This window comes from Diabrotica undecimpunctata, chromosome 3 (assembly GCF_040954645.1).
Source record: "Diabrotica undecimpunctata isolate CICGRU chromosome 3, icDiaUnde3, whole genome shotgun sequence".
NCBI lineage: Eukaryota > Metazoa > Arthropoda > Insecta > Coleoptera > Chrysomelidae > Diabrotica > Diabrotica undecimpunctata.
This window is the reverse complement of record NC_092805.1, coordinates 52263001-52822517: the sequence shown is the minus strand read 5'-3', so window position 1 is coordinate 52822517 and position 559517 is coordinate 52263001. Positions and strand designations below refer to the sequence as shown.

Sequence of the window (559517 nt, the reverse complement as noted above, 5' to 3'; positions counted from 1 at the left end):
TAGAGGACAACTAAAATCCAAAAATATGAAACTATAATTCAACCAACAGAACCATACTCGTGTGAAACATGAATTATGAACCAGAATAAAGACAGAAAGATCAAGACTAACGAGATAAAAATCCTACCCAAAATCTTCAGAGGTATAAAAGTAGCGGAAGGACAATGGAAGAGACACGCCAACCGCTATTTAATAGAGATATATGGAAAACCCAAAACAACAGAGAAAATTGGAGCTCAGAGAGTGACATGCTTAAAACGCTTGAATTCCAAAGAAGAGAAATGCCTTAAAAATTAAAAATTAAGTAGGAGAAACCGCGATGAGAAGAAGAGGGAGGCCAAGAACAAGGGGGACATCGAAGGACGTTTCTTTAAAAACTGTACACAACAAAAAAGAAACTTGTTTAAATTATTAATGTCTTATATTTTGAGAACGATTTCCGAAGTGGAAATCAAAATGTTAAATACCTAAATTTAATTTTAAAGTAAAATTGTGGCTAATTCCCAACAAAAATAGTAAATTGCATTAATATGCTATAAGTAGCTTCAAAACAATAATAGTAGAATGTTCAATAAATAATGGTTTAAATTTGAGATTTTACAAAGTTCATATTCTTTTGTCAATCCTTGAAATTTATTATTCAAAACTATATCGAAACAAATATCCTTAGTCATAATTCTGCGAATAACACTTGATATATTTTATCTTATGTGTTCATTTTAGCACATAATCTGAATGTGTCTCCAGGGACCACAGTTGTTTTTATGTTGCTTCTCATACTGTAAATACACTATGCCTATATTCATTACGTGGGTGTATGTTTGTTTCTCATAGTATTGATAAAAAATCTTATCTACTGTAATGATTAATTATTACAATAAGATTAGTAAAACAGGAAGATGATTAATTATATTGATTGTATTAGCAGACTATTTGAATAATAATTATCTAACTATTTGCATAAATAACTAGTTATCTCTAAATATTTATAATAGTTTTCAAACTTTATTTTTTTATCCTATATCTTGGTTGAGTGTATCCACTTAAGAGGTAATGGAGTCTTTCATTTTTTAATAATTTTTCGTTATATTCTTATCTTTAACGGTTTTACTTCTTAGTAAAAATTTTCAACTTTATTTGTTCTTTTTCCCAAAATTTATTTTTTAATTCTGTGATGTTAAGCGTATTATAAAAGTCATTATTTTTATTATGTATACCTATACGTCGATCATCTATACAAATACTGAAGCTTATCTAGGCCTCATAAAGCTAGGGATGTTTCAAAAACTCATGAACATTCGTTATACTCATGCCCCAAAAAAAATTGAACTTAAAAACAAACTATTTTAATTTCATACTGAATTCAATATAAAGTACTAAAAACAACTGTTTTCAGTAATGTCTGATTTCATAGTTTCTTTTGTAATTAGCAAGAATTTAGATATTTGCAAGAATATTTTTTTTCGTTATTTTTCAAGAATATGCAGAAACAAACAGAAGTAATAAATACAAAGTAGCGGGAACGTTAGGAATATACATTATTTCCTAAAAAGTTAATTGCACGTTATACGATTTTTATATATTCCGATAATGTCATCAGTTGCAGTAAAATGGTGGATGGTTTCGTGATCTTGACATCCATTTAAGCACTTGTCGTTTGCTCCTTAGGATGTTTTAGGATATGTCTATATCAGGCAATTTTTGGTTATAATAACCTGATCCTTATTAGCAAGTAGAAGGCTCTCTATTTCGGCAAACATCTTCCCTGGTGCTAATCAATAGTTCGGCTGTTATCAATATTTTTACATCCAAATGTGCGTTTGTTCTACGTTGAATATATTGTGTTTCCTTTTTGTTATCTCTTTTAAAGGCATCTATGAAGCTAATTACGTGGTATAAAATAAATGTTTCGGACTGCTTCTGATAAAAGTTTATTACATTATAAACTTGTTTTTTCTAATTGCTTATTCTATGTCTACTATTAAATCGTGGTAATGTTTATCATCTTATCACACTCCGAGAATGATGTTTATAAGAGTTGGTGAGAAGCGTTCTTACTTTTCGCTGAAGATATTCCAAATTCGACTTCTTCTTCTTTTAGTGCCCACTCCACTGAACAGGTTTCGCTATAACTTGGTTATGGATTTTCTTAAAAGTATCTTTGTATTTAACCGTCATAAGGATATTTGTCGTCTCTCAGAATCCCGTTTTCCTTCGATTTTACCCTTCATAATCAGCTGCAATAGATCTTATTTATCATTTTTAAGTATGTGCCCCAAATATGCTGTCTTTCTTCATATAATAGTGATCTGTATCTTTCCATTATGTGCAACATCATGTTGTTCTTACTATGATCTCTCGATATTACGGTATTTCTAATTAAGTATCAAAAAGCCACATTTTAAAAGCTTTAAGCTTTCCCATTAAGTCAACATTAATAGTCGAAGCTTCAGCACCACCAAAATAATAGAGTGAATATAAAATTTTGCCATTGGCTATAGGATTTGCTAGTACCTTTGCTTATTTTTAAAAAGACTGCCCTTACTTGCTCTATTTTTGATCGACTTGCTTAACAAGGATTTAGAAAGTCAGTAATTTAGACTCTTAAGTATTTCATTTGTCTACTTGGTCAATACCTTTATTCTTGGTCTGAATGCTTGTTATGACTTTACCCCCTTTCTTTATGTTTATTGTTAAACCAATGTGTTTAGCAACATCTGCAAGTCAGCATAACTAAGGTTACTTATAGTTTCACTATATATCTTGATACCTTCTGTTCAGTTTTCAAATGTTTGTGTAAGTAACTCTTCGAAGTTTATATTAAATAGTAAAGTACAAGGTCCTGTCTCACTCTTCTGCTTATCGGTTCCGCATCCATGCTATTTTCATCTAATGTTACCACAACCTGGTAGTTCCAATATAGATTTCTCCCTATCTGAACATCATCTTTCATCTTCACACATTTTATCAGAATGTTATACTTAACTTAGTCCAAAGCGTTCTCATATTGTATAAAAGCCACGTAAAAAACTTTTTGTTGGTCTTGACATTTTTAAGCAAACGTTATGAAACGATATAGAGCATCTCTTACTCCGAAGCCATTACAAATGCCAAACAGTCTACTTATATTTGCTTTACACTTTCTGAATATTCTTGTATGTATTACCTTTAAAAATGATTTAAATAATTGTGCCTTTAATCTGATTAATGTGTATTCATTACATTGGTCTGAGTTCTTGATTTTTGATAGTGGAGCAAAAATTCGATAGTAGCCATTCTGTAGGTATCCCGCTAATGTGTTGTTAAAGAGCATAGTTATTGCACTTAAATTGTCTTCATATATGTCTGGTCCTGCAATATGTAAATTTGTCTGGTCCTGCTGCTCTGCCAGATTTCGAGTTGGGTATAGCATATTAGATTTTAGATTTTAATATTAATGAGGCTTTGTTGCTATATATTTAATCAGATATTCAAGCAGATCTTCAATATATTTAGTCCATACTTGTTTTATTTTATCTGAATTAATAGGTTTATTGTTCTTGTTAATTAATCAGTTAGGTGTTTTTATTCGTGATTTTCCAGATAATTCTAACTTTTTTATGTAAGTTGTAATGCTCTTTTTTTTCTGTACTTCCTCCATCCAATGCATATTTTTATCATCTACTTTTCCTTAACATCTTTTATGTTGTCCCTTATTAATTTATGCTTTTCTGTTTATCTGTCTGCGTTTTTTTTTCTATATTATATTTGTTCGATGATGTCGTTTTGTGTATTTATAAGAGAATTTTGATCTACATAATGATTAAGTTTTCAGTGCATTTCATGTCTAATGGTAATCTTTTTATTTCTTGGTTTATACAAGTTTAAGCCTCAGCAGGTATCTCGTTCACCCTGAGCAACTAAGTAATCACCTTAAAATTTTTTAATTTTATTATCTTTTATACCCTCAGTTTTATTTTTGAGACAAGAAGGTTATGGTCTGATGCGACATCTGCTAAAAGGTACTTCTTCATCATAATTCTTCTCTCGGACAGATACTTCGCCAACACATTTATCATTTAACCAGGACATTCTCTCTCCTCCTATTAAATGCATTCCTAACATCGAATAACAAGGCCGCCCAGAGGTATTCATCTTTTCTGAATGCATTGCGTCGAACACACTCATTACATCAATCGTGCTTTTTCGTTTGCAAAAACCATATTGCTTTGGGGATAAAACCTAGTGCTCTCTCAATCATGTCATCGATGCATCCTCTCAGCATCCTTTCATACTGCTTAACTATGCACGAAGGGGGAAGATATGGCGATACTTTTCCCTAGCTTTGCAGAGCAGTATCAGCCTCGATGATCTCCAAGGCTCAGGAAAGGTCTGTGCTTTTAGCAGTGCATATATGTGTTCCAGAAGCGACGCAGGCTCTGCCTATCCTAGACACTTCACCGTCTCAGGTGGTATTATTATAGTCTTGCCCTCTAGGATCTGCGCGTATTGAGTGTGCCCAATGCTTCGACAAGTTCATCCATGGTAAAGTGTACGGCCTGCTAAGCACCCTATTCTCTACATGCTCCATGTGATCTGCCGGCCGGAAAGAGCTCTCATCTTACCTCGAGCTTCTTGTCCATAGACGTTTCATACAGAGGGTACACATGGAACATTTTTATGGCGATTTCGTATTCCTGACCTCGGATGTCCTCATCCAGCTTTTCACACATCATTTTACAATGCGCGGTACTCCTTTTCGATCTCGTCGACGACATTAGGATTAATCACTGCTCTCTTCCTTGCTTTTGTTAACCTTCTTCTCATGACTATAAGTACATTAATTTCTCAGTGCCTTGATGTCCAATCTTTTCATCGCTTCCTTACTTATTCTCTCCTGGTTTCCCCCGTCGGTGATTGACTCCACATTTCACTCACCCTAAAGCTCACTCTACATTTAATCAGCTCCTCGTATATTTTTCAGTCAATCCTACCGCCGCTTCCGCCCTCAGACGTGCCGGACGTCGTGTCCTCGCACGGACGCGGATGCTTAGAATAAACCTGGATTAACATTATTACTATGATTATTAATAACTTCAGTTTTATGTTCTATATACGGTTCTATATAATATATGGTATAATATTTTGCATAAAACGAATAAAAGTTGTATAAAAACTTTTTTTTAATAGTGGTTATCATTATAATAAGATTTCCTGTTAATATGTCAATTTTTTCACCTAGTTAAATATGAATGCAGACTAACCACTTTACAAAAGGTTGAACCCGTTTATATATTGAAAAATAGGTCAGCATTATAATTCTCCTAGGGGTTTCATTCGTCTTTCGTAAAATGCCGTAAAACAAAATTAAGTTTAATGGCCTCGAAAAGTCATGTTGCAAATCTATAGACTTATAAATAGGAGTAGAAGAAAGAAAAATTGCTCGTTTTTTGATTCGTAGAAAGTTGTATATACTACCTACTTTAACAGTTAGTTGACTTTTTAATGTAGTTTTATTTAATTGTAACGTAAATTTAAACTAATAGAATGCTGTGAAAATTGGTACCTCTTCCTTATAGTTTCTAAACATGATCTACTGAACTTCATTTTTGGAAGTAGTTTTGTTAATTTTATGGTTTATATGTACTGTATAGTTTTTTTCTTCCTGGTACTTATTTCAAACCAGTGGCGGATCCAAGGGCAAGGGGGTCATGACCACCCCCAAAACAAAATTAAATATCAATCAAATATTCCTAAAAAAAAATAATTTAAAACCCATCAACCCTATAAACAGAAAGTCAAAAGTTGAAGTGATTCAAACTCATTTATTCTAGGGATAAGTGTAGAATTATACGGAAGCCTTTTTAAATTGCTCTTTAAAAAAATCAACAATTCTAAATACAGTAATACCTCGACTAAGACTACCACCAATTCAGAATTACGCGATTTTCAAATTTTGTCAATTCGTCATTTGAGTGCCAGAGAATTGTTCGATTATCGATGAGATAGAATTACCGCCCACACATTGTTGCTCATTCAATGTACATGACTTTTCGCACGAAATCAGCACATTTTTATTTTGTATTAGGTATTTCTTATCTTCAGTTTTGTCTACGAATTGGTTGTTTGTAATTTCAATAAGTATTATAATTGTTGAGACTGTGTGCTACATTTTATAATTTATCTATAATAAATATCAAAGTGAATATCGTCGTTGCATTAGCTCTGTCTGTTACGTTAGTGAATAAAAATAAACGAACTGAGGGCTGCTGCCGATGGTATTTGTGAAACTGTGAAACAGTAGTTTATCTTAGTGATGTTTTAGGTACAACTGTATCACTGTGTCATTTTCTTCAGTTACCAAAATTAGATTTTAAGTAGGCTACTGAGGCCATAGAGGACACTAAATGCATTTTTCAAAATAAAAGATCAAATGCTGAATTTGTTTTTAGCAAACTTTACTATGAAGTAAACAAATAGCTGAACAACTAGACATTGAATTGAAGATGCCTCGTATAGTTTCTCGTCAAACCTGTCGTCAAAACCAATCTGCTAACTCCTGCGAAGAATATTTCCGAAGATCTATTTATTTACCCCTTTTAGACAATATCTTAACTGATTTAGAAGAACGACTTTCACCGAAAGTTATGAATCTATTTAATCTTCGAGTTGTTTTACCTAAAACTGATAACACACCAGAAGATAAAGTTGCATTAAAAAAATTGTTGACACCTTCCAGGATATTATTGGACCAACTACTTACTGCATATTCCACAGTAGAACAAGAACTGTGGATTCAAAAGTGAAAAAGAGTCTTGCAAAATAATGGAAAACTTCCTGATTGTATTTTAGAAGTATTAGAAAACTGCGATATTCATATGTATCCAAATATCAGAATATTTCTGCAAATATTAATTACACTGCCAGTCAGTGCAGCAACAGCAGAGCGTTCTACGCTTAAGCGTCTAAAGACTTGGCTTAGAAATAGAACTTCTGCGGAAAGGTTAACTGGTTTAGCACTCATCAATGTGCATCCTGAAATTTCTCTAGATGTTAATGCAATCATAGAGCGATTTGCTAAATCGGATAGGTGATAAAGAATACATTTTTATAAAATTATATAATATTTACTTATCTTATTCTTATAGTATTTTTAATCACTGAACTTTTATGTACCACTCGGTGCCGGCTCATGCTGACAATTCGTGAGAAAAATTTCAATACCGAGTAAAAAAATATTTCACTCACTTATAGCCTATTATGCCTAATTATAGAAATAACTATTATTTAATTATATTATGTTCTTTGTTGAATAAATTAATTTACTCTTAAAGTTTCTTCTTCATTACGGAAGGGTGGCTATAACTACAGAAAATTGCTCTCTATCTTGAGCTGTTCTTATTCTTAGTATCGAATATGTGTCCATGCCTGTCCAGTCTCTTACATTCTTCAGCCAGGAGCATTTTTTCTTCCTGGACCTCTTTTTCCTTCTACTTTCGCTTCCATTATGAGTTGGAGAAAGTTATATTTTTCTTCTCGGTAAATATATCCTAGATAACTCGTTTTACTGTTGTTTACAATATTTAAGAGTTCTCTCTCAGTCCTTATTCTTCTCAGCACCTCGTTATTGGTCACATGCTCTGTCCACGAAATCTTCAGCATTCTTCGAAAAACACACATTTCAAAGGCTTCTATACGCTTCATACTTGTAATTCCGAGCGTCCATGTTTTCACTCCGTATAGCAATAAGGAATAAATTAATGTTTTTTACAAATTGATATCGGATATCCAACAATAAGATGGAGTTTATGAGGAATGTTAAATACATGCATTAATGTTTACACTTACATTGAGTTATTGCGTTTAAATTACTTAACTTTGGTTTATACTTTTTTATCCTTGGTTTCTTCTTGATTTTGTAACTATTGGATAGGTGGATTTAAATTAATTGTCTTTAAAATACCTAGTTTAAATCGACAGTTCTTGATTTTTCAGTATTTATATTTGAATAACTTTCTTTTGGTTTAATAGTCTTGTACACTTGATTTTACTCTCATAGAGTGTGTGGGTTTAAATTTTATTTTTTTTTTTTTTTGTTTAAGTTTAAGACCCCTTAATGTTGTACCCTTCTTTGCTCCCGTAGGGTATTTGAGTTTTAATAACTTCTCATTGCTTTAATGTATTGCTTAAAATAATTATTGAGAAAAGGTGCAAAAATCTAAATCCTGTATCAAAATCACCCTCAAGACCCATGACTCCCCCCGGACAAAAATTTCTGGATCCGCCACTGTTTCAAACATAAAAATTAAATTTCGGAATAAATAATTTCTTGAATTTTATATTTCATACATTATTAAGGTTAAAATATGTATTTATAGTTTTTCAATCTTCTTTTTATACGAGTATATAAAATATATCTACATAATATTAATTAAAAAAAATGTCTCATTCGTGTTTAAAATTTTCAGGAAGGTGAAGAAGAAGGTAAGGCAACTGCAAATATAAATGTTGATTTTTGTAACCGTCATTTTTGAAGAAGTTTTGTTAACTTGTCGTGGTAATAACTTGTGTCATTAAAGAATTAAACTAAATACTAACAGAAAAAACAAAGCTCGATAATCTCTAACTTTTAAAATAAAAAATCATATTTTAAAAAAATATTTTTTTAATGTTAATAGTAACTCTAAAATTTTGCACGTAAATATTTCGGTGGTTTGTAATATCGGTTAAATCTTTGATATTTTGAAGTCTTAAAATAGACTTTTTATTGTTAGCACCACCGGCAGCTCCTCCAGCAGAAGGCGAGGCTGCACCAGCACCTGCCCAAGGTGAAGCGCCGGCTGAAGGCGCTGCACCTGCCGAAGGTCAGCCAACGGAGGGTCAACCTGCAGAAGGTGGTCAACCTACAGAAGGAGCAGCTCCAGAGGGACAACCTCCAGCAGAAGGAGCACCTGCCGAAGGTGAACCTCCAGCAGAACCAGAAAAAGAAAAAACGCCAGAACCACCACCAGAAACAGGTAAGTGAATATTTTGGGAGAAGGTATGAAGTTTTTAACGTACAACCTGTTAATGGTGCGGTTATCTTTCGAATAGTAGTAGCTTTTACTCTACTTTTTTACTTACTGAATGTAGGCATGATGCCAACCCAAGCAGCGATGATTCGTCCTATGCTTAGCATAGGACTATGCTATGCTATGCTGACGCAGAAGTCTTTACTTTGAACTTCTGTTTCAATAACCTAGATACAGCAGTTTTTTTTTGGAAATTTAATGTCACAATCTATCTTTGTTGTCATTATTAATGATTCTTCCACACTGGTAAATTTTAAATATTATATTTACACATATGTCCAAAAGTTTTGAATATTGGAATACTTCATCTTTTTATTGATTTTTATATATAAAATCTTCTGAATATAGTATATTTGAAGAATAAGCTGGAGTAAATTCTCAGAATACTAATCTTCGCACCTCGAAATACATAGGCGTGCACATCTTCTAACTAAAACGTAATCTTAAAAGAAAAGTTTGCGTTAAATTTATTTGGATATTTAGAACAAAGTAATTAATCCAATCCAATACTGCTTTAAAATAAAAAGATATACATAAAAAGAATAAAAATTCTATTATCAGTTAATATAAAATAATAAAACACAATAAATTATACTGAAACGTAAAATACATACACAAAAACTGTAAGTTTTTATATATTCCTATTAATAAATAATAATATTCCTAATACTAATAATATTAGAGATAAGAATGAAAATTATATTAGCAATATAGAATAAATAAAAAATAAACAATGAAGTTGTCGGCAATTGGTTCAAATGTAAAATTAAGCTTCCTCATATTCTCTTTCAGACGAAGTGTTATCCGATCCAGGATGAATTATTATAGGTTCCATACTGCTATCTATTATATGATCAAGCTCCCACATATTTTTCTCAATATCCATAACGTGATTAATACATTTTTGCCAATGTTCAGTCGTTACTTCGGATATTGATTTATGAAAAAGAATAGTAACATGACAATTTAAAAGTTGTATTATTTCGAGCAACGTTACTTTTAACTTTGGCCCATACTAATTCAATCGGATTTAGCTCGCAATGATACGGTGGTAGGCGAAGTATTTCGATTCCTCGTTTTTTGGCTATTTCCTCAATGACATATTTTTTATAATTTTGTTTATTAATTTTAGCAAGCTCTAATAATTCTGCTTTTGTCATTGTATTGTCAAAGATTAAATTCTTAGAAGTTAACCACATTGCAATTTCATCTTTCCTCCATTGAGTAGTTGGTAAACGTTCAACTAATCTAGAGTGGTAACTTGCATTGTCCATCACAATAACTGAATTTTTAGGTATGAATTCAATCAGCTGTTCTAAATATTCTTCAAACACGTCTCCGTTCATCTCTTCGTGATAATCACAGGTCTTTTTTGATTCAAACAAAAGTAAACCCTCCTTAAGAAATCCATTCATACTACCTATATGGGTAACAATTATTCATCGTCGACCTTTACCTGTTGGTTCCTTGATACCAGGTGAATATCCTTCCAGAAATGCTTGTCGACATGTTTTTGTAGTTTTGTCTTTCCAAACTCTCCCTACAGTATGCCCTTCATTAACCCACGTTTCATCTAAATAATAAATGTTCTTATTTTCTGTCCTCATTTTTTTTTATTTTTCTGAGGTAGTCTCGTCTCCAACACACAATTTCTTCGGAATCGATAAGCATTGACTGTCTGCCCACTTTGTTATACTTAAAGTTTAACTCATGAAAAACTTTCCAAAGTTTGTCTCTACTTATTGTGGGTAAATCGGGATCGTCGGTAATGGCTTGTAAAACTTTATCTAAAGTTGGTATTTGTTTGTTAAAAAAAAAATGAGTGGACCATTCTATGAATTGCATTTTTGAAAAATTCATCCACATTCACTTTCGACAACTTTGGTCTTCCTGGTCTCGGTTTGGGTGGCGTTATGCCAGCTGATTTTTCCTCTTTTAAAATGTTATATACAGTTGATTTTGAATATCCCATTACTTTAGACGAAATTTCAACTATACTATCAACAGTATTGGAAGGATTGTGTAAAATAATTGTAGACGTTAAGGATAAGATAAATGATTCAACTTTAATTTTTTAACTGGTGTATAATCACACGTTAATTCCATATTCTATAAACTCACTATTCACTCTTGCAAAAAACAACTGTGTCAGATCTCTTCACTCGCTTATAATCGACTAAACAAAAATTTTCTGATATTAATGAATGACTCTTTAAAGACCATTAACCATTTTATTAATCATTGGTTTTCCAAACAAAATCGAAATTTATACTATTTAAGATAGCGTTCACATTTATCAGAAACCATCTTTCGCTAATCGACTTTTTCTATCTAAACTATCAAAAGACCATTAACTAAATATCTATGTATTTTAAGAGTTTCTTTTTTTCTTTTTATTTAATGGGTCATTATCATAACGACAAAAATAACCATAAATAACGTTACTAAAATAAACAGATTTATATAAATATAATATGCTTTGAAAATGGTTTAAATATCTAACAAACCGAAACAAATAATGTAATACCCTTAAAGTACGTCTATGACCAGCTGAAAAAACCCTAGCCTACACAGTTCTAACAATAGCAGGTATTTAAATTTTACGATAGTCCATGTGACATGAAAAAATTTCTATCTAAATAGTCAAACCCAACGTAAAATAAGCTAAAATATTGACGTTGTAAGAAAAGCACACGTACTAAAATATGCTTAACAATTTAGTTTTTTTTTCTGAGAATTTACTCCAGCTTATTCTTCAAATATACTATAGTTAAACATTATTTTGTTTTAATTCTCAACAATACTAAATAAATCTCAAAACCAGATAAACGATATGCAAAAAAATTATTTATTCTCTTGGAGTGAAAAACTTAAAATGTACAACTTAAATTTAAAAATAAATTAGTATAGAAAAAAATAATTTTTAACAAAACTAATAATTTAGTATTTCCTCCTGTGGCCTGTATGCATGCCTGTGGGCGATTTGGCATGCTGACGATTAAGTGGTCGAGCTGGGCTTGCGGAATTCTCTCCCATTCTTCACACGAGCAGCATCTTTTAGTTCTCGAATTGTAATAGAGGGATTGTTTCGCTTCTTGATGCGTGTTTTGAGAATGTCTCAAGCATGTTCAATAACGTTTATGTCGGAGGAATTCAAGGGCCACTATATTGTACATATTCCTTCTTCTTCCGGAAAATTTTGTACTGCTGCTGTTCTATGAGGAGGTGCGTTGTCATGCATAAACACAAATTCATCCCCTACTGCCCTTCGGAATAGACGTACGACAGGATTTAAAGCTTCCTCGATGTACACAGAACTAGTGACTCTTCTCTCCAGAACCAGCAGTGGCGTCCGTGTACCACTCATAATACCACCCCAAACCATAATACTGCCACCTTCAAATGGGACACGTGGTTAGGCTGTTTTTAGTCGGGCTTGTCGTCCTGGGGCCCTCCAAATCAGTGTTTTTCCCAAATCAGATACCAAGCCAATTTTTGGCAATTGCAATCTAACTATTTTGTGTTGGTAGTCTGGATATGCCACTTGTAGATTCCAGACGATTTCTATGAGCTATCAATGTTATTTGTCAGTCTTGTGCTGCTGTTGTACATCAACTTCTACCACTTTTGGGACGATCCTTGACGTCATTTGTATTTTGGAATTTTTTTTAATTTTCGATACAGCACTCTGAGTAACATCAACAATATTCGCGATGCAACTTTGACTACAGCCCTGTTGTAACAAAGCAATTACTCTAATCTGTCAAAATGAGATATCACGTTTCTATACATTTTTAAACGGCTCAATTAAAATTTAAACAAAGACTGAAATAATGTGTAAATACGCTAATCAGTTGAATGTCATACAAAAACGATTCAAATTTTTTATCATGTTCATTTAAAAACGCTCTAGAATGAATATCAACAACGGTTTTAAAACCACTATGGGCGTAGATATATTATTTGTACGTATTCCAAACTTTTGGACATGTGTGTATATGGGATCAAGCCGCAATTCATCGTAATGAAAATTACATTTTTAAATAATGTTTGACGTTTCGATTTCCCCTTCGGAAATCGTTCTCAAAAGAGGTTACATAATCTGCGTAAAAATTCTGCGAAAATGTTTATCCAACAAGTTTTTAGTAGGTCATTTTTTTCAAAACTGATTTTTGATAGTCGACTTACTTGGTCTCAATGGTTTAGTTTGCTACATCCCTTGTAATTGGTTTATTCCGTAAATCGACTGAATATAAAAAAACCTTTAACATGTGAATTTGTGGTTGATTAGGAAGTTTTATGCAGAGAAAAATTTGTTTAGTTTTAAAAATGATCTAGTTGTTTTTTATATATGTATTGTATTCAAACATCTGTTTCTAGATATTTATAATTTTGAATCTTTTGAACCTCTTTTCTCAACTTCGTGAATTTCTTTTATTGTTAATTCTAGTCATAATGTTGATTATCTTTATTGAATATTTTTAGATTGTATATGTAGATTAACCCTGTACTGCCCAATTTTTTTTTAACTTCAAAAAAAAATTTCTTCTGTTACATACTTCCAGGATAGGATCAAATTAAAACATTTTTGAAGATTTTTTTTTAATTCTTTATTTCCTTTGTTTCATAAGGGTTTGTGACTCTCAAGTTACAATGGGAAAAAAAGTTAATTTTTATGAAAGTCCACAAAGCAATTAGAATTAGGCGTAAAGCACAAATTTACATTACATTTTTCACACAATACTTTTGGTACGCCTAGGCATCCCGGTTTCTTGCAACGTCCGCGCTTTTCTGAAAATTTAGGCCAATGGCCTATTCCGTCTTTCCGTATGTTTTTCTCCGGTAGAGAAGCGATAGGTCCTCCTTTCCTTTTCTGCTCGATTTCTTGTTCTATTATAGATAGACTGGGCCTTCCCCTCTTCTTGAGTCTCTCTTTACCCTCTTGACAAAGACAAGCGGCAATAGATGCTTTGAAATCTAAAAGACTTAGTTCATCGGTCTTTCTTATACCAAGTAACTGAGTGTCTCTTTTATAAAGTAACCAAGCGTTCACAACTGCTAAATCAAATATATGGAACACAATGCGGAGGTACCACTTTTTAGAACGAATCCTAGTTCTATATAAAGCCATCAACGAGTCCATTAAGTCCACTCCGCCCATACATTTATTGTAAAATGTTACAATGTTAGGACATTCCACAAGAATGGTTTCTTTCTTTGCTTTGTCCCATCTTTGAACTTGACTTGTAGGATACGTGCCTACAAACGAACTCAGTAAATGCACCGGCTTGTTGTCGTACCATTTGACTGCTCTAAGGGTTATTCCTTCTTTCTTGTAGACAAGTTCTTCAAAACTCCCCCTTCCTTTCTTTTTCATATCTTTGTCGGTAGAGAAATTACATCCTTTTAATCTGTTAGGACGCACCGTACCTACAGAAGGAATACCCAACTTGTCCAGTTCAATTTGCAATTGCATACTTGTAAACCAGTTATCAAAATATATCTTATGGTAAGCATTTCTTGAAATTATTGTGGCTAATCGAAGAACCACATTTCCGCTGACTCCAACATTTGGTAAAGATTCTGGATGCTCTTCTTTACCAGTATATAGTTCAAAATTATATACAATTCCGTTGGTATCGCATAGGAGAAACGCTTTATAGCCCCACTTTTTTGGTTTGTTTTTTATATACATTTTTAGACTATGTTTTCCTTTGAAAGGAATAACTTGTTCATCCACTGATAGTTTTTCTGTCATTGGAATTTTCCGAAAATTTTCTATAACTGGTTCTAAAAGCGGTTTGATTTTGTATAACTTATCTCCGGGAATTATCTGACTATTGTCATTGAAGTGGATATTGTTTTTTATTTGTTCCCAGCGATTCCGACTCATAGTTTCTGCAACAACTGAAATTCGAGTAGATGCTTTCCAGTACATTCTAGTTGAGGGTAAACCATACACTGACATGAACAAACATACACCGAAAAACTGTTCAATTTCGTTCTTTTCCACATTTCGGTGTTCTTTTGGGTAGAATACAGATTTGTTTGATAAACGATATTGTCCAAAATATTGTCATCTATCATCGTTCTAAAATACTTGATTGGAGTATACGGGTTTTCAGGTTCTGGCGGTAAACTACCTTTCCAAGGTTGAATTGGCTGTGCAGAACGACTAGTAATTCGTTTCCATGTGATATTCTGATGATTGAGCACGTCATTTTCGATGTCATTGTCATCCTCCTTTTCATTATCATCTTCCTGGTTCTCATTATTGTCTTCCATATCTTCCAGGCACACTTCTTCCGAACAAACATTTTCTGAAATATGTACCACTTCATCATCGTCACTGTCGGATTCTAGAATGGAATCTTCAGAGTCATATCCACCAATGTCTCTTATTTGAACATTATTTAGTCCTTTCTTGCCATAAAATGATTTTACACAGATAGGTTCCATTTCTGTTACGACCTGCAAAAAAAAAATATGTTATACATTATGGACCATTGTAACTTTAAAGTTACACAACATTTTTTACTCACAAAATACCTAATATTTTATTATCAGAGCATATATTTGCTACAATAAGAATCAGATTGTACTTACTTTTAGTTTTATTTTTTTTAAGTCGTCAGCTAGTACAGAAAATACTTGAAATTGTGATCAAAGTCACCTACTATAACGCTGTAACACTACTAACGACAACACACTACAATTGCTAGAATCTATGCATAAAATATGACCTTGTGTATGATTGGAATGCTTTGTGGTAGACAGCTGTCTGTAACCTTACGGAAACAACGGACGTTTACGGAAATATAAGGTTTAGAAAATATTTTATGACTTTTATTCAGTATGTAACTTGAGAGTTACAAGGGGCAATACAGGGTTAAGATCCTTTGTTAGTGTTATTTTCTTTTATATTTTTTCCTTAAATAAGTACTGTATTTTAATAGCAGGAATAGATATTTAATAACACATTATAAAAGATACAGCATTTTCTTATATCTGAGCTTTTATCTTTGTTGATTAGTATTTCTCTTTTTCTTATCTTTCACTATAATTGTTGTTTAATTTGCAAATATACATACTTTGTCTAAAAATATGATGTGTCAGAACTTTTTTTAATAGTTTAAAATATTTTTCGTAATTGATACAACTAGAAGCCTCTTTTTTATATCTATAAAGTACTTAATAATAATAATTGAACGTAGACAAGGCTTTAGGATATTAAATTCACTTTTAAAACCAAACTATGTATTAAATAATTGTGTATTATACTCCAACTTGTTATAAATATTTCTAAAAACACAATCATTCTGTTAACATTTTTTTGATTAGGTGAATTTTTTCTATGAATAGTTATAGATTTTATATTTTTCTTTAAATCTATCTTTTAGTTTCTTCAGTTCTTTCAAATAGTTGCAAAATATCTTTAGTTCTTGTGCACTTTAATCTGCACACATTACTTGAAACACCTACAAGAAGGGATTCAAACAATACCATTTGTAAAGGGCTTCTGAAAAATTAAAAAGGATAGGTAATAAGTACAACATCACAACAACATTTAAAACAATAAATACACTGATATCTAAATTTTACAAAACCAAACCCAATAACACACAATAAGGATCGGAGAACTGTATCTATAAAATGCCCTGTAAATTCAACAATTTTTATGTAAAAGAAACCGCAAGATCACTAAGTGTCAGGATAAATGAGCATCAATAACATATATTTCGACAAATCTCAGATATTCCAACATATTTTAGATAACGACCTCACAGTACAATGGAAAAAAGCGTCAATAATCATGAAAGAAACAGATATGAAAAAGAGAAATGTCAAGGAAGCAGCTCTCATCCAAGTTAGTAAAGAAAAATGTGTAGCAAGCCAATCAGCAGAATGTAACAGGCTTTGGTTGCCATACTAAAGAAAAAGTCAACAATAGGAATATACCAACAATTGTAAATTAAAGGTAGTCGCAGACATCATTACAATTGTATACAATACATATTATGCACATACAATACAATACAATACAATACACAAACATATAATCTACGTTAAACACACTTCATACCTACAAAAAAAATAAAATAATCAAACACACAAAATAGTCAAAATTTAATATTCCGAGAATAAAAACACCACCCTCAGATTTTTGTCAACCAAAAAAGGCTATTTCCTACAAGATCGAGGCCAACGGAGTCAACAGTCAATTTTAAAAAACATAACCTACAAACAATCTTGTTGGTTTTACACATAGACATCAAGATGCAAGACATGACTGCTGCAATACAGTCGCGTTCCCCTAGTGCGACAGGGAAAACTGGCGCAAAGTAGTTCCTGCATCTCTGTCTAATGGGCCGGGTTTATCAACCACGTGACCTTCTTATTGGTCATTTAGGTCACGTGGTCGATGAACCTGGCAAATGAGAAAGAGATGCAGGAACTGCTTTACTTCAGTTTTCTCTGTTCCACTGGGAGAATAGGCTGGTATTGCAACGACCATTCTATCTTGTATTATGTGTCTATGGTTATACATTTTCCAAAAATATAATTTTCATGATAATTTTTCGACTGTTCTAACAACCATTCAAATTTCGTCATTTTGTGTCATGTGGAACAATTTCACCCAATCATGTCAACATTAGACTGATAATTGCATTCAGTGCAATTTTCAATCCCTATGACAACACGATCGAGTTTGACAACTTCATACAAATAAATTTCAAAATGTCACGTTTCGGCAATGAGAATGTTCAAAGTATAAATGCGCTAATCAAAGAAAAAATTCTAATGTTAACTTAAATTTTAATAATTGTACTTTCACTAACTGTACTTTTAATAAATAAATGTGTCGTTATGTTGAGTTATGATTTTTTTTTCGAAAAATTATCCGCCGAATATCTCTCGGACATTGATGAATGCCTCATAATTTCATCACAAATTTCTCAAGCTCGTTGCTTGGTAACAGCACTCAGCCTTCGGCTTCGTGCTGTTACCAAGGAACGAGCTTTCGATTGTCATGAAATTATGTCGTCTGTTATCAATGTCCTAGGGATATTACTACTGACAATTAATTGTGGCTAAACTCCATATAAACATAATATTTAATGCCTAAATGTTCTTCGTTGCTAAATCCGGTTTGTCATTCCATAATAATTGTATATATATACATATTGAGAATGCATACACAAGAGAGTTATACCGCGGTAAGTTTCACATTTAAGTTTGCCTTTTTTAGATTTGGCAAAAGATCCCCGTTTTCTAATCGCTGAGAGTTTTCTCTTTATTTTACATCTTGTGCATCTGTATTGCTAGATGTTCGTTACCTGTTAAATTCTCTGTTAAATAGATCGTAGGGAAGCCTTGTTGATTCATTTTGCTTGTATTGCTTTTTTTACCTCTTCAAGAGTCGGGTTTGTTTGTTCTTGGTTTGAATCCTTTTTTGCTGGCTTCTCTTCTGCGTATTTTATCTACCTCCGTTGTCATTCCTTAAAATTTATTCTTCTTTCTCTAGTTATAATAATGACACGATGATAAGACTTCCCATCCAAGACTTGAATATAGGTCTCGTAGTCACATGATTCTTTACGGGAATGGGTGATTGGCCCTTTGCCCAACCCTCCTCCTTAAAGCGGACATATAACCGGCAGTGACACAGTGAACTACTTAATCCATCCACAAGTGCTACAGGCGAAGACTGTATTAATTTTAATAGAAAATACAATTATTTTATGTTTTAAACTTCGGAAAGCGTTTTCAACCGTTAAATAAACGTACTTTTAAATACAATTATAGTCAGCTTTTCTTGAATAGGCTTCATATCTGGATTATAGTGACCAGAATATACGCAAAATGCATTTTTTGCATATCTGGCATATTTTGCATAAATTTCATATTTTTACAAGAAATTGCACATATCTGCATATTGTTATAAAAAATATATATAATTCTAATATGTTCTGAATGTGTCGACCTTTTCTCAAAACTGTTCAGTAAAATTGCCCGAGTAATAAAACCTCTGTTTCTTTAAATCATTTTGGGCGTATCTCCTATTGTAATAAATGTTTTAGGTAAACTGGTAAACAATTAACAGCGCCAATATACAAGCAAAATGAACATACATAAACACTTTTAGTGGGGCGGCATTTTCCGAAATCCAAAACGTGTGAAAGTTTTAGTGAGAAGCTTTAAGGAATAAGTAGCTGTATGAAAAGTGTAACTATGTGTATTGAGACAAATTTAAAAAAAGGCATTTATAGTGTAATTTTAGTACTTAACCCGCGACTTCGTTAATTTTTTTATAGCGCGATGTCCAAACTACATGTTTGGATTCAGTCATATCCTGAATTGAAGTTAGATGGAGGAGCTAGTCATTGTCAATACATGTTTCTGTAAAAAAACGTGTAAATAAGATTTGGCTTTTTGTTTCAAATTTCTTGTGATAAAAAATTTTTAATCGATCAGCATACTATCTCACCTTAAAAAGTGTGAGAAAACTAGTCCAGGGTCTCCCAGTGGGAGAGGGTCCAATTCAAAAGAGTAATTTACAATGACGCAGTGCTAAGAAATTCAAAAAACCAAGCAGCCACTTTTTGGCCAGGAACTTTGCGATGTCTTATTATCTTTGGGAATTCCAATTTCAAAACTGAACAATGTCCCTTTTACCTTATTTTTGCAGAAGTATTATAAATTTAACATTCCCGATAAGAGAAGGTACCTTAAGAAAAAATTTATCGAGATTTGCTACGAGGAGACCATAAGAAAAATTCGACAAATTATTGCCGATATCTAGATTTACTTTATAGTTGACAGTAATTATTATATATATATATATATATATATATATATATATATATATATATATATATATATATATATATATATATATATATATATATATATATATAGCATCGAGAAAAGGAGTACGACCGTCAATCCAATATAAATTAAGGATCACTCAGAAGAGTGGTGGGTTTTTTCGGTCAAAAGGTGGAGAAAAAAGACAAAGTTGATGGCTACTTCATCTATTTATTGAAGACGTTTCGCTTTCTTAATCAGAAAGCATCATCAGTTCATCTAAAAAGAACAATATAAAAAAACCACACAAGCATGGAAAAGTTGTTACATATGTCATTAGGGTTGGTATTTCACCTTGCTGTTCTGTCATAATTATTGACCTCCAGGTTTTGACTGTCTTTTTACGTTGATAGCGTGGTTGTCTTAATTGAACTCCATTTTACCGGCAGCATTCAAGAAGCCAGGAGTGGTAATTTCATTATACATTAAATTATTCAATTTCAATATTAATTAATACAATAATGCTACCTAAAGTAAAAATCAAAACATAACTATTGCTATATTGTTGGAAGTGCTTCTTTGATTTTTCTTAGTTCTTCACTCTCTTTTTTAATGTTTTTTTTTAACTTATACATTTATATAACAAAAAACACATTTTTGCTGTGCTTAGTTTGAACTAATTGTTAACTTATCTAATTCAATTTATTGTTTATACATCATAATCGTATAATGTCCATTTACTTAAGTGTCTTTACAACTTTGTTATCACTGACTGCTACATATCTTTTTAAGGTAACATATGTAACAACTTTTCCATGCTTGTGTGGTTTTTTCATATTGTTCTTTTTAGATGAACTGATGATGCTTTCTGATTAAGAAAGCGAAACGTCTTTAATAAATAGATGAAGTAGCCATCAACTTTGTCTTTTTTCTCCACCTTTTGACCGAAAAAACCCACCACTCTTCTGAGTGATCCTTAATATATATATATATATATATATATATATATATATATATATATATATATATATATATATATATATATATATAACTACTACTACTAAGGATTTCCACAGTTTTCACTGTCTTCCTTCACTTAACCGTTTTCTCCAATTTTCCCTGTCATTCCAGTCTCCATCTCGCAGGGTTCTTTTCTCCATAGCCTCGTCGATTTCATCTCTGAATGACCTTCGGGGTCTTCCTCTCTTTCTTCTTCCAATCGGGCTCCATTCTGTGATTTTGTTTATCCAGCGTCCTCTGTCCGCTCTTCTGACGTGGCCGTACCAAGATAGTCTCTTCTCCTCTATATAGTCGATTATCTCTGATTGCACTCCCATTCTCCGCTTAATCTCTGCGTTTTCAATTCTGTCTCTTTTTGTAAGTCTACAGCTTCTCCTCAGGAACTCCATTTCTACTGCTCTTATTCTACCTCTATTTCTTTTGTTTATTGTCCAGTTTTCGGACCCATATGTCAGGATACTTCTTGTCAGGGTATTATATATTCTCTTTTTTGTCTTTATCGTAATGTTCTTATCCCACAACACTGAGTTAGTTGTCTTATACAGTTTCTTGTTTGTCTCAGTCTGTTGTTTATATCTTCTTCTGTTGTTCCCTGGTTCGATATTATGGTTCCTAAATACTTGAATTTATCTGTTCCATTATATATATATATATATATATATATATATATATATATATATATATATATATATATACAAAAAAATGAAATGAAATGAAAATGAAAATGAAATGAAAAACTACAATGAAAGCACAAACAGAAATGGCGCCTAGTCCCCGGCAGATCTTAGATGATCAAGGGGTGCGAAGAATCCCCAGGAGGAATAGCCTAAATATTTTAAATACAAACTTTAAGATTGCAACATGGAACGTTAGAAGTCTGTTCGAAACAGGAAAACTAGCAAATGCATGCCACGAAAAAACGTTTAGGTAAAGTTAAAACCATGAACAAAACTTTCTATTACTCGGGTAATAATGATCCGGTTCATCGTAACTGGGTTGGAGTAATTTTAGAAGACAAATATAACAATGCCGTCACAAACTTTGTGCCATTTTCGGACCGATGTCTTCTTATTCAACTATCCGGAAAGCCAGTAAATATTAACATCATTCAAACTTATGCCCCTATGGCCGATAAACCCATAGAAGAGCTAGAAGCGTGGTATGCTGACGTAAAAAACTTATAAAGATAATAGGCAAGGAAAGAGAACTTTTTAACACAGTAAAAGTTAGAAAAACATCATACCTAGGCCAAATACTGAGAAATAATAAGTACCAATATGCCCAACTTATAGTGCAAGGAAAAATCGAGGGAAAGAGAGGCCTAGGAAGGAAAAGACTATCGTGGCTCAGAAACATCCGACAATAGACAGGGCTAAATTTTGAACAGCTAATAAGAACAGCTGAAGATAGAGAAGAGTTTGAAATTGTAGTAGCCAACCTCCATTGAGGAGAGGGCACTCTAAGAAGAAGAAGATATATATATATATATATATATATATATATATATATATATATATATATATATATATATATATATATATAATTATTGATAAGATTTTACCTTATTGAGTCAAAGCAATTGGAGATAACCATTAATTTGACATTTGACCATGACACGTTTTGTTCAAGATGAGCTTTCCCGTTTTTTTCTGCCAAAAAGTATACCATGCGATCACGTCTTAATAATATTAAGCGACAATGGTAAAAGCAGCACAAAACTTAAAGATATTCTACAAGAATAGTAATTTAATTCATGTAACATGTTTAGCTCAATGGCATAATCTTGTCACGGAAGAAATAAGACAAATTTCCCACATTTTAATGATTTGATAAATACGAGTTCAATTGTACAAATAACGTCTGGGTAATACCACATTAGCCCCTTTACCTCTTATCGCGAGATGGGGCACTATTTACGTCGGAATCTAGCATAACAAAGTAGAATTTTAAATTTCTTGTTAAGTACTCAAAAAAACTTAAAAAAATAAAATTTGAATTTTTATGAAAAAGTTGATTTGATTAATCGTGTCAAGGAATTTTATGGTTAAAGGGAACGTAGCCATATCTGTAAAAAATAAATTAAAATATGTTTTAAACAAAAATTCACGATTTTCTATTTTGGAAAAAGTTGCGAAAGTTCATCTAAGTGATCTGTGATCTTGAAATATTGTCTTCCAATATTAACAAGTTTAAAAATGCACTAGCAACTTCTGTTGATGTTGAAAAAAGTTTTTCGACTTATAGATATTTATACACAGCAAACAAATTATTGTCAATTATTTTGATAACCATAACAGGTGTATGTGAAATTTCCTATCCACTATAAGTATGTATGGTTACTATATTTCTTAAATTAAAATATTTCTGCAGAGATGCTGTTAGATACTGTACTTTTATTGCTCTTCATACATTATATGACTTGAGAGCTTTATGTGTACTCCTATGTATGTTTCGCATTATATGATAATTCGTAATACATCATAAATGTATTAAAACCGTTTTTTTTTTTCTTGTAGTTACGTTACAGTATATGTTTTTCTAATCGAGCTTAAGTTTACACAGTTTTGGTTTCGCAGGATTTGAAACATTCAAAAAGTTAGTTCTTAATGAAAACTACGACATTATAACATTACCCGAAACGATATTAGCACCGACAGAAGACAAAGAAGCAGTAGCTATACCAAATTATTCACTAGTTGAAAATCGTAGGGGCAGTGGAGATGGCGTTATAATGTACGTCAAAGACTCTCTTAAATATAAAGTTGTTGATTTAACAGCTGCGGCTACTGAAACTGAGCACGCACATCTAAGTTTTGAAGATTTGTTAGAGAAATTAAAGAAGAATGGTAAGATACTAAGTCCTCGTCATCATTGTACGTAATCATCGTGTTTATTTCCATTCACACGTTGTAAATGTATATCATACATATTTTAACAACTTTTTAATCGACATCTTCAATATATAATCATGTACATCATAATATTTTTAACAACATTTTGTATCTAAATCATTTAGTGTTTTTAATTGGCAAGTAAAACAATATCAGACAATTACATATTATAATACTAATCCTTATATTAAGGACATGCTGCCGAAGCTGCCGCTCTGGAAGCTAAAGCGTCACCACCTCGAGAGGGAGTACCGCCAGCGGAAGGAGCTCCGGCAGAAGGGGCGCCCCCTGCCGAAGGTGCACCACCAGCAGAAGGAGCTCCTCCAGCAGAAGGAGCAGCACCAGCAGAGGAAGGGGCAGCACCAGCAGCGGAAGCGGCACCAGCTGAGAGCGCGCCAGCAGAAGGTATTATACCATTCTATATTTATAACAATTTAACCTGGTTATTATGTCAGTAACGTATCGTTAGTTACTATGGAAAGTGTAAAATTTCAATTAACTATAATAATTTATTGTCATTATATTTTCTAAAATATATTACTTATTACACTCCACCATAAAAAAATCTGCTAAGTATCATGTACTGAAAGTTGAATTAAACTTTTGACATTTTTCTATTGTGAAAAACTTGTTTTACTTTTAGGAGCCGCCCCTCCTGCAGAGGCCCCAGCAGCTGAAGCAGCACCTGCGTCTGAAGCCGCACCAGCCGAAGCTGCTCCCGCTGAAACTCCTGCCGAAACTCCCGCTGAACCTGACGTCGAGTCAGTACCAACGGAACCAGCGCCAGCTATTTCTTCACCTCCCATTATAGAAGGTGAAGATTCCGATGAGGATTTGTGTTACGTGTCGTCATTTCATCGTTCTGTTTATCGATCATCACATTATTCATCATATGTGTCTAACGTTGGTTGAATGTTCGTGACCATTCAACCATCTTTATCTACCAGCTTAAACATAGGTATGAGATATTATCACCATGTTGAACGTAATAATTTTGTTACTCTAAAATCATTTTATTCACATTGCAATGTATATCATATAATTATTGCTAAATTGAACATGCAAAAGTTATATTCAAGATGAGTGTCACATCACTGTAATAAGTGAACACATCGAGACTAGTGAAGGCCTAAAAATGAAATATACAACCTTTCAAAGTCATGCTAATTCTATATTGGGATTTTAAGGCCTAAATTTTGGTAGATCTCCTGTAAGAAGAAGCCATATTTATATGCTTATTATGAAGCAAAACAATCCAATCAATCAAAGGTTTACGATTAGCTAGAACAATCCTTCAAGAGGAGGAGGGAGTATAGGAAGTAGGAGAATGGTATGGTTGAAAAATTTAAGGGACTGGTTTAGATGCAGTTTAATATTACTCTTTAGAGCAGCGTTATACAGAGTAAAGATAATGATGATGATATCCAACCTTCGATTAGGAGATGGCACTTAAAGAAGAAACAAAAGCCATTATAATAGCTGCAATAGCTCAAGCACGCTTTAAATCGGTTAAGCGTATAGGTACCATATTTTTTCATTCGCCTTCCAGCGTTTACTGAATGTTTCCAAAACTTAAAGAATACTTGGTTGATAAATTATTTTCTTCAGGAAATGGTATTATTTATGTGATAAATCAGTTGTTTAAAAGGTCATGGAAAACATTCATGAACATGAAAACATTTTTTACAAAATCAGATCTTAGTCTAGAGCTTATAATCCGAATAATCAGATGTTACGTTTGCTCTGCCTTGCGGTACAGCTGTGAAAGTTGGACAATAAACTGTGAAACAAAAAAAAAAGAATAGATGCCTTTGAGATGTATATATACAGAAGAATGCTGAGAATTTTATGGGTACAAAAAGTTACCAATTATGAGGTATTTCGGCGCATAGGTAAACAAGAAGAATTACTAAGTATAATCGAAGCGAGGAAAATACAATACTTAAGTCATGTGTTGAGGGGTGAATAGTTGAAAGATGAATTACTCCGAATCATATTAGAAAGTAAAGTACAGGGCAAGATATCAGTAGGAAGACTTTAAAACTCGCGGTTGAAAGACCTTGACTGCTCTTTCGCAGAAATCTTTCGTGCAGCAGTTTTTAAAGATTTAATTGGCTTTTGGATCGCTAAACTTTAAAAGCACAATAAGAAGAAGAGGAAGTCGAACAAGCTTTCTTTCTAGAAGCATGAGAAATACTAAAACATAAAAAGTAAAAAATAAAAGAAATAAATCACTCGGTTTCAATGACATTACAGCTGAGCTTTTACAAAACATGAGTGAGCCATGGGTCAGCAAAAGGCCCAGTGATTGGTGTACTGCGCTACTTAGTCCAATTCATAAGAAGGGTGCAATAACAAAAATGTAGTAAATACCGAACCATCTCAATAATTTCACACCCAGGTTAAATTATATAGAGAATCATCAAACGTCACATGCAGACCTAACTGGATAGATAAATACTACAAGAACAAGCAAGCTTAAGGGTAAGGGCAAAATGAAGCAAATTCTCAACAAGCGACACCTCATTGAAAAATTTTGAGAATTTAAAATTTCTATTAGCATCTGCTTTCTGGATGACCAGACACTGCAAACTAGAAAGCTTTGTGGGAAATTCCACACGACATAGGAGCTCCTGATGATTGGTCAGTTCTGCTAAGTCAAACCCTTTTAAAGTCGGTAGGTGAGTGTGTCAAGGATGTATTCTATGTCTAAGTCTGTTTAACTTATGTGGGTAATATACAGAGATAGCCAAAAATCTTCTCTCGCCTCGTATCTTTTGAATGGTTATACTTATAATAGTGAAATTTGAAGGGAGGAAATTAACGGATATAGGCTTCTCAATTAGTCATAATACATGACGTACATAATGGTGACAGAGCCACTGTGAGCGGAAAGTAGAGAAAATTGTAGTTTCGCAAATAATAAATAGAGATTTAAGAAAGAGGTCTACCATATTAAGTGTTCAACATGTGCTCCATCTACTTTCTGACAGTAATGCAACCTATTACTAAACTCTTGTTTCAAAATGTCAATACTGTCGACTGCTGTAGCGTAAACCTTACAGTTTAAGTACCCCCACAGAAAAAATTTATTGGTGTGAGCTCCGGTGACCGAGCTAGTCATTCTATCGAACCTCATCGTCCAAGCCATCTACCACGAGATTCCTCATCTAGGTAACATCTTACTGCACCATAGTATCAGGAGCACCATCTTGTTAAAATGTAATTTCCAAGGAACAGAATTCATCTGCACTATATTTCAAAATATCAAGAATTAACAGTTTAATTGTGTTTTTTAACATCTCTAGATACACTCCGTAGGTTAAGTTAGCATTGAGAAAGACAGGGTTAACTATTTGGTTTCCCTCAATACATGCCCAAACATTTACTCTTTCTGGAAATTGAGTATGTTTTTCAAGAAAGACCGGTGGATTTGCGTCATTCCAATACCTTATGTTGTGTGTGTTAACATTTCCATTGATGGAAAAAGTACTTTCGTCACTAAAACGGATTGCTTTTATATAACATAACTGTTGGTTAATATAATTACACATATTTTCACAGAATTCTAGTCTTCGGTCGGGGCATCATCTAAAAGTTGGCGACCAATTTTTTATTTGTATGAAATTTATTTTTAGCCAACACCCGATATACTGTCTTTTGACTGATTCCACAGGTAGATGCAACTTAGGATGTAGAAGAAGTAGCATTCACTACTATTTCTGCAATTATGTCAATTTTTTTGTCATAACTAATTGTTGGTCGGCCAGATCGTTTGGCATCTTAAACACTACCTGTTTCTTTAAACGTCTGAAGAAGCTCCCTTAAATATGTCTTCAATATAGGGCGATCTGGGTACCTCTCATTAAAAAGACGTTCCGCTGCATGAAAATTGTTTTTACATTCACCAATTGTTATTAGGACAGCTGCTTCTTTGTCAGCTACAGTACGTACCAGTCTGCATATGTAAACTTTTAAACGTCTCGTTAAACAATAATTAAACTAAATATTCAAGGTATAAAACCTTTTGCAAAAACTTAGCATAATAAAAATAACTAGAGAATTGAAAGACGACTTTTTTGACAAATAACCAGAGGCGCACGTTAGAAACTTTAACAGTTAAATGCGAAACTTCAATTTTAGTATTTATTTAATGTATTCATCAAATTAATGTGGTTTATTCTTGAAAGTAAGCCACAATTTTGCTTTGAAACTAAGTTAATTTGACGTTTCGATTTCCACATTGGAAATTGTTCTTAAAATACAAAATAAAAAAATATTTTGAGAACGATGGAAATCGAAACGTCAAATAAACTTTGTTTAAAAGTAAAATTGTTGCTTATTCCAAAAAAAAATAGTAAATTGCAATAAGATGCCACTAGAAAAAAGCTTTAGAATAATGATTGAATAGGTATATTCAATACTTAGGTTATGACTAATTAAGAAGCCTACGTCCATTTATTTCCTCCCTTTAAATTTTTCTATTGTAAGTATAACCATTCAAAAGTTACGAGGGGGAAAAACTTTTAGTTAGCAATGTACCTACCTGTAACGAGAAAAACACTTGAGAAATGAAATGGCAATATCTGTACCACAATCAAGAGCGAATGGAAGCCGAAAGTAATAGATAAAGTCTCAAAATCGATAAATTAAAAACTATCTTGAATCTCACTGCAAACAACCCGAGCCTTGGACCAGTTTGAAATGGTTAGTAAGTTCAATTCTTTAGGATCCTACATTAGTAATGCAGGCGAATCAAGTAGGAGAATTATCGATATTCGAATATTTTTTTAAGCTCTTTTCTCTATTCGGATTGCCGAATATAGGCCTCTTCTAATTCTAATTCTCGCCATTCATCTCTGTTGTTTGTATATCGAATACAAGGAATCGAATATTAGGAGAAAGTCGATTATCAAAACTATGATCTAAGATCAACAAAATGAGATTGTTGATCTTAGATCAAAAAGCATTGACGCGATTGAGACATGGTGCTGGAGGAGAATGCTTCGAATCTCATAAAGAAATACAGTTGTACATATGGTGGAAAATCGCAATACTCAGTAATGCGAAAACCATTAGAAAGAGAGATATGAAAAATCTATTATTCATAATGGAGTCTCCGTTAAAAAAACGTGTTATGTTACGTATAACATTTTTTATTGTGAGCAGGACAGATCTGTAGCCAAAGAATCATTTCTTATATACCTAACTGAAAGATATTAGAATAAAAGTAACAAAAATGTTCATCATATTATCTTCATCTTACTGTAACCAATTAACTTATTGTACATCATTCATGAAACCTTCTGGCTTAGGTTTTAGTGTTAACGACTATTTACAAAGCGCCAAAGTGACTCAGTTAAATTAGAAAGATCATAATCTTAATCATGGTCCATTTGCAAGTTTAAAAATTAAAAGAAAATGTGAATTCTATGTCTAACTGTTTGTTTACACATTTCTAACATCTTTTGGTCATGTGTTGAAAAACATCTTGTAGTAATTAATGTCTTCAATAATGTGGATATTATAATTCGATAACCACTTACAGATTATCGTTTTTCTAATCTCTGTTCCGTATTTTTCAAATATTTATTATTAACGAAATTTATTAATGTTTCAGCTGCTGCTTAGAATCTTAGAATAATGGAACAACAATTTTTAAGGGCTAATTAGGAGAATATTTGTATGAGTCACTATTTTGTTGAATGGTATTTATACTAATAATGTTATGTTTGTCTGTAACAATATAAATTTATTTTACTTATTAATATAATACATAACTAACTAAATTGAGTTATTTATAGTTATTTTGTTAATATGTTATTTTCATCCAATCTAATTTAAAAATAAAGTTATTAAAATATCATGTAGACGTATTTTTTTTTAGTTGATAACAGTTATCGTAATATAACTATATAAATATTTCTATATACTTGAAAAGTAATAGAAACTTTGTGCTGCACATGCAAGTATATATATATATATATATATATATATATATATATATATATATATATATATATATATATGTGTGTGTGTGTGTGTATGTGTATGTCGTAGATACATGGGGATATTCTCGACTCCAGCGGGTCTTCATGGCTGATAGAACGTTCTATGTTTAAATCGGACAGTTGTGAATAAGCTATAATCAAAAAAGCATCCGTGGATCAACAAAGAATATGGCAGAGGGGCTACAGCTATGTATTTACTGTAGACTTGTCAATTGAACATGTCACACTAACACCCACCATGGTTAATCAGCAAATCCTGTCATTTAGTTTCAACTTGTGGAAAAAAAGAGAACGAGAAACGAGATGATAAAAGAAAAAAGAGATCTCTCAAAAAGAGACTCACAAATGAGTAACTTCTCTGATCTTATAAATAGAAACCTAACTGGAATGATGTTTCCGCCCCAAATATTATAGTCTGATGCAAGAACAACAAACTCTGATCCAGGTATCATAAAACATCTCTCTGGGGCTCAATAAAAGAGGATAAAGGGAGACGCAAAAATGGCTGCTGAAGCATAGGCCACAGCAAATCCACATAAAACCAAAGCAGAGGTATTGACAAAACCCGGGGGTAAGAGATTCATCAAGAATATAATACTAATCACACCCCCTCCAGCAATAAAAAGTCGCGTAAAAACCATGGTACTCTAATGAGCAGACTAGTTCAAATATCAGTGTCACAAAAGTGTTCAGGATGTCGGTGGTATATAGAAACCATTCTCATACTCAGCTAGATCAGCCTCAAGCAGATCTAATAATCAACAAACTGGATAAAGCAGTGGATGAAGCTCCTGTCGGAAATCAGAATCAACTTCTACAGTTGCATTAAACAACGTTTAGGGCAGGGACCTTGTCGGTGAACTAAGTAAACTGTGTGTAAAAAATGTACTATTAATGTGGTGACGGCTAGGGAGGATTTATAGGAGGGATCAGACTGAATAATAATATTCTCAAGCGGCGAATCATTATCCTTGCCCACGTTTCCCAAAAAAGGGCTGATAAAGCCACTATCAAAAACTGTAAGCAAACAAACTCAAGACCTTAAGACGGATGACTGGTTTTTGAAGGATCGGGGAAGACACAAATCTTAGTCTAGATTTTTGACGAGCTTTCTTGATCGTTGGTCTTCTCTGTAGTCAACTTCTGAATACACGGAGGCTCCACACTCAACTGGAGAAAAACTTTTGATTGATTCGAGACTACCAGCGGGAAAAAAAAGTTAAATAGGCGAACTACAAGAAGAAAAAAATATAAAGAAATACGAAAGATAAAAGATAAAGACGAAACTAGAACGTGGCACTGAATACTATTCATGTGTGGAATATTATTAAGTAGAAGACATAACCAAAAAACGAGGACAACAATACACAAAACATACTTACCCAAAATTCACAAAAATATATTTCAAGACAGAAGCGTCAGTATCTGATCTTAAAAAATGATCTCTTGTTTTACGAAATGATCTTGTTAGAAATATACTGAACGGCAAAAAAGTGGCCATCCTACAAATTTCCGAAAATAAAAATTCATTGGAAGTTTTATGCATTATTTCATATTGCGTCTCAATGTAAATATTTATTGCGATCATATATGCTTGTTTTTGACATTTTTGACGTTTATGTTGTTGTTTTCTGTAGACGCTGTTTATCTTCTAAGTTGAAAACATTAAATTAAACAGTAATTTAGCTTTTCAAACGTGGATTTCGACTAAGTGATTACGATATGGTGTTATCTAGAGTAGATGTTGCTTGAATTCTTGCACTGCTACTAGATGGAAGAAGTTAGGTTTATATATCCAAAACTTTATTGCGAGAACTACAGTGCGGAGAGCTTTCCATTGCTTTATAGAGACTGCTACATACTCACATCGACCTGGTTCTGGTCGTAGAAGAGTTACCTCGCAAAGAGATAATCGTTTTATTGTGATGGAACTTTTAAGATATCGCCATTCCATTGCAATTGCTCTAAGAAACCGTCTGCAGGAGGTTCGAAATATGTAAATGTAAGTGAGAGAATGGTTAGAAGACGCCTCAATAAAAGAGAACTAATGCCAAGAAGGCCGGCTATTGTTCCCGAATTACAACCCAGACACTCTAGTAATCGATTAAATTTTGCTCGACAACATCAACACTGGGATATAGAGGATTGGAGCCGAATTCTCTTAACTGATGAATCTCGGTTCTGTTTGAAGTTTGGCGATGACCGAGAGAGGGTTTAGAGATGTAAAACTGAAAGTTATGCCCAAGCTTGTATATCCCAGAGAAGAAAGTTTGGCGGTGGTGGTGTCTTGGTTTGGGCTGGAATCTAATTTAAAGCTCGAACTGAACTTATTTTTATCAATGGTCCCCTGAATAGTCACCGGTATATAGAGGATGTTTTGGCAGAAGCAGTAGTTCTATTGGTCCATTTATTGCGGACAATTTCGTTTTTATGCATGATAATGCACGGCCGCATAGTGCAAGAAAAGTGACAATTTACTTGGGGATAGTAGGACTTAATACTATATCTGAATATCATTGAATATCTGTAAGGTATTAGAAGTTAACCAGGTCAGCCAGAGAGTCTTGCAGACCATGCTTCGTGAAGAATATGAACGTATTCCTTAAGTTTTTATTCAAAATTTGTTCCTTTCCCTTCCAAACTGTATGCAAACGGTTATTGATGTTTCAGGCATAATACCCGATATAAGAACATTTTGTTAAGGTCACTCGTAATTTTTATTGTTTGTAATTTGTATTTATACCTATTACAATATTTTCTTTTGGTGCCTTTCAATTAAATAAATTATGCTAAGGAATTAAGCAGTAATGGCCATTTTCTGTTTTAAAAATGAAAGATGTTGAGTACACAATATGAAACATTAAATGAACCTTCAATAAATTTTTATTTTTGCAAATTTATAGGATGCCCACTCTTTTAGCCGGTCAGTGTATTTATAAAAATTAAAATGTATATACAGGCATGGGCCGACAGCGGAGTTCAAGGGGGTGCAACTGCACCCCCTGATCGGAAAGAAAGTGCATAGCTATACATGTATAGTTCTATATTTTATATTGGTTAATAGTATGTTAAGATACAAATGCAGCCTCCTGAAAAGCAGATGCACCCCCCTAAAAATAGTCCTGGAGGCGCCCATGATAAAAAAAGCTTAATAAGATAAAACGAAGATTGGACAAAATATAACAATCGTTATTTTGACATGTTATAAGGTGTGTAATAAATATAATATGGGTCCCACAACACTACCCTGAGGGATTCCTGCTTTGATTGGTTGTGGTTCGAAATATTCGCCTTCCTGTTGAATTCTAAATGTTGTGTCTTCCAAGTATGAGTGTATTAATAGTGAATGGAAAGATATCTTAAGTTTTTAAATTTTAGTACCAAGCATCCGTTCCATATTTTATCGAAAACGTCGAGATACAATCATGTTTTTTGGTAGCAAAATTGATCAAAAAGTCCCCATTTGTGTTTTGATGGAGTGTGTGTTTGCCGATTGTTCCTGTAAATTGGTCTTCATTGTCTATTTGTGAATTCATATCACCTAATATAATCTTGATGACATTTCTCGAAAAATTTTCTTACACTTCTTCTAACTGCTCGTAGAACTCCTCTTTTATTGCCGTATCATGTTCTTCTGTTAATCTATGGACATGAATAATTGGGAGATTAAAACACTTTGTTTTTAGTCTTAGTATACATAATCTTTCACTCATTGCTTTAAATCTAAAATGTGTTTGATTGATGAACCGACCGCGTAATACATATTTATGTGCCTGAGTCATCGGAGATAAAACTGTTCCGTCCGACGCTTGTTTATAGGCCTCGTAGTCATATGTTTCTTTACGGGAACCCTCCTCCCTAACCCAAACTTAGGACCGACAATGACACCGTGGACTACTTAATCCGCCTATAACTGCTACAGGCGGAGCACAATTTTAATTGAAAATAGAATTATTTTGATGTTTTACACTTCAAAAAGCAGTCTCAAACGTCAAAGACACTTACTTTCAAATACAATTGTAATCAGGTTTTCTTGAAAAGGCTGTATATCTGTTGTCAATTTTGTACATTGCTTTTGTAGGGATGCCGTGAAAATCTTTCTCATTTCATTAAAGTTTGTTAGTGCTTTGTCTATCTGAACTTTGATTTCTTTGGAGTAATTTTTTGTGTGATTAATTATTGTACCAATAAATTTGTAGTTTTGTACTTTTTCTAAACGATTACTGTTAATTATCAGGCTTTTCTCAATATTTTGAGTTTTGATATCCTAATAAATTTAGTTTTTTTATGTTTGTTAATAGTCTGTATTCTTCTACATACTTAATTATTGGGTTTACTAGCCTCTGGAGGTCGCGGAGGTTATCCGCCAAGTATCGGTAGCATACCTAATGTTAATTTATTCCAACTGTTTCTTCCACAAGAGCCCTTTTCATAATTTCTCTAGAGAATGCGTTGAACAGTAGTGGCGAAAATACACATCCCTGTCGTACACTTGTTTTAATTTAGAACTCTTCTGAAGTGTACTAATTAATGCGTATATGTGTTTGCTGCTTATAACATAGATTCATTATAATTCCAAGGTCATTGTAGTTCATTTGTTTTAATTTGAGGACATCCATTAGCGGGCAACTTGCGGCATATACTAGTTCGCACGGCGGTCAGATTTTAATGCCCTACAGGGGACTGTTCTGGCTTACCACACGTGCATGTTCGAAATAATTATGATGTTATGTACTTTTCTTTGCAATTTGGCGAGTCAACCGATATGACTGATATCGCCAAGTTGTGTATTTTCATTCGGATGGTATTTTCTGACATGTTGGCTAAAGAAGAATTGTTAACAATGCTGCCTCTGAAAGAAAAAATTCGCGGGGAAGATATATACAACGTTTTTATAAAGTTTGTGAAACAATACGAGCTACCGATTTACAAACTCGTGTGTATTACAACAGATGGCGCACCATCCATGACTGGCATTAACAATGGATTTATTGCATTATGTCGAGATAACGATAAATTTCCATCGTTTTTTTCATTTCATTGCATTATTTACTAGCAAGTTTTGTATTCCAAAATTTTAAATATAGACAACATCATGAAAATGACAACAAAAATTGTGAATTCAATCAGAGCGCAAAGCTTGCAACGAAGTCTTTTTAAAGCGCAATTGGAAGCTAGCGACTCTGCGAAACACACTGATTTACTTCTGCATACAGATGTGAGGTGGTTGAGCCGTGAAAAATTTTTATATAGGTTCCACAAGCTACTTCCCGAAATATTTCTTTTTTAGAAGAACGGGAGGACGACACTCATCTACTTCAAAATAAAAAATGGCTCAGTGATCTGGCTTTCCTAACAGATTTAACAAATCATTTGAACATCCTTAATTTGGAACTATAATAAAATAATTATCGATATGATGAGCGCAATACATTCTTTTGTCAACAAATTGAAATTATTAATCAAGCAAATTAGCAGAAAGGATTTAAACAACTTTCCATTGTTGAAAAAAAGGGTAGCCGCTCATTTGAATTATGTTTATTACGTGACGGAGCCACAAGCAGAGTTTGAAAGACGCTTCGCTGATTTTAAAAAACTGACAGCTATTGTAACATTCAGGTCTAATCCATTTTCTTGTCAAAACGTAGAAAAAATAGCCACTGAAATATCCGTTACGTTCAATATGGAGATCATTTCCGTCCAAAATGAGGTACTGAAAATAATTTCGGATATACACCTTAAATCCAGAGCGACCGATACGAAATTTTGGTCTTTCATATCGTCTGAGAAATATCCGTCTTTGAGACAAGTAGCTCTGCAGCTCACAGCATTATTTGGATCAACATACTTGTGTGAGTCTGCATTTTCCCAAATGAAGGTAGTAAAATCAAAATATCGTAATCGGCTAACTGACAAACATTTCTCTTCATGCTTGTGTTTGGCCCTCGGTAATTACGTACCATCATATGAAATACTTGTGGATGATATGCAGTGCCATGCATCAACATCAAAATAAAATTAATATGAAAAACATGACTTTAGTTACAACTCTCTGAAGTTACAACTTTTTATCAACTAGAAATGTGCAATAAAGTTTTTTATCTTCCAAATTGATTTTTTACTATGCTTTGTTTTTAAACCAGAAGGAGTACACTAAAGAGACATATTCACACCCAAGAAAGTCACTAGAAAGTTACAAAATACATCTTCTTTTTTGGTTGATCATATCGGCCTTCCACGGTAATCCAAAAATATTATATTAGGTATACTAATACGTCGCTAAAGAGTTCTAAAAACAACTGTTTTTTTTTATATAAAAGCAGACTAAAAATCTAAAATTAAAAGAATAACGCAGAAAACACAAAAAATCGCCGATATAACTTAATTAACCTATGAAATGCCATTCGTGTCAAAATTTCATAACAGTGGAGTAAACTTGTCTGAGGTTGGACCAATTACAAACAAACATTGCGGCGAGGTAAATTTGAATTATTCCTCCTGGTTTAAAAACAGGGTATAGCAGTCGATATCCAGACGCTTGCAGTTTATGTGGTAGATCCCATACAGTACAAATCTTAGCACCACTGCCCTACATAAAAGAGTCACAGGCAGGTATTTTGATACATTTTATTAATAGAAGTTGAATACATATTTCTTAAAATTTCTAGTTACATAAATACAAAACTAGGTACTTCTTACTTAAAATCGTATAACGATATTATCACTAATGTAATATGATGTTAGAGCTCATATTCCCTTGTTTAATATTTGATTGGGTTTTTTCATATCAGAAATTGCAAGTGATATATTTCTTAAAAGAAATACCAAACAAGTATTCTACCTAAAATTTTATTATAAGAAATAGCGGTGGTGCGTATCTCAATATTATTATTTTAGTTATGGTTTGAATGTCTTTAGTTCATTATGGAGAAATTTTAAATAGGTGAAATGTTAAACAAAAAGGACAAGTGACAATTACCAGTCTAACTTCTATAAAATGCTTGCCAATAATATCAAACGTTGGCAGTGTGTAGAAAGAAGTTGCAAGGCATTTGTTAAAACTCTAAGAATTTGTAACAGTGTTGTTAAATGTAGTAATAACCACAACCATGACAGTTCATCAAAAACATTGTTAAACCAGCAAAAATTAAGCAATGGTCTTCAGTGAAAGGCATTGGACGATTTGTGGGAAAAACTATCGAAGTTGATATACAGCGAAACTAAACAAACTGGCACTAAAACTGTTACAGTAGAAGATATGCCTTTGATTGGAAAAAATATTTATATAATACTTAGTAGAAAACAAGTTATTTACAAAATTTTAAAGTGCATGCAGAAAATACATGACTCATTGAACTCAGTGGAAGTGACAACCAATCAAAAAGAACAATTTTTATTAAAAAATGATTAGGTATATATATTTGTTGCTTTTTCTTGTGTATCCAACTTAACATTTTTAAGTAAATTAGAAGCAATTCATGTTGATGAAACTTTTATAGAAATATGCTTTATTGTCACTGAAAATTGTACAATTTTATAGACAAAGCTTACAAAAAGTCGGAAAAATAATAATAACAATTTAAAATTTACTGAAATTACATAAATCGTCAATATCACAAAATAAAATATAATAAAAGAAACAAAAAATTTCAAAATTTTAATAAATTGCAAATTGTATAATAAAACCTTATGAAGTAATAAGTTTAAGTTGCTGCATGTGATACCCAAATACACCTAAAAATACTTTAGTTACTTGTACATAAAGGTACTGTAATTTCTTAGTTATTCGTTAAGAACCTCTTCTACCGAATAACATGGTCTTTCAGATAGATAGGCTTTTGTCATTTTACGGAACTTGGTGAAAGAAGTTGCAAATTTAAGTTGCCAAGGGAGATGATTGTATAATTTTTTGCCTAACATAATATAGATTTCTCTACTAACTCACTGGACGAGATCAGTAAATACACATCAAAGGTTGAATTTCTGGTGGAGTAATCATGATTAGGTCTTGCTGGAAAAACATGTAGGTGTTTACGAATTAAGCAAACAGTTTCTAAACTAAGAAAGAGGAAAGAGTTGCTCATGCAGTGTGTTATTCTACTGAGGCCAAAAAGATACCGTATTGTATCTTTTTTTGTATTTTAAAAATAACATGAGATTGAGCAGCTTTGCCAGAACCCCAAAAAGGAAAACCATATCGAAGATGAGACTCGAACAAAGAAAAATATGTTATTTTGGAAGATGTTAAATTGATTTCCTTCGAATCAGATCATATTGCATAGCAAGCTGAGGCTTGCTATGCAATATGATCTGAGAGCTTGAATAAACGATACTGATCATCATGTAAATGCCTTAAATGGTTTGAAAACGGAGTGTCAAAAAATAAACCTAAATTTTAGCTCCAAAATTTTGTATACCAATTTCGAAAAAGAGATCTATACAGCTGTAAATGAAGTTTTTTCATCTGCAAAAGTAGGCTTTAGTGAGATATTACTAGCACAACAGCAAGCCGTGCAATAATTTGCTGACTAATTGGTGGACAACTATTTTTCGGAATAGGCAAACTTTCCTCCTGAGATGTGGTCGAAAAACAGTTCATCACTTGAGGCGTACAACCGATACCTATGAAAGTTTCCATTCTAAATTTAATTCGTTATTTTACAATGTGGATATACAGAAGGATACTAAAAATATCTTATGTGGACCATGTCACCAACGTTGAGGTCCTTCAGCGCATGACAAAAGAAAAAGAAGTGCTTAATTTAATTAAACAACGTAAGCTTGAGTACCTCGGCCACGTGATGCGGAACAAAGAAAAATATCGAATTCTTCAACTTGTTATGCAGGGTAAAGTATTTGGCAGAAGAGGACCGGGACGCCGTCGTATCTCGTGGTTGAAAAATCTCCGACAATGGTTTGGGATGACCTCAGCGGAGCTGTTTCGCAGAGCAGTCAACAAAACCATGATAGCCTTGATGATCGCCAACATCCGGACCGGATAAGGCACTGAAGAAGAAGAAGAAGAAGAATTTTACAATCAAATATTTTATACAATTCATATTTTAATATCAAAATAGCTAACAAAATTACTAAACCAGATTAAAATTTCGAATAAAATTTCTAAATTAATCACTAATATTTTTCAAAATAGGGACAAAAATGAGGTGAATATAATGTAAATAATCCAATTCCAATAATTGTGCGTCCATTCTTTAGGACATCTTGTATATTTTATGTTTTATCATCAAAACTAAATATATGGAAAAAATTTACTACATAAAAAGATTTTTCATAAAATATGTTTATAAACACATATAAATTAAAAATGTTAAAAAAATCAAAGATAACATCCCATAAAATCATTTGTAATAGTTTTTTTATTTTATAGAGCTACATTATTTATTGTGTAAAAAATATATCATCTATTTTTACTTTTATATCAAAATTAATATAATATAAATACAAATAAAAAAAATAGCATCCCATAAAATCTTATGCAATAGTTTTTTCACTTAACAATGTCTATTTTTTCTAATTAAAATGGGTAGACAATATTTTCTATATACCAAAACCGACGACAATATTGGAACTAAATAACATTGCATTTTCTTTTGTGTCATCGAAGGCATGTACAAATACCATCCTCTTCGGTCATCCTACTACCCAAATATAGCGTAGGTGAGCGAACAAAGCGGAAACCAAACAACACCGAAAAGAAAAATATTCACTTTGTACACAAACTCACGTGTTTTGTGGAACACGCGGTCCGGAATGAACCTAACCAATACATAAACGTCAGTTTACTACCAATAGAACGACGAGAACGTTCAGTGCGCGTCCCAACGCTTTTGGCATTGAAATTTCGCGCCTTTAAATCGATTTTTTTTTATTTAGTTTCGTCTTATTTATCCAACATACGCACTTGTTGGAATATGTAATCTTCGATTCGGGTAAGTTTTTACTTTATTTACATCAACGAGTGATAGTAACGTAATAAAACCGGTCTAACATGTGCTATATAAACAATAATCCTTATAAGGATAGTTATTCATCTGATTTACCATTTCATTCATTGAAAAAGAAGTGGGTCATTCGTAGTTGATTTAATTTTTAGTTGGTTCGTGCTATTTTCTCTACTTCTAATTCAGTTACCTGTTTTATCGACATGATTAATGGCTATGACATCATTTTACGCAGACGACCTTTTGAAATATCGAGTTAAAATAACCTTGTAACCATTGGTATTATTGTTTTTGTATAATATTATGTTAATAATGCACTATCATTACTGTGTTGGATCTGATTATGACATCAATTAGTTTACAAATTGGAAGTGTAAATAATGCGAACTTCAAATTTTGTTGAAGGAACTAATTAACATATTTATATTATGATATATTTTTATTTATTTTCTTGTTTCGAACTTAACGAAGAGTGTAAGTGAAATACAAATGATTTGTTGCACTGTCCTTCGTAACATTTCAATTGTAACTAAGTTTTTTTATTCTTTACAAATATTTTTATTTTATACAATTTATTTGTATTTTATTTTTTTATATTTTAAGGATATTCATTTATAGTGTAGTAGTACTTATTGTGTAAAAAATATAATTTTTTATGTTTAGATCAAAGTTATTATGATACACAAACAAATAAAGAGGTTAAAAAGTTAGTTTAGAAAATTTAAAATGGTATTTCGACAATAATTAATGTTTAAATATATTAATAATATGTTAACGAAACTTAGATCAGGATTTGTTGTCTATATACAAGACGCCCAATATTTAATTGCAGGTTAGTTAAGTTGGGATAGATGACATCAAAATAAGCTGTTTGCAAAATATTCATCATTTTCGTTATCTAGTTTTTGGGATATATTCAAAAGTGTTAAACATCTTTAAGTAAGATTTGTATCACGTTATTATTTACCAAACATTATAAGACAAAGCTATCTGATTTACCATTGCCTTAAGATGACGCCTTTTATAACAACATTGGTTCTTTAGAATAACTTGTCAAAATACATTAATCCATTTTTAAATAGAAATATACACCCTTTTAGAAATAAACTTATTTTTGGAGTATTTGTAGAAAGTCACATGGTTAAAAGATGCTGCATTTGAGCAAACATCTAACGGACACAGCTTGTCATCTCCACATTGAAGATTTTGCCCAAGTACGTTTAGCCCAGTCTGGTTATACAAAAATCATCGATTTCACGGCAAAATGTTTCGCAGATATCTGAAGCTTTTAAGACATAGGTGGGGGTTACTAGATGACGAATAGATAAAAAGATACTCCTATTTTTACCTTGCGTTTTTTTTTAAACAATAATTTATGGTCAGAATTTGGTTTTTTATCTATAAGATTTTTCCCTTATAATTTAAATAAACAATATTTATACCATTTTTTTATATCAAGAATATCTTTATTTTCCCGTTTTTCCAATTAAAATTGATAAATAATTTACGGATATATTTGCAAAAAAGCAGTTTTTTTTGCACTAATTTATAAATTTAATTAATTTTTTATTAACAAAATAAAATGTTATTAATACATTTCTACATTGAGGAATTACCGTCCTTTAAATTTATAAATTTATGAATGATGCTAGGCACATTTAACAAATTTCATAGGATTCTTTAAGACTTATACTATTTTAGAAGTTAAATGAATATTGAGTTTTCATCGAAATTATTTACAAAATAAACGTTTGAAAAAGGGGTATGTTTTTTACTTATAAACAATTGTAATAACTTCTATATTTTTCAAGCTACAGACTTGTACGTACAACCATTAGATAGCTGGTAAAAAAACTCACACTTAACAAAAAAAAATAAACCTTCTATGAATAATAAGAACAAAGTTAGCGACAATTTTTTTGTTAATTATATCTCCATTGTTTATAAACATTAAGAAGTAAAATTTCGCACAAATTTTGAATGAAAATCTAAACTTTATATTGAATTTTATAGCTATAAAATTCATCCAATTTTTCGAAACTTAAAACCTTTTATAGCTATAAAATTCATCCAATTTTTCGAAACTTAAAACCTTTCGAAACGAAGTTACTTTCGAAAGATCGACATAGAAAAGTGGAGGGGAGACTGTTTTAGCTCCTCGCTGCAAAATTTAATATTATGGTTACGGATTCATCATTCAAAAGCTTCAACAGTTCTGTAGGAATTTCATCAGATCCATTTGCTTTTCCATTTTTAGCGTTTCTTATTGCGTATTCTACTTCTTCTTTCAATATGTCTGGCCCAGTTGCATTGATTATCTGAGTTAAGTTGTTTCTATCGTCTTCAAATAATTCATTCAGGTATTCTGTCCATCTTTTTATTTTATTCTCTAGATCTACAATAAGATTTCCATCTTTGTCTTTAAGTTTACCTATTTGGCATTTGTTTATGCTTCCTGTTATCTCTTTTACTTTTTTGTGCATATTGAACGCATCGTACTTTTTCTCATAGGTTTCCATTTCTTCACATTGTTCTTTAATCCACTCCTCTTTGGCTTCTTTTATTCTCTTTTTTATGTGTTTATTTATTTCTTTGTATTTGTCTGGGTAATTCTTCATCTTTCTTCTTTGTTCCATCAAGTCTAGTATATCTTGTGTCATCCACCCCTTATTCTTTGTTGTTGTTTTTGTAAGATGTTTCTTTTCTGCTGTTTGTATAGCTGTATTTATGTACTCTAATTTTTGGTTAACGTTGTTTGTATCGTTAATTTGTTGCTGCACTGAACGGAGGTTTTCATTTATTTCTTCTCCTGTTTCTTGTCGTATATTTTTGTTTCCAAGTTTATTTAAATCTAGTGCCTTTCTGTGTGGTCTTCTAATCTTTTTTGGTCTCGCCTCTATCACAGTAACTACTGAGTTATGATCTGAGCCTATATCAGCTCCTGGGTACGTCTTAGTACATTTAACAGCATTATGATACCTCCTTGCTATCATAATGTAGTCTATTTGATTTCTCACTATTTTTTCTTTGGTATGTTGTGGAGATGTCCATGTATATAACCGTCGAGGAGGTAATTTGAAAAAGGTATTTTTCCAAGCCCATATTTTCCTACTTGTTCTCCTACCTTACCTTGACCCACCTTGGCATTAAGATCGCCTATTAATATGTTAATGTTTGGAAAGACTGACTTAATAAGTAAAGACAAACAACCTGCAACAAAAAGGTTCAGACCTGACAGTGAAGTCGAATAAATGTTTCAAATTTTAACTTTTAAACCAATGTATGTAAAGAAAATAAAAAAAGTAAAGTTCAATAAACATTGCAAAATTTAATAAGGCAAGTGATGAAAAAATCGACTTATTTTATCAAAGCAGTAAGGCAGATTAGATTAATATTGTATATCATATTTGTAAGAAAAATAGAATAAAAATCAATATTGGTAATTATAAAAATACAAACAATTATAATTAATATAAGGAATATAATAATATATTGTGTAAAAAATTAACTGAAATTTAATTTATAAAATATATAAGTATTATTACATCGTAGATATAAAATGAAAAAACATATGTTGATTTTCCGGGATTTTCCGAGATTTATGGGGGGTGAAAATTATGTCATCATTATTAATACCTACTGCGACAGACTATTCTAGCAAATTAAAAAAAAGTAAGTATTTAGGGTGAATTTCAAATGGACTTAATTTTTCCGAGTTTTCCCATATTTTCCAGCCAGTGAAAACTATGTAGTTATTCATATTTCGACGAGCTACCCCAGAAAAAAAAGAGGCTTGCAGCTGCAAAGGAAGCCGAGATAATGTAAATTTTTCCTACGTGTTGCAAATTGAAGTTCTGATGCCGAAAAAAAAAACGGAGCTGAAACAGATATCCTCTTCACTTTCCTATGTCGATCTTTCGAAAGTACCGTCGTTTCGAAAAATTAGATAAATTTTATAGCTATAAGTTTCAATATAAAGTTTAGATTTTCATTCAAAATTTGTGCAAATTTTACTTCTTAATGTTTATAAATAATGGAGATATAATTTTTTTAAAAATAGTCACTAACTTCGTTCCTATTGGTCATAGAAGGTTTTTTATTTTTTAATGTGAGCTTTTTTACCAGCTATCCAATGGTTGTACGTACAAGTCTGTAGCTGGAAAAATATAGAATTTATTTCAATTGTTTATAAGTAAAAAACATACCCCTTTTTCAAACGTTTATTTTGTAAATAATTTCGATGAAAACTCAATATGCATTTAACTTCTGAGATAGTCTAAGTCTTAAAAAATCCTGTGAAATTTGCTGAATGTGTCTAGCATCATGTATAGGGCAAGCTCAATAGTTTAAATAATTAGCCTCAGGGATAAACAAATTAAATAACTTATAAAATATTTGACTGATCGGGTTGAAATTTCGCACAAATCTAAAAGATGGTAATTCCTTGATGGTTAAATGTATTAATACCATTTTATTTTGTTAATAAAAAAATTAATAAAATTTATAAATTAGTGCAAAAAAACTGCTTTTTTGCAAATATCTCTGTAAATTATTTATCAATTTTAATTAAAAAAAAAACGGGAAAATAAAGATATTCTTGACATAAAAAATTGACATAAATATTGTTTATTTAAAATACAAGGGAAAAAATTTATAGACAAAAAATCAAATTGTGACCATAAATTATTGCTTAAAAAAACGCAAGGTAAAACTAGGAGTGTCTTTTCATCTATTTATCATCTAGTATCCCCACCTATGTCTTAAAAGCTTCAGATATCTGCGAAACATTTTTCCACCTTTTTTTAACCAGACTGGGCTAGTTGCCAAAAACTTACCTTGTTTTAGTTTATGTATCTTCCGTAATACACTTGTCAATTTATCTGGTCTTATGGTATTTCCGCCTTTGAGATTAAATATGTCTATTTCTACGAATCTATCGTACAATGACATGATTTTATTTACTTACCTTTTATTCTAGTCCATTGAAATGTTACCTTTTTTGGTCTTAGCGTGCATTTTTTGATGTGTCGCTACTACATAAAATGTTTTTACTTGTTATCCCCAGTAGGCCTAATCCACGGACAATTTCCAAGCCAGATAATATTGAGCATAATTATATATTTACAATGTTGTTTTCCAGCTATTGTTTTTTCATTGTCTTGGGTGTTGAAAGGGGTGGCTAAACAATTACTCGGCTTCAGATAGGGCAAGCACATAAATTGAAACGTTTGCGAATGGCTACTCGTGTTTTAGTTGGAGAGCTAGGTCGTGGATAAAGGTTTCTTTATTTGAGGGACTGGGAGGGCTAACTACAAAAAAAAAGAAATAAAAAAAAATACTTACAGAGATGTCTTGAGAAACAATACACAAGAAGATTCCTAAACTATTTAAAATGGACCCCGTTTCAAAAAATCTTCTTGTTGGTTAGAAAAAAAGGTTTTTCTTTCCTAAAAAATGTCAAGGGTGAATAACTTTATAAAAGAAATAATTTTAAATTTCTGGTTTAAAGAGAAAACTTACATATTAAATTTTATTTCAAATAAACAGTTATTACAAATAAAAATATCCAAATGTATCAACAAAACTTACATTGAGTTTAACCTTTTAACAAAACAGAATTTAAGCTAGGTTTATCAACAATTAAGTATTGTTGCATTTAACCATCTAACAAAACAGACTTTAAAATTTTGAATATGTACCAAATGACAGAAAAGGATAATACTGACGCCATATGTCGAAATGAAATACCAAACTTTTCTGAATTATTAATTACTTATCAAGGTTAACTTTATTTAAAAGAAAACTAAAATATGACAATTAGCTGATCCATAAAACTTATATTTATTTATAATTTTTTTAATTTGTCATGAAAGCAAATCTTAGTATGTATATTAACGAAAAATGTTTACTTAGAAATTTTAAACAAAACTATCTTCTTCAGTGGCTAATTATTTCCTTTAAATTATTTAAAAAAAAAATTGTTACCTTGGAATTGGATACAAAAAACACTGTCTCATACAAACTTCAACGATCTGGATTCTATCCCATATGAGACAAAATAGAAACTGGACAAATCTTCTCTTCTTAGAGTGCCGTCTCCCTACGGAGGTTGGCAATCATAACGGCTATTTTTATTTTTGAACTTGCTGCTCTAAACAAATCAATCGATCTGCATTGATACCAATCACGTAGATTCTTCAACCATGAGTTCTGTCTTCGGCCAACAGATCTTCCTTGAATCTTTCCCTGTATTATGAGTCTCAAAATTTCATATTTTGCTCCCCTCATCACGTGGTCTAGATATTCCAGTTTTCTGGTTTGTATACTGGTGATTAGTTCTGTTTCTTTACCAACCCTTTCCAGTACTTCTTTATTTGTAATTCTATCAGTCCATGATATTTTTAATACTCTGCGGTATAACCAGAGTTCGAAAGCCTCGATTCTTTTTAAATTGCATTTTTTTAATGTCCAAGTCTCAGCTCCATATAATAATATTGAAAATATATAACGGCGAATAGTACGTAGTCTGATCTCCTAATTTAAATTTTTGCACGTTAGGAGTGGCTTCATTCGTATAAATGCTGATCTGGCAATCTCTATTCGCCTGTTTATTTCTACAGTATGATCATTGGTTTCATTGATCAAAGTTCCCAAGTACTGATATTTTTCTACTTGTTTTACCACGTTACCATTGATTGTCAATAGGTGATGGATATTTTGTAGTCTTTTTGTAATTAGCATGTACTTCGTTTTTTTAGCGTTTATAGTAAATCCCATCTCAGCACTATTCATACTTAAGCTTTCGATAAGATGTTGTAGATCTTCTATACTCGTTGCTATGATCACAGTGTCGACTGCATATTGTAAGTTGTTAATTTATTTTCCGTTAACGGTAACTCCCGCTTTGATATTATTGAGCATGCTTTGGAAAATTTCTTCAAAATATAAGTTAAACAAAAGTGGCGATAAAACACATCCCTATCTAACTCCTCTACAGATCTTCATTTCTTTTGAGTGTTGCCCATCAATTTGAACTATGGCACTTTAGTTGCAATATAATGTTTGCACTATATGATTTTAATGTCAATGCGCTTGTTCATAAGTATTATTAGTTTTTCATGTCTTACTTTGTTGAAAGCTTTTTTGTAGTCAACAAAGCACAAGTGCATATCAATGTTTACATCCCGACATCGCTTAATCAGTATGTTAATGGCAAATAGTCCTTCTCGAGTACCCATTCCATTTCGGAACCCGAACTGCGTTTCGCTAATATCCTCCTCTAGCCTTTCGTATATTCTCTTATGTATTACTTTCAGCTGTACTTTTAAAGTATCACTCACGAGGCTTAGTGGTCGATAATCAGAGCACGCTTTTGCTGCTTGTTTTTTAGGGATGGTTATAAATGCTGACTTCAGCCACTCTTGCGGTATTATTCCCGTATCGCACACCGTGTTTAATAAATCTGCCAAGACTTCCAAGTTATCCTCTTCCACTAGTTTTAACAGTTCTACTAGTATTTTCTCTAATCCAGCTGCCTTATTCTCTTTAGTTTTTGATAGCATATTTGATTTCATATATCGTGATCTTCTGTCTCTCTAAAGAATTTAATTCTTGTATTTTCTGCATTTCACCTCTTTCATCTTGGAAAAGTACTCTAACGTACTCCTTCCATCGTCTTAATTTCTCTGGTAAATCTATTAGTAGTACTCCTCCTTTGTCTTTTATATGTCCTTGCTGTCTATTCCGACCCATTCCATTCACTTCTCTTATTTTTTGTGAATATTTCTCATATATTCTGTTTCTAGTTCTTCTATCTCTTTACATTGTTTCATCAAATAGATTTCCTTAGCTGTTTTGATTTTTTCCTTAATTATTGGTTGTATTTCTATTATATATATATATATATATATATATATATATATATATATATATATATATATATATATATATATATATATATATTCTATTCGTTGGACAAATCTGTGGGAGGTCAAACATCAAATTGGACTTCAGGTTACCCTGATGATAACAAGATGTATTCTTCAAAACTCGGCTGCTTAATATTCACTTAAAACCATGTGGGCCTCACTTAGCTCTCAGACAGGTTGTTTATCAAATCCCATGACATAAACAGGTGATTATTTTGCTTCACAAAGACTGCCACATAGCAATTGAGCTTAATCGCCTTTTTCTAACCAAAACTCATGGAATGAAAATTTGCTGATTAAAACTCTCTGTCGAGAACCATGTTTTCCCATTCAGAACCCAATCTGTTCTCCTTGATTCTTTCGACCTTTGACTCCCACCAACCTTTCGTTGTCAGCACTCTTTGTCTGTCCCCGTCCAATTTCTAACTGCCAGCCAATCGGAACTGTTTTTAATTATGCTTTTGATTCGATAATGGACCTTAAGAGTTATTATTTTCTTTAGATGTCTTGCATAAACACCTGAGTAAACAAAACTTCAGATTTTTTTTATGTACCAGTCAGCGGCGTATCAAATAACTTTTTATTCATTAAATATTCGATAGTTATAAGGAAATTTTTATTCTACAACTGCAGGTTTCACTAGAACTATTGAGACCTACTGGAGAGCATTTGAGGCCTGCATACTTTCACAGTTTCCCTTGCATCTGCAGAAAATTATAAATTTTAGTTCGAAGCTTGGATTAGTATCCAAATATTTTCATGATTTTTCCAGCCCCACAGTATATTTCCAGCCTTAAATATCGCAGTGCTTATCGAGCTACGAGTTAACCTGGTGATAAACTCGGAGACTATCGAAACGGGCTGCATCTTGTATTGGAGGAGGAGAATTTATCTGATAAGTTAAATATATGTTTTGGTCACGGTATCAGCGAATCGTTTGTATCTCATGTTGTCCAGAGAATCATCTTTATTTCCACCATATAACGTTCGCCAGCGACAGTGAGCAAAGATGGCACCTTCTTTCTCACTGAGGAATAACGCTGTTCAGCTAGCTAATTCATTATGTTTGTGTAATATTTTGACACCTTTTTGAAGGTTTAAAAATAATACATTGGATTGCTTCCTTCGTAATGCCGTGAGCAAGACAAGAATGTCAAACTGCTCTGCTACAATAGTCACAGAATCATAGAATTGGGATTCAGCAAGCGCAGAACCAATGATGATTTTAGCCGCATCTGATTAAGTCTGGTCGACACTAAAACCCATCTCTGAAAGAGCAGTTTTAAGAACGTCTATTAAGTTTGTTTTGTTTTCTTTTTTTTTTTTTTTTCATTACCAAGAAATTTATCTTGGGGTAATGTTGGTACTGTGTTCTAATTAAACTTAATATATGTCGATTGGTAATTTTTCACCAGATTGAAAGATGAAAGCGCCACCACGACTTTGATCCTGTAATATCAAGGTTTTCAAAGTAGCCATCAAATATACTTTCCGATCCCAAACCATTTTATGTAAAAAAAACACCATCGATAAGAAAATGGCATCTGTGACTGTTATTTGAGGATCGTTTTAGTGATATTAAAACATTAAACAAAGATGACTTGTACCTTTTCTCATGCCATCTTCAGCGAATAATGACAACATAAAAATGGTTAATTTGTATGCCAGATATTGTTTAATATCGCTAACTATTTCTCTCGAAATGTAACTCCTTTAAAATAAAAACAAGGGATATCAATCCTTCTTCGATGTCAATGGTGCGATGACAATTTATAATTTCCGAAGCAACTATTCCATTAGCAATACAAATTAATTTTGGACGATCTATGGTAAAATCAGAAGACGAGATCTGATTATCAATGTTTTTAAGGTTTTCATTATTACGTTGGATACGTGGATCCTTTTAATTAACATTTTGCTATGAAATATTAATCGAGATGTTACAGTATTCTGATATCTGCTCGCATAATCTTGTAAGTGTATCATTCCAAGACTCCAAGATTCCAAGTCCATAATACCACGGCCGTGTATTAATCCTCTCGATAATTTAAACATTCTCATGAGAGTTTAGAACGACCTTTAGTAGTAAATAAGTGATTTGAAGTTTAAATAAGGTTATTGCCATTTCAATTTCCACTTCGGAAATCATTCTCGAAATACAAACCACATACAAACATTCAAAAATTAAACAAATTTTGTTTTTTGTTGCTTAGTGAAAAATTCTTCTAATAATTTAATTTTATCTGACTCATTTATATTGACAATTCAGACATATATTATACATTTTACAGTAGACGAGTTTAAAATGATATTGCCAATATTGTTGAGTTGCGTTCTTAGGACGACTTTATTGTAAGATAGTTCCTTCGATTACACGAAATCAACTTTAACTTGTGAATATCCATTAGAAAAAATTATAGCAAGTGATTCGTTTTTAAAAAGACAATCACATGCCATGATGAGAATAAAAAAACCTCCTGTTAGTGATTCCATAATAAATCATGAGGAAAAAACAGGAAAAAAACCTCATAATACTATCCCGACATGGTGAGTATTTGGTCTTACTTTTAGTTTACTCTCAATAAACACCAACTTCTTATTTTATATGTATGTTATTTAAAAAACATAAATGATGTATCCTCGATACGTTATTGACTTACTACTTACTTTTATTAACTTCCTCTTTTAATATGGGTAACCAGATCCTACTGCATTCTGCTGAGGAATTTGTGACACAATTGGTCTCATTTAGCATAATTAGAGCCGCTTTTTTGATATTTCTCTTTTTACCGTCTGTTTTTCTTAGGACTATACTTGAATCATTCCATTAAATCCTATGTTCATTTTCCCATGCGTATTTACATATTTGAGATCTATCAAATATTCTATTTTTAATACAAGATTGATGTTTTCTTATTCTAACATTTAATGGCCTTGATGTTTCACCTAAATAAAACTGATCGCATTCACAATGTATCTTATAAATACAATTCTTGTTCTTTCAAGTTTTGTGGTGGTGGAAAGAGTCGATAGTAAATTATTAATAACAAAAAAATAAATAATAGAAAACTAAGCCCGATGTTTTTTATCGTATTCTAACGAGTATTCAAGTTCGGAGCGCTGTAAAACCCAGATAAATTAATTAAATTAAACAAATTGGTAGTGGAAATTATTTGGTGAAAATTCCTCTATAAATTTGCTGACATTTTATTGTAAAATGACCAGAAAAAGAATTATAGTGCCAAAAATAGATTTGTTCAAAATATTTTAGATATTTCTGTTTATAAGCTTTTTACTTCCCATTTTACGATAAAAATAGTAAAAATAAAGTTTTACACAATTTAATTTGCTACAAATAATGTCTTATAAAATTTTCTGTGGGGTTACTAGTAAACGAAAAAAATAAAATTGAGAATGAATATATTGGAAAAATTCTACTTAGGCACCGATCTATATAAAACATAAGTATGAATAGGTAAAAATTTGTAAGGCGTGTTCAACTTCAAAATGTAAATCACTCTTTACGAAGAATTACTTAAGTGTGAAGGTCCTGATACGAGTGGGATTGGAACGCAATAAAAACATGCATCTGAAAATTATTAATATTAATATGACTCAAGAAAAAAATATATTATTATGGGAAAGTGTAATTAGAATAGCCGACGTCGCATCCCCTAAAAGCAAAGAAAAAACCGATATCTTTTGGTTTTTTTTTTAGATCTATCGTTTGGTTTATTTTCGAGTTATTTCCGGGATAATTAAACGAACGTTCTCATTTAAGGAAATGCAATATTTAAAATTAAAATTTAGGAAATTTTTAGAGATGTACACCTATTTTTTTTTATTTTCGAAGTAAATGAGAAAAATCACATTGGCTGGCTGTATACATACATAGTTTTAAAGAACTTACAGAGAAGTAAAGACATTTTTGGTATATAGTATATTTAATTAAAAATACTAAAAATATTTTAATAAAATATACCATTATACACCAGATATATTTACTTGGTACTGATGACCTTCCTGAAGCTTCTGCGCTAAATGTAGTTCTTGTGTGCCTCCCGGTGTCTGCCGATTAATGTATCTTGGCCTTTGAAGGGGTTATTACCCATTCTGCTCCATCGCTGCTCTGAGTTTAAATTCTTGTCCCAAATATTCAGGTTCATATATTCGAGTAGCATGATCTGTTAGGTGTTTGTAATGCCCACTTTTATCTAGACCGGTGATTCGGTTTTTGTTTCAATAACGTTCAGTTTTCTGTTCCATTTTCGTTTTACTAAAATATCTGAAAATACAATATGTTTCTTCTTCCCATCTTCATGTACCATGTCCTTTCAGAACGTTGGTTACCGTCATAACTATCTTAATTTTATTCACTGCCACCCTAAATAGCATGCTTGTATCAACACCATACCAATCTCGGAAGTTCTTCCACCATAAGGTTCTTCTTCGTCCTGGACTGCATTTGCCTGCTATTTTTCCTTGCATTGTAGCAACCTATATTTAGGACCTCTCATTACATGTCCGAAATACTCCAGCTTTCTCTGCTTGATGCTTTTTATGATCTCAGTAGTCAGGCTGAGACATTCTAGTATTGTGGAGTTTCGAATCTTCTTCACCCAGAAAACTTTTAAAATTCTTCTATAGCACCACATTTCGAAAGCCTCAAGGCGATTTAGATCGATTTTATTTACAGTCCAGGACTCGACACCATAAAGTAAGAGCAAGAACACGTAGCAGCGAAGTAGGCGGATCCTCAATGCCAATTTTAGGTCTCTATTACCTAACACCTTGGACATCCTTCTAAAAGCCGCTCTAGCCTGCTCTATCCTAGATCTAATTTCGCCGTGACTTTCTGCTTTACAATTTAATTGCTGTCCAAGGTAAACGATTTTATCAACTTGCTCAAGTTTTGTATTATTTACATATATAGACGGTTTTAAATGCTGTTGTTTACTTATTATAAGTATTTTGGTTTTCCGTATGTTCAGATCCAGACCTGCCTCCCTACAACTCTCAACGACACTATCAAGTTGTGTTTGCAGAACTTCTTGACTAGAAGCTAGGAGTACTGTATCGTCCGCATATCGCAAATTATTGATGACTTCACCATTCACAAGTATTCCTTCTTGTTTTTCAGAAAGTGCTTTTCTGAAAATTCTTTCGGAGTAAACGTTGAAAAGCAGGGGTGACAAGAGGCATCCCTGCCGTACTCCTCTTTTAATATGAAGAGGCTGTGATTCCACACCATCTACTAAAACGGATGTTGTTTGATTCCAATATAAATTTACAATAATTATTCGAACATCTCTACCATCCAAGCCAATGTATTTTAGAGCTTCGATCAATATAGAGTGCTTAATACGATCAAATGCCTTTTGGAAGTCAATAAAACAACAGTATGTGTATATGTCGTGTTTGTACCACAATATGTTTGTGGTACCCTATTTCAAAGGTGAATAGCATCTAAGGATTTAGATAATTTTACAAATTTAAAATTTGCATCAAAAAAGTGTCATCCACATAACGGAACCGATACAATGGCTTCTTGTTTGCTAATTATGTTAGCTTGTTTAAATTTTTACATGAAAATTTTTGCAAGAACAGGGCTCAACAGCTATTACCACTCCGTCATTATGTTAGTAAGTCCACAATTTTACTGGAAGTATGTTCTAGTATTGCGATGACTAAAAAGTTTGTAATATCTTCTAGGAACTTCTCTTTGTATATCAGTGTAGTCCAGTGACTCATTAACCGGAACCATGCTAAACGATGAAGCTACGACGAAACTCAATAATATATTATTCTGCCGATAATAACTGTTTAAATACTTGTATAGTCAATGGGTTCTAAATATAATTTGAGTTTATGTATATTATTTGCCAATATATTAAATTTTAAGTTATTCAATATTATTTTTAAAAAACTTTCTTTTAGTTCTATTCCTACTAGTGAAACTATTGGTTTCACTTATTGATAAACGTAACAAAACACTTTTTCGATTATTTTTAATTTGGTGGAAAATATACCGTAAACATACTTAGATAATAAATTGATTTTAGAATCGTATCGAATTCTGAAAAGCTTTTATCGCTCCAAATGTTACAACTGTTTCTCTTCATTGTATTCGAGTTGACAATAGAATTACCAAGTATTTGATTTGCTTAATCGAACATGTTACAATATACAGAGATTGGCAATTTAACAAAAAATACCTTTTGAACTTAAATATCAAAATTTAAATATAAAATTAAAAATAATGAGAAAATGTCAAACTTAATATCATTTGAATCTGTTTTATTTCCTTAATTGTATTAAATGAATCTATTTCTGCTTGCCAACTTGTTCCTGTTTCTCCTAACGCTGTCGAGAGAGATAAAAACTTTGATAATAAAATCGATGATAAAACACTATGGGACAGAGCTAGAAGCAGAGACATACGATGGAGATGCAAGGTGGAGAACATCAAGGACTGGGTAAGAAATAGAAGAGTAGAATAGAACGATTATAAGCTAAATGAGAACAAATAGAGGAGTTAAAACGACGAGAGACGGTTCCCGAATAGGAAGTAGGATCAGTAGGAAAACACGTAGAATTAGAATTAAATTAGAATTAAGATAATACTATCATATTAAGTTAATACTAACTAAATTAGAATTAGAAATAAATAAAATGCATTTGGAATGCTTTCTCAGACTGCAAGTAAGACACAGGAAAACCTGAAAATAACTATCCTTAATGTCTAAATTAAAGATAAAAACTCGTAAGATGGATAAGCCAACTTACTAAATTGAATACATCAGTATAAGCATAATAAAGTACAGAGTAAAAAATCAATAGAAAAACGCCAAAATTCATGACGAAAAGACCTGAGGAAATGTTTAGCCCGCTTATCCGCAGAATTGTTTAGTGCAGCAGTTTCATACCAGAGTTGCTACTTGTATCGCCAACTTTCGAAAGAAGACGTGTAATAAGAAGAAAAAGAAGTAGATTATGTGGCTGAAATATTGGAAACAAATCTGACCAATGACGAGAAGACACAACACACGGCACAACACGGAAAAAAATGGAAACAATTGGAAGAGGTATATGTCCAAACATGGATAAAATCGAAGAGAATATTATAATAAAGTAATATTAATTTTAATTTCTAGTATCTATTCGTTACATTAAGACAAATATTAAATTTAAATTGCCTAATCCGTAGTGCATTATCTCCATATGTATTAATTTTTATTAAAGTGAAGATATAAATTTCAAAATATTTTCGAATTGTCATAAAAAATATAAGTTTATTTAAAGACGAGGTCAACAATACAGTAGTGACTGTTAGAACATCCATTAAACATTATACAGATAACCAGGAACAAGCAGCACCTATTTTATTAAATATTTATCTAATAATAGTCAGAGTGCTGTTCTAGATAGAAGATATATTTAGCGTACCTACCGAATAATAAAAGATTATTTTCGTTTGTGTTAGAACTGACACCGACGTGTAATTAACCTAATTTTTCCGACACCCTGAATAAAAATCCATACAGTTTTTAGGCATAAAGCGTAAAATTCTTTATTATCTGGAAAAATATATGAATAGATAAATAAAAGGACAGTATTTTTTCACGATGCGTCACTACGGCGTTACGTAAATTTTTCTTACATATATATATATATATATATATATATATATATATATATATATATATATATATATATATATATATATATTGTTATGATGTATTGTTTGTTTGAATGATGAGCAATGAGTATTTTTAATAATATAATATATAGGGTTTTTATCGCGGTTCTCAAAGAATTAGTTTGTAAGTACTTTTTTAAATTATCTTTATTAGATCTTCTATGAAACACAAATATATATCTAACCTAGCCAATGTAAATTTAAAATAAACTATCTTTAGATTGAAATTCTTATGAAACTAATTAAATTCTATAGACAATGTAAAATTTAAACAAACTATCTTCAAAATTGAAATTGTTATGACACTAACTAAATTATATTAACAAAATTTTGTACCTTTCTGTCACTGAATGCCTAAATGAACTGTTTTCCACTATATAGATTATAATCACCACTCAAATGTCTTCTTCTCAGCTTCGGTTATCCTTGTTTTTGTGAAATTACTTTTTCCAATTATCAGCTTCCACCAATTTAAGATATTTTTCTTCACAGCATTTATAAACCACCAAGCAAACCAGCAAACAGCATTTATATTTATTCTTCTTTTCTGTATACCAATATCCAATCACCAAATATATTATTTAATGTTAATATTCAATTAATACTTCTTCCATTATCCAATTATCATTTATACATAACATAATTCTTAATCTTCAATAATATTTTCTTTATACTGTTTCTTAATCTTGATTTAACTCATAACTGATTGACTAACTGAATGCCTTTCTTACTAAAAACTGGACATCTGACTGAACTGTAACTGATAACTCATCACTGATTGACTAACTGAATGCCTTTCTTACTAAAAACTGGACATCTGACTGAACTGTAACTGATAACTCATCACTGATTGACTAACTGAATGCCTTTCTTACTAAAAACTGGACATCTGACTGAACTGTAACTGATAACTCATCACTGATTGACTAACTGAATGCCTTTCTTACTAAAAACTGGACATCTGACTGAACTGTAACTGATAACTCATCACTGATTGACTAACTGAATGCCTTTCTTACTAAAAACTGGACATCTGACTGAACTGTAACTGATAACTCATCACTGATTGACTAACTGAATCCAAATCACCGGGTATTTATATCTTTTTTCATGTTCTAGAATCATCTGGCAATAAATCATGTTCGATTTGTTCCATCTATATCTAAAGAATTTTCTGGAACAATACATTTCGCAAACAAAGCCATCTCCGGTGATCTAGAGAATTCCTTACTTATCTATCGAGAATTTTGTTGGCATTTAGGCTTTTCAGATCAGAGTATACATTTAAATCAGTAACTTATATAAATTAAACATTTTAATTTAATAAATTACACATTTTAAACAACTATAACCCCACTTATATTCGTAATAATTCTTAATTTCTATCTGTCACTTCGAGAGTATGTATATCTGGTTGCCTAATCACATGGCTCACTTAAATATATTTACAACATTAAAATACAACTTTTTACAATTATTATATGCTAATTTCTTAAAAATGCCCTCACATAAATAATTTTTATAAAATTCTCTAGTATATAACTTCTTAAAATAACCAAATACTTGTTATATCTAATATTATCTAGTATATAACTTATAAATTATTTTCTTTAAACACTAATCATATCAATATATATATACATACATATATATATATATATATATATATATATATATATATATATATATATATATAACTCCAGCAAAGAAATAATGTAATGAGTCATACGCGTGATATCGTAAGTTATCGTATAATTTAGCTGTCCTTATAAGTTTTGACAAGATGCGTATTAGTCCAGTCGTCAGAGATTTGACCCCTAAAAATAATACAAACAAGCTGAATTTTGCCAAGAATATTAATTTTGGAACCATAAAAAAGATGCAAAAAAGTTTACCACTTTTATCCCCGGGCTTCCCCCTAAAACCCCCCACGTAGAGGCGTAAAACCTCAAAAAAATCGATTGACTAAGAACCCGTACGCCGTAAAAAAAATGTTTTGAATAAAAAATGTATCTGAGATAATTTTGAACAAAAATTTTAATTAGCTTCTTTTCTGTAAAATGAACCGTTCTCTCAGAAACAACGCTTGAAGCGACCAGCGGTTTTGAATGTCAGTTGTACGCGTGAAATTATTTAAACAAAAACATTAGACAAAAAATTAAAATGCTTTTTAAAGATGAAGAGCGGACATTTCTTGCGCAATAGGTAGTTTTGAAAAAACGTACTATTGCAATTAAATAGATCAGTTGTAAATGTTTTAGATTGTCTGTAATGTGAAAGTTTAAATTCAGCGTTTTTTAAAAATATTTCAAATGCCTCACATTTGTTGCCAAAACTCAAAACTAAAATTTCATGTTAGAGGTTTTAAAGATTAGTCTCTATTTATCGAATCTCCAGTGGCCGGTTGATAAATCGGATAAATTGTAAGCATCTCATAAGAATCACAAAAATTTGCAAAAATCGTGTCACCTTTATTTATTTACTGCCTTTGTAAAAACTCAGTTTATTTGCGGCAAAATACAAAAGCTACATTCTTTCCTTTAAAACGTATTTTGATTCTTGTCGATAGAACCCTCGGATCAAAAAATATCGAATTTTTATCGTCGAGCTGATACAAATTATTTTGAACATTGATTTCACACGCGTAACTGACATTATTGCCTATTACTTCAAGCGTTCTTTCTGAGAGAACGGTTTATTCTACATAAAACGTTTTTGTGCAGAATTATCTTAGTTACATGTTTTATTTGAAATATTTTTTTCTATGGCGTACAGATTCTTAATAAATCGATTTTTTCCGTTTTTCTTCCTCTACGAGGGGGTTTTAGGTGAAAGTCTGAGAGTAAAAGTGGTAAATATTTTTGCATCTTTTTTGGCGTTCTAAAGTTGATATTCTCGGCAAAATTCAGTTTGTTCGTATGATTTTTGAGGTTCAGTGGCATTTTCGTCTCTGGCGACTGGAGTGTATAGCATATTAAGAATACATAATTAAAAGCAATATTTTTATAAAAAACGGTAAATGGAGTATTACAAACGAACATGAAATATATCAATATAATCTACATTTTCGGTCTCATTTAGGAATTCCATCTTCTTAGTTTTTCTTGTTCTTTTGTCAATATATGACCCTCCTTATCTCTTTACTTCTTTTGTTTGAATTCCTGTTTGCTTTTGTTCAGTTGTTTCTGGTAAAATTTTCTGGTATGTATTGGCCTACTTAGATCTTGTAGTTCTTGACGTTCGTTGCTTATAGTTTTTCTCTTCTTTCTGCGGTAGATTTTCTTTTCTTCTTTGTGTGGTCTTTTATATTCCTCCTCTGCTTGGCGGATTCTGTACCCCTGTTGCATCATTAAATATACTCTGTTTTGTTTCTTTACTGTAATCTAATATTCTTTGTCAAAACAGTCATTCGTTATAGTTCTTATTTGTTTACCTTTCGTGCCTAGTAATTCTTCAGTTGTTTCTTCCACGATGTTTTGCACCCTTCTCACTCTTCATTTATGTTTTTATGTTTTAGTCTCTTTTCTAGTCCGATATTCATATTTTGTTTATGTTCTTTATTTTTGTTTGTATTTTTAAGTCTTTATATATTGTGTCGTTCATGTTTAGAACCTATTTCCTTCTTTAAAGTTTAAAATTCTGGCCCTTACCCTACTTTCGATCCAGTAGTGATCAGAAACCGCATTTGCTCCTCTTCTGGTGCGAACGTTTATTATGTTGGATTGGTGTCTTGAGTCTACTATAGAACGATCTATCATATTTAATGTAAGTCCATCTATACTTACAGTTTAATTATCTAATCCTCTAATTATATAATTTATATCAACAACAAAGCGTATTCGGCGGAACAATTAGAGAAAGTGCTATATCTCCACAAGTAAAAACCTACATTGACTCTGATTATTTTTGACTATTTTGAATAAACAGATTAAAGTATTTAAACAAACCGCAAACAAGTAAGAAACTGAAGAAAATAAAACCAGAAAAACAAGGGTAGATATTCCAAAGAATACGTAGAAAGCCAAAAAAATACGAAAGAAATAAAACGCAATAAAGAAGATCCAAAAGCACGAAAAGAAGATTCAAAAAATAAAGTAGCTACTTAATACTAAATATTAATACTAAATTTATTTATTTAGTATTAATACTAAAAGTATTAATACTAAATATTAATACTTTTTTTTATTAGTCTAAAAAAACCTATAATCTGAAAAATTGTAATTCAGTTATGGAAAATTTTATTTGAGATGTCCAATTTTGAGATGTCCATTATGTTAAATTTCCTACCCCTGTTTTAGACAGTGCCAAGGAATATATTAAATATATTTACTAAAAATAATATTGGATTTACACTTTTATGAAGAATACAAGAAGCATCAACTGTGGTTCAGATATGAAACAAATATGAATTAGCTTGAAGTTTACTCAGATTGATTCAAAAAACCATCTGATATAATTGTCTTAACTGAAACTTGAAATATATTTATTAACGAAGGATATATTACATTTCTAAATACGCTAATTTTAATAAAGACCTTAGAAATAGGAATTTCTCTAGTTGATTTGTTTCCTGTTTTAATATTTATATAAAGCTGTTATATAAAGCCATATTTTTATAGAGCTGTTACACTGCTTTTATATATTTTTTGTTTATTTCTTACTTTTTCATTACTACCCAGAGCAATGAAAGTAATACACGATCGTATGCCTTTGTATCTATAATGACACTATGGGTTAAAAAAATGTGGGCTAATCTTTTCTCAATAGCCTACTTTAGAGAAAATATGCTGACCATACAGGATCTACCTGTACGAAAGCCATCTCTTTTTCAATTTTATTTTTTATTATTTTTCCATACAGTCTTGAAAGTGAATTTATGATAGGTAGTTGTCTGTATTTTGAACAATTCTCTCCTTGTTGTAGATGTTTATATGTGCTTTTGTCCACTCCGCTTTTCTTGCTTCAGCAAAGAAGAAATAGTAAAAATAAAGATGAGATTCGATATAGAGAAATATATCGACAAATAATATACGAGGTTAAGCGAGCAAAAGAGGCCTGGGTGTAACAGAGATGTCGTGAGATGGAAGAACTACAAAGAAAACATGACGAGTTTAATATACACAAAAAACTTAAAGAAGTTTAACATACACTCAGAGAAAAAGAACTCCTCAGTTTATGAGAAACTCCAAAGGTAAAATTATTCTCGACTTAAACGAAAAAAAAAGAAAGAATGGACCAACTACATAAAAGAGCTCTTCCTGGATACGAGGCCACCACTTAACACCACAAAGTATACGAATACTGGTCCTAGTATTTTAAAAGCAGAAGTAGAGAAAGCCATCAAAAAAATCAAAAATGGGAAATCTCCAGGCCCTGACCAAATACCATCAGACTGGCTCAAACTTCTAGACGACGACAATGTCTCAGCACTAACAAACATTTATAACCACATATACGAAACTGGAACACTGCCACGAATATGGTTGGAGTCTACATTTATCCTACTTCCAAAAAAACTTAATACATCATGTAAAGACTTTAGACTAATTAGTCTCATGAGTCACTCTATCAAGCTTAATTCTTAATAGAATCAAGCAGAAATGTGAAGACACAATGGGAAATAAATAATTCGGTTTCAAAGAAGGATTGGGAACAAGGGAAGCTTTGTTATCAATGCTATCACTACTTCAACGATGATGGGAAGTACACAAACCAATTTACGTCTGTTTTATAGATTTTGAGAACTCGTTTGATAGGGTTCAACATGGTAGGCCATTCGAATATCTAGAAATGATTGGAATAGATGATAAAGATCTAATACTTTTACAACATCTATATTAGAATCAAGAAGCTTTTTTTCTAGTAGACGGCAAAGAAACAGACAAAATTTGTATTCAAAGAGGTTTTAGACATGGTTGTGTGTTGTTTCCAACTTTGTTTAACGTTTACTCAAAAATAATTTTTAACCAAGCCTTGGAAGGGCAATGTGGAGTTCGAGTGGGGGGAGAAACTATTAACAACATCAGATATGCAGATGACACCGCGATCATGACTGAAAATATCGAAGATCTTCAATTCCTTAATGATCGAGTCACTGGAGACTGCTCCAATAACGGACTACAACAGCATAAATACAACAAAGACAAAGTTACTTGTGGTTAGTAAACAAGACCTCGGCACTTTACAACTAATTGTCAATAACGAACCGATAACAAAAGTTAACCATTTTAAATACCTAAAATATATTATAGTATGTTGGATAAACGACACACTAAATCCGGATGAAGAAATTAAAACTCGTATAGAAATTGCAAGAGGAGCATTTATGAAACTTGAGTTCCTAAAATGTTTGTGTATCCTGTATTACTGCATGGATGTGAAACCTGGATTATGAAAGTTAACATGATGAACAAATTAGAAGCCTTCGAGATGAGGTTATATCGTAGATTGCTCAGAATATCATGGGTTCAACACATTTCAAACAGAGAAGTCTTGAACAAAGTAGGTCAAGGTGAAGGAGACTTAATAAAGATGCTAAAAAATAGAAAATTCGAATATCTGGGGCATATAATGAGAGGAAGCAGATTCAGGATAATGCAGTTGATACTCAACGGAAAGATCGACGGAAAAGGAGGAATTGCTAGGAAGAAATACTTACGGCTCCGAAACCTTCGTCAATGGACTGGCTTATCAGCAGATGAATTATTACATGCCACGCAAGATCGAGAACGATATCGGCAAATCGTTATGGAAACTACCCACGCCTAAAACTTGGGCACGATACTCAAAAAAGAAGAAGAAGATGGTAACTCATGTCGTTTATAAAATGAAGTGAAAACACGCTAGTAATTCCGGTAATACTTGTGGGCTGTGTTTTAGTAATGCGTTCGGTATACCTAGTGGTTCGCAAGCTTTTCGATTTTTTAGAGTTCGTATTGCATTTTCGTCTTTCTGTACTGTTATTTTATCGTATGTCACTTCATATGGTTATGTAATGGTGTTGACGAAATGCGGTCTTGTTTTAGTCAGAAGTTGTGACTAATGTTTGATCCAAGATCTGTCTTCTATTAAATTTATTCTACTTGTTTCTTTTCTGTTTGTTCTCAGAATTTTTACCGTTTTTAACGCTTCTCTTCATCTTATTGACCGCATATATTTGTTGAAATCTTTGCATTTCCTGTCACAGGATGTATTTTTTGATTTAGTTACTAGATTTTTTACTTATTTTATTTTTTATTTGCTACTTTTATTAAGACAATATAATTATATGTTGCGTTATAATTAAATTCTGTAGATGAGAAAAATAGACTTAAACAGTAATTCTTAAAATCTCCCTTCTGTTTTGTCTGGTCGATAAAACTCCTTAATTATATTAGGGGACTATATCTACTATATGCTCTTAAGAAAAATTAAAAAGTGCATTAATAAAATTAATTGACTTATAGTTAACAGGCGCGGAAGTAATGCAGCGGCTGTGCATTATCTCATTTTTACCAGTTAAAGCGGTAGTGGTATGTGATAAAACCAATAAATTTGATAAATTTAAGATATCTACATGTAATAAAATATGTTTATGTTTCACAGCAGCAATGCATTTATCATAAAGAGAATAAACAAACATGGTTAGATTACATTAGACCTCTATTGAGTTTGTTGCTAATCGAAAACATTATTAGTTTTAAGATTTCAAAATAGTTACAAAAACTTATGTCATAGCAGAAGTATTTTTGTATGAATTATTACGACATTTAGTTTGGTATTATACAGAGCGAACTTAATAAAAAGATTAAAAACGTCAATTTGCCTTCTAGTCCAGTCGTTAGAGATTTCACCTCTAAAAATCAAACGAATAAGCTGAATTTTGCTATTAATCTCAATTTTGGTATCCAAAAAAGATGCAAGAAAGTTTACTACTCCTATTCACCGGCTTTCCCTTAAAACTCTATCATAAAGGAGACAAAAGAAAAAAAAATCGATTTCAGTTTTTTCAGAAACAACGCTTGAAGCGACCGGCAATAATGTCAATTACAAATTTGTCAGTTGAAAATTTGTATCAAATTGACAGTAAAAAAATTCAATATCTTTTGACTAGAGTATCCTACCGATAATCATTAAAATTCGTTTTAAAGGATAAGAGTGCAGCTTTCGTAAGCAATTTTTGTATTTTGTAATAAATGAAGTCAGCTTCTATAAATCTATTCAATAAATAAACGTTGAGCGATTTTTGTCATTTTTTACGATTCTCATTAGATCACTTTCATTGATTTGGCTAAAATTTTGCTAAAAAATTCAATTTTGATATCCAAAAAAGATGCAAGAAAGTTTACTACTCCTATTCACCGGCTTTCCCTTAAAACTCTATCATAAAGGAGACAAAAGAAAAAAAATCGATTTCAGTTTTTTCAGAAACAACGCTTGAAGCGACCGGCAATAATGTCAATTACAAATTTGTCAGTTGAAAATTTGTATCAAATTGACGGTAAAAAAAATCAATATCTTTTGACCAGAGTATCCTACCGACAATCATTAAAATTCGTTTTAAAGGAGAAGAGTGCAGCTTTCGTAAGCAATTTTTGTATTTTGTAATAAATGAAGTCAGCTTCTATAAATCTAATCAATAAATAAACGTTGCGCGATTTTTGTCATTTTTTACGATTCTCATTAGATCACTTTCATTGATCGGTTGTAGTGGAATTTGAATTGCTAGAGTCTAGTCTTCAAAACCTATGACATGAAATTTCGATTTTGAGGTTTCGCAACAAATATGAGGCATTTGAAATAAGCCTAAAAACGCAGAATTGGAACTTTTACATTACAAACGATCGCACGTCACAGGAAATGCCTCCACGAAGACGCTATTGGGTGGAATTTGTATCTGAAATTGTGATGTTTCGAAAAACATAATTGTGTAATTAAAATAAAGCAGTTTTATATCGTTTATAATATGAAAGTTTAAATTCATCGTTTTTAGGCATATTCTAAATTGCTCACAATAATGGAAATTCCATAGTGACTGGTTAAAGATAAGTTGGTAATAAATTTTATTGATCTCATGAGGTGTAGTTCACTCCGGCGGTCAGATTTTAATACCCTACAGAAAAGCGTTACGGGTTAATTCGCTCCGGCCACATATTTCTTTGAAAACATAGTTTAAAAATGCGTTAAAAAGGATACACGGCGAAATTAAAGGAACTGGCACTGAAACTCTTACTGTAGAAGATATGCATCTAATTAGAAGAAATATTAATAATGGCAGTAGACAAGTTATTAAAAAAATTCCGAAGAGCGACACCTAGTGGCATAAATCAGCGAAGATGTTAGCACTATTAATATTTTAGCTTAATTGCTTTTATTCACTTTTTATTATATTTATTATTTATTTATAAATTTTTATTATTTTACATAATTTTTGTAATACAGGGTGTTTCAAAAAGTTATGTCATAAATTAAATCACGCATTCCGGGGACAAAAATAAATTGATTGAATTCAACTTACCTTAGTACAAAAGTGTACAAAAAAAAGTTACGGCCCTTTGAAGTTACAAAATAAAAATTGTTTTTTTGCATTATCTCCTAAACTACTAGACATTTTGTAATAAAAATGGATACATTACTTTCTTGTTCTGAAAGCATTTTTTATACAAAAGAAACAAAAAAATCTAAGGGAACAGAAAAAATTTAAGGGGGTGTGCAGCCCTAAATCCCCCCAAACTTTTAAGTACGTTTAAATAAAATAAATTTTGTGGCACCATTAGTTTAAAACATTATTTTTAAAATTTTTTTGCCTCATCACTTTTTTCAAAAAACAGTTTTTATTGAGTTACGGCCCTTTTCATTAACCTTTAAAAAATTACGTGCAACTAAATAAATGGCTTAAATAAATTAACAAATACAAAAAATGTCTATAACCTTTATAAATATGATATTGCAATAAATGTTCAATACACATTCGGTATCGTTTTAATAAGGAAAACCGAATGCGCTGAAAAATCATATTTTTCTGACGAAATTGATTTGCAGCTTCAATTATTGTAACCCTCAATTGTTGTTCGTCCTCTATTGTTACAGAATATACTTTCTCTTTCACAAACCCCCAAAAGCAAAAGTCCATGGGTTAAGACCTGGACTTCTGGGTGGCCAAGAAATAGGTGCGTCACGACCCCTTCCAATCCACCCACCAGGATACTGCCTGCAAAGGTATTACCGGACTTCATTACTGTAATGCGGAGGAGAGCCATCTTATAGAAACCACGTATTTTGCCGTATTGCAATATTCACTTCTTCCAAATACTCTTGTAAATCGTTTGCCAAGAATTGCAAATAATTATCACCATTTAAATTGTTGGGAAGAAATACTTGGCTTATCAGATTGTTATCCACAATTCCTGCCCAAACATTAACTTTGAAAGTCCTTTGGTGATGAGTCGTTTTTTTAACGTGAGGATTTTCGTCGGCCCAAATGTGCTCGTTATGATGGTTTGTTATTCCATTTCTACTGAAGGTAGCTTCGTCGGTAAACAAAATATTTCTAATAAAATTAACATTTCGAGTATTTTCCACAGTGTGAAATACACTGTGGTATTGGTAATATTGGATGTTGAATTCTATATCCTGCTTGGAACTCATTTAAAACGTTATTATTTTTTATCCACGAGGCAAGTCTGGTTAAAGTCAAAGCCGCAATGAGTTTGGTTACTGTATTTAAGAAACTAATAGCTCGATAACTTTCTGCACTTTCCATGTTTCTTTTCTTATAAAGAGGAAACATTATTGCATCATAAAAACCCTGAGGAAAGTATGGTTTGGCGAAAAAAATTATTAGCAAGCCCAAGTACAAGCCCTTTTCCGTTTTCTGGAAGAAACTTGTAGAACTTAGCAGCAATTGTATCAACTTCTGGTGCTTTATTTGGTTGTAAAGAATCCAATGCTATTTGAAGTTCTTCCATACTAAACGGCCGGTCTAAATGGTTACTGAGAATAAACGATTCTGCATACAACACAGGATCTGCTGTTATCTCCGTATTCAAATGTCTTGCAAACTATTGCAGTAAACTGTTTAAGTAAACATCTTCTCCTGTGGTCGAACTTCCAAACTTTACAGTCCAACAGCCTTCCAAAATTCTTTTAAATTTTTTGTATTTCTTAATCTCAATGCAGCATTCTTATAAAATTCTTTTTTAAAGTTACAAAGGTGCATGTATTTCAGCTTAACGTCCCTGTATATGTTCGTTGCATAAGTCGAGCTAATTTTTCTAGATACTCTGAGATATGACATTATTTGCTTCCTCTTTCTTGCGCACTCACCATCAAACCTTTGCTGGCTTTGTTTACACTCCTCCTTTGCCATAAAAAGCTTACATTTTCCCTTGTGTACTGACTTTTTTATACATTGCTTTAATAACTTCAAAGTTATCTCTGGTTGATCAGTCCACTCATCCACCCTATTAATTTCACAATACATTCTTTCTGTAGGGGAAAGGATGAGGTAGCTGGTCCGATGATTTAAAAGTAAATATTTGAAAAATTATAGTCCCACCTTCCTACATTTGGTAGATAAAAAATAAATAAAACCTCGAAGGACCAGCGACCATTAGGTCGCAAAATTGCGGATTAGTAATAATATAGTGGATAGTAAAGTTAAAAGTAGAATAATTAAAGTAAGAATTAAGCTAGAAGTATTTTTATTGTATTATTTACATGCATAAATAGTAGAATCGGGATTGCCAACAAATCACCCTTTTTAATAATAATAAAAACATAAATGTTCATATAAAATGTTCTTAAACCGCACAACTGTGTAGGTATATTAATAATTGTTCTTAAAGCTAAATACATGCGATTTATAGAACAAGAAAGTTTATAGTTTGTTGAATATCCGGCAACCCTGTAATTTTTCGGACCGGCATTCATGAAATGTTGGCACACAAACTGTCGATTTTCTTCTGATAAAAGAATAATTTCAGGTACTTACATATTCGATGCACAGACACTGAATTTAATTAACTATTTAATAAAATAAGTTATTTGAAAGCTGCTTCTATTTGAGAAGCGTGAGAATTGTAACTTGCTTCTATTTGAGAAGCTGAAAAATAAGTTTAACTTACGTGCTTCTATTTGAGAAGGCAAAGACGAAGTGATTTTAAGGGTAGTTGGGTTTGAATATTTTGAATCTTAAGAACTGACAGGCGCAGAAGATACAATGCAGCAGAAAGAAGGCGTGTCATGCTGATTGAATGTCTTAAAATTAGTGAGATATATTAGTGAGAATAACAATCATTATTAAAATTATTATAAAAGGACAAACTATTGTAGAAAATATAATTAATTTTCTACACTTTCTTTACATTTTTCCGAATCAGTTTGGGTCCAAGTAATTTTAGAAAGCAGTGGCAAAACTTTACTAGTTGATCTGTAACCGCCATCGTCTAAGGTCAACTCCACTATTAGAGGCATATGGTCAGAATAATATTCACAACCTATAAAAAAAATTTCTACTAAATTTAACATCGGTCTTGATACACATGCAAAATCTGACAGAACTGCCTAACGGCTCTAAGAATGTATATTCCCACTCTATATTGCATTCTTTTCTGTCATTCAAAATAACCAAATTAAAGTCGTCACATAGCCCAATTACCTTTTTCCCATGATGATTAATCAACCTTAGAAACTCTCCTTTCACTCAGGCTTGTCCTTCTGGATACCCCATCTTCATCAAGCTCATCACCTAGAATCCCTTCCTCCCCCAACCTTGTATTGAATTCATCTACAACTAACTATTTTCAACATTCTGATCTAAATTCTAAATTTTCTACTAAAGTCCTTTCAACGTCTTCAAAACACTCCTTCCAGTATTCATTACTTCTACATCTCATTACTACTTTCTACATAAAAAACAACAGTAGCAATACCAATGTTAAATATCAATCTTAAGAAAATAAACATATTACAATAATATTGCCGATCAAAATTTCTAATAAAATTTCTAAATCAATCACTAACATTTTTTAAAATGGTGACAAAAATGAAGTGAATATAATATAAATAATGTAATATCACTGTCTCGTATATAAATATGCAACAACCAATAAATTATATAAATTCTATATAAAATACAAAAGTCACAGTACCAATTTTGTCGATATTAATTTTCCTAGAACTTGTATATAATTACAAGGGATTTTTGATCTCGGGAGCGAACTACTGTGCTACGCTTCCGCAACGTTTCTTTAATTAACCCTTTTATAAAAAACTGACTTAATTTTCAGCAAAAAAACACAAAAATTCTTACGAAAGCTGTACTCTTCATCTTTAAATTGCAATCAAAAGACATCGAATTTTAACTTACATACAAAATCGTCGGTCGCTTTAAACGTTGTTTCTGAGAGAAAGGCTCATTCTAAACAAAAAGTACTGATAAATATTGTTGTTCAAAATTATCACAGCTACATTTTTTATTTAAAGCATTTTTTTCTACTACGTACATATTCTTGATAAATCGATTTTTTCCGTTTTCCCTCAACTACGTTGGAGAGTTTTAGGTGTAAGCGAGGGGTTGGACTGGTAAACTTTTTTGCATTTTTTTCCCAAGAGGATACCAAAATTATTATTCTCTGAAAAATTCAGCTGGCTCGTATGATTTTTAGAGGTTCACTGGCATTTTCGTCTCTGACGGCTGGAGTATTCCTGAAACAGATTTATTAGATAAAACTTACTTATTTTTCTGTCTTCGTCGGATATCTTTTTTTATGATCGCTCCAAAAAAGTATTTTTCTTGTGCAAATCTCTTACCTTAGTTTAGTTAAGTTAAAGAACTTACTGTCAGTCACTTTTGCTTAATTTAGCCATTCGTTTCGTAATTTCTACGTTTTCCTCACTTTTGTTGATTAAAGTGATTAACAATAACAAAATTATAGTTCTTTCCGAGCTATGTATTTTAAAAGTTTTGCCAATATGTTGTTCATTGCCTCTTATATCCATATATTTTGTGTTTTCTCCATTTATCTCCAGACTACATATTCTCTCTATTCGTTTAAAAAAGTCTCGTAGCTCCGTTGGTATTGTGTTAATAGAACTTTATACAGCCTTTAGTTGGAATTTCGATTTGATTGTACTGATTTTGAAGAAAATTCTAGATAGCAGCTCTCTTTGCCTGAAACCTCTATTGATAGAAAATATCTTAGATATATGACCCTCAATCATAACTCTGCTCTTTGTTTTATATAATAAGCATTTAGTTAGCTGATCAAACGCTCAATTATCAAAGTAATCGATGCAAAGGACTGTCTATAATAATAATATTGCTTGTTTACAATAAATCTTAATATTTTGAATAGTAAAACATAAAATAGTCAATAAAAATGTAATATAATTTACAAAGAATATAAGAACAAAACTATTTAAATCTCATCTCTCTTGCCATCCTGTTACAAAAATATTTCAGGTTTGTGCCTTAATGGGGCAGGACTTGTAAAGAAGACTAGATGAAATATAAAGTAAACAAATCAAAATGTTTATTGCCTTAACTAATATGTCCATTTTATTAAAAAAAAAACTGCATTTCACTTTCTATTCATATTTTTCACCATTCCGCTTCTGCACCGATTATTGCTTGAGATCGGATTCTTCTATCATTTTCTTCGGATACCTGATTCTGCTGCTAGTGGGCTTCTGATCGCCTCTTTAGTAGATACTATTTTCGGCACTGTACCTACATCCCTACTTTTTTGTCTTCCGGAACTATCTGGCTAGACCCTGATTAGATGGCCAATCAGTCTATGTCTCTCGCGAAATAAAATTCTCAATGCGCCCTGTTGTTAATGAGAATATCCCTTTTTAGTCTTCTTTACAACATCACTTCTCTAAGTAGGCCTGATATAATTGGATCATCTTCGTTAGAGGTCTCTGGTTGCTCCTGAATATGTACTGTTGTATTGATCTATTTGCCACTGAATTTCTTTTAAAGTTGAGTCGTCTCCTGAAGGTGGACTCATCGTTACTTGAGTATTTCTTCTTATTTGTTTATTTCCTGCTGGGTAAACGTATTAGTTAAATATGATGAACTAGGTTTTCTCTGCGTTGATCTTGATTTTTAATTTATACGTGTACTCTCTACAGGGGGTTTTCTGATCTCTCAATGAAATTTCTTTCTTTCCTAAATTCAAATTGGTCTTCCTGGATAATTCCTCTTGTCTCTGCGCGTTTATAAAGTCTAGTGAATATTGGTCTCTCCATTATTTTTCCTAGGGATTCTAGTAGAGGGATGGGTCTGTAGCTTTCTGGTCTTCTTCCATATTTTCTTGGTTTCAGTTTTAGTTTTCTTTAGTAGTGCTATGTTGTGAATGTCTTGCATTCCTAGAGCTCTTCTTCCTTTAATTTTCTTATTATTCTTTCCACTTCTCCTGGGCTTACGGTGGCATCTTCTTCCATGACAAATACATTTTTTTAATTTATCGTTTCGTAAAATACCCCCATTTGTATCTCGATGGTTAAGACACAACCTTGTAGCTAGTAAGATACCGGCAAATTTTAAATAAATCATGTACAAACAAACATAATAGAATGACATTCTCTATATCTTTCTTTGAAGGTCCCTAGATGGCGTCAAATATTTTGACTAAAATATACAAGAAGCCAGTAAATAGTGAATGCGATGCTCAATATGAGACATTACATGATAGAATGAGACATTCACATTCCATAGTGGTATACAAACGCTCATACATAAAATTTTTGTACTTTATGGATGATTCTAAAAATTTGTAATACACTATTTTCAGTAATTTCTCACAAACACTGTGTAGAAAAAATTAAAATGGTAAATGTTATGTGATTTTAATATCATATAATTATAGTTTATTTTGTATATTTCTGAAATTAATATAATTGATATATTATTATGACAGTAATTTATGAGCCTATTTAGATGTTGACATATTATTTATTTAATTTGCTTTTAGTAATTAAATTTGATTGATCTCAAAGCAGTAAGATAAGAAAAAGTTGCAATTAAATTTAATTGATCTCAAAGTAGTAAGAAAAGAAAATGTATCTCTTGCAAAATAACTGAGTAAGAAGCTTTTAGTTTACGAGCGATGATAAAGAACCCATCACAAAAATTCCATATATTCGATAAAAAACTTTGCCTATAATAGCAAATGATGCTATTGATTCTTTGTGCTCATTTCGGTTTTTTTTTATATATATTTGGGACACACTTTTTTTTTTAATTCGGGAATATGAATAAATGTTGTTCCGAAAAATATTGACGAGCTCCTTTGCATAAAAACATAACAGCGAGCCAAATCTTTTAGCAAGTATTTTGAATATTGTTGTTTAATTAAATTTACGATTTGAAACAATTAATACCTGTCTAAACCTGGTGTACTTTATTCTTTGAAATAGGGTGTCATCAGATGCCACCAATCACGCATCTCGATGTGCATCGCCTTCCTTCTGGAACAAATAATTAAATTTAATTGGTCGAGAAATGAAAAAGTTTCATATAAAAGTTAATTTATCTTTAAATATGGGACATTTTCGGATCTCGAGTCAGTTAGTGTCAGTCTGTGTCAACACATGGTTTTACCCGTGTAGGGTAGCTCCCTAGAGCACTTTGCTCGAAGGGCTCTGTTTCTTTCTAAGACTCTGAAGCTGAGTTTTTTTCTTCTTAGAAAGAATGTGTTTTATTTCCACCACCTAATAAAACCACATTGGCATTGTCTCTTCAAGATAATGCCACAATAAGAGCGTACCGGCCAACTACGCAATATAACACCATATTGCGCAATAGTTGGATAAATTAATAAACATGGAAACTTGCACCAAGTTGCAATCAGTTTTTCATACGTTTATTAATTACACCGGAGACGACAAGGGGAGAGGTAGGTACAGTGAGACGGTCGGAACACTGAGACAAATGCGGTAGAGCTTACCACGTTCGGTATTATAAGGTAGAACTAAACGAACATGCCTATTACGACCTTAAAGTGAAGCAAACAAGAAACCATTAAGATTCAACAAGAAATGTTTTAGTTATCGCTGGTCATTTGAAGTGAGTGCATCGTAGTAAATATGCCGTATCCACGTGGCCGCTGTTTTCACGAAAATTGAAGTTTCTTAGACAAGGTAGGTTATTCTAACTACAAAGTAAACCATTTTACGAAACAATTAAATTAAAACAAACGATTTTTGTACATATTTTATTAGTTTTTTTCATATATTTTTATTAACGATTTTTTAAGGAACAGTGAGACAACACAGCAGATGGAACAGTGAGACGCGTCTCACTGTTCCTTTACTGTCTCACTGTTCCGTTATAGTTGTATAAGCCAGGTCATTCACTTGCCTGGATGAAAGGATTTCAGAAACGTCATTCCAATAATTTATCCCTCCGGACCCCAGAAGGTTGTAGTCTTGCAAGGGCAACCGGTTTCAATAAATTTAATGTTGAAATGTTTTTCAGTAAACTTGAAACCGTTTTACAGCGTTTCCCTGTGTTTGGAGATGGTAGTCGCATCTTTAATTTAAATGAGACAGGAACCGTTACCGTTCAAAAGTCCCAAAAAGTGTTTGCAGAAAAAGGTATACGACAGGTTAGTAAAGCCACAAGTGGCGAACGTGGAACACTCGTTACAACATGCTGTATTGTTGGAGCATCTGGAGTAGCTATTCCTCCTGCTCTGGTATTCCCAAGAGTACACTTTAAAGATTTTATGATAAATGGGTCGCCTCCTGGACCTTTAGGACTAGCTTCAAAAACAGGTTGGATGAATACAGAGTGCTTTGTGCAAGTTGTTAGGCATTTTATTAAGCACACTGGTAGTACTAGAGAAAACCCTTCTTTATTGCTAATGGATAATCATCAAAGTCATTTATCGATTGAGGCAATCGATTTATGTAAAAATAATGGCGTTACAATCCTGACTATACCGCCACACTGCACGAACAGATTACAGCCGTTGGACGTAGGTTTATTTAAGCCATTTCAGACTTTCTACAATGCTGCAGTAGATGCATGGATGATGAACCATCCCGGTCAGACATTTACAATTTACAACGTAGCAGCCTGTGTGGGTACAGCATATCCACGAGCAATGACGCCAGTTAACATCGCAAGCGCTTTTCGAAAATCTGGAATATTTCCATTCGATCGGCATGTCTTCGCTGAAGAAGATTTTTTGTCAAGTTTTGTGATAGATAGGCCGCTTGTTGCAGTTGAAGCTGCTGCTGAAAAGATAAGTGAATCTCCAGATGTAGAAAATCCAGGTCCAAGTCATACTGCTACTACTACTAAAACCTTTGTTAGTCCAACAGTTTTTAAGGGTTATCCTAAAGCTCCGACAAGAAAATCTGTAGAGGGCAACAAAAGACGCAAAGGAAGGACGATGATAGCTACGGATACCCCGGAAAAAATGGAGCTGATTAAATCTAAAGAAAAAACACCAAAACAGAAAAAAGTAGCACGGCGCGTATTAGATAGTGATTCTGACGAGCAAGACGAAAATGAGATGGAACTACAAGATTTCAGCGGAGGGGTGGATTTTATTGGTGAAGATCCAGAACCAATTATTTTCGAAGATCTTGATCGCTGTCAAAATGATGGGAATTATGTGCTCGTTGAATTCTAAGCAAAAGACATATTATGTAGGCAAAGTCTTGTCTCAAATAAAAGAAAATGATTTTAAAATATCGTTTTTGCGAAAAAGCGCTAAATGTGAAAATAAGTTCTTCTTTCCAGTTGTCCCAGATGTCTCACATGTATTAAAAAGAGACATTAAAATGATTTTGCCGCCCCCTTTAATGCAAGGGTTAACCAAGCGCCAAAGTTCGCTTTTAAAATTTGAATTAAACTTTGATAGTCTTAACGTCAAATAATGTTAATTGTTACGTCTCAGTGTTCCCACATTGAAAGGAACAGTGAGACATTTACTAATTTTTAATTTTTATATTTTTGAGGTTTTAACATTAATTTTTATGAGAAAACGACATGATTTTTCAGTTCTTATTTATATACCAAATATCATTGTACAATATAAGTTTAAAGTAGCATTTAATAAAAAAGCTATTGGCATTGAAATTTTTTCGTCTCAGTGTTCCTACCACTCCCCTATAGCAAATACTGGATGAGATTAACCCATTTAAACCCACGACGTTTTTTTTTTTTTTTCGATAATACATTTTTTTGAATGTCCTTGTTGAACCTGAGTTAAATAGAAAAAATTCATAGTTATTTGACATGAAAAATTGACTTTTTAGCAAAAAGTAGGTGTACTTAGACAAATATAATGGGTTGATTGGGAGTGAATAAAATAAAACATTGTGTAAACATGAAAATATTTTATTTTCATACAATATTGGGTATATCCTCTATTATAATCTAACGATTATGAAATTGTACAAAACAATCACGTTCCAAATACAGAGTAACTACATACTTTATACAAATTCAACGTACTATTTGATGGCATAAGCGACATTGAAGTTGTTTGTCTATTTTCTTTGGAAAATAACTGCTTTCATCCATATTTAGGCTAATTGGTACATATTCTGCTGATCGTTTTCTAGAATAAGTAGGTTTCCCGAAAGTTCTTAAATAATGACGTACTTTATCTCGTTGAGAAGCAAAATTTCCATTTCCTTATTTCCAGCTAATATTTGTAACCTCCACGGGTTACCAAGAGCCGAGTTGAGCATGTGGGTAAAAATATGCCACTACCATTTCTTCATCAACATACCTTAATCTGTACGCGTCCACTGCTGGACATAGGTTTCCTTAAGTTCTTTTCATCTGTCTCTGTCTTGTGCGGCTTGCATCCAGTTATTGCTAACACGCTTCAGGTCGTCAGTCTATCTAGTTGGTGGGCGTCTTCTGTTCCGTATTGCTTCTTTTCTGGGTCTCTACTCGACAATACGTTTTGTCCATCGGTTGTCTGGTAATCTGGCGACTTATCCTGCCCAATTCCATTTTAAGCGTGATATAAATTTTTATTCATTATTATTGCATCATCCATGCGATCGGCTATAAGGACGATGTCATCTGCAGATCTCAAATGACTGGGCTTCTCTTTATTTATGTTGATACCATGCTCTTTCAGATGTGCCTACTTACAAGTATGTTCTAAATGCGTCGTGACTAGCTTTGGAGAGACGGTATCTCCTTGTCGTACTCCTCACTATATACAGAATTTATTTGTTTCTTGTTCAAATAGTCTTACGCTAGCTGTGGTATTTTGGGGTAGATATATTTGATTATGTTAGTGTAGCGATGGTCTCTTCGGCATTCTGTCGATGCTTTTAACATTTTCTGACGGCTTATGGTATCGAATGCTTTCTCGTCGTCGACAAATGTCAGTGCCAATGGTTTGTTGTATTGTGCAGAATTCTCCATCAGGTTCTATATTACCATAAGTGGTCGTTAGTGTTGTATCCCGATCTAAATTCAGCTTGTTTTCTAGGCTGATAGAAGTATAATTTAGCGTCCAGTGTTTTTTTGATAATTGTTGTGAAAAGTTTATATATGTGTGAAAGCAAACTGATAGGACTGTAGTTTTTTTTTTAGATCTGTTATGTCTCCTCTGACGAAAGGCTGATCTTGCTTTTCGTCGATGCTCTCATACATTACGCGATAAAGGGATTCGACAACCTCAAGGATTTTGGTTCTATCAGTAGTAATGCTTCCATTTTTGTGTTTTTATTTTGTACATATTTTTGTTGCCTATGTTGTTCGTATTTCGCCTCAAAACTTTCAAACTTCTGTTTTCTTGAATTATTTTAGTTATTTCTCTTTTATTGTTTTCTCTTACGTCTTTTCGGATTGACTGGTGGATATCTTTATCTAATTTCTTCATTGTTGTGTAGTTGGAGCCGTATTTTTCTTTTAGCTGTCTTCTTTTACCTATTAGCTGTTTGGTATTTTGGCTTAGTTTTTCTTTAGGAATCATAACGGTCGGGTACCACTCCCTTTCCATTTTTTTAGAGCCTTCGTTATGCCATTTGCTTGATCTACATCTTCAATTTCATCATACAAGTCTTGTATATATCTAGTTAGTGTATATTCATACAGGTCTGTGTTTTCTGGGGGAATCCATTTCTTTTTTTTTGTTTTTAGAATCGTTTTTGTTCTTTCCAATTTGACATTTAATAGTATCTTAGCTCAGATTAATCTGTGATCGCTTCCAATTGAAAATTTGTTGAGTACATTTATGCTGAGGCTTTTTATCGAAAAAAGATTTTATTATGGATCAATTTTCCTGTTGTAAGAAGTTCAGCAATCTTTGCTCTCGCACATTTCTTTCGTCATATCGATACTTACCCATTGCTACTTCTGCATCATCTTGTTAAAACCCCATTTTCGCATTAAAGTCGCCCGTAATTATTGTAACCATTTCTTACCTTGTACATATACTGACTCGGTAGTTATTGGGGTACATCATTTTGTCCTTTGGCAGCCGCACCCCAACGTTTCACTTTTGAATGTGGTTTAATACTATCGTAATTTGATGTCATTGTGACCACATTGTTGTTCTTCCATTTTAAAAAAGTAGCAGATTTGTTTTATCATAGCAATATTCGAAATATTCACGATCCTTCTTTTTCATTACTGTGAAAGGTGGCAAAGAACATTTTTTTGTATGATTTTCTCTTACGGTCCCTATTGCGCTAAAGCCTTTCCCTTTTAATGTTTTCTTGTACATTTACATTTAAATCAACTTGTGATCCTAAAGGCAACGCCGGGACTTTCAGTTTATCCACTGATGCTCCACAATATGTGTCAAAATAGCTCAGTTGAGCTACAATGCATCCAGTCCTTATACCCAAATCTTACTGACTTCCCCCTTATCATCTGATTAGATAAGTGATGTGCAAAATAATTTATCATCGCTTCATCAATTGATAAGTCCTTGTGTAATATGCTAAATTGTTGAAATTTTTTATTTAGTTTGTTCATGAGAGGCCAGAGTTTATACATTTTGTCCCTTGTATCAATTTGCAAATTATCTGCCAAATGTAGGTATTTTTAATTTCTTGGAAGTAGTTCCTTGAAATTGCATTAGTCATGAGGGAAACCTGAAAATTCTCATCCAAATATCAATAATTGCGCTCTCGTGTCAATCTATGGTATCCAGTAAAAAGTAAAATAGCCAGAAATATCTTTATCTCTTCCTGCGTTACATGAAATTGATGATTGTTATTTTAAGCGGCATATAAATGTGTCTGCTCTGTAATATAGTTGATAATTTCATTGTCGAAAAATTTCTCAAATAGTTCGATAGGAGACTTACCTAGGATTTGCTCTTTCGTATCATCCAGACGACCCTTGTTGCCTGTTGTAGATGTCATACTAATATTTGTAATTTGGTTTATCCAGTCAGATTCTTTGGTTTTATTTTGACCCTTCAGTAAATTTTCTCTTGTAATGGCAAGGAGAAAATTGTCTTCTTCGTCGTTGTCAGAGTTATCACTCATGTAATGAACCTCTATTTCTCCGGGAATATCATTCGTAAAGTTTTGGGTCTGAAGATCATCCTCATCTAGGTCCTTATTGCCAGTGTGACAGTTAACCTCAGGAGTAACTACCATCGATACATCTTTATGAGTGGAATTCGTTAGGTCATCTGAAGCTAAAGCGAGTGTTTTGTAAAGTTTTCCATAAAATCCAATGGGCCTCATAGGCGGCAATTCTTAAAAATCGGTTCCAATACAAATATTGAACCTGAAAGAATAAAAAATCAAATACACATATTTGATCTCATACAAACCCAATGTACTCAAATGAGTACATGTCTATTTTGTAACATAAAAACAGCAATAAATATTACTAGTACGTAACCTTCCAACAATAAAAGTTTAAAAAATGATAAATAATACTAAAATCACAAAATTGCAAATACTTTAATGATCCAACAGAAATATAGAGGTTAGGTTCTAATTACTGTGGCAAATGTTAGAATGACGAGCGCCATCTAGCGTATAATGTGTAATTTTGAACTTTCGAGAAAAGTTTGTTTGAAAGTTTTAATACGGTGCTCTAAATTGGACATATTTTGTAGGAACCAAACTACCAACGTATATTAAGTAAAAATAGAATAATTAAGATTAAGGATATTAAGAGACTTAATTTGTTTTTATTTAACAAAAAACTTGCACATTCGTCAAAGTATTATATTTGGAAAAACTACTTTTACTAAAAGTAGTTTATTAACTATTAAAATAAATTATAAAAAAAAAACATTATTTTTTATAAAAAAATAATAAATGCACATTCATAAAAATGGAATATTAAAAAAAAAACTTTTATTAAACATTTTTTTTTTGAAAATTATAGTAAAACAAACATAAAGGTGAATTCTTATGAACCAAAAATAAAACAGTTTTATTACATGTTGCTATGCAATTGTTAATAAATGTTAATAATAAAAAAATATTCATCTTCGTCTGTAATTTCTGTTACATCAGGTTCTGGTAAATAGTCTCTTACTTCTGTGTCAGTTTTCAGATTTTGATAAAAATTGTTTTTTGCTGCGGAGATTTTTTACAGATTTTTTCACTTTGCTTTACTTATAAGCAATTCATTGTAGTAAGCTTTCGTTAACTCAATTGTTTGAGAGCATGTGGTGTATCCAAAAAAGATCATATCAGGAATAAAGATATTAGAAGAGGGACAAATACTGTATATTCGAGTGTAGACAGAATTGAAACGAGACAACTGATGTGGTATGGTCACGTGAAGCGAATGAATGAAGATAGATGGCCAAAGAAAGCTTTAAATTACATACCACAACAAAGAAGAAGAAGGGGAAGGCCTTCAGTTTCCTGGGAAGAAAATGTACGGCACATAATGAAAGATAGAGCCATCAAAGAAAACGAATGGATGGACAGAAAACGATGGCGGTCGAAATGCGAGAATCGGCAGAGGCTGTAGGGACCTCGCTTATATATATATATATATATATATATATATATATATATATATATATATATATATATATATATATATATATATATATACATATATCATGTATCTTAAGGCCTTAAAAACCATTCTTTGAACAACGAATGGTCGGGAGCTACACGTGCATTACAACAGATCTGTGGTCAACCTTCAGGACTGTATACTGGTACGACACTACGTACCACGTATCTAGTACGCACTTTGCTTTCTTTTCGATTTTTGAGTGCATTGAATCACTTTCTAGTTCAGTATGACCATTTTCAAAAAAACAATGATCAATTATTTCCAATGATGGATGACTCGTAAGGAGTGCCATGCACATTGCTACAAAATATTAGTGTTTCTGCTGGCCTCCGCATCCATCGCTCATCATACACACCGTGGAGACCTTAGAGTGGTTTGAAGAAAATCACGGACGCAAGTTGCAACTGGTCGCAAATCGCCTTGTGTTTCGTCGGAGTTAAGTGCTAAGCTAAAACTTTAAAATCGTTTTGACCCAATAACTTTTCCTTATTTCCGCAATATCTTACCGCGTCTCTTCTAATAAGATGTACTCATTCGGACTCTGCTTTTTCTTTTGCAGACAGCTGTTTTTGCGCCAGGCACTTTTGACATTGTTCTTTCTTATGTTTGAAGAAACCTAAATTATATTCTTTAAATATTTGCCTTTATTTCTCTAAAGATATTGGTTTTTCCATATTTTCAGTTAAGCAAAGCTCTTTGTACATTCTGGGCACTGATATTTAGAGATACGTCAAAATATTTTTTTCATATTGGATTTGCAACAATAGTATGACTTTACTGACGGAAATGGTAAAATGTTTTCACGTACAAAGTTGTCAACAATTTTGAATAATTTATTTGGTGGTGTTGTCACGTCTAATATCTTCTAGCGCCCCACTGAAAGAGCATTTCTTGACATAAAAGCATCTGTAACATTTACTGTAGCCCTAAAAAAAATTCTACATAGGTACTCTACGTTTTACGTCATCGACAGTAAAATTCATGTGTAGGCTCTTCAAAATTTGCAATATTTCATGTAGTTCTTCTTTTGCCTTTTGTTCAATGTGTGCTGCTAAAAATTAACTCTGACGATTTAAAGAATTTATATTACGAAACTCCTGATTAATTATCTTTATATCACTTTCACTAACTAAGTTAGAGCACTTAAGTGTTTAATAGCACTTAACAACACTAAGTTTGCTATTTCAAGGCAAGGAGCGTTTAAAAAAGACGTGGCGCCTTTATTACACCTGTATGTCCGATATTACTATTACCTTGGAGCCTTCTAGTTGTTCTTATATATTTTTTTCTAAATCGATTTACTGCATCGTTTTTTCTTTATGTTTGTATTTTCTAAGGAAAATATAAGGAGGAATCCAAGAACAGGGTTTGTGGCGTAGGCGCTACAACTTTGAGTTATATAGAAGTTTTGGGGAACCTGACGTTGTAAGATGTATTAAATTAGCACGCCTTCGATGGATAGGACATGTAATTAGGCGAGATGAAGATGCAATGATCAGAAAAATTTTCGACCGAAGAGGACCAGTGGGAACACGAGCCAGAGGAAGACCAAAACTTAGGTGTGAAAATAATATAGAGGATGATCTAAAATTCATTGGAGTTAAAGCATGGAGAAGAGTTGCCAGAGACAGGGGCGAATGGAAGATTGTTCTGAAAAAGGCTTTGGCTCATAACGAGCTGTAATGCCACTGATGATGATGATGTTTGTATTTTCTAGTAGTCCCATTTTCTCTTTGTTAAATTGTTGAATTTTTTTCTCTTCTGCGCCCACACAGGTATATAAATCCGTGTCTGCGCCAGTTAAAGAAGACTAATAATTATCTGAGAATGAATTAGAATGATCCGTATCTTCTAATAAATCTCTCGTTAGAGGCAACAAAGATGCTCAATCTGGTTGGAAGTTGAAGATTTTACCTCTTGATTTATCAAATCAAGATCTTCATGTAAAAATAAGTGTTTAGTAGTGTCCTTAAGTTTCAACTGCAACAGAAATAGGCATTAGTTCCAAAACTGATATTTTTCTTTTATACTTTTTAAACAAAAACATAACATAAATGTACATACCGATGTCTGCTTCGCATTCATTCGAAATAGTAAAATAAAAGGTTAAAGAGCACCGGTTACATGGTTCTCGCAGTAAAATTTAATTTTTAAACGTTTTTATCTTAGTTATTTTTTATCCTACAAAAATATAAAAAGAAGCTGTGTTAAAAAAAACCTCAAATTTTGTTCTGTATCATTTTTTAAGTATATTGAGTATATATGGAGTTATTCTCAAAAGAAAATGAAATTTATGAAAATTTGAAAAATTCTAATTTTTTTTATCAATTTTTTTTTTAATATGCATTGTAAACCGGTCAAAATTTTTAAGATCATTACTTATGCTAAAATAAAGAAAGTCTTATAGGGACTACTATAAATTTTAATTTTTGTGGAAATGGCGTATGTTTTATTTTTCACTTTTTCCAAAAAAATTCCAAAGGGTCCTCTTATTTTTATCATAACTTGCTTAATTTTGATGCTATCAACTTGTTCTAGAGCTCATTTTATGGGTATTTCTGAATACTTTGAAAATTGCTTTATAAGTGTATTTTATAAAATGCATTGTTTTCCCGTTATTTAAGCTTGAATATTCAGATTTGAGTACTCGCCGAAAAAAAAATATATTTAATTACCTATAGCTCACTTTGAATTAATATTAAAAGGTTTTTCAAGCAAGGAATTTATTCAGTTTTTTATTAGCTTTAATTTTGGTAATGACAACTTTTTTTATAAAAACTTATAGTTTTTGAGTTATTTATGAAAAACCGCTTTGAACAAATCCCCTTCGTTGGCTCAGTGAAGATGTTCGTTCAGTTGTAATGGAAACACCAAATAATAGTAGCAGAGTTTATTGTAGAGACGTACACTATGGGTGTAGACCCGGGATTACTTTGAGTAGAGACTGATGAAGTTGATCGTTGAAGACTATCAAGTTCGTTGAGTAAATTTTGATTGAATGCCTCTCTAGGCAAGAGATCTTAGTTTTATATAAACTTTAATTGGGTCAATATTTTCGCGGACCTCGCGTGACATGTGTATTTAATTTATGTAAATAGTTTAACTTTGTCAGCACTTTTGACTGATGTCCAAATTATATTATTGATAATTGACCAAATGTGTATGTAACCTAATTAACTACGTGTGTGTATTTAATAACAAATAGATTCATTCGGTCTACTGGGTGATAAAATTATACTGTCCAATTTCGGATATGAATTCTAAAGATTTGATATTGGACATACTGCGGAATCGGGCAATCTGGCCCAAGTGTCAATACTCAAAGTTTACATATAAGTATTACATAACATAGTAAAATTCAAACATGATAAATTATAAATAGTTTAAGAATAATCAACAATCTTCCAACCGTACCCTAGCTATCAATGTCCGACTCTATCTCTAGATTAAAATTAGGGCAATTGGATGAAAATGTGGAAAGTGGGATGTCAACTTGGGAAGTCGACGGTACATTGTTGTGCCGATTACTAACTAATACAGGTACTTCCTGTTCGTTAGTCTGAGTTTGTGGATTCCCTGAACGACATAGTCGTGCAACAGGACGATACTTCCATAACGTGAGTATCCCAATTATTACCATTATAGTAATGATCCCGGTGGCCACATAATAATGCCAATTAGATTCGTGAATCGATCGCCACTGCGTATGCGTCATTTCTTGTTCCAGACTCTCCTCCTCAAGTAACACATGACGTAGCTCTCCTCCTGGTATGTCAAGGTAGGTGTTTAGAGGCGTGTTAAACTTGCGGGGTGTCCTCGCCACCAGTTGGGCCACGGGAGTGATTGGCGACTTCAGGTAACTGCTAGTGGGGAGTAATGTAATATTTTTCGTTTGGGCGATACATTTGGGTGAAAGCTTCAGGAATGTGACTCGTTCCAGTACTCTTTCGTTCCGATTTCCATCGCAAATAATGGATATGTGTATCGTGACTGGCGTGATAACTAGCCAGAGGTTGGGAGTACCCATCTTACTCCATTGAGCTGTCTGTATTGTCCTGGCTACCACTGGACATGTGCTATTCTTAGATCGCTCATAAATTTCTTCAAGTATGCAGTTTGGTTGGGTATCCATGTTTCTTATAGCCGTTGGTGAGCACGCTATCTGCGCCTTTGTCAACAGTAAGCATCTTTCTCTATCTTCCGCGGTCAATTCGAAGTAGTGCAGTGTGTTATAATCTACGACCAGTAGATTCCTTGGGGCGACAAATGTGCGCAACACCGACCCCTCAACGTTAAGTGGTATGGCCGTGACTTTGAGCATGCTGTACTTATTTTTCCCTGTCACTATGAAGTAGCCGATGACTGTTATATATCTGTCGTCATGACTGACTTCTGTTTCTATAATGGGTTGTCGTCGTATTTCGACCCCTTGAGGCAGTATCTGCCCTGCTTTCCCTATTAATTTGGTTATTTCACCCGGTTTCACTATATCAATGAAGTGTCCGTGGTTATAGTGAAGGTTTAATATTCCCTCGTAAAATTGAGTATATTTGTTTATGAAGTCCATAACTTGTAATGCTATCGTTTGTATTCGTAACGTGCTATATTCGGTTTCTAGTTTTTGTGCTTTGTCTTCTACTTCGTTAAGTCCTTTAGATATTTCTTGTAGACCTGTGATTAGTGCTTTGTTAAACTTGTTCATTTGCTTGTTTATCCTGTTCTCTGTGTGATTGATTGATGTTATTGTTTCTAACATTATCTTCGCCTGGTGCTGTGATCCCTTTATTAGCTCCTTTTGGTTATTATCTAATGCTTCAATGTTACTGTAGGCTTCGTCATTGACTCCAAATACTGAGGTTAATATTGTTCCTAATATTCCTCTTCTTTTCCTTCCTTTTATTTCTACTGTCAACCCCTCGCTTACTGACTCCGCCTTTCTTTGTCCTTCCTCTAACTTCTCTATTATATCCTTACAATTTACGATTTTTATCTCATGACACAGTTCTCGTACGCCTTGTATCATATTTCCTATTAGTTGGTGGTCTGTTCGAATTCTTTCTTTTTCGAGTAACACCTTTATTCGAAATGTTCCCCGGTCTATGACGACCTCTCCAAGGTCTTCTGTGAAAAATCCTGGTACCGGATTATATATTTTATACGGTTCTGCCTTTATGGGTTTTAACATCGTTAAAAACATTATAGCTACTAGTATTTTCTTCCATCTTAGTGCTGCTGCCTTCTTCGGCTTTTCCTGTTTCTCTTCTTCCAGTCGTATTAGCTTATGTATGGGTCTTTTAGTCAGTTTCCCGTTTGCCTTTCTCACTGTTACTACTCTGGTTAATCCCTCCGCTCCAGGGTGTGTTTCTGTTATCCTTGCTAATGGCCATCTGCCTGGAGGTGTATCCTCTTCTTTAATTATAACTATTTCTTCTTCTTTTATGTTAGGGTGCGCCTTATGCCATCTATTTCTCTGTAATTGGTGCAGGTATTCCTGTTTCCAAATTTTCCAGAAGTCTCTTTTTATTTTCTCCACTAACCTCCACCTCGTCGGCATCTTCAAATAAGTCGTAAGCTCTTCTTCCCGATTTGGTGATATAATTTCTCTCCCTATAAGGAAGTGAGCTGGTGTCAGGGCTATTTTCCCTTCAGGGTCTTCTGATGACCCACATAATGGTCTCGAGTTCATACATGCTTCTATTTGTGCCAGCACCGTACTCAATTCTTCATATGTTAGAACTGTTTCCCCGATGATTCTTTTCAAGTGATATTTCATTATTCGCACTGCGCTCTCCCATAATCCTCCGAAATGTGGTGCATATGCAGGTATGACATGCCACTGGGTACCTAGTGCCAGTAATCCTTGTTTTATCTCGTCATCTATTTTTTGATTTTCTTTTTTCAACAAATTTGCTGTTCCTACGAATGTGGTTCCGTTATCGCTGTATACGTTGTTGCACTGTCCTCTGCGTGCCGTAAATCTCTTGAACGCTGCGATGAATGCATCCGTAGACATATCGCTTACTACCTCAAGGTGTACTGCCTTCGTTGACAGACACACAAATACTGAGATGTAGCCCTTATAGCTCCTCTGTCCTCTGCCTCTCGTGGTACTTATTTTTATTGGCCCGGCATAATCTATCCCTGTGTTAGTAAAGGGATGACTCGGGTTCACTCTGTCTTTCGGTAGATCTCCCATTAATTGTTGTGCTGCTTGGCTTTTATACCTCTTGCACCTTAAACATTTTGCTAGATGATCTTTCACGGTTCTTCTGCCGTTGATTATCCAGTATTTCCTTTTTATGTACTGTAGTGTTTGTTGTAATCCGCTATGTAGATTTCTTGCGTGACTATCTGTTATAAGTAACTTTGTTAATGCACTATCCTTTGGCAAAATTATCGGATGTTTTTCTCCGTACTTTAGATTCGTGTGTCTCAGTCTTCCGGTGACTCTTAGAATTCCTTGTCTATCCAGGAATGGTACCAATGACGCTAATTTATTTTTCTTGTCTAATTGCTGTTTCTTCTCCAGCTTATTTATTTCTTGTTTGAAGTAGGCGTGCTGTGTGTGCTTTATCACCTTTAATAGCGTTTCCTCTAATTCTTGGACTGTAAGCTGACTTTGTCCATTGTCTTTCTTTTTTCTGCATTTGTCTGCAAATCTCCTACAATATGAAAGTACTCTTCTCATTCTTTCTAAATTTGAGAATCTCTCGCATATGTCCTCCTTTATCGTTGTCGTGTGCACCGTTATTTTCGTTTTGACTTCCTCCTCATTTGTCTCTGGTATTTCTTCTGATTCCTGCGTTAAAGTTTTGTTACTAGTCAGCCAAGTTGGTCCCTTCCACCATAGCTCTGCTTCTAATAATTCTGATGCGGTACTTCCACGTGAGAGGATGTCCGCTGGATTTTCCTTTGTATCTACCTTATGCCAATTTTTCGGTCCTATAACGCCTCTTATTTCCTCTACTCTGTTGGCGACGAACATTTTCCACCTTTTTGATGATCCCCTTATCCAAGCCAGGGTTATCGTTGAGTCCGACCATGCATATACCTCAATGTTTTCCCTGTTCAATGCTTGTAGGGTTTTCTTCATTAAATTTGCTAGTAGTACCGCGGCACACAGCTCGAGCCTCGGTAACGTCGTTTTCCCTTTCAATGGTGCGACTTTCGATTTTGCTATCATTAGATTCGTTTTAATTTCTGGGCCCAATACCCTTGAGTAGATTACCGCTCCATATCCTTTCATAGACGCATCTGCAAATCCATGTAGTTCTACTCTGTTTATCTTGCTCAAGTTGTTCCACCTGGGCAATGTTATTTTCTCCAGATTTACTAATTGCGCCTGGTATGTATTCCACCTGCTTTGTTGGTTGCTAGTTAATTCTTTATCCCAACTGGTCTTTTGCTCCCATAATTCCTGTATGAACATTTTCGCCTGAATTACTACAGGTGCTATCCATCCCAGTGGGTCGTATAGTTTTGCTACTTCTGACAGTACGTGTCTTTTCGTTATTTTCTTTGCCGTCGTTATCCCTATTTTGAATGTGATTATATCCTCTTTAGGTGACCAGTGTATTCCTAACGTTTTTCGTACTTCTTCTTGTTTGAATGCCTTGGAGTCTACGTTCCTCATATCCTCCGGTACGTTCTCCATTATTTTTTCTTCGTTGCTCAACCATTTTCTAAGAATGAAACCTCCTTTTCTGAACAGTTGTATTAATTCCTTTTGGGCTGTTTCTGCTTCCTGCACTGTCTCAGCTCCTCCTAGTATATCGTCTACATACATGTTTTCTTTTACAATTTTCGATGCCAACGGGTACCTCGCTCCTTCGTCTTCTTGTAATTGTTGTATTGTTCTTAACGCTAAAAAGGGTGCTGCGGCCGTGCCGTATGTCACCGTCGTTAAGTTATACTCTTGTATGTGGTCCTTTGTGTCCTTTCTCCACAAAATTTTTTGATATTTTTGGTCTTCTTCTGCCATTCTGATTTGTCTAAACATTTTTCCAGATCCGCTGAGTATGCTACCTTATTGGATCTCCATCGTAATAGTATATTTGTCAAATCTTGTTGTAATTTCGGCCCTGTGTGCATAATATCATTCAGGCTTACTGCCGATGAGCTTTTGCTTGATGCATCAAACACGGCTCTTATTTTCGTTGTAGTACTGTCCTCTTTTCTCACTGGATGATGAGGTAAGTAGTACCCATCTCCCTGGTTTTCTGCTATTACCATATGACCTTGGTTTTTATAATCTTCCATGAATTGTCTGTAATTCGCTTCTAACTGTTTGTCTTTTGCAAACTTCCTTTCTAGTTGTATCAATCTGGCGAATGCTTGATGTTTAGATTCTCCTAACTTTGCGACGTCTTCCCTAAACGGAATTTTTACTTCGTATCTCCCTTCTTCATTCCTTTTTACAGTCTGTCGATACAGTTCTTCACATTCTTGTTCTTCCACTGAGAAACTTGTGTCCTGATTTACTTCTTCTAATTCCCAGAAGTTCTTTATTTGTACGTCCATTTCTTGTCTTGATATCGTACAGCATACTTCTGCTTTTATATTCTCCCTTTCTCGTGCTATTCCCGAAACTATCCATCCTAGTTTGGTGTTTTGACTCAGGAGTCCATTACTTATTCTGTGCATCCCTTCTGTCAATATGTAACTGTATTCTTTTACTCCTAGTAGTAAGTCTATCTTCCCTACCTTGTAATATCTTGGATCTGCCAGTATTGCATTTTTCTCGTTATAGTCCGGTAGAATTATATCCTGTTCCGGTAAATTCCTTGTTATCTTCGGTAGTACTAGTGCTTCTATTTCCATCTCGAAGTCACTTACGTAATGAGTTTCGATTATAAGTTTCATACTCCAGTTGGCTGTTTTTTCTCCTGACGAGCCTATCCCGGATATGGTCGCCTGTATGGGCTTCCTTGTTGTTCCTAGCGTCGTCGCAGCTTGTTCCGTTATAAATGCGCATTGTGACCCTTGGTCGATTAGTGCTCTCATTATGTGTGAATCTCCTTTCGCATCTCTTATACGTACCACAGCTGTCGCTAGTAATGCTTTACCTTCCTTATGGCTTGCACAGTTTACTGAATTCAGCCCTCTTTGTTGGTCGTTGCTATTCCTAGGCCCATTGGTATCTTGTGTATTTTCTCGCCTTCCGTTATTTTGTTCTCTGGCGTTGTATGGATTATTATTTCCTCCTCTGTACCTATCAGCTTGGTACCCGTTTCTTCTATTGTTTGAATCTCTTCCATTTCTTTCTTGTGTTTGTTCTCCTTTCGTTCCATTGGAGTTTCTTTTGTTGCTTGTGTTTCCTTTTTCATAATGCAACATATGGTGGTGGTCTCCGCCACAGTGTCTGCACCTATATTGTGAATAACATTGTTTTTCTTTTTTATGTGCTAGGCAGTTTGTACACAATCCTTTTTCTTTTATCATCCTGTTCCGGTCTCTTACATTGAGTTCCTGAAATTCTCTGCAGTTCGGTACTCCGTGATCTCCGTTGCATATCACGCAATGTGTTCTTGGTTTCCTAAGAGATCCTCCTTGCTTCTCTTGTCTTTTTTCTGACTCCAGCAGTTCCAGTGTCTGAAATCTTCGCTGTAAGAATGTTTGTGTCGATTTGTACGTCGGTATCTCTCTACTATCTCCAATGTGGTTTTCGTACAGCCTCCTAGTTTCATTGTCCCATTTCGTTATGATAATTCGGGCTATCAATGGGCTCCACGCTTCCGTGTCTGTTCCTAACCCTCCTATGGCTTCCAGACTTTCGTGGAAGGTGTCATGTAGTGATTTCAATGCTCTAGCAGAAGATTCCTTTACTTCCTGCGCTAGTAGCATCCTGTCTATTAATTTAAACAATATCATCCTTGGGTTCTCATACCTATCTTTTAGCATGTTCCAGGCCACTTCGTAGTTGGCCTCGGATATGTTTAAGTGTTGTATCATTCTGTTGGCTTCCCCTCTTACTTGAGTTTTTAGGTACTGCATTTTTTCTGCGTTTGATAACTGGTCGTTTTCATGTATTACTTTAGTAAACAGATCGTGGAAAGTTCTCCACGTTTCATATCTGCCTTCATACACAGGGATTTTTACCTGCGGCAATGTCACACCGTCCCTCCTCTGTGTGCTTTCTGGCCGTTGCATTCCTGGCCTTATTTTCTTTAAAACTTTCCTGACTTTCCTCTTTAGATGATTTATTCTCTCTACTTCTCCATTATCTGTAGCGTCTAGTTCCTCATTTACTGCTGCTTCAATCATTAGTGTATTCACCTTTTCCATGTATTCTCTTAACTCTGACTGCAATTCTTCATCCTCCTGCAAGTCTTGTTCATTTTCTGGCCGTAATAATTCCTCGATTCTTTGTTTTCTTATCTGTATCTCCTTTACTTTCGGTGCTTTTCCTCTTTTCAGCACCCTTCCATATTCTTCCAACAGGGTTTTCCCCTCAATGTATATCTTAAATACCTGATCATAGTATTTTGTTTCAAAATATTTTTCTTTCGTTATACCCCCTCCTAGCAGCTTTTCGTGGTTATTTAAAAATTTTGCCCAATATTCTTCTAATTTTTCCTGTCTATCCCGGATGTATTGTTGATTTTTCCGAGATTGGGAATCCTTTTTTATATTTGAAACGAGTTTCGTTATTTCTGTTCCTAATTCCGTTTGCTTAACGTATATGCTTTCCATGATTATTCTTATAAATTTTTACATGCAGCGGTAAATATATTAGACAATACGAAATGTACGTTATTTATTAAATAAGTATACCTGTACTATAACACTTTCTTTTCTATCGGAATGTGCAATTTAGCGAAATATGAGTTTGACCTTGCCTGCTGTGCTATTCTTTGTACTGAGGTAGGTCAAGATGTAATCCACACACTCTTATAATGATATATATACATATATATATATATATTGTTATTAAAATAAATGAAATTATTTGCTACGTAATTATTTTAATTTTTCGAAATAAAGTATTTAATTGAAATTAAAAGCAAGCTATATGTATGAACGTTTCTTTTTTCAAATTGTCATACAAAATTACTGTTTAGTAAGTTATAGTTGTGAATGACGTTTATTTTTTGTTTTATCAATTCTCTGTATTATTTAAATGGTATACATTCTAAAGTACATTATTATACGATTGATAGAGTGGAGATTGTTGTTCTAAATTGTTAAATTGTAATAAAAAAAAACTTGTTAAATTGTAAGATTGTAAAAGTTGGAAGATTTTGTAATTATTCAAAAACTTACGGTTTTTTGTGTTCTTAGACGTTGAGGATCCCTCGCTTCTGGTGGGTTCTGCAATCGGTCCTGTCCTTTGGCTGCTCTGCGGCTCTAGTATGGCTCTCGGCTTTGGTACTGCTCTCGGCACTAGTATGGCTCTCGGCTTTGGTACTGCTCTCGTCTCTAGTATGGCTCTCGGCTTTGGTACTGCCTCGGCTCTAGTATGGCTCTCGGCTTTGGTACTGCTCTCGGCTCTAGTGTGGCTCTCGGCTTTGGTACTGCTCTCGGCTCTAGTGTGGCTCTCGGCTTTGGTACTGCTCTCGGCTCTAGTGTGGCTCTCGGCTTTGGTACTGCTCTCGGCTCTAGTGTGGCTCTCGGCTTTGGTACTGCTCTCGGCTCTAGTGTGGCTCTCGGCTTTGGTATGCTCTCGGCTCTAGTGTGGCTCTCGGCTTTGGTACTGCTCTCGGCTCTAGTGTGGCTCTCGGCTTTGGTACTGCTCTCGGCTCTAGTGTGGCTCTCGGCTTTGGTATTGCTCTCGTTCTCCCGGGTCTAGTGGTCTCTCTCTGCTACTGAGGGTGTTGCTGGCGTGGACTGTATAGGCTCTCTCAAACTTCCTTGAAGTATTCTGTTTCTCGATAGGACCATGAACAAATCCCCTTCGTTGGCTCAGTGAAGATGTTCGTTCAGTTGTAATGGAAACACCAAATAATAGTAGCAGAGTTTATTGTAGAGACGTACACTATGGGTGTAGACCCGGGATTACTTTGAGTAGAGACTGATGAAGTTGATCGTTGAAGACTATCAAGTTCGTTGAGTGAATATTGATTGAATGCCTTTCTAGGCAAGAGATCTTAGTTTTATATAAACTTTAATTGGGTCAATATTTTCGCGGACCTCGCGTGACATGTGTATTTAATTTATGTAAATAGTTTAACTTTGTGAGCACTTTTGACTGATGTCCAAATTATATTATTGATAATTGACCAAATGTGTATGTAACCTAATTAACTACGTGTGTGTATTTAATAACAAATAGATTCATTCGGTCTACTGGGTGATAAAATTATACTGTCCAATTTCGGATATGAATTCTAAAGATTTGATATTGGACACGCTTTAAAACGTGCATTTTTTTTTCACGAAAAATCAAAATCTTTGATCTTCAATAACTCAAAAAGTATTGATTTATTTTAATAACTTTATCAGATAAATTTTGTTTACATTTGGTCCCTCTATCGATTCCTGGAATGTCACCCCAAGAAGGGGTGGCATCCACCCCCATGGTAAAAGTGCAAGTTAACACCATGTCACTTTTGTTTCTTAAGGTATCCTCTAACTACTTACCAATTTTCATGAAAATCGATGAAGGTTCAACGAAATCGGAGTAAAAACCTTCAGTGACTGTACTAATTATAAACCAAATGCATAAAAATTTCAGAAATCAAAAGTTATGTTGGTGAAGATGGATGACAAAATATTACATAAATGTAGGTATATTCAAAGTATACCTAACCCTTAAGTAAATACCATTATAATTTTTACAAAGAGAGTTAGGTAGGTACCTACTAAAATGGAAATATTAAGTATACTGTTATAGTATTTAAAGTAGTAGAAAAGTATATAAAAAATTCTCGTAAACATGCTAAATCGATTTTTTTCGAAGGTTCGACAATATTGGTTATTGTATTTCCCCTACATGTTTAATTACATACATTTAATAATACTTTTAGTTGATATTTTTTAAAACGTTTTTCAAAATATTAATTCTTGCATTACAACTAATTTTTTTTTTTTTAATGTGACACACCGAAGATGAAAATAATCATTACTAAAATTTGTATTTCTAAGTAGTTCCACTAACCTGCATTAGAACTACTTTTTAATTCGTGTTCTTCTTCCTACACTTCTATTGCAATATAGTTTTATCGTCTGTAATATTTAAATGAGAAAATAATTTTTATTTCCTCGGCGTCTCAAATAAGACATATTTAGGAAATAAAATATTTAAATGTATCTTAAGTATATTTTGAAATATAATAATTATTATAAAATTTTATATTTACAAACCAAGAGTCTAAGGTAACTTTGGACAGAGAGTACCTACTTACGAAAACAACCGTATACCTAGCTACTTTGTATGCAGGGTATCCCGAAAAGATTTTTCATAAAGGATACTACGATTTTTAGTGACCTAAATATGAAACTAAATAATGAAAAGTGCAGACAGGCATAGGGTGTTTAAGTTACATAATAAAACCGATTTTGTTAATATTGCCCCAAAACGGTTTAAAACTTTTTATAAAAATTTATGGCACTAATAACTTACTTACTACCAGATGGGACCACTATATAAAACAAAACACGTTGTAAATAACACTTCTTAAAGATCATGATTTACAAATTGGCGACATGCGGTAAAACTAGCAGCGCAGCCACTGCTGCTAATAGTTTTGCGGCGTTTGTACAGTCCATCTAATTTACTTACCGTTGCACGTCATCATCATTGACAGAGATCAAAGTTGACATAGTTGCCAAAGTATAAAAAAATCCTGAATCCATTTTAAATCAAATAGGTCACATAATTATTGCAAAAGTGGATTATACAACAAAACAAATTAATATTTAATGTAAATAAATAGAAACAAAACAAGATTTAAAAAATAATCTTGTTAAAAACAATTTGAGCCGCTTGTATGCGTCGTATAAAGATGTAAAATGGAATACCTTAACAAAAACAACACTTTTTTCATTACTTATTAACATTAGTCAACTCCGCAACTGTCAAATAAGTGTTACCAATTTATGCCAAAATATCACCTTCGTTCGATTACAGTTACAGTGTATTCCGAACAAATGTTCTTCATAAAAACGGTTTATAATGCATTTATACAAATAAATGAAACATATTATTGTGTATTTCTTTAAGTTAACAATAATAGAAATCTTTAAATATTATTCCGAGACACGATCCAAACCGCCAGCTACGACGAAGATCGGGAGTGGCTGATGCTGTAGAGAGAATAACAACTACAAAATAACAGTCTATAGAAGCATAGGTCGTCCATCAACACGTTTGACTGACGATCTAAAACGTTGCTATAGGAATTGGATACAATAGGCAAAAGATCGAAACAGATGGAAAAGTATGAGGAGATGTACGTATGTCCAGCAGTGGACAAACGAAGATTTAATGAAGATTGGTTTCGTCCTAGGTCACTAGTGGTGTTTGGTAGCGGATGTTGATGGTGTTCTGTGAAAGAGATCGTCTTCAGAAGGTGGTCAGAGGAGAAAGAGCTTGGATGCTAAATCGGTTATTTTAAATTTTTTTTGGGATCAGGAAACCACCGAATACCTATACCTCCCTGTCTGTGTGCAAAGCTCGAAGTTAGTTATTTATCTAAATTTTCGGAAGAAAAGTGGAGTTGACTACAGGGTGTCGATGTATTCATTAGAGAGTACATTGCTGACAGAGGTTAGCAATTTTGTTGGGAGGAAGAGTAGTTTTCGTTTTGGGTATTTGATGAATACAATAATGAAAGATGAGCAGGTAGTTTTGAGTGTATTTTAGCCTATGAAGTCTTGTTCTCTGATAGCTTGTAACGTATAACTCCTGCATGGATAGATGAGCCTCTCAGGTATGATCTCGATGTCCGATAGTTGATGTATTAGGGCGGAGGGGTAGTCGGATCGTTTGTAATTTACTTTACGCAAAATAATTCTTTCCAATGATAGCAGCTGTTGTGATAGGTCGTGATTGAGAAAGGCGTATATACTCGCCTTGTATTCAATCACGAGCCTGATGTATGTTTTGTATGTGTGTAGTCGTGTTCTCATATGCGTCCGTCCGAGTTTTTTACATAAGCCGTTGAGCAAACCGACTCTTCTCCTAATCCTGTTACGGTTTTCGATCAAATCTTGTCTTCAGTTTAGTATTTTGGTAAACACCACCCTTAGGTACTCATCTGATCTCGGAGTTTGAGTCGGTCTCCCCATAGACTCAGGTCAATTCCCTGTTCGGCATTGTGTGTAATGTGGCCGCTAAGGTTGGAATGTCTAAATAGTATGTTGAAGTTGTGTTTTGTTGGGAGTTGGCGTTACTCTTCATCTCCTGCACCAGCAATCGACATGGTTTAGGTGATTTTGAGCATACCTTTTGAGGACATCTGCATCTGGAGATCTTGTTACGAGAGTAGTGTCGTCTGTTTAAAGTAATGTTAGTGTGTTTGTGTTGCGTGGGTTAGTTAAGTCACCATTGTATAATTGTATGTGTACTGGTGCCCAGAAGGAACCTTATGGTACTTCTGCTATAGAAGTGAAGTCTATTGCAAATTGACCATAATGACCATTGCCCTTTACCGTGATTTTACGCTCAGAGATAAACGAGTGTATTAGTCCGATATTCGGTAGTTTCTTCACCAATTCGGCATGCCAGAGTTGGTTAAACGCTTTCTGGACGTCGACAAAAATTCCGATAGAAAGTTTTTTGTCATTTAAATTTTTGGTGATATAGGTAAGTGATGATTTCAGTCAGCGCACTTTTAGCACTACGGCTTGCTTATTGGCTGGCCTGTATGTTATTCACATCTAGCTTGATCTGTGCCGATATGCGGTTGTATTCTGTTCACTTTAGTTTTAAATGTCATTAGGGCAACATGTAGTGTAAATTATAAATAATAAAGTTTTTATTGAAAATTGCAATTTACCGAAACGTTTTAAAAACAATAAAGTGTTTTATTAACTCCAGACCGATAATCCAGCGAAATTTAAAGAAAAAAATCCTGTTTAACATATCCAAAACTTTCGGGGCCAATTTTACGGTTCTAATTTAAGTTTACAGATCTAAATCTAACTTAAGTAATTATTCACTGTTAATGTCAATAACACATGTTTTGATATTTATAGAAATCGATATATTTAGAGTCTGTTTGATTCTTGTAAACTGAAAATTAGCTACTTCTGTTTGATATTTTAAGAATCTTAATTATTTACACGTTCGAACGGTTGGTACAAAGAAAATTTTATTGTTTTTTATCTTTATATGTTTATTTACTAAGTACAACTAAACACTCAAGTACAATTTAAGTATATTTTTTTGTAAGAAATTCAGTATAAATTATAAACAGTAACGAGTATTATGCTATTAATTATGTACTTTAGAAAGAAACTACAACGTTAAAGGGTTTTTTTATTTCATATTGTTAGTGGACACCCAAAAATGAAAAACCCTGGGGTGCTACCATTTAAAGGGGTGAGTTTTGAGACAGAGGTGAATTTGTTCCTATGCGCTGGGGTACATTTGGGTGAATTCTGTGTACTTATCGTACATATACATATACAGAAAAGTTGTTCAAAATAAAATTTTCTATCAAAATGTCACCTTTGAAAGTCAAAAATAATTTTTTTGACAAAAATATATTTAAAAAACGAAACAAAAAAACACCAAAACGCGCGATTCTTCTTTTTTGCACCATAATTTTTTCCAAGTTAGTATGGGTATAGGCATTACTTACAGAAAAAAACAGCATCTGCCCTTTTTCTTCAAAATGGCGCTTGATATATGTCTTTAGGATTTACACTATCTGAGCTGAGATACGATTTTTCAAAGGTTTAAAAATTAAGCTCTAAAAATGGAAATTCCATAGTGGCCGGTCAATGCAAGTGATACATTTTATTGATCTCATGAGGATCGTTAAAAATGACAAACATCACGCAACGATTAATTATTTAACAGCTTTATAGAAACTGATTTCATTTGCGGCAAAATTCAAAAATTCCACACGAAAGCTCACCTCTTCATCTTTAAAAAGCATTTCGATTGTTGTCGATAGGGCAATCCGATCAAAAAGATATCGAATTTTTACCGTCAAGTTGATACAAATTTTATTTGAAAAATTGATTTTACGCGTGTCAAATCGAACTGACATTCAAAATGACCGCTCGCTTCATGCGTTGTTTTTGAGAGAATGGTTCATTCTACAGAAAGAGTACTAATAAACATTTTTGTTCAAAAATATTTTATCTACATTTCTTGCTTAAAATATTTTTTCTATAGTATACAGATTCTTGGTAAATCTTGTTTTACGCTTCCCACTGCGAGGAGGGTTTTAAGTGGAAGCTCCTCGAATAACAGAAATGCATCCGTTTTCAGGACCTCCTACTTCTAAGGGAACTCCTTTACCCTGAATCCAACACACGCCAGCCATTTCTAGAGGTGGGTTAACCTGGTAGGGTTTTTAGATAGTTTCACCCTCAGAAAAGAAAACGAAAATGTGGAAGCTCGGGGGTAGGAGTGGCAAACTTTTTTGCTTTTTTTTTGAGGTCTCACAATTGACATTCTTTGCAAAATTCAGCTTGTTCGATAATATTTAGTGGTTAAGTATTTGGTTTTGACGACTGGAGTCTTTCCTTATACATTTAGATATATACAAATAAATGCAAGCATAGAATATTTTATTATAGTCTATAGATTATTGTAATATTCTTCTTTTTTTTTATTTGGCAATGCATATACCTAAAAAAATAAAAAAGTCATAATAAGAAATTTTAGAAAGTAGCCATAAAACGTAGCAATAATCGTTCAAAGAAGAATGTTTTGAATAACCATATCTTATTTAAAATTAAATCTAGAACCTTCTACAGTAGACCATTTGAAAGGTAATTATCAAATATACGTAGAAAAAAGTTATAGAACAATGTTTGCCAAAAAATAGGGAAAATGTGTGAGTGGCAAACTTTGAAAAATCGTATCTCGGATAATGTGAGTCCTAAAGATTTCTACTAAACGTCATTTTAAAGAAAAAGGATAGAAATTCTTTTTATATAAAAGCATTACCTATATCTATACCCTCGTAGAAAAAAGTTATGGGACAAAAAACAAAAATCTCATGTGTTCTTGTTTTTTGCTTCTCGTTCGGAATATATTTTTTTCAAAAAAAAATAGTTTTTAAAGTAACAATTTGCTTACTCAGGTAGCTCAGCTTCCTCCGTGGATGTGTTAGTTGTTACTTTGGAATCCTCAGAGTCTTTTCACATTATTGTCACAAATTGGTCGCATTGCACCTGTAGTGATCCTTTTCCAAGTTAACAAGCTCCTTTTCTAACTTGCCTGTACCGTACTGAAGACGACGAATAGTCAGAAATACGTATGTATGGTTGCTTTCCATTTTATTCGCATATTTTATTCTATTTTTTTCCTTTTTTTCCTTTGTTGCGAGCTATGCCGATACCTACTAACTTTATTTTGGTATTAACTCGCGTTAACCTTTTCTTGTTGTTTGAAACTTTCTAAACCGTCACCATTCCTTTCCTTAAGGTAGCTTAGCTTCCTCCGCGAATGTGTTAGTTGTCGCGTTGCTCCTTTCTCAAGTTAACAAGGCTCCTTTTCCAACTTTTCTGCACCGTACTGAAGACGACCAATAGTCAGAAAAACGTATATACAGTTGCCTTCCATCTTATACACATATTTTATTATTCTATATATATATATATATATATATATATATATATATATATATATATATATATTATATATATATATATATATATAAACTACTTTCGTGACGCTCGCCTCAACATTTTACTATAGTGAAAAAGTAGTACAACGCCAGTATATAAACTTCGCTTTTAAAGAATAACAAACCCTTAGGGGGCCTTTATCATGTGTTAACTCCAAAAAAAAACAATTTATTTTGGAATTTATTGTGTGATTTTTATGGTATATAAGGTAATATTGTTTGACATTTTTGACTTAATCAATGCACTCTTAAAAGAGGCAAAAAAATGTTTAATAAATTTCAACATCTTATAAATTCAAAATAGTGGATTTTCTGTGACTGTCCCAAAATTGACGGCGACCTAATTTGTACTAAGGAATTATCTGAAACTAAAATTCACAAATATTTCTGTTCAGTATAATTACTAGTAACTATATTATGAACTAAAAAAACAATTTCTATAAGGAAATGAAAGAATGGCAGCAGTTTACACACAAAATTATCGAATTTTTTAATTTGACAACCGAAAAAGATAGAAAAAATTAAAATTATACCGTTATTTTACTTCATGCAATACTCAAATGTGTGACAAATACTTGTTAACCTTTGAGAAGGTTCGGTCAAATAGTTTTTGAGAAATCGTGGATTGAGAAATAACGCTATAATTTTATTGAATTTTTTCTACCTTTTTCGACTGTCAAACTGCCAAAAATTGCAAAAAACGTTCGAAAATTGTGTCTTTATTCCTTAGTAAAAAAGTTCACGTCAAGGGACAGTTACTGATATGGTTCTTTTACTCAGCTTGGGAATATTTTGAAAAATTTATTCTCGAAATCATACAACATAAAAATTCCTACCTCTCAGTTAATATCAAAATAAACTTACTGTTGCAGTCTTCTTAAATTCCAAAAATAAAAAAAATCATGAATAATCAAAGTGTATGTTCATTCATTTGGTTTAAAATCTTTTCATTTGTAAATACTAATTTATAAACTATAAAATAAAAAAAAACCTTTAAATTTCGAGAAGAGACAGTTAACATTTGATTTCACGTATAGTGCCTCTACAATTCGCTTTTACGTATTTCGTCATTTTAGAACTCATCAGAGCACCTCAGTAGGAAGCCCTAAACGTGAAATCAAATATTTTCCGTCAAAGGTAGTAATATCGAATTAACTTCCTAAAGACGCATACGGTGACATTTAAGAATAAAGCAAAAGGTAAAAATCCGAAGATTTCGACTTAATCGAAAGCAAAATTCAGATTCTTACCTAAATCTATGCCTTCTACGATTTACAAAGCAAACTAAAATTTCATGCTATAGGTTTTGAAGTTTAGGCTCTATTGATGGAAACTACATAGTGGCCGGTCAATGAAAGTAATAAATTGTATTATTCTCGCGAGAATTAAAAAATGCAAATATCGCAATACGTTTATTTATGTAACACCTTTATAAAAATTTAGCCTATTTGCGGCAAAATACAAAAATTGCATACGAAAGCTGCACTCTTTACCTTTAAAATGCATCTTGAATTTTGTCGATAAGGTACTCTGATCAAAAGATATCGAATTTTTACCGTCGAGCTGATACAAATTTTATTGAACATTGATTTCGCGAATGTAACATTTAAATCACTGATCGTTTCAAGCGTTGTTTCTGAGAGAACGCTTAATTCTACACAAAAAGTGCTAATAAATAGTTTTGTTCTAAATTATCTCAGCTACATGTTTTATTTAAAATATATTTTTCTACGGCGCATAGATTCTTGGTAAATCGATTTTTTTTGCGTTTTTACCCCCCTACGAGGGGGGGTTTAGGGTGAAGTCCGAGGGTAAAAGTTGTAAACTTTGCTGCACTTTTTTTGGGGTCCCCAAATTGGCATTCTCGGCAAAATTCAGCTTGTTCGTATGATTTTTAGAGGTTCAGTGATATTTTCGTCTCTGACGACTAGACTATATCGATGGTCCGTTTGCTCAGTTTGGGAATATTTTCAGACAGATTCATTGTCGGAAACATACGACATAAATATTCCTACCACTCACTATAGGACTTTTCATTAAAAAATGGTGTCAGCAATTTTTTTCGAACAGACATTTTGTAAACAAACAGGTTAGGTTAGTAATATAAATAATATAGATAATTAATATAAAAAATACCAAAGAACGTCTAGTTTTTGAAAAAAATTAAGTGCCATAATTAGCAAATCAATTTTTTTAATCGATTATTATTATGATACCTGTACGAAAAGGAAGAACGAAGTGGTGTTGTTAAGGAATATGTAAGAGTGATACACGCTTTAAATAATTTAAAGACAATGAGACAATACATATATTATTTTATAAATTTTTTATAGTCTTTATTTCTTTATAAGCAATGTTATTTCTTTATTAAATAAATATTTATTTAATAAATATTTCTTTATAAATTTATAAGCGTATGACGTATAATACATATTATACGTCATTGTTAAATCTGTCTGTACGAAAAACGTGGTGGTTGATAAAAAGTTTTATTACTAGCTCATAAACTTAATATAAACTTAATTTTTCAGGCCTCTTTTATTGAAAAAAAGTATATTCACTAGAACTTTTTATTTGTAAATACTAATCTATAAACGACTATACCCGGTTCACAATTTGTTCATAGCTCACTACAAGTTTAACCCTAATTAGAAAACTGAAATACAGAGAGGATAAGTAATACGATATAATAGTAAAAACCAACCTAAAACTGACGGTTTAAGACGTTTTCGACTAACCCACCTTATATCTGAAGGAATACAATACCTTATAATCCCATTACGGGGGTATTTTGAATGGTTAGATATGAACGACCAGTGTCGTAGAGTATATGATTGAAACATTTATTTGAACTAAATAAATATATTTTTTAAATTGTACTTATGTAAATTGTATTTTTTAATAAAACTTATTTATTTTATTCAAAAATAAAAAGTTTCTTGCCATTTGTAAAAGATACATTTATTTAATTAAGGAAAAAGGCGCCAAATGTCGCCTGGCAAAATTTCCAATGTATTTTAAATGTATCCATTATTTTCGAATCCGGAGAAAACTAATAAATATTTTTGAAAAATTTAAACGCAGAATGAAAGATTACATTATTACTCAGGGCAGAAAGTCCCTGAAAACTTCTACAGTGTTTATTTTAATATGTTATGTAACAGGGGTGAAAATAAAAGAGAAAATATAGTATAATTTTTAATTGAAAATATTGCATGCAAAAGAAACTTTTTATTTATTCTAAAAAATATTTCATTCTGCTTTAAAAAATTTCAAAAATGCTTTTTAGTTTTCTCAGGATTTGAAAAAACAATGGATACATTTAAAACACACTGAACATTTTGACAGGCGACATTTTGCACCTTTCCCCTTTAATACCTTACGATTACAACTACTATTACTTACCTTATATAATTACGATTAGAAAACTATTCAAATTCAAAATAAATAGGATCAACTTCGGAATCCGAGTCGTCTTGAGGGTTAATAATTAGGTTAATAATCTCTACGGTCGCATCAATTATGTTATCAAGATCCCACATTTTTTGTTCTTCTTCTATTACATGTCTTACTGCGTCTTTCCAGTTTTGTTTTGTAATATGTTATAAAAACTCGTATAACAATTCACGTACAACTTGTATTTTATATGACGTATTTTTTCTAGCCACATAACTTTTCATTTGTGCTCAAATGAGTTCAATTGGATTTATTTCGCAGTGGTAGAGTGGAAGTCTAAAGACTGTGATGTTTCGCCTTTCCGCCATTTTGTCAACTACGTATTTCTTGAACTTAGATTTGTGTTGCCGGGCAATTTTTAAAAGTTCTGCTTTTACCATTCCATCTTCGTAAGGCAGATACTTATTCCGCAGCCAGTCAAGAATATCCTGTTTCTTCCACGCATTCGTTAGAAGTCTTTCTACTAGTCGTGAATGATAAGGTGCATTATCTAATACTATAATTGAATTTGGTGGTATGTGTTCAATCATTTGCTCAAAATACTCTTCGAAAACATCAGCTGTCATCTCCTCGTGATAGTCTTTTGTGCTTTTGGAATGAAATTCCAACAAACCATGCTTAACAAATCCTTTTTCACTGCCAATGTGAGAAATTATTAATCTACTGCTTTTACCAGAAGGTGGGGAGATAATAGTAGACCAACCTTCCATAAAGGCTTGCCTGGAGCTTAATATATTTTTATCTGACCAAATTTTTTTAGAGTATGACCTGAGTTTACCCACGTTTCATCCTGGTAGAAGATGGGCCTTTCTTCAGCCCGGAATTTTCGTATGAATCTTAGATAATTTCTTCTCCAACATCATCTTCTCCTCCCGGTCAATCAAAAGTGATTTTCGGTCTGATTTCTCCCACCGGAAATTTAATTCTTTTAAAACTTGCCACAATTTAGTTCGTCCGATATGAGGCAAATCCGGGTCGTCTCTAACTTCTTGTAAAATTTTGTTTAGGTTTAGTATTTCTTTTTTGAAAAAAAAATCCATGAATTTTCCTTCGAATACCATTTTTGTCAAATTCATTAATTTCAATAGGCTTTTTCCCTCTTTTTAAGTGTTCGTTTGTGTTTAGGTTAGCTTTACCGTGTTTTTTTGTTTCTGATAGGAACCTATATAAAGTTGACTCTCCTACGCCAGTCATGTTGGCACAACTTTCGACTATGTTGCGAACAGTGTTTGTGGGATTCTGAGAAACCACAGCATCGTGAACATTCAGGACAATAGTCTTCTCTCTTGGTGAATAGACAGACTTACTGACTGTACGCAACAGTACCGGTGTAAAACTTGATGATGAAGCCATCACAAACAATCCAACAAAACGAGCACGAGCGAAAGGTACGTATATGTTTGTAGGTATATGAAATAAAAAATCACTCAAGCACTGCATATAATTCGCAAAAGAAATATTCGAGACGCTAATTACTGCCGTAGACGCGGAAACACCGACGAGCCGTAAATTACATGCGATCAAAAACGTACTAAACAAAAAAATTGTTTTCGTTCGTAATAACTTCACCCTTTCAAGTTAAGTTTCGAATATAATTATATTATTAAAAATCTGGGGAATTCCATCTTAATTATCTTGCAACGAATAGTACGTTCGTTCCAGATTTTCTAGTAAAGCGATTAAACGCGAAGATTAGTATTGAAATATCCAAAGAGATAAGGTATTCTTATTTACAAAATTGTTAATGGTTAAATTCTTATTTTTATTAATATAATATAATAACCAACATTAGTCGTGAAAGTTTTAATTGTTTTTTTGCTAAATATATTAGTATTAAAATATTATCAATATTATATATAACAGTATTAAAACATTATATTATTATTTAATGAATAAACACCTTAGGAACGCCTATGATTTACGACCGTTTTATGAGTTTGAGGCATATTTCGTGCTCTCAACAATTTGTGAACGAAGAATATAAAGTTTCAAAAATAGTCATTTACAATTTTTTTCTAAATAATGTAGTTTTATTTTGTTAATAAACTGAATGTGAATTACACTCTGGGCCAAAATTAACCGGCCACCCTAAAAATGGGTAATTTTTGATATCTTATATCTCCTAAACCTGTTGTCCGATTTAAGTGATTTTTTTAATATGTTTTAGCCTTATTCCTTGACAATATCGGGTGTACGAATTAAACTGTGTTTTTTTCTTAAAGTTTGCATCACCCTGTGGAATATTTTAGCATTTATAAAATATTGAAATTAAAGCCTAATTATAACCTCATGTTTTCTCAACATGTTGCTTTTTTATTCATTCGCTTATGTTGGATAATACAAAAGTTAGGTAGTTTAACAAATAGCCATGTTTTTCATCAATACAGACGATTTAACTCACCAGCAAAATTAACCCCACCACCTTCATTATTGTTTTGTTTACATTACCTGTGACAGTTTGTTTCCTAAATTTGTGTCATCGAAGGATTTTTGACATATAGTCGTTGTACGACATTGTTGCAAATCTGTTTACGTATTAATAACAATTCTTGAACAATTTGTAATTAAAATTAACCATTAAAATTGTAATTTTATATCATTGTAAGCGAATATTGTTTAAGTTGAATATTTAGTGCTTATTTATTGTTTGTGATTTTAAAAATGCCACTCATTCCAACTGATGCTGCTAGGGCAAGGCTTTAGTTGATGCTGGTTACAGTCAACGTTCATATCGCTGGTATACTCGATGTACCCAGAACTACGGTACAAGATGCCATCAGACGATTTCGGGAGATAGGATCGTACAACCGCAGGCCAGGTCAAGGCCGAAAACGACGCACTTCAGTTCGAAATGACCGCTTCATAGTTACTAAAGTATTGAAAAATCACTTTTAAGCCGCTACTGGAGCTCGTAGGTCTCTTCTTGAGGTGAGAAACGTTAGTGTGAGTAGACAGACGATTAGAAGAAGACTGTCAGAAATAAACTTGAGGGCTTTTCGTCCAGCTCGCGCACCACAACACCGTAGGGCTAGACTTCATTTTGCGCGAGAATATGCTAACTGGACTATGGCGGAATGGAATAATATACTGTTCTCAGATACGAGTAGAATAGCCCCAAAACTCCAGATGGACGCCAACGTGTCTATAGGCGTCAAAATGAAAGGTTTGCTGCATGCGCTATAACCGAAACAGTGGCTTACCGAGGAGGGTCAATAATGATTTGGGGAGGTATTTCTTATGAAGCGCGTACTGATCTTGTTGTGCTCGGTAGAAGCAGTGTGAATGCCCAAGTATACGTGCAAGAAGTTCTCCAAGACCATGCCATGCCTTTTGCATCATTCATTTGTGATAACTTCAGACTAATGCATGACAATGAACGTTGCCATACAGCAAGATCTACCCGTGAGTACCTTAATGAGGTCGGGATTCAAGTTCTACCATAGCCAGCACACAGTCCCGATCTTAACCCAATTGAGCATATCTGGGACAACCTCAAAAGACGGGTAAGAGCAAGAGTCCCAGCCCCTGCATCCTTTGAAGAGCTGAAGACAGCTGCGGTAGAGGAGTGGCACAATATCCCCCAATCTGATATCCAGGATATCATGAATCGATTGCCAAACCGGCTCCAAGAAGTCCTAAGGATACAGGCGGCAACCCCCATTATTGATACCCAATTTATTTTCAATTAGACTTTGATTTCTAAAATATTGTTAATTTGAGTTTTCTTCGAAGATTTTATTCATTGGATTTTTACTGTAACAAATGACCTTTTTTCAAAAAGATTATTTTTTCTCTTCCGCGGAGATAAAAATTGATGAGCATGTCTAGTTGTTAAAGCACCTAACTTTTGTATTATCCAATATAAGCGAATCAATCTAAAAACAAAATTTTTTCAGTATTCTACATATGCTAGAATATTCCACAGGGTGATGCAAACTTTAAGAAAAAACATTTTTGATGATTCGTACACCCGGTATACAATAAAAATTTACCTGTTTAGCAACAATATTATTATAAAGATATTGTCAAGGAATAAGGCTATAACACATTAAAAAATCACTTAAATCGGACAACAGGTCTTTTATCATTTTGAGATAAGGTCCACGTTTCAGCCCCATATATCAAAAACAGTCTTATTAAGGTCTTGTATACATTGAGCTTTACTGCACGGTTTATATTTTTATTTTTTAAATGTTTCTGGAGACCGCGAACAGTTCTGTTTGCTATTGCTATGCGTCTTTTTATTTCGTCGCTTGTCATGTCTGTTGCATTTACTAGCGATCCAAGATATCTGAATTATTTGACTTGCTCAAAGGTATGGTTCTTGTTTCGCAGTCAATATCCCAACCACACACACACACACAAGGTATGGTTGTTAATTTGAATTCTCTTTATATAAACTTCATAGATGTTTAAAAATACAATTTGGTTATAGTTTGAAAGGAATTTATCAATATAATGACTAGAAACGAATTGAGTAACTAGTGAATTGAATAGTGAATCCCCTCAGCCTTTAACTATAGCGAAAAAGTAATACAAGGCCAGTATAGAAGTTTCTCTTCAAAAATATTTCTAAACTTACTAGATACTTGAGACTGGGATCAGGGAACTGAGTATATAATATTTTCTACCACGAAAATACTGGTCTTATTTTGGATTTCTTTTAACAGTTCTTACAATGACGTTTTAAAAGTGAATTACTAATTATATAAAAATGTTTAAATAAAGTTGGATGTAAACTTTTACATTTTTACATTTAGTGACCTAGTGGGTCTGTCCCATGCTTTTAATATTATTTTAATTGTGACGTTTATGTATACTTGTTAGCACCGAATTTTTACATGCTTGTCCATATTACTTCTTGAAAAAGGCACGGATTTCCTGCCGAAACGTCGAAAAAAAATATAAAAATGTCTTACAATTTTTTTTATGAACCTAAGCCAAAAAATCCACTAAAATATATATTATGTGTTTATTTATTTATTTATTTAAAAATAAAATTTTTCAGATTACTTGTAAATGTGTTCCTGTTAGGTAATTATTATGTTAATTGTAACCAATACTAAACTACAACTATCGCTTCACAACAGCTTTTAATATAGTGTGTGATATTTTCGTTGACAGTATGGTTTTACGATGGCATTATTGTCGTTGTACGAAATAATACAAAAATTGTACGTCGTTGTACGAGATAATACAAAAATTGTAAAAACCTAATTTCCTGAATAATCTAAGTTAAGGTATAATGAATAGTAACCCGCAGTAGGTTTGTACGCATAGACACGTCCGATTGCCGTAAGACGGAAACCGTATGTATTTTACGATTTACGCTAGTGAAACGTCAACATCAGTAACATGCGTAAACATTAAACATGGAATGACAAATCCTATTGACATATAATAAAAAGTGGGCAACTACGTGATAAAAAACAAGATTCCGCAGTTTAGTTAATAAAAAATCAATCTATATTTCCAGTAATTATTTACAAAATAAGTTTGTTCGTGTCCACAATAACAAAACAAATTATTGGAAGACGTTAACCAACATAATAGGTTAGTTAAAGTTCATTAGTACTGTACCACCCACAATTAATGAATATTTTTTTTAGGTTTTTTGGTCTTATTAACAAGAAAAATGGGCACATTTACAGTTAAGGTCCTTTATGATTTTCAAGGAGAATCGAACACTGCGGAAATGAGTATTGTTGCAGGTAAAGAAATTTGCCAACCTGTGTCAGTTTTGACTCATATAACAATGAATATTTTTGGAAGTGTATGTTAATCCTGCAAAACCAGTTGCTATAAGTTATGTTATTTCTCAAATTTTAATGAATACATCAAAAGATGATCAGTTAGTATTCAGTTTTAAACAGAACAAACTGTATGTTTCTTTTATTGTCCTGAGATCTATAATAAACTTTTAAAACTCCTGGATATGCACATGTGTACCATATTCTGAGTATTTTCTTACTAATTTGATGTTCTGTTTTGTAACAAGTTGTAGAATCTTACATTATTTGAGATTCCATCATTTTAAAACATAAAATTTTTCCTGTCAATCAGCAATTTTATTTCAATCATATTGACAATTTTTTGTCATATCTTAATGTTTTTCTGTTATAATACTTCTATAAATGTTTTTGCGTGTGACACATTCCAATTGTTTTGTGTTTGTGCACGTAAATAATAGTATAATCTTCATACAGAAGGTTCATCAAATATTCTATCTCTTCGATGGTTCTTCACCCTAAGTCAGACCCTGGATACAGCATCCCTTTCCTTAGCTGCTACCCTCAAGCATATCCCTCAGTATCTCTGTAGCATCTGTTCTCACTTTGTCTATTCACCTTTGCCTTGTCTTTCTACTGGTTTATGTCCCACCACAGTTCCACTAGGTATTCTGTTGTTATCCATTAATATAAGATTACTTGTTCAGTGCAATCTTTATATTTTTGCATAATTTGCTATAGAGTGTTCTTTGTAATATGTATAATATAATATGTAAAATCTTCTATAATAATATCAAAAGTAATTAATTTGTAATAATCTAAAATTTCTGCCCATTGAAACTCTTACATGGAGTTCTAAATTTATGTAAATTCACTGGGTAAGTGGTATAAACATACACATTTTACATTTTCTGGAACATATGTGTTCAGTACTTTTAATCATACATTGTTCTAGGTGAGACATTAACTGTAACAAGAACTGATGTTGGGGAAGGTTGGTGGGAAGGTCACAATTCGAGAAATCAGTCAGGTCTATTCCCTGAAGCTTACGTAGAGAAAACTTCATCATCTCATCCACCAAACATTCCAGCTCCTGTATTGCCTCCACAGAATGACTGGGGAGATGCTCAACAAAATAAAGAAGATTGGGATGATGATGATGATTGGGATGATGATACTGTATATTCGGAAATTGGCAACAATCATGGTGAGTTAAATACATACCCTATTTTATGTAAATTTATTAGATATATCTGAAGAATATGTACACACAGTACACATTCTTTTTTAAATGTTTTTCAATGTTATATATTTACAATAGTCGTGATTAGTAGTTAGTATTTAATTTAATAGAATATTAGAGGAATTAGAGTTGCTTTAATAATTTCTTCCACTTTCATCTTTTTTTCTCATTCTTAAGGGACAAACATTGCTAGCTACAAATATCTTTAGAAAATTGAACTTATTTATAATGTTTGCTTATGTTGTATTCAAAGTTTGTTTTCCACAAATAGCAGAATCATTTACTCATCCATATGTGCCTGTAACGAATTATTAAAAACAAAGTTTATGTCAACACACAAACAAAATTAAGTGAATTTATACCAGAAAACTAATTATATCCTTAAGGGCATTTGCAATTAAAATACAACTTTGAGAAGCCTTTCATATTAGATGTCTCTATCTTGAAATGATTTTTTTAAGTACACAGAAGCAAGTGATAAAAATTTGTTCAAATTGGTGTTCAAACATTCTTAAATATTTTCTATATTCTTCTTCATTACCTAATGCTAGTTCCGTAAAATTTTTTCATAAAATTCTTGACTTTGGATTTGGAAAAACGAAATTTTTGAAAAAGATTGGTCATAAATTATACCACTATTATTAAGGATATACATAAGTCGATTTGGCCTAACTTAGCTATATGCAAAAGTGCAGAAAAAATTATGGATGTTAAAGTTACAAAAAAAATTATTTTTTTAATATTAATATTGCAACAGCTCTGCTATAGTCAGTCATTTGAAGTCGACATTAAACTGTTGGTCAGATACACAACATAGATATATGCGGAGGAGCTGTCTATGCTCAAAATTGAGAAGAGAAATGTATGAAAGTTAAGAGTATCCATCTACCATCTTATGACTGTCTTCAGGTCTCGTTTTCCAACATCAGGTAATCTATATGAAAACCTCCTGTCAAAATTGCTTATCATTTTCTCCATATAAGGTATGTAGTGAGAGCCTCTGTATAGATAGCTATTTAAAATTATGATTGTTTTCAGCCATTTGTGGATTTTTATTTCTTGCAGCATCTTCGTGGTGCAAAAGATTCCTCTCGATCCTTGCTTTTCCAGAGATTCTTCCTTCGATTTCTTCATACCCCAACATCTATTAGAACACCTATGTTAGAAACACTTTATTATCTCATTCCAGTTTAACCCATTAGTGCCTGAATTTAATTTTTACCAAGTTTTCGATTGAATGAAATAAAATGACCTGTTAAATAACTTAAATATGATAAATTTTATGGTATAATAAAAAATTTTATTGAATTGAAGTCAAAAAACGGTGTTACACATATGTAACGCTAGGCACTACTGTAAACAAATTTGACATAATATACTTAAAACTAAATTTTTCCATTATTTTTTGTGAAATTTATAATTATTACAGTCCAAACATAAGCCTGCATCACATTTTGCACTTATTGCTCTTGAAGAACAGTTGTCATCAGAACAGCACCTTCTTTTATAAGATAATCTGAAATTCTATTATTGGAGTTACTAAATTTAGATGAAGCTGGTCTTCTGGCTCCTTTTGGTGGGTTGTGAAGTTTTCGGAGATAATACTGGGCTTTATTTTGTCGGAAAGATAGCTATGGTAATTGGTCATTGTGACTTTTTTATATAATATCCAGGCATTATTAATTGCTACATCTAAGAGAAAGATAAATATACACTACCACCATTTTCAGGATCGGATACCAATTCTGTAACATGATATGTTTTGGTCCATTAAATCTGGTCCCATTATATGTTATTATACTTCCCAATTAAGTCTGGTCTGGTCTGATGTATTTTTGTTCCTTTTTACTATATCTCTCTACCTGACCAAGGGGATTGACACCAAAACTTGTAGATGCTACAGCTACTACATTGTTGTCTTTCCATTTTACAAAAATAACTGCATGGTCTTTATCAATAGATGAAGTATAACAACCTCGTTCCCAGTTTTCATGGATTTTTTCAAGACAAGGGTACATGTATGTGGAATGCGATCTTCACAAAATGTACCCGTGATGTGATATCCTTTTTCACACAAAAAATTAAACAACATAATACTTGTAAATAGGTTGTCAACAAAAAAATGATAGGGATATTCGGGATGAGGTATATCTTTAATCACAGATATTAGTCGAGCTATTGTTTACTAGCTAAGTGTCGAGCTACTAAATACTACAGAGTTTATTTATAAATAAATAAATAAATAATTAAAATAAATGGGCAATTACATGCACATAAAAGCATAGCGTTACATATATGTAACACTCAACTTTTGATCAGTATAAATCACCCAATATTTAAAAGTATGAGATTATTTTTTAATACATGAATACATGACTAAATTACTAACCAAATCTAAAAAAATTGTTATAGTAATTTTTCTAAATACAATTTTATTGTACTTATTCGAATTGAATAACAGGTTCCATTTTGTCAAAAAGAATAGTATAAATTTGACACCTTGATAGCACCAACTACGTCAACTAAACTAAACAAAACTTGTGTGGGCATAAACACTAATGTCTGCCGTGTGAACCGTGCCGCCATCTGTCCGTCAGTAGTTCTACAAAAAAAATTACAATGGATAAATTAAATCTTGCCCCGCGTTACAATATGTAACTCTAGGTACTAATGGGTCAATGCTTTAAAGAGATACTTGCAGTTTGGATTTGGATAATGGGTCCTTCACTGTCAACATGGCTGCTTGACTAGAGATTATCAATGTAAATACTTCATCCTGGAACATTGTAGAGTGCTGTTTCAAATATTCATTGAATTTGCTTTTCTGTCCAGTGATCTTTCGGAAATTTGTCTCTGTAAAGTAGTGATCTATATGTTACTGTTCCTTTCACTACTAAGTACAACCAACAGGCCACCTTTAATTTCAACTACCCGCCCCCATGTTTTACCTATAACTCTTCTGCAGTTTCATTTGTTTATATTATTTGTCTATAATTCTGTTAATATTGGATAGTAGCTCAAATCTCAATAATTCCACCAATACTTCTACTTTTAAATGTCATATATAAGTGTCATTATCATATGAGCATTTAGTATGTGAAACAGTCATTTCTTTTATAAAAATGGTGCTGATATTCTTTGAAACTATAAAATATCTGTTTACTTTATAACTTGCTATCTATCTCCTTTATGTCTATATTCTCCACCACTCCTAACAGCTGGATATTGTCAACATTATTGTCATGTTATTTTCAATCAAATATCTTGATTTTCCTTCTGTCTGTGCGATAACTCTTGAAGGCACAGTCTTAAAGTTTTGAAAGTTAGAACATACTTTTTATTAATGAGTATTACAATTCAATAAAATCAGGTTATGTTTTGATAGCTCTTTTCTTTTGTGATAATAGAGATATCGAAATTATTTTTTTATGAAAATATTGAGAAATGATGAGGCTGTCTCGCAATATTATTAAGATGTAGCCCTTGTTTCCAAGCAATTCCATGCAATGAAAAAACACAACTTTATTTTTACACCCATATATCAAACTTATTGTCACCATGTGATTTAATGTTAATAGCAGTATGTAGTAGTATATAGTAGTGGATATATATATATATATATATATATATATATATATATATATATATATATATATATATATATATATATATATAGAAATGGAAAAGGATAATGCGAGTGAATAATAAAAGTAAAATGTAATCTCATGTCTGGCGTTTTTCTGTTTTGCGAGACATGCCAATACATTTTACTTATATCTATATATATATATATATATATATATATATATATATATATATATATATATATATATATATATATATTTGAACAGACTACGTTTTTTAATAAAAGTAATTTTTATGATTAAGAAATAAACATGTGTATTAATCCTTATATTGCATCACTGTAATGAAATTTGTTGACGAAACACATGCTTGTAACCAACAATTAACGGTATTAAACATTTAATATCTACAAAAAAAAACAAAGTATCATTAGTAAAGTTTGCTTATCACAAATGTTACTTTTAAATAACTTTCTCATAATATTCATCTGTTTCATATTATCATAAAATGTATATATAAATATTTAACGACCTTTTGAAACAATAGTTGTTTAACAAAATGTTTAATTTTATTTAGAATGAAATTTTAACTATTTTTTTATTCTAAACAATTGCGATAACTATTTTTCTTTGTCTTTCGTTTAATTATAGAAATAAAACTGCCTGTTTGTTTACTATAAGTTAAGTGCCCAATTTTTTTACTTATATTTTGTGGCTATCTCTATTTCTGGGGAAATTTTGTGCTCTTATAGATCTATTTTATATTCCTTTTTACTACATATTGTCCCTATTGAATCGTTTTCCGGTTACTGGTTTAATTCTCCATCTTCTTGTTCCCCTTAATTATCATCTCTAGTGCTACATCTCTAAAGTTAGAGTCTCGCCCTTCTTAAGTCTTGTTTCCACTCCATCGTTCCATCTAAGTTTCCCGTCTTCTGGCATAAGTAATAGTCTTACCGTTTTCACAGTTGCTACCGGAGATTCTTTCGATTATCCTTCGTTTAAAGATGAGTCAAAAGATTTCATTTGTCTCCAGCGAATGGATACCATATGTTTTTGGAAGTCACTCGATATGCCTTGATATTCATATAATGCGTTGCAGTCATACTAGATATGGTTGACTGTTTCAGGTCCTCCGATACGGAGTCTGCAGCTAAAGTCTCCATGGAACATCTTGTATGCAAGTATCCATTGACTGGCGCATGTCCAGTAAGTAAGCTTGTCCATCCAATATACATTTTTGTCATGTACTTGACCGTTGATATTATCCCTGTGAAAGTTATGTTGCCTTCAAATCGGGACTGGACTGAAGTATTCTGTAGCTGATACTCTTTTGGCAAGTTCACCAGCTGTTTCATTACCGTGTATTTCCCAGTTATCTAAAACCCATATGTATGCGACACTGTTATGTTGCTGTTATGTCGCGATACAACCTACAGAGTTGGCCTGGAGGCCATCTTACGTAGTGTAAGAGCCTGGATGGGTGCTGTATCTATCTATTCATCGGTTCGAAAGCCCCCACGTTAATTTCTCTTGTGCAGTACAAGATTGCAAAAATCTCTGTCTAAAATACAGAGATGACATAGATTCTCCTAGTGGAATAATTTCCTGTACTACTGAATGTTTTTGCATCCGACCCTTCTGCAGTTTTAGACCTGTCTAAGTACCAGGTAAAACCCTGCAGTCTAGTGTTTTCTCTGCCACATCCTATTCGTGAGCAAATGTTCACTTGGAAAAGTACTTTTGTATCTGGGTACTATAGTGTCAGAAACTATCATCATCCCTTCGGTGTACCTGATTTCATTTATGATATTGCTTTATCCTGATCTAACCATTACGAGGCTTAGGTTTTCTCGTGCTCTATAATATCCCATTCTTGCTCCTCTTTATAACGATGCCCAAAGGAGGGACGACCAGTAGGGTGTCCATAGCTTCTATTGGTGTGTCCGTCTGAGCCCCTGTGATTCAAAAGCAAGTCTTTGCATCTTGATTAGTTGGAGGATGGCACTTTTTGCTACATTTTTGACTACCTTACCTCTGATGCAAATGTAATTGTTAGTTTTACCGCCATATTATAAATCAAATATAACGTGTCTGGTTTTAAACCCCACATTTTTACACACAGTGTGCATCTGACTACTCTTGCTTATTTGTCCGATCTGCTGATTCTAAATAAGCCTCAAGTCTAATATTATTCTAAGATATTTTACTTCTCTTACCAGATTTAGATTTGTGCCACTCAGGTTTAGAAGATCTAATCCCTTTAACTTCCTCCGTGTGGTAAATTACACGATTTTAGACTTCTGGGGGCTTATGTTAAGACCTAAATTTAAAGTCTATTCTGTAACTACAGTCAGAGCCTGTTGAATTATCTCTCTGAATTAGCTAGTAAAGTAGTCGTTGGCTTAGATGAACAGATCATCCGAATAGCCCAGGATGTCTGTATTTGCTGCATCTAGCTACCAGCCCACACGTGACCAGATTTCACATAAGAAGAGATAAGAATTTTTGTTTTAGTCAGGAAAGAGCACACTGAAAAGTTCTCTTCATATTCAGAGTGTATTCGCTTGACTCCTTTGGGGTGAGGGAATACTTATCTGAGGGTCCTTTGAGAGATTTTTATCGAGCCTCGATGTTTCTGCAGTTTGTTCTATCTCGTAGCAGAGCCTTCTCCATGACTCTCTTTTACAGCTTCTCAGTTCCTTATTATAATTCAGTCAGAGCTTTACGATAATCGCTCCACTCACCTGTTGTTTTAGAGAAATTAAATTTTCGTCTGACTTCTGTCCTTTGATTTTCAAGGTTGTTATTCCACCAGCGTCCTTTCCTGTTTAAATTCCTCACTATCTCAGGCAAGTTTCTTCGAATACCTACTTGAGAACTTTTTGAAATTGTTCAGCAGCCAATACTATGTCCATTGTGTGCCTTTTGGTCCCTTTAACTCTGCCTTAACAATATTCCAGGTATGCTTGATGCTTCACACTCTATTTTACGAGGGTTTCGAAATGTTTCCTTGATAAACTCATTACCTATTTTCAAACATAGGTTTGGATGGTCTGAGTAAGACACCTCATTTGAAACATGTCATTTTTTAACAGTTCTGGTCACATGAGACGTGTCCACTGCTGTATTAATTACCTTCTTTCATTATGACGTTACGAAATTATGTGTTCCCTACATTTAGTATATTTAAATAATCTTCTATATTAAAGTGTACTAATTTCAGTCCAGATCCCTTTAAATTAGATGATAGAAAATAGACATCATTAAGTATGTGTCATATACTAGAATTACGTAACCTCTATCTTCCAGAAACAAAGTTCGTTAATTCGTTTTATAGAATCGATGAGCATACATACACAGAATACATACACAGCATTCAACACTCCTTTATCAAGTAATAAGTCACTGACAACGAACAACGCGCAAGCTAGAAGAAATGTATACTACCTTGTCAAACGCCTTAAAAAATATGGGCCTGCAAGTAAATGAAGATAAAACTAAGATAATGGCATCAACAGCCAACAATAAAGCCAGAAACATCGGCCACCAATTCACGGTTGATAATTCTACCTTTGAAGTGGTGGACAAATTCACATACTTTGGCTCCCTAATCACCAAGGAGAACGTCATGACGGAAGAAATCAAGCGAAGAATAATCCTAGCAAACAAATGCTATTTTGGACTGAGTAGACATATGAGAAGCAGAAACTTAAGCCAAAAAACAAAAATAACCATATACAAAACCCTTATACAACCAGTGTTGACATATGGGTCGGAGACATGGACCATTTCCAAGGCAGATGAAAATCTCCTGCTTATATTTGAACGGAGGATCCTGAGAAGAATATTCGGTGGCATCTGTGAAAATGGTGTTTGGAGAAGGAGGTACAACTACTAGATATATCACAGATATAAACATATATTTGGTGGTAAAGACGTAGTATCCTTTATAAAAATAGGAAGACTAAGATGGGCAGGACATCTGGCAAGATCACAGCAGAACAACCCTCCTAGAAGAATCCTTATGTCGCAACCTGTGGGAAGTAGAAGTAGGGGTAGGCCAAAACTCAGATGGAGAGATGGTGTAGATGAGGATGGTAGACAAATAGGCGCAGCAAACTGGCAACAGTTGGCAATGGATAGAACTGACTGGCGTAATAGACTTGGGAAGGTCGAGGCTCTTTTATAGGGCTGTAGCACCAATGATGATGAAGTCACTGATTTATTGTATTCAAATAATCTATTACTCGTTCTTACAACTTCCTTTTCATTTGTCTGTCAGTAATTATACCAACTCCATTATTAGTGTTAATTTTCCAAAATTTGTATCATTCATTTAATTCTTTGGTCTTTTGTCCTTTCCAATTGATGGCGATGAACGAAAACAATTTATTAATTATTGTTTTCTGTCCTTTGTTCTAAACGAAATATGTAAACCATTTTGTCAGTCTTTATGACATTGAATTTGTCACATTCGATCGCATGTTTTCATTCGATCGGACATGTAAAAGAAAGTTTTCAACATAAAATATACAGAATTTGCAGTTATATAATGCAGAATATCTACTCAGTCACATTAGAAGTGTTATACCCAGAAGGAATAATTTCTTGAACTAATTTTTTTGGCAACATTGGTATATTTACATCAAGAATGAAACGATAACATTGGCAAGAATTTTTGTTAACATGAATACACTTCTGTACACGTCTAGGCATTGACGAAATGAAATGATCGATGTCTGCTTGTAGCACCTCGTTCCAAGCAGCTTGAACTTCATGGATTAACTATCCAGGGTCTGTAGAGGATGGTGCAAAGCGGACATCACATCCCACACATGTTCGAGAGGAGTTAAATTCGGTGAACGGGGTGGCCACGGCAAAACATTAACGCCAGCTTCTTGGAGAAAGTCCATCATAGTCGACAAGCAATAGGGGATGCGCGTTGTTTTTCTGAAAAAGGACCTGTCGACGGCCGTCTAGATAAGGCAGTTAAGTTTTTTGGAAGATATCATCAACAATACGGGCAGTTGTCATACTACCTCGAATAAACACAAGTGGTGATTGGCTACCATAGGCAATAACCCTCCAAAGCATTACTCCAAATGTCCTGTGTACATGCCTCTCAACAGCAAGCCCGATATCTTGTCGCTCTCCACGGCGGCGTATTACCATCCTAAGACCGTCATGCATTCCTAAACAAAATCTCGATTCATCGCTGAATGCTACATTATGCCATTCTGCCACTCAATGCTGCCGTTTTCTGCACCAATTCAAACGTTGATGGCAGTGGTTCGCAGTCAAAGGAAGCACTAGTCGTGGGCGGAATAAAACCAGTCCAAATGCTCGAATACGACGGCATAATTTACGCATAGTAACATGTCTACCTAGTCTAAAGCGCTTATCTTGACGGTCTGTGGTACGCCTCGGTTGACTAGTCGGTCTTCTTCTGCTTCCTCTACCTTCGTTTGTCCACACACGACACACACGCCTAACCGCCATTGCCGTACACTTAACACAACGGCCAATTTCGCGATACGACAAACCCATTTCTCCATAGGCAACAAGTCTTACACTGATTAGAATAATTAGACTGAGGAATAATAACTAAAAATTTCTGTACGAGCCGGTCTTTATAAATCGGTCTCTTCGCAGAAAAATATAAAGATAAAACTTTATTTTTACAAAAAGTATCAAGTTATTGTTAACTATGATATTATTATCATGCATGCTTTAAATTTAGTCATTGTGTTGTCAAAAAATTAAGTTCAAGAAATTATTCCTTCTGGGTGTAGCACTTCTAATGTCACTGACCATATTTGTAGACACCCTGTATAATTAATAAATTTTAAATAATTTCCTAGAAAACTTTGTTCGTCCTGTATAAGGTGTAGCATTATATTTCTTTGATTTCTTTAAGCGCTTGTCAATTTTAATTCGAAGTTATTATTGTACCAGGTCAAAGTCAAAGCATTTACAGCAATGAACAGAACCAGAACCAAATATCACATCAATTTGATAATATGTCATTAGGAAATATTAGCACTGCCGGAGACAATAAAGGTACCATTACCAAGAAGAGTTTAAACATATTTTCCTCCTATGTCAAAAGTGGATTAGAAGGATATATTTTAGGTAAGTGGATATTTTTATAATAAATAGGCTAAATATATAGTTTAGGATAATCTGAAAACCCAGTTTGTTCAGTTTTATACACCTCCAATTAAAATTGTTATTAGTTATTAAAATCATGATGTGTTGCAAGATATCAGTGCAGATTGTGAACATCTTGAAACAAACTTATACTACGTAATACCGATGATGCTTATATGTTTATATTATACAATGATTTGACTTAGCTGTGATATTTAACTTTTTTTTCCATAAAATTTGTCAAAAGTAATGTGGTTTTTACTAATTTTAAGCGTAGTTTAAGCTTGTTAAGCATAAATTCATCGGGATTATATTGCCATTTTTATGAACAGTAATTAAAAGTAAAGTAATTAGTGATTTTTATTATTTTATGAAACAAATATTGATGGTTTTAATCGAGTGGCGGAAAATTCTAAGAAATGATTTATAACCTAAACAATAGGTTAACTATGGAAATAGTCATAGCGGTGTCGTTCCAAAAATACTTCAGTTTTAATTCAAATTATGAAAAATAGACTGATGATACAAGGTTGGCCACTTAAAATAGTCCACTCTGATATTTGGCACTATTTATTGAATTTTGTGCAAGTCAAATGTGCATGCGCAAGTCAATTTTTATTTCAGAGGGAACATATTTTAACGATATAGATATATTTCATTAGTCAACCCCCTCTCTTCCAGAACCAGTATTTTTAAATAGGGAATATACCATGTGTGGTACATCATTAGACAGGTATTTCGCTGGATAATTCAGGCATCTATGATTTTTTCCGTATGAACTAAATTCTTGTGAAAAAGTATCAGTTTATTGAAAGTGTCGCACCTCTTAAAAACTATACGTAACGCATATATGTTTTGCTAGAGTCAATTTCAAATTCTTCCCGTCATGTCAAAAACTACATTAAAACGAAATTGGTAACATTAATAGGAAACTTTAAAGTGTCACGTGAATAAAATGAAATAAATTTTAAATTAATAAATTCATAATTCAAAGCAGTTTACTCATCATCTATATATTATTTAATTACTTACTCTAATTAAAACCACAAATCGTAAAAGCAATCTTTATTTTCTAACAGACAGGATGTATTTCGACATCTCTGTCATCATCGGCTATAATTGTAGGAGAAGCTAGATCTGAAATGCACAAGAATACACAACTTTAAGAAAGAACTTAGTGTACAGACAATTATTTAATGTAAAAAATTGGCTACTTACGGAGTATCATCTTCCAGCTTTCTGCGTCCAAAGTTTAACATAGGCCTCCCCTAATTTCTTACCGTTCTGTCGGTCTTCAGCTTCCTGCAGCTAATTCCCAACGATTTTTTACGTGTAGACCACTTATACGTTCCATCGTGTAGGTGGTCTACCTCTGCTTCTTCTGTCAGCTCGTGGTATGCAAACTGTAATTTTTTGGGTCCACCGCCCGTTATTCATTCTGGCCACTTGTGTTATGCTATGGGCTATAATATGATATCTGTGACACCTGTCCTTTTTCTTATTTTTTCGGTTCTAACTGAGTCACTGAGAATCAGTCCTAGTATCGAGCGTTGCATTCGTCTTTGGGCTATTCTGAGTTTGGTTGCTGTAGCCTGGGTTAAGGAAAGTGTTTCGGCGTCGTAAATCATGACTGAAGGCACCCATTGGTCGAACGTCTTCTTTTTCAAATAATTCGGCATGTTGCTCATGAAGATGTCTGATAGAGATCCATATGAGACCCGTGCTAAAGTGATTCTTCTTTGCAGTTCAGCAGTTTGGTTTTCCCTAGCAATTTGGACTTCATGACTTTAGTATTTATATTTATGAACTAATCCTATTTCGTTGCCGTCGACTTTTGGATTTTCGCTTGGTAACAGATCAGTCATGTATTGTGTCTTTCCAAAATTTATTTTCAAACCAACTTTGTTACAGGCGGCATCTAACTCAGTAAGCATAGTTCCAATCTCTTTTAAGTTATCTGTTATCAGAACAATGTCGTCCGCAAATCGTAGGTGAGAGAGCATTTCGCCGTCGACATTGATTCCTTTGGCTTCCACTCAAATTTTTTGAAAGTATGTTCCAGAATCTTAATAAAAGAGTATACGGAATATAATTAAAAGATATTATCAATGTTGTCAACGCCATAGAGAACAATTATTAAAAAGGAATCCAGAAGTCCAATTGCTCTCTTCTGGGTACCATTTTGGAGATACAGGATGGAACCAGAATTTGTGACAGTATTTTCGCACCTAAAAATTTTCGCCGAAACTATTCGGCGATATAATCGGTAATTATGAGTTTCAAAAGAGTATGGAAATGTATGTAAAAGCTAATGGATGTTAACGATTTTTGAGATAAATACAAAAACTGTTGAAACTAGAAGTGCAGCTAGGTGGTTTTCGAAAGAGAATTTAGTTGTAAACTTACCAATCTTACTTTTGATTTTAACAAGAGACTTAAAGGGGGAGTGGTAGCAATTATTGTAAGACTTGCTTCCGAAGGTTAAAAGGGGTGGTGTAAAGTGTATCCCAAGATGGATATGGTACGGGAATTAACCTTCTTTCAAATTATTGTGTACTCCTGCGCATCCCACGACATAACTACTTACAATGAGTCTGATAACAACACCGGTCGAGCAATGCAATAGAAAGCATACATTAAGTAAAGTATGCATCGAGTTAGAATCTATGGAGAAGCTATGAGCATATTAACGTATGTACTAAAAACGGCGTAGGTAGGCGTGGCTAACTGTGATATCAATATGGCGGTGGGATCATGGCCGGACTCAATAATATTAAAACTACTATAAAAATATGACTAGTTATTCAGAAGATTTAATCATAATCTAAAAAAGTGCCATACATTTTTATTAAACTATGATTTATTTATCCCGCGGTAAACATTAAAAACACGATATATTATACATAAAGATAAATTAATACAGTCAAATACTATTAATTTATTCTCTGAAGTACGGTCCATTACTTTGTTTACATATTTGTATACTAACCTGTAGAACGTTCGTAGAAGAAATTCCCCAACAATGGAAGAAAAGTATAATCTGCCCTATTCATAAAAAAGGAGACAAACTGTTGTGTCAGAATTATAGAGGCATCTCTTTACTTTGTTCGGGATACAAAATACTCACAAACATCATTAATCGAAGACTACAACCTCTCACGGAAAAAATCATCGGGGAATATCAAGCAGGGTTTAGGCAAAATAGATCTACCATTGACCAACTATTTACAGTTAAACAAATACTAGCCAAAGCATGGGAATATGATATGGACGTTTACAATCTCTTTGTAGATTTTAAACAAGCCTATGATTCAATAGATAGAACAATTCTACCTAATATACTGAAAGAATTTGGCATACCATCAAAATTAATACGACTAGTGCAAATGACAATGACAGAAACAGAAGCACAGGTATGTATTCAGGGACAGATCACTGATGCGTTTACGATAACGCAAGGACTGAAACAAGGCGACGGACTAGCTCCAACGCTCTTTAATCTTGTTCTGGAATATGTAATTAGACGGTTGACGGTGAGCGGAAATAACATACTTACAAACAAGTCTACCCAATTAGCAGCATACGCAGATGACATAAACATAATGAGCAGAACAATGAATGCAGCGGAAGAAACCTACGTTGAGTTGAAACAGAGTGCAGAAGCAGTAGGGCTAGCAATAAATACAAATAAAACAAAACTACTCATACAAACCAGATCAAATAGACCGGTGCAACAACACTTTATTGACGATATAGAACATGTAAATAGATTCACATACCTAGGAATGGATCTGGTCGCAAGCAATGAAGAAGAACCGGAAATAAATAGAAGGCTTGTGCTGGCAAATAAAGCCTATTTCGCGATGGGCCACATAATCAAGTCGCGAGACGTACACCGGAAAACAAAACTCCGGGTCTATAAAACAATAATCAGGCCCATAGTAAGTTATGGTTGCGAAACATGGGTGGTGACACAGAAATCTGCCAATGCATTAGATGTGTTTGAAAGGAAAATATTACGTAGGATCCTGGGCCCAATAAGTGAAAACAACAACTGGCGAATTAGGTACAATAGAGAAATATACGAGCAATATAGCGAACCACCTCTAGCACAACATACTAAACTGCAGAGATTACGATGGGCAGGGCACGTGGTCCGCATGCATGAGAATAGAATCCCCAGCAAATCATTAAATGCAAGAATGCAGGGAAAAAGACCTGTTGGAAGACCTAAAAAGAGATGGGAAGATGAAGTCGATGAGGATGCCAGGAACTGCCTGGGAACGCGTTCATGGAAAAGAACAGCGGTAAATAGAGATGGTTGGAGAAGCCTGTTGAAGGAGGCCAAGGCCCGATTTGGGCTGTAGCACCATTGGATGGATGGAACCTGTAGAACGTTATTCCTGAAGATTTTCTATTAACATTGCTTCTGCCACTGCAACAACGTTGAAAATAAGAAACCATTATTGTGCACTATCACAATATAATATTACAGTTTCTATAAAAGTATTATAAAACTAAAAATATTCGAAAAACGACAAACGTAAATAAACATATACGATCTGTCAAAAGTGTCAAAACAATATGGCCGAAGTGAGGTCGTTTTTAGTCACGTGATGCCCTCTCCATAGATTCTAACTCGATGAAAATATGTAATAATAAAGAAATTAAAAGTAAAACTCACCTTATGACATCACAAATTGGTTCGAGAATCTAGTAAGGTAAATTTGCAGAATGGCAGAATTTGTAATGGCTGAAGGTGTTCATTTGATGATTGCTATGATTTAACTCCACTAATATCATAAGATTCCAAAATATCCGATCTATTACTCTTTTTGCGCGTCGGTAAGAGTTTAACATCTACAAGGAAATAGTAGTGGTTTGTTGACAGAAGTTGTTGTTGTTGCAGAGTTAGTATTGTAAATATCTCTGTTTTAGTATTTATTAATTAATTTTAGAACATCTACGCAATAAAACGCAAACTGCTTATCATGTGGGAGTCCAGGGTACAAATACTTCCACACGAAATCCTACCCCGAATAATACGGGCCAGCGTAAGGTGCTCTATTCCCGCTATCTCGAGTGACTTATCATCGATCTGTGTTGCTTCCTCGGGCATCGAGTATAAATTATTGGTATTATATACGTATATGGCTACGCCCAGACTCGGCGCTCGAGGATGTGAACCCCTCTTGCTCGTTTTTTTTTTGTTTTTTTTAGTATTTTTTTTTTTTTGTGGCTTGCGCCTTTCTAGTGATTTATTAATTTTTGGTGGCCGAAGCCGTTTTTTGTAAGTTTTTTTTTGAGGGCTGTCTGAAACATATAAAATCAATATTAGTAAATACATTGTGATGCTAAAAGTGAGCGCATTGTCTTCTTTTGATAGATCTACGATTATCTGGACTTTATTATATGTTTGCTAATATTAGCTGTTTGGGTCTTCTGTGCTTCCATATATGGTATACATCATACCTTAATATCTCTAGCAGGATTGGGGAGCTCAGCGAATTTTGTTCTGGCTGTTTCCTCCATCATATCCAATACCCTTATTTGTTTTTGGTCTCTGAATAGGAATCGTTCAGCGACTTATCTGGGCACGTTTGCAGCTTCTCTAAGGTCCCAATGCAAAAGGTGCATGTGTAAGTATTGGTAGTATGATGCTGTTTATCAGTCTTAATTTTATTTTAATAGCTAATTTGCTTCTTGCGAGTCCTATTATTGCGGCTCTAGCCGGTGCTATTTTCTAGACTGTCGCGTTAACGTGTGGTGTGAATTTTAGACCTTGGTCCATTGTGACTCTTAGGTATTTATCTTCGTTCTGCCAGTCGATATGTCTTGTACTGTTAGCTGTTCTTCTGGTTTATCTCTTCTCTTTTTCAAAACCCTTCACATGGGCTTTTCTAGATTTATATTATTTTCCATTGGATACTCCATTCTTCTATCATATACAGTGTCGTCTGTAGATTTCTTACCGCTATAACCAAGTTTCTGTGTTTTGTCGCTATTGCAGTGTCGTCTGCATAAAGGCTGATTAGTGTTCCGGATGTTTTTAGAACGTCTGCTGCATATATGCTATACAGGAGGGCTGATAAGACTGCCCCCTGTGGTACCTCAGCTTCCGGGATTCCGTAATTAGATAGAACTGGTCCTATCTGGACCTTGAATATCTTATTGATCTTGTTTTGTATGTCAGTCCTTCATACCACACCCTGTCGAAGGCTTTGATTATATCCAGGAAGCAAGCTAGTCTGCCTATAAATTTGCGGAAATATGTGGTTCTTTTCTTTGGCTTTGATATCATGATTACATGGGCTTCCTTCCATCTATTTGGGAAGAACCTGTATGTTAGTATTGCGTTTGTTATTTTTGTTAAATATACAATTGCTTTCGAAGGAAGATACTTCAGAGTTCTCTTAATGATTTCATCTGTATCAGGTGCTTTTTTTTGGTGAACTTTTTCTGATCAGTTTACTTATTTCTCTTGGTGATGTGGAATTTATTATTTCTTCTTGTTCTTCGGGAGTTTCTAGTTCTGCTTCTTCTACTTATTCGATAAGTCTATGTCTTCGCCTTGATGATAATTTAGGGTACACCCTCTCTTAAGAGTTCTTCTCATTACCCCGGCTTCCTCTTCTACAGAGTAGACGATTCCATTTTCTCTGTGTAGTGGGAGAATGTGTTTTCAATCGTTTGGTAAAGTTCTTTGGAACCTCCATATTTCTTGCATATTTTGAGAGCATTGGAGTCGAAAACAATACATACAACGTATAAGTTCATAAATGTTCTGCCAGGCAAAATAAATCACCGAAAAGAACATCAACGCATGAACTCTATGGTCGACTAGGTTTACCTGGCACGAAAAAGTTGATAAATTAAGCTCCAATTCAAATATTTCTTGAACGTAAGTTATACAGTTACAGAACGTAAGTTATAATAGTATATTACTTTATGAGGCGGAGAAGCATGACTTTTCTTGATGCGCCCGATATTACGCGCCGAACGAAGTGAGGCGCGTAATAGAGAGCAAGTCAAGAAAAGTCGCTTCTTTGCCGAATAAAGTATACTATTTTTTCTTCAAACGTAGCAATTTTCAACCATAAATAGTACAATTCATACGCTATTTTTACTCGAAATTAACTGTGACAACCATCAAAGTCGTCTAGATGTTAGAAATTAAAATAATTAAGTCGTCGTTGGGATTTGCGTCTCCCTGGTTACAGTTGTTTGACAGTTGTTTGCAATTATTAAAGACAGCTTATTATTGTTGCACCCGCAAGCGCAAATATAGTGCGAAAATGGAAAACCTAAACGAAATTGAGTCCGCGGCTAATGATGCAGTAGCACGTTTGGGGCCCTCCAAGTCCGATAAGAACGATAATGCTCAAAAAATTTTAAACCCTCATGATTCGCCAACATCGGGAATGATTGCTGAAAGTTGTTCTCGACCATCAGTATCATCAACAATTACCAATGCGTATCAAGAGTCGGGAACATTTTTGCACGGTTTCAATTTTGAAAATGCCTCATTAAGTAATTGTACTTTTAACATTACTATAAATAAAAATGATGTTTAATTGTTGTTAATGACACTTGTATTGTTGCTTTGTGACATGTTTTATATTGTTGCCATGACAACATTTTTCCCTCCGCCGTAAAGAAATGGGAAAAAAAAACTGCTGCCGGCGGAGACATCAAACTTTGACAGGATCGAGTTAGATAAGTAACGTCATCATTATTTGACGTTTGAAGAAAAAATAATTTATAGCGAATAATATAGCAAATTGAATATGCTAAGTACATGGTGTTATTAATATGCTTGAGATTTCGTGTATCCAATATTAAAATAGTTTGCTCTGGTTTGATCGGGTTTGCAAGATGTAATAAAATTGATGGCCCCATCCAAATATAATTGAGTTGCAAATATAATTATGTATAAATATCTCATTTTAAACGATTCGGTTTGTTTGCTATTCTCTTGTTTAAAGTTTCACATCGATAATAATAGTACTCAGTCATAGCTGAATAAATAGGGAAAATTCGCAAATTAATTTTATTTGTGAATGTGTATTCAATATCTCCTGTATGATTCCACAGCTATGAAAATATAAAACACGTTAATATGTTTATATTATGGTTATTTATAAAGTAATATGATTAGTTTTCTTTCTATTACTATTCCTTAAAACTGTCTCAATTCGAAGTTTGTTTTATTTGGTCACACGCTAATCGTTATCGCAGTCTCACCATCTCCTTCAACAAACAACCATATGCTGCACCTCTGTATTTTTACGGTCATGAGGTCACAGCCATCTTTATTATATTTTATATTCCGTCTTGTGTATGGAAAAATAAAGTGAGCGCATGAGTCAGAAAACGTGTTTGCGTTTACATCATTATCGTATTTTAAAATGTTAATTGTTGTCGGCAATGATTCATTTTTATTATTGTTCTACGTTTAACACCTTGTTTATTATTGTTCTACCGAAAGTTTCTCTAGTGCACTTACGTGTAATGTGTTGGTGGTGATTTTTGTAAAATACTGGTGGTTGAAATGCAAGAAAATGTTCGATTGTTGTACTAAGAGTTATTATAAAGGTATTATTTATGTATATAATTATTAAAATGTGTAGTTACTACGTCAACAAGGTGGTTTTGGTAATCAAGTATAAAAAATATTTAACATGGGAAAATTTTTATTCGTTTACTACTTTTTGTTACAAATCATGTATTCTGAGCACTTATTATAAAAATACATAGTCTTATTTATCATTTTCAACCATCTCAAGTGTTATTGTTTTTCTTTTTTCAAGTTTTTTAGAAATTTTGTCTTGTTAGTAACGTTAGATTGATAAGAAAATTAAATTTTAGTGAACAAAAAAATAAAAGCGCAGCGTAAATTTTAAAAGTTTTAATGCATCAAACAACATTTTTGAATTTCCTACTTATTAAAAATAATTTTATAACGTAATGAAAACTATTGATTAAACAAAATAATAATAAATTTTAAAAAACGCATAGAATGTAATATTAACAAAAAGAAATGAAAGTTTACCACTGAGTTACGTCCACTTTATTTTTAATGACATCCACAATTCTTCGAGGCATAGTTTTTAAAAAATTCTGACAAAATTCTAATGTAAACGAATCCCATATTTCTTGCAATTTTTCCTATAATTCGTTGACGGACCTGGCAGGATGTTTTCTCATAGCTTTTTTCATTTTGCGCCACAAAGTCTCTATCGAGGACAAGTCGTGACTGTTAGAAACCCATTCCAGAAGTGGTATGCCATGGTCTTCAATCTGGTCACACTTCAAATCTGAACCCATTGCGACTGAGTCCAATCTTTATGCTCTTTTGACCATCTTAATCTATTTTTCTTTTGTTGTAATGTTAAAAGTGGCTTTTCCTTAGCCTAAAATAAAATGAAATTTATTAAAAACAATTCGTACTAATTTTTTTAACTATAAAACTTACTTTGTAAGTACCAAATCCTAATTTGTGCGCCTCTCGGTGATATGTTGATTTATAAACGTGTCTTCCAATAACGTCGCTCCATGCTTAACTCTTATAATTTGCTCGTCGATTTTTCTTTATATTGCGTTTTAATGCCCTTCGATCTGCTTCGGTTATTTTACTTTTTCGTACATTTCTAGGTTTTGTGACGACCGAACCTGTAGTTTTGTATTTTCTGACAATATTTCCTTTACTATAGCGTGACAATAATTGCAACATATTCGCGATTTCCGAATTGGATTTTCCAGAATTAAAAAATCTAATAATGATTGAACAAATTTTCTCATCTTTTCTCATTTTCTCATAATTTGACATTAACTGACAATATTATTGTTTTGATGTTATTTTTTCACAGCTATCTTTGGATTTAACGTAATTATGAAAAAATCAACGTAGGTTGATATAAGTGAATGCATAGCCAGGGTTTAGTGAACTTTTTTTTATTGTTGAAAATAAATAAGAAACCATAAGGGTAATGTTTTTAATAAATATTAATAAAAATGTCATATTAATTAATATGGGAACTTATAAACACACGCAAAGTATAATTTGTTTATGGTAATCGACTTAAACTGCAAATTCCATAGGTGGGCCAACTGATATGGGAAGGGGCTTTTATACGGTAGATTTTTTCAGTTGTGCATTAGTCACTAACTATTTTTGGCTGCTCATTTGCTTTAATTTACTTAAAAAAAATAGATTAATTGACAGATCACCCTCAGATAGTCCTCAAAATTCTTGTCATCTCCTTGTCTTGGTCACGTATTTATTGAAAAACATTATAATCCATTGAAAACGCCGAAAGTATAATACGAGAATGTATTAAAAAATTCTTAGTTTACTATAAAAGACACAAAATTTGAAAATTAACGTTCTATTCTTTTAATTATATATGTACATTTATTACAACGCCTCTAGACCTTTCAAAAAAAATTGATCTTGCTCTGGAAACAGGCTTCCACCGATTCTATCACCTCTCCATTTAAAAAAGATTGCGATACCTTTTCGACTTTTTTTCAGATGAAGAAAGACATGATAGTCGAATGAAGCCTTACGTGGTGAATAAGGGGAGTGTTCGAGTCATTCGAACCCTAAATCATGAATTATTTGCGTGGCAAGATGGGTGTCGCGTGTACGGATATTGTCATGCAAAAACAAAATACATTTGGACAACTTTCCGTGTCAGTTCTTCTTAACTTTTTCTTGTAGAGAACTCAGTAACGTCGAATAATGATTCTCAGTTATTTTTCTACCCTAATTCAGAAAATAGATCATGATTACTCCTTGGCAATCCCAAAAAATTTAAGGAAGAACTTTTCTATTCTTGAAAGGAATGAAGAACTCTTCATTCCTTCGCTTGCTGCTTTGTTTCTGGGTTGTAGGAATGTACCCGAGTTAAATTAGAAGAAACCCGAAATAGAGCAAAGATCAGACACGATGCTTCTACCATTGCTCGCTTGTTAACTATGTTATAGAGGCATTCATATGAAATAGTCAGTTCCCCAGATATTCGATGTAGTCGAATTCGACGGTCTGAGAAAAGAATGTCATGAATGCGATATTTACGGGAATGGACACAAAAAATAATGGAACAAAACAGAATTCCTCAAGAATGGAGATCAAGCATCCTAACACCTCTCTTCAAAAAGGGAGACAAATCGGACCCGGAAAATTACAGAGGAATTAATTTATTAAACACAACACTCAAATTAACAACCAAAGTGATAACAAATAAATTGAATGAAATTATAACACTAGCAGAAAAACAACAAGGTTTTAGGTCGGGAAGATCATACACCGACGCTATATTTATAATAAGGCAAGTGCAAGAGAAGTCATTAGAATACAACAAACCGGAATATCTATGTTTCGTGGACCTTAAAAAGGCATTTGACCGTGTCAAATTAAAAGACGTAATCCACTTACTGAATGCAAGAGACATACCTCTAGAAATAATCAAAACGATCGAAAATATCTACCAAAACAACACAATAAAAGTAAAAGTAGAAGAAGAACTAACTGACCCTATTGAAGTTGGCAATGGAATAAGACAGGGAGAATCCCCGAGTCCTCTATTGTTCAATCTGATTATGGATGAAATAATAAAAAAAGTAAGAACTAAAAAAGGATACCAAATGGGAGAAAAACAACTCAAAATAATCTGCTATGCAGACGACGCAATACTACTCTTTCAAAGTGAAGATGATTTACAACGTATGCTGCACCAATTTAATATAACCGCCATAAAATTTAACATGTTCCCCAACAAAGACAAAAAGCATGGTTATAACAGCAAATTTACCAAGATGTAAATTGGAGCTGAAAGGTCAGATAATAGAACAAGTGATGGAGTTTAATTATCTAGCTACGGAGAGCTCGAAACCGAAGTGACCGAAGATCAAGTGAATAGAGCAAACAGAGCCGCAGGCTGCCTAAACGGAACAATATGGAGAAATAAAAATATCGGGAAAGAAACGAAAGGCAGAATTTACAAAACATTCATCAGACCAATAATAACATACGCGGCAGAAACAAGACCTGACACACAGAGAGAAAAAAAAGGATGTTAGAAACAGCAGAGATGAAAACACTTAGAAAAATTGATGGTAAGACACTATGGGGCAGAGCTAGAAGTACAGAGTACAGATATACGACATAGATGCAAGGCGTAGAACTTTAAAAACTGAGTAAGAAATAGAAGAGTAGAATGGACCGATCATATAAGTTGAATGACAACAAATAGAGTAGTAAAGACAGCAAGAGACGGTTCCCTAATAGGAAGACGTTCAGTAAGAAGATCACGCAAACGATGGAATGACAACTTACTGGAGGCACATTTAAAAACAGACAGAGTCATGTCTATATAAAAAGAAGAAGAAGAAGATACAAAAGTTGACCTTCCCGATCGGTTTTTATTTTCAATAGAACATTTATCTCTTTTGAAGCTTGCAATCCAATTTCACGGTCGCTTACGAAGGACTGATTGCCAAGGGTGTTAAGTTTCTAGTCTGAAGCTATTTTCTTGTGGCATTTTAAAGTAATTACAATTTAAATGGGAATAAGCCACATTTAAAGGTTCTTCTTCTTCTTCTGGTTCCTATCCGTTTCGGATGTTCGAAATCATATTGGCAATCATAACCTTGCTCGCTGCGGCTCGAAACAGCTCCGTTGAGGTTTTCTTAAACCATGTTCTTAAATTCCGCAGCCATGACATTCTCCTTCTACCGGGTCCTCGCTTACCTTTGACTTTACCTTGCAATATAGGCTGCAGCAGGGAGTAACGGTGCTGATTTCTCATAACGTGTCCCAGATATTGCAATTTTATGCGTTTGATCGTAAACACAATCTCTGGTTCCTTCTTCATTTTTTCTAGAACTTCCTTGTTCGTGATCCTTGCTGTCCATAATATTCTCAGCATTCTTCTATAAAGCCACATCTCAAATGCTTCAAGTTTTTTGATAGTGGTGTCTGTAAGCGTCCATGCCTCCGCCCTGTACAACAACACAGAGAAAACATAGCATCTCAAATGTCTCATTTTTGTATCCAGGGATATGTTGTGACTTTTGAAGATGGCGCTCATTTTGTTAAAGACCGTTCTTGCCTTTCCTATGCGGCACTTTATTTCCTGTACATTGCTCCACTGTTCGTTTATAATAGTTCCCAGGTAGCAATACTGTTTTACTCGCTCTATCTGCGTCCCATTAATGTATAGATGAGCCTCATTTATATTCTCCTTGCTGACAATCATTTGTTTGGTTTTGTGGGTATTAATGTTTAGTCCGTACTGTTGACTGTACTCGTTTATTCTGTCCATTAGCCTCTGAAGTCCCTCTAAACTATCTGCTATCACCATGGTGTCGTCGGCATATCTAACATTGTTTACTCTTTCACCATTTAGAAGGATGCCTTCGTCTATTCCGTAAAGAGCCTCGTTAAAAAATTTTTCTGAGTACATATTAAATATCAACGGCGATAGAATACATCCCTGTCTAACTCCGCGTAGTATTTTTATGTGATCTGTTTCTTCTCCGTTAATTTTCATGTATGCGGTCTGATTCCAGTATAGTTCTGAAATCATTCTGAGGTCTTTGTCATCCAGGTCTGCTTCTTTTAAAATGTTTATCATCTTTTGATGTTGAACTCTGTCAAATGCCTTTTCATAGTCGATCAAGCACGCGTATACGTCGCAGTTAACGTCCCTGCATCTTTGAATCAGTACCTGTACTCCGAAAAGTGCCTCTCTGGTACCCACTGCGTTAATGAAGCCGAACTGTCTGTCTGATATTTGTTTGTTTGTTTGTTTGTTTGTTATTTGTTCCTACCAATAATAAAATAAAATACCCAAAATAATAAAATTTTGAGAACGATTTCCGAAGTGGAAATTGAAACGTCAATAAACGTACTTTAACCTTTAATTGTGGCTTATTCCCATTTAAATTGTAATTATGTCTTGGTAAATCTGCTTACTTCTTAACCCTTTCAAATAACCCTCAATTTTCACAATTTTGATCAGTCCCTTTTTCTAAATTTTATTGTGCAAGTCTAGTTTGACTGTTTGATGTAAAACTTTACACTGGTACTTCGTTATTTCAACGCAGTATTTTCTTTATCCAGAGAATCAGTTTACGCTAACGAGATATCAACACATCCTCGTAATTAAAAAAATTGTTGGGAAAATGTTATTTTCCTTCTACGGTAATTTGTCTATTCATGCTACAAGGTTTTGTTATCCACCTTTTGTTTTTTCACAGAGGTTGTCTAGTCTTGAGGTCTTGCTGCATGGCTTGTTTAGTTTGGTTTGTTAAATTTTTATGTTTAGAGACTATAAATTTTTATAATCTTAAAATCGTGTCTGTAATAATTGAGGTCTTTCATTTTACATAAGCCTTGACCTAAGTGACGACTATGTTTACTGTACCTATAGTACAGTTATAAGTAAATATTATTATTTTGTTATTTCTTATATTCATTCTGCCGACCTGGCTTCTCAACGTGTGGCATCATGCTCTGTTTTCTCGTGCATAATTTACTTCCATTTCTCTTTGTGTATCCTTGTGCATTATTGTGTCTCTAGATGAAATTCGTTAGAAGTCGCTATCCTGCATTATATTTCTGCGGATAGTACAATTAAAGCTAAAGCTAAGATTAACACTATTTCAAGAATTATTATTAAACTCAACAGTCTTCCGGGTTGAACCGCGTCGATTATCACTGCGCCGAGCTTTCGACATCCTCTCTGATGACTTCTTCATGGATTCCGAGGTATCAGTCTCCCGAGCCCCCAGACACTACTACACTGATCACTAATAAATGCATTACTGGGCCGACAGAGTAAAAGTCTCTTTTATCTGTAAAATATAGCAAACTTGTTGCATTACGTGAGACACGAATTGCACACCGTTATCCTGCTTATTCTTCAGGGTAGACCAAATCTTAGGAATACCTCGTCAATAAGCTTCATATCGCACTCTTCTGTGGATGCTTGAGTTAAGGCAAATATCTCCACCCAGTTAGTACATGTGTCTTCTACTATCTAAAATTGATCTTTTCACGTTTTGATCCTTCAGCTAACGGTCCAAATAAGTCGATGGCAAGTGTTTCGAAACGTTGCGCATACAGAGGAGTTTGTAACAGTCCGCCTGGTTTCTGGTTAGGGACCTTATATCTTTGACAATCTGGGCATTTATCAATATAATCAGCGACAAAAGTACGTTCCCATAATAGCCGGCAGTTGGTGCATCGTGATATTCCTTCATAATGGCTTCACTTTAATGTGTGGGTATGGGTACTACTAACTGAGCCTATTCTTAGTCTTCTTACGACGAGTAACGGTAGGGTACTCCTTGTGTGAGCAAAGTATCCACGAACTGTCCATTTTACATATTCATTCTATAAACTAATTTTTCGATTCTTAACTGTTTTTTCCTTTATATTCATTCTAATTTGGGTCTTCGAATGATAGGATTATTTTGCCAACATCTGGGTCTTTCAATTGTTCCACCCTGGTCTCATATGCCGACCGCTGGAGCATGTCAATTTGCACTTCACGTATCACGCAGGACAGTACATTATTGTGTTCACATGGTGGTCTGGAAAGTGTATGAGCTCCCATGTTACATTTGCCGGACAGGTAATCGATGGTTGAGTCATAGCCTTGGACAAATAGTCAATTTCAATAGTCAACCTTCGTGTAGGTGATTTTAGGCTTAGCAGGTACTTTAGGAGTTGGTGATCGGTCTACAGGGTTAGTTTAGAATTTTCATTTTCGAGGCCCAAACAACAGCTAAAACTTCTCTTTCTGAATTGGAGTAGTTGCGTTCGGCACCGGTAAGAAGTCTATTAGCGTATTCCACGGGATGCTCGTCATCGATATCTTCTTGTACTTGTAGGATTACTGCTCCAAGACCGCGTAACCACTGACGTCAGTACGAATGATATACGGTTGAGTTTTATGTGCTTGCCGTGAAATTGGTGCGGTAGTCAGCAACTTTTTAAGAGTTTCAAAGGAGTTCTGTTCCACTTCCGTCTGAAGGAAAGATTGCACTTTCTTAACGTTTCTCGGGGTAATGGTTCCTATATAGCAGCAGTTTTATCCAGATCAACGGAAATTCCTTGCGGAGTTATTAAATGTCCTAAATATTTTACTTTTTCGCGAGCAAACACGCACTTTTTTCGATTTGTCCGAATATTAAACTGATCTAGTCTATCGAACACTGACTTGAGATCATTTAAATGTTCATAAAATGAGCTGGATAGTACAATTAGATCGTCTAGGTAACTTAAAATCACAACGTTACTAAGACCACGGCGAAAATGGTCCATGACTTTTTGCAAAGTCGTTGGGCGAACATGCAACATTAACTTGATGATCGTAAGTCTATGGTAGACATAAACAGTTCGCTTTGCGGCGAATAGTAAATTGTCCATACGCTACAACAAATAAGAGTCACTAGTAGTCTCAGCGTTTAAACGTTGATAATCTACGCAAAGTCTCATACCGCAACCTTTTTTCGGCACTAATACAACCGGCGCAACCCATGCACTTTCACGTTCTTCGATGATGCCTTTTTCCAAGAATTTATCTAACTCGGTTTTAAGCACTTACTTATTTGCAAGTGACATTCGGTATAGTGGCAGTGCAATTGGTGGGCTATTTCCAGTGTTAATACAATGCTGTGCATAGGCTGTAGGCTCTCCCCCCATTCTGAAAGTATTCTTCCTACTTTCTAAAAAGTCATCGAGTTGAGCTCGTTATGTTCAGCTAGCATCGTTCCTTCATCCTGTCTTAAATTTTCAAAGCAATAAATTTCAGTAGGTTTTGTACACTTGGCGTCAAACAACAATTGCTGTCATGTGCTTTCATTTGCAAAATACCATTCTTTATTATGCAAATCTAAGGCTATTTGGTAAAAAAATCTATACCAAAAAGAGTTTTAGTAGGTTCATTAGGAAAAACTATAATGAAAGTAGGCACCATTTTATCCCGTATCTGTACATCAACTACCGTTGTCAACACTCGTTTATTTCTATTAACAGCATCAGCAAATTTTACAGAAATTTGTTCTGACTTAAACGTTTGACCTTGATTTTCCAAAAGTTTGTATAAAGTTATACCCGCTACACTTTTTTTGGCACCTGTATCGTTTAAACTTTGACCTTTATGTGAAATAAATGTATCTACGGAAAAGAAATCTAAGGAGGATGCTTCCCTATGATTACAAATTGGACAGTGTGCTCTGATGAAACCTGGTTTACCACAACCGTAACAAGTTGCGGGTTACTTTTTTCCAACTGCGGGGAAAGGGTTTTTTAAGCCATTGTGCGATAAGTTCGAAGTAGTTGCTCCGACAGTAGCACTAACCGTACGCGAAGAACCTGAAATTACTTTCGAAGTCATAGGTGCAGCTCGATCTTTAGATTGTTGAGCAAGTAATTTGCGACAGTCTTCCTTAGAATGACCGGGAACATGACAATAACTACAAGGCGAATGTTTTTGATACGATTCACGATGTGTGAGGCTTTCTCCTCCTTAAGAGTAGGTTGGTCAAAGATATCTTCAACTCTTCGTGCTTCTGTAAGCAAATCGTTAAAGACTATCAGTGATTCTCGAGAAAACCTTTCTTTAATAGTTCTGTGCAATAATCCGTACACCATATCTATTTGAACTGATTCCGTAAGACTTCCTGGTTCTAATTGAGCAATTATGGCTATACATCTACAAACGAAAACGTCAACTGTTGTTTTTTTATCTTGTCCTTGGCAAATAGTTCACGATAAACACAATATGCCCATTTTTTCGGACCAAACGTAGTTCTTCAAAGCTTAACAAGTTCGCCACATGTAGATATAGTATATTTAACAGCTTGATACCATTTAGCAGCAAAATCGAAACGCGGTTTTGTCCGACACTAAAGCGTAATATTTATAAACTTCTACGGCACTAATAAAAGTATTTACGTATTTGTCCTTTTTACCATCAAAACGCGAAGAGCATTTCGAAAGATTACCAATTTGCAACGATGGCTAAAAATCAGCATTTAGTACCGACAATCTTGACAATAGTGTTTGTAATTAATCATTAGTTAACGCTACATCTTGACTCGTCCTGTCTCTACTGTTTATGTCCACGGATGTATTCGAAATTTCTTCAGAATCCAACTCAAAATTATTTATCGAAATCAAATGTTCATCAAGGTCTCTATTTTGCGTCGTACGCAAATTATGCAAATGGTTTTGCATGAATAAGATTGAAAAGTACTTGCCAAATCGCTGCCTTGTCCAAATTTGAGTAAAATTCGTCAAGAACTTTACTTTCTGTAGACACTATATTAAATAACCTTGGAACAAAGGAACACATCCGAGTTTTCAACAAAACAGAAGATTTAAACACCTATAGTCCAGTAATAATTACCGAATCACCTGAATTCAACAAACTTTCTGTCCAGTAACTAAACACGAAGCAGACAATTATTTTAAAAAATTACGCCAGATAAAAGAGTCCAAAGTCCGAAAGAGCCAAGCACTTTTTACTAATACGTGTTCACCAGCGAATTTTGACGTTAATTAATCCTTAAAACTCAGCAAAACGTTGATTTATCCATATATAACTTCCTGCAACAAGCTGGGTGACAAATAAATCAATTCCACCAGTTGGTCGCCAAATATATAGCATGAATTTACTTTTTCTCAGGGATTTTTAGGGTGTTTACAAGAAATTTATAATCATGGATAAATATGTGTTTCTTTATTGAAGGTTAAAACTCGACTCCCTTAAAAACTAACTAATAAAACTAATATATAATACCGCATGTATTTTATAAATTTTTGTATCAGATAACAAACACTTCTTGGATCACCTAAACACATTAGACCAAAAATTTTATTTAAAAAATTCCTTTATAAAAGGTATAATAATAAAAACCCTATCAGGCTACATCACAGAACGTTTTCGGAATAACTATTCCAACATGGACACTCTAATAGGACACAATAGTATCTCAAATAAACAGAAAAAAGTAGTGTTGTTTTTTATGAAACACATGGCGGTTATTGAAAAGGTCAATGTAGTAATGTAGGTAGGCATAACAGATCAATAAGAACCAATTGTGTCTCATGTTATGGAGTTCATCTATGAACATTTTATAACCTAATCAATTAACTTATATTATAGATTGAAGAATATATGGATATATAAACGCTATATTGATTAGTTGTATATAACATACAGTATATACAAGATGATATCGTAACTTGCTATCTCAATTCCTGCTGTACGAGGGAAGATAAAGTTATTTGTTTTAGGTATTAAGTGGATGTCGGGTGTATCATTAACATAAAATAACATAGACATATATTTTTCTAAATTATACATCTTTTTATTATTTAAAATGTTATGTAATATTAAAATGGTAAAACAGGTTCGACAAATTTCATTATACGTTTTTGTTTATTTTTATTATATGTTTTTTTTTATTAAAGTACTTCACAATGTTTCTTTATCTTCGTTGGTCTTTGTTTCTTTTCTTCAATTAATAAAATAAACTTGTTTAGATCGCTTTCCACTTTTTCTATTCGCGTCTCGTTTCAATGAGGTTTCTGTGTAAAAACTATCTTTATTTCTTCATGTTTCATCATTTTTTGCGCCTTTACAAATGTGTGATTTTATTTTCTTTATATTAGCTGTATACTTCCTAGTTTGTTCTTCTTCAACAATCATTGTCTTTTATTCCTTCCAAAAAATGTGTTATCATTTTGCACATTTTTTCATTAGAGACTAGAACAGAACTAAAAGTACCAGGATTTATTATTTCCAGTACAGTGAAAAAGAATTTATTATGTTTTGACCATGTAGGTTATTGTGCAAAATCAGGGTTAAGGCCCACTTTAAGAACATATTTATTATTTTGGTCTATGTCCCGTCTGAAGATACAGGTGAAGGAGAAACTGATAAAAGTGATTTCTAGGATAAACCATAGAATTTGTACTGCTTATATAATTATATGTTATAACGATAATCATACATGAACCTGGAAAGCGCCCGTAACTAGTATAGTGAATCAGATTGATTACAGTCATCTTTGTATCTAGAGTGCATTCTTCATCTATGGGATGTGAGAACTTTAAGGAGTTCAAACTGCTATTCGGACAATACAATGAAATGGAAAGCATTGAAAAAAATGTTTTTAATATAACACAAAGCAGTGATAAGTACAAGGAAGTAAGGGAGTACAAAATAGGCTCCTGTGAAAAAATAAGAAACTTCTATACACCATTTTGAGGAAATTGATAGTCTAAACCAAAATAATAGAGCTATGAAGTTCTACAGCACGGTAACTAATGGGTTTCGACCAAGCGAAAAAACATATACAAATAGAGAGGGAAGAATTCTAGGGGAGTAAAATGAGGTATTGCCAGATGGGTTGAGTATTTCGAGAACCTACGTATAATTAAGAGCTATTGCAGGTCAGAGGCCGGTAATTGTAACAGAACTGTCGATTGGGTAACCAAGCTTGGAGGGGTACAAAGAACAATCACGGGGCTGGGAAATGGTAAAACCCTCTAAGAATATTAACTGATTAACTATAAGCTGAACTTTTTAAATCAGGTGGTCAATATTTAGTTACTTCTCTTCATACGTTGCTCTGCGATATTTGGACAATAAAGAAATGCCCGAGTAATGGAAAGTAGATCTCATTTTTTTCAATTCATAAGAAAGGTGAAAATTACGAGCAGGGGAAATAGACTACTCAATGTGTCATAAAATATTATCTCGTCAAATACAAAGAAGGTTATCTGTATATACGGCGAAAGAAGAGGGACGGAAGCGTACTTGAAGTGTGATGTAGACCTGCACATGCTGTTGTGACAAAATTCGTAAGACTTGTGACGCCACTTTGGAGTGCGCACGAAGGAACAAAGCCCAGTACATGACTCTTCACCTTGAAGTAAAATAACTGAGTTCAAGTGGTGTAACCATTTTAAACTAGTCATATGCTTACTTATGTTGAAGTAGTTGTTTGAGACCTTGTATCACTCAAAGGAACACTATTTGTGATTAAAGAAACCGGTAAGTCGATTGTCGTAAAAGTAAACGAAAAGAAAATATTTGTTTGCCGTTGTATTCAGGCAAAATTGAGCACCGTTTCTCATGATCCGTTCTAAAACAAAATCAAACAAGGTTGTTGATAACGAATCTCCCTTTATAGTTCCCTTCGTGCTTCTTGTAAAATTGCAGATTTTAACTGATCTAACTTTGTTTTAATTTTTTTTTGTTATTTCAAACAGTAGTCCAAATAATTACCTGGGTTATACTACATTTATTTATGCTAATTTTGTTATTTTCCTATAAATAAGCTTTAGCCCGCAGTGGTAAATCATTCTTTGCAAATTAGTTACTTCCGCCTTAAAGCTGTTAGTATTTATCGGAATTAATGCAATTTCGCGATACCTTTAAAATCCTTTTTATAGAATAATACCGCCTGTAGACTTTTTTCCTATACGTTATCGGAAGTTAGTCACGTCTTTTCACTAATTTGGGCTAGTATAGCTCCGCTAGTATAATATTTAAAAATCGGTCTTGTAATTTGTTTATATTTTTAGGCAATTCTGCAAACTTATCAGTAGGAAATAAAAAATTTACAATATTCCGAGATAGCGACGATATTCTAGGAAGATGGGAAATAATGTCAAATCCCTACACTGTTCAAATAGCATCTCCCAAGAAAGCGACCAAAATGGGAGGACTCAAGTCCTTTATAGCATACCAACTGACACCGTCATTTTCCAATGTAGAAGTATCTAGGAGATATAAACATTTTGATTGGTTGCATGATAGGTTAACTGCCAAATTTAATGTGATAGCAATACCGCCTTTACCTGACAAACAAGTATCTGGCCGGTAAGTAACTTCTGTAATAATCTACATTAATATTTAAATTAATCATCATTATTAATAAATTAGTGATTATATCATTACGATGTAAAATAAAAATTTATTTCTTATTTTCTTTCTAATATTCATTTTAGGTCATTTTATTAATTTTATATTAGCTGTTTACTCTTTCTTCCGTTCCGCTATTGCGTCGATGAATGACGTTAAGTTTGTGACCAGCACTCTCCTTTTCTTGAAAGTTGATGGTTTATCAGCCTAATAACAAAGATGCTTCTGATCTTGACCTTGGTAGTCTCTAATAGTTTCTCATAAAGAAGGGACTTGTACGATAACAACAGAGAATTAAGTTCATAAAACGGTTTACTCAATACAGCATGTAAATGGAATATAATCATAGAGATGTTAGAAGGTTTCATCCATCATTTTAAGATGCCGATGTTATATGTGAGGTTTTTCATTCCTAACGGCTTTCCTTTTAAAACACAGCGTTCTTCCATTTTTCGTTCTATCGTTGAACAAACAATACATATTATATTAACTTTGATCAAATAAAAGGCATATATCGAGCACAGTTTAATTTAATCTTGCCCAAGTACTTTCGATCCCTAGATCATCTTCAGGGGCATCTGAAATAAGCCAAGAAACGTTTTTTTATAACTAAAGAAATTGATTAACTTCGATAAAAACTCGAAGTTTATGGTTGATAAAGAGTTTTTATGTGATTAACGTTTATAGACTTACTTCGTCAATTGCGGCCTATCTGACAAGAACAAAATGTCATAAACATATAATTGTATATTACACTACACTACAAAAGGACAAACAAACACTTTAAAATTATTAAAGAAAAGCTACATTGCGTGCCGAAGCCGGAGACAGAATGGCTCCCGATCTAACGGAAATGTTGGGGTGACATGTGACAAATGACAGCTTGGATGAGCAGTCACAATCATAGATATGTGATCTGCACCTTTTAAAAATTCTATGAAACTAAGTATTGACCAAAAGTCCAACTGACACTACTATAGGAGGTCACTGATGAAATATAATATTATATAGAATATTTTTTAAGTAGATTGAATAATCCAGATCTCACACTCAAAATTGTCTATAATAATTAGGGTGTTAGTTTGAGAGCAACTGAAGTCGACGTAAAGTAAGAATGCAAGAAAAAGACTAAACAATATATTAGACAGTGGGTAGTTGACTACAATAAAATGGTCTACCAAACACTACCTGTAATGTAGAAAGGAAGAAATCTGACTATGTAATTAAAATACTAAAATTAAAAATCAAAATTGAAAGCAAAGTATATAAATGGTGTGTAATCCAAGTAGTTCAGTTGAACCCACAGTCAATGGTAGAACTATAAAATTAATATGGATGTGCTCAGTGCAGGAAGTCTAAACAGTCGAGCTGGGTCCCCTACGAGGTGAAGCTGTAATAAAGTTTTTAAAAATAGGTTTAAATTTAGTACAATTTAAATTAATTTGAGTATTAAGACAGTGAGAGTTTCCATTTGTTTCCCTTGTAATTTCCAAATCTTCCAATAAATCCAACTCCATATAGTTTTTCTTTCTACTAATGTCATGTAAGATAGATGAACCAGTGTTGATGTTAAAATTGTGTTTACTGGATAATAAGTGTTGACCAAAACTTGAAGAGTTTGGTCTTTTCAAATGTGCTGAAACTCTAGTGGATAACTTTCTAATGGTTCTACCTATACTAAACAATATTTGAGAAACTCTTGCATTAGCTTACTTCAACAACAACAATGTAAGTACAAACGCAATTTTCATAGAAATCACCATATTTTTAAAAAACAAAAGGATTTGCTAAAATCAATTAAACAAAAAATTGATAGAGATTCTCTTGTACTCAGCAAGGCTGATAAGGGTAATTGTGTTGTAATCTTAGAACAAACTCAATACATAGAGAAAGTAGAATCTTTTCTTTCAGATAACAGTTTTGTAGTTTTGGAAAAAAATCCACTTAACACCTTTATTAATAAAACAAAATTAACAAAAGCAATGGTTAAATTGTTTAATGACACTATTACTAAATATAACAACAGAAAGTTAACTATATCTAATCCTATAACACCTAGGTTATATGGACTTCCTAAAATCCATAAACACAATTGTCCCATAAGGCCTGTAGTAAGTTTTTGTAACACTCCAGTTTCTATTTTATCAGAGTTTATTTACAACACAATTCAGTCTATCACTAATTTTAAACCTAACTTCTCCATTAAAAATTCTTTAGATCTAATAGAACGTTTAAATAACATTAGGATAGAAGAGGGTTTTTATTTAGTTTCTTTTGATGTTTCCAATTTGTTTACTTCTGTACCAAGAGATGAAACATTACCTTTAGTACACAATCTTCTAGACAATTGCAACATATCGGCAAAAGACAAAGATGCTATCTTAACTATACTTAAATTCTGTCTGGATCAGGACTTCTTTCAATTCAATCAAAAAATATATAAACAACCAACAGGTTTAGCAATGGGATCTCCATTATCACCTTTTCTAGCTGATATTTTCTTAGACAGCTTAGAACAGAAGTTTGTTAACAACAACAGCAAAATAGTTTTTTGGTCAAGGTATGTTGATGATTGTATAGCTCTCATACAGGGAACCCAAGATGATGCTTTACAGATTCTGGATGATCTTAATAACCTCCATCCCAACATCTCTTTTACTCTGGAACCAGAATCTGATAAAAAGTTGAACTTCTTGGATATGACTATATCCCGTAATAAAGATTCTTTAGAGTACAATATTTACAGAAAACCTACCCAAACAGATCATGTTATACATGATACATCTAATCATCCAACCCAACATAAAATGGCTGCTTTCAACAGTTACATTCATAGGTTACTCAAATTTCCACTTTCTAATGATAATTTTAATTCAGAACTTAATACTCTTAAACAAATTGCTTTCAATAATGGTTATGATCCTAACACTATCTATAAGCTTCTAAATAGAGCTAAACTAAAAATTGCAGAAAAGCTTGCATATTCATCACAATGTTTTCTTCAACCTACTGCTTCAAATAACACCAGATATTTCTCCTTCACTTACATTAGCAGCATTTCCAATAAAATATCTAAACTTTTTACTTCTACAATTGATAACATTAAAATTTCCTTCAAGTCACACAACACCTTAGGTTCCTTCTTAATCAACACCAAAGATAGGATTAACACACTTGACTAAAGTGGTATTTACAAATTAAAATGTGATGATTGTGATGCCTCTTGTGTAGGTAGAACCATTAGAAAGTTATCAACTAGAGTTTCAGAACATTTGAAAAGACCAAACTCTTCAAGTTTTGGTCAACACTTATTATCCAGTAAACACAATTTTAACATCAACACTGGTTCATCTATCTTACATGACATTAGTAGAAAGAAAAACTATATGGAGTTGGATTTATTGGAAGATTTGGAGATTACAAGGGAAACAAATGGAAACTCTCACTGTCTTAATACTCAAATTAATTTAAATTGTACTAAATTTAAACCTATTTTTAAAAACTTTATTACAGCTTCACCTCGTAGGGGACCCAGCTCGACTGTTTAGACTTCCTGCACTGAGCACATCCATATTAATTTTATAGTTCTACCATTGACTATGGGTTCAATTGAACTACTTGGATTACACACCATTTATATACTTTGCTTTCAATTTTGATTTTTAATTTTAGTATTTTAATTACATAGTCAGATTTCTTCCTTTCTACATTACAGATAGTGTTTGGTAGACCATTTTATTGTAGTCAACTACCCACTGTCTAATATATTGTTTAGTCTTTTTCTTGCATTCTTACTTTACGTCGACTTCAGTTGCTCTCAAACTAACACCCTAATTATTATAGACAGTTTTGAGTGTGAGATCTGGATTATTCAATCTACTTAAAAAATATTCTATATAATTTTATATTTCATCAGTGACCTCCTATAGTAGTGTCAGTTGGACTTTTGGTCAATACTTAGTTTCATAGAATTTTTAAAAGGTGCAGATCACATATCTATGATTGTGACTCCTCATCCAAGCTGTCATTTGTCACATGTCACCCCAACATTTCCGTTAGATCGGGAGCCATTCTGTCTCCGGCTTCGGCACGCAATGTAGCTTTTCTTTAATAATTTTAAAGTGTTTGTTTGTCCTTTTGTAGTGTAGTGTAATGTACAATTATATGTTTATGACATTTTGTTCTTGTCAGATAGGCCGCAATTGACGAAGTAAGTCTATAAACGTTAATCACATAAAAACTCTTTATCAATCATAAACTTCGAGTTTTTATCGAAGTTAATCAATTTCTTTAGTTATGAAAAAACGTTTCTTGGCTTATTTCAGATGCCCCTGAAGATGATCTAGGGATCGAAAGTACTTGGGCAAGATTAAATTAAACTGTGCTCGATATATGCCTTTTATTTTATCAAAGTTCATTTATTCGAGCATTCAACCTTATATTTACATATTATATTGACTTCAGAATTCTCTTTACAAGATTATCGTCGAAATCACGTGAATACAAACATTATAAATTAATTTTTTGAATAAATATTCATTAACGTGTCAGTCAGTACATACCGTTGATTACCACGAAGATATGAATGTTGATATTTTTGAGGAATGCCTTGAGCAAATGATATAGCTTACATCCTCTTGGAGGTTATAATATCCACATATATTCTATTGTTGGGATAAGTTTAGATAAATAAGAAGCAGTAGAAGATGTTGAAGCCGGAATTCGAATTAATGGAGAATGTATCAATAACATCAGATACGCGGATGACACGGTGGTATTCGCTGACAGTTATGATGCCCTCCAGGAGTTAATGAATAGAATCACAGAAGTGAGTCAGAGATATGGACTTTCACTGAACATTAGAAAACAAAATGTATGATGGTCTTTAAGAAGGTACAGCAAATTGAAAGAATCAGTGTGAATGGTCAACCAATAGAAAGGGTAAAAACATACACCTACCTTGGTACGAACGTTAATGAAAATTGGGACCATTCCCTAGATATTCCCTAGAAATAAAATCTAGGATAGAGAAATCAAGATCTGCATTTCAAAAAATGGCTAAGCTATTCAAATGCCACGATTTAGCAGTACCCATATAAATCAGGTTACTACGATATTATATCTTTCCTATACTGTTGTACCGAGTGGAGTCATCGACTCTCACAGACGCTACCTCTAAGAAAATTGGGGCTTTCGAAATGTGGCTTTATCGTAGAATCCTTAAGATATCCTATACCGACCACGTTACTAACCAGGACGTTTTATTAAGAATGCAAAGAGGAAAAGAGTTATTAACCACAATAAAAACAGCCAAAATTGAATACCTCGGTCACATCATGAGGAACAGCGAAAGATATCTTCTTCTTAGAGTGCCGTCTCCCTACGGATGTTGGCAATCATAATGGCTATTTTTATTTTTGAGCTTGCTGCTCTAAACAAATCAATCGATCTGCATTGATACCAATCACGTAGATTCTTCAACCATGAGTTCTGCCTTCGGCCAACAGATCTTCTTTATTGAATCTTTCCCTGTATGATGAGTCTCAAAATTTCATATTTTATTGAGCCATTATCAAGAGGAATATGGTTCTGTTGGAGTTCCAGCCTTCCTTAATCAGCCTACTCCCCTCACTCGTGACGTACTTGTTCGGCAGAAATACGAGAACCGTCAAACGGCTCTGAGATCTCAATCTGCCTACTCCTGTCTCGAGTGACGACCGGTCTTACCATGTGTAGCTGATTTTATACCCTTAGTATGCGCGGAAGCGGTCTGAGCGGGAAGAGTGATGGTTTTTGCTTTTTCGAAATATAGGCCTGTCTCACTGTGACTGAAGTAGGTACTTTAAAATACGAGTGGTTCAGGGTCGTATTTTAAACATCTGCCACGATGCATTTAAGCAAATCTAACAAATCAATCACAACAGCATAGCCGAGCCGAGCCCTAGCCAAGCATAGCCCTAGCCAAGCATTCTCTGGAAAATATCCATTTTGATTCATTTTGAAAATGTACAGATTTTGGAAAAAGAATAAAACTACAACAAAAGATGCGTATTTGAGATGATTCGCATAAAAAAATATGTGCGACGTAGACAGTGTTCACAACGATCATATCGATTTTGCAACACATTCTGGAACATGGGTTGCTTCAGAGTACTGAAAAACGAGACCACCGTTTGACGTAATTTAGGCAGTAAGTTCAGAAGGTTTTCGGACTAGTCAGTCCATCTTCAGTGAACCCAAAAGGAAGTAATCCCACCAAATTAATAAAAACGTAAGGTAAGATTTTGACTGTTATATGCAAAGATGTGGTTTAGATTACTGCCTTTTGTGGTACTTGCGTAAATAGTCTATATGTGTGCCTAAGTAGTTTGTATTCCGAAAACGTTGTGAACTTCTAATCCATTTGGATTTTTAAATTTAATTTTAATTAAATAAACCACTTACAACTGAAGTGTTTAACTTCGATGTTCGAGTTTTCTAACTATATGGTATACAGCCAACTCCGGGAAATTATTAATTTCTAAATTCATATATTACCTGGTGCCTGCTTATTAGAGTGTTTACGATAGTTTCGCTACTAACTTCAAACTCGACCGGCCTTGATAACCGTTTCCTTACGAACGAAAATAATACTCCACTATGGGCACTCTTTTCTTCGTCGACCAACCCATAGTTACTTGAAATCACGGCACAGAACATTCGTTACACAACTAACAATTGACAATACATCATAGCGATCCAAAAACATGCCGACGCACAGACATGCGCATGCGAAAACCAGTACTGTGTAATATTTTGGCTCATACCGTATTTTATAAATATGTTTGAAATGAGAAGATTCCGGTCACGCCTTTTTCTGTCAATAACAGAAGTAGAAAACCCAGTCTATTGTACTCGAACCTTTTACAGTTATGATGGCAAAGAAAGAAATCTTTACAACTCTCTATTTTAATACCAAATAAATGTAAAGATCGAAGATTCTCTACATCTCTCCGATATCCTTTTATTTATAACTAAATTAAAAACTGATTTAGTCTATTCGAAATTGGATCTTTATTTTAATTTTCTGATGAACCATGATTAAATAAGTTTTTTATGTTTATGAAAATTGTTTCCGCTTGTGTGTCTAATAAATTCTCTTACTGTATAGTCCTACCAGAGATCTAAGAGAGTCATTAATATTTATTATCGATAAGTGTACTGCAAGGCAGCGGGGGATCGCCTCTGGACAGGATCGCACTTTTATTTTAGGCTGCATTACTTATTCGATTGTTAGGTGTGTTTAAAAGCCGGTCTTTATCATTGTCTACTAAAGTTATAATAATTGCAAAAATATTTACATACACAACATTCACATATTTACAAAACTTTTATTATTTCTAACTAGAGTACAAAAAGAACACAAGCAAAAATGTTTTAGAAAATTATTCTCAAAATTGAGGTGTGTCTAAAAGCTGGTTTTATACCGTTATCAACTGAATTTAAAAATATTTACATAAATTTCGTATAAATAGAAAGTTTACCGTTTATAAATACAATTCAAAAACTTACACTTACATTTAAAAAAATTACATGGACAAGTCAGTTTCACTATCACTGTCATTATCTAGATCTATAATAATTATTTCTTTGAGCTACCTATCTGTATTTTTCCAGCTGTCATTGGTTATTTTCTTCATTTCTAATTTAATTAGATGAACCACAGATGAATTTAAGGTAAGCCAAACATTACTTCTCCTTACCGATGCTTTTAGCTCATGCCATATGTTTTCAATAGGATTAAACATGCAATAGTAAGGAGGAAGTCTTAATACTGCATGATCCATTTCTTCCGCCAAACTGTCGCAATAATATTGTTTTCTGATGGAAAGTTTCAAGTAATTGTGTTTTAGAATGATTATCTTAATAATATATATCATTTTCCAGTATATATTCCTGGATTCTAAGTTTGGTGTCCTTAGAACATGGAACTTTATTCGGCCTACGACTGTGGTAGCTGGCATTGTCCATCACAATTACACTGTTTGGTGCTATATTTGCAATAACTTCATTGTAAACCAGTTCTTAAATAATTCTGACGTGGTATCATCATGATAGTCGACACGGGAGCCGTGAATGTTTTTGCATGACAAGGCTAAAACATTAGGTATAAAACGATTTTTTTCCTGCATGGATTATTGTAATACGTTTTCCTTTATTTGATGAAGCTTTTGTTGTACAGCGACCAGAAAAATCTGCCAACCACATTTTGGAACGTCATGGGTGTCCAACCTCGTCCCATCCAGATAATTAATTTCTCTTCCACTTTCTCTGTATTTATGAATTTTAATTAAAAATTCCGTCCTTCATATTTGGACACTAGCAGATTCCATAATCACTTGGCGTTTATATATCGTTTTTATTTTAAAGCCGTTTTTTAGAAGACATTGCCTTACTGTCTCACTGCAGCACTTGATTCATGTGTCAACTTTCTGCAACATATGCATGATGGTTTTTAACGTGGGGATCATCTACTATTCACACATGTGATAAATGTTTCTTCTAATGATGTCCACATCACTCTGGTCTAGTTTCCTAAGCATACCAGCGTCTTTTCTTTTTCTTCTACTTACTATCGGTTGTTTTGTTATTGACCACACTGTCTTCATTGGTCTTTGTGTTAAGACTGCCGCTTTCTTCACCGCATTAAATTATTTACAGGTTCTGAAATTTGTATTGAACAATCAGATAAAAAAAATATATATTGTAATACATAAAATTTAACGCCCGAAATGGAATTTATGAAAAGAATAAAATATTTTTTGAACCTCCAAAACGGTAACAATTCAGGTATATTTGTTCGATCCTGATAATAAACTAGCTTTTAAAAAGAGGATTATAAATAACCCGTCATTATAACCTCATTACGTCTTATCAGTGAAAGTCAATTGAAATAATTTTTTGGAATGGTTTTATTTTGGATATTACCTAAAGCACCAATCACGATATATTTAAAATCATAATTATATTTTCTGACTTGGGGAACAGGTAGACTCAGATAATATTATGACAGTTTCGTTAGTTATTTGTTTAACTTTGTTCATAAAGGAAGACAATTTGTGTATAAAACAATATTATTTAAAATTGTTTCGTCCTTGAGAAGAGCCTAATACTTCTCGTAAAGTTATTGATAATAATAATGCCGAAAGAATAGACGTCAGTGTTAACAATCCCGTAAAGCGCAGTGTTTTGTCAGTTAACACAAAAAAAAGTGGTATTTGAGATTTACACTACCCTCCTTGAACGAGGACTTTCCAAATTTAATGCAGTTTAGGAAGCGGCAGCCTTAACACGAAGACCAATGAAGACAGTGTGGTCAATAACAAAACAACCGATAGTAAGTAGAAGAAAAAGAAAAGACGCTGGTATGTTTAGGAAACTAGACCGGAGTGATGTGGAGATCATTAGAAGAAAAATTTATAACATGCATGAATATAACAGATGGTCCCCACGTTAAAAACCATCATGCAAAAGTTGCAGAACTATTATAACTTTGGTAAACAGTGATAAAGACTGGCTTTTAAACACACCTAACATAACAATCGAATAAGTAATGCAAATCGAAAATAAAAGTACGATCCTGTCCAGAGGCGATCCCCCGCTGCCTTGCGGTAGACACTTATCGATAATAAATATTAATGACTCTCTTAGATCTCTGGTAGGACTATACCTTATTGGTATGATGATAAGCCTCTTAGGTTTTTGGCCTGGAATTAGTTACAAGCCGTAATTTAAAATTGTTTTCCCGTTGCTTCTGCTAAATTTATTGTGGCATTTTAATATTATTTTTCAGAATTGGAAATCGAAACGTCAAGATAAAGTAATTACTATTTTAATGGGAATAAGCCACAATTGAAGGTTAAAGTAAGTTTATTGGCATTTCAATTTCCACTTCGGAAATTGTTCTCAAAATACAATCATTAATAAATTAATTGGTGAAAAATTCTTCTAGAGAACGATTTCCGAAGTGGAAATTGAAACGTCAATAAACTTCTTTAACCTTCAATTGTGGTTTATTCCCATTAAAATAGTAATTACTTTAAAATGTCACAAGAAAATAGCTTCAGAACAATGTCAAGGTCTTTTGAACTGATTTTGTGGTAATTTCCATTAAAGATAGTAAATAAATATTTACTAGATTTTGAAAGGTTTTCCTTTATCTTTTTTCTTTTTACTATGTGTTTTCCATGAATGCTTAAGTTTATTTGATTCTTTTCGTTACATATTTCACTTTGTTATTCAAACATAGCATTCTTTTAGGTATGAAGAACAGTTCATAGAACATAGACGTGCACAACTCCAAGAGTTCATAAATTATATGTGTAGACATCCGGTGCTCAGTACGTGTGACGTCTGGGTCCACTTCCTTACATGCACAGATGAAAAACAATGGAAACTCGGTAAAAGGAACGCCGAAAAAGACCAAATGGTAGGTGCGAATTTTTGTATGTCCATCGAAGCGCCAGAAAAAGACATTTTACCGTCTTTATCGGAGCCTAAAATAGAAGAAAATCTTAATTATATCATTAAATTAGACCAGTGTGTAAAGAATTTGATGAACACTGCGCAAGACCAACAGAAAAAGTGTATAAATATGTATAAGAGGGAGTTCATGAGGATCGGTGAATGTTTTTTCGCTTTAGGTTCTTCTTTTGAGTATAACCAACAAGGGATGTATTCTAAAGCTTCCGTAGGTAAGTAAATATTAGACAATTTTAAACAAACCTTTATTATTTATGTTTTTATACAAAAAAGAAACAATTTCTTCCAAATGTGTGACCCATTGGTTTCCGATTTTCATTTTGTTGTCTTTGGTTATTCTCTCAGCTCTTGAAAAACTATACACTTTTATTATCGATGTTTTATTTTTGTTTACTTGCTTTATTTTCCATCTTCTATCATACTTAACTTCTTTTCTCTGTTCGAGCGTTTTTGATAAAAAATTTGTTGCGTTCTTTCTTAATTTATCTCGGAATACGATAAAAGTAAGAATTTTAAAAATAAATAAAGATTTTCGTCGTCAGTTAAAAATTCGAAATCTCAATCCCTACGTTTTTACACCTAAAGTCCATCTACTTCAAACTGGCAACTCATTACAAATGCAAATCTTCATTACTCTGTCCTGCTAAACAGCAGGTAAAGTTGTCAAACTGAAACCACTCAAAATAATATCCTCTCCTCTTGAAATATAGTTTTAGATTATATTTTTCAAAGAGTCCGCCTTGATAACACAGAAATAACAATACAAATCCATGGATTATATACCTAACTGGTATGAAAATCATAGGTCAGTGTTCTTCTTCATGTGCCTTGTCCGTTCCGAACGTTGGCAATCAACATGGTTGATTGGTCAGTGTTGGAGAATCAAAAAGGGACAGATTTATATGTTAAATAAAATTAATGTTAAAGCGGATACAACGTATTGATATCTAATGTGAATTAGATGTGAATTAGTAATATGAATAATTTAAAAACTTACTGATTTACTTATAAATTATGGATTTCCATCTCTTCCTCTTCTTCTGTCTCAAGTTCGTTGTCCGGCCCGATTGGATTAATTGTAGATTGACAATGTTCTTCAATGTTATCAACAGTCCACAATATTTTTTTATATTTTTTACGTGGTTTATAGCGTTATCTTTCGTTGCGTTTTTATGGAATTTAATAAAGGTTGTTTGACATCCTTTAATTTAAAAGTTGTATTTTGTCTGGCCACTTAGTTGAGCCCATATTAATTCTATTCGATTTAGTTGACAATGATAAGGTGGCCGATAAGGTGATACCGTTATTCCTTTTGTTTTTCCCATTTCGTCAATAACATATTTTTATAGTGCGATTTATGTTGCCTTTGCAATTCGTAATAATTCCGTTTTAAGCATAGTCTGATCATACGGTATTGTTTTGTGTCGGAGCCAGTCCATTATATCTCCTTTTTTTCATGGGACCGTCGATAACTTTTCCACTAATTTTGAGTGATAGCTGGCGTTATCGAAAACAAAAACAGCATTATTTGGTTGAAAATTCAATACCTGAGAAAATTAATCCTCAAAAATTTTTGAAACGAATGGCTCGTCCAGCATGCCATAGCATGGAGGATAGGGTGCGCGTCATTTTTTACAATGGATATACCCCAACTCCATGGCCTGAATTAATATATTCATTTTAGGACAAGTTTAACATGTTTAATCTTGAGGTATATAGGTGGTGATTAAATTCTAGCCCCATAATAACTTTTTCCTTGTATGTTATTATTTATGAAAGAGCTTGAAGTCAAAGTCAATTGATTAAAGTATAGTTAACATACCCGAATCATAATTTGAATTTTATATTACATATCTTTGTTTGGCTCTATTTTTTTGTATCAAGACTTGCCTTCTCTTATTTAATTTATTCATACACGATATAGTTACTCAAATTAAATATTGTTCTCACAAATATATGGCCCGAAGCTGTCAATCAGCGTCTATTCGAATCGATCATAAAAAAATGTTGCCCATAAAATGTTCCTTAATGTTTCATTTTTCTTATAAACTGTAATTTTTGTTGTGTAATTTTATCATTCTGTATTCATAACTATGTTTTTATTTTAGATGTAAAGAATATAGGTACTACATACATGACGATAGCCAAACTATATGGGGAACAACCAAAAATCGACTGGCAGCCTCTATTTGATAAACTGTACATCTACAAAGGCATTACCAGCGATCTACCAGATATTTTAAACCTACAAAAGCTCTCTGAGCAGAAAAAGAAAGATTGCGAACGGAACGCGCAAAATCCTCAAACGGCTATTGCTGATATCCGAAGAAGAGCTGATGTTTTGACTTACACCGTATTTGCTGAATTAAATCACTTCCAAAACGAAAGAGACACTGACTTAAGATTAACAATGAAGACTTTCCTACAGGAGCAACTTAATTTTTACAAAAACATCGTGCTCAAATTAGAAGAAACGTTGGATAAGTTTGAATAAGTTCTTGCCGAGCTCAATTCAGTTCTTTATATTTTTATAAAAATATATGAAGTGGCAATGCCAGAAGAGATAAGCAATAATTTTGATAAAAAATATCAATGCTAGTCAAACTAATATACCTACTTATTTATTTTATTGTTTTACTATGAAACTTTTTTCTCGTGAAGAGCGTTAGAATGATAAAATTTTGATATTAATAACCTTTTAACACGTTGAACGCCATTGTACTCACCTGAATAAATATAAACTTATGCTGTTTACATATTGAGGGAACGAATTTTTATATAGATTTTGTATATTTTTAGTTCAAGTTGGTTTAGTGTGTTGATGCCGGAGCTTTCTATCTTAAAAATATCAAATGAGACTTTATTTTTAATCTTCTGTTTATATTTTAATAGAAAAAGTTCACACTCAATTTATACAACCAACTCAACTTTTTTTATCAGGCTTTCTAATTTTGCGTCATTCATCTTATAAGTTGTTTTCATTCACTTTTTGTATTTTGGTAATTTTTTTAATTTTAAATACATAAAAAATTATCCCGTGCTATATTTATTTTGATACCTATGTACTGAAATAATTCAATGCGGTTGTTAGTTACACTAAAACATTAGTTCTTTATTTTTCAGTTTTGTAAAAAAATGCTTACACTTAACGTCCCAGAATTCATAAAGCTGTCATAAAAGTTGAATAAAGGCCTCTACAAATTTTTATCGTTTGTGGTCTACCTCTGTTTCTTCTGTCTGCTTGTGATCTCCATACTGTAATTTTTTGGGTCCACAGCCCGTCATTCATTCTGGTCACATGGCCCGCCTAGTTTCTAACGCTGTCTTCGTAAGAGGCTGTCCAAGTTACAACCGTTCCATTCTTGTTTAGGCTACTCTGAGTTTGATTGCTATGGCCTGAGTTAAGGAAAATGGTACGGCGCCAAAAGTCATTGTAGTCCATTGGCCCAACGTCTTCTTTTTCAAATAATTCTACATGTTGCTCTTGAAGTGGCTAAAGTGATTCTTCTTTACAGTTCATCTCTTTTCGATTTCATAAACAATATTGGAATAAATAAAAATTGTCTTTTATTTCTTGGATTTCGACATGTTAAAAAATATGAAAGAGCAAAATTTAGTAAAAGCAAAAGTTAGTAGTGTTCATCTTAATTGATTTTCTTTCTCAACATTAATGCTTCACTCTGAAACGCATTGTGACTTTTTCCGAACTTAATCGGACTATAAGTATATTATAAAATGGATATACAGAGTAACCAAAAACATTTCTGGTTCAAGCTTATTGCAGAAACGTCTAAAAAATAATGAATCATAAATCTGTAGACAGTGGTCATTTATTTGGTCAGGAATTAAGCAAAGTAAATACTTACTTTAGTAAGTAATTAGTAATAATTCTAAGTAATTATCACTTTTAAAATTATCCAAGATATGGTTTAGGGAGCTCATAGTTGAGTGTAATCTCCTGTGGGACCCAAAGGGTTGCCTTTTTAAAACTAATGGCAACCTAATGAGTAGCAAGAGGCCTAGTATAGCTCCTCTCCGTTATTCGTTAGGAATCGATGTTAAACTGTAGGTCCGGTGTACACTTGTAAAGAATATATCTACTGTTGAAAGAACTTATGGGATTGAGATGTGATGAAACTATGAGTATTCTTTCTGAATCATTTTCACTAATGTGTAGCCCAAATATAACGACTTTTTTGAAATAATAATTGGGTTCATTGCTTTATATTATCAATAATGCGTAGGTAAGTTTACGTAGACTAATTTTTTGTGCCTTAGTAAATACGTTTACAGCGTGGCAGCTCTGTAATTTTAATACAATAATATACCATTAACAGTAAATTGATTAGTGGTCAAAGTTATTCCTTGTTACAATAAATGAGTAATAAATTATTTGCAACATGCTGCAAGGGCTCGTGTTTCATTGCTTCAGTAACGGTCACGATTCGCAAAAAAAATCGAAAAAAAAACATATTGCTAAAATTTTTTTTTTCGTCTTTATAGAGATGGAGTCCTTTAAAACGCCCTCTCGTCGCCGAGTCTACACCGAACGCCTACATGCTAAAACAGACTCTTCTCCGTCATCCAGCGCTCCGGAAGTGGAATGGTCGCTGTAAGGCCGAGCATCACTTCCGAAGCACTACCTTCATTTACCCACAGACTGTCAGCAAGGAAGCTCCCTTTTTCGTCTTTTTTTTTCCAAAAACTGGCATAAATAAATTTATATATATATATATATATATATATATATATATATATATATATATATATATATATTGCTCATATATGACTCCTGGCCACTCATATACTCTTATATAGCGTCATATATGACGCTTACCCAAACAAATAATATAATGTACATATATGTGCATTTATTTACTATTTGTTTTTAACAAATAATAATACTAATTCCATAATAATGAAACTCTTATAGTGTCAATATTAGCTAATTTTCTTAAAATGTAAAGAATTAAAATGTTGCCTTTCAAGTTGCCCAGATATCTTCGTTCAATTCCTGATGCAGCATTTAATTTCATTGAGAAAACAGGGTGATTATTTTAAATGGTATTCTATCAATAATTGAAAGATAAAATGTGGACAACTTCAGTAGCGATTTTAACTACTTTTATGTAAAAAAAATTGGTTACGTTCTTTCTAGAAAGAATTTTATTAGTGTAGAATTAGCAAGTATACAATAAATGAATGCAAATGTATATACATATAGTTTCAAGTTAGTTATCTAAATGGTATTTCATTCGATTATATCGGGAACCAACCACTAACAAAATTAAACGATATGATCATTTGACGATATGATTAAACGATATGATATTGATCTCCTAATTGTGGGCTTTCGTTTTACAAATACCTTGACCTTTAGTCACGAATCTGTTTATTTTACTTTCAAGTATATGTCTAAAAAACCGATGTTCCTGAAGAAAATAAGTATTAACAGCAAAAATTCTTTCGGTAAATACAAAAAAAAAATAATAAAAATGTTAAAAGCAATAATTTAGAAGTAAACATAAGTCAGACAGGAGAAGTTTAAAAACGGATAATTAAACATACATTTAGTAACGAAATATATGTAGCGATAATTCATTCATGTATTTACTGTATTCGTTTGCATCGGAATTTATTGTCATATTTTTTCATAAAATGGCAGAAAAACAAAAGTTTAAGTATATATCATATATAAAGATATCTGTTTAATTTTTTACTCAGAAAATCACAATCGGTCTCAATACTTGGGTGGTGCTAAAAGTGTTTTAAAACTATATAGTTCCAGATTTATGATTCACTTATTACAAGTCCAGACGATTACTGACCCTGTGATACTGTTTTATAAAACTGTCTATATTTATATATAACTATAAATAAGCTTGCGACAGAACTTATTCTCCTGTGTATAAAGCGAGAGGAAAGACTTGAACAGGAAAATGTACATAGTTCTTTTCTTTTTGATAAGTATTAGTATAAATGAAACAGCTATGTAATTAGTAAGTTACCAAAATGTGCATAGATGATTGTGTAAAGGATATTTTTTAATATTCTCTAATTATGTAATTATTTAGTAACGAAATTTTAAATTTCGTTGCAGCCAAGATTGTATAAATTTTCAGAATTTCTTTTTGTAGGATCTTTAAGAAGTATACTTCCATTGAGATTATTGTTTGAACTTTTGCAGCATGATTAAATAACGATATATTTAACTAGTCTGAAACATATTTGTTTTTCGGTATACGAGATTATAACAAAAAAATTGTTGGGAAAATAAAAAAAAATATGTCACTGAATTAAAAAAATCAGTGAAACTAGTGTCTATGGAACTTGCCGAAAACTGTTTTATCTCGTTTTTTATTACTGAAGAAGTTTGTTGGTTTACTAATGTTTTATATGCATATCGATGCAGACATAATGTAATTATTTTTAATAGTTGTCTTTCTTTAGTACCACGTTGTTATAAAACTGTAGGGACCTTCATAGTTGATTGAGTTTTCTGAACATCATCACGGAAATGTGGTGTGTATATTGAAAATGTTTTTACCATCAAAATTCTTTTCTCTGAGGAATATGGATCGAAATACAAATTCATAATATCGATACCTTAGTTATGTTATTAAAAAAATTATTACATCAACTGATCATAAATTTCAGCAATAAAAATAATAAAACAGGAAGTGGAAGACAATTAACCCCACCAACTAATATATGGGGACAATATTATGTACGCATTTTCCAGCTATAGGGCCGTTTAAGTATTACGTAAGCAGGTTTATTACAATTATTTATCCCCCCTCCCAACCCCCTTGTCAACAAAAGTAAGCAAAGCTCTTACTACACCCCTCACATCTTACGTAAACATTGTATTCTGCTTTTTTTTTGTTCATGAGCACCAGTTACAATTCAAAAAATAAGATAATTGATTTAGGATAGAGGACTTTTACGTACAAACTTGATTGACATGTATTTAACATAGAGTAAGGTACAAATATTATAATCTTAAGATGATAATGACAGTCATCAGTCCATGACACCCGAATTTATGATTCTAAGTTTTGATGATAGATGTTTGCTGCTCAATGTTGTGTGTCTGCTAACTTTCATTCGATTTTGGTATGTCTACGTCATTTTTCTTAACCCAGGCTACAGCGACCAAACTCCAGAGTCACCAAAAGATGAATGGAACGCTCGCTACTTGGACTGACTTTCAGAGACAGAGTTAAAAACGAAGAAATAAGATTAGGGACAGGCGTCACAGATGTCATAGAGCGTATAGCATGGCTGAAGTGGAACTGGGCGGGCGATGTGGCCAGAATGAATGACTGGTGGTGAACCCAAAAATTACAATGTGAAGACCACGAGCTGACAGAAGAAGCAGAAGTGACTACCTACTCGATGGACAAACGACTTCAAAATAATCGCTCTAAATTGGCTGCAGGAAGCTCAAGACTGTCAGAACTGGAAGAAATTAGAGGAGGCCTATGTTCAACTTTGGACGCAGAAGGCTGAATGATGATGTCATTCTCATCGAGCGATTCAACATCGTGGTGCTTTAAATATTGAAGAATGTACATCACTTCATTAGCACGACGAGCAGCGACTCGTATAGGCCTAACTTTCATATCAATGTGCGTGTTAACTTTTTTATGAATATTCTCGATGTGACGATTTAGTTTAATGCATTTAAGCGTAGAGTTAAATTGACTGGAAGATTGAGAAATTGCCCTCTATCATCCAAAACCAAGTCATCAACTGTTCTATTTTTACTGATAGTGGAAGAAACCTCTTGTCTAGTTATCTAAATAGGCCACTTCTTGGACGACAGCATTCTACATTTTACAATTTGAAGCAAGTATTGGCTTTCACGCACATGTTCTGAATACCATTTAATGTTTGGGAAATCAGTAAGATCTTGTTCACCCGGCCTAACATATTTTGCAGTAATATTATAGCCATTAATTTTAATTGAACTCTATAATTCAGCTAACACATAATATATATATATATATATATATATATATATATATATATATATATATATATATATATATATATATATATATATATATATATTTGTCTCATTCAAATATAAATATAATATGTGGGTGGCAATATCTGTAAAAAAGTAATAAGGTGCTGCTGACTAATCACCATCTAGACCCCGCCCTTAAGTCATCAAAAATAAGCCAACCAAAGACTCCCCCCGTCCCTATAGTACTTACGTAATACTTGAACAGCCCCGTTGTACCGCTTCACATTCTTGTTAATACGATTTCGTATAGATTGAATTATCTTCGTCTATTGTTGTAATCTTTTTATCTTAGCGGTTCAATTCCTTGATTGCCTAGCTAAGTGTACCTTTTTTAACTTGTTGGTTATTAACATTGATACCCTTCTAGCAACAATTTTCAGTTCTAGCAATGTACACTACTGGACACTAACCATACTTGTGATAACCCAGAATAATTTTTTAAGAAGTCGCCCATGCTAAAAATGATCCTTATCTTTTAAAGATTTTTTTTAATTGTAAAAATCAGCTTTTTCGACTCTAGCAATTTTTTTGTATACCTATTTTGGATCGTTCTTCTGAACAAAAAAGGTCTCGCAATTTTTTTGTCAGTTGATCGTTTTCGAGTTATAGAAATTTAAAACTGAAAAAAAAATAGCATTTTCAACGCTCAATATCACAAGTAAAAAATGTTATTTTAGAGATCGCCAAGTGCCTACATTCTAGTTCAAACCTTTATATATAAGTTGTCTATGATAATTTTGAGCTTATTTTATTTTAAAATGTTTTTTAATTATTAACGAAGCGCTTATAACAGGACGTGCTTTCGGTAGTTGTAGATTTATCAATATACCACTGACGTGCTTTTCGCCTTATTTAATTAGAGCAAAATTCTCATAAAGAACTGATATATATGAAGGTTTGAACTTAAATTTAGGTACTTTATGATTTTAATTGTTTTTGAACCTTGAAATCGTCATTTTTCCTTTTTTTTTCAGTTTTAAATTGTTTACAAAGTTTCTTTTTACGATTTTTTTATTTAAAAAAAATGTTTAAATTAAATTGGGACCACTTTTTTCACTTTAACGACTTCTTGAACATTATTCTGGGTTGTCTGACGAATATGATTAGGTATACAAAAATGTTTCACGGGAATATTTTTTCGAACGAACCCAAGCTTTTAACCTTGTCTTAGTACTTCCCCTTCATCTTTGAAAGTATGCTTTGCTTGTTGCTGGTCCATTTCCAACGAGAAGCTAGAAAATGGATGATCACTACCGGCAATGCTCTGCATGCCGGGAGAGTGCTAATTAAATCCGGTACCCGGTGTTTAGCTGTCCTTAGCTTCTACTTAACGACCACGAGAGAGTATAAAAAGTCTGGATGGGATGGGTGACTTTTCGGAACAAGTTTTAACAAAACTAGTCCCAGTTCATGAGATTGAATTAGTCAGAATAGTAGGTTCACCTAATAAGAGACAGAAAGTTAGCAAACAAGAATAATGGTACTAAACATATAGTCCCAACAACAAAATCTTTTACGACTGATAAAATGATTCATTATGTTAAAATAATTGAATGCGTAATGAAATCGGAAGCTTTTCTAAAATTGGATTGATATTTTAAAACTTTGGCTTGAATGGCATTCGTGTCCATAGGGCTAGTAATTTTAGCTACTGCACAAGCGGGTAAAATACGATTTAAAGATCTCATTGTGATATTTATTTTTTTTTTTTTTTTTGGTCAATTTCAATTTGTAAACTTTGAGTTTTTTAATTCCAGTGTATACAGTTTTTTTGGCAAATAAGTTTATGAATCGGACTGCGCACTTCTTAAATATCTATTACTGCACTATGTATATACACTTATATTTTAGAATGATTCGATTGCTTAGCCAAAACATAAGAAGTATATGTATGGCCAGAAAGCAAAATTTCTTTACTGGTTTTGTTTGAGCCTAACATATACTAGTATATTCTATATTTTTATACGTATTATTCCATTTTGCCTCGAAACCGTTTCCCTTTGATATACACTAAAGTTTTTTTCTTCCCTCGCTATTTATTTTACAATTTTATGATATAAAAACATATCTAATCTTTATATACATTCGTTTGTATTGAATGATTCTGTATCGTTTGTATTATGTATACTTATTTTATTGTATATGTACCACTAGTTATATTTAATATTTTTTTAATATACTCTTGTTGCAATATTTTGTTTATTTTATATTAAATACAACGATTATTGATGCCTTTATATATTATGTAGATGCAAGTCAATTACATTACAGTTCGGACATTTAGACGTGTAATCTGGTGAGCAAGTGGATATTTATAATTTGGTTTATCTAAAAAAAATAGCGTGAGCTGTCCTATAAAACTGATTTTCTTACGATTAATAAAAATTGTGTTTCAATATGAATTTTAATCCATATCGGGTAAAACTTATTTTCCATTGTAACTAAATTCTGACGATAAGATACGGGAAATAAAATAACTGTTTACAACTATTCAACTGTCTAGAATATTAGCCTGCAAATGAATCAAGGAAAAAACGAAAGTGATGACAACAATTAATAACAAGGGCAGACATATTGGTGATAATTTGACCATAGACAATTCTAGCTTTCCTCTTGTATAAAAATTAATTTATTATTTCTTACATTGTAAACATTTCAAAAATTTCAAAAAATTTATTATAATTTTAAATAAATATTCAAAAAAACAATATTGTTCACGACATCTATCCGCCGAGTGCATTTAAATTACCTCAAGAACCCTACTGTAATTCCTAACATCTCCGATAGATGAGAGCGTTCGTTAATTCGTCTTAGTCCCGAGCGAATTTTTTTTCTCCATCTTTTATCTCCTTGAAACAGTCAAGACGTTATTTTGTTAAGTGGTCTCTTAATGAGGTAAGCTGAAAAATTCCTTTTCTCTTATGTATTTTCAAATAAATATTTATTTTTAGACCCTTACCCGAGAGCCCTGATAGTTACTAAGCTATGTTTATTGGCCCGAGGTTGTATAGATATGGATTTATTATATGTGTTCTGAAACACAACCCTATATCTTTTTTATGGTGTATAGTATGTTTCTGCTAGATAGACCCAAGGTTTCAGCCAATTACCTAGAGGGTAAAAAGAAAAATATTGTATCCCTTCTTCATGCCCTTTAGCTGTTGGATAAATCAGGTTGTGCCTATTTTATAATTTTTTATTGAGCAGTGAGGAATATTTATGAACTAAATAACAGTGAAGTGATTTATTATTGATCTTTTAATTATAATAGGTATTCTACCTAATAAACAAATGTATTTTTATGTGAATGAATTTCGAAATTTGGGATAACGTATAATTCTATTTTCATATATTTCTTCATGATATAAAATGTTTGTTTTCTTACAGTACGATTTTAATTTTAGTTTCGTATAAACACTTCTCGTGGTAATTGAATACTGTAAACACAAATTGTTAATTTCTTTTTTTGTATGACGTAACTTTTTAACGTAGAATCTTTTAGTACTTTTTTGTTCATTACAAAAATAATAAAAGGATAGTTTTGTTTTAAAATTTTCTTTTCAATTTTTTGAACTCGTTCCTTACGAGAATAAATATAAGGAATGGCGCCCATTACATTTTAATTTTAAACATAATACACAGCTCCTATATGATTTTTGAAAGAACCACGCCCAATCTTCGATATGAGCGAACTGCGTTGATCGTTTATACACCAAAATAAATGGTGTTCTCAGGTTACAACATACTGACCCAAAGGTGGATCATCTCTAAAGCTGTTGAAAATCAGTTACTCGTGTTTTAGTGAAAGGTCTTGAGAGGAGACATTTAGTGACATCCGTTAAAATAATAACTTGAAGTACAGCTATGAAATATAAAATAAACACATTGGTGGATCAGAGCAAACCAGACAAATCCTTGTCACAGCCCGGGGAAAGTAGACGTAGAAGCCAAAACTGACATGGGAAAATGATATGTGTGTGAGGATGTCAGGAAATTGTTGTGATAAACTGGTAACAGTTGTCATTGGACAGGACTTAATGCGAATAAGGCTTGAAAAAATTAAGTCTCTATTTTAGCGTGAGTGCTATTGATGATACAAATTGACATTTGCATGCACCTGACAACACAAAACTAATATTTACAGTGAAACAACCAGAAGCTGGCTGTTGGTTGTGCATGAAAATAGAAAATGATTCTTTTAGGGAGAGCGGCAATATGTGTTAGTGGGAGTTATTGTGAAAGAGACTGGAGTTTTGTTGTGAAGAAAAATTATTTGGTTGATATTTGAATATCATCAACCCAATGCTACTATTGCATAACATAATATTCACATACCAGTATATATAAAAAATTATTTTTATAAGTGAGATATTTTTATAAGTAACGCCCCTATTGCTTGAAAATATTGAACTATAAAAGGATATTAGTATTACCCAGATTACTTTTTACAATATGGGAATAAAAATTAAAACTTTAGTAAAAATATAAGTATAAAAACGGTAGACAAAATTTTAGTTCTGGTCGCCACATATTTCATCATTATTCCAAGTCGAGCTACAATTAAAAACATAGTCATAAAAACACTGTCGACAGAAAACCATCTACAATATAAATTAATTTATCACATACTTTTTCCATTATTCCATAGAAAATTTTGATTAAGATTTAATAAATCTTAATAAAATTTACTTATTTTACTGGGAATAAGACACAGTTTTACTTTAAAATAAGTTTATTTTGGCATTTCGATTTCCACTTCGATGCACTATTTCCGAAGTGGAAATCGAAACGTCAAAAAAAAACTTGTTTTAAAGTAAAATTGTGGCTTATTCCCAGTAAAAATAGTAAATTATACTGACATTTCTTGTTCCAACAAAATACGTAGGTACAGCCTAAAACAATACAATAGGATTTAGATCCTAAATAACAATATAAACTTGATTCAGACTTGCAACAAGTTTGATATATCAAAAAAGAAGGTTTACTTTAAGTTTACCATATCGACTGTACAGACTTGCAGCAAGTTTAAATCAAACTTACTAGTTACAATGCGACAAACGTGCTTGAAGTTTGTTTTTATAAAGAATAGACAATATTGATATAACAAATTTACATAAGATTTGTTTTGACATAGTAGCTGTAGTTTTGTTACGGCAAATTTGCCATATTTTTGTTACATTGATAATCTGATAATTTTCTTCCACAATGTTTTCAAGGTGATTATCCGTAAAATCGTGAATGTAGGTAGTGAAGAAAAGAATATATGTAAGTTTTTACGTGACTTATTCGTGTAAAAAAGCACTACTTAGTGTAAATCGTGTTATGAAATATGAAGAAAAAGATAATGTCCGGTAATTGAATTAACTACAATATTATTTATACCCATGTAAATGTTTGAGTTTATGTAACTAGATGTATTAAACCCAGTGAATAACAATAGATATATGGACCACATTTAAAATATATGAGGTAAGCTACAAAAATTATAAAAGAGACTTAATGCTTCTTTATTTCGTTTCAGTGTAAGTTTGTAAATCTGTTATGTAAGCTTCACCTTAGTATAGTAATATTCTATTAAAAATTGTAACTAATACTCGAAAGAATAAATTAATAGCCGCGAGCACTGCAACAACAAAACTATGAACACAAAATGGTTGCTTCGTCCACTAGTTTAGTCACTTTGTAACTTTCAAGAGATAGCGCGCTTGTGCGCATGATTTGCAGCAATGTTGCCACAAACTTGAAACATCATCTTTAACTTAACACTATTGCAGTAATACTGTCGCAAACTTGGCTCGTCATGTTTGACGCAACAATTTAGAATCAAACTTGCCCCTTGTTTGCATGCTATCTGGGATAGCAGTCTTAAATTTCATGTCCAAAACGTTTAACATAACCAATCTTTTTGTTTTGTTCGTAAGCTATTTTCTTATAGTATTTTAAAATTATTTACTACCTTTAATATGAATTAACTACAATTTTAGTTGAAAATATGTTTATTTTATTGTTTCGATTTCCAATTCGGTAATAGTTCTCAAAATACCAAATAAACAAATTCTTTTGTTTTGTTACTTGGTAATACAAAAAAATTCTAATAATTTGATATCTACCTCATTTATATTTACAATTCAGATATTATGTACTACACATTTTAAAGGAGATGGCTTTATTATCTTGATTGGGAATTAAATACATTTTAGTTGAAAATAAATTTATTTTAATGTTTCTATTTTCAATTTGGAAATGGTTCTTAAAATACCAATTCAACAAATTCTTTTGTTTTGTTACTTGGTAATACAAAAAAGTTCTAATAATTTGATATCTACCTCATTTATATTTACAATTTAGATTCATTTATATTTAAAGCGGATGACTTGGAAATGATATTTTAAATGAGGGGGATTTTCCCTTTATTGATTTCTTGTTTTAATATTGGTTACCAAATTCTATAACATCTTATGCTATTAACTATGCATGTATCATTCCACTGAATTTTATGTTCATTTTCCCATGCTTGTTTGCTTACCTGAGATCTATCAAATTCTTTATTTTTGATAGAAAATTGATCTTAACTTATTCTAACATTTAAATGTGATTTTTCACCCAAATAAAAGTTTTTACATTCACAAGTATTTTATAAATATAATCTTTTGTTCTTTCCTGTTCGCTATTATTTTATTTCAGATAAATAATGAATTATATAAGCAATATTTTGGTCTAGTAATAGCAAAGATCGTTGCTTTATCTCATATTTATGGAACATTTCGAAACAAATATTTCTAAACAAAAATTTAAACCCACAGTATGGTGGAGATATACAGATGTTGTGTTCTCTATATGGACTCATGAATCAGAGTTATCACACATTACTTATATGGATAGAAACCAACACACACCAAGAGATATCTAAAGTACAAATCAAACCGAAATATTAATATTAAAAAGGGAATTATCTCAACATAAATAGTGATACGAAGGAAATAACAATACCATACATAAAAGGAATATCAGAGAAACTTAAAAGGATAGGAAATAAACATTTCAACTACATTTAAAACAATAAAAATATTGAGATCTTTTTATCTAAATCCAATCTTAATAATGAACAAGAAAGAACAAAGGATTGTATTTATAAAATACGTTATGAATGCGAACATTTTTGTTTAGGTAAAACATCAAGATTAAATGTTAAAATAAGTGAACATCAATCTTATATCAAAAATAGAGTATTTTACAGATCTCAGAATGTAAAGACGCGTGGGAAAAAGAAAATAGAATTCAATGAAACGAATCATGTATTGTCCTGAAAGGAACAGATGGCACAAAGAAAAAATCAAAGAAGCTGCTTGTGTTATATTAAATGAAAATACCTGCGTCGTAAATTTCTCGGCAGTAGATAGTAGGATGTGATAGTAGGAACATATTGGGAATACATCATTTATGTTTTAAAGTCACATAAATATAAATTTTGAGTTTGATGTTGATATTGAGAGTAAACTAAACGTAAGGCCAAATACTTAACATGTCTGAAATATTTTCGACGAAGCGTTAAAGGATTTTGGCAAAATACTGTCAAAGGGACGTGGTGGAATATCGGGCTTAAGAATATTGGGTAGACTATCTATTTAAGATGTTCTTGAAGACTTGTCATGAGAAATTAAAGTTTCCGTTATGTCAACAGGTAAGGAGGTTGTATTAATGATTGATCTTGTCGTTTTGTTCAGGTAAGGTGTTGGACTTTTAGGTAATAGTAGGCGTTTAGAATGATTGTGGCATGTTTTATAGACAAGAAGAATGATTAGATTTGAATTTGATTCTGCTAAAGATTCAGTGACAGTGGTAGAAATGAGAGTGTAAGGAAAGTTGTGAATCACTATAGTGAGTTTCAGAGCTGTAGAATTTGTAATTGGGTGTGTTAATTTGCGTTTTTGAGTTTAGATCTTGGATTCAAACATTTTTAAGACTGGGTGTATGAGATTACACGGTCAAAACTATCCCATAATACGGGATGTACATTGAAAGAATGAATAGTGTTTGTGACATTTAGTTTTTCTAAGAATTTGGGAGATAGAATAAGATGAACTATTATGTTTAAGTTTTAGAAATTTGGAAACGACTTTGTGATTTTGATAGGACTTAAGGAATGTTGAGTCGCAAAAGAAGCGATTCCTGTAAAACTCCTTCCTGTAGCGGCGAATAAAATGTTTTGAACGGCTTTTTGTGGTTAGTCCAATTAAACCTGGTTTAATTACCTGATTAGCGTCCGGTTTCTTCAATATAGACACCTTTATAGACAATATAGACAACAAAAACCGCTTTAGCTGCCTTTCCTAATAGGAGACGTTGGTCTAAAATGGCTTACTCGGTTAAAACCACATATATCGACTTTTATAACTAAACGCGATTGTTTTATAGACATGCCTTAAGTTACGTTTACATATAGCGACATAATGCACGTCTGTTCAAGAAATATGTAAAACTAGTTTTAGTCACCCTGAAAAATATTTGTTACCGAAACTAATATTTCGATATCCTTAATGAGATGAAAAAAACCTAAGTGCGGTTAGAACAGGTAAACAAGTAGAAATTTTTCATTTATTGTGATGTGTTCTTTGTATTTTTAAATTTAAGGAAAACAGATTTTTGGTCTGTAAATAAAATATTTCAGATAAAATTTGGTTGCTGATCAAATCTTTTCCACATGTTTTCTCAAAACACTTCACTTCGTTCTTGACAGTCAGAAGTGATCAGGGCAACATTCATTATTTTTTAATCACTGTGTGTTCTAGCATTCTCCAGTGCCACTAGGTTGACTACTGGAAGTGCAATCATTATAGCGCTAGCATCTCGTTCTAAACATTCCTAAGGTATTGATGGCACACGCGGGCCCGACCAGAGGGGGGGCAGGGGGGGCAAAATCCCCGGGGCCCAAGGGGGCCCGGGCCCGGCCGTTAGCAAATTAAAAAAAATCCTTTTATTAAAATATTTTACAACAGATTGAATTTGCTTGCAGTTTTAATTATGAAATTATTATAAGTAATATTATGCATTTGGAAAAGGCAATATGCAAGAAATTATTTCTTTGCATAAGTCAAATTAACAAAAATATATCGGGAATACATTGCGCGTGGGAGCCCCTGATCGTCCAATATTTTCAAAGAAGACGTAAAGGAATATGAAATCCATGAACGATTTTTGTAGTTTTCCGACTGCAATGAAAAAACTGGAAAAGACATCGCAAATCTAATCAAAGAAGTTCTTAAAAAATATGACATATCCTTAGATGACTGTAGAGGACAGGAATTCGATAACGGCAGTAATATGAGTGGCAAGTATAAGGGTGTTCAGACTCATATTTTAAAATCAAACCCTCTGGCTGTGTACTCACCATGTGGATGCCACAGTTTGAACTTATGTGGAGTATGCGCTGCTGAGAGTTGTACTGAAGCACAGACTTTCTTTGGTGTTGTTCAGAATCTGTACAATTTATTCAGTTGCAGTCCGAAAAGATGGGAGCTTCTGAAAAAGATAGTAGGATCTTCACTGCACTCATTGTCTGATACGAGGTAGAGCGCTAGAGTAGAATGTGTGAAACCAATAGCGGCACACATAGGCAAAATCATTGAGGCAGTTTTATCATTGTTACATCTTAACGTAACTGTTGAAACGAGAGCCACAATCAATGGGGTTTTAGAATATCTTAACACCTTCAAGTGCATCGTCATGGCATCAATTTGGGTGAAAGTGTTGGTACCCATCAACTACAGAAGTCAACTACTTCAAACTATGGACGCTACTTTGGATGTTGAGAGTAGTAATATAGAGAGCCTAATTGATGATTTAAGTGCCTTAAGAAATAACTGAAACAAGATATTGCAAATGCTTATGGTATCGAACCGGAACTCTCCACTTCCCGTGCGAGAAAGAGGAAGACCTTTCACGATGAAACAGCTACAGAAGATGTAATGTTAAATTTATCCCCGGAAGAACGCTTCAAAACAGAAGTTTTTTACACAATAATTGATGTTTTGGTGGCCAACCTAAAAACGAGGTTCACAGCACTGAGAGAAATCGAAATGAAATTTTCATTTTTATGGAAGTATAACGAAATGGACAAGAATACGATCTCAGAAAGTTGTATAAGATTCGCCGAAGAGTACAATTCAGATGTAAGCAGGGATCTAGTTGATGAAATGATTTACTTGAAAACTGTTAGTAAATCAAACATCTCAGATACGTCGCTGAAACCAGCAAAACTTTTGAACAAGCTCGTGTACCTTAATGTGACAAATCTTTTCCCCAATGTGTGCATTGCTCTTCGCATATTCTGTTGCCTAACAGTATCCGTTGCTCAGGCCGAGAGATCATTTAGTGTTTTGAGCTGAATTAAGAATTGTTTAAGATCCACTATGGGTCAACAACGATTATCTGATTTGGGACTGTTAAGCATAGAGTCGAAACTTGCAAAAACTCTTGATTTCGACCACGTGATCCAAAACTTTGCGGATATGAAAGCAAGAAAAGTTATGTTGTAACCATGTTGTAACTAACAGTTCTATTGTAAATAATTAAAAACAAAGTTTAATTGTTAAAACTGTTTTAATTTTCTTCCTTCCTGTGTCAATAGCATGAGTGTTCACTATTACATATCCCAGTTTATGAGTTATCAGATTTTTGGGAATTTTCGTTCAACTGGGTTTGGGGGGGTGGCCCGGCCGGGTCTCATCCCCGGGGCCCGGCCTGGCTCTGGGCGGCCCTGGGCACACGCCCATCATCTAAGCGAAACTTAGAGTAAGGAGTTCCACAAACAAATTATTTTAATTGTGTTATTATTTGATTAATATGTATTTATTACTTGACTAATTTTCATACGATTGGGAGTGGGTCGATTGGGAGAACGTAAAACTGCCGAGTACTCAGATCGAACAACTAGAACATTTAACCATAAAAACTTTTTCCTCAACAGATAATAATAATAATTCCTCGAGATTTTTTAAAATCTCAAGTATTCTTATCTTAGTTATATCTTCGAGTATTATTAGTAAAAATCTTGTTATATTTCCATCTCGTTGACCTCGTTGCAGTATGGCCTATATGAAAAATTCTCTGTGTATGTTCTATTTGCAAGTATAGCATTCAAGCCCATGTTAAATATAGTTTTTTATTTCTTACCGTTCCATACCTGCGTATGGAATGGTTTTTTATCATATTGTATTAAATCCGAATTTGTTTTACATTAAGTGTGGCAGTGACCTTGCGTAATAAAAATTGTGTACTACCGAAACAAGATGACCTCCCAAATTAAACAAGTGGAAACGATTAGCATTAATTGATTAAACAGTTCTTTTTGGTTAGTATGAATGTGAGTTGAATGTTTTAGGAACCAGTATGTACCTATAACCTGGTATTTTGAAATAAACAAAGTAAAATAAACAAACTATTCAAATAAAATTTGTTTTCTAAAGGAGGGTAAGAGTACAAATTAAAAGTAAGTTTATATTTATTTAGTTGCGCATATATTTACTGATAATCATTGATAGTGACTTGAAAATACCATTTTCAATTTGTGCTCGTCTGAGAATATATTGTTGACTTTAATTTAAAAATGTGTTTCATTTGTCTTAATTTTTTTATTTATTGTTCCCATTTTCTCAAAATTTCTATTATAAATTTCTCTGCTATTTCTTGTGTTTCTTTGAAGTTTTTTAAGCCTAGCTTGTCTTTTTTCCTTTACTGCAGTTCTGTATTCATCATCATACCATTCCGCATTTCTTCGCCTTTTGCTTTTCCGACAATTTCCTCTGCAGATTCCGTTATTATTGTTTTTAGTTGTCTCCATTCTTCCTCTGCAGTATTTATAACTATAATACATAAATATTTAAGCTGCTTGTCATTATAACTTTTGTTGGGACTTTTACAAATTTGAATTTATGAGTTCAGTTTTTGAAATCGTAAAATCGCTTTGTATTTAAAGCTGAATATTTATGATATTGTCCTTATTCTCACAAGAAATAAAAGTTTTGCATTTTTAGAAAAATTATTAATAATAAAAAGAAACTCAGACTTTTGAAGCTATTTTTGCAATAATTAAGCATCAAATTAAAAAAATAACCTTAGAAACCCCCACTTTAAAGGATTTTCTATGCTTTTTTATAAAATTGTGTCTAAATGTCTGTGACTAAATGACGTTTAGTCTTCTGCATATTTTGTTTACTGTTATCACCAAATTTATCAAAAGCAATTGCTCTCGTATATCATGTTTTATTGGAGAGAGGTTGTAATTTCTGATATTGCAACCAAATTGGTTAAATATGAATATTTTGTATTTTGAGTTTTTCCATCAGTTTAAACGTAAAATGGGGTGATAAGAGTTGTAGTTAGTCGATGGCTTGTTCTGCTTTTTATTGGTATAATGCTGAAAACTTTCTGTTGGTTCAAATTATGTTGAAAAGATTTGAGGGCTTTGTTAGGGAAGGGACGGAAATTTTTTTTAACGATATAAAAGAATAGAGGGTCCTGCAATTGAATTTTTGCATCTAGGGAAGACATTTAGTAGTTTTTCTTTTAATAAAGGAGTCATTAAAGCAAATTCAAATTTTAAAGATATTTATGCGAAGATTGGATAGTAGAGATTACGTTATTAATTGTCTGTTATTAAACTATTTTGCTCAAATACGGTTGGAAAAACCTAATGATTGTAAAGGTCTAAAATATTCAAAACATAAATAAGGTGATTTTGTCTTTTGTTTTTCCCAGTCTACCAGTTTCAGATTTTAAGACTTTAAAATATTAGATCACATCAATCTTAAGTAATGTACGAAGTTAGAGCTCGCTTTTGTTTTAGACTTCTTATGTTAATCAACTTTATACTATTTATTATAGTTCTTGCTTATATAGTTACGTTTTCATGTAACTAAATAGCATTTGGTTATCCATACTATTATTCAAGCTATTATAGCTAAGATTTTAAGGTAGTATGATTTCTTATGTACTTATAACCATTCATCGGACGATCAGAAATTGTAAATAGTTATTTTTTTTTCTTTAGTATAATAAATAAACACTTGTTTTTGTAGGATATGATTTCAAAGAAGTTGTCAAATGGCTACGAAATGCCGGGATTGGCGTTTGGGACTTGGATTTTACCCGATGAAGAAGAATTTGAAACAGCTATAAATTCAGCTTTAGAATGTGGCTATCGCCATATCGACACTGCTTACCTCTATCAAAATGAATCGTTACTTGGCAAAATCCTTAAAAAATGGTTAACTTCTGGAAAGATTAAAAGAGACGAATTATTTATAACGTCTAAACTACCCATGTTTGGAAATAACAAGGACAGAGTTGAAAAATATATAACTAAATCTTTAGCTGATTTACAGCTGGACTATGTGGATATGTATTTGCTCCATTTTCCTGTGGCGACTGTCGATGGAACTTTCGAAACACCTATTGATAAATTAACTGCTGAAGACACGAATCACTATATACTTTGGCAAAAGATGCAAGAACAAGTCGAATTAGGCCGAACGAGAGCGATTGGATTATCTAATTTTAACCAAAAACAAATTGAAAATATTCTTACATTTTGCCGAATTCCTCCATCTTGTCTACAAATAGAAACGCACCTATTTTTACAGCAAAAAGGATTAGTAAGTTTTTGCCAAAAAAATAAAATAGTTGTAACTGGATATGCTCCAATTGGCACGCCAGGAATAAATAAGTTCTTAACATCCATAGGACAAGAGGAGAAAATATTACCTAATGGATTAAATCACCCTCTTATTAAGTCAATTGCTGAAAAGTATAATAAATCTGCTAGCCAAGTTATGTTGAGGTATTTGATTGAAAGAGACATTATTCCTATTCCAAAAAGTTGTAACCCGAAAAGGATTAAAGAAAATATTGAAGTTTTCGATTTTGTACTGTGTTTTGAAGATCTGGAGCAATTAGAAACATTAGATATGGGAGAAAAAGGTCGTGCGTATGATTATGCATATTTTCATGAAACAGTGCGGAAATCTTCTGAGTTCCCATTTTAATGTTTAGACTAGGCAGTATCTGTTTTGGGTTGGGTAAATCGTATATATTCCTATTTTTTGCTTTAATCGCTTGGAAATATTATTAGAAATGATAATTTCAATATGCGCACACTTCAAAGAATGGGCTAAATTTCTAATTAAACAATTTGTGACAACAATTATAAAAATACAATATTTTTCTCCTTTCCGTTACATATCTCAGCAGCTATGCATTTTAGAAAAATGTTGTAAAGATAAAAAAGTTTTGCAATTAAATTGATTACATGATAAAATTGATTGCAAATTAAAAAAATAATTTTTATTATTGCAAAAGTAGCAAAAACTTAAAAAAAAAGAGGTCAACCATCAATTTTTTTCAATAATCTTGTTCAGGTGTTTAAAAGCCAGATAGAACCTTCAAAATGTAATCAGAAAATTGTTTTAATATAAAAAACACTACCCAAATTTCACCACTATTGATTAACTATTTTTAGGCAAAATAATTTTGCTATCTTAATTTTTGAAAAAAGGTAATAATTTTCAAAAGTGGTTCAAGAGTCAAAAAAAAAGTTTTAAATACTTAAAAACGACATTTAGAATTTCAAATAAAATTCAAATCATTGAAATCAATGAACAACTGTTATAAAATATAATATAAAAAATTTTTTAAGTTAATAAACAAATAGAATAACTGTTTCAATTAACATTTTTTTTTTCTAAACGTAGGTATATCGAAAGTTCAGCAAAAGACGCGTATTAAAAAACACATTAGGATTGGTCAGTTTGTTCCGAAGTTTAATCAAAGTTGACTGGCATTTACAATAGTACGGTTTGAGGTCTATTTTTTAACCAAATACCTTTGTTGGGCCCATAGTCCAGGATATGACGGTAAAAATAGTATAAAACCTCAGAAATTTTTTATATGCATCGATTTTCAGGAAAATTTGTGGATACGCGCAATATATCCTCCACTTTAAAATCTACCCTATGCCAATATGTGCTAATTATTTTTTAGGGGGAAAACTAGAGTATCTTTTTTTTTCCAAATTAATACAAGTATGAAGCAAAGTTTATAACAGATACGAATCACGCTAAAATATGTTGGATAAAGATTGATTGATGCTCTTAAATATTATTCACTCATTTTATTAATTTTGAAGCTCATTTATTGTGGCATCCTAAAAGAAACAGATGGTAAAAGGAGAAAAATAAAAAAAGCGGCTGTAATTATTGTGTTTATTGAGAGTAAACTAAATGTAAGACCAAATACTTACCATGTCAGGATATTATTATGAAGTTTTTTTCCTGACATTTTTCTCTTGATTTACTATGAAATCACTAATAGGAGAATTTTACTGTCATCATGACATGTGATCGTCTTTTTAAAGACAAATTACATGCTATGATTTTTTCTGACGGATATCCTCAAGTTAAAGTTGATTTCATGTAATCGAATGAAATATCTTACAATAAAGTCGTCCCAGGAACGCAACTCAGCAATATTGGCAATATCATTCTAAAGTCATCTAATTTAAAATGTATAATATATGTCTGAATTGTCAATATAAATAAGTCAGGTAAAATAAAATTATTAGAAGAAATTTGTTTAATTTAAACTACCTAAATCTTACAGCAGGTTTAATTGAGATACATTAAGTTTCGAGGATTGTGATATGTAATTTTGTATATAACCACCCTCTATTATGACATTAAAAATTTTGACAAATTATTGAATAGCATATTTAAATAATTTATTATATTTCTAAAACATTAAAAAATAATTGTATATTAAATCCACAAAATTTTTCATAAATATTTACACATATATAATCATAAATCCTCGTGAGTACTGACGTCATTATCAATCTCTTCCTCTGCTTGATCTACAATTGGGGAACTATTGTAATAATTGTCTCCCGATCATCCAATGCAAGTTGCATTGCAAAAAAGCTTAACTTTTCGGCAACTGCATGACGCACCACAACCACTTTTGCAATTACAAAAAATTAATTTTTATAATTTCTTCTGGTGCAGGCTTTTATTACATTCTGATTGGTTGCAAAGATCCTTCAATAATTTGCTACCCCCAATTAGTTGATCGAATTTTTCTGTTGCCAAGCCCCACTTGTATTTGATAATAAGTTCTTTTAATGTCCATAAGGAAACTAAATTCCTGTAGCTGGCTGTATACTATATATCACAAAAAAATTATTTAAGAATTCCTTTATAAAAGGTATAATATTAAAAACCCGATCGGGCTACATCACAGAACGTTTTCAGAATTATTTTGGATTTCGGAATGTAACTCAAAGTTAATTTAACAACGATTTTTACCCATATATTTAGTGGCTTTAAACATGTACATCTAGATAGCACTGATGATGAAATATTAATTCCAAAAATGTTCTGTGATTTAGCCCGATAAGGTTTTTAATATTATACCTTTTATAAAAGATTTTTAAATAAATTTTTTCTCATAATGTGTTTATTTAGGGCATATACAGTGGGAACAAGGGATGATAGTTTGACAGCACTGTTTAGGGTATCTGCTTAAGACTTTTCCAAGTATTCGACGTTTCTCAACTTATTTATTTGTATATCTTTGGCAGTTCCATATAACAAGATTTCACACTACCTTCCAAATTTCAAAATATCTTCTAGTTCAGCGTTGTTATTATAAAATGTCTTTTTTCAATTAAAACTCGAATTTTTTTTACCTTTATTTTAGAATGAAACTATATCAGATCCAGTGAAAGAATGAGACAGAGTAATTAATTTTGCGCTGTTTGAATAGCCAACTTTAAAAACTTTTTGATGAATATGCCGTTTATGATGCACTTCTTGTCCAAGCTGTAAAGAAGAAACCGTACGAATTTTTGAAAACAGCACAGCGTTATAAAGGGCAATGCCTATAGTAACCTCCAAGTGTTTGCAACTCCAAACTGTTGGTTATAATTTTTTTATGGCACTTTTAAGGTGCAAAAACGGTGTTTTTTGAATATTTTTATTTTTATTCTATCAAATGCATATCTTAGGGTAAAATGAGCCAGAATATTGAATGAAAGTATATAAAAAGCTTTATTTTGAGCTATATTACATTAAATTTATCCCAATAGTAGCAAAATTAACGAATGGCGAAAAATAAGAATTTTTCGCCATTTTTAATTTTTGAAATAACTTTTGTAATTTTTTTTATGCAAAAAGCATTATATTGTAGCTCTTTTAATTAAAAATCGACTAAGACTTCCTAAGATCCGATCGGTCAATTTCTTTTCGAGATACGTTTAATCGTTCATAAAAATTCCTAAAGTTTTATAAATTTGATAGGGTCAGAACTTTTTTTTTACATAAACTAAAGATCTATCTTTAAACGGATTCTCTTGTTGGTTAATTGATTGAGTTTACCGAAAGTACAAGCTGAATTAAGCCGAAATGTCAACCATGAAATAAAATATTTCGGTTTGGCAGTGTTTGGGTGTTTTTATAATATGGATATGTTGTATGCTTCAAATATAAAGAGAGAAAGCTTTTAAAAAGGACATTTTAATTATACTATTTTATGAATTCTGTAATTTTTAATTTATATGAAACAATAACGAGTAAATATTTGTCTCTTTCGAGATTAATTGCTAACATCTGTTGCAATCTGGCAACTGCTGATTTGACGATTGCCAAATCTATCAAAGGGCAATTGCCAAACAAAGTTTCCAATAATTAACTGCAAGTAATCTTCAAAGAAACAAATATTTACTTATTCTTGTTTTATATACCTAAATCAAAAATTGCAGAATTCATAACATACTGTAATCAAAATGTACTTTTCTAAAGCTTTATCTCTTTATATTTAAAGCATACAGCTTATACACGACAACACTACTAAACCGAAATTGTTTATTCCATTTATTACCATTTTTAGTCCGTTTGACATTTGCAGCTATAATCAGCTTGTACTTTCGGTAAACTCAACCAAATATATTTTTATATAGAAATGAAAAAAATTGCTCAAAAAGTTTTTCAACCCTTTATTTATTGCTTTGAAGTAGAAGCTACTTTTGCGTTATAGAAGATAAATATTAAAAAAAAATTTCTACGACCAATAGAAGTGGAGTTAGCTTAATTTGTTTAAAAATCACATGTGCTGTATTTATAACAATTAAGAATTAAAATTGGTACCATTTAATAGTTAAAGGCCTATGTTATATGAGGATATTATTTTTATTTAAAAGAAACTCTATTTGTAGTCAAAAAATATAAGTAAAGTTGACTGTTTTCTCGAGTAGTCGAATCAGCTCGGTTTTGGCTGGTTTTAATGTCGGCCTAGCGCACTTCAAATTCGCGGCGCTCGGAACAGCTTATCCACGTCTTCGTTAAATATGGGCCAATTTTTTTTTATATGGAGCAGTGGAAAGTCTTGTGAACATTGACGATATTGTTTTTTGCTGCGATTTACACTTTAGTGACCATTAACATTTCTTTTTAAATTACTTTTAATCATCCTTATTTTACGTAATACGATATATTTTTTTATATTAATAGTAAATATTCATATTAAATTTATTTTATAAGATGTATTTAGTGGATGTTATTTTAATTATTTTTCAATTAAAGAATAGAATGTTTAAATTAAAGGGTGGGGTGTAAAATAATAAATGTAAAATACACTCAAAAAAGTTTATTCATTAATTTATTATTAATATTAACATTATTCATTAATGTATAATTAATATTAATAATATTTATTAATTTTTCGTTTTTTGTTTATATTATTTATAATTTGACTCGTCATCGTGTAATATTACATCCAAAATATCTCCCATTTAAATCGTCATTTTCATCACAATTAACAATCGGCGAATTATCACAGCTATCTACGTTACAATTTTCACATATTCGCATACATTTTAGGCCATAATTTGCAACAACCACACTATTTCACACAGATTTTAACATACATTTTTTCGTTAGATGTGATCGGATCTCGTCCATTTTCAGCCTTTTGTCAACAAAAATGGAACGGATCAAGATTATTTTAGAGTCAAACTGGTATTTGATAATAAACTCTCAAACAGTGCTTATCTGCAGCATTTTCTGTTGTCGGCAATTATAATCGACCAAAAAGATGATCCGTTTAGAATTAGATCTCTGTTTTAGAACAAAAAGTTTTGGCTCTGCAAAATTTATAGAAATTTATGAATTTTTATTAAACAATAAACGTTTCTCGAAAAGAAATTGACCGATCTGATCTTAGGAAGTGCAATTGGGTTTGTAATTAAAGGAGCTACAATATAATGCCTTTTGCATAAAAAAAGAATTTTTAAAAAAGTTATTTCAAAAATTAAATATGGGGAAAAATTCATATTTTTGGAATTCAATAATTAATTTTGCATAAACTATTGGGTCAAAATAATGTGCACTGCTCAAATTAAAGCTTTTTTGATGTATTTTAATTAAATATTCTGCTTATTTCACCTACTAGCTAAGATATATTTTTTTGTTGGCTCTTTCTAATTTTGAAAATTAATAAATATTTTCAAAAACTTTGATTAGAAATTCAGATAGAAAATTATTTTGCGAAAACTACTTGATCGATTGTGCTGAAATTTTGTATAGTATTTTTTTATATTAAAAATATTTTTGGGTAAATTTTGAAGATTCTGTGTGGCTTTTAAATATCTGAACAAGACTACTGAAAAAACATTGATTTTCACCCTTTTTAATGGTTTTTACTAATTTTGTACTAATAATAAATATTTTTTCAATTTGAAACCAATTTTTATCTTGTCATAAATTTAGTTAAAAAACTTTTTTGAGTTCACATTTTTTTAATGCATAGTTGCAGAGATATAGCAACGAAAAGGAGAAAAAAAATTGAATTTTTCTAATTTTTGTTAAAAATTGTTTAATAAAATTTAGCCCAACTTTTGAAGTGTCCGCATAGTGAAATTATCAATTCTAATAATATTTCGAAGCAATTAAAGTAAAGCAAAAAATAGGATCGTATACGATTTATCCAAATGATGTTTTTATTTCCTATTGATTTTTAAATTGTTAAATAAACGTGTTTCTGTAAGTACTTCTCTGGTTTTACTTTTCTTTGAATGACTAATAGATTTGGTTTTAAATGTAAATTATACTAACTGAAACATACTGCGTAGCAAATTCATTAGTATAATGTTGTAGGATTTAGTTACGATAAAAGAAGAAGTCGCTAAAAAGAAAATAGAAACATTGGTAAGTTAATAGCATATGGAGGATACATAATTTATAGTTTTGAATATAGTAATCTCAATATTGAAAGCAGAATAAATATAAAACCGAATAGTACACATCGTCTCGGGCTAGACCAATCAGTTTTATACCTGGTTTTTTTCCTCATGATTTTCAGAGAAATTAGTAACATCAGTATTTTACTGCAATGACTGAATGTAATGATCTTGTAAAGATTAGTCACATATTGTCATTGTTTTTCTGTCAGGTATTAAGTTAAAGTTGAAAGAAAACTTCAATAAAGTAGTCCCCGGAATGCACCTCAAGAATACTGACAAATCATTTTAAACTATTCTAATTTGCATCAAATAGAATATTTTAATTTATAATTGTGGTTTAATTCAAGAATATAATTATGCAATAATATACCAATGAATTTGTCATATAATTTTTTTGTAGAGAACAACTGCAGTTACGCACACCTGATGACCCGTACCACAGGTAGTGTGGGACTCGCAGGCCTGTCATACTTAAGATTTCTAGATAGAAGAGGTTGTCTGGTTATTCTAGACCAATCAAATGCTCGCATTTTAAAGTCGAAAATACGTCATACATACGACAATTTTAAAATTGTTCAATGCTAATAAATGGTTCAAAAACTCAGGTTTTGCAGTATAATTGGGGATTTGCTTAGGTATATGTATATTAAGTGATTCTTACATTGGTATGTTTATCAATTTTTCCCTTAAAAATCAATAATGTGCTGACAAAGAAATAGAATTGATTTGAAAAAGATTCAATACTTATTGTGTGTTTTAAATGGAGAAAACATTTCAATGCGCACAAAAAAAACAAAAAAAATTGTAGAAAAACTTAAAAAGCAATAATTATATGTAGTATGTAGGCAATATGTAGGTACAATTATTATGTGTTTTCTTTAATGTGCAGCATTTTGCCATTTCTAGTGATATGCAACAACACAAGAAAACTGATATTAAAAATAATTTATTATTAGATTAAAATAAAACAAATGATTTGTCCTTCAAGTACTAACCCATTACGGAGATTCCATATTTGATATTTGCAATGTTGCTAGATTAGCCGTATAGTATTAGTAACTTTGGTTTTTCCCATTCATCAATCTGCATATTCAGTCATTAATGGAATATCCTATTCAATACGAGTTCAACCATATGTAACACTTATGATTTTATGTAGTCTGGTAGGTCTTAAATACATAAAACAGTGCAAAATATATGTAGATTATAAATAAATTTAAATATTTAAATGTAGAATGCTGTGATTTTGACAATTGTTCACCATTTACATTATTAACTAAAACTGACAGTAGTTGTGTTTAGACATAAGGCGACGGTACAAACAATTATAAATATTCCAGGATATGACGATGAAAATAGTTGAAATCTTCTGGTTTTAAAGAATCTACAAAGTGTAAAAATTTTTGAAGTTATACTTCTATACGCGCGCTCCACGTTGGAAATTTGTATGGGAGTGAATCTGTGAAACCATTACATATGTAAGATATAGAGTAAGAGAGAGACAGAAGATATATTTTCTCTCTCTTCCTCTCTAGAATATAAAAATGTTAGTTTTGTATATATAATTTAATATTATATATAATTTGCATTATAATAAAAATTTATATAAAGATATATATATACATATAATAAAATATTTATTAATATTATTATTTATGTGATATGTTTTGTATTATTTATTAAATGTTCATAATTATATTATTCTTTTGTATTTCAAAATAATAATCTCAATAAATCACTGTATGATCCAGAACTGTCAATTTTGAAATACATTTGTGTTATGTCCTCGGTAGTGTAGTAGTCAGTATCCCCGCCCGTCACGCGGGAGACCGGGGTTCGATTCCCAGTCGGGGAGGACTTTTTTATTAATGTTATTACATTCTATACTTCTATACACGCGTTCGCCGTTAAAAATTTATATAGGAATCAATCTGCACAATCATTACATATGTAATGCTATAGGTAAGAGAGAGTAGAAAGAGAAAAAGAATTAGTTATATAGGTATATGGTGCATCGTTTGCTGTATATAAACGTTTGACCTGTAATAGGAGTACAGTAAATGAAGGATTGTATCAATATTTTAATGAAAATATATATTTTTATTTTTATACATGTATAAAAGGAGTTGAATGCAAAAAAAAATTTACACATACTCTGCAGTAAAATTCATTGTTTATTTTGTTATTAATAATTGTATTGTAATTATTAATATAAAAATTACAATACAATAAATACACTGCAACATAATTCAATATAATAATACAATATAAATTAAAATGTAATATTCATAAGTATTTAAAACTGCCAATACACATATAACTTACTTTACGAAGATAAAAATAAAAAACCAACAACTCGGATTATGTTGTAAATTTTTATTTTATTTAAAAATTTATGTTTTTTGCGTATATTACATTATATTTAATAAGATTAACGTTAGGTTTTTAAATATTTCAAAAATTAAAAAAGGACATTCATAATTGGGATTCGAACTCACAACCAAACACGTAATGGATTTGCCAATTAGACATGACACTAACGGATTTCAAAATTGACAGTTCTCGGTAAAACAGTGATTATTTTGAAATACAAAAGCCTAAAATAATTATAAACGTTTAATTTTAAATAATACAAAACATATCACATAAATAATAATATTAATACATATTATATTATATATAATATTATATATATATATATATATATATATATATATATATATATATACAATATTATATATATAATATTAAATATATATACAAAAGGTACATTTTTATTCTCGAGAGAGGAAGAGAGAGAAAATATATATTTTGTCTCTCTCTTACTCATTATCTTACATATGTAATGGTTTCACAGATTCACTCTCATGCAAATTTCCAACGCCGACCGTGCGTATAGAAGTATAACTTCAATAAACATGAATTTTACTGCAGAGTATGTGTAAAAAAAATTTGCATTCAACTCCTTTCATACATATATGAAAATAAAAATATACATTTTCATCAAAATATTGATTTAATACTTCATTGTTAGTAAGTTGTTATTAATTCTGTTTCTCTTTCTGCTATGTCTTACCTATAAAATTACATATGTAATGATTGTGCAGATTGACTCCCAAATAAATTTGTAACGGCGAATGCATATATAGAAGTGTAACTTCCACCGGCAGTCCCACTGGACTGCCACACCCGTTTTTTTTTTTTCAAGCCGATCGTTTTAAAAAGGGTTGCCCTAAAAGGGCTTAAAGATGGTGCTAAGCGCATGCAAATACCACCTTTAAACAATCATATCCCGTTTAATTTTTAGTCTCTAGAAATAAAAAAAAATAAAATATATACTAAAAATAATTTTTTAGTTAATGAGTTATTTTGAAAAAAGGTGATTTTTTGAGATATTCCGAAAATACTGTCTTCACTTTAAACTCTGATTTTTTTAAAACTACGCATTCTAAGCCAGTTAAACATCCAGAATGTAACGCTTGTATCTAAATAAAGTAAATTGTAAATTAACAATAAATAGTTTCAACCAGGGTGGTTTTGGTGGGGGTGAGTTTGTTACTTTCTGCGTCACAAAAAATATAAGCGAACTTTATTTTGAGTTATAACTTACCTTAATTTTCATGCAAATCACTTTTACCAGTAATTATTATGAAGACTTTTGTAATATCTTTAAAAAAGTTTCCATAACTTTTTCTCGAAAGACCGTTTTCCGATTATTTAACAATTCAACATCATAGTTTGAATTTTTGAATTCCATGAATAAAAGTCTACTTTCGAACAGCCATAACTTCGTTATTATTAGATATGTTTACGCAGAAGACACCTACGTACATAAAATGAAGTGGTTTGCAATAATGGATTCATTTTTACAAAAAGTGAATAAAAGAAGAGATACATTATCAAATTTGATAAGTATATTGGCATTTACATTACAGTTATTACAATGTTTATGAGTCATTACATATTACGTCTAGTCCAAATGACAAGTTTAAAAAACCATTCGATCTTGTCGCGAAACTGCTAATGAGTCAAAATATCTGTCTCTCAGTTTTCTAGTAAATTGCGATGAATTATTACTTTCTACAGTTGCAGTTTTTTGCAATCCAGATGTTTCAGAACTCCAAGATCTAAGGACTATTATTATTGTCTCTTGTCGACTGATTCCATTGGCAAATATAAATTCACTGATGTAGCTAGAAGCCATATATATATATATATATATATATATATATATATATATATATATATATATATATATATATATATATATATAGCACACGTCAGGGTACAGCAGATCCGTACGATATTGCCAACTGTGGAAACTTTACAGCATATATTTGTTTTTCAAAAATCCTCAATCTGTTGGCTAAAATGCCAAATACCTTTTCCACAATCCTTCTCGCTCTACTTAATCTATAATTGAATACTTTTTGTCCAGTGGCTAGTTCATCTTTTGAAAATGGCTTTAATAAATAATGTTTGAGTGGAAAGACCCCATCTAGAACAATAAACCCATCGTCCGGCAACATTTCCAGTGCTAAGTAAATAAAACACTGAGAGAAAACCCCTCCATCGGATGCTTTTCAATTACATTCAATATCAATGTAACGAAAACAACAGTTACCATTGACAATCACCAACAAAATGATACTATTTTGTAATGATAATACTTGTTTTCAACGTTAGGAGAAGCACGAATGCTGATGTGCTTCCCATCAATTGCGTCATAATACCCTGAGAAATTCCACCTTTTGCTGAAGTCACTTTCTACTGTTTTCCATGCATCTACTGCCTGAGGTACCTAGAACAATAGACCCAAAAGAAATAACATATGAAGCAACTAGCGGGCTTTTGACGCCAGCCCATTAAATAAAGTGATTAATTACAATACTGTCCATAATACTACTTTTGATTTTTCAGGGTGACCATGAGAAAGCAACAAATACAGATGGTACACCTGCAGACGCAATTAAACAAATATAATACGAAACTACTAACCGTGATAACAACAACGATCCTACTCCTGAAACTGTCCAAACGTAAAAAATAACAAAGACCAAGGTAAAAGTGGTAGCTGTCTGTATCAAGAACTACAATATCTAGCAAACACCATGCAGACCATTCAGAAAAAGATAATGAATTTCATATTTTTGGACAAAGTTTTGCCGCTTAACTTAAAAAACTACACAGAGCACAACTTCTACATTAAATAGGGTGATGCCAGCTGGCTTCACATCTGCTTTATCTATTGGGCCCTCTAGCAGCTAGTCGCGTATCTGCATTTTCTGAATCTGAGGATTATTACAATATGACACCATCATCACATTCACAAGCGGACTATGACATTCGCTCAGAAGCTATGAATATCAGTTTCGGTCATAAGGCTAGCATGCAATAGCAATACTTTTGTTTTAACTGTACTTTATAACAATAAATGATTTATGTACTTACCTTCATACATCCTTTTATTACTTTATATGGCATAGCAAACTTCAGGAACAAATATTGAAATGACAGGTCACGATACACGATATTTTTGATCCAAATTTCGATAACTATTTCCAGTAGCTAAGTATGACAATGTTTTCTGCAATTTTATTTTGGCAAGAATGGCTATTCTCATTGTACAGTTAGGTCAGTGCATGTCAGGATAAATTTTTGTGACTAAAATATCAAAAGATTTTAAAGACATTCTCATATAGTTAGTATATTCTGTAACATCTTCTACAGCTAGCTCCTTCAAAAGTAAACTTGAATCACCATGTGTATTTCTTCGTGCAACCTACTCTTATCCACAGCCTTTTGTAAGAGTTCATTAATAAATCTTCCAAAACATCTATCATCTCCTCATATTGCAATTTTAGAGTTGGTTTGAATATTTTTTGAACTTTTTGGCCACTACCACACGTTTTCCGTCACAATCCATATTGGTTAAATCTTTCTCTAAAAACTCAACTTAATAAACATATCATCGTGTAAACTCTTGTTATTAGTATTAAGTGTGAGTTACTTGAGCAATATACTAAAATACCGTGTAAATTCTACTGTCTTGGCAATCATTTTGTGCTAGTACTCGCCTTTAGTAGCTCGTACGAGTTACTGGCGTCGTGTAACTGACACCTAACCCATATTCTATAAGTGTGTGGATGACCATAAAATCCAATAGATGTAGTTTATGATATCTGCCTGACTATGGTTTTCACTTTAGGGCAATCACTTAAGTTCATTCGCGCAGAATGCACTTTATTAATTTGGTATTCAGACTCAATATATTAGTCTTTTCGTGTGGTATCCAAATCGCTTCTTTACTATCTAATTTTTCAAACTATTGCAGAACAGTACATTTAAAGTTCTTACTATTAAAACGTACACATTTTGACATTTCGGCCACAGAAATAATAATATTAATAATAGTCTCCATTCCATATGCCGATATGGATGCCAAGCCCAAAAAACCATCCAACATCTTACCGGGGGCTGCCAGGCGTTTGTCGGAACTGTTTATAAAGAACGCCATGACTCAGTAGGAAAAATTATCCACCAAGAACTAGCTGGCAAACTGGGACTTCTCCAAACCAACCATCTTCCTTATTATCAATACGTCCCTGACAGAATGCTTGAAAATGACAACTACAAACTATACTGGGACCGCATTGTGCTGACAGACCAACCAGGGGCACATAATAGACCGGATCTTATCATCATCATCATCACGTAGCGCTACAACCCTGGGTGGGTCTCGGCTGACTGTACAACTTTTTTCCAATTTGTTCGGTCTTCCATCAACCTAGGGTCAAATGGAATGTTCATTTTCCGGAGATCTGCTTGGATGTTATCTCTCCATCGCATTCTGGGACGTCCGAATGGTCTTTTGCCTGTGGGAATCTCCTCAGAGATTATCCGGATCTTATACTAGTTATTAAACTTACTAGGCAATGTTGCGATGCCTAACACCAATAATTTGCGTGTTAAAGACATACAACGAAAAAATCCCCATATACAGATATCTAGAAACACAAATTAGGAGACAACGGAGAATGGAAAGTACGCAGACAGTACCTATTATTCTATCTACTACTGGCGTTATTCCCAAAAACCTCCTAGAGAACATAAACAGGTCTAAATGAACATAGGTCTAAATGAACATCTGTATAAGGCCATGCAGAAAGCTGTACTCCTGCGACGTCCAGATGTGTACGAAAATTTTTGGGAGATACTCCAGCATACCAAGTCACCTAGGGCTCGATAACACGGAAAGAGTCCCACCAGAGCTCAATTCTTTTGATACCCTAGGTATCTGGGATGAGTGAATGTTTCCCTTCGAGGGAGTGTGAGCCGTATAGCTAAATTTGGATAATAATAGTCTCCCTTCATACCCCGGCGCTAGTGCAATTGGTGGGTATAGCAGAGTACAAGGTACTTATTTACCTAGGCATTGGTCATCGTATCAAAAATAAAGTCTGCTTTATACCAAATGATAATCATTGTAGTCTATGAGGCACCACCTGACCGATCAGAGTTAGTTGAAGAAAAAGGAATTAAAAACGATGAATAATTATAATTGTTTTAATGCTCATTACTAATCAATTGTATACCCAAATTTACCTATGTATTTTAAAATACAATTTTATGAAGAATTTCTAATCAACCATTCCAGATCAATTTTAGGATACGTCTGTTTTTTTGGAACTGCTATTAATTAATACTTTAGGCTAGATTAGTTAGCAGAAACACACTTAGGAAAAGGAAATTCGGGAGAATCTTTTATTTCTTCAGAAAAGAAATCAAACTTCAAGATACGCCCAGACTCTTCCATATCTAGTTTTTTTATTTTCTTCATGTCGTCATTATCAAGAGAAAAATCAAAAATCTCAATATTTTCCTTAATCCTTTGTGGGGAAACGCTTTTTGGGATAGGAACTATATTTCTTTCTATCAGATAACGTAACAAAATTTGTCCTGGAGTTTTTTTGTGTTTCTTGGCTATAAGTTTAATCGTCTCATTTTCCAGTGCGTTTGGTAATTCTCTTGCGTTTTCTCCAATTGTTTTCAAGAAATTATTATAACCAGGATTTCCAAGTGGAGAAAATCCAATCACTGTAATATTATTTTGCTGACAATAATCAACTAACTCATTTTGTTGTAGATACACATGAGACTCTATTTGTAGACAAGCTGGTTGAATGTTGCATGCTTTTTTTATATTTTCTATTTGTTTTTGTGTAAAATTACATATTCCTATTGCTTTTGTCCTATTTTCTTTTACTTGTTTTTCCATCTCTTTCCAAACTTCATTATGAGCGGACATTTCTAGTTTGAGTTTATGAAGAGGAGTATTGGCTTTTCCTATATTAGTACCTACTGGAAAATGTATTAAATACATATCTACATAATCCAGTTCAAGATTATTTAAAGACTTTTTCAAGAACAGTTCTACCCTATCTGTGCAAAGACCTGATATTGGCAATTTAGTTGTGATAAATAAATCTTCCCGTTTTACTTTTCCAGAAGAGAGCCAGTCTTTTATTGCATTTCCAATTATTGATTCATTTTGGTAGATATAAGCAGTATCAAAAAGACGATATCCGTAGTCAAAGGCTGCATTTAAAGCTGTTTTTAATTCTTCTTTCTTTGTTGACATCCAAGTTCCTAGTCCGATACAAGGTATTTTGCGTCCGTTGTACATGATTTTGTACATTGGATGTGCCATATTTTTAAATTACAAAAATTAATTTTTACCAATAAGTTTACAATAAATATTTATTTTGATAAACTTCATTTTGGTTTGAATTATGTCAAACTCATTGATATTTAACGAAACTTGGGTTACATTGTAACATTTGTAAGGTAACATTTGTTTGCAAATGAGATTTCATTCAATTATAAATAATTACGTTTTACATCTTATCTTTATAAATTTAATTACAAACTTTTTAATATACTAATAGCGTTTCGGAAACCCAAAATACTTCTGACAAGCTGTTAATCATCGATTATTTGCTTGTTAGATTAGTTAATGTGTGTTATGTGATTGAAGTTTGATCGATGTTTCTGCAACTCAAAATGCATTTAATCGACTGTTAACAGTAGATTACCTAATTTTGATAATGATCAGCCTTTCGGAAACCGGCTGGAAATAAAACTGAAATGTAATTTCTGAAATTTTCAAACAGCTCAAAAGGATAGAAAACGATTTTGTTAAATCGTGTTTTGTTCATCGTTATCAAAATAAATGTCACCTTTTAGGTGGTCTTAGGCTTCCCATCTTTTGATTTTTCTTTGCCAATCTGGCATTCAGTTCCCATTCTTCCTGACCTTTCTCTTCTATAATAACCCCCAGATACGTGAAATGGACTACTTTACTGTATTCCCTTGATTTATTAGATATGAAAGTAAACTGTCCCTCATCTTTTTGCTCTGTATTTTCGAGTATCATGTAGGTACTTTGACGTTTCCTGCTTGATTTCTAGGTCAAAATATTTTTTTTCTAATCTTTTAATAATATTTCCTAATTCAATTCTTGCTTTCAGTGAAGGTCAGACATTGATGTTCATTGTTGAAGATGGATCCGGTCGTTTTGGTTCCGATGATTGTTTACAATACCAAATTAAAAAGCAACCTCTATTCACTAAGACCTCTATTCACTTTAAGTTCATCCGATGTGAATCCTCTGCATACCACATGATTTTGTGTGCTATTTAGAATCACTCTTACTAAGCTAATCATTTTTTCGGGAATTATATCACAAGCTTGCTTAAAATCTATGAACAATGCATGAAGATGTTCATAGCAGGTAGTCTGGATTTCTTTGAGTGTAAAACTTTGATCTAATCTATTAACTCTAAAATCGGCCTGATACTCACCTGGTGTTTCATCAGCAAATTAATTGAGTCTCTCTCTTAGCATCCTGTTTAATAGCTGTTACCTTGTAGCAAGTATCCAACGGAGCAACACCTCTGTAATTTTTCTATGCCAATCTATCTCTCTTTTTGTATGTGGGGCATAATAAAACCCAAGTCCAATCTTTGGGCATATGTTCCGCTTTCCATATCCTCTCGAGAAAGCCTCCCACATCTTTTTTGTAGCTTTTTTCTTTTATTATTTAGCATTTTCGCATCTATTTCGTTTTCTCTCGGTCTTTTGTTATTTTTGAGCCCATTGATTATACTTTTAATCTCTTCTTTACTAGGCAGTTCTATTATTATGCCATCATCCTCTCTAAGGAAATTTTCATTCTCATCTATATTTTGCCCATTCAGTAGTTCACTAAAATGTCTCTTCCATATACCCATCACTGATTCTTTTTCACTCGTGAGTGTTCCATATTCTTTTTTTATGTATGTTGTAATTCTGGTATTTTCTTTCAGTTTTTTTTAACTTCATGATAAAACAACCGTATTTCTTTTTTCTGAAATTTTTCCTCTATTTTTTGTATCTGTTATTACAAAAATATTATTGAAAAGATTAAAACTAGAAATTGATAAAAAATTAAGAAAAAAGGATCAGGATTTAAGCGAAATTTTGGAGTCCAACTGTGAACCAAATATGTACTCTGAGAATTATCCCGGAAAGGGCTACCGAATACCAAAAGAAGACATAGGGTATAATGGATCCAAATATGAGGCCCATTTTTTAAACCTCTTAGTAATCGTAAAGTTTGTGGATTGAAGAAGTCTTAAATTAGAGAATTGGCTGATAATTAACGCTACTATATTAAAAAGGTTCAAAACTATTCTTAGAGTAACATTTTTTTGCCAATAAATGAATTTTTAAAAAATGTCAAAACCCATTTTAAAAATAGGTGTTTTAATATAAGACCATGTTGTATGCTAATATGAGATACCACGTTATATAGGCTCTAAAGGTGATACAAATTATTTTAACGCATTGTTCTTTAAATAAACTGTATTAATACCCTAGATAGCATGCAAACATGGAGCAAATTTGATTTTTGTTTGATTCTGAATTGTTGCGCGTCAAATATGACGAATCAAGTGTGCGACAATATTATTACTGCACTATTGTTAAGTTAAAGATGATGTTTCAGGTTTGTGGCAACATTGCTGCATATCATGGGCGCGTGCACGCCATCTGTTGCAAGTTGCAAAATAGCTAAAGCCACTTTGTCATATTCTTTGAGTATTAGTTACAATTTTTAGTGGAATATTACTATACTGATGTAAGGTAAAGCTTATATCACAGATTTGCAAACTTACATTGAAACGAAATAAAGAAGCATTAAGAATGGCTCCGGTTCCGCCCGGACTCGGGTTGTGAATAATTGAACCCTTATTTAAACTCACATTTACTAAAGTTTTAAAGTTTTGATGTTTTTTTTTCGTTTTTAAAACCGGATCGACACTGGTCTAAATTCACAATATGAGACAGAAATATAACAATTTCCCTTTTTTGTTTCAGAGCTGAAAGATAAAGTGAAGGCAAAGAAGCTCCAGCTACGATTTTTGATTAAATTAAGTGAGGTGTATATATAATAAATAGTTATGAATAAAAATTGTATTTTAATTATATTTTACAGGTTGTATTCACGAATAAGTCACGTGCAAATTTACATAGGTATATTCTTCTCTTCACTACCTACCGCCCTTAAAACATTGTAGAGGAAAATTGTCAGATTATCAGTAGTAATATCCCTAGGACATTGATAACAGACGAGATAATTTCATGACAATCGAAAGCTGGTTCCTTGGTAAGAGCACGAAGCCGAAGGCTTCGTGCTGTTAGCGAAGGCAGAGTGCTGTTACCAAGCAACGAGCTTGAGAAATTTGTCATGAAATTATGAGGCATTCATCAATGTCCGAGGGATATTCGGCGGATAATTTTTCGAAAAAAAAAATCATAACTCAACATAACGAAACATTTATTTATTAAAAGTACAGTTAGTGAAAGTACAATTATTAAAATTTAAGTTAACATTAGATTCGTTGCTGTTCTCTACTATAAAAGATCTATAAATTTATTTGGATGAAGTTGTCAAACTCGATCGTGTTGTCATAGGGATTAAAAATTGCACTTAATGCAATTATCAGTCTAATGTTGACATGATTGGGTGAAATTGTTCCACATGACACAAAATGACGAAATTTGAATGATTGTTAGAACAGTCGAAAAATTATCATTGTAACAAAAACATGGCAAATTTGTCGCAACAAAACTGTAGCTACCGTGTCAAAACAAATCTTATGCAAGTTTGTTAAATCAACATTGTATATTCTCTATAAAAACAAACTTCAAGCAAGTTTGTCACATTGTAACTAGCAAGTTTGATTTAACCTTGATGCAAGTGTGTACGGTTGACATGGTAAACTTGAAGCAAACCTTCTTTTTTGATATATCAAACTTGTTGCAAGTCTGAACCAAGTTTAGATGGTTATCTGGGACATGAGCAAATACACCGTAATCATTAAAACACGTTAGCAAAAAATTATTTACACAATACAACTTTGATTAATGTAACAATTTAGCTATTTTTAGCAAAAAATTATTATTATTTTTTTGGTTTTTAACAGAATTTGTTCGCACGTTCGTGTCATTTGAAATATTAAAAAAACGGTATAGAAATGATGCTTTACACAAAAAATTACAGTATCCTAATATGATAGGCATATTAGGGTCTCATATTAGAAGCAACCACGTGGAAACTTTCTAGTCCGAATTTTGATGTTAAGATTGGTTTTTACGCCACCATAGTTGCGTGTGTACAACAAATTTAAGTAGCTAATTCAGTACTATTAAGTAGTATCAACTAATTACTAAGGTGATTTTTTATCTCTTACCTTAAAGATAAAAATTCAGTTTGAACTGAACCAATTAAAAAACTTTTGACTCGCAAAAAACTTAAAAACTTCACTAACAGGTAATACTAGATCACAGACACTTGATCCTTTCACAGAATACTAGAAACAATACCAGAAATTAGTTTTTATGTCACTAACCAGGCTGCAGCACTTACAAGACTCTAGAGACAGAGGTCTCATATTAGGAACGGGTCTCATAATAGGATCCCTATGTCAGCTTTGTAGACTTTGAAAAGGTATTCGATAGGATAGACCGTAAAAGTGTATTAAAAATGTATGCAATACCCGAAAAAAACAACCTGATTTAAATATTGTACGAAGACTACCAAGCAAAAATGGAATATTATGAAAGCATTACATAAAAATAGAAACAGGCATCTCAAACAGAGATGCAATTATTACCGACGCATTACAATCATCGAATTATGGGAGAAAACAAGGCCAGAAGCCGTTCTTGAATTTATATATAATGAGAAGGAAATGGAAATGTATTGGTCATACACTCAGGAAAGATGCAAATAATATAACGAAACAAGAGCTTCAGTACGAGCCAATAGGTAAAGGAAAAAAGGGGGACAAGGCAACACTTGGAAAAGGATCGTAAAAAGAGAAGAAGTATCTACATATCAAAAAGGGGCCAAAGAAGTGCGTTGGTCTAGCCAAATAACTTCTAGCCCTACCTGGCTAAGAAACGAGTAACGCTCCCTTCGTTCCACTTAGAAGCTTTAGCTCATAGAGAGAGGTTACTTTCAAAACTACATTATAAACAAGAATAAAATAATAATTACAATTATGAAAACTTACACGTATAATTGGAAGGCAAAAAGAGGGTAGAGCTTGAGAAATAATTCATAATTATATTATTTCATATCTGCTATATGGATTGGCAGCCTGGACTTGTATTATTTAAAATAATATAAATATTCCAAATTTGCTTAAATATACTTCTAGCTAGAAGAATCGATTGAATACCTAGAATCCCTTGAACTAATAATATAACTAACGTTAAAGAACCAAGAACGAAGTAAGGCAATACTATAACCACAATCCTGACTGATCTTGATCTAGAGAAAGAGATACAAGAAATCATCAAAATTTATATTCAGGCAAGCGATCAATAATATAAATAGAACTCATAGTTGCCAATCATCTTTTAGTGTAAGGCAAAAAAAGAAGACATAATACTTATTCGCAAATTCAACTAGCATTCTTTAAATTATTTTGTAGTTACACAACCTGCGAGGTGCTCAAAAACTAAATATTGAAATTGCGGAATTTAATGTCTATACATAAGCTGATAAAGATAAGATAACGTCAAGCTAGTATGAATATGTAGTAGGTTTCATTACATTAATTTGGTAAGTGTTTAAAAAACAGTTTTAATTTTTATGTTGTTGTTGTGAATCGTGTAGTGAATTCTGAATAAAAGGTTACATTTAAGTTATATTCAATATATTGTCGTAAAACTAATTTCTTTCGTATTTATCGTTTTAAAAATACAAATTTTTGAATAATTACACGTACAGATAAAATTATTATTATAATTTAATTTAATTAATTTAGTTTTATTATGGCAATTCATACATAATATACATTTTAAATTAGAAGACTATAAAATGACATTTTTAGTATTTTTGCGTCTGTTAAACAATTTTTTTTTTGTAAACTTCATTTGATTACATGATGTCAACTTGGAAGCATGTCAGAAAAAAATAGGGACGCATACGATTGGTATTTAATATTACCCCACAATTAGACCGTCGGATTTCCGACAAAGTTCATCCACGATCTTAGCACTTATGCCTTTGAGAGTATTGGAAGATGAAATCAATGATAATAAAATATGTGAAAATTGTGGGATTTCCCGGAGACATTTGCGAGAAAGTTGAATTTGCTTTAATAAATAAAATCTTCTTTTCTAAATTTTTTGCTGTCATGCCATTTTTTAAACGGATAGAGGAGTATTAATTATATTTTTAAAAAATTCTTGCATAAGGGCTACTGGTGCCATAAAGGAGTTAATTATCACCTAAATATTGAATGTTAATTGGTCAGTATCTGTGATTGTTTCCTTCATGCCACTTGAAAGTTTTGAAAACAAAAATTTTTCGTGATAAGTTGCGGAAAATTACAAAAATTCGATTTTCAGAAAAACGCATTTGGTTCAACTCTTAATTTCCTTTTTTTTTGTTTATCTCATAGGACATTTCCAGTACACAAAGAAATATAAGGGATAAATCATGTTTAGTCTATATAAATAAACTCTCAAAACTCATTAATACTTCAGACTCCAGACATAAAACAATCTCTAATTCTTCGTGAAAAGTATTTCAGAACACCTTAAATATATGGCCTTCCTCGAAAATTCACAAACCCGATATTCCTCTTTGTCATATTGTCAGTGCATAAAACTGCGCTACACAACCATTGGCCAAAACTCTACAACCTTTCGCCAAAAATGCTTCATCTTTCGTCAAAAATTATTTTCATTTCATCGAACTTCTTAAACAATAATCTATCTCACCTTCAGATATTCTAGTAAGTTTCGATATAGTTTCACTCTTTACAAACATTCCTATAGAAGAAACTCTAAACATTCTGAAAACTAAATACAATATCCAGCAAGACTACTTATATCTCATTAAACATTGTATATCCAACACTTATTTCATTTTCCAAAATCAATTCTACAGACAAATAAATGGTGCCCCAATGGGCTCCCCACTATTTCCAGTAATTGTCAATATCTTTATGGAAGACTTTGAGACCCGAGCACTATCCACATCAATGCTCAAACCCACATGTTGGCTACGATATGTTGACGATACATTCGTCATTTGGCCCCATAGCAGTGATGCTTTGGTGTCTTTTTAAACCCATCTGAATGGTATTGATCTTAGTCTCCAGTTCACGATGGAAGTGGAAACTGATCCATCCCTACGGTTTCTCGACGTTATCATAAAGAAAAACCAATCCCAAGGTTTTCATCACTCTGTTTATAGAAACTCCACCCATACCAATCGTTACTTGCATGCCAACTTTCATCATCCACCTTCACAAGTTAATTCAGTCATTAATACCCTTGTCTCCAGATCAATAGCTCTCTTCTCTCTAGTTATCAAGCCCTCATCCAAAACGGTTACCGCGCAAATTACAACAATAGGAGCACAGACAGACATCAATCTCTTACCCAATCTCACAAAACTTTTCTTTCTTACATCAATGGTGTCACTGACAAAATCCTTAAATCAAGAGGAATTAAGACAATATTTACCCCCAATAAAAGCTTTCATCTCTTGTCCGATCACTCAAAGATAACGTTCCAAATGAACAACAAGCAGTTTATGAAATTCCTTGTGCAGGCTGCCCCCAATTCTATATAGGCCAAACATATCGTAGGATCCAAAATAGGATTTATGAACATTTTATTTCTGTTCGCAATTCTGATTCAATTTCAGCTATAGGTCAACACCATTTTCATATAGGTCACAAAATTGATTTTGAAAACTTCAGAACCATAGCCTCCATCCGCTTCTATAAACCAAGAAGTATCCGAGAACCATAGAAATTCAAAAAAGGCCAAATTGTCTCGATAAAAGAGATGATGGTATACGTTTACGGTGATTATTGAGATAAGGTACATCCTGAAATGATTTCAGCCAAAAGTGGACTCCTATGGAAAATCTGAAATTCAAAACATATCCCCCTGGACTATTTGGAACTAATGGAAAATGAGAAATCCTTACACAATGTTAGTAAATAAATAATATTTACTAACCACGAGATGATGCATAAGAGATTCTTTTTAAAATATTTTTAAAAAAATTATTTATTTTTACTACTTTTTGTTATCCATTTTTTACCAAAATTAGTTCAATACAAATGATGACATAGCTATAAAAATTGAGCTCGTCCCACATACTTTCGTTGCCAAAAACATAGTGCATAATTCTAATATATCTAATATTTTTCATACATTACATAGCACTAAAAATAATTTTCTTTTTTGTTTACACTATACTTTGAAATTATTTTTAGCTTATTTTTCAGATCCGATGTATACTCACATAGATCGATAAATGCAATGGCGTCAAGATGCTGTACCGTGACGCTGACGAAAACTTTTCTTTACATTTTCCAGATAATATTTTTGGTGAGTTATTTTAATATATACGTACATATTTTTAATAGTGGTACTACATTGTCACAATTATACCAAGTATTATTAGATAATATATATATACGATATTCAATTTTGTTGATGTAGAATTTTCAAATGAGTTATTCCCGCGACGTATACAAAACTATGACTTATAAGTTATGTTGGTAACAAAACAAAGTGTGTTATTGTCTATAGTTCATCATAAAATTTTTTAGGTTATATGCTATTGTCTGTTTTTATAGGGGGTGTGAAAAAAATGTTGGTATTTAGGAATGACAATGATCAGATGTAGTATGAAGTCGATAAGGTGTAATTTACCTAAAAAAAAATTGCTTAGTTGTAAAAACATTATTTACTGTTCTCTAAATCACGCCTTTTTACACAGGGCTCAAAAATACTGTCAGGGATAAAATGGACAAGAAAAAATTCTTCTTCTTTCTGTATACAAGCAATTTTGCTTGTTTTACAAGATTTGGTGATGTGTCTCATGCTATTTTACCGCCACTTTTTTATTCTTCTAAGTATTCTCATTGCTGCTGTTTCGCACTCTCTGTGTTTTTGATATGTCGGGCCTTTTTTCTGATGCGTACATCATTATTGGTCTTATAGTGGCCTTATAGATTCTTGATTTCATCTCCAGTGTTCAATCACAAATTAGTCCATTAATTTGTAATCTCACATTAATATTAATTTCCTGAATTTGTATAGTTCCATCGTGTATAATTGCGAAACATATCGATTAGTAACTTAATTACAGTTTGTTCAACTTGGAAGAGGATCGTAAAAAGAGAAGAAGAATCTACATATCACATAGCAACCAAGGAAGTGCGTTGGTCTAGCCAAATAACTTCTAGCACTATCTGGATAAGAAACGTGTAACGCTGCAAACTATTGCCTAATATTTATTGAGGAAATGCCTGCAATCATTTCCTCGGTTTAAATTATATTTGCTAGCTTTCAAATGTGATGAGTATGAAGAGCTAAGCACAGTGCTAGTTTAACTAAAGGCATACATGAACTCTCGACCTATATGCGTTGATGCGGAAGATTTAGAGAACAGAACAATAATAAGCCCAGGACACTTCCTAATTGGGAGAGAACTAATTTCACAAAATAGGGAGGACGAGTTGAGCACATATACGAATATGCCACAAATATGGAGGCAGTTAGAAAAGGTAAAAAGAGATTTTTGAAACAGTTGGAGACATGACTACTTGTCAAATCTACAACAGCGATATAAGTGGCAAAAACCCGTCACCTAGAAAAAGAAGAAGTGGTGATAATAAAGGAGGACGATACTTCGCCGGGGAAATGGCCACTAGCGAAGATAATCGAAACACATCCCGGAGCCGAAGGTTTGACAATAGTCATAACAGTTCAAAAGGCGAACGGAAAAGTAACTACTCGTCCTATACAGAAGTTGATACCAATAGTAAGAGCCCACCTCACGAAAGACAAGTAGAACACGTAGTATGTGGAAAAAATTTATGTTTTGTATACTATTTTTAGTATTTTTGAAACCGTCAAACGGAGACTTGTACAAGATTTATGCCCCATCTCCCGGATTGTATTCAGAGCGTCTTAGCGATGTATATATAGATCGAGGGATATCACTATCAAGTCGGCTTAAAGATGAACAAGAACGGGCAAAAATAATAAGTAGAGCATTGGATCTGGAAGTTAAAAGAAGGCCGAAAAGGGGACTTCTAGAAACAGTCCTCATATTATTATTTGGAGTAAATGATGAAGTATATAGAGACATCGATTACTTGGACGAAAATCAGAAGGAAATAATAAAAAATTCAAAACATCAGACGAAGATGATGTTACAAACTATAGCTTCGATTAATTCTACAGAAGACAGAATAAATGGACATTCAGCTCATATAGAGCTGACATATTAGAAAAAGAGTACATACGACTGAGTGGAAGCAGCCTATGACCGTGCAATGGAATATGCAGGAGAATATACGAACACATACGAAAAAATATTAAGCCTTCATTACAATCATGGACACTTCATAGATATTAAAAAACTCGGAGAAATAGAGCCAATTATGTTGAATTCTACACAGTTTCTTCCAGAAGAAGTAATCTTCCAGTAGATTATAATAATTTACACTATTTTGAAGTGACATATGAAGATAAAGAAAGGTGTATAGAATTAAACAAAGGAGAGTTGGCATGTTCACCTATGTCACTTATTAATATGGATACCCAGCCGAACTGTATCTTAAATGAATTATATGATAGAACTCCCAACACCACCTGCAATATAGTAGAGTACTTGATAAAAGAAGTCAGTTGGTTGAAAATTAGCACACCGAACCTCTGGCTAGTCATTCCACCATACGCTATAAATTTAGCTATAATCTGCGATGGTTCTCGATCTAAACATATAATAAATCAAACGAGTTTTATAAAGCTGTCACCAAAATGCGTTGCTCAGACCCGGAACATAACATTACGTCCAGTAATGGACTAGAAGTTACTTAGAGACTCCCGTCAGCCTCATTAAAGAGCTAGCAGAGGCCAATAATAAAACAGATCAACATTCCCAGACATAATATAGACATTCGGGGATGTGAATTGCCAAATACACTATTTGAGGCAGAGCGGTTGAGAGAGCGGTAGCACTACTCGGGTGAGATAATAATTCAAAAACCGAGTAAATTAGTATTATGATGTTATAAAGTGTTGTGATTATTTTAAACTATTAATATTATTTTATATTTTATGTATTTAGATATTTTCTATTGGTCGTCTGGTTCTTATAGAGTAGGTAGTCAATATGTTCAACAAATTAATCCATTATTTTGTAATCTCACATTAATTTTAATTTCCTGAATTTGTATAGTGCCACCGTGTACAGTTATGATTTATGAAACATATTGATTGGTAGCTTAATTACAGTTTAATCAACTTCCTGCAAACGATTGCCTAATATTTATTGAGAAAATGCCTGCATTCATTTCCTAGGTTGTAATTATATTTGCCAGCTTTCAAAAGTCAAAGGTTTTTGTTCTATGCAGAGGGCAATACACTTATTTGATGAATCGTAGCATTTTAGTGAGGTTATAAATATAGATTCGGGACTAATTTGGGACGCAGCCTATTATAAATATTTACCTCAACAACAACTATAGTGTAACAATTCAGTATCTGTCAATAAAACTATATTTTACTCCACGACTTCAACATTTTAATTTATCTTCGTCGGTCGAGAAGAATCGGATAAAGGGAATTAGTAACAATTCGAACTTATAACTATATTTAAATTTGTCCACCACTTATTGTATCGGGTACGCCATATAGTATTATCAAGGCATCCTGCTGATCCTGCTACTTTTTTTTGATTACTTATTTAATGCTAACTCCATCTACTTTAAGTTTCAATTTCCATGGTTATTTACTAATTACTATTGTTCTAGTTTTCTGAAATTAAATCATTACGTGAAAAGATTATTGAGTTGAAAGAGTCATTTTCAGAATTTTAATTTAACCAAACGGACGGTTCAATTTAATACCCTTCTGGTGTAAAATTTTACGCTAGTCTACCATACGACAATAAGGAAGATTCAAACAAAAAAGGTGATGATTAAGACCACGAAGGTGATTCTTGAAGAAGTCGTATATTTGTATCTTTTCAGGACTACAAATTCAAGTAAAATCAATATTTTTTATAAAGTACATTTTTTTATGAATGATAACATACGGTACTTCCAGTGATACGGTCTAGAGACAATTACGTTGACCATGAAAGACGCAAATAAAATGAGAGTAGTACAGCACGCAGTGGAACGAGTCATGCTGGAAATAACTTTAAAATATCGTGTCCACAATAAAGAACTATGTAGAAGAACAAAGGTATAGGAGGTAATACAACGTGCCACTGCATTGAAAGTGGTCTTGGGTAGGACATGTTGCCAGACAAGATGATGTCAGGTTGACTTAACGCATCGTACAGTGGATACCTAGAGTACATAAGAGAAGTGTGTGTGCACCTCCAAAAACATAGCTATACAATGTGAAAAAAAGGCAGAAAGACAATGGCACCAGGTAGCAGAGGACAAATTAAATTGGAAACTCCAAGGGGGGCTTACGTTCAGCAGTGGACAGTTAAGGGCTGTCGAAAAATTACTTCCTGTTCCCAATCTTCATTCCGGTCTATCGGCCCAGTCTCCTCGTCGTAGATCTCTCTCTGACATTGACTTTTGGACTCCATTAAGCCATATTGGTTTTGGTCTTCCTTGTTTTTTTACGCTCAGGTGGCAGCTAATCTAATATTACCTTCGGTAGGCGATGGTCTGTGATTTTATATACATGTTCGTACCAAATAAGAAAAAGAATTTTAACTTTGCAAAAAACTTTTCTTGAATTTGTTTTTCTTAAATGTTTTATATTTCAGCCTCGTTGTAGTATTTAGATGACGATATTATAAGAGAATCAGCGAATATTGATACCAACGGGACCCGAATCTTAAAAATGGTCTTCGAGATCGCCGCACGTTTCATCTAAGCTATTAACACAAAACCCTGGATGCCATTTTCGAGCTATGTGTGCAGACCTTTGATTATCTAATACCTGATATGAGTTGTTATCATCATCATCATCCAGCCTTCATTTATCGCGTCCACTGCTGGATATAGGCCTACTTTAAACTCCTCCATTCTTTGCGATTTTGTGCTCTTTGTTGCCAATTTTTGGTAATACGCCTGATGTCATCAGCCCAACGTCTAGGTGGTCTTCCTCTACTACGTTTGTCTGCTCTTGGCCAACGAGTCATGCATTCTCGCTACATGGCCTGCCCAATTCTATTAAAGTTCCGCTATGCGTTCCACAACATTAGCAATACTCGTCCTTCTTCGCAGATCTTCGTTTCTTATTCGGTGCCGCAACGTCACTCCCAGCATAGATCGTTCCATTCGTCTCTGCGCCACTCTCACTTTCGAAGCTGTAGTCTTGGTTAGAATCATAGTTTCCGCTCCGTAAGTCATGACTCGTCTTTGGATTTCGCATGTTTGGTTATCCCTACGTCTACGAAGTAGACGACGCCATGAGTAAGAGAGGACTAAACGATGGAGAATGGAACAACAGAGAGAGATGGAAACGGTTGAGCGAGGGAAGGCAGTGAATACTGTAGAATCCCTAAATATATATATGGTTATCCCTGCTGATTCTTATTTCGTGACCCAAATACGTATATTTCTCGACCACTTCTGCCACGTTGTTTTGAATAGTTAAATAGTTATTGGGGACCATATTTGTCATAAACTTAGTTTGGTAAAAAAAAATGGAATAAGAAAAGCATCACCTAGTCCATTGAAAAGTTAAATTCAGATTTTTTAAGGACGCCATTTTATTTTTTTGATGTATTGGGGCGGTTAGTGTAAGCTTAAGTTAAAGTTTGTAGAGTCGCCACCATTGTCCCCCAGGCGTCATTTTGTAAAAAGGAGTGCAAATTGTTTTCGCGCAGTATCTCGTAAATTAGCAACCCTAAAGATTAAAAAAAAAAACATGATTTGTAGTAAATAAAATTTTCTACAACTTTATTTTTATTACTTTTTATAGTAAAATTTAACATAAAAAAAGTTATAAACAAATGGTATAGAGGATAATATAGGAATATTATAGAGGATTTTTCATAGAGAAATTTTCACTACAAATGTGTTTACTTTTATTAATTTCTCTAGAAATTTTTACAGCGCTCCGGTTACAAGTTGACCGAGTTCTTGAATACCCACCCACAAGAATACGATAAAAACTAACCATTAGGCTTAGTTTTTTATTATATATTTTTTATTCATATAATTTATTATTTTGTTAACATTCCTATAATATTATTAGTTTATTATCGACCGTTTTTTTTAAGTGGTATCCTCATTAGGCCTAATTCACTGAAAATTTCCAGGCGATATAATATTGAGCATAATTATATATTTAAAAAGTTGTTTTTCAGCTATTGTTTTTTCATTTTCTTTGACGATCTAGGCTGCGGTTCAGGATCTAATTTAGTATCTAAGGTGAATGTTTGCGAAAGAACGGAAGTTAGAATTGTCGTCATTGTGGGTAATTCATTATCAAATTTTTCGATTAATTTTAATATTTCCATGATGTCACCATGATAAATCACACTGTAGGGCATTTGAGGCATACTTTTCGGCAACCACACATAATTTCACAGTTTCCCTTGTGTCTGCAGAAAATTAATTTCAGAAGGTCGGGGGTGTTGTAATTTTTGAAAGTTTTGGTTGGTTCCACATTTTTGCCTTTTCCAGCTACAGTCTTCAGCACTGTTTCCTGTTGATAAACTCTAACACTGTAAAAATGAGCTGCATCTTGTGTTGGCGGAAGCGATGATAAGTTAAATGTAATTTTGGTCACTGTCTTGGCGAATCGTTTGTATCTCATGCTGTAAGTGAATGATTTTTATTTCCACCATATAAAGAGACGAAAAAACATTCGTCAATGACAGTGGGCAAAGATGGCTCAGCTTTCTCATTGAGAAATAATACTTCTTTATTTTCTATTTTACCAAAAACAGTAACACAATTAAGTTTGCAGACAATTTAATTTGATACAAATAATTTTTAATAAAATTTGCTGTGGGGTTGCTACTTTAAGAGATACAGCGCGAAAACCTTTTGCATACCTTGTTATGTTAATGTTAACCAATGAAATTAAACAAATTTGTATTGAAAATTATCCTGTAAAAAAACCTCTATGATATTGCTCTGGTGTTATTTTATGTTGTTTTAAGGCGCAAAAGAAAATTTGTTCCAAAATTTTTAGTTATTTTTGTTTATAACTTTTTAATTTTCCATTTTACCTTTAAAAGTCATTGAAATAAAGTTGTAGACAATTTAATTTTCTACAAATGTCTATTAAGAATTTTTGAATTTTTGTAAGGTGGCTAGTTTACCACATGCAGCATTAAAACCCATTCCCCCTTTTTCCAATATGGCGACGGGGGACAAAGGTGGCGACCCCACAAACTTGAACTTAAGCTTATACTTACCCTCTCAACACATCAAAAACATTAAATTGCGTCCTCTAAGAAATGCACGCTAAGGCAAAAAAAGGCATAAAAGTGTAACATTGCAATGGACTAACCAAAGTGACAACAAAAATGTGACCACCGGAAATACAGTGAATAGATTCGTACTAAGCCAATATTTAGAAAATAATTTTTAATGACAAGCTACAGAATAAATTAAAAACACAATCTGTTTTTGAGGTTATACTTCTATAAGCGCGTTAGACGGTGGAAATTTGTACGGGAGTGAATGGGCAAAATCATTACATATGTAAGATATAGGTAAGAGAGAGAGAGAGAGAGAAGATATATTTTCTCTCTCTTTCTCTCTCGAGAATGTATGATCGAGAACTGTCAATTTTGAAATACATTACTGTTATGTCTAATTAGCAATTTTTTTGCGTGTTTTGTTCATACGCTGGTATATGTGAGTTCGAATCCCAATACGAATTTCTTTTTTATTTTTGAAATATTTAAAAACCCCATGTTAATCTTATATATGTAATATACGCAAAAATGCGAAATTTTAGAATAAAATGAAAATTTACAACATAATCCGAGTTGTTGGTTTTTTATTTTTATCTTCCACAAACATTTTTTGAAGTTATACTTCTATACGCGCGTTTGATGTTGGAAATTTGTACGGGAGTGAATCGGTAAAATCATTACATATGTAAGATATAGGTAAGAGAGAAACAGAAGATATATTTTCTCTTTCTTTCTCTCTCGAGAATAAAAATGTTCCTTTTGTAAATATATTTAATATTTATTAATCCAGATTTAGCCATACGGCTCACACTTCCTCTAAGGGGAAAATTCACTCATCTCAGATACCTACGGTATCAAAAGGATTGAGCTCTGGTGGGACTCTTTCCGTGTTATCGAGCCCTAGGAGACTTGGTTTGCTGGAGTATCTCCCAAAAATTTTCGTACACACCTGGACGTCGCGAGGAGTACAGCTTTCTGCATCCCCTTATAAAGATGTTCATTTAGACCCAGCTGTTTTATGGTCGCTAGGAGGTTTTTGGGAATAACACCAGTAGTAGATAGAATAATAGGTACTGTCTGGGTACTTTCCATTCTCCATTGTCTCCTGATTTGTATTTCTAGATCTCTATACTTGGCGACTTTTTCGTTGTATTTAACACGAAAATTATTGATGTTAGGCATCGCCACATCAATAAGTGTTGTTTGCCTGGTAAGTTTATTAACTAGTATGAAATCTGGTCTATTATGTGCCACTTGTTGGTCTATGAGCACAGTGCGGTCCCAGTATAGCTTGTAGTTGTCATTTTTAAGCATTTTGTCAGGGACATATTGATAATAAGGAAGATGGTCGGTTTGGAGAAGTCCCAGTTTGTCAGCTAGTTCTTGGTGGATAATCTTTCCTACTGAGTCATGGCGTTCTTTATAATCAGTTCCGACAAACGCCTGGCAGCCCCCGGTATGATGTTGGATAGTTTCTTGGGCTTGGCATCCATATCGGCATTTGTCATTTTGGACTTGAGGATTTTTAACAATATATTTCAGGTAATTTTTAGTTGGTATAACCTGATCCTGAATGGCAAGTAGGAAACCCTCAGTCTCGGGAAACATCTTTCCTGATGTCAACCAGTAGTTCGACGCTGTATTGTCGACATATTCTTGGCTGATCTCATTGAGATGTCGCCCATGCAGAGGTTTACTCATCCAGGTGCGCATTTTTTCTTGCTTAGTCAGATGGTTTATACGCATTTGTTGTTCCCTCAGTTTTAGCGGCGTTGTGTGATCTACTGCGCAAATTGTTCGATGTAAGGTAGATGTCTCAGCATGCACCTGAAAATAAGTTCTTAAATTAACAACCTGTTTATCCAATTGCCCACCTATGTCCATAAGTCCTCTTCCCCCTTGATATCGCGGTAATGTTGTTCTCTCTACTGCACTGCGTGGATGGTGTTTTTGCGCCTTTGTGAGAAGTGTTCTTACTTTCCGCTGAAGACTCTCTATATCCGTTTTTGACCACTTTATAATACCAAACGAGTAGCTCAGTCCGGAACAGGCGTATGTATTTAATGCCTTAAACAAATTTTTACTATTAAGATATGACCGATTTAGCTGTCTTACTCTTCGTACGAACTCGGAAGTTAGTTCGGTTTTCATTAGTTTATGGTCAATTTTTCGCGCTTGCTGTACTCCGAGATATTTGTACATATCATTTTCACCCATTGCCTCGATGTTTTGGTCATCATGCATATCGAAACCTCCGGGCTGAACGTTTCCTCTGACTATATTTACTATACGGCACTTGTCTAGTCCAAAATGCATACTAATATCATTATAGAAAGTTTCTACAGTTTTTAGCATCTGATTTAAGTGGTTTCGAGTGGAAGCCATTAATTTTAAATCATCCATATACAACAGATGATTAAGCTTCGCCACAACAGTGTTGTTATTTTTGATGCTAAATCTTGAGTCAGTGGAGTTCAGCAGCTGAGATAGTGAGTTCGTCGCTAGGCAGAACCAAAGTGGACTTAACGAGTCTCCCTGGAAAAGACCCCGGTTAATAGGGATATCTTCAGTTTCGATATTGGTTTCACCAGCTATTTGAAGGTGATTTTTAGTCTTCCACTCTGCCATTATATGCTTCAAAAAGGTCAAGACATTATCATCGACTTTATATATTTTTAATATATCTATAAGCCATTCATGCGGTACTGAATCAAAAGCATTCTTGTAGTCAATGAAGGCAGTAAAAAGGTTTCTTTTTTTTTTTGGTGTATGCCTGGTTAGAAATGACTGAGTCGATGATAAGTTGTTCTTTGTAGCCCATGGAGCCCTTAGCGCATCCTTTCTTTTGAGGCTCTATGATATTGTTCAGAGCACACTGTTGGTAGATACGCCGGACCACACAGGATGTGACCAATTTGTACAAAGTTGGAAGACAAGTAATTGGGCGGTACTTGGCTGGATCTTGGGTGTTATTTTGATCCTTCGGTATTAGATAAGTAGTTCCCTGAGTAAGAAATGATGGTATTTCCTGTGAATTAGAAATAATATTATTAATCAATACTGTTAAAAGGTCATGAACACTCCAAAACTTCTTTAGCCAGAAGTTTTGAACTCCGTCTGGTCCAGGAGATTTCCAGATATGAAGCTCTTTGATAATGTTCGAGACTTCTTCAGTGGTGAAAGGCTCATAAGGAATATTCCTGTAGTGTTGACAGTTGTTCGTCATGTCTTCAATCCATCCAGGATTTTTGTTATGAGTAGCTGGCGTCGAAAGTTGGTTTCCCCAAAACTCATGAATTTCTTCTTGGCTTGGGTAGGATTTATTTACATTTTCTACGGTGGAATTCAGTTTTCTATAGAAAGCCTTCTCTGCATTCTCAAAAAGTATATTGTCGCATTTACGGTTGTTACTTACTTTGTATCTCCTTAGGCGACCTGAATAAACGGAGAGTTTTTGTTTTAATGTGTCTAGGCAGTATTAAGCTGTGTTGTTTTCTGGATCATGTTGTGAGTGTCTTGGAGTGTTCAGAATTATTTCTTCAGTTCTTTTAATTACTTTTCGACTTCTTACTCCTCGGATGTATTCTGTAATTTGTCCAATATCCTTGCGCAATAATTCAATTTTACTTAGCAGTCTTTTTTCCCAGGGTGCAATTCTGTTTTCAGTCCTTCCGATATTAGTTCCCCGTCGTGTTCTGATCTTAATGCCCATAATATTAGCAATTGCTTTTGCTGCACAATAAATCAGCATATGCAAATATTCTAATGTATGGGCTTCCACGATATAATTGGGTAGGACTTCAGTGTCCATAATTTGTAACAGCGCACCTAGTTTCTTACAAGAGTTTATTTTTTTGTGGTAATATTTATTAATATTATTCAGATTTAGCCATACGGCTCACACTCCCTCTAAGGGGAAAATTCACTCATCCCAGATACCTACGGTATCAAAAGGATTGAGCTCTGGTGGGACTCTTTCCATGTTATCGAGTCCTAGGTGACTTGGTATGTCGGTGTATCTCCCAAAAATTTTCGTACGCATCTGGACGTCGAAAGTAACACAGCTTTCTGCATAATCTTATATAGATGTTCGTTTAGACCCAGCTTTTTTATGTTTTCTAGGAGGCTCTTCGGGATGACTCCAGTGGTAGAAAGAATAATGGGTATCGTCTGGGTACTTTCCATTCTCCATTGTCTCCTGATTTGTATTTCTAGATCTCTGTACTTGGCGATCTTTTCGTTGTATTTAACACGTAAATTATTGGTGTTGGGTATCGCCACATCAATAAGTGTTGTTTGCCTAGTAATTTTATTAACTAGTATAAGATCGCGTCTATTATGGGCCACTGGTTGGTCTGTAAGCACAGTGCGGTCCCAGTATAGCTTGTAGTTGTCATTTTCAAGCATTCTATCAGGGACGTATTGATAATAAGGAAGATGGTCGGTTTGGAGAAGTCCCAGTTTGTCAGCTAGTTCTTGGGGGATAATCTTTCCTACTGAGTCATGGCGTTCTTTATAATCAGTACCGACAAATGCCTGGCAGCCACCGGTAAGATGTTGGATGGTTTCTTGGGCTTGGCATCCATATCGGCATTTGTCATTTTGGACTTGAGGATCTTTAACAATATATTTCAGGTAATTTTTAGTTGGAATAACCTGATCCTGAATGGCAAGTAGGAAACCCTCAGTCTCGGGAAACATCTTTCCTGATGTCAACCAATAGTTCGACGCTGTATTGTCGACATATTCTTGGCTGATCTCATTGAGATGTCGCCCATGCAGAGGTTTACTCATCCAGGTGCGCATTTTGTCTTGTTTAGTCAGGTGGTTTATGCGCATTTCTTGTTCCCTCAGTTTAAGCGGCGTCGTATCATCTACTGCGCAAATTGCTCGATGTAAAGTAGATGTCTCAGCCTGTACCTGAAAATAAGTTCTTAAATTAGCAATTTGTTTATCCAATTGCTCACCTATATCCATAAGTCCTCTTCCCCCTTGATACCGCGGTAATGTTGTTCTCTCTACTGCACTGCGTGGGTGATGTTTTTGCGCCTTTGTGAGAAGTGTTCTTACTTTCCGCTGAAGACCCTCTATATCTGTTTTTGACCACTTTATAATACCAAATGAGTAGCTCAGCGCGGAACAGGCGTACGTATTTAATGCCTTAAACAAATTTTTACTATTAAGATATGACCGATTTAGTTGTCTTACTCTTCGTACGAACTCCGAAGTTAGTTCAGTTTTCATTTGTTTATGGTCAATTTTCCGCGCTTGTTTTACTCCGAGATATTTGTACATATCATTTTCACCCATTGCCTCGATGTTTTGGCCATCTTGCATATCGAAACCTCCGGGCTGAATCTTTCCTCTGACTATATTTAGTATACGGCACTTGTCTAGTCCAAAATTCATACTAATATCATTAGAGATTTTCTACAGTTTTTAGCATCTCATCTAGGTGGTTTCGAGTGGAAGCCATTAATTTTAAATCATCCATATACAACAGATGATTAAGCTTCGCTACAACAGTGTTGTTATTTTTGATGCTAAAACCTGAGTTAGTAGAGTTCAGCAGCTGAGATAGTGGGTTCATTGCTAGGCAGAACCAAAGTGGACTCAACGTCCCCCTGGAAAAGCCCCCGGTTAATAGGGATATTTTCAGTTTCGATATTAATTTCACCCGGTATTTGAAGGTGAATTTTAGTCTTCCACTCTGCCATGATATTCTTCAAAAAGGTCACGAGATTATCATCGACTTTATATATTTTCAATATATCTATAAGCCATTTATGCGGCACTGAATCAAAAGCCTTCTTGTAGTCAATGAAGGCAGTAAAAAGGTTTCTTTTTTTGGTGTATGCCTGGTTAGAAATGACTGAGTCGATAATAAGTTGTTCTTTGCAGCCCATGGAGCCCTTAGCGCATCCTTTCTGTTGAGGCTCTATGATATTGTTCAGAGCACAATGTTGGTAGATACGCCGGGCCACACAGGATGTGACCAATTTGTACAAAGTTGGAAGACAAGTAATTGGGCGGTACTTTGCTGGATCTTGGGTATTACTTTGATCCTTCGGTATTAGATAAGTGGTTCCCTGAGTAAGAAATGATGGTATTTCCTGTGAATTAGAAATAATATTATTAATAAATACTGTTAAAAGCTCATGAACACTCCAAAACTTCTTTAGCCAGAAGTTTTGAACTCCGTCTGGTCCAGGAGATTTCCAGTTATGAAGCTCTTTGATAATGTTCGAGACTTCTTCAGTGGTGAAAGGTTCATAAGGAATATTACTGTAGTGTTGACAGTTGTTCGTCGTTTGTTCAATCCATCCAGCATTGTTATTATGAGTAGCTGGCGTCGAAAGTTGGTTTCCCCAAAACTCATGAATTTCTTCTTGGCTTGGGTAGGATTTATTATTTGCATTTTCTACAGTGGAATTAAGTTTCCTATAGAAAGCCTTCTCTGCTTGCTCAAAAAGTATGTTGTCGCATTTCCGGTGGTTACTAACCTTGTACCTCCTCAGGCGGCCTGAGTAAACAGATAGTTTTTGTTTTAATGTGTCCAGGCATTGTTGAGGTGTGTTGTTTTCTGGATCATGTCGTGAGTGTCTTAGAGTGTTAAACAATATTTCTTCAGCTCTTTTGATGATTTTTCTACTTCTTACTCCTCTTATGTATTCTGTTATTTGTCCAATGTCCCTACGCAGTAATTCAATCTTCCCCAGCAGTCGTTTTTCCCAGGGTGCTATTCTGTTACCAGTCCTTCCGATGTTGGTACCCCGTCGTGTTCTGATCTTAATGCCCATAACATTAGCAATTGCTGTTGCTGCACAGTAAATCAGCATATGTAAATATTCTAATGTGTGGGCTTCTGTGATATAATTGGGTAGGACTTCAGTATTCACAATTTGTAACAGCGCTCCTAGTTTCTTAGAAGAGTTTATTTTTGGTAGCGGTGGTCTGCTAAGTGGGTTTGTTCCACTAAACTCTTGTACAGCGCGTGCCATCTCGTTTACCAGACTATCGTGCAACTCGTTATTGTCCTGCTGTGTATTATTAGGTTGAGTTTCTTGTACGAGAAGCTCAGGAACCTGCTCGTTGGGGACTTCATTAGGGACTTGGTCTGCAACTTGCTCTTGGTTATGGATCTCCTGTTCAATTTCGCTTCTGATAATGTCGCGTCTAGTCTCTGGGATAAGATTGTTTCTTAAAATTACCCGGTATTGGTCTGCTACTCTTTGTTCAGATACTTGAATTTCTGGGTATTCCCTGCAAAATTCGGTATACAGTTGTTGTCGATAGCCGATCGTTTCTTGACCGAGGTTTGTCACCTTATAATAAAAGCGCAAAATATTTTCGTTTATGGACACAGTCCATTTCATGCGCTGCCTCGGTCGTCCCGCTTGAGTGAGCGCCGGCTGATGTTCCAGCGCAGCACCTTCAGCGGGTGGAGCTCTTGTTGTTGTTTGGCTCATTTGTGGTTCTTCTTGTTGTTGGGCTTAATATTATTATTATTATTATTATTATTATTATTATTATTTTATTATTATTATCATGGTAAATTAAACATATGCGTAAGTAAGTTATGTATATTGTCATTTTTAAATACTTATGAATATTGTATTTTAATTTGTATTTTATTATTATATTGAATTATGTTGGAGTGTATTGTATTGTATTTTTATATTAATAAATATTAATAACAAAATAAACAATGAATTTTACTGCAGAGTATGTCTAAAAAAAATGTTTTGCATTCAACTACTTTCATACATATATGAAAATAAAAATATACATTTTCATCAAAATATTGATTCAATCCTTCATTTACTATACTCCTATTACAGGTCAAATGTTGTTTATATACAGCAAACGATGCACCATATACCTAATTCTGTTTCTCTTTCTGCTCTCTCTTACCTATAGCTTTACATATGTAATGATTGTGCAGATTGACTCCCATATAAATTTGTAACGGCGAACGCGTGTATAGAAGTATAACTTCTACGGGTAGTCCCACTGGACTGCCACACCCGGTTTTTTTTTAATTTAAAGTATAGTCTATGTTTTTAGTATTAATTCATTCATCTTGAAATTTTTCTTAATTCAGAAAATGCTTATCATTAGTTCCTATTAAATTTTTTTATACATCTGTTTTAGTTCACTGGATTAGCGATTTGTGCGTTGGCAGCATGGAAGTTTATGATTACGTTCCATTTCTTACGAGTCCTGGATAGTCACATGTACTCAACGGCATTTTATTTATTTCTAGCTACGGGTTGTCTAGTCATTTTAGTATTCCTTTTGGGATGCTGTGCGATACCAAAACGTTGGACCAAATTATTATTTTTAGTAAGTATTGTTTTACACATCAAAAAACTAATCGTACGTATTTTCTTTTTTGTTAAACGAATACGTATGGCTAACCATTAAAAATCGTGGAGTATACCTACACTGTTCAAAAAGTACCTTCGTGAAATAATAATATTTAGCTCATTCATTACCAATTATACCTATGTATATATCTAGTGAAGGGATTTATAGAGTGATCAAGTTTGAGCATAAGGTTACAAAACATATTTAAAATTAGTTAGTAGTACGGTCGTCAGAGAGTTAACCCCTAAAAATCATACGAACAAACTGAATTTTGCCGCGAATATTAATTTTGGGACCACAAAAAAGATGCAAAAAAGTTTTCCACTTTTACCCCCGAACTTCTTCCTAAAACTGCCCTGGTAGGGGGTAAAACCGCAAAAAAATCGATTTACCAATCTCTCCAATAATTTTAAACACAAATGTTTATAAGCACTTTTTGTGTAAAATAAAATCGATATCTTTTGATCCAAGGGTCCTATCGACAAAAATCAAGATGAGTTTTAAAGGTAAAGAGTGCAGCTTTCGTATGCAGTTTTTGTATTTTGCTGCGAATAAACTCAGTTTTTATAAAGGTGTTAAATAAAGAAACGTGGAGCATTTTTTGCTATTTTTACGATTTTCGTGAGATCAATAAAATTGATCACTTTCATTGACGAGTCGTAGCAAAATTTCCATTTTTAGAGGTCATCTTTAACCTATGACATGAAATTTTAATTCTAAATTGTGGCAATAAAGATGGCATTTGAAATATAAATAAAAACGCAGAATTTAATGTTTTACATTTCAAACGATCGCATGTCACGGGAAATGCCTCCAAGAAGACGGTTTTTGTGTGTATTTTGTAGCAGAAGTTTGCTTCTTTTGAAAAACGTACTAGTTTAATTGAAAAAAAAGTATCAAACGTTTTAGATTTGTTTTGGCAACAAATGCCTTACATTTGTTACCAAAACTCAAAACTAAAATTCCATGGTTTTGAAGGTTAGACTCTAGCAATTGAAACTTTATAATGGTCAGTCAATAAAAGGGAAATATTGTTGATCTCATGAAAATCATAAAAAATGGTAAAAATCGTGCCACGTTTATTTATTCAACACCTATATAAAATCAAAGTTTACTTGCGGCTAAATACAAAAATTGCATACGAAAGCTGATTTTTGTCAATAGAACACATGAATCAAAAGATATCGAATTTTTACCGTTGAGCTTATACAGATTTCATTGAACATTGATTTCGCGCGCGTAAGTAACTGACATTCAAAATCGACAGTCGCTTCAAGCGTTGTTTGTTAGAGAACGGTTCATTCTACACAAAAAGTGCTAATAAATATTTTTGTTTCAAACTATCTCAAATGTTTCAAATTTTTTTATATAAAACATTTTTTCTACGATGTATGAATTTTTGGTAAATCGTTTTTTTTGCGATTTAACCCTCCCTCCTAGGGGTAAAAGTGGTAAACTTTTTCCATCTTTTTTGGTGTCCAAAAATTAACATTCTTAGCAAAATTCAGCTTGTTCGTATGATTTTTAGAGGTTGAGTGGCATTTTCGTCTCTGACGATTGGAGTATAGTATTTTTTTGTACAGTCCCTTTATATTACATAAAATCAACACAAGATTCTTTATCGGGTAAGCATTAATATGAAGTGTATGTACTAATACCTATCATATTATATAATAATAGAAATATTCTATCGTTTATTGTACATAACGAGGCTAACAACAAATCTATTTTAGTTCTATTCTTACTCATCCTATTTTTATTTGGTATTGTTAAAATAATAGTGCATGTTTATAATACAACTCCAAGATATTTTAACGTTCATATAACTTTCGACATATTTTTTGGTCGCTGTATCAAAACTACATTTCAATTTTGAAAATAAACATAACACAAAGTTTCTGTGCATGAATCACTGCTTCATTTAAGTTTGTGTTACATGACCAACAATATGCTCTTTTATTTACTCTTCTGAAACGGTTGTCATTTGTCATAAAAGTAATACAACGTTGATTAGTACCTACAGTAGAAAAATAGTCTACAAATTTTTAATGGGTCATTTGACCCATCACATATAAAACAATACTACAATATGTAATAACAACTTTAGGAACTATGGCGTTAATTCTTATCGATATATGTGAGTCACTTAATACGTAGTATTGTGTGTATTTGAGTCACATACTGAGTCATAAACTTACCACTCACTGAAAGAAACGACAGATCAGATTTGATTTCACATATAGTGCCTCTGTATATTCGTTTATACATATTTCATCCTAGCAGGAATCATCAGAGCGACTGGTACGGAAGCCCTAAACGTGAAAACAAATATTGTCCGTCAAAAAAAAAAACAATAAAATGGCTTCGATTTGGATACTATAGCGACATCTGAAAATAAATCTCGAAAGTAGAAATCCGAAGATTTCCGAAGAAAGTCCTTTCTTTTATTTCGGTATACTCTTTATGAGTACAAGAAACCAATTCGCCAAAGATTTTTGCTTAGATTAGGAGATATGTTGTAGGATACAACCTTTAGATCCTCTATATCTCTATTACATCTTTTAGCATCGTCTGTTTTGCCTTGTAAATTTATAGAAGGCACAGATTAAAGCAAAAATCTGGTTGGTTTCATCTACTCATTACTCATTTATGATTATAATTTTGTTATGCTAATTTTATCCGTATATTAATTTTATTTTCTTTCTTTTTCAGTATATTATTCTCTTATTAGTACTATTTTTATTCGAAATTTTAATTGGTGTGCTAGCCTTCATCTTCCAGGATAATATCGAAGAAGATTTAAACCTTAATTTTAACAAAACGATAATAAGTACTTACCAAGTCGACGATAGTAAAACGATATCCATCGATTATATTCAGGAAAAGGTAAGATAAAATTTGCCTTTATAAAATATTTGTACTTAAGCTGACTGTATTTATATGTAAATAGATCTGTTTTATTTTCCTGACTAAGACAGAACATATCATTTAATAGTTAGAGTCCTCGTCGACAAAAAAGATTATAATAGATACTTTCTCCAAATTTTGGGTATTGCTTCATTAGGTTGAGTCTTACGCGGTTTCTCTCTGCAACTTTTTTTTTGTTTTTGGGTCGTTTTTCCTAATAAATAAATAAATAAATAAATAAATAGAGAACAGCTCCCAAAGGAATGGACGGAGGCATATATGACATCTATATTTAAGAAAGGAGATACAAAAGGATGCGAAAACTACAGAGGAATAAGCGTAATATCATCAAATATCATTAATAGTAAGATTATATGGGAAGATACTGAGAAAAAAGATAGAGCAAGCAATAAAAGGCAAAATCGGTGAGGATCAGGCAGGCTTCTCGGCAGGAAGATCATGCATAGACCACATATACACACTGGAACAACTGTTGGAAAAGAAAAAAGCAAAAAATAGAGATATACACTTGGCATTTGTGGACCTGAGAAAGGCGTATCACTCTGTACCAAGGTCTGAACTATGGGAGGCAATGTACAAATTAGAAATACAGACGGAACTCATAGAAGCTACAAAAGCTCTGTATAAAGAAAATAAAGTGTCCATTAAAATGGGAACAAGAATCATAGGAGACTTCACCACAACAAAAGGGCTCCTGCAGGGTTGTTCCACATCTCCAACCCTATTCAAAATATACTTAGAGAAAGCCTTGACTACATGGAAAAGAAAATGTGAAGGCATGGGAGTACCGGTACGGAACGAATACCTATATACGTTAAGCTTTGCAGACGATCAAGTAGTGATTGCACAAGACCAAGACGACCTCAACTACATGATGAAGAAACTACAAGAAGAATATACCAAGGCTGGCCTAGATATTAACCTCGCGAAAACAGAGTACATATCTACAAATGAAGAAGACATAGAAGATCTACAGATTGATGACAACGTAACAATCAAAGGAAAGGATTAATTCAAATACCTGGGGTTTATAATCACGAAAAAGGCAACAACAGAGGAAGAAATTACACAAAGATTAGGACAAACAAGAACAGCAATCCGACAACTTAGCTCAGTATGGTGGACTAGACACCTAAATATGAAGACAAAAACGCAGATTTATAAAACATTAGTGCGAAGTATTATGACATATGGGGCTGAAAATTGGATCATAAACAAGAAAAACAGCAGTAAGATAGTAGCATCAGAGATGGAATGCCTGCGAAAATGCTGCAGAGTAACAAGAATGGATAGGAGAAGTAATGACGAAATAAAGCAAAGAACATCAATAGAAACAGACATACTAACATATATAGAACAAAAAAGACTAAAAAGGTATGGACATGTAAGAAGAACTAGCGACAGCAGATGGATAAAGAGAATAACCGAATGGAGCCCCATAGGAAGGAGGAAAAGAGGAAGTCCCCGAAAATCCTGTAGGAACGAAGTAGAGAGGCCTAAACGATGGGGAATGGAACAACAGAGAGAGATGGAAACGGTTTAACGGAATACTGTAGAATCCCTAAATATATATATATATATATATATATATATATATATATATATATATATATATATATAATACACAACCAGGTACATACAAAAAAATACCTTACATACAAAATTTAACAGATCAAATTGTCCCACTTTTCCGAACAATAAATTAATTTAATATAATCCACTTCTAAATTCAAGGTTATTCTCAAAAATAAAAGGTAAATCTCCAAATTCACTAATGAGTAACATAATTTACCGAATAACTTGCACTCAATGTCAAAGTTGTTATATTGGTCAAAGTCAACACTGGCTCAGTCAACGTGTCATTCAACACAAAAGTGACTGTAACTTAAGAAAAAAAACTCTTCTGTCTTAGTGGACCACCACTTAAGGATAGGACATAAATTTGTCTTTAGTAATGTAAAAATCTTAGAACAGTTGATAAGTATAAAAATCGGCTTTTCCTTGAAATGGTACACATTAACAAAACTCTTGAATCTATCAATTACAATACTGACACCAACCATTTGTGTAATTTACTGCAACATTCTAAACAATATATGATATGACAGATCTTAACCTTTACAAACAATCCTCACTTAATCTTTAAGTAACTCTACCTATAATTTTATTCCATTTTTCAATATCAGTATTACAATAACCGACTACGTACCATCAATTCCATTTTATAGATCAATTTAACATGTTCTTAATTCTTCCTCACTCCTCTAATATTAATCTTATCTTTTCACCCTACAATATCCATAATACTGTCGTAATAATTGTTTACTTCAACTTATTCACTAAAAATTAATGAATATAAGACTTCACTCTATAAAATATAATGTATTGCGGTTACCATAACTCCTAAATAAATTAAAATCAAACAAATATGTTAGCAAAATTTAAATTGTTACTATTTTAGTTGTAAGTATTGAAATATTTTTTTGTTTACATCCAATAATTATTTTAATAAATTTACAGTTTCCTCCTGAAGAAGACATGTTCGAGTCGTCGACGCGTTGAATGACCTATATTTATCATCAGACTATATTGTTTGAAGGAACTTGTTTTCCGATTTTCCTGTCAGACGGGTGAAATGTTTCGGAAAAATTAGAGGAAAAACGCCCCCTCTGCACATTCGTCAGTTTTGGAAAAATTACAGTTGTCTCCTGAAGAAGTCACAAAATCGTGACGAAATATTGAGACATAAAACAAATAGAGTTTAATTTCCTTTAGACCGATTGCTAATACTATAAAATTAAAATGAAATTAAAATAAAATTTAAATAAAATTTAAATTAAATTTAAATAAAATTAAAGTAAAGTTAAAATAAAATTAAAATTACATTAAAATAAAATTAAAATAAAATTAAAATAAAATTAAAATAAAATTAAAATAAAATTAAAATAAAATTAAAATAAAATTAAAATAAAATTAAAATAAAATTAAAATAAAATTAAAATAAAATTAAAATAAAATTAAAATAAAATTAAAATAAAAATAAAATAAAACCAAATCGAATTAATTAGAATCAGATCTAATCGATTGGAATCGAATTGAATTTTATCAAATCGATTGGAATTGAATTAAAATGAAATCAAATCCATTGAAATTGAATCGAATCAAACTCAATATAATCGAATCGAATCAAATCGATTGGAATCTACTCGGATTGATTCGATTAGAATCGAATTGAATGGAATAGAATTGAATCGACTGGAATCAAATCAAATAGAATCGAAACGATTAAAATCGAATCGAATCGAATCGATAGGATATGGAATGAAATCGAAGAGAATCGATTGGAATCGTATCGAATCGATTGGGATCGAATTGAATCAAATCGAATCGTATCGAACGGAATTGATTGGAATTGAACCGGATAGAATCAATTGGAATCAAATCAAATCGAATGGAATTACTTTATCAGCGGTCTATTGGAGGGTAATTTGTTTGATATTTTTGTGGTATTTAATATAGGGTCGGTTACAAAATATAAAAGTAAATTTGATTTAATAAATTCACATCTTTTTTGTCATTAATAGCGTTTTGGTACGTTTTGATCTGAATTTATTAATATATTTCTATTTTTTGTGTTTTGTTCTACTTTTGTTCTAATTTTTGTTTGTTCAAACTTGAAATAGTAATGTTTTTCATGTTTAGTAAGTGTGCACTCGTATTCGTTTTATCATATTTATGTGAATTTAATCTAGAATGTAAGTGCTTTGTTTGACCAATATAAACTCCTTGACTCCTATATATACATGGAATTTTATAGACTATGGTGTTTTTTTTCAATAGAACAGTTTTCCTCTTAAATTTGCTAAAATATTTATTGGTAACGTTATATCCTTTACGTGCTTTTTCTATATTATGTTTGAAAAAAAATATTTAGATCATTCACATAAACTTTTCATATATGGCAAAGTTGAATAGGTGCTCGGATTAGGCTTATTATTTGCTGAATTGTTATAGTTATATAAACCCTGTTCATAAAAAATTGATTATTTCTTCTTGGTGTAATGTTCTAACGTTTCACATACTATTTTTAGTTCTTCTCAAAACTCACCAGATCTTTCATTTGAAGTGTATTATAATTTGTAAGGGCTTACAACTAATAAATGACAACGTATATCGATACTTACATTGTGGTTTGATTGGTAATTTAAATATCTGTTGGTGTGGGTTTATTTTTTGTAAACTTTGGTTGCATATTGAAACGTCAAACAATTATAAAATGTAATTTTTATTTCAATCAATTGTGGCTTGGTCGCATATGAATAAATAAGAAATGTAACTCAAACATGCCACAAGGAAATAGTTTCAGAACCTTTTCAGTCTGTTGTATTATACTTTTCGCCATTTTAGTATTAACTATTAATTTAATTAAACTTTGTTTTAGCTGCATTGTTGTGGAGCTGTTAGTTATATAGACTGGCGGCAAAATGAATGGATCAAAAATGGAGCTGTTTTAAACAGAGTTCCCGATTCCTGCTGTAAAACTGTATCTGAACATTGTGGATACAGAGATCATCCTTCAAATATTCATGAAGAGGTAAATATCTTAAATTATTTCACCATATAGTTTATATCAAATTTATTAGAAACTAAAACAATCGACGGAAAAATTAATAATAACTAAAAAGTATTAGTATATCGCACTGGCGCTGCAACTTCAAACAGCCTCGATATTTTACTTTTCGGTTTAGCGTTTGGTTTTTATTTTTGCACAATTTTATTAAAAGGAATAAAAAAACTTGCTGAATTACTTTTCAGTAGTACTGTCGGGACAATAATGTTCTCCATATACTTGTTGCTGCCAAATATAACTTTCGCAGAGGCTTTGTATAAGAATTTTTGTATAAGAGTTTAAGAATCTTTTATAATAATTGCCTGTATTTATTTCCGTGAATGGATATTATTACTGGTGATTCACACTTAGGTGCCTCATCAATTCTTTCCCTATCTGCTTCAACATTTTATACAGGTCTTAAAGTATCTTCTCTCTAACAAATTTCAATTTTTAAGCCGTAAACAACCCAAACCTTTGATTTTTAATTTTTAATGTAATCACTACTACCTAATCATATTATAGCGCTTCTTGCTGGTGCTTGAAGTTAACTGTTAGTTATATTTTTAAGTAATATTACGTATAGTTAAGTATATTTTTATTTTTAGGGATGTATCAGCTACGTTGCAGAAAAAATTAAAACAAATTTCTGGATAATATTTATAGCCGCACTTGGAATTAGTGCCTTTCACGCTATCGGCATTATTCTGGGAATAATTTTGTTCATAAAAGTGGAATCTGGAAAACACGATAGGGATTACAGTACCAAAAATGGAGGTACGGAGGCGCTACTTCCAGACGATCGACAACTTCATTTCTGAAATTTATAGTTCAGTCACATATTACATTGATTTTGTACTCTTGTTATAGCCTCTAGCACGACAGCTTTAAAAATATATATTTTAACAAATTTACGACGAGTGCTAAAAAACTGAGTAAATATAAAAGGACGTGTAATAGACATAGCAGTCAACATTTGAAAAATCCTACTTCATCATTAACTTTTTAAATTTTTAATTTTTGATTTTTATGATTTTTATAAGTTTAAAAAACCGTACCTATCCAATTTAGGAATCGTCAAGCTTTTGTATATATTTTTTGTAATAATAGTTTAACGAGTTTATTTATCATAGAAAAAACAATGATAGTATTTTTGTCTATCTGTATTGTATATTCATCAAAAATTGTTTCTTTTCATATATTTTTAGAAGTAATTGTTTTATTAGGTCTAACCAATTGACATCCATGACTATAATTCAACATATTTTTGGAGAGCTTTCATTGCCTTTAAAACCTTCATCTTCTTCGAGTGCCTTCTCCCATCGAAGATCGGCAATAATTATGGTAAATTTTTCTGGGCCTTACTCAGCCAATCGTTTGAACCTAATGCTTGTTCAATCTCATATGTTCTTAAGCTAGGAGTATAGTCTACGTCCACGAGTTAAAGGAAGTGATATCTATTCTGTCTCATTACATGGCCAAGAAATGCAGTTTTTCGCTTTTCAATTATTTCGATCAGCTCACCTTCCCTGCTTTTTCTACACAAAACTTCCAAGTTGGCTATTCGCAACAAGTCCAAGGTATTCGCAATATTATTTAATGTACTCACATTTCAACGTATATTCAGGCTGCTAACTTTTAACGTCCACGCTCCAACCGCGTACAAAACTGTTGAATATATCTAGCACTTTACCAAAACTGTTTCTTATTTCTATACCGAGCAATCGTCACTTAAGAAGCTACGCGTTTTTAAAAAGTTTGATCTGGCTATTTCAAATCAAATAAAACGACAGAAAATGGAACATACACTTTTTAAAAGAGTTTTCTAGCTCCTATGCTCTACGTTTATAAAAGACATAGACAAAATAGTTTTGTTTTCCTTATATACTATCTACTGTTTTATTTGAGGATACAAAAAGGACATTAGTTAAGGAAATTCATTGGCTCGAGTGGACCATGATGAAGAAAAAATCTCAAATAGTAAGGACTAATAAATAGTATTGATGATGTTATAATATTAGTAACGAAACACCTGTTCCGTTAGAAATTTTTAGAATAATATGTTCTACCAAGTGAATGTATTTCTAATTCTTGAATATGTAGCATCACTAAAATCCGAAAAAAATATTTACTGCGTAAGCAGGCATAGTTAAGTCAAAAACCAAAAGCTAAATACTAATTTTGTAGATTGTTATGTACCTACATATAGAGAGCAAAGACAAAACAGTACAACACAACCACGTCTATATGTTTCATAAATTATGAAAAAGCATTGAATCATGTACAACGACAATTACTCTGGTCAATTATGATTAACATGTATATCCTGAAAAATTTGTATGAGTAAAACTAAAAGGACGAACGAATATATATATATATATATATATATATATATATATATATATATATATATATATATATATAATATATATATATATATATATATATAATGATATGTCAAAAGAAGAAAGAATTATCTAAAAAAAAAACTAGAAGTATGACTGGAAGAGAGATTTCATGGAAAAAATATCAAAATAAGATACCAGAAACTAGTCATAGACGGCGAAATATGGGCATAGAATAACAGCCAAAAACAAATAATAAGAGAGAAAAACAAAAAGAGAAAGGGAAAAAGAAACAAAACAACTAGGACAAAACTCTAGTGTACTCTAGTAACTCAAAATAAATGACTATTTATTTTTCAACAGCAGAGGAGACTGTTAGGCACAGACTTTGTAGTAAATAAAAAGCTGAAGGATCTAATCGTTGACTTCAAACCAATTTCTGAGAGAATACGCGTACTAAGAATAAGGAGAAAATAACAAAAATAACATTTATAAACATACACGCACCGACTGAAGAAAAAAAACAAAGAAATAAAGGAAGACTTATATAATGAAATAGACACAGTATTTGAAAATATTCCCAAATACGATGTAAATATAGTACTCAGTGATGTTAATGAGAAACAGGAAAAGAAGAAATATACGTACCCACTATGAAACTACAGTTTGAATGAAGTAACGAACGAAAATGGTGACTTCATAATAGATTTTGCAAAAGTAAGAAATATGATCGTTATGAGCACGTACTTCCAACACTAAAGAATACACCAAGGAAGGTGGAAATCGCCAGACGGGAAAACTGTAAACCAAATATATCATGTGCTCGTCAAAAAAGACATGGAAAAATGTATAAAGAACATAAGAATATACAGAGGACCACATGCAAACACAGATCATTTTATAGTCGGAATACAAATGAAGTAGTTTATGCCAGTTTTTAGAAACCAGCGGAAAAAAATTAAAAGCAACCAAACCAATTTTTGTAACAAAAAGTTAGCGCCTTAGTGCATACTCATCGACCAAACCAGTAGCAGTTGTCCCCAAAATAATAAGCACAACAATTGAAGTATCTCATATTACTGCCTCAGAAATAAAACTATATGGTAATTTACACTGTACTTAATGGGTATTAAATTGGTATCAAATCTTTTATAAAGTCATAAGGTTTTTAAAAATAATCATTACAACTCCCATGACTAACTCCTAAAACTCACGTTTTCTCACGTGAAGTGGATAAAAATTTAAGAAATACAATAAAGGAGAACGGATACAAATGCCCTCTTTATGTTTTTGTATAAAACCGATAAAATTGCAAATTCGAATGAAAAAAATAAAGAAAGTAGGTAAATTAAATAATCGACTTCGAGATCTTCATCAGTGGGGCTACAGCCTCAGTTCTATCTATTTTTCGTCAGTTGTTTCTGTTCATCGCCAACTGTTGCCAGTTCGCTGTGTCGATCTTCCTCTCGTTCTCGTCCCTCCACATCGGTCTACCTTTACTTCTATTTACTACTGGTGCCGGTAATAGGCTTCGTCTGGGTGGGTAATTTTCATTTGATCTTGACACGTGTCCAGCCCATCTAAGCCTATCTATTTTTATGAAAGATATTCCATCTCTACCATTAACTATTTCTTTATACTTCTCATACAATTCGAAATTATATCGCCTTCTCCAAATACAATTCTAACAGATTGCGCCCATTATTCTGCGTAGTATCTTCCTTTCGAAGAGGAGCATACTATTTGCGTCTATTTTGAAGATGGTCCATGTTTCTGACCCACTTCGAGATCTTCATCTATGATACAAAAGAAACTGTAAAATTTATTCAAAGCAACCCGAACATGTTGTACAATATACCAATGATAATTATGAATTTCTCTATTACACTTAATCAAATGAGTTTATTTAGAAATATAATTTTTTAAATTATAGAACCCCCAAAGAAGTACATCGTTGGCTCGATGGTTTAATGGGCTTGCAGGCTCTTTTTATTATGAGTGATAGAGTGGTTGCCTGATTCGATACCAGAGAGAAATGTTTCAAATGTCGCAAACTAAAACCCAAATTGGCTCCACAGCTTCGAATTGTAATAATTTGCAAGTGAATTGAACAACTGAAACTGGAACAAATTTTTATATGTTTTAAACATGAGAGCGCAAAGATTACTATGGTTGTGAGTTTCCAGATGATTCCAACCAAATTTAACAAAGAAAATAAAATTGATATAGAGATAAAAAAATAAATAGCTTAGTGGGGTAAAACAGCTCATTAAGACAATGACGTCTATTAATTTTCATTGTTTTACCGATCCAATATAAACGCTGTTAACACAGATCGCGACACAACACTTTGTTAAGAATATCAACCAATAACCATTTCTCGGCCACATACGGAAATATCAAGTGTATACGGTGTTGGTTTTACCTAGCTGACAATTACTAGTACCATGTTCGAATGGATAAATTACTATTCCAAATCGGGTTTGTGCATAGATAACATAGACTGGCAATCAAGTGTACAAGAGGAAAAAAAAAGAAAGCACGAATTCTACAATTATTATTACATCGTTTTTGAATACTTTATTAAGTCAATACAATATTCCTTAACAAAGTTTTTGCGCAAACACTTGCACACCTAAGCACTTGTCCAATTTTATTTGTGTTTTTATTCTACTTTATGTCAATAATAACAACCCGACCAGTGGCAGGTTTACTGTGTGTATAACAATAGTAAAAATGAAAATATTTAATACCAGTGCATAATAAATACTTTAATAAATGTCAAAAATATTTAAATATTAGATAAGTAAAAATGTTTTGTTAAAAATAAAATATATGTATATATGTGTTAAATAACTTGTTTTATTTAAATGGTAGTATTTTTCAGTAGATAAAAATAAAAATGAAAAAGAACATGGCCGGCACTATGAAAAGTATGATACCATTGTTTAAATAGGACTAGTTAGACAATTCTTATGGAACAAACGTTTGACTTTTACTCTGCCGTCATGTAGCGGCCTCTAGTCATAAATTTAAAAAACTATTAACAGAAACTTAATTCTCGGCAGGATTCTATTCGAGTATATTTTTACCTGTCTCATGACTAAGGCAAACCTGTACACGGATGCCAGATTGTGAAGAAAATATAAGACTTTAATAAAATGCTTATTGTTATTATCGTTGTATGCGTCTAGTGAAAGATAACTTGACTATTTCGAGCGAATATTTCAAATTGTTTTTATACTTTGAGACTTGCTAAATCTAAATCGGTTAGTAATCTATTTAAATAAAGTAGGTAAATGCTGACTTTTTTTTAATTTTTATTAGTTTATCAGATATTTATTTTGGTTATATGATTTGCTAGAAAAGGATTAAATATTTAATTGAAATACACTCGATTGCTATCGTCTTAGAACACTCATGCGGAGGTTTATTTTTTAGTCAAGACTTAAGTTTTATCATTGTTTAAAAAAGAAAATCTTTTTAAACAATGGTTTTATGTATGTTTTGAGAAAATTAAATTTTCAATCTTTTAATCTTTAAAATGACGTTTGAAAATATAGTAAATTTATGGGTATGGTTTTTTGATAATGGTTTTGAAACAAATAAACACATCGATATGCCACAACAAGAGGCAACACATATTTAGGGACAAATTAATCTATGTGTTGGGATAAAAGGAATAATAATTAACAACACTTTAATAAATAGTATCCTTTATTTTATTTATTTATGTATTTTATAATATAAACACCAGTTTTGTATTTCTGTTTACATAAATGAGAAGTTTAAATGAATGAGCTGTTCATTAATGAAATAATTTTAAATTACAAAGTGATAAAGATACAATTAGTGATAAAAATTGATTGTAACATTGTTTTCATGAACTAAAATAAGCAATGTATGTAGTGCGAAACACTATTGGCACCGTGGATGGTTGTTTTGCTATCGAATACGTATGAAAAACGCGTGGTGTTGTTAACAAACCTTCCTCTTCTACCTCACTATATTTTTTTGGTTTGCATTTAGATAGTTTTGGTCAAAATGCTTACTGCATAGAAATTTTTTTTTTAAATCGGGTAGCTCCAGACTTTCCAATGCAGCATTACCTACAACAATATTATTATTAACACAACTGAAAAAAAAGCAATTTTCTGCACAATAAAGTAAAAAAACAATTTAAGTTCTGTATTCAAAATATAAATAACTTGGCAGTTATGCCAACATATTTTTATATATATATATATATATATATATATATATATATATATATATATATATATATAAGAATATATATATATATATATATATATATATATATATATATATATATATATATATATATATATATATAAGAGTAAGAAAAAAGAAATTTTTTAGATAGGAAAAAAAAGATTCCATAGACTACCAAAAACAAATTTTTTTTGGTAGTATGGGTATGGGATCTAGTCTTTCACCCATTCTAAGTAGCTATATCAAGGATGATGTTATCAGTGATTGTATCAACAATTGTACTTTTTTCATTCCTTTTTTTAAAGATATGTAGATGATTTAGTTTTGGCACTTCCTAAACACAAAATTATTGAAATAGTCAACATTTTTAAGTATTATAATCAACATATACAATTTACAGTTGAGGAAGAGGTAGACAATTCTCTAGTTCCTTAGAGTAGGTTTCAAATCCAGTGCTTTATACAGGTTGGTGAATTGTTTGCAGTTGGTAAGTTTGGTATGGTTGATTCATAGTTGTAATAGTCGATGCTTCTCTTCTAGTTATGAAGTCTAGGGAGAGATGACCAATAAAAGATTGAAGTTTATGAAAAGTCGTTTTGCTCTTTTGCTCTAAGTTTTGTCAAGTATCCTCTACCGACTTTTTGAAAACGAATTTCGAGATTCGTTAGCTAGTTGAATTGGAGTGACTTCAGTCACCCCATGGTTGGTAGCTTCTTTGGCAAAATGATCTGCTGTTTTATTACCAGTAATTCCGGTGTGAGAAGGCAGCCATATGAGAGAGACTGTTACATCGTAAGCAGAGAGATTTTGGTATATGTCATGAATGTTTTGAACTAATAGGTGCTCAGTGAAAATTGTATTGACTAAATGGATATATGAAAGAAAATCTGAACAAATGGCAATATGTCTGTTTTGATGTGAGATACATTTAAAAGCCAACACAATACTATATAGTTCACCTGTGCAAACGTTGCATATTAAGGGTAACCGAGATGATCTTACAAGTTCATGTTTAGTGGTTACTGCACAACCAATACCAGTGGTAGTTTTAAAAGCATCTGTATAGAGAATTAAATTCTAAAAATGCTTTCTTTATAAGAAGGTTAGAAAATTCAAGTTTGTTAAAAATAGTGAGTGAAGTATATATTGAAGGGATATCTTTAGCCCAGAGGGGAAGTAAAGGTAGAGGAAATAAACTAGTCAGAAAAAGGTCAATATTTTTAAGTAGTGGACAAATTAATTGAGGTATAGGTTTTATGATAAGGTGTTGGTTATTGTTAGTGGAAGAAGACGGCATTGTGGCAATTAGGGAATGAACAAGATTAAATGGATTTGCAGATGTTGATGCAGCATACGAAAGTAGAAGTGATTATCGTCTTAGGGTAGGAGAAAGTTCATTAGACTAAAGCGAAAAGCGCTCAGACCTAGAAGTAGTTTTATTGGCAACCCATTGAAGATGACTGAGGGTTTTAACAATGTTCAACCTTTTAAAACAATTGATTTTAAGTTCAGAGATTTGATTTTTTCAATTTAATCTGGAGTCAAACATAAAACCGAGAATTTTACAATAATTAACACCAGAAAGTAGAGAATTGTTAAATAAAATTTGGGGTAAGGGAGTGGAAATCCCTATGGAAAATTTTATTTATTTGGTTTTGCTCTCAGAGAGTAATAATCCTAGTTCGTTAAATCTATCTTGAAGTAGATTTACTACACTTTGTATAAGTTTATATGAGGATGGGACAGATTTAAGATGGCAGTAAATGATTAGGTCATCAGCGTATTGAACATATTTGATGGGAGGCAAATTTCGTTGATGGCAAGAATGAATAAAGTTAAACTTAATGCAGATTCTAAAGGGACACCTTAATTTTGAGGAAGAGATCGAAAAAGTTTACCCTTGGCAAGGACTTTAAAGATTCTTTCAATTAGATATTTTTTTACAAATGAGAAAATATTACCATTTAAATTATAGTGGGAGTTTTTGTCAATGATTGCTTTTCTGGAGATTGAATAAAATGCCCCTTCAACGTTAAATATAGTTGCTACGACATCTTGTTGATTATAGATTGCTTAAGAAATGTGTGTTTGAAAAATAAAAAAGTTATCAATAGTAGACCGATTACGTCGGAAGCCGGATTGAGCGTCGGGAATAATATTATACTGTTTAACGAACCACGTGAGTATTTCATTGATCATTGTTTCAAGAAGTTTGCAGGTAATACAAGTAAGAGAAATCAGACGAAAGATATTGGAGTTATAGAGGGCTGGTCAGGTTTTTTAATTGGAATGATTATAGAATTGCGCCAAACATCTGGGAATTTTTGTGTGTTCTAGATATATATATACCCGGTATTTAGGCGTTCCACGCCCTTCCGGTAGGGATCTATGGAGGAGTAACACCTAGCCGCAAGCCCTTATCTCTTGCCGTACTGCTCCACCATAGGCCGATCAGATACCAGCATATTCTAGACTAAGCCGCAGATTCATTTTAGAATTTTAAACTACTGCGTTAGCCTTTTTGTTTGCTATTCACCGAGCCGGGGATTTGAACTGACATCTCTCGCATTGAAGCGAAGGAGAAGCCAGCCGCCCAGCCCGCTTGGCTATCCGATCGACAGATGTGTTCTAGATAAGGTTATAAATTTCGAGAAGTTTGGAGAGAGATGTATTAGAGAGATTTTTTTAAAATATATAAGGAATATCATCGGGATCATCAGCAGATTTTGTACATGAAAACAAGGTAAATTTTAGTTTATTTAGGGCAAACAAGCCGTTCATAAACTTGACATCGTGTGGAGTTGACGAGATGGTGGAGAAAGATTGAGCGCGTAAAGAACTGGGAGTAAAAGCCATATTACTTTTATTGAATCTGTCTTCAACCCCATTAGCGAGTGTGTCAGAAATGAATTGACTGTCAGAGATAACTGTGTTGCTGAAGAAGATGATAGGAGAAATAGTTAGGATATAGGAATGAAGGATGACTAAATTCATAGGATGAAGGTTAGTTTTATTGCCTTGGATTTGTGAAACAGTTTTTTTTATAAATGAGAGTGGAGTTATCATATCCACTGGTAACTTTAACATCCTAATATATAAGACTAAATAATGTAAACTAAATTGTAACATATAACTTTTATCGGGTTTTTACCCAGATATTTAGTGGCTCAAAAAATGTACACCTAGACACTGATGATGGAATATGGATTCCGAAAACAATTTGTCTTCATGACATAGCCCGTTTGGGTTTTTTAATTTATGTACCTTTTATAAAGAATTTTAACAAATTTTTTTTTGTAATGATCTTTCTTTTATCTTAGTATAGATTAGGGCAAGACCTTTCATTAACGATTGTCAGCGGTATGTCAGTGGTAAATTTACTGGCTTCATTTAGAGGTTCGTTGGTGCCTAAGGAATTTTCGAGAAATTTTTCAAGATAATTCTAGAAAACCCTAATTTTTGTGTTTTTATAGGATTTGAGTGCAGCTTTTAGTTCGAAATAGTTTATAAGAGAGTTCGGATGATTGGTATCTTGTTGTGAAACTGAGGATGAATAATGAAAGGGCGAAGGAAGAAAAGAGTATATATGGTTAGGTCCAGATTTGTTGCAAAACTTTTATTTTAAATTTTCTGCCAGAATCTTGGCTGTCTCTTAATTGTCAAGGATAACCTTTCGATTAAAAAAGAGATTGGATATTTTAAGGTTATTTTTTGTAAACATTTTTTTTTCCAAACTGGACTTGGACTAGTATTTGATGTACATAAAGGTTTCTTACTTAATTAAATATCGTGTCTAAATTTGGCAAAAGATGAAGTAAAAATATACAGAGAGCAGAAAAAATGAATAAATGCGAGAGAAAGAGAGAAATTCTATTCATCATGTATGCTGTGATTAGATTTGACATCAGAAGATTTATCAGAGGATGCACTTATATATACTCTTGTAAGTCGGAGATAGGCTGTTCTTTTAACTTTTTTAAGATTCTAGTGATACGGTTTTTTAGTGATCTTTTCCTTGTACCTATGTAGAGCTGCAATAAGTCCTTTTGAATACCATCTATGTTGGAGGATTTTTAAGCTTCTTGTAGTGGGGTGATACATACAAAAGAGTTCTCAAGAAATGTAATAAGTTGCGTGGAATTGAGTGTAAAATTAGTCGGATTATCTTTGTAAATCATTTCTATAGCGGAAATATAATAAGGTTTCATCGAGTAATCCAATCAAAGATTAGATTTGGACATTTTTTGGCTGGTTTCAGTGGCATTGAAAATGTCGAAGGAGGAAAAGAACTTAATAGCGCAAGAATACCGGATGAAGATAGATGGTAGGAGTATCATGAGGACTGTCATTGAAGTGTCCCCTTTTTTGTCCTACTGCCAACATGGGCTTTGAATTAGTACGACGAGAGATGGATAAATCCATAATGGCAGCCAGGATGGATATGCAGTTAACAGAGATGGACTCAATTTCCGAAGATAGAAATTCTTTTGATGAAGTTAAGGATTCAGGATTAAGGACTACTTAGAGTCAGCTGAAAATGAAGAAGAGGGAGGAGCATTAGCTGCAATGAGTGTGTGATCTGGTCAACTGGAGACTTTGCAATCAGACTCCACGGTACGACCCGTAAGCTTACAAAGAAAACACTATAGTCTGTCAGAGAATAAAAATATTTTAAAGGATGTATTTTCATGGTTAATTAACAGAGAAGATTGCACTTCGAAGTTCACCTTGTCAGCTATTTCAAATGTTACCCTAGGAAAACTCATGATATATGCCTATTGATCATCTGATGTTCCGTATTTTTTAGGGACTGCTCGATTAGGAATGCGGGATGGAAGGAGATACATTTGAAATAAGGATTCTTTTGGTCGCAGAAAGAAGCCTGCAGATAAAGATGACGGTGGAATTAATTATGACGTTCGGTGTATTAGTTGATCAACGATGTCGGTAGAAGTGAGGAAAATGCAGATTCGATTATTCGAAATGCGAGATGTAAAAGTAATATTTTTTGGATAAACTATTTCACCAATTTCTTTAATATATTTAAATAAAACAGTATTCAAAATGGAGTGCATGACAATAACTTGTTCCCTTTTAGAAAACGAACGGGAAGGAGGTCTAGAGACTGCGTCAACGACATATGATTTTGGGTTGGAATTGAAGTTGTTTTGTGTAAATGTAAATATTAAATTGCTGTTCATGATGTGTAGTCCTGGTTACCCAGACCGTAACACAATACCTAAATGTGAGTACCTAATGGATCCTCTTCCAAACTGGAAAGAAAGAAAAAAAGGATCTCACCTATTTCTTGGGATTTTCACTGGTTTTCTTTAATTACACCAATATAGCCGCAATTAAATTCGACTATTGAAATATAAAACCAAATTTGATACTCGTTTTCTTATCACATTGCAATTAAAGAACTTCGCTTCGTATTGTTAACTCGTCGATGAATTACTTTATCTGTTTAACACTGTTTAAATCTTTTTTAAATCCGTGAGGAACTTTAAAAAGGGTGCTTAACCTTTGACAGTTATTTGACGTTTTTTGAATCGATTATTTGAAGCTTTATTTATAAACTTCAACATTTTATTAAAAAAACAGTTTGAAAAAGTACTTTTTAGCTTCTAAACATTTATACTACTTTTGATATTTTTCATGTCATACGGCTGTACGTAGGCTCAATGAAAAGCTGGTGTAAAAGCACAATTAAAAAAAAGCAGAAATTTCCATAACCAATAACAAGAAACAAGCTGAGAAATTGCAGCGGACAGATCTCCCTTGCATTTTTCTGTGGCGATATTTTACGAGTACCATTATTTTAATGTTTCAAAACTAATTTACTTCTTCACTGTGTATACCATATATAAATCGAATTATAAAATTTAGATATTCTTTTACAATGTGTTCAATTTTCAGCTCTTAATGTTAATAAACAATGAAAATATTGGCAATTTCTTAAATAAGAAAAAAAATGCTATTTGATTTCCTCTGGGCCATAGAAGGTTTTGGTTTTTTTTTAAATGTCTTTTTTTTATTAGCTTTATATTGAGCCTACATACAAGTGTATGACATAAAAAAGTCAAAGTTATTAGAAATTTTTATATGCTAAAAATTTGTTATTCTTCAAACTGATTTTTAAAAACAAATTTAATATAATCTTGATGTTTTTTTTTAATAATTTAAAACGAAGCCATAAATCGATATCTATTTACAAAATAACCCTAGAGTGACTGTTTGGACAAGTACAGTTGTTTAAATAATCGGTCTCCTGGATAAACAAATTGAATAACTCATAAACTGAATGGTCGTTCTGTATGATATTTAGCACACTTTAAAAACTCATTAACTGCCATAATTTTAAATAGTTATTACATATCGTTATGCAGAAAAGAAAGTTATTTATATTTATATTATTTATATTTATATTAACATTTATAAATTTTACTTTAAAAATAAGGGTTTTTAAATTATCTCGGTCAATTCTTTATGTATTTTAATTATAAAAATATCAATATTAGAGAACATTTTATGATCTATAACTTTTATTTTAACCATATATCTCTAACATGAATAAGAAACGTTTTTGCTCATAAACTTTTTTCACTTTTTACGATTGTTTAATAAAAAAGCAAAGCAAAATTAGCTGAAGTCTTTACATAATTGTCATCAGCTACCCCTCATATACCTTTTAGAGACTTTAAATACCTGTTTAAGATTTTTTCAGCTTTTTTAGAGTTTTAGATCATAAAAAGTTATGTAATTTTTGAGAGTATCCAAATTAAAATACATGAAACTATTAACCGAAATAGTTGCAAAAAAAACCTTATTTTTGCAGTTGTTTCTAAATTATAATAACTCTTTTTTGGGCAAGGACATGTAACATAGCTCCTTGAAATTATGGAAATTAATAAGTTATTAAAGTGAGCTAAATATCAATCAGAGCAAATAGTTTATAGGTTATTTAATCTGTTTATAAACATTTATAATAACGTTGATATCGTTTATGCCACAAACTTATTTAGAGGCTTATGAAAAACTGGTGAAAAACACACTTTCTAAAAAAAACAGAATCTTTTATGACCATTACTAGGCAAGAGAGCATTTTATATTTAAAACCAAAGCATTTTATTCTTAAAATCATACTTCCATTGTCTATTAACAGTAAGAGCTGAAAATTGAAGGGACCCTAAATGAAGATCTGAATTGTGCGTTCCAACTTACATATGGCATATGCAGTAAAGAAGTAAAAATTTATAACCCGTTAAAATGATGGTATTCGTAAAATACCGCTTCGGAAAAGTAGAATGGAGAACCATTTGAGCTCGGTTTTTTTTTAGATTTGAACTTTTTCAAAATGAAGCGCGATTGCAAAATTTGCAATATCTTGGCTTCTGTGGCACGTAAAACATAATTTTTTTTTAAACTGGGATAGGTCAACAAAAAGTTGTTTACATAATCGCTTTCTACGATAAACAAATCCTCACTATTTTTATTAGTTACATTACATACCATTATGCAAAAACAAAGTTATTAAAATTTATAAATTTCTGCAAAATCAAGGGTTTCTTGCAACTATTTTGATGAATTCTTTATATATTTTAATTTAGAAACTCACAAATGGAAGAACTTTTTGAATCTACAATTTTTATTTTAACTATTTTTCTCTAACTGGATAAAAATCATTTATAGCCAAAATCACCTGTATGTCTTCACAGATTTATTATTAACTAACCCTCATATATCTTTTAGAACCTTCAAATATCTGTATAAAATTTTTACGTGAAACCAATAATTTTTTCCCAGATGGACCTTTGTATAAATTAGTTCTCCGATAAAGATGAACTTATTTCTACTTTTCAATACAATAACTAAAAATAGCTAAAGAAATACATATTTAAATATCTAATACTTTGTTTATGTTTATTAACTTGTTTATTCACTAATTTGTTTTTCCGAAGTTTATTATATCATAATTATAATACCAACGAAAACGTAAAATTCAAATTAATGCATCTCGAATATGACGCGTGCACCCTGGCGATAATAAAAAATGATGAATGAAAAAAAAAAATTAAACATTTTTTCAAGTTAATTACGTAACGGAAACGGTGTAAAATAAAAGAATATAAAAAAAGTTTCTATTTACTTACCAGAGTGTAATATCCATCTTTGACAAGCCGAAGGATTTTTGTCGGAAATCTGAACATTCTTAATCCATGAATATTGTATGGTGATAAACCACATTTGTAATAACAACAAATATTTCCGGCCATCTGTAAAAAACCATTTATTTATTATGGAAGTAACATTATTTTAATTTAAAATCACTTTTTTCAAATATTATCGAATGTATGTAATATCCGGTAAAATTTATTTCTAAATACCTAATTTGTTTTCTCATACAATGTTTTTTTATGTTTTAAACACATATAATTAAAATGTTTTACTTACCTCGGACCAAATTTTTGTAATACACTTCCAAATAAAATAAAATATTTAAATTCTTTAAACTTATTTAGATATAGGAAGACTTAGAAACCACAGTACGTTTATGTACAATTTTAGTTGACACCATATTTACTAGTTGATAGTAATAACTCTATTTTAAATGAATATCTTAAGTGATTCAAGGTCTGTTTTTTGTAACATTTTTAGTTTAACAAGTAAACCTGTTGCTACTATGTCAGTGAAATATTGCAACGCTGGTGAATTTAATTCAGTGGATCAAAAATGGACGTTTAGTTTAGTCCTTAACTTTTTCACATAGCACCATCTAGTATAATGTATATCAAACAAACAATGGTATATTAAAATCTATTGAGACAGAAAGAGTGGTGACATCTAGTGACTGTCTCAATTAGAATCAAACAAATTTATACATTGCGTTGGCTAACTAGTCCTATTTAAACAATGATGATACGGTAACCTATTTCCGTTTTAGGTAGTGTTCTTTAGCAATTGAACTCAACAAACATGCTGCAAGTAACACATATGCATATTATTTTGTTCTAGATATAGAGAGGACTTATGTGATATTTATATCAAACCGTACTATATATTAAATATAGTACGGTTCAAGAAACTTAAAACTATAATATATATATATATATATATATATATATATATATATATATATATATATATATATATATATATATATAGGGTGTCCCATAATTAATTGGACATTAGCTAATGGGTGATAGCTGACATCAAAATAAAGCGTTTGAGCTCAAATTGCTTAGGCAAAATGTTGCTAGTTTTCGTTCTACAGGGTGATTCATTAATATTTTTTTATATTATTTTTAGGGATATATTGAAAACTATTCAACCAATTTAAGTAAAATTTGGTATCTTGCTATTATTTAGTATGCTTACTATGAAAATGATATTAGTTTTACCGATGACACTAGGTGGCGCCATCTACTATAACATTGGTTCATTAATGGGGCCATAATTTTTTTTCCCGCCCTGTATAAACATTCTAGGAAAAAACATGAAATATCATTCAATTCTACACAAAAAAGGTATTCTTGTTTCAAATAAAAAAAGTACACCGTTTTCGAAATTAACGTATTTTTTAGAGACGTGCATAAAATAAAAAAAATTAACAAAAACTTATGTGAATTCAAACATGATTCAAAAGGTTTTAAATAAAAGTGAATATTAAACGTATTAGTAGTAGATAATTTTTGCAAACAAAACGCATATGATTGAAACAATTATTTTTATTAAACCTTTGACTCAGTAACGAATTTTAAGAAAATCAGAAATTAAATTAAACAATGAAGTGAATATAAAACAATTAACAAAGTGAATAATTCAAAACGAAACGAAAAAAAATTACAATAAGTGTTCAAAATGTGCACCATTAGATAAACTGCATAATCTAAATCTTTTGTGTAAGTTTTGTCTTATTTTAAATAATGAGTTTCTTTGGGCCCTAATTACGTTAACTCCCTCTACAATATTTTGCCATAACTCTTGACGGTTATTTATTTTTTTTTTATAAACAAGTGACTTTAGGTAGCCCCACAAGTAAAAGTCTAGGGGATTTAGTTCGGGACTGCGTGCTGGCCATGGGTATACACTACCTCTACCAATCCACCTTTGAGGATAAATTTCATCTAGATAATTTCTAACTTCTAGGCTATAATGTGGTGGTGCACCATCATGCATGTACCAAGAGTTCCGTCTCAAATTTAGAGGTATGTCTTCTAAAAGAGTTGGTAAATCTTTTCTCAAAAAATTTAGATACGTTACTCCGTCAAACCTAGTTGGTAATTCGAATGGTCCTACAATACAATCCCCAAATATGCCACACCAGATATTTATGGAAAACTCGTGTTGAAAATGATGTTCTTGAAATGCATGAGGATTTTCTGTCGCGTAGGTATGGCCATTGCGCCAGTTAAATACACCCCTTCTAGTAAATGTGGCTTCATCGGTAAATAAAATTAGCCATGGTTTTTGGAGCAATAAATGTAAGAATCCCATTTGGATCGGTACATTTTTTTAAGAACTGAGAGTACCTGTCAGAACTGAATTTTATATAATCTGGTTTTTGCCAGATCAAATGCCAGTTAAAAGTGTCGCAGAATCAATTTAAAAAATAAATAACTAATAAAATTACTTTATTTAACTTCGTAAACTAATTTTTCGAAACCAAATTCAGATTTATGCTTTAATCTGTGCCTCCTAAGAAATGCAAGGCAAAGGACGTTGATAAAGATGTTATTAGAGACATGAGGAATCTAAATTTGCATTCCACAACATATCTCCTCAACTAGGCAAGAATCGTTAGCGAATTGGTTTCTAGTACTCATAAAGAGTATAACGGAATAAAAGGAAAAGACAGTTAAGATTTAATTTCACGTATAGTGCGTCTGGGATCATAGGGATAAAAGGGATCATCAGAGACGGCTATTCACAGACGCTCTGAACGTGAAAATAAATCTTTCCTGTCTTGAGAAGCAACATGGCTTCGTATGGACGCAAATAGCGACATCTGATAATAAATCCGTAAACTAATTTCTCGAAACCAAATTCAGATTTATGCTTTAATTTGTGCATTCTAAGAATTCTTATTTATTTATTGTCATTGTGCAAATTTTAATTTTGCGATATTTCATGATTTTAAATACCTAAAAACTATTAACAACACGAGCGAAAGCAATCGCTTGGGCCCAATAGAATGTTTCAACTCCAATACTCCCGGTTTGTAGCCAAGTCGCTGCCTTGCACGCAATTCTTAATTCAATATGTAATATACTATTTTAAGTTTTCAATCATTCAGCCACATGGCATATATCGGTCCTCGTCGAAGTGAGGAACGACCGAGGACCGAGAACCGAAAGTAATGAGAGTATTGGCTGTACGATTTTGTTTTGGTTCGATCTTGATCGGCGCCGTCGGCGGTCGGTCAATAGATTTTTGTCACGATACGATTCGATCGTTATGAACTAGCGGGATTCGGTCGTTCAATACTTTGAGGTGAATCAAAACGAACGAATCAATCGCGATTGATACAACACTAGTCTACACCACCGTCTTATACCGCTTTTTTTAATGATCCATTAGTTAAATGTGGAATCAACTGACCGAAGTTTCTGTAACTAATATCAAGTTTTAACACAAATATCTACCGAAAGATGTGCTTCAAATATATTTATTTCAACTTTCATGATTCAAGGCTATGATAAAGGTTGAAAAATAATGTAATGCGCTTACAAATCTGACAATTATCTATTTAAGCCATTTTATTCATTTACAACTATACAAACAAGAAGACATTTGTTTCCAAAAGATTTTATACAATATACAAAACAAATAATCACCACTAATATATAACTGTTTTAAAAATTTTCATAATTACAAAAGATCTATAATTAAATATAACTCTTACACAAGAAGAAGAAGCCCGATATATAGAGATTATTGGTTAGTACAGTATATGGAAATAATAATAAAAGTATAAAATTGAAATATATACATCACTTACTTTACTGGCAAATTATGCATTGTCAACAAAAAATTTGGATTTCAAAGTATTGGTTTACATATCGAATACATTCAGGATTACATAACAATATATGCACTATATTTACATATTTCTTCTCTATAAAAAATTACAGCTAAACAAATGGTTATAACATATTTTACACAACAGTTTACTAAATTTGTATATAAATCTGTATATTTCAGTCATCGTATCATTTACGTATGTACAAAATAGTTGAGTTATTAACTGGAGTTTGAAAAAAAATTTGGTGCTAATACTTGAAATCGAATATTTTTTGTCAACAGATTTAATTGTCGGTGAGCCCAAGAATGTTATATGTAAATGGTTAAAATACCTCTGAACAAAAATATTCATAACAATATGCAATCCAAGAACGCTTCCTTCCATGTATTTGCAAATTTGTTAAATAGAGTCTTGGTGTACTATAATCTGCCCTAGTAGCTTAAAGCCGTTTGTTTGGCATTTCTACCGTCTCTGAATACATATTAACATATTAACTTGATTATGGCTTTTTCTTGTATAATTATGTTTTTATGTTAAATGAAACTCGGAAAACTAACAACTTAAACTTTTGTTTTATTTAAATTGTATAATTCGTGAAATTATTGAAAAACATAATGAAAATATTGGAAAAATTAAAAAGTTTAATAAAGCGTTGTAGAGCTAAAACTGTATTAAAGGGATTATAAATAGGCACAAATATAGTAAACATTTAAAAAACAATGTGGTAGCCAATCATTATTAAAAGAGAACGCGTGAAAATAAGAATATGAAGTCAGGTAAACTTAAAATTTAAGGGACTGCTATCGATTTCAAACAAATACCTATTATAACAATAATTATAAAAACGAAAAATTTTTTATAATTTTCGAAGATGTCAATTTTTATCGATTTTTCAACTGTACGATTTACGTAAAATATTAAGTAAATAATAAGACAGCTACAACTTCTTAGCTGAAACACCGTGAGTCAAATTCCTTACCATTTGCCGTTTTAGGTAATCCGTTAAAATTTCGCATATGTGCATCACATCGGCTATTGTCGTAAGATCATAGAGGTCTTTAGAAGGTAAATGAAGTCATAAGCTCACATATATTTCTAATGTTGGCTTATATGAATCGACTCGATAAATTGGGCATGTCTATTGAGGTATATTTTAAAGACTCGATGAAATATATCCAAGAGACGAAAATCCCACTTTTGATATATAAATCATGAACAATTAAAAAGTGATAATAGAAAAAAGTTTTAACCATTTACGTACAGACCTCCAGGACGTCGTACTGTATCAAACTGTTTTTCAATTGATTTATATTTATTTTTAAAAAGTCCTAGTGTCAAGGCACATCCGATATCGCTGAATTTATCCAAAACCGAAATTTTTAACAAATTTACGACGTGTGCTGATGTGCCAACCTCTCCAACTCGTCGTCAATGGTTGAATGCTAGTAACCATATCGATCCTAAAATAAAAGAAAAGTGGTTATACGACCGAAACTTTTTCATTAAAAATGTACAATATTCTAGTGAATTATCATTTAAATTTTTTCTGCGACTCAATGTATCATGTATAGACAAATTAAAAAGAAATTAACATTAGTATGAAGTGAGTTCTTTTTTTAAGTCTAGATTCTTTACGAATAAAAATCACTACGGTGTTCTTATAAATACCATAATTATAAGGTATACGCAAAGTTCCAAAGAATCGCCAGTGACGTTCCCTGAAATTCAGAAATAAGTTTTTGATAGCGCCTAAAATATTTTTAAGATCAATATGTTTTTTCTATATAAACGATATTGAAGGAGATTACAACATAGAAAATCAACAAAATCTACAACGTCAACTACACAGTGAAAACCCAACAAGAGAAGAACTTTTAAATGCCATCGTAAAACTCAAAGACAATAAAGCTCCAGGAATCGATGGAATCTGTTCGGAAATGTATAAAAAAGGTGGTGATCAACTTTTTGCAGCAATCCATAAACTAATAGTACTTATATGGCAGAATGAATTGGTACCAGAAGAGTGGCTTAAGGGAATAATATGTCCGTTGCATAAAAAGGGTGATGAACTGGAGTGTAAGAACTATAGAGGCATTACTCTGTTAGTATCTGCGTATAAAATCTTCGGCAATATACTGTTTGAAAAACCTTAACATTTTACAAAGGATATTTTTTTTCAATCATCATTTTGGCTTTACAACCCTGTGTGGGTCCTAGCCTCCCCAATAATTTTTTCCAGTCGTCCCTATCCATCGCCTTCCTCCGCCAAGCACGTATTTCCATATTTCTCATATATTGATCTATGTTATCTAGGAATCTTGTTCTGGGTCTTCCTCTTCTTCTTTGACCATTTGATTTTTGGTCAATATCAATGCGTATTTACTGCTGGAAAGTCAAGTACACATAAAATTCAAGCACATAAGCAGATTCGAGAAAAGTCACTAGAATATAACATAGATACACACCATATCTTCGTCGACTTAAAAGCAGGCTATGACAGTGTGAAAAGAACTGCATTATATAATGCAATGATAGACTTTGGGATCCCACCTAAGTTAGTTAAGTTGACCCAACTAACAATGCAAAACGTAAGCTCATGAGTTAGAATTGAAGGAGAAAACTACGTTCTTTGACATTAATAATGGTCTAAGACAGGGGGACGCACTGGCGTGTCTCCTCTTTAATATTGCCTTGGAAAAGGCAATCAGACAATTAAATATTAGAATGAATAAAACTATTTTTAATAGATCGACGCAAATTCTCGCATTCGCTGACGATATTGTTATAGTGGGCAGAAGTATGAGAGACATGGTGTAGTGTTTTACAAGGCTTGCGGACGCGACAAGTCAATTAGGACTTGTGGTAAACGAGGAAAAAACCAAATATATGTTAGTTTTTAAAAATCCCCAAAATATCCAACAGATAATTCAAATTAACAACCATACCTTTGAGCAAATCAAAGAATTCACATATCTTGGATCGCTAGTAAACGAAACAAAACACGACAAGCGACTAAATAATATCAATAGCAAACTGAAATGTTCACGGTCTCCAGAAACATTTAAGAAATAAAAATATAAAACGCGCAGTAAACCTCAATATATACAAGACCTTAATAAGATCGGTTTTGATGTATGGGGCTGAAACGTGGATCTTAGGATACGGCCGTAACACATACATTTATCGACAAAACATATTTCTTGATTAATACGACTCGGTATATATTTCTTTATCAACAAAACATAATCCCGCCCTGTACTATATATATATATATATATATATATATATATATATATATATATATATATATATATATATATATATATATATATATATATATATATATATAAGTAGTTAGGTATTATTGACTGACACGTTATGTAAAATAAAGTTTTATTATGAGGTTGCAGTCATTAATAGGGCAGGAAAGTGAAACTCTTTGTTCTTTATCAAGCTTTCGCAAAATTTATTTGCTTCTTCAGGATATGCTAAAATATGGTATCAGTAAATACAATGAAATTATAATTAAATAGCATTGTATAAAACTAGTATAAAAACTTACAACATGAGGTTAATCCATTAAATTTTCAAATTTACAAAACATTAAAACTTAACTTAATAAAATTATATAGTTATGAAGTACAATATTTTAATTTTATTTTTATTTAATTTTGTAGAATTTTTATATTTTTTTTAATTTTTAATTTTTATACTAGTTTTATACAATGCTATTTAATTATAATTTCATTGTATTTACTGATACCATATTTTAGCATATCCTGAAGAAGCAAATAAATTTTGCGAAAGCTTGATAAAGACCAAAGAGTTTCACTTTCCTGCCCTATTAATGACTGCAACCTCATAATAAAACTTTATTTTATATATATATATATATATATATATATATATATATATATATATATATATATATATATATATATATATATAATATCTGGGGCGACAGTAAATCTAGGTCTGACTTCCTTTTATAGTCATAAAAAATAATATGGACCAAACCCTTTATATACACCTGCATTTTTTATTGTTCTATCCTTACTAAAAGGGTGTTTAAGAGCCGATCGTAAAAAAATATTGCTTTTTGAATTTACAAAACTAAAAACCATAAAAAGATAGTACAAAATCTCCCCTCGCTTAAAATTAATATCAAAGGCTCGTTTTCTCTAAAAACGTCCTAGCTAGTAAAAAGAATCATATCGCACTCGCTATTTACGCATACAAATATCTCGCCTTAGTTACTGCATACACAATCACATCGCAATCCTCAGTATATAGTTAATGCAACTCGCTATACATGCTCGTTTTACGTAGCAAAGTACTTTTAAACGTACTTATTTCAAGACAAGTTTTGTAATAAAAGTGTTTGTAAAATCAATTATGCTCAAATAAAATAAAATACTTGCAGTCAACAATCTTTCTTCAACATCGAACTGTACCTTGCTTTGACGAGGATTAATTAATCGTCGTATCTGCAATCAACTTCTATAGAAGTTTTATTTCTCCGCTTATGTTAGAGAAAAATAATATCCACAACAGGAACAATGTGAAATATGGCAAATGTACATACTAGATCTTTTCTCTGACAATCGTAACGTAAATGTCTATGATAGCAAAATAGAATTAACTGAACCATCAATATTAGAATCAGAATTATAATACGCACTTATGGATTAAGTGGGACTGTAAGCTGGAAATGACGATAAGAGTAGCGATGACTAGGAACTTCTTCTTCTTAGGGTGCCTGTCCGTTCCGAACGTTGGCGATCATTTTGGCTATGATGACTTTGTTGGTTGCTATACGAAATAGCTGTGTTGAGGTCTTTCTATACCATGCTCTCAGGTTAGCAAGCCAGGATATTTTTCTTCGTCCTGGGGCTCTTTTTCCTTCAATTTTACCTTGCAAAATGCATTGAAGTAGCTCGTATCTGCCTTGATTTCTCATTATATGTCCCAAGTACTGCAGCTTACGGCTCTTCGCGATGTTGACCAAATCCGCAGTTATGTTCATCCTCCGCAGTACTTCTTCATTGGTGACTTTGTCTGTCCATGGTATCTTCAGGATCCTTCTGTATGACCATAGCTCAAAAGCCTAAAGTTTTGATAGAGTTTCCGCCTTCAATGTCCACGTTTCTACTCCGTACAGAAGCACTGAGTACACATAACATTTAAGGAGCCTTATTTTTGATTCTAGGGTGAGGTCATGGCTCTTGAACACAGAACTCATAGTCAAGAATTCACTTTTTGCTTTTTCGATGCGACATTTAATCTCTTGGGTATTGTCCCATGACTCATTGATTATAGTTCCCAAGTAGTTATATTGTGAGACACGTTCTCATTCTCAATTCTCATTTGGTTCACATACAGATTTGCTTTTTATGTTTTCCTTGCTGATGATCATTAGCTTGGTTTTGCTGGTGTTTATATCCAGTCCATATTTTCTACTTGTTTCCGTTATTTTGTTCATTAAGTTTTGCAGTCCTTCTATGGTATTGGAAAACACTATTGTATCATCTGCATACTGCAGGTTATTGATCTTGACCCCATTTATTGAGATGCCTTCATCAATATCTTTTAGAGCCTCTTCAAAAATGTGCTCCGAGTACACATTGAATATCAGTGGTGAAATTTTGCAACCCTGTCTCATTCCCCTTAAGATTTTGACCTGATCTGTATATTCTCCATCTATTCGGAGTACCGCTGATTGATTCCAATACAGGTTAGCTATTTTTAAGTCTCCGTCAATCCCTGTCCTCTTCTGCACTTCCATCATTTGTTCACGCCTGACTCTATCGAAAGCCTTCTCGTAGTAAATCAGGCATGCAAAAACATTACAGCTAACATTTCTACATTTCTGAAACAATACCTGCACGCTAAATAAAGCTTCCCTCGTACCAACGGCGTTCACAAATCCAAACTGATTGGGCGCAATTTGTTCCTCGCATTTCCGGTAAATTCTTTTGTGGATGACTTTTAAAAACAGCTTCAGCAGATGGCTCATTAGGCTTATGGTCCTATAATCTTCACAAACTTTTACTCCTGGTTTTTTGGGCAATGGTACGAACTCCGATTTGAGCCACTCTACTGGTATTTTTCCTGCCTTGTATATGTCATTAAATATTTCAGTTATTATTTTTATTTGTTCTGCATCTAATAGCTTCAACAGTTCTGCAGGAATTTCACCAAGTGCCGGTGCCTTTCGATCTTCCATTTGTCTGACGGCTGCCGTTACTTCTTCTGGTAGGATTTCGGGACCTGAATGTTTTCAATGGTGGGCTCTTGTATTGTTCTAATGTCATGGAAAAGCTTATCCAAGTATTCTTCCCATACTTTCTTTTTATCTTCTTTGGTTATGGCAAGATTGCCTTCATCATCTGTTATTTTTCCGCTGTTGCGTTTTTGGAACTTTCCAGCTATTTCCTCCATCTTTCGATGAACATTGAAGTTATCATATCGACTCTGATACTCCTCTATTTCTTGGCATTGTTCTGTTTTTTGTTTCTCTTTGGCTTCTCTTATTTTTCCTCTGACGATGGTATGTATGCTCTTATATTCTTGGAGATTTTCTTTGTTTTTCTTCTCTGATCCATAAGTTCAAGTATTTCATCGGTCATCCACGATTTCCGTTTTTCTCAATTTCTCTGTATCTTTCTTCAGGTGTTGTTCTTTAATTTCTCTCACTGTTTCTTGTATGATGGTCAGTATGATTAGGAACGCATTCGTTAAACTTGACAAATACCTCCTTCGCCGTGAAGATCCTTTAACACTTAGAACCCGTTACTTGAAATGCTACATATGGCCCATCCTGATGTACGGAAGTGAGACCTGGTCACTTATGTGAGATCTCTGAATCGTGTGGAGGCTTTCGAAATGTGGAGCCTCAGAAGGCTATTTAGAACATGTAGCAAATGGACCATGTAACAGATGGATAGGTTCTAGGAAGATGTCCAAAGAGAATTATTAGATCTCGTAAGCCGGGATGGGTCTCACACTTGGACCAGATTCTACGAAATAAATATAATCTCCTAAATATTATCTTAATGGGTACAGTTGAAGGTCGAGAGCCCTTGGGCGAAATCAACATTCATGGTTCAGAGATATAACTGGTGCGGCATAACTGTACATTCAACAACCAGCAGGAGCGCCTACACACTGCATAACGTACGGCACCCAAAGAAGTCATATACAGTATCGGAAAGAATTTAAGGTGGATATGCACTTTGAACCAGAGAAAGCGATAGAAACTTATTTAAACGATATAGCGATTAAAATCTAGGAAAAGCTTCCTTGGAACAGTGCAGGATGAACCGCCTGAGTACTTTTCTCTTCTCAGGTTCAATGGACCGGCCAGTCCCTAGACTTTAAAACGTTGAAAACTATGAATCGGATAAGAACGGGGGTCGCTCCACAAAAATTAAACATAACAAAATGGGGAAAAATCGACCAAGATGATGTGAACTGTGACAGTGGAGAAACACGGAATATGGAACATCTTCTTACATGCAGAAACTGTCCTCATCGATGTACCCTCGAAGATTTGTGGCTCGCCAACAAAGATGGAACCGACGTAGCCCGATACTGGGCCGAAATTGTATGAATGACATGTCCGGACACGATAAAGTAAAGTAAGTCTAACATTATGTTACTAACAATATAATTAATTTAGCCGACTGATAATTAATATGTAGGGAGACGCTAAACACTCATAGCTACTAATTTTATATTATAGAAGGCTACCAAATATGCAAAAAAGAAGACATTTTGAAGAAGACGTGTTAATTAGGAGAGTAGTGCAAAAATTTTAGAACCAAAGGATATAAACCTAGACTTACACTATCAGTGATAAAACATTTTCTATCGAATATTCGAACGAATATCGAATATCGAATAACGAATATCGAATATTCGAACGAATATCGAACTAGTTTACCTGAATAGATGACATTAAATCGTTAGCCATAGATCCCAACTTGCCAGCTACTTTTGTAACACCTTGTCGGACACTTTCTTTAACATCTTCTAGATCATAAGCGGGTACATTATTAGATGAATAATTTGCCTCTAAAATAAAAAGAAGTGTTTTAAAAAATGTATAAATATTATGTTTATATGGATTAAGCCACAATTGATTGTAACGAAAATGACATTTTATAATTGTTGTTTGACGTTTTGATTTACAATCCGGAAATCGTTTTTAAAAAAGATTGTTTTTAAAAAATAGTGGGGTGTTATTATAACCAAAAGATGTTTGGCGGTTATATTTTTCAAATTGATGTGTAAATTACTTTGCCTCGCTCTTGTAGGCAAATAGCCATGCTTTTAGTTGAAAATTCTGAGAGTGGTGGTTTTAGTGTTTTATTGCTTGATGATGATTGCTAATGGTATGAAATTCTGATTATTTTCTGTGTTTAGTTTGGTTATGTGTTCATTTGTCTTATGTGTTTATGTATTATATGTTTATGTATAGTGTTATATATGAATTATGTATAATTGTAGATGATGTGTTTCTGACTTTCTATCAATCCGCTAATGTTGGTATATTCTTTTTGCTGATTTTTCTTTTAGTATTGGCAACAAGGCGTGCTACATTCCGCTGATGGGTTTGCTACACATTTTTCTTCATTCAGTGGAATGAGAGTTGCTTCTTTGATTTTTCTCTTTTTCATATCTGTTTTTTTTTTCATGACTATTCATGCATCTTTCCATTGTACTCTATATATATTTCCATATCTGTGATTTGTCGAAGTCTCTATTTTTGATGTATGTTTCATGCTCATTTATCCTGACACCTAGTAGTCTTTCGGTTTCTCCTACATAGAAACTGTTACATTCACAGGGTATTTTATACATGCAGTTCTTTGATCTCTCTTGTGATGTTGTAGAGACTTATTTCTTTTTCTTCTAATGGCGCTACAACCCTTTGTGAGTCTTGGCCTGCTTAACAATGTTCTTCCATTCTGCCCTGTCGGATACTTTCCTTCGCCACTGCCTGATGTTCATGGTTTTAAGATCCCTCTCTACGTCGTCTATCCATCTTTTACGGGGCCTTCCTCTTGTTCTGTTTCCTTGGGGCTTCCATCTCTGGACTACTTTTACAGCTCGCAACTAATATGATATTGTTGTCATTTGTAAATTCCTTCTTGTGAGCTTTCTGGATTGCTTGTGGTGTTTTATTGTTTCCTTTCGCCAATCTTGTGGAAGTCCTTGTTTTTAAATAAATGGGTAATAATTTTTTGTTAACACTTTTGTTTACAGCTCTTAGTCAATAACATATTGAGGATACATCATTTACGTTTTAAAATAACACATATAAAATCAGAATTTGATGTTAATATTTAGAGTAAATTAAATGTATGACCAAATACTTACCATAAAGGGGTTTTTCCTCATGATTTATAATGGAATAACTAACAGGAGAATTTACTGTCATCACTGCATGTAGTTGTCTTTTTAAGGACAAATAACATGCTATGATTTTTTTGATGGGTATTTTTAAGTAAAAGTTGTTTTCATGTAATCGAATGTACTATATTTAAATAAAGTGGTCTCAGGAACTAACTCAAAAATGTTGACAATATTATTTTACAGATATCTACTTTAAAATGTATAATATATGTCTGAATTGTCTGAAGAGTCAGATAAAATAAAATTATAGAAACATTTTTTTTACCAAATAACAAAAACAAAATTTGTTTAAAAAAGGTGAAAGAAATAATAAGTTAGACTTACTCACAATCAATTTAATTTAACTAATCGGACGACCGGTTTCGCTTTCTATAATATGCAAAGCATCTTCAGGTCACGATACAAAGTTAAAATGCTGAAAACAATAATCCCTTATTAGGGTGTTGTCTAATAAAGATAAAAAACATAGGTAGGTGATATAAATTATATAAATTACAGTAATTATGCCAATATTACATGTCTGTGGTTTTATAAATGAATAAAAATAATAATAATAAAATGTTTAAGCAGACAAGGTAAGACCCACAAATTGGTAACATCGTCTATTAAACTGTAATGAATCAATAAATAAATAAACAACTAAATAAACATTACTTACATGCCGGTACTCTATTAATTGATTGTTGAAAGAACATGGTTCAAACTATCTTGGATTGTTGCTTGGAGAACTCAGGTTAACTATTGTAATTGTTTAACAGTAAACTGGGAAGTTCTTGAGGAGACAGATTTTATCCAATGAAGTAGAGATAGGTGGAATGTATTGTTTGTTTTATGAAAGTAATGTTCTATACCATTAATTTCTTTAAAGTTATTTAAGTTTATTCTGGAGATATATTTATGAAATGTGTGTTATTTATTGAGATTTTATGTTTTGTTCTGGAAGGTGACAGTTGTAAGACAATGAATAGGAATGGATGTACAGATTGTGTGGGTGTGCAATTGTACAATCTTGTAGTTATCAAAATTTCTTTGATAAAGTTGTGGAAATATCTGGCAAATTACTGTAAAGTCCAGAGATTTTTATGTTAAAATTAAATTAAGACACTTTTACACACACAGAAACACACAGAAAACACTTTAAAAAAACGGGGGACGAAACAAACATTTAATTTAAAATAAAAGGAGAGGATTTCCAAAAGAACTACATTTCTTATTAGGAGACAATGAGTTTTTTATGTACTGTATATCAGATTTTAGAGGTAAACTTGACAAATGTAGGTTAAAGTGTGACAGTTCTTCTTCTATTTTAAATGCTGTAAGTTAAGTTATCCAGTTTATGAAACAAGCTGATATTAATAAAAATCTAAAATTTTTTAATTTTAGATATCAAAGTTATTTGATGTGTTAATATTGGCATACTTTAACAAACTTTAAATAATTGATTTCAATGTAACAATATAAATAATTGTAATACTTATTCTATGATAACTAACTCAGCTTAGTCAAAGTTACAGAACAAACTTAAGTGATTATTTGTTAATTAAATTAAAATATGTACATTTGTATTGAAAATGTATAATGTATAACTAAATTACAAACTTTCTTTGAAAATAATTGTTGGTGTGAGTCATCTGTCATGGTGTGTATAAGTATTTTTAAATATTTATTCCAATTCTGATATGTTAATATGGAACTGAAATAATAAGCTAATAAACCATTGTTGATAAAATTATTGATAAATTAAAGAAATTGACTGAAAATTAAGTATTCAAAGGTTAGTTGGTAATTTTAATATCTGACAGTTGGGACCGGAAATTGGTTATACCGACAGGTAAAAGGTTCTCTATTTAAACCGGTGTAAAGTAAAATTATTCTTATTTCAATTTTCCAATACCATGAAGAGGTATCATCACACCGACACGAACATTGGTGAGTTTGTACAATAATTTCTGTGACACTTTAACAATTTTAAATTTAAAACAGTTTATAGTTAAAATATAATATTTCTATTAGAAAATGTAGATTTGCTAATTATTAGGATTAACAAAATTCTATTTAATTAATACTGCCAGTCTGAACGACTTTACCATGTTGTGTTGGGAACAATCAAACCACGTGTTAATTTGAAATTAAATATTTTGTAAAATGAGTGTATGTCGCAACCGGATGGGGTGTAATAATAATTTTGGGTTAAATAAGTTGAGGTACCATACCAGTTCAATACTGATGTTTTATATAGTTTTAGGAAAATGTAGTTTAAAGTAATATGTAAATGAATCCAGTGAACAAAAAACTTAATCAATGGGGACCGTATTTTAAACTTTATGTAGAAATTCAAATAATCTGAGGAGTATATCAAATGTATTGTATGTATCAAAATGTATTGTATGTATGTATCAAAATTATTATTACATATTACTTTAAACTACATTTTCCTAAAACTATATAAAACATCAGTATTGAACTGGTATGGTACCTCAACTTATTTAACCCAAAATTATTATTACACCCCATCCGGTTGCGACATACACTCATTTTACAAAATATTTAATTTCAAATTAACACGTGGTTTGATTGTTCCCAACACAACATGGTAAAGTCGTTCAGACTGGCAGTATTAATTAAATAGAATTTTGTTAATCCTAATAATTAGCAAATCTACATTTTCTAATAGAAATATTATATTTTAACTATAAACTGTTTTAAATTTAAAATTGTTAAAGTGTCACAGAAATTATTGTACAAACTCACCAATGTTCGTGTCGGTGTGATGATACCTCTTCATGGTATTGGAAAATTGAAATAAGAATAATTTTACTTTACACCGGTTTAAATAGAGAACCTTTTACCTGTCGGTATAACCAATTTCCGGTCCCAACTGTCAGATATTAAAATTACCAACTAACCTTTGAATACTTAATTTTCAGTCAATTTCTTTAATTTATCAATAATTTTATCAACAATGGTTTATTAGCTTATTATTTCAGTTCCATATTAACATATCAGAATTGGAATAAATATTTAAAAATACTTATACACACCATGACAGATGACTCACACCAACAATTATTTTCAAAGAAAGTTTGTAATTTAGTTATACATTATACATTTTCAATACAAATGTACATATTTTAATTTAATTAACAAATAATCACTTAAGTTTGTTCTGTAACTTTGACTAAGCTGAGTTAGTTATCATAGAATAAGTATTACAATTATTTATATTGTTACATTGAAATCAATTATTTAAAGTTTGTTAAAGTATGCCAATATTAACACATCAAATAACTTTGATATCTAAAATTAAAAAATTTTAGATTTTTATTAATATCAGCTTGTTTCATAAACTGGATAACTTAACTTACAGCATTTAAAATAGAAGAAGAACTGTCACACTTTAACCTACATTTGTCAAGTTTACCTCTAAAATCTGATATACAGCACATAAAAAACTCATTGTCTCCTAATAAGAAATGTAGTTCTTTTGGAAATCCTCTCCTTTTATTTTAAATTAAATGTTTGTTTCGTCCCCCGTTTTTTTAAAGTGTTTTCTGTGTGTTTCTGTGTGTGTAAAAGTGTCTTAATTTAATTTTAACATAAAAATCTCTGGACTTTACATTAATTTGCCAGATATTTCCACAACTTTATCAAAGAAATTTTGATAACTACAAGATTGTACAATTGCACACCCACACAATCTGTACATCCATTCCTATTCATTGTCTTACAACTGTCACCTTCCAGAACAAAACATAAAATCTCAATAAATAACACACATTTCATAAATATATCTCCAGAATAAACTTAAATAACTTTAAAGAAATTAATGGTATAGAACATTACTTTCATAAAACAAACAATACATTCCACCTATCTCTACTTCATTGGATAAAATCTGTCTCCTCAAGAACTTCCCAGTTTACTGTTAAACAATTACAATAGTTAACCTGAGTTCTCCAAGCAACAATCCAAGATAGTTTGAACCATGTTCTTTCAACCATCAATTAATAGAGTACCGGCATGTAAGTAATGTTTATTTAGTTGTTTATTTATTTATTGATTCATTACAGTTTAATAGACGATGTTACCAATTTGTGGGTCTTACCTTGTCTGCTTAAACATTTTATTATTATTATTTTTATTCATTTATAAAACCACAGACATGTAATATTGGCATAATTACTGTAATTTATATAATTTATATCACCTACCTATGTTTTTTATCTTTATTAGACAACACCCTAATAAGGGATTATTGTTTTCAGCATTTTAACTTTGTATCGTGACCTGAAGATGCTTTGCATATTATAGAAAGCGAAACCGGTCGTCCGATTAGTTAAATTAAATTGATTGTGAGTAAGTCTAACTTATTATTTCTTTCACCTTTTGAAATGGACTCACACAAGCAACACATTCATGATTTAAAATTTGTTTAATTTATGATTTTTTTGTATGTTGAGGACGATTTCCGAAGTGGAAATTGAAACGTCAAAATAAACTTAGTTTATATAAAATTGTGGCTTATTACAAATAAAAATAGTAAATTGTATTTAAACTTTTTAAAGAAAATTTGGCAGACAAGCCAGGAGCATGGGAAAAGGTTCAATACGATGTACACAGCACCAAGAAGTCCGATAAAATCCATTTATATTGGTAAATATATTTGGTATCTACTTAGAGCATGTAACACCATAACATACGAGATAGATAAAAAGTGCACTTTTAGGGATATTTGTTATGTGCGTGTGTTTATTTATTGTTTATTTTGTTCTTTGTTTATGTGTTATTTATTTTATGTAAATCCTTTCTACGGTGAAACACACAAAACTTTTATGATATACAAGAGAAATATAAATAAATAAAACCTTGTTTGTTTGTTTGTTATTCTTCTTTAAATAATAATTTTATTTAATCTCTTTTTGGATTTTATTCATCTATTAATTTTATCTTTTATTTTACTATTTTTATTTGCAAAATAGTTGGCACTCAACTCTTCAGTCAACTTTCTATTTACTAAATATTCTCATAATCTAAATTTCGATTTTAATTTTCACTTAATATTCTAATTCCTTTATTCAGACCCATTATGTTCTATGCCGTGAAACATAAAATTTATATGCCCACTTCAGTCGACAAAGTATATCTGTCAGTTGACTACTCTTTGACTTTTGTCATGTCAGCTGTACTTCAAAATAGAAAGGAAAGTTGTCGTTCTTCTAGAAAAGGGCATGCTTCGAGTAAAAAATCATTAATATCGTTCAATCTTTTCTGGGATGAGTAAATTTCTAGTTAATCAATTTTTTTTATATCTTTCTTTTTATAATTTCATATTTGACTTGTTATACACATCTAACCTCCAACCCACGTCCTTCTTTTCAAACCATGTGCAGTTAGTATCTTTAATATAATTGAACTATTTGTTTAATAATAATTATATTCATTTCATCCTTGCCAATTTGCTATTTGCTATATAATATTGTAATTATTTGTAATCTTCATATGGCAAGGAAATATTTAAAAAGTTATGATGGTGCTAACATAAGGTTTATTATTTTACTTTTTTGGTCTGATTTATATTTTTCCTGTCCCCCTTGATATGCTCGATCATAGGGACTAATATATATACTTCAGTAGGTGGCAGCTGCTATGAAAACTCAATATATTCCTGAAATATAACTCCAACCAGCATTTGAATTCACCAACAACTATCCATCTACTTGAAGAATAAAGCTGTATGCAAGATTTGCTGTTTTTTTTTTAATTTAATATTAAAATTTCAATTTTATATTTTATTTATGTACAATAAATAAGATCAATATAATATCTTGGTTTATTTGTCCCAGACAAACTAATTTTTCAGGTTTACTTTTAAGATAAGGCGCTCTCACACCTGAGAGACTGAGTTACTACCTGCACAGACGAGTCGAGAATTTGGATCTATTTTGTCAAAATTTTAAAAGCAAACAACAACAAAAAAGCAAAAAATAAAAATCCGAAAATTTCTACTACAAGTTCGAAACCAAAATTCAAATTCTAACTCAAATATATGGCTTCTACGATATACAAACAAACAGACGATGAAATATCCACACGGGGAATCTAAAATTGCATTCCATATCATATCCTTTCATCTAAGTGTGTACCTTTGATGAACTGGCTTCTAATACTCAAAATACGAGTAAATAAAACTATATGAAAGATATTTAAGATTTGATTTCACCTATAGTGCTTCTACAATTCTCTTATACGTATTTCGTCCTATTTAGGACTCATCAAAGCGCCTCAGTAGAAGGCCCTAGGAAGGGTTTCCTACTGAGGCGGTTAATAAACAAAAAAAAATCATTTGTTGCGTAATGTAATCACTCTTAAGTGCATTCGAGAAAGATTTAATGATCATTAAGTCAGTTCTGATATTCTAGCATAGGTGATTAATTAATTAGGTAGAAAGGAAATATCTGCAATCAGATTAAGCAACGGATAACAGTACTACTAGAACCATAACATGTTTCACTAATTTGGTATTATTTTAACCACCTTATTATTTGAAAAAAAAAAAAAATAACTTACCTCTACCATTACCAAAAAATTCTGCCGACGATATACTGGAAGAACCTTGAAATCTGCTTAAGTTAGCCTGAGCTTCATAGTCTGCACTACCATCATTAAAAAATTGGTCTGATGAAATTGCTTTGGCGTTACCGAATTTCTTTTGTGCTTCATCGGTATTGCTGATAGGTTCAAGGTTTCTCGGTGGCTTTTCACGTTCACGCTCTCTTTCCCTTTCTTTTTCTATAAAGGATTTAAAATTTTAAGATTAATTATATCTAGGTAGTATTAGACGTACACTAAAAGTTTTTCAGAAATAATGTAAGAGCAAATTTTGGGGAAAAATAATTTTTGTTCTTTTTAAAGTATTTGCCTTTAATATTAATTAATACACTTTGCATTCGAAAATACCACTTGTCGAAAGCATTTAGCCAGTGTAAAATAGGTATATCAGAAATCCCATCTGGCGTCTTAAAATGTTTACCGCGTAGTTTGCTTCGGATTCACGGAAACTCAAAGAAATTACACGCTACCAAGTACGCAGGATATCCCAACAAAATGATTCTTTTCGCATTTAAATACTGGGATGTTCTACGAGCTGCATGAGAACTGTGATGCAAGAAGATGCGATAATTACGGTTGTTTTTGGAGAAGTCATCAATCACCTCTGACAAACAAATGGTTGTGTACCATTTAGCATTGACGGTTTTACCATTCTCTAATGAAATCGTGGCAACATGTCTCTTTTTTATAAAGAAAAACTCGCGACCATTTGTTTGCTAACGTTGCGAGCGCGGATTAATTTTGTTGGTTTTGGCTCATCTTTAAATATCGATATAGTTGATACAGCCGTTGAATCTTTTAAGTTATGCTTCGCACATCATCATTCGCACACCGGACGGTCCACGCTTGAATGGCTTGAATTCTTCAAGCCATCTATGAATAGGTTGCTTTATAATGGAAACCAAGACAAAGTCGATCGATACATTGTTGTTTAGTTAGGTCAACTTTAAAATTGTATCAAATCATTGCACGAAAATTTTCATGAGAGATTTCCATTTTTTCAGGGATAGCATTTTTTTTCATTTTTTCAACAACTTGTCAACGTTGTTTGCCATAAGAAATATTTCGAAAAATTACGAAAATCATATTTACGAAGCCCATAAAGAATGTAAGAAACAAAATATATGTTACGTCCCTCCACACATATTCTTAGTTTTTTTTATTAATAATTTTTATTATTTTATTTTTATATTTAATTCTTTAATTAACGTGTGTGTATGTCTATAATCGTGAATTAATACGGCCCTGTACACAACTCCCCATGAGACTTAAGTTAAGGGAAGCGAAGCTATGAGACGACACGCACTTCAGTCAAAGTGACAGTGACAGTTCTGTATAAATCAGCGCACAAAACACTTCAGTATTTTTTTGTGTAAACCTGACGACGCGGCTTTAAGAAGATTCTGTCCCATCTGAGTCAACCCCAGTGCACTGTGCAAGAAAAAGAAGTGTTACATCAACATCACAGGTACCGTAATTTGATTGCATACACACACAGTATTTATATTAATTGATAAATTTACATATAACTTATTTTCGCATAAAAGTAATACCAGCACCTAAATAAACTTTTATAGAATTTTCTTATATATTTTTCTCTTATAGAATTTAAAGCTCGTTCAATATAGATATAGAAAAAACTGCAAGAGTAACAAACGTACCAAAATAAGATGGAGAAATAATAAAAGACTTATTCTTTTATAGCTTATAATTTTGTTCATCCTTCAGGTAATTTGACTATCTTGTGAGAAAGGTTAATAGACCATCTTTGTCTTGGAGCTAAATCAATACGGAAGGAGTACATATCCCTCCATACTGCGCCTTCACTCAAGCGAATTACTTTGGGTAATTTTAACATATTCTTGGAACAAATCTGGTTTAACCTGGGGATATCGGCCTGAACTTATGTTTATGGAACTTAGGAATATAGGAGTGTTGCTGCAGGCACATTTTGTGTAGTTGCCAAGTTCATACCGGACATATTTCAACGACACCATTCCACATGTAGACTAGAATGATTCCTGAAGGCATCCTGAACCATCCATACAATATCAAGTATGTGTAATACATCTTCTTATGCACTGCAATAAGTGTATTGTTTATCTCCGAGCATATTTTGTGTAATATATAATCTCTGAAAGTTGTTATATTTTTTTATTGGAATTTGTAGGTCTTAAAAGATAATCGATAGGGGTAGCCAGTATTTATTGGTGTTAAATACTCTGTGAGAAGTAGATTAGTAGATATCGGTATTTGTACCCCTCTTAAAAACCTTCTAGCCATACGTTAGTGCTTGATCATATTTTAGTTTTTATTTTTACTTATTTATAGTTGCTATAGGATTTAAATTATTTCTCTTACTGTAACGATATGCATCATGCATCGCCTCGATCCCGTCAGCGCTTCGTACATACGCATCGCCACCACAAGTTCCTCTTCAATCGATGTGCTCTAGAGGAGATGAAAGGTCTTCGACCGTATAAAAGAGCAGCCGCCGCAAGAGAAAGGCGAGTTCCGTGGGAGTATTGATCTGACAACTCCACTGGCCCTAGGTTATTGACTGAAGCCCAACCGCTTCTGCTAGTGGCACTTTCAGTTGCAGATTGATCGCGTACTGATTGGGCCATCCGTTTCTCGCCGGGTCGAGTCTTGATTGGCCCGTTCCAATTTGATTCCTTCGGTCCGTTACTTCCTGTCTGTGTGCAGTAACACACCGTAATTGCCGTTTAGATTTTATGTCATTAATTGTATTTTATTTTTCGCAGATTTTAAACAGTGAGTTATATCGCCGTCAATGCCGTCGTCGCCAGGATTGACGTTTTAATTTTTATTGTACACATTACCTATGATCTAATTTTATTTTATTATTTATTTATTTCCAATATATTTTTATTTAATTTAAACCTGTGTTTTACTGAGTCTACTGTCTAAAAGAGCTACCCGTCACATTACGTAGTTTTAAGATAGTTTCGGTTAACTTATTAGTTTTAGATTTAACTTTACATGATAATGTAATCTACACGAAGATAATCGAATATGTTTCTCTTTGTACGGTTTTTAGTTTTTTTTCGTCGTACCTAGTGCGTTTTCGGTTCGTTTTATTGTTTTATGCCCTACAGCCTTTATTCCTGAGCTCACGCGACGCTTATAACTACTGATTAATTTTGAGAGCCTTATTTGCTTCTGTGCATCTAGTAGAAATAACCTTTTAAAGACACAAGTAATAAATTTTTTCCACGAAGGTATAGATATAGCAATTGCTTCATAGAAAAAAAAAACCTCTATCCTTCCTCCTCATAGTGACGTTTGGTATAAGTCTTAGGATTCATAGTATCCGATATAAGATTTTTTAAATTTCGCCACTCTACTAGTCTATTGTAGAAGGTTTTAGGACTAATTTTAAGCAAAATATGGTTCTTTTACGTTTTCTACTCTTAACGCTTTTTGCTAACTTTTAGGGCTATTCTTAAAATTTCTCATTATAACTTTGTTTCTTGTACATCTCGGTATATGCAGTACTAACTAGGAAAGAATGCTTATTTTCTGTACTTTAAAATAGTTCTTTGTAAAATATTCTAAGACTACCGGTAACCAAGATATGATTCGTCAAAATGTGATGCTTGTAACAATTTGTATATGCCTAAATGTATAATGAAAAAAATTATGACTAGAAATTAAAAAAATATCCGCAAAAGTTAGTATTTTGTATAAATTAAGTTAGCATAAATTCAAAAAATATGTTTTGAAATTTCTCATTATAACTTTGTTTCTTGTGCATCTCGGTATATGCAGTACTAACTAGGAAAGAATACTTATTTTCTGTACTTTAAAATAGTTCTTTGTAAAATATATATGTAATAATAGTCTGTAAAAGTTAGTAAAAATGTGGTTTCAACAAGACAGCACTACGTGCCACACACACAGCTTATGCCTAAATGGACATTTTGCATGAGCTATTTGGTCATCTCACGTGGAGGTGAACTGGACACCAAAATCGTGCGATTTGGCCCCGTTAGGCCCTTTTTAGTGGTATTGTCTTAAGTCACAGATCTATGCGATGATCACAGCGGCTGATTTATGTAAGCCTGATTTATGCGCCAAAGTCATGGCAAATTGAAAATTTTGAATGCATGCCACCCAGCGCTGGACATTTAAACGATGTTAAATATGTTCAATACATAATGGCATCGAGAGGCCTTTTAAACGAATAAAAAATTGCGCACACACACTGATATCTCACACATACTTTCTTTTACTTAAATTTAATTTAAAGAAAGGAAGCTTAGTTAAATAACCTATATAACTTTGTACTAATAGTAAGATGAAAGCGTGAGACTCTTATTTGTGAGAACAAAAGTAAATCTTATAAAGCGTCTACTATACACATCGAGCAAAAAGACAAAAGAGGGAATCTAATCGTTATGAAAAGGAGACCAAAAAAGTGGCCTCTGATGGCGGACATATCCGGAAATGCGAATGCGCCAAATTTAAATTTCATGACACTTCACAATAATCATACAGTGGTGTAGGGGTTTTAATTTATCTATTTATTTGTTATATTACATAATATTAATACATAATACACCTAAAATACTTTTTTTAACACTAGAACACAATAAAGTTTTAATTAAATAATAACAATAATAGTCTAAAATGTGAAACAATTGTTAAAAAACTTCAATAGAAAATACAAATAATCTTTCATGTGACAGTTGGGACAAACAATAACATCAACAATAACATAACCCAACTAAATTTGATTTCTTAAACAAGGAAAGAGTCTCGCTTTCCTTGTTTAATGTGGCCTCTCAAGATGGCACTTCCTGTCTAACAATATTTTTGCCCCCACTACCTTTACATTCCCTCTTTTGTCTTTTAGCTCGATGACTATACAGCGCTAGTCAAAAGACCGTTCTCCCCTCGTATCTTTTGAACAATTATACTTATAATAGTGAAATTTGGAGGGAGGTAATAAACACACGTAGGCTTCTTAACTAGTCATCCCAAGTGACGTAATAGTGACAGATGACGTTACAGCGCCACTGTGACAGATAATTTTAAATAGGACCTTATGGTAATTGACACCTCGTTTGAAAAGTATTGAAAATACCTATTCAACCATACTAATTTTATTTGAGTTTAAGCTCATTTTGATGAATAAATTAAATAAATACTAAAATTGTAGTTTCGCATTTAATAAATAAATATTAAAACCTCCGCTTCTGGTTACTTGTCAAAAAGTTGACGTTTTTCAATTCTCTAATTGTTTTTACGTCAACGTCAACTTTTGACAATTAACAGGAGGCGAACGTTAGAATATTTATTAATTAAATGCGAAACTACAATTATTTTAATATACCTATTCAATCATACTAATTTTGTTTGGATTTAAGATGATATTGACGAATAAATTAAATAAATACTAAAATTCTAGTTTAGCATTTAATTAATAAGAATTCTACGTCCGCCTTTGGTTATTTGTCAAAAAAGTTGACGTTTGTCAATTCTCTAGTTGTTTTTAGTTTGCAAAAGCGTTTATAGCTCAATATTTAGTTTCTGTTTCTATTTAGTTTAGTCAATTCAAGTTGTTTTTAGTTAGTTGTTCTTAGTTAATATTTAGTTTAATTATTGTTTAACGAGACGTTTAAATTTTTACAAAGGCAGAATGGTACGTACTGTAGCCGACAAAGTAGCAGCTGTGTTAATAATTGGTGAATGTGGACATAATTTCCATGCAGCGGAACGTCTTTTAATGAGGGGTACCCCGATCGCCCTACATCGAGAGCTTATTTGAGAAAGCTTCTTCGGAAGTTTAAACAAACAGATAGTATTCAAGATGTCAAACGATCTGGTCGACGAACAATTAGTGATGACAAAAAAATTGACATAATTTCAGAAATGGTAGTGAACAATACTTCTTCTACAGCCCAAGTTGCATCTATCTATGGAATCAGTCAAAAGACAGTACACCGACTGTTGGCTGAAAACAAATTTCATCCATAATAATTAAAAATTGTGCACCAACTTTCAGATGATGACCCCGACCGAAGACTAGAATTTTGTGAAAATATGTCCAATAAAATTAACCAACAGCCCGATTACATAAAGCCAATTTGTTTTAGTGACGAAAGTACTTTATCTCCCAATGGAAATGTTAACACACACAATGTGATGTATTGGAGCGACACAAATCCTTACGTCTTTCGTGAAACACATACTCAATTCCCAAAAAAACATAAATGTTTGGGCAGGAAAACCACATAGTTGGGCCTGTTTTTCTCAATACTAACTTAACCGGTGAAGTGTATCTGGAGATGTTACAATATGCAATTGAACCATTAATACTTGAAATTCTGGAGGATAATCCAGATGAATTCGGCAACTTGGAAATAACGTTTCAACAAGATGATGCTCCTGAACACCATTATGGTGCAGTAAGACATTAAGATGATGAATATCGTAGTAGATGGATTGGACGACGAGGTACGATAGAATGGCCAGCTCTTTCACAGGACCTCACACCATTAGATTTTTTCTGTGGGGATACTTGCAATCTAAAGTTTACGCTACAGCACCCGACAATATTGATCTTTTGAAACAACGAATTGTTGAAAATGTAGGGCAATTTCCCCCGGCACATTTAAACGAGTACGACAAGAGTTCAGAAATAGGATGCATTATTGTCAGGAAGTAGATGGAGTACATTTTAAACACTTATTATAAGAACTGGTTGTTAAATATTTATTAATTAAATGAGAAGCTACAATTTTAGTAGGTATTTATTTAATTTATTCATCAACACAGTGGCGCTGTAACATCATATGTCACTACGTCACCTGTTATGACTAGTTGAGAAGTCTACGTCTGTTTATTACCTCCCTCCAAATTTCACTATTATAACAATAACCGTTCAAAAGATACGAGGGGGGAATGGACTTTTGACTAGCACTGTATAATCAAGATCTGGAGTAAGCTTCGGCATATATAAATATTTAGGAGTAGTATCCCTAGTTCTCTAAAAACATCAACCGTAAATAAATTGGAGGCCTTTGAAATGTGGATCTACCGGAGAATGCTCAAAATTTCATGGACATTGCATACCTCAAACGAAGAAGTGCTGCATAGAATAGGCAAGGAAAGAGAACTTTTTAACACAGTAAAAGTTAGAAAAACATCATACCTAGGCCACATACTGAGAAATAATAAGTACCAATATGCCCAACTTATAGTGAAAGGAAAAATCGAGGGAAAGAGAGGCCTAGGAAGGAAAAGACTATCGTGGCTCAGAAACATCCGACAATGGACAGGGCTAAATTTTGAACAGCTAATAAGAACAGCTGAAGATAGAGAAGATTTTAAAATTGTAGTAGCCAACCTCCATTGAGGAGAGGGCACTTTAAGAAGAAGAATCCCTAGTTCATAACAATAAAAACGTGTATAAAAACTCAGTACAACTGGATTATTAGTATTCATCCATTAATATAAAGACGATTCCTGTTAATAATAACATAATAGCAAATTAAGGTAAGATATAACGATATATACTTACCGTAGGAACTCGATTTGGGTTTCTCTGGTGGATCATCTATTATCACCCAGCTATCTTTACTCGATTTACTACTTTCGGATTTGGTCTCGGCCAAGTCTGTCATGAACGAATTAAGTTTGCTATTACCGTAACTGTTTGAGTTTCGAATCATACTTAGTGTATTTCCATGGAAATCATCGTCCATAATCAAGCCATTATCTATTAATAATCGCAATTGTCCCAAAGATGTCACAGTACTACTTGGACTTTTGATATTTTCTTGCTCTATTGTTTGCATGTCACTGATAGCTGAATGGCTGACTCCCCTAAAATATAATAAAAAAATGATATACACTATCTACGAAGAATTATACGCGTATCACAGTTTATCTGTTGTTACTAACGTAAGTGACTCATACTGGTTACTGTTTTGCGTTTTCAATGGTCAAGTCGTGACCAATCAGCAGATTAGGGATTAAACTAACGTCAGGTTTATCCTCCTGCTTGCTGTAAGTTGCATAAGAGATACAACGCTGTTTCAAACTAAACTTAAAGCAGAAATGAATAACATCTTTAAATTTTATGCTGTCTGTTTCCGTTGGCTGATAATATTTTGAATGTTAATGTGCAAAACAAAAATAACTTAGGTCTTTCCATTCATATATTTAATATAATATCAACGTTCATATACTTACGTTCTTGCACCAAGTCCCATTCCCAGCCTTTCCAACTGAGCAGCTTTTTTCGGATCTTCTTTCCTTAGCTGTTCCTCTTTCTTTTGTTGTTGTACGCTGAGGTCTTTGTAGGCCAATCTTACGGCTGCGTCCCGTTCCTCCTGTTCTTTCACCGTCAAAGCAGCCATTTTAAGTTCATCTTCAGCTGCTTTGGCGCGTAGTTCTTCGGCAAGCTCCGCTTCCTTTTCGATTTCGGCAAAGTTTGTTTTAACCTTGGTGGCGCCCAGCCCAGATTTTTTAGCACCAAGCTGGAAAAGATTATAAAATAAATAATCGTACATTTAATGTCACAACTATTGTTGTGACGATATAAATCGTTAATATAAACCAATATCAACGATTCATTTACAAGAAATTAATCTGCAGATATAATTCCTCAAATTGTAAAAAGGCTGTATGATTTGTACACACTTCTAAAATATACGTCAAACTGGCAACAGCCTCAAAAAACTTGATAGTGTGTAAAACTTTTTATTAAAATCAGCTGAGTACTTTCGGCAACTAAAATGCCATCTTCAGAGCTTCCTATAGGGACAATATTTTAAGAGAAATTTGTTTTTGGTTAGGCGTTGGCCTCCTAATGTTTTTTAATGTGTTTTGTGTTGATAATCACTCTTCCATGAGTTATTTTTAACCCATAAGACTTAAGTTTTTAATAATTGTAGGAAACTCTGAATATGTCATGTTACATGTCGTAAATACTTAGCTGATTTTAATAAAAAAATTTACATACTATCAAGTTTTTTGAGAACATACAACTGTTGCCAGTATGACCTATAATTCCTCAAACCACCAAAAATGGTGGTTGTGGTATTAGGGCAAATAAAGAGAAAGAAAAGTATTTCAAAACATATGTATGTGTATGTCAAACAGAGACAAATTAATTATATAAATATCTATGTATCAGTGCAAGAAATATTAATTCAGTTGTGAAAGTTGTCCATAGATTAACAATTAAATTTCAGTGAGAATGAAAATTAAGATATGCAAAATGTTTAATTTTGATTGAAGAAACAAGTGACATTAATTGGTTAAAGGGTACAAGTAAATCTGCGAGCTTGAACTAGCAGTGAATGTGGTTAAAATGTAAGTATGAATATAAACTTAACCGTAAAAGTTTTGCAACACCAAAAATTATTCTCATTTTGATAGTTGATTTTGTCTAGTGATATTCATGATTCATGATATCGTGATATTTACACTGTTGTGCAAAGGTTTACTCAGAATACTCTTTTGGGCTTATACCGGGTGGAAGAAAAACAAATTTTGTTCTTATTTTAAAATTGAGGCTCTCCGTAGAGAGGATAAGGTACAAGGGCGGGTTAACATTAAAATTATGTTTTTATGTTTGTGAACTCTTTGTTTTTTTTTTAATTTCTCTGATATCTTTAAAAACAAAGGAAGTAGACGGATTTATTATTTAACATGTATTTTACCTAAAACAATACTTAATTAACTTTAAAAACAGAAGGAAAGAGAATTTATAACACCTTGGTACGCAGTATAATGACCTATGGAGCAGAGAATTGGGTAATAAATAAACGAAACAGGTCCAAAATCACAACAACTGAAATGGAGGTCATGAGAAGAAGCTGCAGAGTGACAAAAATGGATCGCATCAGAAATGAGGAGATAAATCGAAAATGGCAGTTGAACAAGACATACTCGGCTACATCGAAGAAAAACGTTTAATTTGGTATGGACATGTGAGAAGAACAGATCATACAAGGTGGATAGCAAAGATTTCGGATTGGAGCCCAATAGAAAGGAGGAATAGAGGTAGACCCCGAAGATCATGGAGGGATGAAGTGGACGAGGCCATGGAAAGACGAGACCTTAGAGATGGATAATGGCAGAACAGAAAGGACTGGAGATGTTGGCTGAAAGAAGGGAGGTGGCGACAGCTGTAAAAATCCTTATATAGATAGATAGAAACAGAAGGAAACAACGTCAACTAATATTAAGCAGAAAGCGGCTGACGAAGTCTTAATTGTCTACCGACAATATCCCATAAATGTTCAATAGGATTAATGTCAGGACTGTAAGGGGGTCAATTCAATGTCTGAATATTTACCTATTCAATACTGGCATGCGATACGTGAGGCCTTGCATTATCATGCGTTAAGATGAAATTATTTCCTATATAAGGTGCGAAAGGAACAACTTGTTCAAAGAAACAACATTTCTGTAATGTACTTTTCGGTCTTTAACGAGCCTCCACATAAAAACACCAAATCCGTTCATGCTGTCAAGGAAATTCCACCCCAAAACATTACAGAACTTCCATTAAATAATCTCTTCTCTCTTAAGTTGCATTGTGCATACTCACCTGATCGACGAATAACTCTAAAGCGTCGATCAGAACTCTTATTAGTAGAGGGGGAATACTGTTTTTAAAGTTTTGTTAACTGTTGTTCTTTTTTAATTTGAAATATAATGAATCGGAAAATAAAATAACATAACTAAGTGATCAAGTAAAATTAACCCTATTTAAAATATAATACGTAAATTGTTAAACTGAGTATTCTACTTTAAAAAGGAGTAGCCAACTTACCGTAGATTTTTTTGCAGCTGGTTTTCTAGCTCCGATGGTAGATTTTTTTGGTTCGACATGTGTATGAGCTACTGAGAAATCAACTTTGGGTCCTTCGCCGATATTCAGTTTTTCGGCTGGTTTAATAGGCTCGGTATTTCTAACTGGTGAACTTAATTCGTTCTGAAAATAACTTTTATTATTTCTCTGTATGGTATATAAAGCTTAAAAATGATCAAGCCCAAGAATAAAGTAGTAGCCTTTAGTTAAAGAAGCCCGTAAATATTAATATAATTAATAATTTCAAATTAATGTTAAAAAAAATATATTCAATTTAAAAAAGTGACGTCAACGATGAATATGATTTTATCGTATGCCAACATAACAATAGTTGTAACAAGAATCACTATAGAAAATTAAAAAGTAAAGAAACAAATGTGTACCATATTTACTGATGTTGAGAAAACATATCAGGGAGTCCCAGGAAGTGTTTTAGTGAATTGGAAAGGAGTTCTAAAAAATACGTTAAAATAAAAATGAGAATATGTAATGAGCAACTTACATAGATGGGCTGGACACATTGCTAGGATGTCAGATCACGAATACAAGAGATTAACATTTTCAAAACCAGAGGGCACAAGAAGTAGAGGACGACCACGAAGGAGATGTATTGATGATGTGGAAAAAGACTTACAGATTGTAAGGGCCAGAAAATGGAGGGAAGTTGCCTGGAATCGACAGGAGTGGCGACTTCTTTGTGAGTAGGCCAAGATCCACAACGGATTGTCGAGCCACTTATAATGATGATTATGTAATGAGCAACAGGATTGAATCAGCCTACAGATTTACTGCATACTTATTTTGATTAAATTAAAATGGACCTTCCAGAAGAAACTGTTGGTATAATGGATCTAGATGATCAATTATATCAAGGTTGTGGATAAAAAGGGTTACAAGAAAAGATACTAATCGGTAAAGTAACGTGCTTTAAAGAATACTGTGTGTCAATTTTAAAACTTACAATGGGCTATATCTCACGAACAAAAGCTGATATCTAAAAATGCTGAAACCGTTTCTAGGATAGTAAAGGGGAACTAAGAGAACTCACCCCATCAACCCCCTAAGCCCCACCCACCACAACCAAAAAAGTTTAAATTGCAAACCCCTACTTGTGATACATCATTGAAAAGACTATAAAAAATGCTAAATGGTATAAATAATAATTATACAGGGTGAAGAAATAATTGTGAAACTTTGGCTTAAATGGAAAATTTAATTAGGTTTTTGTTGAACTACAAATTTGTTAAAAATGGCAATTAAGTAAATGTTCAAAGTGGGTTCCGTTGTTTTGTAAACAATAATACAGCCTATTTTCAAATTCTGCAAGAACTTTGGCCCAATTCTTTCTCGCAATTCCCCAAGCGACGCAGGTTGAGCTTTATAAACCACTGAATTGAGGTAATCTCATAAAAAAAAGTTAGATGGCGGTAAGTCTGGTGACCTCGGTGGCCACTCAATAGGACCTCTCCTTCCAATCCATTTGTTCGGATAATTAGTATCCAACCAGTGCATAACTGGAGCTGCTTAGTGAGGAGGTGCTCCATCTTGTTGGAAGTGCAGCAAATCTTCGTCTAGAGCTAGGTTGCCTCGATCGTCCCTTTGGTTCTCTAATTCATGCACAATTAAAGGTTCGATGGTGTTTTCCAGCATATCGAGATAAATGTCGCCACTTAAATTGCCTGGTATGAACAAGGAGCCAATTATTCGTCGGTCTGGATCATCATCGCCTAGTTCTTGAAGAATTTGTGTTTTGGTCAGGTGAAATTTATGTAATTTGAACACCTTTCTAACCGACTTGAAATGTGAAAGTCCTGTCATTGCAGATATTTGACGTGTTGATGCAGTAGGCTCTATTGCAAAATTTCCAAGGACCTCAATTTGGGATGCTTCATTCAGTAATCTTGGGGCATCCCTTTTTTTATTTTGCACTGATCCCGTTTCTCTAAACCTTTCAACTAAATTGCGGACGTACACGTGACTTACATTTTTGTCCGAATTCCTTTCATAAAATATTTGAGCTTTTCTTAAATAACACTGGTTCTGGGAGGCAAATATGAAAATGATCTCCACGCGTTCTGTATACTGTAAACCATCGTGACAACTACAGCTGAATGACAGTACCGATCATACAAATGATGAAAACTAATGACATTTAAAATTCTCAAATAAACCAAAAATTATTGAATCTGACACAACCCAAAAAACAGATGTTTTCAACTTGTTTTGCATAAAGGCAAATTAAGTTTTTAGTTAACAAAAAAAAATCCCGACGGGCACTTATCATTAAAAATAATAGTCCATGAGATAGTAAGCCGGCTGATATTAACACCCTGTATAATTATTAAACAATAATTATACAGGGCCATCAACAGAATCAACAAAAGTCTCATTAAATTTTCCATTTAAGCCAAAGTTTCACAATTATTGGTTCACCCTGTATAATTATTATTTATACCATTGGATAGCATATTTTATAGTCTTTTCGATGATGTATCACAAGTAGGGGTTTGCAATTTAAAATTTTTTGGTTGTGGTGATGAAAATCACAGGAGATATACAGGGTGTTTCAAAAAACGGTAACACCGTCTCTAGGATAGAGGTCCCAGAGATCATGTTATCTTTTTTTAAAACAACGTGTTTTATAAGGGATAAGTCACTTGCAACATGAAGACAAAAATAAATTCACAAATATAAAATATAGAAATATATACCGACAAAGCGAATCCCGCTCAGTGAAAATAACACAAAAGAATGATGTTGATAAATAATTAGAAGATGAAATTTCAAATGTAGCAAGGTCGACAGAAAAACAAAGGGCCATCAACCATGTTCGTTAAAAAGTCCACGGCATTAAAGAAGTATTAGTTAATGATATAAAAATTGATTGTACAATAATATATCTTATTTATCAATAATATAATACTGGGATATTCCTAAAGGCAATTTTTAACAGTTTGTATTCAGTAATCCCATAAGTGTTAAAATTTAGTTAAAATGTTAAAAACAAACCAAACCACATACAAAATTCGATTGTGATCGAACAGAAGTATCCTGAGTACTGAAATTGTCCTGTTCCGAGAAAAAGTCAGCTTCTTTCTCTTCTTGTTTTTCTTGCGGCTGGGGATGAACATGCAGCTGAGGAATTAAGAAAAAAATGATACCATATTAGTGAATTAAAAGTGCTTGTGGCAATTCTCCAAAAATATTTAGATATATTTAAAAGTCTTAAATTAATTTTTTATAAATACAATGTTCCACACCATATTTTATTAATAATAATTAATATAAACTATATACACAAAATTAACGCACTAATAAAACGTTTCATATCAAACTTTTTAAATACTATCCATGTAATAGAAAATATAATTATTTCCAGTTTAATTGAAACCGGACTGACAGAAAGTACGAATTTTAGATTGTGCCAGGCTGAAGACGACACGACGGAACACTTTCTATCCAACCAGAATTGGATAGGATAAAGCTCAATGCATTTGACCATTTTAAGTCGAGTTCTACGACTTCGTAGAAGTATCACTAAATACCATACTAGACTTTATTAAAAAGGCTGGACTGAAAGGACAACTTTAACCTAGAGATGGGCCACATTAGACCTTTTAGGTCGAGTGGAACAGTGGTTAAGCACCCACTCATATTGAACCTAACATAACCATATCAGTTGATACTTTAGAACGAAATTATCTGTAAAAAAATAAATAAAAATAACCAATGAAACACAAGGAAAAATTGTGCATCACACAAAACAGTAACTTGAAGAAGAAGTTACACAGTTTTTACAAGTTTTCACAAAATTAAATACAAATGAAAATATTATGAGTAGTACAAGATGATTTCTGAAAAAAAAGCACTTTTGTTTTTGACCTACACTTTAAATTTAAAATACCTTGAACCTTCTAGCACTTCCGTTTATACCGGAAGTAACCATTATATTGATTAATCTTAACGTTTTTTAATTTTCATTAAAATTATTTTTTTGCATTTTTATTATTTCTTGAATTCGCATTAATTCCTATATGTATAAATAAAGTTATGGTATTTATATAGGTAATATTAAATTCAAATTTTATAGGTATAAAATTTATATATAAGTAATACTGTAGCGTTTTATATTTAATATCTATATAATAGTATAAATTCTGTTTTAAGTTTTGTATTCAGTTGTTTCAAAATATAGATGTTTTGTCTCTGTTACATTGTCAGGTAGAAAATTATTCCTGTTAAAACTAGGAAACAAGGACGTTTAAAATAATCAATAAAATGCGTGTTGTTTATCTTGTAGTAAAGACGTATCAACGCTGAGAATATTTTTTTGTCTTTATTTACATTAAAATCCCCCTATTCTCTGTATGTATTGTGAGGTAAAAAATTTTCAGTTACCCAATGTAAAAATAAATATTTCAAGATGTTTTTTTGTCGGTTCGTTGTTAAGAACGAGGTCAAGAGGGGTATTTTGTTTGTTTAGGTTCGTAGAACACAAACTGGCTGCGAGACGTGAAGGGAAATGATTCGGCGTTGAATTTGTAAAGTGTAACGCAGATAGGGGTCGAGCAAGAGCATTTAAACGAGAAGGACGTTTGGCGGATTTTGAATCCACAGCCAATTCTTTGTGTGTAATGTCTTAAGACCGGTTAAGGTGATAATACTCTTTGCATAATGGCAGTTTAGAACAGAGTAATCATCGTAAGATTTATGAAGTGTAACGGAGACTGATGAAATTTTGAAGAGTAATATATAGGGTGTCCCCACCAGCTTTTTTGTTTGCCTGCTCGTTCCAACCCCATTTACGTCTTAGATCGTCGTTCCTGAGTATGGAAATGGTTTCCTTCGTTCCTGTGGAGAATTTTTCCGGTTAGTTTCAATCCCAGAGATGTAGCAAGTTTCTTTTTAAGTGAAATAAGTGAAAATAAGGTAACATTCAATATATTAATTTTTCCAAGTAAAAAAGACATTTAAAAAAAAACAATAATTGCTTTCATAACAATTTAAAAATTGTAATACGTATGGTTATGCTGTCAATCTATTTGTTCTTTGTCATAAAAATTAAATGTAACATCTGACAGCTAGCTTTAATTTGTTTTTTTTTTGTTGTGACAATTTTTAATTTGCTTGTATAGAAAATATGTTTTATAGAAAAGGTTAAACGTTACGATATCTTCATTTATAAGATATCTTTGATTTCAATAATCTATTTTGGCCAGTGATAAATAACCTAGGAACCATTTTGAAAGATTTTGTATAAATAGCAATCTCCTTTGTAAACAGATAGACATATAAGTTTTTTTTATTCTGTATTTTGCAACTATTTATATAGTATATTTTTTGTGCCATTTGTATTTTTGATAACTGTTTGAGACAAAAATAAATATTTATTTTAATTGTCCGATTATTTTGTTTGTCTTTATATTAGAAAAATCTCCTCACCTTTTTTGTGTTTACTTTTTTTAGGAAGGAAGGGCCTTTTTCTTCTTTCCTCCAGCAAGATTAGGATCCTTCAAAGCGGCGCCCTTATCCTAAATTGCTAGAAGTCCTTTCTTGTTGTCCATATTTGCCCATTTGTCCAGGAGATTTACGTAAGTAACCTCTTTGTTTCATTGTGTAGATACCCCAATCCGACCCATTTATTTCAACTTATCCACGACCCAGCTCTCCAACAACCCCCTGAGTGTCGTACGCATCAGTTTCGATTATTTTGTTTGCTCCTTCTTAACCCTTTAGTTTCTGTCCCAAATCTTATACCCCTATGTTCTTACTCTGAGGTAAGCAAAATATATCGTTACAATACCAATGAAAAATAAAAAAAACAATTGAAGAACGTTAAAAGTAATCAATATAATGCTTACTTCCGATATAAATGGTAGTGTTAGAAGGTTTAAGGTATTTCAGATTCAAAATGCAGGTCAAAAAACATAAATGATATTTTTTTCAAATATTTTTGTTTAATAACAAATTTATACATTAGCTTTAGTACTAGTATTTAGCATTAGTACTAGTCACAATATTTTCGTTTTTATTTAATTTTGTGAAAACTTTAAAAACTGATTATGAAAGTAGATAGTCTAATCTTTATTATAAAATAAATCTTATGCAGTATCGATGAGTAGACAGTAACTAAAAGCATTCGTTGCAAAAAAAACATTGGATTAATTTTGATTGAAGTTCTAGAAGGGTATGTTTTAAAAAATGGTTCAATATTGAGTACATACTTTCCTCTAACATATACGTAACTTCCGCTATTACAAAAACTACTTGAATTATAAAAATAAATAAACCATAAATCATACAAAAATGTGTAGTGAAACTTCAAAACTAAACGCAACCAAAACGTGTTAAGAAGTGACAGCTGTCAAATTTGTTATTTGGGGAGGAGATAGCGCCAGATAACGTTACATATACTTTAGAGACAACAATCGGTCCGAAATGTTAGTTTTTAAAATTTTGGTTTTGACCTGCTTTTTATGTAAAATACCACTCTGTGCTACGGTGGGAACACAGTAAGAGTTATTATACAAGGTTGGCCACTTAAAAGAGTCCAACCTAGGGAATATTAGGAAATAATCATTGGATATTTATCAACAGGTGGTGATTTTATGAAACAGGTCGATTTTTACTTCAAAGAGATCTGTCATTTATCAACCCCTGATTTCCAATACCACAATAGGGGACATCATTAGACACGTATATCGTTGAAGAATTCAACCATCCATGTTTTTTTCCATGTTAACTCAATTCTTGTGAAAAAGTATTAGTTTATTGAAAGTGATACACATCTTAAAATCCAAAAGTAACGACTGTTTACTAGAGTCATTTTCAAATTTTTCTCGTCACGTCAAACTACATTAAAACGAATTATAAAACATTAATAGGAAACTTTATTAAATGTAACCTAAATAAAATTAACTAAAATTTAAATTAATAAATTGATCATTCAAAACAGTTTACTCATCAGCAATAATTATTTAATTAAATGTTCAAAACAACCAACGTCCATACAATTAGCAAAACATAGCTTTTACATTTAGTTTTTCAGAGGTGTAACCCCTTATTTATATATGATATAATTAAGATGAACATAAAAATCATGGATGCCTGATTTTTCCAACGAAATATCTGTCTAACACAAACTGATAATAATAAAAAAAGAAGTAATAATAAAAGTTGGTAATAATAAAAGAAATATATATAATAATCCCTTCAGTAACAGAAAAATTATAAATTTGAATATATTGCCGAATGTAACGAAATAAACTAACTGAAAATATTGCTACAATTCGACAACACCAACAACACCAACAGATAAGATTTTTTTATTATAATTCATATAAATTGTTTTGGCGCAATGAGCTATACGTATTAAATAATATGTACCTGCTATACTTTCTTGAACAACATTGTAAAAGCACGTAATGTACACGAACTCAACATATTATTGTAATCATCAAGTAATTAACATAATTTTTTTTATAATTTTATAATATTAGTTTTGGAGGATTACCTTCCATATTATGTCAGTGTTATGGTACCTATATAAAATCTCGGTAAGACATTTTAATTACCAACTCGCATATACTAAAAAAGGAAACGCTTTAGTTTAAGATATTGAATGATGAAAGATAAAGAATATCAACTTTTCTGATTTTTTACCGAATTTTTATGACTCAACGACTTATTACGGTCAATTCTTACGTTATAATTAAAACATAAGTAGATGTTTGTCTCAGGAAAAGGCAACTAAAAACATTGCCAATTATGGTGACTGTTTCGTCATGCAGACATTCGTTAAGTAAATTTTGGCAACGAAACAGTGGCAGGAGCAATTCTGCCTGAATAACAGATAACGGTACCACTTGGCGTATGATGTAACAGTTTTTAAATATTAACCTAGCAATATTGATCTTTACAGCTGCTTTAAATAGTTGAATTGAAGTAATAAATTAAATATTAATTAAATAGTAAGCTAATTGAAGTAAGCCATATATTTTGACAAATTCAAAGTCCCTAATAATAATAAATAGATATACAAGATAAAAATTTAGTATCTTGTCAACGGGTAATGGGAAACTATCATATGCCTTTTGAAGATCAATAATTACATGTATCCATATTATGTTCCACGAGCTATTCTATTGTTTGTTTTAGACAGAATAGATTGTCTATGGAAGAAATACCAGTACGAAAGCCACTTTGATCTTTAATGTTTTCCCAACAATCTTCAATTCGGCTTTTAATGATCTTCCCGTACATCCTACAGATTGACTTGGTTACACTAAGCCTCGGTATTTCACACATTCCTTTCTGTCGCCTTTATTCTTGCATTCTATGCATCTCTTCGCCTTTCAGGAATAAATTTCAAGGATCTAAACCAATAATAGCTATGGGTACTCAACCAGTTTCTTCGTGGGACAAAATATCATATACCTTTCGTAGCCAATATCTTTAAATTCTACTCGATCTACGATATTTCCGGAAAAATTAAATTTAGCCTACTGCGTTCTTTATTATCTGTTCTACTACTCCTAATTGTTTTCTTGGTTTATTTACTTCTTGCATTACCAAAGGATTCTCTACGTTATCGTAGGCTTTATTCCATATCATATTCTTGCCTTTTTACTTCGTTGTTTAAGCTGCTGTACTTTTGTCGATCGTATGTTCTTATTTATTATACATATATTTCTTCTTCCTCACAAGATATATAAGACTATATCTTTATTTCACCAGTCATTTCAATTCTTTTTAATACCCTCTTCTCCAATAGCTTACATGCAAGCTTCGTCAAGAAATGTAATGATTTCGTAGTTTCGATAAAACTTTAGAAGTCAAATTAAACGGCCAAAAAATCCTAAAATGTGTGAACTGGCAAGAAATCATGGTAATTGGTATTCTTGGCCATTGGCCAAAAGTCTGTAAAATCAATTTTGCAGAAAAATAAATTTTATCCTTACAAAATTCAACCTCACCAAGAATTACCTGAACATGATTTTGATCGACGACTAGAGTTTTGTGAAAATGTGATAAAGAAAATTAGAATGCAAAACAATTTCTTAGGTTTTGTTTATTCAATGATTAAGCCACGTTCTGTTTAAATCGTAAGTTGAACAGGTGTAATGCTCGATACTGGCCAGATTCTAATCAGATAGTGAACCCGCATTGTCAGATATGTTAAGCAATATTTAAATACTATAATAATAATACTTCTTTCATATAACGGTCGAAGAGATCTGATTAAAAGGTCGGCAAGATCACCCGACTTGACATCACTTGATTTTTTTCTCCGGAGGTACTTGAAAAACTGCGTTTACGTTAACAGACCATAAAACAGAATATGTAAAAGTGCGTATTCATCGTAAAATGCAGGCAATTACTGTACAAATGATCAACAATTTCCATTATAAGCTTCCACGATCGACTGTATCATTATTAACACACAAATATATGGCATTTTGAGAATTTATTGTAATGATTGTAATGCAATCAATTATTCAGTTTGATGTATTGTAAAGTAGCAATTGTTTACAAATTACCCTTTCAAAAATTTTCCTTTACTTATTTAATTGATTATTATTTTTTTTTAATTATTAATTTAATTGATAGTTAAAAAGCAAAAGAGCTGTTAACCACAATAAAACAGGGCACTGTAAGCTGAATAGCATTGAAAAAAGATTAAAACATTAATAACGTAAATAAAATCAATGATTTATTGATTAATTTTAAAATAACCCTGATAAAAACAACAACAAAATACCTTGAAAGACAGTAAAAATTAATTAAAGTTTTAATCAAACAATAACATAACCTTAAAATATGAACATTCATAGTAAATATCATAATACTTTGATATTATTACCTCACAAATTCACTAACAACAAATAATAACAATCGCACAGAATGAATGTTCATAAAAAAACCAATATTCCCATATTCTTATGGGACAAATACACACAAATTAGAAATGAAATCGTAGGCTTCCACGGCCAGAGTCAGAATTATAGTTTATTCGTCTTCCGGGTTTGGACCGTGTCATTTGTGAGTGACCCAAAAGTGGGTTCATCTCGACGTTTCGCTACAATTGTATGTAGCTTCTTCAGGAGAACAAAAAAGAAAAAGAAACAAAAGACAGGAAGATGGGTAGTTAGCAACGGTAACTCAGTTACTCAACGCAACCAGAGGCGAATACTAACTACCAAGATGGGCATTTGGTCACAGTAACTCAACTACTCAACGCAGCCAGAGGTGAAAACCAAATGCCAGGACAGGGATTCACGTCCAACAGCTCAGAACACTAACGCGTCGAGAGGCAGGGAGTGAATCCGACGATTACTCCGCTACCGCTCTATTTATAGTCGCGGTGACCTGTCGTGTCGGGACGTATCGGCACACTCCGTGGCGCGAACGTCAAGAAGCGCGCGCTGGCCGATCATGTGGCTGCATCGTGGTAGCGGGACCGGACGGCGGCTCTAGACTGGGATTCCAGATGGGAGACAAGTAGTATCCTTCCTCTCGATTGATATTATGTGGATTTTTTCGGATCTCTAGAGATTCGCGAATTTTCCTGGAATAAAAGAAGGGGCTCTTAGAAATAATATGGGTTTTTTCGAACAATATGGAATGACCGGTTTCTTGGCAGTGTTCTGCAACTGCAGAATGGGAGAAAAGACCTGATCGAATGCATCTTTGATGCTCTTGAATCCGAGTTTTGACAAATTAGAAATGTTTTGTGGCATTGCGACGTCAGAGCTTAGGTAGTCCATTGGACAGCAGATAATTCCCGGCAGATTGGGTAATAAACTGTAAAAGCCAGTCAACAATCAATATCTAGTGTATATAATACTACTGAATGAGTGAATTTATCAGTGGTTTCTTTCACCTTTGAGGAAAACCTGAACTCAAGTACTTTTTAGAATTTTTAAACATCGATTTGTAAATGATATTCATGAGCTTCCATGCTTAATAAACGATTAAATTTATGCGTATCCAGTTAGATAAATGTCTGTTCTTTTCATGGTTTAAAAAAACTCGAAATCCAGTAACCTAGAAATTTTTTCAATAAAAAAATTGCCAATATAAAATCTTCACTTTTGACGAAGGAAAAGTATCTCAGTATGCCCTGGAAAATTGAATAAACATTTTAAATTATGCTCCGAAGTAGACCATTTATCCCATGACATTAAAAAAATGATTAAAATCGGTAACACCTTCAAATTTTTAAGGGGTGTTTCCAATCTAAAGGGACCACACTGTGTAACTTTAACAAAACATGATAACCACTAGTTACAACATGGTAACCACTAACCTGCTTTCCGCAGGTTGTATCACATTAGTGATATTGTTTATGTCTTGTTTAAAAATATTTAAAAAATAAGGATAATAATTTCAAAACTTACCAATTATATGGTAAATGAAGACATAAACATTTTGAATTTTTGCAAATGCTTATTTAAATAAAATTGTAATTAGTTCTTTAGTGACAACCAATATGTTGACCTAGTTTAGAACCAGGTTTTATTGAAAATTGTTAACAAACAATCCAGTAAGTCAAATTCAGCGTGTTAAGTAACCTAAATCGTTCAGTTAAAGTTTAACGCGCTTTTAATGAGTTATCACATATTCAATTCCCACATATTTATAAAAAGATCTATAAATCTATGAATAGGAATATGGGTTACTAGTTCTAACACCAGACGGTTAACAGCTCTCGGAAAAACTACGATATTTTAAACAAAACGACTAGCAATAGATTTTTGTTGTCAAGAGTGCTTCAAAAATATGGGTACTAGGTCATAACAGAACTGTTGGTAAGGAGATTTTCGATAGTGTTACTAAAGGAATTCTTATAGAAAATGAGAAAACAAACTGAATGCAGTATACTAACAAAATATTCGCGGTCAAATGCAAATAAAAAGGTTATTACAACATTCTGCTTGCTATGCGAAAATATTTGTAGATCTACAGAAAACTGAACTCAATTTAATCACAGGTGTTCTCGCAGAACACTGCTACTCAGATTACATATCTTTGAAATAGGCAAAGTGGACGCAATAACATAAAGATGCTGTGTTGGCCAACGCCATAAATACCTGGAACAGGCATTTTTAGAACCTGTTCAGTTAATACAAGTAGCTCCAGAACTGGGGATGCACGTTCATCGATGATTGAAAAACATCAATGTTGAACGCTGGATGGTCGATGTTTTGCCATCGATATTTAGGTATTCGTTAACATCGATGGTAACATCGATGTTAAATGAAAACACATAGACGTATATATTAACATAGACCGAGCATTCGGGCCGCGTGTGCTGACAACAAGATCTCTTGAGATTGCTCGATCTGTCTCTCTCTAGCGTATTGAAAAGTTTCACTCTCTCACTGCCCACCAAAAAGAGACGCTACTATACTTGATATAAGACAGAGGCACAATGAACAACGAAAAAAAAATGGTGTCACTTAGCGCTAGAAACTGCTTAGTCTATGTTAATATATACGTCTATGTGAAAACATCAAACATCATCTAAGTATATATTAGTGCTTTCACTGGCTGGTAATTTATATAATGTCACTATTATTGAAGTTACTCGGTAAATCCCAGCAACGAAACAGGATAAAAGGAAAGCTGCTATTAAAACTTTTTTTACAAGATATTGATAAGCATTATTGGGGCTTATAATTTTAATAAATTACTTGTTTGTTTTTTTTTCTAAAATTTGGTTCTGTTTAAGATATCTATCAAGAGATAATTTTTAATTGTTTAATATTAGGTTAAGGTTACACAGTCACACCACGTTTTTCAGCAATTAAATCACGATTATGTAATACTTATTGAATTTATTATTTTCGCATTATTCATCATTTGTAAAAACATTGATGTTTCTATAACATAGATGTTTTCTTTTCGATATATCGATACTATCGATGTTCACCTTCGATGTTACCTTCGATGTTACCATCGATGTTTTTTAGCGATGTCGAATCCTGTTCTAGACCAGAACAGATAATAGTCTTTCTTAGAAGTCTAAGACTAGATGTTCTTGGACTAAAACATGTATATAGAGATATAAAAAATCTTTGTTTCAAAGTAGTTTCTAATTCTAATAAAGAGTTTATTTTGTGGTTGTCGTCTGTTCTCAACGAGATATATGTTAAAAGCTAAAGGTCATAAGCAAACGGTTTCAGAACAATATGTAGCTTTCTATTTGAAATCACTTAATTACAAACATTTTATTGATTGATTTCAATCAATTTATTCTCATGTTTAAATCAAGGTTTTTTAAATAACATTTTAATGTTATAAAATGTGCGAATGGAAAATGTAAAGAAGACTATTCACAGATAATATTGAGTCAGAAATATCTGATCTATAAATATTAGTTATATTGATATTTAAATGATCAACAAAAAATTTTAGTTGATGCAATTGTTCAAGTACAATAAACTTTTATCATTTTCTTTTATATTATTTAACTTTTTCTTAAGCAAATACTGACAAATTTATAGAATTGTCGATATAATATGATAATTTAATTGATTAATAGTAAAATATTAGTCTGGAAATTATTTATTTGTCCTTTTTTTTTATTTAAAACAGACATGATTGAATCCACAGAAAATAACTGTAGCAGAGTATGAAAGAAGAGAATTATCTCCAATAAGTGTATTATGTAGTCTAATAAATATGACTTTATATGAAATAAAAAAAATAGGTAATAGGAAAATAAGGAAAAGCAAAAACACGAATAAATAAGAGTTTTCAGGCATTATAAGTGCTATTCATCATATTTAACTGGGTATAAAAACTAATTATAGTGGAAACTAATGAGTAAGTCTTCTAATGTAGAATTACATAAAAAAGGGATTTTTTTTTTCGAATTTATGATTTAAAATATCTTTACCAAAACACTTTTTTTATATATAAGTGATGGATTCGACCGTTACTTGATGGAAATTCATTTTATATAACAATAAACACTGAAAACTTTGTTTTCAAACCTTCCACAAAAATTTACTATATCTTAGGGTCACCCCGTAATTTGAATTTATTTTAGAAATTATTATTCTGTTTTAACTATTTGCGGTTGTAATATAGTTTACTAATGGATTTCTTGAAAAAAAAAAAAAAATATGTTGTCGTTGTTGTTTCGACAAGCGTTTGAGATAAAAAGGTCCCCTTAGCCTAATTCCTAAAAACCGTTATCAGCACAGTTTTTGTTTCTATGGTTTTAACGTCAATTGTAAATTGTTTGTGTATTATCACTGTCAGTGTATTTCAATGAGCATAAATTCTGTTGTGGCGGCGTTAGAAGATGGCCACGGTCAGCGCGAAACTGCGAGAAACGTCGGGTAAGTCTCTCGAGTGTGCAACGAGTATGGCAACGGTACGAAGAGACCGGTCTGCTTACTCGAAGACCTGGTTCAGGTCGAGGCAGGATTATAACAGCTAGAGATGACCGCTTTGTAGTTTCTAGTGCTTTGAGAAACCGAACGGTCAGTTCGGAGACGAATTCATGCTGCTGGTTTATCTTTTCGAACTAGAGTAACTGGACCGCCGCTTTCCCGTGAACATCGAATTACCAGATTGAATTTTGCACGAGAACACTTGGATTGGACAATGCAGGATTGGAGTCGTGTATTGTTTTCCGATGAATCGAGATTCTGTCTTACGGGCTCGGACAAACGTGTAAGAGTGTGGCGACGTCCAGGCGAGAGATATGCTCAATCATGTGTTGCCGAGCGTCTTCCATTTGGTGAAGGGTCAGTTATAGCATGGGGAGGCATATCGTTTGATGCTTGCACAGAGTTAGTCTTTATCGAGAATGGGACATTGACAGCGCATAGGTACCTGACACAGATTCTGGAAGACCATGTTTTACCGTTTATGGTTATTCTTGGAGACGGCGCAACATTTATGCATGATAATGCAGGGCCCCACACTGCTAGGATAGTTACTGAGTATCTTGACGAGGTTCAAATCACACGATTTGTTTGGCCTGCTCGCAGTCCAGATATCAATCCCATAGAACATGTTTGGGATGAGATGAAGAGACGTTTACGGAGTCATGTGCCGGCCCCCAGAAATTCGAGAGAGCGCGACATATTGGTGCAAGAATGGAATAATCTTCTGCAGAATGTGATCCAAAATCTGATCCAAAGCATGCCTCGTCGTTTGCAAGCTGTTATCACTGCCAGAGGAGGAAATATTCGCTACTGAAGTTCTTAAAATTTCTTTTTTTCAACAAAAAGCACATCAAATTAAAATTGTCCCTTTTCAACATTTAGTATATCAAAGGAAAATTCTTCATTTCCATTATTTTTAATAAACTTTAAACGACAAAAACGTTGTTTTCTTTAAGCAATCCGTTAGTAAACTATGTTACAACCGAAAATAGTTAAAACAGAATAATAATTTCTAAATTAAATTCAAATTACGGGGTGACCCTAATTTAATGCTAGGTAGTGTATAATAAATTTTTGTGGAACTTCATTTTTTAATAAATGTGGTATTGTATATTTAATTTTTAATGTGTAAGATATTAATAACACCTTTATCAGCAAATTTACTACATACTCTTAATGCTGATTGTAAGTAAACAGTTAATAATAAAAAGTAATATTTTAAACCTCGCACTACAAACTACGCAAAGTGAAAAGTATAATAAAGTTATAAAATATTTCCACGATAACAATACTTTCAATAAAATAAAAATTAATACTTCTTGTATAAAAATGAAACAACTAGATTAATAAGTACGGTATTAAATTAAAACTAGTACAGTCTAGTAATACGTACTCTCGTTGATCTATTAGAAAAATAACATTTGCTTATATTTAAATTACATTTAAATAAATAATGATACAGTGCAAAAAATTATTTAGGGACATTTTCAAGAAACCGTTCAGTCTACACATTTTTGCCCTCTCCACTTGTATAACTTATCATTTAATTATACAGGTGAAGGTATGGTGAAGTATTGCCCCGCAGATTTTCAAACGCTTTTTGGCGGCATTTGTTAAGTAAATTGTGGCAGCAAAACAGTAGTAGATGCAAGTCGGTCTAAATATCAAAATAACAGTGAGTAACTAATATCAACGAAAATAGACGCTGATTGAAGGTAACTAAGTAATCCCTAACAAAAAAAGTGTCTCTCTATTTGTAAACCGGTAATAGATTCGCTGAGCAAGCAAGCAATTTAATTAAACCCAGCCTGTGAGAAATGTTCACCCCTAAGAATTACGTTCGGGTGTAACAATTCATTGGAGCGAGGTGTATTAACTCGAGTAAAAACAGGAGTCACTCCACCGCGCTCCAATGCTCCAGACCATCCCTTTCCCCCCTATAGCACTCTGATGCGCGATAGGGGCACAACTATCAGCCAAATGCTCTTCATGTGGAGATCCTGGGTAATAGAACCCCAACATGGTTTCCTAACCGAATTCAAAACTCAGGACAGCGCATTGTCGCTATATTCCTGTTATCTTAATGTGGCTTATTCGCGAACTAAAATTGCTTACTTAGGCCTCAAGTCTCCGCTCTGAACTAGGCTCAGTTCGGCGACTTGGTGCTCAAGGGGTTGGGCCCTACATGCCCGAGTTTTTAGTGGTTTTTGTTAATATTTTTTTTTGTGGCTTGCGCCGGTTTTTGTTAGTAGTTTTTTGATTTTTATTGGTGGCCGAAGCCGTTTTTTGTTGTTTTTTGGATTTTTTTTGTAGGATGCCTGAAACATAAAATCAGCAATAAAGCAAAATAAATGTTTTTACCAATCTTACTTCTACTTTTATATAAAAAACTAACTTATAGTTAAATAAAAAATAAAGAATAAAGAAAAAATAAACAATAGGTAAAAAAGCAATGATAATCAAAAGAAGTTGTTTTAAATTAAGGAGATACCTACTTAATAAATACATTAATTTACCAAACTAAAGTAGTAGGTAGATAATATATGTAATTGGTAATAAAGTAATCAGTATATTTTTTACATCTCCACTTTTTCTAGCGGTTATTAAAAAGCTTGTAATATCTCCACCGAATTTTGGTTTTTCAGGAAGAAATATTTGTAATTCCTTTTTGTGAAAAGATATTAGATGCTTCCTTAAACCTGACGTGTTTCTGGTGTTCATTTTCATTTCAACCTTCCTATTTAGGCACAATTTACACAAAGCAATTTGGGATGCATAAATTATTTCGAAAAACTCTTCAAATTTGCTTTTAGGGCTTTTAGATCTATAACTCCAACGCTCATTACTGCGACTAGAACTATTTGAATCTTTGTCCCTCATGTCAGATTGTAAACTTGTCACTTCGGGAACAACAAGGATTAGATGAAAAACAATTATTACATAATTAGACTCAAAGGAAAGCTCAATTGGGAATGAAGTTAAGTGATGTCGAAAAAGTAACTATTATACTAATATAATTTAAGTTCGTTACTATCCAATACCCTAAGTATCTAATAACAAGCCGAGAATTATATACAGTAGACTCCCTCTATAACGAGAACTGAAATGGCAGAAATAGATCTCGTTATATCTTCTTCTTCTTAAAGTGCCCTCTCCTCAATGAAGGTTGGCTACTACAATTTTAAAATCTTCTCTATCTTCAGCTGTTCTTATTAGCTGTTCAAAATTTAGCCCTGTCCATTGTCGGATGTTTCTGAGCCACGATAGTCTTTTCCTTCCTAGGCCTCTCTTTCCCTCGATTTTTCCTTTCACTATAAGTTGGGCATATGTCAGTTATATATCGTTATATCAGACAACAATAATACTGTGCATACATATTAATATGTAGTTTTCTAAAACATTAACTTCCTATAGTGAAACCATTCGGAGCAATATAAGATGCTAATAAATATTGTTTGAAAGGCGTTTATGAAAAAAAGTTGTTTATTTTATTGTCAATGAAATACATTAAAACAAAAGAGTTTTTTTCATTGTCAATGATATAGGTTAAAACAAAAAATCTGTACTTGCATTTTTCCCAACTACATAATGTATAAAGCCCATTTTCAAGGATAACATAAACTATTGCTGCTGCAATTGGAAGAATTCTCTCATTTTGACTGCTTTAAATTGTTCAGTATTCTTCTATCTATCATATTTTCTAAATATGTGAAACAGTTGTATTTATTGTAAAGAAGTTTATTGCGGGCGGCAGTTATATTTATTGCGGGGCCGTTTAAAAAGGTATTTATTTATAGCCACTTCCGGGCCAAAAACGTAGAAAAACACGTTTTCAATTTTATTTTCTCTCGTTATAACCAAATTTGCCTCGCTATAGAGGAGTATAGTTCAATAGAAATTTTACGGGTCATCTAATGTACCTCGTTATAAGCGAACCTCGTAATAACCGTGTTCGTTATAGAGGAAGTATACTGTATATCGTTACTTCGGTATTTTGTTTACATGGTAGGCGACATTCTCTGTTATTAATTTGTCTCGTTACTTTTGACTGTTTCAGCAAATTTTCTTTAACCGAATGATCTCATCGCACACTCAGCAGAAACAATTTATAGCCTTAGGCCGATATGATTTGTTTATTTAGATTACACCTGACTAAATTATAATGGGAAAAAAATTGAATTATTAAGTGGTTGTTCGTAACAATTATATTTTTTTAGCTAGGGTGACATATTTTAAAAAATATCGATACGATATTATTGTCGGCGTCGCAATGCAAGAAGATTATTTTTATGATTAGAGCGCGGCTATTCTCAAAATATGGACAATTAATTTCAGAGCAAAGAAGTCTGCTGGAAAATGTACAAAATATTTTATTTTTACATTGTAATTATGACCTCTGAGTACGTGTCAAATATGTTTTTTTAATGAATATTTTAATTCGGTATGTATGTTTATGGTATTGTTTGTAATTCGCATAAGTCCAGTTTTTCAAATTTTATTACATATTTTTTTGCATCTCATAGAGTCTTTAAGCAGTCTTGGTCTTGGTCTTGCTAAAATTAGGCGGTCTTGGTCTTGCAAAAACGCAAGAACAAGACCAAGACTGCAAGACCAAGACCGATTTTGGGCAACACTAATTTACGCCATTACATACCTAATAAACCCCATAAATAAGGAATAAAATTATTTGTCCTATGCGACTCATATGGATACTCTTACAGATTTTAAATTTACAATGGAGCTGGTAATAACGTCTGCCTACCAGGAAATTCTGATCTTGGTGTAGAGTCAAATATAGTTAGTTACTCGATTGTCTCAGACTATCCCTGACTTCAAAAACTACATTATTTACGTCGATAACTTTTACACTTCGTTCCCACTGCTAGTGTATCTTATCGAACGGGGTATTTATTCATTGGGAACTCGAATTAGTAACAGTAAATTACCAACTGGTAAAGATAAGCAACCGACTAACTAAGAAAGGGGATATAATGTGGAATATATAGGAATGGCATATTTATGATATTGAACTAAGTACTGCGCTTTGGAAAGATACAAAAAATGTACGTCTAGCTTTCACTTATGAAGAACAGCAGCCATTTAAACGAGCATTTGATCAATTTTAACAAAACAAATGTTCGTTATGACAGAAAAAAAAGCGGTACATTGACGTGGAATGTCCATACTCATAAAAAAATACAACAGTCATATAGATGGTGTTGATCTTATGGACGGTCTAATGGACAGGTAGCACATTCGAGTAAAGACTCGAAATCCCATGTTACGAATATTTTATCACCTGCTTTACATGGCAGTGACCAATGCCTATCTTCTTCATCGTAGAATGCATCCACAATCTTCTGAAAAGATTAAATTGCCACTGTTTCGCTAGCAAATAGTTATAGTTTATGTAAATACGTACCAATCCGTGCTTTAGGAAGACCCTCAAATCGGACAGCCCAACCCAATTTGTCTAGGACGGGACCAAACTCGCTTCGTGCATCAGATGACGTGAGATATGACGGTATAAATCATGATCCAAATATGTATGAGAAAACCGGAAAGAGAAGGTGCAAATACTATAAAAAGTCTGATACTTCAATCTCAATTTATTTATTAAACCAGAAAAAACTGCTTCTATGACTTCCACCATAGATAGTTCATTATTTTTTATATTTTTATTTTTTGTATTGTTTTACTTTCTTATTAATTAATTTTGTTACGTTTTTGTTTTTATTTCAACAACAAAAATAACTTCTTTAGTTATTCTATTGTAATAATGTAATAATGGCATAAACCATTATGACAGTCTAGAGACGGTCTAGAGACTTCTTTCTCTTCTGGAGGTCAAAATATAATAAATATTTTTTCAAAATGAACATGAAATTCATTCTAACACTCAAATTACCCTAATTAGAAATTATCAGATATTTTGAACCATTTAAAAAACGGTTACAGAGTTAATTTATTAATTTAGATAGATTCTAATAAAAATGGCTTAAGGCCTTTATTTTTAATATGGAGAATTTGAAATTGATTATTAAACGGTCGAATCCATAACTATTTTTTTTTACTTTTTGTTATATCCTTTTATTTTTACACTATTTTCATACCCGATAAAATGTAATATCAATATTTTCTTCCAGTTGTTCCATAATTTCTGAAAAAATCAGAAAAATGGAAAAAATTCTACTTACTTAATGAGTTTTAATTTTTTCCGCGCTGTAAATAATTTATGCACTCTCAAGGAGCTTTTCGGTATCAAATTGCAATAAAAAGTAAATTTTAAGTATAGTCGCGGTAACATATATATATATATATATATATATATATATATATATATATATATATATATATATATATATATATATATATATATATTGTGGAACGCTTTAAATGCGGCGACGTTTGATCCCTTCTCTGTTAAAACCAAACGGATGCATATGCGAAGCGTTTTAATTGGGAAGCAGTTCGTTAGTAGAGTATAGAGTGTTTGCTAAAATTTAATTATTTTGAATAGTGATGTAACAGTTCGTTAATACAGTGTAGAGTGTTGTTTGCTGTAATTAAATTACTTTGAATATTGATGTGATGTCCGTGGGACAATGTGATTGAAAATACTACGTATAACAACACTGATTTTGCAGAAAGTGTCAATGCCAAAGCCAGTATGAATGTAATTCCTGAAAAAAAGTACCCGTAAAGAAGATTAGAATGCATTTAAATGCTGAAACACATCAAGTATGTTTCAATGCATAAAAAAATCTACATAAGAAATTCAGCTTCAATAAAAAACTGTTGTTACAAGCAACTTCTGATTTAACAGAAATTCCACTATCAAACAGTATACAAAATAGTTCAAAATGAACTCTATCATCGCAAGAAACGATGTGACTACAAATTTTCAAGACCTATAAATGCTTTAATTATAAAACCATTGAAAACCCCAATATACGATACGATTGTTACAGAAGCTATAAAATACCTACAATAGAAATAATAAGAAAGAAATTGGAAACAACTGGTCGAACATGAACTGCTGTGAGAAAACTATTCAAAATTGGATAAAGAAAATTGGCTTTAAATTTAGAACAATAAATAAATGTCAAGCAGTTATGGAAAGCCAAAGAATAGTCAACAGACGTAATATATACATAGAACAAATTACTAATATAGGCAAGAAAGTAGGTAAATTTACTATTTAAACGAAGCTTGGTATGATACCCACGATACAGTTAAGAAAGGATGGAGAGATGGTTCAAAACATGTGCATATCAAAAATGCGTGTAAATAAAGGATCGCGGCTAATTATTGTACATTGCGGAGGAAGTGAGGGATGAATTCCAAATGTTTAAAGGCCGAAGGCTTCAGAAAATTATGTGGGAAGAAAAGAGAGGATTGTAACGTTGACCACCACAAGCTGATATTTTTGAAGATTGGTTAGAAAACTTACTTACTTACTGATTCCAAACTTGGAGCAAAATAGTGTAATAGTGATTAACAATGGTTTCTATCATTCCCGACAGCTCACCAAATACATCTTCAAAGAAGGCTGAATTGCAAAGCTTTTTAATGGAAAATTATTTGTATATCGAAGATTTTTATATTTATTAAATTTCTATAGACCAGCTATGATTTACGTCACTGAATTTTGAGCAGTTGAAAAGCAAAGAGAACAACCAATGAGAATGTCTAAATAGATGAGTTAAGTGACAAAAAAGTTTAAAATCAAGGAATAATATATTAGGAAAAGCCCTAATTGATCCCAAAATGAAACAGTATAGGTAAAAATGGTTAAAGCATGTTTAATGCGAAAATAATAATCCCCAATATGAAAAATCTCTAAATGTCAAGGCACTAAAAGCAGAAGAAAGCAACATATTTAATAAATGTAATTAAGAATCCGACCTTTCATATGTATAAAGGCAGAGAGAAAGATGATATAAAAACTGGTACTGATTTTAGAAGCTTGTTTTAAAATTTTTATCCAAATTGACATACATTTTACAGAGGAAATCGTGCAAGTTCTAATTGTTCGTAAATCAACAAATAGTAAATTAAAGAATTTATTTTACCATTTTGTAGTGTATTCCCAAAAGTATATTTGAAGAAAACTTAAATGTCACAAATAATTTTTAAACAATATTATCTAACATAGTTACTTAGTGCCATTATCATGACTAATGTCTTTGTTTGCCAGTATTTTATCAATTTCCTCAAACATACCTCTTTGTACTAGCAGCAGTGTTCACTGCTGAACTAAAAACTAATTAATACATAGATCACACATCGATAGAAAAAATAAAATATATCTAAATGTACCTATTTAAAATGTTTGCATTTAAAAAGTTAACAATACTTAACTGTATTGAATGACTTGTTCATCTTAAAAGCTACACACTGTTCTTTTTTGTATATTTTTTAGGTTCCAACTAAGCAATAAAATAGAATATATTGTAATTCTGTACATTGATTTGCAAATAACAAAGATAGCTAACCAAATTAAGTCAATTATATTCATATATTCTCCCACTATCCTACTCTAATACCATTTTCAAATACTTACCTCTTTATTGGTTCTTAAGGAACTGGCGGCAGCTTGATTAAGCTTTTCTCTGTATAATTGGGCTGCTCTAGAATTATATTTCTTCTGAGCATCATTAGTATGACAGTTATATTGACTAAAGAACTGCAACTGAAAAAGAGAATATGCTTTTAGAAAAAAATTGTATTATTTTTACAACTAATTACTTATAAATCATAAAAAGTATATGTTTTTATATAGCTTCTATTTAATGTCATCTGTGGATTCCAAAACTGCTTTATATATCATATTTATATTTACGGTTTATGATATAATAATAATTATTGTCTAAAAAATTTTTCACTTGCAGTTCCAATCTCTCGACAAGTCCGACTGCTAGGTAATTACTACTTGTACTTATAATACCACAGCTAATTAATATTATAATTTGCTTATTATGTCAGTCTTTCCGTAAGGAAAACCCCAGCGTCACCTATCCACAAAAACTACTACTAATTTTAATTGCACGTGCACTAAAAATTTTAATTGAACGTGCACTAAAGCTTAATATATACAGGACCTTAATAAGACCAGTTTTGATATATGGGGCTGAAACGTGGATCTTATCTCAAAATGATAAAAGACTTCTTGGTATTTTTGAGAGAAAAATTCTTAGAAAGATTTTTGGGGCCGTAAATGAAAATGGGCTATGGCGTCGAAGATACAACTTTGAACTGTATCAGTTATACACCGATCCAGATATTGTGAAATTCGTTAAAGTGCAGAGACTTAGATGGGCTGGACACATTGCTAGGATGTCAAATCACGAATACACGAAGAGATTAACATTTTCAAAACCAGAGGGCACAAGAAGCAGAGGACGACCACGAATGAGATGGATTGATGATGTGGAAGAAGACCTACAGATTCTAGGGGTTAGAAGATGGAGGGAAGTTGCCAGGAATCGACAGGAGTGGCGACTTCTTTGTGAGCAGGCCAAGATCCACAACGGATTGTCGAGCCACTTATGATGATGATGATGACTTATAATACCACAGCTAATTAATATTATAATTTGCTTATTATGTCAGTCTTTCCGTAAGGAAAACCCCAGCGTCACCTATCCACAAAAACTACTACTAATTTTAATAATACACATTATACACGTCATATGTCACTGATTTATTATTAAAAAATATTTATTAAATAAATATTTTTTATTTATTAAAGGAATAATGTTGTTTATAAAGACATCAAGGTTTTGGAAAATTTATAAAATAATATGTATTGTCTTTAAATCATTTAGAGTGTGTATCACTCTTAGATTACAAATACAACAACCCCGCTTCGTTGTACCTTTTCATACAGGTATCATAATAATAATGGATTAAACAAATTTATTTGCTAATTGAGACACTTTTCTTTATTTTCGCATTTATTTTTTTTAATAACTAGATTTTATTTATATAATACTTCAATGTCCTCAATTAGTGTAAGATACAAAATTATGTTTATTCTGTAATTTGTACTAATTTTGATCATTGTAGCACCCTGATGAAGCAAATAAAGATTTGCAAAAGCTTGGTAAACTAAAAAGAGTACTTCTTTGTCCTGTCTTCCACTACATATATATATATATATATATATATATATATATATATATATATATATATATATATATATATATATACAAAAGACACAACTATTTGGGTATGTAGGGCTCATCTCATCTAAAGGACTCATCTGGCACCAACAAATAATAGTGAAAGCTATCCAAATAATTGTTTGTTTTAAAAAAAGTTATCACACAAAAAACATATTTAAAAAACTTTTACAGATAAACATTTAAGTAAAATTATGTTATAAAAACATCACAGAAAATGTAACCACATTATAAAAATTGTAGGTTACACAATATACTTAATCAGAAACAAAACAATTGGTTGTGAATTCCTAATTATTAACTTAAAACAACAGAACATTGGATGTTAGTCTTAAAATGGTAACATATGTAAAGATAATAGTATACCTGATAGGGGCTGGATTTTCTGAAAAAGAAGAGGCAAAAGACTTATTTTATGAAGTGAGAGAGATATTATATATAATGAAACTTATATTATTGCCTTTATTAATAAATTTGTAGTTATCTAAAGTTAACGATAATGAGTATAAGTTGCTCAAATTATTAGTACACCACGAAATTCAATGAAGATGAAAGAATTTGTCATGAAGATTCTGGTATTAATTGTATTTTAGGCTAGCAAAAGGCTAATTTTGGAGATTTCAAGCAAACTGATTCCAAAAATACCATAATTTTTCTTTCAGATCTAATTTTTGAGACAGACAAACATTAAATAATTCATAAATATTTACTTAACCATATTATTGCAATAAACTTCTGAATAGAACTTGTTTATCATATTAATTCAAAATTGTATTACTCTTGTTTATTACCTCCACTCTACATACATAAGATGGTATTACTTTTATCTTAAATTTCTTTTAAATAAGTGACGAGAATTTGTCTTTAGGTTAATTTAGATAACCAGGGATACAATCTGGTGGGTACAGGGGTAGAATGCAAAAACATGGAGTTGCTTCCAGTTTACTCCACTTAGTCTCTTCTACTCAAATCCGACTCCCACCTTCACGAGGTGCCCCCTGTTAAACCGAGCAACCCAACTGGAGATCCGGTATCCAACCCAGGTGGAAAGTTGGGTCGGAAACTGACACTGTAAAAAACAAAAAACTTAATATATTTGATTAAGTTATTGTTTGTTTTGAAAGCTGGTGTTATTCCTTTCTCTTTTATGTGTTTAGCTATTTTTGTTCATATCTTACCTGTATATGTAATCAAGCAAAAGATACTGGGTTTTTTCTCTGGTAGTGAAAGGACTAATTTTAGGGCTTCCTCATGCAGTTTTTGGCTTAAAATTTTGTTTGTTGTTCATTCTACGCATTGTTTACTGCTTTTTGCTTAATGATATTCAATTCGACCTTGAAGTTATATTTTGACATGGGAATTTCTATTAATCTATGTAACATGCTATGGTAGGCTGCTAATTTATGTGTAGGGTGAGGGTGGGATAATGAATTATTTATAGTTGTGTCACTATAGGTAGATTTATAAAATATGGAGAACTCCTATTTGTTTACAAGTCTGATAATTTTTAGATCTAGAAAATGTATGGATTGATCCTGTTCTATTTCTATTGCAAATTCCATATGACTATAGAGTGAATTAATGTAAGATAAGAAATGGTCAAGTTTCCTGTTAGTTCCTATAAAGTGTGCCAGTATATTGTCCACATATCCCAATATAAAAGCTGTTTGTATACAAGATGTTTTGAAATATTTATTTCTAGATGATTGATAAAAATATCTGATAGGAATATGGATATTATTTTTTAAATTAATTCTCAAATTCCATATGTATATTAAGATCCACTACCTTTATTTATTACAGGATATAAAAATTATGGAATATGGATATTATCTTTTAAATTAATTCTCAAATTCCATATGTATATTAAAATCCACTACCTTTATTTATTACAGGATATAAAAATTATGGAAGAAAGGTACTAGGGCAGATGAAACACACATGATGGCTAATTTGTACTGGAGTATTAACAAAGACAGAGCAAAGACACACATGAAAATTGCCCAACAGAAAATTTTTAGATAACAGGCAACAACTACTTTCAAATTATAACATTCATATAGAGAAATGGGACTAACTAAATACAAATAGGTGGTCACATTTTTTTGAAAATGAGCTGGTAAAGAAGATATGATGGTATTTTTGGATTGAGTGTCCCAAAATTTTTTAAGAACAGATAAAAAAACTGTCCAGCACCAAAACATGTGTTGACCAGTGTTAGTAATTTGGATTGGCAAATATTAACTATTTGTAAATATGTTAAGGTACATACCGCATTACTATTGCCTCCCAATTGCATTTGCCTAAGTTGCATTAAAGTCCAATTGGTGTCTAACTGAGTAGATCTTACAAAAGTCAAGTGTACTCCCAAACTTCTGTGAACTGCTGAGCAGTCTATACAAATGAAAACACCATATGTAACACTTGCCCATGTTGGATTTTTGGCTTCACAATCAAAACAAATCTAAAACATTTGTATTATTATCCAGGACACGTCATTTCAAATATGTAGAACATAAGCAAAAATATTGAGAAGCCTTACAGGTTCATACCTTGTTAGCAGGAATTGACCGCAACCTATTAAATACTGCTTGAATGTCTTCTTTGGTAGGCTGGGTGTCCATTTTCTTAAATGTTTATATATGTTAAAGTTAAATTAATAATTATGAATAACGAACACAACCAATATAGTGTTGGAATTAGAAATTTGACTTTTATATGACGTTGAGAATGTCAGTGACAATTTTTATGACATGACACCTGATTTACGTCTTAATAAAGCGCGATGTTCGAATACATTACACTTAATGAATAGCACAAACCATACATACTCTAAGAGTATGTATGATCTGTGATGGATAGGGAACTAAATTATTTATATTTTATTACGGGTTTTGTTTGTTTTATATTGTAATTAATGTTGGCTGTAATTATATGTATTTGATGTTTCGACTTTTCGAAATAATTTTCAAAAAAGAATACAATTAAATTAATTTAGAGTCATATTAAACAATTCTACAAAATCTTTCTCCTGTATTTTTTAAGAAAGTGGAACAGTAGGCGGTACTGCGGTACTGTAGACTAGTGCCGAGTTGCCGAGGCCGAGCTTCATACCAAAGAATATAGACCCATATGCGTCTATATTCTTTGTTCATCCTATGTTTTCTGTATTTTTAAAATTTAAATAATATGTTTAAAATTAAAATAAAGTAATTTTATTATGAGTTTTTATATTTTAAACAAATTCAATAATTTATTATGTTTGCTCCTATATTAACGTCACCTGTTATATTTTAAACATATTTTTAAGCTTATTTTATTTTGAAAAAATGTTTAGTTTAAATTTATTTATTAGTGCATTATAGTACAACATTTCATGAGTATTATCTGAAATTTTGGTACAAAAATATTAAAAATTAAGAAAATGACAGTTAATTTTCTAAGACGATAAAAAAAACGGGTGTGGCAGTCCAGTGGGACTGCCGGTGGAAGTTACACTTCTATACACGCATTCGCCGTTACAAATTTATTTGGGAGTCAATCTGCACAATCATTACATATGTAATGCTATAGGTAAGACATAGCAGAAAGAGAAACATAATTAATAACAAATTACTAACAATTAATAAACAACTTTTGACCTGTAATAGGAGTATAGAAAATGAAGGATTGAATCAATATTTTGATGAAAATGTATATTTTTATTTTCATATATGTATGAAAGGAGTTGAATGCAAAAATTTTTTTACACATACTCTGCAGTAAAATTCATTGTTTATTTTGTTATTAATATAATAATACAATACAAATTAAAATGCAATATTCATAAGTATTTAAAACTAACAATAATATACATAAAAAAATACACTACAGTACAGTGCAACATATAATTTAATTCAATATAATAATACAATACAAATTAAAATGCAATATTCATAAGTATTTAAAAATGACAATAATATACATAACTTTTCTACTTACGCATATATGTTTAATTTACCATGTAATAATATTAATAAAAAAGTCCTCCCCGACTGGGAATCGAACCCCGGTCTCCCGCGTGACAGGCGGGGATACTGACTACTATACTACCGAGGACATGACACAAACGTATTTCAAAATTGACAGTTCTGGATCATACAGTGATTTATTGAGATTATTATTTTGAAATACAAAAGACTAATATAATTATGAACATTTAATAAATAATACAAAACATATCACATAAATAATAATATTAATAAATATTTTATTATATATATATAATATTATATGTATATATATATATATATATATATATATATATATATATAATATTAAATTATATATACAAAATGAACATTTTTATATTCGAGAGAGGAAGAGAGAGAAAATATATCTTCTGTCTCTCTCTTACTCATTATCTTACATATGTAATGATTTCACAGATTCACTCCCATACAAATTTCCAACGTGGAGCGCGCGTATAGAAGTATAACTTCAAAAAGTTACTTTGCGGTGTTCATCGTAACTTATAACTGGATCATCTGTTGACAAAAAACCAAAAATATTTCGTTATTTCGTTTTTCTCAAATTTTAGGAGCAAAAAACTAAAAAAGGCTCACTCACCCACTCACCTCACTCACTCACCTCATTCACTCACTCACCTCAATCACCCACCGTAATTACTCACCTCACTCCCTCATGTCACTCATTCACTCACCTTACCCCACTCACTCATCTCACTCTCACTCATCTCATTCATCTCACTCACTCATAAATGCCTATAACTTCATCAAAAGTTTGCTCTGATCACTTTGAAATTTTTACTGGCTACTCTTGAAAAGTTATACGTTGGGTTGTGTCATCGAGTTAGTGTATTCTCTGGTTACCTGTGGTTATACTATCGAATAAAAACATAAAAAAAAACAAAACCCCCTTTAACAAAACATATTGTTTACTTATGACAAAACTGTTAAATTCAGACCAAATAATAATAATAAAATATAAATAAATATCATTTGGTAGTAAATTTAATTACTATATAAACTAAATATGTTTAAAAATAATAATTGTATTTACATAAAATTATTTTAAAACGAGAATTATTATAACAATTTAAACAGATGATCCAATGCTTTTATTAGTCGGATGACATTTATGACTTTATTAAATTTTGACAATGGATACGAATCGAATCTTTTAGTGACAGATATTTTTTAAATTTTTTACTTGTCATTTAATGATTATATTTTGTCAGTTATTTTTCATACAGTTTTTAATTTAAACCTGCTTAGAGTGAATATATGATGACTAGAAACGATTTATCGAGAATAGTGAATCGATGTCAAGTACTGCTATTCTATGACCCAACCGTGACGACGCCATCTTGTGGCGCTAGTTCCGTGACGCTCTCCTCAGCATTTTACTGTATAGAGAAAAAGTAATACAAAGCCAGTATAGAAGCTTCGCTTCACATATATTAAATAATCATTCTTACACATTTAAAATATTAAATTGGTACAAACAATTGAGGCAATCCTACAAGTTGCCATGTGTGTCATACATAATTATACGTCAAACTATATAAATATACATATATATAAGATCATATTTGATTAGTTAATAATAGAAAGTGGTTTTAATTCTCAATATACAGAGTGTAAAATTTTTTGCAACTGTGATATTTCTTTATTTTTGATGTTATTCTTTTTGCTCTAGTTAGTACGGAGTTCCAGTTGGAACGAAGTATTTTTGTCTACTCGTACATATTCTATTGGTGGGCGATTTTGCCCTTCCCCTATGTTAAAAAAATCAAGACCAACTGTCATCTGTCGTTGTAGTCATACAGTATTCCGGTTATTGCTTTTTGATCATAATTCAATTTTGGAAAGTTTAAAACTCTGAATAACACTGTTATTAAATATCAGGTATGAATTATCCAGTTAAGGAAGACATTATACATAAATTAAAAGAGATTAATTTAGTTGTTAACGAGATTATAACTTCATTTTTAAGCTACGTGGTCATAACTAATTTTGCTAGTTCATGAGTATAAATTTATACATCTTCTAAATCATAGCTAAATAAATTGCTTCCAAATATTAAAGAATTATAAGTTAGTACCCTTCTAAAAATAAGTACATAAGTTTTATTTGGTAACCTATAAATTTTTATATAGCCAATTACAATCTCCTAATTCAATTAGTAATTTAGGAAGCACTATTTCCTGAGTCACTCACCTTGTAAATACTCTATATTAAGTAACCAACCCTTTATTCACTTAAACACTTATAATTTATTACAGAGTTGTATGCCTTGTGGATATAGCAATGAATTGTAGGATAAGAACTCTCATCTTGGTGGTTTTATTAATAGGTGGAGCAATAGGTGATAATGCTGAGGTAAGTACTTTTCTATTTATATATAAAAACATTTTAGAAATATTCCAGCAAAATACACTCTTTTGAATTACCATGTTTTTTTATAAATCCTATGAAATTATGGGTTTAATTATGACAATAGATGATTTTCATCCCTACGAGATTAAAAGAGAATAGTAAGAGTAGACTTTTTTTGAAAAATTAACAATATGGTCAAAAATTCCATAAATTAGAAGTTCCAGTGCAGCATTATTGTATGACATTCATATTAAGATATATAATCTCAAAGTCTGCTTATTACATGTTCGATTACTTTATGGAAACAACCAATTTATAAATTTCCAATTTAGAAGCCACCTCACAAAAAATTGAATGGCAAAACACTACATCTTCTATGGTGAAATCTAATTGTTCTAATTGATCTAAATCTATTGTTTTAGCCACTAAAAAACATCAGATCTCAAGATAATATATTTTTATTAGATATTGATTTTAATTTCCATAAATTATTAATTTTATTTAGGTACTTTGTCATAAATTCCTTAAACAGAGATACTTTTGAGAATACCAACACGTTGCCTGCCGTCTAGGTCTATGTGACTGAGAAAAAAATTGCTCTGCACACCAGCGAGGTCTACTTGACAGAGAATTTTAATGTAACTGTGATGCCGTCTCTGTGACTATGGCGTGAACGGAAAGTATTACAAAATTTTCTACGGCAGGCAACATGTTAATTGGTTTTTGTTATGACACCTTTTTTATTTCAAATTTCAATCTAATTTTATCAAATCCTTTATACTCAAACTGAACTTGAATATCCTGTACCTACTAACTGACTTGGCTGGCATAAAATTAATAACCAAAGATATGCAGATGACACTCTGATATTAGCTGCATGTCAGAAAGAACCAGAACAGATAATGCAGAAGCTAAACATTGTAATTCAATATGGACTAATAATCAATGCAAACAAAACAAAAGTTATGATAATTGATCAATCTAGAAATAATCAGGCAGAAAAGCATAGCCAGATATGAAGTAGTGGGAATGTTTAACTACCTAGGATCGATAATAACAAATAATGGCGGATTTGAAGAAGAACTAAGATGACTTCTAACAATGGCTATGTCAGCAACAACGAAACTGGAAAAGCACAGACATAACTAAAGACAAGAAACTTTGCCTGACTGGTATTCCCTAGTGCAACATATGCCTTTGAAATGTGGACTGTCAAAAAAGCTGATGCAAACAGAATCAACCTCTTTTTGGATATTCAAGAGATTACAAATTTCATGGACAGCACGTTGTATAAACGGGGCTGTGCTTTAAGAACTGAGTACTGAACTCATTGCACTTATTGCAAAAATAAATAGAAATGTTCTGAGGTTCTTTTGCCATATTACTAGAAGGAAAAAGCATGGAAAGACTCAATGTCAAAGGCAGATGATCAAGAGATAGATCTCCTTTACAGTGGTCTTATCAAATTAAAAAATTCATATTACCCTACCTTCCAGAAGCATCTCACAAAAGTCAAAATAGAGTTGAATGGTCAATCACTATCAATAAAATATTATGATGATGATAACATAACAGATTGATGAGAGATCATTGTTCTGATACTACTCATCATGTATTTTCAAAGAACAAAATCTTTATGAAGTGTGAAACCCTTGAAACTTTGGAGTAACAATATGAAAAATTGTGATAAATACTATGTTTTGATATATTTTTATTTTATTTTGGGGAGCTATACAGAAATTCATTCCTGTAAATTTATCTTTGGCTAATTGTCTTAAAATCAAAGAGAAGAGATTGAGAACAAAAATATAATAATTTGATCAGTATTTTATTTTAGAGCCAATAAGTGTCAATATTCCAAGTAAAAATAGTAAATTGTATTAACATGCCACAAGAAAATATCTTCAGAACAATAGTATATGATTTTTTTCAAAACATTTTCAATAATCCACAAGGAAACTAAGTTCCTGTAGTTGGCTGTATACCATATATTAAAAAAAATTTTCAATAAAATCCTTTATAAAAAGGTATATAAAAAACCCATTTGGGCTATGTTAAATTGACAAAACGTTTTCGGAATAAGTATTCCATCATCAGTGTCAGGTTAATACATGGAAATAGCCACTAAATATGGGGGTAAAAACCCTTTAAAAATTGCTAAATGAAATTTAGTTTACATTATGTCTAGTTTATAATAAGATGGTAAAGTTACCGTTGGATTGGTAACATGGCGACATATGACTCTACATTAAGTTGCAAGTCCTGAGACGGTATGTCTACGAGGACTTTATTAAAGCAACTATAAAAACTAGACATAATGTAAACTAAATTTCATTTAGCAATTTTTAAAGGGTTTTTACCCCCATATTTAGTGGCTATTTCCATGTATTAACCTGACACTGATGATGGAATACTTATTCCGAAAACGTTTTGTCAATTTAACATAGCCCAAATGGGTTTTTTATATACCTTTTTATAAAGGATTTTATTGAAAAATTTTCAATAACTTCCTACAGTTTACTGTAGTCTGCTGGCCTAAAATTTACATATCTTTTTAACTACTGAAATCCATTTATTTACAGTAGTATTTAAAAGAACAAAAGTATTAAATCTGGGTAACAGTACAGTTACAATAATAATTGCCCAGGGACTGGTGATATTTTGTCACACTCACTGGGAGTTGTTCTAAAGGAACTGACAATTTTAATTTCTGTTTTTTACTAAAATGATCACACACAAAACATGTCGTGTTCTTAACATGTCGTTGACATAAGCTTGTTCTAGGCGTCATAAGTCATTAGAATGTCATCCAATATTGTGATCTTCATATGCTTGGTACTGGTATCTTCATTTGCGTCAAGACTGATGACAATTTTTAGGAGGTTTTTACGAAAGTTTGATTATAAAACTTGAATTATTCTTTGGTCCATAGGTTGTAATACATAATATGTTGTATTAGAAGGCAGAGAAATGAAAGTTATGCTTCTGAAGTCGCTAATTGAGGGATGAGCTGGACAATTGTCAACCAGTAGCGGGATGTTTTTCTTCTTTTTAGTCAGTTCACAGATCATACATTTTTAAAACATCTTGAGTTCTTTGACTTGCTGATAATTAACAACTTTTTATTGTGCCACTTATGTTAGTTACAACCATCACAGCTATTCTATCTTTCGAAAGTTTTTCTCCCGAGCATTTTTCACCTCAAGTTTTATCTGGCGTTAGTTTATAGAATAATCCAGTTTCGTCTGCATTAAATATTTAGCTGTTTTTAAATTTTACGCGTAACTTGGCTACACTTTGGTTTGCCGTTCAGTCATATCCCTCTGTTGAATCTCTTAAATATTCTCCAGTAATTTTTCCTGCGAAAATATTGTGTCTACTCTTGAAACGATTAATCCAACTTGTCAATCAAAATTAAAATGTTTATCTCTTTAGCAAAAAATGTTTGCATTTAGGGTATTCCCTGATTACGTTGCAGCTGAAACCATTCCATTAAGTGCACAGTAAACTTGTTCTTGAGACGACACCCATACATGTTTAGGTGTTAAAATATTCGCATTGAATAAACATTCTATTTTGTGTTTATTTTTCTTAATTGTGGATATTGTCAAAAAGGTGTATGATTTCCCCCGTTTTTCTTCAATGGAAAACCATTTTCGTTTTGTAGAAGCCATTTTGTATGCACACTCTCTAATCACCCGCAAATATCTGAGTCACATCCCAATCAGCGATGTGCTTGAAAGGGTGGTCCGTGGAGCAGTTGGCGTCTCACCTACGATTTATTTGTAAACATGTCAAGGCTTGTCGTTGTAACCGAACAATATTATGAAATTCCGTCGTTATAAGCGGAGTAATAAACGGATGCACTTTTATATTGACTTATATTAAAATCAGAAATATTAGTCTTACTTACGTCCTTAAAACAGTTGGTTGTTAAATGCGAAGTCGTACAAGGTAGCACAAGTCGTACTATACTTTAAAAAAATATTTTTATAGGAAATCTTTTTACTCAGGGTTTACAGAATAGTTATCTGTTAATTTAATGAACCAGTAGTACTAAAACTGCCATGAGCAGAGTATGTTGTTATAAATACTTTGAAGACTCCCATGTTAATAGAGCCTGAATGAAGTGAGTAGTTTTAGTATATTGGAGAAACACTAGGCTGAATTATTGTGCTTTCAAAAAATATTGCAAGGCCATAGGTCAACTGTTTCTCAATCAAATGAGTATATTGTGTAAAAAGTTGTACTATATATTGAAAATATAGACTGTCATTGTAACTTCTCTAATTCGCAACTATAAGCTACATGCTGCTTAGAGTTAGCTAAATTGAAATTATATTTATATTTATTGCCAATAAAAAAATTATGTTGTTATTTTCAATTAGAGTAAAAACAATAAGATGTTTATTATTAAACTTTACAATTGTACTAAAATATTTCCCTTCGTATAGTAGGACTTCCTTCATTATTTAATCTCATTAAATCTGATTTTAATTGGATGAATATTACATTACTTTGTAGAATTTGTTATTGAAGACAATCAAAATAATTTTAGGATTTTTTGAATCAAATGTTTACAAAAGTGTGAAGTGTACCACTTATTTTATGTTTTAACTAGTGAGTTGTCACTTATAGTTAGAGTGCCCGTCGGCAAAAAAGTTTATGATAGATACTCTCTACAAACTTCGAGTATTGTTTCATTAGGCCGAGTTTAACACAGTTTCCCTCTGCTACTTTTTTTGGTTCTGGAGCGTTTTTTTTTTATTTTATTTTTGACGTTTCGATTTCCACTTCAAAAATCGTTCTCAAAATACAAAAATTAATAAACTAAACAAATTTTCTTTTATGTTAGGTACTTGGTGAAAAATTCTTTTAATAATTTAATTTTATCTGACTCATTCATATTGACAATTCAGATATTTAATATACATTTTAAAGTAGAAGACTTAAATATTGCCTAGTTGCATTCCTGGGACGACTTTATTGTAAGATAGTTCATTCGATTACATGAAATCAACTTTAACTTGAGAATACCCGTCAAGAAAATCATAGCATGTGATTCGTCTTTAAAAAGACAACCACATGCTTTACTCTCAATAAACACCAAACTCTGATTTTATATTTATGTTATTTAAAAACATAAATGATGTATCTTCGATATGTTATTTACTTACTAATAATGGTATTTTCTTTTTATTGATTTCCTCTTTTAACATGGGTAACCAGATTCTACTGTATTCTGCCGAGGAATTTGCGACGCAATTGGTCTTATTTAGCATTCGATTTATCTCTTTTTCCCATCTGTTTCTTTTAGGACTATACTTGAATCCTTCCATTGAACCCTTTGTTAATTTTCCCATGCGTGTTTACATATTTGAGATCTATCAAATTCTCTATTTAACATTTTCTAACATAATTTTCATTTTCATAAATTTTCATAAATTCTAACATTTAAGGGTCTTGATGTTTGACCCAAATAAAAATTATTGCATTTACAAGGTATTTTATGAATACGATTCTTTATTGCTTCTTGTTCATTGTTAGGTTTGATTTTAGATAAAATAGATCTCAATGTGTTTGTTGTTTTGAATTTTGTTGAAATGTTGAATTGATTTCCCTTAGTTTTAAGTTTTTTTGATAATCCTTTTATGTATGGTATTGTTATTTTTCTCGTATTATTCCTTGTGGATGCCCACTAATAATATAGTGTTATATTTTTATTAATCTAATTTATTGTTTTTATTTATTATCAAAGGTTCTACACTTATAACACTTAAAAGTTTATTTAAAGTCTTTATTTGTACAATATAACTAATTTATTTCACAGTAATAATTATATAATTTATCTACATTTATTATTATACGTGCGTTACATTTTAAAAACTCGACGCGATGTTCCGCGTACAATTATATTTCGATTCATGTTCAAAAAAAAAACTAACTCGATATTCAAAAAGTAACTGTCCCTCTAAATAAAATGTCCTACATATAATATATATAATATGCCGTTATCTAGATGGATCGATAACCTTCTCCATTAGAACGGAATTCCATCGAATAGACGAGGTCACTCAAGGACTGGTCTTTCGGCGAATTTACTAGAATTCGGTAGACGGCTATGGAACTGGTTTTAGCGTAGGGGTCCCTTGGATATTGCCTACTAAAAAAATACTTATTAGAAAAACATGTTTACAGTTTTGTGCGCCATAATATTTATCGTAACAATAGATTCAATCAGCAACACAAAGCAAAATGTACTTACTCTAACAGAACTAATTATGTTTTTGTTGGCAAATAAATATTGGACATATTTTTTAAGTTCGTGTAATGTGTGTTGTGGGTTATTCGTTAGTCTCTATTTCATTTTATGCAGGTTATTCGTTAGTATCTATTTCATTCCTCCAAATTAGTTATTTGTGGTTCTGGCTATATGACAGGTCGGTTCGTCCTGCTGAAAAATATAATTCACGCCAGCATATAATTTCACAGTATATGGTAGTAGGATATTTTGAGGTATTTGTTGAAATTTCGCAGCATTTACGGTACTCTTAATAAAGTAAAAACATTCTAACCCCAAAACTTCCATACAACCATAAATCATTACTCATTTAGGAAATTTTATGTTCCGTTTCAAACGGTCTTTGTGAAAAGCCTCATGCTTAGTGCGAATGACTCGTTTGCGGTAATCATCAACACATATGTCGAATTATTAATTCTTCACTAAAAATTTCTCGATTATTCGCCCAATTATTACATATGGCAGTGAAACATGGACTCTCAACCAGCGGAAAATAAATAAGCTTCTAGTATTTGAGAGAAAGGTTCTCAGAATAATATTTGGCCCTCAAAGAGATGAATTCACAGGGGATTGGAGAAGACGCCGCAATGCTGAATTGGTGATTCTGTATGGAACTGAAAACATAGTTAGACATATCGAGGCAAACCGAATAAGATGAGCAGGTCACGTGGTACGATCAGAGGATGACAGAGTGTTAAAGACAGTGTTTTTTGAAAGACCAGATGGTAGAAGATCAGTAGGCCGACCGAGAAAAAGATGGAAGGATGATGTTGAAGCCGATTTATCTAGAATTGGGGTAGAACAATGGAAAATAGAAGCGCAAGATCGTAGAGGATGGAGGGCGATAGTGGATGCGGCGAAGACTCACCCCGAGTTGTAAAGCCAGTGAAGAAGAAGAAGAAAAATTTCTCGAGTCCAATTTTCTACCGACCAAGAAAGTTTAGATTTTGTCCAAATGAGCCTGGTTTGCCTTTGTTTTGCTGTTAACAGTGGCTTTTCCTTTGCCTAGGGAAACATATGTTAAAATATATTAAACTACAAGTGCACATTTAAGTTGGTACCTGTAATTCAAACTTATAAAACTTCAATCCAGATTTATGTTTCCACTTGTGACAGCATTGCTTTAGAGTTAATCCAGTTTCATGACTCCATTTAGCTGTAACTTGCCTTAGAGTGTTTTTTAGACCTTTTTTGCAAACTTTTACTAATATTCTTCTATTCCCATCAGAAGATTCAAGATACTTCATATTTTTTCATAATACTAAATTATATTCCCCTCTGTGGTTTAAGGACCACTTGCCATTTCAAGGATTGTTTTATTTCTGGCAATAATGTTTAATAACCAACTCACGAGTTTTTGAATTTGTAGAGATACCAAGCACCTTTTATTGAAATAATACAGCGATTCACTTAATTTGACAAGAAATTAATTGTAGAATATAGTTTGACGTTTGTTAGAATATCAGGCTGCCTTATTTTCGCAGCCTAATTGTTGTCTTATCTTGTGTGGTTTTTAGCAGCTTCGTAGTGTACTTCATACTGTCCCATTATTTAGTTGTCACTAATTTTTACGTATTTTGATAATCCTTATGACAGTAATAGGTGTGGCTTGTATAAAACAATATTTCTTACGTTTTGTGATTTATATCATTTAATTTAATTTGTCTATTGTGAGACTTCATTTAAAATATTGATTAAGTATTTAATTGCTTATTAAATAAAAATAATAATAAATTCAACAGTCAAACGCCTGAATTTGTTATATATTTTAATTTGTACCATTATATAGTTGTTAGAGTTCGTATAATAATCATGAATTTACATAATTTTATTTGTTAATTATGCTAATGAAAGTTTTAAACAACCAAAAATAATCCGTTATGTTATCTGGTCTGATAAGGTAATAAGATTAAATAAAAAAGCAAACAATCTAATTATGGTATAATTTTTATTCATCAAATTTTAAAACTAAACAAATTTTTCTGAAGGTTTTTCTGAATATAGAGTAGTTATGTTGTCTACATCCTTAATATAAATGGAAACAGTTCAAATAATTACACTATTTATTTTTAGCAATACAATATAATATTTTATAATTGTAAAAATTCATGTATAATTTTATTATTAATATTACGACTTGGTAATGTACTTAGGTAATTATTAATACTACAGGTTTCTTGAATCTGGGTTACTAGGGTATTTACACAATAAGTCTATTTTTAACAAAAATCTACACATGTATATAATTTTTTATCAGTTTTAATTATTTGTCTATTTTGATTTGTCTATTTAGATATGTATTACTGATTTTCATTCTGTATAACTATTTATTGCATCCACAATATTGAATTCCTATTGAACAACCTTTTGACATTTTAATCCATCCAAATTTTAATTCTCCATACCAAATAGAAAATGTTTTCTGTTGTGGAGCTTCATTTCTGAAAACAGAAAGACCAAGTCAGCGAGGAATTTTTGTTGAGATAATTATGTCCAAAAATTATAAAAAAATTTTACACCCAAATGTTTATGGTTAATTCCATTTCTTGACTTCTTGTTTTCCAACTTTAATAGACCGGTAATAGAATAGACCGGTCTAAATCTACAGCCATACACTGAAATTTTGGATTTAGGTTAACATATGATGCATATTTATATTTAGTACTGACATTTGATTAGTGATGCTTCCCTATTTCCCCCATTGTACTATATCCTATATTTTACAGATATATCTTATTTGGTTTTGCTCTCTCTGCTCCCGTTTTTAACGTTTAACCCTTCAGTGTAGTCGCTAGGAATTTTTGAAAATTAGTAGTCGCGCGCAGTCGAAATGACCGTTTGGTCTTTTACTTCTTAGTTTGTGTTAATAAAAGTATTTGGAACCAGTTTAAGTAAAACACGATTTTATTAAGGTTTACTAAGTAGAGTAACACATTACAAAATAATATAAAACGTAAACTAATGTTAAAAACACTGGATAGAACATTAAAAAACTATTTTCTACTCCGATAAAAAAAGTAAACTTTTAGTTAATCCGAATAAGTTCAGTTTGGCACTCTTGGCATACTGCACGTGTATGTTCTCTGCATAAAAACTATTTACATTTACAGCAGAAAACGGTCGTTTTCCGGTTCTATTTACGGTCGCAAAAGTAGCATCTACCATGTACTCCTTCATTCGTTGGAGTGCCGTCTGTGTTAGGAATATTACATAATATGGCCTTAATACGTAACTTTAGATCTCTATTTAAATTGTCTACTGTTGCTCGGACCCGTAGATGTTCATTCATAAGAGAAAATGCTAAATGCTTCAAAAATTTTCTTCCAAGCATTTTATTATCAGCAAGGTTGTTATTTGCATGAATCACTAGCGAATTAATGCCTGCGATATTTAATATGGTGTTAAAAATTACCATGGGCCAACGTCTTGTTTTTCGCGAAACATCATAAGAGGAGCATAGCTGATCAACGACGTCAAATCCGCCTTTTGTTATGGTATAAAACGTCAGAATTTCTGATTTATTATGTTCAAATGTTTCTCTATCTATAGTGTCGTCATCATGTAGACTTGGAACAAGCAATACAACTTTCTTCTTTTTGGGGATATACGACACTAAGGTACATGTATCGCTCAAGGCGAACATACTTGATTTTAGAAGACGAGATCCTTGAACTAATTTGGGGGGCAGTTCCCTTTTGTTCTTTCTAATGGTTCCCATAACAGTCAATCCAAATTCTTTTTTTAAAACATCTATTAGAGGAATGCTAATGAACCAATTATCTAGAGTAATGTTGCGCCCAGAATTTTTTATTGGTGCACACATTCTTTTTACAACTTCTTTCGGGGAATTGTCTACAGTAAATGGGCCATCCTATGTAAATCATGTCCTCATCAATGAAATAACTCCATATTTCATAAATATCTTTTAACTTTTTCGTAAATCTATTAGGCCCAGGTGATTGTCTTACTAAATTAGGCTTGCTCATACGTACTTCTCCTATTTCCCTCTAAATCCTGTTCTTGTTCGCTTTCCGAATCTTCCGACCTCTCACCAATAACTTCCGGATTTACTTCATTCTCGTCATCGTCGTCGTCAAATTCTATATCAAGCGGTTCTTCTTCCATGAGGGCTTGAAGTCTCTTTTGTTCCTTCTCATAGTCCATTCTAAAAATAAAGCCAAACAAGCATTATATATAAAAGTTTGCTGTAGCTTAAAATTTAAAAAAATAATATTTGATCCTCAATAATAGAACAAAGAAAATTATGAAATATCGTAATAGTAATTTGCAGCAAAGTAATTTAAAATTTGATGACTAATTACACAGTAAAAGAAAAAGAGGTATATTCAAAAGGTTACTAAACAATAAGACAAAAGTATAATAGTATATTATTTTAAAAAACTAGCGTTTATACATACCTTAAGGTGATAAGAAACACAATAAAACACACAATAAGAAATTATGACCTTTGCGCTGTAACTCATAATCAACAAACCTCCCGCTACTTTGATTTAGTACTGAGGCTCCTTGTATCGAATGAGTAAGCTACCGAAAGCCGTGGTTGCCAAATGTCATTTTTTTTCGAAATATTAGCAATTTTTAATACGTGCGGTCTTTTTAACCATGTAGCGACTAGTTAAGGGTTAAGTATTGTTTTTATTTTTTCGGTATCTTCTCTCTTTTCTATCGCATAGGCGCAAAATTTCGGGCCAATGCTTTTTAAATGCATTCATTTTTTTCGAATCCTAAAAAAACTAATAAGTATTTTTGAAAAATTTAAATGCAGAATGAAAGAATACATTATTACTGAGGACCGAAAGGCTCTAAAAACTTCTATGATGTTTATTTTAATAAGTTACAGGGGTGAAAAAAAAAAAAAAATAGAAAATTTAGTATGATTTTTAATTTCAAATATCTCATTCAAAAAAAACTTCTTGTTTATTCTAAGGGACTTTCGGCCCTCGGTAATAATTTATTCTTTTATTGTGCGTTTAAATTTTTCAGAAATATTTGTTAGTTTTCTCAGGATTCGAAAAAAATGATTGCATTTAAAAAGCATTGGCCCGAAATTTTGCGCCTACGCTCTTAAGGTTTCGGTAGCTGGATATTTCTACTTCCAGAGACTCTAATCTCAGGACTTGTTTTATTATTTCGTTAATTGTTAATTAATATTTTACATCGTTTGGGTTCTCTTGCGACCACTAAAGATTTTGTCTTAGATCTGCATATCTTCATATTTTACGTCTCATTTTCTGGAGTGTAGGTAAACTAAGTCGGATATTATTCAGAAAGATTATTCTAAATAGTTGAAAGCCAATTTAAAAGTCTCAAACCCTAACAATATAGAAGAAACGTGAAAAGAAATAAAAGGCCACATTTCGATAGCAGCAGAAAAGTAATGGGTAAAAAAATGGAATACTGCGAAACAGCAACCAGCGAAAAAAATCCAGCACGAAAGAAATGGCGGAAGACAGATATAGAAGGAGACTTGGAATAGTATAGGAGAAGAAAAAAAGAAAAAATGCTGTAGAAATAGAAAAAAGAGATGTATTGATGAACTTACAGAAGAGTTGGAATTAAATAGCGAGAATAATGCTATATAAAGATATAAAAACACAAAACAAAAAAAAAATCAACAGTTAAGATGCCAAAATATGGGAGAAACATTACGAAGAGATATCTAAGGCTACAGGAAGCACTCAAGAATGTACAGATGAAACATCTTGATAATTAAAACGAAATCGAAAATCCGTCATATGAGGATTTTTTATGTGATAAATCTAAAGCAAAAGAAAGCAGCAGGCCCAGACGAAATCCCAAACGCGCCAATAAAACGATGCGGAGAAGAACTGTAACGAAAAATATACGACCTAATAATAAGAATTTGGGAAGAAGAAAGAATGCCCGAAGAATGGAAAACACGGTCGATATTTCCTATTCTAATGAAAGGGGACACCGCACAATATAACAACTGTAGAGGAGTAACATTGTTAAACAGTTGCTACAAAATATTGACATCATTAATCAGACAAAGACGCTACAAAATACATTGAAACTAAAATAGGATAGGACCAACAGGAATTTAGAAAGGTAAAGTCAACAATAGACGCAATACACATAATTACAGTCAATTGAGAAGTGTTACGAACATGATATCGACTTACACATCCTTTTCATAGATTTCAAGCAATCCTTTGACCTTTGACCGCCTAATAAGGCACGACTTAATAAAAGACATAAAAAACCTAGATATCCCAATAAAACTCATAAAGCTTACGAAAATGACAATGGAGGGATGTACAGCAGCAATAATCACAGATGACGGCGTCTTCAAAAACATAGAAATAGCAACTGGAGTACGACAGGGCGACTCTCTATTAACGTCATTATTTAACGTCGCTATAGAAGGAACAATAACAGCTACCGAAATAAAAGATACAATTATAACATCGACGTCGCAACTTGTGGCGTACGCTGACACATAGCATTGATTAGCAGAAACCTAAACAGTCCAAAGAAAGAATTTGCGAAGTTGTGCAAGGAAGCATCCAAGATGGGTTTGGCAATAAAACAAAATACCTCCTATGCTCAAGAAAAAATACAGTTAATGTGATAAGATTAAGTATTGGCGAATATGAGTGAAAATGTAGAACACTTTAAATATCTTGGGGTCTCAGTTAATGGAACTAATGATATAAGCATACTAATCAATGAAAGAATTCTGGCAGAAACAGAACTAACTGGAAATACAACAACTTCCTTAAAGATAGGAAGCTAACTCAAAATTTACAGTTAGGTTATTCAGAATGCTAAATTCATTATTACAATAGCTAATAATGAATTTAGAAAACTGATGCGCTACAAAGTAAGAGAACTTTTAAAATGAGAAGAGATCGTCAGATTTAGCAAGGTACAGATAATCAGATGAATGGACATCTAAAAAGAAGAAATCCAGAAGCAGTTTCCAATCCATGAAGAAAATCACTAAATGAAGACCAGTATCAGGAAGACCACGGGGATGGGAGAACCCGATAATTGCGGACCTTAAAAATATGGGAGTTAGAGAATGGAAATCCATAAGCAAAAACAGGAAAGAATGAAGAAGTATTGTAGAAAACGCTGTCTTACAACCAGTTGTAAAACCAAAATGTTAATGCAGACTGATTTCCTGCGACCATTGAACCGGAAAAACCTAAAGAAGGCTGGAATCACTCTGCTAGGAGTTTAGATGCCATGATGATGAAGATGTCTCATTTTCATATTGTTTTGAATGTCTGTACCATTCTTTGTAGGTTATTTTTGGTTTCTGATATCAGGATTGCTTCATCTGCGTAACAAAGGATTTTCTGCTCAGCTTTTATCCTTGTTCTGTCTTTTTAATTTATTCAATGATTTTCTCTATTACTAAGTGGAAGATTAGTGGACTCAAGCTATCTTCTTGCCGGATTTCCGAGTTTATATCTACTTCCGATGATAGTTCATTCTCGAACTTTCCTTTTGTTGTTTGTATTGTGTTTAATTATCTTTACCATTCTGTTGGACTGATTTTCTTCTTTTAGTAATTGTAACACATCTTACAATCTTACTCAGCCAAAGGCTTTAGTCAGATCTAAAGAATTTTTGATTTCAATATTAATAATTCGTAGTGATTATATTTTTGTAGTAAATGTGTGTCATGTGTTTATGTATTATGTAGTTCCTAAGATAAGGTAATATAATATATTGTCTAGATAAAGAACTTCCTCCATTTTTTCTGTTGTATCTGCTTGAATTTGAATACTATCTATCATTTTTTTACTTTACAGTTTTTTTAACAACTTACAACTTTAAATTTCCCAAAACATTAAAACAGTCCAATTAATTTTTTTTACCCAATTTTCATCTTCAATTTTTATGGTCAAATCTATCGTGAAACATGATCGTGGAAGTATGCAACTTTGTTCCGATTCTTTCCTAATTTTAAAAAGTGCTGAAGGTGGTTTATCTTTACTTTTACTTTCATTTTTGCCATCTATGTGTCCTCTTCTTATAGTGCCGTGCACCTATAGTACGTTGGAGAATTATCTTAAGGCCAGTCGTCTATCCTTCGCGGCGTGACAGAGCTCTTCAGTGTTATTTATGCCTGTCCAGTTTTTTATATAAGTCCAACCCGGGCGATCCTTAGCATCCTCTGACCATCTAAGGTCCGACATATTAAGATAATAATTATCCCTGAGAAAAACGGAGTAGTGTTGTATTATCCCTTACTTTCAATACTATTATGAGGAAGACATTTCCTTATTCCTCGTTGGAACACTTATACCGGCGTGACTCGGTCGCCAGAGTCTCGTCTGTTGTTTAGTAGGATGGCAAAAATGGCCACCACGGAACAAGATGAGGTTGACATTGAGACCAATATTTTCATCAGTCTCATCGTCGCCTCTTACACCCCCTATGTGTTCTAGAATTATCGTCGCCTCTTACACCCCCTATGTGTTCTAGAATTACCTAATTAATGCTTAAGAAACTTGTTGGTGTCCAACATAATTTTATTATTTTAAGGAAATTAGAGGTGTAATTATATTTTCTATTTCTAATACAGGATGATGACATAACAGTTGAAACAGTAGATGAATCAGTTCCTGATGTTGCTTATGAAAGCCCAGTTCCAATAGATCCCAGGAAAGTGTACTTAGCTGAACATTTTGATGATCCCGCACAATTTCAAAAGCGATGGATCAAATCTCAAGCTAAAAAAGAAGGAATAGAAGAAGACATAGCCAAATATGACGGACAATGGGAAGTAGAAGCTGCAACAAAAGATAGCTTACCCAATGACAGGTAAATTTTATTTTTCTTTAGATTTGGGTTCATGGATTAGTAGTACAGCGAGATATTGCATCTCGCGGTTGTCTCTTATGGTACTACTAATCCCTACCGAATGTCATTAAGATGCTAGAAAACTAGGCATTGACATTAATAAGCTAGAAAACTAATCATACATAATTATATGTTTTTTTGTAGTGGTTTGGTACTCAAAACTAAAGCCAAACATGCAGCGATTTCAGCGCACCTATCAAAACCGTTTGTGTTTGCGGATAAGCCATTGATCTTACAGTATGAAGTACTGTTACAAGAAGGCCAAGAATGTGGAGGCTCTTACTTAAAATTACTAAGTGAGGGGCCAGAATCCAAGAATCTCAATAATTTCCATGATAAAACGCCCTACACCATTATGTTTGGGCCTGATAAGTGTGGAAACGATCATAAATTGCATTTTATCTTCAGGCATAGGTAAGTCACAAATAACAATAAAATTTATGTATATTTACTAGAACATTATTCTCCTTTAGAAATCCGTTGAATGGCAGCATCGAAGAAAAACATTGTCAGAAGCCAAAGGAACGTCTAGAGGAATACTTTTCCGATAAACTTCCTCATCTGTACACCTTAGTTCTAAATCCAGACAATACTTTTGAAATTTCAGTAGATAAGAAAGTAGTAAACTCTGGAAGTTTACTTGAAGATTTCGTGCCCCCAGTAAATCCCCCAGCTGAAATCGATGACCCTAATGATAAAAAACCAGAAGATTGGGATGAGAGGTAATTATCTTAAAAAGGTTGTAGTCTGAATGTACTTTATTTTGTTTCCTCTAGGGAGAAAATTCCAGATCCTGATGATAAAAAACCAGCTGATTGGGATGAAGATGCTCCACCACAAATATTTGACGAATCAGAGTCGATACCGGATGGTTGGTTAGAAAACGAGCCAACTCACGTTCCGGATCCAGATGCTATAAAACCAGCAGACTGGGACAGCGATATGGATGGTGAATGGGAACCACCATTGATAGAAAATCCAGCATGTAAGGCTGCTGCGGGATGTGGACATTGGGAACCTCCATTGATCAATAATCCAGGGTATAAAGGCAAATGGAGACCACGTCTCATTACCAATCCTAACTATAAGGGAAAATGGAGGCCAAAAAAGATTCAAAATCCAGATTATTTTGATGATCAACATCCATTCAAGATGACCACTGTGGTATGTGCAAGTTTTATTCTCATTTAGTTGTCATTAGTTGAATGTATAAAGTTGGGTTTGTGGATATTTACGATATTCTAAACTAAAGAAATGTAATTGATTTGACTTTTTTATAGCAATTTATTTTTAGTGAATCTCCAAACGCTAGTAACTATTGAGTATTTATGTTCATATAGAGAAGACTTGGAATTCGAAGAACTGAACATTTATTATCATATTAAATTTTCTGCTTTTTAATATAATTGAAAAATACATATTGTATATCCATAACGCTGCTATGTTACCTCCTTCCTAAAGGTTCGATACCAGGTTCACACATTTTTTGTTTTTAACATTCGATTTCCGGTCGGCTCTTAATTCGTCCCCGAGCAGGTAATAGACGATAATTCTACCCTTAATTTCTACCAATGCTAGTTACGATACTTTAATAACACCACTCAACTCGTCCCCGAGCAGGGGAGTTTAAGAAGGTTTAAATTTATTTTCACTTTCATTTTGTAATAACTACTTACCAGCAAAATATTATGGAAGGCTCTAAAAGTTTTAGTGAACGTGGAAAATCTGTATTATTAGTAGAATCTCAGAAATTTACAAGACATAGAGTTAAAAAGTGGTGTACTGTTTTGGAGATGTGCGATTCGCTTCTGTAAAGTTAAAATTTATACTGTGGGTGCCGAAAACTTGATTATGCGCAGTGAACTAGAATATGCCCACGAAAAAAATTTGATAAATCTAAATAGGCAGATAGTGAGTGTTGGTGTTAAACGTAAAGCAACCGATGATATTTCTGAGAAGCCTTGCAAGGTAATACATTCTGTTTTAAGATCCTGCCCAGTTAAGTACTTTAACAGTCAAAGACATTCACTATATTCTTAACACTACTTATAGAGAAGAAAAACTCTTCCGGTTTTACCAAAAAATAGAACAGACGCTATTGCGTCTATAAAAACAATGACTATTAAGACAATAAAAGATGAAAACTTTGTTTTCATTACCGACGATATTGAAGAAATTATCGTATTTTTGTGTCTAACAAATGTTATATATCGATGGTACATTTAGCTACTGTCCAGAGCATTTCTTGCAGTTGTTCACACTGCATATATTGGCAAATGGATATTATATTCCACTTGATTTTTATTTAATACCAAATAAGAAGGAATGTTCTTACAAAAATCTTTTTAACAAATGCAAATTAAATGAAAAAATTTTTGCAGAAATTATTGTGGCAGACTTTAAAATATCTATTCACAATGCCATAAGAACAGTGTTTCCAAATTCCAAAATAGTAAGCTGCAGGTTACATTTGGCTCAAGCATTGTTTAGCAAAATTCAAAATCTGGGCCTCGTTCCTGATTACAGGAACGAAAACAGTATACAGAGCATAAATGCATGTGAATCTTTCCATGCTAAATTTAATGCCAGTTTCGACATAGTCGACAGTTTTTTTTTACCGTGGTGTTAGTGTTGTTTTGGAAGTAACTAGTATGGCGGGAAAAAGGAAACGAAAAAAGAAAACAATCTTATAAGCTTGACAAATAAATTTTATGGATCCATCAAGGAATTTGTACCCTATTTATATTTCTTACGAATGGTCGAATTTTATTGCCCTTTATTGAGGGTGTTTTTATCATTGACGGATACTAGGAAATTCCGATGATGGGTGCCCGCGGTCGTGTGAAAATCAATGTGGTTTATTTCTATGTATAAAATATTCAGTAAATTATTTAGTATTGCAAAATGTATTTCTTCAATGTTCATTTCTTGGAATTCTAACCCTAAAAATAGAAAATGATGCTTCATTAAAATTATCTGTTTTAACTCATTAGGTATTAGAGGAGTGCTTATTAGTTCTTTTAGACGAACTAGTTCAAGAGAACTATTTCACAAAAATGAACTAGTTCAGTGAACTAGTTCGCGAAAGAACTATTTGTAGGACCGAAATCGAAATCCAACCGTAACATTGGTTTTCAGTCAGTCTTTCACTACCGTACAAGTAGTTCGGGTTCGAAACCATTTCTTTCGATCGTATGTTTAGGTTTAAATGTTTTAAATTTATTTCTCAAATGTTTTGCAAATAACATTTTTTTTATTTGCAAAAAATTATTAAGATTTGTTTTTTATTAACCGTTTTAAATATAAGTATGATTCACGTATGATTTATTTTTATATTTACGTATATTTAAACTCATAGGTATCTATAACTAGGTTATTTCTAAAAGAACCTTTACAAAAAAAAATCATTGAATTTTCTAGGAACATTAAATAACACATTTTCATTCTCACTTTTACATTAAATTATATTTTATGTAAATGCATCAATCATTTTAACCACAACTAAAAATTTTTATTTCAAAATTACAATACGAGAAACAACACAGCTTGGCAACGTCCAAGCCAATGCATGGGCATAAGATGCGAACCATTATGACATTAAGATAAGACTGTTTAAGTTATTGTCACATTTATAAGAATTATTATCTGTTATCTGAGACTAATCGGCATTTCTTTTTTTAAACTAGTCAGTCCTTCCCATCACAAAATAATAAATATATGATCTCATTCATTCATTATTTTCTTCTTTAGAAGTTGAGACACATTTTATAATGCAAATCATTCGCAGTGAACTAGTTCTATGAAAATTAATGAACTAGTTCAATTAGTTCAGTTCAAAGAATCGTTCATTTGAACTATTTCGATGGTGAACTACACATCTCTATTAGGTATTAACAACGCACATATGTAAATATCAACTTATCCAACTGTATGTCCCTGATGAAATGTTTTCATTACATAGCTTATAAATTCTGTTACAGTCTGCCGTTGGTTTCGAGCTTTGGTCGATGTCTCAAGATATTCTTTTTGATAATTTACTCATAACAGAAGATATAACTGTAGCCAACAAATGGGCTGCCGATACATTTGACAAGAAACGTCAAAAAATTGCCAAGGATTCGGTAAGTTACGCTTTTGGTAGAAATAGTTAGTATTTATTTTATCTTTAAGATAAAACATTTTAAACTTCTTTAATGAAAAATACATTTTTTGTTACATATTGAAATGAATTCTCAAATATCATTAAAGCAAAGGTGTCCTATGAGGTCTTAAAGAGTCTACAGATAGTCTTGAGATATATTCTCAAGCTAAGAATACCACATTTTTTCTTCGATAAATATTTTCTTGGATAAAAATGGAGTTGTGCTTACATTACACAATCAAATATGGAACTAACTTATCCAATTTACTTTTAAATGCCGGACATCAACAAACTGATTTCTTTTCAATTTAATTTTCTTTACTTCTCGTTTAAAACTCATTATCTACCTTACTTTGTGGATGTGAAAGACACATATTATAAATAAGAATGATTAATAAACATAAGGTCTATAAATATTATGTGTTTTATAAAGATCTTTCAAAAACACACGAAACAATTAATTTCTAATATAAATGTTATAATATCAACATGTGAAAGATAACTATCAAATAAGTAAAAGAACGAAAAACCGCATGGACCTGTAATAATTTAATACATAACTAAAAAAATGCAATGTAATAATAAACTGGAGCAAATCAAACACCAAGAGAAGATAAAACCACCAAGTACAAGCAGAGATAAAGAAAATATTCAATGAAACTCTCAAAAAAAAAAAAAATAATCAGTTGAAAATATTTGGCACAATTTTAAAACAACAATACATGGATGACAAAAGAAATCCTAGCACTGATAGACATATGAAGTGAAATATTTATGTGCATTTGTTTATTGAAAAAATGCCTTAATTAGTAATTGTTGGAATTTTTTTGTAAAAAACTAATAAATGAATTGCAATTCTATAAAAAACTTTATAGTCTTTAAACCTTCAGGTATAAGTAAAAATATTTTGACAAGGATAAATGGCTTCTATCTTGCTAAAAACATAGTTTTAAATTTAAATAAAGTTTTCTAAGCGCCGGGGGCCTGTATTGCCGTAACCGTATACGTAGCGATATATTGCTCGAAATGCATATTCGAAATATTTGGCTCCATATTTTGAGCACGATGGAACCCATTTATCCTAGTCAAAATATTGTTACTTATACTTGCAGTTTTAAAGATTATAAAGCTTCTTATAGAATTGTAATCCATTTACTAATTTTTTAGAAAAACAATCCCAAAAATGAGTACGTAATGCATTTTTTTCAACAAAAAATTGCAAATAACTCGAAAAGAAAGCATTTTTCGAAAAGTTACCAGGAGATAAAAAGTATTTCCTTCGATTGGATACGCCTAAAAATAATTTACACACAGCGATTCGGAAATTGTTTTTTGTTATAAGGTATTTGTTAATAACAATTTTCGGCACCACTTGGAAAAATAAAAAAAAATACATTAAAACTTAAAAACATATATAAAATCGAATAAAAAGGGTTTGGTGCGGTAGAAATGCAAAAAAATTTAGTCAGTTCATGCCTATATTAACACATAATCACTTTAATGCATACAAAAAGATAAAAGAAGTTATAAATATGAAGAAAAAATTCACTACAACAACTCTAGTAGATGATAACAATCAATTAGTATCTAGCTCAAAAAAGGGAGGAAACCCTATTACTAAGCACAATATATGTCACCGAAATATTCCCAGAAAACTGGATTAAATCGACCTTTATACCCATACTCAAGAAAAATAAATCAAATAGATGCTCACAGTTCAGATTAGTTAGTCTGATAAGCCACGTTCTGAAAATTCTACTCAGAGCTATCTATATATCAACGTATATAGAGAGAATCCGAGAAAAACCTGACAATCAATTTGATTTCCGAATGGGGCTTGATTCGAAGGCGACATTATTTGGCCACCAGGTACTATTACAAAATTGCCGAGATCAGCGAAAAGACGTGTTTGTCTGTTTTATCGACTACAAAAAAGCGTGAACTCAGAAACCCTAACACAACATGGTATAGACCATAACACTGTGGCTCTTGTTAAAAACCTGTATTGGGATCAAATCGTCGATCAAAGTAGACCACTTTCTGACAACAGAAATGTCAATTAAAAGAGACTGTACTTTCTCCACTATTATTCAATATACATTTCGAAAAAATCTTTCAAAATGCCCTCTAAAATATTGAAAAAGGGAAAAAAATAAAAAAAGTTCGTATAGAGTATATTAGGTCCGCTTTTCAAAGAATGAAGAAATTTCAAATAAACTCTACCTTATCATTGGATATCTGATACCGATTTGTAAAGACATTCATTTATTCCTTACTATTATACAGAAAGTAAACATCGACCTCTGGTCTGACAAGTCTGAGGCGGGTACAAGTCTTTGAGATGTGGATTTGTCTAAGGATGCTGACGATCTCTTGGACAGAGCACGTGACTAACAATGAGATGTTAAAGATGAGAACTGAGGAAGAATTCCTAAACATTATAAAAATAACAGAAAAACGAGTTATCTAGGACATATTTACAGAGGAGAAATATTCAACTTTATACGACTTATAACGGAAGGGAAAGTGCAAGAAAAAAGAGGTCTAGGAAGAAGGAAATACTCGTGGCTGAAGAATGTAAGAGATTGGACAGGCATGAATACCCATTCATTATTAAGAACAGCTCAAGATATTATATTAGATAATTATCGCCACCTTTTAGTAATGCAGAAGGTACCTTAAGAAGAAGAATAATACACAATAACGAGAGCAAGCGCGGCGTAGAAGGTTAATATCATATAAGGATGTACAATTCAATATGATGAATAGTACAAAAGTGTCAAAAATTTCTAATGTTGTTTGCAATTGCTGACAATTATGGATTGTACTACAAGAAGTTTAAATCATTACGTTTTTGAATACGAAAAAATACAATATCGACTGGGAATGGGATCACCAGGATTTTATTCTAGAAGGGTATAAAATGTAGAAAACGAGATTAACGTTTTATGCTATGCAGATGAAGCACTGCTAGTAGCGTACGAGATTAACGTTTTATGCTATGCAGATGAAGCACTACTAGTAGCGTACGACGTTTAAACCAATTCAACGAAACAGCAAATCGTTCACTATCATGATATCCGCCTCTAAAATGGATGAAAACATCAATTATATCTTTGTGATGAAAGCTTGAAGTAAATAGAGTAATTGTGGAACAAGGAAGAAAATAATTGAAAATATTAATGTGTAGAACCTTCCTCTAAGAAGAAACAGCAATTTGGATAAGTCAGTGTGAACGGCCAACGAATAGTAAGAGTTAAAACGTACTTGGTATATAGTTAAAACCTTGGTACTAACGTCAATGAAAATTGAGTACATGCCCTAGAAATCAAATGTAGGATAGAGAAAGCAAGATCTGCATTTTAAAAAATGATAAATATTCAAACGTCATGATTTATTTTATCAATAACCATAAAAATCAGGTTACTACTATGTTATATCTTTACTATACTGTTGTACGGACTGTAGTCGTGGACTCCCACGGACGCGACTTGCAGGAAAATTGAGACTTAAGAAAAAGAGTTGTTAAGCAGAATAAAATCAGCCACAATCGAATACTTCGGTCACATCATGAGGAACAGCGAAAGGTATGAATTGCTGCAACTAATTTTACAGGGAAAAGTAGAAGGAAAACGAGGCCCATGAGGTCGAAGGATTTCCTGGCTGAAGAAACTACGTATGTGGTTCAATACAACAATCATAAATATTTTCAGAGAAGCAGTGTGCAAAGTACAGATTGCCATGATGGTCGCCAACATCCGAAACGGATGGGACAAAAAGAGGAACCTTCAGGTTTTGACGATGTTGGGGAGGAAGTAAGAGAACAAACCAAGATTCAGGACCAAATTTAGAATCTACAAGAAATCTGTAAGAGGAATCATGACGTAATGCAGGAATTAGACCAAAACCACAAAAAACCAAAAGATTACCGGAAACAATAGAAATGAAAATACTTAAAAAAGAGTAGACTAAACATATTAGGGATGTTTCAAAACTACATGAACCTTGGAAATACACATCCCGAAAAAAAAATGATTCCTGAAAACATTAACTATTTTAATTTTTATACTGAATTCAATATAAACTATTAAAAACGACTTTAAGAAAAACAATAAATACTCCCAAATATTTTACTAATGCAAAAACTAATTTGCCTCTGTCTTGCTATCAGAACACACTGCAGACAAATAAATGATTTCAGTAATGTCGAATTTTATAGTTTCGTTCGTAGATTGACGTCACCAAATAAGTGAGTCAGGTTCATGAAATTTTGTAAGATCAATAACAGACTAATAGAAGGAACAATGATGAATCGCTTGAGATAAATCACCAGAATATTGGAGCGTGAGATCACCGAATAAGAAAGGGCGACGATCAAGTGTGTAGCGATATGTGTAAGAAGATAAAACAGACAATTTGTCTTAAATCAAAAAGGAAGAAGAATATAAAAGAATAAAATTAGTATTATATAGTATTACGCTATTGTCCTGTTCTTCATGTTCGGCTGTTCCCGGATTTTTTCTTTCGTTTACCCTGTGATTTTCAATAACTTACATTATTTATTCAACATTTTATTTTTGTACTCTTCTGCCAATTTTCTTGTTATATATTCCAAGGCATAATAGTCTTGTACTATATTTGAATTCACTTTTGAAGTGAGTACTTCTTATCGCTTGGTATGATGATTTTGCACGGGCCTGAAATAATATTTAGCGTGCCTCAAATAACCGACACCCGTGCAGTAACATTGTAATCTACAGTAATATACCTACATAATATACATACATACACACACATATAAAAATGAAATATAATATTTAAAAAAAAATTAAATAAAATTAAATAAAATAAATAAAATTAAATAAAGTTAAATAAAATTAAATAAAGTTAAATAAAGTTAAAAAATTAAATCGAAGCGACTCGAATCGAATAGAATAAAATGAAATAAATTAAAAACCATCGCTCCGTGGGTATGCGATAAGAAAGCTATGCTTCCTCTCCTCGGTCACTCCGAGAGCGCAAGGCCCCTTTTTTAAAATACATTATAATGAAACATTATGATAATCAAAATAAATAATTAAACATAAATACGAGATGTTAATGAAAATGTAAATGTGAATAAATTCCATTATATTTGACACATTTTGAAAATTACTAAAATCATTAAACAAAATTTTTAACGAAAAAATTAAGGTTTTTTAAATTTTAAAGTGTGTGGTGTTATTATAAAAAAAATATTAACAATTCAGTAATAAATTGATATAAGGTTAAATGCTCGAATAAATGAACTTTGATCAAATGAAAGACAGGTATCGAGCACAATTTCTTAATTAAATCTTGCCCAAGTACTTTCGCCTGGGCAAGATTCCCCAAAGATTCTCTCCTGATGAGAATCATTATCTCTCCTGATGCCAACCAATATGTAGCTTCACCGTTTAAAAAAAATTAACTGTTTGTCCTGCTGTCGTGTAGTGTAATGTACAATTTTATGTTTACTCATGACATTCTCAACAGATTGTTGGATAGGCCAAATTTGACGAAATGCCCCTGAAGATGTTCTAGGAAGCGAAAGTACTTGGGCAAGATTTAATTAATAAACTGTGCTCGATATCGCCTTTCATCTTTCATTTGATCAAAGTTAATTCAGTAATAAGCAGACATAAAATTTCATTAACCCACATAATAGTAATAACGCGCTACAAGAAGTATGTATTCGCTTCTGTCGGCGCCACGTGCCGTTTTATTATTATTTCTGAATAATTCTAAATTCTGAATAATTTTCGGTTGTTATTTTGGTGCATTTCCTTAATCCATTTTCTGCCAATTGAGATTGTTACTGCACGTAATACCTAGATAATATCAAATGAAAAAAGTAATCTTAATTTCTTATTTAACTCATGCAACATACTTATTTCTATTTTCTACTCTTTCAAAGAAAACTTGGTGGGGTAAAATGCTAAGAGGCATGAATTACAGACCGAAAACATGGGCAGCTTATGCTGTGTACTGCCTAATTCCAGTTGTGTTATATGGATATTATTTGTATCAATGTGTTCACGAGGTAACTTGTAAGAAATATGTCAAGCTTGTCGTTTTAACTTTGTTTATTTTATTTCTCTTTAGTCTGAATAATTCGACTTTTAAAATGATAAGTTAATTTGTTTTTTGTATTTAAAAAGATGTATTTAAGCGAATAAGGTAGTTACAAGGTAAGTCTGATATTACCGCCTCTTATAATAGTACATTGTACTTCAGATTTGTAGGTTGTGGTTTGGAATTATTTCTTCCTGAAAATACGATGCTGCAAAGTTCACCGCTGTTTTTTAAGGACTAAGGGTGCTTATCAAATTAGGGTGCTATTTATAGCCTTCGCGCGTCCACCCAGGATCTGTCGGTTGGTCTTAGTCGGTATGGGAATTTTCCGCCCGTGTGAGGAAAGGTTTCATATTGCATAACGCTGAGATCCACATCCTGTTTAGTCGCAGATCCACTTATTTACATTTATAGTTGATCGGGTGTTTTTGGATTTCGATAGCCTCTCTGGACATCCGTGTCAATTTCAATGTGATGTGTGTTTTTTCGTATAAAATTTGGTGGTTATCTGAATGAACTCACATCTCCCACACCCCTCACAAAGTTCCCATCCATTTGACTCTTCACAAGAGTGATATTAGGTTACATCCTAATAGATGTTCTCTAGCCACACATGCTAACACAACAGGACACTCTTTCGATTTTCCGAATGTAAAAATTCTTTCCACGGAGAGTAAATGTTCAAAAAGATTGTTTCTCGAGATGGCATTCATTTTTCAAGAGAAAGAAACCATTACTAAAAAGACAGATACCAATAATTTGAGCAACTTCTACTCATTATTGTTAACTTTAGATAACTACAAATTTACCAATAAAGGCAATTCATCGTAAATAATATAAGTTTCAATATATATGTGATATATAATATTTATTCTACTTCATAAAATACGTCTTTTTGCCTCTTCTTTTTCAGAAAATCCAATCGGGTATACTATATTTATGTTATCATTTTAAGATCCAAAAGAAATGTCATTTTAAGTTAATAATTATGAAATCACAACCAATTGTTTTGTTTCTGATGAAGTATATGTATAACCTAGAATTTTTATAATATGTCTACATTTTCTGTGATGATTTTATAACATAATTTTATTTAAATATTTGTCTGTAAAAGTTTTTTAAATATGTGTTTTGTGTAAAAACTTTTTTAAAACAAACAATTTTTGGATAGTTTTCGCCATTATTTGGAGGAACCAAATGAGTTGTTTATTTCATTTTCTAAACACCCTGACAACTAACCTCAATTAGTGTAAGATACAAAATAATTGTTATTCTGTAATAATATTCTGTTTATTATAGCACCCTGATGATGCAAATAAAAATTTGCGAATGCCTGGTAAGGTGAACCCGTCGAAGTGTGAACTAGTTTTCAGTTAGATGATTTTTATGACATATTTTGCATGATTTAGGAGATGTTTTAAGTCATGATATTTTTTTCCTAGAATGCTTACGGACTTTACTACATATACTTGAATTTGGGCACGTTAGTAAAATCAGATGTGGAAAAAAAATGTGGGTTAATTTTTTTTAAGTATCCATGGTTCACATTTTCCCGTCAATTTGGGGTAGGTGTGACAATGGACTTTAGCTTACAACAGCGTGTGTTATTTTTGGGGCAAGTGTAAATAATTTAAAATTGCAAGAAAAAACGAATTTTTTAGTGTTTGAAATATTTTAATCTATTTATTTTTAAGCAAGTTACAAACTTTTTAAGATTTAAAGGTTCAACCCAACAAAATTTACATTAAAAATAAAATGATTCCTTCTGTCTTTAATGGGTTCTGGTAAAGTTTTTACGATATCGTCTTCAACAATCATATCCGTGTCTTCTATATCAGGCCAAAAAAGGTGCTGCTACTACTCTTTTTATATCTTAAAAAACAAATTTGCCATTCATTTTCGATCTTGTTATCAATTCTTCTAATAAAATGTTTAATATGTTTTTTAGATGTGTACTCTACAACAACCCAAATACCCAGTGCGATTTGGGTCTTTTCGAACTCTCCAACTGTTGGCACTTCTTTCTCAATTATTCGCTCGTTTTCTTCAAATATTTCAGGATCTCAATCATTTTCAGAGTCAACATATTCTACCAAATCTTCTTCCGATTCTGAGCTACTAAAAGTTTCTTCTCGTTTCTTAATCCTCTTAGGTTTTTGAATTTTTGCTTCTTTTTTCTTTCTGCGTTCTTCTTCTTTTGTTTGTTTTTCTATTTCTTTTATGTTCTTCAATCTATTTTCTTCTGTAAGTTTATTCAGAACTGTAATGTATTGGCACATTTCAAGAACTTCTTTGAAAGTAACGACTTCTGTCCCTGCAGCTACTTTTTTTCTTTTTGAGTCCGAAGGACTTTGCTTATTTGTCGTTTAATAGCAGCTCCTCAAAACTTATTTTTGAAGAACTACTGTTTGGAGTTGCATCAGAAATATTGGTTGTATGGTTATCCTCAATCTGGTCTTTATTTACCGACTTATCAATATTGCCGGCGGTAATAGCATCCATATTAGTATTTGCGGTTTCAGCTACAACTATTGTTTGGTCTTCTAAACTCTTTTGTTTTTTCCATGTTTTTAGGCTTTCAGGGTGGTATTTTTCCTCTGGTATGACATGACGGTTAAATGGATATATACCAGCTTTTCTAAACCCGTTTTTGATAATTTCTACGCTTACGTTTTTCCATGTAGTGCCTATCATCAGCGAAACCTCCTTTTTTGGAATTTTAAGGCCAGTATTATGTCTCTGCCAGGTTACGAGTTTTTGGTCCCAAGCGTCTTTTAGAGACTTAAGTACTGCTAAATCCAAAGGCTGCAGAAGGTGGCTGGTATGAGGAGGAAGTTTGATGATTGTGATATCATTTTGTCGTGCTAATTCAACTAGTTCAATACTAGTATGGGTACTATCGTCATATATCAACAGTACCGGCCTATTTTCTCCTAACACGGGAATAAACGTTTTTTTTTTAAATAATTAAAAAATACGTCACTCTCCATCCATCCATTGGGACAGGCTACATAAGTAGTTCCCGGAAATGACTTCTTGTTATCTGGTAGCCAGGAATCCCAAATGTTTTTACCCTTGAATACGATTAGTGGTGGTGCCTTCGTCCCCGATGCAGACACTGCTGAAAGAACCGTGGTGTTTTTTCTTCCTGGACCGGAAGTAGTTCTTTAAACTTGGTTTACCTTCAGCTCCCTCGATTTTGGTTTTTTTGGGGTCTTGAGAAATTAATGTTTCGTCCATATTTCACACGAGTTGCGGCTTGTCCTCTAATTTTAGCTGAACTAAAGTTTTTTTAAGAATATCAAAATATTCTTGGATGATGAAAGGATCATGTCATTTTCTTTCTTGAGTACTTCACAGCTTGGGTTTTTTTATGCTAAGTTGGTGACGTCTTTTAAAATTCCCGAACCGCTCATCCCCAGGAGTGTTATTCTTAAAGGGAGTTTTTATATCATTTTTGGTAACAAATTCGCGAACAATCTCTAGTAGTTCCAAACTGGATATTCCAAATCCCCACTGCTCCATAGTTTTTAGTCCTTGGGCCAATGTAGTCTCATCTTGGAGTGGAATCGCTGGAGCCCTCCCTTGCGATTTGCTTTTAACTCCTCGAGCACTAGTTACATGGTAGAATAATGTTGTTTTAGGAATATTATACAATTCATGTGCCCGGTATATCGAACAAACCCCTCTTTTTATCTCTGACACTGCGTGATTTAAATCATCTTGGGTATATTTGGTTGCTCGATTCGACTTCCGTTTATAGTTTCTCACCATGTTCAATCTAGAATTAAAAATTTAAAGATAGTTCTGCCACAGTACTCGTGGTCACATTTACCCCAGTAGGCAATATAAACGAAGTAAGTGTGACCTAAGTCATAATTCAGTTAAAAATTAAAATTGGCAATTTTTTTTAATACATACAACGTAATATAGTTGTTAAACAATCCTGTATACCATAAAATATTTACTTACCACCTAATACTCACTTCTCACAAAATTTGTAAACAAAGTCTGCACACTAACATCAACAAGTTAATTCGTACTAACATACGCCAACGGTCAAATATCAAATTACTTGTTTTCTACAAACTGCGTATTTGCATAGATAGCTGTTTTAAGAACTTAAGTTTCTACTCACAAGATGCCGCTGGCATCCCTAAATTGTAGAAAATTTTATATAGTATAGTCACACTTGCCCCACAATCACACTTCCCCGGGTTTACCTTATACTAAAAAGAGTACTTCTCTGTCCTGTCTTCCGCTTCATACCCAAATATATATATATATATATATATATATATATATATATATATATATATATATATATATGAATCACAACTACGATTATTTCTGATATTTGATCTGTCAAGTTTTAAATCTACATTACGAAAGCTTTGATCTTCGGTTTTCGTTTTCGGTCAATATTGCGGTTCACTCTGTTTGGACATTAATGGAAATATATCCTATATCACCTACCTCAAATAATTCCAGACCCCGACCTGTAAACATGGAACACCATCAGAAAACATCTGCCGTTTAATCTACAGACCTTTGTATAATTTTTTCATAAGGTCTTTTGTACATCTACGAAAATGCATGAAATTGTTCAAAACAATTTTCTTGTAACTCGTACACAGCAAAACAAAAATTAAAATCATAGTTAAATAAATCAGACATGCCTTATTATTATGTTTAAGCTAGTATTGTAACATTGTTTTTTATTTTGCCAGGAAAGCTTTGTCCAAAGGTTAGCTAGCCTTACTAACGAATATCCATTCCTATGGGCGGTTTACATTCTTGTCCTTGCTGTACCTGTAATATTTATTTTGTACCTTTGCTGTAAACCCAGTTCCTCTGCTAGTCAAAACCAGGTAAAGTAGTATACCAAATAAAATTTCTTAAAAAAGGTATCTTTACTCAATAAACGTTTTATTGTTAAAATTTTATTAATTTTGGAAAAAAGATACTTTTGTTTAAGTCTTTTTTTTTTGTTTAATCAGTAGTTGTTAGAAACTCTTGAGCTAATATTGAGCTTGTACAATACTTATAGGAAAGAGAGGAGCTCATTAAAGCGGCAGAAACAAAAAAGACTGATGAATTGACTGAGACAGTCGAGGAAGAGAATGAAGCTCCCGAAGGGGAAGAGGAGGAAGGCGACGACGAAGAACAAGAGAAAAATTCTGAACCTGATTCAGAAAATGAAACCGTGGAGCCGGAAGAGGTAAGTCTTCTATTGTTTTATTTATAAATTAATGCTTCGTTTTATATTTTCATTATGAATTTTTAACTGTGACTTTCTTGGTCTGTGATAACCAATTTGTAATGCAAATGACACTTCTGCGCGCAAGTGATAAAATTCATTTTGGATAAATTGATTCACTTTTTGGTTTTTGTCGTACAATTCAGGATCAGTACCGTTGATTATAAATGAAGTTGTTCAGTAAATAAAGAGAAATATAAATATATCCTAGACCCGACATGTAGAACAAGTGAGGCTCTTCGGACTAGTCAAACATAATTTGCAGTAACACATACAATTACATATATGACAAAATCTATTTTTGACAATATGCTTTGTTGACTACCAGCTGGCATTTGATTGTGCAAGCTAGATAAATTTTTGATCCATTTTAACAGAGATGGGTACACCGATACACCTGGTGACATTTATTAAAAATCTGTACCAGTTCAATATGGCGACAGTATGACTAGATCAGAAGTTCTCAAACCAATTCAGTACAGAAAGAGAGGTTTGAAAAGGATGTGTCTTTTCATCTTCACCTATTCAATATTTATGGCGAACGTTTGATGAGAATGGCTTTAAAAATATATGTCGGTGAAGTAACGCTGACTGAGAAAAATATTTAATTTAAGATTTGATGATGACACTACACTTATAGCGGTACATGATCAAGAAATGCTAGATCTCCTGCAAAGATTTGAGTGGGGAAGCCATAAAGTTGGCCTTAAATTAATAAAGGAAAGTATGTAATTAATGGTAGTAGACAGATTCAACACTATTCAGCTGACTAACCGCTTGCAGGAATACCAGGAAGCAGACAGCTTCAACTAACTAACGATGGCAACTGCGAAGCAAAAGTTCGAAGACGCATTGGTATGTCAAAAAAGTCGTCTAACTAAAGTTTGGAAAGACCGACCGGTTTATCTCTCAAAAAAATCAAGATTAGACTGGTAAATGCACGTGTATTCTCAATATTTGTATACTGGGCAGAAATTTTGGCTCTTCGCGCACATGAACGCCAAACAATTGATGCCTTTGAGAGGTGATTTGGAGAAGAATGCTGCGCATACCTTGGACAGCTCATCAGACAAACGTTTAGTATCTTCGGATAAGCTAACTTGACACTTAACCAACTTGACTGTTCACAACATGTCTGCAGCGAATTCTACAGTTCTTTGGTCACGTGGTTCGCAGAGATAATGATAATTTCTTCTTCTTCTTTTTATATAGACATGACTTTGTCTGTTTTTCAATGGGCATCCAGTAAGTTGCCGTTTCATCGTTTACGTGGTCTTCCTACTGGTCGTCTTCCTATTGGGGAACCGTCTCTTGGCGTCTTTACTACTCTATCTGATGTTATTCGACTTATATGATCGTTCCATTCTATTCTTCTATTTCTTACTCAGTCCTTGATGTTCTCCACCTTGCATCTACGTCGTATATCTATACTTCTAGCTCTGTACATAGTGTTTTACTATCAATTTTTTTAAGTGTTTTCATCTCCGCTGTTTCTAACATGCTTATTGTCCTCTCTGTGTCGGGTCGTGTTTCTGCCGCGTATGTCATTATTCGTCTGATGACTGTTTTTTAAATTGTGCCTTTCATTTCCTTCTCGATATTTTTATTTCTCCATATTGTTTCATTCAGGCAGCCTGTGGCTCTGTTTAGTCTATTCACTCTATCTTCCACTTTAGTTTCAAGATTTCCGTAGCTAGATAATGTGATTCCTAGATATTTAAACTCCATCACTTGTTCTATTATCTGACCTTCCAGCTCCAATTTACATCTTAGTAAATTTGCTGTTGTAACCATGCATTTTGTCTTTTTTGGGGAAATTAACATGTTAAATTTTCTGGCGGTTATATTCAATTGGCGCAGCATACGTTGTAAATCATATTCACTCTTAGAGAGTAGTATTGCTTCGTCTGCATAGCAGATTATTTTAAGTTGTTTTTCTCCCATTTGGCACCCTTTTTAGTTCTTACTTCTTTTATTATTTCATCCATAATCAGGTTGAACAATAGAGGACTCAGGGAATCTCCCTGTATTATCCCATTGCCAACTTCAATAGGGTCGGTTAGTTCTTCTACTTTTACTTTTATTGTGTTGTTTTAGTAGATATTTTCGATCGTTTTGATTATTCCTAGAGGTATCTCTCTTGCCTACAGTAAGTGGATAATGTCTTTTAATTTGACCTGGTCAAATGCCTTCTTAAGGTCCATAAAACATAGATATGCCGATTTGTTGTATTCTAATGATTTCTCTTGCACTTGCCTCATTATAAATATAGCGTCGGTCCATGATCTTCCCGACCTAAAACCTTGTTGATCTTCTGATAGTGTTATAATTTTATTCAGTTTATTTGTTATCACTGTGATTTTTAATTTTAGTGTTGTGTTTAATAAATTAATTCCTCTATAATTTTCCGGGTCCGATTTGTCGCCTTTTTTGAAGAGAGGCATTAGGATGTTCGTTTTCCATTCTTGAGGAATTCTGTTTTGTTCTATTATTTTTTGGATTAGTTTTAATATTTATTTGGTCAGATCTGGTCCTCCGTACTTTAGGAGTTCGTTCGGTATTCTGTCCTCTCCTGGTGATTTTCTATTTTTTTATTTCCTTAATGCTTCCTTTACCTCTTTCTCCTCAATATTTATTTCTTCGTTTGTCGTCACCCCTGGTGTTGGTGGTTCATTATCGTCACTTTAAGTAAATAAGTGTTTCGTTTTTATTAGTTCATTCTTCTCTTTTCGTTGTCCTCCATAATTCTCTTTGTATTCCGTAGAAGTCGTGTTCCATCTGTTTTAAGCTCTGCCAGTGTTCCCTTTTTATTTGTTTAACTAATAATGATAATTTAGAAGGATTGATTATTTCTGGAAACTTTGCTGAAAGGTGCTGATCAAAAATCAGTAATTTTCCACGTTGTTCCAACGTTCGTTTCTTGGCTGTCTGGGTTTGATATTTCTCTTCTGTGCTCTTTTTTTCCTTACGACTAGGGACAAATGTATTTCCGTTTATAAACAGATTAGCTGTGTTTCGTTGTCACAAAAGCAGTACTTGCATGTGGTGGGGGATACGTGTCCTTCATGTTTTGACTCGTTACATTCTTGAAAGTCTTTTTCTGACTTTGACTGAAACAGATACAAAGACAGAGTTACATTTGCCACGATCATTTACAAATTAACCAATAGCAATAAACTTTCCACAAAGGGAAATGCTTAGAAATCTAGGTGCATTAAAAACTACGTAAATACAATAGCAACCTGGAAACACACGTAAATACAATAAATACTCATCTAATTGACAGGATTCTTGAAATAAAAAAGCGACACCTATCCGGGAAAACCATAAAAAAACTCAAGGCCCCTTTCGGATTTCAATAGCAGTTTTGTTAAAGAAACGTGTAGTAATTTCAGTTTGAATTTTCAGTTTTGAAAATAAAGGGTGATTCATTTAGAGGAACTTTTTTCAACAAGAAAAAACAATGAAAAAAATAAATTTTGTTTGAAAATATTTATTATCATACAAAAGAACCATTCTTTACAATTACTTCGTAAAGATAATTTCTTTTAAATGTTGGCCATGACTACGTTTAAGTTGGTTCATTCTGAAGTTCCAATTCTCGTCGACTCGTTCCAGCATTTCGATTGGTATTTCACCAATGACTCGAGTAATATTGGCCTCCAATGCCTCAATCGTATCTGGTTTATTCATGTAGACTTTGGACGTTAGGTAGCCCGAAAAGAAAGAGTCTAGAGGTGAGATGTCGCAGGATCTAGGCGGCCAATTCACTGGTCCAAAGCATGAAATAATTGGTTCACCGAATCGTACTCGCAGTAAAGCCATGCTTTCACGGGCTGTACGGCAAGTGGCTCCATCTTGTTGGAACCAAATGTCGCCGAGACCTCGAGCTTCAATTTCAGGTACCAAATAGTCCATTATCATCGCACGATAACGGTCTCCATTCCCAGTAACATTCTGCCCGGCCTCTGTTTTAAAGAAATATGAACCAACGATTCCACCAGCCCATAAACCACACCAAACAGTTGTTTTTCAGTGTGTAATGGCAACTCTTGAATCTCTTTCGGTTGTTCATCACCCTAAATACGGGCATTTTGTTTATTAACGTACCCATTAAGCCAAAAATGGGCCTCATCTGAAAACCAAATTTTTCTCGAAAGCAGTGGATCTTCTGAATGCTTATCAAGAGTCCATCGACTGAATCGGTGACGACTTGGAAGGTTGGTTGGCTTCAGCTCTTGCACTAATTAAATTTTGTATCCTTTTAAACCAAGATTCTTACTTAAAATACGTTGCATATGACAAGCCAAGCTGTTGAGAACGGCGACGTAATCCATTCTTCATTATTTTCGAGTACACTATCCGTTACCGCCTCTATATTGTCTTCATTACGTGCTGAATGTGGTCTATTTGGTCGCGTGTTATCCAATAATGAAAACTGGGTTTCAAACTTACTAATCGTAAAGCGAATTGTACGTTCGATAGACCGAGTATGTGGACCATAAATTTCTCTAAGCGTACGAAACACATTCCTCACAGAACTCCCATTTTCAAAATACAACTTAATAATTTCTAGACGCTGTGCTGGGCTAATTCTTTCCATCATGAAATGTCAAACAATACTGAACAAAAGCGAAATGTCAGTTTGACAGTATTCGTGCACGATCTCCAATCAAATCCCCATCAAAAAAAGTACCTGTAAATGAATCCCCTTATATATATATATATATATATATATATATATATATATATATATATATATATATATATATATATATATATATAAAAAATGTGCACTCGTAAGTGAAAGGGATATTTTCGGTCAATTTGGAGATTAAAAAAGAAAAGAGTTGTGCTACTTTATCTTTTTATTGAATACGTTTCGCCCACTGTTCAATGGGCATCGTCAGTTCATCTAAAAGAATGGTATTAGCGATACATCTAATATAAAAAACAATAAGTAAACGATCTTACCTTTAAAAGATCTGTAGCATTGTAGTAAAACAGCAAAAAACACAGAATGCCGGAAGATTCCCAATTTAAGTAATTTTATATTAATTAGTTTTATAATTTAACTTTTAAAAACATTGATGGATTCTAAAATCTATCAAAAAAAATTTAATTGTCAATTTTGGAATGTTATATTAACAACGGCAAGGCTAGGGATCTTGACTGTCATGATCATATCATGCAAAATAAAGTATTTGAAAGTTGAAGTTTTTTTTATGCCAACATATGTTGGTTTATGTTGGCATCTAAAAAAACTTTTCCTTCAATCTCACCATCTGATTGTCAGTTCTGACATTCGAACTTTCAAATACTTTATTTTGCATGATATGATCATGACAGTCAAGATCCCTAGCCTTGCCGTTGTTAATATAACATTCCAAAATTGACAATTAAATTTTTTTTGATAGATTTTAGAATCCATCAATGTTTTTAAAAGTTAAATTATAAAACTAATTAATATAAAATTACTTAAATTGGGAATCTTCCGGCATTCTGTGTTTTTTGCTGTTTTATTTAGTAAATTAATTTTTGATGTGTCTTCACCATACTAATATCTTAATGCTACAGATCTTTTAAAGGTAAGATCGTTTACTTATTGTTTTTTATATTAGATGTATCGCTAATACCATTCTTTTAGATGAACTGACGATGCCCATTGAACAGTGGGCGAAACGTATTCAATAAAAAGATAAAGTAGCACAACTCTTTTCTTTTTTAATCTCCAAATTGACCGAAAATATCCCTTTCACTTACGAGTGCACATTTTATATATATATATATATATATATATATATATATATATATATATATACCCGGTATTTAGGCGTTCCACGCCCTTCCGGTAGGGATCTATGGAGGAGTATCACCTAGCCGCAAGCCCTTATCTCTTGCCGTACTGCTCCACCATAGGCCGATCAGATACCAGCATATTCTAGACTAAGCCGCAGATTCATTTTAGAATTTTAAACTACTGCGTTAGCCTTTTTGTTTTCTGTTCACCGAGCCGGGGATTTGAACTGACATCTCTCGCATTGAAGCGAAGGAGAAGCCAGCCGCCCAGCCCGCTTGGCTATCCGATCGACATCCCCTTTTATTAAAAATAATAAAGTCTACAATAATTGCCACAAACAAAAAGTAAAGTACAGTTATATCGGTCAGGTAACTATCGGTCCCTCTAACTTTCTAGTGCGGACATAATTTTACATTCACAGAAAAACGTTTTGTATTTCATATCAATATTATCTTTTTAGGGCGAAAAGAACCAACCTTCAGGAGATGGTACGAGAAAGAGGAAAGTTAGAAAAGAATAAATAGCGATTGGATTGAATCGCATTATGTTCGTGTATATTTTCGTCAACACCAAAAGAGAAAAAATCGAACTTTTTCTAAATTATTGATGTGTACGATTGTAGCTGAATTCTCATTACGTTTTTTTAAAACTGTATCGTCACTAGGTATCACCTTGTATATGTTCTTTTCGTTCCAAGACTTGTATATACTACATATAAAAAGATGGAGGAATTGCGTTGTATTTATTATTTCTAGCCAATAGACAAATTATTATAAATTCACTTTTTTATATAGTAGGAATAAAAATGTTCGTAACCTTAACCATTTGAACACTTCATAGGCTTTAAAAAGTCAAATCATTGCAAATTTAATAAACATTGATTAGTTTGAGGTCAGTTTTATTAAATTTTAAGAATACAAATTAGATTTTTTACTGATATTTAATTAAAACTGAAGATTTTTTATAAATGGAATAATTCGACAGCTTAGTTTGCTACTAATATGTAATTATATTTCTGTATGAACCAATCTGTATTTATTAGTTGTACTTTAAACATGGTATACCTGGTTTATTATAAACAGATTGCGACGTAATTTTCAGATACTTAGAATGAAATTACTAAAACATTTTTGTTTGTGAACAAATTATTTGAACAATTGGTATTTTATTTAAATTTTTCCCAACATTTGTGGAAAACCATCTAACTAACTTCTGATGTTATTAATTTTATACATAAACCATCAGAAGTAGAATAAGTGGAACATTTTTATTGATAACTGGTATGAGTTTCTTGTGGTTGTCGAATTTTCCGATTTATAGAAAATATAGCCATTTCCTGTTTTGTATGCCATTAATATCTCATTTAGTACGTACTATTTCTTATAAATACCGGTTTCCTCGGTGTACTATCTGTTTCAGTATGTTTTTTTAGTATTTGAATTTTATTTTGTATTGTTAAAAGAAAACCGATTTCTGTGGATACTTCGACCAATAAAAATGATACCAATAGAAAATTTGTGATTTTATTTATCCTTGTTTGTTACTAAACCTAACTTAAATACGTATATTACTTTATATTGTAACCTTGGAAACCTTTTCTGGATGGTGCTAGAAAGGTCACCAATGGAGACACTGCGAACGGCAGCTAGATGGTTGGTGGAGAGCGAGTCGGGTGTTCGACACTAGCTTTTGGAACCAGGAATGGATCCAACAGAAGAAATAATAAAGTTAAGACAAAATAAGATGGAGTAGAAAAGGTAGAGAAATAGATAACAAGAGAGATAGGTAAAATTACCAAAGATAAGAGAAGATAAGAAAAAGGGCGCCACTTAACTTTTTGGGCTTACAAGGGAAAAATTAAGAAACCTTAGAAACGAAAAGAGATAAGCAGGGATTATTAGGTTCTGAGACCAAATACAAGAAAAGATATTAACAGTTAATTATTAAATAAAGGTGGAATACATCCACCTACTTACCTACAAACATATATACAGCCTGATTTTTCTCCTGGTCGAAGATATCGTGATAGTTAAATATTTTTATTAGCAAATATTCAGAAATATTCTAGTATTAGGAAATGTATTAGGAGTAGATAAATAAAATCCCGTAGGTAAACAAAACAAAATATATTCAATAACTGAATCACCAGACGGGCGAATTCCAAAAACAAGAAATACAAGTAAATCTACCGTAACATGTAAAAAAATGCAAAATCTTTTAATATAATAGACATAGATATATGCACATATAAATAAAATATAACATTAATGAGAACTTGATGTTTTAAAAAAATATCCAAAAGCGTAGATCATATAAATATCTCTCCTTAATGTTTTAGGCTTATCTCGAGATAATGGGCTTTAAAAGTAATAATCTATAGCAAGTACAAAATAATACTAAATTAATTTACAATAAAAATGCAGAAGTACAGAGACAAGATTATAAAAACCGGTTTTATCAAAAATTAAAATAAGGACCAACCCGCATTTGGTTCACAAGAAGCTACTCGCACAGTTTTTATTTAAATAATAAATGTTTGTAATTAATATTGTTAATGAAAAGATATGAAAGTTCTGAAAAGTGCAATTGATGAAATAGTTGTTCCTTAGAGGAATTGATTGGTAGTTAGCTTTAACCACCGATCAGGAAAATGTTGTCGAAATTGCCCGTAGATTACTCTACTTTGGAGATAATTGGTGCTAATATTAATAGTAAGACTAACAGTAACTCTAGATGATGTTGCCTCTTAAATAGCACTGAATTTAAACTGTACTCAACTTTAGTATCAAACGCTGAGGTTAATTTATAATGTATACGATACAATAGAAGTGTATATATACACACTTATAGATAAATTACCAGAGAAAGAAATACGTCCAAACTCTTAGACGACGCAACCAAAAGTCAGTCTAATCTCTTAGACTACCCAACGAAAAGTGATTCTCTTTTTTTTTCAAATTGGATAAACTATCCCCTAAAATAGAAAAATCCACACTTAAAGAACTCCCTCTTAACAAGAACCGACTTATTTTCATTTTCGGCTGAAACATAAACCATAACGGTATTTTTGAAAAAGGGAAGCAAAAAAGCATATAACTACCATATTGAGGAAAAGATTTTCTTTCCTAGCGCTATAAAAAAACCGGTAGTCCCATGGTGAAAATGTACGACTACCGGTTTGCAAATCTCCTTCAACAAAATTGGTGACTGCTGGTTTGATGGCTATATTTAGTGAATAACTGTCCTTATTTGGAACATGTACATAAGTTGATGCAGATAAAATATCAATATTATCAAGGTTGAGTCCCAGTCTGTCTTTGTTCGCAAATACAATCTCAGCTGGAGCACTCAGTTCTCCTGCCGACAAATTGTCTGCTAAACCACTCTCATCTTCATCTGCAGAGTCTTCATCAGTTAAGATATTACTATCACGAGGCTCAATATATATATATATATATATATATATATATATATATATATATATATATATATATATATATATATATATATATATATATATATATATATATATATAAGAATAAGAAAAAAGAAGTACTTGTGACTCGTTTGGAACAAATATATAACTGTTTTGGATGGGTTGGAGTCAATAATAGGGCTATTGGTTAACTATTTTTTTAATCTCGAGCTTTCAATTGTGTTTACAATTATTATCAAGAGCTAAAAAAGACAAAATACTTACAAGGTTGAACTAAAAAGAAAAAACAATTTTTGTTAACTTACCAAATAAAAATTAGTTTGGTAAGTAAAAAAATCACTGCTTACATGTTCAAAATATTTTATATAAAAATGTTTTGATCTAAAAAATGTTTCTCCGAAAATTTTTATAATTTTGAAAACATTTTTTTAATATAAAAATAATTGAATTTATAAATAAGTTCAAATAGCAACCAATTACAAATAGCCTCAATGTCATAAATGCCAACATAAAATTTTTATCTTTGACAATTATATTGTCAAAAGTAAAACTTCGTTTAAACATTCTTTTTTGTTTAGTAACAAAAAGAAGAAGATTTATTCACCCTTGACAGATGTCTGAAAGAATGTGACAGATATATGGAGAATTGAATATGACATTTTACAATTTTTATATATAAATCATAAAGAAAGAATATAATTATATATTTTACTTAAATTTTGAATCTCAGATCTTTTGTTTAAACTCTTATCATTTTTGCTAATACAAACCATTTCCAAAAAAGTCCTTTTAAATTTATTACTTTCACTACATAAAATTTTAATGTTATCAAAATCCATAATATGGTCTTTATCGATTACATGTTCTGCCAAAGCACAAGATGGTTTTTAAATGCAGAATTAAAAAACCATCTTGTGCTTTGGCAGAACATGTAATCGATAAAGACCATATTATGGATTTTGATAACATTAAAATTTTATGTAGTGAAAGTAATAAATTTAAAAGGACTTTTTTGGAAATGGTTTGTATTAGCAAAAATGATAAGAGTTTAAACAAAAGATCTGAGATTCAAAATTTAAGTAAAATATATAATTATATTCTTTCTTTATGATTTATATATAAAAATTGTAAAATGTCATATTCAATTCTCCATATATCTGTCACATTCTTTCAGACATCTGTCAAGGGTGAATAAATCTTCTTCTTTTTGTTACTAAACAAAAAAGAATGTTTAAACGAAGTTTTACTTTTGACAATATAATTGTCAAAGATAAAAATTTTATGTTGGCATTTATGACATTGAGGCTATTTGTAATTGGTTGCTATTTGAACTTATTTATAAATTCAATTATTTTTATATTAAAAAAATGTTTTCAAAATTATAAAAATTTTCGGAGAAACATTTTTTAGATCAAAACATTTTTATATAAAATATTTTGAACATGTAAGCAGTGATTTTTTTACTTACCAAACTAATTTTTATTTGGTAAGTTAACAAAAATTGTTTTTTCTTTTTAGTTCAACCTTGTAAGTATTTTGTCTTTTTTAGCTCTTGATAATAATTGTAAACACAATTGAAAGCTCGAGATTAAAAAAATAGTTAACCAATAGCCCTATTATTGACTCCAACCCATCCAAAACAGTTATATATTTATATATATATATATATATATATATATATATATATATATATATATCTACCGCATTTCTTTCATCATAAGTTACATCTAGAGCTTCTTGAAGCGCAATTCCCCTAAAATAAAGCACATTATTCTTAAATGGCATTAACGCCTAACGAGCCCATATGGGCACACCTATGTTTAGGGGCAAATTTTATAGCCATAATAATTTAGACAAAAACAGTTTTTACATAATAACATTCCTTCACATGTTATTGATAATATACGTATAAATGCAATTAGCTAGATAATATTTTCAGAGTTAAATAATACTTACACAAATTTGATGCCCATATTTTTCACGAATATTACTATCACATGTATTCAAATATCCTAAACAAACGAAAACTTTTACCACTGGTTCGCACAAACTCTCCTAGGCATGTATCGACATATACTGAACTTGTCTGACCACTCAAACCGCTTCGGAGTCCCCACTACAAAAAATTCTTTACGTTTTAAAAACCACCTTCTAACGAGCCCATATGGTACCGTTAGGCGCTAATGAGTTAATAAAGTAATTACAAGAGATTTTCAATTATAACCAAGATTTGAAGATATCCGTGTAGGGGAAACGATGAGGTAGCTGGTTCGATGATTTAAAAGCAAATATTTAAAACTATATTCTCACTTTCCTACATTTGGTAGATAAAAAATAAATATAAATCTCGAAGGATCAGCGACCAATAGGTCGCAAAATTGCGGATTATTAATAGTGTAGTAAATAGTAAAATTAAAAAGATAATCATTAAAATAAGATTTCCAGTAGAAATATTTTTTATTTAAATAAATAGCAGTATCGGCATTGCTAACAAATCACTCTTTCGAATGATAATAAAAAACATAAATGTTCAAATTTAATAAAATGTTCTTAAAATACACAACTGTGTATATTAATTGTTCTAAAAACTAAATAAATGCGATTTATAGAGCAAAAAAGTTTAGTTGTATATCCGGCAACCCTGTAATTTGTGTCGGACTGGCATTTACGAAATATTGGCACAAAAACTGTCGATTTTCTTCTGTATTAAAGAATAATTTCAGGTACTTACATATTAGATGCACTAACACTGAATTTAATTAAGTTAACTATAAAATAAAATTAACTTGAAATCTGCTTCTATTTGAGAAGCGTGAGATGACCTATTTACTTGCTTTTATTTGAGAAGACAAAGACGAAATGCGTTAAGGGTAGTTTAGTTTAAATGTGAAAAACTGACAGGCGCAGGGGATACAAAACAGCATGAAGAAGAAGGCATGCCGTGCTGATCGTATGTCTTTACTTTAGTGAGAATTATTTAATTATTATTGTTTATTTATTAAATAAACTAATGTAGAAAAGAGAATTAAGTTTCTACAATCCGCTTAAAATTATTCAAAAGAAATACTATACTTTGCTAGGCTTTAAACAAGGGTTTTGGCAAATCAAGCTCGATGATCAGTCATCAGATCTCTGTACCTTCAGTACACCTTTTGCGTTTTAAAAATTTCATTGACTACCTTTTGAATTATCATGTTTTATATTATATGTAGGATTATTAAAATATTCGGTAGCTTCTAAACGTTTATTAATAAGCACATTCTTAAAATTATGTTGCAAGTTTGAAGTGTATGTCTGATAATATTTTGACAATTATGGAGAGTGATGTAGTGTTACGAACTATCAATATACTTTACTAGTTCATAGTTCAAGATCCCACTGCAAGATCACTACGTTCATAACGTGGTTAATTAAACTCACATTTTTTCATACATTTAAAATGAGGAGAATACATTGATACAGTAGGCGCCAGTTACGAAGATCCAGCGCAAATAGGTGATTTGTGAGCGCAAATCCTTATTTCCGTACCAATTCATGCTGTCTTGTTTACATATTTATCCACGCTGTCAGTACCGCAGCGCTAATTATTCGGTGCCGTTAATTATATAATAAGCATAATCACGCCACTGTCCACCTCTTCGACTAGAGGTGCGCGCATGTGGCGTTTACAGTAATAGGTTGTCAGTCAAAAAGTGGCCCCAAATATTTTTAATTCCATTAATAGTAATTAATTTTTGAACAATAATTTTATTTCGTTCATTTATTTTTTAAAATAAAATACGCTGCTCATGACGTACTTTTTTTATTGTGGCGTCTTCTAACGAAGGTTGGCGATCACTTCTTTAGACGTTTCCCTATCTTTTGCAACGTGAAATATCTGTTCAACACTGAGGTTAGTTCAATCTCTGATATTCCGCAGCCAAGATTTCTTCGTTCTTACCAAGCCTTTTCTTTCCTCTACTCTTCATTGCATGATGACTTATCATCATGCAATGATGATAAGAAGAATTTATCATTTCGAAGAATGTGGCCCAGATACAATGTTTTTCTTATTCTTTATCTTAATTGTGTTCATAAGCTTTCTGCCATGTCCAACTCGTCTTAACACTTCTTCGTTTGAGACTTTTGCAGTCCAAGGAATTTTTAGAATACGCCTATATAGCCACATTTCGAATACCTCTAATTTTTTTGCGGATTGAGCTTTCAGGGTCCAAGTTTCTACCTCATATAGCAGTTGTGACCATACATAACATTCGACGAACCTCAATCTGATAACCATACTCAATTTCTTATTTGTAAACATTGACGTATTTTATAAATCCTTTTCGAGCTATTTAAATTCTGACCTTTTTCTTCTCATCTTGATCTAACTGTAAGTTTATAATTGCTCCAAGGTATTTATACTTGTCGACCCTCTCTAACGGTTTACCTTCCAATGTCAGATGTATGTTGTCAACAGGGGTTTTCGAGATCACCATGTATTTCGTTTTATCTATATTCATTGTTAGTCCCATCTTTTTGCTTTCTCTGTTAATGATTTCTATAAGAATTTGTAAATCTCCTATATTTTCTGCCATGATTGCGGTATCGTCTGCAAATCTTATATTATAAATGATGCTCCCCCCAATCCTTACACCTCAATTTCTAAACCTTAATTTCACCTAACCTAAAGTGCCACCTGAAATATTAGTTGGGAGTACACATTAAATAATTGTGGCGACAGCACACATCCCTGTCTGACCCCTCTTTGAATTTATACCTCGTTTGTCTCACTATCTTCCACCCTTACGACCGCTGTTTGATTCTTGTATAGATTTTTGATTAAATTAACATCCTTGGGATCTAGGTGTATGTGTTTCAATGCATGTATGAGTTTACTATGTTGAACTCTGTCAAACACTTTTTGAAAATCTATATATAACATATGAATACGTTTTTATTATATTCCATGCATTTTTGTAATAGTACCGTCATTGCGCACAATTCCTCTCTTGTTCCCATTCCACCTCTAAATCCAAACTGTGTGTTGTCTAATTGTTCTTCACATTTTTTATATATACGCTGTTGAATAACTTTGAGTAGTATTTTTAAAGCGTGGCTCATGAGGCTAGTTAATCGGTATTCATCGCAAAATTTAGGATTATTTTCTTGGGTAAGAGTAAAAAGATAGATTTTAACTATTCTTCAGGAATTTGACAATCGTTGTAGATTTTATTAACTAATTTAGTTAGATACTCAATATATTTTAATCAGTTGGTAATGTTTCATTTATTTCTTCCCTATCATCTGTAAATAAGTTCTTGATGTATTCCTACCAACATACCTTGTTTTTATTCTTTTGATAATTAGAGATCTCGATTTGAGTTTTTTATGACTTGTGGTGTTCTCTTACGTGTATTTATCGTAATTTTTTTTAGTTTCTTATGTAGGTTATTTGTGTCGTGTTTTATATTAAATTCTGCGATTTCTTTGGAATTTTCATCCATCCAGCCTTCTTTAGCTTCCTTTATCTACGTTTCTACTAGTTTATTCATTTACTTATATTTTTCTTTATTTGTATTTCTGTATTTTCGTTTTTCTTCTTATGAGCTTTATAATATCTTGTGTCATCCAGTCTTTTTTGGCACTTGGTTCTCGCAGTTGGCACTAGTAACTAAAAAAAAAAGAATTTCACAAAGTCAACTTGGAAATGGGAACAAAATTCACAAGGTATGTAATACATCAAGCATAAGAATTTACATTTGCATGAAATAAAACACAAATATTTAAGTCTCATTTTATTATGTTTTAGCTAATATATTGTGTATAGCGCTGTAAGTCCCGGAAATAATTGAAACCAAAAACGCTACAAATAATAACAAATTTTTCCACATAATCCAATTAAGAGTACCCCAGTCATTCCAATTAATCATGGTATCTACAACAGCAGGCACGAAAATTCCTAAAATCGAAAAGAATATGGCGCCCGTTAGATCGATTAAGATATTCATTTTGCTCCCAGCAGCGGCGGCGATACTGATGATGAGAGTGACGGTTACTATTCTCATTATTACGTTGTATATGTTCTGCCTTTTCTGTGAAATGCGAGGTTCAATTTTCTTCCACGTAATTTCAGTTGGTACGTAGTAGACGAGGCAGAAGCTTAGTATCATCGTCAAGGTGATGCAAGCTTGAACTATTTGTGCTGGCCTGAAACAATCAAACAACTAGAAAACTACCTTCTAAAATTGATATATCTTTCGTGTAAGAATGAATTTAACTGGATTATTATTTGAACTATACATTATTATTATTCTACCACACATAAAGAAGACATCTGAAATATACAATTTGACTTTATAAGATTGTTAAAGAAACTAGAAAGACTGTTTAGATCTTTGAAATATTAACTGAGATTCTAGAGAGATTCAAATAATATTCAAATTATTCTAAAATCAAAAAGTAATGCGGCAAATGCAAGAAAATCTTACAGTCTGTAAATAAAATTCAATTATTGGCATATATACCTAATTTTCTTTAAGTGTTAATATCGAAGAACCATTTTAATGCCTTTTTGGTCATAACTATAAAAAACTATAGTTGTGAAAAAATATAAAATGTAATAAATATAATGTGAATTCTCAAACAATTAAACAATTAAAAAAAGTGAAATTGTGTTTGGGAGCAAACTAAAGCATCTATGGTTTTATGTTCAAATATAACGAGTGTTGATAAAATCAATAGTTTTTTTATAGATTTCTTTTTTGTCTGAAATATGGAACCTCTCAGCATCTATCATTTATTATTGTATACCTGATTTTTATCTAGCGGCAAATTAATGTTGCTCAGGTATTGGGGTGATACTGCAATCTGAAAAACACTCTATCTTGTGCTGTAATAAGCCTCGAGAAATATTTTACTGACAAGCATTATGAAATAAATGGTATTTGAGCTAAAGCGTAATTAAATAAAATGTTAGTATATATTGTTAAACTGCTATAGATCTCCTTCTGGTAATATTGTTATCAGAGGATTTGAATCCTTAGAGGCGGTTTTGAATTCTTCAGTTGTATTATGGCTGATTCCACATATTTGTTTAGATTTTTTTAGCGCTACCTTACTAGAAAGCCTGTCTTACTAAAGATCAAGAATAACTTATCACCATTTCTTGGAATTTAGTGGGTACAATTTCGAAACTATATTATATATTTCTGCATTTTTTATGTTGTTATATGAAAAATTCTCTTTTCAATGATCTAACCATTAACACGAAAGCAGACGAAATGGACAACGTCAATGAGTATTAAATAATTTAAGCAATATATACATTAAAGAGTGCAACACCAATTACCGACATAAATACATTAAATCGAACAATAGTTAATGTATTAAAACAGGTTTTAACGAAATTTGTTCAAGAAATAGAAAAGATGAAAAGTACGCCAATCTACAAAATGCCATATTAAAAAAGATGTTAGATGAAAAATGATAACAATATAAGCAAACAAGCTGCCAGAAAAATAAATAATACTAATAGATAATCACTAAGACAATAAGAAAACACTTAAGGAACTACAAAGAAAAGACAAACAAATAGTAGAGGAAAATAAAAGCATGTAGGTTTTAACAAGAAATAAGTATACAATATGGAAAAATTGAAATCAACAGGCCAAAAAACACCCCAGGGGACACAACTGTGAACAAAAACGAACTACTAATGATAGTTGAAGCATTCTATATACCTAAACCTCTATAGATCCAAAAAAACTACATTCCCTACCGTGGGAGTGACGTTGCAGGACCGAATAAGAAACGAAGATCTGCGAAGAAGGACGAGTATTGCTGATGTTGTGGAACGCATAGCCGAGCTGAAATGAAACTGGGTAGGCCATATAGCGAGAATGCACTACTCACAATGGACGAGCAAAATTACAAATTGGCAACAAAGAGCACAAATATTGTTCTGAAGCTATATTTTCTTGTGGCATTTTAAAGTAATTACTATTTAAATGGGAATAAGCCACAATTAAAGGTTAAAGTACTTTTATTGACATTTCAATTTCCACTTGAAACGTGGAAATTGAAACGTCAATAAACGTACTTTAACCTTTAATTATGGCTTATTCCCATTTAAATATTAAAGAGCACAAAAACGTAAAGAATGGATGAGTTTAAGAGAGTCTATGTCCAGTAGTGGACGTGATAAATTAAAGCTGGATGACGATGATGATTCCCTCGCGTATATGCTAAGACGAATTCCTCGATGATTTTTATCTTTGCGTATTTCCTTTTTTATATTTAAGTGATATAAGCGTTGGACTATGTATCTGGTATTTATTTCTGGTTTATTGCAGTTTTGAACATTGGATGTATGATTTTGTATAGTTTCTATGGCTTTCTTTACTGCAGTTAATGTTAGTATAATTTTAATTTTATCTTAGTATTACTCTTATTATCTCAAAATTGAATTATATCTACATTAGGGAGGAATCAGTCGGCTCGACCAAACCGACCGTCCACGATCGACCAATATTACGAGTCTATGAAAATATATGCGTAGAGTCAGACTGGTGGACCGTCCATCACTTACAGCGATTGATCGCGATCGTCCAGTTTTGAAATTCGGACTTGTTGGAATATTTGATCGTTTGGTCGATGAATATGAAACATTTGGCATTCATTTATACTATTCTGAGCAATGACATTGACCACTGACATTTCAAAATTTGTAATTAACCTATAAAATTTGGGCTTGCTCATGCGATAATAATTTTGAAATTTAATAGAATAATTTAATAAATGGTATATAACACAAAGAATTCTCCTTGTTGGTGTCTTTTTAAAAAAATGTCCTACGCCTACGAAGACGTCTTCACATCAAATAAGTGATGAACAATTTATCAGTAGAATTATCGCTGCTAATTCTATCTATAATTCAATTTTCTACAAAAAGCACGGTAAAATAATATTACACAAATGTGGTTATGTTGCTACACGTTCCTGACGTTTTGACGGTCGGTCGATGGGACAAGAATATGAGTTTAAATGTGAGTTTAAAAATAAAAATACAAAAGTTGGTTGTTCGCTGTCGGACGGTTGGTCGGGCAGTATGATGCCTACCTTACCTGTTGATAATTTAAAGACTTTCATACTAATATCTTCAATCTCACACATCAATTTAAACAAAAATTAAAAATTCGTAGATTATTTTATTAACTACTACCTATAAATGGGCATTTAATTTGTGATTAATACACAAAAATACAATATTGTGCGAATTAATGGAATCATTGTTACATTTTTCCATATTTACAGCTGACAACACTGTCCACACATTTACAACTGACCAAGCATTCAAAACATAACCTTACTTTTCTCCGCCATTTATTTGAGGGTGGTTTAGGACATTTTTTACAAGTTTGTGTTGTTTTGTACAATTTTGTGTTATTTTTGGTAATTAGTGAGTTTGTTTCGTTTAATTCCATCATGGATATTACGCCTAGGAAGCGTGAAAAGATTATCACGTTAAGTGAACACACTTCTATGTCACAAAAAGAAATCGCAAGAACGTGTTGAGTGAGTCAGAGTGTAGTAAGCAAGATTTTGAAGCGTAAACGAGAAACGCGATTAATGAATGTGAATAAGTTAGGAAAACGCGGAAGAAAGAGAAAAAAACCACCAGCAGATGGAAGATTTTTATTTCGAAAAAGCAAATTGGACCCAAGCAAAACAAGCCAAGAGCTCCAACAGGATCTAGCAGCATCAGGTGTAGTGATTCATGGCTCAACTGTTCAGAAAATACTTTTGGAGAATGGTAGAAGGGCAATGCGTACATAAAAAAACAGCTTCTAACTGAACGAATAAAGAAATAAAGGCTATTGTGGACCAAAAAATATTCTAATTAGATTGTAGACGACTGGAGAAAAGTCCTATTTACAGATGGAATTCACTTTATGGTTCAGGGAAAGCGGTCAAAATTCGTCAGGAAGTCTGACAATCCATATTGATCAAACCGTAAAACATCAAGTCAAAAAAATGTTTTGGGGATGTTTTTAATACATGGAGGTTGGATTTTTGGTACCAATCAAAGGCATCATGAACAGCCAAAAATATAAATCCATGTTTGAACAGCTTTTGGACACAGAACTCCAAAAATGTCAACTCCAAGGAGGAGCGATTCTTCAACAGGACTCTGCTCCCTGTCACAAGTCAAAGCCAAAAATGGAATTTTTGAAAAATAAGATGATTAATCTTTTAGATTGGGCCGGTAATTCGCCAGACCTCAACCCCATTGAAAATTTATGGGCTAATTACAAAGCTAGACTGCGCAAAATCGACTTTACTACAAAAATAAAAATGCAGTAAAAGTAGTAATTACAGCCAAAGGGGGACATATTTTTTACTAAATGATGTAAGTTTACCTTTATAGTTTTGTCAAAATATAATTTATTTCTAATGAAACTGTTTTTTCGTTAAAACAGCCTATGATTCCATTAATTTGCACAGTACTGTAGCTATCAATCATGTCTTGACTTTTTGACATCATGAAAGCTTTATTTGATATCAATTTCTGATCTTTCAACTCAGTTGGCTGGTAACTTTCACTTGATCCAAACGTGTTATTTTCAAGTAAGGGTTCAGTATGTTAATTTTTCCATGTTATCATCGAGATTATGTCGATTAATTTTAAGTTTATTTAACTTTTTATATGTAAATTAAAGGCTTTTATACGATTGTTAGTGACTTTTTGCAAATGCTTTAAATAATTATACTACCTTTTTATATTATTAGTGAAAATTTTAATATTTGCATTAAATTAAATTGGAATTACTTACTTTCAGGTATCACTTATTATGGTACGATCGTTCCGAAAACGTTTTGAAATTTTTTAATCTCTTTGTATATTTTCAAAATTTTAGAAATTATTATAAAAATAGATATATATTTACCAAGATAGTGATTATAGTGAAGGTTTGTATACATATAAGCCGTGGATAGAGTGAACAGATATTTAGGTAAATTTTTATTATTAATACTTACACTTTATCATTAGGTAAATTTTGTGTAATTGCCGCTTCCGTTTTCTCGCCGAAAGCAAAATAACCAAAGAAGCCCATCGCAGTGTATACAGAGAGTACAGAAAACATTGCTACGTTCAATACTCCCACAGGTCCCACAAAAGTATGAGTCACCTAAGAATAATGAGCAATACAATTTAATAAAATCTAAAAATATTTTAATAACTTAAATTAAAATTAAAATAAAAATGTATTGAAAGTTCGCGACCTTTTAATTCGGGGGATAACATGTAAAAATAAAATGCATATTAAAAAAGGCTGTAAATTTATCCAGTATAGCTATTACAACAATCTGTCATCGAATTCAAAGCTGTGAGCGATTTTTTGTTTTGCGAACTTTAACTCAAAAGTCGGCAACACTACACAGAATGAAGACCTAAAAAATGTACTGGGAAAGTTCGGCATAGGTCAGAGAAACAAAAGAGAAGACCTCTTAATCAAGTTTGCTATCACAAATAACTATTCCTTTATTAATACTCGATTTAAACACCACATATGCCGACTTTATACTTGGAAAAGTCCTGGAGATAGGTCTAGAAATCAAATTGACTACATCCTTACTAACATTCGCTGGAGATCATTAAGCCAAATAGTCAGATTATGTCCAAAAGTGATATTTGGATCAAATCATACTTTTCTCGTAGCTAAAGTAAAGCACAAACTCAAAGTGCCCAACAGAGAGAGAAAGAGGATATAACTAAGAAAAGACAACCTTCTTCAAGAAGTGCAAAAGAGTTTTCCCTTTATTGATAAGGGTGTATCACAAGAAATATGGGAGACTATTAAACATTGTGTAAAAACACCAATTAATCTATCAAAGGTAAATAATCCTATGAAACAGAATTACTGGATAACAGATAATACCCTTAAAATAATTGAGAATCGAAGAAGTCTATCTCAAAGTGGTGTTCGTAATGAAAGGGAAAAAGTTAGTTTAAGAGACCTTAACAAATAAATAAAACGAAGATGCAAGGCTGATAAACAGCAATACTATCAAAATATATGCAAAGAAATTGGGAGCCACGATCAAAACAATCAACCAAGGGATCTTTTTAGAAAAATTCACTACATAACAAGAGACTTTAAAGCCAGAATTTGGGCCGTTGAAGACAACACAGGAACCCTGAAAACCAACAGAGAAGATATAGTAGAAGATGTATGGAGTTTATGTTGCCAGGATCTATATAAAGAGGATTAACACCAGAAACTTATTCACCAAACCTCTGAGGAAATCGAAGAAGAACCTAACATACTCGAGAATGAAATAAGACTGGGGCGATCAGTAAACTCAAGTATAACAGCACCAGTTCCAGCTATAATAACAGCAGAAAAGCTTAAAGCCACAGAAGAAACCGGAATAAAATTGCATCACTTGCTATGTAACAAAATATGGGATTCCAGCATTGGCCTGACTACTGGACAAAATCTACAATAACTACAATACATAAAAAAGGCAGTTTCCATAAATGCGACAACTACAAAATCATCTCCTGTATCTTTCATGCCAACAAAATAATGCTACATATAATCAATGAGAGACTGAAAACTTTCCTACAAAGAGAAATTACCCAAGAGGTATTTTACTGGATTTACCAAAGGTAGAGGTACTCTAGAACACCTTCTGAACCTAAGACAAATGGTAGAAAAATCTAGGGAATTCAATATCCCACTATACATTAATTTTTAGATTATCGCAAAGCGTTCGACAGGGTCAAATAGAAACACTTATTTCAAATGCTTAAAGAAGTAGGCGTACCACAACACTTAAGAACACTATACTGTAACAGTTAAAGTGCTTGACACACCCTCGAATGAATTCCATCCAGAACAAGATGTCAGGGTGTCATGTATACTGTCTCCACAATTATTTAATATATATGGGGAGCAAATCGTCAAAAAGAGTTAATTGATCCCATAGCTCTGGTTGAAAACGAAAGTTAAATATTCGGTCTGTAATTAAACATATCAAAGACAAAGATCATGATAGTGGATAGACTACACAACAATCATCCACGCAAAACCACGATTGACTGGTTTGGTCTTGTGAGCTCATACTTATATTTGGATCATTGATCTCAAACACAATGTCACTATAGGAAGAAATAAACACAGATGGGATTTAGCAAAAGTCGCTGTAGGAAAGATGGCCAAATTATGGAAGGACTCTCAAATTTCACGAACTGCCAATACTGACATACAGATGTGAATCTTGGACCCTACGACAAGCGGAAAGAAGAAATATAGACGCGACTGAAATGTTCTGTTGGAGAAGAATGTTACGAATTTCGTGGACCAACCACAGGACAAATAATTCAATTTTAAATGGGCTAAAGGTCAACACACGACTTTCCAACAAAGTCCATCTCCAACAATTAAAATACTTTGGATATGTTATGAGGGCAGACACAGAAAACATGGAAAGACTTATTATCCAAGGAAAGATAGAAGGCTGAAGATTACGAGGAAGATCACTAACAAGATGGATCGATCAAATTACCAGAATATGTAAAAGACCTATGCATAAGTTAAAAGAAATGACAAAAGAATGAAACGAAAAAGATATTTTTGGTTATTGACATATAAAATGTGTAATAACTTACCATTGAATTTTCCACAGGCATAATCGTACCAATTCCTTCAATAGAGAAAAGAACAGTACTTATAAATGTCGGAAGACTTGCTACGTCTGTGTATAGATGTCGTTCTTTTATATCTACCTTCTGAATTGTAAGGGCAATGTAATACAAAGTAATTCCAAAAGCTATTACAATAGTTATATTAGCGGTTAATGATAATGGAACTAGATGCTTCAGTTCTCGGATCTGACACAAGCAGAGCAATATTGCTAGTGCCATTAACTTAAAATACAACCCCCAGTCTGCCGCCGGTGGATAATACGGTGCTATGAGCTAAAAAAAAAAAACAAATAAAATATATAATTATCGTACAAATAAAACAATGCAAAGTACTTTAATTTATAAATCTGGCATATCTGATGAAGCTTAGAAAGATCTAGTACTGAAAGTTTTGTAAGCTATGGACATATTATATTTCCTGCATTGAAAGGCCTCATTTTCACTATTAATAAAACATTTCCATATAACGAAATTTGAAATTTGGTGCGTGCCCATGACTCTTAATGGAATGAAAATAATTATCTAAATTGCCAAAATTTACATTCACTTATACAGTAGAGCTCACTTCTATGGTCAAAGTTAGCAGTAGATAATAACATTTTCATTTCAGTATCTACCATAACAGTTTTGTAATAGTTTATCTTTTAAAAGTTTATAGTTTAAGACAAAATTGCTATTGTCTGCTCCAGTTGCCGACAAAACGCCAGAAAAAAGAGGAGTTTTTTGAGTTTTAAGAAAGTGAGGTTAGAAAATCGAAAACATGATGGGCTAGATAAAGTTAAATAAGTCATTAGGATTGGTACAAAAAAGACAGGTTCCTGCAGAAAATTAAAGGTTGTCTATACTGTTAGGGCTATCGTTAAGAATTTATTAAAATTGTTAATAATCAAAGTATAAGCTTAGTTTAAGAAAGAAAAACCGAACTTTAATCTAAGAATGTGGAATAAAATGAAAGTTGTACCATAAGATACATTCATGGATGTCCTAAAGTAGTAAGAAAGTAACAGTAGCTACTTGCAAATGATTTCTCAGAATGTAGAGCGCTTCGTATCAATGTTGCGCAGTTAATCTTAATGCTAAATTTTTAATCAAATAAATCTGGTTAAATCAGGACATCTACGAACATTTTCTTGGTAAATTACAAAAAAAAACAGACAAGGTGCTATTCCGATATTGGCAAAAAGTCATATACAAGATTTAATCATCAAGAAAACCAAAGCTTACTTTGAACAACTATTTTTGTTATCTAAATATTCAGGTTTAAACTCTGTGCTGGGGGTATATATATACCACGAGGATCTTCTATATTCGACCGAAACCCTGCTCCGGCGTTGCAGAGGCGGTAACAAAAACGACTACAACACATTGGGTAACTCTCAAATCCCTGGAATGGTGGAAGAATTCATCAGGACAAAGACAGGCTAAATAGTTCATTATGAAACATTCACCAAAATTTACGGAAGACTATTATGCAAAGACAGAAAAACAGTCAAAGCCATAGTAGGTCTGCTAACAGGGCGCTGTAAGCTAAATAGGCAGAATTTCCATACTCCTTAAGTTTTCTTCCACTTGTATCCATTTCAGTTTCGATCTGCTTCTGATTCTCTTACCTAATGATATCCATTCCGTTGTATTTCTTAACGAATTTTTCTTCTCTTTTTTCATTATGTGTCCATACCATGTGCTTCTATTGCTCTTACTATGTTATCTTGACCCATCCATTCTTGTATTTTGTAATTCATCCATTGTCTTGCATCCTCATCGTTTTCTCTCTTTGGTCCCAGTATTTTTCTCATAATGTTCCTCTCAAACACTTTCAGTTGCTCTTCTTGTCTTGCTCTTAATGTAAATGTCTCTGAAGCATATACCACTATTGGTCGTATGGTCGTTTTATAGATTTTTTGTTATTTTTGTTCTGTATGGAAATTAATAATGCCAGCTTTTAGAACAAACAACAACTCAAGCAAATATATTAAGAACAACAAGAGCCTAAAGAAAAAGCGCTTACACAGTGGTGTGTACAAACTTATTTGTGGCGATTGTCCTAAAACTTACATCGGTCAAACGGGTAGAACCCTTAACAAACGGATAGCAGAAGACAAAAGGGCTTTCAATAATATAAAACAGATTCTACCTACGCACTTCACCGTATATAATCTTCTAAATCATAATCGTTCTTTTAATAACCAATTTCAAATTCTTCACATTCAAAATTAAGGCCTTAAGATATCATTATTAGAATTTATGGAAATTAAAGAAAAAATATAATTTTGAATGACCAACTTGAGACAAACAGTTCTCTCCTCCTCAACTTATTCAGGGAAATACTATAAAGTGTTTGACTAATAACAAAAATAGCTCACTTGAGAAAAACACTCTGCCGGAATAGCTGTAGTGATAATAAATTATAATATAATAAATTTTATGGAAGTGTTGAAAAAAGTTTTCAGTGTTTTATTGCTTGATAAAATGAATTTCCATCAAGTAACAGTCGAATCCATTACATATTATATATGTATATGGTTAGTGATACTTACTTTTGCTAAGGATTCTGATATAAGAACAACGTATACTGCAGCTGATAGGTAGTAGGTTAGACCAAGTGCAATTTCAATGAAAACCCTAAAAATAAATAGTGACTATTATTAAAATTATTACAAAAGGCTTTTAATAATTTTATTGTTTTTGCAAATACGGCAAAATTAGAATCTTTGATTTGGTATAGGCAGAATTTGAAAAAGGGATCGAAAAATCATTATGTTTACAAGTCGTAGTTACAAATTTTCTTATTTTTCTTCAACATTTAGACTTATGGTCTGTTTATTCTTCGGCACATGTTTTTTAGCCCAGGTGGTATATGTTTAAAATAATAAAATAACGTGTGAATTTGTAACGTATATAAGCGCAATTTTTTTTGCAAAAATGGCTCCAAAATATCACTACAAAGGATAATTTTACTGTGCATGAGTTGTAAAATGTGGGCTTAACTTTTTAATAAACAAAATATGACATAATTTTTAAAATATCAAAAAAAAAAATCTAAAAAACACAAAAAACCAGTTAAAAAAAGGTTTTTTTTGTAAGCATATTTTCCATACTAAAATCAAAAATAGGATCTTTATGTTCCGAGAAACAAAATTTTTTATTATATTTAATCATCGCACAAAATTTCATTAAAATTGATTCAATAGTTTTTGCAAAATAATTTTGCATTAATTTTTTTTTTAATTTTTTTAATTTTCAAAATTATGCAGGTCAAAAACTAAAACTTCTAGATTACATGGAAAATTTTTTTACATATATAAGACCGTTTAAGATTTCAAACCCATTTTGAAAAATAAAATTCCATCGATTAGAGGAGTCTAAAGGATTAAAAAAATTGTTTAAATTTTAGGCTTATAAACTATTTGAATAACTTTATCAATTGTTATTGTTTCAAACGGCACAAGAAAAATCATAGAAATAAAAAATGAGAAAAACGTCACCGTCCGAGGCAGAAAGGAAATAAACGAGGCCATTGAAAAATTCTACACTAAATTATACTCGGCAAATACACAACCACAACAACGACGTACTGAACGAACAATAATTAACACCGGCTCAGAAGAAATACCGGACATAACCGACTATGAAATAAGAATGGCCCTAAATCAACTAAAAACTAATAAATGTCCGGGAGAGGATAAAATTACAGTAGAAATGTTGAAAATTGGTGGAAGAAAAATAGAACAGGTATTAAATATTTTATTTAATAAAGTAATTGATGAAGGAAAGATTCCTCAAGAATGGTACAACTCCGAAGTCATTTTACTATTCAAGAAAGGAGACAAAGCAAACATCGAGAATTACCGACCAATATCCTTGCTCTCACATCTGTATAAATTACTAACTAAAATCATAACCAACCGCCTAACACATAAGCTCGATTTCTATCAACCTTTCGAGCAGGCTGGATTCAGAAAACATTCTAGTACCATAGACCACTTGCACACCGTAAAAATACTGATAGAAAAATGCACCGAGTATAATGTTCCAATTCATATGGCGTTCGTCGATTTCCATAAAGCATTCGATTCCATCGAATTATGGGCAGTGCTTGAATCTCTAGAAAATGCACGTATAGATTCAAGATACACTAACATAATTAAAAACATATATGAAAATGCCACCATGCAGATAAAGCTGTACGAAAGCACAAAAACTAATCCCATAAGACTACAACGGGGAGTAAGACAAGGAGACACCATCTCTCCCAAACTATTTACCCTTGCTCTAGAAGACATTTTTAAGAAACTAGAATGGAACAATAAGGGTATCAACGTCGACGGATCATACTTAAACCACTTGCGATTCGCAGATGACATAGTTTTATTAGCCGATAATATCCAAGAACTAAATGATATGTTACAACAATTAAATGCAGTTTCAGGAGCAGTAGGCTTAAAAATAAACTACAGCAAAACAAAAATACTGAGCCGAGACCAGACAAATATAACAATACAAAATCATACCATAGAAAATGTTGAACATTATGTATATCTAGGTCATGTTATCAAACTAGGAAAACCAAATCAAGATGCTGAAATTAAAAGAAGAACACAACTGGCATGGGCGCTTTCGGCAAATTAGCATATATCTTGAAAAACACCTCCATTCCTGTAAACTTAAAGAAAAAGGTGTATACCACATGCATACTACCAGTTTGTACTTACGGCCTGGAGACAGTAGCCCTTACCAAAAAATCTGCTAAAAAATTAGAAACAACGCAAAGAGCAATGGAACGAATCATGCTTGGAATATCACTAAGAGACAATATTAGAAACACCGAGATAAGACGCAGAACGAACACTAGGGATATTGTGGAAGAAATTACAAAAATGAAATGGCGCTGGGCAGGTCACGTAGCCCGATATAATGACAACAGGTGGACACGGAGAATTCTAGAATGGAGACCAAGGACGACAACAAGAAGCATGGGAAGACCTCAAAAAAGATGGGTAGATGACATAAGAACAGTGGCAGGCAAACAGTGGATTAGATTGGCGCAAGATAGAGAAAGATGGAAGCAATTGGGAGAGACCTACATTCAGGAGTGGATGGAAAATGGTTGACAAAGAAGAGTTAGGATCGGCCAAAATTGACTGCGGCTTACAATAAAAGTAAAAGGTTTTATGTCCTGTTTTTTAATTAAAAACCTTTAATGTATGAAACACTATTTGGGTATCTATACGAAGCACTGACTTTGTAATCATACTATATAAATTCGTAGCTTTGAAGGAAATTTTTTCAACTTTAAATTATACTCGCGTAGGTACTAGCTGGTGGATTTTTGTTGGATAAAGTTATTTGGCCTTAAACACGAACTTTTGAAAAAAATATATTATTTTAAACATTATGTATGTTTTGTGATGGCTTTCCAGAAAACTTGGAACTGAGGACTAAAATAGTTGAACTGCGACGCAAGCAAGTCTGGCAATATGTCCAGATATCGATTTTTACACGACGATCCCTGCAGTATCTTATGAATTTTTTTTTCTATCGAGAATAATAAAAAAATATTGTATAACTCTGCACGAGGCTTGGGAGTGCAGGTTTTAGAACAAAACAGGCCTTTGAAGATACCAATGCACTAATAATAAGAGTTATCTTAGAACGATTAGGCAGCAATTATTGTAGCTGACGATATTTATATCTTTGTTATCTTCGGTCAAATTGTCGCTTTAAATTAAAAGATAAATTTTTGTTAACACAGTAAAGCAAAAAGCAGAAGAAGTGTATGACCGTGAGTCATTCAGCCCAAGTAGTTTAAAGTCATAACTTGGATTTATGCCTGCTTTTTCGAGATGCGATATCACGTTAGATTTTCATTATCAAGGAAAGCAACAAATTATTAAACTCGCTAGTAAATAAAAAATTCAAGTCTTAAAATAATAGTTGCGTAGTACATAGGTAAAAAAGTTATAAAATTAAATTGAATACTCTGCGAAATTTGTATTTTAAGAAAGGATGTCAGAAAAAGAACGTTCTTCATTTATCAATATTTCCACCCACTCAATCTACAGCAGAACAACACCGTTAAAGAGTATATTATGAAGTTCAACAGTGGCTGAGTAATAACTTGAACTTTGCAGAGTGGAGTTAAGAGTTTAAAAAAATGATTTAAAACATATATCCAGAAATTACAGGAGCTACTGCCAGAAAATTAATTAAAAATGATTAGCTTTAACTGCAAAAAGACTACTTCAAAACATACAGCTGCGTTAAACATGGTTTAAAATGTTCTGATTATTGTACTCATTGCCAATGCTAATTATACAAAAAACAACAATTTCCGAGATATCTACGGAAATCAAGATGGACATTGATTATGATGAGGAGATAGCTGCAGAAAAAGAAATTGGGGATGCCTTACTAGGATCTCCTGAAGAAAATGTGTTTCAATTGGAAAATGAAGAGGTTGACAATGAAGACGATAGTTAATAACAGGATACTCAGCCAAACTGTAAAAAGCCTATAGTGGAAAATTAAATATATAATGGAATATAATTGAATTATAATAAAAATAATAAAATGTTTATTTATATTTTTGAAAGTACTTATTTTTAAATGAGTTAAAAACCAATTTTATTGCATTTACTATTTCGTCGGTATACTGCGAAAACCAGGTAAATGTCGGAATACCGAAATCGAGAAAAAACGTTTTTAAAGTTTAGTTTTATATTGTGAATTAAGCAGTCAGCTTGTTTTTGATATTAGGTATTCTAGTGAAAGATGCATATATCTGAAATGATATTCTATTATTAGTTTGAAAAAGTTGAGACACCTATCTGACTAATCCTAAATTTAAGTTGGAAATGCTATCACTTAACTGGTTTTACCTGTAAATCTAGATAAATCAATTACTCTTCAAATAACATATTTAACACAAATATAATAAACCAAGTATAATATTGTCCAGTTTTGTGATCGAGATATGAGGCTTTTACTAGGTAATAGCAATGTTTTAAGGTATTAGTCGATATTTATGACATTTAACTGGTTTTCCCTGAAAATTTTATTAACAGCTGTGTGTAGTTATAGTTATTGTTTATATGAATGACAGGCAGTTTTATAGAAAAAATCAAATTTATTTTGTATATAATAATAACAATATTATTATTATGACGCTTCCTCGTCCGATTCGTCACTGAAAGCAGGCTCTGGTAAGATGTTTGTTACATCATTTCCCGTTTTCAAATTACGATACCACCCGTGATATTCCTCCGGTATCACTCCCTTACTAGCTTATAGCTGTACCAAATCTCTCTTTTTTGCTATGCTAATTTTCAAATGTGCATCATAAAGTCGCTTAAGTTCTTCAAGATTGCTTGAATTAGTTGATAACTTGGCGTGCTTTTTTCTTGTTGACTACCGTGCAGTATCAGTAAGGAAATCATTGAGGCTTGTTGACATGTCATAATTAAAATAGATTCTGTTTGTCTCTCCTTTCACGAATCTCATTCTTTTTATCTTCAACCACATTATTTTTTCGCCGTTTTGGTCTTTTGTCCGGTTTTTAATTAAAGTGTGTGACACATTTTTTAAATCATAAAAGTCGTAGTATTTAAATCCTTTACATTTGTATGGTTCTATACATACTTTTTTATCATCAACCTTGATATTTCTATTTCCTCTTGCATTTTGAAAAACAGACAAGTAATCTGGCATCCCATAGATAGATCTGTGTTTTTTAGCGGTTTCGTTACTACTCTGCATAGAGTCAACTTCCATATAGGAATGTCCAGAATCAAAAAATTTGTGTTCAATAATATTTAAATGGATTCTGTCCTCTGCAGGTATCAGAAAATAAACTTATTTCACTTACATATTCTGGAACACATTTTGATAAGTAGTGGAGTATAATGCTTTCTATTTCAGAACTTCCTTGTCTACCGTTAATTTCTGACCAGTCAAAACAGTAAGCTGCATTTGGTAATGCGGCTTCATATACACACAAATTGTAGACACATAATTTTCGAGAATAATATAGTTTTCCAGTCAATCCACTTGGAATCTGTAGTACGGCCTGTAGATCAAAAGTAACTGAAACAAAATCCCGTTGTTCATTAGATCTTTTCTTATCATTTTGTTTTTTAAGATTACATACTTCTTTTCTTTTCTGATGTTGTCTGTAACTGTCTTCTAAATCCGATTTGTCAGTTGGATTAGCCCTATCATATTTATTACAAACTGAACATTGATCTTTTTTAGCAACAAAAAAGCTTAAATTATAGTCGTTAGAAAATATTCTTCGATATGTAATTTCGCTAACACCTTCCAGTTTCTTCTGCACATAGTCATTTATAAAAAGTTGGTACATTTTTCTTATACTTAAATTTTTGTCCAAATATCTACGCTTTGAACTTTGGCGAATATAATGTGGGCCCATGGTTGGAAAAGACTCAATATGAGCCTTCACGATTTTTCGGGTTTTACTGCTTGTTTTATTTGGCGGTGTATGCTTGCCTCTTTTATCCGTATCTGCATAACAGCCTAGAATATCAGTTTTTCTTACAACATCTTGTATTAACGACTCTGATATACAAAGTGTCTTACAAAGAAATTTCTCACATACCTGTATGTCTTGATCATTCAAAGAAAAGTAACACTTTTTGGAAAATGCACGTGGTTTTTTAAACTTCAACGGACTGCAACGACTCTCTTTGGTGGCTCCGTTTTAATACGTGCAATAAGAAAATGTTTCTGGACTATATATTCTAACTTTCAATAATCACGACATAGTCTTTGTCTGTAATCTTCGCTGAAATAACTGGCACATTTGTAAAAGCACTCTGAACAATTAACTGGTTTTGGCATTGCTGGTCTATGGTCTTTTTTTTATCTTATAAGGCAAACCCTCAGCACGCCTCCTTTTTGCGACATTTATTACCCAATCTTTGGGGTTAGCTTTTCTCCAACGTTTTAGTGGACGTACGTCTTTCCATACTTTGTCAAGATGTAGATTTAATATTCAACTAGCTATTTCAGTTGACACTAAATTGTTCGTGGGTGCACCTATTTCAGTATCTTTTTTCTCATTATTTAGGCTATCAAAGTGTGTAAATCATATAGACTTCCTAGAGAGAGCGATCCCTCTTCACTTGGCTGATATGTGGGGTCTACATCTGAAAAGTCAATATCAAAAATGAATTCCATCATTGAGACTATATTGTTCTCAGAATCATCAACAATTGAACTGTTGTCTTCAGTTATTCTATCTGTGTATGTGTTATAAAGATCATTTATGGGTTTAGCTTAGTAACCATTTCTAAATTTTAACTCAACCCGTTTTCAGGTAGAATGAAGTAAGTGTACTTAAAGGTTTTTACTAGTCGATATGAAAGAGAAATTTTAATAAATCATACACGTAAAATGTATTAAAGACACTTATCACCTTTTTACTGAATATGGTTTGCAGTAGTAGAAATATATTGTTGTTCGTCATAATAATATATGTGGGCTTACTTTGTTTTACATGCAACAGAACTTTAATTTTATGGAAGTAAGTAGCGATATATTGTTTTATTTGAAAACGAAAAGTTGATTAGGTGTAACTTATTTGTTTATTACACAAATTATCTGCTGAATGGTAAGTCGTATCATTTATTTGGTTTTACCTGTATGTAGAGCGGAAAAAGCTGAGAATTTTGGTATACTTAACTCAATATTTTAAAATTTGTCATTTACCTGGTTTTCGCAGTATACTGACGATTTTATAGCTATCAATAAAATATATTGTGTAATCTAAAAATTTTTAAATGAAATTCACTGGTTTTATTCCGTAATTTTTTGTAACAATAGATAATGAAGAAGAAATAATTTTCTGCACAAACCCTCCTTATAATAAATAAATATGTGCAATAAATAAAACTAGTTTTACAGTGAATAATTTTTCGCTGTTTAAAGTACCTATAAATTTTATTATTATATACTTGCAAATGCGATATTTGATTTTTTTAGCTTGCGAGACCTCGATTAAAAAAAAACTTCAAAGTTGGTTGAAAGAAAGAGCAGATAATTGAAATTTTTTTTGCGCGATGCGATTTTGAACGTCTAAAATCAATTTCGATTCAGCCACGGCGGAGGTTTTTTTAATTACGACGTTAATTGCATGCGATTATTTTAAAAACGTTTTATTCTCGACCGATCTTATGGCTAAGTTGATGTTATTCGTTTTGACACCCTACTTTATTATAGATCTTAGGCATGTATTCCATATTTTCACCTCACCGTCTGTCTCTTTTATTTGTCCATATTTGTTTTCTCTGGCAAATCTGAGTTATAAAACTAAGTAAATAAATCTAAGTTACGCAAAATTTTCATGAAAAAGTCTTTTACTTACTTCGCACAGAATGCCCATGGTCGAATCCAACTCGGTCCAGTGTGGAAAATGGCCTCTACTGTTTCTGAAAATCCCAAGCTTGGAGTCCTGGTCCTGATGCATATTTTGTGGGAAGCACGAACCTATAATATGCGGACCTGGGTGTTAAAAGAAAACATAATTTAAGCCAGTTCCGATATTGATTTAATGTTAATTCGACATGCATGTTCTATGTGCCTAATTTATTTTTAATGTATATATCTGGAAATACTTATTATGCAAGGAAAGGTAGAAGTCCTAAGATCACGAGGAAGATCCTCAACAAGTTGGATCGATCAAATTACAGGAATGTGCAAAAGACCTATGCATGAGTTAAAAGAAATGACCAGGGACAGAGAGATCTTTCGAGACGGACAATACACGTTATTACGATGACTACTACACTCCTTCCGGGAGGTCACGATTGAGGAGAGATGTATATGTAGCTAAGCTTAGTTATTGTCTGAGTTACGATTTATGTAGTAGCCAAACAGTATTAGGGTAATGACTTTGTTAAATATATTAATTTATATTATATTAATACTTGGGAAATATTATTTTTTTTCTTAGTGTACCTCATAATTTAAGAACATTGACGATCATCACGGATTTTACTCTGTTTGCAGCAGTTATTTCTTCCACATAATTTTTCTTCCACATTCCCTTGCATAGCCAATCCCATAAACTCATATTCTTTATTTCTTAATCTGTGACCAAAAATACTAATTTTTCTTTCCTTCGAGTACTTCTTTTTTCTTTTTCTTCATATGTCTTAAAGTTTTTATGTTTATTACTTGTTGTGTCAATAATATTTTCCACATTCTTAGATAACACCAGTCTTTTTTCAGTTGCATACTTAATTGTCCAGGCTTCAACTCCATATAACAGGACAAAGAAGATGTAGCATCTCAATACTCTTGTTCTAATTTCTATTCCCAGCTTTTTACTGCATAATACTGTTTTCATCTTATTCTTATTCCTTTTGGGAAAATATTATTTGGGAAATTCTTCTTCCACAAGTTCCATCTTTTATCGAAGTTCCATCATCATGGCTAAGCGGATATTGCAGACTGCCTGTAGTGCTTTAAATAGTAGCTTCGCTACTGTATTTAAACCATGCCCTCAAGTTCTTAAGCCAGGATATTTTTCATTTTCCCACATTTCCCTTTCCTCGAATTTTGAACAGTTTCTAGTTTAAGAAGCTAGTCGTCTTCCTGGGCTTCTCTTACTAAACCCTTTCCCTTTAATATCGAACTAAAGTAAACTATCTTTCTCTTTCTGTGCCATACTTGATTATCGTACGTTGGCTCTCAAATTGGCTACACTAATTTTATTGACGGCAGCTCGGAAAAGAGATGCAGAGGATTAAATCATTTCCTCAGGTTTCATACAGTTCACCATTGAAAACACTATATTTTGCACTATTCACATAGATCTTCTTCTTCTTCAGGTTCCTTCTCCTATCGGAGTTTGGAAATCATCATCGCTATCTTAATTTTATTGGCCGCGCTTCTGAATAATTCTAATGAGCTGCAACCGAACCACTCTCTCAAATTTCTTAGCCAGGATATTTTGCGTCGTATCCACATAGATAAAAGACGTTAAAATCAAATAGATAAAATACGTTATTCACATAGATAAAAGACGTTAAAATCAAATAGACGATTGCATTTCCTTTCAATTCGAACGCCACCATTACTATACACGTATTTAGAGTTATTCGCCTCTCATTAGGAACACTTGTGGCTGTTCAAACGGAAATAAAATGCAATCTATTTTGCTTTTATAATAAAATAACACGCCTAAGTACGCTAGCAGCTACCACTATATGAAGCAACAAGAAGTAAGGAGACTTCTCTCGGATAGCCAAATAGGTGAACCGCAAATCCAAAATTTACTGAAAGCTATTGGACGATGCTAAGAATACCCTTTTATTCCGACAATTCCGGGTTGAACCGCGTCGATTATCATTGCTCCAAGCTTTGTACGTCCTCTTCGATGTCTTTTTCAGGGCTTCCAAGATCTCAGTGTCCTGAGTCCCCAGCCACTACTACACTAATCACTAATCAATGTATTACTGGTGCTGGGAATAGAGGACGGGTAATTTATACCGTCGATGGTGACGTGGCTTGGGTAGAGGTTGGCGAGGGGGCTAGCGTGGGGATTGGCGCGGGGATTGGCGGGGGGTTGGTGCGAACATTTCTGACAGTAGGATTTTGACTGACAGGTGGAGCGGACGATATTTTCTTAAGGAGAGGTCTCCAAGTGTCGAAGGTAACCGTATGTCGTCATCTCTTTTATTGAGAAAATTTGGCCTCTTTTTAATTTCTATGGGGGGTTATGGTTCTGGAATTTTCAAAATCAATTTTGTGACCTGTATGAAGATGGTGTTGACCTAGAGCTGAAATTGAGTCAGAATTTCAAACAGAAATAGAATGTTCATAAATCCTATTTTGGATTCTACGATTTGTTTGGCCTATATAAGATCGGGGGTACATGGCACAAGAAATTTCATAAACTCCGTGTTTTTTATTTGGAATGTTGTGTTTGATTGATCGAACAAGGGATGAAAGTTTTTGTTAGGGGGTAAATATTGCTTTTATTCCTCTTGATTTTAGAATTTTGTTGATTTTGTCAGTGACACCTTTGATGTAAGGAAGAAAAGCTCTTGTATAATGAGGGTCTGAGTCTTTGAGTTTAGATTGAGTGGGAGATTGATATCTGTAAATGCTCCTATTGATGTGATTTTCGCAGTAACCGTTTTGGATGAGGGCTTGTTTTAAACTAGAGAGCTCAGGGGGTCTACTTGCATCATCGCAAAGGCGTATTGATATCGAGATAAGCGTATTAATGACTGAAATAATTTGTGAAGGGGGATGATGAGAGTTGGTATGCAAGTAACGATTGGTATGGGTGAGTTTTCGATAAAAAAAAGTGATGAAAACCTTGGGATTGGTTTTGACAGTTTCCACCTCCATCGTGAACTAGCTATTTGGATGTATACCATTTAGATGAGTTTAAAAAGACACCAAAGCATCCCTGCCATGAGGTCAAACGATGAATATTATATCGTCAACATATCGTAGCCAACGGGTTTGAGCATTGATGTGGATAGTGCTGGGGTCTCTAAGTCTTCCATAAAGATATTGGCAATTACTGGAGATAGTGGGGAGCCAATTGACACACCATTTATTTGTCTGCAGATTTTGGAAGATGAAATAAGTGTTGGACATACAATGTTTAATGAGAGATTAGTGGTCTTGCTGGATACTGTATTTAGTTTTCAGAATGTTTAGAGTTTCGTCTAATCTTAGCTCTAAGTTTAATTGTACTAACCGCGGAAACCTTTCGTAACCTTCAACTACAGCACCTGAATTGGTTAATGATTACAAGATGCACAAAGCGCGTGAGATCAAGAAATCGTTTTGAAAAAGCCAATCTCCATAGTCAACATTCACTACGATTCACATTGCAAGATTAGAGTGGAGTAAAGAATTTTAAAACTAAAATTAAAGTTATTGGTCTACAATCTTAATGACGAATCTGGATTTTTATTTTATCTAGATTATCGCCGAAAAAATGTGAAAAGTAAAAGACATATATAGAAAGTTTAAAGCGACAAATCATGAGAAAAATATCTTATTGCCTATATATTCAGTATATTGCTTCCTTTTTAAGAAGAATCTATGTGCAATGTTTTTAAGACTCTTCACTTAAGAATTATTGCTCATACGGATGGATGGAGGACGGACAAAAACACGATTTCGATAAGGATCTGTTTTCGCCTTAAATAAAACTTAATAAAAAAAGAAAAAACATATTTTTCTTCTGTCTGCTTATAGAAGTTTTCACTCATAAGTTCATTTATAAAAATATTTCTCGAGTTTTCCGATATGTTCAGTTTGAGTTAATGTTTTATTACTTATGAATCAGTCGTACCTATATATTAAAAAAACGTATCAAAATATTTACTGTTTTTATTAGTGTTAACTTGAAACAATTAATTAAAATATCCTTGATGATGTCCAATTTCTGATATAAGGGAAACATAATGCAGAATAAAAGGGAAGATATTATAAATGGTTATATAATTACTGCACTTATACATGCAAATGTATGATGTGAAACGGTGGCTAATGTGTTAACGGTGGCTAATTCTAAATGTATTAAAGTCAATGTGACTATATAAAATTTAATATACTTACCAATAAGTGCACATTGTATGTACATAAGATGCCTACAAATATAGTTCCTATGGTTCCAACTAGTAACCCAGCAGTTTTAAAAGCTCTAGGTACTGAGAAGATTCCTATTCCTAATGAGCCTTTTATTATATGTACTACTGCTCCAAAATATCTAAAACATAAAATTATAATTATGAAATTAAAAACTAGTAGAAATATTAGTAATTTTTTTATAAAACAATCCTGATTTTTAAATATTGTTTTATGTGAGATTCAATCACAACTGATTGTAATGAAAATTATATTTTACTTATATTTGTTATTTTTTATATTTTTTTTCACGTTTTGATTTTTAATCCGGGAATAGTTGAAGGGTCTCGGGAGAAAGCCATGAATGTCACAAATTAACTAAAATTGAGTTAAGTACGCCATCTAGTAAGTTTTGTTAATATCTATGTTTGGACATATTGTATGTATGGACATTTCAAATAAGGAAGAAAACAGTGCGTGTTACATCGAGTTAGAATCTATGGAGAGGGCATCACATGACTAAAAACGACCTCACTTCGGCCATATTGTTTTGACACTCTTGACAGATCGTATATGTTTATTTACGTTTGTTGTTTTTCGAATATTTTTAGTTTTATAATACTTTTATAGAAACTGTAATAATATATTGTGATATATATATATATATATATATATATATATATATATATATATATATATATATATATATATATAATGGCTATACACCCCAGTGTGGGGTTAAACCGCAAATGCTTTCTAGATCCGATTTCTTAAGTGGATCAGTCTTTTTTGTTTATCTTATCTTCTTGACAATATCTCTCCATTTTTTCCTGTCTCTAGTTCTTCCTCTCCATTCTCTGACTCCTGCCCTTTGGAGGTCTTCTTCAACTTCTTGCAGCCACTTTGATCTCGGTCTTCCCCTTCTCTTTTTTCCTCCTGGATTCCATTCCATCATTGCGTATGTCACTGCCTCATCGCCTGCTCGCCAAATGTGACCTAACCATCTAACTCTGCATTGCTTTATTTTAGTTACGATGTCTTCCTTAAGTTCTTCCTTAATTTCTGCATTTGTTCTGCTTCTATATTCATTTTGCTCTGTTCTGATTGGTCCTAGTATGGTTCTCATAATCTTTCTCTCTGCTATTCTTAAGTCTTCTTCATCTTTTTTAACCATCGTCATTGTTTCTCCTGCATATAATAATATTGGCCTAATTATGGTGTTATAAATGCTCATCTTACTTTTTTTAGTCAGTGTTTTGCTTTTAAGTAATGTTTTGTTTGCAAAATAAGCTTTATTCGCTGCTAATATTTTTTCTTTTATTTCGGATTTCCTTTCTCCGGATTTACTTATTGTAACTCCTAGGTATTTGAAGTATTCTACTTCTTCAAACTCAGAACTTCCTATTTTGATTTTTTCTTTCATTGGTTTTTTTCCTAATCTTAATATTTTTGTCTTTTCTTGATTTAATCTTAGCCCCATTACCTCCCCTTTCTCTCTTATTTCTTCTAGCATTTCTTTCATTATTTTTCTGTTCTTTGCAATAATAGCAATATCGTCTGCATATGCAATTATTTGACCACCTCTTGTTCTTAGATTTCCTTTATTTATATTTCGTAGTACATATTCTAATGCTAGATTAAATAGCGTTGTTGATAAGGCATCTCCTTGTTTCATCCCTTTATTTATAATGAATTCCTCTGTCTCTCCTCTTTGTGTCTTTATGCTTATTTTTGTAGTTCTCATTGTCATTTCTATTAATTTTCTGAGTTTATGTGGAATTTTTAATTTTTTAAGTGCTATCATTAATCCGTTCCTTTTAATTGAATCAAATGCCTGTTTGAAGTCTATGAATAACATTTCCAATTCTAATTTATACTCGTTTGCTTTTTCCATTATTTGTTTTATTGTGTGTATTGCATCTATTGTAGATCTTCCTTCTGTGAATCCACATTGGTACTGTCCTACTGTCTTCTTTGTGATCTTTGATAACCTCTTTTTTATTATTGATGTCAATATTTTATATGTTGTATTTAGTAACGTTATTCCTCTATAATTTTCACAGATTTGTTGGTCTCCCTTTTTATGTACTGTTATGATCTGCCCTACCTCCCAGTCCGCTGGCATTTTCTCTTCTTTCCATATATTTTTCAATAGTGCCAATATTTTTCCTCTTAGTTCCCTTCCCCCGTATTTTATTAGTTCCATATTAATGCCATCTTTACCAGGGGCTTTTCCATTTTTGCTTCTCTGTATTACTTCATCCAATTCCTCTAATGTTGGTTCTTTTGAAATTTCGATATCTACTTCATCTGCTTCTTCTTCGTGCACCGTTTCCTCCTCATTATGCATTTCTTCTTCTGTTGTTTCCTCCGTCAAGAGGTCTCTGTAGTAATCTCTCCATACTTGTTTGTATTCTTGGTCCTCTATTATCACTATTCCCTCTCTATTTTTTATTCCGTTTGTTTTGCCCTTGTATTTTTTGTTTTGTTCTTTAATTTTTTTGTAAAAACTTTTCGTATTTCTGTTTGTTCTTTCGTGCTCTATTTCCTGCATTTTTTTGTCTACCCATCTTCTTTTATTTTGCCTTATCACTTTCTTAGCATTCCTTCTTAATTTTTCATATTCTTCTCTGTCTTCCTCTTTATCTGTTCTTAGCCATTTATTTCTGGCTTGTACTTTTTTTCCTGTTATTTCTCTGTATTCTTGGTTATACCATTCGTTTTTTGTTTTAGCCTGACTTTTACCTATCTGCATATTTGCACCTTCTTCTATTGATTTTTTGATCGTCTCCCATTCTGTGTTTATATCTTCTGCTTTATATTTCTCTTTTATTTGACTCATTTTATTGACATTCCACTTTTTATGTTGGTTTTTTTGTTTTGTTTCAATTTTAACTTTTTGTCTTATAGTGGCTGTGACCATGTAGTGGTCTGAATCTGCACACGCACCTCTGAACGTTCTTACATCTTTTATTGACGATTGCTTTCGTTTATTAATCATTATGTGATCAATTTGACTATATGTTTTCTGATCTGGTGACCTCCATGTTACCTTATGTATTTTAGGGTGTTCAAATTTTGTTGAGCTTATTAACAAATTTGTTCTTGTTGCTAGGTTACATAGTTTTTGCCCATTGTCATTCGTGTTTTCGTGTATTGTATGCTTTCCTGCAATTTGTTGTAAAAAGTCCTCTCTTCCAATCTGGGCGTTGAGGTCTCCTAATACAAATATGACATCTTCTTTGGGTATTTTTTCTATCTCCTCTTCGACCCTATCATAAAAGATTTCTTTTTCGTCTGCATTGCTTGTTTCTGTGGGGGCGTATAAATTCAAGACTGATATATTAAATGGTTTGCTGTTGACTCTAACATAGGCCATCCTTTCGCATATTGGCTTGAAATTTATAATTTTCTCTCTTAGGTGCCTTAGTATCATGAATCCCACGCCTTTTTGCCCTTGTTTCTTTCCTCCTGAATATAACATTGTAAAGTCTTGTTTGTCAATCTGTCCCTGTCCCTCCCAGCGTAATTCTTGCAGTGCTGCAATATCTATTTTATACTTTTTGAGTTCTTTTTCTATTTCTAGCATTTTTCCTGGAGTTAGCATGGTTCTTATGTTCCATGTGCTTATTTTCAACTCTTTATTTTTTTTGTTCTGTTGTCTTCGTTTTTTATTTTTGTTTTCTTGTCTATCTTTCTTTATTGCACTTTTGTTGTAACCGGTTTTATCTGCAGTCATTTCCTGTTTCTTTGCCTCGTCCGTCAACGAATAATGCATCGTCTCATCCTTTGCTAGTTTTTTGAACCACCTCCATGATGGTCCTCCAGCTGGTTGGTGTTTCTATTCCATCTCCTTTCTAGACCATCTATTATAAGTTTGTTGGCTTTAATTTGGACACGTTTACCTTTCTTTATTTCATCTTTTGCTATTCTTCGTATTTCCTTCTGTATTTGTAATTCCTCTGTCGTTAGATCATTGTTTATATATATTTTTTCTTTTTTCACTTCTTTAAGTTTACTTTTGTTTTCCATAATTTTTGTTTTTTCTTCTTTGTTTGGCAGTCTGACTAAACATGTTTTATCTCCTAGTTTCACTGCTTCTTCTATATTTACGGTAATATTTAGCTCTTTTGTCATAAAATTTCCTATTACTTCTTTTAGTATTCTTCTATCTCCAGTTTCTATTGTCATTCCCTGTATTATCACATTATTTTCTTTTCTTATTCTATCCAGCCTTTCAAGGCGTCCTTTTGTCTCATTCAGATCCTTTTTGATTTGTTCATTTTCTTTCCAGATTTCACTATTCTCTTGTTTTAGTTCTGCTAGTTCAGTTTTGAGTTCCCTCATTTCTTCTCTGTATTGTTTTTGTTCCGTTTTTACTTCTTTTATATCAGTTTTTAATTCTTGTAACTCTATTGTTAAATTTTTTATCATATTTAGTATTTGATCTATTTTGCTATCATCTTTGTGACTTTTAACTGGACTTCTTTGTACTTTTTTACTGGGACCAAATAACAGTCCCTCTTCTTCTCTATTTCTTTTCCGATTGTCATCGGATGTATTATCATCTGAATCCATATTTTTACTGCTACTACTCGCGATAGAGCCAACCTCCCCACTCAACGCGTCGAAGGAAGATGGTTCTCTCAAGCAGTAGCTTGTAGTACTTTATTTTCACGTTTTCTTCCTGAATAAATTAATTTTCAATTAAAATAATTGTCAGTTACTTTGGAACGGTTTGATGTGGCAACGCCCACCTCTAGCTTTTAAAACTGATATAGCGTTAATTACCTGGGCCGGTTTTGTTCTTAGTTTTTTGTGTTGAGAGTAAATAAAATTTCCTTCGCCTTCCTAAATTTATCGAGGTTATGCACTTACCTCTCTTCCGATGTCTTTGCTATAATTACCATTAACACTTTTATTCTTCTATTACACACTGCACGCAAAATCAGCAAAATTATCGACTCACAATAACCAAAAATTGAAATTATTATGAAGCAGAATTTACACACGTCTATTTCTTACACTAGAGATGTGTCCATATTGTATGTATGAACATTTCAAATAAGGAAGAAAACAGTGCATGTTACATCGAGTTAGAATCTATGGAGAGGGCATCACATGACTAAAAACGACCTCACTTCGGCCATATTGTTTTGACACTCTTGACAGATCGTATATGTTTATTTACGTTTGTTGTTTTTCGAATATTTTTAGTTTTATAATACTTTTATAGAAACTGTAATAATATATTGTGATAGTGCATAATAATGGTTTCTTGTTCTCAACGTAGTTGCAGTGGCAGAAGCAATGTTAATAAAAAATCTTCAGGAATAACGTTCTACAGGTTAGTATACAAATATGTAAACAAAGTAATGGCCCGTACTTCAGAGAATAAATTAATAGTATTTGACTGTATTAATTTATCTTTATGTATAATATATCGTGTTTTTAGTGTTTACCGCGGGATAAATAAATCATAGTTTATTAAAAATGTATTGCACTTTGTAGATTATGATTAAATCTTCTGAATAACTAGTCATATTTTTATAGTTGTTTTAATATTATTGAGTCCGGCCATGATCCCACCGCCATATTGGTATCACCGTTAGCCACGCCTACCTACGCCGTTTTTAATACACACGTTAATATGCTCATAGCTTCTCCATAGATTCTAACTCAATGGCGTGTTACGAGTTATTAGAGTTTTTAAATACCCAATGTCGGTAGAAAACCGTGCATGTCCGCGTGTAAACGGCTGAAACACTGAATGTCCACTCAGCAGCGCCAGAAAATGTAATTGGCATCCTTGTCTTGCAAACGGTCGTGTCGTAAATACATCGTTATAACCACGTGCTTGTGCAGTTCTGTTAGGTTAGTTAATTTATTTAAAACAATTATGGCAGATAGTGGAAACATATCCACTAAAAAGAAAGTGAAAATGGGCAGGTTATACGAAGTCATGAAAAAAATGAAGCTTCAGTCACAAGAGTTTGGTGAATTCTGCAAATGCAAACGCTTGAAGTGTTGTCACACAGTAAATGTAATGAATAGACAAAGAATTTTAAATCATTTTAATTCATTTATATCTCATAATGAACAGAATGCGTATTTGTGTTCTCTTATATCATTAGTAAACGTACAGAGGCGGCGATCTAGCGCCAAAAATGTACATGATGCAATATATCATGATGCAGCCTATATGTAGAGGGCCAGAGTTCAGCCAAGGTCAACTGCTAATGCTGAGGATGAGAAAAAACATTACGAAGAAGTACAAGTTTGTGCCAAGTTTTTTCGTGCAGTTCATGGTATTACAGGGGCAAATCTTCAACATCTACAGAAAGAGTTAAAGCAGTCTGGCACGGCTCCTAAAGATAAAAGGGGCGGAATAAATTTTAACAAACTGAAGCCGAGTAGTGTTAATAGTGTTCACGAGCATATCCAGTCATTTAAATCAAGAAGTAGTCACTATAGCTTACATGATAATAAAGGTAAAACCTACTTGCCTGAAACTTTAAATATAATAAAAATGTTTTCTCTGTTTAAAGAAAAATATCCGGAAGTTAAAATTTCTTATCAAAGTTACAGACAAATTTTTAGACAAAAATATAACATTAGTTTCGGTTATCCGCGATCGGATACCTGCAGTCAATGTGACGAAATTACTGCAAAAATGAAAGCAGCTGAAACAGACCAGAAAAGTGGACGTACTGAAAAAACCAAATTGAAAGCACTTAGAGAGTGTTGATCATTTGTCTCCAATTCTTCAACATCTACACATTTTCTGTGACGGAGCAGGTGGACAAAACAAAAACTATACAGTGGTAAGGTTTATTCATTACATGGTATCAGTAGTAAAATGTCTTCAATCCATTACAATAACATATCTCGTTAGAGGCCATTCGTACCTTGAGTGCGATAAAAATATGGGCCTTATTAACCTTAAAAAAAGAATAGAAACGCCTGCTGATTGGAAGGAAAATATTATAACTTCTCGCACAAAGCCTGCCCCATTTAATGTAATTTCAGTATCTCAGTGTTTCATCAAAGGATGGACTGAATTTTTTAACGATAGATATGTCAAAAAAGCTCCTTTTGCTATGCAAAAAATTAAAGAGGTGATGTGTGTTAATACTCATGTTCGCACTGCATTTCACCGAGATTCATATAATGGTAGCCAACTTGAGGACCACATCCGTTCTTCTGTTCAAGCCAAAAAGTCGCATAAATTGTCACCTTCGGAATTTGAACTACCCATGCAATCATACTAATATATAATATAATTTTACTTTATTGCTATTAACGAAGACAAGTTCAAAGACATAATGTTTTTGTTAAAGTTTTGCGAATCCGAACAAGCAAAAGAAATGTACATGAGGATACCTCATGAAATGAAGATAAAAAAACAACAAAGAAACTGTAAATAATTCAAATCTTGAGGAATTGCAGCCTGTTATAATAAAGAAACGTTTGTCTCAAAAAAGAAACGCCCCTGGACTTTCATGATTTTCTTCCATAAAAGATTGACACTGACTGATGTTTCCCTATTTTTTACAAAAACTGTTTGTTTCATTGGTTTAGTTTTAAGTACTAGTTTTTAGTAGTAAATGATAATGATAAATGTTTTGGAATATAATATATCAGGCACATATTTTAGTTTTTACACGGTATTTAAATGTAAAATTAATTTTTTTTAATAAAATATTTTGTGACATTCATGGTTTTCTCCCGAGACCCTTCAGTTTTTAAAAGAATGTTAAATATTAACAAATTATTAGTGGAAATCTGTAAATGTTTATTAATTGTCGGCGGCAACCACTTTTACGTTGGTACTTGGCTTTGATCTTGTAGGCAACTAGCCATATTTTAAATGAAATTCTGAGAGGTAATGGTAATTATAGATGATGTGTCTCTGATCTATCAACTCCTTAAAATTTTTATATCCTTATTGCTGACTTCTTCTTTAAGTATTGGTTACCAGGACCTGCTACATTCTATTGATGAATTTGTTATACATTCTAAGAACAAGAAGTTAAATGCAGAATAGAAGAGGACGGAAATGGATTTCTAAAAATGAGACTATTTATCATCACCCGAGGTCTTGATCTATCTTAACAATATCGCATAATGAAATGCTCTACACATGGTGTTCTACTACACGTCATGGAAGCCTGGACGAAGACAATTAGCTCATTACGAAGCCTGGAAAACTTTGAGATGGATATTTCGCTGCATTCTAAAAATTTCATGGATTGACCATATTAGGAATGACGAAGTTTTATTATGTATAAGTAGATAACGTAAACGTATAGACATTATTAAAAAAATGGAAAACATCTTGGACATATATTGAGATACCCCAGATATTACTTCCTTCAACTAATAATGAAAGGAAAACGCGGTCCAGGAAGACGACAAATAAAATGTTAAACATTAAAGAATGGGTAGGACTATACCTACAAACTTAGACTATACCTATAGAGATGCATTTGCAGAAGTCATCGCCAACCTCCATTAGAGACGCACTTAAAGAAGAAGACATGTGTATAGGTATATGTAACTATAAATTTTTTGTTGAAGTTTCAGCATATAAACTTTCTCTCGAATAATGTGACTGAATAGTGTATGCGAGCTATTCTATCGATAAGAAAAAATACAAGGGATTATTTTTGTTACTAGGTCTTTTTTATATTACGAATGTGATCAACGCTGTGATGTGGCCTAATCAACCAACCCGTACAATATGTTCCATGGGATTGGTTGTCGAAATAATTCCAAGATCACGTTGTGTTGTGTAACTAGTTACATAAAAATAATACTACTAAAGAAATTTAAATTTCTTTTTTCTTTTCAATTCGAGCTTCACCATTGTTCTACACGTATTTCGGGGTTTCTCCTCTCATCAGGAGCACTTGCTAGCAGCACAATGGTGAAGCTCGAATTAAAAAGAAATGGAATCGTCTATTTTTATTTAATTTCAACGACTTTTCTCTACGTAAAGAGTGCAAAAGATGGTTTTTAAGGGTAAACTGTAGATGTATTATCGGAATAAATAATTATTCCTAACATCATCCAACAGCTTCCAGTAAGCTTGGATTTGTAGTTTGCCTAATTCGGAAATCAAAGAGAAATCTCCCGACTTCTTATTGCTTCATATAATTGGATTAAATAACCAAGATATTATAAAAGAATATGTTAGTTGTTGGTTATATTTTGAAAAAATTCACCCTCAAATATTTTAATTTTTAAAAAATTATTTAAACTCTTTACAGTAAAAGGGTAACAAAAAATTAACGACTTACGTATTTGGGTGTAAAATTTCTCTATGTTCATGAGGAAAATATTCTTTCTTTTCGATGTCGACTGTACAAAGTTGATCATTATTTGGTAAATTTATCCTGAAACAAAAATGTTAGTTATGAATATAAGTGTCAATAGAATATGGATAAAATTCCTTAGATATAATATTATACATCAACATAAATATGAATGATGTGGAAAAAAAAGTTTTTGTCGTTAGAGACACAAGCCTTTAAGTTTATTAAGTTAATTAATTAATTAATTAACTGGTGTTATGTTTCTTTTATTTCATCCTTAGATAAATATGAAGTTTTCTACAAGGAATCTAAAACCTAGATCTAAATCTAGATCATAGTCATCTGGGAGATTCTGCTAGAGACTTAACATGGCCTGACGTCCGAGTGCTAGCGGGATAAGCAATCCACCACTTTTGGTGGCCACAGACTTTGGGCAGATGAGCTGGTAAATAGAAGTTCATACCCCTGAGGGGGTAAGGCTGGTCCACCCCAAATATATTTTTTAAATGTTTGGACAGAATTTTTTATTTTTATTTTTTTGTGATGTGCCATTAAATAATACATGTAACCCCTTAATTTTAACCCTTCTATCACCATACCCTATTGGTTAATAGCCACACTAGTGTCACAAAGTTAGTTGTCATTCTCCTCCGAAACAGCGTGACTGATTTTTATGATATTTTCCATGTATGTTAGGTAGGTCTGATAATTAGTCGTAATATATTTTTCATATTTTAAAGTAATCAGCTTAATACATACATACTACATACATCCCTTAATTTTTACCCTAATAGTACTAATTGCCTAATTTTTAATTGCCATATTATTAAGTCTGATAAATCGTTCGCAATTTATTCCTTTATATCCGTAAGGGTTAAGAGTGGTTCACCCCAAACATGTTTTCTATTTTGTTTACGAATTTTTTTATTTTTATTATGATATGGCATTAATAAATACAATAGCCCTTAATTTTCCCCCTCTATTCCTAACTCCTCCTAAACCGGTTCACCGATTTTGATGCAATTTTATATTTATATTCGGTAGGTATGAGAATCGGTCGTGATCTATTTTTCATACCTCTAAGGGGTAAGGGTGGTCCCCATCCCAAACATTTTTTTATTTTTTTTTTTGGACAAAACTTTTTTGTTTTTACACATACATACAACTCTTAATTTTCACCCCTCAATAATCAACCCCTATTGTTAATAGCGAAATTAGTATGATGTAGTTATTATTGTCACAGAGTTAGTTGCGACACTCCTTCGAGACGACTTGACCGATTATTATAACATTTTATATGTATATTCGATTGAATATACTACTCTGAAGTCTTTTCCAGGAAACTTATTTTCATTCAAATCAGTTGACTCAGTTATAAATTAAAATGACGTAGTTAAGTACCCTACAGAGTTTTTAAATTCATCGGAATTGCCTGGAATCCCACCTAACAATTTACAATTAAAAGTTCGATCAGTTGTCATTATGCTATGTCACTTTAATTAATCTCGACTGTGCAATGGAACGAGACTGACTGTAAAAAGGCTAATGAATAATGTAGTTGCGACAACGATCATTAAGGAAAAATATAAAGGAGAGGATGTCTTGATCTCGCGTATAATGATGATTTCAACGAACGTACCATTTGATTTTAAACGTTTACAATTTCATGTGCCTTTGGCTTCTGCAATGACAATAAACAAATCACAAAGCCAACCGTTGAAAGTTTGCGGAGTTAACTTAGAGTTTTTATGTTTTGCGCATGGAAAATTATTCGGTTGTCGTAAAACCGCCATCGTTGTATATTTATTTAACGCAAAAAAATAAAAAATATTTTTATCAGAAAGTATTAAATTGATTCAACTTTTTTCAAGCATAATATGTTTGAGTGTTTTTTTTGGCTTTATTTTTTGTTCATTTTTTAGATACATTATTTATTTCTAAGGCGGTACAAAGCTCACCGGTTCAGCTAGTATTTATATATTAATTAAAAATATCAACTGATATTAATTTATATCTTATTATAAATTAATATTTCTTTTGAATTTGACAGGTCTGTCAAAAGTAAACAACGTATGTTTTGTTAAAACGTCAACAGGTGGCGTTAGGAGCAAACGTAATAATCCTTGAAATATTTGAATATAATATAATTTGCTTAATATATAAATAATAAATAAATAAGAAAATTACTTTATTCAATTTTAAAAATATTATTCAAATTTCAAAATATATAAAACGTAGTATAAAGCTTCGCGTTAGTCTATTGTATCGCTTACAGTAACATTTTTTTTTGAGTTTCATAATACAGGAAAAGATTGAAGGAAGAAGATCTGTTTGCCGAAGGCAGAATTCTTGATTGAAGAATCTACGCGAATGGTATTAATGTAGATCGATGGATTTGTTTAGAGCAGCAAGTTAAAAAATAAAAATAGCGATTATCATTGCCAAACTTCGTAGAAAGACGGTACTCTTAGGTGGCGGCCACAACGGCGCACCGCACATCGCATAGTACAACGCACAGCACAATACCCCGCACCTAGCTTAGCCTTTGCTTTGCACATTAGTGGCCGTATTGAAGCACCATGCACCGCACATTTATTTTATTTTCTGTAATCATGTCGTCGTCATTCTCTTAGTGTTTATACAAAGCAAAAATGGCGGTGCATCCTCTAAATAAAAAGCTAATTTACTATTGCGAATTTCACCACCCCTATAAAGACCTTAGAAAAGATTCCCAATACTTTTTTGAATACATAAGGAAGAGTTCAAATACGTTTGATTATATTTTAAACAAATTTAAAGGAAAAATAAATATTATTTGGAAAAATTGCCATGCTCAACCCACAACAGCTGAAGAAATACTTATCTTAACATTACGGTAAGTTAAAAAAAGTTTTAAATAACCATTTTATTAAAAATGATGTAATACAAATTAGTGTAAAAGGTGCATGTCATCAAAAATATTTGGCATACATGGGCGCTGAAAATACAGGTGTTCTGACGGAGCAAATTGGTTCATGCATAAACACATAACTAATTAATTTGTCTTTATTCATCCCTAGAATAATTGCTGTGCCAAGATCAGAAAATACTAAGCTCAATTTAGGTAGACGAGGCATTGGTATCCAGCAATGTGCAAAGCAAGGAGCGGTGCGTCGTTGTGGCCACACGCATTTACGGTAATACTTGTATTTACTTTGCTTCAGCGAGGCTTTGGTCAGGCTAGGTGCGGTGCGATGTGCGGTGCGCCGTTGTGGCCGCCACTTAAGAATATATAGGTGCACCACTACCCCAGCCGGAGAAAACCAATAATGAAGTACTATATAAATATTAAAAAGGAAATCATGAAATCACTACAATAATAAAGCCCAAAACACCTGCTACAACGAAAATGCATTTCAATAAGAAAAAATCCTGATAAATTTTTTTTTTTAAATAGCTCTATATTGTCATTTATAAACAAGGAATTGTCATTTATAAACAAGGAATCATAATAGTAAAGAAAGGAAACAACAAAACAGCAAAAATGATCCACAAATGCCAACAACAAGGGATTTGACGATAACAATAATACCATTTGTAAAATGTTGATGAGAAAATTTAAAAAGGATAGGATGTAACTTTAACATCACAGCAACATTTAACACAACCAAAACACTGATATATTTTTTCCAAAACCAAATCCAACAACACACAGGAGAGATAAAAGAACTCTGGATTCATAACATATCTTACGAATTTAACAATTTTTATATGGGAGAAACCTCTGTGGGAAGACCACTAAATGTTAAGATAAATCAGCATGGATCACATTAAAACTGAGACTTTTACAGACCTCACATATGCAAACAAGCCTGGGATATTGAGCACAGAGTACAATAGAAAGTCACAGAAAAATAAGAATTTTAAATCAATCTCACCCATCACCTCTCATAATTTCACTCAAAATATGGCCATTTGGGACTTTCAAAAGACTTTTTTAGTTACAATTTTCATAAAATATACAGGCTTAGCAGATATGAGGTAATTCTACTAAATGCCTTTAAAAACTTTTTTGTTTACATAAACAATATAATGGTTCATTAAAATATTTGGCAAACAAGTTTTTCAACAAGTGTTGCTGACATACAGGCTATTAGTGTAAGATAATTTTGAACCCAGAAGTGATTCATAAATATGCTATGTACAAACATTTTTTTTTGTAAGTTGTAAAACATAATTGGCAAGAAAAATAAATATGATTGCCAAACTCTAGCAATCAAGACAATATTTTTTTTGTAGTTTTTATACTTTGTAACATTTAGTTTCTACATTTTTTCAAGTCAAGTTTTTTTAAACTACACTCAAATTTTTATTTACTTCTCTTTATTTGCACCTTTCACTGAAGCAAAATTGATCATCATCAACTCTGTATATTAATTTCTTTTGGGAGACGTTGAGAAGAGTAAAAAGGTAACAACAAGAAACTAATATAGGAATCACTGCAGTACAAGAAACTAAATGGTTGGGAAAAGGTATGCGGGACAATAAAACACACTATACTGTATAGCGCTAAAGATGAAGGAAATAAAGAATTTGGAGTAGCCTTTATCTTAGATAATAAAATGAAGCACCTGATAACAGACTTTCAAGCTATCAATGAAAGAATCTGCAAACTTAGGATAAAAACGCATTTCTTTAACATATATATATATATATATATATATATATATATATATATATATATATATATATATATGTATATATATATATATATATATATATATATATATATATATATATATATATATATATATATATATATATATATATATATATATATAATTTAGCTCTCCAGGCCTAGAAGGCCCATGGCTTGGGTTACTATTATTCTTTTCCATTCTTTTCTGTTTGTTGCTTTATTTTTCCAGTTTGGTATTTTAAGTTTTTCTATCTCTTTTTCAACATCCTTCTTCCACCTGGTTTTCGGTCTGCCTTTCTTCCTTTTCCCTCCTATTCCTCCCATTAGCATTCTTTTTGGCAGTCTCGTGTTTTACATCCTTTGGATGTGTCCCAACCATCTCAGTCTTTGTGACTTTATGATCCCTACGATATTCGATTCTCCATACATCTCCTCTAATTCCATATTTGGTCTTTTTATCCATATACCATTCCATAATTTACCTCCAAATATTTTCCTGAGAACTTTTCTTTCCCAGACTTGCAGCAAGACTTGCTCGGATTTGTTCATTGTCCATGTTTCACTGGCATATAATACAATAGGTCTTATTACACGCTTATATATTCTTATCTTAGCCCTTCTAGATATGTTTTTGCTTCTTAATAAATTGTTTAGTGCAAAAATACAACGGTTACCGGCCATAATTCTCGCTTGGATTTCTTCCTTCATATTTGGTCTTCTCGTGAATGTCGCTCCTAAATACTGGAATATTTCTACTTCTTCGAATTTATATGTTTTTTCATCTGTTATTACTGTCAGATATTGTTCTTGTAGGTAATCTCTTTCTGTCCATTCCATTTATTTGGTCTTTTCTTCATTTATGTACATCCCTTTCTTTCTCGCTTTCATTTCTAATCTTTTTATTATTTCTTTTAATTCTTGCTTACTTCTGGCTATCAGTACAATGTCGTCAGCGAATGCTAAGCATTGGTGTTTTCTTTGATATATAAGTCCTGACCTGTTGATTCCAGCTTCTCTGATGGTAACTTCTAGGACGATACTGAACAACAGCGATGACAGTGGGTCTCCTTGTCGCACCCCCTCACTGACCTCAAACTTATCTGTTTCTTCGCCATTTATTTTAACCCTATTCTCTGTTTTTCGGAGTGTCACTTTTACCATTCTTATCAGTTTTTCACTAATTCGCATTTCACGTAGTGCTTTGTATATTTCTTTGCGTTTTATCCTATCGAACGCTTGTTTAAAGTCGATGAATAGGGCCATTGTAGGTTTCCCATATTCGTAGCTTTTTGCTTGTATTTCGCGCAGTAGAAAAATTTGATCCACTGTGCTGCGCCCTCTTCTGAATACACATTGATATTCCCCTATGTCATTATCTATATTTTGAGATAGCTTATCTTTTATATATACTGCAAGTATTTTATATGCAACATTTAGTAGGGCTATTCCCCTGTAATTGTGGCATAAACTTTTGTCGCATTTTTTGTGAAAAGGGCACAGTGTCGCTTCGGTCCATTCCTTCGGTAATTTTTCTTGTTCCCATATGTCTTTTAGCAACTTTTCCAAATGCTTAATTAATACTGGTCCTCCATATTTAAACATTTCAGCTGTTACTTCATCTCTTCCTGGGCTCTTATTATTCTTTAGTTTCTCTATTATTTCTTTTATTTCTTTTTCGTTAGGCGGTCTTTCCTCTATTCGTTCTTGATCGACATTTTCCTTCACTTCTTCTTCCTCTTCATATTCTGTTGTGGGAATTTCATTTAAAAGTTCTTCAAAGTATTCTTTCCATCTGCTCAATATTTCTTCGTCACTTACTAAATTTCTTCTACTTTTGTTTTTGTAGTGTACAGGTTTTCCTTGGTACCCCTTTTTCTCATTTTTCACCCCTTGATATAAGTTTCTAATTTCTCTATTTTTATAGCTCTGTTCTATACATTTTAATTTATCTTCATTGTATTTTCTTTTCTTAGATCTTATTATTCTTTTGGCTCTTTTCCTTTGTTCATTGTATTTTCTCTCTATCTCTGTTGTTTTTTCTTGCATCATTTTCATTCTTAATTTATTTCGTTCATCTAGTTCCATTTTACATTCATCGTCGAACCATTCTTTGTATTCGTGTTTAATATTTCTATTACTGGCCTGAGCTGCTTTGGTCATACATACTTTTATTTGCATCCATGTTTGTTCAATATCCCCACTTTCTGCAATATTATCTAATTCTCTACTGACTTCTTCTTCTTCTAATGGCGCTACAACCCTTTGCGAGTCTTGGCCTGCTTAACAATGTTCTTCCATTTTGCCCTGTCGGATACTTTCCTTCGCCACTGCCTGATGTTCATGGTTTTAAGATCCCTCTCTACGTCGTCTATCCATCTTTTACGGGGCCTTCCTCTTGTTCTGTTTCCTTGGGGCTTCCATCTCTGGACTACTTTTACAGCTCGATTATCTGGCATTCTTTCTAGGTGACCAAGCCAGTTTAGTCTTTGTGATTTTACAAATCTGACAATATCTGCGCTCTGCATTAGTTCATCCAGCTCGTGGTTCATTTTAATTCTCCACGAACTATCGCTGCATTGGGTTGGTCCAAATATCTTCCTTAGTATTTTGCGCTCAAATATTCTCAGTTGATTTTCATTAGTGGTTGAGAGGGTCCACGTTTCACATCCATATGTGACCACTGGTCTAATTACTGTTTTGTAGATTCTCAGCTTAGACTCACGATTCAATAACTTACTTTTCATTAAGTCTTTGTCTTCTCCTCTACTGACTATTCTTTCATATTTATTTTGTTCCTCTTCTGTCAGTAGTCTCACAGGTTTAGTTGCTTTATACTTTTTCTTCCGCTGGTTTCTAAGCACTGGAATAAGTTGTTTCATTTGTATTCCAACTATAAAGTGATCTGAATCTGCATCTGGACCTCTGTATGTTCTTATGTTCTTTATACATTTTTGCATATCTTTTTCGACAAGCACATGATCAATTTGGTTTATGGTTTTCCCATCCGGTGATCTCCACGTTCCTTGGTGTATTCTTTTGTGTTGGAAATACGTGCTCATAATGATCATATTTCTTTCTTTCGCGAAATCAATTAGGAAGTGACCATTTTCGTTCGTTGTTTCATGCAAGCTGTATTTTCCTATGGTGGGTACATATATTTCTTCTTTTCCTATTTTTGCATTACTATCACCTAGCACTATTTTTACATCGTATTTGGGGATATTTTCGAATACTGTATCTATTTGATTATAAAAGTCTTCCTTTATTTCTATACTTTTGTCTTCAGTCGGTGCATGTATATTTATAAACGTTATTTTTTGGTATTTTCCTCTTATTCTTAATACACATATTCTCTCTGAAATTGGTTTGAAGTCAACGATTAGATCTTTCAGCTTTTTATTTACCACAAAGCCTGTGCCTAACATTCTATTTTCTCCCCCGCTGTTGAAAAATAAATACTCGTTTATTTCCATTGAGTTTTGCCCTAATTGTTTTGTTTCTTGTAGTGCTACTATTTCGAACTTGTATATTTTGCATTCGTCGATTATGTGTTTTAGTTTTCCTTCCTCGTACGTTCCTCTTACATTCCATGTCCCTACTAATATGCATTCGTTTATTACTTTGTTTCCAGTAATGATCTTTACATTTTGTTCATCTCTTGTACCTTCATCTTGCCAAGTCGTCTTCGTTATTTTAGCCTGTTTAAATTTTGCTGTTAGTTTTTTGGTTTTACATTTTTATCTTTTACTAATTGTCGTTGGCTGTTATTCCATGTCCATATTTCTCCATCTATGATTAGCTTCTGGAATCCTATTTTTACATTTTTCCATTATATCTCTCTGCCATAGCCTTACTTCTAATTTCTTTCTGGATAATTCTTTACTCCTTTGACATATCATCATTTATGTAGATTCGCTCGTCTGTTTTGTTTTTTAGTTTATTTTTATTTTTCATTACTTCAATTTTATTCTTCACGCTGTTAAGTTCTACTAAGGTAGTATTTTCTCCTATTTTTCTCGCTCCATTTACATCTACTGACACTTGTAGTTCTTTTTCTAAAAAGTTCTCTACGGCCTCTCGCAATAGTTTTTGATCATTTGTGTTAATGTTTAGTCCTTGTATTACTACATTTTTCCTCTTTTTTTCTTTCTCCAGTTTCTCTATTTTTTCGTTTGCTGCAGTAATTTCCTTCTCTAATTGCCCTATTTGTTTAATAGCTTTTTCATTTGTTTCTCGCATCTTTCTTATTTCATCTTTGTAGTCGCTTTGTTGATCTTTTAGTTCTGTAATTTCCTTCTGTAGTTGCGTAATTTCGTCTCGTGATCTATATTGTTCTTTTTTATGTCTTTTACATTCATTGCTAATTCTTTCATCATTTTCATCATTTAGTCGATTCCACATTTCTTTAACATAACCCTTATAAATGTACACTGTCCCACAAATGAACAGGAAGAAGACACTAAGGTAGCCTTTTATCAAGATCTATAACGAATTTATGACTCAATACCAAGAAATGACATGAAAATGGTGATAGGCGACACAAACGCCAAGATCGGAAAAGAAGAAGAGTACATAGGGGTAATAGGGAAACATAGTTTGCATAGAGACACAAATGAGAATGGTCAGTTTCTAATAGATTTCGCAGCTGGAAAGAATATGATTATCAGTTCGACATGCTTGCCATATCGGGCCATACATACGGGCACCTGGATATCACCTGACGGAAATACAATCAATCAAATAGACCATATACTTGCTGAAAAAAGAATGGCGACGAGTATATTAGATGTAAAAAGCAGACGTGGCGCAAGCTGTGACTCAGACCATCTGCTAGTACAGACACGGTTTAGATGCAAAATCAGTCGACAGGTAAAGGAAAAATATCCAAAACAAGAAAAACTAAACTAGATAACCTAAAAGTCTCTGAAATACAAGAAAGATTTGAGAGAAAAGTGGATGAAAAATTACAAGAAAACAGAGCAGACTCCACAATAGAAAACCAATGGAACACCATAAGCAGTAGCATACTCAACACAGCGAAAGAAGTCCTAGGAACAAAGACACAACGGAGAGAAGAGACATGGTTCGATGAAGAATGCAAACAAGCTATACAGGAAAGAAATGAAGCACATAAGAATTACATACTCAGACGTACTAGAGAGAGAAAAACAGAACTTGAGAACAAAAGTCGAAAAGCAGATAAACTGTGCAGGCAGAAAAAAAAGTACGAAAACCAACGGATACTAAACATAAAAAGGGAGTTTAAGGAAAACGAAACACGTAGTGTATACCAATTTATCAAACATCTAAGACAGGGATACAAACCGAAACTAGCCTCTGCAAAAATAAGAAGGGTGAAATCATTAGCGATATGGACGAAATTAAAAGAACCTGGATGACATATTTTAAGGAATTACTAAACAAAGGGACACAATCACCATTACAACAACAGAGGCAACAGCAGGAACAGCAGGAGGTACAACAACAAAAACTGGGGGAAGATGAAGAAGAAAATACATTAACTAGACCCCCCACGCTAGAGGAGGTCCAAACGTCAATCCACATACAGAAAAGCCATAAAGCACCGGGAATAGATAGAATACCGGCAGAACTACTCAAGCAAGGAGGAAGGAATCCCCCAACAATGGAAGAAAAGTATAATCTGCCCTATTCCTAAAAAAGGAGACAAACTGTTGTGTAAGAATTATAGAGGCATCTCTTTACTTTGTTCGGGATACAAAATACTCACAAACATCATTAATCGAAGACTACAACCTCTCACGGAAAAAATCATCGGGGAATATCAAGCAGGGTTTAGGCAAAATAGATCTACCATTGACCAACTATTTACAGTTAAACAAATACTAGCCAAACCATGGAAATATGACATGGACGTTTACAATCTCTTTGTAGATTTTAAACAAGCCTATGATTCAATAGATAGAACAATTCTATAGTCGGAAAAATGAAAGATTACCCATAAACGATCATATCAATCACTATTGATTCACAATCACAAACAAACATTTGTTATTAATAGAAAAAGACAGCAAATACAAAATAAGTGATTGATATGATCCTTTATGGATAATCTTTCATTTTTCCGGCTGTACCTAATATATTGGAAGAATTTAGCATACCATCAAAATTAATACGACTAGTGCAAATGACAATGACAGAAACACAAGCAGGTATGTATTCAGGGACAGATCACTGATGCGTTTACGATAACGCAAGGACTGAAACAAAGCGACGGACTGGCCCCAACGCTCTTTTATCTTGTTCTTGAATATGTAATTAGACGGTTGACGGTGAGCGGAAATAACATACTTACAAACAAATCTACCCAATTAGCAGCATACGCAGACGATATAAACATAATGATCAGAATAGTGAATGCAGCGGAAGAAACCCTCGTTGAGTTGAAACAGAGTGCAGAAGCAGCAGGACTAGGAATAAATAAAAATAAAACAAAACTACTCATACAAACCAGATCAAACAGACCGGCGCAATAACACTTTATTGACGATATAGAATATGTGAATAGATTCACATACCTAGGAACGGATCTGGTCGCAAGCAATGAAGAAGAACCGGAAATAAATAGAAGACTTATGCTGTCAAATAAAGCCTATTTCGCGATGGGCCACATATTAAAATCGCGAGACGTACACCGGAAAACAAAACTCCGGGTCTATAAAACAATAATCAGGCCCATAGTAAGTTATGGTTGCGAAACATGGGTGGTGACACAGAAATCTGCCAATGCATTAGATGTGTTTGAAAGAAAAATATTACGTAGGATACTGGGCCCAATAAGTGAAAACAACAACTGGCGAATTAGGTATAATATACGAGCAATATAGCGAACCAACTCTAGCACAATACACTAAATTGCAGAGATTACTGTGGGCAGGGTACGTGGTCCGCATGCATGAGAATAGAATTCCCAAAAAATTACTAAATGCAAGAATGCAGGCAAAAAGACCTGTTGGAAGACCTAAAAAGAGATGAGAAGACGAAGTTGATGAGGATGCCAGGAACTGCGTTCATGGAAAAGAACAGCGGTAAATCGAAATGATTGGAGAAACCTGTTGAAGCAGGCCAATGCCAGATTTGGGCTGTAGTGCCATTGGATGGATGGAAGATATATTTCTAGCAAGCTTTTATATTAACAACTATTTTAGGGAATGAAGCACAATTATAATTAAAACTATTTTATGTCTCATATATAAGGACATGAGTTAATTCATCAAGCCCAGAATAGAGAGAAATTTGCCATATTGATCGCCAACCTAAACAGAGAAGGCACTTAGGAGGAGGATGTCTCAATCTCGAAAATCACAACTATAACTATAAATCACTATATAACTATAAATTATTTTAAATTTTAACTGTGATTTATTCCAATAAAATTCAGCAATTAATATAAATTCCATTCGGTTGCCATAATCCATTCGGTTATTCTCTTTATCCATCTGCTATCGCTAGTTCTTCTTATATGTCCATACCCCTTTAGTCTTTTTTGTTCTATATATGTTAGTATGTCTGTTTCTATTGATGTTCTTTGCTTTATTTCGTCATTACTTCTCCTATCCATTCTTGTTATTATGCAGGATCTTCGCAGGCATTCCATCTCTGTTGCTACTATCTTACTGCTGTTTTTCTTGTTTATAATCCAATTTTCAGTCCCATATGTCATAATACTTCGCACTAATGTCTTATAAATCTGTGTTTTTGTCTTCATATTTAGGTGTCTATCCCATCATACAGAGTTAAGTTGTCGGATTGCTGTTCTTGTTTGTCCTAATCTTTGCTTAATTTCTTCCTCTGTTGTTGCCTTTTTCGTGATTATAAACTCCAAGTATTTGAATTTATCCGTTTCTTTGATTGTTACGTTGTCGTCAATCTGTAGATCTTCTATGTCTTCTTCACTTGTAGATAGGTACTCTGTTTTCGTGAGGTTAATATCTAGGCTAGCCTGGGTATATTCTTCTTGTAGTTTCTTCATTATGTAACTAAGGTCCTCTTAGTCTTGTGCAATCACTACTTGATCGTCTGCAAAGCGTAGTATAAAAATTTTCCAAGAAATTAATTTTAGAAGTACGCTTATCATACTATGCATTTTATTTCTATTGTGGGACCACCAGTATTTTTAAATGTTTACGTTGAAAGTGTTTTGTATACATAAAAATATACAAAAAAAAATCTAAAAATGTTATTTAGAAATCAATGAGGGAAATATTGTGCAAAGCAATAAGTGAACCATCGGAAGGGAAGATATAGGTGCAAATTCCCAAATTATTCTAAAAATTTTGTGAAACATGTAGTTTGAGTTTTTGTTTTATTAACCTTTCAGTAGACGCAGCTTCTCTACTAGACCGGTGAGAGTCAATAAAAGTCAATTCTAAAGCCAATCGTGTCGGCTCGTTGGAGAAGAGTTAAACCGCCTTTGTATCCTCGTACGGTCTGCAGAGAGCTTCTACCGTCGCAGGCGAAGAAATCTCTGCTAAGTCCATCTTTGTCTATGGACTATTCGAAGTTTTGGTTTGGTGTAGCTTGCCTACACATGATGAAATGAATAATAAAAAAAAGTAGAAGGAGCAGAGCCCCTGGAGTGCAGGTGACTCTAGGAGAGCCCGTCATGGTCTGACTTGTCTGACCTAAAAATCGCTTACTTTTATATGCGTGTATTGTAGCGATATTAGGGATTTCCAGGTCGATTGGCCAATAGGGGGGATTAGAGGATGGGCGACGCGCTTCGGAGTGCGCACTAGTCTACAAACTATAGCACTCGATGACAATCGGAAGCTTTCGACTTTCTCGGGCTCTATACCATAGAATAACCGAACACACATGTGTTCGGTTGTTCTCTGTCTATACCTTCTTTTAATAGGTACATTTATCGACTGTGTATTATTGCAGTGTTGCTGCTCGAACTGTGAGTTTGTAATTTGTAAAAATGGTGCAGTGGACCGTCTCCGTCTAGAGAAGTAAAAGAATTTTGTGACTTGTAAGTAATTATTTTATACTAAAGCTTGGTACATTTATCGACTGTGTATTATTGCAGTGTTGCTGCTCGAACTGTTAATTTGTAATTTGTAAAACTGGTGCAGTGGACCGTGTCCGTCTAGAGAAGTAAAAGAATTTTGTGACTTGTAAGTAATCATTTTATACTAAAGCTTAATTTTTCAGATCTTATGGATTATGAAAATGAGCAAAAAAGATTGTTAGAACTTTTTGAAGAAGTTTCGACAAGTGATGATGAAGAGGAATTATGGGAAAGAAGATCATGTAGAAGAAAACTTGGAGGGAAGCGATACGGAATAAGAAAATGAGGATGTAGATTTTGACATTGGTCAATATTTTTTGGGCAAAGATAATAAAACAAAATGGGCCAAGCATATTGCCCCTACGAATGTTAGAACTCGAAGTAAAAATATTGTTCTGCAGCTTTTAGGTTTAAAGATATATACCCAACAAACACTGCTGAAATTCGTGGCCTTTTGGGTCTTTTATATCTTGCAGGTGTAAGAAGGGTAAGTCACCTTAATACAAAGGACTTGTGGAAAACGGACGACACTGGTATAGAGGTTTTCCGACTGACAATGAACATCACAAAATTCAGAAATTTACTAAGGTACATGCAAACTGATGTTTGGTTCGTTTGTTCTGATATTTTGGATAATTAGGGCCAATAAGAGATCTTATTACCAAGTGGAACGAAAATTAAAAAAATTGTTTCTCTTATTCGCAATACGTAACCGTGGACGAAAAGTTGAAGGCTTTTAGATGACGTGTTCGTTCCGCCAATACATACCAAAAAACCCAATAGATACGGTATAAAAATATATGTACTGTCTGATGCGAAGTTATTTTATACCAGTAACATGGAAGTATACGTTGGCAAAAACCAAGTGGGTGGTCCATACTATCTAGACACTAGTACCAAGGCAGTGGCGGAACAGGCCTGTCAACATCTCTACGGATCTAAGAGAAATGTTACCACCGTCAATTAGTACACTAGCGTTGATCTTGATGTAAGCTTGAAGGAAAATGGTTTAATTCTCTTGGGAACAATAAAAGTAAGAGAAATGCCTGCATATTTCTCTAATAATCAAGGACGACCTATTGACTCTAGTACATTTGAGTTTGGTTTAAGAGGAACACTAGTGTTATATAAACAAAAAAAAACAAAAATGTTATGTTATATTTCACTATGCACCATGGGGGCGACGATGATCAAGCACAAAAAGCGGTGTTGATGCCGTAGACAAATTATGCGCACAATATGATATGGCACGTTGCAGTAAAAGATGGCGTATGATTGTCTTATATAGTCTTTTAAATGTTACAGCAATAAATTCCTTCTTTATTTACAATTGTAATATTCCAAATTCCACAAAGACCCGACGAGAAGTTTTGACAAATTAAGCATTTAGCCTTATGTCCAACCACCAGAAGAATCGAAGCCATATTGTCTATATACCCAAGAAAATAAGGATTTGACTAAAGGAGATCTGTCATTTGGATTGTCAGTTCAAAAAACTCAGGGAGCAATTGGGAGGTGTAGACACTGTGGATGGAAAAAGAATCGAAAAACGAAACATTTTTGTTCGATTTGTAAAACGTATCTATTTGTTTGGAACATGTAAATCCAATTTGCAATGACTGTAACAATATTGCGGCTTAATTTTATTATGTTTTTTGCCATCTCTTAGATTTTTTTATGATAAGTCTTATGGAAATAATGTTTTATTTTTGTTTAAGATATGTTATGTTTTTTAAGTTATTAAAGACTGATATGTTATGTTTTAGTTTTAAATTAATTGTAATTTGTTTAGTAAAAAAGAGAAAAAATCAAACTATTACAAAGATTGTGGACTATTTTTTGTGCTACGTAAATAAATATTTTAAATAAACAAAATATGTCAATAATAATAAATAATGTTAAAAAAACTACAAACAATAGATTATTTTATTGAAATGTAAACAAAATGCATTCAGAGGACTATTTTTATGACCGGTATACTGCGTCTACTGAAAGGTTGACAAAAAGCCATTGTTTTTAATAGTTTCATATTGATATCTAATTTACGAATTTCATAACGGAGGCATATCTAACACTATTTACAACACTAAGCTTTTGTATTGATTGATAAACTGGAAAAATTGGACAAGTTCATCAATTTTTTTAATTTTTAATAGAATATTTGCATAAAAAAATATCGAAGGGAAGAAAATAAAGGAATAGTATCGAAAGAAAGTTACTTACATTGTTTAAAAAAAAAGATTAGATTTTTATGTGTAAAAAAATATATATATATATATATAAAACCTTTGTGGAAATAATTGAAAATGAAAAAACTGAAATTTAAAATGAAAAAACTGAAACTTTGGTCAAAAAATCATTTAAATAATACACCATGGACACCACTTACTATTTTGCGTCTGTTTTAGATTTTAGGATCTTTTGTTTTGGCACACATCGTTTTAGAATAATCTAATAAAATAATAATATCATTAACATTATTCGTCTTAATAGTCTCTTATTTAAACCGAATATTTATATCACATTAGTACGTACACGAGTCAAAAGCATGATGTGTGGGTCAAGTTTAATATTTTTTGGCAAGGTGCATGCAATAACATAAAATTTGTCTTTTTGGAATCATCAGTCTACCTGCCTACGAAGTAATTACGTTCTCTAGTAATGATTAACAGTCCTAATAATATCTCGGTAATTATTTTTAAATAAGTTTAAATATTATAGAGAATGTGTATAATATTTTTTTTAATGGCATAGACATTAGTCATTCAGCCAGTTGCAATAGATTCTCCAATCAGACAAATACACAACTCTATCCCTAATAGAAAACTAACGGATAATTAATAGAAGAATATACGACAAGGAAACTTACAGGGTCACTTGCTTCTCGTCTAGGGCCCCATCAAGACATTCTTAGTAGACAAACAAAACTGGACCACGGATAAGGTGTTATAACATTTAGGGTAAACAAAGGATACAAATCTAAATTTTCACACGATCATGAAAAATTCCATTCTCGCGTACAAATCCTATAGAACTGTGCATGTGTCTGACAAGAAATCTATAATGATATTATATATTTGTTGTGAGCCTGTAGCCAGTAGCGACTGTATATTGAATGGTGCATACATAAAGAATAAAATGATATTATATATTTGTTGTGAGCCTGTAGCCAGTAGCGACTGTATATTGAATGGTGCACACATAAAGAATATGACAATAAAGTGCCTGATATTATACTGGTTTTAGCTAAGTAATCTACATATTCATTATGTTTGAGTCCAATATGTGCCTTAACCCAAATAAATTTTATATTAAAGCCAGAGTCTGCTAAGTGCTTTAATTGATCCTTTATTAAAAAAAATATAAGGATTACTAAATGTTTTGGGCAAACAAGTGTTTTTTATGTTCTGTAAAACTGAAAGACAATCTGAAAGAATTAACGATTTTTTAATATAAGAGTTTTTAACATATTTTAAAGCTTCGAGTATGGCCAATGATTCAGCCGAGAAAATTGAAAACTCATTGGAAAGTTTTTACTTAAATTCAGAACCTCCTGAGGGTAGAAAATAGGCACAGCCAGTCCCTTCTATTGATTTAGATGCGTCCGTGTATATAACTGTGGCATCACTATAACAGTTCAAAACAGATCTCAGAATATTGTTGCTCAATTTGATGTTGTCACTATATGTGGGTATTATAACTTCAGTTTTATGGAAGAAAGCAAAGAAGTCTAAATTTTTATCCACTTTTGCCAAATTCTTTGAAAAAATAGAATTGTTCTGTAAAGCAGTGCACAAAGGTGGAGATGGCTTTTTAATCCAATATTTGTGAGTGAGATCTGATTCGTTAAGTTGACATATACTGGAAAATAATTTGGGATTTGTTGAGTGGGCTTTGAGTACCCGTTTTTCGCTTAATAAATTTCTTCTAATTTCAAGAGGAGGTTCATAAGCTTCAACATGTAGTGGTTGTATAGGGGTAGATCTCATAGCACCTAAACAGACCCTTAAGGCAGAATTTTGAAAAATGTCAATTTTTCTTAGAAGATTTCTAGACGCGGAACCATAAAGAGTAGCACCATAATCTATAATGGATCGTATATAAGCTCTGTAAAACAATAGGGATGTTTCAACATCGCAACCCCACCACACTTTAATTGTCATTCTAAGAAAATTACTACCTTTGTTGCATCTATCCAGCATATATTGTATGTGTTGTTTCCAAGTCAATTTTTTATCCAGTATAAGGCCCAGGTATTTGACATGGTTTTTAAATGTAAAAGATTGATTATCAAGAAGTATATTTTGATTTAGAGAAAGGTTGTGTCTTGTAAAGACAGATACTGCTGATTTGGCAATTGATAAATTTAAGCCGTTCTCTAAGTACCATGGGAAAAGAGAACTCCATACTCTGCTTAGGTTTTGCATACCGTTTTCATATTTCTTACTTTCTGTATAGACACAAAAGTCATCTGCATATTGTATTATTTTAAATGGAATGTTGTTTATTTGCATATTATGTATGTCAGAGGTGTACATATTAAATAAAATTGGCGCTAATACCGAACCTTGTGGTATGCCGTGATAGTTGTGTCGAGGTCCTATTAGTTTGTTATTATGGTCTCTGACGTAGATTACCCTGTCTGTATAGAAACCGATAATTGTGTTCACGAAAGCAATTGGCAAATTAAAGAAATTTACCATTTTGAATTTCTTCAATATCCAAAAATAGGGCTGTTAAATAGTTATTCCTAGTTAAGTTATTCTGTATATCTACAACAAGTGTTGTTAAAGCGTCTAGAGTTCCCAAACCTCTTTTGTAGCCAAACTGGTTTACTGATAGTAAATTCTCTTTTTGTATCCACCAATCTAATCTAAATTTTATAAGTCTTTCTAGGGTTTTGAATACGCAAGATAGTAAGGATATTGGTCTATATGAACTCACAATATTTGGATCCTTTCCGGGTTTAAGGATAGGAACGACTGAGATATTTTTGAAGGAATCGATAACTATGTTATTTTGGATGATATCATTGAAGATATGTAAAAGATGGTTTTTTGCAACCTCTGGTAGGTTGATTAACATGGGGTATTTTACATGATCGATTCCAGGAGAAGTGTTAATGTGGTTTTTAAGGGCGAAGTCTAATTCAGTTTTAGTAAAAGGTTTTAACAGAAAGTGATTATTTGAATGATGACTTTGTGTAGGCTGTGTAGGCGAATGTTGAACCCATGGAGGAGATACTCTATTAAAGAAGTCGTCTAATAAAGTATCATTGAAGGGTTTTGCACTATTATGTGATTTTCGGTTCATTTTGTTAGCTTGTGACCATATTTCTTTAGAAGAAGTATTTTTGCTTAAATTAGAACACCATTTGATACAACTAGCTTTGGCTTTTTGTTTCAGCTGCTTTTTAGTATGGGCAGTAATTTTCTGACATTTTAGATAATTATTAAGGCTTGGTAAACGTTTATAAACTGCTAATGCTTCTTTTTTGTTATTAATTATCAGATCACATTCTGGGTCCCACCATGGCGGAGGGGATCGATTTTTGAATTTAAAAATTTTGTATTGAGGAATAGATTTAATAGCAGCATCATTAATGCAATCTATTAGAAAGTTATAATTTTCATAAGTATTAAGGGAGCTACTTTTATTGGAAAACATGTTTTCAATTAAGGATGTATACAGGGACCAATTTGCCTTTTTGATATTCCATTTGCTTTTTGGATAAATTGTTTCCTGCGATGTGTTGGTTATTGAAAAATTCATAGTTATAGCAAAATGATTGGAGCCTAAGGTGTCAGATAAAACTGACCAGGTGATTTTACTAGCTATATTAGCTGTGCAGAGGGAAATGTCAATCATCGATTTTTGCGTACCATATCTAGGAAGATAGGTAGGTTCTCCATTATTCAAAATTACAAGATCTAGATCCTCAACACTACTAACAATTTGGTGACCAACTGCATCATTTTGTAATGAGCCCCACAGTGAGTTATGAGCATTCGTATCTCCTTCAATTATAAAAGGTGATTTGACTTGTGAGAAGATATTTATCCAATCGTTTTTGGAAGTACGAATTTTAGGAGGTCTATATATTAAGAAAACTTAATTCTGTTAAACTAAAATTTCAACGTTAAAATTGTTTCTAATATTTATTTGACAAAATGGTATGGTTGTTTTAATTAAGATTGCAACACCTGCGTACCCTTCGTACTTATCTTGGCGAATTACATTATAACCTTTAAATATATAATTCTGATTTGGTTTGAACCAAGTTTCGCTTAATAAGGCAATGTCAATATTTTCAGTTATTAAAAAATGAACTAAACTGTTTTTATTCGAAACAACGGATCGAGCGTTCCATTGCAAAATTTTTAATGATTTAAGTTCTGTGAAGATGTTATTTATTGATAATATCCTCCAAAATCGTTTTTATTCCATGCTAAATACTATCTTGACTTATTGTTTTTATATCATCTACAGTTTGAATATTTGTGATTAAATTAAAAATGTAATTGGAAATAAGTGTTTGTAAAACTGTCTGATCTGGTTTATTTTGACAATTAGGGATATTTAAATTAGCAGGAAGGGGTCTAGTGGGGCCAAAATTAAAAGGAAACATAGGTGCATTATGTGGGGACTGTGGGGTAGGAGAGGTTAATTTTCGTTTTTTCGCTATACTATAGTGACTTGAGGAGGGTTGTGATGTATTATTTGATGATATGTTTTGATTTCTACGCGTGACTACTTGTGTGGCAGCAGAAAGGTTGAATTTTTTGTGAATGTTGGCAGGGGAGGAAAACTATTTCCGATATTTTCTAGTGTGAAATATCTATTCTGAGTGAACAATCCCGAGAAGGATGATTCCCAGTAAGTTTTTGCCTCGATGAAAGAAGTTTTTTGCTCAATCATTACGTTTTTGATCTTCTTCTGCAGTTCATATTTTGGACATTTCTTGGAATGATCCTTACTATTGCAATGGATGCACTGTAATGTGCCTGTGTACTGCGACACTGCTTGGAGATATGTCCAAATCTCAAACAATTATAACACTGAGTGACCTTGCCAATATAGGTTTCCACAGGAAAAAATACACTATTTATTGCAATGTAGCTAGGTAAAATATTTCCCTCAAAGGTGACCATTACAGTCCTTTTCGGTACATAGTTAGTTTTTCCTTCCGTGTCAACCCTTCTAAAAGTTCGTTTGAAACCTAATATGGGGGAGGGAGATTCACTGTTATCTAACAAATAATTTTAATCGTATTGGGTATCAACGTCTCTAATTAGACCTTTAATTTCTAGTAGATGATTAGGAATATAAGCTACCAAATTTTCATTTTTTAACTTTAAATTTTTAACCAAATTATTTGCATCAGAAATAGACCTTAACAGAACTTTAATTCTGTTTTTTCCAATGCCTTTAATTTCAATAATATTAGGAATATTCAACTTTTTATGCAAAATATGCGCGACAGTTAAGGGATGCAAACGGCCTATATTTTCATTGTTTGTTTTTTCTATGTAAACATAAACATTATTAAAATTGTACTTATCTGATTTGACGTTGAAAAATTTTATCGCTACTGCTTTTTGTGTTATTTCTGGTTCTGGCAAGGTTGTAGTTCAGTCACTGCTTTTATTCGCATTTTTCGCAGTCGAATCATCAAAATTTTCGATTAAACTGGATTCATTAATATGCATTTCACTATTATCACTAACACATGAAAAGTTTAAATCACCTATTGGCGTCTCTGGGGAAATCGCCTCCCCATGGGAGGGGCGCTTATAGACTTATTTATTACACTGAGTTAATGTCAAACTTCGAATCACCTGAACTAATTTAAAATCGAGTTAATTAGTAGCAAAAGACACTGGACGCTTTATTGTCGCTTATTATTGTCTAGCTATCGCTTCGGAAGTTCGAATAATACTGTGTATAATATTGGATAGCTTCATTTTGTTTATTACAAGTTAAGAATATTTATTTTTAAGCATAAACATATATCGGCGATATTGATAACGGTTTAACATATATCTATAAATTTATTAACATTATTTGTCTCTTTCTTTGCCTGTATATTTATTTGATCTATCAACTTCTTCCTAGATTAATTTCTTTGTCTTTTCTCTTTAATCTTAATCCAATACGTGTTTTTTAAGTCCCGATGGTTTCATTCTTTTAGTTTGGTCATACCAGTTTAATCGTTTTAAATGGATTATTGGATTTTGGTTTGTAAATTTTCTAATGTCTTTGTTTTTTATTTTATCCCAACAATAATACCATGAGTGAGGTAATTGCTTTAGAAATTTTTTTTGCCCTTTATTTCTGTGCTTATGTGCTAAATTGAATTATTTAAAGTATGGTATATTTTATACATAACTCCATCTCTGACAAGTGCTGGTAGATTAAGTAGATCAGTAAATACCAGTGCTGGTTCTAAGCCCGGATAAGGGAAGACGATTGGGCGACAGGCTAGTAACCTATTCCCAGAAAAAACCATTACTACGAAACCCGCAAACAAGCTTCAGAGTTTACGGATATTAAGGCAACGAAACATGGATTTCTCTTTTGAGACTTGGAACGATAAAACTTTGAATAGTCCCAGAGCGTGCTCAGTTAATTAAAAAGATACAAGATTGGTTTGGCAGCAATTCAGAAATCAGATGGCTAGGGAAGGGTATCCGCAATACAAAAATACACGCCATCTGGTTAAGTAGTTTAGATACAGGAAATAAAGAGTTTGGGGTGAAATTATAGTCGATAATAAACTGAAACACCTCATAACAAATTTTCAAGCAGTTAATGAATTTGTAGGTTACGAATAAAGACTCACTTATTTAATTTATCCACAATAAACGTTTACTACCCAAAGAATGCACAAGATGAGGACACCAAAGTAGCTTTTTACCAATTACTATAGCAAACATATTACCTATCACCAAAAAAAACATCAACGTAGTTATATGTTACACAAACGCATAGTTAGAAACTGAAAAAGAATACATCGGAATAATTGGGTGGAATAGCCTACATAGAGACATGAATGAACGTGGTCAATATATTATTGACTTTATAGCTAATAAGAACATATTAATCAGTTCTACCATATTTCCTAACCAAAATATAAAAAAAAACGCACTTGGATATCCCCCGAAGGAGATATTTTGAACCAAATAGATCACGTCTTGATAAAAAAGCGATCAGTAACAGGCATTCTGGACTTAAAAAGTAGACAAGGTTCATGCTGCGGCTTAGACCATCTACTAGTTTAGGGACATTTCAAATGTAGGATCAGCTAACAGGCAGAAGAGAATCAACCAAGAAAGGAAATTCCAGCAGATCTGGGAAAACTGATAGACCCGAAACTCAGAATTTTAAGGAAGAAATAGAGAGCAAACTGACTAAATATGATGAAAATAAAGGGGGATTATTAGAAGACCAGTGAAATGTAATATCTAGAACAGCATTAACTGTAAAAAATCGATACTAGAAACTGAAGAACGTAAAGACGACCCTTAGTTTGGTGATGAGCTTAAGTCGGCAATTGAAGAACTAAATAAAAGACATATAATTTATTTGACTAGATGAACTAGAGAAAGAAAAATGGTATTTAAAACCAAAAGAAGAATAGCTGATAAACTGTGTAGATAAAATGGAGAAAACACAAACAAACAATTAATGGACAATGGGAATAAACTTTAAGTAAGACAAAACATTAACTGCATTTAAATTTATCGAACATATAAAATAAGGATATAAACCAAAACTTGATTTGTGCAGGAATAGAAACGGTGAAATAAGCAGCAACACTAAAGAAATTAAAGAAACTTGGAAAACATATTTTGAAAAACTGCTGACCAAAAACTCTCACAATAATGATGTAGAACACACAGAACATGAGTAATTGGAAGAGGCAGAAAATGAAGAGAATAAGATAATAAAACCACCATTGATAGAAGAGGTTGAAAGGGGCCAACAAGGCCTCTAGATGTGATGGAATACTCGCAGAATGGATCCAGTTAGGAGGAAGGAAAATAACGAAAAAGGTTTATGAGGTCATACACAAAATATGGAGACAAGAGAAGAATACCTAAAGAGTGGAATAAGAGTATTCACCTGCCCAATAAAAAGGGCGACCAACTCTTTTGTGAAAACTGTAGAGAAATCTCCTTGCTTGGATATAAAATATTTATCAGTATATTTAACCATAGACTACAACTGCTCAAAGAGAAGATCATCTGAGAATATCAGGCAGGGTTTAAGTAAGGAAGATCAACCAACGACCAACTATTCACAGTTAAGTAGGTCTTAATCAATGTTTGGAAACATGTCAAATATGTCTATATAATTTTTGTCGAATTTAAACAGGCATATGACGCTATAAACAGAGCACATTCAAAACAATAAGTCAATTTGATATACCATTCAAACTAGTTAGGCTCATCCTAATAAAGATGACGGATACAGTAACTCAGATACAGATATAACATGAGATGACAGACCTATTTTAAATGACACACGGATTAAAACAGGGTGATGGGCTGGCACCAACAAGTGGTTAGTTAGTAGTAGTTAGAAAAACATCAGATGGTAGAAACAACACACCTAGCAATAAATCAGTCTAACTGGCAGCATAAGCAGATGACACAAATATCATAAGCAGAAACAAAGCAATAGGTAAAAATATTTATATGGAACTTAAATCACATGCTAAACAAATAGTTCTGTCCACAAACACAAAAAAACTTAGTATAAACTCGAAAATACAGAGCAACACGACCTTACGTGACAGTTGACAACTTAGAAAAAGTAGATAAATTTATCTACTTAGGAGTCAAAATCACAAAGGAAACATTGTCGATGTAAAGCTTACCAGAAAAAATCATCCTAGCCAATACGGCATATTTTGCTATGAGCCTGATATTTAAATCATGAGACGGACATAAAAAACGAAGATACAAGATACTACTACACCATAATCTGACAGATACTGAGCTATGGATATAAAACTTATTTGCTGACGCTGACTCAGAAATCTGTAAACTGCATGGAAATCTTTGAAATAAAGGTACTGAGACGAATACTAGTCCATACAAATGAGAAAAATAGGTGGATAATCAGATACAATTACGAAATATATATACTTACATATATGCATATATGTAGGGAGACCAGGGCTCGAATTGCGCTGTAGAGCAATACGATGGATGGAGGGATATTTTATAATAAACTATTTTAAATAAAATACTATAAGACTTCAATACTATAATATTTCTCGTGTTAGATGATAAACTTATTAGATCAAAGCTAAAGAGAAGATGTATTATCTTGTACAAGATAAGAGAGTATGTAAAAGTAGCGACATCTATTCGAACCAGTTAGTACTGATATCTACAATAATATCACTATAAGCTAGTTTTATTGTTAAGCCTGCTATTGTTAGAACTGTATAGGCTAGGGATTTTTCAGCTGGTCATAGACGTACTTTAAGGGTATTACATTATTTGTTTCGGTTTGTTAGATATTTAAACCATTTTCAAAGCATATTATATTTATATAAATCTGTTTATTTTAGTAACGTTATTTATGGTTATTTTTGTCGTTATGATAATGACCCATTAAATAACAAGAAATAAAGAAACTCTTAAAATACATAGGTATTTAGTTAATGGTCTTTTGATAGTTTAGATAGAAAAAGTCGATTAGCGAAAGATGGTTTCTGATAAATGTGAACGCTATCTTAAATAGTATAAATTTCGATTTTGTTTGGAAAACCAATGATTAATAAAATGGTTAATTGTCTTTAAATAGTCATTCATTAATATCAGAAAATGTTTGTTTAGTCAATTATAAGCGAGTGAAGAGATCTGACACAGTTGTTTTTTGCAAGAGTGAATAGTGAGTTTATAGAATATGGAATTAACGTGTGATTATACACCAGTTAAAAAATTAAAGTTGAATCATTTATCACTTAACGAAAAGAGTGTTATCCTTAACGTCTACAATTATTTTAAGCAACACGATCCTTCCAATACTGTTGATAGTATAGTTGAAATTTCGTCTAAAGTAATTCGATATTCAAAATCAACTGTATATAACATTTTAAAAGAGGAAAAATCAGCTGGTATAACGCCACCCAAACCGAGACCAGGAAGACCAAAATTGTAGAAAGTGAAAGTGGATGAATTTTTCAAAAATGCAATTCGTAGAATGGTCCACTCATTTTGTTTTTTAAAAAACAAATACCAACTTTAGATAAAGTTTTACAAGCCATTACCGACGATCCCGATTTACCCACAATAAGTAGAGACAAACTTTGGAAAGTTTTGCATGAGTTAAACTTTAAGTATGAAAAAGTGGGCAGACAGTCAATGCTTATCGATTCCGAAGAAATTGTGTGTTGGAGACGAGACTGCCTCAGAAAAATAAAAAAAATGAGGACAGAAAATAAGAACATTTATTATTTAGATGAAACGTGGGTTAATGAAGGGCATACTGTAGGGAGAGTTTGGAAAGACAAAACTATAAAAACATGTCGACAAGCATTTCTGAAAGGATATTCACCTGGTTTCAAGAAACCAACAGGTAAAGGTCGACGATTAATTGTTACCCATATAGGTAGTATGAATGGATTTCTTAAGGAGGGTTTACTTTTGTTTGAATCAAAAAAGACATGTGATTATCACGAAGAGATGAACGGAGACGTGTTTGAAGGATATTTCGAATAGATGATTGAATTCATACCTAAAAATTCAGTTATTGTGATGGACAATGCAAGTTACCACTCTAGATTAGTTGAACGTTTACCAACTACTCCATGGAGGAAAGATGAAATTGCAATGTGGTTAACTTCTAAGAATTTAATCTTTTTAATCTGGAGCCGGCGCTGGACGTGACAGCATGCGGGACGTCGGTGGCAGGGTGTTGAGGAGGCGGGCCCCTGTCATACAATCAGCTACAGCCCAACAACAACAACAACCACAAGTGAGCCAATCAACAACAAGAGCTCCACTCGCTGAAGGTGCTGCGCTGGAAAATCAGCCGGCGCTCACTCAAGCGGGACGACCGAGGCAGCGCATGAAATGGACTGTGTCTATTAATGAAAACATTTTGCGTTTATATTACAAGGTGACGAACCTCGGTCGAGAAACGATCGGCTATCGACAACAACTGTATGCCGAATTTTGCAGGGAGTACCCAGAGATTCAAGTATCTGAACAGCGAATAGCAGATCAATACCGGGTATCTGTATCTGTATCTGTAGAGTAGGGAGGGCGAGTTAAGTTTCACAGCACTTAGGCCACAATTGACCCATTGTGCATCCTCCCAGGGAGCTGTCACCCTTAGCTCATTGTCCATCCTGCCAATTCTAGGAAGGTGGACAAGTCACCAGGAGACATCTCTCTTATGTGGGCAGGTGTTGGCCAGGACTCGCCGAACGCGTACTCTCGTATTAACGATAACTCTGGGCATTCACATAGGACATGCTCTACAGTTTCGTCTTCTCGTTCACACTTCCTACATAGAGGTGTGTCTGCTAGCCCCAGTGTATGGAGGTGTTTGCTTAGTTGACAATGACCAGTTAAAAAACCAACTGCCAAACGTAGGTTTTTCCTGGTCATTCCCAAGTACTTCTTAGATGTTGACTCTTCAAGGTTACTTAGTGTTACCCTGGCAAGTTTACATCCTTTCCCTTCTTCCCATCTTTTTACGGTTTGCGCATGGGAGTGACATTTGACAATTTCCGCGATTGTTGTAGTTGACCAACCAAAAAGATCCCCAGGTCCTAAGAGTCTTAGGCCTGCCGCCTTCCTAGCTAATTGGTCAGCAATGCGGTTGCCTTTATTCCTATTGTGTCCTTTAACCCACCTCAGGATGATGGTATTACCATCCGAAGCTTGGGTTAGTGACTTGTGACACTCCATTACTAAACCTGATGTGACACGTGGTCTATTCAAGGTTAGTAGCGCTTGTCTGCTATCTGTGCAGATGATTATAGTTTTACCTGCTATACCTTTTTGGGTTATCTCTTTTGCGGCTATGGAGATACCAGTCAGTTCTGTCTGAACTAAGCTGGCATTTTTGCCCATACCCCACTTTATTCTTAGGTTCAGTGATCTGGAGTATATCCCGCATCCTGAGCCTTCTTTCATTTTGGAGCCATCGGTGTATATGCAATAGGCATTTGCCACGTTTGTCTCCATATACTGTCCTGTTTCAATTTTGTAGGGTTTGTTGAAGACAAACTTTGGTTCAATTGAGTCGCAGCCTGCCTGTAGAAGTGGTAACGCATCCAACTCTTCTCGCCAGAAACGAGTTCTCAATTGTCCCATTCCTACATCAAGGTTTGCACCAGCTGAGCGCAGTCGCATCATTGTCACTAGCGCCACCTCTTTGACATATATATCTAGAGGCGTGATGCCAATGATCAACTCCATTGCAGCAGTTGGTGTTGTTTTCATGGCACCTGTTATATTTATGCAAGCCATCCGCTGAATATGGTTTAGTTTGTTAATCGCTGTTGCCTGTAGCACTTTTGGTACCCAAGCAATAGGTCCGTAAGTTAGCATTGGCCTAATGACAGCGGTGTAGACCCAGGCGATCACCCTGGGCGTGAGGCCCCAGGTGCGTCCGACCGTTCGTCGACACTGCTCATAGGCAATATATGCTCTTTTAGCTCTACCATCTAAGTGTGAGTTCCATGTTAACTTCTTGTCAAGGGTAATACCAAGGTACTTCACCTCGTCAGAAAAATTTAGACTGTAGTTTAGAATCCTTGGGGGTATTAAGCCCGTGATTCTTCTTTTCCTGGTAAAGAGGACCATCTCAGTTTTCTTTGGATTTATAGATAGTGAGTGTTCCTTGCACCATGTTTCTATTAGTCGGAGAGCAACTTGTGATCTCTCACATAGTGTGCTCTCAAACTTACCGCTTTGCAGGACAGCAATATCGTCTGCATAGGCTATTGTGTAGAAACCGTTGCTGCTGAGTTGGTCAACCAGGGTATCTAGAACAACAACCACAAGTGAGCCAATCAACAACAAGAGCTCCACTCGCTGAAGGTGCTGCGCTGGAAAATCAGCCGGCGCTCACTCAAGCGGGACGACCGAGGCAGCGCATGAAATGGACTGTGTCTATTAATGAAAACATTTTGCGTTTATATTACAAGGTGACGAACCTCGGTCGAGAAACGATCGGCTATCGACAACAACTGTATGCCGAATTTTGCAGGGAGTACCCAGAGATTCAAGTATCTGAACAGCGAATAGCAGATCAATACCGGGTAATTATAAGAAATAATCTTATCCCAGAGGCTAGACGCGATACCATCAGAAGCGAAGTCGAACGGGAGATTCATAACCAAGAGTTAGCTGTGGATCAAGTCCATAATGAAATCCCTAATGAGCAGATTCCTGAGCCCCTCATACAAGAAACTCAACCTGTTAATAAGCAGCAGGACAACAACAAGTTGCACGATAGCCTGATAAGAGAAATGGCACGTGCCGTACAAGAGTTTAATGGTACAAACCCACTTAGCAGACCACCGCTACCAAAAATGAACTCTTGTAAGAAACTAGGTGCGCTGTTACAAATTATGAACACTGAAGTCCTACCCAATTATATCGTGGAAGCCCATACATTGAAATATTTGCATATGCTGATTTACTGTGCAGCAACAGCAATTGCTAATGTTATGGGCATTAAGATCAGAACACGACGGGGAACTAATATCGGAAGGACTGAAAACAGAATTGCACCCTGGGAAAAAAGACTGTAGAGGAAAATTGAATTATTGCGCAGGGATATTGGACAAATTACAGAATACATCCGAGGAGTAAGAAGTCGAAAAGTAATTAAAAGAACTGAAGAAATAATTCTGAACACTCCAAGACACTCACAACATGATCCAGAAAACAACACAGCTCAACACTGCCTAGACACATTAAAACAAAAACTATCCATTTATTCAGGTTGCCTAAGGAGATACAAAGTTAGTAATAACCGTAAATGCGACAATATACTTTTTGAGAATGCAGAGAAGGCTTTCTATAGAAAACTGAATTCCACTGTAGAAAATGTAAGTAAATCCTACCCAAGCCAAGAAGAAATTCATGAGTTTTGGGAAAACCAACTTTTGACGCCAGCTACTCATAACAACAATGCTGGATGGATTGAAGACACGACGAACAACTGTCAACACTACAGGAATATTCCTTACGAGCCTTTCACCACTGAAGAAGTCTCGAACATTATTAAAGAGTTTCATAACTGGAAATCTCCTGGACCAGACGGAGTTCAAAACTTCTGGCTAAAGAAGTATTGGAGCGTTCATGAGCTTTTAACAGTATTGTTAAAATAGGGGTCAAAGGTCGAAGGATCAAAATAACACCCAAGATCCAGCCAAGTACCGCCCAATTACTTGTCTTCCAACTTTGTACAAATTGGTCCCATCCTGTTTGGCCCGGCGTATCTACCAACATTGTGCTCTGAACAATATCATAGAACCTCAACAGAAAGGATGCGCTAAGGGCTCCATGGGCTGCAAAGAACAACTTATCATCGACTCAGTCATTTCTAACCAGGCATACACTAAAAAAAGAAACCTTTTTACTGCTTTCATTGACTACAAGAAGGCTTTTGATTCAGTACCGCATGAATGGCTTATAGATATATTGCAAATATATAAAGTCGATGATAATCTCGTGACCTTTTTAAGCATATAATGGCAGAGTGGCAGACTAAAATTCACTTTCAAATACCTGGTGAAACCAATATCAAAACTGAAGATATCCCTATTAACCGGGGCCTTTTCCAGGGAGACTCGTTAAGTCCACTTTGGTTCTGCTTAGCGATGAACCCACTATCTCAGCTGTTGAACTCCACTGACGCAGGATTTAGCATCAAAAATAACAACACTGTTGTGGCGAAGCTTAATCATTTGTTGTATATTGATGATTTGAAATTAATGGCTTCCACTCGAAACCACTTAGATCAGCTGCTAAAAACTGTGGAAACTTTCTAAAATGACATTAGTATGCATTTTGGACTAGATAAGTGCCGTATACTAAATATAGTCAGAGGAAAGGTTCAGCCCGGAGGTTTCGATATGCAAGATGGCCAAAACATCAAGGCAATGGGTGAAAATGATATGTACAAATATCTCAGAGTACAGCAAGCGCGAAAAATTGACCATAAGCTAATGAAAACCGAACTAACTTCCGAGTTCGTCCCAAGAGTAAGACAACTAAATTGGTCATATCTTAATATTAAAAATTTGTTTAAGGCATTAAATACATACGCCTGTTCCGCGCTGAGCTACTCATTTGGTATTATAAAGTGGTCAAAAACGGATATAGAGAGTCTTCAGCGGAAAGTAAGAACACTTCTCACAAAGGCGCAAAAACACCATCCACGCAGTGCAGTAGAGAGAACAACATTACCGCGATATCAAGGGGGAAGAGGTCTTATGGACATAGGTGAGCAATTGGATAAACACGTTGCTAATTTAAGAACTTATTTTCAGGTGCAGGCTGAGACTTCTACCTTACATCGAGCAACTTGCGCAGTAGATAATACAACGCCGCTAAAACTGAGGGAACAAGAAATGCTCATAAACCATCTAACTAAGCAAGAAAAAATGCGCACCTGGATGAGTAAACCTCTGCATGGGCGACATATCAATGAGATCAGCCAAAAATATGTCGACAATACAGCGTCGAACTATTGGTTGACATCAGGAAAGATGTTTCCCGAGACTGAGGGCTTTCTACTTGCCATTCAGGATCAGGTTATTCCAACTAAAAATTACCTGAAATATATTGTTAAAGATCCTCAAGTCCAAAATGACAAATGCCGATATGGATGCCAAGCCCAAGAAACCATCCAACATCTTACCGGGGGCTGCCAGGCGTTTGTCGGAACTGATTATAAAGAACGCCATAACTCAGTAGGAAAGATTATTCACCAAGAACTAGCTGACAAACTGGGACTTCTCCAAACCGACCATCTTCCTTATTATCAATATGTACCTGACAGAATGCTTGAAAATGACAACTACAAGCTATACTGGGACCGCACTGTGCTCACAGACCAACCAGTGGCACATAATAGACCGGATCTCATACTAGTTAATAAACTTACCAGGCAAACAACACTTATTGATGTGGCGATACCTAACACCAATAATTTGCGTTGTTGTTAAATACAACGAAAAGATCGCCAAGTATAGAGATCTAGAAATACAAATTAGGAGACAATGGAGAATGGAAAGTACCCAGACAGTACCTATTATTCTATCTACAACTGGTGTTATTCCCAAAAACCTCCTAGCGAACATAAAACAGCTGGGTCTAAATGAACATCTTTATAAGGCCATGCAGAAAGCTGTACTCCTCGCGACGTCCAGGTGTGTACGAAAATTTTTGGGATATACTCCAGCAAACCAAGTCACCTAGGGCTCGATAACACGGAAAGAGTCCCACAAGAGCTCAATCCTTTTGATGCCGTAGGTATCTGGGATGAGTGAATTTTCCCCTTAGAGGGAGTGTGAGCCGTATGGCTAAATCTATAATAATAATATTCAGAAAACTAAAGGAAACTGCTTACAAAAAATCAATCTATTTAAAACTCTTGGATTACTATGTGATAGATTAGACCATTATTTGATGGAAGTTCATTTTGTCAATCAATAAAATACTGAAATCTTTTGTTTTCAACACTTCCACAAATTTTACTATAATTTACGATCACTACAGCTGTTTTGACAGAGTGCCTTTCTCAAGTGAGCTATTTTTATTATACGTCTAACACTTTATAGTCTTTAAATAACTAAGTTGAGGAGGAGAGAACTGTTTGGCTCAAGTTGGTCATTCAGAATTATATCTGTATTTTTTAATTTGTTAATTTTTATAGATTCTAATATATAATAGCTTAAGGCCTTTATTTTGAATGTGAAGAATTTGAAATTGGTCATTAAAATAATGATTATGTTCAGTGGCGGATCCAGAAATCTTTGTCGGGGTGGGTCACGGGTCTTGAGGGTGATTTTGATATAGGATTTAGATTTTTGCACCTTTCAGTGGCTGATCCCCAAAAATTTTTGTCGGGGGTAGGGGGGATCATGGGTCTTGAGGGTGCTTTTGATATAAGATTTAGATTTTTGCACCTTTTTTTTGCAACCATTTTCTCAATAATTATTTTAAGCGATTAATTAAACCAATGAGAAGTTATTAAAACCCAAATACCCTACGGGTCCAAAGAAGGGTACAACATTAAGGGGTCTTAAACTACACCCAAAAAAAAATAATTTAAACCCACATACTCTATGACAGTACAATCAAGTGTACAAGACTATTAAACCAAAGGAAAGTTATTAAAATAGAAATACTGAAAAATCAAGGACTGTCAATTAAAACTAGATATTTTAAAGACAATTAATTTAAACCCACCTATCCTATGGCTACAAAATCAAGAACAAACCAAGGATAAATAAGTATGAACCAAAGTTAAGTAATTTAAATGTAATAACTCAATGTAAGTGTAAACATTAATGAATGTATTAAACATTCCTAATAAACTCTATCTTATCGTTAGATATCCGATATCAATTTGTAAAAACATTAATTTATTCCTTATTGCTATACGGAGTGGAAACATGGACTCTCGGAATTACAAGTATGAGGTGTATAGAAGCCTTTGAAATGTATGTTTTTCGAAGGATGTTGAAGATTTAGTGGACAGAGTACGTGACATTTACGGAGGAGAAAAATATAACTTTCTACGACTCATAATGGAAGAGAAAGTAGAAGGAAAACTAGATCCAGGAAGAAGAAAATGCTCCTGGCCGAAGAATGTAAGAGACTGGACAGGCATGGACACACATTCGATACTAAGAACACATGAAGATAGAGAGCAATTGCTGTAGTTATAGCCACCCTTCCGTAATGAAAAAGGAACCTTAAGAAGAAGTGTAAACAGCATTTTATTTAAATTAATTTATTCAACAAAACTATTATGTTATTTCTATAATTAGGCATATTAGGCTAGAAGTGAGTGAAATATTTTTTTACTCGGTATTGAAATTTTTTTCATCATTTTATCTTCTGGTGTGTTATCCGTTTTAGGTAGATTTATAACTTTCGGTGAAAGTCGTTCTTCTAAATCAGTTGATGAGTAAGATATTGTCTAAAAGAGGTAAATAAATAGATCTTTGGAAATACTTTTCGCAAGAGTTAGCAGGTTGGTTTTGACGACAGGTTTGACGAGAAACTATATGAGGCATCTTCAATTCCATGTCTAGTTGTTCAGCTATTTCCTTTACTTCATAGTAAAGTTTGTTGTAACAACAGACTCTATGGCCTCATCAAATATAATTTTGGTGACTGAAGAAGACGACTAAGTGATACAGTTGTACCTAAAACGTCGCTAAGACAAACTACTGAAATGAGAAATTCTGGGCTCCTAATAGTTTGGATTAATGAAAATGCATCAGGTGACATTTTACTGTCCTTCCACGTAGAAATTGTTTCAAGAGCGTTGTATATTTTGATGATTGATTCGCCCTGAAACTGAAGATGACCTTCATGCCTTTCAACCCAACGAATTTCACAAATACCTTGGACAGCAGCCCCCCGTTCCTTTATTTGTATTCACTAACGTATCAGATAGAGCTAATGCAACAATATTCACTTTGATATTTATTATAGATAAATTATAAAATGTAGCACAGTCTCAACAATTATAATTCATATTCAAATTAAAAACAACCGATTCGTAGACAAAACTGAAGATAAGAAATATCTAATACAAAATAAAAATGTGCTGATTTCGTGCGAAAAGTCATGTCATGTACATTGAATGAGCAATAATGTGTGGGCAGTAATTCTATCTCATCGATAATCGAACGATTCTCTGGCACTCAAATTACGAATTGACAAAATTTAAAAATCGCGTAACTCTGAATTCGCGGAAGTCGAGGTAGCGTTACTCGAGCTATTACTGTATTCAGAATTGTTGATTTTTTTAAAGAGCAATGTAAAAAGGCTTCCGCATAATTCTACACTTACTCCTAGAATAAATGAGTTTGAATCATTTCAACTCTTGACTTTCTGCTTATGGGGTTGATGGGTTTAACATTATTTTTTTTAGGATTATTTAATTGATATTTAATTTTGTTTGGGAGGGGTCATGACCCCCGTGACCCCCCCCTTGGATCCGCCACTGATTATGGTCTAGAAGGTGAAGTGCGTACGTGGTATTATAATAAATACTTTTACGCTACCTGCCTGTATATCAAACATCTGTCTGGTGTTCGATGACCTACCATTCTAGAGGGCCGTAGAATAATTTGAACATTAGACTTATCATGTAGTATATTCCAGAAATCTCCAGACATTGAAGCTAACGATATAAATACAGAATAATTTAAATCGTAGAATTAGTCTAAAGTAAAAAGTTTGTATTGTCACGTATTGCACTGTAAAGTATTGTCAAGTAAATCATTGTAATTTTAGTACCCCAGTCATATTAGGTAAAAAAGGGGTCAACCTCGGAATGAAAGATAATAAGCTGCAAATTGGTATGAACCTTTGTTTTGTCATTCTAAATGTTGTCTCAAAAGTCACAATCGTTATCGTGTCCGCGTCTCAAGATATTCAAGGTCAAAGGTCACAAAAATCGGTTTTTCGCGAATATCTGGCTTCCTATCGGTTAAATGAGATTTGCATTTATTATAAAAGTTGTAGGCTATAAAATTCCCTACAACTTTTGTTTAAACTTTTTTTTCATACGACCAACCGTTTTGAAGGTAGAGCGCGAAGAGTGCACATCGTACAGTCATATACGGCCTAATGCAAGGTCAAGCGTGAGTTATGCTTATCAGTACGTTATAAAGTCAATTATTTACTTTATTATATAATTATTATAAATTATAAATATTAAACAATGCCTATTATTTATGTACTAACTATTAATTATTTATATTTAATTAAAGTAAGTAACTTGATTATTTATATATAATTATTCATATTTAACTATTTAAGTATAAAATATTATTAATTCTGGATTATATATTTTAGTTTTATTTTAAGTTAACACGACATTATATATCTTTTCTTTAAAACGCGTAAATTTCTCAATACTTATATACCTGGAAATACTTGTCCCTACCCTATGCCCTTTTCTATTCATTGCCGGGACAGATGTTCTATAGTATTCAAGGCCACTCTCTCCACTTTGTATGAGTCAAGATTATTCGTTAGTTTGAAATTGTACCGTTGCAACTACGGACGTACGGTTTTAAGAGCTATGGCTGATTTGTGTTTTATATGTGATAAGAAACTTTCAGAAGGTGTTTCTGTGAATGTCGTACGTGGTTTACAAACTTTAAAAACTGCAAGTATTGAAAGAAATGATGGACATATAGACTATTTAAATACTTTAAGTTCTGTAAATGTGCATTCCGAGTGTCGAAAAGTGTACACGAGTAAAAATGTTATTATTGCATCAAAACGACGCACAGATGAGAGTGAACCTTCAACGTCAAGTGCACCTCGTAAAAAACGAAATGAAGTCTTTGATTTTGGAAAGTTATGCTTATTTTGTGGCCAAGAAGCTGATGAAATAGCAGAAAAGAAAAAAAAATTAAAGTATAGACGGACAATAAGTAATGTAAGTACTCTTGCATTCAAAGACAACGTAATTAAGAGAGCAGAAGAACGAAACGATTCCTTAGGAGAATTAGTAAAGGAACGTATATATTACGAGTATGATTTGATCGCTGCTGAAGCAAAGTATCATACTATTTGCTATACCAACTTTTTAACCCGAGTACCATCTGCAGATAAAATGCCTCGCCAAGATGATCAAGTCACTCAAGCAATGAAGGAGATTTTTTGTTATATAGAAAATAATGAAGATTCTCAATTTACTTTGAAAGAACTTAAAGATGTCCCTACGGAATACATACCTGACGATAAGACAATTATTACAAAATTACAACAAAAGTATTTAACTGATATAATAATCACAAAAAAAATTGGATCATTTACAATTATATCTTTCCGTGATACACAGCTTAACGTATTATCAAGAGCTTGGTACGAAAATAAAAAAAGTACTCCTGTAGAAGAACGTCTACGGATTGTAGAAGCTGCTGCGGCTATTATTAGGGAAGACATCAGATCATCTGTAGTTGAAACAAAAACGTATCCACCTCCGAATAAAATGCTAGATTGTATTAATGAAGAAATACCAAAAACATTATCACATTTTTTGGAAGAAATAATATTAAAAAATAGAAAAGGACAAGTAGATCATTTAAAAACGAAATGCACATCTATTAGCCACGCAATAATGGCTTCGATACGAGAACGTTCATTTTCATCACAGCTACTGTTGGGCCTTTCCGTATTTCTTCACAGAAGATATGGGTCTAAAAAATTGTTGGATGTTTTATCATCTTTAGGATTTGCTGCATCATATAGTAATACCATACAGTATGAAGTTTCATCAGTTTACCATCCACAACCTCGTATTTTACCATCAGAGTCTGGTGCGTTGGTACAATATGTTGGAGACAATGCAGATATTAATGTCAGTACTCTTGACGGTAATAATACTCTTCACGTTATGGGAATGATAAAAATAATTACTCCGAAAGATGCTGTAATTTATGATGATCGCATAAAAAAATGTACAACTAAACCGAGTGCAAAAGAGTTAGCAGCAATATCACATGTATCTCTTTTAGCATATGAAAAGCCAGTTGTACCTGGGTACAGCAAGATTCAAGTCCAAAATCTACATGATGATCAAGTACTGATTGAAAAAAAATTTAATGCAGTTGATTTGTTGTGGTTATACGGAAAATGGAAGAATCTTTCACCGTTGCCAGGGTGGAATGGCTATCTTCAACAACTTACGAAAAATAATCAAAATTTTTCAACTTCTCAGGTTATATTTCTACCTTTCATTGATCATCCTGCCAGTAATTTAGACACAATTTATACAACTTTACATAGTGCTATAAATATTGCCAAGTCACATCAACAAAAAACGTGCATAATTACATTTGATCAGCCCCTGTACTCAAAAGCACGTGAAATGGTTGCTGCGTCAGATGCAAACTCAGACTTGTCTAAAACAGTTGTCAAACTTGGAGGATTTCATATGCTCATGTCTTTTCTTGGATGCATAGGACATGTAATGGACGGTAGTGGTCTCAAGGAAGCTTTAAGTAAAATATATGCTACAAATTCGGTCGACAAAATGTTGAATGGTCACGCTTATGCAAGAAGTATCAGAGGCCATATATTATTACGACTTGCATTATCAATAAAGATTTTTGAAGAGATGAAAATTGAAAATTGTGTGTTAGATGAGTTAATTGAACAGATAACTAGTCGCGATGTTTCCTACGAAGATGTTGAAGGATGTACGAGCAGCTCCAACTCGTTAATTGATCAATTTCAGGATAAACTAAAAGAATTAAAAGCTCGAGGTCCCACGGCACAGTTATGGGTGCAATATTTTGAAATGGTATCAATAGCCCTAGATTTCATTCGCGCTGAAAGGCTGGGACTTTTTCAAGAACATTTGGATGCAGTGCGAAAAATGCTGCCCTATTTTCATGCTGGTGGTCATTTCCTATATGCGAAATCAGCTCATTTGTATCTTCAAGATATGTTAAAACTTGAGGAGACAATGGATCAACAGGCTTTTGAGAACTTTAAAAACGGATTCTTTACTGTAAAACGAACAGAAAAATTCAATTCTGGTACATGGACAGACATGATAATCGAGCAAAGTCTGATGAAATCTATGAAGACAGAAGGAGGAGTATCTCGAGGCCGAAGTACACAAGAAAGTGTTCTATGTAAGTGGGTATATGCTATGTATGCCACGAATACAATTTGTGAAGAAATTGAACGGTTTTGTAACATTTCTTTCGATTCTGTGGACCAACATGTTGATGCTAGAGATTCACGAATAAAAAGGGATGATACTGATGTAAATGAACTGGTTGGTTGGTTTACGCTTCATAATCCCTTTCCAAATACGAATCAGTTGGTATCCTTAGCTTCAGGAATCGTTGGAAATGACCAAATTAATTGTCACCGAGCCCATGAAATCGGATTGCAATCTATGGTAAAGATAACTGGTTTGAACTTCAACGAAATAAAGTTAAAACGCGTCGATAAGGTTTTACCGCTTTCAGCCATTAACAAATCTGTCAAAATTAATGATTGTAAAGTTTCTATAGATCCAATGTTACTTTTCCAGAGAATAACTGTAAGCAAAAAATTTGAAAGTAATTTACAAGAATATCTTCAGTATGAACTAAGCCCGTATCCGACATCTTTATTTGATAGTAATGGCATGAGAAAAACCACGAAAGCAACATTATATGACAATATGATGCCTGTCGTTATCGATCTTGATGAAAATAATGTAACATACATCATCGATGGTGGATTTCTTCTGCATCGCGTCGTATGGAGCAAAGACGATACTTTCTCTATTATTTTAAATAAGTACATTAAATATTTACAAACACATTATGGCTCAGCAATTGTTGTTGTATTTGACGGATATTCGGACTATAGTAAAAATATTAAAGCACTGGAACAACAAAGAAGAACTGCTGCACTTTCAAAATCATATGAAGTTTGTTTTGACGAAACAATGGTTGTGCCAATCAGTCAAGAAAAATTTTTATCAAATCGGTCTAATAAAAAAAAAATTTATCGACATGCTTGTTGAAAAATTTAAAACTGTTAATATCACAACAAAACAAGCCAGAGATGATGCTGATGTTCTCATCATTGACACAGCTATTGCCTTATCAGAACATCAAAAGACTGCTGTCATCATAGGAGAAGATATCGATTTGCTCGTTATTTTAATTGGACGTACTCAGTCACATCATCAGGAAATTTTTTTGAAAAAAGTTGGCAAAGGCAATGTCAAAACACAAATATATTCTACTAAAAGTTTTGACCAATATCCTCGTACTAAAAAGCACATTTTATTTTTACACGCATTCAGTGGCTGTGACACGACTTCTGCGCTATTTAAAAAAGGAAAAAAAACTGTTACTAGAGCATTGGAAAAAATTCCTGATTTAGATAAACTGGTGGAAGTATTTCAACAAGAAAACTGCCCAAAACAAACATTATTAGAAAATGGAGTGCGCATCTTGTTGGCATTATATAATGCTCCAAAATCTGAGGACAACATTGATCATTTCCGCTACACGCAATTCATCAAATTTACAAAACTAAATAAACCTGTACACCTGTCAACACTTCCACCAACAAGTGTAGCAGCTCATCAACACATAAAACGTGTCTACTACCAGATTCAAACGTGGTTAGGGAAGGACTTAGAACCTCAAGAATGGGGCTGGATGCTTGAAAATGAAATCCTGGAGCCCATACGAACGTTATTACCTCCAGCACCAGCCGAACTACTAAACGTAATATTTTGCAATTGCAAAAATGGTTGTGGTTCCCGCTGTGGATGCAGAAAATCAGGGCTACAATGTTCTTTAGCTTGCGGCCAGTGCAACGGACAAGCTTGCCTCAACGCTTCACTGTATCCAAGTAATCCCGATGAAGAAAATACATATGATCCCGATATTCTGGAAGGTTTGGAGATGAACATGACAGATAATGAGGATGATGACAATGAATCGAACATTTTTGAGCGACAAGAAGAAGAAGACGACGAACAAGAAGAAGATAATTAGCTTCCATTTCCAATTTCATTACAATTAAAATCAACAAAGATACTTTTGATATTTGAACTCACATTTTGATAAATGTATATTATGCCGTATTTAATAATAAATAAAAATATGTGTAAAATATATACTCTTACTATTATATCATTTTAACTTAAAATAAAACTAAAATATATAATCCAGAATTAATAATATTTTATACTTAAATAGTTAAATATGAATAATTATATATAAATAATCAAGTTACTTACTTTAATTAAATATAAATAATTAATAGTTAGTACATAAATAATAGGCATTGTTTAATATTTATAATTTATAATAATTATATAATAAAGTAAATAATTGACTTTATAACGTACTGATAAGCATAACTCACGCTTGACCTTGCATTAGGCCGTATATGACTGTACGATGTGCACTCTTCGCGCTCTACCTTCAAAACGGTTGGTCGTATGAAAAAAAAGTTTAAACAAAAGTTGTAGGGAATTTTATAGCCTACAACTTTTATAATAAATGCAAATCTCATTTAACCGATAGGAAGCCAGATATTCGCGAAAAACCGATTTTTGTGACCTTTGACCTTGAATATCTTGAGACGCGGACACGATAACGATTGTGACTTTTGAGACAACATTTAGAATGACAAAACAAAGGTTCATACCAATTTGCAGCTTATTATCTTTCATTCCGAGGTGAAAGCCCTAATATGACTGGGCTATAGTGCTAGTCTAGATGAATTAAAATAAGTACTCAAAAAGGGAAAATTGAAGACTAAGCAAATTAAAAGTAAAAACGTTGCAATACTTATAGAAGAATGGTGAGACTCAAATTGAACAGAAAGGAATATGTGTTGTATCAACTCTTATTTAAAAATATGTAAATCTGTTTTGGTTGTTAAAAAGATAATTAAAAATAGATTTATGGTATTGAAAGCACATGGATGTGCTTATCATAACCAGGACATGTAAATTAATTTCTTGAATGCATTTGAAAAAAGTTTTCATGAGATTTTTTAGTTCTAAAGAAAATAAAATATATTGTTACAGATATGATTTTAGGATTACTTAATATGAATGTTTACGTTCTTTTTATCAATAAAATCGCCAACCGCAATACTTGTTCTATAATATTACATACATGTGTATTGATTTAGGTAGTAGGTATATAAATGTTACAGTAAAACAAAGTTACCTCAGGCAATAATATTTCTTAATGCCAATTTACCCGAAATTAGTAAATTGCTTTATTATCATCACATTTCTAGTGAAAAACGATTATATTTAGATTAGAATTTACAAACAAAACATCGTTTTCCAAATATAAATTTCTATATAAGTAACTTCCTTCTCAGTAAATCTGGTCTAATTTAGTGTATCTATAATATATGTGTTGTCCCTCCCATTAAGTTACCTATTTTTAGAATGTAAACAAAATATTTGGACAAGTTGATTTTTACAATAATCTTTAGCATGACATTAAATTTTCCAATATTCCATGATCTTTTCACGCATTATTTATGGCTTGGATTTTTTAAATAAAAAAATATATTGCACGACACCTTATTTACAAGCTTTGGCAATATTGTTTTCAAAAATGTATATTATCAGATATCAAAAAAAGTAAAACAATTATTATGCTACTATTTCAAAATTTGTTTTATTGTGATTTTTGAAAACGGTGCAACTTTGCAATTTTGAATAAAAATGCGAGATGATGATTGTTATACTATACTTATCAATCTGTGTGGCAAAAATGAAATCGTAGGATATCAATTTAAGCGTGCCTTTCAATTTTGTTAGTGAGCGGTTCTCTAGATAATCGAAAAAAAAAACAAATGGTTACTAACAAAAAAAAGCAACCAAAAATAATAAATAAATCATGATAATAAGATAAAAAAGGTTTCCAAGAATTGCGCTAGAAGCAATCTGGCAACGAGAAGACCTGCAAAAAGATGGAGAGATAGCTTTCAGTGTTCCTCTGAAGAAATACTTCTACAGCAATAAAATTAACAGATCTGCAGATCTACAATAAGAAAGAGAAAAAGTAGAAGAACAAGAAGATAAATAAAGTAGTATTTAGACGCCCTCCACGAAGTGTTTATAGGCGACAAAACGAAGTACTAAACCTACCAATTTTCCGCAGGAAGATGAATCGCTGTGAAACATTTTGCATTCGATTCGGGGAAAGGTCAGGAAAATGCATTTCCATGCAAAGAAAATTAAACATTTGCAACAAAGAAAATATTAACAGGAATGAGTTTAATTTTGTTAGTAGGGGGTTTTAAGATCGCTGAATACGAATATGAAAACGACGATGGTCATCGAGCTACCTGGTGCCCAGAGTGGACCTCGTCGCCTGGAGTGCGTTAATTTTGTTCTAAATCAATTTACAGTCATATAACTCATTGATTTTTAAGGTCATCAGTCGAAAGTCATTACTTGGGAGGTTTTCGAGGTCGCTGAACAAAAAGTTTTCAAAAAATCTTGTTTTTTGAAGTTTTATGTGATTTTTATTCGAAATCAGTCAAAAGTCATTGCTCGGGGGTTTTTGAGGTCCATAAAAAGAAATATTATGACAGCGATGGTCCTCAAAAACCTTTAGACTGATTTCGAATAAAAATAACATAAAAATCCAGGAGAGGAGATCCACACTTGGCACCAGATAGCTCGAGGACCATCGTCGTTGTCATATTTGTGTTCAGTGACCTTGAAAACCTCCCGAGTAATGATTTACGACTGATTTAGAATGAAACTTACATACTCCAGGAGACGAAGCTCATCCTGGGCACCAGGTAGCTCGACGACCATCTTTGTTATCATATTCGTATTCAGTGACCTAGAAATCCCCTAAGTAACAAAAATGAACTCATTTCTGTCGATATTTTCTGAGTTGCAATTTTTTTATTTTCTATGTACTTTGGCAATCGAATGCAAATAGTTGCACATCCATTCATCTTGCTGCGGCAAATTGGTAGGTTTAGTTTAGCTTTATTTCGTCGCCTATTAGGACTTAGAGAATAAGTAACCTACAGTCTTATTGACTTTTGAGTTTAGACGCAACAACTACTAGATAGATAAACCTAATTCCATTAAGGAATACTCCTGTTTAGCAGTAAACGTTAAAGAATATCTAATAACTGTTCATGATCCTTCTTTTTTAGTCCAAAGCAACCGGTACTATGGGATATTGGTATTGCCGAGTGGGTATTTGTCGTATCTACGATATTTGTAGCTTCTCAGATAGTTATAACGCCATTAAATTTTCTTCAAATTCTTATCCAATATATTTGCTATCTTTCTATTACACAAATACACTTAAAACTAGTACTAGAATCTTATATTTAGGGTTTTGTATTAGATACGTTACTTAATTTTTCGTTTTTTGTTTAACAATTCTGTCTAATTTCCTATTCAAAACAGAATACTTTTATATTCTATCTAACTGCAGTATTCTTTGTAAGCGACAAAAAGTTAAATTTTTAATTTATTTACCTTTTTTAAAATTATAATTATTTAATTATTCACGCTTTTATTTCTTGTAGTAAAAAAGATCACACATATCATATCTAATGCTAAGTTCCACAATATTAGTATGACTTTTAAGCTTCTATTTCTTTTTTTAGCCCTGGGTTAGTCTGGTACTTAATTCTAGCGACTTGGGTCTGGTGGAGTCTGGTAGACCCAACTGTCTGAAATGCCGTAGCTCCAACATTATATTGAAAATTGTATGTTTGTTTTTTTTATACAACAATACACTATGAAAAAACGTTATATTCCTAAATAAACAAATGAATTACAAAATCAAATTAATCGGTAGTATTATCTGCTGCTTATCCGTTTTTGCAATCTTTACATGTCATAACGCAATGCGAATACATATTGTTTTTTACATTCAACACAAAAAATTGCGATTTTCTATCCGATCTTCGTGGGCACATTCCTCATCGTCGTTTCTTAGGTTTTTCTTCACTGTCTACAGATGCACTTCTACTGGTGGTAAGTTTACGTAGTGAACGAGGTGGTCTTTCGTTTTGTAGTCTTATTTCTTGTTGCTCGGCTATTAACTCCTTCCCAAGTAATTTAATAAAAGCATGCCTTGTCATTTTATGATCGTTTGTGTTATTTCGGTAAATCACAAAAGCATTTATAGCGGCAGTATTTAATAGGGAGAAAAAAAATTGTAAGTGGATATCTGCGACAATTTATGGATATATCATATATTGCTGACAGTTGATCCACAATGTCTACACCTCCCTTTCTTAGATTCTCAAAAGTAACTATATATACCTTTTTTTGTTCTCCTGTATTCGTATCACCATATCTGTATGGAATCATCATAGTGGAAAGTGGAAAAAAGAATGACGTTTTTGTTTTTTTTTTGCCCATGTAACTCACTACTGATAAATAATTCTGGAAACCAAACATACTAGATGGCATACTTTTTTTTGTAAAAAGTAGACGTGATGGCAACTCCTTCTTGTTTTTTCGAACAGTTTCCACTGAAGTCAATCGGTGTTCAGATACGAGGCATGTTGTAGCTCGTAAATCAGTTAGTAAAGCTTATATCATGACCAGCTTTTCTTACTGGCTCAACTAGACGAATAACGATGCCTTCACCTGTGTTGCTCTGCTGGAAAGGTCCCTCAGGCTGCTTACCGACATAAACCTCCATGTTTAACGTGTAGAAACATCTAGTATCTACCAATGCAAAAATTTTAAGGCCATGCTTGGCCGGCTTATTTGGAATATATTGGCAAAAAGAGCATTTTTCCGCTCTTGGTGAAAAAGCAGAGCAGCTTTGGAATTTGATACAAACTAATCAAATATCTCTATAATTGGGGTGAGCTTATCTTGTTTTTTTTTGCTCGGCACGAGTTTCAATGTAATCAAAACGTAGGCAGGCTAAGAAAAATCGAAATCTATATAGTGCTATGCCCTTTCTAAAAATCGTAACTCCTGTATCATCAGTTGCCCAAAGGTCGTCCAAACTTTGTCGACCAGAACGATAAAAACAAACTAAATAAAGAAGCCCAAATAAAGAACATAATAATTCTGGACGATTTGTTTCTTTTACTTTATATTTATTGTTTTCCGAGTAGTAAGGCTTTTCCTGAACCTTCTTGTTGGTGTAAATGACAATTTCAGTAATCATATTATCAGTTAGTATAATATATAACAAAATTAGGGACTAATTTACTTCTCATTTAATTCAATACATTTTTTAAGAAATCAATGAGTATGATCTAGATCGACAATTGACAACAAAAAAGATTTAAAAAAATAAATTAAAAATTAAGAATTAAAAATTTGTAAAAAATAAATTACGAATTAAAAATTTGTAATATAGCACCAGAAATGATCCACACAATGTTCCAGAACATTGTCGTCTTCGCGTTAGTTCAATAATTAGTGCCAAAAGGTAGGTGGGTGGCAATTTGTAGGTACATTTAATTTAAGCGAAAAGCAAATTTTATTTGTCAAATAAACATTTGTGTTCTGACAGCAGTAAAATGTATTTTGTAATAAATAAAATATATACAAATATCTACTTCTGGTTGTGTAAATTAATTTACACTAACCAATAATTTTGGCCGCCCTGTTAATGTTTATATCACTAAATAGATAATAAATAATTTTTCTTAAGCCTTAAGCCTTACAATCAAACTGTTTTGGGATTTGTCTCCAAAGTCATATCTTCTTGAAAAAATTAATTTATTCCATAATTTTGCTCTTCACTAGATATTATAAATAAATAAATAGGTATTATAAACAAATACTATTGTACTCAGGAACTATAAAAGGGATAGATGAAGAAATACCGACAAATATTTTGAAGAATACCAACGAAAATAATAATAATAGTCGATTAAAATAGCAAGGAAATTTAAAGACAGGTAAAAAGAAATAGTTATTGAAAGATTTTAGCCAGCTAACCAACATTAAAAATTATAAAAAAGGATAAGAAAGTACATAATAACTACTAAATGCTTCTATTAATTATCCGTTAGTTTTCTATTAGGGATAGAGTTGTATATTTGTCTGATTGGAGAATCTATTGCAACTGGCTGAATGACTAATGTCTATGCTATAAAAAAAACTACTAAATGATAAACTATTAAATTTAATAATGAAAACATCAACAATACAGCAAACAATAACAGCTTTCAATTGCCAATTTATTTTACTTTTTGATTTAAATATTGTCTAAATAAGGATTTTTATTATTCAAAAAAGCAGCAAAGTTAGATAGGGTAAACATACCAGTTATTGGACATGCCAATTATTTTAACTGAAAACAAGAATTCTGTATTCAGTAGTGACCTACTAAGTTTTGTTGAAATGTCGCCATTATACTATTATATTAGTATCAATATTGACATAAATGACATTTGATTAACATTTCTTGGTTAAATTGTTGATTGACCAAATGTGAGATTCTTTGGTTATGCACCAAAAAGACGGTTTTCTTATTTTACCCCATTTTACGAAATCTAACTAAATTAAGTGTTTTAATTAGTGGTGAAATTTTACCACAGCGCCCAGCATATGAGTATTTTCAGTTGTTGGACATCTGTCCAATAACTGCATTTTGCAAAGTTTATACAGTTTTTGTGTGAAATATTCGAGCGTCTTCCTTATTTTCGGCACTTCCATTTTGGTGTCAATATTCACGGTAGTGAACTTTATGAACCAGTTATTGGACGTCTTTCCAATAACTGGTTCACAATCTGTCCTATAACTGAAACATGTAAATGATGACAAGAATAAAAATATGTCATATAGAAATGCGGCAAAAAATACGGTGTACCTAAATCGACGCTACAATTTAAAATTAAAAATCCTGTTCATAAAGACACATGCGGTCCAAATCCAATTCTTTGGCAAGAGAATAGTCTGATCATGAAAGGTAAAGTTAATTTAGTTAGGTAAGATTTTAAACTGTGTTAAATGACTGTTTTTATTTTTGCAGGTGGATAGAAGAGCTGGCAACAAAAAGATTCTCGAGGAAATTATAGGACATTTTAAATAGTGTTCAAACATTTTTGACTGAAAATCCACGGCCTAAACCCTTTAAAAACAGAAGACCTTGTGATAGTTCGTTCAAGGTAATAAGGTAATACAGAATTTTTTTACATTTGTAAAATAGAGATGAAAAAAGCACTTTATATTTTAGGCTTTCCTAAAAAAATGTCCAACAACTGTTCAGCGAAAAAGTGAAGCAGTAAGTGATGCGTGCGCTTGTGTTTCGAAAGCAAACATTCGAAAATGGTTCAAAGATATAAACACTTATCTTGTTTCCAAAACTATTAATCAATAATAACCCTTTAAGAATTTACAATGGCGACGAATCCGGTTTTCAGTTTTGCCCAGAAACTGGCAAAGTTTTTGATAGAAAAGGCACAAAAAATGTTTATGCTGTAGAAAAGGAATCATCTAAGGAAAGCGTCACTGTCATGTTTTCAATTATTTGTCCACCTATGATCGTTTATCATTACAAGCAAATTCCAGAAAAAATAAGCCAGACCGCCAAAGATCCTGATTGAGGCATTGGAAGATCCGATAATGGGTGGATGACGGCAGAGACGTTCTATACTTATGTGAAAAATGTACTCCATCCATTCTTGCTGAAAAATAATATAGAGTTCCCTGTGTTATTATTTTTAGATGGTCATAAGTCTCATTTAACTTTTGCTTGACATTTGCTCCCCTACTGGAAAAAGTAGTGGCGAATAATAAGAGTGACACTTTAATTAACGGATTTCGCGAGTGTGGTTTATTCCCTTTCTACCCAGATGTAGTTGATTACACGAAGTGTTTGGGAAACAAAAATGAGCATCCTGAGGTAATATTATAAAAACTTTTTTTATTTACCCATAAGTTAATAACACCTTATCACATTTTTGATGGACAAAGACCATTCGACAGTTTGGCTAGAGAAGATTTAATCAAAAGATTTCAATCTTTCGATGATCTTTTGGTTAAGGAAGGCATTACCGAAGAATTTTTGACTTTATTTCAAAATATAAAATTATTTAAAAAAAACATATTCGTGTCCAGAAAATAAAAAAGTTGACTTGAACATTAGAGACTTGCAAGAATTACTTGATAATCAGATATTGAACTCGACTGAGACTGAACCTGGATTAGATCCGTCTAAGAAGCAACTTTCAGGTGCACCAGAAATTAAAATAAATTTAGGTGCTGAATTAAATCCATCTGAGAATCAACTTTCAAGAGCAAAAAATTAATATAACACAAAATATTTTCATAAAACCTGGTAAAGGCATTATCTATATTTTGCCATCTACTAGTAAAAGTATCAGTGACTACTTAATAGTCCCAGAAAAATTAACAAGAAAGAATAAACGTAACACCGAAAGAGTTTACTTTGCTGTAACATCAAGAGAGTATCAAACGTGTTTTGAAAAGAAACGTGCATTAAAAATTAGAAAATCAAAAATTGTAGAGAAAACGAAAAAGAAAAGAGAGTGCAGTAGCAAAGCTTTAAAAAATACTGCCCGAGATAGTAATAAAAATAATTCATGTTTTCTGTGCAAGGTTCGTATAATAAAAAATAATTACCTAATATTTAATAGCTGCAAGAAAAGAATTCATCGACGACGTGTTCCGAAAAAATATAACGTACATGTTCCTGAAGTACGGGATGAGGATTTATTCATGTGTTTTACGGCGACGGCATTATTTCAGAAATAGAAAGACGGCATAATGTGTAATGAAAAAGAACTTGACCACAGAATGTATAAAAAATTTAAAAACATAGTAAGTGAAGAGGGTAATGAAATAGATTATCAAACAGATTCCAACCTCAAAATATGTGAGAAGCCGAACAAAAAAGAAAGTAATAAAGATTACTCCAATCAAGAACTAAAAGAAGTTGGCAATAAAAAAGATAATGAAATAAACGCTCAAAAAAAAATGACAGCAATTTGTGCGATGAATTGAAACAAGTGGAAAGTAGCGAAGGTAATGAAACCAATAACAAAGTTTATAAAAGTCCGGAAGAATTAGAAAATGAAGAAAGAATCGAAACAGATCATCAAATAAAAACTGAGAGCACAATGTGTAAGGAATCAAAAATGGTAAGTGAAGAAGATCTGAAAGACTATGGAACAAAAGTGGGAAAGATGTCAGAAAATAATGCAAATGGTGACATGGACGTCAAAGAACTATTTAATCTGTACCAAAATGAAATGAAAAAATATAAGTGATTTATAGGAGGTAGATTTAATAAAAGTTTTTAAATACTGATTTCAATTTTGGTTTGTTTTAAATCATTACTTTGACAGTGTCCAATAACTAAAAATTTTGAGTCCAATAGTTGAATTTTTTGTCCAATAACTAACTTTTGGAACCGTTCAGGTCTTCTCAAATTTTCTAAAACAACTGTTATATTAGGAATATTTAAAACCCGTTAACTTAAAATATCATATATTTATCTATGATCTGGCATAGCAGAATAATATCTGTTACAAATTACACCTTCGGCAGAGACTTAAAATTGAAAAAAGCTTAACTGTTCAATAGCTGGTATGTTTACCCTACTATCATTACATGTAGTATACTGTATCCAGAAATTTAGTGTCTCATCATAAAAGTTATTTTAATAACAGCTGTAAAACTGAATAATCACTTGTAAATACTCTATTGTTGTATAATTATCACAGCTACCAAAGCTGCAAGGACCGGCATAATAGCCAAGCATAGCACAACTGTATATAGGTACATATATAATCAGATCAAATATTAGCATTCAAGCATAATGTCAAAAAACTCTTTTTATAAACATACAAATTTCCCATAATTATTGTTATTAATCATTATTTTAAGTCTCAACGAAGAAAATGTTTTGTGTGTGTGTTTTATTGGCACTGGTTTTCACACTGGCCAGTCAATTTCATAATGATTTTTTTAGACTATAACTTATCACTAACTCAGGGGAGTAATGTGTAGTGTCTGTGTTGAGTAAATGTCTTGTTACTTTAGTAAAGTCGACTTCATTGTCTTTACAAAGAGACGCTAATTGTATCTGAACGTCTGAGGTCCCTTCGGTAAGTACCGATTTACTCGTTTTAAAAGGTTCATATTTATTCATGTTGACTTGTTATGTTTAAGTTTTCCGTTTCATGTCTGAAAAAGTTGGCAAAAAATGGGAAATTTCTTTGTTAATAATTTCACGAAAAAAAATTATTCTTCATTAAAGGTTATGCATCACATAGAAATCATCAATCGATAATCTTATAAAATATTAAGTGGTAGCTAGGGAAAATTAAAATTATTAATTAATACTGAAGTGGAAAGTGATTTTAAATTTAGATATGCAAGAAAATGTAATTTTAAAATGTTTGTAGGTATTAAAAATTATGTCCAAGTTTAGATTCATGGCCTTCTAATAATTAAATAATACATTTAAAGTAAAAAGTAAAAAAAAATACTTTTGCATTTGTTGATTTTGTATACTGAATAAGGTAAATTAGAAATAAAATTAAAAATTAATGCACCTACTGATACATCATTAAAAGGCCATGAATCTAAATTTAAAAATAATTTTTAATTCCTACAACCAAATTAAAATAACATTTTATGCTGCACCTAAATTTAAAAGCACTTCACTTTTAAGCATAAATCAATATTTTTGATTTTCGCTGTATACCACTTAAAATTTTATAAATTTGATTATTGATTATTGATTATTGATTTCTATGCAATGCAGAAATGTTTATGAAGAATAGTTTTTTTCATGAAATTAATAATAAAGAAATTTCCCATTTGTTGCCAACTTTTTCAGACATACTTTATACCTTACTAACAATTGAAAAACTTCTTCCCTTACATGAAGTATAAAATGTAATCATATTTAGCTATATGTATATACCTACATTAATTCATTTTAATTTTCACTTCACCATTTTATTATTTCACTTACAATTTGTTTAACAAAACAAAAATTGTTTATTACTTTCAAAATTTGGATATATTTAATAAAGAATCGACACAGAAAATAATTGTGAATGAAGTTTACATTAGTACATTACATTACATACTATTCTCAAATTATAAAAATGTGAAAGATTTTGTATTAAATTTAATTTAAATTACAAGTAATAGATAAAGAATATAAACATACCTAGAACTGAATTCTATGGACGGGACCTGATTATCCTTCTCTGTTGTCATATCTACCTAAAAAAATAAAGCACTTATTAACACTTCTTTTTTCATAGAATGCGTTTTATTTATTTCCGACTGGGATTTAATGACCAGCGAAACGATATTAAAAGAATTACGTCTAAGCGTTTTGTAAACACTTGTTATCTCTGATCATTGTTAAACGTTTATATATATTATAGGTAAGTGAGAGTATATTATTTATATTGCAGTAAAATTCAATAGGAACACAGGCAATGTAGAGAATAAATGAATGGAGATAGAAAAGGCCCTTATGACAGCTGGTGAAGGCTCCTTAGCTCCAAGCAAAATTAAGAAAAAGGAATGGATGACAAACGAAATTTTGCATCTCATGGAGGAAAGGAGAAGAAATAAAACCAACAAGACAAAATACAAAGAAGTGAACCGTGAAATTAAGAGAAAAATTAGAGAAGCCAAAGAGAACTGGGTTCTGGACAACTGCAAGGAAATAAAAGAATATGATAGAAAGTACGATAGCTTTAACATGCATAAAAAGATCAAGGAAATAACAGGTAAAAAAGTGAAATAAGCATCCATAGTAAAGGACAAATAAGGTAAAATAATTACAGATTTAAATGAAAAACTGGCAAGATGGACAGAATACATTGAAGAACTTTTTGCAGACGAAAGACCAGAAATAGCAGTGGCAGAACCTACAGATGACACAACAGGGCCTGAAATCCTAAAAAGCGAGGTAGAATATGCTATAAGGAACACAAAAGGGGGTAAAGCTGCAGGACCAGATGAAATTCCTGTAGAATTGTTGAAACTAATAGACGACGACGCACTTGAAATAATGGTAAACCTCTTTGACACAATTTATAGAACAGGCATCATACCAAAGAAATGGCTCTCCTATACTTTTGTCACAATCCCGAAAACAAATAACTCCAGAGAGTGTTCAGACCACAGAACTATAGGATTGATGAGCCACACACTAAAAGTATTTTTAAAAATAATTCACAAAAGAATATTTAATAAATTAGAAGAGGACATAAGCGCCACACAGTTTGGATTCAGAGGTGGACTGGGAACACGGGAAGCTTTGTTTGGTCTAAGTGTGTTAATGCAAAGATGTTTGGATGTAAACCAAGAAATCTACGTAGGTTTCATAGATTTTGAGAAGGCCTTCGATAAAATCAGACACCAAAAGCTGTATGAAATCCTAAGAAGCAAAAACATCGACAGTCGCGACATTAACATCATATCCAGGTTGTACTGGGGATAAACAGCAAAAATCAAAGTTGATAATGAGTTAACCGAAGAAATTGAGATTCGTCGAGGTGTGCGTCAGGGTTGTGTGCTTTCTCCACTATTATTCAATATATATAGCGAAACAATATGTCAGGAAGCGCTCCTAGAGCAAAACATTGGTATGAACATTAACGAAGAGTTAATTAACAATATACGATACGCTGATGACACGCTAATAGTAACAGATAACCTAGCAAATTTACAGTTTTTGATGGAAAACATAAACACCCATACCAATAAGTATGGTCTGAAACTGAACATCAAAAAGACTAAATTCATGATTGTGACAAAGAATACACCAATGTGAATTTAACCATAAATAATCAGCCAGTTGAAAGAGTTACGTCCTACAAATATTTAGGGGTTTGCTTCACTGATACTAATGACCAGACAAGAGAAATCAGGAGGCGAATAGAGATAGCGAGACAATCGTTTGTCAAAATGAAAAAGTTCCTATGCAGCCGGGACATAAATATAAACTTAAGAACGAGAATGTTAAGGTGCTATGTTTTCTCCGTTCTGCTGTACGGCATGGAAGCCTGGACACTGAAAAAGATAAACATCAAAAACATTGAGGCATTCGAGATGTGGTGTTACAGGAGAATGTGGAAAATACCATGGACAGAAAGAGTAACAAATCAAGATGTTCTGCTGAAGATGGGGAAGGAATGCGAAGTCATAAAAACCATACAAACAAAAAAACTGGAATATCTGGGACACATAATGAGAGGAGAAAAGTACTCTCTGCTTAGACTCATAATCCAAGGAAAAATCTCGGGAAAGAGAAATGTGGGACGTAGGAGGATTTCCTGGTTGCGAAATTTAAGGGAGTGGTATGGGTGCAGTTCAATACAGTTGTTCAGAGCTGCAGCCAACAAAGTAAAGATTGCTGTGATGGTAGCCAACCTCCGATAGGAGACGGTACTGCAAGAAGAAAAATTCAGTACAACAAATTATGAGGTTACTAGGTTGAATAGTTTTTATGGATAGGATTATGTTTATTTCGGAAAATAATTGTAAAATATTTTTTTGGAATTCATAATTCTTGTTCTTTGTTATCGACTAGGAAAATAATCACAAACGTTCTAAACTTATGAGGGAGGTAAAAAAGCTGCAATTAAATAAAGGTATGGTGCATGGTTTCCAGGTTTTATGAGCTGTGGTCTGAAATAATTTCTTTCCGATGTTTGTCTATGGCTCACTGACTGCTACAATCATTACCACATCGCATTTAATAATAGGGAGACGACAAAACGCCAGGAACAAATAATTACACACCATGATCTGAAAACAACGTACTATTACAAAACACCGATCGCTAAAGTTTAGGTACACCCCTTCGAATAATAAGTAATTTATAAACTTCATTAAAAAAAGCATTAAAAAAAGTTTAATGACTATATTCATTCATTAGTTTCCCAAAAATATTTAAAAGCATTAACAAACAAAGAGGATAGAGAATGGGGAACAAAGAAGTCAAAATACTCTGTTATACAAACGACGCAATATTGATAGTCCAAGATGAAGATAGTCTGCAATGACTGATCCACAGATTTAACATAAGAACATTTGACATTTTCAACTCAGAAAACTCAACCAATAGTAATCAGCAAAGAACCAACTAGATGTAAAATAGAAATTGATGGCATCAGTATACCTTGAAATTACACTACCCAGCTATTTAGACCTAGATAAAGAAGTAAGAGATCAAGTACAAAAAGCAAATAGACTGGCAGGATGCCTTAATAACACTATATGGCGAAACAGACAAATTAACACTGAGATGAAGTTAAGAATTTATAAAGCCAGTGGAAGACCAATAATGACATATGCCTCAAAACAAGACCCGACACAATAGTCAACATTATGTGTATACTTGTATACCACAATAGCTAAATTATTTAAAATATGTAAATACCGAACAATCACAAGGAATGCTAAGCTCAGGTTGATGAATGCCCTTGCTACATAGGCAAATGAAAGATGGACTCTCAAAAATATCAATAGAAGAAAGATCAAAGCCTTCGAAATGGGGTTCTATAGAAGAATTCTAAGCGTATCCTGGACAGAACATAGAACCAATCTGTTAATTCTAGAAGAGCTTCATATAAAATACAGCAAAAGTAAACCAAAGCAAAGCTAAATTACTTCTGTGCTATTATTCCTAATATATTAAAATTCATAAATAATATTAGTAATATTTTACATTGCTTTATTGTTTTAATTGGAATTGGGGAGACACGCAGTGTGTCAAGTTTAATAAAATACCTGAGTTTGCATATTTGCAAATAATCCAAGCGTGGTCTTGCTTACACGTGCACAACAAAGCTGACGGATATCGTCCTAGGCAAGAACGATTATAAAAAGGGTAAACAATAAAACTATAAGAGTTAATTATTTACCGCATCGAACCCCTATTTGTCATGTGGCGACCCTTAGTTATTATAAGAGCACTTATTTATTATACCTTAGCCACATAACCAGAAGAAGGTTACCATGGAACTATTGGTAGTAGAAGGTAAGGTAGAAGACCAAAGACCAAGAAGATCTCCAATACGATGGGCAGATCTAATCAAATAAAGACTCTAATGGGAAAATCCTTACATAAAACCGTGTATCTGGCACAGGAACGCAGCCAATGGAGACAGAAAGCTAACAATATTTAGAGTATCACAACGCTCTGATAAGGGCTCAAGGAATGAGGAGGAGGATAATACCAAACGACACAACTAGGCCGAAACTATTGCATCAAAAGAAGGTGAAGATTTTTAATATATTCGAATTATAAAATGAAGAGTAAGTTATTATTTCTCACGCCTGGATGTACGCTGCCTCTTATCTGAATTTCCAAAGAGCAGATTCAGATCAGCTACCAGTTCAGCCAGTAGATCTAGTAATACACACAGACCCCCAATCACCCGGTATGTTTGGTACAGTTGGTAACTTGGTTGGTTTTAAAATATTTCATATTTAAAATTTATTAATTTGCGAGTTAGATATAAACGAATAAGTTTATAAAATCCTGAAGAGGGTACTACATCTTTGTGACGAATGGATTTCCTTCTAAAGGTACTAAAGTCTCTTGAAAATGTATTTTTGGTAAATATAATTAAAAATAGAAAATGTAGAACTATGCGTTCATTTTGCCATGAATTAGCAAAAAGAAAACTTAAGGAACATAAAGATTCAAAAATGGATTCAGAAAAGATAAAAATGAGCATGCTTTTATTTTTTTAGAATTAATTTTGTTGTAATGTAATTGATGGATACTTTTATTATCTGCTTTATTTATCATACTATCCTAAATAAAATGATTTTCAATTTATTTTGTCTTTACTTTTCCATAAATATGGTCTATCCTTCATTTTAACCAACACTGACTTACTGATGAGAAGTTGGAATTTGATCAATGCCAGATAAAATCAACAATCAAAATTTTGATCAACAGTTGTTCAGCTTCGATACTTGTAGATTTGAAAATAACTGCAGAATTTTAGCAGATTTTTTGCAGATGTAGTTCTCATGTTTATCTATGTTGAGCTATTAAGTAAATATGTCCCTAGTTTTGGGAGTGAAGGAGAGACATTCAATGATGTCTTACTTTTGAAGTAGGTCTTGGGGTCAGGTTTTATCTAGTCTCCTTTTGGCTGGACCATTGTTGAATAATCTCTTTAGTAGCTCATTTTTGTGGTGAATAGTACGTTCATTTTCTTACTTCGTCGGATGATGGATTTCTTCTCCTTTTAAAGAAATCTTTCGTAGTGAAGTGTTTAATTACTTACGTACCATGGTGCATCCACTATCGATCTTAGCACTTTAGACATAAATCTTTGGATGATATTCAGCGATGTTGGCTTTGCACAGCCCCATAGGTGTAGTCCGTAGTACCAGATACAATTCAGTATGGCTTTGTATAGAAGAATTTTGTTTTCTTTTGGTCTGCATATGTTTCTTCCATATGAGACAATGGTCAAGATTGAATACAATGCATATAACGTCTATTACTGTTGGTATTCTTACATTTTTACCGATGGGCATGTGTTGTGACGGTTGGTAAATGTTATTTGAGATGAGTTTGTTTTGTTTACTTTTGTTCGTAATTTTGGTATTAATGTATGACAATTACTGAGTATGTCCACATGATGTTGAAGGTCTTGTGAGACTTGTATGGGATCTCCGTTTACAGCTAGTATTTCTATGTCGTCAGCAAAGCTATTATTAGTCACTGTAATGTTAGAAATTTATGATCTGCGTATATCCTTTGTAGCAGCAATCTTTTAAAAACATTGCTTACGGTTGGGAGTAGGCCAATGGGTTGATAAGATGTTACTTCATTGGGCTCTTTTCGTGGCTTAAGGATCATAATGATTTCAGCAAATGTCCATATTTTTAGAAAGTATAATAAGCTTAGAATGCGGTTAAATATAACTGTTAGCATAGTAATGGTCTTGCGAGGAAGTTATTTTAGCACTTGTGCCGAGATTAAATCATAACCTGGAGCCTTTAGTTAGTTGATTTTTTTTATTTCTTTCTTGACTTTTGTAGGAGTAAAACTTTTAATCGAATAGGATATTTGAGATGGTGCGCTTATTAGTTCTTCCACCTCTTCATCAAGATCTGTTGGCACGGTTTGAACCATTGTTGGAACTGGTCCATTCGCCATTTGGTTTACGGATGGGAGGGATAGTTGTTTATGGTTATTTAAGCTTCTTAGTCGCCTTTCGTAACGTCTGGTTATTTGTCGAAAGTTTATAATGTAATGTTCGAAGATTTCGTTGTTTGTGGCTTTGATGGCTACTCCAAGTTGCTTACGTAGTCTATTGTATATATGTTGATCTATGTTGTTTTTATATCTTTGCCAGATTTTCCTTGATTGACGAATGTTCAGGGAAACATTTGTGGTATGAACTGGTTTGCATTCAGTTCGTGGTGTAGATTGCCATGCCGGTTTTTGTACAGATGTGGCGAAGTATTGAGCTACTGTAACTAAATCATGTAAAGATTTATTACAAAAATTAAGATTAGTGTTTTTCTTACAGGTAAGATTGAAAAAATCTACCCAGTTGGTGTTTTTTGACATGAGTCGAGGAAGGGGTGAGTTGGTTTAGAACTGTGGTGCTCTTGCTCATAATAATCGGTGTATGATTCGTTGAGATCTCATAACTGGATTCTAATAGACAGTTGCTTCTGGACACTCCTTTGCTTATGTAGTAGTCCAGTAGCTCTGGAAATTTTCTGGGGTCTCTCGGCCAGTACGTAGTGATTACGTTAGTGGCAATCATAGTTGTTGACGGTCATTGCTTTAAACAGTAACTTTCAACGATATTCGTTTTATAGTTGGTTTGATAGTTCATTATAGTTAATTCACAATATTGATCCCATACTTCCACTGCTTCATCTTAATCTATTGCCAATAAGTTGTTTTCCTTATATTATTTGTTATTATAATTTTTTGGTTGGAACCTACGTTTATTATTTCTTTTTTTAAAAACTTTTTTAAAAATCTTTCTAAATTTCAGCAAATCTGTAAGCTTGTGATCTCACTGCAAATATAGTTTAAATACTTGTTATAATCTCGTCTACATATTTGAATATGGGATGTTAGATATCTAAGGCTGTTTGATTGTCGTTGGTTTGGATCGCTTTGTTTTAGCCGTTTCAGCAGTTTATGGTCGCTATTGAAAAACAACAATTTTTTTAATAAACAATTAACACAATACCTACATTCCTAGTCTAGTTGTTAATATTTTTTCTTCTCAATAACTTTCCCTTTATTCGTTAATAGTTGCAGTAAAACCGATGATCACCTGTCACCAGTTTACCATAACAGTTTTTTAACTATGTTTTCTCAAAAATTTAATAATAATCCTTGTATCGGCATGTAAGTAATATTTATTTATTTAATTTCAATTTTACTAGATTGTTTTTTCACTTAAGTTGGTTGTATTTTGTTTTATTTAATCAATTTTAAAGTCATATTAATAATGACACACATAAACTATTTTCATAATTGCTATATATTCTGTACAAGACAGCACCCTAATATGGGTTATTACATTTCCAGCATTTAGTTTACCATGTACCGTTGACCTGAAGATTCATAGTAAATTATAGTATGCGAAACCGGTCGTTGGTGGTAAAATAAATTGATTGTGAGTAAGTCTTATTCTTATTTCATTTTACTTATTTTCCTAATGCTTACAATAACTCCAAAATATAGAGACAATAATAAAGTACATGAAAGGTATATTTATTGAACAACGCAAGACGTAATAACATTTATTTATCGAAGACACAATCCAGATTTCCATAATCCTAAATCCAAGGAAACATAGCAACCTAAATCTACTAAAGAAGCTTAAGTAAAATAAAGCTATGAGACAGCTGGAATTATTTTTAGAAGACTACAATCAACAGTTTCTGAACTATTTGAGACATACGATTCACTTCAATAGTATTATTTCTCTAAGATCCAGTAGTAAGTCTGTCGTAGTTATCCAATTAAACAAACTTAACTACAAATTAAACAGATTCGATTTGTAAACGCATTATGACTCATCAAAAACTACGTTGTAGTAAATTTAAGAACAATTAATTTTCAATTGAATCCAATAAACGTGCACATTATATATCGTTAAAATTTATATGCAACCGATTAAAAATTTCATTATATACAGAGTAGGAATGCCAAGGTGCAAACATATTCAATTTACGTTGTATATTCTAATGACCTAATATCAGGTCAGAGATACTTCTTCTTCTTCTTCTTTTTCACTGGCTTTACAACTCGGGGTGATTCTTCGCCGCATACACTATCGCCCTCCATCCTCTACGATCTTGCGCTTCTATTTCCCATTGTTTTACCCCAATTCTAGATAAATCGACTTCAACATCATTCTTCCATCTTTTTCTCGGTCGGCCTACTGATCTTCTACCACCTGGTCTTTCAAAAAACACTGTCTTTAACACTTTGTCATCCTCTGATCGTACCACGTGACCTCCCAGGTCAGAGATACACCAACTATAATTTAACAATAACACAACACACAACCAACAATATTCATAGAAAGATCGGAACTTGATATTAAGAAGGGTAAATATCAACTATAATAGTAACAACTCAGATTGGTAAAACTTCCAAATAAAGAATTAAAAGAACAAGAATCGCTACTCCCCAGGCAATGAAGACGAAGCGAAAAAAAGAACAGGTGTCAAAGACTATAAAACTTTGTGGAAAAAATGGAAACTAATGAAAAAGCAGCATCTTTTAAATTAGTTTTACCGGTTTTCTAAGTAACAAAAGAGATCCAAACTACCAAACAATCGTTGCAGACATGATCGACAACTTTAAGAAGCCGGGCCTGTAACATGAGCATTAAACTTTACTTTCTCCACTCACATGTTGACTACTTCTTGGCAAACCTTGGTGACGTCAGTGAAGAGCAGAGCGAAAGATTTCACCAAGACATAAAAAAAATGGAAAGAAGATACCAAGGAAGATGGAACTTGAGCGTGACAGCAGGCTACGGCTGGATGATAAAAAAATGATCCTCAATAAGTTTACAGTCAGAAAAGCAGTAACAGAAGCTTCGACAGAAAGCGATAGCGTTATTATAAGGACTTATAAGCTTAAATAGAAATGTAAGTACAGTAAAACCTCCGTTAACCGAAATAATTGGGGGGGGGGGGGGAGGCCGTTTCGGATAACAAAAATTTCGGTTAAAAATAACATTGTTTTTTATAATATTCTTGATCAAAGTATTGATATTAAAAAATACTATAAGTTGATTTTGTAATGTTTTCTAATAAGTAAATCCAAAATAAAGTAATAAAATTAAGGAAAATGAACAAGTTTAACATGCTTTTTTAAAGAAATCTGCTAAATTTTTTTGCGTTTTCGTTTGACAACGATGTTTCTCTATCCCTCCATCGTTAATTTGCAGAACGTCATGAGTTTGCCTCATTCGATTGCTCGACGAAACGTAAAGCAATCTGAAAAGGACAAAACTTTATGTAATGACAACAAAAATTAAGAATCTAGTCGTGTCCCTAACTAATTAGGCCTACTGTATAAATTTCTTTTCTCTAAAGCATTGAAAATCTCGTCGACGGTCTTGTGCTGCCTGTTGCCTCTTGGGTCGTCATCTTTGTCATCTGATATGCTCAGGTTGTCTAGATAAAGAACCATATCAATGATGTCCTGTACGATGAATTCACGTTCTGAGTCATCAGCTGCTAACCAGTCACGTATGTCTTCTTAGTTAATTTCGTCATATCCCGGCAAATTTTTAATGAAAGGTTTAATTTCTTCTGTCGTTTTCTTACCATTTTCTTCTTCAGGATCGTCAATCAAAATCTTATCAAAAAGTTTGTTCCAGCATTTTTCCAAAGTTGAAGATTTGATCTTGGCCCATGACTCAGCTCACCAATAAAAATGTTTTATTGTTAAAGATTTGAGAATTTCGGGAACACTTTTGGATTAATTCGTCTTCTGTAATAACAGATGTCTTAAGAATGCTTCTCTATAATGTCTCTTGAATGTCTCTATGACTCCCTGGTCTAACGGCTGGATTAAGCTTGTGACATTCGGTGGCAAAAATCTGACAATTGTCACCATTTTGTAGATTTTGAGGGTGAGGGCGCATTGTCAACAAGCAACAATGCTTTGATGAGAAGGTTTTTTGATTTTAATAAGGATTTTACACTTGAGACGAATTCATTTTCAAACCATTCTAAAAATAAAGTGGTCGATATCCATTAACATTTTTGGCTTCTATACCTTAAAATGCCTTTTCGGAAATATCTTTTAGAGCTCTTGGTTTTTGTGATTTCCCAACACACATAGACATCAATTGGTGAGTGAAATTAACGGAATTGTTTACGTTTTGCGACAAACATTTACTTTTTATTGACGAAATTATTGAAACTGTCAGCCGTTTCGGTTAAAATGTTTCGGTTAAAAAGGTTTCGGTTAAGGGAGGTTTTACTGTATATTGGAAATGTAGCTTAGAACATGATTAATAAATACACTAAGTTTTATAACGTTGGAAAAGGTAAAAAATTGCTTACATTTTTTTATTATATCCCAAACATACTCCCCACTTTGTGAGAAAACCTGATGTAATAGACAAAAATGGTTTGTATTTTTGAAATCAGGGCTAAAATGTACACAAAAGTCAGTTATTAAATTTCAAACAACTTTCAAAAAAATATTTTTTTGCAGAGCTTTATTATATTCGAAGAAAAGTTGTAATAAAATATGACCATTGTCTTAATTATTTGCAAAATTTGGATAATCTAATTTTAAAAGCTGAAACAGACAAGCCAAGCTTGTGAAGAATATATTTTAGTACAACATACTTCGATCAACAGCGATAAAACGCTTCTTCTGCACTCTGTTGTTTCACGTTTATTTGGTGAGCGGATTGAGCCAGGCGGCAGACCCAGAAAGCGGCAACACTTAAGGTAAAGGTTTAAATACCTTAAATACCTACTACTAAGTGTATTTTTTATTTAATAATTTCTCATTTAAGTATGTTTTCTTTTTAACTACACAATTTAATTTTTATAAGTTGTACCGTCCATTTATGATCAATTTTAACACCCTTAAAATCATTGATTAATGACCCCTATTAATGAATGATTTTCTATTAATGAACGATTTGATTATAGGCAACACAACATACATTGCTTTCATAAATTAATTAAACGCTTTGTGATTGGCAGTAACCTGTGGTGTAGGCAACCAAACATATACCTATTTATATTCCCACTAAAAATTTTAAAATGAAGTAGCCGCTATTAGTACTATCTTTCATTGTATGTCTTTATTTACTTTATTGTTTAAAATTCTGTGTATTTGAAAAATCAAAACACCACCAGAAGTGGCAGAAACTGCAAATGAAATATCTTTAAGTTTACTGCCTGAAAAAAGCAGAGTGTTGTACGAAAAAACATACGCTGAATTTATTGCATGGTGTGACGAGAGAAAAATAATACGATATTCAGAATCTGTATTGTTGACATATTTTTCAAACATTGCCGAAAAAGGACTAATAGCAAGTTTGTGGCCCAAATATTCGATGCTAAAATCAACCTTAAGTTTAAAATCAAACATTGATATATCTAAATATAATAAGTTAATTATGTTTATCAAGAAAAAAGAACAGGTGATGTACCAAAGAAATCAAAAATACTTGAAAAACAACAAGTCCAGGAATTCATCTCTGATGGTCGACGGAAAAGTTTTGTAACGAACTCGTGAATTAAAATGGCGATTAACAATCTCGAACATTAACGTGCTCGCTCCGCTCACGCCTTAAAATATCTCAATTGTTAATCGCCCTTATTAATACACTTGTTGGTTAAATAACTATTAATAATTACTTTTTTGGGATTTTATTATGTCAATAACTGGGATGTCAATAAATGAATTTTTTCAAATTTAATATGTAATTTACTGGGTAAAAAAAATTGTTATGTGTCGTCATTAAAATAAAATTGAAAAAATGTATCTTTTTATTATTTAAATAATTGATTTCATTAACAACAATACAATGTACTCCCTGAACAAATTTTAATTTCAGTAAGTATGATAAATAAAGAGCAGGAATATTTTAAGGAATTTTCTCCCCCTAACTGGGTAAAAAACTAGCAGATTTACCTTAATATACCCTACTAAGTTTCGTGTTTAAAAGGATATATAACAATCTACTGACGGCACCAGGCGACATCATATTTTATATTAGGCTTCATAGCTATGTAGTATTACAAATTAATTTATCTTACAAATACTAATATAAATACAGTAATTCAAAATATTAAAAATATTATATCGCAATAAATATTTGTTTTCAATAGAAAACCGGAGCACACGTATCGAATACACTGCGTGTGTCTAATTTCATAACATTTCGTTACACTTTAAATCAAGCTTGTCCAACCAGCAATTTTGTATAAACATACTCGGTCTTCTAATGCGGCGATGTGTAATCCAACATTGAAGTTATTAAAGAAAAACAGGAAGGAAATCGGGGTACTCACTCAATAATAGTAATGTTTGGTAGTTGATCAGTACTCTTAATAAAAGAGATGTGATTTCAGTTACGCATAGTCATCACCATGCAGGTTCATAGTAAATACCGTTATATCTTGAATTAAGTACTATACAAATCATTAATTATAAATTCTAAAATAGTATGTCAATAATACAGATGTAAAAATCGACTATACGCATATTTTAACTCTCCACACCCCTAAGATGAGATCCTGAGATAGCTGGAGAAGCTCTTATAGGACAGAATACTTACCTCAGATTATGTTGATATACCTACTGTTTCACCATACCTACTTTGGGAGTACTGTGGGTAAGAAATCTTTTTTCTTCCATTTTCGTAGGACGAGAATGCGTAAAATCAATAAAAACTAACAAATCGATGGGGCTAAAGGCTAAGAGTGATACAAAAACTAACAAAGCTATTTTCGAAAAAGGACTTCAAGCAGACTACGAAAGAGTTCTCACAAAATTGTGCAGAAATCAACATTAGAGTATTATTTTCATGCTATTATAAAAAACATAAAAGCAATTTATTATCTATATATATATATATATATATATATATATATATATATATATATCTATATATATATATATATATATATATATATATATATATATATATATATATATATACAGTGATGAGTGCCTTAAGAACCGGCAAAATAACGCAAAAGATAGAAAACATAATACGTTGTGAAATAAAAAGAGATAAAAGTAGTTTGCCGGTTCTTAAGGCACTCATCCCTGTATATATATAAGATTAGCCCACAACCTTTCAACTCATATAGTCTTTATAGATCTGACAAAGGCATACGATAGTGTACCACTTTCAATGCTTTGGGTAGCAATCGAAAAACAAGGAATAAGCAAAAAAAATATACAAGCAGTACAACAGCTCTACAAAAATATGACGGCAAACATTAAAACTGGAAATGGATTAACTAGAGAAATTCCTATTAGTAAGGGCCTAAAGCAAGGCTGCTGCATAGCACCTACACTCTTTAAAATATATCTAAATAAGGCACTCTCAGTGTGGAGAAGAAAGTGCTGCAATATGGGCATCAAAATCGAGATGATATATTGTACACGATACACTTCGCTGACGACCAAGCCATTCTAGCTAAAGACGAGAGTGATGTAGGCTACATGCTTAGAAAACTGGAAGATGAGTATACCAAATGGGTCCTCACAATTAATATACAAAAAACTGAGTACTTAGTTGTACGAGAAAAACCAGAAAGCCTACAAATCGAAATGGGAACTATAAAACCAACAAACAATTTCAAATACTTGGGACTCCAAATAACATCAAAAGCAGGAAGTAGCGAAGAAATACACTCCAGGATTGGCCAAGCAAGATCAGCCACCAGACAGCTACACGGACTATTATGGAATAAAAAAAATAACAAAAGAAAATAAAAGAAGAATCTATAAAACAATAATAGAAAGTATTGGGCCCTAGTACGGCGCCAAACTCTGGGAAATAAACCAAAGAAACGAATCAAAAATTAAGGCCATGCAAATGAACTACTGGAGACGATGTTGCCAGCTCACTAGACTTGATAGGGTGAGAAACAAAGATATTCGGAGAGAAATGGAAATCGATCTAGACATAATAGACACAATAGAAGCCAAAAGACTTAACTGGTATGGACACCTTCAGAGAATGCCTGAAAGTAGATGGCAAAAAAAAAATAGAAGAATGGACTCCGCCAACTAGAAGAAAACGAGGTAGACAAAGACGATCCTGGAGAGACGATGTCGACGATGCAATGACCGCCAGAGATCTAACAACTGAAGATTGCTTCGAGAGAAAACGCTGGAAATTAGGATGCGAGAAGCGGCGCCAGCTGTAGAAGACTCGCTATATATATATATATATATATATATATATATATATATATATATATATATATATATATATATATATATATATATATATATATATATGCCCTGTTTATCTAAGGGAATAGGATGTTGATATATGGAAACAATTGGATCGAAAACAAAATGTACGCGGACTGTAGACACTAATAAATATTGATGACCCTAAGACAGTCCGTTCTACTCATAAAACCGAAGAGGAATTTATGCAGATTAAAGAAACGAGATATGAACAATACGGTGATCCCCCAAAAGGTCTTCTTCTTTTTCGCGCGACTAGGATTACTCCTGTTTGTCTGCCTCTTATTCTGTTTCAGTCGTTGTTGACTGTACATTATCTTTCCACCTTTTTGGCGGCATTCCAACGGGTCTTCTGCTATACGGCTTGTTGTTTTTACAGATGTTCGTTATTCTATCTGGTCCCATTCGGTTTACATGTTCGTTCCAGGTTTTTTTCTTGTTTTTATCCACCTGTTAATATTTTAAATTTTGCATTGTTCGCGTATACTTCTGTTGGTTTGTCTGTCTCTTAATGATATGCCCGCTATTGATCTTAATACTTTCATTTCGATATTGTTGATTTGTTGTTACGTCTTTCTTGTATTGGTTCTTGTCTCCGCTGCATATGTTAGGATTGGTCTTAAGTCAAAAGGTTGAAGGACCAAATATTTGACAATAAGAGTTAATTATGGAACTAGGAGGAGAAAACTGGAACTTCTAGCGTTGATGAGATTGTACCTGTACAGCCAGCAATAATCCATAAACTACCCGTAACAAAATTTGCTGATCGTTATTAAGAAAACAGGATTTCACAGTATAGTTTAATGAACAAATACAGTTTTGTTAAAAGATCACATAGCACGTGGTACAACAAATGAAAATTTTGAGGCGAAACAATTCGTCAAAATAATGAGAGGTAATCTAATAGTGTATTACAATTAAGACATACCATATGTGATAATATATTTTCCTCTTAAGTTCTTTATCCAACTTTTTTCTTGCTTGTCGTTTTGCCTTCAATTTAGATATTATAAGACTTTACAGGAGGTTCCTTTCTACTCTATAACTACGACTAAGAGTCCTTGTTTTGGCGTGTATACAGCTGTAAATTGTTTGATATAATTAACAGTTTGAAACATTTAAATGTTACTCCTAGTTTATTAAACAAAGAACAAACCACTATCTCTCAGATGCTAAGTTTCAATTCAAATCCAGCGTGGTTGGTACAATTTCATAAATACTATTTTAGTTACTACCTACCGATAATCATTAGTACAAACTGTATTCGACTTTTTTTTCAACGTTCGTTATATTTCGCCTACAATTTACATTTGTCTTCTATATTTGTTATGATTTGGTTATTTCTTTGGTTATAATTAAGTTTATTTGTATAATATGTTACTTCTATCATTTTGCTGTACTTTTTGTTCTCACCACGTATTATTTATAATTTTCCGTGGCTACTTATATTTTCCATGCCTTGTAGAACTTCTAAGAGTTGAACGAAAATTATTTAGTTACTATATAAATGTTTCCACATTAACAAAACATTTACGATATAAATTATCTATCCCAATGTCGTTGAATATTGGGTTTTAGAACATATCATAACTGATTTTTGATAATATTAAGGATCTAAAAAACCAAGTTATGGGACGTGTCGTAATTTGCTCTTCTACATCCTTATTTTTTTTAATGTATTTGTGAACTGCGCAGCTAATGCAAATAAACACAATACTAGATTATTATATATATATATATATATATATATATATATATATATATATATATATATATATATATATATATATATATATATATATATATATACAAAGGGCGAGAAGAACAAAGCCTAGATGGCGTAGAATTTCTAATTTCCAAGAAATATGTACATAAAGTAGAGCAATTCGTAGGAATATCTGAAAGAATTGCAATGATTACGCTAAATGTAAACGAGAACATCTCCCTGAAATTATTCAGGGAGAAAAAAAAATTTTATTTGTCTTTTTCTTATGTGTCAGTTTATAAAACAATTTGTCAATTTTATAAAAAAAAATTTTTACAACATATTTTTTAATATTAGACTCAATCATTTTGTGTTTCGTAATATTGTCCCTTATTAGTAAAACATCCAAGAAATACAAATCTCAATGACTGGTTCCTAAAGATGAAAATAAACATTTTCGAAAGCTTGAAACTTGAGAGTATACTTATTTCACCGCTGCGTATCCCAATAAACCTCAAAGCTCCGTTTTCTAACGTTGTCAGCCAAGACTCCTTTTGTCTTTTTCTTCATATATATATATATATATATATATATATATATATATATATATATATATAATATATATATATATATATATATATATATATATATATATATATATATATATATATATATATATATATATATATATTAAACCAGATTGATGTCTGTGGGTGCTCCTATTGATGTGATTTTCGCGGTAACCGTTTTGGACGAGGGCGAAGTAACGATTGGTATGGGTGGGTTTTCGATAAACACAGTGATGAAAACCCTGGGATTGGTTTTTATTTATGATAACGTCGAGAAACGGTGGGGATGAATCAGTTTCCACCTCCATCCTGAACTGGATACTAGGATGTATACCATTCAGATAAGTTTGAAAAGGCACCAAAGCATCCCTGCCGTGGGGCCAAATGACGAATGTATCGTCAACATCATAGCCAACATGTGGGTTTGAGCATTAATGTGGATAGTGCTCGGGTTTTGAATTATTTTATAAAGATATTGGCCATTACTGGAGATAGTGGAGAACCCATCGAGGCACCATTAATTTATCTGTAGAATTGATTTTGGAAGATGAAATAAGTGTTGGACATACAATGTTTAATGAGAGATAAGCGGTTTTGCTGGATACTGTCTTTAGTTTTCAGAATGTTTAGAGTTTCGTCTATAGGAATATTTGTAAAGAGCGAAACGATATCGAAACTTACTAGAATGTCTGATGGTGGGATATGTTATTGTTTAAGAAGATCGATGAAATGAAAAGAATTTTTGACGAAGAATGAAGTATTTTCGGCGAGAGGTTGTAGAGTTTTGGCCAAATACTTGGCCAGTGGTTCTGTATGCACTAACAATAGGACGTATATGAAAGTCGGGTTTGTGAATTTTGGGTACGCCATATATTCGTGGTGTTGTGGAGGACTTTTTACGAGGAATTATAGATTGTTTGTTGGATTATTAGGAATTAGGAATTATTAGGAATTGGTCTGTAGTTTGGAGTATTAATAAGATTTAAGAGTTTATTAATATATGAAGAAGTGTTTAGGATGAAAGTGACATTGCCTTTATTGGCAGGAAGAATAACTAGATTTGGAGTTGACTGAAGTTCTTTCAGGGCTTTTTTCACGGATTGGTTAATGTTTGGAGTGGGAGGGTTTAAATGTCCGAGAACTATACCGATGTCTTGTCTAGTTATTTCAGCATCTTCGAAAGAAAAACTGGAGATGGCTTCTTCAGTTTGACAGATGATTGTCTCAATTGGAATGTGACTTGAGGTCACAGAGTGATTGAAACCTTTTGCTAAAACTTGAGTGACAAAGGTGGAAATGGGAGTATCAAAAAAGTTATGAACCACTGTAGTGGTTTTCAACGTTGTTGTTTTTAGAATTTGTTTGGCAATTAGATGAGCTAATTTGCACTTCTGAGTTTTAGTCTCAAAGTGTTTAGAGCTGTCTGTGTGTTGATACGGTCCAAACTGTCCCGTTAGAAACGATGTACATTTAAAGAATGAATAGATGACCAGATATTAATAATACTGATATTTGTGACTAGTTTTCGTCTAGTGGAATGAATCGCAATGTAGAGAATATTGAGTAAAAGACTGAAATGGCACTTAGAAAAGAAAAAACTTTTTACTCCAATAAAAAGCGGATAACGTTCAGACAGATGGACAGCTGATAACATTGTTGCAACAAAAAGTAATCGCAATATTTTTCGACATCAAAAAAGCTTTCGACACAACATGGACGCATTATATTCCCAAAAATTATGAAAAACTGGAAAATAGATGGTAACTTTCTCGCTTCCACCAAAAACTTTCTTCAAAACAGGTCCATACAAGTAAAAACAAATGGATTCATGTCAACATCAAAATCACTCCATAATGGAATTTCTCAAGGATCGACCTTAAGTCCACTATTATTCTTAATCGCAATAAATAATATAACAAACCACATAAAGCTTCCCGTAAAAGCTAATCTTTTTACTGATGATCTAGTAATATATGTTTAAAGTAAAAATATAGAATTAGCTACGCAAATTTTACAGAGAACATTAAATAGCTTAGAAATGTGGTCTTTAGAGACTGGTTTAACTTTTTCAAGGGAGTAGACTAAAGTAATAATGTTTAACAAAAGAAAAGCAGAATACAACTTAAACTTGTATCTAAATGGTCATTTTTTGAAACAAGTCCGCGAAATCAAATTTTTGGGTGTAATATTTGACTCACAACTCACATGGACTTCACATATCAACAATTTCATCAAATCCTGTCAACAAAGAATAAACTTACTAAGAGTTTTATGCAATCATAGATGGGGTTCAGATTCTACAATTCTTGTAAATTTATATCAAACATTAATAAGAAGCAAACTCGACTACGGGTGCATCTGTTATGAAACAGCAAATAAAAATGAATTAAAAAAAAATTAAAAATAACTGGATGTTATTCAATCCACATCTCTACGACTAATCTTTGGAGCTTTTACAACTACTCCAACAAGAAGTCTTCAAGTGCTAGTAGGAGAAATGCCACTATACCTCAGAAGACAATATATACCACTATGCTACGCTTCAAAAATTCTAAGCGCAAAAGATCATACTTTTCTCGTACGTTTAATATCGGAAGAATCACTAGAACAATACACAAATTACACCACCAAGACAGTAGCATTTTACGAACGAGCTAAAAGACTACCGTATTATATCAATCAAATCACCTCGGCACCCATAAAAATATACCAGACACCTCCCTGGATAGTTTCTTTACCAATAGTAGACCTCTCCTAACTTAATCATGATAAGCATTCACACATTTCTCCTGAGGTCAGGCTTCAGTATCATGTAAATTTACTCAAATATTCCACTTACAAATTGTTCTTCACTGATGCCTCCAAAGATTGCAACGGAGTAGCAGCTGCTGCTGTACCAGAAAACGTAATTTCTACCACTGGATTAACTGACCGCAGAGCTCCAAGCAATACTTGACGCACTAAATCATTGTAAAACCAAAAATGAAAAACAAATACTAATATTATCAGATTCATTAAGTTTATTACAGGCCATTAAACATGTTTATCCTACATACATCAATCTATTCCTAATTAAACATGCGTTGCAACAGCTTCAATTTTCTGGGAAAACCATATCATTTATATGGGTTCCATTACATGTCGGAATAACTGGTAATGAGCTAGCAGACAAAACAGTGTTTGAAGCAATAAACAATGTGAACATTCCGACTACAACAGGTATACCAATATCAGATACTAAAACTTTATTTAAGACTCATCTAAATAAAATCTTTCAAGAAATATGGGATCAAACAAACACAAATCTTAAAAGCATCAAACCAGACGTATCTTAAAAAAATCTTCCTATACCACCAAAACGAAAAGACCAGGTAATTGTCAGCAGACTCCGGCTTGGGCATACACGACTTACGCACGGCTATTTAATCTCCAAAGAACCACTACCAATGTGCCATAGATGCCAAACACTTTTCACAGTCAACCATATAATCATAGAATGTCCAAAGTACACCTCAGCCAAGGCGATATTCAAGATACCCAACAGCCTGAAAGAAGCACTGGTTACAAAATTCAATAAAGTTCTGTCTTTTTTTAAATTATTCTAAACTCTATAATAAATTTTGATTTAATTTTTGTTACTTGTATATACATGTACATTGTACCATATTGTTGTAAGTCATGACTTTTAAAATGAACCTTATTTTCTCTATTTGTATCATAAATCTACCGCTAATAACCTCAGTGGTTGATGTGGATAAATAAAATAAAAAAAAGTCGTCTTAGAATCGCACCTCAAAAATTATAAAATCTTTCACTTCAAAATATATATTATTGTCCTTATAAGTTAAGAATACGGGATTAAACTGCTAAAATAAATTTTTTGCTTCCAATTGATAGAAAGTAATATAAAAAGCTTGTCATGAGTTCGCTCTGATGAAGCAAAGAGACAAAAATATGCATATCAGCGAATGGTGGTACGCTGTAACCACATCAAACCCAAACCGTCTATTTTATTTTTATTATTTTACTCTAGTATGGAGTATTAGGAAATCGTTTTCACGAAGGAATTTCTGTCTAGACAAATTAGCATTACGTGGATACAATTATAAATCCCCATGCCAGTATATTTGTCGTCTGTCTGTTTTGCAACGTTTAGAAAACACAGATTTAGTCTAAATCTTGAATTCGATTTCTGATTTATATTCTCGATATAATTAGCTTTACGATGAGAATAAATTCCGAACTGTAAGTCGACACTTTAAAAACAAAATATTTTTACATAAATAAAAACTGTATTAATCGAAGTAAAAATGCTACAAAAAGGACCATATTAGTGAAAATTAATTTATTAGAAGATCAGACATCAGTGATAAAAAAATTAGAAATTAAAGGAACCCCAAAAGAATAAAAACAGTGCGATAAATACTTACCAAGTTTAAACTACACACATGATTTTTAAAAGTTATCTAGTTTTTTGTTAAATTAACAGAATATTTTGGCAAAATGCGCACTAAAAACTCTTCGTCCTTACAACCACATGTAAACTACAAAATAATGTAACTCTTGTTGAAATTTCACCGCCTACTTTGAGCAGTAAATTTTGTTCTAAATATACAATTTCAAACTTGGCACGATAGTTTGTTTCATTCAATCCCATTAATTTTTATATAAAAATCACTACTGCTCTCTAATTCAGATGAGCGTAGAAAATTTAGAGTATTTTTAAATTCCTTTACCTTGAATTGAAATCATTCCGCTGTTAGTAGAAATATTGTGATTGTAAGCTTAATAAAATTGTTTTATACGAGTACGCGTAACTATGTACATACGACATAATACTTAGTTAAGAGTAAAAATGACAATTAATTTACGAAACTATCAAGAAAAATATTTATTCTGCAAATATAATTTAGAAAATAGCTTATTGATTGAATAGCAAGAGAATAATTTTGTTCAACAGATCAGATGTCCTTATGGTAATAATTTTTATTTGTTTTTTAAATACTTGATTGAAAAATGAATAATTACAACTTTTCAGTTATAGTACAAGATCCTACTGCAGGATCACTACGTTCATAACGTAGTTAATCAAAGTCACATTTTTACATACATTTAAAATTATGAGAATACATTGATAATAGGTTGCCAGTCAAAAAGTGGCCACAAATAACTTTAATTCAATTAATAGTAAATAATTTTTTAACAAAAATTTTATTTTGTTCATTTATTTTTTAAATAAAATACGCTGCTCATGATGTATATGCATGTTTTGTATATTAAATTAATGCCAATTTTTTTTAATATGATGATATAAGGTTGTGTATAAGTTGTATATAAGAAAACATTGTCGCATATTAGGGTTGCCAGTTGTTTAAAACGCGAGGTATCAAAGATAAAGTAAAATAAAGATAGCCCGGAACGACACTGGTTTGACAAGTGATATTGTAATAACTGACACTTCAAACCAGTAGCGTTACGCGCTAGCTGTCTTTTAATTTATCTTTGATACTTTGTGTTTTTAACACTTTCGCTGCTGGTTTCTATGATACGGAGTTGCCGGGTGCAGCATTTTTTTTCTAAAAATGTTAATTTTTTGGGCTTTATAATTGCTTTAGTACTAAACTGAAGCCCATATATAAAGAGTTTAGTTGTTTTTTATCAATGCCATGCATGCGTGTCGGCCGCACCTAGGTATAATTTTTTTGCCAAGTGCTGACGGACACGCATGCGTGTCAAAATATTTTTTACTACTTTAAAAGTTTATTGAAGACAATTTTAACAAAACTCAGTAAAAACAATTAAAAACAAAACAAAAAGTAATAAAAAAACTTAAAAACTAGATGAACAATAAAAAAAACTTCAAAATCATAACATTACGACATGATTTGTTTATATGTATAACAAAAAATGTTGCACTAATGATGGTAATCGTTAAAACATTCGATGAATAATCCTGGCTCTTTTGTACATTGTTGGCAGTGGTAAAGCACTGCTTTTACGGATTTTCTTGCCAGAGCATACTCTACATCACTTTCTGACTGTTTTTCCTTGTTTGTCCTTGGCCAAAATTTTGATAATAATGTAAACTGTTTTAATTGTTGGCCTTAGCTTTTTATTCATTCCAATGTTTAATAGTTTTTCCAAAACTGACAGTCGGTAGTCATAAATGGTCATCGAACGTAAAACAAATTGTTTATGTAGCAAGTACGAATTCATTAGCATCAATTGTATGTAATGTATGCCCTAAATTCTTGTATCACCTTAATGATTTTCTTTTACAGGGGTAGTAAGAGTTTAGTTGGTCTTGCCGATCGACACCTCCTATATGCTTATTATAATTAAAAATTGCAGTAGGTTTTTGTCTGGGTCTATTCCTTCTATCAACAAATTCCATCCGTTATTTCATTTCGAATTTCATAAGAGATATAAAGGCCGTCACGTTTGTCCTTCCACTTACCAACTAAAATATTATCAGAAAAACAAGCAATTCGCTCACCTTTTTCTGAGTTTTTTTTTCAATAACTTCTTTGGGATTATGCTTCCTTCTCACGTTTAGTGCTCCAGTGCAGTAAGTACTTCGATTTGGTAATATTTTAGATAGTTCATAGGAATTATAAAAATTGTCCATGTATTGGTCCAAATATTCCTAAAGTAGCTCTAAAACTACTTTTGTTGTGTGGCCTTTTCTACCGGCATCATCCAGGGCTCCAGTGTAGACTAAAGATTTTAGAACTAAACCACTTCGCTCTGTAAGAATATAGAGTTTTATCCCATATTTATGACGCTTGTTCTTGATATATTGTCAAAATAACAAGCGTCCACGCCCTAACATCATTGACTCATCAAGGAAAAGGTTTTTTCCAGGATAATAAACAGCAGACATTTTATTATTGAAGAACGTTATTATAGGTCGTACTTTGTACAATAGATCTTAAACTTCTAGACTGACAGGGTTTCTAGCAAAATGTAAGCACCTCATTATAAGGAAACGATTCCTACTCATATGCCCCGAAAAACATTTCAAATTAAATAATGGATGAGATTTCCTGTAATCATTAAGTCTATTTAATTTGATGGTTCCAGTGTGAATCAATAGTGCAACAAATTTTAACATTTCTTCTTGTGAAGCTTTCAGTTTGTAATTCTTGATTTTTCTTGTATATTTTTAGAAAGGAATACCTCTTCTGCATACAAGTTGGTTTCACTAACGATTAAATCAAAAATGTCGTTTTCAAATATCATTTTAAAATAATCGATTGGCTTATTGCCACCTGGTTGAAAAACAAAGGTTCATTTGTTTTCGAAAACATAAAATCTATCATATTCATAGGAATATTTGTCCAGTCAGGAAATTATTGGTCTAACACAGTTTCGTTTTCGTTGGGAACGTCATTTTGAGTTTGAATCGACATTTCATCTACTGTAACAATAAAAAAAAATAATAATATTGTTATCACATAAAATATAAAAACTTACTCTCTCTATCATCGTCTGAATACTCATTGGATTCAGAAAAAACGACCTCGAAATCGGAATCAGTGTTACTGCCAATGAAAAGATTACTGAATAAGTCCTCCTCGTCAGTAAATTCATATAACAAAGCTAACATCTCACTTTCACTTAGTTTTTTTTTAGTATTAGGATTTTTCACCAGTACTTTACGTTTTTTACATTTTGAAGGTCCCGGTACAGAGTCCGCCAGTTTAATAAACCAAAACGGTCTATACGCGAACGTAACAAAATAAATAAGCCAAGAAACAACCTTTTACTGCAAGAATACATTCGCACTGCTCGAATTATTTGAACGCATGTCCGACTTGATCGCGCTACTTTAACGTGCTTTGAAAATGAATTGACTTTTTTGAAAAAGTATTATGACTATATATAACGGTTTATACTTTTAAAACAAGAAAGTAGTATTCTATCAATCGAAGAGGAAACAAAAGAAGCAAGTATTCCATCAACTCAAGGTCATACATGCGTGACATCAGCAGTGAAAGTGTTAATCGCTAGAAACCCTAATTTGCAACCATTTTTTCTTACGCAACCTTATATCATCATATTAAGAAAAAAATAAGATTTAATTTGATATAAAAAACATGCATATAAGTCATGAACATCGTACTTTATTTAAAAAATAAATAAACGAAATAAAATTTGTGGTAAAAATTAATCTTATATACTAAAACGCTAAGCCCTTTTCTTGTCCTTGACTTGCCGTTGACTTTAAGTTTTAGACCCCACAATGTATATATGGATCGAAAGGTCTCGTCGAGACGAATCTAAATATGTACTTCCGGTTGCGATCCGACACCGGAAGTGACCCGAAACGCGCATAAAACGTCAAGATAGAGCAAATCTGACACCGGATTCGTGATCAGCATGCAAAATTAACTGCTAAATGATAACATTGTAACAAAAAACATTGTTTTCGACGAAATATTTCGTGATATTTAATACACTTTTTACTTGCATTATTATTGATGACTGTTATGTATATTCTTGCTTATATTGTTTGTATTGATCTCTTAATTTTTCTCGCAAAATAAAAATTTCATTTAAAAAACTCGATGTCGAGTTGGTCCGCTAGATACTATTAATTGAATTAAAAATATTTGCGGCCACTTTTTGACTGGCAACCAATTATTAATGTATTCTCCTCATTCTAATTGCATGTAAAAATGTGACTTTGATTAACTACGTTATGAACATAGTAATCCGGTAGTAGGATCTTAGACTATTATTGGTAAGATTAAAATAAAAATACTATTTACCATTTTTTGTTCAAATGCCTTAAAAAAGACTACAATAAAACTATTTGTAACTCCTAAATACCTAACACTTTATTAATCATATATCGTAGTTAAACTTATCCACAATTTTTTTAATAAATTAGTTAATTTTTCCTTCTCACCCATATGCCAGAATTTTCTTTAAGAGTCGTTCCTTAGGTTGGTAGAAAAAAGGCTATGCGTATTTTCGTGTTTGTTGTTAGAAACGCATAGTTGGTGGTGGTTTTATTTTCTTATAAGTTGAAGTTATTGGTATCTATTTGTCTCCTCTTATAATGTCCCAAGCAGGGTAGTTCTCTTCTTTTGACTGCCAGTACTATTTATTTCTCTTTTTTGTTAATGGCGCACCTTAATATTGTTGATTTTCTGTACCTATGAGATTCGTGATATTCTGCGATACACGCAAAGCTTAAAAGTTATTTCCATTGTTCTTCTTTAGTGTTCATAAATCGATCTCATAGTATAGCACTGACAGAATGTAACATCTCATAAGCCGAATATTCAGTTCTAATCTGAAGTATTCACTACGGCTAACTCGTCTCATTTTTATAAACGTACTAACTACGATTTGATAATCGATTCGATAATTAGTTCGATTCGATTTGATTCGAAAATCGTTTCGTTTTGATTCGATTCGATATTCGATTCGATTCGATAATCGACTCCATTCGATAATCGATTCGATTAGATAATCGGTTCTATGCGATAATGGATTCGATTCGATTTGATTCAATAATAGATTCGATTTGATTCAATAATCTATTCAAATTGATATTCGATTCGATTTGATTGAATAATTGATTTAATTCGATAATCGATTCGATATTCAATTCGATAATCAACTCAATAATCGATTCGATTATCGAGTCGATAACCGATAATCGATCATCGATTATCTAGTAGAATCGATTCGATTCGATTTTATTCGAGAATTTATTCGATTTGATTCGATAATCGATTCGGTTGGACAATCGTTTCGATAATCAACTCGATAATCGCTTAGATAATCAATTCAATATTCGATTTGATAATTGGATTCGATGTTTGATTCGATTTAATTCGATAATTGATTTAATTCGATAATTAATTCGAATCCATATTTTATTTGATTCGACTCTATTCGATTCGATACGATTAGATTGCATTTTATTTTATTCTATTTTATACAATATAAAAACAAACTTATTTTAAATTTAAATTGTGGCGTATTCCCATCAAAAATGGTAAATTTTATTTTTTTTATTTTATTTTATTAATAAATACGCATGCCACTACCTTTACTACTCCATGTATTGTGTTGTTGCGCAATGTGTCGATACAGTCGTTACTGTCGTTATTTAATTCTCTAACTCGAAAAAAATCAAACAAGAAATATTGTAATATTAAATGCAATAAAATTAAGTTATGTTTTTTTGTTGATATGCTTTCAGTAAATACTCAGTATGAAATAGACGAGTGCATTAAAAATGCCTACACATTTTGTTAGTCATTAAGTTATTTTTGTCAATAGCTTCTAACTACCTACACATTTTCAAAAAAGTAAAAAAAATAAACTACGTTTAATAAGTTCCGCTTTAAAAAAAATAATTTTTTTATCTTTTTAAAACTTCTACATAATTTTTTTTATATATTTTTATTGAATATGCAGTTTGTTAAATAAATATTGAAGGAACGGAAGGAAAAATAGTAATAGCCAAAGAAAAGAATTACTAAAGACAAGCAGCGGGAAAATCGAGGTGGAAAAGGGTCAAAAATAAAGGAAAAAGGGTAAAACAAATAATGGTAACAAAACATGGTTTTATATTCAAAATCTACCATATAGAATTCTATCTGCTGCTTCAACTATAATAAAAGGTCGGGTTCTGATACCATGAGTCCAATGTTCAGTCTTTTTTGTGATTTTTCAATGAAAAATTTGTAATAGAACCAGCTTAAATGAGATCTCTCCTAGTAGTAATACTTTAAATACTTGACCATAGCTCTGAAGATGGCTTTGTAATCCGAAAGCGCTCAGCTAAGAAATAAATGTTTACACACTTAAAAAAATACTTTTCTTTTTTAATTCTTTGATTTAAAATTTATTTACTAAATTTTGTTGTAAAGTGAATTATAAAAAGCTGCTTGACGAAAGCTTAGAAGTTTGAAATAGTGCAGCCGTGGACTGTCTGTCCAATGATAAAATTTTTGTCATTGCTGAGCTTTGAATTCAGGTCTTTATCATGTGTGTGAAAAATGAAAGAATATTATGTACCATCTTGGGTCAAATGCTTTTTAATGTAATTATGCACAAGTATATATGCAAAGGAAGAGAAGGACAAATATAAAATAACAAATATTGTCGAAAACTTCTATACATCCTTGTACAGCTCGCAAGGCCAGCCTAATGGCTGGCCATTTGTTTGTAACAACAAAAGAGAACGTCAAAAGAAAAATAAAAAACGTGGGATTAGAGGCACTACCAAATATAAAGGGATTCGAAATAGAAAGAGCTTTAAAAGAGCTAAAAAATAATAAAGCTCCAGGACACGACGGTATAATTGCCGAGCTCTTGAAAACAAACAAGACATTAACAATCCCTGTACTAACAGAGCTATTTAATAGATGTCTTTATAATAGCAAGATCCCTAAAGACTGGAACGAGAGTATAGTAATACTCTTACACAAAAAAGGGGACAAATGTGATCTACAGAATTATAGACCTATATCGTTGCTCAGTCAAGTATACAAACTATTTATGAGAATTAATAACAACCGGTTAACCTACAAAATGGACAATTACCGACCAGTTGAACAGGCTGGCTTCCGCAAAGGATATAGTACATCAGACCATCTGCTGACAATGAGAACATTGATAGAGAAGGCAAAAGAATACCAACTACCCGTATTTCTTGCCTTCGTCGACTATGAAAAGGCGTTTGATAGTATCGAGATGTGGGCCATAGAACAAGCTATTAATAATTGTAGAATAGATTCGAGATATAGGCAACTAATACATAATATATATATAAAAATGCAACTATGATAGTACAACTAGACGAAAATACAAATCCCATCCCCATTAAGAGAGGAGTGAGACAAGGAGACGTAATATCGCCAAACCTTTTCAACCTGGCCCTAGAAGACGTCTTCAAAACTACAAATTGGTCAACCTATGGTATTAACGTTAAAGGCAACAAGTTAAACCACCTCAGATTCGCTGACAACATAGTGATTATAGCTAGCACATTCGAGGAACTGCAAATTATGATGGGGGAACTAGCAGCCAGCTCCCAATACGTTGGCCTAAAAATGAATATGAAAAACACAAAAATAATGACAAACACAGATGACCCCAGACGTATAACTATAAATGGCAGTGAGATAGAACAAATCCAGGAATATATCTACCTAGGCCAAATCCTGAGACTTGACAAAGAGAACCAAAGTGCGGAAATTACTAGAAGAGCAAGACTAGCATGGGCAGGATTTGGAAAACTTAGTTGGATACTTAAGAACCGCAAAATACCCCAATACTTGAGGAGCAAAGTGTTCAACCAATGCATCCTTCCTATCATGACATATGGATGTCAAACCTGGACCCTAACCAAGGCAAACATGAATAAACTAGCCACAACAGAAAGAACAATGGAAAGAGCAATGTTGGGTATACGACTGTCAGATAAAAAGAGGAACAACTGAGTAAGATCCAAAACAAAAGTCGAGGACATAGCAACAAAAATTGCCAAAATTAAATGGAGCTTGGCGGGCCACACTGCTAGACAAAAAGACCAACGTTGGAATACTACAATATAACATTGGAGACCTTACGGAAGTAAACGACCAAGAGGAAGACCACAGATGAGATGGGTTGATGATATTAAAAGAATAGCCGGAAGAAATTGGAAATATGTTGCTCAGGATAGAGACCGATGGAAGGAGTTGGGAGAGGCCTATGTCCAAATATGGACGACAAAAGGCTAAGAAGAAGAAGAAAGAAGAATATATGTCGTAATTATTTAAATAACTTTTACTCGTGGTATAAAATAGAGAGGAAAAGTTCCTAAAAGGCATTCAACCTATCTAGACCTAACGGTAATATTAAACCCGTGGGATAGGTATTTTCTTGTAATTGTTTTGGCATAAAACAATCGTTTTGCTTGCTTACAAATTCATTTTGATCAAACTAAATTTTGACCAAACTTCAATTTTCCATGATTAAAATCATAAATAAAACTAACATAACCGATATGTTTCAAAATTTTCTCATATTCGGTCAAGTTTAGTTTTTAAATTCTTGCTTCCTTATTTTTATCCCGCAGAAAAATAACGCCTCTGGCCGACTTCAATTCTGTTTTAATAAGATCATAGGGAGTTCATTCTCTAGGTTATTTAATAAAACTCTGTGGAGTGTACAAAGAAAAAAAATATAAAAAAAAGGTACACAATAAAGGAAGTATTAAAATTAAAGGGAATGAAAATAAAGCGATATTTCATTTAAAATATTAAGAATATGGATTTTTAAAGAAATATCAAATATCTAAAATATCTAAAATAGGTGTAGAATTATTATAATAGAAAAAATATATGATATATACAGTAATTTAGCAATTTAGTACAATAATCATGAAAACTGGAAGCCGTCTCTGGCTGGTAAGTAGTAAACAGTGTTTTTACGGTGGTATTTGAGAATTAGTGTTAAGTTAAGTTATAGTGAGAAAAAATGATGAGGTCAAGCAGATGTATAGAGCGAGCGATATAGTCCAAGAGATTAAATTCCAACGTCTAAGATAGGCTGGCCATGTCCATAGACTCCCTAATAACCGCTTGCTAAGTTAATATGGGAGGAAGCCCCCATGGGAAGAAGGCCCTTAGTACGTCCACGAATACGATGAAGAGACAGTATATGGTCAGATCTAAGAACAATGGGGATACCCACTGATCCAACTATTATGGACGACCGTTCAAGATGGAAGCAAGTTATGCAGTCAGCCAAAACTCATCCCGGGTTGTAGTGCTACGAGAAGAAGAAGAAGAAGTTATAGTGCAATAATTAGCTGATAAACTGTAAGTTATCTACATATATTTATTAAGCCGCAAAATCAAATTGGTTTCTATTTACAACTTAAATAACCTTAAAATTTCGTATCGATACGAGGTGTATTGAGGTGTGCATGCCGTTGTTATCAGCAACTGGACAGGTCAGCACCGAAAATTTTGGGGTCACTGTACAAGATAACTATGGAGTCAAATATTGAATCGATTTCCAGCCCTATTCAAAGCCAATCTACCACCGTTAAGTCATATTCCACAGCCGTAGCCCAGCAGCAATTTCCAAAAAAAGATCAGGCTATAATTTTTGGAGCATTTGATGGAGCTCATCTTCAGGATTACCTTATTACTTTAGAACGCATAATAGGACCCAAAAATATTATTGTCTGTTCCCGTTTATCAAATACTAGAATTTGCATATATCTATCTAGTAAGCAACTGTTAGAGGATTTTCTGAATTCCCATGGCTCAATCGAGGTTCAAGATCAAATTATAAAGGCACGTCGACTTATAACACTAGCTGAGAGACTTATACTGTCAAATGTATCTCCAACTATTCCTCATGAAGTGCTTTGCAAAGAATTAAAACATATTGTTTTAAATATTATTTCACCGATTTTTTTAAGGATTAGTTCAAACCTACCGCAATATAGCCACATAATAAGTTTCCGAAGACAAGTATATGTCAGTTCATACAATTTTGTCGTACCCGATTCATTCACACAAAATTATGAAAATAGTTCCTATAGAATCTTCATTTCTCAGGATAGTCTAACCTGCTATAAATGCAAAGCTTTAGAACATATCGCTAGCCAGTGTCTTACGAATTCCAGTAATGCTCCAACTGTAAGCTCACCTTTAAATCTGCACAACCAAGAAACTACCGGCACTCCTAGTTATAGCAACACTTTCAATCAACTTCATTTGGCGACAACACCGTTTTCTTTGGACAAACTTTGGAAGCAATATCCTCCAACCTATCAACACCTTTTCCATTAGATAAAATTGCAGAAAATTCTTATAAAGTTGATACATTACCACATTTTTCTGCAACAACTATTTCAGCCAATGTTACAAATAAAACTTCAAACTTGACTTCTGCCACTACTTATGAGTTTACTTCAGTACTTCCAAATGTAATCAAGCCACAGCATCTAAGTGAAAACTCTGATAATGCTTGCGCCAATTCAAGTACATCCATAAACCGCAGTTTTGGTGAAATCATTTCTCCTCCTACATATTCAGCACTTTCATCACAAAATCTGTTGCCAAAACCCAAAATCCAGCGATCGATCTACACGGAAAACTCTTGAAAATTTTATTAATAATCATACACCACCTTTCGTTTTAAATTACGACCAATTGTCCTTAATGATTGATAATGTCCAAGGCTCACCCGACACTATTAACGTCGTCAAAGAATTTACAAGTGATATGGTTGGTCTACTCCATCTTTAAAAATGCAGCTATCTATATGCAAATGATAGATCAACAAAAACTAAGTTTACAAAACTTCAAAAGAAGCTACTTAACCATTTAGGAAAAAATATATCTGACTTAAATAGTGACTCCTCTGTAGACAATCGTTCAGTATCCTCCAACTCCGAATCTATTAACAACATTCAACTCTACTCTTCAGTGGAACATTGATGGATTTTTCCATCGTCTCCCTTTCTTACAGCTTCTTTTTAGCTGAATATTCTCCACATATTATTTTTTTAGAGAAGATAAACTTAAAGACCAATCAATTGTACGATTCTAAACATTTCACTTGTTTTCGTAAATACCCTACAGATGCAAGTCGTGCAAGCGGTAGTGTAGCTATACTAGTAAACAAATTCATCGAGGCGGTACAAATTCCAATACTTAGTGATTTGGAGCTGTCGCTGTCAGAATCTCAACTACCAGTTTAGTGTCTATTTGCAATGTTTACCTTCCTTGTGACATACAAGTAAATTCTGATAACCTTTGCAGGTTATTAGAGCAATTGTCACGTCCTTGTATAATTTTAGGCGACTTTAATGCTCACAACATAATATGGGGAATAGATCACATATCTGCCAGAGGCACAAGTATTGCCGATGTTTTAGATCAATTTAATATAAATTTTTTTAATGACGGTAACTCCACAAGATTTAATATTTCAACAGGGTATTCCCAATGCATTGATTTAGCTCTCCTTATCCAAATTTAGCTCATTATCTCAGTTGGGATGCTCTAGCCTATACATATGGTAGTGACCATTTTCCAATCCTTATTAGAAACCATAATTTTTCCTCATCAGGTTCCATATTTATATCTAAGTGGAGAATAAAAAATGCAAATTGGCAAAAATTCTCCGAATATGTCTATAATAATATTTCCATTTTGGAAATAACAAACGATATTAACTTAACTATGAAGAAGTTTAATCAACTTATCTTAAACGCTGTCCAGAAATTTATTGGTAAATCTAAGTCTGTTAACGGTCGATGTCCTGTACTGTGGTAGAATGAACGTTCTGCTACAGCAATCAGTGTAAGTAAATCAGCCCTAAACCGATACAAAAAGCATAAAACACCCGAAAATGAAGTAAAGTTTAAAATGCTAAAAGCAAGGGCCCAACTAACTTTCAAAACTACTAAAACATTTTCATGGAATAAGTACGTATCGGAAATTAATAGCAATACCCCTCTCTCTGATGTCTGGAACAAAGTTAGAAAAATATCTGGTTTACACACAATTTCAAGAGTTTAAAAGAAAATAATAATTTCATACCATCGATCATTGATATTGCAAATATTTTTGGGAGAATCTATCAAAGCCACTCATCTAATCAACAGTATACTGCCAATTATCTTAAAGTCAAAGAAATTGCCGAACAAAATCGCGTACATCCATTAAAAGTTCAAAATAATTCCTTAAACTATCTCTTTTCAAGAGATAAACTCATCTCTTCTTAACTTGAAGAATTCTGGTCCTGGATCTGATGATATTCATTTAGCATTTCTGAAACATCTTCCTGTTTCAGCCATAACGCATCTCTTAAATATATTTAACAACATCTGGCTCCACCACCAATGGCCAGCTATTTGGTCAAAGACAATAGTCATTTCTCTCCTAAAAACTGACAAACCTAAATATGACCCAGAATCATACCGACCCATATCTCTGACATCAACAGCATGCAAATTACTAGAAACTATTGTTAACTCCAGGCTCTTATGGGTTTTGCAAAATTCCAATCTCTTAATCTCCGGACAAAATGGCTTTAGAAAAGATCGGTCAACCACAAGCAACATCTTAGACTTGGAAAGTGAGATACATGAAGCCCTTGCTACAAACCGAAAATACCTTGCTATATTTTTTAATTTAGAACGTGCATTTAATAAAGCTTCGAAGTACAACATTTTGAGACAACTTCATAACTGGAAGGTCACTGCCTTGTCTTTATCCAAAACTTTTTAAACAGCAGATCTTTTCAAGTGATAATAAATAATATTTTTTCAAATATTTATCGTTTGGAAAATGGTACACACCAAGGATCCGTGCTCAGTCCAACATTAGTTCTAGTGGTAATAAATTATATAATCAAAAATATTCAACACCCCTACAAGCCCGTTTATACGCTGACGACTTAGTGAAACAATCTATAAAAGGCAATCTAAAAAATCTCCTTAATGTCCTCAATTCTTCAAAACTTTTTAGATGTTTTCGAAAATTGGTCCCACCTTACAGGTGTTCAATTTTCAATGGAAAAATTAATAGGAGTTGTATTTTCTTCAAGCTCCTTACCACAACCCCCAACCCTGAGAATCTATGAGAAACAGCTGGAGTTTAGAGATCATCACAAATTCTTGGGTATAATCTTTGATTCAAAGTTTACATGGAAAAATCACATCTCACAACTCATCCTTTTTGTAATAAAAGATTAAATGTGTTAAAATCTGTTTGTAACAAAAACTGGGACCCAGTCCAATCCACCCTACTTCTGTATAAATCTTTAATACGTTCTAAGTAGATTATGGAGCCAGCGCTACATCACCACTGCATGTTCCTCGCCCTATCACATGCAGCCTCAGTCGCATATAATATTTCAAAATCAATATCAAAATACTTTTACAAATAAAAATTCCAAGATATTTGCTATACTAAAAAACCATATTACGGAAGTATTAAATCCATACAACAAAATCTAAACACTTATTTTCCGGATGTTTTTTCCTCGGATATTAAATACTCTGAGCCTTTGCTGATTGATTTACCAATCTGTGATACATCTTTGACCTATTTCGATATATCAAGTATAAACAATTCCCTCAGTTGGCTTAAGTTCGAAGCCCTCTTAGAAAAGTACCCCGACTACTATAAAATCTATACAGATGCATCCAAGCCCGAAGACGGAGTGGGGGCTTCAATTGTTTGCTTAGAAAGCAATCTTCTTTTTCGCCTACCTCCAGTATGTAGCACATATTCAGCTAAGCTTTACGCTATATACCGTGCTGTGAAACTTTTTAACGAGCTCACCTTCACAAAAGCCCTGATCATAACAGATTCCCTTAGCTATCTAAACTCATTCAAACATATTTTTCCGAAACATCCTTTTGAAAAGTTAGCTAAAATACCAGCTGTCCCAAGCTCATCAACATGAAAGAAGAGTTCAATTTTTGTGGGTACCCTCATACGTCGGGATAACGAGAAATGAAGAAGCAAGACAGGCAATTTTAAGCGATTATTCGGAGCTAATTCTAAGCTGAATAAGATCAGTTTTTCCCAATGGATTCCCAGTGGATTCCATCGTCGCTTAATAGACGTGAACAAATTGTGCTTGCGCGTCAACGTCTAGGACTTACCAAGTTTTCACAGAGAATAACCCACCCATATGTGATCAGTGTAACGTTCTGTTAACAGTTGAACACTTTTTAATAAATTGTGGTAAATACGATCAAGAAAGACATCGTTACAATATCTCTAGGTCAGGAGTGTTAGTATGATAGTATAATTAAATATTTAAGATCTATAAACATTTTCTATAATCTTTTGTCATTCAATTTTGATCTATCGCTAATAACCTTTTGGTAGATCCCACTTTTTTTCTAATAAAAAAAAATAATCATGAAAAACTTAGTTCTCAAAGTACTGACATAATATGAAGCCAAAACTTTATCGATAAAACGGACATGAGTTAATAAATTATAACATATAGCAGACTAAAAAGGTCATTTTGGATATAGCCCACAGAGAACTGAAAATCTAGAACTTAGGAAAAAAAGTTGTAAAGCGTAAAAAGGTAAAAGCGGTAGAAGTGGAAATTTAGAAAATATAAAATAGGCGCTGGTCGTTTAATAATATTCTATAAATAATTCTTAGTAAAAGACTTGAAAATATTTTTTGTCTATATAGCTATCTACGCAATAGTTATTCGAAAATTGACTGGAACCTTAACTGATACATTCAATAAAAATCTTTTTACTTTCTTTCACATTTACCTAATTTATTTGTATAATTTTAATACTTAATTACTATAAAGAGGAGCTTACCACCAATTTATAATATAGTATGTTCCATAAAATAATTTCTCCTTACTGCACTTACACAACAACTGATGCGTGACAAACTTGTGGATTTAATGGAAGACTCACTACCTTATTTAAAGTTATAAAAACAATACAGGTATCTAAATATATTTTGAAAACTAGACGGTTGCCAAAGTCGCACTGGCGAAAAATGAAGTTTTTAGCGAATTTTACGATTTTATTATTTGAAAATATCTGATATAGTCCAGTAAAATTGTATGTCAACTTAGTAAAATAAATACTACATACCAAAAAGATAAAAACAATGCTAGAAGAATTTTAAAGGATAGATTACCTTAAAATATTTTTAGAATTATGATTTAAGTTACATTTATTTAATTTTAATATTAACAGTTCTATATAATATTTAATATAAAAAAATTAATAAAAGCAGCCAGCTATAAATCTCATAATTAAGCAACAGTGAGCATATTAAAAATTCTACTTCGTGTCATATAGAACAATAAATTAACTGTTCCTTAAAAGATCGAGATATTACTAGTAGTTAACACACCTCTGCTCACGTCATATATAAGAGATACTTCTTAAACTTATTTTAGCAACTTCTAATAAATATTTTTTGCCTCAAATCATCTCGTCTTGTATCTTCCTATAGCAGAGTATTCAAAGTGTAAACACTAAATTCTGAGATCGTCGTTTCAACGACAGCACTGTTACCAGGTTGTGATTATGGATAATTTATGACCTTATATACAGCGAAATAACAAGAAAAGTCCAAGGAAAATATTATAAGAATGGACAGCGACGAATACTCTACAGATGAAGGAAGAAAAAGAAAAGGAGAAAATATAGATTTTTTTGTAAACAGCAAAAAAACACAGAGAACTCCTACAAAACGCCAAACAACTGAATCTGAGAAATTAGACCAGTATGGTCTAATAATGAAGAAAGAAATGAACACAACTCAAAAAGATATGAAGCAAGAACAGAAAGAAACAAAAACTGAAATAAGAGGAATTAAAGACCAACAAAACAAAACAAACGAAGCTCTACTAAAACTGACAGTGGAAAACAAACAATTAAAAAAAGAAAATCAGGATATAAGAAAAGAGAATTCAGAAATAAGAAGAGAGTTACAAGAAATGAAAAAAGCAGTCGAAATAATCGAAAAAAATAGAAGAAAAAACAACATTGTAATAAATGGTCTAAAAATGGATACAAATGAACGAAGCAGCCTAAAAGAAAGAATAAAAGGACTTTTTAATAAACATCTTTAAATTGATATTACACCTACAACAGTAAAAAAATAGGCGAGAATACATGCGTAATAAAACTAAGAAATGAAGAGGAAAAACACGAGATTATGGCAAAAAAATATAAACTAAAAAACGTCGTAGGAGAGAAAGTATTCATCAATGATGACTTGATTAGAGAAGAGAAAGAAAAGCAGAAACACCTAAGAAATTTTGCAAAAAACGAAAAAGAGAAAGGCAAAGACGTCAAAATTGGTTACAACAAGGTGTTAGTAAACCAAGAAGAATGGAGATGGAACAAAATTGGAACAATGAATGCAACAGAGGAACTAGAAAAGGCAATTGAAAGAGTTAAATTAGGCAAAGCACCAGGCAAGGATGATATCACCCCGGAAATGATAAAATTCATGGGAATAGAGGGAGTGGACAGCATAAAAGAACTAATGAATGATATCATAAAGAGAGCAGAAATGCCACAGGACTGGAAGAAAGACATTATACTACCAATACACAAAAAGGGCGACAAGAGAAACTGTTATAATTACCGAGGTATTACTATATCAAGTATTCCTGGAAAGATATTCGCAAGAATAATAGAAACAAGAATAAAAACCCAAATAGAACCAACTATGGAAGATACACAATGTGGATTCAGGAAGAACAGAAGCACGCAAGACCACATATTCACAATAAGACAAATAAGTGAGAAAGTAATCAATAAAAATAGAGAAATACATATATGCCATATTGATCTGGAAAAGGCGTTTGACAGAATACAAAGAAAGGACGTATGGAGGACATTAAAGGAAAGTGGAGTTGACAGGATAACAATTGATGTAATAAAGGATATGTACAATAATAATACAATTACGGTGAGAACCAACAACGAGGAATCCGAAGAATTTGCTACAAGTCAAGGCGTCAAATAGGGATGCGTGTTGAGCCCACTGCTATTCTCAGTGGTACTGGATGAAGCAATAAAGAAAGCCAAGAGAAAAATGGGAAAACTAACATTAGGACACTGCCAAATGAAACAGACTCAACTATCAGAGCTTCTATTTGCAGACGACATGGTTCTGATAGCAGAAAACAGAGAAGACCTACAGAACAACCTTGAAATCCTAGAAGAAGAACTGTCAAACATAAATATGAAAATAAATACAGAAAAAACAAAAACAATGATAATTTCAAATCAGAGAAAGACACACGCAATACAATTAAACGGAAAACAACTAGAACAAGTGGAACATTTTAAATACCTAGGAGCAATAATTGAATCAAACGGTAAACAAGACATGGAAATAAATGAGAGAATGGGACGAACAGGAAGCTTATTTAACACTATGAAAACAACATTTTTGGGGAAAAAAGAAATACCGGAGAAGGTAAAAACGGCAGTCGTTAAATCAGTAGTTAGACCTACAATCATCTATAATAGCGAGTCATGGACATTGACTGGGAGACAAAAATCTCGAGTCAATGCTATGGAAATGAGGTTCCTGAGGAAAATAGCAAACAGAAAGAGGACAGACAAAATACGAAACGAAACAATCAGACAAAACCTAAAACTAGAACCAATAAACGAAAAAATAGTAGAGGGGCAACTAAGATGGTTCGGGCACGTGTGTAGAATGTCGAATGAAAGATTAACGAAACGAGTGTTTGAAACGAGAATGCAAGGGAAAAACAAACGAGGAAGACCAAGAGTTAGGTGGGTAGACGAAATCAGAAAAGAAGTTGAGAAGAAAGGATTGACATGGGAAAGTGCAGGAAATCTAACACAAGACCGGATAGCATGGAGACAACAGTGCAAATCTTAACCCCACCAGCCTTATACCTAACGGTAGAAAGGCTTAGGACTAAGTAAAAAAAGTTATGACCTTATATGTTAATAATTTAGACAGTTAAATAGTCATATAATGGACTAGCTAAGCTCTTACGTCACAATAAACGGGCGTTCTAAAAACCTTTCTAAACATTTCTAATTAGTATGTAATTGTCGCATAACAAGTTGGAAATATTCGTTTTTTTAATCGTTTGAAGAATAAATAAGGACTTTTGGTTGTGAACACTCATTCTGTACGATTGGTATTATTTGTTTTTCGTAAATTTCTGAGGTAAGAATATCAACATATAAAATATTTACTATGAAACTTTATTTCTTTTTTACTGTATTTCAAGGTATTTTGTTGTTGTTTTTATCGGGGTTATTTCAAAATTAATCAATGAATCATTGAATTTATTTATGAAGTTAAAAAATGTTTAAATTATTGTTTTATTTTTTTTATGTGTGCTAGTGATTTTATCCCCTAAAAGACTAAATGTATTCGTTTTCTCGTAGTTTAAATAGTTAGTAGTAGTTGTGTTGTCATTAGTGCAAAATTCAGTAATACTGGATATCTTCAATACATGTTTACCAGCCATTATATGCCTAGATTTAAAAAATACTAAACTTAAAAACTGTAACCAACATTTATTCTGTTCATTAAAAGATTTCGTCTTTTAATGACAAATTTAAAATTCTTCACATTCTACATACGCACTTCACCTTCTAGATCATAGTCATTCTTTTAATGACGAATTTCAAATTCTTCACATTCAAAATAAAGGCCTTAAGCTATCTTTGTTAGAATCTATGGAAATCAACAAATTAAAGAACACAGATATATATTCCTGAATGACCAACTTGAGACAAACAGTTCTTCCCTCCTAAAACCTATTTCATTAGAAACTATAAAGTGTAAACGCACGCCAAAAATAGAGCACTTGAGAAAGGCAATCCGCCGAAACAGCTGTAGTGATAAGAGTTTAAAATTAATTTTGTGGAAGTTATGAAAACAAAGTTTTCAGTGTTTTATTGTTATAATACAGATATTGGTCAAAAAATTATTGTGGGCGGAATCACTCAGTATAAATATGTATATTTTGAAACGAAATGATTAAAATCATTATATCACTGCCATATTTTAGATATGGATCACCAACAGAAAAGTGATAATATTGCTCAAGTTAAAAAATCAGTCCCGATATCTCTGCCCAGAAAACGTCGAAAAAACGAGAAAACTCATTTATGGCTGTCAGAGAAAGAAACATTTCTCAATATTTATAAAAGTGATAGACAAACACGTCCAAATACAAATCAGACAGAATCTGTGAAATTTGTTTCAAGTGCAGCTTCTACTAAGATTTTAAGTTTTTCTTTTCTATTGCATTGTATTTATTTTCATAGTAATATTCTTATACTATATTATGTGTTTGTTTTAGGGGTACACTAGCGAGTACGGTTTTTAAAGTGTTGGCTAAATACAAACACACTCATGTTTTTTCTCCTAGAAAAACATATCATAGGACAAGAACAATTTTAGAAAATATTTCAGATGCTATTAAAACATCGATTCGGAGGAAAATTCATGATTTTTTTTTTAGAAATGAACTTTCAACACTTAATAAAATTCTAACTGAAGTTAATAACGACGACGATTTGCTAAATTTTAAACGGGCAACATTCGCTAAATTCGGTAAGACAATTAATTTTGAGTAAGCAAAAATGTATTACAGAAGTATTACAATATCAATTACATAACATTTTTTGTTTTAGTTTTATAACTAGAAAAAATACAAAGTAAATACAAGTCACACTAGCAGTGTACCAGTAAAATATGGGGAGATGAAAATATTAAAAATACCAGACAAGCACTCTTGGAGGGTCTGTCAACAGGGTTAAAAGCTCTCTCTTGTATAGGAAAATGTCTAATTATATTAAATATCGGATCAGAGGATGGATTTGTAGAAAATATCAGGTTGCTGACCTTTGCATCAAAAAACAATGGTGATTACCATGCAGATATGAATTCTGATTGCAAGCAGCTACTGGAAAAGTCCTTTTGGAGAAAATGAAGTTTATACTTTGAGTTAAAGGTAAAAATGTGACTATAACACCTAGAAACTTGTCAATTTAATTAAAGTCTATTTAGGTGTAACCTGGCTTTATACCTAGGATTTAGTCAGTAAAAAAGCCAATAATTTTAAATTTACATGTGTATAAGGTCCACATCGTCTAAAGTTAGCTTATAGTATTTTGTCTTCCATTTCTCCCTATTTGTTAAAGCCACTTCCAGGTTTAATTGTTTAATTCTTTAAGCCATTTCTATTATTTTTGTATTGCATTTAACATTTTTAAGTTAATATCAAATTGAGGTTAAGTCATATTTTAAAATTTTATTGTCTATTTCTACCCCTAATGTTCGAAATTGTTTAAAATTAACTCATGGTATATATTTTACAGTAAAGCTTGGGTTATTTACATTTTAGAGCGGTATCTCAAGCTTTCATAACGCTTCCAATTATACCAAAAAGTATACTGCACACGTTACTTCAAATTTAATTCAAGAAACAAATCTCCTCTCATGGGAAATCTTCCACTTTTACGGTTAACTCCTTCCAGGCCTGTCTCTAATTTCGGCGTTGAATATGATTGACCTTTCTTACTTCTTGACAGGACGGCAAGAAATTTCAAAATCACCAAAGCATACATTTCATTATTCGTTTGCTTTGCATCTAAGGCAATCCATTTTGAAATCGTTAGCAACTTAACTACTGATTGTTTAACTACTGATTGCACGTTTGTTGGTGCAAATAACCAGATAAAAAACTTTCTAACTTGTAACGCCCTTGATATCGAATCTGATCTGAATCTGATTTAGCCCTTGATGGGATACACTAGAATTTTTTAATTCCTAGAGCTCCTCATCAAGGTGTATTCACTTTACTTTTTTTAGCTATTCTACCTCCTTGTTTTACAACTAATTAACAAGGATTAACTGTTTTGGTGACCTTTCTGTAACTAACTAATTGAAACCCGATTGTTTAAAGGGGGACTTATGTTTACGGTAATTGGGTATAAAACGCGAGTGTGCCAGTGTGGCTCATACGTTTGTTAACCACCCACGCCTTTCTTGCGGACTATATTTAAACAGTTACCAAAAGCAGGTACACATACATATAACCTTTTCGACATATTTACATATCAATACATATTTTTTTTTCGACCGCTGTTAATTTTAAGTTAATTTATAGTCAATAAAAAACGTTTAAATTCAAAAATATTTACGAGTGTTTCTATTGATTAGATAAAACTTACATCTGTTCATCACATAAACACATCTAGTGCTACATAACATACAACAACTCAGAAAACGATGAAAGGATGATGTGAATAAGAACGCCAGAATTCTCCTAGGCAGTCGATCGTGGAGGAGAAGGGCTACCGACTGTAACCGATGGAGAGGTTTGATGAAAGTGGCCATGGCTCGAATTGGGCCGTAGAGCCATAGGATGGATGAATGATAAACAATATAATGGGAATTCCTAAACAATTAGAAAAAGTAAAATTGTATTTGGTAGGAAACTAAAGCATCTATTGTTTTATGTTTAAAACATTCATAATTGTATACCTGATTTTTATTTAGCGGCAAATTATTGTGGCACAGCTATAGGGGCTAATACTGCAATCTGGGTAAAAAACACTTTATCTTATAATGTAATCCATGACAAATATTTTACTGATAAGCTTTGAAATAATTGGTATTTTACCTAAAGTATATTTAACTAAAAAGTCAGAATGTACAATTGGTATAGTATAAATCTCGATATACGCCATTCCCGACATAGTAGGTTACGTCACATGATACCAACACAAAACAATTAAGTCCTAGGTCTCTTTCTTCTTAGGACCTTTTAGCCAAGTACACTGGATTGACAGCCACTATACTTTGTTTCAAGTTAAGAAAATAACATTGCGCTTATGGATCAGTGTTGCCAAAACTCTCAGACACATGTTGCTAATAGATTGTCAATATATGATTCATTCTAATCAGAGCCATATTCAGCACTGTGTAGTTGTAGTTAATTAATTTCACTAATAAAATATAAAATAAAAATAAAATAAAAATAAAAATAAAAATAAAAATAAAAATAAAAATAAAAATAAAAATAAAAATAAAAATAAAAATAAAAATAAAAATAAAAATAAAAATAAAAATAAAAATAAAAATAAAAATAAAAATAAAAATAAAAATAAAAATAAAAATAAAAATAAAAATAAAAATAAAAATAAAAATAAAAATAAAAATAAAAATAAAAATAAAAATAAAAATAAAAATAAAAATAAAAATAAAAATAAAAATAAAAATAAAAATAAAAATAAAAATAAAAATAAAAATAAAAATAAAAATAAAAATAAAAATAAAAATAAAAATAAAAATAAAAATAAAAATAAAAATAAAAATAAAAATAAAAATAAAAATAAAAATAAAAATAAAAATAAAAATAAAAATAAAAATAAAAATAAAAATAAAAATAAAAATAAAAATAAAAATAAAAATAAAAATAAAAATAAAAATAAAAATAAAAATAAAAATAAAAATAAAAATAAAAATAAAAATAAAAATAAAAATAAAAATAAAAATAAAAATAAAAATAAAAATAAAAATAAAAATAAAAATAAAAATAAAAATAAAAATAAAAATAAAAATAAAAATAAAAATAAAAATAAAAATAAAAATAAAAATAAAAAAAATAAAAATAAAAACGTTTATTGCCTAATAAAATTTAACATGTCATTGAGTATGTCATTCATTATAGTCTTCTTTCAGCGTCCCGCACTTGCACCGCCAGGTTCTTGATTATTCGTCCTCTCGGCATCCTGGATCTCTTTGTGTGGATTTATCCTCATCTTCTTCTGTAGATACTAATTTACGGCACCGTACCTACTTCCCTGCTTGGCTGTTTTCCGGTAACCATCCGGCTAGACCCTGATCAGATGGTCGATCAGTCTATGGGTAGATCTATGCATCCTCTGGTTCCTGTTATTCTCGAGGATGCCCCTGGTCTTATGGAGTCTTCTTGTAGCCTGGTGGAAGAAATACCTGGTCCTTTTCTCGGCCACCTCCCTCAGTGGTGTATACTGGAGCCTTTCTCTGATGGTTGCGTTCGTGATTCTGTCTTCCCATGATGCTTCATCGATGATCCGGTAGCATGATGTTTCCGTGGCTTCTAATCTTCTCCAGTGTGTTTCTGCGATGGAACTCCACACTGGAACTGCGTACAGCATCACCTATCTAACATAGGCCTGGTACAACTGAATTTTCTTGGCCTTGGACAGCGGGCTGGTCCTAAAAATGAAAGGAAGAATTAGTCTTTTAGCTGCATTAGCTTTTACCTTAGTTTTTTGTATATGCATCCGGAAGTTGAGTCTTCTGTCGAGGTGGACTCCTAGGTATTTGACTGAGTCTTCTTCCTGGATCCTGTTGCCTCCTATCCTGATTTGGTTTCGTGTTGGTCTCGAACTCTGGCTGAAGACTATGAACTGCGTCTTTTGGGTGTTGATTTTTATCTTCCATTTTTCGGTGTACCTCGTGATTTTTTCTAACTGATTTTCCATATTCCTGATGATTCTTACTTCTTCTTTTCCGGATGCATACACTGCTGTATCGTCTGCATAAAGAGCTGTTGAAGTTCTTGGATCTGTGGGTAGGTCTGAAACAAAAATGTTATATAAAATTGGAGATAAAATGCTGCCCTAATAAAAGGATATATATAGTTGAATACAAAATAATGCATTATAAATACTTGTTTCTTTAATTGACAGATATAGGTATGTAAGTGATTATTATAGGTATAATAAAATTGTTAAATTTTACTATTGTTTAACATTACATATTAATTAACGCTTTAGATAAGATGTAACTAAAAAAAAAACAAGTCCAGCTTTAATTTTATTTTCATGTAAGTAATAAGAACAATTACATACATAAAGAAATTTTCCTTGTATACAGGGTGAATCACCACTAACGGAACAGAAGATTACAGCGACAGAGTAAAAAAATTAAAAATTTTAAATTATTACTTTGTAAGTTGATAAAAGCTACATTTTAAAATTATTTTGAAATATACAGGGTGTCTCAATAAATTTCGGCATATCAAAGTTATATTTATCTTCTTATTTTTCTTCCTCTTTATAAGCAATCCTGCTTGTTCATTGGCGGATTAATACCTCTATGGAAGGTCTAAATATAACCTAGAAAGCTTAAAAGAAGATTCAACGAAATTTCTTTACAAATTGCGACTGGCCACAAAATTACAAAATGTGGGTCGAGAAAATATATCAGCGAAAGAATTATACCAGCAACTTAAAAAATGCATTCATGAGGCTGCAAGCGAAGCTTTGTGGTATAAAGACAAACATGAAACAAAAGAATCAAGAATTGTGGTCGGAGAATATGCAAACGTTAGTAAATAAGAAGAAAACTACTTATCAGAAATGGATGTCAACGAGAAAGGAGTAAAATTACAAGATATATAAAAAATTAAATCGAGATGTGAAAAGAGAAGTAGTGAAAAGTAAAAATGAGATGTGGGATCGAAGATGTGCAGAGGTGGATAGGTATATGGGTGGAACAAGAGTTGGGCAAGCGTGTTAGGTGATAAAGTCTTTCCGGAGGGAAGGAAAGAAACAATTTAACTTACAGTGAATAGATCTGAAACAGTGAAAACACCATTATTAGATCTTACTGAGAAAGGATATATGTAAATTTCAAGAGATCGAAATGAAAAAAATATACGAATATACACAAATAATTGAGATAACCGGAGAGTTAAGCAATGCCCTCAAAAGATCGAAAAACGGTATTGCAGCAAAACCTGGAGACATCCCAATTGAGTTGGTAAAGTATGGACCAAAAATATTACATGAGATGTTGGTTTAACTATTTAACAAATGCTTAAAAGGACAAAATATTCCTGATGATTGGAATGTTGGATACATCAGCTCAATATTCAAGAAAGGGGATAAACCCAAATGCTCTAATTATAGATAAAAGAAAGAAAGCTCTAAGAAAGAATAGGAATCAGAATACGAAGACATAGAAGAACAAAATGGATTTTGTGCAGGAAGATCGTGCACTGATGGTATATTCGTTCTGCAGCAGGTAATCAAAAAACGACAGGTAAGAAATCTATCTACCCACCTATTGTTTGTAGATTTAGAGAAGGCATACGATACTATACCTTTGAAAAAACTGTTTCAAACATTGAAGGTCTCAGTAGAGAGTATGTGGATGCTATCGCAAATATATACAAAAATGCAAATAGTGTCGTAAAAAAAGTGTCGTTAAAGGCTTAAACAAGGATGTTGTCTATCTCCGACCTTATTTAAAATATATATTCAATCATCGTTAGAGCAGTGGAGGAAACAAGTATCCAGAGTGGGATAAACATAGGCGGTGGTGAGTGTCTAACAACTTTATTTTTGGCAGATGATCAGGTAGTCGTAGCGAATGACGAGGAAGACATGGACTACATGTTTAGAAAACTAAAGAAAAAATATAAAAAATGGGGCCCCAATATGAATATGTCAAGAATGTGACGTGAATCTATGACAGAGTATCTTAAAATAGGAGATGATAACGAAGATCCAGAGTTAGAAATTATAAACACAAAAACACTATTATATCTAAAAAAGGCACAAAGAGACTATTATAATTTATGGGACAGAAGCTTTGGCAGATTACGAAAAAAGATAGAAAAAGAATAGAAGTAGTAGAAATGAATTTTCTAGGGAGAGCGTGTGGTGTATCCCAAAATGATTATATCAGGAATGAAGATATTAGAAGGAAGACAAATGCTGTATATTCCAGTGTAGACAGAATTGAAACGAGACAACTAGTGTCGTATGATCACGTGAAACGAATGAATGAAGATAGATGGCCAAAGAAAGCTTTAAATTACATACCATAACAAAGATGAATAAGGGGAAGGCCTTCAGTTGCTGGGAAAAAAATGTAGGGCACATAATGAGAGATAGAGTCATCAAAGAAGACGAATGGATGGACAGAAAATGATGGCAGTCGAAATGCGAGAAGCGGCAGAGGCTGTAGGAACCTCGCTTATATATATATATATATATATATATATATATATATATATATATATATATATATATATTTATCTTTGTGTGACAGAAGATACAACTAGTCAAGATAGTATGATCCAATATAGAGAATTGACGAGTATCTAAAATATACAACGGTTATAACAAATTGGAGGGTTTTTGGGTATTTAGGTGTATGTTTGTGAATTTTTTCAGATTTTTTAAAACAAATGGTCACCGAGAAAATTTTGTTTGCCTAGTGCAGATTTTACCATCTTATCCGCTACAGCCTTTAAAACAAATTTAAAGAATTGAGAGTTAAAGCTAGATTAATATTAAAGAAAAGTAGAAAATAATGGATTACATACATTTAAAGTATATATAGTTCTGCAAATATTTCAGCACTCTGGAAAAGGATTAAACGAATTAGTGGATCACAATCATATACAAACATTATTTCTCTTGATAAAAATGGTAAAATAATAAATGGTCCTAAAGAATTAACAAAACTTCTAGCAGAAACTTATGAAAACAATTTCAGCGACTCTAACTTTAAATAAATTTTGATATACAATAGAACAATATATAAAAACTTGACTACGAAAAAATCGGTAAAAGAAAAATCATCACTCGACAAAGTATTTCTCAAAAAAGAACTGGAAGAATCATTAAACTTTTTTAATAAGTCATCAGCTGTTCCAGATGGTATACCAATTTGTTTTCTTCAACATCTACCAGAAAACGCTAAAAGGCTACTTTTAGAATTATAATCAAATTTGGACACAATATGGTTTTCCAGAAGACTGGAGAAATGCTATTAACATAACATAACATAACATAACAATATCTTTATTTTTAGAAAATAATATACATTCCGTGAACATAAAATTATTAAAAAAAAAACAGTGTCACAAACGAAAATATTATTTACTTATTCCTAGCCGTTACATATACAAATAGTCCTCCACAGAATAGGGCTCAAGAGCTACCAGTAATTTAAATATTTGATGTTTATACAAACTTAATCTTTCCTCCCTTTTAATAGGTTCAGGCAGTTTATTAAACAATTTGATGCAGCAATAAAGAGCGTTTTTTTCTGTTATACTTAACCTGTGTATTGGAATTTTATAATTATATAACCTGGTATTTACTATACTATTGGGCTCAAAGTTCCTAAAGAGTATTTTATTCTTATATAGAAACAGTAAGCATTCTTGAATAAATATAGCGTAAACTGTTAAAATAGTATTACTCCTAAAATGCCCTCTACATGATTCCCTACTTTTTAAGTCAAACATAACTCTGATTATTTTTTTCTGAACCAGAAATACACTATTTATGTCCCTACTGTGGCCAAAATTTATTAGACCATATCTAAATTTTGCTTCAAAATTAGCATGATACACTGTTTTTAATGAGTTACTATTCATGTATTTTTTTACAACTCTAAAGCTGTAAATCACTTTACTCAAAGACATACATAACTGGTCAACATGTTTATCCCAACATAAAAAACTGTCAATATATAATCCTAAAAATTTGGTACTGCTGCTAATATTTAAAGTGTCAATATTTACAAGAATACTGTTTGGCATATCTGAATGTGCATAATTTAATGTCTTAAACAAAAGAAGATCTGTTTTATTTTGATTTAAAACCAACCTATTCATAGAAAACCAGTCTTTAGCTTTCTGGAACTCTAAACTAGCATTAACGCTTAGAACAGACATGTCTTTACCACTGACTAAAATGTTTGTATCATCTGCATAATTTGTTATGCTGGAAGTAGTATTAGCCACTAGACCATGAAGATCATTGATATAGATCACAAACAGTAAAGGACCAATCACACTTCCTTGTGGTACTCCAATGTTGATAGTGCTTTCAGATGAGATGCCTATTTAAGCGTTTTTATGTATTTTTACTAAATGTCTCCTATTTGCCAAGTAGGACTTAAACCAGTTCAATGCTGGTCCACGTATACCATATTTCTCCAATTTATCAAATAATAGGTCATGCACTAAACAGTCATATGTCTTTGATAGGTCCAAAAAGAGACCCAAAGCCATATGACCAATCTCAGTACATTTCAAAATATCCCAGACAAATTGAAAAATCGCAGTCTGAGTTGATTTTCCCTGTTGATAACCATGCTGATTTGCACTAATAATATGACATTTTGTTAAAAATTCTGTTATCCGCCTATACATAGTCATTTCTAAGATTTTTGAAAAGGAACATAGAAGGCTGATTGGTCTATAGTTATTAATTAATTTAGGATCACCCTTTTTGTAAACAGGTGTTACTATGGCAGTTTTCAGGCATTCAGAAAATACACCAGATTTTAGTGAATTATTTATGATTGTAGTGAGAGGATTCACTATCTCCTTTATACAAAGTTTAAGGATTTTAGTGGGTATTTCATCAATTCCACAACTCATTTTGTTTTTTAAATTTTTAGTTATATCCATAATTTCAGTTTCTGTCACAGGTGCGGCAAACACTGAATTTATGTTACTTGCAATGTTGTCTTTATATTCAGTGTATTGTAATTGAGATATAGTGTTATTTAAAGTAGTATTTAAGTGGATCATGTATTTATCAGCAATCTCTTGAGGACTACTCTTTACTTTTATTGAATTTACACTTTTTAATTGACCATTAATTTCACTAACAATTTGCCACATGCATTTATTTTTGTTGGCAGCTTCAGACATCCTGTTTTCATATAGCTTTGATCGTTTTGTTATTAGTTTCTTATTATATTCTTTTTTTACCTGTCTATAGGAATCATAGAATTTATGGTTAACTCTGCTCATTGTAAACAAGATGTCTAAACGAGTCTTACATTCTATTATCTCTGGATCATCTCTTTTATTAAGGCCTTTTTTACGTTGCCTAGAATCTAACTTTTTAAAAGGAAAGCACTGATTGAATATATACAGAAACTGATTTAAGAAAGTATTCCATTGATCATTTACACATTTGTAACTTAAATTAAGCCAGTCATGATTATGTAATTTACTTATAAAGGTTTCAATATTATTTGTACTAAAATGTCTTTTCATTTCAAGAGTATTCGTTTCTGCTTCCTCTACCTGAAAAGTTAATTTTTGGGCAGAATGATCAGAGATTCCAGCGTGCAAGACTTCCACTGACACATATGATTGCATATTTGTTAGTATGTTATCTATACAAGTTTTAGATGTGGCAGTTACTCTAGTGTAGTCTTCAATTACATGACAAATATTATATGAGTTAATTAACATACAAAATTTTACTTTATCTAATGTGTTATTCTTAAGATCGATATTGAATTCCCCCCCCTATAATTATAATTGTGTTTTCTATCATAATTCTTCCCAGTATAATATCAAATTTGTTTAAAAAAACTGCCAGATCGCTACCTGATGGTCTGTAAACTGATGCTATAATGAGTTTGTTATTACCTATATTAGCTTCGCATACAGCACACTCTATTACCCTATCTAGTGATAACTCTTGTATATCCTTTCTTTCCTGGCCAATGATGTCTTTACTAAGATATATAGCTGTTCCTCCATGTTCGTTCACATTATTTTTACAATGACTAGCTGTCAGCACAAAATTGTTAATTCCATATTCACTTAATTCTTCTTTAGTTTTCCAATGTTGTGTTGTGCACAATATTTTACAGTCACTATTGTTTGTTAGAAGTTCTTCTATTTCATCAATACAATTTCCTATGGATTGGAGGTTCTGGTGGATGATACTTATATTCTTTGCTCGTGTGACTGTGTTTTGTATTTCAATTTCCTTGTGTTGATGTGTCTTGTGCTCTCTATTTTCTCCTATGAAAAATTTCCACCTCGGTTATCTAGAAAATCCTTATGACGATGCATCTGGAACCTTTTTATGAAAACACCATTTATAATATATATATATATATATATATATATATAAAATAATATTATTATCCCTATTTTAATTTTAATTAACAAATGCAATATGTAATGTAAAGTACGAGAAAAATGGTATAAAAAAATAAACAATAGTTTCAATTTTATTAAAAAAAATTAATCAAAATACACTTTTTGAAACCTATGGGCCTATGAGACCATACTGTACTACTAATGCTATACAAGTTTGGTATTAAGGGAAATATGTTAAAATTCTTAGAAAATTTCCTAAAAACCAAAAATTTTTTGTAAGAACGAATGATTACTATCGAAAACAAAAGTCCAACAAAATGGAATACCACAAGTCTCGGTAATATGTCTAACTGTGTTTCTTATTGCGATTAATGAAAATGAAAAAAATGTTCACAATAAGTTAAAATTCGATTATACGCCTATGACATGATCATATACCTTTGAAGTAAATACATGTCAACAACAAAAGACCTTCATCAAAAGAATCTAAGGATTGGTATCCTCTCTTTCCCAGAAGTTTTCCATTCTTCAGCTTTTCAAGTTTTTTTTTACTTCCTACATGTTAAGATTGTTACGTTTTTCTGTGGGTTCAGGGATTAAGTGAAGTACAAGTAGTTAAACTAATTTTATTTAAATACTCAAATACAAAAAAAATAACTCACTATATAAATAACAAATGACCCTTAATAATTATCTTGTATCACTCTACAAAATAACCACTTCCAGAAAAATATTGCTAGTAAAACACTAATGGGACGCCAGGTAGAATTTTAGAGAATTACAGGACCATAATTACAGTCACATAACATTGCTCCCATCGCAGGTCGTTTATCATTTTAGTAATCAGGTACGGTCCCTCCCAGGCTCGCTGCAACTTGGGACTTGGACCTTTCCTTCTGGATTGTTGGTAGAGCCAAACTGCATCACCTTCCTTGAAGCTAAAAGGAGTGGATTTCTGATCGAACCTAACCTTCATCCGGTCACTGGTGCGTTGTAGCTTATTCCTGGCAAAACCGTGGACCTTAAACAGTCGATCTTTTAGGCCGCTAATATAATCAGGGAGTGTCTCTTGTTCCAGCTCCCCGTCTGGTAGATTGCCACGTAGCAGATCGGTGGAAAGCTTTGTCTCTCGTCAATAATATTGCTGGGTTTGCTTCATGTTGGGAGCTTTAGTAGGCCAGCAGAAATAAAGGCACCTATTTGTCCTAATCTCTCTAACTTTCATGTACAAGCAGGGATAGGTAGTTATTGATGGTCTGGTTATGTCTTTCTACCATGCCGTTGAACTGAGGATGAAGCAGTGTCATTCTGGTCTTCTTAATTCACAGCAATGCCATCATGGTCGTTCAAACTTCCGAAGTTGTCCCCCTGATCAGAATGAAGCAGAAGTGGAACCTCATGTTGGGAAATGAGATTCTCAAGCAGGGTCTTACCAACTGTAATCGTTTCTTGGTTGGGTAGTGCAAGTACTTTTAGATATTTGGAAAAATAGTCCATAGCAACCGCAACCATCAAATAGTTGTTTTCTGACGTTGTTACTGGAAATGGTCCCGAATGTCAATAGCAACTCGTTTACACGGAGTCCCGGTGATATATTGTTGGAGTTTTCCCCTAAGACTCGTTTTGGATCCCTTCTTAAATGCACACAGGTCACATCGTTTGCATCATTCTTCCACATCTTGCCCAATACCTCTCGCGGACTCTGCCCAGAGTCCTCTTGGTCCCAAAATGCCCTTCAGAGCGTCTATCATGGAGTTATGCAAGTACGTCCTTAACACATGACTTTAAGAGAAAAACTTAAGGCACTGTTCTTGTTGCATCTGGACTCACCCATATACGAGTGATGACGTCAACTCGCAGACATAAGTAGTCCCACTGAAGCCAATAGCCCTTCACTGCTTGCCCATATTTGGCAATTTCTTGCCACTGTGGCCTGACTCCGTTGTCCAACCAATCACGGACTCTTTTTAGATCTGGATCTTTCTTCTGTTCAACCTGGAGGTTTTATTTTCTGCTCAAGTCTTCTCGAGAGGCCATAGGCATTTCCTTGGCTTCTTCCCGCTCGGTGGTGAATTCTAATATCATAGGTCTGTAGTTCTTCCAGCCATCGAGCTATTTGGCCTTCAGGTGTCTTGAAATTGAGGAGCCATTGCAAGGCGGAATGATCGGATCTTATCAAGAAACTTGTGCCATAGAGAAACGAATTGTAGTGTTCCACTGCTTTAACAACCGCCAACAACTCCTTTCTGGCGACACAGTAGTTTCTTTTCGTTTTTCCCAGAGTTTTACTGAAGTATCCTATGACGTGTTCCTCACTCCCCTGCACTTGGGAAAGCACCGGCCTGATGCCATTTTAAGAAGCATCAGTATTCTTTCGGATATCCAGGATTAAAGCCGTTGTCAATTTATGCTTAAGTGTGGCGAAGGAAAGCTGGCAGTCTAGTGTCTAGTCAAATGGAAACTTCTTCTCAGTCAGGTTAGGGAGAGGATTTGCAATCTTTCCAATATCTTTCATGAAGCGACGATAGTAAGTGCAAAGGCCAAGGAAGCTTCGAACATCGTGTTTGTTCTTGTACTACTTTTATTATTACCAGTTTTTTTTCTTGGCAAAATTAAACTAAATTGTTCTTGACAGAGCTCGCACTTCTTGGCATTTACTTGTAGGTAAGTGATCCTAAGTCTGGTCAAAACTTCTTTTAAATTGGTAAGTTGCTCGTAGAGATCCTTACTGACGACCGTGATGTCATCGAGGTATAGCAGACAGGTTTTCCACGTAAGTCCCTAAAGGTGCGTTACAAAATCCGAATGGCATCACTTTGAAATGGTAGAGCTCATTTTCAGCAGAAAATGTTGTCTTTTCTCTATCTTCAGGGTGGACTGCAACTTGCCAATAGCCGATTTTGAGATTCACAGTGGAAAAAAATTTTGATGAAACCAAGGCACTAAGTCGATACGGGGCAGCGGGTAATTGTCTTTCTTGGTGACGGTATTTAATCTGCAGTAGTCGACACAACACCGTGTGGAACTATCTTTCTTAGTTACTAACACTACTGGAGAAGACCAGGCGCTACTCGACTCTTCAATGACATTCTCCTTCAGTGTTTATCCGATGTTGGACAAGTCAGTGTGGCCAGTTATTTGTCCTTTAAAAAGATGTCACGTGTTAGCGTGTAGAGTAAACGGTAGGTAAGGTGGATCGGGATTTGTTGAGAGAGACTAGTATCCGACTAATTTTGTTTTTTGATTTGCCAAAAAAATTATCCCACATAATTTAGTCTGTTAATCTGTAGTATTGCAGCCAGTTGGCTTATTGTACATAGTATTGCCATTTCGTGTTGTTTAGAATTTATCAAATCGTATTCATTTTATTATTCTTTTATCACTAAGTTCTAATATCAATTAGCAGGTGTGGGACATTTGGAATAACAAATAACTACAATTAATTGATCTAAAACTGACATAGTGGTGATACTTATGTTTATAATAATTTCATCCCTGTTTATAAAATTCTTTTACATTTTTGAAAGGTTGTGTATAATCTGCGAATCTTGAATAGTAGCATTCATAGAAAAAATAGTTTCAATTTTTGAAATAGGTGAGTAAAAATAGGTCAAACGTATAATAATAAATATTTACGGTTCCATGAATTTTATTTTTATATTTGTATATGTAATTTAGTATCATAATAAATCTATTTCGTAATTTAATGTAATTAAACGCAAATAAAAACATTTTTAATACTTTTTACTTAAGAAATATCAAAAATAACACGATTATGTTTGTACGATATGTTTTATGCTTTTTATCTATTTTCTTAATAGGCTTGTGCCTCTTCCATCTTCGAATGGATTCTTATTTGATATGCAGAGTACCAGTCCATCATCTCCTTGGCCTACTTGTATTTTTTGCTCTTTCGTTCTACTTATGTAAGTATTCTACTCATTTCTGTCTGATATTTATTGTTAATATTCTCTATAACTTACCTTTGCCTAATATTTCTAGTACGTTATCTCGTTCCATAGTATTTTCCAGTGACATTTTTCGACTACCGTAGTTATTTTTGTTAATAAATTTTTATTTTCTATTTTACGATAAAAAGTAATAGAAATAAAGTTCAAAAAAATTTTCTGTAGGGTTGCTAGTTCACGAGAGACAGCGCAAAAACTCTTTGGCTCCTTTATTTTAAGATGGCCAGGAAGAAAGAAACATTTTAATACTTCTTTTGTTTCTGATCTAGTTAAAATGATCCAAAAGAATCACGCACATATCTCTTCCGATTCTAAAGAACACGACCTTGTTCATTTTGTGTACCTCAAATTATCCAACTTTGTTGTCATTGGTGATTGTTGCTAATTGATATTTAAATTCTTTAGTCATATCGAAGCTATGATCGTTTATAGTAATAATTTGCCTTATTCGCCATCGTTCTTGTTTTGAAACGATTTTATTATTTTTTTGGTTTGGTTCTTACGGCATTAACGTCATCAGCAAACGCGGGAACCATATATGCTCTCCGAGCGGCTATTTATATTCTATATATTCTATATACTCAATGCGTATGAAAAGACAAAAATACAGGTATAAAATGTTGTCAATTAATAAGGATATTTTCTCTTTCTTTAATGCTGCTCTAAACAGTCCACTAGTAAAAACCACTGGACAGTAAAACCACTTTCTAAGATTATAGAGATAGAAACTTCTTTGTCCGCCGGATCACTTCTGCCTTGCACTTTTCGTTGAAATATACGATGCAGAAGACCAAAGGTAATTGATTTCCCCTTTAGTGGCCCACATATTCTAACTTAAGCTTTTTCTATAGAAATATTTATAGACGATAATAGGCAAATTTAAGCCGGCTTAACAAACTTTTATTCAAATTTAAAATTACTAATTAATATTACACCTTTTGACAGTATGAAAACTACAAAAGTGATATTGGACCAACGTCCTCAATAAAACGGAATTTGGTAAACACTTGATGATCGGATGATTGGAGATCCAAAGCTCATCCACGAACTCTGCCCATATATGGTGTTATTGTTTTTGTTCTTTTTCTTAGATATGATGTGATGATTTATCTATTCGTAATGTGAAAAATTCTTATATTAAAAATTATACAAAATGAATTTCAAGATCTGACTTCTTTATTCTCGCTTGACACACACAGAGATCATACAGAAAAATTATTAGTTACTATTGGCAACCTTGACATTTCCCCTTTTTAATAATTATACAGCCACTATCTTGAACATGACCCCCACCTTGAAAGGATCGCTTTCAATTTAACAGGTAAGCAAGTAAATGAGGAAATGCATTACATGCAATAAAAAATAAACAAATACATCTTCAATAATTATTATAAACTTTTAAGTTTAAAAATCAAACAAATGTTCTTTAACTAAGACGCATTAACAGTTCTAGAACTTAAGGCGTGATTGCACCTTCACTTTGATCACTAGGAACCGGAAGTGGACACATGTTTGTAACAGCTCGCTTTATAAGTCCTTTTGAAGTTCTTATGGTAACCACTCGTGTAACTCCATCAGCGCCGGGATGCAAAACTTCTAAGCGCCCAAGACACCAGTTTAAAGGAGGTAAATTTCTTTCTTTGATGAGGACGAGTGTGTCAGTCTGGATTTTAGATTGGTTGACTTTCCATTTCTTCCGTTCTTGCAATTCGGAGATGTATTCCAGAGACCAACGTTTCCAAAAATGATGGCGAAGTTGCTGCAACTGCTGGAATCTAGACAAACTGGTAATGGATGAGTTTGAAAGATAGAATCCATGGCTCTTCCAATGAGGAAGTGAGCTGGTGTCAAAGGCAAAAGATCAGAAGGGTTAGAAGACAAGGCACTCAAAGGACGAGAATTTAATACTCCTTCAATCTGAGTTAGTAATGTAACAAATCTTTCATAATCTAATTTTGTATCTGTCATAACTCGTTTGAGGTTAGCCTTCACCGATTTGACTCCAGCCTCCCAGAGACGGAACCACATAACAAATGTGGTTCCGTTATCACTCATCATCTGACATGGTTTGCCCCTTCTAGCTGTAAATCGTTTTATTGCCGCCATAAAGGCTTTGGTGGAAATATCCGTTACCACCTCTAAATGAATGGCCTTTGTCGATAGGCAAACAAATAAACTAATTTAACCTTTATATGAAGAAGCACCCCTATGACGACTAGTTCTGAGAACAAATGGACCAGCATAATCAACTCCTGTAACAGCAAATGGAAATGAGGGGGTGACTCTTTGGGAATTGTTAATCTCCTGCGTGGTTAAATGCCCCAAAACACGAGTGGCCTTGTTCTTTCGTTGAGAATTGTAGTAGAAACGCAAAAAGTAAGCCACTGACCTTACCAAGAGTGAAAAACTCTAATATTTTTCAAAATCAAATAATGGAATAGACGAAACTATCATAAATTGGTTGCTAATAGTTTTAAACTCTGGAAGTTTTTCTTTATCAAAAGATACTTGAACTGGCCAAGTTTCAGGAGAATCTAGCAAGAATGATGGGCCGTGCCACCAAAATGAACAAGAGCTTAGAACCTGAGGTTCAATTCCTCGAGAGAGTAAATCAGCAGGGTTACAATCCGTAGGTACATGTCTCCAATTTTCGGGATCTGGACTGAATTTCTGAAACACGATTACCAACGAAAGTTTTTAGTACATGTGACGAAGTTTTTATCCAGCCCAAGGTAATGGTTGAGTCAGACCACAGAAAAATCTTATTGAACTGAATATTCAAAGAAGTAATAACCATTTTAGAAAGACGTGATAAGATCAAAGCTCCGCTAAGTTCCAGGCGAGGTACGCTCAGCTCCTTTACAGGTGCTACTTTGCTTTTAGCACAAAGTAAATTTATAAAAATGTTACCCTTTTTATTAACACTGCGAATATATATGGCTGCGCCATAAGCAACTTCGCTTGCGTCACAGAATCCGTGCATTTCAATAAGAACAGAATTAGGGAGAACTACATTTCTTTGAATTTGTAATTTATTCAACTCATGCAACTGATCTCTGAAAGATAACCACTCAGACTGAATATGCAATGGCACTCCTTCATCCCAGTCTAACTTCTCTAACCAAAGGAGTTGCATAAGGATTTTGACTTTAATGATTGATGGACTTAAGAGACCTAAAGGGTCGAGTATTTGAGCAATACCAGAAAGTATTGATCTTTTAGTAATAATTTTGGGAGTAACATTTGAATCAATAGAATAGGACAATGAATCTAAACTAGGGCACCATTGTAACCCAAGTGTCTTTGTGTTTTCATTGGCACCAAAAAGGAAGGGAGTGTCTAATGAAATAGATTCCTGGATGGACTTAAGAAATGAAGAATTGTTTGACGTCCACTTTCTAAGTGGGAAGCAACCTTTTGAAAGAATTTCAGAGACTTGTTTACAATTAAGGATTAAGTCCTCTAACGAATCAGAACCAGTTAACAAGTCGTCAACATAGAAGTCTTCAGCTATGATTTTAGAAGCTTGAGGGAATGTATCAGAATGCTCTAATGATAGCTGATAGAGACATCTAGTGGCTAGATAATTACTTGACGTAGAGCCATAAGTAACTGTATTTAATTCATATGAATGAAGAGGATCTTTCGGATGATTTCTCCATAAGATTCTTTGGAGACACCGTTGAGTATCATCAATAAGAATTTGGCGGTACATTTTGGCAATGTCCGCAGATGCAACAAATGGATACCTTCTAAATCTCAACAGGATAGATATCAAATCATTAAGCATGACGGGACCTACCATCTGAAGATCGTTAAGCGAATGACCAGATGATGACGGACAGGAACCATCGAACACTACTCTGAGTTTTGTAGTGAGACTGTCCTGCTTCATCACCCCGTGATGAGGAAAGTAATAACTATGTACTGGCAAAGTACAATCAGTAACTCTTGACATGTGGCCTAAAGACAAGTATTCCTCCATAAATGCAACATACTGCTCCTTCATGATAGGATCATTAAGAAGCCTTTGTTCTTAGCTATAGAACCTTCTTTGAGCTATTGATCTGGATTCTCCCAAAGAGTCAACCTGTGACAAAAGGAATGGACACAATGAACCGACCATCCAAATTTCTCCTAAAGGTTGATTTGAAGTGCTCCTCGCACAATAACTCTTCTGGAGACTGAAGTTTAGTACCTGAGCACTTCTCAATCTCCCAAAACCTAGAACGGCCGCCAGTTTCGATATTATGTGATAATTCACATATGGTAGATTGCTGACTATTCACCCTGGCATTTATTAAAGGACCAGAAATGATCCACCCTAATAGTTTTCTGAAGTATGGGTTTTTCAGGACCTAACTTGACTAGACCCACACATAGCAGGTCCTAAAAAATACTAGCACTGATCAGAATATTTACTTCCGAAGGAGTATGAAAATTTGGGTCTGATAAACGAATATTTGCAGGTATGGGCAACGAAGATGCATCAATTTGACAAACTGGAAGTTGTCCACATATTTGTGGAATTATTAAACACTCTAGGGGGAAAGAATATATAGATTGTAAAGAGTTAATAACAATATTGCATTTGTGATTTATTTTAGAAGAAACATGAGCGATACCCACTACAGAAATGTTAACCTGCTCCCTTGAAATAGCCAGCAAATCAACTAAACTTGATGTGATAAAATTAGATTGAGCTCCACTATCTAAAAGAGCTCTACAATTATGAGCAACACCTAACTGGTCACGAACTTGGACAACAACCGTTGATAGAAGGATTTGTTGATTTTGAGAAGTATTAGAAAGTGTCTGAGGGCTACTCTGAGAAGCAACTACTTGATCATTAAACTGAGACAATGGATTTAGTGGATTTTCAATAAATTCATGGAGAAGAGTATGATGTTTCTGGTTACATTTCTTACATTCGCCATATTTGCACGTAGCTTGTTGATGTCCAGAATGCAGACAATTCAAGCATAATTTAAATCTACGTACTTTATTGATACGGGCAGGAATGTCTAATGAATGAAATTGACTACAGTGAACCAGTTTGTGTTGCTGGTTGCATAAAGAACAAGAAAGAAAAGAAGATTTTGTACTTACAAGAGCCTTGGTACTGTTGTGTCTGAATTTGACATGATTATTGACAGAAGTCCCTTGAATATTGGGTTTATTTAGATTATATCTTTCTAGAGTATCTGCCTTCGTTTTTAGGAAGTATATGAGGTTCGAAACTTGACTGACTTTACCAATGTTGGCCTTCTCCCATTCTTTCACAGATTCAGAATCCAATTTTTCCAAAAGAATATATTTGAGAAGGGCATCCCAATGTTCGACTGGTTGTTCTAATGCCTCCAAAGCTCTAAGATTGCTACAAAATTTATCAATTAAATTTCTGATTGAAAATGAACCTTCTTTATTGATTGCCTTTAAATTGAAGATGGCTTTAATATGGTTATGCAACAACAATTCCTTGTTAGAATATCTCTCAACCAAAAGATTCCATGTAACAGTAAAATTAGAAGCAAAGAGAGGTATAGAAGCAATGACTCTCTCAGCAGAACCTGTTATGCATGCTCTTAAATAATGTAATTTTTGTATTTCAGATATACTATTATTTTTTATAACTAACGAATCAAATAAGTCATGAAAATCTAACCATTCTTCTATGTTGGCACTGAATTTTGGCAATTCAATAGAAGGAAGTTTTATATTGGAGGTTGTATATGTATGATTGGATGCAAAATGTTCACTAGTAGGACAACAAGCTGAGATTGTTGTCAACAGTTGTTTTGCCTTAATTATAACTGAATAAAATGATGTTTCGAACGTTTCTCTGTAATTTATTTCTTCCTCAGTTATTACGTCCAGTAAACTTTCTATTTTTAATTGGGTTTCTTGATATTGAGTATGAATACTATTCGCGTTTTCGATGCGCAATTCAATTTCAGCGCTAGTTGGCTCATTCATCTCACCTTGGGTTGAGTCCCCATCAATGCATTTAATAAATGAGGGTAATCGCGCTTTAAGAGATGCTCTTATCTTTTTTAACGTAGGCAAATCCCCCATTTTAATTCAAATTTAAATGTTTTAACTATTATGTGTCAAGGTAAACTAACAATGAACAATACATTTCAAGATTAAAGAAGTATAAGTTAGGAAATTGAAATGAAAGGCAGATAAGTAAGGAACAAAAGCTCACTTCCCTGATTTTTATCACTCAACTCTCACTTCCAGAGACCAACGTTTCCAAAAAACAAACTGGTAATGGATGAGTTTGATAGATAGAATCCATGGCTCTTCCAATGAGGAAGTGAGCTGGTGTCAAAGGCAAAAGATCAGAAGGGTTAGAAGACAAGGCACTCAAAGGACGAGAATTTAATACTCCTTCAATCTGAGTTAGTAATGTAACAAATCTTTCATAATCTAATTTTGTATCTGTCATAACTCGTTTCCTTCGACTACAATAATTATGCGATTTCTCACAAAATGCCTTTGTTTTAAAGTTTTCAGTTTTTGGCAAATTAGTGCAAGGAATACCAACTGTTTTTGCATTTACTTGTCGCCTTATAAATCGTTACGTGCCTAACATTTTGATCTCTGAAAAAGTTAATAATTTCACGTGTGGGCAACCGTCCAACATAGCGAAAATAGTTTTCAAAAATTCATGTGCGATATTTTGAACATATTTATTGAATAACTTTGACAGTTATCTATAAAAACAAACATCGATTTGTTTATTTTTGTCATAATCAGTAGATAGTATATCAAAATCGAGTAGGAATTTGATGGTTAACTTTTTCTCAAAACTTATTTACTGAATATTATTAGATACAATACAGTCACAAGTAAATCAAGCTAATTTCAATACGAAAATAGGAAGAGCTTCAAAAGACATATAATTATAATGTATAAACCTTTAACATTACTAATAAACACAAAATTTATATAACCAGAACAAATACTCACAATTCAGATTAATTATTTTAATGATTCTATCTATCTATCTAAGTAGCCTTCTTTGGTCCACCTTTGGACATAGGCCTCCCCAATCCTTTTCCATTCTGCTCTGTCTGTCGCTATAGTCATCCACCTAGAGCCCACGTGCTTCTTGATATCATCTGCCCATCTCATTTGGGGCCTTCCTCTGCTTCGTTTATATTCCCACGGTCTCCAACTTATAAGAATTTTGTTCCATCGGTCTTCTTTTTGTCCTATATTGTGTCCTGCAAATCTCCATTTCAATTTTGCAACTTCTTGTCTAACATCCCTCACTTTTGTTTTCTCTCTTATCCACTCGTTTCTCTTTTTATCCATTTATCTTATATGCAACATTTGTCTTTCCATTGCTCTTTGTGTTTTTATGATTTTGTCCATGTTGGCTTTTGTAAATGTCCACGTTTGGAAACCATAAGTGAGAATAGGGAGTACGTATTGATTGTATACTTTGGTCTTATGTTTGGTCTTAAGATGCTGTGGATATCTTTTGTTTTTAAGAATGTAGCTTAGTTTGCCAAATACTTCCTATGCCAGTCTAACTCGTCTTTTTATCTCTGTTGTTTGGTTTTCTTTGTTAAGTTTTATAATTTGACCCAGATATATATAATCCTGAACTTGTTCTATTTCATCTTGTTCGATCCTGATTGTGATGTCTTCATCTGTATTTGTTATGATTTTGGTCTTGCTATAATTCATATTCAGGCCTCTCTTTCCAGCTTCTACGTCCAGTTCTTTCATCATTTCAAATAATTCTTCTTTTTTATCGGTTATCAATGCGATGTCATCAGCGTACCTAAGATGGTTCAAGCGTTGGCCACAAATTTTTATACCCTTTTCTTCCCATTCTAATCTTTTAAAAATATCTTCTAGAGCCTGATTGAAAAGTTTCGGTGATATTGTGCCACCCTGTCTCACGCCTCTATTTATTTGTATTGATTTTGTTTCTTCATATACTTTAATTGTCGTTTTGGCTTCCTTATATATATTGGCTATTAGTTCCGTATATCTGTGGTCAATTCTGCTGTTAATCAAAGAACTTTTCATTGCCCAATGTTCGACACTGTCAAAAGCCTTTTCGAAATCTATGAGCGATATATTTAGAGGAATGTGGTATTCAATTGCTCGTTCTATAAGTATTTTCATACTTAGTAAATGGTCACTTGTGCTGAATCCCTTTCTAAAACCAGCTTGTTCTTTCGACTGGTATCCGTCGAATCTTGTCGTCAACCTATTGGTTAAAATTTTTGTTACGGATTCGTTCCAGTTGTTTGGGATTCTTTTTTCTTTTGATACCTTGTTAAACTCTAGTTATAATTACCACTTTTCCACCATATTTCAGCATCTCTGCAGTTATTCCATCTTTTCCAGGCGATTTGTTGTTTTTCATTTCTTTCAATGCTTTCTTTATTTCTGATTTGCTTATTTCTGGCTGTAGCTCTGAGTTGACATTTTTTATTTTAGCCTTAAGTTGGTTTTTAATTTCTTCTGGTGGTTCATTTTTTGTTTTATATAATTCTGAGTAGAAATAGTGGATAATATTTATGATGTCATCTTTAATGTTTGTTTCTACTCTGTTTACATCTTTTATTTTGTTTATTTCACACTTACCTAATTTCGCTCTTAAGCATTTCATATTTTGGTTGTTCTGTATTACTTCTTCTATTTTTATTTCTTGTTCTTTTCTCTTATTTTCTTTTATCATTCTGCTTATTGTTTTATTGATTTCTACATATACTAGAGATTTCCCTTTGCCTTCTTCGTTCAGCTTCCTTCTTTTATCCATAAGCTTCTTTGTTTCTGTTGATATATAGTTGTTCTTTTTTAGATCCTTTTTTGCTATTTCTTTTCCTAATGTAATCATCGTTACTCTAAGTATGTTGTCTATTTCGTCTATATCTTTATCATCACTGTCTAATTTTTGGGTAAGTTGTTCTTTTAATAGGTCTTTGTATATCTCTTTATATTGCCCTAGTTTGTTTCTATCTACTAGATCCCAGTTTCTGATTATTTTTCTTTTCATTTCATAGTTACCGTCAACACTAATTTTTGCTCTGACCATCCTGTGACCGCTATCTGTTGTGAATATGTTAAGAACTGTTACATCTTTAATGATATATCGTTCCGTGGACAGTATGTAGTAGATCTCATTTTTTGTGGATCCATTAGGGCTGATCCATGTCCATTTTCGTTGGGGCTTCTTTTTGTAAAAGGAGTTCATTGCATATAGATGCTTTTCTTCTAGGTAGTTCATCAAAGTAGCACCTCTATCATTTCTCTGACCATACCCGAAATCTCCTATTTTAGTTTCTTCTTTATTTAGTTTTCTACCCAGTTTGGCATTAAAATCTCCAATTACTAGTGTAAGACGATTTTTATGTTCTTCCGTAGCCTTTGATATATCTTCATAAAATAGTTCGATATCTTCGTCATCATAAGCTGTCGTGGGGGCATATACCTGGATAATTTTAATTGATGTTCTTCTTATTTTAAGTATGACATAGGCTACACGATCTGATATTTCTTTGATAATTTTGACATGCTTACTTATAGCTTTGTTTATTATAAATCCTACTCCAAATTTACTATTTTGTTTATTTCTTTTATAATACAGTAGATTACCGGATTTTAGCTGTATTCGGTTTTCTTCTTTTCGCCGAGTTTCTGATAGGCCTATGATATCCCATTTTATGTTTGTTAATTCTTCTTACAGTTCATGTATTTTTTCATCCGTAGACATTGATCTAATATTGTATGTCCCTATTGACAGGTTGACGGATTTTTTTGATTTATGTTGTGTTCGTCTTAGTGGGTTTTTGTTTTTATCTATCAAAAGCGAATTATTGCCTCCCCCACATACCGGGAAGCAGACCAAATTTTCTAACCACCTGGGGACCATTTCCTTTTCTTTTATTATTCGCCATGATAAAAGTGGAGGGGGGGATGGCAGTTAAAACACCACGATTGCCAGGCGGGTTGGTGAGTTAGTTATCAGCCGCCCATTCTGGGTCAGACGCTGTTTGTAGCCGTCCACTCTGGATCAGATGCTACATTTAATTTTATACTAACCCTAACATCGGGGATGCCACTTCCGTCATACACACCGTGCCGAAGATGTTCTTCTCCGCCGTGGATACCGCTGTGGTCTTCATCCGTGACCCTGGACAAGCGACCCTAAGCAGGTACTAGTTTCCCGGGTCAGGAAACTCCTGGAATCTGCGGAGGGCAGGGACTGATTCACTTTCCCTGGTAGAACTGTCCAAAGTAGTTCCTACCTGCTACACACCCACTAATGAGTAGGGTATCAAAAGTCTTACTTACAATTATTATACACCGACCATAGACACATAACGCGAAGAAAATGTAAGTGATAATCAGTTTGAATTTTGTATAAGACTCAGAACTAGAGAGGACAAAATTGTGACGAACGAAAACAAGTATTTCTGTAATTAATTGCCTACGAAAAGGTGTAAACACTTTGGAAGCTATTGCACTTATTTAAGAATCTATGCTGGGAACCCATCTCTAGTGCTAGTGAACAAATGTGTAACAAATCGGCTACTTAAAAATTTCGAATTTTGAGGTAATAGGAAATAGTTTCCAAAGTGATTTTATTTGTAGTCTGTGATACAAAAATACACGAGTTAGTGACAGTTGAAAAGTATTGAAAGAGAAGAAAGTACAGCATTAAACAATATCTATAAAAATGGGACCATCCAGTAAATAAGTACACAAAAATAGCAGAGAAAAACGCTGAATAGACGATAATATCAAGTTTTAAAGAAGACAAGTAAGCCATACACTGTCTTAGAAATGCATTCTACAGACTTAATTAATTTGCAAAGATATTACTGAAAAAGTGCGTCAAAATTTTACGTTAAATAAAAAGTCATAACAATAAAGTTAAGTGGAATTAAATGTTGTTAAGGTGTGTAAGATAGACAAATACACTCTTTTTTACAAAACCTCACTTAATCAAAAGGAGGATTTAAAAAAATATATATGTCAGGTATAAAATGCGAGGAAATAAATTAAGACATAACTTTGAGCCATCTTATTCAGAAGCAGTAGAAATTCCTTGAAAGAACACTCATTTGATGCAGCAGCACAATGAAGGGCAAAAACCTACTGCGTTTGTTGGGTTTTTTTTTTATAATTCAGAACATCTTTTTAATAAATTCAGTTATCAGTAGTAATATCCCTAGGACATTGATAACAGACGAGATAATTTCATGACAATCGAAAGCTCGTTCCTTGGTAACAGCACGAAGCCGAAGGCTGAGTTCTGTTACCAAGCAACGAGCTTGAGAAATTTGTCATGAAATTATGAGGCATTCATCAATGTCCGAGGGATATTCCGCGGATAATTTTTCGAAAAAAAAATCATAACTCAACATAACGAAACATTTATTTATTAAAAGTACAGTTAGTGAAAGTACAATTATTAAAATTTAAGTTAACATTAGATTCGTTGCTGTTCTCTACTATAGAAGATCTATTACCACGCATAATATTTATAATCTTGTTGCGGTGTTCTTGATCGAGATTCAAGTATGGTTTTATAGAATTCTGATTGCCATGACCAGTAATTTTTAGCAATTGTTGTTCTACACCACTTTTTGCTAATTCGCTAACAGCAGTTGATCTATTCGAGTGATTTGTTATCTTTTTATTTGGATTTTGAAATTTATTTATTTATTCCGCAGCAAAATTCCATGAATATTCCCCAAATATATTTGTGACTGTAGGTTGTATTTCTGAGAATTTTTTCTTTGATTAGTGCATTTATACTTTGAACATTGCCGAAACGTGACATTTTGAAATTTATTTGGATGAAGTTGTCAAACTCGATCGTGTTGTCATAGGGATTGAAAATTGCACTGAATGCAATTATCAGTCTAATGTTGACATGATGGGTGAAATTGTTCCACATGACACAAAATGACGAAATTTGAATGGTTGTTAGAACTGTCGAAAAATTATCTCATAAATAAACGTGTTTCTTTTCTTTTCGAAAATTTAATGTAATTGAAAATTTTCCCTGTTAAACCGAACCTTCAAGTAAGAATATTAATAAGATATTTTTAAAATATTTCTAAATATGTTGTTTAACAGTGAGATATCTACTTTTATTGCAATATATTTCGAACAAAGTTTCTGTGCAACAGTGAGATGTGATTTTTTTTTAAATTTTGGTACAATTTTTCACAAAAGTACCATTAACTAATCTAGTACTCAGTTCAGAAGTTATATTCAAAATATAAATGCAGTTTTCTGCACGATAAGAAAGTTATGAATTATTATTTCTTTAGCAAAATACATTTTGCACGTTTTTTCAGTTCATCAAAAATTACGATATCCCATTGTTGCTATCACGTATCGAAATGTAGTACGAGACTTTATTCGAGCCGACCTGGGTTAAGTTTGTAATTGTTAAGTTATCCAATAAATTAAAAAAATACAATCTGTATTTTTTAGGAACATCACCTGGCAATCCTGCAATACCAACACCACAGAAGATTGTGGAAGGGTTTCAAAAAACCAGCAGCTGACTTGGGAATACAAGACAGTACTTATTTAGAAACAGACGAGACAAGAAACATAACATTATTGCAGATAAACTCATGTATCAAAAGAGAAGCGAATAAGAGCAGACAAGGAAACAAAAATAACAGACGAAAGAAAAAAAAACAAAAAAGATCTTTAATCATAATTTTATTTAAGCAAATGGAACAAAGGAACGATGGTGATCTCAGGAAAAATGTTGGAAAGAACTTAAAAAGTATAAAAGTAATATTGCATCACGCAAGAATTATGTTCGTGGAGGGACAAGGACATATTGGTAAACAGGACTTTATAGTGATATACTCAGGAGGAAAGAAGCAAGGGCAAAAATAAGTAGGATTCATGATAATAGGACACATTAAGGAGAATGTCAACTAATATTCAAGAGAATTGTATTCTTCTTAGAGTGCCGTCTCCCTACGGAGGTTTGCAATTATAATGGCTATTATTATTTTTTTACTTGCTGCTCTAAACATGTCGATCTGCACTAATACCAATCACGTAGATTCTTTAACTAAGAATTCTACCTTCGGACAACATATCTTCTTCCTTGAATCTTTCCCTGTATTTTGAGTCTCAAAATTTTTAATTTTGGTCCCCTCATCCAGGGGCGGCTCGTGATTGTACAAGATGGTGAGGCACACTACACTTAAGGAAAATTATTATTATTATGGTTAGCTTCTCTTTGCTCCAGTCATACCCGGCTAAGGAGGCATTGCTCGCGCCAGCAAACAATGACTTGGCGTGAGAAGGACTTCTGACGATACGCGCGCGGATCAACAAAAGTCATCCTCACCTCAAAGCTCTCCTAAGCCCTCCTCCACCCTCCCTTATGTGCACTGAAGGTGCAACATAAGGGCTGACTGCTTTTTGAAAAAGTCCGCGATTGAGCTGTATATATGAGCACCATGTGTAATAGGGTGCTCATAAATGTAACTTAAATGATACCCAAGGTGTCGTTAAGCGACTTACTCCGGTTTATCATGAAATCTCGTATCGTGAGATAAAAGCGAACGAAAAACGAGGGAGCTCTAATCCTCGAGCCTGCACCTTGGTTAGCGGCCAAGTTGTAGCCTCAAGGATCTAGGTGGCCTCTCCCGTGGCCTTTTTTTATTTTTATAATTTTTTTGTGAATTTTTTATTATTTTATATTTTTTTTGAATCTTTATATTTTTTATTAATTTTTTTGGGATTTTTATATTTTTTTGGGGGTTAGTAGGTATTTTTTATCTGGGAGATTTGTTAGTAAGTGTTATAAATGGCGACTGCTAATCTAGTGCCATCTTCTTCACGCTCTCACATATCCCTTCAGTTGAAGCTTCGGTCTAGCATATCTCCATTGATCGTTCTCGTCGTAAGATGTTAGTCGGAACGTCGATTTTGTGACATCATAACGTGAGGCCGTTTACGTTAAATAAACTTAAACAAAGGGTTAAATTTTGTTTTGTTGGTTTTTTATTTCACGATTTTTAAAAATTATAATTATTTTAGAAAAACTTCAAAAAATATAAATTCTAAAAGGAAAACTGAGTTCTAAAATTTAAAGTTTTTTATAAATTAAAGGAATTCTGCGAGACTTCTGTTCTGCAAAATGATCTATTACATCGTCTATAAAAACGTTCTCATCCTGTGATTTTATAAATGATTTTTCAATTGAGATTTTTGCCATATTACTCAATCGTGTCTGTCCAGTTGTATTTCTGATGTAATTTGGTCAACAGAAAGTAATTTAACTACTACTTACTCTTACTACAACAATTTTGCAGAAATGCTCCAAAATGTACCAATGTTGCCAATCTGGTAAATGCATAGAAAAAAAATATTTTTTGTTAAATCGGAAAACAATAGAACAATATGTATAGTACCATCTACTAAAGGAAAATACTCTACTACAACATAACAATGTTGTTACAATTTTCAAACAAAAATCTATGTTTTATTTAAAATGTACTTTTATACCCCGAGGGAAAAAATGTAGCGAATTGAGTACCTTTGTACCCAAACGGCAACGCTGCTAATTAAAAGAACTACACCAAACCAGAGCGGCATGCCTCTCTTGTTCGGTGAAATCGTGGGCAGAAAATAAATAAATCATGTTGAATTTCGCTAGATAATGTGATGTCTAATATGTCAGACAGAGCAATGCCGTGAGGCTTGCCGCGGCGACTATAATTTTTAAAGAGAGAATGAGATTCACAGATGATATATTAGAAGCTGGCGCGGAAAATGGAGCCGTTGTTTATTTAATATTTTGTGGTTTAAGCTTCTCCCTTGTCCGGCCCGTAGATTATGAAGAAATATACAAAGATAAGACATCAGGGGTGTACATATTTTAATTTTTTATCATAATGAAAATAAAGTTATTTAGAAAATTCCAAAAAGTTAAATTGTAGTTAAAGAACGTAAATAGTCGATTGATACTGGTGAGGCACTGCCTCACCTGCCTCATAGGACCAGCCGCCCCTGCCCTCATCACGTGACCTAGGCATTCAAGCTTTCTGATTTGTATAGTGGTGATTATTTTTAGTAGTTTTATATATAATAGTTTTATTCCTTTACCAACCCTCCATAGTACTTCTTTATTTGTAATTTTATCAGTCCATGATATTTTTAATACTCTGCGATATAACCAGAGTTCGAAAGCCTCGATTCTTTTTAAATTCCATTTTTTTAACGTTCAAGTCTTAGCTCTATATAACAATATTGAAAATATATAACATTGAATGGTATGTAGTTTGATTTCCAAATTAAGATTTCTGCACGTTAGGAGTGACTTCATTCGTATAAATGCTGATATGCCAATCTCTATTCGCGTGTTTATTTCTGCAGTGTGACCAGAAGAATTATGTACTAGGGCTGTCCGATAAGTATTTGGCCTATAAAAGAAAATCGATTTCTTTCACAACAGTCTGCTACCTGACCCAGCGATGGTTCAACTTCTTTAACCCGTCTGAAAAATACGTTTTCTCGAGGTCTGCAAAGTAGGCTTTCGTGACGGCGATGACTACCTCGTTCGACTTAAATTTCTGCCCGGCGATCGCCTTTTTTAAATTAGGAAACAAGAAGAAGTCGCACAGAACCAAATCTGTAAAATACGGTGAATGGGGTAACAGTTCGTAGCCTAATTTAACCAATTTTGCCATGGCGAAGGAGGAGGTACGAGCCGGTGCGTTGTCATGGTGGAAGTAGACTTTTTTCTTAACCAAACGGGGTCGATTTTTATGCAACTCGGCGTCGAATTGGCCCAATAATTCGATTTAGTAAAGCCTTGTATCCGTTTTGTCTTTATTTAGGTAGTCGATGTAGTCACTCCTTGTGAATCCCGGACCATGGTGGTCATCACCTTTTCCGCTGATAGGACAATCTTCGCCTTTTTCGGAACACGTTTGTCGGGTGCCGTCCACTGTTTCGACTTGTCTACGGTATCTAGTGTACACCAGTTGACCCATGTTTTGTGGACGGTTACGTAACAATGTAAAAATTCCTTAGGAGTACGCTTAAATAACGTCAAACTCTTTTCTGAAGTGGTCACACGGTTGCGCTTTTTGTCCAGAGCAAACGCGGCAGCCATCGCGCCTACAGCTTTCTAATGCTCAAAATGTTATGCAGAATATGACATATGCCGTCTTCTGAGATGCCTACAGTCTTAGCTTTATGAGATTGTAAATTTTTGTCACGTTATCCTCCGTGGTAGCCATTTTCAGGGTACCGAGGTATGGCTCGTCAAAAACCGACGTGCGACCACATTAAACTCGTTAAACCAATTTTTGACGGTTGTCATCGATGGAATAGAATCAACGTATACAGCATTTAAGCGCTATTTGATTTTACTGTCGAAATCGAATTACCGACTGATGTTGACCAAAATTTTTCCATTTTTCTAAAATCCTCCGATACGCTTGCTTTTACACGCGGTCAAAATAAATCTACCGACTCCGATTCGACTGAAATTTTGACATTAGTCGTTTACGAGAATTTATTATATGATAGTAGATTTCTTTTGAGATAGTGGCGCCATCAAGCGGTGAGTCTAACTACTTATCGGACCACCTACGTATTATAAGAATAAATAATAAACCATTCAATATATTAGGATTAAAGCTATACGTGCCTACAGAAATAAGTAATACAGACAAAAAGAAACTTTTATGATAAGGTAGAAGAAGATATAGAGAAATACCAAAAGAACATGTTATAATTGTACTACGAAACCTCAGCACCCATATTGTAAAAAAATATTATTTACAACAAATTGCAGGAAAGCATACAGTACACAAAAAACAAACGAAAATGATCTAAGATTATGTAACTTAGCAACAAGAACCGACATGATAATAAGCACACAAAATTTGAATACTCCAAAGTACACAAAGTAACTTGGAGGTCATCAAATCAAAAGACGTATAGCTAAATTACAAAATACAGATAGTAGAAAGAAATATAAAGAGAAAATAACAGTGCAAATAGGAGCAAAATAAAAACAGGTAACGTCAGAATGGGAGATAATCAACAAATCAATAGCAGGTACGTAAACACGAGCCGCAAAATTAACATAAAGAGCCATTGAAAGGAGACAGATACTTAGCTGTAGAATATAAACAACGAACTATAAATAAAGGGAACCTTAGAACAAAAGGTAGGCAAATAATCCCCTTCATATATACTATATTGTTATTGCAAAGAGCAGAAATATATTTAATATAATATTAATTAATAGAAAGAAATGCTAGAAGAAATAAAAGAAAAAAAGAGAAAAAAAAATTAATAAAACGAAAACTCCAAATACGGAGTTCAGAGTTTGAAAAAGTAGAACACTTCAGATACCTGAGAGCGACAATAAGAAAAACCAGAAAAAGAATGTTAGAAATAAAAGAAAAAATATTGGCAGTGAATAGCAGCGATAGACCATCTGTCGCTTCAATTCCATCCAGATGGTTGGGTATTTACACCCGTACCAGGAACAATATTTTTTATTGTGGTTTTTGTGGGGTTTAATGTGCTGTCTTTTTGAATGTTTTTTTACAGAACTTTCGAAAAATTTTTATCTTTTGAAGAACATTTTTCTATTTTTCACCAATTAGATCCCTCTTTAGTAGTGGTACTTTATAAATTTGACCATAGCTCTTAGGATGACTTTGCAAACCGAAAGCGCTCATCTAGGAATTAAATCTTTTACAAACCTAAAAAATACTTTTCTTTTCCATTTATTCATAAAGCAGAATGTTTATTCTATTTCATTATACTCTTCTCTTTGGTTTATTTTTTATTTTTGTCAAAATTACAATTTTCGTTAGACGTGCACCATTCGCCCACTCTACCCTAAATGACAAACCATTTTATGATTTTAACATCGATGTCATGATGTACAATTATGTGAGTACATAAATATAATATTTAAATAATAATATAAAGTGATCACTGTATACTGTTTAAAGATTAAAAACTTTTGAAGTGCACTTAGTGTTGCCTATGATACAGTTACCATTTTAAAAATTACTTATGTATTTGAAATTATTTTAAACCATGTTTAAAATTAAGAATTTAAAATATATCTTGTTCTAGTATGACTTATAGGATATAGTTTATTATAAGGTACATTGAAGTTTATATTTTTATATGTTAAAACACTCCTTTGCTTTTATCTTTAAATTATTTAAAATTTGGAATCATTCTTAAACCTTTTTGATCAAATCTATTTATTTAAATGTGTCTTCGTTATTTTCATATAATTTGTGACATTTTTATAGGCTGTGAATTTCTGGTAGGACATGGTAGTTTTGGCATCTTCACAAGTAGGATAGGCAAATCTGCCTCCACTGACTGTACTGTGTTTGTGGGGTGTCAGACGATCCCGTCCACATTTAACTGCCAGAGATGGGCAAATAAGAGGGGAGACTTCGAGAGGCGAATGGGTTTCAGGCTGGATGAAAGAAACATGGTAAACATAATGATGAGGAGAGAAATAATGGAGAGAAGTACACTGTCTGATCTCTGAGGTAATGAAAAAGAAGAAGCGGGAGAACAGAGAAGGGACTTCTTTTTTCCCAAGAGACAAAAACCGGTAAGTACCAAAATTAGTTTATGACCGCACGGAAATATTTTGGTTCTTTTGATTTCTGTTGGTAAGGTAGTTTTTAAACAATTTTTTTATTCTCATTTTTGGTGATTTTGTTATGATGTTATGGTGTCGTTTGTAGTTCCAATAGTTTGGAGGGAACTGACGGATCATACTAGAGAGTGTTACTTTTGCTTAAAAACGTACAACAAGGATAACAAGTAAGTCAAAATATACTTTAAAATATCGCAATATATGTTCTGCGATCCGACCTGTTGTTACGCATAGTCGAGAACCACCAATACCGCCTCCCTCAACATCCATAGAAATTGGTAAGAGTACAAATCCTAAACATGGTAGCGGATAGATACTATGATCCCGATAGGTGACAGATCTACTGCAGGGATGCGCTCCTGCCATACGCAAGCCTTGGTTTATCTCCTATTAACATACAGGTGAAATCATTGTCCTACCCAGTCCATATCCAAACCTATCATTTCCCCCTAGTATGGATCCTCAGACCCTGAATGGATTTATCGATAACGACCCTAGATTGAATACAAAAAATTATTTTGATCAAGGAGCAGGAAAACTGGTCCTCCGAAGAATAGGGGATTGAGACGGCTGGCTTGCTACCCGACACTCGAAAAAACTAGACAAAGATTTATTAGTCTTAAGTGAAACAAAAAAAAGTCAATAAGTGAAAATTATAGGAAAATATACACACATATCGAGCGAAGTGTGCAAACATGAAAGAGAGCAGCAAGAAGAGTATCTATATTAATAAAAAATAAATGGAGAAAACACATATAAGAAATATACTAAAGAAAAATGGAAATTAGGATGAACATATCTGGATAAGCAACAACAATTGTTGGAGTATATGCAATACATAAGAAAAAAGGAAGATTTCTTCAACACACTAAAATATGTATTAGATAAGACAAAAGAAAAATAAGATATTCTTCTAATTGGAGATTGGAGACGAAATTAGAAACGACAATGGAAGTCGGCTAATTGAAATATGTCGAGAATACGAGTTGGCCACAACCAACACAAGATTTCGGCATAAGAACCTACATAGATACATATAGAAACCAAAGATTATTTATTGATTTAATAATAGTTAGAAAAGCAGCAAAGCAATAAAATAAGATGTAAGAGTATACAGACAAGTAGAGTCTGCAAGTAACCACCAATAAATACTAGTAAAATTTATATACATGGGAAGATGACAAAAATATAGTACAGATGAACAAAGAATGGATCCTAACAGATATGTTTTAAAAATTTAAAGGAAAAATTAACGAAGCGACAAATGAAGTGTTGAACAACAGAAGAATAAATATTTGGAGAAATACAGTAACGACCTGGAAGAGATGATTAAAAAAAAGGACGTTTTATAAATAGCTAAACGACAGAACTCCAGTAACACGAGAAGAACAAGTAAAGCAAAGAATAAGGCTGGAGAAAAATGAATACTGAGAGAGAATGTGCAGAGACATAGACAATACGATAGAGTATAACAGAGGAAGGAAAGCATGGAAAAATATAAAAAATATCAAAAGTAATAAACGAAGTAAAAATATTTCACAGAAAATTACACTTAAGGAGTGGACAAAACATTACAAAAAAATATTGTAGGAAAATAGACCGGAGTATATCTTACAAGCCTGTGACAACAATAACAGAGGAAGCCGAAATCACAGGAAGATATAACTAAAATACTAATGAAAGCCAGCACCAGGGAACATAAAATGAAACTGCTGAAATATGGAGGCTCATATATTATGTCCTCCATTTTAAAAAAAATGTGACAAAAGGTCACCAAATAACTATAGAGGGATTAGCGTAATGCCTTCAATAGCAGGAATCTTTTCCACAGTAACAAAAGAAAAAATAGAACAACACATGGACCATTATGGCGAAGAACAAGCCAGATTCTGAAAAGCCAGATCGCGTCTAGATAATATATTTATCATAAGACAGGTGATAAAAAAGAACAAAGAGAAAAATATTGAAATACATATGATCTTTATAGGCTTAGAGAAAGCACATGATAGCGTGCCCACGAAACAATTATGGGAAGCTTTGAGAAAAATGCAAGTTAGAGAAACATGCACGTTAGAGGGAAATGGGTGAATATCACAAAGACTATATAAAAAAACAGAGGTGCAAATAAAATTAGGCAGTAAAATAACAAAAACAATCACCGCAACCAAACGTCTCTTGACCCGAACCAAACGGGATGTGGTCTATCACCTACACTTTTTAATATGTATGGATCAGGCTTTAAAACAATGGTATAGAAAATACAAGAAAATATATTATATTCACGCAGATGACCAAGTCATTTTTGCACAAGACAGTGAGGATATGGAATATATGATAAGTAAATTAAAGGAAGACTATGACATATGGGAACTCAAGATAAATATGTGTAAGACCTAATACTGATGTATTGAATCCCAGGTTGCATATTTAAACTTAAATTTAAAAGAAGAGACTATTAAGAGTTGTAAGACTTTTACGTATTTAGGGTCAATAATAAGTCGAGATGGAACTTGTATAAAAGATATAGAAATAAAAATATCACGAGGAAAACAAGCCAAGAAATCACTTTATGAAGTGAACGGAACAACACGCTAACCAAAGAAAACAAAAAAAAAAGAATCTTTCAGAGCATAGTGATGAATATTACCTTATATGGACCGGAGTAAGGCGAATAAAGTCACAACTTTATAAAACATTCACAAAAATAATTACAAATAGATTGACAACAAAGTTCGATGTATATCAACCAGTAGAGCAACCGGATTTAGAAAAGGGTTCAGTACATGTGACCATCTTCACACACTAAAGGTCCTAATAGAAAAAGTTAACGAATACAATTTACCAATCTGTTTAGTATTTATAGACTACGAGAAAGCTTTTGACAGCATAGAATTATGGGCTATTGGGGAAGCACTGGTCAACAGCAGAATAGATTCTAGATATAGGATATTAATACATAATATATATAAACACGCTGAAATGGTAGTCACGATGGATAACGGAATGAAAACGAGGCCAATAAAAATCAACCGAGGAGTAAGACAGGGAGACACTATATCTCCAAAACTATTTACTGCGGCACTTGAAGACATCTTTAAATCACTAAATTGGGAAACGAAGGGACTATCGATAAACGGAAAGTATTTAAACCATCTAAGATATGCAGATGACGTAGTACTAATAGCCGACAGCTGGAAAGAACTGAAGACGATGATCGATGAGCTTCATACGGAATCCATAAAAAAAGGACTGAAAATGAATCTGAGTAAAACTAAGCTAATGTCGAATAAAGATGATCAACCGACGATAATCATCCAAATAACAAAAGTGGAACATGTAGAAGAATACATATATCTGGGTCAGAATATCAAGGTAAACAAAGAAAACCAAACTACCGAAATAAGCAGACGAGTAAGAATGGGATGGGCCGCATTTGGAAAACTCTCATACATACTGAAAGACAAAAAGATACCCCAAAACCTTCGAACCAAAGTGTTCGATTCTTGTATCCTTCCCGTTCTCACTTACGGAGCTCAAACCTGGACATTCACAAAAAAGAACATGGACAAGATTCGAAAAACTCAGCGAGCCATGGAACAACAGATGCTTGGTATCTCACTAATAGATCGACAAACTAACGAAGCAATCCGAAACAAAACAAAAATAAAGGACGCCGCGAAACAAGCAGCTAAATTAAAATGGTAATGGGCTGGACACAACGAACGTCTCGAAGATGGTAGATGGAACAAAGAAGTCGGAAACTGGCGACCGTACGATGCGAAGAGACCAAGAAGAAGACCTCAAATGCGCTGGAGCGACGATATTAAAAGAGTCGCAGGACCAATGTGGAAACGCCTAGCACACAACAGGGATGAATGGCGAGAAATGGGAGAGGCCTTTATTCGACAATTCGGATAGAAAAAGGGCTATAAAAAAAGGCGAATGACAACATCAATGCGAAAAAATAACAACAGTTGAATTGGACTTTATGAAAAGATGTCTACAAATTACCTGAGCGGATAAAATAAGAACAGAGGAAATATGGAACATAATGAAAGTAGAATGCTCAATTACAAAAAAGTTGAAAAATGGAACCCTGCAGTGGTACTGCCATGTAAAGTTTGTTTAGCAGAAAATGATTGATTTCAATTAGTGCGGTCGTAAATATTATTCAATTTATCTGACTTGGCCCATTGTTAAGACCGGTCCGGAGCGATAAGCAAACGAGGTAGACAGAGTTGGTCTTTTGACAGTTAACACTGACTAGACGGTACTCCTATAATAAAGCAAAGGATCCACAAAATTTACAATAATTACGACGGCAAAAACAAAAAAAACGGATGTAAAATATATTGCTTTGCGTTATATACCCGAAATTAATGTTTTCAAATGAGTTTTAAAATAAATTAAATTTATTTTAATTTCTAAGATTATACAAAAACAAACATTAATAATAATTTGTGGTTCTGAAAAGAAACGTTTTTTTTAATCGTAACATTTGTAGATTTGATGAGAGTATCACTCCACACATAGTTCTGTTTCGCTATCGCTATCCTCATCTAAATTAATTATAATCGGTTTAATTATATTATGATCTGCATGAACATATGAATTTTCTTTACTTATTACGTGTCGGACTGAATTTCTCCAACCACTTGGAAGAATATCATTGACACATTTTCTTATTAACACTACAACAGTACTACTTAACGTTGGAGAAATATTTTGTGACCTTACGTTAGACTTTAATTCGTGCCACATATGTTCTATGTTATTAAACATACAATAATAGGGTGGAAGCGGCAGTACTGCATGTCCCATTTCCTCTACCAATGTATCACAAACATATACTTTTTTTCTCTTTTTTTTCTCTTGTGTAACATTCTTCAAAATGCATATCATTCGTCTCATGTAATTTTGAATTTCCAATTTAGTATTATTCGAGTTTGGAGACTTACTTAGTTGGCGACTGAGATAGCTTGCATTGTCCATTACTATCACGCTATTCTGAGGAATGTTTGGCATAAGATTATTTTTGAACCATTCTTCATAAAGTTCTGCCGTTGTATCTTCATGGTACTCGACGCAGGAGTCTTTAATATTCTTTGCAGAAAGCCACAGGGCTCTTGGAACCCAACCATTTTCTGATTGAGCATGTAAAATCGTTATTCTTTTCCCTTTATTTGACGGAGCTTTTGTCTTACTTTTACCGGAGGAATCAGCAAATCCTTTAGGCCGCGTTGAATGTGTGTCAAACCATGTCTCGTCGAGGTAAATTATCTGACAATTTTCAGAACGGAATTTTCTTATCAAATTATGTACTCATAACGCCATTTTTGTAATCTGTGAGATTCCATAATTACTTGTCTTTTGGCAATTATACGATATCGAAAGCCCATACTTTTCAAAATTTTCTAAGCTGGTAAGGCTACAGCTTATTTGGGTTTCGTCAACATTGAGCCGTTGCTTCAGAGCTCTTAATGTAGGTGTGCGTTGCTCTTCGTACATAGTATAGACTTTTCGACGTATCAAGTCCTTAGCGGCTTCGTCCATACATTTGGTGGAACTGGACACTGGGTTTTTTTTTGTTTCTATGGGATTTAATGTAATTCTTTTTTACTGTGGTCAGAGGTATTATCGTCAAATTGCATATTTCACTCGTAGCGGAAGTTGTGTCAAGTTCTCTTTGTATATAGTTTTTAAAATTTGCTTTGCATCTACAGATAAATGTTTCTTCTTTATCGGAACACTAGAAGAAGCCCCATTATTATTATCCCACGGACGCCACATAATGATAGAAAACGTAATGAATAAAATGAGTAATACTACTTAACACTTCCCGTGCTACATAAAAACTAACAAATTTTATCAAGAACTCATATTTAAATACTGGTTGGTTAGTTCCATAAACTTATTATATAAATACCTGAAAACCACTTAAAAAGTGATTAGCAAAAACGTCGAGCACTATCATCGAATTCAAAAAACCCTCCTCTCAGTACAGTTTCTTCAATATAAGCCTTATCTGTATTAATACAATTATAATAAGTTTGGATTGTACGCAATTAAATCAATATTAAGAAATGAAGATTGACAAATTTCACCAGGAAACATATTTAAATTTTACCTGAAACCGGGCCTTTTATACTATTATCGGTTAACCCAGGATGTTTATAGTCGGTACTAATTGAAGTCAACCATTTACTGCTAAACAAACTTTACAAATAATGCCAGAGCACAGGTGGCCGAAAATAATATTGGACTAGGACCCGCCGGGAAGAAGACGGAGAGGGCCATAGATAGAGACCTCAGAGAAGATGACTGGGAAAATAGAGTGCAAAAGGGGGATGAAAACGGCGAACTCATTAAGGTAAAAGCAAAAGAAGAAAAAAAAAAAAAGAAGACAAATCTTAAACCAGATAAAAAAAATGATGATATAAAAGATTCTTGTTTTGTGAGGAACCTTGATGACGACTTGGTTCGTGATTTGAAATTATCAAAAAATCGGTTGCCTATAAAGTCGGTTTTACGGGCGAAGATTTTACGTGACAACGTCTTTTTCTCGGTAGAATATTTATTGATATGAATATTATTAAATTGCACAATAGGAACAAGGAATTGAATGAAAATAAGAATTGCACAAATTTTATTGCAGAGTGATTTAAACTAATAATTTACTTAACACTATCAACATTTGTCAATAGTATGACATAACCTATAAACTCAGTTTCTCAACTTTTGTGTCAATCTAACAATTAATCAATCAATCATAGTTTACGATAATGAAATATTAGTGTACAATTATTTACCTTTATTGTTGTAGTTGTTGTAAATGACGAATCTGAGCACTCCACATTTTCACTACAGACACAGCTGACGATACTTTAACCACACGTGTGAACTTGTATTATGACGCTTTCTCGGTTTTCCAACGCCAAGAACGCTCGAGAAAGACAGAGACACAAGCACGCACCGATTCAACGCGCCTAATTCTCTAGTGCTGCGCGCGCAGCGGACCGATCATGTTTGGGTGGGAGAGAGACGCAAGGCATTCGCCGGTCCGGCGGGCCTCTCTTTCGTTCGGTGACTCATCGTAACAGACGTGAGCGGGCGTTACACTTTTTCATGAGTGACTCCGAGCCACAACCTAATTTAAGACGTTGTCACGTCAAAAACATGCGGAACTGTTGCGGTCAAGCCTTAAGGGTTGAAACATACTTGGCAAAAGTACCAACTAAAGTGTGTAAATACACCAGAAGAGTGAAGTTTGTTTATGGACTTATTCAGAGTTAGCTTTAAGGTTGTTCTATTGTATAACGATAACCAATTCCCTTTAGTCCCTTTGACTCATTCTGCAAACATAAAAGAGACATATGGCAATATAAAACTGATTTTAGAAAATATCCAATATCATAGATATAGATAGGACTTATGTAGAGGTCTTAAACTAATTACTATGTTACTTTGCTTGCAGACTGAGTATACAAAGTTTTGCTGCTTCATTTGTGAATATGGAGCTAAGATCGCAAAAGCCAATACAAAAAGAAATCATGGCCTAGGTGATAATACCTTGAAACTGGTAAACAAAATGATGAAAACATGCCTTTGGTTGAACATAATAAAGTATAACTGCCATCACTGCATATCAAGTTAGAATTGATGAAACACTTTATCAAAGCTATGGATAAGCTTTTCTGTACTTAAAAGAAAAGTTTTCTACACTAAGTGATGTAAAAATTAAAAAGGGCATTTTTGTAGGTTCACAAATACGAGATTTCACAAAACATAATAATTTGGAAAGCCGACTTAATGACTTAGAAAATAAAACAAAGCAGGACCCTTCATTCCCACTTCGACTTTTTCCACAAAATATTGGATATGTTAGTAATGACCATGGAGAACGTTTCCATCAAGATATTTCAAGTATAGAAAAATAGTATCAAGGAAAATAGAGTCCTGGCTGACTACTGCTCGACATTTTTATAAGAGATATGCCAGAAGCAAAATAATAAAGAAAATCCCCCACAACCACCTTTTAATGTATTAAATCCATATCTGTATAGCTGTAACTAGATAAAAAAATGTGTTATTTGTATTTGATTGTCATAAAAAAACCATATGTGATAGAAAAAAAAAACTATTATATTTTTTGAATTCAGTGTAAAAAATACTACAAGAATCGGTCAATAAAATTTTGGGAAAAAATATTATATTTTTTTGTTGCCCAGTGTAATTTTGACATTTATATAAAAGCTGCTATGGCTTTTTAATTCTTGATTTTATTTCCATGGAATGGTCACACTGTTCATTTAAAACTGTACCTAAATATGTGTATGTTGACACTCGTTCTACCATTTTCTCATTGATGGTAAATTGTATTTCTACAATTTTTGCTTTGCTAATTATTGTGACTTCTGTTTTTTTGTTTTAACTTCTAGGTTATATTTTTTAGTAATTTCAGTCACTTTGCTCATTAAAAACTGTAATCCTTGAGCAGTGTCAGCAAAAATGACGGTGTCATCGGCATATCTGAAATTGTTTACTCGTACGTACCTATATTCTAATTATATAGATACATAAATATATGGTTGCTAATGTATTTTTGTTATTTATTAATTAGTACTTATTTTTTTAGTGGCTTTAACAGTCATAATTAGCAAAGTTTAATTTTTAAACTGATTTGAAAAATTTAGATCATAATTAGAAGGTTAGTAGTTAATGACCGCTTTTCGCAAGTGGCACTAATCTAAAGAAAATTAACAACAAACGTTACATAATCGTTAGACCTATAACTGTAGTTACTTAACGTTCGCCAACTTTCACTTTGTTCCTAATTATGGAAATCAAAACAATCTTTAAGTATATTCTTTAAGATATATAAAGATATATAATTAAACCTACTATTGGATATAAAGCAGTGAACGATTAACATAAATATCGAACATGTACTAAAAGTTTACGAAGAAATTGGATCATCTTGATATAGTAAAATAATTATCTATCACATCATTATAACCAATGACATTATTAGTAAATTCTCGTAACAAATTTCTCGCGTAAATGTAGTTAGACCTGCTGATTTTTTTAAATAAATATCTATACTACTTTTCTTTGTCTTTCTGAATAAGCGACGAATATAACTTATGAGATAAGCACAACAATATTAAAAAAAATATATGGTTTTTGTTTTAAATAGCTAAATGTTTTATAAAAAAAATCATCAACCTCATATTATATTTGTTATAAATTATAAAAAATATCTCTTGAAAAGCATAATTTTATATAAAATGACTTCCAATTTTAATTTAAATTTATCGATTGTTAGGTATTCAAATTGCTTATTTCTTTCCACAAATAGCACACAATCGTCATGATAAGTATTCATGTTGAGATTACATTTGAATTGCGACAATCTGATTTTGCTTATTTAGAACTCGAAAAAGAAAGAAAAGTTAATGGTTTTGCAATAATTTTAGATGACTCCGACTGTACGATAAAATACCAAAGATTATCTGCCTGAATCAGACAGCTCATTGAAAAAAACTAAGTTTTTTTTTTAATTTTCCAGTAAATTTTTATCAACATAAATTTGTTTTTCATTGGTAATTTTAAGGGCTTACTTTTTATCTTACCAAATAATTTTAATTTCAAGTACTTTAGCAAAAAATGTGACCCCGTCAAAAGGAAGAACATTAACAAACGTCAAAAGCGTGAAGCCAAGACACCTAAATCTATTGATTGCAGTAAATGATTGAGATGCACAGATAAATTCTCTCAAGATGCGAGAAGTATGATTTGTGCAAAACATTGTTCGCCTAATATTAACCTCGAAAAGATTTTATATTCGGTATAGTTGAAACCGATGTATCTAAACGAAGAAGAGCGAAAGCAGCAAGTGTTAGGAAACAACGATCAGATTCCTAAACACTTTTCTTGAATTAACCAATAATAGAATATGAGTCTGTAGGAACTTTTTTATAAAAACACTTTGTATATGAAAATATGTTGTTGAACATTCCATTAGTTTGAAAGCAAAAGAAGTGAAGACATTTGTAGACAATGTCAGAAAGGCTAAAAATGTACCGTATAACAAAACAACCTATTCTTACTTAGAAGTCGCTAAAAACATATTGGCAGCTTTCCTACTATGGAACTTTATATGATGTAGTTTTGGTAAGCAATGCGCATTGCCGATTCGAGGTAGTGATGTGTCTGGTGCATTATAGCCGTTAGATTTGTACCTGCAACTTAACATTGTATGAGTTGGCAATACCCAACAACTTATACTGCTTTTCATGGACAAAGCTAAATGGAAAAAGAGAAGGACATGCTTACATGCTTACATGCTTATTAATGGGATTTTTACTTTCTAAATTTTCAAAAATTCGATTTTTGTTATTTTTAAGTAAAAACATTTCTTAGTAGCATAGAAATACTATCCTTAAAGTTTGTTATAAAATTCAAAATAGAAACAAAGTTATTTGCTACTGTATTTATAATGGTACGCACCTGAGCTTAAACTTCTTTTTATACAACACCGCGCGCCCCGCTTTACCTGTGCACCTGCAACTAGACAATTGCTTTCTAAAACTTGTTTTTTATTATCGAAATTTATCGAATATTATTATTGTTTTGTAAATTGGGAAAAAGGGCTGGATCTGGTGATCATTTAAAAGGCCGTCGAAGAAGGGGAGGCATTGAAATAGGATAATACGAAAATATAATTCAAAGGTAATCAGCTTACTGCAGAAAACAATTCTGAATTACTTAGTTCCTCGCCAAAATTGTATAAAAATAAAAATTGGAGAAATAGCAACAAATTGATCAAAAAATATCGACGAAGCTCATTTTGCACACATCAATAGAAGGAGCAGCCAGACATCACAAGAGTGCAAAGTTATAAAAAAATAGCTTTGACCGACTATTTACAGCTTTCACTAAACAATAAAAGCACCCAATATGCACCAGAAATCGCTGATTAGAGGTAAAAAAAATAAATATGGCTATTCTATTCCATATAATTACAGTAAAAATACTTTAAAATGCATTTTTCTCGAAATCATATTTTTCAAAATTGGAAGACGTTTTTCTCAAAATCTGCTATACCAAGTAAAGTTACTCGCAAAACAGGCATTTTTTCGAACTTATTATAAAAACGCATATAAAGGCTGTCAAAATATAAAAAAAATAATTTTTAAAAGTTTATTTAGTAGTTTTAAGTCTTAAGAATTTAATCCCGTTAGAATAAAAAAATACAGGGGACAGAAAAGTGTCCCCCAAATTAAAATGCATTTTTTGGAACACTCTTCCCGCACTGGTGAAAAACAACTAAAAGTATCAAAATTTTTTGCTTGTATACCTCGAATTCTTCTTAATAATGAGTAGAAAAAATTATGACCATAAATATAGTAGTTTTTTTGTTTAATATATAAAAAATTGTCTTTTCTTCCTTGCTTATGTATTTATTACAAACCAATCTCAACATATCTGTAAAAGAACAGAAATTTCTCGAGAGTTGACATATCTTCGTGGAGGTTGTGTTTGATTCATGGACGTATAAATAAAGACGTCCTTATTTATACGTCCATGGTTTGATTTCTGTTGAAACAGCGCAAAAGTATGTTCCAGTTTACACCATGCATGACAGGCTTAATATTTTCGTATGGCAAGGACGTGTAGATCTGGTAAGAAACCCTATTGTAGCTTACCAGTTAAAAAACAGGATATATAAAAGCTCTGCTAATTAGGATTCATCACAAATGAGTTTCATCCTCAATACAAGTCACTATCGACTTCGAAAAAAATCGACTAGAGTATACCTGAGCCTGATGTTAGGGACAGTGATGTTCAAAGTGACCTGGAAGGTAACTAACTTTGAACAGCCAAAACCAAAGTATACGTTGAAAAACATTGAAATGAGATTTCGCAACACACTAATATTGACTTATTACATTTCAAAACACTTATCAACTTTGTTTTTGATTCTAATATTTTTATATTTAATGGTGTCTTTTATAAACAAATTTTTGGTAGTCCTATGGGATCTAGTCTTTCACCCATTCTAAGTAGCTATGTCATGGATGATGTTATCAGTGATTGTATCAGTAATTGCACTTTTTTCATTCCTTTTATTAAAAGATATGTAGATGATTTAGTTTTGGCACTTCCTAAACACAAAATTCATGAAACAGTCAACATTTTCATGAATTTTGTGTTTAGTCATACTCAACAGTCATAATCAACATATACAATTTACAGTTGAGGAAGAGGTAGATAATTCTCTGCCATTCATTGACATGAGAATTGTAAGAAATACAGACAATATGTTGAAAACCAGATGGTTCAGAAAACCCATATGTAGTAATAGATTTATAAGCTATTACTCTTATCATCCAAATAAGATGAAAATGAACCTTATAACAGGATTAAAAGAACGTGTCTTAAAACTTTCTCATCCAGATTATCTACAAGAAGATCTTCAATTATTAAAAAATATTCTAATTGAAAACTCTTATCTCCAGATATGCTACATAGGATGCTTTTTTCTAATATTGGTAATATAAATAACTTAACACCATTTTTTGCTAAATCTCAAAACATTGTATCTAACAATCAGAACATCTATTATCATTCACTACCTTTTATACCATCATTAACACGTAAATTAATACAAACACTAAAGGTTATTGACAATATAAAAATAGCAACAAAGAACATCAAAACTATTTCATCTTTATATTCCAAAACTAAATATCCAATAGACAAATTTGAAAAAACGAATTTAGTATACAGCATTAGTTGTACTCAGTGTGAGGCTGAATATGTTGGTGAGATCGAAAGAAATCTTTCAAATCGCATTATTTCTCACAAAAGTGATTGCAGAATTAAAAAACCATCTTGTGCTTTGGCAGAGCATGTAATCGATAAAGACCATATTATGGATTTTGATAACATTAAAATTTTATGTAGTGAAAGTAATAAAGGACTTTTTTGGAAATGGTTTTTATTAGCAAAAGTGATAATAATTTAAACAAAAGATCAGAAATTCAAAATCTAAGCAAAATTTATAATTATATTCTTTCTTTATGATTTATATATAAAACTTGTAAAATTTCATATTTAATTCTCCATATATCTGTTACATTTTTTCAGACATCTGTCAACGGTGAATAAATCTTCTTCTTTTTTGTTACTAAACAAAAAAAGAATGTTTAAACGAAATTTTACTTTTGGCAATATAATTGTCAAAAATAAAAATTTTATGTTGGCATCTATGACATTGAGGCTTATTTGTAATTGGTTGCTATTTTAACTTATGTATAAATTTAATTATTTTTGTATTTAAAAAATGTTTTCAAAATTATAAAAAATTTTCAGAGAAGCATTTATTAAATTAAGACATTTTTATATTAATTATTATGTATTAGCAGCAATTTTTTATTTACTAAACTAATTTTTATTTGGTAAGTTAACAAAAATTGTTTTTTTCTTTCTAGTTCAACCTTGTAAGATATTTTGTCTTTTTTAGCTCTTGATAATAATTGTAAACACAATTGAAAGCTCGAGATTAAAAAAATAGTTAACCAATAGCCCTTTTATTGACTCCAACCCATCCAAAACAGTTATATATATATATATATATATATATATATATATATATATATATATATATATATATATATATATATATATATATATATGATATAAAACGTCAATGATATAACGTTGGAGAACACCTTAGTCCAACCTTCTGCATTTGAATCGGTATCAATAGAGTGTTTTAACGGTTATTTTAGCATTCCTGTCTCATCAGACAGTTCTGATACAAATTCAAACTCCGGAAAGTCCAACTAATGTCTCCAGAACATTTTCCAGCTCTGGGCTATCGAAATGTGCAAAAGCTTATTACTGCTTATAAAATTCATTTGACACATATTCAAATGTGGAAAGATTGACTAATTTGTGCTCCAATGTTATATATTTTCTTTTTAATTCGTCGGAACAATAGCAAGTTTTTGCCAAAAGTTATATTTTCTTGCACATTTTGAGAGCCCAGAGAGCAGACTGGGCCTTTAGAGTTGGACCTTTAGAGTTTGAATTTGTACCAGTCCGAGTTTTATGGCGAGGCAGGGTTGTTGAAATAACCGTTCTAACACTCTATTGATACCGATTAAAATGCGGAAGCTTAGACTAATTTGTTGTCCAACTTCACTTTTTAAACTTTTAAGAACTTACATACAGACTTTCTTACATTAGAACAACAATAACAGTTAAAACATTGATTTTAAGATGTTTTATTTTTGTGACTGAATTAATTGTTTATTTTTATTGAAATAAGTTGTGGTACCTATGTTACCTCCCTATAAACATTTTGCATTGAGGTCTGGAAATGACAGAAAACCGATCTTTCCCTATCTGTGTGGAACACCCAAAGCGAGCTATTTTACTCATTACGGTACAAGAGTGGAGTATCCTTCAGTACGTCCATGTATTCGCCAGAATATATTGCCAACAGATGAGCAGGAAATTTTTAGGCTGTTTTGGGTTTGGATATTTTGGCCACAGATAGTTTTTGGAGATAACTCCTGCTCAACGAGGAAAACCTCTCATGTATGGTTAGAATGCTCGATAGTTGATATGTTTGGGTAGATGGAAAGTCTCTTTAGTTGTAAATTGCTTTACGCAAGAATACTTCTTTCCAAAGTTAGCAGCCTGTATGTGAGACAATGACTTATACTGATTAAAGACTGACAAAAACGATGAGTATGATGGTCTTATCACTTTTTGTACTTTTTGGAAATGCAATATTTTACTAGTATTTGCTTCCAAAATTTGTTTAAAGCCAATATGTTTGCGCAATTTTGGGGTACATCTCATTGTCTATTATTGGATGTATCGACATTTTTAAACTAGGAGACCAGATAGTGTCTATTGCCAGTAATCCTACCATTATAGTAGCCAGTAAAACGATCATTTTTTAAAAAATGGCTTGTCCGTATGAAACTATAGTATTTGACTTACAATTTGTGGTAGCAACTCTTCCAAAATTTTGTTTTGAATGTTATTTATTCAATTTCTTAACTATGTTTCTCACCTGAACTAAATTCGTTCGGTCAATTTCTTTCAAATATTTTCTTAAATATTTGCAAAGTGTATCATCTGACAAAAAATCTTGTCTTTTTACATTAGTATATTTGATCATATATGAATGACATGTGGTTTACCATGTGCAAAATTATAACAACTATTGTATAACTAAATTATGGGACAAGCTGCCACAGCACATTAATTTAAAAAAGTATAAAATTTTATTTATATTATTAATATATATTATTAACTAAATTGTATACTTGTCAAAGTATATACATTTCACCTTTCAATGATATGCATCTATTTTTGTTTTGAAGCTTAGCATGTTTATGTTATCTTAACAGGAATGAACTTACTGTTTTTATCATTCATTCGTTAATTTAATATTTTTTCTTTAAGTGTAATTAAGCACTTACATAAAAAAACTAGTTTTTAAAGCTGCACGGTATTGTCACTTGTATTACTCAGAGTGCTCTATTTTCTTAAGTTACTGCCCAGATCCCGCTTGGGTTACATACCCAATTTCTGCACAATTTTGCTCTCCCTTATTGTGAGGGTTTTAAGGTTGAGATTTTAATAAATGTCAATGAATGCAGATATTAGAAGAAAATTTAAAAGGAAAGTAACAGTGCAAATAATGGAAATGGGAAATATCAAGCTGGAGAAATAACATTAGAATTAACGACGATAAAAAAATCAATAAAACAAGCTGCAAACAAACAGGTAAACAAACATAGGAGACAAGAAAAAACGAATGGTGTAACCGGGAATATAAAGAAATTTTTACCAAAAAGGGTAAAAGCAAGAATTAAATGGCTGCGAATGGCTACAGAGGAAGACAGACTAAACTCTGAACAATTAACAAAGAACGCTAAGAGAATTATAATACTACATAAAGAAAGATGGGTAGATGAAAAAATTGAGACAAAACAGGAAAAAAAGTAGAAACACGAAATTTTTTTATAAGATTATTAAACAATAAACCAAAAACTAAAATAATAAAAAATAAAGAGGGAATAGTTATGAATAGTCTCTAAGGAAGAAATGGGATGACCAAAGACGACATGTAATCGTGAGATCAAAGAAGCAGTGGCGAGGGAATTATCTGTGTATTTTAAACGGAGTGAATGTGATATAAAAATTATAAATAAAAAGTAATATTATTAATATTAGGATATATTAAAAATCTAAGCTCATTGCTACTTTTTATCTTTTTTATGTTCGGTATTGTGTCAGACCTTTATTGATATCAATCAAAGCATATTAAAAATTGTTAGTATTACTTGTTTTTATAAAAAATCTCGAACATGTTGAAACAATCAGTTATTATCAAAAACAAATATTGATTTAATAAATACTTACCTAAATAAAAAATATAAATCCAGGGTTTTCACAATACATTCTTACAGTATCTTTATGGTTAATATAAAATAATTAATACCTTTATAGCAAAGGACTAGCTAAAAATATGATTTAATAAATAAATAATTCAGAACGCATTTGTTCGAATTTAATAAAAACGCATAATACTATTATGAGAACAAACAAACTTTTCTCAAACTAAGATCATATTTTATTAGGCTTTCTACGATTTATAGATTAAAAAATTAGATTTATCAAAAATCAAATCAAATCATGTTTCAATTGTAATTAACAAATTTATGTCCTTGTATTTTTTAATTGATTTATTTCCATGTAGCATGTTTAGCAGTTAAAGCATTTATAAAGGTAGTATTGTAAAGATAAAGTCCCAATATACATGATAATGAAGGAAGACTATGACATATTAACTTTACCAGTAAGTATACCAAAACTCAATAACAACTTAATAACACTCCTGTATACTCTAATTGAGAAATGGGTAAATTTACCGGTTTATCTGTGTTAGGTATGACGCTAATTTTCTTATTTTCTTCTGGTTGTTTGTAATTAATAAAATATTTTTTATAATTAATATTATTGGATCGGTTTTGTATGTGTTAGAAAGGATTTTGGCAATCTCAGTATTACTAGTAACTGCCTTTCCATTTATCTCGAGGCTTTTAATATTCTGATTGCTATTTAATCCAGATATTCTTCGGATTTTGTTCCATACTTCAGTTATGAGAGTGTTTGCATTTAACATTGATACATATTGAGTCCATGACTGGCGTTTGGCATTTCTAGTTGTCTTCTTGGCTGTAGCACGTTGTTTTGTGAATTCAATTTTATTCTCAATAGTTTTGTGGCGCTTGTATTTGTTGAAAGCTCTTTTGCTAGACTCGACTGCGGTTTTGCATTCATGATTCCACCATGGGACAGGGTTGCGTTGTTTCGTGCATGTGGTCTTTTCTATTGCTCTTTCTGCTGCTTTTGTGATAATGGTACCAAGGTTCTTCAGTGTCTAGTCTATATTTGAGGTGCTTTTAAATTTGGTCATATTGCTGTCGATTAAATTTGAAAAAGATTCCAGTTAGGGTCTTTGAAATTCCATTTTGGAGTAAATGTCTCTCCACATTGGATTTTGATATTATGAATAAAAAGTGGATAGTGATCACTGTTGTATAAGAAGTCGAGCCTAACCCACGTTAGCTGTGGGGTCAGACCTGGTTCGCGTATCGTAAAGTCTATACATGAAGATTCACCGTTTTGTATATTAAGTCTAGTGAGCCTGCCTTCGTTTAAGACTGAAAGGTTGGACTGTTCAAATATCTCTTTAAGTAGTCTTTCTCTAATATTTATAGTAAAAGAGCCCCATAAACAGTTGTGGGCACTATTGGGGTATATATGGCGTTCCGTTAATACTTCTGAGTCTACTTGAGTTAATGAAGGTAGATATAAGTTACAAACGCGAATATTTGGATTTAAATTAAGTTTAATGCAAATTGTTTCAAGATTAGTTTGGAGAGAAATTACTGTGATTTTAATTGACTTTTTTTACAAAGATAGCAACTCCGCCACTGGCTATTTCTTGGCTAGTTCGATTTTTGTAGTAGTTTTTAAATTGTTTTAAAGTTTGTGTTTTTCATTGTTGATAAATATAATTTGTATAATAAACTAGCGGATCCGACAGACTTCGTTCTGTCAAATAAATTTGGAATGTGGCAGTTTATTTCTTTAAATCTCCTAAACAGAACCGTCACCATGATGATAGGGCGGTGTGTGAGGGTCAGCTCGGGTAACCTAAATAAGTATCTTCGCTTCCGCGAATTTTGGCCACCCTTTTGGACCCACTAAAAACCCCGACTGGGATGTCTGCCAGAGGGCTTCAAACTAAGAGGGGAACTTAAGGTTCAAATCTGATTGAAAAATAATCTAAAGAGATAGTGGGAACCTAAAGGTGACAAATATTTATAAAGTAGGTACTTCAATGACAAAACATAGAGAAAATTAATTATTTATTATTATTATTATTATTGACATAAGGTTAATAACCGATGTAATAAAGAATAATGAAATAAAACGTATATAAGTATTTTCAGTAATCGTTTTATTGTAAATCAAGTGAATCATAATTATTAACAAAAATCTGTTTTATTTTTATTATAGTACTTTATGATATACAATGTTTTTTGTTTGATTACCTGGTAAATATACAAACAAATCTGATGGTTTTCCCACACGGGAACAGGCAACATACAATTGACCATGTGAGAAACATGGGTTTTGTAGATTAATACCACAGACACCTAATGATTGCCCCTGAGACTTATTTATGATCATAGGAAAATCAAGCCGAACTGGAAACTGTAGTCGTTTAAATTTAAATGGTACATCAGTCGGAATCATTGGAATGTTTGATATCAACATCTTCTCCTTTATACTTTCCATTCAGTATAGTTGCTTCTATCGCGTTGTTCAATAATTTTTTTATCGCTAACCGTGTGCCGTTGCAAAGATGTGGTTGGTATATTTCTCAACATTATAACTACAGATCCAACCTTTAATTAAAGATTATGAGGTGGCAATCCTGGTAAATTCAGCGAGTTTAAAAATTCAGGCGGATAGTTAACGACATCATCTTGGTTAGTAGACGAATCAACTGATTTATATATCCTCAATTCGCCTGTAATTTGTTCTTGAATTTTGAAATTTAATTCATTTACATCTATGTTTTTAGCAGCCAATATAGCCCGTTCGCTCGACCAATCATGGTTTCTGCAATTTTGAGCAACATCTGGAAACACCTTTTGAATAAGTTCATCTTTTGATCGAGTTAACTGACAAAACTTTAAGGAAAGTTAATGCAACCAGTCAAGGTGTCTATAGGAAATTTGCCATTACCAATGTCAATGAGTTGTTTAGAGAATATGTCTCCATATTGGTCATTTTGCAACTCGGCACGCATATTCTTGCTTAAGAGTAATACCTTGACATGTTTCCATAAATTGGAGGACTTTAAACATGCATTGAGTTCATCAGCTGGCGTTGATCGTGAAATCACTGGCAATGGTTGACGATAATCTCCTGCTACTAAAATTATTGCATCACCAAATGGGTTATGATTGCTCCGTAGATCTTACCTGTTCCCGTGTTGGAAATCCATCAGATTTGTTTGTATATTCACCAGGTAATCAAACAAAAAACATTGTATATCATAAAGCACTATAATAAAAATAAAACAGATTTTTGTTATTACTTATGATTCACTTGATTTACAATAAAACGATTACTGAAAATACTTCTATACGTTTTATTTCGTTATTTTTTATTACATTGGTTATTAACCCTATGTTAATAATAATAATAATAATAATAATAATAATAATAATAATCCCCGCTGCCTGGGGATCGCCAGGGCACGTCTGGAGCCGGCGCTGGACGTGACAGCATGCGGGACGTCGGTGGCAGGGTGTTGAGGAGGCGGGCCCCTGTCATACAATCAGCTACAGCCCAACAACAAGAAGAACCACAAATGAGCCAAACAACAACACGAGCTCCACCCGCTGAAGGTGCTGCGCTGGAACATCAGCCGGCGCTCACTCAAGCGGGACGACCGAGGCAGCGCATGAAATGGACTGTGTCTATTAATGAAAACATTTTGCGTTTCTATTACAAGGTGACGAACCTCGGTCGAGAAACGATCGGCTATCGACAACAACTGTATGCCGAATTTTGCAGGGAGTACCCAGAGATTCAAGTATCTGAACAGCGAATAGCAGATCAATACCGGGTAATTATAAGAAATAATCTTATCCCAGAGGCTAGACGCGATACTATCAGAAGCGAAGTCGAACGGGAGATTCATAACCAAGAGCTAGTTGTGGATCAAGTCCATAATCAAATCCCAAATGAGCAGATTCCTGAGCCCATCATACAAGAAACTCAACCTGTTAACACGCAGCAGGACAACAACGAGTTGCACGATAGCCTGGTAAGAGAAATGGCACGTGCCGTACAGGAGTTTAATGGTACAAACCCACTTAGCAGACCACCGCTACCAAAAATAAACTCTTGTAAGAAACTAGGTGCGCTGTTACAAATTATGAACACTGAAGTCCTACCCAATTATATCGTGGAAGCTCATACATTAGAATATTTGCATATACTGATTTATTGTGCAGCAACAGCAATTGCTAATGTTATGGGCATTAAGATCAGAACACGGCGGGGAACTAATATCGGAAGGACTGAAAACAGAATTGCACCCTGGGAAAAAAGACTGCTGAGTAAAATTGAATTATTGCGCAGGGATATTGGACAAATTACAGAATACATCCGAGGAGTAAGAAGTCGAAAAGTAATTAAAAGAACTGAAGAAATAATTCTGAACACTCCAAGACACTCACAACATGATCCAGAGAACAACACAGCTCAACACTGCCTGGACACATTAAAACAAAAACTCTCCGTTTATTCAGGTCGCCTAAGAAGATACAAAGTTAGTAACAACCGTAAATGCGACAATATACTTTTTGAGAATGCAGAGAAGGCTTTCTATAGAAAACTTAATTCCACCGTAGAAAATGTAAATAAATCCTACCCAAGCCAAGAAGAAATTCATGAGTTTTGGGGAAACCAACTTTCGACGCCAGCTACTCATAACAACAATGCTGGATGGATTGAACAAACGACGAACAACTGTCAACACTACAGTAATATTCCTTATGAACCTTTCACCACTGAAGAAGTCTCGAACATTATCAAAGAGCTTCATAACTGGAAATCTCCTGGACCAGACCGAGTTCAAAACTTCTGGCTAAAGAAGTTTTGGAGTGTTCATGAGCTTTTAACAGCATTTATTAATAATATTATTTCTAACTCACAGGAAATACCATCATTTCTTACTCAGGGAACCACTTATCTAATACCGAAGGATCAAAGTAACACACAAGATCCAGCAAAGTACCGCCCAATTACTTGTCTTCCAACTTTGTACAAATTGGTCACATCCTGTGTGGCCCGGCGTATCTACCAACATTGTGCTCTGAACAATATCATAGAGCCTCAACAGAAAGGATGCGCTAAGGGGTCCATGGGCTGCAAGGAACAACTTATTATCGACTCAGTCATTTCTAACCAGGCATACAACAAAAAAAGAAACCTTTTTACTGCCTTCATTGACTACAAGAAGGCTTTTGATTCAGTGCCGCATGAATGGCTTATAGATATATTGAAAATATATAAAGTCGATGATAATCTCGTGACCTTTTTGAAGCATATAATGGCAGAGTGGAAGACTAAAATTCACCTTCAAATACCGGGTGAAATTAATATCGAAACTGAAGATATCCCTATTAACCGGGGGCTTTTCCAGGGGGACTCGTTAAGTCCACTTTGGTTTTGCCTAGCAATGAACCCACTATCTCAGCTGCTGAACTCTACTGACTCAAGTTTCAGCATCAAAAATAACAACACTGTTGTAGCGAAGCTTAATCATCTGTTGTATATGGATGATTTAAAATTAATGGCTTCCACTCGAAACCACCTAGATGAGATGCTAAAAACTGTAGAAAATTTCTCAAATGATATCAATATGAATTTTGGACTAGACAAGTGCCGTATACTAAACATAGTCAGAGGAAAGGTTCAGCCCGGAGGTTTCGATATGCAAGATGGCCAAAACATCGAGGCAATGGGTGAAAATGATATGTACAAATATCTCGGAGTGAAACAAGCGCGGAAAATTGACCATAAACAAATGAAAACCGAACTAACTTCGGAGTTCGTGCGAAGAGTAAGACAACTAAATCGGTCATATCTTAACAGTAAAAATTTGTTTAAGGCAATAAATACGTACGCCTGTTCCGCGCTGAGCTACTCATTTGGTATTATAAAGTGGTCAAAAACGGATATAGAGGGTCTTCAGCGGAAAGTAAGAACACTTCTCACAAAGGCGCAAAAACATCATCCACGTAGTGCAGTAGAGAGAACAACATTACCGCGGTATCAAGGGGAAAGAGGACTTATGGATATAGGTGAGCAATTGGATAAACAAATTGCTAATTTAAGAACTTATTTTCAGGTACAGGCTGAGACATCTACTTTACATCGAGCAATTTGCGCAGTAGATAATACGACGCCGCTTAAACTGAGGGAACAAGAAATGCGCATAAACCACCTGACTAAGCAAGACAAAATGCGCGCCTGGATGAGTAAACCTCTGCATGGGCGACATCTTAATGAGATCAGCCAAGAATATGTCGACAATACAGCGTCGAACTATTGGTTGACATCAGGAAAGATGTTTCCCGAGACTGAGGGTTTCCTACTTGCCATTCAGGATCAGGTTATTCCAACTAAAAATTACCTGAAATATATTGTTAAAGATCCTCAAGTCCAAAATGACAAATGCCAATATGGATGCCAAGCCCAAGAAACTATCCAACATCTTACCGGTGGCTGCCAGGCATTTGTCGGTACTGATTATAAAGACCGTCATGACTCAGTAGGAAAGATTATCCACCAAGAACTAGCTGACAAACTGGGACTTCTCCAAACTGACCATCTTCCTTGTTATCAATACGTCCCTGATAGAATGCTTGAAAATGACAACTACAAGCTATACTGGGACCGCACTGTGCTTACAGACCAACCAGTGGCCCATAATAGACCCGATCTCATACTAGTTAATAAAATTACTAAGCAAACAACACTTATTGAAGTGGCGATACCCAACACCAATAATTTACGTGTTAAATACAACGAAAAGATCGCCAAGTACAGAGATCTAGAAATACAAATCAGGAGACAATGGAGAATGGAAAGTACCCAGACGATACCTATTATTCTTTCTACCACTAGAGTCATCCCGAAGAGCCTCCTAGAAAACATAAAAAAGCTGGGTCTAAATGAACATCTATATAAGATTATGCAGAAAGCTGTGTTACTTTCGACTTCCAGATGCGTACGAATATTTTTGGGAGATACACCGACATACCAAGTCACCTAGGACTCGATAACATGGAAAGAGTCCCACCAAAGCTCAATCCTTTTGATACCGTAGGTATCTGGGATGAGTGAATTTTCCCCTTAGAGGGAGTGTGAGCCGTATGGCTAAATCTGGAATAATAATAAATAATTAATTATCTCTATGTTTTGTCATTAAAGTACCCACTTGATAAATATTTGTCACTTTTAGGTTCTCACTATCCCTTTAGATTATTTTTCAATCAGATTTGAACCTTAAGTTCCCCTCTTAGTTTGAAGCCCTCTGGCAGATATCCCAGTCGGGGTTTTTAGTGGGTCCAAAAGGGTGGCCAAAATTCGTGGAAACGGAGATACTTATGTAGGTCACCCGAGCTGATCCTCATACACCGCCCTATCATCATGGTGACGGTTCTGTTCAGGAGAATTAAAGAAATAAACTGCCACATTCCAAATCTATTTGACACAACGAAGTCTGTCGGGTCCGCTACTAAATCAATATAAACTTTATTGCATAGCAATAAAGTTCAAATTGACTCTACATTTAGTTGGAGAATATTTGTATGGAAAGAAGATTTATGGAAAAATTTTGATAAAAAAAATGTCAATGTTTTACCCATATACGGAGTGTAAAAATAAAGTTGTTTTTTCGTCTTATTTTGCAACCCCCTGTTGTGGAGTTCATTAAAAGGAACACACCTACATTGCTTGGACAACAGTGAGTGCTTGTAATTTAATATAAACTTTATTGAATAGCAATAAAGTTCAAATTGACTCTACATTTAGTTAGAAAATATTTGTATGGGAAGAAGAAAAGGGTTGTTTTAGGGTTTTCCCGGAAATTATTCGAATTTTTCTTACCGTAAAAATCATCATTAGACTTCAAGGAACATTAAAAAAAATTGTTAAGATTGGTCCATGCGTTGTTGAGTTATGCGCTTACCAACACATTTTGCGATTCATTTTTATATTATGGATAAAAACTGAAACTTGGGATTGTTACAGAAGTTAATAACTCGATTTCTGAAATAACTCACTTTCAGTCTCTGATGTCTCAGTATCCGAGTAAGTCATCTGTAAATGTATCAGTAGTTTCTTTCTTATTTTTGTACATCTAGTTTTAATGGATCTTTGTTTAAACTAAGGATATATTGCTGTTAGCATTTTTACTAAAGCTTTCAAATCGTTAAATCGTTAGTGGATTTTATTAGGCTGACTGGATCCTGTACACCATAAATATTTTCAAATAGATCGGATATTTGATTAAAATCAAGAATGAATGAAGGGTTTTTGCTCGGAGATGAATGCCTTGGCCGGTTCCATGAGTATGTGAGTTGGAGTCTTTTTTGTTACTTTTTTTGGTTTTTTGGATGGAGCATCATTTGGTTTACCACATTGGACGCCAGCCGCATTTTACGCTTTTGTTACCAGATACAAGATGGGAACAAGTGTCGACAATATTTTTTCGGCCTATGTTCCATTTTTTTTTTCATTAAAAATATCATCTACTTGCCTTCAGAAATCATAATTATTTTTATTATTGTATCTGAAATGAGTGATCACAGGAAACAATTCGTTAATCTAAATAAAGCTATAGATATTTAAAGTTATCTAATATCTAAACAGAATTCCGTAAAATGTCTAGAAAATATAACAGATCAAAACCGTTGACATAGGAGGTACTCGAGAGGTTAATTGCGGAAAGTGATGATAGTCTTGAACCTATAGATGATTCAGATGCAGATCCGGATTTTGACATTTAATATGATCAACAATGAATCAAGTTTGCAAGTTTATGTCGAGAAATAGATTCGAAATTTTGATGAGAATGCTACATTTCGAGGATAACAACAACCGGCAGCCCAATGATTGTTTACATAAAATCTCATCTATTCTCAGTATCATAAAAAATTCCTTCCAAAACGCGTATGTCCCTGGGAAACTTCCTTCCAAAACGTAATATACCGTGGAGAGGCCGGCTTCATTTTCGCCAGTACATCCCAAATAAACGACATCGCTATGGGATCAAAGTGTTTAAACTTTGTGCGGCTGGTGGATAAACATACGGTTATAAAGTCTACACTGGGAGAGATCTAGAAAGGACAGGAAACGTATCTGATAGTGTTGTTTTTGATTTGATGGACCCTTTGCTTGATTCTGGAAGGTATTTGACAACTGATAATTGGTATACCAGTGTCAATCTGGCAGCCAGACTGCTCATGAAAAATACTTATGTCTAGACTTGGGTGTTCTGAATCAGCGTTGTAACATTTTTTTATATAATTAAAATATTAATTATTTTTATTCCTTTTACCCCCGTGATGATACGCTTATGTTCGGTTTACCGTCTTCAAAATTTTATTGAATGCCCGGAATTTCCTTGCGTCCGAAAGGTTTTTAATCCTTGCCGTTTTAATCCGGGTCTTTTATGATAGATTTATAAATATTCCGAAGGCCCGTATAGTAATTTTTCTGTAAAGACCCAATCTCGGGATTTCATATTTTATCACGTGCCAAATTACCTCTAACTTTCCGATAGCCGTTATAACCTTATCTTCTCAAAAATGCATACAACTGGCCTATGATTTTTGAGGGGAGATATCCCTTCTTTATCTTAGGTAATTTGGTAAAATTTTAAAGGAAACCAAGTTACTTCTCGGTGGGCACTCGTAGAGAAAACAACTTATCGGTGGGCATCCGTCGAGTTAAGACGCTTAGTTCACAATATCGTATCTGCTACCTTACCGTCTCTGTGCATTTTCTTTATAAGTGTGTATACACTTGCTTATTAGAGTTTTTTTTATCTTACACTATATTAGTTTAAGTATAGTTGTAAAGCACCTTCAAGGGTAAATAAATTCAGTGTTTAATACCAGTACAGTATTAACTTCAGTGAATTAAAGCAGCAGCCGTCAAGAATAATTACTGTAAGTGACATAATTTTAATATCTGCACCTATCTGGGCAAGTAACATGGTATAGCATCATATCATCTCCCATTATCTGGACGTATCGAACGATCATACATGTCTTCAAATGTAATTGAGAGTAGCTACTGAATTTTGCAGTCAATTAAAGAACATTCTATATTTTTTTTTTGTTACTAACCAAATAATCGACTTAACCAAGGGCGGTTTGGTTAAATTTTTATGTTTTCACGTCAGTAAACTTTTTTGTATTTTTGTAAATTTAAATTTTATTAATTTTTGTTATCTTTTGTGTTTGTTATAATTTGTATTCAATTTTATTTGCTATAATATCTCGAGATACGCCAAAACTTTATTTGTGCATACTTGTGTTATACTTATATCTTTGTAAAGATATTTTCTAATTATATTTCTGCCTATTTTTATATGTATACCACCATTTTATAGTTGTTGGTGTATCTTTATTACTTGTGTTGCATTCAGCAGCGTCGTAATTGTGTTGTTGTTTAATATATTGTTATTGTTTCATGTATGTATTTTATTTGTCGACTCCTAACAAAGTTCCCTGATATATTTGCTTTTTACCTTTAAATATAACTATACCTTTGACCAGTAGAAAGATCAGGCTTATTAAGTTTCGTAGGTAAGTAAGTGTAATACCTTATATATTTATTTTTTGTTTATGTAGAGTGTTAACCAACTTTATTTAATAATTCACTGTGATATCTTTCCTTGGGTTTGATCTCTGACCCTAAATATCTTTCCTTATCTCTTTTCTTTTCTAAGGTTTCTTAATTTTCTCCTTAAACCCCAAAAAATTAAGTGGCGCCCTGTTCCCTATCTTATCTTATCCTTGGTTATTTTACCCATCTATCTTTTTGTTTATTTCTGTATCTTTTTCTAATATCTCCTATCGTATATTTACTTATTTCGTCCGTTGGACCCATTCCTGGTTTCAAAAGCTAGTTTCGAACCCACGACTCGCTCCCCACCAACCATCTGGCTGCCGTCCGCAGTGTCTCCATTGGTGACCTTTCTAGCACCATCCAAAAAAAGGTTTCCGAGGTTACAGCGTCTTGAGTTGGTTGAGGTGTGACTATTTCTTCCAAATTGCGTTTTGAGCTATTTTGTATAGACTGGGTTGTATCTATATTGATGATTGGTTGTGCGGTTGGAGTTTTTGAGAGGTTAGTTGGAAGTATTTGGGGAGGTGCGAATTGAGAAGATGTTTGGGAGTGGCGAGTTTTGGTTATAATTTTCAAAAACTGATTTTGTCTTGTTGTTTTGCAATTTGCTGCAGTATGGCATTGGTTTTTACATGAAAATCATACCAAGGAATCTTGTGACAAAAATCCTATAGTTGGTATTATCATGATTAGTTAATATGGATGCAGGTATTTTGAGGCAAGCGGTGGTGTGATAAAAATTTGACGTCTAAAACTATAAACGTGGCTCAATTCCGGTAAACCGGCACTTATTTTGAGAAATAACATAGGAGACATGGTCTTAAGGCCAAATTTTTCAATTTCTTGAGTTAATAAAGCATGTAAAATAATGGGACAAACGTTTGATAGAATTAGTCTGCTGTGACTAGTTTGCGTGTTTGGACTTGTTGGTTGTTAATTTTTATAGACACACCATAATTATTTATGAAATGGTCAATAATGTTTTTGTTTGCAAGGTTTACATACATACTCTGTTGTTAGAAAACCGTACGGAGAATACGATATTTTTGGGCTCGATCAATCTTCCTAGTTGAATCAGGTAATCTTGAAGTTTTAGATTTTCAATGGCTGGGAATACAACAGCTTGATCTTTGGTAGGGAATTGTTATTTAATCACAGCAGAAGAATAAGTTTTAGTATTGTTTTCCCTTTGGGAGCTTCTGTAGTCAGAAGTCTCGTCTTATCTTAGTACTGTTGCACGTGTAGTTGTTGGTTTCTCAACAACCAAACTCTTTATCGGGACATAACTTAACATATTTTTGATTATCGACAAAATTTAGCAAATCGTCACCAAATATGTTATTACAGTAAAAAACTGATAACAAGGTATTGAAAAATTTGTATAATAATGGACCAGCATATATGAGACTCCGCAGAATTTGACCCATGGAACTTGTGACGGAGAAACCTTAACGGAGGTGTTCTTTGCAAAGACACTACTCTCACTTCATTTACTTAAAATTTTTTTATTAAATTAATTTTAAATTATTTGTTATTAATAAAAAAAATATTTTCTGTGCTCGTCTTTGTTAGTGTCTGACGCAGTTACAGACGAAACTTCAGGTACAAAGAACCCCGGAAGACGCGCCAACACACCTCGATAACAATGTACACCTACAAAACACCGACCGTCACTTACTTATAAGGTACATAATTAATTGTACATCTTTGCAAGCTCAAATTTTTAATTATTAGGTTTCCTCAGGCAAGTCATTTTTCAGAAATCTGATACTATAGACTTTTCTTCAAAATATGTATTTCAATCCCAGAAAAACTATTAATTATAACAAATAATTATTTTTCCGGATGTTTAATTGTTTTCAAAGTAGTAGCAACTGGCTTGACGTAAAATAACTAATGAACGCGAAACAGCATATTAACACAAAATTAACATATTGCAGCGGTTTAATTCAAGGATTACTAGTTCGAAGAAAATAAATTTTAAAATGTTATTGTTAAAAACCATTGTAATTTTGTTGGTATAAATTTACGCGAATTGTAATAAAATTGTAATCAAATTAATATCCTTGTCACATATTTAATTTTATTAAGGACAAATATAAGATTAAAAAAAATTTGCGGAATAGAATATATGAATTCGAGTTCTGATTTGAAGATTTGATCCTGGCCATAATATATAAAATACGTATACATAATAAATAACGTGTAAGGTTGCATATGCTATAAAAAATGATCTAATAAATTAAATTTTTTTAGTAAAGCCCCTCCAGGGACGTAGTGTGAGAAAGTTAAAAAGAATACAATAAAATTTGATGAGGAACATACCAGAATAACGGCCAATTAAAAACATTCAAAAATGCTTATATTACTTTTATTTTAGTATAAATTGGTTTAAATTATAAAAAATAATATTTTTTAACAACTTTAAATAAGTAAAAAAAAAATGTTTGCCCAACTTTGGCGGTATATTTTGAAACAATAGTTTACATATTGTAGCACAAGCTTGCTATCGTAAGAATATGTTGTAGAAGTAAGATATGTCAGTCTTTGTGTTTGAATTGGCAAACACCACCCGTTATGCTATTATTTTGGCCTCCCATGGCCTTATAAGACGTGGGAGCTGAATACATAATCAAACACGAACTTTTATATATTTCATATAAAATGACAGAGAACAATACTAATTAATTGTAATAAATAATCATAAATAATAAATTGTTTTTGTTTATGGCTCACAGTAGATGGCATCTTTGAACGCTTATCACTTAAGTGAGAAGCAGTTAGGAGACATTTGTTAGTCTTTCTTGTTCATTTGGACTTTTTCAATTTCTATGGCTTCTAGGACATTTCTTGGTTTATAGAAAGAGATGGGGCGGGGGCTATGGTTCTGGAGTTTTCAAAATCAATTTTGTGCCTGTATGAACATGGTGTTAACCTAGATCTAAAATTAAATCAGAACTGCGAACAGAAATGGAATGTACATGTTTGTCATGGCCAAAATTGTTTGGCCTATATAGGATCGGGGGAGCGTCCACAAGGAATTTTATAAAATTTGTCTTGTTCATTTGGAATGTTGTCTTTGGTTGATTGGACAAGAGATGTAAGTTTTTGTTGGGGGTTAAATATTTTCTTTATTCCTCTTGTCAGTGACACCTTTGATGTAAGGAAGAAAAGCTTAGATAAGATTAGACAGCTCTAAACACTTCGCCATTTCTCTCTAACGCACATTTTTCTTATGGCTTCCCATAGTTGTTTCCTGGACACGCTATCATATGCTTTCTTTAAGTCTATAACGGTCATAAGTGTTTCAATATTTTTCTCTTGATGTTTTTAACAATCTATATTTATAATAACAGCCTATTTAAAATAAGATATTTTTAATAGCCTATAATTCAGGAAACAATGAATATTTTTATTTGAAAATTGGGAAATATCAATTTTACCTACAATACTATCAATAAATGTATACATGAGATCTGTGACGTTACCATGAGCACTGTGATTACATTAGAAAGAAAAAAATTAAATGGATCGTGGGGGTGAAGATTAGGCATAACGAAATGTCAAAATCAAACTTTTTAAAGTAAATGTTAATGTTATGTTATTATATGTAAAGTATTAATGTTAATAAATACGCCAACTTTTCAATTTAATGCCGCATTTATCACCTCCAAACTAACCTGAAACTAGCATATTTTTATAGTTTTTAACAAATTCACAAGAAGTTGTCCTTAAGATTTTATTTAAATCGTTCTTTGACAACTACATTTGGTAACAGACAACTAATTTTATTTCGTGTGTTCACCTACTTATACGTTCATTGTAGTTTTAAAGAAGAATTTTGAAATATCGTGAGTTAATACAGTAGTATTCTATTCATACTTAGACATGAATAAGTAGATATGTTTTTGATTTATGGTGAATGTAGGAAAAATGCTCGAAATGGTCAAGCTTAATGCACGGAACGCTTTAGCTAAAGAAAAACATCGCCTTATGTAACTTTTGCTATTGTTGAGAAGATGCTGCAAGGTTTATTTCCGAACAAAACTTTTTTAATGTTATATATAATAAAGATTAACCCGCATGTGTCCTTAAAGTCCATTGCTGCAAAAACTGTCGTTTTTGCAGAGTGTCGTTTACTACAGTTCAAACGATTTAAAAAAAAAATACAATTACCAACTGTTTAAGTTGTGTTTAGTTCATGAATTGCAACACACCGATTTGGATCGAAGGCTATTTCATGGCCATAATGCAAGTGATAATGCAAGACACTCATGACTTTTTAACAAGAATTTTATGGAGTAACGATGTTCGTTTCCGTAATAATAGGAATGTAAATCGCCACTACTCGCATTATTGGTCAGTGGAAAATTTGCACTGGTTAAGGAAAACTCGCTTTCAAACTAGATGAGGAATTAATGTTTGGCGTGGGTTATTTAATGGGCGTTTAATAGGTCAATATTTTTTGAAAAATATTTAAATAGTCAGAGATTTCTGAATTTTACACCTCTGAAAGACCTCCAATAGAATTATTTTACATTGTGAATGTTATTCATTATTGTTGAACAGAAACAATAAATTGAAAATTGTACTTATTTAAATTAATACTCTGATTGTGGTACACCGTTGAATTTGGGATAACACCCTTTCGTTTGACCAAAGCTTCACCCCCATGATCCATTTAATTTTTTCTGTTGTAATGACGTCACAGCGCCAGTGATGACGTCACAGATCTCATGTATACATCAATTGATAGTATTGTAGGTCCAATTGACGCTTTCCAATTTTTAATTAAAAATTTTCATTACTTCCTGAATTATACGCTGTTACAACATCTTGGAACACCCTGTATATTATTGTTGGTTTTGTCATCATGGTATAAATCTAATATGTATGTTCTAAAAACAAATAGTTTTTCATGATTGTGCCACTACCGCTACCAAGTACTAACCGCTCTCTTGGATGTTCGTTCTACCTGATAGGTTTAAGTAAGACTCGCGGTAGGTAATGTATCACTAAATATTTTATACGAGTACATGAGAATATGCCACAATTAATTAAATTAAAAACTATATTTTTTATTTTGTTTTGACCTTTCGATTTTGAATTTGGAAATCATTTTCAAAAAAAAAAAATCTGAAATAAACAATTGTGAAATTGTGATAAAAATTTCTAGATTCAAATTCACTTATTCAGATCACTTATTTTTAAGTCATTTTCTGGGCTCTTTTTCTTGTTATCTATTTTTTTTCCGCATATTGGAACAAAATGCTCTTAGGCTGTAACGAATATTTTGCCTATTGCATAGGGTATTATTATAGGGGGTTGAAAATTGGGGACAGAAATTATTGGGGTAGAGATAGGGCAAGCAAAATAAACGAAACTGTTGCGAACGGCACTCAGGGTTTATTTGGAGGGCTGGGTCGTAAATAAGTGAATGAAACAATGGGATTAGATTGGAGCAACTACAAAAAAATGAAATAGAGGGGTACTTACCTGAATCTCCTGGAAAAAACAAAACACAAGAAGGTCTCTAGCTATTTAAAATGAGACGCCGCTTAGAGAAGATTTCCTGCTGGATGAAAGAAAAAGGCTCTTCCCTCCTAAAAAAACACAAAAGGGATTAGAAACTTTCTTTAAAATAAATAATCAAAATGATTTAGAAAAAAAATTACACATTAATTCTTGTCCCACCACAAACAGTTACAAATATAGATAATACCAATAAAATACCAAAATATCAAAAACATACTTACTATGTCCTATCCGTTTACAAACTCTAGAAGTTGGAGATACTACAAAACTTAAATATATCTTTTTAAGTGAAACTATGCATAAAGGTTAACCTGTTTTAAAAAACAGAAACAAAATCTCAAATATGATTAGGTATTTACCAAATGTCAAAAATAGTGCTAGCTGTCATATGTCAATACTAAATCTTAAAACAGAACAAATAATATGACAGCAAGCTACACCCTAAGATTTACAATTTTAAATATTACAATTTCTTAAATTGTAATGAAAGCAATTATTATTATAAAAAAATGTCTATTTTTACTTTAAAAATTCAAAGAAAAAGAGTTACATGGGTTTCACTAAAATTTCTGGGGTTCTGGAAACTAGACTTACACTCTCTGCCACACGAACAAATTCATCTCCAAACTGTGAAAAAGTATTTTAAAATGGCTTCTTAGGACAACGCAAATTGAGGTTGAAATTGGCACTGCACACAAACTTCAGACTCGGCTTCTTAAAAAAACTGTAACCATGTGGGTATTTTTAAAATTGTTGTAAACGCAGTTTTACAAATATCTCAGATGAGAGACGGATTACAAATAAAAAAACAGTGATTACTCGTCCAAAATTGACAATTTTTTTTAACAAATTTGCCGGTTTTTTCCGACTAAACTAAACACGTTTGCTTTCAATGGCCAATCTTCCAAACCTCACTTTTAACTTTTAACTGTAACTACACATTTAGATTAACACTGTTAAACATTTTCCATGAAAAGGGACAAAAAAAACACAAAAAATTTCAAATTTGATGTAAAATTTGGACCAACCCTGAAGCCAACCGCTTTTGACAACGGACTCAGCGAGAGTGATGTAATTATCGTTAAAATTCATTCGCCCTATTGGGTATAAACAAAACACTTAAACGGGAACGGGAATACAAAATATCCTAAAGCGACTTTCGATCATAGATTACCGAGGAAATATCCATCTGTGATATATAAACAACTTTAATATGGTTTATTATTGACCTCGGCGACGCAAAAAGAATTGAACTACTTTTTCGGTGTTTTAACTTGTACTAAAGGAAATAGAAATACACTGAAAATATTCTTCGGTGTTTTAATACATATTCGAGGGGATTTTAATATATACCAAGGAATTTACAAATGCTACAAGGCACGACAGCGTACCCTTACCCCAGAGTTCGCCAGACCTCTGGGATATAGTTTACGACAATAACTATTTTTTGTCTAATTATGATATTAATTATTACTGTTGCTCATATATAAATAAAACATACAAGAAATATGAGATAAGTTTTATTGTCGTATGCAATACATTAAATCAGTGCGACTTAAAAATAAAATTTAAAATTTAAAAATAATATTAAAATGAGTGTATATAAACACTATTACGTATTAGGTTCTACGTATTACTATTACGTGTTATCGATGTTTTGTAAAAACATCGATAATACGAGTATTTTAGTCTGCAATTGTGGAAATCAACTCATTTTCTCATTTTCTCTCAAGCGTCCTAATACCGGAAAATTACGGAAGAATTAATTTATTAAACACAACACTAAAATTAATAATAAAGTAATAACAAATAAATTGAATGAAATTATAATACTAGCAGAAAAACAACCAGGTTTTAGACCAGGATAATCATGCACCAACGCTATATTTATAATGAAGCAAGTGCAAGAGAAATCATTAGAATACAAAAAACGGCATATTTATGTTTCGTGTACCTTAAGAAGGCATTTAATAAGGTCAAGTTAAAGGACGGTATTCACTTATTGTACGCAAGACTGGGGTCGTATTTTCGAATTCAATCGAATTTTTTCGTATACGAGTTAACTCGAAAGAAAAATTTCGTATACGAATTTAAATCTGTATTTTTGAACGTCCTTCGAAATTTTATACGTATACTAAAAGAATTTGCACCGGCAACACTGCAAATTCGAACAACCAAAACTTAAATAATAAAAAAAGAAGAATAATTGGCAGTTTTACTTAACCTAGTTTATGGTGAATTTGTTATCTAAAACAAGAAGTAAAAAAGGGCATGAAATATGGTGGTTCAGTGTCGGCCGAACAAAAAAAAGCCATTCTATCAACTCCATTGTGAGGGGCCTTGTTAATCTGTACAATTTTTGAAATTGTACATCCGAATAGTCCTCTAGATGGTTAAGAATGGGTTGGTAAACTTGCCTCTTCGTTCCGCTAATATCATCGCCTCGGCAAGGGCGTTAACTATTTCTTTCTATTAAAAAATTATTTAAACCACCCATTAAAAACAAAGTTCAATGTAAAAATATGGTAGGTATTAATGTAAATTTTATTGTATTGTTCAATCTAAAACAACGATTAAAAACTATCAGATGAAATTTTATCTGACGTACACGGACCCAGTGACAACTGAAATGACAAAAATTACTTTGATCGTATACTAGCATCGAAATTCGAATGGTTCATACCCATTCGTGTCGTCGTATACGAAAAAATTCGTATACGCACTATTCGAAAATATAAAAAACTGGATTTCGAGCGAATTTCTTCTAATTTCGTATGCGAAATATGCTCGAACGAATTCGAAAATACGACCCCTGATACCTTTAGGAATTATCAAAAAGATCGAAAATATCTACCAAAACAATACAATAAAAGTAATAGTAGAAGAAGAACTAACTGAGCTTCTTGAAGCTGGCAATGGGATAAGACAGGGAGATTCCCTGAGTCGTCTATTGTTCAATCTGATTATAAATGAAATAATAAAAAAAGTAAGAACTAAAAAATGATACCAAATGCGAGCAAAACAACTTAAAAAAATAATCTGCTATGCAGCGACGCAAATACTACTCTCTCAAAGTGAAGATGATTTACAACGTACGCTGCATCAAGTTAATATAACCGCCAGAAAATTTAATACGGTAATTTTCCCAAATAAGACAAAATGCGTAGTTATAACAGCAAATTTACTAAGAAGTAAATTGTTGCTGGAAAGTCAGATAATGGAACAAGCGATGGAGTTTAAATATCTGGGCATCACATTATCTAGCTACGGAAAGCTCAAAACTGAAGTGGAAGATCAAGTGAATAGAGCAAACAGAGCCGCAGACTGCCTGAATGAAACAATATGTTGAAATAAAAATATCTAAAAAGAAATAAAAAGTAGAACTTACAAAGCAGTCATCAGACTAATAATGACATACGCGGCAGAAATACGACCTGACACAGAGAGGACAAAAAAGATGTTAGAAAGAGTAGAGATGAAAATACTTCTTACCAAACATAAAAAGAAGAAAAAGAAAAAGTAAAACATTTCCTATGCTTAACATAGCAAGCGAATTTAATCTGTTCTGCTGCATTGTATTTCTTAATAAAGATTCAATCCTTTTCAATGTAGAAAAACAACGTTCTCTCTCGACACTGGCCATTGCAATTTTACAGATTAATTTTAATAACATGACAATTTCAATAATTCGGTCAGGCTTCTATCGATAAGAAGTTGTAAGATTGCCAACGCACTTCCGGCATGATGAAAATTTTTTCTACCATAAATAACATACAATTCACCTTTAAGTTGTTTTTCTGTAAAAAGTTATAGATTTGCGTAACGGTATCAAAATCATCAGTAGGAAAGTTTTTTTTATATTTGTTAAATTTTTCAAAAAAAAATGTTTCGAAGCCAAAGACGTTCTTTAAAATGAAATCTATCTTTGGCCTGATTAATCAGGATATCACACACTTCTTTTGTTTGTGCAGAATATGATACTGACTGATGACGCTTCTTCGGTGGTGAAGGTTTACGATATAAGTATACGAATAATTGAAATGGCTTTGTCAAAACTGTTTAAAAATCCGTTCATTTTAACGTCATCCAAAATCCGAAATTGAAATTTTTTAAAAAGGATTTCACAGTTGGGCATTATTTGAGCGAAAAATGTGAAACTTTTTATTTAAATATCCCAGCCGCGCCTCTGCTAGGTTTAGTGTGATAAAACCATTCCCGGTTAGTGTGATAAAACCATCGAGCAAAAAGACAAAAGAGGGAATCTAATCGTTATGAAAAGGAGAACAAAAAAGTGGCCTCTGATGGCGGACATATCCGGAAATGCGAATGCGCCAAATTTAGCCAGCGGTGTAGGGGTTCTAATTTATCTTTTTATTTGTTATATTACATAATAGTAATATTACATAATATTAACACATAGTACACTTTTTTTAACACTAGAACATAATAAAGTTTTAATTAAATAGTAACAATAATAGTCTAAAATGTGAAACAATTGTTAAAAAACTTCAATAGAAAATACAAATAATCTTTCATGTGACAGTTGGGACAAACAATAACATCAGCAATAAGATAACGCAACTAAATTTGATTTCTTGAACAAGGAAAGAGTCTCTCTTTCGTTGTTTAATGTGGGCTCTCAAGATGGCACTTCCTGTCTAACAATATTTTTGCCCCCACTACCTTTACATTCCCTCTTTTGTCTTTTTGCTCGATGGATAAAACTCTCTAACAATAACAATCTAACTGGACAATTTTTTAGAAGCTCTTTGTTTTTAAAAGGAAGCAAAAATTGTTTTGACAAAAGTTTGTGTGTCAAAATTCCATCTTGTTGCTGGTGCTGTCGGAATCCATTTTTTTACTATGTCGTCTAACATGTTAGTTCTCTTTGCTGATCTAGAAAAAGGCGGAAACGCATGTAAATTAGCAGTTGGCTATATTTGCATGGACACAAACCCTTTTCTGCCATATTAAATTAAAATTATTTACATAACAATGTACCTACATAAAATGCGTAAGTATAGCTCCATAATAGCTTTGACCTACTAGCTGATTTACGGAAATATTAAGCAGTTCGAACTTTTTTCTAATTTCTGTAGCTATATCACTATCACTATGTGAAACAGGTTCTAAAAATTTCCAAAAATATTCGTAAATTTAGCCATTCCGCTCATGTTTTAAAATAGTAACAAGTTGCTGATGGGTAGAAAGATCAATAGTTTCATCACACTGAATGGATACAGACCGTACCTCTGAAACCTATTTTTTAATCTCGTCCTGGCAAACAGCATCTCATATGTCATTTTAAACTGATTTTTTAAAAACATTATTCACCTGCAAATGGCGAACATCAATATTGCTAATTTCCGAGAGTTGCAATTCATTTTTTAAATGAATTTGGGAAGAGCCGTGTTTTTTAATTTTTGTTGATACGTGAGATAAGAATAAATGAGATAAGTGAGTGAAGAAATAGTTTCATTCTTTGAAAACACTAAACATGAAAAACAAAACAAAGAATATGTAGTTTATCACACCAGCACAGCCACGAAGTTTTTTTGTATTGTTCAATGTTAAAACAACGTTTATACTTTTTGAAGTTATACTTCTATACGCGCGTTCGACATTGGAAATTTGCACGGGAGTGAATCGGTGAAATCATTACATATGTAAGATATGAGTAAGAGAGAGACAGAAGATATATTTTCTCTCTCTTTCTCTCTCGAGAATAAAAATGTTCCTTTTGTATATATATTTAATATTATATTATATTATATATATATATATATATATATATAATATTATATATATAATATAATATATATTATTATTATTATTTATGTGATATGTTTTGTATTATTTATTAAATGTTCATAATTATTTTAGGCTTTTGTATTTCAAAATAACAATAAATCAGTGTATGACGGAGAACTGTCAATTTTGAAATACGTTACCGTCATGTTGTCTAATTGGCAAACTTTTCACGTGTTTGGTTCATACGCTGGTATATGTGAGTTCGAATCCCAATATGAATTGCCTTTTTTATTTTTGAAATATTTAAAAACCCCACGTCAATCTTATTAAATATATGTAATATACGCAAAAATGCTAAATTTTAAAATAAAATGAAAATTATATTTAATATTTATTAATATTATTATTTTTTTAATAATATTATCATGGTAAATTAAACATAATGCGTAAGTAAGTTATGTATATTGTCATTTTTAAATACTTATGAATATTGCATTTTAAGTTGTATTGTAATATTATATTGAATTATGTTGCACTGTATTGTTTTGTATTTTTATATTAATAACAAAATAAACAATGAATTTTACTGCAGAGTATGCGCAAAAAATTTTTTTTGCCGTAAACTTCTTTTATACATATATAAAAATAAAAATATATATTTTTATTAAAATACTGATTTAATCCTTCATTTACTATACTCCTATTACAGGTCGAATGTTTGTATACAGCAAACGATGCACCATATACCTATATACCTAATTATTTTTCTCTTTCTGCTCTCTCTTACCTATAGCATTACATATGTAATGATTGTGCATATTAATACTCATATAAATTTCTAATGGCGAACGCGTGTATAGAAGTATAACTTCTACCGGCTGCCACACCCGTTTTTTGTTTCTTATGGCACATTTTTGTATCAAGTTATCAAAAAAACAAAATTTGTTTAATTTATATGTTTGTCTTTTGAGAACGGTTTCCGAAGTGGAAATTGAAACGCCAATAAACTTATTTTAACCTTCAATTGTGGCTTATTCCCAATAAAATAGTAATTATCTTATTCATAATTTAAAGATCCGCGTTAGTTTTTTTAATAAAATCTCCGCTTTATTTATCTTCACACAAGTTTTAAAAAGGATCCTTTATTAAAAAAAATTTTAAATTTATTAAAGGAAGAACTATAATAAACTAGTTTTTGTTAACCTCGCAATGACTTCATGTGATTTACCTGAAACTGAAAAATTATAGAAAGTACTTAAATAACCTCATAGAGAATTAGTGAAAAAAATTAAAAAACGAGTTTTTATTAAGTAAAATATGACAGTATACAAATTATTTGAAATGTTGATATTTTAATTTATACTATCCTTTCATCCCCCACTAACAGATGATGGTTCGGCTGCATTGTCCCTTACTAAGGTGAAGTTGGTAGACTCTTATACCAACAGTGAAGAGCAGGAGCTACAATATTTTTTTACAAAGTTTCACCAAGTCTCTTTTTTTGCTTCAGAAATTGGCAACTGCTTAGTGTGCAATTTAGGAATGATTAGAATTTTTGAAACGTCCTCTTGAACGTTTCTCTTATTAAGGGTTCGTTTAAAATTAACATGTACCTATACTTTTATACTCATCTGCAATATTATATTTATATCGAATAACGTTGGGCAACTGTTTTTGATACCTAAAATATTTCACGTTTAACCAATTAACAATATTTCCTTCAAAGTGTTTGTTTTTATTTATTATCATCATCTGAGCCAGTTTCTTCAAATCCAAAAATTCCTTATGTACAATTTCTCTTGTATTGTAAGCAGATTTATTACTTTTTCTGTTTTTTCTTGACATTTAAAGATATTCTCATATTCACTATCTAAAAATATCTATTTTGTGCTTGGCGGTTTCGATGGCACTGTGCATAGAATCCCACACTTCCATGTAGGAATGCCCACTCTCCATATACTTCTGTTCATTGACATCAATTGTTGGATGGCATTGATTAGTATGAAGCAATACAACGGCTATTTTAATGTTTCGATTTTGGCCACCACACGTATCAGAGAACATAGTTAAATGCATCATATTTTTTCTATTCTCTGTTATTGATTGTATATTAAGTGACAAACAGGCACCCCTGTTTCACAGATACCCCTTTTTCCATTTACTTCTGTTCAAAAATAACAAAATGCGTCATTGGGTGAAACAGCTTCCTAAATTGTAAAATTGTATAATTTTAGTTTGCGTAAATAATAAAGAAAACTAATTTCAGATTCTGGAATTTGTAACACACTTTGTATGTTACAGGACATGGATATGAAACCATTGTTTGTCTGCTTCTTTTTCTTTCATTAATACGTCTTTTCTTTCTAAATGCATCTGATACTCTTGTTCCAGCTTTGTCCTCTCCTCTGGAGCGGCATTTTTATATTCGCTGCAAGTCATACATTGATCTTTCTTTGGTTTGAAAAAGGAAAAATTATATTCCTTACAGAAGATTCGTCGGTTAGTAATGAGGCTTACTTTTGGCATATTATTTCTTTGGCAATCTTCTAAAAAGAGACCATGCATCTTTTTTATATTCAAGTTTTTATCTAGGTAGAGTCTTTTTGTTGACTTCCTAGGATAGTGACTTTACATCACTGGAAAACTCTCAAAATAATTTCTCACTCTTAATCTAATTTCTTCGGATGTTTTGTTGCACGGAATATGTTTAACTTGATTGTCTTCACCTCCATATTCCCCACTCTGACTTTTATGTTAAAATGCATTGATGATTGGTAAATTTGAAATACTGAGTGTTGCACAGAAAAATTTCTGGCACACTTGGATCTTATTATTGTTACCTAAAAAGTGGTTTTATGCATTATTTGCTGTTAAATTCTAAATTCCAGTAAGTACGACACAATTCAGTACCATCCTTTGGGGAAACATTGTTACTGCATTTATATCTGCAACGAGAGCAATCAACAGGTTTAGGTAGCTTTGGTGCCTGCGTTTTTCCTGTTCTGCTTTTATAAGGTAAACCTTGAATCTTCTTTTTCTCTTTCGAGGTTTCTTTTTCAAAGCTCTGGTTTCGCTTGGTTCCACTCGTTTCTCTTCTATTATTGAGTTTTCTCTTTTTTGACATGCAATGTGTTCATTTAGTATCAAATTTTGTTCATTGTCTGACGAAATTTGCGGTATCCAGTCTCTATCTTTCACAGACGAAACGAGAGAGATGACAGCCCCGCTAAGAAAGAGTTTTGAAAGTCTTTGGTGTTTCATGTGGGTGTGGTCTTTCCGATGAATGTGTGGGAAAAAGAATGGGAATCGGGTGTTAGCAGGGCATCATAAGAGATATTTTGCCTTAACGAGCTCTTCCATTTTGATGTCTGGAGTGACAGAGGAGAGGTTTTTAGTTGGACGCCGACCATCTCGGAGTGGTGACAGGACGATATAGTCTATATCTTTTATGGAATTATCGGAGTCGTACACATTCGCTGTTTCTTCGTCTAATTGGGACGACACTTTTACTCATAATGTGCAATCAATTGATAAGTTTTTATGTAAGTATATCCAAAACACAATTTATTTTATTAACAACAATAATAGATTTAAAAAAATTAGTTAACCTTTTGTAGTGTTGACAAGTGATTCAGGATCCACAGATGTTAAACTGAAAAAGATTTTTGATTTTTATTTCCATTATCATTTGATGGTAATATTTGAAGTATTTCTAAAATGAAATAATTTATTTTACTAACCTTAGAATAACCTTTTATAATTAATTCTAAACTAACAATAATAAACCATTTGACTCACCGTTCTCAAACTTTTTACCGTTGGCAAATATTTTGTCAATATGTTTTATAATGAAGTTTTCGTTTCAACATCTGAGACACAACTGACTCGTCAATCACCACACATAAAGCAAGGAAAAAATATTTTGCAAGCTGAAACTTGTACTAAACCCTTTGTAACGGGAGTTTTTAAACTAAATTTAACCAGTAAAATCCACTATGTCAAATAATTGCCTTCAGCAAAATCCACCAAGTCACTTGTGGATCTTGCTTGAACAAAAATTCGTTGTTAAAGACTTGGAGAATGTAGAATTTTATTGTTGGGTTGTCAAGGATGAGAAAATACTTAGTGGATTTTGCTAGTACATAAACTAAACAAATTGCAATATCAACATGTAATTAAGTCAAAATGACAAAAACTGAGTGTATTTGCTTGTAACCCGACGATATAGGATAGTCTATCTATCTCTATCTATACAGCCCTTGCTGTCCAATTTTGGACATAGGCCTCCTCTTCCTTCTTCCACGTCTCTCTATTGTAGGCAGTTTGTATCCACTTCGGACCTGCGTGTTTGTTCAACTCATCTGACCATCTCATTTGTGGCCTTTCTCTTTTACGTTTGTAACTATATGGTCTCCAGTGTATAATCATCTTATTCCATCTGTCGTCTTTCTGTCTTATGGTATGTCCAGCGAACTTCTAGTTAAGTTTTGCTATCTGCGTTAATACATCGGTCACTTTTGTTTTGTTGCGAATCCAAGTATTTCTTTTCTTGTCTGATAGCCTGATGTTCAGCATTTGCCTTTCCATGGCTCTTTGGGTCTTTGCTATTTTTTCCATATTTTCCTTTGTAAACGTCTAAGTTTGAGAACCGTAGGTGGGAACAGAAAGTATACATTGGTTAAAGACTCTTGTTTTTAAATATTGTGGGTATTTTCTATTTTTTAGTATATAGGAAAGTTTTCCGAAGGATACCCAAGCCCACCGTATCCTTGTCTTTATTTCTGCGGTCTGATTTTCTTTATTTAATTTAACTATTTGTCCCAAATATACATATTCTTTTACTTGTTCTTTAGTTGTTTGTGCAATTGTAATTATTAATTCTTCTGGTTGGTTGGTCATAATTTTCGTTTTATTTTAATTCATTTTTATACCTATTTTTGTTGATTCCCTATTTAATTTTTTTATGAATTAAATTAAATAGGATAGTCTCTCTTTGTCAACCATTTTCCATCCACTCCTGAATGTAGGTCTCTCCCAATTGCTTCTATCTTTCTCTATCTTGCGCCAATCTAATCCACTGTTTGCCTGCCACTGTTCTTATGTCATCTACCCATCTTATTTGAGGTCTTCCCGTGCTTCTTGTTGTCGTCCTTCGTCTCCATTCTAGAATTCTCCGTGTCCACCTGTTGTCATTATATCGGGCTACGTGACCTGCCCAGCGCCATTTCATTTTTGCAATTTCTTCCACAATATCCCTAATCTTCGTTCTACGTCTTATCTCGGTGTTTCTAATCTTGTCTCTTAGTGATATTCCAAGCATGATTCGTTCCATTGCTCTTTGCGTTGTTTCTAATTTTTTAGCAGATTTTTTGGTAAGGGCTACTGTCTCCAAGCCGTAAGTACAAACTGGTAGTATGCATGTGTTATACACCTTTTTCTTTAAGTTTACAGGAATGAAGGTGTTTTTCAAGGTATATGCTAATTTGCCGAAAGCGCCCCATGCCAGTTGTGTTCTTCTTTTAATTTCAGCATCTTGATTTGGTTTTCCTAGTTTGATAACATGACCTAGATATACATAATGTTCAACATTTTCTATGGTATGATTTTGTATTGTTATATTTGTCTGGTCTCGGCTCAGTATTTTTGTTTTGCTGTAGTTCATTTTTAAGACTACCGCTCCTGAAACTGCATTTAATTGTTGTAACATATCATTTAGTTCTTGGATATTATCGGCTATTAAAACTATGTCATCTGCGAATCGCAAGTGGTTTAAGTATGATCCGTCGACGTTGATACCCTTATTGTTCCATTCTAGTTTCTTAAAAATGTCTTCTAGAGCAAGGGTAAATAGTTTGGGAGAGATGGTGTCTCCTTGTCTTACTCCCCGTTGTAGTCTTATGGGATTAGTTTTTGTGCTTTCGTCCAGCTTTATCTGCATGGTGGCATTTTCATATATGTTTTTAATTATGTTAGTGTATCTTGAATCTATACGTGCATTTTCTAGAGATTCAAGCACTGCCCATAATTCGATGGAATCGAATGCTTTATGGAAATCGACGAACGCCATATGAATTGGAACATTATACTCGGCGCGTTTTTCTATCAGTGTTCTTACGGTGTGCAAGTGGTCTATGGTACTAAAATGTTTTCTGAATCCAGCCTGCTCGATAGGTTGATAGAAATCGAGCTTATGTGTTAGGCGGTTGGTTATGATTTTAGTTAGTAATTTATACAGATGTGAGAGCAAGGATATTGGTCGGTAATTCTCGATGTTTGCTTTGTCTCCTTTCTTGAATAGTAAAATGACTTCGGAGTTGTACCATTCTTGAGGAATCTTTCCTTCATCAATTACTTTATTAAATAAAATATTTAATACCTGTTCTATTTTTCTTCCACCGATTTTCAACATTTCGACTGTAATTTTATCCTCTCCCGGACATTTATTCGTTTTTAGTTGATTTAGGGCCATTCTTATTTCATAGTCGGTTATGTCCGGTATTTCTTCTGAGCCGGTGTTAATTATTGTTCGTTCAGTACGTCGTTGTTGTGGTTGTGTATTTGCCGAGTATAATTTAGTGTAGAATTTTTCAATGGCCTCGCTTATTTCCTATCTGTCTCGGACGGTGACGTTTTTCTCATTTTTTATTTCTATGACTTTTCTTGTGCCGTTTGAGTTTTTTGCTTTGAGTACTTTCATATTGCAGTTATCTTGTATTATATTTTTTATTAGATTGTTAGTATAGTTTCTATGATCGTTCCTAATTTAGGATAGTCTACTGTACTTATTAATAGTTTTTGCGACCCATAAAATATTTCTTAGATAATAATTTAATTTTTTTACAAACTACTATTTTATGTTAAAATATTGCTTTAAAATCACTTCCTATAAGTATATTACCACATTTTTTTTAATTGACAAAATATATAAGTATAACGAAATACGTTACGTATAGGGCGACGCCCTCGAGGAATGTCAAGTTGACTTGATTTTAAAAGAAAATTAATACATATTTATTAAACCGCATAGATATCAACGGTACTAAATAAATTTTCTCTTCACATCACACTATATAAACAGAATGTTTTGATTTTTCAGGTCAAGATCATTGAAAGCAAAATGAAGGTTCATTATAGAACAGAAAAGTGATAAATGCTCATTCAAACGTGATAGTGTTGCAAAGAACTGCCGGAAAATATAAGAGGTAAGTACCCACTATTACAGTGTAATTATTGTAAACGAGTTTTTTTTGTAATGTTTTTATGTTTTATTGCCTTTGATATAATTATGATTTGGTTATATAAATATCATTACTTATTTGAAATAAAATAGAAAAACATTATATAAAATTGTCACTTTTTTATTAGTTGGTGTGGCGAGTGTAAACGTATATTTGTTCTACGACCAAACCTTTTAAAAACATTTTAAATATTTTAAATCCATTGTTCATGTAAGGATTTTTTAATATTGGCATTTTTTATGCGGCATCCATTGCCACTGTTATAGTACATAGCATTTCATTGCCCACATTTTTATATATTTTTTGGCTATTTTCCTACATACTCTTAACATCATTTTAGTTTAAGAGGACCTCATTTGACAATAGGTCCGAAAGAAATATTTTCTCTCTGTTTTTTACTCCACTGTAGATAATACATAGTTATTTAAATTGTTAAATTTAAGCCTGCATATATACGATAATACTTTACAGAATGTCTTGTAGATTTTAATTTGTAGATTTCAAAGAACCCTCTTCTTATTCTTCTTCTTGTGCAGTCATGACACTGTCTGTTTTTAAATGTGCCAGTAAATTGTCGTTCTATCGTTTGCGTGTTTCCCACTGATCCTCTTCCTGATAAAAAACCGCCTCTCGCCGTCTTTACTACTCTATTTGTTGTCATTCCTCTTATATGATCGATCCATTCTATTTTCCTATTTGTTACCCCGTCTTTGACGTTCTCAATCTTCCATTTCCTTCGTATATCTCTACTTCTAGCTCTGTATCATAGTGTCTTATCATCGATTTTCTAAGAGTTCTGCCTTTCATTTCTTTTTCGATGTTTTTTTCCTCCATCTTGTTTTATTCAGCCAACAGATGAAAAATCAGAATTTTATGTATACAAAACTACCCTCAGAATTTTGAACCCAAAATGTGGCGATTTACCTACAAGATCGAGGTTAAGTTAGTCACCTGTCAAGTTGGTAAAATAAAGCGCCAATTAATAAACATTTACAGGTTAAAACAACTCTTTATTTTTAAAACATTTTTTTTTTGAAAACGATTTCCAGAGTGGAAATCGAAACGTGAAAAGCAAACGTACAATGTAATTTTTATTACATAATATTGCATATTAGTATTAAAATTGTAGTTTAATCTCATATAATGACAACATTTATACCACAAAATAGGTTCTTTCTTTAATACGATTGTCAGAGTTTAAATTACTTAAAGGTATTTAAATTTGTTATTTATTATTATTTACATGAAAATACTGATATGTTTTTGTACACACTTATGACAAATCAAAGAATGGAAAAAGAAAAGTATTTTTAAGTGGGTAAATATTTATTTCCTAGCTGAGCACTTTCGGCTTACAAGGCCATCTTCAGAGCTATGGTTGAGTATTTGAAATATTCCTACTAGTAGAGATCTCATTTTCTTTTAAGCTAATTTTGTTACAAATTTTCTAATGAAAAAACACAAAAAGACTACACTGGACTCAAAACAACAATCTGGACAAAAAACACATTAAACAATTTGGTTATGGTACGGGTATCAGAGTTACAGGTTGTCCCATTAAACATTCAATTTTTTTAATTGTTATCTCAATTGCTAAAACTGACACTAGTTATTGCAAATTTTTCTGTTTAGTGGTTTCATAAATATAGATTTGTGTTAATGTCACACAAACTTATGTTTAAATCATGTTTAACAACTGCTACATTTTTGCACACTATTGCAAACTATTCTTATGTTATAATTGATTAACAGACTGTTTAGTCCTCGATATATATATATATATATATATATATATATATATATATATATATATATATATATATATATATATATACAGTCAAAATCGTTTATAACGAACTTCAAGGGACTGGTGGTTTTTGTACGTTGTAGCCAGTGTTCTCTGTAAGCGGTTCTATCGGTTATAATGAACAGGTTGCTATAAACGATATTACACTGGTAGGAACAGTTAGTTCGTTGTACCTAGGTTTATGACGCAAAAATGTGTTACTTTATCTATACTTACTTATAATATGTTATAGTAACATACATAACATTTAATATATGTGTTTATTGTACTTACGTAAATCTAAATATGTACATACATATAATGTATAATATGTATTGAAATAAGTATAAGTAGTCAATAAAGTATACTCATAATAAATATAACGGCTTCTCAAAATCTTTGTATTATAAAAATGTAGGCGTACATATACTATTTATTTTTAAAAAGACAAAGAAAAATACATACATTTATGTATTACACAATATGTAAATACAACATTTTACCTGAATATCTAATAAAAAAGTCTGTAATTTTTGTTTGTCGCCTTCCTTGAACTTCTGAAAAAAATTGATGTGGAAACAATCGATAATGATTCTTTCACGCTCTGGGAAGTTTCAGCAGTCTGAATAAATGCTCTTATGGTGGAACAAGCAGCATACGCTTCAGCAACAGTAGGGATTTTGCCGAAAAACCAAAACAGTTGATGATCGTTTCCTACGCACAGATTCTCATGCCTTTGATATCATTAGTATAGCGTCAAGAATAATGACTTCCGTATCGTCGTTATTCTCTCTCTTTTCGATGATTTTGTACACCAATTCTTTCCGAAAGCATGCTTTAAGACTTCTTATAACTCCTTGGTCCATGGGCTGCAGTACGGACGTACAATTTAGAGGCAGAAAAACAAGTTTAATTTGTTTTAATCTGTCAACTGGGGGTGGAACGGACAGTTGTCGACAATTAAAATTATGTGTTTCTTTTGTTGTAAAAGCTCACTGTCCCATTTTATTAAAGTCTTTTCTAAAATAGCCGACGTCATCCAGGCCTTTTTATTGAAATCGTAATCAACAGGGAGATTTTTCACGTTTTTAAAACAGCGCGGCATTTTACTTTTTCCTATCACCAAAAGCTTCCTTTTTATGGAACCGGACATGTTGGCTGCAACAAGAACTGTAACTCGCTCTTTTGAGAGTTTACCACCGGAACGTTTCTCCCCATTAAACTCTAACGTGTGATCAGGTGTCAGTCTAAGGGAGGGCGCCCACCAAACTGGCATGGCAAGGAGCAAGTAGCACGCGTCTAGCATGTTACTTATAATGTAACCAATGAAAACGAATGATTTAGCGCACACCAAAATGACAGTGACGTCATTCATTCTAATCATTTGTTTGCATTGGTTACATTTTAAATAACATGCTAGATGCGTGCTACTTGCCACTTGCCATGCCAGTTTGGTGGGCGCTCTCCCTTAGAAATACATAATCCCATCTCGTCAGCATTAAAAATTTCATCATCGCTATGGCCGGACCTGAGTGTAGGCCACGCATTTTCAACCCAGTCATTTGTAATTGATCTGTCAACAACTGCTGACTCACCTGAAATTTTTCCATGTACAATATTGTGGCGAGCTCGGAAACGTTGAACCCAGGAAGCATTACACTTAAAATCCTTCTTCAAAATCACAGCGAAAGCGCCAGCCTTTACCTGAAGCATCGGCCCACTCACGGGTACATTGTTTGCGCGTTGTTGTTTGAATCAATCGAGCAAAGCACTTTCAATGTCACTGTGATTTGATGACCGAACGCGTTTTCCTTTTTCACACTTATTAAATTGCATAATAATTTTCTCTCGCCGTTTCATCATTTCAGCAATTGTTGAGCGTGACGTTTTAAATTCCCGGGCAATCGAACTCGCGGAATCACCGGAATCGACTCGGCAAATTATTCCAAACTGTTCCTCAATAGTAAATTGTTTCCGTGACATGTTTTCTATGAAGGCTAGACACAACTGAATTCAAATTCAGAAACTCTTGGCTTGGGCCAAATGGTGTAACAAAATTTTGTAATACAATGGACCCGTCTTGGGAGGTCTAAATGCCTAAAGGACAAGTAATCAAGTATAGATGTCTGCCCGGATGTACTATAACCATAAATTATTAATAAATCCTTACTTCTCATTTCGTGATACTAAATATCGGTAATACCTGTGAGAAATACGACACTACAAAGTCCATTTCCATAACTTTACGGGATAGCACTTTTAAACTTATTTAGTAAGATGTGGAAACAATATTATATTGAACATTGTATCTACTGTCATTTACATCATGCGTTGGTTATAATTATTTATTATTTATTTATTATACAGTGTGTAAAAATGTCATAATTGGAAAAAATTGATGTTGTATCATCTGAGGTACAGATATGTACTTGAAATTGTACGCTGTAACCAATATTTTAACTGCTAGTGTTCTAAGAAATACGTTTGCTCTAACCGATTTGTTCATTATAACCAATATAAATGCGTTTTTTGTATGTGTTTTTATGGGACCTACTATTTTGTTTGTTATATCCGATTGTACGTTATAGCCGTTGTCGTTGTAAACGATTTTGACTGTATATATATATATATATATATATATATATATATATATATATATATATATATATATGTGTGTGTTCTGTTATTATTAATCAAATTTATTGTTTTTATTTATTATTAAAGGTTCTATTTATAACACTTACAAATTTATTAAAGTCTTTATTACTAATTTATCTTACACTAATAATTATATAATTTATTATAATACGTGCGTTACATTTTAAACGCGACGCGATGTTCAAAAACTAACTGTTCTGTTTACAACAAAATTCCTCTTTAAATATAAAATCCCGTTATTCGAGAATTGCGGCGATTTCCCATCGAAGAGCCCAGAATGTCACTCAGACTGGTTTTATTCGGCCTGCTTCTGGAAATTTCAAGTCGCGGGCGACTCATCAGAATTCAGGTAGACAGGTCTTTCAACTGAGCGCCGAAATAACTAGAATAGAAAAGATATTAGTAATAAATATGTTTACAGTTTTGAGTCATATGACACGTCATTATTTATCGTAACATATGTATTGTTTTTTCACGATTTTGTGACTTCTTCAGAAGATGTTTGAAGAAGAAGAAGAATTATTGGATGTAAAGAAAGTGAATATTTCAATACTTACAACTAAAAGAGTAAAAATTTAAATTGTGCTAATATATCTAAATGACATTATTTGTTTGATTTTAATTTATTTAGAGGTTATGGTAACCGCAATATATTATATTTTTATAAAGTGAAGTCTTCTATTGGACAATTTTTAGTGAATAAGTTGAAGTAAACAATTTATAACAGTATTATCGATATTGTAAAGGGAACATATGTATGTAATATCAGATGAATGAAAAATAATTAAGAACAAGTTAAATTGATCTATAAAATTTAACATGTTCCTAATTCTTTCTCATTCCTCTAATATTAATTGCATCTTTCCAGCTTAAAATATCGGTTACTGTTTTAATGGGAATAAGCCACAATTGAAGTTTAAAATAAGTTTATTGACGTTTCAATTATTTCCACTTCGGAAATCAATATCAGAATACAAAAATAAATAAATTAAACAAATTTTGTTTTTTTACTTAATGAAAAATTTTTCTAATCAATTTAATTTTATCTGACTCATCGATATGTTACTGACTAATAGTGGTATTTTTCTTTTAATAACTTCCTCTTTTAATATAGGTAACCATATCCTACTCCATTCTGCCGAGGAATTTTCGACACATTTGGTCTCATTTAGCATAATTAGAGTCGCTTCTTTGATTTTCCTCTTTTTACCTTTTATCTGTTTCTTTTAGGACTGACTATACTTGAATCGTTTTATTGAACACTTTATTCATTTTTCCATGCGTGTTTACATATTTGAGATCTATTAAATTCTCAATTTTTAATATAAGATTGATGTTCACTTATTCTAACATTTAATAGTCGTCAAGTGTCATCTAAATAAAACTGACTGCATTCACAAGGTATTTTATAAATACAATTCTTTGTTATTTCTTGTAAATTGTTAGGTTTATTTTAGGATAAAATAGATCTCAATGTGTTTGTTGTTTTAAATGTTGTTGAAATGTTGAATTTATTGCCTATGTTTTTAAGTTTTTCTGATAATCCTTTTATGTATGGTATTATCATTTTTTAGTATTATTATTTAGGTATACTGTAGGATCTCGTTCTAAGTTGTTCTGTTCTATTCGGTCGATGGATGAAAATTTCTTATTTATAAACGATAAAGGATAATCATTTTTGATTAAAATAGATGATAACAAATGTTTCTCCTTTAAGAACCACTTTTCATTAGAATACCTAAGTAATTTTGGCTCTATCATATAAAATATAAGTGATTCCCTTTTTAATATTGATGTGATTTTTGATTTAGATATCTGTTGGTGTGTGTAAAAAATTTACAGTTTTCTCCTGAAGAAGTCACAAAATCGTGACGAAATATTGGGACGTAGTAATACGTAATTATAGTAGTAATAGTAATTTTATACGAGGTACGTCAAAAATATGAATCTTGATAAACAAAAAAAAAATTCAATTAGAAAGATACAATAACATATTGAAACATAGTTTTTAATTCCGAACAACTTTTTATAATAACAATTTTTAACATTGTGAAAAATAAAGGTACTTTACTCCTTAGCGAAATTCATATTTTTTAACATACCACGTATAAAATTAATAAAATATGATGTATGATGGTTGCATCTGAGGTTTTAGACCATGCAGAGATTTTTATGAAGAATAATTTTTTTGTAAAATAATAATTGAAAGGTTATCACATATTTGTAATAAATAGAAATGATGTATGTTAACGGTAATATGAGAACAATTTGAAGGATACACTTGCATATTAAAACATATTTTTTAATTCCAAACGACTTTTAATAATAACAATTTTCGATATTGTGAATTATAAAGGTAATTTACTTTTGAGCGAAATTCATATTTTTTGAAAAATCTCGTATACAGCTTAAAAAAAGTGATATCTGATGGTTGTGTTTTAACTTCTAGAGGATGATGATGCAGAACTTTTTATAATGAATAAATTGTTTTCATAAAACTAATTATAAAAAAGATTCCCTATGATGTCGATTTAATTGGACAAACTGTATATATATATATACATATATATATATATATATATATATATATATATATATATATATATATATATATATATATATATATATATATATATATATATATATATATATAAGAAAAAAGAAGTACTTGTGACTCGTTTGGATCAAATATTATATAACTGTTTTGGATGGGTTGGAGTCAATAAAAGGGCTATTGGTTAACTATTTTTTTAATCTCGAGCTTTCAATTGTGTTTACAATTATTATCAAGAGCTAAAAAAGACAAAATATCTTACAAGGTTGAACTAAAAAGAAAAAACAATTTTTGTTAACTTACCAAATAAAAATTAGTTTAGTAAGTAAAAATTACTGCTAATACATCTTCAAAATATTTAAATAGAAAAATGTTTTAATCTAATAAATGTTTCTCCGAAATTTTTTATAATTTTGAAAACATTTTTTTTAATACAAAAATAATTGAATTTATAAATAAGTTAAAATAGCAACCAATTACCAATAAGCCTCAATGTCATAATTGCCTCATTTTTTTTTTTTTTATTTTAAATTAAAGTGTCTCGGCAACTATGGGCCATTGACACTGGTACAAGTTTATTACAATATGTTTATGTTTACATACATATACAATCTGTTTATATACAAGTTAGGATACATTAATAACATCTTAATATAATTACACTAAGTAGTAAAGGTGACAGTCTTTTAGGAAACGAATTATGGCACTGTACATGTTTGTAGAACCAAGTAGATCACTTAAATTATTTTGAAAGTTGTAGTAGTTTCTTTGAGGTTTGTAGTGGACGCATTCTAGTAATATGTGCTGGACTGTTAAGGACTCATTACAATGTTCACAGCGAGGATGGTTTTCAGACGACATCAGATATCCATGAGTAAGACGAGTGTGACCTATTCTGATCCTTCTGATAATAATATTGTCTCTTCTGCTCATTTGAGGCATGGTGATGGAGGTAACAGTTGGTTGGATTGTGCGTAGTTTTGTATTTTGCACGTTCCAGTGTGTTTGCCAAGTGCTTAGTACGTTTTTCTTGATACTGGCCTTTAGGTCTTGGTGAAGTTGGATGTTTTCCATATTTTCTAAGGAGCAGGCCAGTTTTGCTGCATGATCAGCGTTCTCATTTCCATTGATACCAACATGGGATGGTATCCAGATGATAGTTACTGAAACACCATTCTTTGATTGCTCTTGGCAGATACTGTGGATGCACTGTACAATGGGATGTATGGAGTATATATTTATGATTGAGTCAATGGCGGAGAGGGAATCGGTGCATATTGCTAATGATTTCTCATTAGCAATGGGCGAGTCTAATGCCTTGAGTATTCCATACAGTTCGGCTGTGTGTATACTGCATCTGGGAGAAAGCCGATATGATGCTACTGTTGTATTTGAGGTACTGATAGCACAACCGACGGCCTGTTCTTCTTTGGAGGCATCTGTGTAGAGAATTTTGTCATAACGCTGAGTCTGTATAAGTTCCTTGAATGCTTGCACCAAGAGAGTTCTGGGCGTTTCTGCTTTTTTGTATCGGTTCAAGCTGGTAAGGACAGTAGGTAGCTTTTTGGTCCACGGGGGAATTCTGGACGTAGTAAATGGAGTTGTGAGTTTTAGATATGTGTCTTTTAGCAAAGTTTTTAAAATTTGTGAGAGAGAATGTGCTCGAGGGTGACTATTATCTGGGACAGAGTGGGGAGTATTAATTAGTTTAATTACTGGGTTTTTTGGATTAGCAGAAATTCTAGAGAAGTAAGACAGAAGTAAACGTTGCCGTCTTATAAAAAGTGGAGGTTCTGAGGATTCGATATAAAGACTTTCAGAAGGACTTGATTTAAAGGCGCCGAGGCTAATGCGCAAAGAGGTGTTGTGAATTGTATTCAGACTTTTAAGGTGAGTATCGAAAGCAGATATGTAAAGAATGCTTCCGTAATCCAACCTAGAGCGGATCAATGTTCTGTAAATTCTTAAGAGGACTTTCTCTTCTGCCCCCCATTGATGATGAGCTAGAGTTTTTAAGATGTTGATTCTATTTAGGCAGTTTGTTTTTGTATTCTGTATCTGATCTCTCCATGTGAGTCTTTTATCGAATATTACTCCTAAGAATTTGTGTTTATCAACAACTTGAAGAGGAGAGCCATTTAGGTGAAGTAGAGGAGGGTGAGTGTGATGTCTTCTAGAGAAGTTTATTACTTTAGATTTTCCAGATGAAAATTTGACTCCAATTTTAGTGGACCAGTTATGAAGATTGTTAAGAGTGTTTTGGAGTAAAGAGCATGTGCTCCTTGTAACTTTACCTTGGCAATAGAGAACAAGATCATCTGCGTATATTGAGTATTTTATTGGAGGGAGAACAAGAGAATTTATATCGTTGATGCTAAGAAGGAATAGTGTTGGGCTAAGAACTGAGCCTTGGGGTACTCCATTTTGTGAGATATGTGATGTAGATGTTTTCCCGTTTGTAACTACTTTGAATGATCTCTCTTGTAGGAAATTGTTTATAAAGGTGATAATATTACCCGTTAAGTTGAGTTGCTCAAGTTTTCTAATAATAACAGCTCTGTTTATTGTATCAAAGGCACTTTCTAAGTCTAAGGCAACTGTGATGACTTCATTCTTATTTGATATAGCTTGGGTTATTTCTGTTTGGATAAGTACCAGGTTATCCATCGTACTTCGATTGGGTCTGAATCCCGACTGTGCTGCATCTATAAGATTATTTTCTTCAAGAAACCAAAGCAAACGTTTATTTATCATCTTTTCTAGTAGTTTGCACATTGTGCATGTTAGTGAGATTGGCCTGTAGGCACTGGCAAAGTTAGAAGATGAGTCATTTTTCTTGATCGGTATGATAAGCGACTGTCTCCAAAGACTTGGAAAGCTTTGGCTGAACCATATCTTATTGTAGAGCGCGAGTAGCTTAAGGAGGGTTCCTGCCTGTAGATGTTTGAGAAAGATAGACGGGATGTCATCAGGACCTGCAGATGAGTTTTTTATTGATGAGATTGCCAACTTTAACTCTACTTCTGTGAAGGCGAGGTTTATTGGATTGGTTTGGATAGGGTTAGGTGGTGACTAAGTTCAGACTTAGTTTTGTTTTGAAAGTATTTGGCTAGCGTTTCGGTTATTTGGTTATCATTTGTAATGATATTATCTCCATCTGTTATTGCGGATATTTTACGGTATGTTTTTAAGCCTCTCATTTGTTTAATTTTTATCCACACTTGAGCGGGAGGGCTATATGAAGTTATGCTGTTAACGAATTTTTTCCAGGATTCTTTTTTGCTTTCCTTCAGAATTCGTTTGGATTTTGCACGCATTTTCTTAAAATGAATAAGATCTTCGATGCTACGAGTTTTGCGATATCTATTAAGGGCCTTTTTGTATTCTTTTATTGCGAGTTTACAGGAGTCGTTCCACCATGGGACGGCCTTTCTTGAGTGATTTATGGTGCATTTTCCTATACATTGGTTGGCCGCAGTTAGAATGCAATTTGTAAATTGCTCTACGGCAGCGTCGATGTTTTCCTTAAAAATAATTTGGTTTGAAAGGTCTTCAAGAGTGTCACTGAATAACCTCCAATTTGCCTGGGCAATTTTCCATTTATTTATGACTTCCGCATTTTCGATTATATGACTTGAGATTAAAATGGGGTAGTGATTGCTATCATATAAGCTAACTAGTGTTTGCCACTGAAGCAGAGGAGCGGTTCCAGGATCGCAAAAGCTTAGATCTATGCAAGAAGAGGTTCCAGACTGGATGTGAAAATATGTCGGGCTACCTGTATTCAAGAGGTTAATGTTAGAGTTGCTTATGATATCTTCGATATGTTTACCTCTCCCAAAGGTGCGTTGGGAACCCCATGTTGTGCTGTGAGCATTAAAGTTCCCAACTAGGATGAAAGGGTTTGGCAGTTGTTTTATGAGGTCGCTTAATTCTGAGCTAAATAAGTTGTAGTTTGGAGGAATGTATATAGAACAAATAACTATCTTGTTGGGACACCATGCCGTTATCGCAATCGCTTCTAGGCTTGTGTGTAAGTCAAACTCTTGATGGAAGATATCGTTGGAAACAAAAATAGATGAGCCTCCACTTGCTCGTAGGTGTGTGGGTCTTAGGAAGTTGTAGCTATTGTAATTTTTTAGGTAGGGGTTGTGATCTTTGGTGAAATTGGTTTCTTGAAGACAGATAAACTTGGGCGAGCAGTCCGATATAAGTTTTTGTAAATATTCTAGTCTGGGGTAAAAGCCATCGCAGTTCCATTGAATTAGACTTAGCATAGTGTTAGTATTAATAGGAGCTGAATTGAGAGGATTGGGATGGTTGTGAGCTGTCAGAATTGTAGTTATCTTCATTAGAATCTACGGAAAGATTTGGACTGGGCGTACTTTCACGTTCTTCTGGATCAGTGCCTAAGGCCTTTATCAGTTTTTTGGTTAGACGGGTTAGCCTGTTTTTGATAGACCTCTCCTGACAAGTTGGGTATAATGCTTGGATGTTAGAAATTAGCCCTGATACATTTTCTGTAGACTTAAGAGCTTCAGTGTAAGGGTCACTACAGCCGAAAGTGTTTTCGACAAAGGCTATCAAGTTTTCTAGAGGAATAACAAGTGATTCTGAGGTTTGCTTAAAGAATTCTTTGATAGCGTCTTTTGTTAAATCGGAAAGGTAACGTTCTGATGGTGAACTTGTTCTGGGTTTCTTTTTTGGTTTCTTAATGTCTCTACTAGGGGGAGGCATGATGTTGTCCTCGGATGGATTTGCGACCGAAATGTTATCGGGAATATCAGTCTGCTCACTTGTACTCTCGATTTCAGAGCGGCCACGTTTATGTGTGGGCGTTTTAGTAATTATGGAATTGTTTGGTTCTGAAGCAGACATATGTAGTGATGTTGCGGGTTGTATAGAAGACTGTGGTGGTAAGGGATCTATTATCTGGGTTGATATTAACGGCTGAGGCTGGGATGTTATATAATTAGGTGGAGGATTAGGACAATTTGAGGCAATATGCCCTGACTTCTTGCATATGTAGCATTCCATTTTGTCTGTGGACAAAAAAATTCTGTTTTCATTACCTTCGAATGGGATAACTAATGAAGTTTGCAGATTGAAATTGTCATCAGAGGTAAAAACATATACTTGCCTTCTAAAGCTCATGATGTGCGAATATTCATCGCCGGGGATACCTGCTCTTAAAAATGAGACGGGGGAGGCCAGTTGGAGCCCAAGTTCTTTTATAGCATTTTCTGCAAGGTCGTGTGGTATACATGGAGATATATTGGATATTATTATTCTTTTTGTGGGGGAGACTAACCTGCGAACATTCATCACGGAGTTTCCTACTGTCAAAATCGGATGGGATTTTAGAAGTTTGTCGATGAGTTCTGAATTAGTTAAATATATACAAATTCTGTTATTAGATATTCTGGATGCGAATAGGATTTGTTTGGGACCAATAGCGTCACCTACTGCCTTGACGTAATCAAACAATTTTAGATTTTCATCGGCATGCAGTACTATGGCTTGATCCCTCTTTGGAAAAGTTGATCTAGGAGTTGATTTGGTGGCAGTTGCATATGAGGAAGTTGAAGTAGAATTATGCTGAATATTTTGTGACATCTTGACAAGTTGTGAACTGTAAGGATCTGATGTGAGAACTGTATTTGTTATCGGTACCCTTGTAGTCAAAGGTAGACGAGAAATTTATTTATTTGTTAAATTTTTCCAAAAATACATATTAGGTAGGCCTACGCCACTGGTAGCTGACCCAGTTATTGAAGAAATTACTAATTTGCTAATTAACTAATCGATCCAAAAAAAAACATGCAATTAGTCTTATCGATACATACGGTAAAGTCTGGTCTTACTACTATTTAAAAGTAGTTGTTTGGTTTCACAAAAACACTAAAAAACTCGGAGCAAAACACTGATACGATGTTACCTCGTTCAAGTACACACTCGGAATCCCAACATTCTTTTTTGTTTAGTAACAAAAAGAAGAAGATTTATTCACCGTTGACAGATGTCTGAAAAAATGTAACAGATATATGGAGAATTAAATATGACATTTTACAAGTTTCAAATTTGTCTATAGGATATAAAAAACGAATTTAGTATACAGCATTAGTTGTACTCAGTGTGAGGCTGAATATGTTGGTGAGACCGGAAGAAATCTTTCAAATCGCATTATTTCTCACAAAAGTGATTGCAGAATTAAAAAACCATCTTGTGCTTTGGCAGAGCATGTAATCGATAAAGACCATATTATGGATTTTGATAACATTAAAATTTTATGTAGTGAAAGTAATAAATTTAAAAGGACTTTTTTGGAAATGGTTTGTATTAGCAAAAGTGATAATAATTTAAACAAAAGATCAGAAATTCAAAATCTAAGCAAAATTTATAATTATATTCTTTCTTTATGATTTATATATTAAACTTGTAAAATGTCATATTTAATTCTCCATATATCTGTTACATTTTTTCAGACATCTGTCAACGGTTTCAAATCTTCTTCTTTTTGTTACTAAACAAAAAAGAATGTTTAAACGAAATTTTACTTTTGGCAATATAATTGTCAAAAATAAAAATTTTATGTTGGCATTTATGACATTGAGGCTTATTTGTAATTGGTTGCTATTTTAACTTATTTATAAATTCAATTATTTTTGTATTAAAAAGATGTTTTCAAAATTATAAAAATTTTCGGAGAAACATTTATTAGATTAAAACATCTTTATATTAAATATTTTGAAGATGTATTAGCAGTAATTTTTACTTACTAAACTAATTTTTATTTGGTAAGTTAACAAAAAAAATGTTTTTTCTTTTTAGTTCAACCTTGTAAGATATTTTGTCTTTTTTAGCTCTTGATAATAATTGTAAACACAATTGAAAGCTCGAGATTAAAAAAATAGTTAACCAATAGCCCTTTTATTGACTCCAACCCATCCAAAACAGTTATATATTTATAAATATATATATATATATATATATATATATATATATATATATATATATACAGTATATATACAGTATATATAGTATATATGTATATATAGTACATATATATATATATATATATATATATATATATATCGCAACTTCTTCTTCTTCTTCTACGGCACTCCTGCCCAAATTGAGCCTTGGCCTCCTTTATTTTTTGCCTCCCGTCTTGCTTGTCTGTGGCTGAACTTCTTCATACACGGACTCCTAAAAGGGCTTGTGCGTCGCTATTTACTGTGTCTTCCCAGCGCTTTATTGGCTTTCCAACCGGTCTCTTTCCCTGCATTCTAACCTTCAGTGCTCTTTTTGGTAGCCTATCCTCTCCCATTCTTATCACATATCCGACCCATTGCAATCTTTGTACTCTAATAAAGTCTAACAGTGGCGCTTCCTTATAAAGTTGATAATGCTCGTTTTTGTATCGACTTCTGAAGAATCCGTTTTTCCTTAGGTCCTAGTATTCTCCTCAGTATTTTCCTTTCGAATGTGTCGAGTTTGCTTTTGGATGTTTCTCTCAGGACCCATGCTTCACTGTCATAGCATGCTATTGGTCGAATTAAGGTTTTATAGATTCTCATCTTTGTATTTTGGGGGACATTTTTAGATCGAAATATATGGGAGAGGACAAAATAAGCTCTGTTTGCCTGCGTTATTCTCTTCCATATGTCTCCATCTTCTGATCCGTCGGCATATATTTCTGCTCCCAGGTATGTACCGTTTCAATGTCATCTTCATGTATAATGTTTTGTGGGACTACATGTCTTCTCGTCTGTATCATTATTTTTATTTTTTCTGTGTTAATTTCCAGACCTAGCCTTTTTGTTTGCGTTTTTAACTCTGTGTATGTTTCCTGTGCTCCTGTTGATGTTCTACTCATAATATTAATATCATCGGCACGAGCGGCCAGTTAAACCTTTCGGTTGGTCAGTAGGTTTCCTCGTCCAGTTTGAATTTGCCTAATTGCATACTCCAGTGCCAGGTTAAACAAAGTTGGGGCCAGCCCATTTTCCTGCTTTAGTCCCTGCGACATTTTGAAAAAGTCTGTCCGGTGGTTTTGTATTCGTACACATGCCTGAGTTTCATCCATTGTGACTTTAGTGAGTTTAATTAGCTTGTGTGGTATTGCCAATTCAGCCAATATATGGTAGAGTTTGTTCCTTTTTACTGAGTCGTATACTTGTTGGAAGTCTACAAATACGTTGTAAACATCAATGTCATGTTCCCATGATTTACTCAAAATCTGTTTGACTGTAAATATTTGATCCAGTGTTGATCTTCCCCGTCGGAAGCCCGTCTGATACTCTCCAATAATATTTTCTGCCAGTGGTTGTAGCCGGTGGTTTATAATATATGTGAGGACTTTATATGCACTGGAGTTTTTCTCCTTTTTATAGATCGGGCATATTATACTTTTCTTCCAGGCGTCGGGCATTTTCTCTTCTTGCCATATGTGTTTGATAAACACGTGGATGTGACTTGCTAGGTGGTCGTCAGCTGCCTTATACAATTCTGCTGGTATTTCGTCAACTCCCAGAGCTTTATTGTTTTTCTGGGCCTTAATAGCTTCAAGAACTTCCTCTATAGTTGGAGCTTCCACTCCATTCTTTACTTCATTCTCTTCTACGTAGTTTGCACCCATTTCATCTTCCATGTCTACTTGTGTACCAAGTAGGTTCTGAAAATAATGCTTCCAGGTTTCTGTGACTTTCTGTTGGTCACTAATCATTTGCCCACTTTTATCTTTATATAGAT

At 32.7% G+C, this 559517-nt stretch overlaps 10 protein-coding genes, 1 long non-coding RNA gene and 2 pseudogenes across 18 annotated transcripts in view; 7 read left to right on the top strand and 6 right to left on the bottom strand.

Moving 5' to 3' along the window:
- Positions 1-8441: 8441 nt before the first annotated feature.
- LOC140437893 (uncharacterized) lies at positions 8442-29636 on the top strand (the record flags this gene model as incomplete). The annotated part of the gene is made up of 6 exons (XM_072527686.1): positions 8442-8463; positions 8754-8996; positions 23456-23725; positions 23963-24175; positions 24414-24584; positions 29391-29636. Coding segments are annotated over 6 exons (930 nt in total), but the record flags the coding sequence as incomplete, so codon positions are not given.
- Positions 29637-39599: 9963 nt separating this feature from the next.
- Positions 39600-160963, top strand: LOC140436803 (sorting nexin lst-4-like). Of its 2 annotated transcripts, none has more exons than XM_072525907.1 (7): positions 39600-39731; positions 107162-107263; positions 108237-108488; positions 118067-118243; positions 139875-140172; positions 150514-150947; positions 152844-160963. In XM_072525907.1, the coding sequence occupies exons 2-7, from the start codon at positions 107188-107190 to the stop codon at positions 153227-153229; spliced, it is 1623 nt and encodes a 540-aa protein (XP_072382008.1). In that variant the 5' UTR covers positions 39600-39731; positions 107162-107187; the 3' UTR covers positions 153230-160963. The 2 variants fall into 2 exon arrangements, with proteins under 2 accessions (XP_072382008.1, XP_072382007.1); XM_072525906.1 differs by lacking the exon at positions 39600-39731 and adding an exon at positions 106897-107105.
- Positions 72824-73999, top strand: LOC140435788 (uncharacterized). Its single transcript, XM_072524505.1, has one exon. The coding sequence runs from the start codon at positions 72824-72826 to the stop codon at positions 73997-73999; it is 1176 nt and encodes a 391-aa protein (XP_072380606.1).
- An 8933-nt stretch (positions 160964-169896) lies between the features above and the next one.
- On the top strand, positions 169897-174270 carry LOC140436802 (1,5-anhydro-D-fructose reductase pseudogene; annotated as a pseudogene).
- A 12343-nt stretch (positions 174271-186613) lies between these two features.
- LOC140435595 (aldo-keto reductase family 1 member B7 pseudogene) lies at positions 186614-187915 on the bottom strand (annotated as a pseudogene).
- A 5201-nt stretch (positions 187916-193116) lies between these two features.
- On the top strand, positions 193117-220789 carry LOC140436805 (CD151 antigen-like). 2 transcript variants are annotated; one of them, XM_072525910.1, is made up of 6 exons: positions 193117-193230; positions 195923-196025; positions 211213-211404; positions 214141-214314; positions 218798-218950; positions 219574-220789. In XM_072525910.1, the coding sequence occupies exons 2-6, from the start codon at positions 195957-195959 to the stop codon at positions 219784-219786; spliced, it is 801 nt and encodes a 266-aa protein (XP_072382011.1). In that variant the 5' UTR covers positions 193117-193230; positions 195923-195956; the 3' UTR covers positions 219787-220789. The 2 variants fall into 2 exon arrangements, with proteins under 2 accessions (XP_072382011.1, XP_072382010.1); XM_072525909.1 differs by having other exon boundaries at positions 193220-193301.
- A 2359-nt stretch (positions 220790-223148) lies between these two features.
- On the bottom strand, positions 223149-234561 carry LOC140436808 (uncharacterized). The gene is made up of 2 exons (XR_011950306.1): positions 233697-234561; positions 223149-225419 (listed from the first exon to the last, which is right to left on the bottom strand). It is a non-coding gene; the product is annotated as an uncharacterized lncRNA (long non-coding RNA).
- A 2708-nt stretch (positions 234562-237269) lies between these two features.
- Positions 237270-291791, bottom strand: ArfGAP3 (ADP-ribosylation factor GTPase activating protein 3). 2 transcript variants are annotated; one of them, XM_072525904.1, is made up of 10 exons: positions 291597-291790; positions 291317-291508; positions 287424-287552; positions 267474-267587; positions 264414-264575; positions 261821-262107; positions 261147-261451; positions 253556-253777; positions 245514-245644; positions 237270-239028 (listed from the first exon to the last, which is right to left on the bottom strand). In XM_072525904.1, the coding sequence occupies exons 1-10, from the start codon at positions 291666-291668 to the stop codon at positions 239011-239013; spliced, it is 1632 nt and encodes a 543-aa protein (XP_072382005.1). In that variant the 5' UTR covers positions 291669-291790; the 3' UTR covers positions 237270-239010. The 2 variants fall into 2 exon arrangements, with proteins under 2 accessions (XP_072382005.1, XP_072382006.1); XM_072525905.1 differs by lacking the exon at positions 267474-267587 and having other exon boundaries at positions 291597-291791.
- Positions 291792-294798: 3007 nt separating this feature from the next.
- Positions 294799-333392, top strand: LOC140436800 (calnexin-like). The gene is made up of 10 exons (XM_072525903.1): positions 294799-294953; positions 295331-295427; positions 310307-310545; positions 310729-310998; positions 311058-311306; positions 311361-311748; positions 314565-314705; positions 325549-325689; positions 325869-326039; positions 332339-333392. Exons 2-10 carry the CDS (start codon positions 295356-295358, stop codon positions 332396-332398), a joined length of 1731 nt encoding a protein of 576 aa, XP_072382004.1. The 5' UTR covers positions 294799-294953; positions 295331-295355; the 3' UTR covers positions 332399-333392.
- Positions 333393-341078: 7686 nt separating this feature from the next.
- On the bottom strand, positions 341079-460633 carry LOC140436799 (proton-coupled amino acid transporter-like protein pathetic). Of its 5 annotated transcripts, none has more exons than XM_072525898.1 (9): positions 460461-460633; positions 424568-424623; positions 372923-373018; positions 363612-363762; positions 359389-359510; positions 351545-351629; positions 348972-349280; positions 346334-346485; positions 341079-341503 (listed from the first exon to the last, which is right to left on the bottom strand). In XM_072525898.1, the coding sequence occupies exons 2-9, from the start codon at positions 424615-424617 to the stop codon at positions 341095-341097; spliced, it is 1374 nt and encodes a 457-aa protein (XP_072381999.1). In that variant the 5' UTR covers positions 424618-424623; positions 460461-460633; the 3' UTR covers positions 341079-341094. The 5 variants fall into 5 exon arrangements, with proteins under 5 accessions (XP_072381999.1, XP_072382001.1, XP_072382003.1 ...); XM_072525900.1 differs by having other exon boundaries at positions 424568-424619; XM_072525902.1 differs by having other exon boundaries at positions 424568-424619; positions 460516-460628.
- A 21504-nt stretch (positions 460634-482137) lies between these two features.
- LOC140435787 (uncharacterized) lies at positions 482138-483526 on the bottom strand. Its single transcript, XM_072524504.1, has one exon. The coding sequence runs from the start codon at positions 483524-483526 to the stop codon at positions 482138-482140; it is 1389 nt and encodes a 462-aa protein (XP_072380605.1).
- Positions 483527-483906: 380 nt separating this feature from the next.
- On the bottom strand, positions 483907-485592 carry LOC140435786 (uncharacterized). The gene is made up of 2 exons (XM_072524503.1): positions 485156-485592; positions 483907-485101 (listed from the first exon to the last, which is right to left on the bottom strand). The coding sequence occupies exons 1-2, from the start codon at positions 485590-485592 to the stop codon at positions 483907-483909; spliced, it is 1632 nt and encodes a 543-aa protein (XP_072380604.1).
- Positions 485593-543659: 58067 nt separating this feature from the next.
- LOC140436798 (proton-coupled amino acid transporter-like protein pathetic) overlaps positions 543660-559517 on the top strand; it is a 195062-nt gene continuing 179204 nt past the window's right edge. Inside the window, exon 1 of the mRNA XM_072525896.1 lies at positions 543660-543729. The gene's annotated coding sequence lies outside the window, so the exon portion shown is untranslated. The remainder of the gene's footprint in view (positions 543730-559517) is intronic.

What these genes read in the sequence shown, in the direction of transcription:
- LOC140435788 (XM_072524505.1), top strand. Translation starts at nt 72,824, where the DNA reads ATGTTTTTCAGTAAACTTGAAACCGTTTTACAGCGTTTCCCTGTGTTT.
- LOC140436803 (XM_072525907.1), top strand. Translation starts at nt 107,188, where the DNA reads ATGGGCACATTTACAGTTAAGGTCCTTTATGATTTTCAAGGAGAATCG. An exon ending in GGAAATGAGTATTGTTGCAG is followed by an intron (nt 107,264 to 108,236) that starts GTAAAGAAATTT and finishes ACATTGTTCTAG; the next exon opens with GTGAGACATTAACTGTAACA. An exon ending in GACAAACAAGTATCTGGCCG is followed by an intron (nt 140,173 to 150,513) that starts GTAAGTAACTTC and finishes GCATTCTTTTAG; the next exon opens with GTATGAAGAACAGTTCATAG.
- LOC140436805 (XM_072525910.1), top strand. Translation starts at nt 195,957, where the DNA reads ATGGCGTCAAGATGCTGTACCGTGACGCTGACGAAAACTTTTCTTTAC. An exon ending in GGACCAAATTATTATTTTTA is followed by an intron (nt 211,405 to 214,140) that starts GTAAGTATTGTT and finishes TTTCTTTTTCAG; the next exon opens with TATATTATTCTCTTATTAGT. An exon ending in CTTCAAATATTCATGAAGAG is followed by an intron (nt 218,951 to 219,573) that starts GTAAATATCTTA and finishes TTTTATTTTTAG; the next exon opens with GGATGTATCAGCTACGTTGC.
- ArfGAP3 (XM_072525904.1), bottom strand. Translation starts at nt 291,668, where the DNA reads ATGGACACCCAGCCTACCAAAGAAGACATTCAAGCAGTATTTAATAGG. An exon ending in TGGGAGGCAATAGTAATGCG is followed by an intron (nt 287,553 to 291,316) that starts GTATGTACCTTA and finishes TCTCTTTTTCAG; the next exon opens with TTGCAGTTCTTTAGTCAATA. An exon ending in CAGCTGCAAAAAAATCTACG is followed by an intron (nt 262,108 to 264,413) that starts GTAAGTTGGCTA and finishes AATCTTTTCCAG; the next exon opens with CTTGGTGCTAAAAAATCTGG.
- LOC140436800 (XM_072525903.1), top strand. Translation starts at nt 295,356, where the DNA reads ATGAATTGTAGGATAAGAACTCTCATCTTGGTGGTTTTATTAATAGGT. An exon ending in CAATAGGTGATAATGCTGAG is followed by an intron (nt 295,428 to 310,306) that starts GTAAGTACTTTT and finishes TTTCTAATACAG; the next exon opens with GATGATGACATAACAGTTGA. An exon ending in AAAAAATTGCCAAGGATTCG is followed by an intron (nt 314,706 to 325,548) that starts GTAAGTTACGCT and finishes TTATTTTGCCAG; the next exon opens with GAAAGCTTTGTCCAAAGGTT.
- LOC140436799 (XM_072525898.1), bottom strand. Translation starts at nt 424,617, where the DNA reads ATGACAACAGAGAAGGATAATCAGGTCCCGTCCATAGAATTCAGTTCT. An exon ending in TCCATAGAATTCAGTTCTAG is followed by an intron (nt 373,019 to 424,567) that starts GTATGTTTATAT and finishes TTTTTGTTTCAG; the next exon opens with GATAAATTTACCAAATAATG. An exon ending in CATACAATGTGCACTTATTG is followed by an intron (nt 359,511 to 363,611) that starts GTAAGTATATTA and finishes CGCATATTATAG; the next exon opens with GTTCGTGCTTCCCACAAAAT.
- LOC140435787 (XM_072524504.1), bottom strand. Translation starts at nt 483,526, where the DNA reads ATGAAGGAGCAGTATGTTGCATTTATGGAGGAATACTTGTCTTTAGGC.
- LOC140435786 (XM_072524503.1), bottom strand. Translation starts at nt 485,592, where the DNA reads ATGGGGGATTTGCCTACGTTAAAAAAGATAAGAGCATCTCTTAAAGCG. An exon ending in TTTCATGACTTATTTGATTC is followed by an intron (nt 485,102 to 485,155) that starts GTTAGTTATAAA and finishes ACATTATTTAAG; the next exon opens with AGCATGCATAACAGGTTCTG.